This window comes from Arvicanthis niloticus, chromosome 12 (genome assembly GCF_011762505.2).
Source record: "Arvicanthis niloticus isolate mArvNil1 chromosome 12, mArvNil1.pat.X, whole genome shotgun sequence".
NCBI classification, from domain to species: Eukaryota; Metazoa; Chordata; class Mammalia; order Rodentia; family Muridae; genus Arvicanthis; species Arvicanthis niloticus.
The window spans coordinates 41,686,868-42,185,598 of record NC_047669.1 but is presented as its reverse complement, the minus strand read 5'-3'; the positions used below and the strand labels follow the sequence as shown (position 1 = coordinate 42,185,598).

General features: G+C 40.8%; 6 protein-coding genes across 17 annotated transcripts; 4 read left to right on the top strand and 2 right to left on the bottom strand.

The window, feature by feature from the left end:
- The first annotated feature begins 14,323 nt into the window (after positions 1 to 14,323).
- Positions 14,324 to 317,295, top strand: Cmss1 (cms1 ribosomal small subunit homolog). 4 transcript variants are annotated; one of them, XM_076943033.1, is made up of 11 exons: positions 14,383 to 14,522; positions 231,342 to 231,510; positions 287,828 to 287,907; positions 300,694 to 300,768; positions 302,405 to 302,534; positions 306,653 to 306,712; positions 308,001 to 308,103; positions 311,993 to 312,053; positions 312,407 to 312,494; positions 315,514 to 315,602; positions 317,046 to 317,295. In XM_076943033.1, the coding sequence occupies exons 3-11, from the start codon at positions 287,863 to 287,865 to the stop codon at positions 317,127 to 317,129; spliced, it is 735 nt and encodes a 244-aa protein (XP_076799148.1). In that variant the 5' UTR covers positions 14,383 to 14,522; positions 231,342 to 231,510; positions 287,828 to 287,862; the 3' UTR covers positions 317,130 to 317,295. The 4 variants fall into 4 exon arrangements, with proteins under 4 accessions (XP_034370720.1, XP_076799148.1, XP_076799149.1 ...); XM_034514829.2 differs by lacking the exon at positions 231,342 to 231,510 and having other exon boundaries at positions 14,324 to 14,522; XM_076943034.1 differs by lacking the exons at positions 14,383 to 14,522; positions 231,342 to 231,510 and adding an exon at positions 253,587 to 253,734.
- On the bottom strand, positions 23,024 to 109,066 carry Filip1l (filamin A interacting protein 1 like). Of its 3 annotated transcripts, XM_076943030.1 has the most exons (5): positions 108,811 to 109,066; positions 107,940 to 108,113; positions 102,384 to 102,562; positions 40,169 to 42,944; positions 23,024 to 23,230 (listed from the first exon to the last, which is right to left on the bottom strand). In XM_076943030.1, the coding sequence occupies exons 1-5, from the start codon at positions 109,054 to 109,056 to the stop codon at positions 23,039 to 23,041; spliced, it is 3,567 nt and encodes a 1,188-aa protein (XP_076799145.1). In that variant the 5' UTR covers positions 109,057 to 109,066; the 3' UTR covers positions 23,024 to 23,038. The 3 variants fall into 3 exon arrangements, with proteins under 3 accessions (XP_076799145.1, XP_034370718.1, XP_034370719.1); XM_034514827.2 differs by lacking the exon at positions 23,024 to 23,230 and having other exon boundaries at positions 39,799 to 42,944; XM_034514828.2 differs by lacking the exons at positions 23,024 to 23,230; positions 102,384 to 102,562; positions 107,940 to 108,113; positions 108,811 to 109,066 and adding an exon at positions 62,553 to 62,691 and having other exon boundaries at positions 39,799 to 42,944.
- A 154-nt stretch (positions 317,296 to 317,449) lies between the features above and the next one.
- On the top strand, positions 317,450 to 343,186 carry LOC117718079 (cell cycle control protein 50C). 2 transcript variants are annotated; one of them, XM_034515583.2, is made up of 8 exons: positions 317,450 to 323,405; positions 325,023 to 325,239; positions 327,699 to 327,809; positions 330,722 to 330,823; positions 331,698 to 331,785; positions 332,208 to 332,348; positions 338,755 to 338,964; positions 342,235 to 343,186. In XM_034515583.2, exons 2-8 carry the CDS (start codon positions 325,048 to 325,050, stop codon positions 342,417 to 342,419), a joined length of 1,029 nt encoding a protein of 342 aa, XP_034371474.1. In that variant the 5' UTR covers positions 317,450 to 323,405; positions 325,023 to 325,047; the 3' UTR covers positions 342,420 to 343,186. The 2 variants fall into 2 exon arrangements, with proteins under 2 accessions (XP_034371474.1, XP_076799146.1); XM_076943031.1 differs by having other exon boundaries at positions 317,450 to 319,172; positions 319,720 to 325,239; positions 342,235 to 343,185.
- Positions 343,187 to 373,865: 30,679 nt separating this feature from the next.
- Tbc1d23 (TBC1 domain family member 23) lies at positions 373,866 to 428,540 on the top strand. 4 transcript variants are annotated; one of them, XM_034515294.2, is made up of 19 exons: positions 373,905 to 374,083; positions 387,360 to 387,471; positions 391,329 to 391,434; positions 393,108 to 393,312; positions 397,613 to 397,736; positions 400,366 to 400,490; positions 400,579 to 400,625; positions 400,942 to 401,045; positions 405,937 to 406,059; positions 407,551 to 407,643; positions 409,795 to 409,965; positions 412,848 to 412,890; positions 414,486 to 414,592; positions 415,948 to 416,087; positions 417,365 to 417,409; positions 420,830 to 420,918; positions 424,309 to 424,444; positions 425,504 to 425,698; positions 426,924 to 428,540. In XM_034515294.2, exons 1-19 carry the CDS (start codon positions 374,031 to 374,033, stop codon positions 427,003 to 427,005), a joined length of 2,100 nt encoding a protein of 699 aa, XP_034371185.1. In that variant the 5' UTR covers positions 373,905 to 374,030; the 3' UTR covers positions 427,006 to 428,540. The 4 variants fall into 4 exon arrangements, with proteins under 4 accessions (XP_034371186.1, XP_034371185.1, XP_034371187.1 ...); XM_034515296.2 differs by having other exon boundaries at positions 374,015 to 374,083; positions 397,613 to 397,750; XM_034515295.2 differs by lacking the exon at positions 417,365 to 417,409 and having other exon boundaries at positions 373,866 to 374,083.
- A 1,369-nt stretch (positions 428,541 to 429,909) lies between these two features.
- Positions 429,910 to 442,132, top strand: Nit2 (nitrilase family member 2). 3 transcript variants are annotated; one of them, XM_034515811.2, is made up of 10 exons: positions 430,035 to 430,152; positions 431,415 to 431,533; positions 433,318 to 433,438; positions 434,268 to 434,356; positions 436,148 to 436,241; positions 436,690 to 436,764; positions 437,850 to 437,928; positions 439,407 to 439,505; positions 441,528 to 441,583; positions 441,893 to 442,132. In XM_034515811.2, exons 1-10 carry the CDS (start codon positions 430,146 to 430,148, stop codon positions 441,982 to 441,984), a joined length of 831 nt encoding a protein of 276 aa, XP_034371702.1. In that variant the 5' UTR covers positions 430,035 to 430,145; the 3' UTR covers positions 441,985 to 442,132. The 3 variants fall into 3 exon arrangements, with proteins under 3 accessions (XP_076799143.1, XP_076799144.1, XP_034371702.1); XM_076943028.1 differs by lacking the exon at positions 431,415 to 431,533 and having other exon boundaries at positions 429,910 to 430,152; XM_076943029.1 differs by lacking the exons at positions 431,415 to 431,533; positions 436,690 to 436,764 and having other exon boundaries at positions 429,910 to 430,152.
- A 2,527-nt stretch (positions 442,133 to 444,659) lies between these two features.
- Tomm70 (translocase of outer mitochondrial membrane 70) lies at positions 444,660 to 478,070 on the bottom strand. Its single transcript, XM_034515157.2, has 12 exons — positions 477,539 to 478,070; positions 464,735 to 464,908; positions 462,968 to 463,094; positions 461,044 to 461,153; positions 459,680 to 459,828; positions 457,159 to 457,366; positions 455,159 to 455,293; positions 454,034 to 454,141; positions 452,945 to 453,061; positions 451,324 to 451,421; positions 449,561 to 449,683; positions 444,660 to 446,663 (listed from the first exon to the last, which is right to left on the bottom strand). Exons 1-12 carry the CDS (start codon positions 477,869 to 477,871, stop codon positions 446,510 to 446,512), a joined length of 1,836 nt encoding a protein of 611 aa, XP_034371048.1. The 5' UTR covers positions 477,872 to 478,070; the 3' UTR covers positions 444,660 to 446,509.
- Positions 478,071 to 498,731: the final 20,661 nt, after the last annotated feature.

Genomic DNA, 498,731 nt, shown 5'->3' with positions numbered 1-498,731 from the left:
GACACAATTTTGACCTGCTGTGCACGCACACAAAATCAGTTCAGCCCACATCTGACTTTCTATTCTTTGTACCTGTATACATAGGAATTATGTTTGAAGAGAAACAAAGTTTTACTGTTTTTAGCAGAACAGAAATTTACCTTTACCTTTTCATTTATAGAAGTGTGTGTGTGTGTGTGTGTGTGTGTGTGTGTGTGTGTGTGTGTGTGTAGATGCAGTGAAGGTCTAAAGTGGATAAGTGCATTTTCCATGAGCAAAAATAGTGTATAGTACATGCACATAAAAGAGCTAGGCTGGCTGTCCAGTGCATTATTAGAAGGGAGGATATACATAACCCAAAACAAGTAGAATCTCAGGTTGTTAAACTCCTAGATGTGTTGATTTCTGTGTCTACCTCGCAGCTGGGATGCAGGAAGGCCACCAACATGCAGCTCAGGGAAGGCAGAACTCATTCTAAGACAGCGGTCCCAGCCAGTGTTTCTTTAGGCAAGAAACAGTGAGATCTGGGACTGATGTTGTGGTTCTCAATCTCTTAGATACCACTGGGGACCTCGAGGAGTTGGGGAAGGAAGTCCATAGGCTCGAGCTTCCCCTACATGCCAGGCAGGAAGGAGATGGCTGAGCCCTTGGATGGAGGTGAATCTGGTTTGGTTTTGAGTAAGTGCCTAAAGTATGGAGGGGCTGGGAGAGAGGCCTTCTATAGGAGATATAGGTACTGCTCTTTACTACGAAGGCCTCCCCTGCAGTGGTCCTTGATGAAGGAGGGGGCCATTGCTTGTCCAAACTGTTTTATTCATGGTGGATGTGAATGCTTGCATCTTATTCGGTGTGAATCAGGGATTAAACACCTTTTGCAGGAAGGATGCCCAGAAGAGAAGCTCATTGCCTAAGCACTCGGGGGCTATTTAGCTGCCTCATTAGAACAAAGAACTCTAGGTTTTTATGTTACAGTGACCCATTATCATGGTCCAATCAATAGGGTACCATGGTTACAAGTTCCAGGAGAGGTAGAACCTGTTTGGGAGTTAATTACATTCCTATGATTTTCAATTATAAGATAAGCCAGGGTTTGAACCTACTTGAACCTTATCAGTTCTTTTGTCTGGTGGCAGTCCAGCTAATTCAAAAATGGCTAGCTGTGAATAGAAGGTTCAGGAATTCAGTATTTGCAAAGTCCACAAGGCTGGATATCTCAGCTGGACTTCAGTAGATGCTGAAATCAAAAAAAAAAAAAAAAAAAAAAAAAAAAAAAAAAAAAGGTAGACTGTAATGCCAGTGAAGCAATAGATGTGCTAGCAAGGAAAGGGCAAGCAGACAAAGAGCTTCCATCTTATGCCCTTATATAAGCTTCCAGCAGAAGGAATGGCCCAGATTAAAGGTATATCATCCCACCTCAAAAATCTGGATTAAAGGCGTGTGGCTTTTGGCCTCTAAATCTTCCCACCGCAAAAGGTCCTGATTAGGAGTGGTTTCATCCACGTCAAACCAAGCAAAAACAATCTCTCAAAAGTTCAGCTCACTTTCTTCTTTATATGCAAATCAGGATCCTATTTCAGAGCCCAGTGCTGAGATGAGGAGTTAGACAGATTCCCTAGTAGGCATACAGAGAGTAGCAATGGCTAGGCAATAAAGACAGTGAACTTCCATAATGGCCCGCTTCTTCCTCACCCCCGACTTGAGTCAGAGCCTGGCAGCTTAAAACAAAAGCTAGTAGTCTTTTTTCTTCTTCCCACCAGCAGGCCCCTGCTGATGGACTGGCTCCATAAGTTTCAGGCTAGATCAGGACAGGTTACACCATAGTTGTGGGCCAATCAAATCCTATCTTTCTTCAAACTGACCAACCCTAAATTATGGGAGGAAAATTCTTCAGAGATTAAAAGCCAAAACAAAAACTAACCAAACAAACAAACCCGGCCCCTTAAGAACAGACTAGATTTTTCTGCTTCCTGAATCCCTCCCTTCTGCTTTACAAAGGGTCTGTGTCCCTCTCTCTGTCCCTCTCTCCCTTTCTCTGTGTGTGTGTGCATGTACATGTGTGTGCATGCGTGTCTGCTGCATGCCTGTGCTTCCTCACCCCAATAAATGCCTTTAACTGTGGATGTTGTCAGAGATGTTTGCTTTCTCCACTACTACCTGTTATATTTGAGTTTTTCCTGACTTTTGTTTCTTTAACTGGCAGAGAAAACAAACCTGGCCAAGATCCTTAGAATGTACAGGGTCACCCACAGTGGAATTGAATTGTCATCTCAACCTAATTGAAATAATGTCTCACAGGCATAACCAGAGAAATAACCATTTTCTACGTTATTCCAGAACTCCTCAAGTTCACAACTGATATTAACTGTCAAAATTCTGACCCTCAGTTTCCCCTTGAAAGACTTTTTTGTCTGACTTATAAGGTGTACTGAATGTAGATCAGTCTTTTTAAAACTTAACACATGAACACATCACATTAAACAGCAATCTCTCATCTTTTGTCCCCAAAGTCACAAGTGAATTTCATTATGCAGAATAAAACCCAACTTTTAAATATCCATAGCTGCGAACAGTTGTAACAGTTTAAAAGTCCAAAGTCAAAAAAGAAAATAAATACAAACCTAGTTCACAGCTCATCTGAGACTCAAAGCAATCTGTGAACTCCTATAAAATAAAAGTTTAAAAACAACATTAAAAGATAGTTACATACTTTCAGCTTAGCATGGCAAAGAACAAATATTCCCATTCAAAAAAGGAAGAATTGGTATATAACAAAATTAAAATCCACAAAGACAAACAAATTACTGCAGATCCATGTCCAGTGTCTGGGACTCGGGATGAAATGGCTGTGCTCCAAAAGGCTTAGGTGGCTCCTCCTTCCCAGCTCTGCCTCTCTCTTTGGTAGTTCTACTCCATGTCTGAACCTCTTATTAGTGTACATCTTACAGACATCTCAGCTCCTGTATCCCCAAGTCTTCATTGCACTTTGGGCTTACCTTCACAGGTTCACCCAGTGGCCTCTTGGGGCCGATGACCCTGTGAGACTCAGACCCTGTCACACATCACCTGGATTCAGTCTCCCTCCAATATCATGGTGGAGGGTTCCACAACTTCCTAACTCTTGTAGTTTGTATACTTACAAAGTCAATACCACACGTAGCCTGGCTTCCTTGGACCACATCTGTATGCTGTGGTACCATTTCCAATGGGAAGGATTTCCATAGACAGTTGTCTTAGAAGATCAAGGCAAACCCTTCAACTGGGTTTGGATCTTCACAAAATGTAATCTCCTATGGCTGCCCTCAGGACTCTTCCTATTGCTACAGTGTAGTGAGGAGGTTTCTCTTCAGTGGTGCATTCTTTTCAACAATATAGCTGCTTTCTCAGTGCCAATCTGAGTGTTGGCCTGCCTTGCAATTTCCACTAGTCTATTTCCACAGTCTGCATTTCTTTCAGCTTTCTTGTCTTTCAGGGTCTCACCAGAGTAGTCCACTAAGGTGTACCTACATCCAAAGACTTTTCTAACTCAACATTAAAAACTCTTTCACATTTCTCCTGCAAACTGTTTCCAAAGGCTTAAGACCCAAAATGATCAGGTTTATCATAGCAATGACTGTAGAGGTGGTTCTGGTGCTAAGGTCCTGTTCCCCAATTGATTCTTGATCTGTCAGTAAAGAATCCATGGTCCAATTGCTGAGTGAAAGAAATAGGTAGGACTTCCAGATCCTTGGAGGAAGAGACAGATGCAAGGGAGGAAGGGATGTTCACCATGCTTTGGAGAGAGAAGAACCACACAGCCATGTGAGGTCTTTGGAGTATTGGAGGGCGGGCACTCTGGCTGCTCCTATAGGATATAGGCGGGTGGTCAGGGACATTTAGCAGGGACTAGTGTATCTTTTTGTTTGTTTGTTTGTTTGGTTTTTTTGAGACAGGGTTTCTCTGTATAGCCCTGGCTGTCCTGGAACTCACTCTGTAGACCAGGCTGACCTCAAACTCAGAAATCCACCTGCCTCTGCCTCCCAAGTGCTGGGACTAAAGGCGTGCACCACCACTGCCCAGAGACTAGATGTATCTTAACAACTAAAGTTTAAGGCAAGTTGAGAAGAAACAATTGTATGTGTATCTTTTGTCATAGATTCAAAGGAAGCTGGGTGGGGACTGGTAGCATGGCATGATCCTGGAGCTTAGGCAGAGTAGCCAAAACAAATGGCCCCACTTCTTGCTACCATTTTTCTTAGTTACATAACTATTACTGTGAGAAAATATTCTGGCAAAAGCCATCTAAGGAAGGCTAGGCTAATTCTGACTCACAAACTGAAGCACAACTTCAATCATTGTGGGAAAATTAAGGCAGCAGGGGGTCAAGACTGCTGGTGACATTGTTCCAGTTATGAAGTGGGGAAAAGCAAAAGCCTTGGCTCATTCCACTTCTTTTTACTCAGAATCTCATCCTAGAAATGGTACTGCCAGCTGTGGGAAAAAATGTACTCTTCTCAGTCAATCCAATCCCCAGGGCTTTAGGATATAGCTGGGTGTTTGTGATACACACTTTTAATCTTAGCACTTAAGAAGCAGAGATGGGTGGCAGAGATGGGTAGATCTCTGAGTTCAAAGCTAGCCTATACTACACAGTGAGTTTCAGAAAAGTCAGAGATATGTAAAGAGACCCTGTCTCAAAAAAACAAACAAATAAAAAAAAGCAAAACAAAAACTTCATTTAACCGAATCCAGATAAGCCCCCCCCCCCCAAACATGTCCAGAGGTCCATCTCCCAAATGATTCTAGAACTTACCATGTTGGCAGATTAATAGCCAGAGAGGCCTTAATAACAAAGAAATGCTTTCTCCATCTTGGAAAAGAAGCAAAGCATCACTTGGGTTAGTTTCTCTCAAGGCTTTTCTTTTGGCTTGTAGGTGGCCATTATTTCCGTCCGACCATCTTATAAGGGCACTAGTCATCCTGACTTATGGTTTACCCTTGGAATTTGATTTTAATCTAATGTCTTGTTTTAAAAGTTCAACATTCAAAAGCAGTCACACTCCAAAGTATTAGGAGTTAGGGCTCCAACGTGTATTTTGGGTGATATAGTTTAGAGCAGTGGTTTCAACCTAAGGGTCATGACCTTTTTGGTGGTGATCCTTATATCAAAGATCCAGCAACGGTAAGCACCATCACAATCAGTGGGGAATTACAGTGAATTCAAATACACAAAGGCAGTGGAATCAAACCAGTCATATTTACGACATTTGGTGGTAAATATCCTGCATACAAGATATTTACATTGTGATCCGTAAGTGTAGCAAAATAAGTCACAAAGTAGCAATGAAATGATTTTATGGTTGGGAGTCAGCACAGTGTGGGGAACTGTATTAAAGGGGTGCAGTGTTGGGAAGGCTAAGAACCACTGGTCTGGAGCATAATAACAGTATAAGCTGCCTCTACTTCACATGGGCCATTTGGTAGGAAGATGGCAGGTAGAGTCATGAGTTTGAGGTGAGACCTACTGGCTTCTTGTAACAAAAAGTAGAGAAAGGGCTGACTTGAAATTCCTAGCACCTTTTAGAAATGTTAAAAATTTAAAAAAAAAAAAAAGAGAGAGAAAAGAAATGTAAAAAAAAAAAATGCTTTAAAATTTGATCCTTTCATCAAAGATCCAGCAACGGTAAGCACCATCACAATCAGTGGGGAATTACAGTGAATTCAAATACACAAAGGCAGTGGAATAAAACCAGTCATATTTACGACATTTGGAAGTCTTCCCTCAAAGGGACTGTGACTCTTAAAATGCAAATACTCATGCTCATTACAGATCATGAATAATTAAGATCCCCTATCACCTCTTTTAGCAGAATTGAAAGGAATTCTTGTTCTCTTCTATTGTCAAAACTAATTCATATGTCAAAGTAAAATTTATTCTCAAACAAGCTTTATTATTTCAAAAGGCTATTAATGCATTATTATCATTAGAAAAAGTATTGTTAATTCCTAGAGCACATGTAATGAAATTTAAATTAAAATGGTCACATCGCCCCATTTTATCAAGTAATCCAGAAGCTTCTCTGATACTGGAAAAGAAGTATATCTTGTCAACATTTTGTTTTTGAGGCATCTAGAATTTCTACAGAGTCTGCTTTCCTTTGCTATCTTATTTGAAGCAAGAAGAGATTTTTATTAGAATCAAACGTGCTTCCAATTAAAGTTCACAAATCCCATAGGGAGGTATATTTCACATGCATTGTTAAAATGAAGACTAAAATTTGATTCTGTATTAGGCATAACCAGAGTGGTTCTCAGCTGTCAAGTGGGCAGGCAACTAACAGCAGTTTTCAGGTCTGTTCTTCATTCCTGGGACAAGAGAAACAAACGTGAAAACTAATGGAGCTCGTGTGAGTCTTTGCCTTCACGCTGCCAATCACATTGCCCTTCCTGCCCCAAGACAATGACGCCACTGTCCTCTACCCCAATAAGGGACTAGCATAGAATATATTGGAGGGCTCTGAGATCAGAGGGACAGAGAACAAATCTCAAATCTCAGTGCCTCTGTTTCCCAGGCCTTGGGAATAATCACCTTTCTAAGCTTTGGATTTTCTTTGGTTAATTAGTGGGGTGTGCTAGAGACAATGAGCTATCAGCTCACTGAAGAAACCGTTGAAACATCTGAGCATCAGCTACAAAGAAGAAAGTCCTTCAGTGGTCTTTCTGCTATAACTAAGCCAATCAGGGGTGCTCCTGGAGAAACTCAGCTTTAAGATCTGGTATGTCAAAACCAAGGCTTTATTGCTTCTCTGGCTGTTTGCTGAAAGTATATCCACCCCTGGGTTACAATCCATGTCTAGTCAGTTTCTCTCCAGCTTACTGTTCTTACAGGGTTCAAACCACTACAAGGATGAACCCCTTCATCATGATCAGCTTAGAACCTCATCTCCCATTTACCCTGAGAATTAGTGAACATAATAGGGCTTTGTTGAGGCCCATTGAGGGAAAGCTACTTCTTAGTTAAAAGAATGCAACCTGAGTCCTACTTTACTTTTTGTCCTTGGGATAGACATAACATTCCAATCTGTCCCTCAAATTTGAACTTTTCGGCTATTGCCACTCCCTTAAAAAAAGTTAATCCTACTGAACCTGTCAATCAGTTAGCCAGTACATCCTTTCTCAAGAAAGTTGATCCATCTGAAGACATGGTAAGCATATGGATGTAGGCATAAATATTTTGCAACCTACTTTTAATAAGGGTTCAACCTCTCCTCTAGCACACCATCCAGCAGAGATAGTGGAAGAGAAAAATTATTAGGACATGGGGGAAGTGGACCTGTTCAGCAATAGTTCTTTGGGGACAAGCTTGATCTTCTTTGGTAGCAGTTGAGTCCCATAACAAACACCAAATAAGATTCAGCAGCTGCAGACCAATCCTTTAGGCAGGCGGACACCAGGCACCAACCAGCAGCTACAGTCAAGTCCTTTCAGCAAGTAAACACCAGGAAGCTGTAGTTCAACACTGAAGGAACCGCCAGGCTTGACAACTGGCCTGAGACCAGACCACAGAAGTGGCAAGCTGCAGGAACCTCTAGGGCAATTCTTGGGTGATTTCTCTCAATGGCAGTGTTATCACAAGTTGAGCTCAACAACGCTATGTAAGGCAAGCCAATACATGTGTGTCATTATTGAAGAGTAACAAGGGGGAACAAACCAAACCATGGCTCAGTGCTCATCTCCCACTGTCTGTGGGGTCATATTTATACTCCTCATCAAGCCTCCTTTCACGTGTTTGCTATATCCAAACATCCTGTAGCCTGTGTCTGCTTCAGGAAAACAGCCTTCCAAGTGTTTGTTTTTAGCAAGACACCCTTTACCTGTGTGCCCCAGCCAACCATCATTTGACATAACTGGCTTTCCAAAGAACTAGAAATTTCCACTCCATATGGAAGGAACAATGTTTATCTTAATTGGACAACGTACTTAAAGCATCCTAGGAGCTCCTGGGGCAGTTGCTTCAGAGCTTCAGTCATAGTCCTGACCACTTTTTTGAATCTTAACTCAAAAAAAGCCTAACTGCTTCTTTTCTCCCTTTCTGCATCAGTTCTGGATACAATCCGCAATCGTAAGCATGCTTGCTTTGACACTGAGCTTTCTGTTTTGTCTGAAGGCATCCCTCTTTTCTAGAGCCGCTTGCCCAATTCAGAAGGTGGTACCTCTCCCCTTCCAAGACTTACAGATTGCCTGCTCTGTTGTTTTTCTCCCAAACTTTAATGAAATGGTACTTGAGATTCCGAGAGAGAGAGAGAGAGAGAGAGAGAGAGAGAGAGAGAACTAATTCTTGTATCAACCAAACTAAGAAATTGCAAAATGCAGCTTACACTCCCCAGTAACATGTCCACTGTTCTCTGTGTGTTTCTGGCATTCTTGAGGCCTTTCTGTCATAAAAATAAAATCTATCCCATTTTTTCCAGACTCTTCTCCTTCACCACGTTACACAGAAGAAGCTTCTAATCTGCCTGAAATCTACAAGCCTTTGTATGTAAACAGAGAGACTCTATTCACCAAAGATGTTCACAGCAGAGAGCAATATTTATTATTGTTTTATTTATAAGAAATGTATATTTATTCACATATTTTACATTTATGTACATATTTATATCTTTTTTATTGGATATTATATTTACATTTCAGATTTTGTCCCCTAACCCCCCTTACCCCCACCACCCAGGAACCTCCTATCCTATCTCCCTTCCTCATGCTTCTATGAGGATGTGCCCCCACCTACCCCCCCACTCCCACCTCCCTACCCTCGAATTCCACCCCACACTTGGTGTTCATCCTTCATGGGACCAAGAATCTCCTCTCCCACCTATGCCAGACAAGGCCATCCTCCCCTCCATGTACAGATGGAGCCATGGGTCCCTCCCTATGTGCTCCCAGGCTGGTGGTTTAGACCTTGGGGAGCTCTAGTTGGTTGGTATTGTTGCTCTCCTCATGGGGCCACAAACCCTTTCTGCTTCTTCAGTCTTCTAACTTCTCCATTGGGAAACCCTTGATCAGATCAGTGGTTAGCTGTGAGCATTGGCCGCTGAATGAGTCAGCCTTTGGCAGACCTCTAAGGAGACAGCTATATCAGGCTTTTGTCAGCATGCACTTCCTGTCATCCACATCAGTGTCTACCTTTGGTGACTGTACCTGGGATGGAGACCCAGGTGAAATGGTCTCCAGATGGCTCCTCCTTCAGTTTCTGTTCCACACTTTGTTTGAAGCTCATGAAGAAGGAAGACCAAGTGTGGATGCCTCAGTCCACACTTAGAAGGAGTAACAAAAATACTCAAGGGAGCAAATATGGAAACAAAGTGAGAGCAATATTTAAAGTAAAGCCCTGTTTACATCTCCTGTGGTTCTGCTTGGCCAAACAGCTCCCTCTGGCGGCCAGAAAAATAATAGCAGTTCAGTAAACAGGCTTTGGGCAAGGTTGTTTTTTTGGGGGGTGGGGGGGTATTTTTGCCCCTATGCTCCATCTCTTAAATTTTATGAGTCAGGATTTCAGAAGACAGAGGTTGCTTGCCTCTGCTCTGTGTCTGGAGTTGCATGTTGGGGTCAATCTGTACCTAGTAGTTCTAGAATCATCTAGAACTATCTTTACTGTATAGGTCTTGTGGATGCTGACTACCAGCAAAGATCTAAGCCAAACAGTGTGACAAAATACCTCCATGTTCTTTCCATGGGTCCGATCTGCAGGCTTCTGTAGGTTTTGCAGCAGTATGACACCTTGGATCCAAGTGAACATCCCAGGAGAACAAGATTAAAATGCTTAGAATTTCAGGGTTCTAAGGCTCAGAACTCACACACCATTTCCATTGTGTCCTACTGGTTGCGTGATAATGTTCCATCCTTGTTCATCCTGAAGGACAACACTAGCTGATGAAAAGCATTTCAAGTACAGAGAGTTTATGGATGGGCACTTCCAGTTCAGTTAACGACTCTGTTCTGACCAGTTGGGTGGAAAGTGAAGGGAAAGATGGCAGGTGTTCTCCTTTGGCCTCCACATGTGCATATATAGGTGTGCATCTTCACATTCATGTGCATGCACCATAGACACATATACTGCTTACAACACACACACACACACACACACACACCACAGATTTATATCTTATGTATTGAACATGAGATAAAGCTAGAGAAAAGAGCGATGGTACATAATTCCAGGGCTAGTATTGGTAGTAGTTCATTACTACCTCAAAGTGTGAATAGACTGAGGCAGTAAATATACCAGTGCTCAAAAAGTAGATACTGAGCAGGAACCATAGCTTTCAGAAGTGGAATAGGGCCTGCAATAATAGGCAAGCAGGCATATGGGGGCATGTCTTACTTTAGATTTTATTGCTACGAAGAGACTCCATGACCATAGCAATACTTACAGAGGAAACGGAAAACATTTAACTGGGGCTGGCTTACAGGTTCAGAGGTTTAGTCCATTATTGTCATGATACGAAGCCTGGTGGCATGCAGGCAATCATGCTGCTGGAGCAGGAGCTGAGAGTTCTGCATCTGGATCGACAGGCAGCAGGAAGAGAGTGACACTGGGCCTGGCTTGAGCATTTGAAACCTCAAAGCCAATGCCCAGTGACATACTTTCTCCAATAAGGCCACACAATCTCTGACATGAACACTCCTAATAGTACCACTCCCTATGAGCCTATTTGGGCCACTTCCATTCAAACCCTGTGGCATAACACTTAAGATGCTTCTCCCTCTGTTTCATGCCAGTGCTCAGCAGTGAGTAGCATGATTTAGACTCAGTTTAGTCCTACTGTTGTATTAAACTGATAAGAACAAATACTGCACTTGATATTAGCCACGGGGATGAGAAGAGGCATAGTCAGGGATTATCTTTCTCTTGCCTCTCTTACCAATGGGTCCAATTCACAACCCCCAAAATTCAGGCTAGAGCTTAGAGGATAATTGTGTCCTTTAGGGCATTGTCTTAGTTAGGGTTTTACTGCTGTGAACAAACATGATGACCCAGACAAGTCTTATAAGGACAACATTTAATTGGGGCTGGCTTACAGGTTCAGAGGTTCAGTCCATTACCATCAAGGCAGGAACATGGCAGTACCCAGGCAGGCATGGTACAGGAGGAGCTGAGAGTTCTACATCTTCATCTGAAGGCTAGCAGAATACTGGCTTCCAGGCAGCCAGGATGAGGATCTTAAAGCCCATGCCCACAGTGACACACTTCCTCTAACAAGGCCACACCTTCTAATAGTGCCACTCCCTGAACTGAACATATACAAACCATCACATTCCACTCCCTGGCCTCATATAAATATATGAGTCTAAGGGGGCCATACCTAAACATAACATAATGCAAAATACATTTAGTCCAGTTTCAAAAGTCGCCATAGTCCATAGTAGTCTCAACAATGTTAAAAGTTAAAAGTCAACAATGTTAAAAGTCCAAGGTTCAAAGTCTCTTCTCAGATTCATCCAATTCCTTAACTGCAATCCCCAAATCAAGACAGGAAACCAGGTGGGTAAACTTTGCATGTCCATGTCTGATGTCAAAGCAGTCTTCAGATCTCCAGCTCCTTTTTTATCTTTGTTGACTGTAACAAACTTCTTTTTCTTGGGCTGGTTCCACTCCGTTAACAGCTTTCCTCAGCAGATAACCCATGGCTCTAGTGTCTCAAACCCAAATTTCCCAGAATGATTATCACAGACTCTCTCTTCCTAGACCATTATCTTTAGCTTCTAGCGTTAACAGGACCTATCTTTAGAGGATATGCTACCTGTATTTTATGATGTACTGCTGACCTCTCTATGGTATCTTGGTCAGAGCCCACATTAGATTCATCCTCGTGGCATGGATGAAGCCCATCTGAACCGAATCTTCAGTCTCACCTCTTCATGGGTTTGCTTCTCTGCCTGAACACCTACAGAGTTGCTTTCAATTGGTGTGATGAAATACTGTGACAAAATCAACTTGAGGAGGAAAGTCTCTATTTGTCTTATCCTTCCATAGCATTGTTCATCATTAAAGGAAGTCAGGACGGAACTCATACAGGGCAAGAACTGTGAGGCAGGAGCTGATGCAGAAGCCATGGAGGGGTGCTGCTTACAGGCTTGCTTCTCATGATTTGCTCAGCTTGTTTTCTTACAGAACCTAGGACTACCAGCCGAGAAATGGCCCCACCCACAATGGGATAGGCCATCCTCCATCAATCACTAATTAAGAGAATGTCTAAAGACTTGTCGACAGCCCAATCTTACAGAGGAGGCATTTCCTCAATCAAGGTTTCCTCCTATCAGATGACTATAGCTTGAGTCAAGTTGACAATAAAACTAACCAGCACAGTATGCCAACCTCAAACAGTCTTAATCCTTTTTACATTCACAATAGTAGGCACCAATCTCTTCACATCATGGCATCCATAGGAAATCTTGACATTTGTACAATGTCAAGTTCACAAGTGAGGGAAGGTTATTTCAACCCAAGGCTCTGCTGGTTGCAAAGACAGGGAATCATTATCTTACCCATGCTACAGGGAAGCTCTGCTCAAATCTGTTATCTGTTCTGAAGTAACACCAACATAGCTTCCCCAAAACAACCATACTATCATGTCCTCCAGCAACTGCAATAGTACTGTTGAGACTTCATTGTTTGGCACTTTAGATTTAGGAACAGAACAAATTTAACAGAACAGGGAGAATTCTCAGTAGTCAGCTAATTTATAGACCCAAGTCCAGCAAGGTTAAATAGCTTTTCCAGAACAACAGGCCAACTTTTTCTCCAAGGAACTGTTTTTTTTTTTTTTTTTTTTTTTTTTTTCAAATTACACCCATACTGCCTACTGATATACATTGACAAGCTAAAGTTTAAATGACTTGTCTTCTCTGAAAGGTGCCCAGTTCAAACCCCTGAGAAGTGAAAGTTTCATACCTAAACTCTAACAGTACTTATTCACATGCTACACAGAAAAAGGGTTCAGGCAAAACTCCAGTAGTTGTTTCAGCCTTAGTTTCCCTGTGTTGATGAGGTGATCGAGTACCAGATATGGGGGGTGGGGTTAGGGTAGGCTGATTTATAAACCCAGATATCTATTTACTGGTAACAAAACAGCTAAAGGCAAGATACAATTTATATTGATTATTTGATATAGTTTTTATTTTTTCTATAAAGGGTGAGATAGTTAATACATGAAGTATGACTGTATAGATGTATCATATCAAAGCCACTCTTTCTTTCTGGTTAGTTTATTTTGTGCAAAGCATTCTACTATAATATATATATATATATATATATATATATATATATATATATATATTTTTTTTTTTTTTTTTTGAGACAGGGTTTCTCTGTATAGCCTTGGCTGTCCTGGAACTCACTCGGTAGACCAGGCTGGCCTTGAACTCAGAAATCCGCCTATCTCTGCCTCCCAAGTGCTGGGATTAAAGGCGTGGGCCACCACTGCCTGGCATAAAAATAACTTATGAGCACCGGTACAAACAACCCAATGGTTTCAGTTGGCCTGTGACCTCTAGTATCTGTTGTCAGGCAGATGGCTGATGAAGCTGACAGAAACAAATGTATTCTTGACTAAAACAATTATCATCATCACCACCACCACCGCCACCACCATCATCACCATCAACAATAGGATCTCTCTGTAGAGCCTTGGGTGTCCTGGAACTCCCCTGTAGACCAGGCTGGCCTTCAACTCAAGAGATCTACCCGCCTCTGCCTCCCAGAGTGCTTGTGATTAAAGGCGTTCGCCAACACGCCGGGCCCCAAGTTGTATACGTGTTCCAAGGGCCATGGTACTGAATGAGACAGATAATAATCCCAGTCCTCTAAAGAAAATATCAAAACCCGATTAAGTATTTCAAATAGAGAAGTTTCAGGTCTCCAGGGCACTCGTCCCTCTTAAGTCGTAGGAAAAGAGCAGCGTTCACATGGACAAGGAAGTTCTGACATTCTCTGTCAGAAACTCCCAGGTGCGTTTTTAAGGACAAACTGCACAGGCGCCTGAACGCCAGAACGTTGACAACCCAGTGAAAACACATCCACGTGCTCGGGTCTCCTCCCGCGGTGCAAGTTCTTTGAAATTGGGCAAAGAAAAATCGCCTTAGCATCAGTTCTTGCACTTTCGACATCTGCTTTCGTCCATAAACCAAAGCAAAACACTTAAAGATATTAAAGGAAAGACCAAAAACCGCTGATAACCTTCTGTTTGTATGCTTTTGCTCATTAGAGCATTTATTTAGTGTTTCTAGGTCGATCTTGAACTCCTGAGCCTGTGTGGAAACGGCGACACCCCTGGCTTCCGCAGCTGGAGGGGCGTGGTGTCTGTGACGTCATCTCCAGGGGCGCAGGCGACGGCGTTCTTTGGTTTTCCGCGTGTAGCGTTGCTAACGCCAACTCAGAAGCAGAACCCAGCATTGCAGTCGGCCGGTTTGCTTTCACTTGGTTGTCAGCTCGCGTCCCGGTCTCACGGGGATGGCAGACGATCTGGGAGACGAGTGGTGGGAGAACCAGCCAGCAGCCGCCAGCAGCCCAGGTAAGCTCTCGCCCGCCTCCCACGTTCCTTCTCCCCTGGTCCTCGCCTCAGCTCCCTTGCCCGCGTGTGGCAGTCGCGGCGGTCTGCCCGGAGGTGAGGCGCGGAGCCGAGGGAGCACCGGGCGGCGCGGGAACTGGGGAGGGACAACATTCTGTCACACGTGAAACGAGAGTGACCCTGTCGTCGTCTGCCAGTCTGAAAGGGCTGCTTTTTAAGCTCTGAGTTTCTATGCTTTTTACTTTTTTCTTGAGATTAGATAGACCGTTTATGCTCAGTGGTCACCAGTATGAACTAGGTGACCTTTTTCCTTTTTCCCCACGTGTAAAAGAGTAATTATGTCTGTTCAAAAAATTGGAAGATGAAGTTAATATAAAATTTTATAGCACAACACAATTTTTTGGCGTGTAGTATATGTACAAAATATTAATATAGGGTGTTATTTTGTGTACAGAGAAGTAGTTTGAGCCAGCAAGGGGCTTCACTCTTCTACTTTACAGATAAGGAATGTGATCACCATTTACATAGTTCACTTAGTTCGTTTCAGAAACAAAACTGAGTTAAAACAGTTCTAACAGTTTTTATTATGCTGTGCTATGTGTACCCATTCTGGGTGCATTAGGCATTTTATTTTCAAGTAAAGTAACGCTAAGTAACTCCCCCAGAGTGGCCTTGAACATTTCAAGTCCCATAAGACTTAACATGCAATAGCAACTTCTATTGTTACTGTCTCAAGTCACTCTTCAAGAATCCAAGGTCTGCCTGTCCATAGTTTTTGATGATAGGGTCAGTGTCAGAGTTCCAATTATTTTGACCTCAGAACCATCACATGGTAATAAACACCGATGGAGCTGACATGTTTAGGCGATTTCTCAGTGTGAAACTGAAAGTTACAGCATGGATTTTTGTGACTGGGGGGGTGGGGGGGGGGAAGAAGAGTGTCAGACCAGTGGAGAGTGGGAGTCTGGATCCCAGGGTTGAGACTAGACTAGGGATGTAGAATAACTGTAGGGGCGACAGAAGTAGGAAACTAAAAGTAGGGTAAAAATAAACAAAACTAACTTGACCTTGGGAATCTACAGCTCTCAGTGTCCACATGGTTTGAGGGGTGTTTTTCAAATGATTCAGCACCTCATTCTGAGTCTTAGATGTCCCCTCTCACCATACTCCTAACAAGAAAACAGGAATGTTCAGAAATACCAGGAGACAGTGGGTAGCAATGCCGGTTTTCATTAGTTGAGCCCTTACTATGATCTAAATTCTTAAACTCTCAGTTCTCCTGCTTCAGCCTACCTGTCACTGTCATGTATTGTTTTGGCTGCTTTATGAGTCCTAGATTATTATTTTGTGTACAGAGAAGTAGTTATTTTGATTCCTGTTGTATACAGGAGGAAACAGAACCACTGAGATTAAGAGGTTAGCTAAGAGATTAGTTTGGGATTCTCCTGTCGAGCAAGGTAGCTCTCCTTCACAATCAGATGATCTGAAATCAGTCTGTGCTCTTGTATTTCTCATGATAGTTATTATGACCAAAGGCAAGAACCCCATCTCTAAGCAAACCCATTATTGATTTTAAAAGGTACATGATTTGTACACATTATTATCGAACTACCTCTTGACTCTCAGTCTGATTTTGTTTAGAACTAAATAAGCAGCTTTAACTTTATGCTTTATCTTTTTGTCAGTAATTGAGATATAATCCTAACGAGATTTATTCTCAAAGTTCAAACAGCTGGATGGCTTCTAAAGTATTCTGTACTTAGTAAGAATATCATTGTAAACCTGCCTTTTCTCTACACTTACACGTGTCAGTCCCCACAACCCATCAGTCTCACACAAGCTTGGTAGGATACTGCTGTGTTTCTTTATTTCCTTTACTTCTCACATCTCCGGTCCTGCTATGTCACTTTCCAGAGGGTATCCTGAGTTTTTCTTTGCATTTTACTCTGTTGACATATATGCTCTTCTAAATTGTTTTAATCACTGTAGTAACCTCAAAATAGAGGTCTCAGCGTCAATATTTGCCCCTCAGTTACCAGAGAATTCAGCATAAACTTGGTTAAATCTCTACAGCTTTCATAGCACATCTCATTCCATGGATGATTATTTTCCAAACCTGCTAGTCCTCACTGTTTATTGGCTCAGTAACACTGGTCCTCACTCATTCTATTGCTCAACAGGCTCCATTCCTTCTGTCTCAGGCTTTTGTAGTAGCTGTTCCTTGCTGTCCTACTGATTCTAGTAACTGGCTGTTAACATAGTGTGGTAGTTTGTATATGCTCTGCCCAGGGAGTGGCAGGATTAGAAGGTGTGGCCTTATTGGAGTAGTTGTGTCACTGTGGCCATGGGCTTGAGACCCTTACCCTAGCTACCTGGAAGTCAGTATTCTGTTTGCAGCCTTCAGATGAAGATGTAGAACTCTCAGCTCCTCCTCCACCAGGCCTGCCTGGATGCTGCCATGTTCCTGTCTTGATGATACTGGACTGAACCTCTGAACCTATAAGCCAGCCCCAATTAAATGTTGTCCTTTATAAGACTTGCCTTGGTCATAGTGTCTGTTCACAGCAGTAAAACCCTAACTAAGACACATAGAAACTCAGTTTAGATGTCTGTTAAACACAAGAGAGGAAATGAAAGGGTCTCCCACTTTTATTAGGGGTATTTTTTTTTCATGAAACTCATGGATAACCAGCAAAATTATAGCAGGCAATGTACATATGATTTGCAGAATCATCACCTCCATGAGAAGGTACTCCTCGGTAGCTTAGAATAGTGCTTTGGGTGCACTTCTGATTGTTGGCAGGTCACTTAGCACTGGCTGCTGCTTGCGTTGTTAAATCACTGTCTCCTGGCACTGGGATTGTAAGCTCCATGTGAGCAGAGCTTAGGTTTTCTTCATCCTTTGCTTTATTCTTGAGGATCAGAGTAGTGATTTTGTATGTAGGCTTTATTAGTAAACTTTGTTAGTCTTTATTAGTAAATTGTTAATATTTTATAACCTTATCTTGACTGGAGACCTTATGCCTCTACAGATGCTTACTTTCATGGAAGAGTTGTTAAAATCCTAAGTGTTACAATAATGTCTAATTAATCTTTATTAAATTTATTTTATTTTTTTATTTGAAGATGGGATTTTACTTTGTAGCCCAGACTGGTAGCCTGAAACTCGAGGTCTCTTGAGTGTTGGATTGTAAGTGCTCACGATCATGCTCAACTTGATTCAGTGTTATAAGTTGTGTCATAAAGGGGAATAAATAGACTTTTGACTTGCAACTGAGGCTGTACTTTATACAGGTGACAGCTTCTATGGATGGCCTAGAGTGAATGATTGATTCTTTTTGTGATTGCAGAGAAGAGCATTGTAGGTGTTGTTCAAATCATGTTGCTTTATTGATGTTAAATTTCCTCTGGAATGAGTTGGGGGAGCATTGAGGATCGTTAAGTGAATAGCTTGTTTGTCTTGTTGTTTACCTTTTCCACCAAACTTAGACTGTTGTGATATAATTTAATGTACAGGTATTGTACACCATCATGAAACATCGTCTGTGTTGTATGTTCAAGCTTGGAATATTCTCTGTAGATGTTGACAGTACTCATAGAGAACCAATTCAGAGCATGATGCTTTCAAGATTATTTATTGAGGTCACCCATTTTTTGACACAGAATTAGTGAGAGAAAAACATCTGTTTACATTATTGGATATATGTATTGGTGTGCTTAGTAAAGATCCAAATAATATGACAGACTGTTTAAGGGCAAAATTCAGGATGAATAAATAGAAAAGGAAGAAAAGAAAAAGGCTACATTATCAATCATAGCCTATATTTGAAAACTACTAGATGGGCTGTTAAATAACCTAGGAGACTTGATAACATACCCACAATTCTTACAAATATTAAATTAATGAGTCTTGACAACAGTTTAAGAAAGTCAAAGTACAGATGTACATATCATACATACATTTCCTGCTATAATTTTGAAACTCATTCTTCATGAATTTCATGAAGAATGCCCCTAATAAATATGGACGGCCTTTCATTTCCTCTCGTGTTTAACATACATATCATTATTTTGTACTGCAAATCCTGTGACATTTTGTATTGGTTTTGTCTTTGTCTTGAGGAAGGATCTCACTGTCTAGCCCAGGCTGGTCTTGAATTAGAAGGTTTTTTGCTTCAGTTTGCCCATTGCTGGGATTATTGTCATGGGGCACTTTACCCTACCTTTGACCTGTTGATCTAATCGTCCGACATTGAGTGCTTAGATGTTAGACATTTTCTAAACATTTTACAAACATCTTAAAATGTAGTTTTCTTACTTTTATCAGCTTTTATAGAATGATAAATTGAATTCTTGAGTTGCAAGTGTTGTTTTGAGAAATTAGGTGACAGTAGTGTGGTTAAACATTCTGTTTCTGAGTTCCTTGTTAGTCTAGTTCATACTACCCAGTGGTTAGCACACTTCTTCCCTTGTATGTTTTTATTTATTCAGTAGTACTCTACTCTTATACATACCAAAGCTTTACAGATCCAATCGTTAGGTTTTAATTACTCACCTTTGAAAATTTTAGTGTAAAAGTAGATACAGACAATACATACGTAAATAAATGAATGTAACTATGCTCTAATACAATGTTATAAACAATGAAATTTGAGTTTATGTAAATTTCTTACCATAAAATAGTCTTACTTTCATTTCTTTCAACATATATAATTATCACAATTATTCTTAACCTGAATGTCAAATGAGCTGAGCTATTAGGCCAAATTCCGGCCTACTTAGCTTGCAGATGCTGCTCCCACCCAAATGCAGGCTTTAAGCTGTAGGTTTCTTTGGAAGGATTTGAAATATAGCTCAGAGAAAACTGGTTTTTATTAGTTACCCTAGTATTTGGTCCATAGTTCTGTTAGATACTAGACCAATGACATTCTGATTAAAATCAGATATGATTTCAAAAAGTTAAGAGTAGAAATTCAGAGATCACCAAAGCTGAATAAACAAAGAACAATAGGACTCTAGCATGAAACTATCAGTTTTTAGGAGTTTCACAATTTTTATTCCTGGTTACTCTAGAGTTTTAGAACAGTTTCCTTTAGCGATTTAGAAATTCTGACCATTTCACATGTGTATATGGCACTTTGTCTATGTCCACTTTACCCTTGTTATGTTACCGCTCTCATTCCCTTCCACTCCTGTGAAGCACATTCTTCCCAGCAAGCTGTTCTCCCACTTCCATGTAGGATAGCTTCTTTTATTTCTCGTTTTTTTTTACCCTTCAAAATTGCCAGATTTCTTCAGAAGGGTTATGCTGGGGTGGCAGGATTCTGTTTCAGTTGCTTTGTTTGCCAAACACTATGTTGTTGAAATCCTAGTCCTGCTCAGTTCTTAGTCGCATTGTACATTATGCCCTAGATATATCTTGGAGTGAGCCTGTGTTGTAATTGGTAAGGCTGTTGTTAAAATGGAACATTTTGTAAGACCTTTGTCTTAATGAGAAAACTTGAAAGTGAATTACTGCTAGTGATCATAGGGCCATAATTATTTTAGTGTAACAATTAATATGCATATAAATGTATGCAGTAATACAGCAGCTGTTTTTCTTTATTCTAGTTTCCCAATAATGACACAGAGAGACCAAGATTTATTTAATTAAGCTTTACCGAAATACCTGGGTGGTCATTGATCTATTTTAATCTTCTAAACTAATCTGGCTACCTCCTTGCCAAAAGCCCCAAGATACTTGCATTTTAGTACTGGTCTGACTCTGGGCTTCAGATGTATTTTCCCATGATCTATCCTCTTGCCCTTCTCCTGGCTCAATCTGTTTTATCTTCTCTCTCCCCTCTTCCCCTGGCTGGCGGAAGTCCCACCTCATTTGTTCTTCTCTCAGCCATTGGCTGATCAGCTTTTATTAACAAGGTAGAGAATAAATGCTAAGTATTGTTTACACAAACTTGAGACAGGAAATTTTTGACATAAGCATTACAATGCTGTATGCAAATTGAAAGTTCATTAGGGCAGAGAAGGTATCATTTAAGTAACACAGGATAATCTTTACACAGCACACAAAAACAGTGTCACGTTCCTTTTTTTTTTTTTTTTTTTTTAAACTTGCTCATGAATTTATGTCATCTTGACATAAAACTTACTTGGGAAAGTTCCAGCATGGTAGAAAATGTTAAAAAACTTCAATATATAAGGTATTTTGTGTTACTTTTCAAGGAAAAACTTTCCTGGGCACTTTTTCTGAGACTATTGATAGTATATATGTTATTTTTTCCTACTAAAAAAAAATCTAGTTTATATTGTTTTTATGTGTATGGATGTTTTGCTTGTATGTATATTTGTTCACCATGTGTGCAGTACCAATGGAGGCCAGAAGAGGCTGTGAGAATCTCCTGGAACTGGAGTTAGAGATGGTTGTGAGTCGCCGCCAGGGTGCTGGGAATCCTCCAGAAGAGAAACCAGTGCTCTTAACTGTTGAACTACCTCTCCAGTTTACTATTTCATGGGGTTTGTATGTGTTGATGGGAATTGTACCTGTGGCCTTGTGAATGCTAGACAATGTTCTCTCTGTACCAAAGTTGTAGCCTCAGACCTGTTTTTGGTGTAGTGTCTGGGGAGACAATGTAACAGCTCAGACTGGCCTCACATTCATGATCCTTCTGTCTCTGCTTCAGACTGGTAGAATTGTAGGCACATGCCCAGCTTGTTTTATGCTTCCTTCTGATCATTTTGTTTTTCACTCTAGGAATTGCAGTGTTTTATCTTTCCATTAGCATAATGTAATGAATGGTTCCCAGGCATAAAACCACTACCTTCCCTACCTTACTTTACTGCTGTCTCTAAGCCTAGTTTAATATCTCACCTGTGTCTTGATTGAATGGCCTTTCTCTAACTCTTCTCATCTTGAATGTGCTTGAGATGCAGTTTCCCAGGCTGCTGTGTGTGTGTGTCTTGCTTTCGGTGTCAGAGCTTCTTCACCTTCATTCGTAGTCTCTTTTCTATTCACTTCCTGCTTTAACTTTGACGTTTCTGTTTTCCTCCCATAACTTGTTGGTCCTCCCCACAGTCTCCCTCTGTCACTTGCTGTCCACCATCCCTCCTTAGCTTGCATAACAGTGCTGCCCAACTTCCTCCTTGCCTCCCTCTCTCCACCCCTCTCCTTATTAAATGGCCCTGGGGTGTTATATACAGTGTACGCATTGAAACAGATTAGATAGCTGAGTACTGGGAATGCTGGGAATGCCAGTTGGTTCCTTTGCCTCTGCTCAGAGGCTGAAGTGTAGTGCGCAGCCAGGAGAATGTCTTCCAGGCCCAGGCCTCTCATGTTCAGTGATGAGCTGAAGAAATCACTGACACCCCTCAAACCCTGAGGATTTAGGAAGTTGTGAAATGTATTTAGTCAAAAATGCCTCATCTTAAAACTGTCATTGTGCCACTGTGTCCACACTGACTCCTTTCTCTTGATTCAGTGATACAACTTTGAGTGAGATTAAAAAAACAAAACAAAACAAAACAAGTGACTTGGTGTTATTGCCAAGGTTCTGTATATATCCTGTGGTGACTGAATGCAGTATTCTGTTACTGTTGTCCTCCTTGGCTCCTGGTCCAAAGCTTTTGTTGAATCTGCCAAATATTTTTGTGTAACATTGAAGGAAGGGATGTGAATAATGATGCCTGAGATGATAACTTATTGCCCTTTTTTTAAGAACTCAGAACAATGATTTATTTTTTCCTCTAAAGTATCTGTAGTAGTGACCATTGCTTCTGGTATACTCTGACTACTATAGAAAGCCACAGTGCTAATCTAAAGACTTGTTTTGCATACCAAGCAATATGATTCTATGACTTCATCTTTAGGAGAGGAAATCTGCTACAAAAATAGGAGAGGGGCTAAATGCTAGCAGTCAAGTATGCACACCTCAGTGATTGTCGGGTAGGTCACATCAAGGACATAAGCAGTGTTGTGTCTTCCTCCTTATAGCTAAGAATTTCTTTTCTTTCTCATAGTCATACAGAAATGATGGTTTTTAGACCTTAAACTTTGATTTGAATTGAACGCCATTTTGATGGAACTCATTCTACTTTGATGAAGCAAGTTAGAAATTCTTGCTAGTACATTATCTTAGGCAGTGCGATTATGTGGTACAGTTCTGTAGAATGAAGGACTACTTCTTTGCTCACATAAAGCTCTTGAGCTGTAGTAGAGTCCAGTCTTGTCTTGGCGTGACGCTACAGTCTATCCTTGAGTTAGGTTAAGAATGTCATGGGGAGTCTGGTTTGCAGGTGTGCTTTCGTTGTGTATATATGCTCACGTAGAGAGTTGAAAATTGTGCGTGTGCTGTTCCTTTGAGCATGCCCTTTACCAGGTCCATCAACCTGTGAGCCATAGGATAGCTTGCTGCTTTGCTATTTCCTTGATGGATGGCCATTCTTCTCTGGCCTTCTATGGTGGTGATTGGAGCTTACCAGATATTTCTGGAGATGAATCTTCCAGGAGACTGCATAGGTATGACTTACCTTTTCCCTTTTATGTGGAGGAAAGTGTTAGAGGTGACAGTTCTTATGATGTGTAATTTCTCGCAGTCATTTTGATGAGTAGACTTATCCACAGGTCCCAAGGGTGTTTTGGTGGAAAGTCTACTGAAGCCTGTAGATTTGGGTTTAGGGATCCTTGTTGGAATTCTCTGCTTGCATACTCCCTTGATCTTGAATCAGACAACAGCAACAACAACAAAGACAAAAGGGAGTTATTGGTACATTTAGAAGAAGATGGTCATTTTTCAAGACATGTAGTTAGTTTGGGGGGATTGACTTTGAAAGCACTAGGTTCTGGGGATCTATTGGATTTAAGATAGTCAGTTTGAGGGAAGATATTTCAGGAAATTCTTTCTGCAAACTCATTGTGTAAGTGTGCTTTTAGTCATAGTGTATAAACACAGAGTAAGCCTGGTTTTTCCTGCTGATTAGCATGTGATAAACAAGGGTAGTATCTCAACTATTGTCAGAGAGCAGTTTCCAGAGAAAGATTTAATTTGAACTGTGTCTAAGAGCTTCATGAAGAAAGTAGCATTTGAGTGGACCCTTAAAGACCTCAGATAGGAAACTGCTGTTGGTAATAAGATGAGTGCTTTTGCTAATTTCCTTTATGCAGGAAACCATCAACTATAGTTGAGAAACTGAGTGCTTCAAATTAGGCTGCTTACGAAAGGATGTAGAAGAAGTTGAGGTGGGAGATGGGTACATTGCAGAGGCAGCATTTGCTTATTGGTTAACATAAGGAGGACTTTGGAAGGAGTTACATAACCTGAGTGGTCTGTAGGCTGAAGGAGTGGATTAGCAGAAAGTTATACATATTGCTAAGAACTATTTTTTCCACTTTTTTTTTTTTTTTAAAAAGGGAGAAATGATAATGTTTAAGAATACTTGCTGGCAATAGATGGGAAGTTTTCAACACTGTGGACCTCTTACAATCATGCTGATTCTAAGATATATATTCATGTTTGTTTGCTTTTGTTGTTTGGTGGTGGTGGTGTAGTGTGTTTAAGACTAGGTCTCACACACTGTATCCCAGCCGCGTGTGAAGCTCCCCATGTCCCCAGGCAGGTTTACTTTGAGCTTGTAGCAGTCTTCCTGCCTGGGCTGATTACCCCACTCCCTCAGTCACATCATTCTTTTCTTGTTTTGAGTTCATACATGTAAATATTGTTAAATATCTTAAAAGTTCATTGTATTCATTTGTTGTAGATTTCTAGTACTATTTTTGTGAGAGACTATCTTATAATTATTCTTCATCCTTTAACATTTTTATTGTACTGATTGAGTACATTGAAATTCCTTTGTATATTTACGTTTATATTTACCTTAAAATATACTATATATGATTCTCATCTTATTCCATTATCCCAAAAATATAGCCTGATGCTATTGAGCTTTTTACTCCTAAATCACTATTTGATTTAAAAAGTACATTAGGTGTACCTCTCTCTATAAATAATTAAGTAAAATAAAGTAGAAGAGTGTAGACTGGAATGCATAGTACCGAATGTTACTGTGCCTCTGATATGACAAATACTGTGTTAATATACTTCAGTTTATATGTGTGTGTGAGTATGTGTGTACGTGCATACACATGCTCAGATACTAGCTGTAGCCTGTATTTGTTCTTAGGACTTGTGGATCATAACAGAGTTTGAAGCCTACTGAACTAGACGGGTAGAAGGTGTTTGATGGGAAGCGGTTTAGACATTTATTGCTGGAATTGCTAATGAGACTTAATATAGAGTTTTAGAATTTTTTTTTTTTGTAAGGGAGTACAAATATGACCTTCAGATGCCAGTGCAAGTAGTTAGAGTTTAATTTAGTAGTAACATTCACTCATTCAAAGCAAACACATAAATAGATTTTTCAAATATAAGTGCTGCACAGATCTGGCTTCCTTCAGTGAAGGATAAACCATATTGGGAATATACTTTTTTTTTTTTTTTTTTGCTATGTGTAGTCAAGTTTTCCTGTATGTAGGTACAGGGTATTTGGCTTTAATAGTCTTACTACCTTTCTGGTGTTAATCTAAACTTGCCAGGTGAGATGGCGATAGTCCCATTCCAGTCTCACAGGTCCTGTCTTGGCTTCTTGGTCTCATCTAGCACTGACATGCTGTGCCTACATTCTTGCCTCTCAGGGAGGCAGGTGCTTGCTGTTTATTTTAAATAACAGCAACAACAACAACAATCAATGTCCAAATGCAGGAAGGAACACCTTGGCACTGTGTTATCAAGTACCTTAAAATGCATCCCCTTGACTTAGTTTTTGTTTTTGTTTTTGTTTTTTAAAGTTAGAGACCTTTTCTAGGAAATAACTAGAGAGATGGGTAAAGGTAGTTATTTTTGCATTAATTAGAAAAAGTGAACATAGATAACAAATTGTTAATAATGAGGATGTGGTAAATGAATTAGAGCCTGATAATATAGAAGCAGTATGCTGTCATTACATAGTAATGCTTTTGAAATTATAGGGAAATGCTTCTACAGAAATTTTAAGAAGCTGGATTTAAGGCATGCACACTTTAATATTTATGTATGAGGAAAAAAAAACCTGACTTCTCTGAAACACTGGGAATCAGAAGTATTTTGAATGTCTGAATTTTGGAGACTTATCTGCATATATACAATGAGATATACATCTAACCACAAAAGCCATATATGTTTCATATATATCACAAATAGAATGAGTATAATTTTATATATTACTTTCAGTGTAACTGTGTATTGACTACTACATGTCAATGTTACGTCATGTCATAAGATCAGGTTCAGAATGTCCATTTAGGACATTATAATGGCACTAAGAAATTAGACTTATAACATTCAATTTTAGGTTAGGGATGCACAATCAGTGGTTCTCAACCTTCCTAATGCTGCCTCCCCTTAATACAGTGCCTCATGTTATGATGACCCCCCAAACATAATATTGCTACTTCATAAGTGCAATTTCGCTACTCTTATGAGTCATAATCTAAATATCTGATATGCAGATGGTCTTAAATGACCCCTGTGAAAGGGTTGTTCTACACCTAAAGGAATCAAGACCCACAGGTTGAGAACCACTGCTGCTGCAGTTGAACAAGGATCTATGGTACTAGTGTCTGCTCAGGTTAGTGGTATTGTAAGTGTTTTTTGTCATTCTCAACACTTTCTGAAAACATACAATTACAAGATGCTATACTAAACTGTTAAGACATGAAAAAGGAAAAATCTCAGTGATAAGGACATTTCTATGAATGTCCTCCCAAATGTCTAACCACGAACAACAGAAGCTTCAGTTGAAATCCGTTTTAGCCTTGCCAGAAAAGGTTTCTGTGAAGCCCCTTAACTTTGTCAAGAATTACAGAAGTTTTCTGTAATTTAGCACCCAGAGTCCTTGGTGGGTGTTCATTTAAGTTGCTCTGTAGCCGTGTGTAGAAACCACGTCTTCAATCCATCTGTTCTGATACAGGTAAGGGTAGTCTGCGCTCTTAGAGAGGAACTGCTGACGCTGAAGCTACTATAGATATAAATGAGAGGTGGGAGGTGGGGAAATGTAGCCCCATGAGAGTGCAGAGCCTCTTGGTCCAGTGGTCACCTGGCAGGATATTCATTAGATCCTTTATGATTAAAGTGCATGGCATGCCCAGATACTGTGTTAGAGCTGAAGATGAGTGTCTGAGAGTAGGTGAATTTCATGAGCACCACAGGTCTCTGTCTGCAACACCCACATAACATCAAACATGGCGATGGTGGGGCTCAGCAGTACCGATGTGTATTGGTGAAGAAGAATGACTTACAGCTTAAAGACATTCCAAAGTTGGGCTTTATCGGCTGATTTCACTACACAGTCTTTACCTCTAGATGGCAGCAGAGACTAGTTGTTTTATTAGGATAACCCCAAATGTCATTTCTGCAACTGTGTTGGAGCAGAGGATATTTTTTTTTTCTTCGTGGTGTTAAGAAATTTATACTTGGACTTGTTTCTGTAAATGAAATGTGGAGCTGTAAAATGTGTCATCCCTTGGATCATTTTTATAGAATGTTACGTCAAATAGCTCCAAGAAATTTTCTTTCCAAATTTGGAGTGTATATTGCAAGAGAGATTCATGCATGTGGCTCTTTTAAGACCACACAGTGACTGTTCTACTCGAAGGCTCCTGGGTTTCATCAGAAAGCAGATGTCTGGGAGGGAATTAAGCAAGTTGGAAAGTTCATTCACGGAAGAAAAAGATTTTTTAAAAAAGTTATTTAATCTTCAACTCAGCATGAAAGGCGCTATTTGGAATGGATAACAAGTCTGAAGGATGGTGAACGCAGTGAAATAAAGCTGTGTTTAGGAAGCAATAGAAAAGTGTATTTATGAAGTAAATTCACTACATTCTCAGAGAATTAGCTTGTATTGTCCGCTGCTTCTTAAAAAGAAAAGTAGCAATCTGTAGACTGCCAGCTTGCCACAGTCACTTAGATGGTTGTGAGTCGTCGTCGTGACCAAAGAACTGCAGGTGCATGTGATGTTTTCAGTTTGGTTCAGAGTCTCCAGACACTTTCCTTAGGAATCCTGTTTTGTTTTCTTCATAGAGAACAAGCATTGGTCCATAGAAGAGCAGCAGATTGTGGGGGTGCTGGTGGTGGTAGCAGATCCTGGGGAGACAGCTGGAGCTGGGATGGTTCTCTTTCTCTCAAGGAAATTAGTGTTTTAAGTGCTTTGGACTTTTTGGTGATGTATTGGCAACATATTGTGTGAGAAGGCAGTGTTCCTTCAGTAGTGGGCTTGGTTCCAGGAACTGCAGAAGGCCCTTAATCGTGCTGGTAGCTATAGATACTGAGATACTTGTAAAGACTTCAGGTCTGACTATCCTTGGGAGGTGGGAGATGAATTCAGAGCTTCCTTTTTCCCTGGAACCCAGCTTTGGTATGCTTGCTCAAGGTTGTGTGTTTTCAAGGTGACTGTTTTTGTTTTTAAGTTTCATTTAATTTTAGTGTTTGTTAGGAGAGTGTGTAAGTATTTGTGATAGATGTAATGATGAAAAGAAGGAAAGGCTGAACCAGGAAAAAAAGTGCCCTTGAAAAATGACTGCCTTCATTTCTTTTGTCTTATATTGTTTGGCAAATCACCGTACATTTGTGGGTGGGGGAAGGGTAGAAATAGCAGATACTAAATCTGGCAGATGGCCCAAATTTTCATATACTGCTTTTTCTTTAGTTTCTTGATTTTCTTAGAACTTTCCATTATTCAATGTAAAGTTTTAGTTTTATATGGCAAGGGGCCCTTCATAGGGAAACCATATAACTTGGTTATCTCATTTCCACTAACTTTCTTCCTGTGAAAGAACATTTGTTTTTAAACAATGCCCCAGCACTGTGCTTTATACTGAAGTTAAGATTCTGAGGTGAGGGGTAAATTGGTACCTTTGTTCCATAATGTAATGTGGGTTTTGGTCAGACCTAGTCACTCCCAGCCCCTCTTTTTGTGGTAATTACATGTGGGCACAAGGGGTATTCCAAGAATAAGCATTGAAATATAGTTTTCAAATCTTTCCTAACCAAATTGCTCACTCTTTGCGCCAAACACAGCATTATATTTAGAAATATGGTGGTAAAATAAACTATACTAGCCTTAACTAGCTATCTTCATTGTTTATCCTGTTATTCATTCGCTTTTTCCTCTTGTCTCTGCCCTTTTCTTTTATTTATATATTATTTATGTTTTTGTTTGAGATAAAATGTCACTGTATAGTCCTGGTTGGCCTGGAACTAGCTCAGTAGACCAGGCTAGTTTCAAACTCTGAGAGATCCACTGCCTCTCCCTCTGGATGCGGGGATTAAAGGCATATATGTGTGCTCCATTACCAACTTCTCTTTTCCTTTATCTTTTTTCTTTTTAAATGTCTGAGCGTTTTGTGTACATGTATGTATGTGGTTGTATGGTTCACTTGGGGAGAAGAAAGCATCAGATGCTCAGGATCTAGAATTGTGTGGTTGTGAACCCACTTTGTGGGTACTGGCAAGTGAACCTGGGTTCTCTACAAGTGCTCTCAACCGGGGTGTCCCCCCAGCTCCTTTGTTTTCTTTTGAATCCCTTTTGTTTCCCATGTTTCCTTTTGAATTTCCTTATGTGTGCCCCTTATATTAATTTTCACTACTTTTTTTTTTTTTTTTTTCTTGATCTGAGTTTCACATTATTTAAAAGCTTTGGTTTAGGCACTAGAGCCAAGTCATTGAGCCAAATAGTCTTGACTCTGTACTCTAGTTTTGGAACCAACTTCTTTTTGTTCCTGTGCATTTGACCCATGCAGACCTGTCCTGGTTTGTGTTGTTATTGTTTTTGTCAACTTTACATAAGCTGGAGTTACCTGAGAAGAAGAACTTAATTGAGGAAACTGCTTCCATTCAGAATGCCTATGGATAAGTCTGTAGAGCATTTTCTTGGTTAACATTGGTGTGAGTGCTGCCAGAACCTGGGCAGGTGTGTAAGAAAGCAAGCTGAGCAAGCCATGAGAAGGAGCAGAATGGCAAGTAGCATTCCTCTGTGGCCTCTGCTTCAATTTCTGCTTTTGGGGTCCTAGTCTGAGCTCTTGCTGTGACTTCTCTCAGTGATATAGTTGTAAGCTGAAATCATTTCCTCCTCACGTTGCTTTTGGTCTTGGTGTTTTATCACAGCAGTAGAAACCTAAATTACCTTTAATCTTCATCTGGGGATTTACTTGCAAATCTTTGGGGAATAGGTAGGATGCCTCTTATATAGCAAAAGTGCCAGATAAGTATTAGTTGTTAAAATTGTTATTATCTTTGTCTTTTTCCTTACTTCTCTTCAAAAAGTACTTATTTCTTGGTCATAATCCCATCATAACTTTGCTTTGCTTTTTCTCTTTCCCTGATTTATCCTCTTGTTCTCTCAAATCTACCCTTATTTGTTGGAGTTAATGTTTCTAAATGGAAGTTATAGAAACTGGATAATTAGTGCCCATAACTGGGCTTTGTTTCTCAAACATCACCTTTGATGATGTCATCACTTTTGGCTCAGGAAAATGGTCCTTTGTACATCCTCTTTCCTTACAGTGCAGCTTTGTCTTGCTACTGTGAACCTTTCATAGCCTCACGGAAGGCAGGCCCTATTCTTTCCCATCGTTTCATAAAAATATCTGTGCCCTGTGGTTTGTAAAGTCCAGGTGTCTTGTCAGCCACTGTGTTCAGCACTTCCTGTGAGCAATATTGAAATCTTGAGTAGTGTAGGACGTGGTTCTTAAAAAGTGTGTTTGTCTCACAGTCCTCGAAGAGCTGTGCAGATGCAGATCCCCTGTGTGGTTGGGTTCCATGAGACTAGAAACCTGAGGAGTTGTAGGTGATTCTGGACCAAGTGGGTAGTGATTGCTGTGAGAAACATGGAAGTGTCTGAACAAATCAACAGCTGAGTCTCGTCTTTGAGATTGTATTATAGGAGAAGTAACCTATGGCAAGGTAAAAATGAATGCTGTGTTGAAGCTACAGTGGTTTAGACGTGCCTTTGGAAATCGAAAAATAGAGGGAGGTTTACAAAGGAAATGTACTTGAGGAAAGACAAGAAATAGACTCTGAGGAGCAAAGGCAGAACAACTCAGTCCCAGAAACTAAGGTTCAGGCAAAGAAGGCCAAAGTGTATGTAGGAGGAGACTGAGAGCCATTATGCTGAGGTTGAAGGGTGTGGTCAGTGTCAGAGGAGGATAGGCAGGCAGCACAGGGAGCAAGCCTTGCTAGGAAGTTGGGACTGCCATTATCTGGGCACTGATGGAAGTGCTGTTACTTGATGGAAGGCTAAAGAATTGCAGTGGTCTGAGTGGTATTGGGGTGAAAGTTGATTTAGAAAGATGGAGATATATATAGTGTAACTATGTTAAAGTACGGTTTGTGCTGAGGTCTGCACTAAGGGACTAGTGGCAGGGGCTGGAAGTGATGGGGGCAGAAAAAGAAAGAATGGAAAATAGCTAATTAGATTGTGATTGTGGAGGAACAGAGGTTTCTAGGTATTGAAGCTGGGTAATGAGGAAGGAGGAGGACAAGAACCCCTTAAGGTGTGTGTGTGTGTGTGTGTGTGCGTGCGTAGCTGTTAGCATTGAAGTTTTGGGGATATTAGTAGAGAATTTTGGTAGAGAAATGATCATCATTCAAATGTGTAGGCAAAATACATAATTTCTCACCATCCTCTTTGTTCCCTCCTTCCTACTGTAAGTACTTTTACATCCCTTTCCTAGAATTAGAAATGAATTTTTGAGGAGCCCTATTGTGTCTGAATCTTTTCTACACGTCTATACAATGTTATTGATAATTAACTGGTCCTGAAAAGACCTTAAAAAAGCATTCTTCTCATTACTTGAATACTGTGCTGTGACTGAACCATTATCCACACACTGATTGGCCTGCAGGGAAGGAAATCCTGCCCTCTCTGCCAGTGACCTTTCTGGCCACCCTAGCCATTGTGTCTGGACCAAGCAGACAGATTACATAAACTTGGAGTCTGGGGAGATCTGCCATTTCTTGGCACTGAAGTATGCAGTGAGGACAGGATATCCCCCTCAAAGCAGATTTCCTTCCTCATTGGCAGTCTGAGAAAAGCCTGGAATGTGGCCATAGTTGATAGGTTTCACAAAAAGGTAAAATACAAACAAACAAACAAACAGACCCACAAGTAACTGTCCATTGTTTCCCCAGTGCTTTCTTGGAAGCTAAAATCAGCAGTCACAGAAGCATTCACATTTTCCAAAGTTTATGGAGTAAATTTTTATTCTTCTAATTCTCACAGAAGAGCTTTATATAAACTAAATGGTCTGCTTATGAGTATGCTGTGTGAGAAGTCCTCAGCATGGTTGCTACTCTGCATGTGACTTCCTCCAGTACCCCCTAAACAGGGGCTTGTGGATATGTTGACAGTTTTTAGATAACTTCTCCTTGACCTAAAACTTGTTTGTTTGTTTATTCTAGGTGACCGAAGTATCTCATATAATATATTTAGGCAAAACATTATCAAAAGACAAAACAGAAAAGGAAGTAGCTTGGTTTTTTTTTTTCTTCCCTCTTTAAAAAGGGAGAAAACAAACCTACCAATAGAAAGAAATTTTTGAGGAATTGTTTCGAGTTGTTTGGAAGGTGGTTATGTTGAAAGGGGCTGTTAATTGTTACGAGGGGACACGAGAGGCCAAATTAGAAACAGAATTTAACGCTAATAGAATTGAACTATAACATTTTCCCTGAGCTGGGAAAGTAAACAGGTTTTGTTTTGGTTTTTGTTGTTTTTTTATGGGAGCATCAATTTTTTCTTAGTAATATATGACAGTGTTTGAAAAGTAGATTTCATAATTTAGGGAATACAAACTAGGAAAAACTTTTAGGATCCTGTGTGGATTAAGTTGATAAGGCTTGTCTTTATGGATGAGACCTTGAACCTTATTGGTTATTTCCATTTCCAAGAAAAGTCATTATCTGGCCTGGAGACAGCCACCTACTTCTAAATTCCAGTGTTTGGGGTTATAATGATTCCCTCATGGATCACGTTCGCTCTTTTGCTTGCCATATTTGAAGCTTATATAATCCTATTATATAATAATTACAGTAATTCTCTATACCAATGGATGGCCCATCCAAAGCTCATTCTTCATGCTTAGCATTTGTGTACTTTGCTTGCAGAATCATGCTTTAGGGTAGGATGGATACTGAGACAGCCTTGGGTTCTCTGAGGACCAGCTCTTGATGATGATAGAATGAGGGGTCATGTGGGTCTTTCTCTGCCCTATAGGACATGCAGTCCTCCCACACCTGAGTCTTGACTTTTCACACTCACTGGCTATTGGCCTAGCAGTAGCTTTAGGATTCTGGAAAAGTTGGAGGGAAAAGTAAATCACTATTCCTGTAGTGGTCATTGAATGTTTTATAAGAAATGAACTCTGAGCTAGACTTCTCAGGGTAGATTGTTTCAGTCGATGAGAATTGTGAATATTATCACTATAGAGCAATGGTGGGTGACCCCTTCCAGTGTTGAAGTGCATTCTGAGTGTGTTGGTTGAAATGACATATATCTAGGGTAGAACATAGAGATAATATTAGGCAAAGTGTCTGTCACCATCAGACACATTTAGTAGAATGCAGTTTATACTGCTTCCTCTTGCATTGAAGTAGCTTCACATTGTGTTGCCATGGAAAGAAAATGGGACAGTGAGAGGCATATCTTCACCGTGTCAGTTATGTCACATACCAATAAAAAATCAAGAAAGTCTGTTTTAGTTTATCTCTGAAATCTGACAGAATCCCCTCACCCTCCGTGTTAGGGTTGTCACAAAATGAAATATTTTATAAAGGGTTCATTTCCTCTCAGCAGCCCTTCAGCTCCCCCATTACATGGCATGATTAGCCAGAAGCCTTCTGTGGAGACACAGAAACTTCCTGTCGCTGTATTGAAGGTCTGTCACAATCTGACTGGTCTGTTCCCTTCCTGAGAACCATCTCAGCTGCACTAATTGTTACACTTGAACAGTGGATGTCATCTTGCCTACATGCTTGCTCCATGCCTGCCAAGTGGGCATCTCCTAGAAACATCCCTTTGTCTTCTATATCCTGGGCCACCTCACCTTTTCCTCCCTGTTTCTCGCCTATTCCTCAAATCTAATCCTAAACCCCAGCCCTCCAGAAGCTGTGGTGCTTAATGTCTGTTTTTTCCTCTGGAGCTGTTTGTACAGCAGAGCTGACTTACAGAGTTGTTTCCTCTTTCAAATGTAATAGCTTCCAGTGAGGGGCAACTTTGGCCCCTATACTACCTTTAGCTATGATGAGAAATAGTTGTTTCATGTGGCATCTAATGAATAAAGGCCAGAGGGTCCTAAACATCCTATGACAGCAAAGAACAACCCCTGCCATTGTCCTCAACAGGGAACTATTAGACCCCTGCTGTCATTAGTCCTGAGGTTAAGTATTGCTTTATTTGATGGCGTGGGGCTTATATGATAGGTAAAAGAAAGTCACAGACTCTTAGGGAAGGAAACAAATGTGACAAGGTCGCTGTCTACTAGGCCTCATGTGCCAGTGAAAGAAGTCGGTTTAATGAAGGAAAATAAAGTTGCCCAGTAGATTATCTATAGTCAACATTATTCCTAATAGCATTTTAAAAGGTTATAGAAATGTGACAACTCTCACAGGTAACTCATCCATTTCAGAAGCCACACATGATTTTAAAATCTTAATCTCTTTTTTTCACAAAAGTTCAAAGACTTGTCCAAGACCCTTACCACTCATTGACAAAGGCATGAGCTGGAATTTGGTCTTCCATTGAGGTCCTCTAGACTCTCTTCCTAGTCATTCACTTACTCATGCTTTACTGTTAGTCTGGTGCAGTCCCCTTCCATCTCCAGTTTATTTGAAGTATCATATAATTTTCTACTTGTAAATATTGTGTGGCACTCATTCCTTGACCCATTTCCGTAGTAAATTATCAGTGGATGTTCTTATTATACACAGCGCTGACTAGGAGCCACACCATATGTTTATTTGTCATGATCAGTGGGTTAAGATCACTTGTATCCATGTGATGCTTGGAAGAAAAGATACCACATGCTAAGACATTGGGTGTTACTGAGTCTACCACAGTTCGCTTAAAGATTTAATTATCTATACTTTCCTAGTTATGAAACTGGGAACATTCCCACCTAATAATAAACCTCATTTTTCATTACAGCCTCTAGAGGGCAAAATAGTCTTACTTTCTGGGACAGGTATGTCTTAAGAGTAGGGGGAACACTTGCCAGTAGCAATACACAAATTTCTGTAGCTGTGAAATTCCAACTTCAGGCTGCAAACCAAGCAAAGGATTTATTAGAATGTAACTTACGATTGATTCTTCCTTTTAGACATCCCAGTTTGATACCATTTAGGGGGTGGAGGTGAGGTGGGAACACTTTTAACATTAGGAGACTCTCAAGGATGTCTTGGGTTTAACTTAGTTACACACAGATTGTAAGAAGGTTGCTGTGGATGGGGAAGTAACTGATGTGGCAGGATGTTTGCCTTGAGTTTAAGAGGCCCCAGTTCCATCTCCAACACCACTAATGCCACAGGGGGAGAAAGGGAAAAGAGTGGAGAGGAGGGGAGGGGAGGAGAGGGGAAGGGAGGGGAAAAAGGAAAGGATAAAGGAAAGGAAAAAAAAGAAAAGAAAAGGGGGAAAGGAAAGAGGAAAGGAAAGAGGAAAACATGTTTGATTCCTCTCTTTTTGCTACATGTGTTTTGTCCAATTATATTTTCTCTTGACATTTCAAAATAAAAAATGACATTTTTAGAACATAAGAATGTAGAAATAACAGAAATTAATGTAACTAGAGCTAATAAAATTCTTTCATTTAATTTGTTTAAAGACCTACTTTATACTTAGTATGAAAGAAGCTATAAAATGTTTTTAATTTAGAGTTATTTCAATAAAAAAAAATCATAGAATCTTTGGATTATATGGGTTTGAAAATAAAAATACTCTTCTAGAGGGAAACAAAGTAATCATAGGAGGCAGAGGCAGAGAGGGAACTGAGGGGAGAGAGGAGGGGAGGGGAATGGGAGGCAGGGTCAGGTTGGTGAGAGAAGCCAAGAGGGCCAGGAGAGTGAATGGAAATCTGCAGCTGGGGTGGTGGGAGGGGAGAATCTCTAGAAAGTCCCTGAGACCTTGGATAGGGGAGGCTCCCAGAAGTCAATGCTGTCAATCTTAGCAGAGATACCTAACATTGGAGATATAGAACCTGAAGAGGTCACCTCTTGTAGCCATGCAGGACCCCCAGTGGAAGGATAGGGACACAAAGCCACCCACAAAACTTGTCCCATCTAAGAGAAATGCAGGGATGGAGCAGAGATCAAAGGAAAGGTCAACCAATAACTGCCCTAACTTGAAACCTATCCCATGGGCAGGCACTAGTTCCTGACACTTAATGATACTCTGTTATGCTTCCAGACAGGAGCCTAACAAAACTGTCCTCTGAGAGTCTCCACTCAGCATCAGACTAAAACAGAAGCAAATTCCCACAGCCAAACATTAGATAGAGGTCAGGGATACTACTGGAAGAGTTGGTGTAAGGATTGAAGGCTCAGAAACAGATGGGAACCCCACAGGGAGACCAGCAGTCATTTCAACAAACCTAGATCCCTGGGAGATCTCAGAATCTGAGCCAACTAAAGAACACACAGGCTGGAGCAAGGGCTCCCTCTACCCCGCCCCGGCCCCCAGCACACATATAGCAGACAGGCAGCTTATTCTTCATGGCTGCCCAGTCTGGCCTAGGTGGAAGAAGATGTGCCTAATCTATCAGAGACTTGATGTGGAGGCGTACCCAAGGGAGGGGGAGGGTTGTCCCACCCTCTCAGAGGAGAAGAGGATGGGAGATAGTGGAAGGGACTCAGGAAGGGATGGGGGAGAAGCAGTGTTTGGGATGTAAATTAATTAATACAAAAGTACCCTTTTCTGATCTTGAAGACCTCATGTCTAAAGTCTTGGCATTGTAAAATAGAATTGTGGGGACCTTCCAATTAAAATTTATCTAGTCCTGTCATCATTTTGCACAGGCATAGGTTGAGCATCCCTAATTGGAAAACAAAACTTGAAATGCTTCAAAATACAGACCTCTTGAGCACTTAACATGACACTACAAGCAAACAAACCCTTCATGCTATACAAGTTCATTTTATGCATAAAATTGTCTTAAAATACTGTGTAAAATTATCTTTTAGGTTCAGTATATAAAAGGTGTTTGTGAAATATAAATGTTTTGACTTTGGTTCCATTGTCAAGCTATCTAACATGTATGTGTGTTTGCATATCCTTAAGTGGAAAAAAATCAAATCCAAAATCTGGAACACTTCTGGTTCCAGATTAGAAGCCCTTTTGTATATGTAATGATGCATTCCTTATAATGTGGTACTCTTCTAGTAAAGATGGTAATGTTATTTCTACCCATAAAGAACAGTGACATCATCTTGTGCAAGGCCTTGTTATGTAGCCCTAGCCTCCTGTCTCAGTCTGCTGAGTGCTGGGGTCAGAGGTGTGCCATCCTCTGTTCTGTGTATTTAGCTTGCCATTACTTGCCCTTCCCCCCACCACAGAAACTTCTCGCTAAGACATTGCTACGCCTTTTAAATGACAAATAGAACTTGCCAGGGTATTTAAATGGCAGGGTATTTAATTCCTGGTGGAATTCTACAGTTTAAAAAGCTAATGACATTAGTGGGACTGAGTAAATGAAATTTGGCTTTGAAACAGGGACTCTGACCATCGTCAAGAAGTAGGAGCTTTTTATGTAATCTTGGGGCTGAGGAGATGTCTCAGAAATTTTGAGCACCACAAGCACTTATCCATACAGAGGCATGCATACGTACACATAATTTTAAGAAAATGACAATAAAAATAAAATCAATAAACAATCTTTAGATGTTGAGTCAGCCATTCATGGATAGTGCATCTCTGCCTTTACATATTTCTTATGAACAGTTCCCAGCATCACTTCCTTTGTCCGCCTTTGCGGGATATTCCAGTAATTCAGTGAAAAGAAATTCTGTAATCTCACACACAGGCTCCCTAGCTTCCTCTGTCCCTCTACACACACACACACACACACACACACACACACACACGTATATATATCACACATATGTACAGTTAATAAGAAAGTTAAAATTAAAGCCAAGAATCTATATTTTTTATGTAATTTTATCAAAAAAGAATCCTTTGACTTTAGATAGAAGTGACACTTGTAATAAACTGTGTATGATTTAGTAATGAGAAGCTACTAAGGTCATTTTGATGTTTATATGTTAATTATTACACTCTTATAAATGAGAGATAATCACTAGAGACTCTGCAAATTGCAGTCAATGGAGATTAACTACCCAGGAAGCCTATTTATAATTGAAATCTACAACAAATAATACAATGATGTTGCCTTGTTACTGTAGAGAACATAGAGCTTTCTAAAACCTTATTACAAAGAATTTCTATAGATCTCGGAAAAACAAAAATAGAATCTTTACAAGCTAGTTGGGCTGATGGACAGCCAGAGATTCTTACTAGTTACAATATGCCAAGAGTGGACACCCCTCCCCAGAATGCTTAGGACATCGAGGTGGAACCCAGTTGATGATAAGAACCCTCAGCTGGTTCTCTCTGCTTGTTGCCCCCATTGCTATGAAAATATGTTTTCAATCTGCGCTTTTATGTAACAAAATCAGGAAGATTGGTTTTGAATTCTTGCTGGTTTCCATTCATAATTTTGTGATTAGTTGGTTGATACCATTCAAATATCACATGTGCTTTCTCTGGTTTAGTGACTATAAAAGGAGCCCTTTTTCATTGTCAACTTTGAGAGGACTTCAGTGAGCTGTGTAGTTCCTTTCAGAGTTCTATCCTAACTTGACTTAAAAATAACTTTGAAAACAGTTAGACCATCATGTGTTTTGTAATACAGTTGGGTCTCTGCCGATTCCCAACCCCAAGATAAATGTGTTTGAACAGAAGCTTTCTCATTCATCATCAGCTTCAGCTTTCATCCACATTTATTTAATCATGATGCAAGCCCACAGCCTTGGTGTTGCAGTTCATCACCATGGAAGTGTTTCTGTCAACAAATCCTTGTTCTGTATCATAAAATTGATTTTACAGGGGAGAGGAAGATGCCTTTTACTTTTGAAAGGTCTTCACAGTTTGCCTGGATGTCTAGATGAACTGCATTTAAAACAATTGGGAATAAAACTGACTACACTAAATTTTAACAGTTAAGCATAGAACAGGAAAAGGAAAAATGGCGAATTAGCTGTTCTGACGTCATCCTTTTAGAATGTGACTTGGGCACTCGATATGTAATTTAAAATGTTCCTTTAAAAGCTGTGCTCTTTGTTCTGAGGTGCAGAGCGTGCTCAGGGGCTACGAGTAGTTTGGTGTCAGTCTCTAGGAAGCTTTAACTGAGATTTTTTCATGTCCTCTCTGAATGGCATAGCAACCACAGAAGAAATCCCACGATTACCTCTGCTGCCACGCTGCATGGTTATTTTTAAAAAGGTCTTTTAACTTGTGTTCCTAACTATCTGCAGCTTTTATTGCTTCTTGAGAATTCTTTGAGAAATATAAATTGTATGCTTCTGATTGTAGCCTTACTCACAAGCAGGGTAGGGCAGCACCCACATTAAGTAATTTTGGGAACCAAATAACACAGAACAAGAATGACACTTTTGTTTTGAAGCAGAGTGTCCAGAAGTTTATGTCATAGTGGCTGACTCCAGATTTAGATGTAATATATGCTCTATGAGGTTGTCAGTATGCTGAGAAACCTTGATAGCCAAGGTAACTTTAGTTCCAAATGTGCTTGCTAGCTTCTTGTCACATACCAGAGCTTTTAATTTTTACCATCAGTGTATTTGTGTGCTCACTAATAACAGATTACTTAATATTATTTTATCCTGTCATCTGAAAACATTTTCTGACTTCTGATAGTTCTCTTTTGAGCACTAGAAATATTGAGGTACATATCAAGAATGGCATTAAGTTTGCCATCGTTATTTTGGTTCATTTTGAAGTCATGGAGCTGAAACTTTTATTTATCTGAAGCACTTTCTCCTCCTGTAATATGTGACCAGAACTATATATGACAAGTAGTTCCTGCTTATTCTTTAGGAAGAATTATTGGATATTTTAAACAGGAAATAAAATGATATTGTACATGCAGATATATAACACAAAATGATCAAATGAAAATTCAGCAAGCAATGGCAAAAGTAACAAACTATTTACTGTTTTATAATGTTAAGCAATTCACCAAGACAAGTTGCAGTCAAATTAAAGTGAGTTATGGAAAATGAAATACATAAAGATGTATTTATACAAGTGCAGACTAAATATTTTCCATACAGGTATGTAAATAAAAAGATATACAGTAAGTGCACACTTGATATGACTATGCAGGCAACACATAGTTAGTTCCAGATACTCTTGTACAGTCCATGCACAAATCTTCCCAAAGTACAGGTTTAGTCATTCTTTTAGGGGATTTGGAGGGGTGATTAAAAAGGACTGAGTTCCTTGCAAGAATATCAGTATGAACTAGATGAGGGTGAGGGTGGTCAGTTATATATATTACTTACTGTAATTTGTGATTGTCGAGGAAGAGGTGTGGCTGTTGGTGTGATAGTAATACTGCTGGTGACTTTATTGGTTGTTTTGTTTAGTGCCCCATTAGTTAAGCCTTGAGTTCTGCTATCCTGCAGTGCTGCTGAAGGGCTGGCAGGTCTCATGGGGCCAGCCACAGCTTGCATGTAAGGACTTCCTAAGTGAATGTGGATTTTATTATCCTCAGTAGTTATCACACTTGAACTGTTACTGTTTGAACGTTGAAATTGCCATGATGACTGCCGGTCTGGGGAGACTCTGAAAATTGCATGCTTGGCGCTGATTTCTATCGGCTCTGGGGAGCAGCCTTGCTCAGGAGAACTAGGTGAACCAGTCATAGCCAAAACCTGAATAGGTGACATTGTCCGTTCTGGAGTCACAGAACCACAGGACTCCGGGGTCTGTGCTCTGGCAAAGGTTGCCATGGTAACTGGGGGCATACTTTGCTCTAAGTTCATAAGGCTTTCCGTAGAGCTTTTGGATTTAACTGGTGTTATAGAGGCATTTTGGAGAATGGTAATCCTTTGCTTTGGGGTGCCACAGTTTGGTATCACTGCTGTGCTGGTGTAGGAGTGAGGACTCTCTGTGGTTGGACTTGTGATTTCGAGAGTGGCTGTATTTTGAGTGTGGTCTGGAGTAACCTTTATATGAAGTGGCTGCCCAGGTGTGTGACTTAGAACTAGATCTCCAGGTTGCACAAAGTTGCCATTGGACTTAGTTTGTACTTTTCCATTCTGAGGATGGCCCTCCTTGGATTTCATCCAAGGAATCCACAGTTTCCTGTTCATAGGAAGAGAAGTAGATGGGTTGCATCTGAAGGACAGGACAGATTCCTCCTCATTAGGGTCGTCATCCTGGTCCTCATTCTCCTCATATAACTGACCATTGATCACTGCTCTTTCCAGAGGAATGAGGCTCTTGTAATCTGGTGGCTCACTGTCTGCTGCTTCTGTTTGAACTTCTTTAGAAAATACTTGTGGGTCAGAGATTCTTCTTCCATTGAGACTAGGCCGGAGGCTCTTACTAAAATGTCGATACCTTTCTAACTCTTTAGTGAGATTTTCAATCTCTCTTCCCAAATCTCTGTTCCTGTTTTCTTGTTGGTTTAGTTTCTTTTGCAGAACAGAGTGGTCTCCCTGGAGGTGACATATTAGGTCCTCTGTTGCCATGTACTCATGAATTTTCTCTTTTAAGGCATCCACTTCTCTTGACAGGTGGCCTGATTTTGCTTCTTCTTCCTGGAGCCTCCTGAAAAGCCACTGCTCATGGCTGGACTCTGTCTTCTCAGCTAACTTGTACTTGGCAAGTTCCATTTTAGCAAGTTCCAGCTCTTGAGACAGAAACTGAGCCTTGTCTCTCTCGTTAGCATACCTCCGTTCTAAGGTCTCATACTCATCCTCTGTTTTCATGAGGTCATCCTCAATGGCTTTCATGTCCTTTAGCTTCAGTTTCAGCTTTTCCACTTCTTGAGAGAGCTCTTTAATCTTATTGTTTTCTTGGTGTAATGCAGTTGTGGACTTACTGGAGTCTTGGTTTAATTTGTTTTTTACAAAATCTTTTTCAATTGCTTCCAGGGACTGAATCCTGTTTTTCAATATAGTAACTTTTGACAAGAGATCATGTCCTTTCTCCTCTTCTGCTTTCAGTTTATTTCTGAGGTCATCTCTTTCCTTGGTTACACTGTACATCTTCTCTTCTGCATCAGTTTTGGACTTGAGTGCCTTCTTGGTTTCCTCAATTAACTTCTCAGTCACTGTTGTTACTTTATTTTGCTCCGCTTGGAGCTGAGAGGCGGTGGTTTGCAACTTATCTTCCGTTTGCTTTAATTTTTCACTCATTGTCTTGCGTTCATCTACAAGCATTACAGTTAATGTTTTCAGTTTAGTTAAGTCATCCTTTAGTGTGATCTCTGTCTTTTCTAGCCGACTTTCAATGGCTTCTAGCTCTTTGATTCTGGCATTTAAACTCTCCAGCTCTTCAGACAACTGCTTTGTGGTCATCTTTTCTTTTTCTAAATTGCATTTCAGAGAGTAGCATTCTTGTTTGCTCTTGTCTAAAGCATCTTCTAATTTTTCCAGAGCCGTGATCCTTATACTAAGTTTGTCCACCTCTAGTTTGAAGTCTTTACTCTGTACTGTCTCTTTCTCAAGCCTCTTACTGAGTTCTCTGCACTGCTCCTCCATTTTTATGAGCTCTTCATCTTTGCCCTCCATATCCAGCACACGCTTCCTGAGCTCATCCACCTCCTCCATGATACCAGAGTTTCCATATTCTCCCTTGTTTATTTTGTCTTTTATATCTTGCAGCTCTTCCTCAGCTTTTCTTAAAGACCTATTGGTCTCTTCTAACTCATCAATTTGCCGGCTGAGTGCTGCCAGCTTCTGTCGGAGCTGGCGATTTTGACTGTCCTCGTTGGTGAGCTTTGCCATAATTTTGTCTTGGTTTTGGTGAAACTCGGTGGTCTGTGTTTGCAGTTCTTTTTCTAGTCTAGTTGCCTTCTGCTCTTCTTCCTGAGCTCTGGCTTCAGCAAGGGCTAGTTTACCCTGTGTGTCCTTTGCACTTGTGGTCAGATCTTGGATTTTCTGTCTTTGAAGGGCGAGTTGAGCTGTAAGTCGTTGTTGTTCATCCACCACCATCAAAGCAAAAGACTTGAGCTTGGTCAGCTCCTCTTTCAGGGACTTGATCCTCTTCTCCTTTTCTTGCTCCTTCTTTTCCTGGGACTCAGTTTCTTGATCAATTAATTTCTTTAATCTGAAAATACAAGAGCACAGATTACAGTTAGTGCTTTAGGAATTCATCAGCTGTAATTATCCATTTTTGTAGTGTAAAGCAGTTGTATCAGTTCATAGATAGCACCCAGAGAAGTGTTGGAGTTTGAGGGAGGAGACTCCCATTTAAAAAAACAAAAAACTAAACAAAACCCAAACAAACAGAAAAATAGATACCTTGCTTAGGTATCTTTTCAAATTTGTTTAATATTGATTAGTAACAGTTCAAGTTCACTGTTAGCCTTAGAAGATTATAGGCAGTAGTATTTGTTCTTAATTGTTTGTGTAGCATAATCTCTGGGTACGACAACCTGAAAGCTATAAAGGAAGTTATAGACTTGAGATTTCAGTTAGACATGGCTGTGAAACTACACCTGCTCTGACCAGCTAATTAACCTGTACAGTTCTCCATTTCCTCAAATGATCTCAGGGGCTTTTTGTGAAAGTGGGGCAATTTATCTAACATTATCTTAGTCCTGGCATTTGGTAAACATTTGACAACTGTTGCCATAGTGCTTTTTAAATTGTTAATTCTTGCGCTGTATTAAGTGTCTTGCTTGAACCATTAAGTATGTGCTACATTACTAGTTACTGTTTAACACATTGGTTATTAGGTAAGATATGCATTACTAGTTACTGTTTAACACATTGGTTATTAGGTAAGATATATATTACTAGTTACTATTTAACACATTGGCTATTAGGTAAGATATGCATTACTAGTTACTGTTTAACACGTTGGTTATTAGGTAAGATGTATATTACGAGTTACTGTTTAACATGTTGGTTGTTAGATAAGATAGCATTTTATTCTATTTGTTTAGAAGTTATGGACAGCACAGATAGGTCTCTGTGTATTAAAATGCTAGTTTGCACTAGTAAGATAGCATGCTGGGAACCACTTAATGTGTCTTTATCTGTCTACTGATTGCCATGTAAGAGGTGAACTAAGAGGCAACTGAGTTAGGGTTTGGAGTGCTCTAACATGTCAAAGGGCAAGGAGCTTGACAGTAAAGAGCTTCCTGATTAAAAAATCCAGTGCTAGAAATTAAGAAACCCTGTTAGCAAGAACATAGAGAATCCCTCTTAAATGACTCTAACACACTATTTTTCTTCATTTAAAATCACCCATCGTAACAGGAAGATAGTTCCATGAAAGATATATGGTCTTTCCCATGCACTTGGTTACCTCTGTAGTGATGGTACAGCTTTAAACTTGTGAGTCTCTTAATTATACTGGGAATGGGCTAATTATAGAGGATGTAATTGCAGCTCTGTGGTGTGGTGCAGAAGCTAAAATAGAATGGAATTACTGAAAAGTAAAAGGACTGACAACTTGAAAATATAAATATATGCTTTCTAATCAAGCCTGTAGAGTTCATAATGTCAATAAGCCTGTTTAAGCCAGCCAGCCTGCCTGCCTGCCTGCCTGCCTACCTACCTACCTATCTACTACCTACCTATTCATCTATCTATCTATCTATCTATCTATCTATCTATCTATCTTTTTGTTGAGATGGGGTCTCCCTGTGCAGCTTCTAACTTGTAGTTCCTGCTGAGGCTGACCTTGAACATGTGGTCCTTTCTGTATCATTTAGGATTATAGTACTTTACCATGCCTGGTTTAATCAATCTTTCCTATTTTTTAGTTAATTAGCCAATCTTTTGTCTTTTATCCTTGTCCCAGAACACTTGTAAAATTAAGAATCTGAGAGAACTTTTTTTTAAAGGAAACAAATTTAGGGCAGTCTGGAGAATAAAGACTTCTTTATGAGATCCTAATCTATTCTTTCTGTAATTATATTACACAAGAAGGAAAAAAAGCATGTTTCAAATAACCACACAATGTAAGAGTTTTTAAGCTCTTTGGGTGGTAGGCTCTTGTTTTAGGTTGCCCTGTTTTGAGGACCTGACAAAAGGCTGACATGTGAAGCTACTAGGAGGATGCAGGGGTGCGGCTGCTGGTGACCTCATCTGTGGTCTTGGCAAGAGACTTCATGACTCTCCCTGCTTGAGACACCTGCAAGCCTGAGAAACATGGCAGTTTCTTCCTGGTAGTTATAGAGGTTTGCAGTTCACTGGAAGGGTCAGCATAAACGGCTCTGGTGGCAGAACAGCTCCACAAACTCGAGTAGAGTTTCTGCCTGTACCTTAGCTTTCTTTTCACACTTGATGGTGAGAACACAGCATTGCAGCACCTCAGCATCTTCCTTCACTGGAGAACAATCTCACAACAACTCTCAAGGATTTTTCTCAGTTTTTTTGAGACAGGGTTTCTCTGTGTAGCCCTGGCTGTCCTGGAACTCACTCTGTAGACCAGGCTGGCCTCGAACTCAGAAATCCGCCTGCCTCTGCCTCCCAAGTGCTGGGATTAAAGGCTTGCACCACCACCGCCCGGCTTTTCTCAGCTTTTAAAGTAAGAACACCTGCTGTCCCCTTTTTCCAAGAAGGGGATAGGTTTTCTTAGTATGTAAGGAAGGGAAGATATTTTTTAAGTATAGTAAAAGACCCTTAAAGTGAAATAACTGAATCCTGTCAGTATAGTGACCAGTTTATTGTGCTCAGTGGTTTTGGCTGCAAGCATGGCACACCTTTTCAGCATGATGCAAGTGTCAGTCATTCATAATCTCGCTGATATGGCCATCTCCCTAAGCGCTATCACCAGTGCAAACATACAGAATTGATGAAGCTAGTAAATTTGCTCCAATCCGAGGTACTGATACTGTCCTCCCTGCTGATTTAGACCCAGTTTTTACACCTAATTTTTACACAATGCAAATTAAAGCCAGACTGCGAACCACATCCCAGAATTGATCCAGATACATGGTGTCTATTAGTGAAACTCTCTGAATTGGAAACTGGAGATAAAGGAAAGATGTCACTTTTAGTTGTTTGGAAATATACATACATACATACACATACACACACACACACACACACACAGTGATCTTTTAAACCTTGCCCTTTTAACACCTATATTTTTTAAAAGTTCAAGTTTTAAACAGGTACAGAAGATATATTTTAATCTCTGCCATTCATTTTAAAAGTCCCCATTAATAAACGAGGTAGTCAAATCATTCTTTGTAAAGAGAGTCTAATTGTTAAGTGATAGCTGTATTGGAATGTGTCCTGAGGTTTTCCCAGTGTCCCCAGATGAGCTCAGATAAGTACTGCTTTCCATCCAGAGGCTGTTTCTTAAGCTGCTATTGCTCCTGTGCTCCCTTGGGACTCTCTGTAGCTAGTTATAGAGGAGTTTTAAGCTTAGGAAAATTCCTTTGGTAAGCATTTGCTAAGTACGGAGGCTAATTTGAAAGGGTTGTTGGAAAGAGAGAGCTCACTGTTCACAAGCTTATCAGGCAGATGAGATTCAGAGAGTATATGGGAAATGTGAATGTGAGCATTGATTTCCTTTAAGCTCCCCATGGCTGCAGCTCTGTAAAGTTTGTGTTCACTTGGGTGTACATGTACCTTCATCTGAAGACTACTGTCTTGGAGTACTCATGCTCAAACTCAAAAACTGACATTATAGGGTTTCAGGAACATCCTGTCCAATAAAAATGGGTTGTGGAAGCCGATTTTATGGACATATAAATGTGAGGTAAATAAATCCAAACTGGCTTAAAGCAGTGTCTTATTGTAGTTTTTTTTTTTTTTTTTTTTTACAACTTACTGTGGTTTATCACTATTATTATGGCAATGCCAGTTATTTGCTTTTTCAAAAATAACACATCTGTCATCTAGAGTTTTGGTACCAACCATAATGCTGGCTTTTCAATATGAATGATACATTCAGAGAGTCTTTTCATTTTTTTTTTGGTTTTGGTTTTGGTTTTTTTTGTTTGTTTGTTTGTTTGTTTTTTTCAAGACAGGGTTTCTCTGTATAGTTCTGGCTGTCCTGGAACCAACTCTGTAGAGCAGGCTGGCCTCGAACTCAGAAATCCGCCTGCCTCTGCCTCCCAAGTGCTGGGATTAAAGGCGTGCGCCACCACCGCCCGGCGAGTCTTTTCATTTTTAATGTACATATATGTCAACATGCATCAGCCTGTATTTTTTCTTTTCAGTGTGACATGGTTAATATACAGCATATAATGTACACATAAAACAGATGGTGCCCATGTAAATGCTGTATAGACAGTTATACCCATAGAATTTATTTTACAGTTCTCACCATGTTTGTTTTTATATTATTTACGTACATCATAATCAACCCCATTAAAATATTAACTTCTTGAGAATACACCATGCATTGTAAGGAATTCATTTGTGTTTTTCACACTGGTTCCTGAGAAGGAATCAAATGAGTGGTTGTTTTTTGGTTTGTTTTTTGTTTGAAAAAATGACTAGAATAATGAACGAATATGCCATCCTATGGAGAATACGTTAGAATTCTCCTAAGCAATTTTATTTACTTTTTAAAGATGACTTTCTAGTGTTTAACATGGGTTTTAGGTATTTAAATAAGTGGGTTTCTTCCTCAGTGTTCTAAGTACATCATTGTCTCTATTTCATAGTTATGGAGCCTCTTAAAAAAAAAAAAAAAAAAAGAACAAGACTGCTAGAACCATTTCTTTCTTCTTCAAATCCTTGCACTCTGACTCTGTCTGGTTATTGGGTTAGGAGAGTTTAAATGGTCACTAGGCCATCATGTTCATTTGATTATTTCACTTCTGCATAGGTGAAATGGAGGCTACTTTGATACCTTTTCTTGCTGATTTGTCGTGCTGATCCATAGGCAGAATACTGCATACACCACACTGCTTTATTCACTTTTCTATGTGTTCTCCTAGATGTCAGTTTGGTACTTGGGTTGTATTATACCCTACTTTATGTTTTTTTTTTTAATTCTTGTTTTTAATATGTCATTGTAATTATTGCATTGTACTGATAACAAGTTCTAGCAATTTGAAGAGTAATACATGGAATTTGTTGGAAAGCTTCCTCCTTTTAAGATAGTTACTATAATTTATGTTTCCTGTATGGTCCTTGCCTTTTCAATGGAACTTTTCAGTGTTTAGTCTAATTTTTAGGAGCATTCATAAAAATACTTATGACCAGCCTTTTTTATTCTGTGTATGCTGCTTCCTTTTATTTATCTTACGAGTCAAAGGGTTGCTTTTTTCCCCCCTTTTAATTACAGTTACCACATACCCCAGCCATGGCGTAATGCTCAGTTCATCTGACTTGGTCAGCAAGATCTAGTCAGAATTTTTTTTTTTTTTTTGGCATCTGCTAGCCAAGTATGAGTGTACATCTGTGTCTGCTTTATGTCTCTGTTACTGAAGATCCTGTCATCATTCTTGAGATCATTCAGAGATACCATAAATGGGCCCAGATTCAGCAAGCTGGGTTACTATTTTTCTTCACTGTGAAGTAAGAATTAGAGTATAAAGTGAGGGAGAGGAGGTTGTTTGGGTATATATGAACAAAGTGAGTTAGGACTCATAATTTGGACAGTCTTACTTAGTTCCAAATTTGTCAGGGAGACTGAAGTAACATTGGGAAATGTCTTCAGATAAACAGGGTTCTGGGAGGACCTCAGAGCAGGAATTGGTGTGGGTGAAATCCTGCTATCTAAAATTGACAAAAGAACAAAGTAATGGCCTGAAGGTTCCCTTAAAGAAAAATGCTAAAAGGTTAGATCACAGAATTAATAAAAGGCCACATTCACAGAGCTGAAGAGGAAAGGGCAGACAACTACTACAAAGAAAATATTTCATCTTGAAGCCAAAGGAGGTACCTGTGAAATCTGGGCTAGGGCAGATACTCCCCACCCCCATACCAGGTGGCCACTTAGAAACCGTGGGCTAGGCCTGGGAGAGGCAATGGGAGCAGGGGCAGGAGCTTTATCTGTATGAGTGTCAGGAGCCGTTCTAGTTGTAGTTAGAACATTGATGGTAATGAGTGTTTGTTTAATGACACTGATGTGGGCCTGGATGTAGCATTTGCCTAGCATGCCAGAGGTACTGGGCTTAAATTCCAGCACTACAGCAAGAACAGATAGGAAACAAAAGATTTTAAAGTGCCAGCCATCTTTCAATTCAAAATTTTTACACTAAGAAATACTTAACCAGATTTTATTTTTGCTATTTATGTGAACAATTAGGGTAGGTTGCAGTAACAAGAGGGAACTTTAAAAAAAAAAAAAGCATCTACTACTGAACTTGTATGGAGAACCTACTCTGTGGGGAAAGGGAAAGGGCCACCTTTGCCCACTCCCTTCTGAAATATGCCTCTTTGCTATTTGGAAAAGACTCCTCAGATCAAAAGTTTTCTTTTTCTAGGGTTTACATTTTGGTTGATATCATGTTCTCTGTCTTTCCAAGTGAACAGGTTTTTCAATCCTCGCAGACCAAGTTTCAGATAGATTTCTTCTTGTACTTCCTAGGTCTGCTTGGGCCTGCCACAGCCATGACAGGACTGCTCTGTGGACTTCTCTTTAAGGGGAAGCATTCAAAGTTCCTTGGCATGAGATGCTTTGGATTATCATCAAGCATGTGTCTTCCCGATAATGTTGTGACGCCTAGCAGAACTCTAAACGTTGGGGGGGAACGGTGTTCAGGTTCCTAGTCCTGTGACTGCTGTTCTCATTATCCCTTCCTTCCCTTCTCCTGAGCTTCACTTTTTACCTTCTTTTACATAGGGCTTGTTCCTCACTGTCCTTACAGGAGATGGCAGTAAGTAATGCAGGTAGTTGAGTGACAGTAGCCTGTGCTCTGGTCAGCCCTGAAACATGCAGTAGTGATCTGTACCAACTAATGAGAGATGTTTGCAGACATTATAGATGTTCCAGCACATCTGGAGAGGGTAGAGATAGATAATTGTCTGGTTAAGAATTACTGTTTAGAGCGAACCGCCGGTGGCTTGGCCCTTAAGGCTCCCGCCCGCAGAGGGCGCACCCTCTCTTGGTGAGTGGGTTCGAGTCCCGCTGTCCCGTTTCCTGAGTCTTGTGGGAAAAAAAAAAAAAAAAGAATTACTGTTTAGGATGAGTTCAGTTGTGGGAAAACTTGTGTAAAATATTCTTGTAGTATTACCTCTGGTATTCATAACCTTTCTTTATCCATTGCTCAATTAGAGATCAGCCATTAGTTTTCCTTTCTTTTTTTGTTCACAGATCTACTCTTCAGCTCTTCCTCCCTTCCCAGAAGAAAGTGAATGTACAATTTCCAGTGCAGTGCAGCGTACCAAATGGATGTCACTAGCTGACCTCCCCAAAACCTGTCTGACACTTGAGTCAAACTTACTCTTCCATAAATGTGAACGTGCACCTTCTCTGCTGGGCACACCACTCAGACTTGATCTGTTTGGGCATGCAAAAGTGGCAGGGTGGGCCAGCTGACTTAGGACAGACCTGAAAGGCACAGCCTTTTGGTTTTTTTTTTGTTTTTGTTTTCCTGTAAATATTTGGTAGGCTTTGCTTCTTGAGTTAAAAAGGAATTGTTAAGACCACTAAGATTATTTATGTTTTATGATCTGTTCAAAAAAAGAAAGAAAAAACAGGTTTGGAGGATGAAGCTATGCAAAGGTGCCTTCTTGTTCAGAACATAAGAGGTTGAAATATGCTGACCAGTTTCTCAGAAATTGGTAACTTAAGGTTTTTATATTGGAAGTTTTTGACAGGATCTCCCTAGAATAGTTTAAGCTCTCCTTGAATTTGTGGTCTCCTTGTCTCAGCCTCCAGGTGTCTGCATCACTATCAGTGGCTCATATTGTTCCATTATTGAGTTTGTACTTGATTTTACATGCTTTTAATTCCTTGGGCAATATGGATTTCAGTCTTTGTTTACAGATTAGTATTTACAAATAAATATCTCAAAATTTGTACATTAAAAGTTGGTGTCCACTTTATTATTTGTCTTCCACACTGTAACTACTGACACTCATTTCTTACTTACTATACCTTCCAGACTAGAATGTCTAGAAACAGACAAGCAAATAGAAAGTCTCTCGTTCTCTCCTCATACGAATACTACTTAATCCATCCCTTTTCTTATATAGCATTTCTTGGAGATTTGTCCATTAGATCAAGCAGGGGCAGAAAAAGTAAGTAGAAATTAATCTGGTTATGAAATAAGTCTTCACAAGTTTCATGGCAAAATTTGCTAGATTTAAAAGACAAAATAATAGGTAAAGTTAAAGGAATTAGAGACTTTTTCACTTTTAAAAGTTTTTAGTAGGAAGATAAATTCTACTAGTGAAATTATTGATTTAAAACAGCACCTTGCTGTAGATTTCTACCATCGCAGTGTACAGCCTTTTGGGAGTCATGGACACGTCTAGTTCCTAGTGTGATGTGTGGCACCTACACAAGAGGATACAGACAGACTGAAGGACTTTACTGTGCCACCTGATTTTACTGAATTCTTTTAACTGTATAAGCAAGCACTTATTTTTACTGGATGGGGAGGGATTCAACATCTATAATTTAGAGCAGTTAACTTACTGAAGAGCACAGATAACCAAACCAGAATAAGAATATATTGGCAGCAAAACCTGTGTTTCATGCAGTTACGTGTCACATGTGAGAGAACCCACATAGGCCTTACAAGAGTTTGCTGTTTCTCCCATCTGGCTTACTGGTCTCCCCTTTCCTCAGTCTGCTCTAGTCATACCAAGTTTTTGTTTGTTTTTGCTGTTATTCAAACTCAACACCCTGTGTGCCTTTGTTTTGAGTTTCCCCTTAGTATAGGACTCTCAACCTTATATAGTCCTGCCATACCGTCTATTGGTTATTTATGTGATTATTCCTTAGAATATAAACTCATGGTCTTCAAAAATGGCTTAGTCGTTAAGTGCTTTGGCTGTTCTTTCAGAGGGCCCAGGTTCAATTTCCAGCACCTACATGATGGCTTACCTGGAGTTATCTGTAACTCCAACTCCAGGGGCTCTGACATCCTCTTCTGACCTCTGTAGGCACAAGGTATGCCTGTAGTGTGCACAGACATATATGCAGGCAAAACACTCCTAAACTTAAAATAGAACTAAAAAAAGGATATAAACTTTATTGGTAGAGGGTGTGTGTGTGTGTGTGTGTGTGTGTGTGTGTGTGTGTGTGTGTGTTCGTTCGTTCATGCATGTGCATTTTATTTAGTGAACTGGCCAATTGTTGGTATCCATTATATTCAGTGCTTCATTTCCACCTTGAAAGCAATGCATAGTACTTACTTGATATGCAGTGGATACTTTAATAAACAGATACCTGTTCTACTTTTATATCAGATATAATATTAGTTAGGAGATAAGTATAAATAGCAGACACACAGTAGTCCCTTTCCTCTACAGTATGGAAATAATAGAATTGGTTGAGCAATTGTTTTATAGCATGTAGAATCATTGTCTTTACTTTATAAACAAGCACTCAGTCAGGCTCAGAAAAGTTTAGTAATTTGTCAGAAGTCCAGCTTGGAATTAGCAGAACCAGAATGTCAATAGAATTGATGCTCTGACCTCTGTTCTCGTCTCTAAGACATGTTTACACTGATCTCATGCATCCTGCGCACCATCCTGTTGGTGAATCTGTATGCTAGAATATTCTCCTTGTCAAAGACAGGAACAGTCACTCCTACTGCTAGCCATCAGTTGGTTCTCTGTAAGTCCATGGCACTTTCAACCTTGGTTATGAGACATTAACAAATATCCTCTTCATCATTGTAATAATATAGCGAGTATAGTAATTCAATATCAATTTGTAATTATTTTTGGATGGTTTTAAAAATTGTGACTTTGCCAGTAATAATATCTCACAGTCCCTGGAGGAGGTAAGTGTGTCATAAGTACCATTTCCACAGAACAGTTTAAGGAACTTTTAAGTTCTTGGAAAATATTTTTAACAGACAGCTTTTTTTTTCAGGCAGACTTGAAGGGCATAATAACTATATGCCCTTGGAAATATTTGTATCATTTTAGCTTGTTCATAATATTTATATTTATTTCTCTTATTAAAACATATCTAGGTGTTCTTTTGTATCGTAGTAGATTGAGGAAGTAGAAATGGATTTTCTAGAAAAGTATTCTAACATAGATATTAAAATTTAAAAAAATCTCATTGATCATTTTTTTTAACCTTTTCCGGACTTTGTTATTTTTATTCAGATATTGGAAGTATGTATTTGAAAGATCTGCATAATTCCTTTCAACACTCATTTATGGGTTGGTTTTGTTTCTTTTAATCTTCTTAAAATGGTGTTTTGGAGCATATTTCCAAAACCATAACCCCAATAATTTTTAGCCTTTTTATTTCCCTCTCCCCCTCCATCCCTTCCTCCTTTTCCTATTACCCTTTTCCTCAATTCTCTCTCTCTTTGGCTTTCTTACATGGATTTATTGGTATTAAAACATCCAAGCAAGGACCAGTCATGTGCCAGAGTGGATGAGTTCACTGGTTTTCACCTCCTAGTAAGGAACCTGGCTTTCCACACAGATGCAGCGGCTACCATGGTATGCTTGGGAAACCAAACATTTCCAAACTTGTTTGAGGGAAATTCAAACTTCGGAAATTTTAAAACCACAACAATAGAGGCCTATGGTTTTCTGTGACTACTGAAATCATACAGTTTGCCATAGAAACTTGGTAGATAAGAATACTGAAAGTGTAAAATGAGAAACATTTAAATTCTTAGAGAGGACTTGGGGGGTTTGGGTTTGGTTTCATTCTTCATTTTAACTGTAATAAATTAGGGAAATGGAAACATTTATTAGTATTTAGAGGGTAGAGTACTTGAAGAATAGGTTGTTACTCTGTAGCCTGTTTTCTTGTTAAGCAAATAGATTACAGGTTACAGTGGGTGTCCTCTGTTTGCCATTACCAACTTTTCTTAGTTCCTGAGGACTTTGGAAAGCTGTAGTTTGAGGATATATGTTAAACCAAATTGGAGGCAGGCAGGAAACATTTTTTTTTTTTTTTTTTGGTTTTTATTTTTCTAAAATGTATTGGAACACAGGTAACTATTGTCTTGTGTTTTTGTTTTCAACATCCTTTGCACCCATTAAATTAAATTTATTAAAATTATGTTGGCTATCAGAGCTTTAATTTCCCCTTGACCAATAGTCCAGAGCACTTTGGGTTACATTTTTATTTTCTATCATTTCTGACCTAAGAAAACCCACGGGGTAAGCATTGGGTTGCAGCTGATGTCTGAGCTCAGGCTCATGACAGGAATGTGTGCTGGACTTTGGGTACTTCCATCAAGATGTTAGTATCAGCAGTAGTTTTCCACAACTGGATACCTGACTTCTCGTGGCTGACTCTGTTTGTATGTGAGTAAAATGTTAGTCATTTTAGTTATTTTTCTCTCTGTAAGGCATGATCTGTTTATGGCAGAATTAAAGAGAAGCCTCAAAGTGTATTTTACGTTTGCTGTATGAATACTCATCCATAAAACTATACATTAATTTTGAATTTTAAGAGCAGGCTAGCCATTTCATAGTTAAAAAGCTACTGGGTGCAGGGTAAGCAAAACTAGACTTTGTAAACAGTTGAAAAACCAATTTTAACAAGTCCCATTTCAATAGGCAGAGAATGTTCTTAAGACGGACTGCTGGCCATTCTCTCACCTGCCTCCCACCTCACACAGGAAAAAGGCAGTACAGTTTTGTGACTAAGATCTGGAAAGCCTTGGACAATCCTCAGACCTCTGTTACATAAAACAAAAGCCTCCAGCAATCTTTACAGTTTTTCTTCCTTCCTTTCCTGTTTAATGTTGTGCACAAGTTAATATGTCAAGAGATCACATGGCTCATCAAGCCTTAGTGGCTTATAACTATATTGAGAACCTTATTTGGAATTTCATGACATTCGATTATTGCTCCTTTTTGTAGAAAGCATTTGTTGTAGTCAAAGTTACAGCTGTAGTTAAAAGCAAAGAAGTAATCCTTAGTGTTCTGACACTTAAAATGTCACGCTAAATTGAAAATACTTGAAACTGAGAAACTAACACCCAAGGGAGAGGCACGTAGACTGTTAGTTTCCTAAAAGAAAATGTGATTGTCTGAGGTCTGACCATAGGCTTTAGCCTAAGTCTTACATTCATTTCAACAAACTTTTCATTTGAGTCCCTCTGAGACTGAGGCTCGGTGACATTTCAAGATTAAACAGGTTCCAGGATAGTTTTTAAGCCTTTTGTGTTGCTTGCTGTCTTCTATTTGTCAATAGTGCAGTAACTTGGGTCTTACTTCAAGCAAGGAGACACCTTTGCACCTTTAGTAAAGCTGTGGGTTTTTTCCTGGGGTGAGACTGCCTTCCAGCAAGGGGAATTGGGATCAAGGATCACTTCTCTCTCACGGCTGAGATTAGGTTAGAAACATATTTTCTCTAGTAAGTTGGGTCTTTTACTTTATTGCTGGGTGTTAGAGAACTGGGCTGCATCCTGCACAGCATTTCCTGGGTCCTGCGGCTGCCCCTCTCTCTCAGCCTGGTGGAAGATAATAGTAAGTCTAGTCAAGCAGAGAGCCTTGTAGGAAGACAGGCCTAACTTAGTCATAGGCAGCATTTACTGAACAGCTGCTCTAGGTATGGAACTGTGCTAGTTGCTCCCGCAGCACACAGAATCCCTTCACCTTAAAAAAACGGAATCTTTTAAGTTGTCTTCCTGCCCGTGGAGGTCCAGGCTACTGTGAGGGCTAACTCGTGGCTCAGTAATCACTGTGTGTGTCTTGACCTGATTTTAAACTTTTGTTTTTAACTTTTACTTTAGGCTCTTTTCATAGAAGACTTTTATGGAATAAACCCAACCTCTGTACAGTGTCCAGAAGTCCAATGGCATTTATGTTTTTATGAGCAGTTCTTCCAGTTGTTTAACTCTGGCTACCTCCATTCTACAGTCTTGACATCTATTCAGTATTGTCTTGTACTGCTTTTTAATTTGTTTTAGTATATTGTCTGCTCCTAAAGGGTTGACACTTCTATACCCTTTACCAGGTTTGAACTCTATATACCCAAGAAAAAACATTTTCATGGACTATACTAACCTCTTAGAATGAGTTGGCTAAATGTCTCAGAATTTCCTTTTGTTACTGGAACACGAGAAACAGTGCTCTCTGCCACTTCTCCCCTTACTGTGAGGTGAGGAAGACTTGGAGGCAAAGGCAGATGAAGTCCAGGTAGGAGGACTTGGTCAGGAAGCCTGACCTTTGCCTTCGATTCCTTGTATATATATGCTCTACCTAATATGCTCAGTGAGACTGTCAGGAGACTCCTGCAGAGTATAATGTGGAGAAAGGTGACTGGAACCACAAATCCCTTGACAAAGTTGTTGCCTTGATTTGATAGGTCCCCATACTGTCGTATAATATGCACAACTTTTATAATATATAAATGTTTTTTTTATATTTCTATAATGCCTCCTACCTCCCTGAGGATGCTATGCCATTTCATACATGATGGATTGAGTGTTTATGTTAATACTGAATGAAGTGATGCTATTTTTAAATGGTAATCTTCCCTGTAGCCAAAGTAGATTCATTTCCCACAAATTCCAGCATGATTCACCTCTTTTGCTGTTCCCAATTAGCAGACTCACAAGCTAAGGCTAAGCTACTTAGACAGTACCTCTGCATGCCTTTGGGCTCATCAAAAAAAACCCAACAGGACATTTCCCATGTGCTCCTGAGCACAGCAGTTCCTTTCTTCAAGTTTAACAGTTGCAGTCAGTCAGTCCAAATGCGATAAATATTGTACATTCCTTGTATGATCTGCTCAAGAGATTGTTTTTGTTTTGATTTGCATTTTTAAACATTTCAGAGAGGAAAAAAAAATCACCTTTAAACTTTTGTTCCCAGACTAGTGGGCTATGAGACACCATAAATCAGGCAGTTGTGCTTTCGTCAGAGTAGCCTATCTCAAAAGACTTCCCTTTCCCTGAGGCTGCTCCGTAAATGATTTGGAGCTCTTGCAGGGCTAATATCCTTATGTTAGGCAGAGCTGCACTAATCTATTTGTATTAACAGATCAACTTTGAAATAAATTCTCTACTTGATCACAATTCCTATAAGGACTATTGCCCATGATTCAGTTTTTCCCCAAATACTGATATACTTGGGGTAGATGACATTGTTTTCTTTATGAGGTTTGGGAAAAACAAGGGTACAAGAGGCTGTCCCAGTGAATGAATGGCAGAACCTATTATTCTTAAAACTCTTACCAATGAGACAGTACTGTTTGTCTGTACCAGTAGCATCACTAGCAAGCAATCTCAGCAATTAACTATATTCTGTTGTTTCATTTTTTTTTTTTTTTTTTTTTTTTTTTGGTGGGAAGGAGGCAGCTAAGGTAAGAGTTTGTCCAGGCTGGCTGTGAACTGGTTCTTTAACCAAGGATGGCTGAATTCTTGACTTTCCTTCCTCTACCTCCCAAATATTGGGATCAAAAGTATGCACCCAACCACATCAGGTTCTAGTTTTTTGGTTTTATGGTTTTTTTTTAAATTCCTATATTGTTGTAATTTTTATAAACAGCTACTCTCTATTATCTACAGTGTTTTACTTAATTCATTGAGAAGCAGACATGGGACCAAGGACAACCGAAGCCTATGTGTGAGAGGCACTGTTGAGCCTGTTTTTGTCATCAATTCATAGCTAGGCAGTGACATGGTGACATGGTGTGGTGTGTGGTGTGCTTGCTTGCTGTCCCACAGGCCATCTTATTCTTAGCAAGGTTTGCTTGCTGTTTCTGAAATAAGATTTAAGACCTACACTGGATTCATAGTAGGCAGTGAAGTTGTCTAACTGGAATTAGAAAAATAACTCTCATGGAAATTTAGATATGGGAAGTGCACACAGAAACTCTGGAATCAAAGTCCAAAGGAAAACAGTCAGCTCCTTAACAGCTTTTTGTAGGGTTAGTTATTTGACCACATGCCTGCACCTTCCCAGCCCACAAGCCAAGGCACAGAGATCAGAGATTCAGAGGAATCCCTTCTTCATTAAGGAGAAACCACTATACTACGCTGCGTTCTTTCATGCCCTACAGCAATTCACCTGGTGCTCTTTCACCACTTTCAGTCTCATTATTTGGGGGAAGGAGTTAAAGGCGATACAGAGAGATGGGGCCAAGAGCTAGGAAACAGTTGACTTAGGCTGTGTACACAGTGTATCTGGGACAGTTGAAAGCACTTCTTCCTTGACTCCATTGACTCTGGTTTGCTTGCTGGCCTTTTTATGTCTAAGTCAATTCTGTTGTTAATTCAAGTAGTGGCAGAGATACGTTTGGGATTTGTAGTAGGCCCCTCCTTAGCCCATTATTGCAGAGTATACCTTCTTTCCAAGCCAGAAGCTGCTGGGCTGTAGGATCATTTATTCATACCTTTATTCAATATTATTCTTGTCCTAGTGACACACCTAGTAATAATAGCTAGCTACTTCCCTAGATGCTAGGGAGAAAGCTGGTTATAAAAGTGATACTGAAGTACTTTATAATCTCAGATACAGACAATAAACTAGTTAATGTATGATATAATGTTACAGTGTGTGTGTGACGGTAAAGGAAGCAAGGTATCACCAGTCATAAATGGCCCTCAAAGGTGACTTCCCTGCATTTTATAGGGAGAGTATTTTAAAGGTGTTAATTCTCTGGTTTTTGAAAGAGGGCTTCTTGATAGTTAAGGAGGTTGGTAGGGTACAAATTGTTGTTTGATACTAACAAGTCACTTGTCAAGTTAGTTCAATATGATGTCACTACATACTCTGTCCACAGCACCTCTCACCTTCAAACAAAGGGTGGGCTTTACCGTCCAGATGGCCTGGTTAAGTTGTAGCAGCCTCATCTTATTCCTTTTCCTTTGTTCTCATATTATATATTAATGAGGACATAGCCACCCTTCTTGTTAACTAATTTTACGTCCAAATTACCACATACAGTGCTGAGGCTACTTCTGAGGCCTCTGTTTGCTTGTCTTTTGAGCACTAATTAACAGAGAAGCTAATAGTGGGCTGCAGTCCAACGATGGAGGAGTCTTGGCTCTGCCCTTGAATTGCTCAGCATCTCACACTAGATATCAGTGTCTTCTGGAGCAGATGACTACTTCCACACGCAGCTGTGAAGTTCTCTTGGTATCCTTTGCTGTGTTAGCTGGCAGTGCGCACACACACTCTCTTGAGGTATCGTCCAGATGGAACCTACTAAGGCCTGTCTTACATGCATCTCTGTGGAGTTGAATGTTTGCTATTCTGGTGTCTATATTCTGTCATTTGCTGATAATTGGCCTTTGGATTGTTTCAGATGGAAACAAGAACTTAGGTGTGTTTGCACCTGTCTATCCCAGTGATCACTTACCTATCTTGTGCAGACATTCTTTAACTTTGTCATCATAAAGGAATCGTATTGGACTTATTTGGGAGCCAGTTGAGCATAGGAATGTGAGGATGGTTAGGTTAGAGAAAGAACACTGCTATTGTGTTCTTTTCTGTTCTTGAACTCAGGAGTGCAATACCTTAATCTGCTGAAACCTCAAGAGGGAGGTTTCCTCTCATGGCTAAAAATGATTGCTTGGCAAGGCCCCTCACCTTTGTTGGCCCAGCTTTCCCAGTCAGAAGCACAGTTAGGGAAAAAGAATCTCAAGTCTGTTTCTTAATGAAAAGGAAGGATGTGGCAGTGTTTACAGCTGAATTGATGATGATCACTAATCACTTAACCTCATAGAAGGATGGGACAAATGTCACACACAGCTCACTTCAAATAAGCAGCCAGAAGATAACCTACTAGTCTTTGCAGTATACATCAAACTCAAGTGATTGGGTTGGTGGCTCAGAAATGGTGCCATGATGGCAGAAGCAGCCATCGGAATGCTGCTTTGAACATTTGTGAATGTTTTCTTTAAAGATCATTTAAACATAGTTCACAGAAACTAGGCCATCAGTTGAAAGTGAAGCAGCATTCATAGTCCATCACACATTACATAAACTTAAGATATTTTGAAATTAATAATATGCTCAAGAGGATATGGTGTAGGGTTTGTTAGATCATTTTTCAAAGATAATGATTGGATGTATGAACAACAGGTGGCACCTTTCAGGTCCCCAGGGAGGCTTAGGCCAATGTTGCTTTCTGTTTTGATCAGGACTCTGCCTGGCCCACCCTCCTTTTTCCTGTAAATAAGAGAGTTTGGGTTTTTTGTTTTATTTGTTTGTTTTCCTATTTACCTTGTAAAAACCTACAAACAATTAGTGAAAAACTATTCTTCCTCAGTTCTCACGTTTAAAACTTCAAACTCTGTTTATTACCAGAGGTACTTGTTTAGTGGGAACAGACCAGAGAGAATCTTAAAGTGAAATCCATAGTGGGTGTGTGGTGTGTGTGTGTGTTTGTGTGTGTGTGTGTGTGTGTGTGTGTGTGTGTGTGTGTGTGTGTGTGTGTGGTGTGGATGTGTGTGTGTTATGGAAAATTAGTTGAAATTTCAACAAGACTGGAAAATGAGGACAAACCACTTGATTCATGTATCACAGCATTAAGAAAACACAAAGAAAATCCAATGATTAACAGCTAGGTTAGGTTAGTTGATGTAACAGGGAAAATGAATTTATAAGCCTAAGACTACAGTGGCCTTTTTCTGCAGTGTAAAACAGACCAAAAGAAAAAAAAAAAAAAGAAAAAATTTTAAAAAAGGAAAAAGAAACAAAGAAAACAAATTCCCATGGTGTAGATTTACTAAAAACTGAGAAATGCTCACCTAGACAGCCCACTTTGAGATAGTGTATCTATGATAAATGTGGCTTAACTTTCAGTTTTAAAAGAGGTCTTAAAGCATGCTTAAAAAGTATATATCTGAAAAAGATGTAATATTAAAATATGTGATTGAAATGTCATAAAAATGTTTGTATGCTCAAAACCAAAGGCAGACTCTGGGACACAGCTTCCAGGGCTTTGACAGAGATTCCTGCTTTTCAACAGTTGAGCTATAGTTTATGTTACAGATGGTACTTTGATATTGCCGAAACAATAATTGATGGTTTCTGGTTTCTCCTTCTACTACTTTAGAAAATGCAAATACCTTTTGCAGGGATTTTTCAGCTTCCAATCACTGTCCATAAAACCCAAACAAACTCCTTCTCTCTTGTGTTACATATTCTGAAAATCTTCACTGTGACCTGGCTGGCTGGCTGCTGGCTTCATGATGAGAGACTTTCCCTTGGATTGAAATAATGGTTTGGAGGAATCTTACTTCTTAGTACTAACTCGAAGTTTATTTATGCAATCTTCAGAACTGATAACATGTAATTTATTTTTAGAATAGAAAAAACATCAGCCTTTTACTTCTCCAAATAAAAGAAACACAAAACAAAAAAAAAAAAATCCTATAAGGCAGCAAAAATGATAGATGTGTCATATACTTTTAAAACTCAACTACAAGAACTACTAAAAACATTTCTCAATTTTTGATCACATTAAAAAAAAACTGTTTCATTTTAAAATCTCATATTTAACTCCCCCAATGGACAAATACAAATAAAATATTCCTTTGTACCTCAAAATGGTTGTAGTTCAGTTTCTGTAAACCATTTGAACAGTAGCTTTTATGGTCTTTCCCATGCCAACAATATGCAAGCGTTTTCAGCCTTTCAGCCTAAGTCAATAGAAGTGGTAGCCCGTGGATCCTGAGCTTGTAATTGTGCAAATTTGGAAAACAGAGGCTTTTAAAAAGGGGAAGTGATTGTTTCAGTTCCTTAAGTTTTGTTTCACAGTGTTGAGATCATATAAAGGTACAGAAGTTTCTTTCCCACCACCTCTAGTGTGCTAAAATTGACATTTAAATTTTTTTTTGTACTGATCTTTATTTTGAAAGGCACAGTAAATTATATAGCTTCTCAGTGTCTGCCAAATGTTCATTTGTACTGGGAGCCTTTATGAGCTCTAGCCTTTTTCGGTTTAGGTGGAATTCTTTATAGTTAAAAATGCCAGTGATTACGATTATTTTGTAGATGCTCCCTTCAAGATTAGGTTTTAAATGTAATTAGAATATTAATCTGAAGAGGATAGCTTTATCTTTTAAATGCAGATTGTCCTCCACAAGGTAGAACTGAAGTAGAAAGAACTAGAAACGGAACAAACTTCCTGGTACAGATTGACATGCTTTTGAGCCAAAATAGTAAACGATTTTTTTTTTGTATCATCACAAAGTTATTTTAAAGGTTAGTTTCATACTAATTCTAACCATACTTCCGCTGTTTTAAACTACTTTTATATTAATATTTCTTAGGAAAAAACTAGCATTAACAAATACAGTCCCATGTGGCAGAATTTCGCACTCTGCTCTTGGAAGAGCTGAAAGTTTTAAGTCCTGAGGAGATAAGATACTGGACTAGAGCTGTTACAGTGAAAGTCCGCAGTCCTTTAGATTTCTCAGTATCTGTAGCCACTTGGGAAGCCTTGGAATCCATACCCCTCACCTCCCATTTAAACTTAAATCGCATCTTCTCCCAGCAGCCAAGAACTTTGAAGTCCTTGAATTGGGAAAGGGCTTGAGGCTAGCAGTCACTGAGCGCGCTCTGAGAAACCTGCCCGCCGCTCTGAAGCCGAGCGGGTGCTGGGCGCAACCCACACACTTGCCCGTGGCCCGGAGGCGGCGGCTGTGCGGGAGCCGAGCGGCGGCTCTCGCTGGCTTACCTGAGCTGCGGGCGCCGGGCCGGGCGGGGCGGCGAGCCGGGCCGCGGTTGCGCTGCGAGCGGCTGTGCGCGCTCCGGGAGCCTCCGGAACAATGCGAGCGGGACGCGGAGCGCGCCCGGCCTTGGGGCGTTACGTCACCGCTCAGCCTTATAAGGCGCGCGGCATGTGCGGCCGGGCGGCGGGGCCAAGCCAGCCCAGACCCTCACAGCTCCGCAGACATAGGCGTGGATGCTCCATGGGACCCCGGCTCCCCTTGCAGATCCAGCGGGCCTGACCCGCACTCTCTGACCAGGCTGCCCAAGACCTTGGGGGTCAAGTTTGACCCTCCTCCTACTGGGTCTCACAACTTAAGTTGCAGCTTTAAATTCTTAAATACACATCTTGACTCTTGTGTAACTTTTGTAAATACATTTTGTTACGTTTGTATGGGGCTTTCTGGGGGAGGCAGAAGAGGCAAAGAAGTTGGGGTTTTTGGACATATAAACATCAAACCTCTTTTTTCTTTGTAAAAAGAGTAGGGGTCCTCGGAGGATAGTATTTTATTTCTTGATGATGTAACTACCAAACAATTCTTCAAGTGATGATGGGAAGGCCAGATGAAGTCTTTCTGTGTTTTTACTGAAAAGACCTCCGCTCTTCTCATTTCTACGTGCCCGTATTTTAACGAAAGCAGTTAAAACTGATCATACTTTGGCAGGGAAAGTATTTTTAAAGAAATTAAATGTTTTGTCCAGTACTTGCAGGACAATGTATAAAGATAGAACTTCAGAACTGATTTTAATCTGTCTTCTCCTTCCGAACAAATAAGACAAAAAAAAAAAAAAAAAAAAAAAACAAAACAAAAACAACTCAAAGACACAAGAAGAAAAACATTTGCTAAATATGTTAGGATGAGATCTGTTACCCTCTGGTGTGGGACAGATTTCCTTGTATAGAAATCTTTATAAATGAGCACTGACCTTCTAGTTACCTTCAACATCAGTAGGAGAACCTCCAAAGCCGTATCCCAAATCCGTGAATCTGTTAAATAAATTAGAGCTGTAGCAGCCTCATCTGCAGGCTTCAGATGGGTAGCTTTAGTAGCTTGCGTCTATTTAAAACCTCTTTTTAAATTATGCTATAGTAGGATGGTTTCCTATTATGATGTACATGTTTATTGGAGTTATTGTTCCCATATGTCTGTCAAACTGGAATCATGAAAATGGTCTTCTTGTTTCTTTTGGCGGTGGTGAGAGAGCATGGTTACAGAGTATCCAGTTAGCGAAGTGATGTGGGGAGCAGGGTCCCCAAGTAAGCATGTGTCCTCTGCTTTACTGCAACTCACTAGACAAGTGTGTAGAAACACACAGCTCTTCCTGAGACAGCCAATCTGCCTTTGATGCAGCTATTTAAAGACAAGCAAATGAGTATACCCTTCCGAATTTAAAATTCAGAGTGGATTTAATATTTGCTCTGCGGGACTGTCTGGATTACTTTAGATGTTGCTGTTACCTTTACTGCTCTTCTGTATTTGAGAAGCACATCATTCTGATCCTTTTCCATTTTTGCATGCATCTCTGCTTATTGACTGTACCCACCGAGATGGCTGTGCCTTTTTTATTTTACACGAGATAAAGTGACTGATGAAAGCCGCAACACACTTGAACTCACAGCACACAGAATACGTGATACAGGAGTGAGCCGTGCTAGTCTGCTGTGTTTTTTCCCAGTTAGTGAAACATTTCCCAACAGTTGTCGCTGCCACCCATTTCCTTCTCTCCGTCTCGTGCTCGGGTTTTCCACTCACTCTGACTCCCATATCCCTGTAAAATCATCCCTTGCTCTGTAGTTCTCTTCTGAACATGGAGGAACTGAACCATACAAGGCTAGGGCGGTGTGCCGCACACATTTAATCCCAGCACTTGGGGGGCAGAGGCAGGCGGATTTCTGAGTTCGAGGCCAGCCTGGTCTACAGAGTGAGTTCCAGGACAGCCAGGGCTACACAGAGAAACCCTGTCTCGAAAAAGTAGAAAAAAACAAAAAACAAGGCTAGTCTACAGTCCCTGAAGCAAGTCGCAAGAAAAGGAAGGGTCCTTCCTGTTTCTTGTATGCCTTACTTGGTGCCCTGTCGCTCTCTGAGGCACTGTGATTCAGCTTTCCAACTAAGGTCATGATATGTAAGCCTTTTCCAGTAACCGATAATAACTCTTGTTTTTTTTTTTTTGTTTGTTTTTTTTTGTTTGTTTGTTTGTTTTTGTTTTGTTTTGTTTTGTTTTTTTTGAGTTTTTACATCATGCCAGTGGCCATCCTTTGAGCTTTATGTACATGTCATCACTTAATCTTTATTTACAACACATTTGAGATAGGATTATCCATAGTTTTCAGATGAACACCTTCGGACTGAAGTCTCTTGACTTCAAAGTTATGATGCAAGGACTTAAGCAATTTTTTGGCATAATCTTGGACTTCTTCAGAGCCTTCCTCAGTGATGTCTGTCATTGCCAAGGGACTACTGTGATTTACTTGAAACATAACTGTTTTTACAGACTAGGTGATGAACTAGGGAAGCTAAGATTCTGTCTTTGCACATTTCATACTAGTGCTACCCTAACGGTGCTTTAACTTACCCTATGGGCATTATGCACACTGGAGACTTCATGGAATTGCGTGTGTGACCGTTTTCTAGGAGGTGGCAGTAACATGACATGCTCTAATAAAACTTGAGCACCAGAGTGATTTTAGGTCAAACATTGTGAGAAATGGACTCTAGCTGACACAGCAGCTAGCTGTTGTATCTGCAAACTCCAACCAGCTGTTCCCCTTTCTTGCTTAGTTCTGGCTAGTTATCACCTGCTTCTCCATCTCTATCATGGTGAGTTTCCTGTGAATAATCATGGCAACAAATTAAGGTAAGGCCCTTTTCTACAATTACAATCTGCATTGTAATCTAAATAAGCAGTTGGTTTAAGGTGTTATTTAGAAAAGGAACAGAGGAATTGTCCTGAAGAGTTAATTACTTTCTATATGGAAAAAGATGTTTCTAGATAAAAGAGCTGAAGGCCAGGAAGGATTAACTAAATTTTACCATAGAAGATTACCATTTTTTTTTTTTTTTTTTAGACAGTCTTATGTAGTTCAGGCTCAAACTGCTATGTAGCTGCGAATGACTTGACTGACTGGTCTTCTTGACTGTCTGTCTGTCTGTCCGGGATTGCAGACATGTATAGACTTCCACAGTTCTGAGGATCAAACTCACAGCCTTCCGCATGCTGGGCAAGCATTTTACCGCCTGAGCTACATACCAGCCTGAAAATTACTTCTTAAATAGTCACAAATAGGTTCCCATGGTTTAATTTCATGTGGTTCAAGCAAATGAAGGCTATTGTGATGTTCACACCATGTCTGAAGTAAAGCCAGTCATTGTCAGCCATAATGGTAATACCGTCCTACTTAATACAACTAATGTATGCTCTTAAGCATGTGAAACCAGTTCTTCTTTGTGACCTGTAATATTTCTTCTGCCTCTATTTCTCCTTTGTCATCTAAACATGTGATGAACAACTTTTTTTTCAAAAGCCCACAGTTTTCAGTGATGATTCTTTATCCTAAATGGGTAGTAGTATCCTTGGCTACCTATGAGCCGTGTCCCAGCCTGTCATGTGTTAGCCACACCTCTGAATATAACGTGTTTCTTTTGCCCCTGATATAATACCTAGGAAAACATTACCCTTTCTTAGCCATGGCTTTGGTAACATTAAATGGAAACAACCCCAAAGCCTTAAAAGATTTTACTATAATATATTAAAATACTTTTGCTATTTTATCTCTATTTGCTGTTAATCTCTTGCTATACCTAATTTATGAATTGAAATTAATCAGAGATATATGTGCATAAAAAGAACAATATTTATGCAAAGTTTAGTATGACCCCACTATCCTTGGCTCCAGGCATGTGCAGAACATACTGGAACTTAATTCTCCGAAGATAAAGAAAGATGAGTGTTAGGAACAAAGGAAAGAAGTCAATTATTTCCTTCTGTACCTGGTCCAGATTGGTAACCTGAACAGAGAAGGGATAGACTTGGATGGCTCAGGGAGGTACAGCTCCATAGCCCTCTCATTGGTTTTGGCTGAATTTGGATTGGCAGCAAAACTGTCCTCAGTCCTAATGTGTTATCTTCATGAAGCCTTTGTGCAAAGCCCTTTTGCCCTCAAGCACCAAGAAACTACCATGGATGTGGATTCTGATGCTAGTCTGTCTTCTTGATCCTACACAAAAGGGTCAAGGGACTGAGTACTGTACAAGCAACCATAGACTCTTCTTTCTGTTCTTTGGCTGAGACCTGCCTGGTTAGATGATGTAGATAGCCTCAAAACTACTTTTGTTCAGGGTACCAGTTACTGTGCTCCAAGAGCCTGATGGCAAAAGGTAGCAGATTGAACCTGGATATACACACAGACTATAGTGACACACACGCATGCACACACATGTGCACATGCATGTATGCCTTGTCTTATGTACAACCTGTGTTTTAGAGCATCCATAGTCCTGGAAGTTTCCAGAAGCCTGTTCATTATTTCTTTCCCTTCCTCCTTCTCTCCATCTCACCCTCCCTCCTTTCTTCTTTTCCCTCTCCTTTTCTTCCCTTTCCCTTTTCTTTCGTTTCCCTTCCTCCCTCTCTTCCTTTCTTTTTCTTTTTCCTTTTTCTTTTCTTCTTTTCCCTCTGAGATAGGGTTTCTCTGTATAGTACTGGCTGTCTTGGAAATCCCTCTGTAGACCAGGCTAGCCTGCCTCCAGAGTGCTGGGATTAAAGGTGTGTTCCACCACTTCCTGACGCCCTTTGATTGTGGTTATCTGGAACAGCAACCTGTACCCTTGAGACCTTATGGTGCTGAGTGCTGCAGCAGTGAGGCTGTGGGAGGAGAAGGCTTTGTTAGTGAGTGGGGTGGGCTCTTTGCTCGGGGAGAACTAATTAAGGAGTTCATTTTTACTTTCATTTGAGGGTTAATAGGTATCTTCATAATTTGAAAAGACAAAAAGGTAATTCAACACGTAATTCTGCCAGATGAATACTTCCAGTTGTTTAAAAATTCAGTGTTTTCATACTGTGCGTGTGTGTGTGTGTGTGTGTGTGTGTGTGTGTGTGTAAATGTGTGTATGTGTGTGTAAATTTATACATTTTAATTGTATTGGTCACAAAACCAGCTGCATTCTGCTATCCCTTACGATTGCAAGGCTTCATTCTTCACTGTGTGAAGCAAGTGTCTTGTGTGGAGCAGGGATCTGTCCTTTTCCCCCGTATGATGCTATGAGGTAGATGTGGTATTCCTATGAGCAGGCATGCCCAGTTGGTGAGCAGAGTGGCCTGGAGAGAATGAAGAGGTATAAACACGATGCCACCATGCATGGGAAGCAGGAAAAGCCTGCGAGTTAGGGCCAGCCCATTTGCTTATTTATTCTGACAAACATTTCGTTTCCTTGGCAACTAATAATAGTTTTGAGAAATTGTTGGATTCGAAAGTATTACTGTAGGAGTAAAAAGCCCTCGAATCACAGAAATTAGAGACGGAAAGGACCTATTAGTCTTCTTGTCTCTTGCCAATACAGCTGTCCTCAGTGTTTTATCTAGTAGTTCATTCTTCTAAAGGGACCTTGTCAAACACATTGCACTCCATGTCTTAAAGAATGTGCTTTTAAAGAAACTAGTTGACAGAGCTTTTCATGTAGATATAGAACTTGTTATCAAGGAAAAATGTTTGTAGAGAAAGAAAAGCCCTTTTCTTCTACACAGTTTGTACTCAATAATTAAGTTCTAGAAGAGGTTACTTTTTGTAAGAGTCAGAAAACACCAGCATCATTTGGATCTCATTAGTTTTTCTGCCATCTGTTTGACCTTTCTATGCATGAAGGATATATTTTAAAATATATTACATTGCAGGGTGGTGGTGGCAGTGCACACTTTTAATCCCAGCACTTAAGGGTCAGAGCCTGGCAGGGAGCTTTCTGAGCCCTGAAGGATATACATTTCAACTTCATTCTAAATATATTAAATATCTAAATATATTAGATATACTCATTTTATTTTACCTGTTAAAAGTTTTCCTGCATGTGTGTTTACCATGTACATTCTTGGTGCCCATGAAAGGCAGAAGAGGGCATCATTCCCTGCAGCTGGACTTAAAAACGATTGTGAACTACCACAGGGATGCTGGGAATTGAACCCTGGTCCTCTGAAAGATCAAGTGCTGCTAAGTGATGTCTGCAGCCCAAAGTCAGCATATTTGAAAACAAAATTCAGTGATTCTCAGAAGATAAGAGTCTGCCCCCAAATAGGAAACTAATCATGTTTCATTTAACATGGCTACAGTATTAATGTTTGAGAAGTCCAACAGGAAGATGGATGTAGTGCTGTACTTTTGAAATCTCAGCACTAGAGAGGTAGTAGAAGGATGGAGAGTCCAAGGCCAGTTTGAGTTCAGTAGGAGCACCCTATGTGCAAAACAAGTCAGAGCAAACAAAGGATCCAGCAGGTGAGCAGCCATGCTGTCTGCCTAGTGAATGAACAGGTACTTTCCAGGAAGCGATCTATCTCTGTACTTACTGTTTATCTTTATGAACTTCTTATAGCCATCAGTGGCTTCCTCCTTAGTGGGCCATTTACAGTTAGGAAAGGATCACTCAGGAACTCTCTATCCTCTTTCTGACAAGGGCCAGGTTCTGGGTTCTTTATTTCTTAGTCTGTGTCCTGTGTTCTCTAGTGTTTTGAATAAGAATGATCCCCATAGGCTCACATATTTGAATGCTTAGTCACCAGGGAATGGCACTGTTTGAAAAGGATTAGGAGGAGTGGCCTTGTTGCCTAAAGTGTGTTACTGAGAGTGGGCTTTTAAGGTTTTAAAACCCTAAGTCCTCTCATCCTTTACAGATGGCTTCTTCCTTATACTTCATTTTGCCTCTGTCAATGTAGGTACATAAACAATTTTTCTTTAGTTAGTAGTTGCTCAGTTTACCCCATTTTCTGACCCTTTACTTTTAGCTCTACTGCATTATGTTCTAGTAAATCTCATTTTGACTATTTTATTTGTGCGTGTGCCAGTCTATGTGCCTTTGTGCAACTCTGTTTGTACATTTGCCAAATGTATGTGGGTGCCCTAGGAACCTGAAAAGGGTGCCATATCTGGAGCTGGAGTTATAGGTAGTTGTGAACTGCTTGTGGATGCTGGGAACTAACTCAGCTCTCTGGAAGAACAGCCACAGCTGTTTGTTTGTTTAGTGTCTTTTTTTTTTTTTTTTTTTTTTTTTTGAGAGTGAGACAAGAAAGTCTCCTTGTATATCAGTGGGTGGCCTGGAACTTAGACCAAGTTGGTCTTCAACTCACAGATACCTGCCTACCTTGTGTGTCACCAAGACGCCTGGTAGGCTAGCCCTGTGAAGAACAGAGGTGTTTTTTCAGCCTCTACCTTCTCCTTCTTCATATTTATTCTGCTTTGTGTCTTATTTCTTGGCTTCTTCTGATCTTCATATTTATTGATTTTTTCCTCCTTATCTGCTTTGGAAGTTACATCTGCATCCCTGTTCTGTTGGGGATTTTTTACCTTGTAAAAACTCTTCTTCACATCATAAATCCTAGAATCTCAGGACCCCAGTGTTTTAATCCTCTTCCAAACCTTTGTAGCTATGATAACACAATCCCAATTTTGTCATTAGTTCCATAGGGCTGCGTTGTCTGTACAGTTGAGTGGGTGTTGGTACAGACTCTCCAGTGTATTTATAATTGCTTATTTATCATCCTTATATGTCAGTTTTTCATCTGGGATTAATTTCTGTCAATACAAATGCATTCTTCTGAAGTTTTAAAAGTGGAAGTCTGTACTTTATACACTCTCTTTTTATTTAGTTGATCTTCTCTTACCGCTGGTGTTAAGGATTCTCTGTGCGTAGGCTTCTTGGATGACACTGGTTTTCTCTTAGCTCATAGAGACTACCAGCTACTTCTGGCTTACCATGTTATCTATTGAATAGTCATCAATCAATCTAGTAGTCAGTCCTTTAAATTTTTTTTGGTTGCTTTTATGATCTAATGTGTATCTTTACTGTTCTAGTTTTAGTGTAGTGTGCCTAAGCATGCATTTATTTTGTTCGTCCTAGTTTTTATTGAAATTTCACTGAATCTGTGGATTGATGTCTTTAGTTCTAGAAAGTTCTCAGCCAATATTAACTTTTCAAACATGGCTTCTGAACAATGCTTACTCATTTCCACTTAAAAACTTACTTAGATTAGACACATGTTAAGCTTTCTTTTTCGATCTTCACATGCCTTTGCTGCTCTTTCGGCTTTTGCGTCTGCTTGGCTTTTCAGGTTGTACTGTTTAGCTCCTGCACAGGAGATTGATTGGCCGTGTTCCAGGTGGCATGTCTGTAGACTTCAAGTGCTTCAGATTTGTCCTGGTGGCTAATCCCGTTGCATGAGTGACAGTTAATAGACTTAATTTCCAAAGGTTTCTCTTTTTCCACCCCTAGTATAGCAGCTTTTGGAAGGCTCTTGTCTAGGCACGCGCTATCAACACCCGTGCTGTTCTATAACAAATGAAACATGGTACATGTGTTGCCCAATAGTTTGTCTCTGAGGTCTTTGTAGGTCTCCTCCTATTTCCTTGGGTCTCAATCATTTGTACCATTTTTAAGTGTGTGTTTCTGATTTTTATGTGAGCTTCCATTTGGAGAACTTTACATTTGTAGATTCTTTGAACCTTGTGTTGAAAGAATTGTCTACCAGAGAAGAGTTCCTGTTCTTTGCACCAGGGCATATTTTCAGCCCCAAAGCTCTGTAAAAACTTCAACACATGTTATTGTTGTTTTGTTTGTTTTTGTTTTGTCTATTTTCAGATTTTAGTTTCGCACCACCCAAATAAATATGAATCTGGCTGCAAAGTCTCATGTGGGCGATATCATTCATACCTACTTCACCAAGGTTACTACTTCACTGAGGTTACTACTTCCCCTTCCAATTCCAGGTTGCAAGGAAAGCAGGTTTCCTTGCCAGCCTCCGCAGGTGGTTTTGCTTCTAAGTTAACATGATCTTGACAGTTGAGCTCTTTGTGACCCAGCCTCATGTTGAATTAGGAGGTCTGTGGGATTTATCAAACTTGGCCTGTGTTCCTTGTCACACCATGAAGTCAAAATTTAAGTTCCTATAGTCTAAAAACTACTCTTAAAGAAAAAGCCACATTTGTTGTTTTGTTTGCTTTGCTAGGGTTCTCACATCACTCGTTGGTCACTCTTAGTAATTCGCCATCACATTAATATATTTTAAATATTTGTTTTTAAATGTTTTAAGGTGTGTGTGTGTGTGTGTGTGTGTGTGTGTGTGTGTGTGTGTGTGTTTGAGCATACTGAAGATTCAGTCTGAAAAGTATGTAAGAAACATCTAAAAGATTAGTATGCTCAAGCCTTTTATGCGGCTGTAAGTAAGTGGACTTGAGGCTGCAGTCTCCAGGGTTTGTGTCTCAGTGTTTTCATTCATTATTCATATTAGTAATAGACTGTCAGTAGTTTTTTTTTTTTTTTCTTGATGCTAAATCACATAGTACTGTCTCAGTTATAAGCCCATTGAATAGAATAACTTTTGTATTTTAGTCTTTCACATAGAAAGAAGAATTATAAGAGGCCAGGAAGCTTCTTTTGGACTTTGTAATGAACCATCAAGGGTAAGTTAATGGTGGTTAAGACTCATTTTGGGCACTTCAGGGGAAACTTCTCATGTAATTGATGCTTCCTGGAGGAAGACAATTTGAGTTGGGCAGCTTTCACAGAGCCCTAGATTACTAGACAAGTGTCTGATTTTGTGTAATGTGGGACAGAAGGCAGCTATCATCCTTGCAGCCATCTTGAGCCATATACCCTGATAAGAGACTTGATTACAATAGCCTACAACAGCTGAGCACACTCTGATAACATCTTGTTTCAGATACCCAGGATCTTCCCTTGGGTGTGTGAGACTTAAAGGTGTGATTTAGAGCTGAGAATTAAGGATGTGACTTAAGGTGTGATTTAGAGACAAGACCTAAGGGCATGACTTAAAGGCGTGACTTAAAGGCGTGGCTTAGAAGTGAGACATATAAAAGGCTAGAGGCAGACAGAAGAGTTGAGTACAACTTGGAGTTAGTTATTAGGCATTAGGTAGAAGACACTTGGACTAGAGAACTCGGAAGAAGAATTATTATTAGGCACTCGGATTAGACATTAGGCACTTAGCACTTGAAGAAAGAACTTGGAGGCACTAGGGACTAGGAACTAGGAACTCAAGACTTGGGACTTGGACTAGGAAGAGAGACTGAAGAATAAACGGGATTGAATCACACTCTGCCTGGTCTCCATTCCTCGAGTCCATTCTCACTCTCTCTTGCTTAACCCCGACCCATGGACCAGAGCAGCTTGGGGCAGTAGGGGCTCTAACAACTTAGCCCCCAAGGCTTTTGGCAGTGCGGGTTCCAACATTGACAGGGCGGTCCCTGACATTTTGGCCCCCAAACATGGGCTAGAGCGACTCTCAACATTTTTGACACCCAACGTGGGGTAGCTCAGGCCAAAACAGTGTAAAGTATTATTTAATGCAAAATGGCTTCCTATCTCTGGAGAGTTCTAGGTTTTGGCTACTTCAACCTATTTCCCTTTACTGAATACTGTCCTAAAAATAGTTTACCAGATCCTTCAAGTGGTCCAGAATGTATATGTCCAAACAAATGGCAGCAGCAAGGATGCCTCAAGCCTCAGTTAACAAAGTAAGCAAACTCCTAGTAGATCAAACAATGGTGAATGTATCATTGCAGTCCAACACACCCCAACACATGCACACACACACACACACACACACACACACACACACACACACCTTGGAGAGAGAAAGAAGTGGTCCCAGGCTCCAGGTTTGGCAAGATGTACCTGGTTCTCTTGTCCTGTGGCTCAGACCAGGCCCCTTGATGGTCTCACTCTTTCACTGTTGGCAAAATTATCTCTGTAATTCCCAATATCTTATCCAATAAAAAAAAAGTGCCCCACCTTTTTTTGTTATCTTCTTAGGAGTCTGGAAGCTACTACCTTTATCTCATATTATCTAGAACTGCCAGGAGATAGGAGAGTAATATGACTGATGGGTAGGTGAATTATCACTTATCTGCTACCTGACTGGGTGAGTTCTGTGGGCCTAAAGTCATTCTAAATTCTCTTTTGTGTAAGTGCTAAGTGTTATATTGCTCTGTCACTTTCTTTGTAAGGAGTATGGAGACCCTGTTGATGCTGACCACAAAGAACTAAATTAGAGATGATTAAAAAATATGACTGACTGTGAGGGGTATCAGTGCCTTCCTTGGGAGAAGAGCCCAGGATGGTCTATGTCTCTTCTCTGATGTGTCCTGGAGGGAACCTGAGACTATTCAGATACTCACTCCCCTTCGTAGTCAGTGTATGTGTCTAGTATCTCTATTGGTAAGTTTAGCATCAGACATTTTTAACCATAAACTAAAGAATATTCTATAGATTTTTAAGTCTTTTTCTCAGATCTGAGACTAACTAGATCTTACCTCTTTAGAGTATGAAGATTTTATGAAATTTTTCTGTTGTAGCAGATCCCTCAGAATTCAGTTGTCTGATGGAAACAGATAGCTAATTATGTTATTGTTCTTATGCAGAATTCACCACCTTCATAAAAGACTCTCTAGTTGTTTTAATCTCCACAACCACTTCTTGTTTATAATAAGTTATTTTCTGATTGAAGTAGAATTCTGTGGTGAATAAGGATGATTTCTGCTTAGTAGACTTCTCTTTATAAAATATATACATTTCAAAATAAAATTAAATTTTACTTCTTACCAAGACAATTCAAAGGTAGAAATAACCCCACTCCCTTCTTTGCTAAATTTATAGATGCTTCTATTAATTGTACAGATTTCCTCTTGAAGCTGGCTGACCAGGCACTAGGCAAGTGCCTGCTGTAAGGATCAATTTTAGGTGAAGAAAAGCCAGTTATCCCAGAGCCAGCATGTCCCAGGCATTAGCAAATTCAATTCCTTCCATCCCTACTACACACATTTCATCTACTGTTCTGTTAAAACCTACTGTTCACTGGTAGACAGTAACACAGATCCCTAATTTAAGAAATTTATAAGCAGATGTTGGCTGGAAAGGTGGGAATATAAAGAAAATAGATTGGATCCAAACTAATTCAATTAGTCACAGCATGGAAACCATTTGATGTCTTTTCCATGGAGAGGAAGAAGTTCTGTATCTGAAAAGTGCAAAAGAAAGTGGCGGTGTATTCCACAGGGTGTGTTAGTTGTGGATGTGTGTTCCTTCTGTGTCAGGGCATCAAAAGCATTACTGACCCCATTAATCTTGTGACCTCATCAGCCATTTTCTCCTTTCCAGTTATGATTACTACATCCCTTTATTCCTTTTTATTATTATTATCTCATGTTCTTAAAGGTTAGCTCCCCCCTCTATTTCCCCTCCCCCCACTTTCTTTTGCTCATGGAAGAAACATGAACCTAGTCTCACTTTAGATTTTAGGTCAATTTGCTTTCTTTTAGCAGGGAGGCAAGTAAATAAACTTCCAAACTTAAGAAGTTCCCTGGTTTGCAAAAGGGCCATTTGAAAGGTTCACCTGTAAGATATTTCCCCACGACAGCAGCACTGTTAAAGAATGCCATTGATTCTAACTCTAGTAGAAAGACACATTCTAAGCCCATGTTAAAACTGAGACCTTACACTGAGGTAACTGATACTATGGTGATTTTGCAATACAGCAATAGCAAAATTCAAGAGATTTATACGTACTGTGACTATTACAACATGCACTGGAGGATGGTATGCTTGCAGGTGTATAGGCTTTAAACTATATTTTGGGTCAGCTCTTTGTGGACCAGCTGAGAGCCCACATGCTACATAAAATATGATAGTTATTAGCAAACGTGCTCCAGGCTCCCCCTTTGGATTACAGGTGAATACCTCCCCGTCATGTCCATGGCAGCCCTAGGCCAGCTAGGCCTGCAGAAAATTAAGTAGCTCTGGAAATGATCTTGTTCTTCTGATGTCATCTTTTTTAATGGAGTTTGAGTAGGCTTTTTATGTAGAAGGAACATTCACAAATCAGGTGTTCGTAACCCAGAGAATGTGTGTGTAAATATTTTACATGGCCAGGATGATGGAATTTAACTGTGTCTTTACATTTGCTGTCCCAGGCAAAAGCATTCAATCAAGTCACATTCTTTTCAACTACCTTTGGTCCCCAGTGCTGCTGCCATCCTCTAAGGGATGGTACAGGTACAGGTACAATCTTCATGTGTCATCACTCAGCAGGACTATGTTGTTTGTTTGTTTGGTACCCTATCTCTTTACATTGAAGTGGTAGTATTTGTGGACTTTTTGAGGCACTGTATTTGATTTTTCTCATGAAAAGAGCCTAATGTTTTGGTTAACAGTCTTTTCTACCAGGTCAAATTCCTGCTAATGCCTGCTGCTTATCATTGAAAGGTTTTGTTGTGTTGTTTTTGTTTATTATAATAAGATAGCAATGCTAGTGTTTCTTGTCACATACTGATTCAAGTAGGTTAAAATAGGATAATTGATGCCTACTGAAATTAATGTTTCTTTCTTACTACTGTAGATGCAATATGAGACTTCCCATATTTTATCTCCTTAAATCCCTTCATCTTTGGGGCAAACCCCTACTCTTATCTAATCTCTTGCCCATCTTTCCCCCTGCAGTCTGAGCCCATGGAGCCGGTCCCTGACTTAGGCGTCCAGTTAATGTTGGGTACACTCTAGAAGCGATGACTGGAAAAGAAAACTATGTTGAGGCTGGTGAAAGTTGGGCAAAGGAGTCCCTTTCCCTGTGTTTGGTCAAGCTCCTTTAGCTCTAGCTTCTGCTCCATCTGCTCCTTTTGTAGAAGGGGCTTGCTGCTTTCTGGCAGGAAGGAGCCATTTGCTTTTTCAGGGAATGACTGTGGTTCCATATTCTAAAGCATGAGTCACGGATGTTTTTAAGATTACATATCCCTCCTAGCATATGAGGAATAAACTAGAGAAAAGGAAGTTAAGAGAAAACAGAAGTGTGAATAACTGCTAACGGTGCTGTCTCTGGCTCCATTCGGTCTGCCATTTCATCATACATAAGGAGTAGGTCAGAGATTCCTTTCCTGGCAAGTAAGTGGCAACATGTGTTTGAAATAGCAAATGGAAACTGTAGAGCAGAGATGGCAGGCATATGGCAACAGGAAGACCAGGGAAAATTTGTTGCCCTGATGTTAGCCACCTAACCGCTTTGCTTTCTTTTCACAGCGGTTCAGTTTTACTTTTAAAAGCTTGCATGCCCCAGTAGTGTAACATTTCTGTGTATAAAATGTGTACTTTCTTAGTTGAGGTGGAGGTTGTTTACTTCTCTCTTCATGAGTGGCCATCACCTTAAACCTTAGGCATCACACAGAGACCTTGAGTAAAAGATTCCTAACAGATAGAACCCAGTTAGGAATGACTTATTTCTACTCACAAATTCCTGAAGTCAGGACCAAGTTCTGTAGCCAACCCACTGCCAACCTTGTGTGGCCCACAATCTTCGTGTGTGTGTGTGTGTGTGTGTGTGTGTGTGTGTGTGTGTGTGTGTAGGAGAGAGAGAGAGAGAGAGAGAAAGAGAGAGAGAGAGAGAGAGAGAGAGAGAGAGAGAGATCTCCATGTTACTGGGTTACTGGTGGGTAACTCCTTCCAGTATTAATGGATTTGAAGTTCACTGATGATTGATTTCCCACTCTCTCAATCAGCAGCCTGTGAAACAGGAACTGAAATGGAAAAACTTCAGTTACTGGTCAAAAAAAATTTGATCTGGGTCCTGGATCTGGGTAGAGACATGACATTCGAAATCATTTAAAAGGACACAATAGATTGTTTAGTCTGAGGCTTTCTGTAAGGAACAAGGAACAATACCATTGTCTACTATCTTATGTGCTAATTCAAATGGGCCTTTAACCATATGGACTGGAAAACCTCTCTCAGGAAAGCTGTCTGTTCTAGAGACTTTAGAAAAACAGTACAGAGCCTACTAAAATCTGTTTATCAGCACAGGGTCATTGTCCACTTCCACCCTGTGAGTGTTTTGTATTCTTCTCTGATGATCTCATCTGTCCTCCTAACTGCATGCTTGGTGTTGCTTTTGCATTCTTCCTGTGTTTCTCACAGGAACTGAGGATAGGGAAGTCAGAAGATCCTGGTAACTGTACTTTATTAACAAGAACAGTCATTTCAATGACTATAAAAGAGAACTGGTCCACAAATGGCTCTATATTCAGGAAGGCTCTATTTAAATAGTATTTCTAAAAAGACTGTTTATGGTTTTGTTTTATGACTGTTGTAGCAACTAAACCTTTGCTGTATAGAGTTCCAGATTCTACAATGTACCTAAGAACAGATGTTCTATATAATCTCTCTCTTTCTCTCTCTCTCTCTCTCTCTCTCTCTCTCTCTCTCTCTCTCTCTCTCTCTCTCTGTGTGTGTGTGTGTGTGTGTGTGTGTGTCTGTCTCTGTCTCTCTTTCTCTGTCTCTCTCCCCTCTCTCTCTTACACACACACACACACACACACACACACACACAGCACATACAAAAAGAAGCTGAGGCCAATTTCCAGTCATCTGTCAGACATGGCAAATAGAACATCTTTCTAAATTTGATTGTAATTCATAGAGAAAAGTGCTTAGTGCTAGAAACTTCTGAAAGTAGCTTTTATGTTTTTGTTTTTGTTTTTGTTTTTTTAGCAGAAATGACTGTGGAAAAGAACATTAATAAATGTCCTGTCTTTTAAGATTTAATAACATCTAATTTTAGTTTTAATAAAATTTAACTGCTTATTTAAAAACTTGCTAGTTGTAGGGAAAAATTCACTAAGTTATTGTATATTAGGCTCTTATCTAAGATAATATTAGCATGATTGAAAGACTTGCTCATACTAATAATACTGTGTGTATTTAATATGCATATACCTAAACTATGATTTATGTCAGTGCTGTAGAACCCCAAAGCCTACTGCCTTCTTTTCCCTGCCTTGTTATGGTTATTAACATAAATGGTGTGTTTTAAGTTTTCATTATTGTGCTTTAAAAATGGATGGAGCTAGAAATTATCATCCTGAGTGAGTTAACCCAATCACAAAAGAACACACATGGTATATACAAACTGATAAGCAAATATTAGCCCAAAAGCTTGGAATAGCCAAGACTCAACTCACAGACCACATGAAGCTCATGAAGAAGGAAGACCAAGTGTGGATGCCTTGGTCCTACTTAGAAGGAGTAACAAAAATACTCAAGGGAGCAAATATGGAGACAAAGTGTGGGATAGAAACTGAAGGTGGGGCTGTCTGGAGACCATTCCACCTGGGTATCTATCCCATGTGCAGTCACCAAAGGTAGTCACTGATGTGAATGGCAGGAACTGCATGCTGACAAGAGCCTGATATAGCTGTCTTCTTAGAGGTCTACCAGAGTCTGACACATTCAGAGGCAGATGCTCACAGCTAACCACTGATCTAATCAAGGTTTCCTATTAGAGATGTTAGAGAGAAGACTGAAGGAGCTGAAAGAGTTTGTGGCCCCATGAGGAGAGCAACAGTACCACCAACCAGAGCTCCCCAGGGTCTAAACCACCAGCCTGGGAGCACATAGAGTGGGACCCATGATTCCATCTGTACATGTAGGGGAGGATGGCCTTGTCGGGTTCCATGAAAGCTGAACACTGAGTGGGGGGGAATTTGAGGGTGGGGAGGTGGGGGTGGGGGATAGGTGGGGGCACATCCTCATAGAAGCATGAGGAGGGGGATGGGATAGGAGGTTCCTGGGTGGTGGGGGTAAGGGGGATAAGGGGATAAAATCTGAAATGTAAATATAATATCCAATTAAAAAAAACTGAAACAAACAAACAAAAAATAAATGTGTAACCACTAATCTATGAAGGCCTCACTAATTTCTGTAGCTAGCCCACTGCCAACTCTAGGGCCCAGAAGCTAAGAATAGATTTTAAATCTGCAGATTTAAAAAAAAAAAAATCATTTTTCTCCCATTATATGTGACCATTATATAAAATGGTCCAAAAATAAAGAACAGAGCCATACCCCTTTGTTTACATGTCATCTAGCCACTTCCTGCTGTCACAGCAAAGTGGACAGCTGCACTAAAACCCATCTAGCTCACAAAATCTAAACTATTTCCTACCTGACTTCTTACAGAAGACTTTGCTGTGCTGTTCTGCGGTTCAGATAATGAATACATACAGTCACGACAATACCTATGGTACGTGGCCATAAAGAAATATAATTCAAAACAAAACAATGAACAACTTAATGTTTAGATTTATATATATCAGTGAATTTGTTTGTTTACCTGACTTCAAATTTTGAATTTTCTTTTCTATTCTTTTTTTTGAATTTGAGTAGTCTGTATCTTCTAAAGGTTGATATTGTTGCCAAAAAATTTAGAATAATTTTTTTTTGTGTGTGTGTGGTATACTGAGTTACTTAGTGTAGTATACAGAAAATCTTGCATAGTGAAAGCTGAAAACCAAACTTGTTGAGTACATTGAGGAAGCAATCAGATTCTGAACTGGGCTCTTTAGTTCCTCATTTCTTTGTCATACCACTTTCCTCAACCCCCTCAAGATGGGTTATGAGGATTTTAGAGATCTCAGTACAGAGGACCTGCTATCATGTGTAACAGTTGAGCAAATACTCATGTATGTTTAGCACTGATGCTTAAATAGTTGTTTGTTCTTCTAATCACCACGACTAATTAGAAACAGATTTTATTTGGTTTTGTTTTAATGTGACTTGGACGGTCATATAAGAATATCCATAAAGGACTGGAGAGATGGCTCAGTTGGCACAGTAGTTGCCAAATGCAAGCATGATGACCAAAGTTTGATCTCAGGCAACCATGTGAGAGCTGAGCAAGATGGCATGTGATTCCTGGAGCTAACTGAGCTTTGGGTTTGAACCTGTCTCAAAATAGGACAGACAGTGATTGAAGAAGACACTTAACTTCTGGCCTCCACATGCATGCACACACTAAGAGATATCTACAGAAAGTGAAGTTAAAAGACAGTGTTCCATGAACACTGAATCTAAGGCGCTCATAGAAATTTATGTACAGTTTGAGCTATTTTTGCTAGATAATTATTAATACTAATGTAAATCAGATTTCTATTGCAATTTCATGCCAACTAAGAAGGTCTGAACATATATACTAAAAAAAGGTATACACTTCTTGTTTTATGACAGCTCCAGTAAATATGCTTTTGATTATATTTGATAGGGATTTTTATGTGTTCATTTCTTTAGAGGCCGAAACTGAGAAGTCATTTCTTTTCATCTAAAAATATCTTTTAAAAGAAAATAATGTCTGATGTTTGTTAATCTTTATTTACATCACTTTTATTTTAAACAGAACATTTGGTTATAGTTTGAAAAGCTCATTTTTAATTTCCTTTATCACATGATTATACTTTAGGGATGTTTTGGTCATTTTGTAACACATACTTTAACCTTAATAAGGATTATTAATGCACTAGACTTAAAATGAAAATTATGTCTTTTAAAATAATTGGAAATAGTGCCCCTAATTCTTTTTACAAAGTTTCCCACAGATTACACAATTTGAATGATCAAAAGCAATTGCATGTACAGAATTTGTGTTTGTGAAATGTGTGTGATACATACTGTGATTTGGGCCACTTTTTGCCCTAGAATTTTCCTCATTTTTATTGTATTCTTCAACAAATTCTAAGGCAAAGTATGAGGACTTATACATGAAATTTAATGTTTCTGAAACTGGAGGGCAGAGATTTAGAGTCACACTTGATTCTCAGTACTGAGTCTATTACAGTTTCCTTCTACAAAACAAGTTAACTCTTTTGGTTGTGGACAGAGACATCTTGAGTTCTTCGTATCCCAGTTGAATAATCTCTTTGTATTTCTATTTTCCAGTTTATAAACCAAGGATACTGGGGAGTACTTTCCATACAGACTGTTGTATTAATTCCATGATGTTCATATCATATAGCTGTTTGGTATTTATAGGGTAACTATTCAACTAGCTAGCCATTGTGCGTCTCTTCGTCAGTGGTTATTTGTGGTGTTTGAGTTGTGCTGGGGCTATGTAACCCTCTATTGTAAGTCAAGTCATCAGAACTTTAGAATGAAATAAATGGAAAGGTACAGGAATAAAAAAAAAAAAAAACCTAGACGACATGTATAGAATTATGTCACACACATAAGTGCTTAGTAAATATTTGTAGAATGAATAGGTTAAATATTTTGTAAATAAAACCCAATGTCTTAAATTGTAGAAATCAAGACCTTTCACGTGTCTTTAGTTTAACTCATTTTAGAGAGGTGTGAAACCAAAGATGGTAATAATGTGGATCTTAGCAAGTAACATAACTGGTCTTCTTGTATAAAATACTATTCTTAACACTTTATATTGGTATAGCTTGATGTAGCTTAATTCATTGAGTCTTTACAGCAACCCTAAAAGTAAGTACTTTTATTACCCTCATTTAGTCACTTGAGAGACCTCAAGAAACCAAGTCTCTGACAACTCGGAAGTTTGACTTCTAGCCCTGTATTATAAACTGTCATTTCTTAAGAGTCTAGTCAAACCTCTTTTTCCATTTCTTAGCTCATGACAAACTTACATAAAGTACTGTCACTGCCCTGCTTGACCTCTCTGCCCTTCCATGCCAGTCTAAAACACCAATACAAATAGAGAACTAGCATTAGTACTCGGGACTGAGTCTCCAGATTCTGACCTGGTTGCTGGACACTGCACCTCTGGTGATTTTGGTGTACAGAGAAGTTTTAGAACCACTGGTCCAGAGGAAAATAAAATTACTCTTGCTTAGGTCCTCCAACACTATTGAAGACATGAAGTATGCAGATGGGAGAATCTAGACTCCAGTATCTAGGAGCTAAAATTCAAGTCAGTCTGGCTTGTTTGTTGGAAATTGTGAATGTATGCAGGGAATAAGGGATAAAAATGGTGGATGATACTGGCTTTGAAATTTGCCAAAGATTTGACTCTATATATTGTTTAGTAACATGTTGTAAGAAATAAACACTCTGATAAGCTTTAACATTGCTTTAGGGACAGGGCTTCAGATGACTATTAAAATTTTCCTGGAAGGTGGTGTTGGGGGAAAAAAAAGGCTGCTAATTAGAGTAGGATAGTTAGTGTTTTCCTTGGGACTGCATTCTTGCTGCTGCGTGAAAAAGACTAGCCTTATTTTACTAAACTGTTTAGGAAAAACTGTACTTGTTTAAAATGTTTAGGTTCTCTTTCTCAGAAGATTAATACCAAATCCTCAAAAATGTAGTGACAAGCGGTGACTCACTTTAGCTCATGTCAAAACAATGTGCTTTTGTAATTTTCCCGTCCCTGGAGAAGCTATTAAACACTAAACAAAATGCCCTGGAATGAAACTGATTGAGTGTTTTAAATTATGTACTTTTGCTTGGCTATTAGCCAGCTGTTCATAGAGAAATCTCACTGCGCATGAAGGCCTGTGATCTGAGCTGACAATAATAAGAGAGTTTACAGAGAGTAAATAGCAGCAGTATGTATTCTGAAGCCGAAGTCAAATCTTCGCTTCTTTACGTAAACAATTTATGTAACTCTGCCCTTTTGACTTCTTTCTTTGTTAATCGCTGGACAGGATGCACCTATTGAATTTTCACCACATTTTCTTGTTGATGAATAGCACATATTCCAGCAAGGATAAGAACAAGCTTAAGACATAAGATATGTATTTGTTTCTGTATAAGTAGCAGCACGTATTTTGTTACAGTAGAGCTCTGAATAATGTTGCACAAGCATACAAAATATGTGTTGCTTATAATAATAATAAAGTGGCTTTTGCACTAATTTCCTATGCATGGTTGGCCTTTTGCCAACTATAAATAATATTTTAGGAACAAAATACTTAAATGATTACACTACCTTCACTGACCTAAGCAATCAAGGGGTACTTAGGATGTTAGGTTATACTTTATTTGGTTTTTTTTTGTTTGTTTGTTTGTTTTTCAAAACAAGGTTTCTCTGTATAGCCCTGGCTATCCTGTAGACAGGGCTGGCCTCAAACTCAGAAATCTGCCTGTCTCTGCCCCCCAAGTGCTGAGATTAAAAGCATGCATCACCACCTTTCTGCTTAGACTGGACATTTTTAAAAGATACTTATCAGTACTCACTCTCAGTTCCCAAGACATTTTTAGTAGCATGCAGCAGCATGTTGTTTGAGTAGGACTCTGGGGCTTGGTCTCCTAAACATGGGGATTATGAGGTTCCTCAGCAGAGTTCATAGCACACTCATGTAAGAAAAAATAGGAACTCTATAGATGGTTGCTGAATTGAACAGATAGACATTCTCACTTGCTCATTTTTTGAAAGACTCGGTTCAAATGGTAGTGAAAAGAGATAAGCTGTAGGGGACTCTGTGAAACCTAATTAGGCTTGCATTACTCACGAAAGTATCCTGACACAAAAGCATGAGTGTTTGTCAGCTATGCAGAGATGGAAAATAGTGTGGAAGGTAGTCACATGACCTGAAAACTTACTAGATGCAAGGAAGGATGTTGGACTCCATTTCATTGTCTGGAAGAAGTTGGACAACTGAAAGGGTTAACAAGTCAACAAATGTCATGTCTGGAAGAGATTCACACTAAATGCAAGACACTGTGATTAGAGATGTGTTCTGCGCGCCTCCCGTGTCCCCTCCTCCCGCGGAAGAGAGACACGTGAGACAGTATTTGGGTACAGACGAGGCTTTACTTGTAACAGCAGAAGCGGAAAAGCCTCGGAAGGGCCAAAGACAGGAAGAGGCACAGCTTAAATACACCCTAGAGTGACGTGTTCACTTCTGATTGGCTGTTCACTCATCACCCAATATTACGCCTCGGGATTGGCCAGTGACTTTGGCGGGCTTTCTGCCTTTGCACCTGCGCAGTCCATTGTTTACTAGTGGGAGGACAAGAAGCCTACGCCATCTTGGAATGGCAAATGCTGACATGCTCACTGCGGCTCCCAACAGAGATGTGTCACTTTCATGAGTTAGTTATATTCTAGGTATCTGTCAGACCCAAAAGTTTAACAGAGTTTGGACTTTTCACACGAGTCAACAGAAATGAGTAGGGTGGCTTCCTTGGGAAGGTAGTTTAAACAGTGGAGGAACTGGAGGTGGGAAATGAGTATGGTTCAGATCCATTGCTCGCAAACACTGGGACAGGGAAACAAAACCTTGTTCCTGTAAGCCAAGAGCAGCAAGAATCTGGTGCTTACTAGTTGTACAATGTTTCCATTTCCTCATCTGGGAAGGAAGTGCTTTTCCTCAGAGAGCAGACTTGTCTTATAACTGAGGGCATAAATATGTGGTGAGCACACTCAGCCATACTGTCGCCTTCACTCCCCTCACTGCCCATCTCCGACCGATTCCTCATGCATGTTCTCAGGCACTAGTTTCGCAGTCCATAAAACTTTGCTGATAAACATAGGGTTATTTTTTGGGGGGAAAAAAAAGCAGTAAGCTGTCATCTCCCTCCCTTTCTCTCTCTCTCTGTGTACATACAAATATAAGTCTGAACATATATGTGCAATTTTAAAGTATTAGTCATATTGGGTTGATAGGCTAAAAAATAAAGTTTAGAAAAAATTTAATTGATTGATAAATAATGTAAAATTTCCATGCATCTTCATAGGTTCCTATGTGTAACATCTTTTATAGATACCACGAGAAAAGAGACCCTGGGTTGATTGGAGCAGTGTTCTGACACCCCCCTCCAAAAGGGTGCTCTTACCAAAACAACACGACAACACTTAATCACATGGACATACTGCATAGACACTCTTTCCCTGGCCGAAGAGAATGGTGGCGTTAAGGTCTCCTGCTGCTTCATTTACTTGTACTAATTTTTCATAAATGAACAAATCTTCATTTGGTAATAGAAAACTATGGCCTCGAGTCATAGAAAACAAGCCCGAGCTAATTGAGTTAAGCAAGATTCTTGGCCAGGAAAAGTAACTGGAGATATGCATCTTGTTTTCCTAAGCAAAGGCTCATTTCAAAATCTAACTGGCCCTTAATTTGCTTACCTGCTTTAAGCTGCCCAGCTCTCAGAGGCTCGCTTACAGTCCTGGCAGCAGCATGTGGTGACTGTTTTTCTTATTATTGCTCTTAATGATAGGTGTGAGGCTTTTATTCCCACAGTAAACAAAGGTCTGCGGGGGCAGTAGACCATACTGTTTCATCATTAGAATGTGTTCAGTGTGTTATTTTCACCGTCTGTAGTTTGATACCTAATCTTTCAGTGGGAATGGAAAAACCTTGTGTTTCAGTCCAGTATTTGTAACCACTTTAGGTAATTCTACCTGCATGGTAAAAGTTTTCTTTTGTTGGTTTGTCAGTTTTGTCTCTTTGGTTCTTTCTTCTAGTTCTACAAGGCAGTATTTTAGATTCTAGAATTTTTGAATGACTAAATTTGAATTTCAATATGCGCCTATAAAATCGGACATCCATTAATATAAGTAGCAGAACCTTCCGAATATTAACTTTTGTTAGTTGGCCATCTTCTTCCTATTCCAAACCTAGGCCTAGGCTACACATTTCTTTCATATTTAAATTTTTTCTAATCATATTTAATTTTTTGTAATCCTTTGCTGATCTTTAGTCAACCTTTGGTTCATGCTTATCTTAACTCCCATTCATGATGGTCACCCCTCCCCCACCTCCCTCCCTCCTGAATGGTCTCCTCCGTGACTTGGCTCCTTTGTCATGTCTGGCTTCCACACCTCAGTCTGAACACCTCAGTCTCACATGTCACCTTCCCTTCAGTTTCCCTGCTTCCACAAATTACAGACTCCTGTCTTCCTTTCCTGGCAAATCTCTTCAGTTTGTCCTGTCCAGATCTTCCCTAGCCTCTTCAGATGGAAGTCTGGTCTCATTGTTTGCCACCCAGATGTGGTGATTAACTTCATTATCACGTCCGACAAGTAATATTGACATCTTTGTCCCTTTCTGTGCCATGTACATGGTTGACTACCTGCCTAATCCTTAAGGTTTTTTTCTTTTGGCTTCCAAGACACCAGCTTCTCTTAATCCTATCTCATAGAACAACCCTTCCCTCATACCAAAACCCTTGTCTCTTCACTGTCTGCCTCAAGTAATGATCTTGTCTGACTTCATAAACACTGGCCTCTAAATCTCTGTCATCTAGACTCTTCTATTTCTTATTCCCTGAGTGTGCTCCTGCAGCCTGCACAGTGCACGCATGTGTTCCCTGTCCTGCTCCCCACTTCATACCCTCACCCACAGAGTAAGCTTGTCCCGTTATGCTCAAGCTCCCAAGTCTTTATCATTCGCCTTTGCTCCCCCAACTCAGGGCTCTACCACAACACTCCAAAGCTCAGCTCATCTGCCCGACATGTGGTCAGTCGTGTCAGCCATGCTCCAGATTGTAGAGGTCAGGCAATCCTTAGTGCCCCAATATCAGAATGGGGAGCATGGACTTTTTTTTTTTTTTCCCTAAACCTTCCAATTTCTATCTGCTTTCCTTTTTTGGAAGTAACCAACATTTTGACCTCTGTTATCTTAGATTATTTCTGTCTGTTTTGGATAGATCAGTGGACTCATAGTAATGGAATGACGTGTCTATAAATAGGATTTACAGTCTCTAGAGATGTATGCAAGTTCTACTTGCTCTACTTTCTCTTAACATTTAGTAATGTCTCCTTTGAGACAAGGCTTCATTTTGTACTTCAGGCTGGCCTGGAATTCACTAGCTCAGGTTAGCCTGATATTCTTGGCAACTGAACTTCCTGAGAGCTGGGATTATAGGCATGAGCCACACACCTGGATTCCACTGTTCTGATTTAGTCTTTCAGGTAGGGCTGAGTACAGTTTGGGGTTTTGTTTTGTTTCTTGGTGGTATTAAGTTGGGTTCAAGTTTTCTGATTGCAGTGCTAGGGTAGGGCCTAGGGCTTTGATCATGCAGAGGGAGAACTCTTGCACTGCAGAGCTGTTACCAGCCTGTATTTTAATATTATGCAGAGAATTAACAATGCTGAGCTCACTATTTACATTTTTATTTGAATATCCTCTTTCATAAGGCAGCTCCTCAAATCTTTGCCTTTTTATATTGGGTTATTAGTCTTGTTACGGTTGTTATTGCTTTGTGGGTCCTGTTTTACATGTTCTGAGTTTTTTGTTGGTTGTATATTTTCAAATAGATATTTTCTTCCAATCTGTGGTTTGTCTTTTCATCCTATTATTTTTGCGTTTTATCAAATAGAATTTACTAATTTAATGAAGTCTATTTTTTAATCTCTTATAAGTGATAGTTTTGTGTCCTTTTGAGTTGAATCTCTGTGCCCCACATGGTATAAAGAGAGAGCAGTGTCCAGAAATTGGTCTGCATCCATTAGACACTACACTATGGCATCCACCCCCACCTGCACCCCTACAAATCCCACTCCACCAAAATAGGTTCTGACTCAAAAGTTCTTGCTCAGCAGATTTTCTCTGTTGTGTCACATCCACCTTCCATAACATTGCCCCTGCAGAGGTGTGTCCTGATACTAGCTGCTGATACATTATGACCATGACCTTATTTGACCCTGTACTAACAAGACCATCCTGACCATTATATAGTAAGAAAGAGGCTTGTGTGGAGAGATTCTATTGCTATTCCAGGCTGATGATTTGACTTAGATAAGTATTCGACAACTGGCCTCACTCATGTTCTCTTGGCATCTTGAAAGAACATCTGAACCATATTTGAAATGCCATCGTGCTGGTACCTCTGACCACCAGTGTCAGGAATCCGCTTGATCATGTTTTAGGAGATGGTCCAGAAATATATATTTCTTTATATCTCTCCTGGCAAACATGGTCACCTAGGTTAGGGAACCACTGCAGAGAAAGAGTTAAAAGCACTTAGATTAGGAATGCACCTTAAGCCTACTTTCCTTTACAGTGGCTAACAGTGTGACCTTGGACAAGTTGCTTGTGGTCTTGTGAATCACTGAGTATTCTGTGGACAATAATAGCACCTACCTCAGAGAGTTAGGTGAGGACTATATGAGGTAATTCAGTTCAGCGCAGGAGTGTTTGAAGCTAACTGTTACCATTGTTACAACTAGTTATCCACTTCTTCTAAGGGATCTTTTTATTGTTGTTGTATAAAATATACAAAATAGAATCTATTAACTCTACAACAAACAAAAATAAATCTCATTATTTCCATTTTTAATCCCCCTTGAGATGAGATTTTACTGTATGTGAAATCTGCTGCCATAGCCTCATGAGTGCTAGAAGCACAGTCAAGAGCTCTTGATGCATCTGAACCTTTGCTCTTCCTGCCTCCTCTTCCTAAGTGCTCAGACGACAGGCATAAGGTGCTGTGCAGTGCTTCGCATGGGGCCCAGAGCCTCGCATGCTAAGCAAGCACTCCCCCAACTGAGCTGTGTGGTAGCCCTTAATTAATGTTCTGTGTGAGATACCCTGAACCTCCCTCCTCTACACTTTCAAAGAGATAATAATGGGAAACTGTTTCTGTGTGCCAACAGCAGTATTGCAGAGAACTTGGGACTTCTCTAAGTTCTCTAACTGTTGTACAGTTAGGAAGCCAGTGCTCTACAGTGACATTTCCAAAACAAGGTGATGGTTAAAGTGGCAGAGTTTGGGAACAGAGATGGAAAGCCTGGATGAAAAGAATGCTGAGCCACCTATGTGACCCTTCAGCATCGTCTTGTGAAACCACTTCCTTATCTGACTCGGCATCGAGCACAGAATGAAAAGAGAAGGTGTTTAGAGCTAGGTTTGGGTGTGGTGGTGAAACCTACAAAATACACTTAAGTTTTCTGTTTGTCTGTGTGCATGTGAAAGCGCACATGCATAGGATTGTGGGCATCATGAATGTCTGATTTGGAACCTTTTAGCAGGAAGATTGGAGTGAACACAGGGAATCTCAACAGCATCAAAAGTTTTAGGACCACTCAGTTGTATCCTAATTATGTGTTAAGCATTTGCTCCTAAGAGTAACAATATGTTGAAAAATCACTTTGGAGCAGAAATGTGAACTCCCAGCTGGGGCAGCATTTGTTTTAGGTGAAGCAGCCGTTCCCAATGGCAAGAGAGAAGAGGACAGGGTGGGTATATTGCAAGAGTTTCCTTTGTACAAAGAAGCAATAATATGGCTAGCAGTGGGCTGTTAAAAGAAAGTTTTAACATTTGATCCATCTTGTCATTCATCTGACAGGTTAAAAAGCCCCCCACACTGCACGTTTCAGTCAGCTAATCTTACGACCTACAGTTGCTATCAGGTCAGTTAACTTAAATGACTTTGCTGCGTATTTTTACCCCATTTTTAGTGAGTTTGCATTCAGCTGCCCATTGGATTCTCAGGTTGCCAGCAAAGTAGGTGCTGAGAGTCTTGGTCTGCAACCCTTTTCCTGTTCTTTCACTGGAGTGAGCCCCTCAGACTCAGAGTTCATTTATCATTGTCAACAAGAGCTGTCGTCATCCAACAAGAGTGAATGGGAAATTTTACTTCTTTAGGCAAGAAGTCTGTTAAGAGCTGAGATTTTAATTAAGAAAAAAGCTGATTATTTAATAGTTAAAGGCTTCAGTTTCGGATCAGCTTACAGTAATTGCACTTTATAGCATTAAAGAGTCTTAGCTATCCAAAATCCATGGAATTTTTAATAGAGTTTGTTTATATATAATTTCTGTTATTTAACTCAGGTGAACTTAAATCTAGTCTAAAAACCTGTATGGATTTCAAAGCTCACAGAGGATTAAAGTCTACAAAAATTCAAATAACTTCATCCAGTGAGCGTGTTTACCTTAATGTGTCATCACACTTCTCGGTTTTCTGGTTAGGAAACCGGTTTGGAATAGGCTGACTCACACTGTAGACTGATAGAATGCAAATACAGTCAGAGTTGCCTCAGTGAACCAGGGCAGACAGAGTTTTGTGAGCTTTGGGGGTGAGTACCCAAGTTGTTACCCTTAATAGTCCCAGATAAGCTTCAGGCAGAAAGGTAGAGCCAAGGCTGTGTCCATTTTGCAGATAGAGAGTTTGCGTCACTACTTTCCTCAGATTGTCCAACGGACATAGAGTCAAAGCATGGCCAAAGACAGAGGATAATATCAAGGGAGATTAGCCTCGTTGCTCTTTTGGAGGATCGGCGATGGAGATTGAAATGCCTCCGTGGCAGAGCTCGGACATATGTAAAATAGATAGATGCTCTGGTCCCCTTTTGGTTTGCATTAGCATGGATTTCATTGCCTTTTGCTCACATGTTGCTGTAATTAGCTAATTTTGGACCCAGGCAAAAAGGATTAGGTAGCATATTACAACAGCTCCCTTTTTATGATTTAGGATAAAATGAGATTTAATTTTCCATTTGCTTCAGCCAAATGGAAATGTATTTCTCCAATGTCATTTTGCCATAAAGTTGTTATCAGGAAGTTGTACAGTAATGGGATGGCATACTTGGAAGCCGTTTGTAAAGAGCTCTGCTTATAATTTTGTTCTTTGTTAATCTTGTTGTTATTGTTACTATTCTTAGATGTTCTCCAACTCTGGCTTTAGACACTTAAAATGCAATTGTTTGTATATAATGTGGATTCTCTGACAAATTGGGTTGATACTTTTGTGCATGGTATGAGTCAGAATAAAGAGGTTCAGGTTTATGGCATACAACCTTCTGTGTATCCATCCTTGAGAGAGAGAGAGCATTTCACAGACTGTCTTTCTTACTTCCTTTGTATCTGTGGGTATAATTTCTGCCAGCTAAATGCCTTGGTGTGGGAACTGTAAAATAGTAGAGACGTTCAGGCTTTCAGAGAAGGACCAACAGAAGTGGTACTTAGGAGGACTATGGATGCTACATGCAAAACCTGAATTTGATGGAGAGTGGGGATGGGGATATACTGAAATCATATTAGCAAGATCAAAATACTCTTTACGGAAAAATGTTGCAATCTTTAAGTGTGTTTTTTGATGATGTATTGGGGTTTTTCCTCAATAAATAACTCTTCAGAAATCAAAGCCTAAGTCAGTGGGAAAGTCTGATTCATCATATTGACATTCAAGTATAAGCATGTTTTCTCATCACATGTTTAAATGAGGTCATAGTCAAGATGGTTTCCAGATAAATTTATAAAGTATACACTGGGAGACTCTTTATTATTGTTGATAGTAGTATAAATATCTGCAGATGGCCATTTAGCTGCAGATTTCAAACTCCTAAAGTAGAAGAGGTTTACAACTTTGACCCAGTCATCTGCATCTCAGAATCTATCCTAAAGCAACAATGAGGAGTTAGCATGATGTAATTGGCATGTAATGCTATCATACTGTTCTTTATAATAAAGTAAAAGGAATCTAAATGCTCACAAAGAGAGCTCTGTTAAATTGTAATATATTTGCATGCAATAGTTAGGGATTTAGGAATATATTTTTGACATTTTGGTTAGTGAAAAATTATAAGACAGAAAAAGCGTATAATATAACTCAGGTGGGTTTTTTTTGTGTGGCCGTTTTGTTTGGTTTTTTTTTTTTTTTTTCAGCAGCTGCTGTTTTGGTACATACAACTTGAGCATCTCTTCGAGGGTCATCTTTTCCTCTAGTTTCTTAGTAAAGTGCCCACCTGCTCTGCAGGTCTCACACGTGTTCTGAGTTTCCCACCACAACGTTTGTCTTTGTTCTGTTCTCCCATAACCATGCTAATTGACAGGGCTAACATTGATGAGACAACATCAATGGGAAATCATAGATTTTTAAAAAAATAAACAGAAGCAGAAGGAGTTCCTGTTCTGTCTCATGTGGATCGGTTTGTGATGTTACTATGTAAGACTGGAGACAGAATGAGTATAGCCTGTGAAGCTAGAAAGACTATGGCAGGGAATGCCTTGTGCTGATGAAGGGCATGTGACATCTCGAGTGTGGGAAGGAGGCTTGGGCTGGGTGAATTGGAACAGAGTGGGGTGAAGGGGAGAGAGAAGAGGTGGATAGAGGGCCAACCTAAAAGTCTTTTGAGGATGCCAAATGAAGCCTATTATATGGCTATTAACATTCTTAGTGAAATTTTTAAATGTTTTAATGCTTTAAAATATACATTAAAAGAGCTATGAAGAATGTAGATCAAAAGTAAGCCCACTACTCAGAGAATGAGAATGTTTGATATTTCACAGTTGAGTTTAGGAAAGAGGATGCAGTAGTGTGTAGAATCTTATGACTGGGATAGGCCAGGGCAGAGAGCTGGGGTTTTGGATACACTTAGAGCCATCACAGTAGCTGAGATGATTTTGTGCATATAACAGGCGGTGTACTTCTGAATATCACCATATTCAACATTTCTGCTTTTCCATGTAGAATGGTTTCCCCAAAAGAGGTCCCAGTAGTGTCACGTTTTTAAAAAAACAGTCCACTGAACATTGTTTTAGCTCAGTTCATTGTTTTACCATGTTCGATTCTTGGACTGTTTTAAAGCTCTGTGCTGAAGGAAACAAGGTGTGTCTGTGGCTGGAGAATGACCCCTCCTGTCTGCCCCCTCTGTCGCCTCCCCTGTTCTCACCAATCTGTCCTTGTTGCTCTTGCTTAGGTTTGTGTCTGTCCCTTGATAGTTCTCATTTGTTATCATCTCCTCAGAGCCAAGCCCAAGGTCTAATTACATTCTCTCTTGACAGTCTTCAGAATCCCCAATGGCATGGCCCAATATGTAAACAGCATACTCTGAAGAAAGGCAACCGTAAAAAGAAATGGAATTCTGATGTGTCCACTTGATTGGACCATTGGATGCAGATGACCGGTTAAGCTATATTTTGGGGGGTGTGTCTGTGTTAACAGAAGAAGTTATGTTTGGAGAAGTAGATCAAGTAGAACATCTGGCAGTCCCCAGCATTGGAGGGCACCATCAACCTCTGAGAGCCAGAATAGAACAAAAAGTTAGAAGGTTGAATTATCTCACCTAAATTACTGAACTGAGAGTTGATCATCAGCCTTTTCTGACCTGTGTCACTTCTGGTTTATAGTCCTGCAGACCTGGACTAGAATTTGAGTGATATACTCTCAGGTTTTCAAATTACATTGCTGCCTGACCCAGTCCAACAGTTTGCAAATAGACCATGGGACAATATAGTGTTTATAATTATATAAGTCAACATATTGAAATAAATGTCTTTCTGGGTGCGTAATGTATATCTACATGTAATATAGATACATGTCACACTTGTCTGGAAAACACTAGCCAACCCAGTGGCAATATTTCTTTAGTGATTTCTTTGTGACAGTCACTTTTATACACGCTCCCTGTATAAGATATCACTTAGTTATTACCTATAAGATCTAAAATTTTTTCCTCCTAAAGGAAGTTCAAGGACAGTTTTACTGGTGTTTTTAGAGAAAAACAACAGGGCAAGCAAGATGAAAATATTGGCTGCTGTCAGGAAGAGAAGATGGACAGGAGGGAAGAGCTAGCCAGAGCTAGTCATGCCTTTCTACCAGGATCCTAGAAAGTAGTCAGGCTCAACAGTGGAGGTGAAGAAACAACTGTGTAGCAGAGGGAGGTGGGGGAGCTTCAGAGAATACATGCTAACCCAAACTGTTAAGGAAAGCATGCTTTAGTCAGCACACGAGAGGAAAAGCCATAGGAAGAAGGATAAGGTAAAGTTAATACTTTGATGAGTAAACAGCTTTTTATCAGAAAACAGCTGCCTGGACAGAGGCTTCATAATCAGCAGCTGGAGAGACATATCATTCATTTTCTTTAGAGATCAAGTGCCCTGTTCCAGGTCTGATAGCAGATGAGACTATATGAAAGGATGACAGCATCCGCAGCTGTCCTAACCCAAGTGTCTGCTGTTAATGGCGCTCCCTCAGGCTTCAGGGAGCCTGTCTGTGCATTGAAACCTATTTGAACCGCCAGTGGCCTCATCCTGTTGGCCAGATCCGTTCATAGTCACATCCCTGGTTAATATGCTTCCCAGGAACGTTTACTTGCACATTATAGATTCAGGACACAGTTCAGTTCCAGCATACTGCCTTGATGTGTACGTGTGATATCGTAATTGTCATTGTGCTATACTTCAATACTTTCCTTCCTCTTCATATTTTATAGTCTGGATGGAAGGGAAGTTCTACATTCAGTCCTTGGCTTCCTCTTTTATAGGGCTGTTAAGCTGGTAGCTATGAGCCAGTTTGTAGATGTATTTACCAGTACTTGCTGTATGTCCTGCATTCTCTTAGGGCTCTGCTGGCTGTTGATAGTCACTGTTCTGAAATTCCCCTTTGCCTGACCTTCATAATTCTGCAGCTTTGTTTTCAATACCATAAAATTAGCAGGTAGGTTTTTCCTGAATTGTCCACATGTTATTTTATGACATTATAACATTGTAGTTAGGTCTTCAGTTTCTTCTGGCTCTCGTGTAACACCAAGCCCAAGGTTAGGGTCTATGGTGACAATGCATGCCTTCTGGGAGAATGGCATTGAGTATACTGTTAGGAGACCTGGATCCAGCTCTGGCTTCGTATTTATTCAGCAATAAGAATTTTTAACTTCTTAGCTGGAACTCTGCAGGTCTCCTCCCCCGCCCCTTTTTTTTTCAGCTTAAAAATCAGAAGGTTGATCTTGTTATAGTGTAGGTCTGTTTTAGCTTAGATTGTAGGATTCTGAGATCTCTGTAACTTTTGGTGTGTATCTGGATACCATTGCTTTAATTGTAGTGGCCCTGTCAGGAGTAGAAAGGCTCTGCATGGCTTGGGTTTGCATATATTAGGATTAGTTATGAGTACATGAGACTTGAGAAGCAGTGGAAACCTAGATGGCCTTTAAGAATGGAAACACAGATTTGCAATCGGAAGCTAACATTTGGGGCACCGTTTCACCAGTCCCTTAAAGAGGTGAGTAACAGTTCACATTGTAACAAGAACCTAGTTCATCACAGAACCACCCTGCACCCATTATGGTTTGGTTGGCTTTGTTTGGTTGGTTGGTTGGTTTGGTTTGTTTTTGGCTGCCGTTTAACGTTTCTAATTTTTTGAATAGGATAAAGTTGCTAATCATTATACATCCACATTTACATTCAAAATTATTTGTGAAGTGTAGTTTAGCTATCTGGAAAGAAAAACAGTCAAATAGCATCAGCAGTGTATCCAAATCTTTAATTATGTGGCCTGTATAAAAACCGCCAAACTGTACAGTTACATGAATATGGTTTTATGGCATCTGTTAAAAGTTAAGTTGTAATCTATAGTCTTAAATGGGTTTTTGGTATTCATGAGGTCATTAATCTCTGTGCATCCCTGCCTAGCTGCTATGTTAGGTATCAAGTGGGGTGCATGAACAGAAGACTGATCACATAATTCTCTATAGAAATATCCATATGTATGTATGTATGTATGTATATGGTGGGTCTCCATTTTCTTCTGATAGAGAACTGGATACCCACGACAAAGGTCAAGTGGAGATCTGTCATCCACATTACTACTTGCTGGACATAGCCTAGGGAATATGTAATACAAATAACTTCTAGCCAGAAAAGAGAGGAAATGATTGCATTTGCATGCAATGTACTCTACAACAATAGTTTAGTGTGCATGAAATTTAAAACTGCTGCCTTTCCAAATACTACTTTTTAAAAGTGGGTTTTAAAGCACTGTACAAGAGATGTTTTGCTTTGTGAGATATTGGAAAAGCAAAGCTGATATTTAAGACCAAAGATGCTAAAAATCTTTATGGTCACAGTTGCAAGGTATTAAATTCTCATGTAAATTTCTCTAGTTTAGTGAGCTGTTTGGCTTCTTTTGAACAGTTGGCCCTTGTGAGCATCACATAATATTTTATTATATGGTGACACTTTTCTTATATATTAAAATGACTTATAAACAGCATGATGTCAAGGCTACTTTGTGTCTGTTTTTTATGGCAAACATACCCGGGATCTAATGTAGATGAAGCTCTCCCTCAACCCCATTTAGCACAGGATTGTCTTGTAGGTCGTGTAGAGTCACACACTATACAAGCTAAGCACCCAGGTACTCATTTATGTAAAAATTGATATGCTTGTTATACTCATTCATTGGTGTATTTCAATGGCCTTTATCCAAAGCCTCCAGTGAATTTGATGTTTTTGAAGAGAAGGAGTTGAAAGCAGTCTAATTTGTCTATCTAATGAGTGGGTTAACAGTAAGATCAAATAGGACTCAACACTTCAGTCATCTTGCCTGAAGCAAGTCTACTCGGTAGGCTTGTCATATTAGAGAGTGGACCTAAAGGACTTAAGTTGCTTCTTGTCAAAGGAAAAATGGAAGTGGTTTGTTCTTTACTGAACTGAACAGTAAAAGACTGGTGCAAAGTGTGATCAAAGCACCAGCCTTTGACTGCAGACCCCTGTTGACCTCCTCCAGTAGTGCACACATCCCCCAGTCACTAGCTAGTCAAAACTGGGTAGAGAAGGAGTAGAAGTCAGTTCTCGTGATGCCTTCTTCCATGTGGCTCCTAAGAAGATAATGTGAGCTTCTGCTTTGTGAAGTTGGATTGTCAGCCCTAAATGACTTGAAACGTAACTTAGGACTTTAGGAACTTCTTGAGTTGAAACCACCTTTTCATGCAGTCACCATAACATTGTCTGCCTCCTGACTTAGTAGTCCTTTCAGTAGATTTCAGCGTAAATCTAGTAGTAGATGTGGTTTGTTTTAGTCATAGAATGAATGGTTTTTAAAGAAGACCTTTTTTTCTCCTTTGCATTCCCCACTCCATTTACACTAAAGAAGAATTCTGAAAAAAAAAATAATTTTTTTTTTTACAAAATTACACTGACTGAAAATGATTTTTGCTTGGCTCTCCTGTAATGCCGTCCAGAAAGGCCAACAATTCCTGGCATTGCTTCAGTGTAAAACTTTCACATGGACTGCACTTTACTTCAGCCAAGTGTATAGAACCCAGGTCAGTGAAACACACACTTGCTTAGCTGAACCTGTCACTGAGCAAGAAGCTGCCATGAGACATGGTGTGATAAGGTAGTGTGGACACACCAAACCACACATTTCAGCTAGGGAAACACAACCTTAACAAGTTTGGGAACTTGCTTTTCAGAACTGATTCCTGCCCCCAACCACCCTCAGTGGGAAAGCCAATTGCTTACTGATTACGACAGCGACATCACTTAGCAAACATTTTGGCCTGAACTCAATGTGTGACATCAGGCTCCTTTAGGCTTTTTCACATAAAATGAATTCTCCAAAGAAAACACAAAAATTGAGCCTTAATTTGAAATCCATTATTTTATCCTCTAAGGTCTCATTAATTATTTAATTTTTTTCTCTGTAGATACTAACTGATACTTACAATGAATGCTGAACCCTCACAGTGGGTTTTCTTTCCAGACTTTTTAATCAGATAGTGCTCTCCCAAGCAGCTTTGAAGTAGGGTTCATATCTTGTTTTACTTTAGGACAAGAGTCTGCAAATCCTGGAGGGACTTACAACACTTACATCAAGGAGTAAACACTGTTTTTTGTTCCTCTAGGAAAAGGTAGTCTTGCTTTTGTGAATGAGTGACTTTGTCACCACAGTGTAAAGGATTCATTGATGGTGTGTGCCTTGATGTCTCATTTTTCTTCTATGTAAACAAGTTCCCGTGTGTGTGTGTGTGTGTGTGTGTGTGTGTGTGTGTGTGTGTGTAACTCAAACCACCCGGGTTTTTCCCATGCTCTATTTTGTCGGATGGTGTTCACTCAGGAATTTCATGTTCATGGCTTTAAAGTAGGTGGATGTCAGTCATGCCACACGAGGCTTGTAGCCTTTCTCGATGCAGGCTGGAGCAAGTGTTGAGGGGAATGTACCAACAGTGCCAAGAGACAGGAATTGTACGTACAGGCAAAGCAAAGGAAGAAAGAAGTTTCTGTGTGCTGTGAGCTGCGAGTTAGTTTGACATTCACACACCCAAATGGTTCCATCTGGAAGCTTTTCCCTCGCAATGGAAACAGGTGAATGCTCGATCACCTATTACACTGGCTGAGCAAGGAGAACACCACGCTCTAACTTAGTAACTTTTTCTACTTATTTGGAATGCCATGTTCACTTTGATTATCTTTTAAGAGTTTATATCCTATACAACAAAAACTAATCCATTGAATTCTTCCTCTCCAGCTCCTTTGTTACCTGTGGAAATGCCATCTGTAGCAAACTGATCCAAGGTGTACAGTACACTTACCTCTGTTTCTTTCCCTCTAGCCTGTGTGCTATTTCCACTGATCTTTAATTCACATTTCTGGGTTATTCCTCTTTGCTCTCTGGAGTAAAACAGCCATGTACACCTACCTCCCAGTGTTAGTGTTATTCTGGATGGTTGCCCTAGCCTTGCTCCAGAAGATGAGAACAGCCGTGAACATGAGAACCCTACCCCATCAGCCCTTCACATTCTCAGCCTAAATCTCTGTCATCTTGCATCTCATGTGGTCAGCCCCTGGATAGGGTCAGCCTGCACCTCTTTGTTCTCTGCCTATGCTCAGTGAATGTTCACAATATGGGGAGATGAAAGCAAGTGTCTGTTAGCAAGTCAATGCCAAGACAGTATGGGAGCCAAATTAGTTCACTAGTGCCAAACCACAGGGCTTCAAGATCGTATTTAATATAACATTGTCTCATTGAATAATAAATCGTATATTTGTAATGTCTGAGTTGAATCTTCCCTTGGTGCCAGATTTTTTGAGCTTTTAAAATCAGTTCTTGCAGATACCTCCAGAGTTCATAAAGTTCAGATTCTTTAGGATATTGTTCACTTTTCCTCCTGTGTTTCAAATAAACAACCTGGGAAAAATAGAGCACTTATAGGGTACAGGGGTGCTTAAGTGAGTGTTTACCAGGAAATTCTCTGAAAAGAAATGTGACCTTACCATTAGCTAGGACACTGCTGGAACTTTGGTTTCCTAACTAAAATACTAATTGGAAATTTATTGGCTCAATTTGGTAGTTGTAAGCCTGTAATCCCAGAACTCTTGAAGCTGAGCCAAGGAAGGTTGTCTGAAGCTCGAGGCCAGTCTGTGTGACACAGCAAGACCACATCTCAAAACCAACACAAAACAAAGCAGAATTTTTCACACAACGCAGTTGAGATGGCTAGGATTTTTGATCCTTTTTTCTGCACTATTCTGTGGTTGATAGACTTTAGTGTCACTGTTGACACTAGAAAGAAGTGAAGCAAGTGCCTGTAGAAATTGACATTGCACATCCTGTTTCCTTCCTTTGCAGCATCAGTGGAGTGATCAGTCGATTGTCCATACTGTTGACGCTGACGAAGAATAGGTCAAAGTAGAGCAAATACCCTGCTCTGTGTACAATAATAAAAGATTTGCCAACCAAACCCCTTTTCATTAAGCATACTTATCAAATACTGGTTCTCACCTGGAGCCACTACAATCTCATCTGCTCTTCAAAGCACTGTACTGGATTTTGCCCCTTCTTGGTGAAGTGACCATCTAAGTTCCTGTAGCATCTTCCATGTCTCTAAAACCTTGGGCATTTTCTCTCCTTTCCTGGGTGATTTTGGCTGGTCCTCTCTTTTTTTTGTTTCTGTTAAAATTTTTCCTCAGTTGGTTTTATGTGCATTTTCTTCTGGTCCTTCCATCCTTTTGCTTTTTTTTTTCTCAGCTTTCTTTTCTGACTTCCCAGAAAACAGTGAAACATTGACTCTAGGCTTCCATTGTTAACATTTTATATCTCAGTGGCACCTATTCACACAGCATCAACTGTACACATTGCAAATTCACACATGGGCCCATACTTTTGTAGACCTATGTATCTGACTATAGGTATTTATACATGTTCTTCCTACTAGATTTTTGGAAGATACAAAGATATTTCATACTCAACATGTCTAAATCAGGAGTCACCTCCTTTCTCTTCAGCTGAAATTCCACAACCAACAGCTATGCCCCATCTCCATTTTTCACATCTTGGTGTGTAACCAGAATGCCAGCTAAATACTCGCACATCTCTCCACTCTGAGCAGTTATTCAGGGTGGGCTCCCCTCCTGTTTCCTGTCTGCACCTCTCATCTTCCTTATCTGGGTAGTTGCCTCTACAGAAGGCTCCCTGTCTCTAGTCTACACTCCTCCCATCTTTCCTCCATGTTGCTTTCATTGCTCTTTAAGAAAGCATACCTTTGGTGACTCCACATGGGATGGATACCCAGGTGGAATGGTCTCCAGATGACCCCTTTTTCAGTTTCTGTTCCATGCTTTGTCTCCATATTTGCTCCCATGAATATTTTGTTACTCTTTCTAAGAAGAACTGAAGCATCTACACTTGGTCTTCCTTCTTCATGAGCTTCATGTGGTCTGTGAGTTGTATCTTGGATATTGCGAACTTTTGGGCTAATATCCAATTATCAGTGCATGCACACCATGTGTGTTCTTTTGTGATTGGGTTACCTCACTCAGGATGATATTTTCTAGTTCTATCCATTTGCCTAAGAATTTCATGAAGTCGTTTTTAATAGCTGAGTAGTACTCCATTATATAAATGTACCACATTTTCTGTATCCATTCTTCTGCTGGAAAGGACATCTGGGTTCTTTCCAGCTTCTGGCTATTATACATAAGGCTGCTATGAACATAGTGGAGCATGTGTCCTTTTTATATGTTGGAGCATCGTTTGGGTATATGCCCAGGAGTGGTATAGCTGGGTCCTCAGGTAATGCTATGTCCAATTTTCTGAGGAACCGCCAGACTGGGTGTAGTCCCATGTGTAGTCGCCAAAGGTAGACACTGATGTGGATGCCAGGAAGTGCATGCTGACAGGACCCTGATATAGCTGTCTCCTAGAGGTGGATGCTCACAGCTAACCATTGAACTGATCATGGGGTTCCCAATGGAGGAGTGAGAGAGAAGACTGAAGGAGCTGAAAAGGTTTGGGGCCCCATGGGGAGAGCAACAATACCAACCAACCAGAGATCCCAGGGTCTAAACCACCAGCCTGGGAGCACATAGGGAGGGACCCATGGCTCCAGCTGTATATGTAGGAGAGGATGGCATTGTTGGGCTTAGGTGGGAGAGGAAGTCCTTGGTCTAGTGAAGGCTGGATGCCCCAGTGTGGGGGAATTCATGGGTGGGGAGGTGGGAGTGGGTAGGTGCCTGGGGTTACATCCTTATAAAAGCAGGAGGAGGGGGATGGGATAAGGGGTTCCTAGGTGGGAGGGAAATGGGGAAAGGGGATCAATCTGAAATGTAAATAAACTATCCAATAAAAAAAAGAAAAGTTTAATCATGTTAAATAAAATGTGCTTTTGGTGTCTGTGTGGGAAAAGAAAGCATACCTGATGACCTCACTTTCTCACATTTTTTTTTATTGGCTCCATCTTATAGTGTATTGTGCGAGCACTTATGGCTGGGTACCCATCTTTGCTTTTCTTCTCCTGAGCTTGCACCCTCTTCTCTAGCAGTGTAGAAGCCTGGACTTCTCTCAGGACGCACACTGTTTCTTGCGACAGCACTTGCCTAGCATACACACTCATCTCCTCTCACACCGAAAGTTGTTTTGCTTAGGGACACTTTCTCAGTGACACTCCCTGAGAGAATTGGGAATTCAGTATTTATATTTTCATAATTATTGTGCTGTATTGATAATACCATTGGATATAATGCTTCCCTCACCTGGTCCCTCAGATCTTTGAGACCAGAATATGTTTCATATTAACCCTTCCAGCCCACCATAACATTTGTAATACTTTGCAGAAGGGGCCATCGTTCTATCCTCTGCAGCTCTTACCTCTCACATTCCTGTTCCAATAAGTTTATGAATTCATCATTTTTCTCCATATATTCTTTATGTTTTCTTTTTTCTTCCTCCATCTCCATTATGGTTTGCCGGTGGGATTTTTCTACCATTAAGAGTTGTTCCAAGATCCGCCTGTGAGATTCTTTATGTGTTTCTACGACTTTATCCAACTACGGGAGAAAATGTATTTATTGCCCGTTAATTACAAATTATTCACAATACTTTGTTCTTTCAGCCTTTTACATATTACTGTGTTTTTACTAATTAACTTGATAGGTTTCTTTACTCCTTGTGTAGTTTTGAAAGCATGATTTTACAGATTAAATACAAGGTGTAGCAACTGATAAAAATACTGATTTTTGCTTTGTTTTATCATGTAAGATTGAAAATACTTGTGAATTTAATGCCAAGTACCACTTTACGGTAGTTAATGCACAGCTTATGGCATGCAATTGAAGAGTCCAAAACACAAAGTAACCAAAGATTTAAGAAAAAAATAAGCAAAACTAAGAAATAATTTAGAACCTGACGAATTCTCTCTGACATCTAGATTCTTACCTTGGCTGTTCTGTTTTCTTATGTGGGCTTATGATGACAAATATCAGATGTTCTTAAAATATTTGATTATGTCATTGTTGATAATTTTAATAATCTCGGCCAGTCATTTTGTGACTGATAAGTTGTATTGACTGCCTATAGAGGCCTTACTGATATAGTAGTTTCTGAGAAGGTAGTGTTGGGTTTTTTATAAAACAATGTTTTAAACCACTTATAAACATCTGAAAATTCCATATTAATGACATGGAGAAATCAAGAGAGCTTTGAACTGAAAGTACTTACCCCTTCCCTAGGAGGGTATGATAAGCCTATGACACAACTGGGAACAGCCTAAGATTTAAGTAAGCGGCTTTCAGAGTTTAAGAGTAAAATAATGATTAGCCTCATTTACAAATCAGTTGTTGTAGGAAAAACATTCCATTAAATTTGACTCTTGAATTAGATCAATAACTAATCATAAATATTTAATGAAGTAAAAGTGAGTATCTAAAGTTCACTAACTGCAAAAGAATAAAACAAAACTAAGTCTGTTCTTAGGTAGACGGTTGTAATTGTCTGGATGTGTTTTAACCTTTGTCAGCCATCATACAGCATAGATTTATATGAAAGCCTCCTTAAGTTGCACAGTACCATGTACAGCGAATATACACTATGAAACCTTTGCTTTATAAGAAAAATTATCATATAATGTATCATCATCTAGTTTGTAAACTAAAATAAAAATTGTTTTCATTGTAAAGAGAGGCTATAGATGCATAAACTTCTTGTTCTCTAGTGTGTTTGTTCCATCTCGGGCAGTGATGCTGGTTCATTCATCACAGACTTGGGAGGAAGGCTGGAAAGAGTCAGTGCCATGCATGTGTTACATGGCCTCTTGGCACCTGGTCTCTCTCCCAGTTCTTCCCATGCCATGGTGTTTTCTTTCACCAGAAGGAATACTCAGTCTCTATCCCAGTGGTTCTCACCCTGTGGGTTCCACCCCTTTGTGGGTCAAACAACCCTTTCATAGGGGTTGCATATATCCTGCATATTAAATGTTTACATTATGACAAAACCAGCAAAAGTATAGTTATGAAGTAGCAACAAAATAATTTTATGGTTGGGTGTCATAGCATGAGGATTAAAGTGTCCCAGCATGGGAAGATTGAGAACCACTGCTGTATGCAGAGTCAGCTGTACCTTCTGAAATTTCTGTCTCATTTTCATTCCAGTCTACATGTCTCCCACCCAGCTTGGGTTCAGGGAGCTCTTAGAATGCACAGCAATAAAAGATTGCTTTATCGTAATATTAAGACCTAGAAGCCTTTGTCCCACCCCCCAGACTTTCTTTATTCCCCCTATTTGCTCCTTCAGAGCTGTTTGCCTCTTCCTATCAAAGCCCAATTCCCTGTGACGTCCTTCCCTCACATCCCATGACTCTAGAAGAATGGCGAGAATCTCCTACATGCTATTCAGTACCAGACAGCTTGCATGTGTGACAGCGGGAATCAGAAAGCTTTGCATAATGACCTTGTAGAGAAGATGCTCCCTGAAGAGGCTTGTTGATTCTGGAGATTCTTTAGTTTGTATCTGAAGGTTTATTCTATGACTTAATGTATTGCTATGCCTCTTAGACAGTATGCCAGTGCTTCTCGCTTCAGGCTTTTCGCACTGCTGACAGGTCACATGATAGACCTGACTCTTCCTAAGCGCATGGAGTCACTTTTCTAGTTTATATTTTAGAGTCTTCAATTATAAAGTAAATGAATGGGCTTAATGATTTCTAAGATCAAATTTAGTTTCTTAATTTTTACAAGGCGACAAGTATTCAAGTGCATCTCCTGTCATTTGAATGCCAAGTCCTTCTGCTTTCACTAGGAAGAAAAAACAAACTCTGGCATTACCAGGGACCATGGTAAGGCACTATGTCATTAAGTGTCGTGCCGAAGGATTATCAGAGACTGCCCCTTTCTTGGTTCTGTTCTTCCTCATGGATTGAGGCTGGGAATGAAAACAGCCATACTTGTTAGCCATTTTCAAGGGCACCCTGGTAGAAAATTTAAGAAATGGCTTTCTAATGTTTTATGTGCATCATAACTTCTAGTTAGTTAGTAAGCCTGACTCTGAACCTGTATCATCAAAATCTAGCTGATTGGGTTGGAGTTCTTTCCATGGTCAGAAAAATAAAACACAGAGAGTTTTACTATTTTTGTTTGTTTTAGCTACTGACTTTTAAAAATGAAATAATAATGGTCTTTGTTTTAATATATACCAAGTAACAGACCGCCCTAGTATGGGTTTGGTGGATGGATGTGTGGTTCTCTTTATTTTTTTTTTCATTTGGCTCTTGGTACATTGTCTTTTCTTTAATTGTCTTTCTTGTATTTATTCTAAATATACTAGTTATGGATAAAGCTAATTAAGACAACAGGGAAATTGTTTGGCCAATTTAGTAAATTGAAGGTAACCAAATCTACTACTCATAAAACAGCACACTTCTTCCTTGTCTGGACTAACACCTGATTTTCCTTGATACCCTTGGGATTCATTGTCTCTGCACCACAAACCCTGGGACTGGGCCTGACTCTTAGGCCTCTGTTCTGACTCCTGAAAGCTCTCCTTTGTTTCATTCTTTCCCCCTGCAGCCATTGTCAAATAAAGTCCAAAGGTCACAGATTGTATTTCAAACTGATTTTGTCATTCAATGCCCAGTACTGGAAGTTTGTCGGTTATAGAAAAAAAAAATCAAAATGTACCAAATGAAAAACCAGTATATGGAAATTTCATCCTTAGTTTTTACTTTCATGTTTGTCTTTCTTTGGTCTAGCTCACCCATGCATTTGAAAATGGTTTTATATTTTATCCAGAATTTTATTTTATTCTTTAATGATGCAGTTTCATAATATAGTCTTTGTTATTGCTGGGGACGGAGATTGATTATGTTCTTCTGACTTAACCTTTGGATCTTGCCTTTCTTGGTCGATTTTACATTCTTCCTGCCTGTTACAGCCCCTCAGAGTACTCTGTTGTGCTGCCCTGTGAGGTCATATGTCATCTGACCTCCTCTAGATAGGAAGCATCCTGGAGGCAGCAACCATGACAATCTTTATATATTAGCTTTTCGGTAAATACTGATTAAGCGAATGAGTAAAGTAGTATGTTCAGTTAAATTCTGCAAAATACTTTAAGAATTGTCTTTACACACTGGTACTTTTATTGAAGTATCTTTGAGAGTCTAAATGTTACATTTTCTGTGATGACTTTAAAAGAACTAGCAATACTTGAGGCATCAACTGCAATATTGACTTCTAATACAAAACTCCAAGTTAAAAAGAAACACGAAGTTTCAAAGTTTCTGGTCTTTGTACCCTCTTACTCGCACTGTACCATGAATCTGTTTTATTGTTTCTTCAGGCTCACGCGCCCCTCTTGTCATTTGGGATCAGCGTTCATCCCACATCCTCCAAAAGGAGAAGTTGTTCTTCTCTGTTACTATGCTTTAAGAGTTAGATAAGCCCCTTCTACATTATCTGACACATGGTTTTGTTCATGCAGATTCCTACTGTGTGACTAAGATACAGACTATATATAAGATCTGTAGTCATAATGGTCCACTCTCCTCCCTCTCTTCCTTAACTCCCCTTTATTTTCTGGATATCTCATCTCTTACCTATTAAATAGAGGAGAACAGACAGCTGAGCTATGTAATTAGTTAAGTGGGCTTCAGGAAACTGATAGCCAAGGACAAAGAAATCTATAAGGGTGAAGTAGAAACCATGAAATAGAAACATTGGCAGAACGTATAGGGGCACCCTGTGAGAGCTGTGTGTGGCTGTTGGTAGGTAGAGTGATATCTGTAGGAGTGGCCATTAAAGAATGCTGGATTGGTAAAGCCAGAAGAGAACAGGAGTAACATTCAGAGACACTTTACAGGGACAGGGCTGCCGTTTGATGAGTCCTGTTCAGCGTATTTTCACCGGCCATGGATTTACTCTGTACCTCATGTAGTTGGCATGTTTGTCAGGCCTAGCAGAGGCATGTTGGGAGCCAGGATAGTTCCAGCATTGTTGACTTGCATGCAGCCTCAGTTCTTCTTGTTTAAGATTTGGATTAAGGCATAAATCAACAGACTTTGGGTGGTCTCATCCTTACCACTTAGAAAAGCACATTCACATGACCAAACTACTTCAGAATTTGGCAAGACAGTAGTCTTCTCTCATGAGATTCCCAAGACAAGAGCATTAGAGGTCAGTCCTGAGCTAGATTGCCAGAGCAAAGGGGCGGGAGGGGGTAATTTGTCTAAAACTTGCCTTCATTCTCCCAGCTTTAACTCATATTCTTAGCTGTTTCCTTTTATAAAAATGAAAATTTCCATTTAGGTCTCTGAGGAAAATAGAAGAATAAGAAAGGAAGGATGTCAAGAGTTTTAGAAACTTTAACCAAGAAAACGGAGCAAGAAACATCTCATCTGTAGGCAGCAAGGGCCATGTTTGTGCTCCTCACCCTTGCTGCCACAGGATCCAGTGGGTAGGAGAACGGTCTTCCCTGTCAGTGTCTGAAGAAGAGGTATCCCATCATCTAAAACTCTGTTTCTTGGATAGTTAGATAGTTTCTTTTTAATGATCAAATTTTGTATGACATAATACCTCACTTTTTTAACCTTGATAATGAACTGGATCTGCTTTTTATTATAGTCTGGTTAGTCGTCAAGCCCGCAAAAGAAGTACAGATGCTTTCAAATTTTGCCCATATGTGAGCTCTTCCATTTTATGTTTCAGTGTGATTGTAAGAAATAGGAAACATGACAAGGTGGAAGCACCTTAGCTGTCATTTATCTTTCTCCCCCATATCTGTTTGGGTAGGTTTTTAGAGCATCTGGACACTTCCTGATTGTGAAGAACTCCTTTCAAGGAGATGCATACATATCATGACCACTCGCTAGGCCCAGGCTCTTGGCTGACAGTGTGCTTGCTTCTCTGCCTTCTGAGTGTCCATGCCTGATGTGCTTACCTCATTCATTGGTTTCTCATAGATGTCCTCCTGCCAAGGGGCAGATTTTGCTTGAAAAGCATCTCTCTGGAGAGCCTCCAACACCTTTTTTGGAGTGACAAATCCATACTGAGCTTCCAGCAAAGCCAGGTCTATTTTTTCAGCCCTTAGAATGCCTATGACTTCATCTCGAGCCTAGAAGAACAAACAGTATTTCAGAAAGATTGCTTATCTACTCCCAGGCTCAGCACACAGTCTCTTGTGACAGCCAATGGTATTTTGCATGCTCTTTCAAATATAAGTGAGCCATATTTGGTACCTTGTGGAAAAGGTGACCAAACCATGTCTCTTCAGCCTTCTAACACTTCACTTAAACATGTTAACAGTTAACAGTATTTTACAAAATAATCACTTTACTACATTCGGGGGCTGTTTCATTGGTTTCCAATAGGGGATGTGATACCCCTTAGTGAACCATCATTTGGGCTTTCAAAAGCTAGGAAGTGAGCAGCTGTTTTTAGGTTTTTATATAAATAAAATGATAGACGATGCTGAGGAGCTAGTTTACTTCGGATACAGAATGCTCATTGTTATTTAAACCAATGTAGAGGTGATCTGGCATGATTACTGAGATGAGCCTGTGAGCAGAGGATGTGTCCTTTCACAGCATGCATGCCGATCTTATGTCATGGTGACAACCCCCTTTTAAATGTGATTAATTACAGTTATTTTTTTGAGTTGGTAGAAGAAAATCTGTTTGTGTAGTCAAGCTTTGCTTTTGGAGATACATGAATATGAATCACAGCTATCAATTTCTCTAGCAGCAAGCAAACCAAATGCATAAGCGGGCTTCCCCTTAGATCGTGGTAGGGATCGCCCCAGCCCTGCTGACCTGCAGTTCTCCCTCCAGAATGCTGAGGAGAAATAGTAAGTCATCTCTTGAGAGGTCTTCTGTTTGGTGGACTTTGCCAGCATGTGACTTCTCTGACACAGGACATGGAAGGGCCCCTTCTGACTCACTAGAGGGGTCTTTTTTTTGTGCTCTGTGCTTCATGTCCTGGATACTGTCCTGGAATTTGCTATGTCTTGGGATTTGCTTTGGGGCTGAGCCCTCAGGGTTTCTGCTTCTGGAACGCATTCTTCAAGGACTGGAAGAAGAGAAGACAATTTGTAACTCTTACTAGACACAAGTTTTATAAGTACCTATTACGCCTTAACAATGCTACGTTCTTGTAATATTTACCACAGCCCCAAACTTGATCTTTCTAATATGTACAAGAGAGAAGGTTATTACCAGATTCATAAATCATGGTCTTATTTACACTCCTCCTTTTAAAGTCAACATTTTAAAAGCTTGTTCTGCTGTGATTAAAGCCACTTATGTTCATGGGTAAACAGACTGTGTTTGAACTTCATCCACCACACATTCCACCACAAGAACCCAGGTCATCCCTCCAACTGTGGCTGAGTGCATACTTACATCAAGACATACTTAACATAACTGTGAAAGGATGAGTGTGCTAATGATTTTTTTCTTTAGCTTCATATTACTTCCTTTTGAAGTTGATGCTACTTATTACAAGTATGTTTTGTCTTGTTAACTTTTGAGCTTTTGGCACATTGAGAAAGGAAGGTCAGATCGTCTGTTAGAGAATACTTTAGGTTACTTTGTTATTAAGTCAAAGTTTACTATTAAAAACATCCAGGCCCACTCCTTGACTATATTCCTAACAGCCCACCAAAGCTCAAAGTATCCACGAGGTAAGTCACAGCTCACACTTTATATTCTCGTTTGTTCAGTAATGACATCTGGGCAGAATAGCTGACTGGAAATGGACCATATGAACTCCATAGCTGAGGATGAGGTAGCCAGATTATAGACAATAAGAAAAGCTATTTTACCTTGGAGGTTTCTGACTAGATTGAAGCTTATAGTGGACTCCAGTAACTAACATCAGGCAGATAACTTTCTGGTGTTCATTTTGTTGAGGAAGTATCTTCACTATATAAAAAACTCATTATGTAGACCAGGCTGTCCTCAAACTTGTGGCAATCCTGTCTCTACCTCCTGGATACTGAATGAGATTGCAGTCATATACTACCATATCTAGTTGAATCCCCCCCCGCCCCCCATCTCAAATCATTAAATCGCTAGTGCTTGCTTTCAGTATCCAATAATATTCTTTAAAATCTGAGATTGGGGGTGGGGAGGTATTGCAAGAAACATACAAGTTAACTGCTGCCATGGTTCTACCGTGCATACTTGTATAGCTTTAGGGAGTTACTATGTGTAAGGGAAAACAGTTTTACATGTAGTGTGTTGTATAAGCAGCTAAAGCCTGTGTGTCTCCTCCTGTGTTTATCATCTTTCCTGCCACTCCAGAAGTGGTCATCATTTTAACTTGAGGTGGAACATTCCTTTATATGTTTTATACTTAAAAAAATAAGTATGTGTTACTGGACAATATATAGTATTGCTTTTCATGTTTTAAAAGCCAACGCATATAGCATGTTGATATGTTTCTGAAACTTGTTTTTGTAATCCTATATTTCAAAAATTCACCTTTATATCTTTTTCTATAGTTTATATATTTTGCTTGCTATATAGAATTTCATTTTGTGAATAGTATACCATTTACTCACCCATTTTCTCTTCATAGATTTTTAAAATAATTTACCCTTCCCCATGAAACAGACACTATTAGCAATATGTCACTCAGGACATTATTGCTAATATTTTTCTAATACATATGCATTTTTATCTTAGAAATATTTTTAGAACAAAAATATAAGAGTAGAGTTTTGAGCTGTGAAGTATATGTGTTGTAAAGTATCACTAGAGAAGCTTGTTCCTCTAAATAAAGCATTGTGAAACAGCGTGCATGCTACATCCAGACCCATGAGAACACTGTGAAGTACAGAAGTGTATCTTCATTGTGTAGTGAGGACACGGAAGTACAGAGAACTTTCAGAATATAGGAAGTGAAAACACACATAGTCACTGAGTCCACATTTAAAAAAAAAATGATGTCAAAATGCCAACATGCTATACCACTGAAGACAAATACAGAACAACTGTACAAAACCAAGAAAAAGAAAGACATAGTGCTTGCTGCCTGGCTACAGGGAATTCCTAACGTAAGTGCAGTATCAATGAACAGTGATCTGTGACAGAAGTTGTCACTGGCTCTCCTGAGTATCCAGGGATGGTTCATTTATTTGAGAAAAGCAAGGTACAGAAGTAGGTGTGTGTGTTTGTGTGTGTATGTGTGTAATAACTTACATATACTTTATTATTTTGTTACTTGGATTGGTTCAAAATACCTGGACACTGACAAACCCTTGTCTCAGCTTCTGAAGAGACTGGAACTAAATCATATTAGGTAGACATTATGATGAGTGGGAGATATGGCTATGGAAAATTTTACTATACATAAACTAATTTAATTGTTAGTGGTGTTCATGCACTCGTATGTTAATGTGATATGTGCCTTATGAAAATGTATTTAAAAATAAAAAGGGAAAAGGAAATGTAAATTGCATTTCTATTTTACTTTGCTATTGTATTTTATTGAATACCTCAAGGATACCATTCATCTGCACTGTAGAAACAATAGGCAGTTATTACATAGATTAGATACAGTCAAATAAAGTAACTATTATTCTCTTAATTACATTTGCACACGAATGACGAGGTCATCTTGTACCTTTTGCATAATGTTTTTATTTTATCTTATAATGTATATATAGGTGGAGGGAGTTGCTGAGGATGATGCCAACTCTTTGTTCTACTACAGAGCTGTACCAAGCCCTGATACAGTTAATCGCTCTTGTCTGCTGGGATGTACCTTCCCTGATGCTCCAGGGAAGACTCGAGTGCTCCTTGTCCTTTGTGAGCCTTCTGTCTCAGGTGTATATCATTGTTCTAAAGTATTCTAAAATTACAAGAGTAAGGGCCACCATGACTCAGAATTCTGCACCCCGCTCTGTAGCTTCATTTATCTAGCATTGATCTAAGATGCAGTGTTTCACATGCATCTAGCTGTAGGCTATTTGGAATGCTGGGCCTTTAACCACATTGCTATACGGAGTTTCTATACATAACATTAGTTCTCATCCTTCAGTAGGCTAGACCCACATTCACCATTGTAGTGTCAGAGCAGCACGGCAACAGTGTGACAACTGAAACTCAAACCCCTGCTTTATGGAGTGATGTACAGCACAAGGCCAGTCCCAGATACAAGAGTGGGAAACAGATTCCTCTTGTGGATGGAGGAAGATGCAGACACAACAAAATCAGATGCACTTGAAAAAGTCCACCTTACCTACACAATTTTAAAAAATTCAATTTAAAAATGACAAAGATATTTACATCTTTAACTGTATTTTTCTTAAAGGCTTTCTATGCTCTATTCTTAAGATTCTTTGATTACATACTCCTGTAGGGAACAATTGCCTATGAATAAGAATCACCTTGTATTCTGTTATTAGTCAATAACTATTCCTCTTCCCTTATCAGTTTTCCTAAAGTATGTCCTTCCATCATAGCACCATAATGGAAGCTGCTTTTAGCAGAGAGCTTGCTCAGCGTTGCTCATGAAAACTGCTCTTTTTCTTAGGCTGCCCAAGCTGCAGCAGAAGCCTCTGAGTATCCTCTGTGCTTGATGCTCTTCCCTCACCCTTAAGTGGCAAAGTTAAATCTGAGAAAGGAAAGCCAGTGACAATCTGCAAATAGAAAAACAACTCCAAAATTTTAATAGCATGGTTTTTGTTCTTTAAACATGGTTATAGTTTGTTGTTTTTCTTCTGAGACTACCAGGTCTGTTTGGGAACTAAGGTGCATAGCCCTGTGATTGCTGATTAATAATGGGGCAGCACTCACATTGATTGAGAGCAGACCCAGCGTGTATAGGGGCCTGTATAGGGGCCTGGTCTGTTGAGTGAATATGTCTCTACATGTTTACAGTGGTGGAGTTTCCTTCCCGCTCTGCCAACAACCACAGCATGATCAGTAATGAGAAGTAATTATGGAGAGGAACAAAACAAAGGCATGAATTTCTTGATACTCGTGCATTGTACTATCAGTGACTTCATTGTTTCTCTTGGCAATTTTTAAATACATCTGTGCATGGCCCAGAGATACAGACTGAGGTAAAGAAAAATGTATTTGCAATGGTGGTTTAGGATTTTTTTAGTGTCACTTCCCAAAGCTTGCAGGGGGTTGGTGGATAATTACTTTTTTTTAAAATACTAGATGCCAAATAATGGTGCCTGCTGCTTTCAGAAAGCGGCAGTGGTACACTATCTAAACTCCTTTATGTGATTGTGACCTTTAAGAACATAGACTGAAGATCAGGAAACCTGACTTCTGCTTCCAGTTCTTCCCTTAATTAGGCAGGCCTGACTTCCTGCTTACAACATGAGAAATTTGGGTTATGTTGACCCTGTAAGATCATTCAAGATGGAACAAGGACCAGGCTTCTTCCTCTTGACCTCTACTTTGTTTCTTGCTCAGTAATAGATCCCTTGACAGCAGGGCTGGGGCCTGAGACTAGATGAACTCCGAAGTCTTGGGGCTTCCCACACTGAAGTTTTGTGATTCTCTGTTGTCTTGTATCTATGGATACAAATACTATGTTGTTGGCAGTGAGAAGTAGATTGGACTTCCTATGTAGTGACCTCGGTCTGTTTTTCTTTGATTTAAGCTAGTTGACATTATGGCGTGTTTTGGTAAGAATGTGTCAACGCAAGAGAAGGACTACAGAAAATTTACAGGTTTTTTTCTTAATTTAGTTATAGGAAATAGATATATGTAAATAGAAATTTATTCTATTTACCAAATCAAGTCCAATAAAAGTCCTTACCCATAAAAGTTTTTGAAGTTACTTTATTAATCTTGTATATTAAAATAGTTATTCTACATAACTGAGTAGTTATTCAAAAATACATTTAGTATTAATGTATGATTAATTTCACATGTGAATTATGGAACAAATATGATGATAATATTTTATTTGTATAAAATAACTTGGGAAGTTCAAAAAACCAGTTCAGGTCTTTTTCATTTAATATAATATTGATGTAACCAAAAGTACTTTGACTTAGAAACAATAACAGTAGCAGTGATAATTAACATTTGTTTAGTGCTAACCATGCACCCTGTGCCCTATTCAACATGGTTTCCATTAATTAACTAACTTAATCATTACAATACTTTTTTTTCCTCTCTTGATTTTGTAGCAAAGAAAACTAAAGTTTGAAATTATTAAATAGGTTGTCGAAGATTATACTTCTAAAAAATATAGTAGCAAAATTGAGTTCTAATTTGGTCATCTATGTACAATGCCCTTAAAATCACCACGCTGCAGCTTCTTAGAAGCTATAAAAGTATAAAAGAAAATAGTATAGGAAGATCCTGGTTCAACATTGTTAAGTGTCCATGGTACGATCCGATGTGTTCATTCCTGAGGATCCCGAATCACACACAACTCCTAGCAACATAAATCCACAACCTTCGGCTTTGGAGCCACTGGTGTGTTTAGTAAGATTTGTTTCCTTCTGTACATTATACATAAACGGAAACATATTTGATTGTACAGTTATTATAAATATTAGTTTTTCTTCCTGACCACTTTACTAACATTTTTAGAATGGCAGGACACGTGCTTCAGTGCAGAATTTGTAGAGTTTGGATTAAACCTCTGGGATTAAACCTTTGCTCCAAGGGGATGATTCTGCAGCCTGGGACCTGAGTCCTCCCTGTGAAATGAAGATAATGGTACCTTCTAGTGGATTTATGGTGCACCCCGTAAGCACACAAGACTCCTATTGTTGATGCCGGTGCCCTTGTATTTAGAGGAGTTGAACCTGGGCAGGATTTACTGGATGACTGAGTCATGAGCCTCCTCCTCAGCAGAGCTGGTTGGGTGAGAGCTGCTTCCTGCTAAAGATGACTCATCTGCAAACCACTGGACAGAAGTGCAGAAAGAGATACTGAGAATATAATGAAGTGGCCTGTAGCCATTCTGTACGACAGGCACCAACTAAGTCTGCCATGTGCATTATCTTATATAAGCGTAAAAGACTTGTAGCAAAAAGTAAAATCAAACAAAATTAGGAAAAGGCTTGATAACGATGAAGTGAAGTTGTCAACTCATGTCATCAAAGCCTACAAGAAGCTGAGCGTGTGTTTAAATACACACATGGTAATATGCTAGGTAGGGATGTGGCATTGAACCCTAAAGGCAAACTAGCAGTCTCCTTTTAATTTTACTGAATTTACAAAACATTTGGTACCACTTCCCCTGATCATGGTTAACTCTTCTCCCTAGACACTTAAAATGAGCTGAATGTCCATTATACTTTTTATTTGATCAGCATTGGCTTTGTTCTGGTTCATGTCCTATTTTATTAATATTATGTTCCTTAAACTACATTTAAACATGTGGGAAATTTTACGTGTGAATTGTTTATTTTGATGACTAGGCAACAGCCTATGATGCAGAACAATTCTGTGCTACCTCACTGCTGGGGATGACCCAAAGTCTTAAGTCTGAATATGTTTAATAGCTTATATTTTGATGATATTTATTATTAACATGTCTAATAGCTTTTCAGTTTCCACCTTTCTCTGCATTGAACCATTAAACTAAAACTTAGGCCCCTCCAGGCAAAGGGACAGAGCTGTAGCCAGAGTGCAGGGCTCTCAGCAGAGCTGCTTAGGTTCCTAATATCATCTGCCTGATGGTAAATGTGATTCCGGTATGAAAATGCTTTCTATAAATAGACGTTAAGAGCGCTAAGTCACAGAACAGCCAGGCTGTGCTTGCATGGCCAGATTAGGTGGGGAAATCCTGTTGGAATTTGATTTGGTCAAAAAAATTTTTTGTAAAGTTTCTTTTTATTGCCCTAGTCACCATCATTGAAGACCCTGAACTCAGCCAGCTGTGCTAAACCTATCTGACGGCTGCCAAGACTAATCGAAAATCAGATAAACCTAATGTAGCATTGAGCTCTCTTTATCTTTCTCTCCCATTTTCAATTAAAAGAAAATTACCCACATATCCTCCTATTGATTTTTTTTTCCCCCTGTGTGGCATGGACTCGGCTCAGAGAAGGGAATGGAAAGCCAAGTCCATGGTTCTCGGCCATCCCCGGGGATACAGAGTTCCGAGACAGACATGGCAGACTCAGATGTGAGCAGTGTCAGCAGCACCAGGACCGGACCTTGCTCGGGGCTTCCATCACCACCTGCTTGGTGGCATGGACAGGAAAGGGGCCCTTTTGTTAGCAGATGCAGCCAGCTCCCAGGATGGTCTGGTTCTTTCTCAGAACTAAAGCAGAAAGCGCCTTCCCTCGTCACAACGTCATTCTTTCATAAGAAGGATTATTCTCTATTATTATACATTCACAGTTTTTCAACTGATTCCTTGAACCATCCAGTTTTGGGCCCTGTTATCGAGCACACAAATACGTTATGTTTATGCCTCTTTAGATCCAACCTAAAAGAAATATCTTTCATGTGTACATTGTTTGAACCACCAAATGACATCTATTCATCCTGTTTTGCCAGTAACGAATTTTAGATTTTAGAAAGCTTAAATAACTTCATCAAACACTGGGCCAGTGATAAAAATCTTAGCACTCTCCCTGCTCCCCCTCCATCCATCCATCCATCCATCCATCCATCCATCTACCTCTGTGTCTCTCTGTGTCTGTCTCTGTCATTCTTCCCCACCCCCACCCCCAGTCTCCCTTGCTTATGCTAGACCCACTGGCATTCACCATCTCCATTTAACTTGAGGTACTCTTTGGCTCTTGTGTGCTAACTGTTGCATTCCCAGAAGCAGCTCGGCCGTAGGTACAGAATAAATAGCCTACTGATGAGGTCTAGTGGGGCAAGCTTACATCATGCCTTTTCTTAGCTCTGTGTTATGCAAAAAGGACAAAAAGAAATATAAAAATCTCTTGAGTATAAATAGTTGATTTATCCAGTTTTCCATTACAAATCAGTGGCTCTTTTAAGAGTCTTTTCTCATTTAAGGTTGAAACAGGGCTAAGAATCATTTCCAGATCCTGGTGGAATAAAGGAGAAAAAAGAAAATTGTTTTCATGTACTTCAAGTTAGCTTTAAATGCCATACTCCCAGGCCTAAATCAGGGCTCTCTTGAAAATCATAAGATTCTTTTATGTTTTCAAACTACATCACTTATATATTTCTTCCTGTTCAAATTTTTCTTACAAGTGAGGTGGTATCATGCCAGTCATTTAACCTTTCTCTTCTCTTTGAATTTTTTGTCCAGTCAGGTCAACATGTCCAGTCTCCTTCCTTCTGTAACTGAGGCCCAGTGGAGTTATGTGCCTGAGGTCACTCACAACGCCAGTACCAGTACACAGGTCTCCTGCCCAGTACACAGCTCTGGTGCTGCGTCTGTTAAAACATTCCTGCATCTATTAGAATGTTTCTTGTTCATAATCCAATCTGCATTTCTAGCTCTAAAAAGGTACAAATCCTCAAAAATAAAAGCTGTCTTTTAGAGTACACAGAGTCTCCCACAAGGATTGTTGGCTTTCTCAGCCAATTTCCTCAGCCTTTACAAAGCAGGTCAGGTCACCCCAGTGCCTTTGCAGTCAGATCAGTCCAATGGAGCAGACATTTAGGACTAAACTCTAGACCTGTACAAAACAAGACAACAGAGGCTAGTGATTTAGGACAGTGACCTCATATGATGGTTGGTGAAGAGTTTCAGAATCCACCATAGGAGTAACCCAGTACTCACTAGCTCCAGGGACCATGCTAGGACACTTGAGATGCATAGTTGTCTTGGAAAGAAACCCTATGAGTTCATGTCATGATCAATCTATGTTTTAATATGGGTTCTAAGAACCTAAGTCTTATGAGGTTCAGTCAGCCTGCCCCAAGCCACAGAGATGATTAAGTGGCAAAGCAGGAACTCTTACTGACTTCAGATCTCATCCAGGCTCTATGAACCTTGTATGTTGCATGAGTTCTTTCTCATTAGAATTAATGGCCTATGTCAAGTTAGAACAGATACCTTCTCCACCAGACTGTTAACAGCTCTGTCAGCAAAATTAAAGTGGCCCATCCGGTTCCATGAACCACTTGCAGCTGGAAGCTGCGAGAGATTATGGTTTACATTCAAGCTATTCTAGGCATTGAGAAGAAACAGGGTACAAAATCAGGCACTCTGTAGAAATCAACAAGTGCAGAGGCATATCAAGGAAAGCCCATTAGCCAGCATGGTAAGGTATCATGGCTCCAGCCAGACCCAAGAGTTTGGGTCATGACTTGGGTCTTCTAACCGATGTTTTCTTTATGCCTTCACTGAGCAAGTGCCAGAGAGGGGAGCTGGCCTTTGGTTGTATCAGCTCCATGAGACAAGAGCTTTCTATGTGTTGCCACTTTTTAGCCTGTGGAGTGGAACTGGATCTCACACACCCTGAAGTCTATGGACTGCAGCAGGTCCTCTGAGGCTGAAACACATCGAGTTTGAGGATTCTGCCTGTCCACTGTGTGTGGTTCCATGTAGCCCTTTGTTAGAAAGCATTCAGGGCTGCCAAGAGTGTGTGTTGACCAGGGAGGTGGCTGCTGCTAGGAGCTGTAAGTAAATAAATGGATGTCAGACGCTTACAATTAGGGGGGAAACAAAGAACTGTTCGCCTCCCCGAGCATGTCGCCTTGGATGTTTTGGGTAATGATCATGAGGCCTTTACACACAGACTAAACTAAGCTCTTTGTATTCTTTGCAAGGTGGAGAGCTTGCCAAGCCAATTTCAGCATGTGAAACACAGACAATTATTCTCTTGGCATTTAGAGGCCGCCCCCTGTTTTTACTGGGGGAGGGATGGGTGGCTGGTTGATAGAAGAAGGCTTTATAAGGAAAGGCAAGCCAGCTTTACCTCGTATTCCCTTTAAAAGAAGCCCCTTCGACTCCTGTCTTGGTCCTTGCCTGTCTACTCAACCCCTCATCACAGAATCAACAGGAGACCTCAGGTCCAGAAGTGTCACACTGATGTTGTCAGTGTGACACTTACTGTGGCTGTGTTCACGTCTTCTGGCTAGTAGCTCTCCATTCAATTATGCTATTATTTTGTGGATATATGGTTACATATGGTTAGTGAGTATATTTCTGGTGGTAACCAATGACAAGGCAGAATCCTTGATTATGGTCTGGGCCCCTTGTGTACCATAAGTGTTATGATAAAGGGTAGCCTCTGTTCCCAGATCTGCCTTGACCCTTCAGAGTTTTCACAAGGCCCCCCATCCTTACTCCAAAAGTATGTGAGAAAACAAAGTTTGCTGAGGCTAAGCCTGTGAAAACTCTAGGCTTCCCCCGACCCAAATGGGAACTGGCTTCTCGCTTAAAAACGTAACTGTACTTTTGATTTCTGTCCTTTTATTCTGACCAAAAGGTCAGTTGTTGTATAGCATGGCGAATACTGAACAGTGTCACCTTGAGCAAGCCACTACATTCTCAGTGCCTTTATCAGTTGGTAGAAAAGCAAACAACCCTGTGGTGACCTTGGGCTCCTTCCCTCTCAGAGTGCTAACAGAGCTGTATTTCAAAGTACTTAATGTTTGCCCAAGAGGTACAAAGAAGTACGCAGTACCCATTTTATAACTTCCTAACCAAAAAGGAATAATAGCTAAAAGACTGAACAATGCAACTTTCGGTGGTGCTTTTAGCCTTCCAAGTCTGAAGTTTAATTTTTGGTTTGTAATTGCTTCTAAGTTTTGAGAACCAGATTGAGAATTATTTCATATGCAGGAATGACTTTTTCTTTTGATGTTGCTAATCTTTCTCATAAAACCAGATACAGTGACTAACAAGGACATTTTTTTGTGTGTGTCCTGGGTAGTATCTGAACTTTATTTTTTTTCATTTTTTTATTTTATATTTCATTTACATTTCAGATGCCATCCCCTTTCCCCATTTCCCCTCCCTAGAAAACCCCTATCTCATGCCCCCTTTTTCTTTTTGCTTTTATACAATTTTTTTAAGTGTTAGTCAAAGGCTTTATAAGTTTGGTAATGGTCAGTCAGATGTGTAACCCAATACCCAACCTAGATATATAAACTGTCTTTGACTGGTGGAGACACGTGGACATCTGCCTCCATGCCCCCCGTCTCTTTCTCTGTCTTTCTCTTTCTCATCACCTTGCTTCTCCTCTCCTTCATCTTCTCCTCTCCTTACTCCATCTCTTCCTCTTGGTACTCCTTCCCCCTTAGCTCCTCCTACATATCACCCTTCCTGTTAAAATAACATGTTTCTCTCAAAATACAATTAGAGCATAATTATTCCTATTTGTACCAGTGAGGTACAAGATAGTCCTAATGCCCAGTCCATCATTTTGTTGACTAACCAGAACCTCTGACATCTCTCCTAACTAAAACACTTAGTTTTGAACCTGGCCTTTTTCTTGGCTTAGAATAAATGTCAGCTGAAAACCTTCGACTCGGATCTTTTCTCTCAAATAGCCAGGATTGGCTGTGAGACTATAGGGCTTCAACCCCGTCAGAAATCTAGAATGACTGAGTTAACTGAAGTTATGGGAAGCACAAAGCACAGCTTCTAAAACTTGGCCAATTTATAGAGACCACGGAACACCTGGACAGCGCCTATACTACAGAACGTTCGAGCATCAAATCTTCAGCCTTCTGGCCCAGGATCATCTGACAGACCTTAGTGATGCAGAGTTATTAAGGGCTGATTACTCTGTCTAGGCAGATACAATCAGTCGACTATTCTGCAAGTGTGTCCTTTTCTGGACAGTAATTGGAACAAGAAGATCTCTAAACAAAGGAGCGTGTGTGTGTGTGTGTGTGTGTGTGTGTGTGTGTGTGTGTGTGCGCGCGCGTGCGTGCGCGTGCATGCATGTGTGCGTGTGCACGCATGTGTGCGTGTGTTAAGGCAGGAGTTCAAGACGGTTTTAAAACTTAGAAGTATCCTCACGCATATCCTCATGCTCCATCGTAGACCTGAGTACAGTACATTTATACCTTTGCTTCTATAAAAGCCTTTGCTAACCTGCTGAGGAAGTTGAAGATAAGGTCATTTTAAGGTATTAGTACTTTGAAGCAGTTAGAAAACAAAAGTTGGTAAAGTTTACCCAGCTGAAGGAGCCGACTGCAGATAAGCAAGCCCTGACCAGAAATGACTACTCGCATTTACACCTTCATCTTCTGCCCTTGAGGCAGCGTCCCCATGTCCAGTGACATTCGTCAGAAATATAGAAGGAAGAAAATTGTACCAGGAATTCTGTTATAAATTAAGAACTTTACAGACTCTTATTTACTCTTATTTAAATTCCAGAGATGCCCAGCTATCTGATTTACAGGTAGGAAAGCCAGAACTGAAAAGTTAACTTGTTTCAGTTCACAAACTCCATAGGTTCCTAGACCATAAGTCATATGTATTCCTACCCTGGGTTTTCCCCCGGCCCCAAGCTCAGTATATGACCTTTCATTTTCAGGTGCTTCCCTTGATGACTTTCTTGGCCTCTTAGCTACACAGTGCTATTTATGCAATGGTATTGTTGAAGTCTAAGAATGTGCTGTTCCCAGCAGGAGGGTATACATAGCTGGCCATGCACAACAGAAAAGGAATGGGGGCAAGCCTACATGACTCTCTTTATACATGTTTAGTACAGTCATGAGAAGCTCTACTGAACAGTTTCTGTTATCATGGTTTCACTGTGGGTTTACTAATTGATTATATTGATAAAGACTTAAGAGAATGTTCAGAACTTTAGGTAAAGAGTAAAAACAAAGAAAAAACGGATCATAAAGATAATTGTGGCCCAGGCAGGAGGATTGTCACCCAGGGATTATTGGATTTAACTTTCCTTTTAGAATAACTCTAACCTTGTTCATGGGGATCCAAAGTGCTGCTTGATTTGACCTGCAGCTTCACCTCATTTCCTCCCTCTTCACACTTTTCTCCTCAACTGTGTAGCCTTCTGTTGGTAAGCTAACACTCATCATTCTCCCTTCCAACCCTGGGTGTCCTCTGGGACTGTGCTGTCTGCGTAGGCTCCTCCTCTGCCATCCTGCCTTTTCACTACAACCCTTAACTCCAGCAACTCCTCTTAAGAATCACTCGCTGACTTCAGAACACTTTTATATGCTCTATGGGGTAGCATCCTTATACATCCTCCCACTAAACTGTTGTCTTCATTACTGAGTGACATAGTCTCTTTGCTTAAGTACCACTGGCTTACTTTATCAAGTGAATGGAGAGCTATCATCAAATGACCAAATTTCCTTTTAGTCTAGTCTCTCTGATTTAAGGAAGATGGGAAACAGCAATGAACCAAGTACATGTGTAACAAACACCATTGTTTTATGACCATCTTGCCCCCAACACTTTAAGTTTGGTCATATGACATCCCTCTCTTAATGCATTCGTTGATAAATTGGACCAATAGCTCTCCTTAGATCAGAGTTCAACATGTGATTCCTGTTTATGACCACATATTAAATATCTTAGATTTTACAGCCCACACAGCTTAACATCTCTCTTTTCCCCCTCCCCATTCGTCCATCCATCCATCCATCCTTCTCTAGCAAGCAGCCATGTGTACACAAATGAATGGAAGTGGCTGTGTACCAGTATAACTTTACATTTAAAAGGGGATCTAGTTGGGGGGAATGCACAGTTGGTAAAATTGGGTCACACAGACATGATGACCTAAGTTTGAATTGTTAGCACCCATATAAAAGTCAGAAATGGCAGCACACGTCCTTAACCCAAGAACTAGCAAAGTAGAGAGGAATGAATGAAGCACATTGATCAGCCAGTATGGCTGAATTGGTGAGCTACAGCTTCAGGAAGAGACTCTGCCTCAGAAAAGAATGTAGTGGAGTGACTGAGGAGTACACACAATGCCGACCTAGGGCATGTGTACACACAAACACATACACCTATGTGTACACACATACATGACCATGTACACATACCTCTCTGTCTCCCTGTCTGTCTGTCTATCTGTCTGTCTGTCAGTGTTTCCCTCTCTGTCTCTCTCATACACACATACATACCATGTTTTTTATAACTCTGCCTTAGATGATATTATGAAATAATAATAATCAAGAAACCTATAAATAAGTCAATCTGAAAGAATGGTTCCTGTGTCTTTTAGTTGATAATCGTTCACGAAATCATTGTTTATTTTAGTTGGATAGGAGTTAACTATGTGTATGACTTAAGGCCAACCTGGCAGCAGATAGTAAGAATATGTACATTTGGCATTGACATTACCAAGGGCTATAAAATCTCTTGGGCCACAGTCTCCTGTAGATAGGATTTTGTTGTTGACTTAATGAGAGAAATAAGGCCAATTCTTACTTGAGATCCCATAGTTTGTGATCACAAAATGTGACTCCTGAATCAATTGAGATCATTTTCAGGAAGGTTATCTGACTCCTAACTAGATGCCTGAAGTATTTCTATGATGAGAAAATTCCAGTTTTGTGCTGTGGAATTACAACATTTTCCTCAGCTGTTCTTCAGCAGCCCCCTTTTCTTCTCAAGTTTAAAAGACAAATGGATTTTTTGGCTGATTCTGCCTCCAGTCCAGAAATGTCCAACTCTTAAAAACAGTGTAAAGAATTTAGTATTGTAGGGGTCTCCCCATGCCTAGCTCAGCTGTGGAGGGATGGAAGCTGTGTGGAACAGACTTCACAGTCGGCCATTGAGATTATGCTGGGAGGAAACACTCTCCTGCTTCCTTCAGAGAGATGGTTTGGTTTTCACTTGCTGCAGTCGATTTCCACTATCTATGCTTTCCTAGCTTTGAGTGAATTAGAGAAAAAAGAAAAGAAACACAGGCTTACTATGAAATTGCTTGTGAATATTCCTAAAAGAAAAATGCCTGTGTTAGGTTTTACTTGAACTGGTTGAGGATAGTTCTTATCCTTATATTTTTGATCTGTTTTCTGGTCCATAGTAGAAAAGAGAATGCTGTACAAGTGTGTCCCTAAAAATGGGCAACAGAGCCCGGTGGTGGTGGCGCACGCCTTTAATCCCAGCACTTGGGAGACAGAGTCAGGTGGATTTCTGAGTTTGAGGCCAGCCTGGTCTACAGAGTGAGTTCCAGGACAGCCAGGGCTACACAGAGAAACCCTGTCTCAAAAAAACAAATCAAAACAAAACAAAAAATGGGCAACAGAGTATAGCTTTGAAAGAAACCTGGAATAATATAGTTGACTTGTTTTTCTGTCACAGGCTGAGTAGCCTGCAGAAATGGGTTTTCCGAGAACTAGTGCTTTTCCTTTTGAAACGCCAAAGGTATTTTTCTTTGTTTTAATAACCACTTTGATGAAACTTTTTAAGGCAGTCCACCCTACCTTAAAGCAGGTAGGCAAAGTGCTGGGTAATCTGTCCTTCATCATCCAGGCTGTTACATCAGTGGTTCTGAGTCCCCTTCCAATTTCGGACTGTGTTATTTTTGCTGTGGAGGTTTGTCTTTCCTGATAGAGAAACCTTAAGGCAGAGGTGAGTTCTCTCTACAGCAATGAAGTGGTATGCTCACACAGGGCGGAACAAAGCCCACTAGCACAGCTCAGTGAAACTGATTTTCAGAGTTGTCAAGGACTAGGATACAAACAATGAGGCCTATAGAGGGTTGGTCTGATGCTGCTGCATAGTCAAAATTCTGCTACTGTATCCCAAGACCTGCGTGCCCCAAGTCAAGTGAATTCTCATGTACACCAGCTTTTGTTTTACAAACCTTGCTCCCCCAAGTTATCCCTGATTGATTAATAAAGATGCCTACAACCAGGGCTAGTCAGAAGAGATGGGGCAGAGCAGAGATTTCTGGGGTTGGACTCTGAGGTAGGGACCAGAAGAATGAGAGAGGGAAAGGAAGAGAGCCCTCACATGGTAGATGGATCGTAAGCTTACGGCCTGATGGAGCAGGAGCAGCCCAGGTAGAACATGGCAAGTGATGTCTCGGGGATCGCAGCAGGGAAGTAGACAAATAGCATAGAGGGCTATATCTGCCCAGCTCTGGTGCTTTTAAGCATATTATAAGTATAGAGGTTTTTATGTCTTTTATTTGGGAACTAGATGATCTGAAGTGGGGTTCGTACCTGACCAGATAGTTAAAGGCAACAAGGGGGTGTATCAACACCCAGAATAATAATTACAACAGAGGCCTTTGTACTATTTGTGTCTTGTGAATAGATACAATATCTACAAAAGCTCCAAATAATAGAAGCAAAGCAAGACAATGGGTTTTTGATGGATGAGTATACTGAAGAAAATATTTGTTTTGTGTTTAGGTCATTTGCAGAAAAATGAATGAAAGTAGAGACTATCATGTTAAGTGAAATAAGCCAGATGCAGAAATATTCTGTGTGTGTGTGTGTGTGTGTGTGTGTGTGTGTGTGTGTGTGTGTATACACGCACATGTACTTGCTCCTGCAGTACAAATAGAAGTACACAGAAAGGTGGGTGAATATGATAAAATTACATGTCACACATATATGCATGAAAGTGTCCTAATAAAGCCCATTATTTTATATAATAATATATACCAACCTGCAAGATAAATGAGCTTTTGAAGAACATGGTCCCCTAGTACAGTAAGTTCAATCTGTTGTTCCACATCTCCTTGCTTTGTTTCTCACACCCTCCCTTCCATTTTCTTCTTGCTTACTCTGCCCCAGGGAAGCCAGCCACTCATCGGTTAGCCCTCAGTCCTCAGCTGCAGCTTCTCTTCCCCTTACACACTGCTTTCCTCCCCATCACAGTCATGCATTGGTTTTCTGGTATTTGCCTGACTCTAAAGTCTACTCGAATGTGTGTCTTCACTGCTTCCCTGTCACAGGGTCCTGATTGGTTATGTTCCTCCCATGTTCTGCTTCCCTGCATAGTCCCAGCTTCGTCCTCAATGGTGGCTTCACCATTTCTAAATCTAGGAATTTCTTTGTAGTCGCCATATTTATCTGTAGACTGACGCAGACTACGCCTACCTGGCTCTGCAGCCTGGTGACTTTTCTAACCCTGTCCCCCTTTAACATATTTCCTTCTGTAGGAATGAAAACACCAGCTTTTCTATTTCTAAGTTCTTTTTCATTTAGTTCACAACAAAACTGTAAAGCAGAGGAATCACTTGAAAACATTCATTAGGCTTTCTGAGTCAGTAGAGAACCTTTGATACGAGCAAAGGGCCGACCAGCAGAAAGGTAAAGGAAAGCAGTAAAAGGAGTGAATGAAGCACATACATTGTGTGCAAGGCGGCTCTGCAGGGAGGCGTGTGTGTCCACACACCCTGAACACCAACAGAAGGTATCTAGTTAAAGATTGGCCAACAAAATCAAGATTCGGGGTGAGTGTTGTAGTTCTTCACAAAAGCATGATTTTCCTTTGAAAAGATAACTATAACTTATGTAGTTATATGTGTATACACACGCAATGGTAGAATGGAAGATAGAGAACTAAGACTTAAACCCTGAAGAATCCACTCAGTGGCTGCTGTGCTACTGAAGCCTAGCACAGCTCCATCCATGACACTCAGTCCTCAGTTAGCCAGTAAGAACTATACCATGTTATATGTGCCACCAAAGGGTAGCAAGGTTCCAGAGGGAAATGGCCTACAATTAGTATGGTTAATAGTATTTCAATACTTCAAAGTTGGGTTTGAGTGCTGCTGTTCATGCAGGGACAAAGAGTTGAGGCTACTGGGGATTGTGTGAGACACATAGGCATGAGCCAGTTGGCCTGCTGAAAGAGTTACAGAGTAGATCCTGGAGCTAGCTACTTAGTGCTAAAGGCTGTGGAAAGGTGTGTGACATGGAGGGAAAGGTAGAAGAAGAGACATGACAGACAAAAGAATGACTTGGAGACAAAGCTATGCATAGACTTAGGAAGTAGAAGCTAGTGTGTTTGTAAGCCAGTTATGTGTATAACTGAAAGTTTAACGTCTTGTTATTGATTTTGTGAGTAAGACCAGCCAGTTGGGGCTGGAGAGAGAGCTCATCAGCAGAAAGTACAAGTACTGCATGAGGGCCCAGGATTGGTTCCAGCACCCACATAAGAGTCAGTTGTAGGGCTCTGGAGAGATGTGTCAGTGAGTAACAACACTTGCTGCTCTTTCAGAGGAGTAGGGTTAAGTTCCTAGCACCTAAGTTAGGTAGCTCACAACTGTCTGTAACTCCAATTCCAGGGGCTGGCACTCTTGTCTTGTTTTGGCCTCAGGCACTCATATACACACATACACAGAATAAATCAGCTTATTGTCATGTCATGATAAATATTTGTTCTGTATTTTTTAAGGAATAATCTACTGAAATAGGTTATAAATGTAACAGAAGTTTATAGAATATATTTGCAACTGTTAGGGAATATCATTGTAAAAATGCTCCAATAGTTCTTATGTTGCCTTTACAATTTTAAACACACTATGAAGAGGAATTGAGTCATTTAATTTTTATTGAGGTCCGATTCATTTCATTGACTTCATCATATATTTAGTAATCTATAAATCAAAATCCAATGACCACCTAGAGATAGGAGAAATAAGAGAGGCAACAAAGACATGTTCTAACACACAAAGTGAGAGCGGCCTCATAGCACATTATCACATCAAGCACCCGGGGTGTAGGCGATTGTATAAAGAACAATTAAAGGAAATTACTCATGTAATTCTTTAAAAAAAAAAAAAAAAAAAAAAAAAAAAAAAAAAAAAAAAAACCTACCCAGCATTAAGTCTGGGACTGTAGTCTTCTGGCTCTAACCCCAAACACATTCAATATGTTGAGAGTAAGACTAGGACCACTTCCAGGGGGATAGAGAAGATAGCAGTGTGTGCCTGCCTCTGTCATATGGACAGAAAGACATGAATATGCCTGGTTATTTCTTTTGTTGTCTCCTCCCTGTCCCTGCCCTCACCCCTGGCTTTCTCCTTTCTTCATAATTGTCTACATTGTGTACAGTATGATAGAAAATATATTGTATAATACAGAAATCACAAGGCTTCACAAAGACCCAGGTTAAGTTCATTTTCAGCATGGAAAAAAAAAAAAGATGTAGTAACTCAGTAAAACAGGGAAGATTTATTATTTTTTTCCTTCCAATCAACAAGCAAAATCAACAAAGATTTCTTTCTGTCCATCTAGTCAACTTTACTCACCCAGTTTTAATTATTCCTGTCAACAACTAGTGTGAGGTAGATGTCTATGGATTCCCATTTTACAGAAGGGGAAACCAAGGTTCCTAAAAATCAAGTAGCAGGACTTGAATGTGATCTAAATCTTACAGCTCCCTTTTCCACAGCTGCTCCTCTGTTAGAAAGGCTTGAGAAGTCCTCATTCCAATGCTTGAGGAAGCAATATTCCTGAACAGGTCGATGAAGGCCCCTGGGGCCACCCCAGGTTGTATTGTGAAGTGGAAGCATCTCTTCTCTCCTCCCCAGACCTTGCACATCTTTACTCCACCAACCCCCGCACCCTCTCTATCTGCTCCACTTCCCACCCACTGGTCCAGTGCAGAAGGAGTCTGCAGAGTCTGGGAGGAGGGAAGGTTACTTTCTCCATAGGACTATTGTTTATGGTTCTTTTGGATGATGTACGAGTTTCTGTTATTCCTCTCATGTTTACTTTCTATCTGAATCTGTGTCAATTTATGTGCCCTTGGCTCTAAACCACTGTTTATATATTTTCATGTTGTTGATATTTTTAATTGGTGTTTTTAAAGTAAATGTACTCTGTGTTTGGCAGGCCAACAAAGTGGAATAAAGAAAGAGTCGGTCTTTAAAAGTAACCATATAAGGTGAAAAGTCCTGTTTTGTGTGGGTGCATGTGTACAGACTGCAGGTTTTATCGGGCATGATGGTCATTAATATTTATTATAACAGTTTACAGTGCAGCCCCTTGAGTCCCTCTGGATTGTGCATAGCCTCAATGATGTAACTGTGGAAAATGTAATAAATCTAACGTTGAAACCTACTTCTAGTGGGAAGTTTCTTTATAGTTGTAAAGTTACCTTGCCTCCTCCAGGATGAGAGGTGGTGTGGACAAAGCCCCCGCTGACCTTGATATTTGGGGGGCCGTGCTGTTCAGTGCACTGAAAAGTTGCATTGTTTGTGATACTTTTTTTTTTTTTTTTTTTTGCTGTGTTATATTTAAAATTCTCTGTGTGTTCCTTGCTAATATTCAGTGAGGTGACAGGCCTTTGTATTAAACTACACCCTTGATAGTCTCCTTACTGTATCCAGAATTAGTTCCCTACTTAAATAAGCAATTGTATGAAAAAAAAAAAAAAAAAAAAAAAAAAAAAAACCCTTAGACTTAATGTGCTGTAGAAAGTAAACGATGCAGAGAGCCTAGGTATCGCATGGTTTATTTTTGTCAGCTGCTCTGTAAACCTCTTCAGTGACTACTTATAGCAAATATCAGCCCAAAAATACCTCGTGCTCTATATTTTAGAAAGTTGTTTTATATATTATTTTGAAAGACACTCCCAGAACCTACACATTTGTCTGTAGTGGCTCCTTTTGAAGCTATATAGAATAAAATATTCTTTCCCTTCCATGTTATGTTTAAAGTTAAAGACATTATCTTGCCTTACTTCTTTACTGGGGACAGTCTGTTTTCTTATGACAGTTTATTTATATTCCTGGTTTGTGTGCATCAGATGCAGCTAGACACAAAGTACTGAGGACAAAGTGAGCCATGTCCTTGCCCTAGGGATCTTTGAGTCTCACAGCGTTAACATGCTGAGATGGAGCCATACCTAGGTAGCTCACTGCAATTAGCACTGGGAGTTGGAAGTAGTACGGAATCATCCTGGAGAACACACCAAAAGGCACATTCTGGAAGGTGTTGTGAATGGCCCTAGGAATCTAGATAAACGGCGGGAAGTGGACGCCATGTGAGAAGGCCAAAGATGAAAGAGTGCATGGTGAGTTTAGCTGAGTGAGGAGGCGCACTTGGGTAATGACACTAAATGGGATTTGGGAGGAGAGACACAGAAGGCTGAGCTGATGGGTGTGGAGATGAGGTCAGACAGGAGAGAGAGTGGAGACTAATGGGATGTCCTGATCAGACGGATATTCATTGTTCTCTTAATTACACAATTACTTGGGCAATATAAAAGGCTCTATATGAGGTCATTTAGGTTTGGAAATATTTTGAATATTATGTTTTGTTATTAGAGCCTAAATGTATTCAGTCACTGGAGTTAGGTAGATATGGGTCATTCTGTAGCTTAGAAATTTCAGCGAGGGGAGAGAAAAAAAACCCACTATTTAACATTCTTATGGCCATCAAAAGGTTTTGGGCGTTTTCTGCACCCAACATGATGAGGAAGAGGAGGAGGAAAAATACCTGTAACATGAAAGATATGGCCATATTTTATGAAGATATTTAAGGCTCAAGCTAATTCTATAAATTAACTAATATTCTAAAATATAGAGATTTAAATAATGTAGCAGAGATTAAAAAGGTAAGTGCAGAGATAAAATTTGAATACAAGTCCTGAAAATAAGTAAAGAAAGGTTGGAGCTCAAACAAAGAGAATATAGCATTCCTGTATAACTAATGGCCTCTAGAGACATGGCTTTTGCTTGCTGTTTATGTTCCCAATTACACAAAAGTGGAGCCCTGCCCTGCATAGACACAGCAAGTATCCATGCAGACAGCAGTGTAGCTACAGGAGGCCATCACTTCCTCTCAGTGTTCAGGAACTGACCTGGGCTTTCCTAGCGCTTGTGGCTGCCTGCTGTCTCATTTGCATTTTCTGCTCTCTGCCACATCAAAGAGGGTTTATCATGTGAGCATCTGTTCAGAAGTGTAACCAAGATCAGAGACTGTGGAGTGAGTGAGGCATTTAAATTCCATTTCACAGGAAACCAGAAGCACTCTTTCCTGCCTTTATCCGTGTCTTCTGACTGCGCATCAGTTAATGAAGAAAACATTCAGTAAGCTTCACCAGTGGTCCTATGCAGCATTCAGCGAGCAGCTGATTCATTAATTCACTTGAGTGTCATAATCTTCCGGCTTGTATTTAAATATGTAAACATGGTATACATTCCATTTTGTGATTAGCTATAAACAAGTTGCAGACTAGTTCTATGATACACTTTGATACTGCGTATTTATATTGTAGAAGGTATTATAAGCAATCATTCTCAATCCTCCCAAACCTACTGAATTATTTTTATTTATTAATATTTATTTTTTTGCTGAGAGTGGTAATCTCAGCACTCAGGAGGCAGAGGCAGGTGGATCTCTGAGCATTCAAAGCCACCCTGATTTATATAGCAAGTTTAAGGCCAGCCAGAGCTTTGAAGTGAGATTCTATCTCAAAATAATAATTAATAAATGATAATAATAGTAATAATTTGCTTTAATTGTCTTTTTTTGTTTGTTTGTTTGTTTTTTTTGTTTTTTTTTTTTTTTTCGATGCAGGGTTTCTCTGTATAGCCCTGGCTGTCCTGGAACTTACTCTGTAGACCAGGCTGGCTTTGAACTCAGAAATCCGCCTGCCTCTGCCTTCCAAGTGCTAGGATTAAAGGCGTGCACCACCACCACCGGGCCTGCTTTAATTATCTTATACCTTGCTGGCCTCCAGGACATTTTGGAATATAGACAGTGTCTGTATGTATTCCACTTCCTTCCACACTTCGAGCCCAGTGACACTCTTTGGTACCCAGAGATATGCAAACTCAAGATAGATACCAATCCACTTCTGTTCCAGTATAGCATAGGGGTTCACGGATTGACAGTGAGAAAGTTGAGCCACAGCCCCAAGTCTTCCTAGTTCCTCCCTGCATAGTAACATGCTGACACAGCTCGGTGAGTCAAGTTCTTATGCTCGTCTACCATATGCGTCAGGTGTTTCCCAACCTGTGCTTCCCTGTGAGCATGGCTTACAAAGCGGCGGTACTTGTTTAGAACATTAGGATAAGAAGAGACTTCGGAAGGGTTGCTCCTTTAAAACAGGAGGCTCCTAGGGACACGGATGGGCACAGACCCAGCCAGGCTGCCCAGAATCATATCTTCACACGTGTATCTACTGGAACACACTTTGCTACATTATTCCAGTATCAATTTGGCTTATGCAATGCACAGACACAGAAACTTCCCGGGCCCCCAGAGGTGTATAAAAACTGCTGGTCTGCAATACTTCTTCAATGGACTTAGTGAAGTTTCAAGTAGTCTGTAAATTACAGTAAAGTGCAAATGTTTTTAAGTAAATATATTTTAAATAACCACCAGGAAAGTCTGTACTGCTCCAGAAGAATGTTTTACATGCAGTGTCCTGACATACCACGGAGGCCCCACTGAAAGCTGAAGAGGATAAGTTTGAATTATACGACAACAAACCCAGGAGGCAGGGTTTTTTCTTCTGCGAGTAAGCAGTTCACGACCTTCTTTCTCATGTTCGTTTGTTTATGAAGGTGTTTACAGTTTTGTTTTGGTTTACTAATCAATATGTCTATCAGTAATGTCCTCTGCATGTGTGTCCTCACGGAGGTGACATGGCACATGCTGCATGGTTCTTTGGAGGCAGCATACTTTCTCAAGTCATAACTAATTTTCCAGATATTTAGAAGTGATGGAAACATTCAAGCTCTGATTTCTTCTGGACACATTTCTGCATTTGTTTGTGTTTTAACAGAGGAGTTGATGTTTACAGAGATATATTGCATAGTATCTCTTTAAACAAGTATAGAAAATGTTCACAATGCGTAGACGAAAACATTTGTCCTGACTTTGGAGTTGGTTGCAGGATTAAGTCGACTTCTCAGGCTGGGATTGAGAGCTTGCAATGCTGGGAGTTGCAGGGGTCAACTCGAGGCAGAGTAAAGCAATCTCCTCCGCCGCCAGTGGCCTTTGCTGACCGCACTCCCCCCGCCACCCCCCAACTATTCTTCAACTCATTAAACTTATGAAGACGTTAAAGCATGAAGATGTCACTTAGCTGTACTAGCATCTTGAATCTAACCGTAATAGCTAGTAATTGCAGCCCCAGTTGCGGAATCTAACACTGGGAGTTTGTGATCTATAAATCCAGAATGGTGTGCTCATACTTCCTCACTGTCAGACATCTTCTGACTGGAGGGTCAGGTCAGGTTCTTGAAACAGAAATGGACACAGCCAACTTGGATGTAGTTGCTTCTGACCTTAGTCCAGAGTAAGCGGGACAAGGACAATGTACTACAAAGTACTTTTTTTTTTAAACCAGGGATCAAGATTATCACCTGCTCCTGGTGTGCCTATGGCATGAATCCTGGGAGATATTGGAGCTGACCCTTACTATTTCATGACTGTTTGGAAGGACTTTGTGGGCTAATCTTTAAACACAGTTATCATCAACTTTCATCAATTACAAGTTAAATCACTTTAACTTGTAATCAAATAAATCATTTTAAAAAACAAAGATAGCAAGTACTCAACTCCTCGTTTTTAATTATTTTCCCGTACTTTGTGTTTACCCACGCTCTTGAGGTTATTTACATCTCCACTCCTCTCAACTGCACATTTATTGATATCATATTTATAGCTCCTAATCAACCATTTTAGAAATAGACATGCTTCCAGTCAAGGTGAATTTTTTTTTTCCAGAAAGCCAACTGTTATTCATTCCCCGGCACATCACTGGATTTGATGATTGTATACCAGTCCATGCGAAGAAAGGGTGTGGTTGTGACTTTCATATGTATATGGATATTTAATTCAGCAGGCAGATTTCTGTTTTTCCTAAATGGGTGTTGTTACATAGGGCCTTACCAAAATAGTTTGGAAATTTTGGAGATGTTGGTCTCTGTAGTTACATGGGTCACCTGTGTAAGACCTGCCTATAGAGAATGAGTTCCATAGATCATGCTGTGCATGGAGGACACCATGATCTACCCTAAGTGAATTAACTCAAGCTGATAGGACTCTAAACTGCCTTGCCTGCGATCCCAAAAGGAAGAAGGTCGAGTGTTCCAGGCTGACCCTTGATACTTCCCAGATGCTATACAAGTTGGAGGGCCACCAAGTGATCGTTTTATTCTTTACAGTTCCCCATTGGGAAGAAAATCACAGGAGTATGGAAAGAGGCTTGTGCAAGAATAGTCTAGAAAGAATGAATAAAGTTCTTAGAGACTTTTCATCCTCTGAGAGCGACTTTGAAAAGCTTGGATTAGGTTTGGCAAGGGATGTAAGCACTGAACTCTTGGAATATGTTCTTGGCTCTTACACTCATCTCTGACTTAGAGCAAATCAGCTGACTTCTCTGCCTGTAAAATAATACTCCCTCTGACATTAATACTTACCTCATGAGGTTATCTACAGGATAGTGCTGTGTTTACGTCATTCTGTTCACACAGAGCTCAGTGCACTTTTCATGCATTGAGAGTGAAGTTTCTTCTCAGGAGTGAATATGAGAATTGACTCTTGAGAATTGAACTTAAGCCATGAAAGCCTGACTCCAGTGTAAGCAGGAAGAAATGTAATACATTGTGATCTAGTGGGTCAAATGAGTCTCCACTATAAGCCCTGTCTTTGCCCTGTTTTTGAATTAAGGAACTATGGTGAGTCTTTACACCTGGATGGGAGATCTCACCTCTGAAATCAGATCTCCTGTGATACATCCAGAACTTGGAGAACAGTCAAGACATTTTTCTTGAATACTCACCTCTGTACCCTGGTAATAGCTGAAAGACATCTGGGAAATCTTAATTCTGAACAGTAGAACCACAATGAGTCTCATGCCTAGAAGACATAATGTCATGGGGATGGTTTCTCTGTTCATTACACTTCACTATACCCAATATTGAGTGCCTTTTATGTACATGGTTTTGAGATATGTGGAAAAATAAAAGATGTGGCTTGTCCAGCAAAGGAAACTTGGTATGAGCAAGGAGATGAAGCAGGATTTACAAGTAGATAGGTGTGGCCATTCTAGGGTGAGCCCAGAAATATTGCAGAATTACAGGTGTTCTATGGGGAAAATAGATTATCTATATGGCCAACCTCGGTATTACCTATCTACCAAGGAGTATGTCGTCCAGTGGAGAGATATCATCTCTACCCTGGGGATCTAGACAGGAAGATATCCAAACTGATGGTTTCAACACATTCCAGTGAATTCAGCGATGAAAGTGTGGAGCCTTGCTCAGAAATACAGAGAAGGTTTTTTATGGGATGAAACTTCTTCTAAAGTCTAAAAAATTGAAGAAATGTGGAAAAGGGATTTCAGGCCAAGAGAGTAGTGTATCACAAGCCGCAGTGCTTGGATTACTATGACAAACTATAGAAAGTTGGCTTTATTGTAGTCTGAACTGTAACTGGGGGAAGTAGTGGAAAACAGAATTCAAAGTACCTGTCTTGCTATCATTCTTGCTGAGTCCTATGAAGTCATCTGGAATTTGGGAGGTAAAATTAACCAAATGGATGATATGTTTGTTTTAAGTTTGTGTAAGGTCTTATAGATATGAGGTAGGAAATAGGAGAAAAACTGGACTATAGATTTGGATTTTTCCATATTATTAGTATTTAAAATCAGTAGCTATGAAACTGGATGAGAAGGGTGTATAGAATAAGCAGTACAGCAAAAGTGAACCCTCCGAGAGTATAAATGAGAAGAGTGAATGAAAGAACTTAAGAGAGAGTGTGGGAATCCAGCAGAGAAGTAAGGAGTTTGCTGTTCTCATCTAGAAAGATACCTTGCAGTGAGCGCAGCAGAGGTGAGGCTGAGACTTCTTGCAGAATTAGTAGGAAGAGTGAGTGGTAAGATCTCTCTTTTAATGGTTGCCATGGGACAACCCAGGCTCAAAAATCAAATAAGTAATGGATAATTTGATGAGTTATTAAATAGGTTTCTGGGCTTAGAAAAGATAAAAAGGCCACAAGAAGCTGGAGATTTAGGAACTATAATTAGAACACATTCCTGGGAGAGAAGAAAGAAGATTGAGGTCATATGTAGAAGGTCTGGCCTTTCACTTTGAGGACACCGTTTTCCCAAACTGGAAATGCATACAATGTAAGTGTGGTGGTTTGAAAGAAAATAGGGAGTTTTGGTCTTGGAGTGGCTTTGTTGGAGTGGGTATGTGGCTCCGGGTGGGCTTTCAGGTCTCAGAAACTCAAGCTTGTTCTCTTCCTTCTGCCTGTGGGTCAAGATGTGGGACTGCACTTCTCTAGCCCCATGACTGCCTACCTGCACTCCACCATGTTTCCTGCCATGGTGATAATGAACCAAACACCTGAAATCCAGCTCCAATCACATGTTGTCCTTCATGAGAGTTTGGTCATGGTGTCTCTTCAAAGCAATAAAACCCTAACTAAGACAGTAAGTCCAAAGTATTCAGAAAATAGAGACAAAAAATGTTAAGATGATCTTTGTGTCTCAGTCGACTGAAAAATCCTGTCACTGGTGGAGAATGGTGAGACTGCAGTTGAAGTCTTGTGCTTGGTGCCAGTTTGAAATACTGATGAGAGAAGTACAGGCAGTGGAAGCGGTAGCAGAGTGGGCAGAGTGGCTAGTGCTAGGCAGAGGACCCCAGGCTGTAGCTGGTTTGTTTGTTTGTTTGTTTGTTGGTACCAAAATATGGAATATGCATTTTAAAATTTATCTTGAATTTTTTGAATAATTATGGGAAAGGATTAGCACTCAGTGTAGTTTTAAGATTTTGGTGACAGAATGGTTTGGGCACAAACCCTGCTGTCATAGTAGATAAAGCAGCAAGGCCAGGAAAGGGATCAAGGAACTGTTGGAGTTTTTCCTGCCATTAAAGAGCATAAGTAGCAAGAGCAAAAGGCATGAGAAAACTGGAAGGATCTGATAATGGTCCAGTCCAAGGATGAAGTGGGATGTGGGTAATCAAGAAGGTAGAAAAAATGAGGATTTGTAGACTGTCATGTGGGTCACCTAAATAATACTGTCTGTCAGGTAGTAAGAGGACAAAGAACATGTTTCCCAGGTCTTTGAATAAATGTAGAGAAACCAGGTCAGTAAGGGGGCATCCATGAGAAAAGATGCTCCAGCAACCCAGAATTCAAAGTAAAGCTGTTGCACCAGGGATGTTAGGGAATAATGGCTTAGACGTCAGTGTCTCTGAGAAGGAATGATTTCCAGTTCTAGAGCATGCCACCTGCTGTTGTGTTACATGTTTGTTTCAAAGGTTGGACTAAATCATATGAGGCTTTGCTGTGTGTCCTATAAAAATGGCAATTGCACATGGCTCACTATCACACGACCTGTTCACTCACTCTTACAACTGCCCTTAGACATGGTCTTTCACTTTACAGCTGAGGATGTAAAAGCACAAGGTCAGCTATGGAGCCCAGTTTCAGGCCTATGCATTATGAGTTTTGAAGCCACAGTTGCTGATTGGATGAGGAATTCTCCACCGCCCCTCACTGCCTTTCAGACCTTGTGGTATGAGGTGACTGAATTGTGATTAACTGAGCTAAATACCACAAAGGGCGTAAACATGATTTCCAAATCAATCTTTTTGCAAACAAATTTTAAAAAGTATTTATTATTATTCATGTGAGTGTGATGGGGGCTCACATAAGCCAGCATACATGTGAAGATCAAGGGACACTTTGTAGAGTTATATTTCACCTTCCATTTTTATGTAGGTTCCAGGGATCAAGCTCAGGTCATCATCACCCTGTACACCAAGGACATTCATCCACCAAGCCATCTCACGGTCCCCTAGTCAGCCCTGGAACCTCATTTCATGTCCTCTGTGCTTCCATATTCCTGTCTAGTTTTGTTCTTCACTCTCAAATCGGTTTTTTGTTTGTTTGTTTGTTTGTTTGTTTGTTTGTTTGTTTGGGGTTTTTTGGCATGTCCCCAGTTCCCTTGCAGAAGTTTACTGGGAGGCAGGTTTGGCAGATGATGCTTGACGATCTGAATCGTTGGATTTAATGAGCAACAAACGTTGTTCTGATTTGGAATGTGAGTCAGAATCAGGGCAGAAGTGGGCTAACAGAGTGCAGAGCTCAGTTAATCTTAAAAGAATTTTATCATTTTATACATTTAAGCATTATCCTCTAAATTATATGTCAGCTATTGAAAAAAAATTAACAAAATATTGTGGGACAATAAATGCTAGTGAGGAGACAACTAAAAGGGAAACACAGTAGTTTCCTTGAATGAACTAATGAATAAACCAACAAACAAGCGGATGAATGATTATATTGGGGCCTCAGAATTTAGGTCACTCAAAAGCTACCTATATTCTTTTTGTGGGCCTTGTACAAGTTCCTGACCTTGGCATATATAGTCATGATGGCAAAAGTGGATTAGTAATATAATTCTATACTCATAAGGAGTATATTCAGCAAATGGATAAATTAAATACTGATAATCTGCCTAAGAAGTAAACGAATTAGTGGGGATGCTGTTGAGAAGAGCATGGCTGTGACAAGAAGAGAATAGTAATACACATAAAATGTATCATCTGTTACGCAATGTACAGGAAAAGGTGCAGTTGGAACAAGTCTTTTCAAGGCCTTAATGCATCTGATAATGAAATGGGAATATGACTCATTGCTTCTGGTCCTGATCCTATGGCTACCCTAATTTTGTTCATTTGCAAAGTTGACTTAGATCTCAGGGTTTTGCATGTGGAAACTAATGCCAAGGTAGGATTACTAGGCTGCAAATTCCCTGGGAAGCCCGAGGGCATCACAAGCCAGGAGGAGCCCATGACCTGCAGCAGCATCAGAAACTTCCCAGTCTGAGCAAGCACTGGTAATCCATTTTATTCCTTTCCATTAGCTATTAAAATAATAACGGATTGGCAATGTAGCTCCAGCTTCTACCTATAGCTCTGTCTGCTGTTGAGCACAGCTGTAGCCAGTCATTCTTTCCAGTGTAAATAATGATTCGTGTTTCCGTGGACTGTCGCGAGATCTTTCTGTATGTGTAAAATGAGCCCATGTCACCACCCTATTGGGGAAGATTGAAGGTTTCTAAGAAGCCAAGGAGCTGCATGAGGAGCCAGACTTCACCCTCCTGAAGATAAGTTTTCTGCTCCTGAGGACGTTCCTGTTGACTGGGTGTTAATGATGTGAACATCCATGGGTGTAGGCAAGAAAATTCTCTTGTATCTTTGTGATGCAGACGTTGTACTTTGTGACTTTTCTTTCATGTTTCATGTACATAATGGCTTTCTTTGTTGTGTGATGCTGTTACAGGACACTGAGCACTTCAGCAAAAAGCCTCTTTTGATCTTCATGCCTTTGACAATAAAAGCTAAAGCCAGAAACTGGCTGAAGAATTTGAGAAGTCACTCAAAGCCTCCTTTTATCTATTCATGAGGTCAGGTGCACAACTACAGAAGTAGTGAGTGACAGTTGTTCAGAAAGATGGCGAACAGAATGAGACCACTTGGATAGTAAGGGGTTTGTTCTCCGTCTTCCCAGGATCCCTTAAGGAATCAGTGAATGTCTTAAAACTCTTAATTCTAGTATGGAAATACACTTTTAAATGTGTTCAGGCTAACAGACAAATACTGGGAATGGAGAGGGGTTTTGTTTTTAAAACCTAAATTTTCCTAAATCCAATGTGGAACATTGTTTATTAAGTCACAATTCCATATTTATATAAAGTATACAATTAAAATATATTGGAAACTTCTGAGGGTTTTTTTTTTTCTTGCTTATTTTGAAAGTGCAAGTTACACTGCTGGGTTTTGTTGTTAAATACCTAAATAAATACCTATAATTTAAAACTTGTCAACCTTCCTGCTCCAGAGTTTTCAGAGTATCCTGAAACCTGTATCCAGGCTTTGAGGCAAAGACAGAGGGAATCCCTCAGAAATGGTAGCCATACTCCATCCTGAGTGAAGAGCCAGATTTCACTTATCTTCCTGTTAAAGGCATATTGTTTCCCAATTTGGGTAGCAGTAATGAAGACATCGATTAGAGTAGAAATACATGCCTCATGTTCTGTTTCCATGGATGCAGTGTTGGGGTGGCAATAGGAAGACTGATCTAAATTGGTTTGTCTAGACTGGTGATGTATGACTGACAAGCCTTTAAAAGTCAAGCACAGTTTCCACCCAGTTCTACTTTAGTGTACAGTTCTTCATAGACAGTTGAGTGGATTGTTGGGATAAGAAGGAAATCTGAGACTATGTACCTGCTCTATCCAAGAATAAGATTTCTCTGAGAATCGTTTTCATAGACAGACTGGATAAATGAACTTCATTTTAATGACCTTCAATTTGAAAGTTGAACTTGCTCCTAATTGCTTGTGAGTGTTGGACACTATGAGTATTTCCATTGGATAACATAGAAGGGACAGTTTATCACAGAAGATCTGGTCACTTTGTTCTTGGCTGAGTCGGTGCCAGTACACACAGATTGTGCTGTCACACCTTGGTTGATTCATTACGGTTTAACCCTGCAGTTTTTAGGGCTCATGCAAGGATGTTCCTTTGAAACTTTAGTGAAGCCTGCTTTCACCTCGTTGACTTGAAAGCTCTCATTACCAAGTCAAACTGGTTGGAAAGAAAGTTAAAATTTGGATATAATTCAAATTCGTTCAGTTTTATTTCAACTGAAGATGTACTTGAGGTGTTGTGAGGTGAGCTAATACGTATGGGTGAAGCAAACTTAAAAGAGATGGAGAGTGAGCATTTCAGCACCCTCTCTCCCACCCATTGGCATGAATTCTGGTGCTGGCTACACCCGAATTGATTCATCTCCATCACTTCTTAACTCTCTAAACAAGGGTGCATTGTTTGGTGTTTTGCAATTTTAGAACCAGGAAATAATATCCTACTAACAGGCTTGCTCAGACAAGTCCATGAGATAAGAAAAGCAATAAATAATTATAATCAATAATACTGGTGTTACTGATGTTCCAGCCATTGTGCTGAAACCTTCGCTGATCTAGGAGAAGCAAAATGAAGAGCCTTATTCCCAGCACTCTAGGTTCTGCTCTTCTCTGCCCCCGTGAAGGGCATTTCTGTCTCCAACAAACCCATGATCGACTCTTGGTTTGGGGAAATAGTCTAGATGTTGGAAATGCAGCAGCGATCAAGAGAGAAAGTCCCACGTGCCATTTCTTGCACAGGAATTGACAAATAAAAGCCAATTTGTGTGATACTTCATGTGATAATAAATGCTATGAGGGAAAATGGAAGTAACAAGATAAAATGACTACAGTATTGAGATACATGGAAAAAGAAAGATTTCTATTTTATAGAGAATGGCTAACAAGAAGCCAATTTAGTAGAACCTGAAATGAATGCATATATATTTATTACTATGTCTGTTCTAAACACACACACACACTTACACACGTGCATGCACGCACACATTATATACTTGTTCCCAGATCATAACAAAATATATTCTCACTCATAAAAGTCAAACATGCAGTGAGCTTCAGAGCTTCAGGAAGTTGAAATGAACTAATGGCATATATTTGTTATCCTTGGGGGTAGCAAACAGATAGTAATACAGTACCTGACTTAATACGTCTAAAGTACTACAGCTCTCTAAGTGTGTGCTGATGCAAGTCTGCTTAAAGAGAGCAACAGGAAACTGCGGTCTAGGTAATCATGTTTATGCTTGTCTATAAATACACATAAAGAAACTGTACATATTACAACTGGATGACATTTGATATTCAACGAACTTTATTTTTTAAATAACTTTAAGATCTTTTTGTTTGTATAGACTTTGGGTCTGTCCAATTTTGGCATGTGATGTTTCTATTATTTGTAAGGTTTTCATTTTAAATTATTAAACCATGTCCAAAACAAACAGACCCCGTCAAACTTAAACACAATAAGCCTGTGAGACAACTATGCGAGACTGCAAACAGGACTTATGCTTTACCCAATTTCCAACAATCACCATTCAAGTCAGTGGTTTTTCTGTAAGAACATTGAAGATTGCACATTATTATCTTCTGGCTTACATAATTTATATCAAAATGTTTGCTATGTTTTATTCTGTTTCTGGATAATGCCACTCGTCCCTTTTCTTGGCTACTTTGAATTCCTCACTTTTATTTCAGTAGTTTGAATATGATGTGTATTTGTCGTTACCAATTCTACTCGCAGTATACTAGCTCTACATCTTAGGGAATGTTTGAAATTATTATTTCTTCTATCCAGTTTGCACTCCTGTTCAACAGTTCTTTTCCTGTTTCCTAGTCTTCTCTCCCTGTGGCTCATGAGCCCATAGGGGAAGAGTTTAGTAAGTTGGCTTGAACTGCCCTTGTAATGTCCTCTCTCATGAGTCCGGTTCTCTTACTTTGTCCTCTCAATGTCTCTGACCGAGTCCTTAAATACACAGCAGAGTCTGCCTTAACTGCTAGTAGTCCCTTCTCGGTCAAGTACACAGTTGCTGGAGCTCACAGTCAAAGTGTTAGGTCTGCCTTGCTGGGTAGGAAAGTCCCTAAGTTATAATGTTTTTACAGTGTTTTTACTTTGATGTTTATAGATTAGGGTGGTGTTCTTAAATAACTTTTTAAAGAAAAGAAGTTTATTTTGGCTAAATATTCTGGAAGCCAAAGAGCATGGTGTCAGTATTGGCTTCTGGCGATGGCGTTAGGCTGTATCTTATCTTAGTGTAGAGGTATGAAACAGAAGTAGTTATAAGAAGAATCCCATATGCAAGAGAACCAAAAGAATATGCTGGGTTCAGTAGATAACAGCCCAATCTCACTGTAACCCAGGCTGAAAGAAACTACATTAATCCTTTCAAGTGAGTGGATCACTCATGATCCAAGTGCCTCTTAAAGGCCCCAGCCTCAGTACTGCTACATTGAAAATCACATCTTACTATGAGCTTGGGTGTAGAAAATTATATCCAATTGCGATAGCATAGTTGGGTTTTATTTTTTATTATACATGTGTAGCAAAAAGGTGGGACAGCCACTGTGTATATTATACTACTGTATACCCACTCTGTATCTTCATACATGTTCATTCAGACTGCTGCAAGTTTGTCATAGACAAAACATCACAATATAGTTTTTATAAAGGAGGACACTTTCTAGAAATCTATATTATATATGAAACATCAGGACATTTCTCATTTACTATACTAGTTTTATAATCTTCAGGCTCCTTAGGATTAGCCGACATGTTGTTTGTTCATTGCTGCAATAAAATACCACGCCCAAGGCAGATTATAGGAGGACATTATGTTGGTTCCGTTCCATAGAAATAAAGACTCCATCATGGACAGGAACAAGCCCAGTGGCAGGAGCAGGAAGCAGAGAGCTCACATCTCAGCCACAGGAAGAAGCCTAGAGACGGAAACTGGCGTTTTCTACATTAAGAAGCTTTCCATTCCTAACAGGACGGGTTTTTTCCCTACGAACTATGGTCTTCGTTTCTTTTTTCTTCTTTTAAAAAAATTCCATGAGAATTTTTTTTTTTTTTTGCTGTAGTTACTTCTTTCAAATAATGATAGGGAAACCTATTTATATTGTGTAGCTTTGTTAATAAATGAAAAAATTTCTATGACAGTGTACTTTGTAACCCTAAACAGTATAGTGTGTGAAGCAAGTCAGAAATAATAACACGAAATACTTACATCTGAGCTGGTTTTAAGTCCCAGCAGTTGAGGGGTTCTCCTTCTAGTGGGTTTTTTCTAATCATAGACTTCTCATTACACGTCTGGCTTTGAGAACATTATTAATTAAAGTGATCACTATGAGTTAATCAGTGACAGACACCAGTAATAATATCACCACAATAACCTGATCAAGGAAGTCAGAGTCTGGACCTATACATTCAAATGTCTAAGTTCTACATCCTTGAGTTAAGTGTTGTCCTTTGCCGCTCTTTCTTTTCTCCTAGACAGAACAGCTTAGATAGTGACACAAAGTGATGGAACATCCTGCAGACATGGTTTATGATTCCTTACAAGAGGTAGAAGGCTGGGGGAATGGGCACGCAGCATGCCGTGGAAAGAAAGCCCACGGTACAGTGGAGGTGATGCTCATCACGGGGCAGGAAGGAACCATAAGGGAAGTGAGACACAAAATAACATCAACGGCTTTAATCTCGAGGCGTGTAGCAGCTGCGTTGGGGGAAAACTGGGAGAGCAGAGAGACCCGAGGCATCGGAAAATGGTAGTGCAGTGGTTCAGCAAGGAAGATAAGGGCCTGTGAGAGGTCACAGTGCAGTCTCAGGGTTAGATAGATCGAGCATGATGGAGGCTAAGAAGACAGTGAATTCGTTTAAATTGTTTTTGAGGTTCTGTTTCTTGAAAGAACAAAATTCTTTGATTAATCCTTGAAATTATTTTAAACAAGAAAATGGTTATCAACACTAGGCTGTAAACTGAACAGCACAAATATTTCTTAATCTAGGTTCCTGAACCTGGGGGGTTATTACAAAAAGAAAAAAATGGATTTCGTTGGCCATAACATGACACCACAGAAGTCAGCACTCTTGACAGCTGGATCCTTCATAGACTAGATAACTTAGTGTTTTGGCGTAAAGTTAGCCATTCTCTTAAGACATGGGTGGAGAGAGGAGAAGTCCATTACCATTACTTGAGAGTCAACTCAAAGAATATAAGATACATAGAGACATCAGAATCCCCAAAGAAAAAAACTGTAATGAAAATAGAAACAGGCCAAAATTCCATGTATAAATTATTATTCCAGCTGGTCCTCCTTAAGATTAATAAAGCTATGTTGACGTTCCTTATAATTCCACCTAAAGTCTTTACATAAAACAAGAAATAGACATTTCAGAAGAAAACATTTTATGACTTACCTCTGGAAAATATTATAAATTCTTAATAATAGCAAGGAATTTAGAATTTATAGACCAAAGAACAGTATATAAAAATAAAATATTGTCTTCAGTAATTCCCTCATGGAAAGAGAATTAAAAATCTTAAATCCAATCATTTCTAAGAAACTCCTCAGGCTTTTAGAAGATGAGAGCTCAGAGGTAAGAGTGCTTGGTGTACATGCATGAGGACCTTGCGCTTGAGGCCCTGCACCCATGAAAAGCCAGGTGTGGCAGTGCTAGCCCAAAACCTCAGCATTGAGGGTGAAGACGGGGCTGTCCCGGAGCTCCCTGGCCATCTAGGCTGGGCAAACCAATGAGCTCTATCCTTACTGAAGAGACCCAGTTTCAAGGCAGTAAGGTAAGAAACTACGACAGAAAGTGCCTCACATTCTCCTCTGGCCTTCACAAGCCCACACACCATTCACTCACCACACCACATGCATATTAACTAATTAAATACACGATAAAGACGACTTAAAATTTCATTCTAGTCTCTGATTATGGGCATTTTTAAGGAAACATAAAAAAAGGCAAAGTCTGAGTTAAAAGATATTTAGCAAATGCATCAAAAGAAAAAGAATTTGATGATGCAATATATTTCCTCTTCCCTAATGGGGTAAGTTCTCTGTTGGAACTAAATTTTGAAAAAATGAGCTAGTACTGAAGCCTAGTGATTCATACTGTCTCCCCTTGTACCTCCCACCCCTTATTTTTCCTTAGAGCTCAGGGTCATGAGATCTGAAACCTGTTTAATGAGAAGTACACTTGAAATTGTCATGTTTGTTAAAGAAAAGTATTAAACCTGTCAGTGCAGGTATGTTAAGCGTCACCTCAGTATGCCAATACAAAAAGCATCAGTTGAAATACTTTAGCCTTTTCCACTTGCAGCCAACGTTCATGGAACAATGATGTAATTCACAGTACCACTCTGATGTTATGAGGATCTGATGAGGAGCGAGATGCGGGCTCTCTTTGCCCAGCAAGGAAAACATAGTTTACTTGGGCTGCAAGTTCACAAGCAGCTCGCTATAAGGGGGAATTGTCTCACGCCCTGTCAAGTGAGATGCCAGGTACTGTGACACATGAGGTGAAAATTTCATTCCTGAGGAAACCAGTAGCGTTAGTTTGAAGGAGGGGATATTTAGTTGAGCCTTAAAGCTTGAGTAGAAATTACTAGAGCAACGGGGATTACTTAGAAATTGGAAAATAAAGGGTCTGTCCTTAGACAAAGAGAAGCCTGATTGAGCTGCACTGTTCAGAACAGTAAGGGGAAGAAGTGAGTTCTTTTTAGAGGTTGCTGGGTTTATTGGGCATTCAGCAAGTCTAAGTAAATTTGACAGTCTGGTAGCTAGTGGCAGGTTGTCTAGGTCTGTTAATCTTAACTATCTGACTTTGGAAAAGTCACCTAATCTCTTTGCTTGTATCCTTGCATCCAGTATTTTAAAATTAAAATTTTTTCAGTTTTTAGAAACATAATAGCATATAGTACTTTATGTTAGATAAACTCAACAAGATCTGAAACAGTGCCCTATAACCAGTGCATTAGCATTTGTATGGGAGACTGTTTAGGACTGTATGAGAAGTGAAGTAAAAAAAATACCATATACCTCTATGTGCTTTCGTCTTAGATTTTGTATAAATGAGATTATAACACACTCTTGAAACATTACCAGTTCCCACTGCATTTTACATTTCTGAGCTGTGGGTTAGGGATGTGCTTTAGGTTCTACCACTCACGTGATGTGGTCAAGAGACTTAACTAAGGGCAGAGTAGTATGTAGTAGGCTGCATTTCGTACTGACTGGCTCGCTTTGAGCCCTTCTCCTCTTTCTGTGTCATTACTGGCTCCAACTGTGACTTGTTAAGGAAGAGCCTGTGGAATGGGGTAACAGTTTCAAGGTCTCAAGCTATTCAGGAGCTGCCCAGATGGGTCTTCTTCCCTTACACCAAGCTAGGTTCTATACCACCTCAGTGTTATGCTTCCAAGACATTTGGGAGCCATTCAAACAAGGGAGGCATAATGCAGATGTGAAAATCGATAGGATCGTGACAATGAAAAGCTACTGGGCTCACCAGTAAGAGATGGGAGTAACCCTCCCATCTTCCTGCACTTCCATATCCCCAACACTTTTCCAACACTGCCCCACCTGTTACTGAAGCTCGCAGACACACGGTGCTGGAGGGTAATACTCATGGTACTTTGGCCACAAACTCTGGTTCTTTCATGCCTCCTGCATAGGTTTAACTGTGTTACTTGCACCTTGCCTTAGTCTGCTGGCAAAGTACTGCATAATCTTGGTCCTCGGAGCTAAGCTCACAGGTCATATCAACCCTCTAGGGAGCTTAGGACCCACCCTCAGGTGTCTGACACTCTTAGCTGCCACAGTCTGTAGCATGCTGCTGAAGTACCTTGTCTCCCTAGCAATTCCACATCACATGCCTAGCTTCTCTTATGCAACCCAAAGAGAAGAAATGTCAGTGTTGATTCACATAAGCAGATGTGTGAATAGAGCAGAGATACTTGAGAAGACATTTAGAAAACAAGCAACTTTATACCTTTGCAATGGGTGTTAAGCAGATGTGCGGTTTCTTTAAATCTCATGTGATTTTAAGATCTAAAGTAATGTAGCGAAGTGATACATGTTTGGTATGTGTACTTTTGTGTATTTTTAATAATGTGTGTGTTCACATGTTTCCATCTCCGTATATCGTAGCTTTTCTTGAGCCTGTCATACTTAAATATTGCTCATCCGGCATTTTAATAAGTAGCTGTGTAATTAAGAATGAAGTGCACATTTCATTCAGCTAATGTTCAAAGCTACTTGAGTCACTGAGATGGTTAATCATGGAAGTACCCTGACTACCATCCATTCTCAAACCCTGTTAATACCATACGCAATATTTCAGAGAATGTTCCTTTCTCATTTTTCAAAACCATGCCTATAAAATTTGATGACAATTAAACAGCCCTACGCCATGAAATAGTAATTTATGCAGCAATAAAAAATAAATAAATCCATGCATCGTAGGCTTGCCACTGAAGACAGCTGTTTTAAGCATGCTTTGTAGTCTGTTACATCAAAGTAATACAGTACTTTGTAAGAATTTGCAAGACTGCTGTCCTCCAAGTGTCCACACACTGTTTTCATCCCTACTATGTGAACATGGGGGAGTCAATTTTCTACCTATCAGTAGTAGTAAATACATCGACAAACAAATCAAAAACTGACTCTTTTAAGTTTCTCAAACCTTTTTACAGCCTCCCTTGCCTCTCCCACAATTTGAGAATTCTAGGGACAGTGCTCCCTAACTTCTCTAGTAAGGAAACCAAGAGAGATCTCTAGGGCTGTTGCTAGAAGGTGAAGCCCCAAGTCATCAGGATCCCCACTCGGCACGGTTCCCATAAGTGCTCCCTAGGACTCCACTCTCCCTGCCAATAAAGTGAGATCAGGGGACAAATGCTAAGAAACAGGACAATTTCAGAAAACACTTCCCAAAGCAAGAATGCAGATTTGGTTAGAAAACAGGCGGGGGCATGGCCAGGAGAAAATACATGATATACATCAGTTATCTGAAATACTTTCTGTCTTGTTGATGCTCTTACCTTTTATGGTATTGATCACCATGGAAAAGGAGTGTGTGTGTGTGTGTGTGTGTGTGTGTCTGTGTCTGTATCTGTGTCTGTGTGTGTGTGTCTGTGTGTGTGTGTCTGTGTGTCTGTGTGTCTGTGTCTGTGTGTGTATCAAGTGTTCAAGTACAAAAATTAACCCATATTTCTGTAAATTGGCTTATGTGAAGCTTAGCTTTGTTCCTTCATTTATTCATTTGTTTGTTTTAGTAAAGTTGGAATTTGTTTGGGAGACAAAGTTGTATTCTTTACTAGTAGCAATTAATGTATTTACTCTGTAGAATGTCATAGCAAATTAAAGGTTATATTTTGTCTTTTTCGCATGTGTTTTGGAGCCAGGAATGAAATACATGATATATTTTAGAATTAATATTAGCTACTAATAGAGAATGACGGGCTCGAAGCCGGAGGCCCCGGCAGTCCCATTAGCTCGTGAGCCCTCAATCTCATTCTTAGGATCCCTAAAGACCTTCACCATTCTGTCACTTGCACCAAGTTTCTGGTAAGCTCTTGTGGTTAGTTCTCTGGTCAGTTCTCCTCTGCCTCTGGTTACTGAAAACCATTCTGCATACTGTCCAGGGCCTTCTGTGCTTAGAGTATCTTTGCCAACAATTCCCTTCTTCACATACTTCTTAGGAAGAATAAGCGTGTTTGTGAAAACATGCATTGTGCCTGGCTACCAAGGGAAAGGGAATCTCAGGAAGGAGGCAAAAAAGGAAGGGAGGGAGGGAAGGAGGGAGGGGGGGAGGGGAAAGATCTGCTGCACACTCCTAATTCTTTTTGATTAAGATGTTATATAATAAAATCTAGGTCCACATGCAGCTAATATTGAGTACTTTGCTTATTGCAAAACGCCAGTCGCAGACTACAGAGTATAGATGAGGGATCAGAACAATCCTGTAATTCAATGAACATACTCAATAGTGCATTACCGTTTTCTTAAGAAGGGTATTTTAGCAAACAAATGATCATAGTGACCAAGAATTTTAACTACTATAGATTCAGGGGCAAATAAACTGATGGTTTATTGGTGGGAATGGGGTAATTCTTGTTTAATATAAGTCTTTAAAGGATTGCACACAAGGGCATAAGGAACAGGGATCATGTAACTAGAAAATGTATATTAAACATTTTTTAAAGATACAGATTATCAAAAATAAAGACCACAGGTTAATTGAAAGAGAAATTTGAGTAACAAATTATCCTAAGTGCTAATAGTTTTTAAGGCATTTGGAACCTAGTAAGAGAATATGTCTGAAGATGCTAAGTTATCTAAACCACATTCATAAATTTAAGTCAGAGCTGGGCATGGAGGCATGGGTCTTTAGTCCCAGCACTTGGGTGGCAGAGGCAGGTGATCTCTTTGAGTTCATGGCCAGCCTGGTCTACAGAATGAGCTCCAGGACATCAGGGCAATGGAGAGAGACCCCGTCTCAAAAACCAAACCAAAAAAAAAATCAAAGTCTGAAGGTTCTCCTCAGTCTTCTGGGTTTTCTTATAATTATCACAAAGTGAATTGTGTCTGAAACATGGAATTTGAAGCCAGTGTGACTACCTATCACACACTTGCCTAGCACAACACTTGGGTACTAATAGGATCTCATACAATGCAATCTATACATGGATCTAAAGCAATAACTGGACATGTGTATTTATAGGTAAATAAATTGTGAGACATTAAATTTTTATTTCACATTTTTTTTGTACCCCAGTGTTGACATTATAAAGTCTAAAGATAGCCTTCAGCAGCAGCAGAGGGGTCAGTAGATTCTGCATCGGAGTGCAATTGAAAGTGATGTATCTCAGGATCGGGATTTTGCTTTTGTTTTTCTGTTTGGCGGAGTGTGTGTGTCTTGGGAGAGGGACACTTTTATTGTTGTTGTTTTTGTCTTTGTTTTGTTTTTGATTTTCCCAAACAAGGCTTCTCTATGTAGCCCTGGCTGTCTTGGAACTCACTCTGTAGACCAGGCTGGCCTGTAACTCAGAGGCAACCTACTTCTGCCTCTTTGAGTGCTTAGATTAAAGGTGTGTGCCACCACCACCTTGCTAATATTTTCCTTGTCTTTTAATAAAAGTTGCTGCATTGACTATATGGCTGTCTATTCCATAGGTATTTAAGGATATCACTGTAAAATTTTTAAAAATTGATTTTTATTACGCCTATTGAGCTTTACACATTTTTTAAAAAGCATATTCTTACTATAGGGTGTTTTTAACAAAAGAATATGAGAAGGTTGTTGGGGTGTTGTTGTTGTTTTGTTTTGTTTTCTAAAAGTTTAGAGGGAAAGAAAAGTAATAAAACAGAGCATCTTTTTAATTGAGAAGAATTACAGTGTGCTTATGCTAGTTGAGTGAGACACAAAGAAATGATAACTGAGTTCAGAGGCAGGTCCCTGAACTCAAGTAGTGGTGGAATGATTATTCTTCTTGTCCTCATGCTGATGACAGGACTCGCTCCTCATGAGACAGTTAGCAATGTCTGGAGATATTTTGGGCTGTCCCGCTTCTAGTTGGGAGACTTCAAGGTATCCACTCAATAGAAGTCAAAGATCCAAATAAACACCATACTCTGCAAAGAACATTCCTCTACAATAAATAATCACAGCTTAAACCACCCATAGCATTCTAGTCAAGAAACCTTCATATACTTAGAATATCAAGAAATACTGGAAGAAGAGCCAGGGATAGTGACACATACCTATAGTCCGAGCACTCGGGAAGTTGAGGACGTAGATCCTGAGTTTAAGTCCAGTCTGAACTATATAGCAAGACTGTCTGAAAAATACAAAATTGAAAAATATATGAACTGTATACAAACAAATATGCAAGTGCAAGAAGTGATCTGACCTCAATCTGATTAAAATAGAAATAGCCACATGTCCTCCAAGACTAAAATTCTGTTGCCAAACTAAGCCAAAATTAAAAATTGCTTTAACACAGTCCTAAGGTCTGAGTTATTTTCTCCATGAATGAATGTAATAAAAGTATTTTGAAATTCCATCTGAAATTGCATGCACATGTCTAGCAAGCAAGGCTCACAAAATGCTTTTGTGAACTTAAAAATAACACTCTACTGGTAAACATTTCATTAACTTGATATGGAAAAAAAAATTCCATAGTAAACAGACTTTAAAATAGACAGATGTACCAGTCTGCCTGCCTACTGGCTTGCACAAGATGGCGAGGGTCATGTTCTTGGGGGCATTATTCCTGTTTCTGAGGAACAGTTCTATTTTGCTAATCAAGTCAAAATTTCAAAGGAAATGTGATCCATGAGATTGCAAGGACGAGCTGTGATTTCATTGCTTGTTAGGACACGCTTGGCAGAGTCTTGTTTCAGCTATCATCCCATGTCAACAACTGTTTTGTCTTATTTTAAAAAATGACCAAAAACTAAAAGAATTATGATAATCCAAACCAGCCTTTTAAAAGAAAAAAGAAAAAGAAAACGAAGTCTGGAATTTTTCTTTGAGTTTTTCTTTTAAGACTTGCCCGGTGGAAAAGACCTGAGATGTGTTTTTAGCTTTGCTTCTGACCGCCTACCATGCAGGTGGATTTGCTTTTTGATTGACAGTTCAAAGAGACAGACAGAAGGAAAGGAGCTTGTTCTGCCTTCTCCCTCCCAAGCACAGAGGCGGGGCTCTGGAAGGGCTGTTTGAGTTGCCTTGATGCCAGCCGGCCTTGCCGGTCCCAGGATCACTTTTTCCATCTTGTCAGTTTTCTCCTCGCTCTGCCTTCATTCTTTTGGCCACTTCTACCTCAGTTTCTATTAAAATTTGTTCTGGAATTCCAAACAACTGGGACTCCCTGCATTTCCTGACTCTGCATGTAATTACTAGAAATGCTCTGTAATGTGCCTTTAAGGTGGGTACTGGTTTTTTTCAAGGACTTAATAGGAAAAATCAGTGATTTTTTTTTCCCAACGGATTTTTAGTTTAACGGTTAAAAGTAGAACAGTTTGTAGAACACTTTCATATATGGTACCTCTCTTTTTCTGGACCTAGAACAACTGAATGAAGTGAGTATTATTCTTCTCTTTGAGAGAGTGGGATGGGGCGAGTACCCTTAGCCACCACAACCATGCTGGCCTCAAACTATTAGAGAGCCACTTGTCTCCAAAGGGCTGGGATTAAAGGTACATACTACCATGACCAGACCAAAGGCTTTGTGTGTGTGTGTGTGTGAGAGAGAGGGGGGGGGGGAGAGGGAGGGGGAGGGGAGGGGGAGAGGGAGAGGGAGAGGGAGGAATGGGGAGGAGAGGGAGAAGGAGAGTCAGTCAGTCACAGGACAACTTTTAAGTGTCGTTCTTCAGGAACTCTCCACTATTAGTAGAAACAGGGGCCCTGACTAGCCTAGAACTCTAGTTGCCTAGACTGAGTAGCCAGTAAACCCCAAGGATCCACTTGCCTCCCTGTCCAGTGCTAGGGTTATCAATATGTGCCTCATAAGCAGCTTTTTATGTGAATTCTGGATATCAAACTCAGGACCTCATGCTTTTTAGGAAAGCATTTTGCCAACTGAGCTGTCCTTTACATTAATAAAGGCTATAGAATATTCAGTGACTGTCCCATGAAATTTTAGCAATGATGACATTAGATATTCTAAGAAATAATCTTATTTAAAAATATAGAAAGTAATTTCATTTGTTATCTTGTAATATGTTCTCAAAAGTATATTGTTGAGAAAATTATTCCATGTCACTATTAAAGGGACAAAGCATGGTTCTGAACTGTTACTTGAAAACACCAACGGTTCTAGTCTTGGCCACACACTGAAATCCTTGATAATGACTTTATACATGTCCAACCTGATCACCACTAGTTCTCTGGGAAGCTGAGATGAGGGCAGCAGGATAACATCTCTACTTCTGGTGGGGAGAATGGCTCAGTTTTCTTTACTGTCACCTCCTCGGAAGTGAGTAACAGAAACTCATTAATAGTTTAAAACTTAATGTATGGAGCTATGGAACTAGACATTGGTCATGAGTAAAATAAGACATAGCGTGTGGTAATGGTCCTGATTTCCCTTCAATACCAAACACTTGGCCATAAAACCCATCTGTTGCCTTCCTAATAATGTCAAACTTTGTTTAACATCATTATATAAGGCAAAATATTATGTGTTGTCGAAAGTATCCATTTCTAAAATACAAGCTTACTGTTTCAACGTCTGTGGTCACGAAGTTGAATACAGTTTTTCAGAAGAGTTATTCTAGGTGTTTGCTATACAATAGAGTTAAAGCCAGTTAGTCTCAGATGAAAGTTCGGAGTATTAGAAGAGCATTTAACATAAGGTAGATATCTGCAATATAAAAAAAAAATCACTTTTCTCCCTAAAACAATACCAGTTTATACAAGAAAAAGTATCATGGATATCCTATTTCAGATCTGAAATGATATTTTCTTACTACAAGATGGTCTACCAACAGTTCTGCATAGGTGTTTTAATGTCTGTGTGCTAATACCTTCTTTGAATGGAAGTTTATTTTATTTATTTATGTATACGTATACATACCTACATACATACATATATACATACATATACATATATAATATACATACACACATATATATGCCTGAGGAACATGCATTTTTGGAAATAGACATTTACCAGCACTGCTGGCAAGAGAAGGAGAAACATGCCACTGCTTACAGTCCTGGAACTCAGTTGTTGTGTAGCTTTCTGGGATTCTAGTCACCTAGCCTTTTAATCTTTCAGCTACCTTTTGAGTGCACAGTTCACTGATATTCCTGTGATCTACTTAAAGGAAGATGAAACATTAAACTCTCAGTGTTCCATACAGCCACATAGTACCCTGTCTCTCAAGAAATAAGAGCCCCTTCTATCCATGGTAAGTTCAGTCTATTTGTAACCTACACCCAATCACTCATCGTCCCTAGAGCAGTCCCCTTCCTGGCCCTCTTACTTTTTGTTCCCAGTCATCCCTTTCAGTCCTAATGTGCCTTCCCTTCAACCTCAAGATATGCTGAGACTCTTCTGTTTAACAACAAATAGGAGGGGTGAGCAGTTCCCTCTTTCCAACCATTTCCTCCTGTTGCCTCCCCTGTGTCTTCCTGTCCTTGCTTTCCAGAGGCTTGCTCCCTGTCCACCACCCCATTCACTTTGTGTCCATGTTTGGTCCCAGTCCTCTGTGAGCACAGAGGAAATCCTATAACCACATCCACAGAAGATCCTCATCTTCCCGAGCTTTCCAGCAGCAGCTACAGCGGAAGCTGTTTTATTGGTCTTGAAATAATTTCTTCTGTGGGCTTCTCTGATCCCTTTTGCTCCTCATTTGCTGTATTTATTGAGTGTGGTTCTCCCACCCCCATCCCCATCTTTCCATTACTGCCTCATCTTTAGCCTTAAAGGCACACGAGGAAGTCTCTAGCCCCTTTATTCCCAGGACTCTTTGCTTTTCATTTGTCCCTTGATAATTTTGTTCATCCTTGGCCTCAGCTACAGTGGGTTGGAGCCAACTCCTAAGAAGCAGCATTGCACAGCTCTTTTCTGCCTGACATACCTACTGTCATAGATAGCTAAAAAGTCATCCAAGGTAAGATCTTTGGCTCCCACTTCAGCAACAGCCACAGGTCAGGGCTTTATTCATACAGTCACGTTAGCATCAGAACTCCAGCCTTGGCAGGGTATGCTCACCAGTTTCTGAAAGTGTCTCACACTTTCTGAGCTCCAGACATTATTTCCAGCTGATTTCTAGCCAGCTCATCTTGCACACCCAAATGTCGAATGGAATTCATTATCTTTTCCTAAAGCAATCCGGTCCTGTCCTAGCCCATCCAATGCTAACGGTCCCATTGCTCTCCTCTCACCATCTAGGCACTGTGCCTGCTTAACTGACAGGTGTGTATCTTCACCTCATTTCATAAACAGTCACCACGTTAGTTCAGTAAGATGCATGGTGGGGCACCGCAGAGTAAACTCTCTCACACTGAGCGTAGAACAGGGTGTTCGAGCAAAGAAGGGATGAGTACCAGGAGAGCGGATGAATCTGGAAATGAGACAGGCATTCAGAACACATGTCATGGAGACCAGCCACCCACATGGTGCCAGTTAATTCAACATCCAGAAGTACTTGGGATTCATCTTTGCCAGAAAATGCAGTTCCTAAGCCTCGGTGCCCTCCAAATACATGTCTACCTCACATTCACTCTCCACAGTGCTTCTAAGGAAGTGATTCTCACAGACTCTGTCACAGCATCCTTTCCCTAATGCTGAGAGTTCCTGTAGCTCTCTAGTGCCTTTGAAGGAAAGTTCAAGGGAACACCCAGAGAAAACCTCCTGCCAGGAGAATTTCTGGCCTATCCTTTAAGACTCGGCATTGATATCAGTACTCTCTGAAGCCGTCTTTGGCATTCATAGGCACTTTTGCTGTGGACTCATGGTGTGATTCAGGATGTAATTATTGTACATCTATGTCATCAATTCTGCTTGCACGGAAGAGTACCTCTGAAAAGGTAATCCTTCTTAAAGCATTTCTGTTTGAGAAAACATACTTAAGAAAACAGAGAAATTCCAGTACTCAAGAGGGTGAGCAGGAAGATCCCAACTTTCATGCTAGCCTGAGCCAAGTCCCTGTCTTATGGTATAAATAAATAAATAAATAGTAAAAAAATAAAGGGGGGCTAAATACAGCTTTTCTACCTCGCCTATGTGATACCCTAGTGTCAGTCCTCAATGCCTAAAAGGAAAGAGAAAGTGACAAAGTGAAGGAGAGAGGGAGGGACAGAGGGATAGGGATGGAGGGGGTGGTGGGAAGGAAGAAAGGAAGGAAAAGAATAATTTCCACACTGGAAGAGAGTTCTAAGTACAAAGTAGGAGACAGGAAGGAAGGGGGCCCTGTCTCATGTACAGCATATATTACTTTGTCTTGTGATATTTAGCACACGTTCCCATCGCAGTGGGAGACACATATATTACCTGAACCCCAGTGAGAGGTACAGAGTAGGTGTGCAATAGTATCTGTAGGATGGGTGGAAGAAAACCATAACAACTGTCCAAAACTGTATGAAAGTTTCTTCTCTTGTTTTATTTAGATTTGCGTGAGTGCGGAAATAAAGCCATGGGAGCATATATCTTTAGTTTGTATGAACCACGTTCCTGCCCTGGGAATTGCTTCTTGTGGTTCACAAAATGAATCTGCTGGCCTTTAAGGAAGAGCTCAGGGCCTAGCCTATTCAATCAGCCCTTTGCTAAGCACATAAAAGAAGCCTGCCACTTGATGGTTCATTTGCTTTACTGTTTGCCAGAGGCTCGAGCAAAAGGTCCTAATTAAAAGATCTGTTGTTTCTGTGGTCTCTTGCTCAATGGTAAGGAGAGAATCCCCAGGGCTTCATCCCATCCCCACACAGTGAATCCAGTTAATCTTTTAGATTAAAACAAAACATGCACACCACCCTCAAAATTTATAGTTGAGTTTCACACATAGTCTAGTTCCCTCTACTCTCTGAGGCTGTCTATACATGTGGATATAAAGATGCCAGTCAGTCAACTCTAGTGGTTCTCAGTCCTGGAGAGGCATGGGGGTGGGGAGATTCTGGCCTGCAAGGAGTCCAAGTACGCCTGTTGTTTGAAAGTGTTCCCAGTCATTCTAATGTATGGTCAGGAGTGAAGACACTGTCCTAGAGTCACGCCAGTATTCATTGCACTCCGCCCTGAATTGCTTCACATCCCCTCTTCATCCTCACGCCTGTGCCCTTCGACTTAGCCGGTGTTTTCCAGTGCTCTTGCTTTGAGAAGGAAGACGGTTGGCCAGAGCCACAACAGAGCGCTTCCCACACTCTGAAACAACGTGTGTCTTTGTTTCCTTGTTTACTGTCTATTCCTCTTACTAGGAACCTAATGCTCTGTTATTGGCGCAACTGTATAGTCGGTGTCATCTGTAGATCTAGGAATATGTGACTGCCAGGCTGAGGCAGGGGAGAAGGAGCTGGAAACAGCAGTTAGAAAATCTGAAGGAAAAGTCATACAGACAACAGCAAAGTCACAGAATGCCTTCAGTGAGCAGTTCAAGCTAAACAGTACTCACTGATCACCACATGGAAGATTACCTACTCTTGCCACTTCTGTACGAAAGAAAAAAATAAATCCACAAAACAATATATGCTTATAAAAAAAAACTCTGTTAAAAGTGAGAGTTCTTTGGTTCTTGTCATTTGAAGTATTTTATATAGTCTACAGAATTAATATATAGGTTGATTTTAAAAGAACTGAGCTATTTCAAGTTTAGTATTAAGTAACTGTGTTGTCTATAAACATGGTGTCAACGCATGTAGTTTGTCTTGTAGCAAGACATGGGTTGGGGTAGGGCAGGGATTTGGTGGGAGCCATATTTTCCTGGACAACCTGTCTTCTGAGTGTTGTTTCAGAGCACTTACTTTTCATTAAATCATCCTATATTTCATATTCTTTCTCTCTTTTACCCAAAATGAGGTCTGATTGTGTCTTTTATTAATAATGTTACTTATTACAGATGTCAGTTCTCTAAATGGGAGCTTATAATTAATTATGTTAAAGAGTAATAGATAAATTTGGTGATTGCTCTGATACCCTCTCACCAGAGTTCAGCCTGAGGCACATTCAGTGGCTAAGAAGCTAAATTCCACCTGGTTTTTCTAAACAAGTCTTAATGGAACATAGCTGTATCTGTTCATCTGTATATTATTTGTAGCTGTTCAACATGCCACCATGACAGGGATGAGACATTGCAACAGAAACCGTACAGCAGCAAAATCTAAAATCCTTACTCTGTGGGACTTTGAGACAAAAATTGGCCAACTTTTAATTTAACTCGCCAAAAGAATCTTATTATCAACCATCAGAAAAAACCCAGTGAGCTCTGGGTGTGGGAATGGTAGTACTGAGACTTTGTCTGCAATGCTATACACGTCTCACTGCTTTCAGTAGAAAGAGACTCAGCAAGAACACTGTTCTGGATGGGCCAGGGAGAGTATGAAGACATGCTCCATCTGAAAGAGACCCAGCAAGAACACTGTTCTGGATGGGCCAGGGGGAGTATGAAGACATGTTCCATCTGAAAGAGACCCAGCAAGAACGTGGTACTGGATGGGCCAGGGGGAGAGAATGGAAGCGTGTTCCACCTAGTTGGGTCGTGCCTTCTCATCCAACAAGTCACATCTTCTGCCTTTCTACTCAGTCCCCTCCCAGGAGAAACAGTGCTTGCTGAAAATGTGGCCAAGATTTTCAGAATACCTATCAGTTGGAGCCTTTAAATTTAAACCAGTCAGCCCTGTCTCTGCTGCCAAAGATTCATAAATCATTCATCTGAACAATTAAAGGCTGGGCACCTGTTGAATGCTGGCCCAGGTGCAGTAGGTTAACCCCCTCCTTCCAGCTGCTTACCATAAAAGGTAGGGGACCTCACACCAAGTCAGCTATGAAGGAAACATGCGGCATTTGGTTTTCATCTCCACTGGGCTTGTATTTCCCCCAAGTCCCACGTTATTTAGGGAACACCCCTCTCTGGAGATCCCACTGTAGCTCTTGCAGTGATAGGTATCTGACTGTTTTCACTGACCATTCTCAGAAAGGTGTCATGTCACTGCAGGTGGAAAACATTACCACAGACTTGCTGGAGCTGACCCCCTTCCTTCTCTTTGCTGTGTAGACCTGGTTTCTAAGAAGTTTTTCCTTCTGTAGAGCTTGGTCTGTGTGATCACATTTTGTCAGACAGTGGGTGTGTCATATAAAGGCCAACTCTGAGTTTGGTTTAGAGTTGGGCTTTGAATATCTTTTGATTTGGACATTGCTACACATTTTTCTAAATTCACACTGGGTTAAAAGTAGCCTAAACGTTGAGTGACCTATATAATTGAGAGGAAACAAGTTGCTTCTGTGTCTGGCTTGTTTCTCTGCCCACTGTATGGCTGTGATTGGCCCAAATTCTTAATAACAAAATTGCAAAGCCGAGAGGGACCTTGAAAAGTATATAATTTTACTGATGTAGAAATGAGGCCTGCAGACTTGGAAAACTTGTCCACAAGGATGAAGTCTATTCCTTTAGATCTTCAGACCAAATGGCTTAATCCGTAGGTAGGCATCCCACTCGGTAAGACTGCCCCACTAAAGCATTATTTAAATAAAAGGAAATGCCAGGAACTTGAGTTTGCGTTCAGATGCTTTCTTTAATGCATGTGTGTATGTTCTGAGAGTGCTGCTTTCTGCAAATCAGACATTCTTGCTGGATTGCATCAGAGTCCAGGCAACATGATAGATGCATAAAGGGCAGAGGAGGGATGATGTAATGGCTCGGGTGGCCTTTACCTGAGAATTATCTCTGGCTGTGTATTGCTAAGTGTCTGTGTGACTCATGCACTGAGGTGCTGCCATCCCTGTTATTCAGCACGATAGCCTCACACTTACCTCACCCTATGTCTCTCTGCTTTTCTTGCCAGATCTGATTAGAAGTACTTTTGTCTTAAGCTCATGTTTATGAAGCCTAAGTGCACTTTGCACCAAAGGCCAGTGACTCAGTCAAAGCAGCTTGATGTTTACATCAACTTAGATCAGGAAATACTTGCATAGCACCTACTGTGTGTCAGTCTTCTCTTACATTGTCAATATTCACTTACATAATTTTTGGGGGGTTTTGGGGGATTGTTTTTTTTTTTATTTTTTTGTTTGTTTGTTTTTCTTTTTTTTTCCTTTTTTTCTTTTTTGTCTTTCCACATCGGTTTGACAAACTCATTCCAAAATAAACCTGAAACAAATGCCCACTGTGAGCCATAATTATAGCAGATGCTTTCAAATGCCTTTTGTTCTTTTAGCCACAAACCAACAGTGTTGGAAAGTTACTACCTGTACCATTTTAGGGATGAGAATAACTTGGATAATGTGTGTCTGAATTGGGGTTGAACCCCTACTTTCTTGGCATCGAGCACAGTACTTTTCCCACTGCATCACAAATGTTTCTAATCTGTGTACTCTGGGAGCTTTGCAAGAAGTATGTATAGTTCTCTTGAGTTGTATTCATACTTGATTTATGATCTTCGTATTTGACATACTATCCCTGTCTTTATCGTTGGTGTGCTACAAGTCAAGAGAACAGGAATAAATTTATTTATCAAACAATAATTATTGAGCTCTACAGTGTACTTTTATCATAAAGCACTAATTTGCTTGAATTCAATTATATCTGCTTAGCAAATGAATGTAAAAAGACAGAATGTGTTCAAGCAAGTCTCATTAGCTTATGCTCAATACTGTGAAACTAACCTAAAAGAAAAAAATGTATTTATTGATTTTCCTGAGTCAGTGTGTATTCCCATTTGCCTCTTGGGATAAACATCTTCCCTTGCCCAATGTAATGCCGTTTTGTACAGCATGTATTATAAACACAGGCCAACTATTCCATTTTTTATGCAACCAAAGACATGTTATCTATGCCAAAGCTTTAGGGGAAATCCATCTGGGTCTAGCCTACTAAGAAACATTATATTGTCTTCTTGCAGGAGGCTGTCCTAATACAAGTTGAAGGGTTTTTTCCATTTGGTAGTCTCTAAAAATCCTAGCCTCCAAATAAAAGTCACCCTTTTTTTTTTTTCTTTTCTTTTTTTCTTTTCTTTTTTCCTTTTTTATGTGAGTGCACTGTCGCTCTTTTCAGACACACCAGAAGAGGGCATCGGATCCCATTACAGATGGTTGTGAGCCACCATGTGGTTGCTGGGAATTGAACTCCTGACCTCTGGAAGAGCAGTCACTGCTCTTAACCTCTGAGCCATCTCTTCCTCCCCGAAAGTCACCCCTTTTAAGAGTTCAATTGCTCATATTCAAACAGGAAATTTTAATCAGGGTGTCCTAAAATCTTCTTAGGCCCAAGAGCTACGCTGGTTGCTGAATGTATTGTCTGCTTTCTCGTTAGGCTTGATATTGAACAGACTAAATATCAGTGTCCCCGTAACAAAACTGTTAGGCCAACTGTGGTCGCATATACCATAGTATAGGTAGCATATGCCCAGCATTTAGGGGGCAAGAAGTTTAGGAGTTCAAGGCCAGCCTTGGCAACATGTTAATGTGAGGTCAGCTTGAGCTACATAAGACCCTGTCTCCAATAATATCAATACAAACTGTGTTACCACTGAAAGCAATGGAGAGAAGCCAAGAAGGGAGACAAGGGGAACTGCAGTGAACAACCAACCCATCAGAGAAATGGAGAGAGAACTAAGAAAGCTACTCTGGGGCCAGTGAGAAGGCTGAGTGAGGAAAAGCTTTTGCCGCTGAGCCTGATGAAGTCAATCCCAGGCTCCACATGGAAGGGTAGAACAAATGTCTGCAACTTGTCGTCTGGCCTCCACGTGTGCTGTGGTGTGTGCAAACAAGCGCGCGCACACACACACACACACATACAAAGAATGAAAAATTTAAACAAATTTCTGTGAGTGTCCATACTAAAAACTAAAATATAACATTCTAAAATGATGCTATTTACAATACATATCTAGAAATTCTTAAATTTTCACTTAAATCCAAAACACATGCAAATGTTAACAGTCATAAGCACTTGAGTATGGGGGAAAAGAGGTTGTTGTACATTCGGAAAGGTTTTGTGTTTCTTCAGGTTTTTCTCCTGTCCTGAAAGGAAGAACAGTAAGAATGGAGAACACAGGTTAGCGTGATGTCAGGCTGGACCTTTGTTCCACTTGCCTGAAGTCTGCGCCCAGTTCCTACCACAGTGCCTTTGCCCCAGCCCAGCCATGTTCCATTCTTGTCCGCCTGCAGGGCCCATATCACAGCTCATACACCCAGAACCAGAGTGGAGAGTGGTAAGAAAGAGACAAAAGACGACACCAAGAAGTAGAAATTCTTATAAGAAAAAAGGAAGCAAATTCTAAGATACCCTACAGCAGTGGGCCAGGATGCCTTAGGCTGTAGCTCCCCAGCTAACAGTTGAGGCCAGACAGCTGTGCAGGCTGGAGAGCACAGTGGCTTCTAGAGGTGGAGGCGGTCAGAGAGGGTGGCCGCAGTTTACTGCTTCTTCGAAGACAACCACAGAAACACGTTGTTCCCACTAGCTAGCTCTCCCTCTCCTCATTCTTGGATCCTTTTTTATGTTTGTCTTTGGGTTGTCTCCTTTCCATAAGTCATTTCCCTCAGTAATTTCCAAAATTCTTTATGACCGAAAGAGTTACATGCTCCTTTTGAGTATCTTTGCCAACACCCATTTTTCCTCATGTCCAGGACCCCATAATTACCATAACTGCTACCCACAGATGGCTAAGTCTTGAGTCTTTCTTATCTTTCAGCCTTTTCTATGAGGTGATCATCTGTAATTTTCTGCTCCAAAGGCTCCTCTAAAAGATATATACAACGAAAGTATCTCTTCTCTGTAGCCACGAAGGTCATCATTCAAATCCCAGAGTTTTTGTTTTGCCTCTTTTATTGTGTATTATTAAAACTCAGCTCTGGAATGATGAGAATCCAGCTTGTTTATTTTATGTCTGTTCTTCCCGTAAGAAAACTTCAACTTGGGTTACATTTGGTCCTTAGACACTTAGAATTTTCTCCATAAGTTTAAGAAATTAAAGCTAAGAGCAAATGTTCCTGATGATGTTTTGAATCAGATAAGCAAAATAATAGTTGCAGCATGTCAGCCAAAATAAACAAGCTTCTTGATGGGTAGGATCCTGCATTGTGTGGCACTCCTTGATTACTTCACCACCCAGGGCCCTTTTAATTGAACTCTGTGTATGGTACATGATAGAGGCCATAAAGTAAATGTATTTGTCTTGTTTATGCAGACTTCACCCACCATATGTTCATCTTCATAGTTCTTGGAGCATTTGCCTGCTTGTTTGGTGCTGTGCATGGCAGTTTGTACATCAGGCCAACACCTGCTTGTGCTGTGCCTTCCTCTGTCCTTGGACTTTATTATCCATTGGGGGTGTTTGAAGTTGGAAGAACAGTCACCTGCTTGTTCTCAGCTGGGAAGGTGGCTCTTGCTTTCTGAGTTCCTCCGTATGACAGTGGGCATCAGTGATTTGAATCTGTCCTGTTTCCCTTTTACTCATTGTGAGGAAAATACATTATGGCTTGAACGTTCCATTTTACTAGGAAACTACGTAGAGCAAGCCTTATTGACATAAAAACAAAACTGATTTGCAATAGATCATTTTTGTGTTAATTATGGAGTTTTAGTAACCTGTACTTGAACACTGCCCTGCTCCGGTTCCACACACACCATAAGGTGAGGGAAGGAAGAAAGAAACCAGATCATTTAAGAACACAAAAATCTAGCTAGGCAGTGGTGGCACACGCCTTTAATCCCGGCACTTGGGAGGCAGAAGCAGGCGGATTTCTGTGTTCGAGGCCAGCCTGGTCTACAGAGTGAGTTCCAGGACAGCCAAGGCTATACAGAGAAACCCTGTCTCAAAAAAACAAAGAAAAACAAAAACAAAAGAAAACAAAAATCTGTCAAGGGCTGGAGAGATGGCTCAGCAATTAAGAGTGTTTCCTTTCCTGCTCTTACAGAGGACCTTTGCCTGCATGCACACACCATGGATCACAACTATCTGGAAATCTGATTTGAAGGGATCCAATTTCTCCTCTGACCTCTGAAGGCTCCTACATGCACAAAATACACACACATATACACACACAAAACATATAAAATTAAATTAATTTTACTCTATTATGTAATAAAGAAGAGCATCAGAGACAAAAACCCATTCTCAGTTGGGTGCTGGCACTGAGCAGCCTAGAACTGACCCCTGAATTACACAGATTTTGGTGGAGTCACAATTCAAGGCCATCCTCAAAGTGATTTTGTTTCTTATTTACTTTTTAATCCAACATGTTCATTAATTTTTTGAGAATTTTGTATATTTGTATTATATTCACACCCCCACTCCACTGACTCCTTCCAGATCCATGCCCCTCCTTACCTACCCAGCCTCTCCTTTTCCCTGACTCCCTCTTCCCCAACCCTCTCCATTAATTCCAGTTTGTGTTAGCCAGCTACCCTTGAGTGTAAGGCATACCAGGCAGCATGGTTAAATACCACAGGTCACAGCATTAAACAGAACTGACTATGCCTTTTCCCACAGCTGTCAAATGCTCCTCAGCTAAGGGTGGGGCTATATGTCCACCTTCCCCAGCCCTGTGATTTTGTCTGGTTTGAGACTGCATAGGAATTGTATATGTGGTCACAAGGTTTTTCATTTGTTTGCTTGCTTGCTTGCTTGCTTGCTTGCTTGCTTGCCTTTTAGTTCGTATGTTCATCTATATGCCCTGTTATATTCAGAAAATACTATTACCTTAAAGTCATCCACCACTTGTGGCTCTTACAGTCTCCCCATCCCTTCTTCTGAGATCCCTGAACCTTCAAGGGAGGGGTGACTATAAATGCCCCATTTAGGGCTGAGCATGCCGAAGTCTCTTATTTGCTGCATGTTAACCAGTTTGGGTCTCTGTGTTAATTTCCATTTACAAAAGAAGGAGCTTGTCTAATGAAGGTTGAGAGATGCACTGATCTATGGGTATAACATTAAGCCATTTGGTATTATTTGAGTTTGCGTCCATTTTGCAGAATAACAGTATTAAGCTCTCCTCTACAGCCTATCTTGCCACAGGTCCATGGCCTCCATAACAGTGGAGCCATCCTTAAGTGCCACTATTATGCCAAGCCTATCTTGCCAAGCAGATCAGTTTTGTATATTGAAGAATTTGTGGCTAGGTGAGATCAACGATACTTTTTTGCCCTGGTAATATGCCTAGAACTTTCCAGAAATGTGAAAGCTAGTCAGTAGAGGTGAATCATCCAGGTCACTACCTACTTGATTTCTTCATGATTATGACTCAAATGGGTGTTTCCAGTAATTGAGTCTTCTTGAAGGTATCCAAGAGGAGAGTAGCAATAGCCTGTAGCATTTGGGGATTTATATGACCCCAGCAATGATCAACTCAAAAAGATGCAATGACAACAACTCTTTTTTTTTTTTTTTTGTCCAGTTTGTGTGGTCTGTCTACCTACCTACCACTGTACTGTTAAAGAAAAATTTACTCTTACCCTGCACCCCCTCTCCCCGAAGCCATTAGCTGTCCATAGTTCCTCATAAATCCACTCACCACCCCATGCTAGCATGTTGACTGGTTTGATGAGGTGCAGACAACCGAAGTTGCTGAGAATTCATAAGTGCAGGCATCGCGTCATGTCCAGGAGATACTGTTTACTTCCAGTCTTCCCCAGCCCTGGCTCTCAGCTGTCTTTTTATCCTTCTCTCTCACATGGACCCTGAGCCTTGTAGATGAGGGGAAGGCATAAATATAAATGGTCCGTTTGTAGCTACGTATTCCACTATCACTCCCTCTCTTGTGCTTTAACTGACCAGCATGCACTGCACAAACACATTTCTCTCATGAGATCTGAGAGCTGTGCTAATGCAAGAGTGCAGAGATAGGAATTTGAAGAGCAGCGTCAGACTGTGTTCGTTTTCAAGGGTGATATTAGCCTATGAGCTCCCATGTGAGTCCCTTACCGTATTTTCAGTACCGTATATATATTTTCTCCTGTGGAGCAGAGCCCAAACCTGTCAGCATGCTACCTCATTTCACTCTTGCACCCGTGGCCATATCTTGGCACACTGGTCACTATTGTACTTCACAGCATCCACAGCTGAGTAAGACTGTTGGTGGCCCCTTCACTAGTACCCTAGCTTATGTAGCTGTCAGTACTATGAGAGTAGCGGTCCAAGTTCTTTAAATCAGACAGGTACTTCATACATAGAAGCTAGAGTGTTGTTTAGGGAGACTGTGCCTTGTTGCTTCGACTGCTGTTATTGAGATATAGGACTGAGAGGTGACATTGGGAATAGAGAGGATTAGCTAGGGGTTATTGCATAGCCATAACCTATTAGTAGAAATCTGTATAATTAGTATCAAGATGAAGATATAAATTCTTAAACGGCACCAATTTACTTTGATTACAAATTTTAAGGTTTTCATTGGCATGAGCTTCTTAATGATATAAGAGTGAGATAAATATTGTTACTCTCATAGGCATTGTACCAGTATAACACATTTAGGAATACAAAGCTTAGACCCAGTCCTTCTTTAACTCTTTTTAACTGATTTGAGATGGTCAGCCTGTGAGTTAAGGGACTATAGCAAATTCATGACTTGGAGTTTATTATAAGGGTATTCTTTATGTTTTATGTAGAAATAGCTGAGTGGAGTTAACAGGCAACAGTCCAGATTACCTTACATGGATAGTTGGTTTTCAAAACATCAGAAATCCACAGAATTGACATGACAAACATTTCTGTATTAATGTTCATTTTGATTAGAGACCTGTCTGCTCCTGACAGCTTCCTATATTGAATTCTAAGAAGAAATTGAGCATCTTTGGAGTTACTCCAGTTGTAGTGAGACGGCCACTAGGCAAGAATTGCTTCTTTCCTTCTACAGACAAATCATTGTCCAGAAAAGGACACAGTTGCAGAATAGTCAACTGATTATATCTGCCTAGACAGAGTAATCAGCCCTTAATAATTCTGCATCACTAAGGTCTGTCAGATGATCCTGGGCCAGAAGGTGGAAGAACAGATGCTCCAACGTTTTGTAGTAGAGGGAGTGTCCAGGTGTTCAGAGGTCTCTATAAATTGGCTAAGTTTTAGAAGCTATGCTTTGTGCTTCCCACATTGGAAACCATAGAGAGAGAGCTGCCCACTGAGGAAGGAAGAAGACGGAAGGAAGAAGTTCTGGCAGTGCCTATATCACATAGCATAGCATCTGGTTATTAGTTTTCTAACTAGTTTCTAATTGTCCTGGGATATGGGAAACTGAGACGTCCCTGGAAATTAGGTTAGATTAAGTTCATTTCCCTAGCACAACCTTGCCTGGGACCTATACACAGGGTGTGGCTCACTACTAAATCGGCACAATATTTTCCATCTCCCTGATGTTTGTACTAGCATAATTACGATAAATTGCTGCTGTTTTTGGAGATAATCTCTGCTCTCACATCTGGGTTTCAGGATTTGAGTAAGGCTACTGAAGCAGAGGGGAGGAAGGAGCCTTTCCCTAATATTAAGGTCATTCCTGATGAAGGTGATTACTCCACCTTTCCCGTTAGATCCCCTGCCAGCAACAGCATAGGCTTGAGCCAGTGCCAAATGTGTTAATACTGTATGGCCTCACTTGATAAAGCCTGTGCCTGGCAAAGAGGGTGGGGGGGAAACAAGCCAAAGTTTCCCAAACTAAAATTTTCCAAGGTTCCTCGATGTGATTTAGGCAGAGCACCCTCCTTCTAAGTATTACCATGTGTTTGCTGGAGTCACCAGGAGCCTGGGATTCTCGTTCCCCAGTGCTTCTAGAGATTAGAAATTACAGGAAGTACTGGTCACATTAAGATGGAAATCTACTGGAGCTGCGCAGAGTTGTGGTGTTTGACAGAAAGGACAATGGCAGAGACGGGGAACAACTGAGGTTAATACTGTGATTTTTCTAAGTAACACTGAGTTATTATGGTCTGTTAGTCAGCAGCCTTCAGTGTTGTGCTGTGTTGTTCCACTAATGCTTTGCATGTGTTCACCAGACTCGATTGCCCTACCGCTAGAAACCCTGGACTAGGAGCTTGTCTGTCTCTGGCCCTTGGACCTCATGTGGAGAACTTAGCCTGGTGGGGCCAATAAATAGTTGCTGGGCATCCGAGTAGTTAAAGCCAAGCCATTGCATATCCCTTGTCAAGAAGGAGATGCTGTGATAACAACCACATGCTCATTCGATTCCCAAACCTGGAGCACCTGCAGGTGTAGGAAGGAGATGGTTTTCTCTGTTTGCACAGATTTTCCAATTTTATATGTAACATAACATTAGCCTTAACAGCTACCAAACCTTTACTGTAATTACTAACAAATGACACAATTCATGAATAATCTTAGTAGAGTGAAAAGGAACTAAGTCTCTGGTTTTCAAAGACTCGACTGTCTCGGAAGGAGAACTCAGATCCATTTTAGGTGACTGAATTTCGTAAGGCCAGTTTCAGTGTGATCACTCAAAAGTTTTGGCTCCTGCTCAAAGCCAAATTAATGGATATTTACCAAACTTATATTTACCAAGAATATGAGATCTGTCTTGAGTTCAAATTATTCTTCTGTTGTTCTGAAACAAATTGTCAGCAAATATAAATTATTCCTAAGGGATCAGACCTTAGTAGTACTAACCTTAATGACAGCAGTGAAGCAGAAACTAGATTGTCTGTCCTGGTTAGCAGCCTGCACAGGGGACGACCTTAATGGACCATGAAGACTGGAGGGCTGGGGTGTCGTGGGTCACAGCCCAGAGAACATAGGCAAGCACAGCACAGGGGAACCTTTCATCACCTCCAAGACATTGAACATTTTCTATCCGTAGAGCAGGCGCTTAATTTCCCCAGGTTGTTAATCTGGCACCTTTCATGAACATCACTGTTCACTCTGGGAAATAAAAAAGCAAATAGCCAAAACATCTAAGTGTTAAGGGGAAAGAAAACCAACAGAGGAAATTACCGTAGCGCTTGGTGTACTGGCACCTTTCCCTTGAGTCTGAGAAGGCAAAGGTAGTTTGAAACTTGCAGCTTAGGCAGTCTCTTTAACAGTAACCAGGGGTCTTGGAAACAAAGGTGCTATAAATACACACAGAGTTCAGCCCTGGCCTTTAACTACACACACACACACACACACACACACACACACACTGTCTGAACTAGACTCAGTTCATTTGAGAGCCAAGTAATATGAAAGTAAAATGCTTGCCCCACCATGCATTGATTTTGCCCTGTTTGCCTTTTGTGATCTAAAGGACCTGGTGTTTCCCCCCACCTGGTATAGTGCGTGCCTTTCCATTGCCCATTGTTAGAATGCCATCATGTCTCAGTATGCTGAGGGTTAGACGTAATACCAAGTCCTTACTTGTGTTTTCTGTCTCTTACTTTTAGGTAAGTCATCTGATTGAAGTGATACTTCATTTGATGGGATTTGCCACTTGGTAACGTATTACTCCATGTCATGCGATGGCCACTGTCACTTTTGTGATTTCTCAGTCTGTTTTTCCACACAGCATTACAGAGTAATATACTCCGCTGTGGAAGGCAACAGCGACAATCATAAGAAAGTGAGGAGGCCAAGGGGAGCAAGGAGAGGCATGCATGTGTTTGCCTCTGAAAACACAGCTTTGAAAGAAACCTGTCTGTAGCTATTGTCCTCAGCTTTGTCTCTTGGATCCGCAGGAAGCAGAAGAGTTTTTACTTAACAATGATTGGATTTCCTTCTGAGACTGGAACTGAATTGACAGTAGTGATTTCTGCTTGTGTCTGATAAGAATCTGGCATTCCTCAGATTCTTCAAAATGCTGCTGTATATGTTACATGAGACATCCTGTGTCTTGTGGAATAGGAATTGAATCACAGTCTGTCTTAAAATATCTCTTCACTTAAAGCACAGTCTTTCAGAGACAGAAGAGAAGACGGGTTTCAGAAGTACAAACCCAGGCTCTGAGGCTTGGAGATTCTGTGGGGCTGTGTTCTGTATGTGATAGAGACGAAGCCTCTTAGAGTGAGCCGTGGGGTAGGATGCATAAGAAGAGCAGTTGCCTCTGCCAGCTCATTCTGGATCTTTCCAGGATTAAGAAAGCTGTCTGTGTTTGGTACAGTTTCTGAAAAGTAGGTAGGTCCTGAATCCCAGCAGCAGTTCTGGACTTGTGCTCTGCTTCCAGAACTAGATAGCTACTGCTTTCCTGAGTTATACACAACCAAGACCTAGCGTCCTGCCTCCAGGCATCACCCTCCCAAAGTATCTCTTGGCATGATTGGCAGCACATATTTTCTTTTAGATGCTAATTTGGTAAAATGCTAGGATTCAGACTACTCGGAGGGCAATCAGTACCTCAGTCCTTCCAGTCTTCCCCATTACTGGGTTCTGAATTTTGTAGTCTGCAGCATCTGGCAGTGTGTAGTTATAAATCATTCGAGACTGTTGAGTACTGTCACATGTTGTCGCTGACGCCAACTGAGTAAATAATACAGCCTTCAAGAATTAGATGCACCAGTGATAGATTGATGTTTGCCTTAAAACACTCAGTGCGTGCGGCGGTTCCCAGCCTTCCTAACGCTGTAGCCGTTTAATACTGTTCCTTGTGTTGTGCTGACCCAACCATTACATTATAAATTTTTTTTTTTTGGTATTTTGTAACTGTAATTTTGTTACTGTTACAAATTGTAATATAAATATCTGATATGCAGATGGTCTTAGGTGTCCCCTGTGAAAGGTTCATTTGATCACCCCCAAGAGGTTGTGACTGGCAGATTGAGAATCACCTTGAAGCAAGGTGGTCTCTTCTTGCACAGGAGGCAGTCTTTACTCAACCACAGACTCTTTGAGGTCTCCAAAGTCCCAGGAGCACACAGGACAAGTATGATTGTAGTGGTTAGCACCTGTATGTAATTCAAGAAGGCTGAAGCAAGGAGATTGTGAATTTGAGGCCATTATGGGCTACACAGAGAGTTACAAGTCAACCTGGGTTGGAAGGACATGCAGTCTCAAAAGAAACAAAAAGTTCTATGTTTGAATGAATGAATGAATGAATGTGAAGTGAATAATAGATGGATGATGGATTAGATAACCCAAGTACAAATGCACGTGACACAGAGAGGAAGCCTCAGCATTTAGCCCCTGTTGTGATTGACAGCCATGATATGAAATGATGCTTTTCTCATATGCTGTTTGTGTCCACGTTGGCTAGCACGGACCTAAAGATGAACTATATAAAAATCTCTGTGATGAGTAGTATATGGGAAGCAAGGGATGGAGACTGTCTTAACTCAAACTATTCATAAGCAATCCACAGTCCACACAACTGAATGTTGGTTGATTATATACTTGAATAGAAATCTTAGTATCCTCATCTGCCAACCATAAAGCCTTCTAGATATGTCCTATAGAAATTATTTCAATGTTTTTCCCCATTTTCCTTTCTGAGAATGTAATTTCTCATCAATAATCATTACAAACCCAAACCAAATAAGACATTTTTTTGTTTTCTAAGAAATGACCATCCAAAGACCCTCCACCTTTCTAACTTAATGATAAACAGAGTCGGGAGCCCTTTAAGGAATGTGGGTTTCTTAGAAAAAGAGTAAGAATCTTCCTTAATATTGGGAAGCCTGGGAGAAGGGTGATGATGCTTCAACAGAAAGTCCATTGTGCCGCCTAAAAGGATTACCATAGGCTAGCTCAGCTGCTGTTTGGACAGACTCTCCTTAGAAAAGGCAGACGTGTGCTTGGCTCAAGAGTCAGTAAGTTGATATCAAGTTTTCCACAGTACATCTCCAATGATCGATTGATTCCTGGCTCTACTAAGCCCTTTTTGATAACAGAATTTCAAGACCAGTAATTTACAATACCTGGAGTACATGACAGTGCTTGAAGTTAAATGTAATAGAAGACAGAATGTCCATATCCTTCGTTTTCTGGGTTTTTTTTTAAGTGTGTATGATTGTAGGCATCTGTCACACTGCCTAGTACAAAAAGGTACTTGATGGGTACATGAAGAAATAGAGCCATTAAGCAGACAATAATCTAAGTCGTATATGTATATGATGATTGTAAAGGATTCAAAAATACTTTTTTATAAAACCCAATTCCTGCTAACCACTTTTCCTGTATCTTCCTATCTGTCATTCTTTCTCTCTCATATTCTCTCTCTCTCTCTCTCTCTCTCTCTCTCTCTCTCTCTCTCTCTCTCTCTCTCTCTCTCTCTCTCTCTCTGCTTTTCAATCCATGATGTCTCTATTATTTTGTAATAGATGGCATGGTATACCTGATTCCAGACTTAAAATTCCTTGTACCCATTTATCCTTCCCTGCTAATAGTTACATCTACTCAGGACAGCCAGCTGCACTTTGGAAATAAATTGCTGACAAGAGAAAAACAGAAATAAACTATGAGAGGCTGGTCAGGATTCCTTCGTTTAAGGTTTTGATAGGAAACATAGACCTTACTATCCTTGGATGGTGCTCATACCCTGACAGGCTTTATAAAATACTTCACTTTCTGTTTCTTTATGACAGCCTTCATAATACATTAAAAAATTAATTTCAAAATATGCAGAATAGGTATTTACATTCATCTTTTTTTTCCTGAGACAGTAGTCTTACCTTGTAGCCCAGACTGACCTCAAATTTACTGTTTTCCACCAGCCTGGCCTCAGACTGTCAGTGGCCCTCCCACCCCACGTCCGAGCTGATCCACTTGGGAACACAGTAAGGACTATGAAGATGCCTTTAGAGTTGATAGTCCATTCATTCTGTTGTTTGTAAATTCTTTTTTTCATTTTCTCTTCCTAGATTCTCTATATAATTAAGAATTCCTAAGCCCACCATTTTCTTTACCTTCTGTTTTTGCCCTTACTAAAATGATTTGATCTTATAAAATAGTCTCTCATTAAAAGTCGACACTTGCAAATATTTGTTCTATTACATGGCTCTGGAAATGGATTGAATGACAGAGAGAAGTCCAAGTTAGTCAGTCCATTATGTAGAACAGAAAGAACTGTTTGAAATGTTTAGCTCAGCAGAAATGCTACATGAAAACTTTAGCTCCTCCCAGCAATCATGCTAATGGCATCTAGACCACAGTTACGCACCACATTTCTCCAGACTTCCTCTGTCTTCCTTAACCCTTCTCATCATATTTGCCATATCAGACAAAATGGGAATTACCATAATACTTAAAGCATGGTCTTAGAATTCTATATGCTCGTTTTTATTGATCTAATTTAAAAATTTCAAAGGCACATTTATGTGGCCGTTTTTTATTAGTTCATTACAAAGACCGTTTTATTAGGGGATAACGGGTTTGGGGTTTTCTTAAAGCCAATGTGCTCACTATTTCAAACTTGCCTAGACCTCTAATCATAGTGCAGAATTCCCCGGCTTATTGCTATTTCGCTCAACGCTGAAGGATGCCTTTTTCCTGACATCATTGCCTCTCGGAGCATCGAACAGAACTCTTGAACATACTTGAGTTAAAAGTTCCTGGTAACACACTGCTCCTTATGCATTAAAATATATAAAATGAAGACTAAAAGTTTGGGGGTAAAGAAGAACATATATTTCCATAATTTCATATCTGTCTGTCCCCCTTGCTCGTTATTATTTTCCGAGCTGATACCTTAGCACTTTTACTCTTAAGACCAGGCTAAGGATGCATAGTATTAAGAATTCTAGAGAAAAGGAGTCCTGTCCCGAATTTCAGAATTGCCTTATGGGGACCAAAGCTTCTATAATGTTCTGTTTTACGTAGGAGTGTCTGAAAGAACAAAGACAGGATGGGAAATCTAAGGCAAGATCTGAATTATGACCTCAGTCTGGAAGACTGTTGTTGCTGCATGAAGCAGGGCCTTGGACATATCAGTGAATTTTATATTGAACATTTTGGTTGCTTGTATTTTTAAGGTCTTAGAGTAGATGTAAAGATCTAAATTGAATATCTGGGAGTTTTGGAGATTCACTGTGTGATTATTAAAGAAATTAGAAATTAGAAAAAAATCAATGATTTGTATGTTAAAGAAGAAATTCAGTACTGTGTGGAACTTTGTCCTTTTATGTGCTTATTTTTAAATTTATTTTATTATTTTGTTTTGGTCTTTGTTTTTTGAGACAACATCTCTATGTAGTCCTGGCTTGTCCTTGTAGACCAGGCTGACCTGGAAGTCACAGAGATCCAAGTACATTTGCTTCTCAAACACTAGGGTTAAAAGTGTGTACCACCATGCCAAGCCTATCTGTCTGTCCGTCCGTTCATCCATCCATCCATCCATCCATCCATCCTATCTATCTATCTATCTTACCTGTCATCAGACTCCTCTGGTATCCTTACCCTCCTGCCTAGTTGCTGTACAAGTTTGGGGGAGATTTTCCTGTCTCCACCTCACTGTAGGAATGTTGGGGTTTCAGACACAGCCTGCCATATCCAGATTTTACATGGGTTCTGAGGCTCCAGACTCAGGCTTTTAGGGGCCCCCCACCCTAAGGCAACTTTCTGCCTCTTCAACTTTGTCTATTTTAATGCAGATGGAAAAAAGAGGAATAGCCCCAGTGGTTGTTGGTTCTTTTGTTTTGGTTTGGGCTGGAAAGCTGAGGGGAGGGACCAAAGGAATGAGAAGAGAGGAATGGACTAACATCGATATATTCATCTTATTTTTCCATGAGACATTTACAGCAGCTTAAAACCAAAACTTAACTCAAGAACTTTTAAACAAAAATAAAGGGCAGGCCATGGGAAAATGATGTGAGAATAGCTGATGTGCTTAGGAATCTTACAGGCCTATTAATCCTACAAAATCCTACAGTTTTAGTAGCAGCAGCATCAGATTATAGCATAGTGCTGTGTGAAGGCGAATAAGCAGTCTCCATTGCTATCCCTCCTAAGGTAGCCTCAGCAGGCCCAGTGCCAAGTCCACCATCAGCCTTGGAGCTCCACCTGGCTATGCATCCACCCAGTTCCTCTGACTTTACCTGCAGACATGATGTGACATGGCACCGCCATAGTATTTGTTGTACTGCTTTGCAAAGGCCTGCCATCTCTTTCACGCCTCACTACAGACAGCACTGGACAGGATTTTGGAAGAATAGCACATGCATCTCACTCTGAGTCTCCCAGGCACCTTCATCTTTCAGTCTCGGTGTGTGAGTCTTGGCTTCTCAAGTTCCCAGAGGATCAGAAACTCTTGGAACAACCCGGGTCCCAAGAAAAGGAAAGTCAGTTCTTCCTAACTCAGGGGGGTAGGTCCAAGTGTGAGGATCTTTTCCTTCAGTGGGCAATCATTTGCTAACCCCATTGCTCCCTTGGTTTTCTGCAGCCAGTTGTCATTTGCACTTATTCAAAAATGTCAGTGAATGCAAGAGGCAAAAAGACTTGTGGTGGTCGACCAGAGGCTGAGAGTATTGTAGGGCTTTGGACTGAAGTCCTACCTCTGAGCTTAGGCTTTTTTATTACTCCATATTTGGCTGAAGATCTGACAGTAGGAACACCGTAGCCATTGCAAAGATCACATAGTGCTGCTTTGCAGCTTTCTCACGGGCACGTTGGCATTTTGTTGTCGCTGCCCCTTTCCTTGAGTTTTAGATGTTTTAACTACCTAAGAGAAGATGATGGTGTGAAGAAAGGAATGGGTAAAGAAAAGGTCCCTGAGGATGGCCAGGTCCAGTGAAAATGGAGTATGTGCTACTTTCTGTCCCAGGCCAGGTGGTTGGGTGTGGATGCCATGTGTGTCCCCAGTGCAGTGGTAATTCTCCCAGTTTAGCCACAACAGAATATTGTTCTTTGTTTTCCTATAGTGCTTGTCAAAATGCTATGACAACTGGCTGGCTTTATGCAAACAGAGCCTGGCTCTCTAGAGACAGTGTGTCTGAAAGTCGAACATGGATGGCAGCCATTGGCACGCAGAGGAGTCAGAAACCACAGATTGTTTTCTCGTTGGATGAACAGCTCAAAGCAACGTAAAGTTAATTGAAGAATTCCTTGAAAGTGAAGTCAGACTAGAGAAACGCTCTGAGTCTATAATTTAGTAAATGTGAAAGATCTGTAAGTGGTAAGAAGACTAAGAGTTTGGGAGTAAAAAAGAACATTTTTGTAAACAGATCTGGCTTTCGTTATTGCCTAGGCTGTTTTAATTATTTGCTCTAATAATGTAGATCTGCAGAAGAATCTCTAATTAGGTAAGGCTTGATTTATTGAGTTGGCCTCATATAAACCATGATGTCATAGTGTGCTGCAGAAAATTACAGGCCTGGTCTCGCCGTTGAAAACTATTATTTTTACATATAACTATTCCCGCTCTGTGCATCTTATCCTCAGGAAAGCAAAGCTTTCTTTGCTCTTCACAGTGGGGTGAATTTACCTGAAGTTACTTATTGAGTAACTTTATCAGAAAAAAACCGAGAGCCAGGCAAAAACGTCTGCCCTATTAAAGCAGTTTCAAGTTGGTGGGAATTAAATGATTCTCTGCAGAAGTGAACTCATGCTCCCTTTAGCTGACGCAGGCAAGGATATGCCAGCCTATCAAAGTAGTATGTGCCCTCTGCCCCTTCTCTGCAGCCCTAAGCCCACCCTTCTCTCTCCATCCCCTTCCTGGAGAGCAGCTTCCATGTCCTGGTGACTATTTTGTCTGGCTTCACATACGAACTGGGGCTTGTCTAAGTCCACCGTGTCTCTTCTCAGTGTGGTAGACTCTTTGTGGTAGGGCCAAGGCCTTTTCTTCAATTATAGGTCTGCTGGTTTCAATTTCCTAATGTTTTTTGTCCATTTATTGTATCTTAATGATTGTATTTTCTATGGTTTCTTATTTCAGTTTTGTTGAATTCTTCCTCTTGGGGAACAAGATTATAGCAAGAATGACCCTGGAGTTTTTTTTTTATAAGCACTTTTCCTGCCTTTTGCAATGTGTAATCTACATCTACTCAATAGCTTTTTAAGTCTTTTCTTTTTCAATCAGGCTCCCAGATAGTTTTTAATGGGTTGATTATATATAAGTTATATATAATAAATTTTATTATGATACATACTTTCATGTATACGTGGATTATTCTGATTGTGGTCACACAGACACACACACACCTGTTCCTCTTTGCACACTCTGAGGGACATTTTTTATAGAGATCAACTTCTACTTTATACCGTCATACTCCACCAAAGTATACAATATGCCAGTAACTACACTAACAAGTCCAGGAGGCACAAGCAGATTTAGAGACAGTACTACCCAGGGAGGGTGGGAAGCGCTCCGGCACCCTGGAGAGCTGACCCTCTGTGGACTCACTGTGCTCACTGTGCACTGGGTCCCAGGTTAGACAGTGAGTGAATGGAGGCCCAGTTGGGAATTCTCTGACTCTATATTCTGCACACTGACTTCATTACCCAGACGGTAGTTAGGGGTGGTTACATGGCTTGTTCAGGGTCAGAAGCTGGTCCATGATCAGGCTGGATATACTGACTCCCACAATAGGGTTTTGCCAGAGCACCGAGATACCCTGGCTGATGGCTGCAAGTGGCAATGCCAGTTTGAGTCATCACCAGGCATCGCTCTTGATAATTATCTAACCCACACTACAATATAATAGCAATAGCTCTTGCAATGCAGTTTTGCTTTGTAACGTTTATTATTTATTGTCAGATATGGTATAAAGTTAATAACTAGAAAGTTCCAGAAATAAACATTTCATACATTTTAAATATTTTTTCTCACATTATACCATCTTATTTTTTTCTGTGACTATTGTCAATTCCTTTCTCTGACTAATTTACAAATTAAAATTTCACATATTTATTATGTTAAGTTTCCTACTCTGTTTCCATCATAAAATACTGCCCAAAACCAAGTAATAGACTTACAGGTTACAACCCATCATTAAGAAAAGCTTGGGGGGCAGGAACTCAAGCAGTGCAGGAACACTGCTTCCTGGCTTACTCCATGGCTTTCTCAGCTTGTTTTCTTAAACAACCCAGGCCCGTATGCCTTGAGGTGGTACTGTCCACTGTGGGCAGGGCCCTCTCACATCAGTAATTAATTCTAAAAAATTAGATACCCCACAGGACGGTCCTATTGAGGGATCCTCTTCTGAGGTGACTCTGACTTGTGTTAAGTTGATTTAAAAAAAAAAAAAAACTAACTAGCACAGATATGCGTGTTCAAGAAGGGGGTGTAATACGTACAATCTGTGGTAGGGGCAGGGGAGATATCTTGGAACATATGCCCCATAAGATAACAGGGAGCTACCATACCAAATAACATACTTCTCCTTAAATCATTTCTGACGTTTTGTCCTAGACAGTTAACCAGGGACATGAGATTTGTCACTCAAGTCTTCAATGACCACACTTAGATAAAGAGAACAGTCATGTGGAGGAATTGCCCGAGCTACTCAGAGGGCCTATTTTTCTTGCCTGCCTACAGACCCACATTGCCTGAGGCTACTTTTGTTGACTTAAATCCAGTTTCTAACAGTCATAGGCCTCTGAAGCAGAGGGATGATGACATTTATATTTATTTAATAACTTTGAGGAAATCACCAAATGCTAACTTTCCTGATACTACAGTGGGCAGGTTAATTTTTTTTTAAATCATGCCCCTTGCCCTCTCTTCTTCCCAGTTCTTCCCTCCTGTTCCCTCCCTCTTATCTTTGTTTAGTCAGATCTGTGGCCACGTTGATGTTAATTGTTTTCCACAGTGAATATTCACAGGAGAATTTGGGGCAGGACCTAAACTCCAACTGTGTGCAGGTATCAAACAGGTGAAAACTGCTGTTTACCTAGAAGGCCAGGTATAAGACAAGGAACAAGGCCCTGTGTCCTGTCCAAAGGGTCAGTGGCTTCTTAGCTGCTGCTTATTTTTGTCATGTGAAGAAATGCACCTGTGTGGTTGACAAGATTTTACACTCCTTTGAGAGAAATTCGAAGTCAGTATTATTTCATTACACCCAATTTCACAGGTGGACAGCCTCTTCCATCTACTTGCTTTAAGCCAGAAACCTTGAAGTTGTCTTTGACTCCTTGTTTCCTTTCAAAACCCACATCTAATCCACCAGGAAATCCTGTTGGTTCTGCCCTCAGACTCTGTTGAGAATGTGATCACTTCCTGTGGGTCTTTACTGGGATGCTGGAGTCAAACTACCACTTCCTTTGTCCAGGACTGCTGCAGTAACTGTCTCCATGCATTCAGGGTTACTTCCCCAGGGTCAGGATCTCTTGGAGCTGAGTCAGATCGTGTTGCCCTATGCTCACAACTCTCCAGGGTCTCCCAGTCTCAAGTAGCCTGAAAGCCGAAGGTCTCCTGGTGAACTGGGAGACACTCTGGCCTCACTCAACTCTGCAGCCAAGTGGCCTCCTGTCTTTTTCTCCACTACACCAGTTGATTCCCTCCTCATGACCTCTGACATTGAACTTCCTTCTTCCCCAGGTGTCATCATGACCCTCGACCCCTTCACCCTTCACTCAGAAGTCATCTTTTCAGTGATGACGAGGCTTCAGTGGACACTCTAGGCCTCTGTTAGACACATCTGTTCAGATGACTATCCCCTCCCCTCTTCTTTGCCTCTCTCCTTAGCACATTATCATGATCCACTATAGTACACATGTGCTTCTTTATTTTTTGTCTTCAACACTAGCGCGTGGATTACACTACAGTAAGGCCTTCCCTGCACAGCTGTGCAGCAGGTTGATGCACGCTGTGTCTGCACAGGTGACTTCTTGATGAAAGGACAGGTTTGCTCTCCTTGTTCTCATTTTTATTTCCTATGCTGTCCTGCACTTCCGCCTTCTACCAGGATGTTACAGCAGGAAGGCCCTTGGTAGATGCTAGCCCCTTTATATGAGACTTCTTCACTTCCAGAAGCTTGAGAAGTGTAAGTTTCTATTCTAAATTGCCCAATTTGTGGAATTTGTCATACCCGCTGAAGACTAAGACAGGAAGCAATGACCTGAAGCGCCTGTTGATATTCCAGGAAAGAAACCTGGACTCTGGGTTCCCTAAGAACTTTCCCACCTCTAATGTTGAGTTTGGATCATGTTCGCAACAGTAATAATTTTCCCCTCTACTTAAACATTTTTTAATCCTTACTCACACATATTTTATCTGCTGACTTTTCTTAAAACTTGCTTTCCCATTAATTGTACCAAAGCTTCTTAGTAATACACTATGACCCCAATATCAAAACCCCACTCCTAAGCTCTGTCACCACTTACACCATGACTAGCCTGAGTGCCCAAAGCCAGCCTTCTACATTAGACCAATATCCAATAATTGTTGGTTTTCCTCTGTCATAAAATACAAATAATTTCATTATTCTCAATGAAAGATATGTGATAATGAAGCCAATCAGCCATTCTTCCCAACAGCAAGCTCATGTGTGGTAAAGCCTTACCTTTCATGACCCGGGAAGGTAGAAACGTCTTTAAAATCAACTGTTTGCTGTGCAGCTATATAGCTAGCTAATCTTGGCCTAGGATGAAAATGTATAGATTGATACTACATTTATAAAGAGTATAAAATATACAGTTCGACCAGAAATGCATTTGCCTATATGAATATAAATAAGTTTTTCTTTTCTGAACACAAAATGATGCTGCCCATCCTGTTTCTGCCTTGTACTGGTTATCTTATGTCCGACAACACAGAGTAGAGTCACCTGGGAAGAAGGAACATCAGTAGAGGAATTGCTTCCATCAGATTGGCCGGTAGGCCAGTCCATAGGCATTTTGTCACTTAGTGATCGATGTGGGCTAGATCAGCTTTCTGTGGATGGGGCCACAGCTCCCTGTGGGCGTGGCCACGGCTGCACAGGTGGTCTTAGGTTGTATACACCCATAGAGAGCAAACAAATGAGCAGCACCCCTCCATGGTCTCTGTGTCAGTTCCTGCCTCCAGCTTCTTGCCTTGAGCTCCTTCCCTGGCTTACCTTAATGATGGACTGTGACCTGTAAGCCACATGAACCTTTCCCTCATCCACGTTGTTGTTGACCAATGGACTGAATCTCAGCAACAGAAAAAGATCCTGAGCACCTCTCACTGTCTGCCCTTCAGGGTCTGAGATCATGGTTTTCATGCTGTAATTTGGATGGTATTTTCCTGGACATCAGCATTGTTAAACTATGTGCTGAAATAACATCTTCATGATGGGGAATTTCCAAAAACTAAGTAATTCAGTGCCATTGCTGTAAGTGCCCCATTCTCCAGTGGAGGCTGCAATGAATTATTCATTTTAATCATTACATGGTCACATTACAGCGCTATCTCCATAGCTTTAGACTAGTGGGTTTTAGTTTTTAAATCAGCATACTGGGCAGGTTTACAAAATCCTTCTCCCCCTCCTTCCTTAGATCTTGGGTTGACTTGAGACTGACAGTACAAGAGGAGATAATGCTAAGATTTCACATATTTATTATAATGATCTAGTGAGGGAGTATAGGATTCTTTTTTCCGAAGGTGAAGAAGTTGAAGCCCCAGCAAAGGAAAAGCCAGGTTGTAGGCCTAGAAAGGCCAGCGTCAACACAAAAAGCTCAGTGTCTAAAGAAGACTCAGACCCTCACCTTATCGTCCCCATGCCATTCTCTTGTTGTCTTATTAGGCTGCCAGCGTCCAGCTAATCTTTCCTTCCTAAGCCTGGGGAACTGGAACGGTGAAGTCAAGAGGACAGGAAGACAATGTAACACAGGCATTTGCTTCTCTTCCATGGAAAGGCCTTTTAGGGAAGCACCAACAAACCTTTTCTGTGTACAGTCAGTATATCTTACAGTCTGTCCTCGCCCTACATCAGTGAGTCACTCCCCAAACTCCACCACCATAGCAGCCACTGACACAATATAAATGAACCTGCACGGCTATGCCTTCATAAAACTTTATTTGTTGCCACAAAAAGTTACTCTTGTTTTTCACGAGTCTTCCAAATGTTCAGCTTATTTCAAAATGTAAAAGTCATTCTTACAATTGACTCTACAGGTTTGGGACTGGTTTGCCCTACTGGCCATTGCTTGCTAACCCTGCTCCAGGGAGCTAAATAGTGAAGTGTGTGGGGAACTGTAGATATTGATTCATGGAGGTGGGGAAAGGGCGATACCCATGATAACTGAAGCCCAGGTGACTTGAATGTGGTAGGGAAAGTACTGCTGGGTATACAGATGCCAGGAGAAGACGGTGCCTCGTTCCCCAATTCTATTTGAAGTAATCCTGGTTAGTGCTCTGTCAAATTCCAAGGCTGGTTACTTTGATTAACTTCCTTAAGATTTATGAAAAGCAGGTTTTTAGCTGGCCTTAAAGAAGAAAAGCAGAAGGGAGAAGAGGACATATGACTTACAGCTTGCCATAAGGTATGCAGAGCCAGCAGAGGGTTTTATTAGGAATGGCAGCTGATGGTATGCATTATCGGTGAATCATCAGGAAGGCTGGTGGAGCCAAGGAGGAGCCTGCTAGCCATATCCCCCTTTTTAGTAAAATCAACTTGAAACTATTATAAAGCTTCTATAGAAAATGTTTCCTGCCATACCGATAGAACTCCCCCCACCCCCAAAATTTCTATTTTGTGATATAAAGGCTATCATGATAGACTTTAAGTTATAAATAACCTGTAAATTCAAAAGCATAAAGAAGATTACTAAAAGCAGTATTGATTATTTACAGGCAGATGAATACAGTTTTTCTTGTTTTGTGTGTTACCTATGATTATGCAGACGGTGAAGAGCAGCTGCTTGTAGCAGGAACTTTAGCAGGTGTGGCACCAATGACAGCTTACTTTTTTAGTATTTACCATTTGCTACTACATAACATTTACTGTCTTACTTTCCTACCCCCTGCAATGGTCTTGGTAGGTAGGTCTGACTCTCCTATAGAAAATAAAACTGAGGGGTGGGGAGAGACGGATCAGCAGTTAAGAGAACTGACTGTTCTTCCAGAGGTCCTGAGTTCAATTCCCAGCAACGACATGGTGGCTCACAGCCATCTATAATGGCATTTAATGTCCTCTACTTGCACGTAGTATACATGCAGAGAAAGCATCATGTATACAAAAGAAATAAAATCTTAATAGGAGAAACGAAAATAAACCTGAGGTTCCATCACATAGCCACAGGAGACCAGGTCCACACTGCAGCATTGCTATCCATGAGAAAGCATGTCTTCCTGCTCCCGACTCCTTCTTCCCAAAAAAAAGGCTAATTGGAAAAGCTAGCCTCGGTTATGTTACTGGACAGCATTGTTTTATAGATTAATTTTATTCAGTATAATGGTTATATAGTAGTAGAATGGTTTCAGCTGTTAAAACTTTGGAGAAAATCAAACCAATTGTGCCTTTAACATTTGTGGTTTTTATGTCCATTCGGTGCCCCCAGTTTCCTAGCAGCCTGTAGCCTTGAACTATTCACTGTCTGAACTTGCCCTCAAAGAATTCACCCTCCTGCTTTTCCCCCTATCAAGTGGCAGCCAATGAAAAACCCACAAGCTTGGCAGCTGCTGCCCTGGAAAGCTTCCACTGAAACCCTCAATCCCAGATCCCCTTTGAAAATCGCAGTTCTTAGAGCGTGCTGTTATCTTCTTGAAGCTGGTGACTAATGCTTGCAACATTGTAAAACCCCACAGCAAAAGCTGTCTGCAAGTCTTGGATTCTTAGCTTCGACTCTGGAACTTGCCTGTGTCAGGATGCTTACTGCCCAGTAACTTCTCTACACCACACTCTTCCCCAGTAACCCAGAAAGCAGGTGTGAAGATGGGTGCTTTTTAGACTGCAGAGATCTAGAGAGCTTGGTACATTTCTTAAACTGTCTGTGAGAGGCCAGAGTCAAAGTCGAACACAGAACTGCTGTATGACTGAGGCAAACCCAGCCCCATTCCTGCCTCCCTAAGGCTTTTCTTTCATGAATTACTTTTTAGGATTTAGTGGTCAGGCATCCCATGTGCTGCTCTCAAAAAGATAATTTTATTTTCTTCCAAGTGAGATGTGGAAGTATGGTGGGAAATGACTGTTTTGTGTATGACTGAATAGTACCAAAGTCCAGGGTTTTGGTGGTTTTGTTTGTTTGTTTGTTTTTTGCCAGCCATTGTATATATAAAGCATATTAGTTCATCCAAGTTTCTTTGAAAACACACCTAGACTCACAGTATGAACATGGAGAAGCATTGTTGCCATTACTTACCCACGTATATTAATGACCCGTTATTGCATTTAAGCAAAAGTAAAATTTGATCACCATCCACTGAAATTGGTAGACACAGGCCCCCATGGGGAGATAATTTCCTGATCAGCACAGAACACTGGTTTTTCTAGATAATCCCAAAAATATAGCCAGTAACTCAGAGGAAGTGGGGGGGGGGGGGGCGGTATCAAAGCTGCAGCCAGGAGACAAGGCTGTGCTAACGCACCACCTTCTGTCTGGAGAGAATGTGTTCTCAGGGCAGATGTAGGGGATTACCAGCTCCTTCTTTCTTTGCAACGTACAGGCTGCTTCATGGTCGTGTTCTTACTGTGCTCAGACGTCATGGAAAGAATCCACTACATCTTCTCGCTGACTTAAACAAGTAGAGCACCTTTCGAGTTGACTTTGGGTTAGAAGCCATCACGTAGATGAATAACCCCAAAGATTCTGAATAACAGACGGTCATGCATGGCCTCAGCGCCTGTCTCAACTGACCTTTTGCTCACTTATGAATATTTCCTTATCAGTAAAGCTGAGCAGACGCATTTTTTTTAATTTGACAGAAAATGTCTACTATTTACATAAGACAGCAAGCTCAGATTTGTGGTACAGAAACACTCATAATTCAAATGAGGCTTTTTAAAGATGACACTGATAAAGAATGTCAGTGTCGGCCTTCATGACTGGGCAGTGGGGGGCGGGGTGCAGCTCTTACAAGGCTTTCTGCAGCAGAAGGCTGCTTGCATTTGAGCAGTGCACACACACAAGTGTATTTACTTAATATGGTTTCTCCCAGAGCAGGGGGTTCAGGACTGCAGTTTTATGCTTTTCTGTTTGAATGTTTTGACTCCTGGTCATTAAATATGAGGCAATGACTTGGTGTGTCAAGAAAAACCATCTTCGTGTAGTCAGTAAGAGCCCCCCCACCCCCCGAGGGTCCAGAGGTTGACATTGTACTCTATTTGTATAGGCTGACTGATATCTCAGATCCATATTCATGCCAGATTCATGTTTTCTAAGGTGATTAAACCAGTCTATTGAATAATTAAATCTCTGGACATTTTCAAGTCCCTTAGACCAAAAGCACTAAGACAATGAACCCCAGAAGGGTATTCTTTGCTTCCTTTCAATCTTCCAAACTGACAGGTGAGTGCCTTCTTGCAGGCTACCTATGGAGCCTCATCCCTAAGGCCCTGGCCTTTGCTCGGGTGTTGAAGCAGGGAGCAGGATATTTTTGAGCACCAGAAAAGGCTGTGTATAGAAATATGCATGTTTGTAAAGAGCATGCCTGAAGCATTCATCCAGCATATGGGCCAAATGGAATGACTAAAATGGTCATCAATCACCAGGAGAAGATGGTCATGACAAATGATGCAGTAGCTATTTCAAGAGCAGTGGAAACACGCAGCATCCTGTTGCAAAAATGATTAAAATGGCCTCTTATAAGAAAGAGTCAGAAGTTTGACAGGGCACAAACATTGTACTGGTGGTGTGTGCTGGAGCACTGCAGCTATCATCTAAAGACCTAAGAATGACCTATTAGTTTTAGATACTATGGGCGGTTCTAAACTATCATACTGAAAACCCATGAGATCCTCCATGAGTCCTCTGCTCTTCTGCAAAAACCCTTTGAGGAACTGATGAACTTGTACCTCTGCTTCTGTGTTACCCTGATGTGAATAAAGCTTCCTGTTAGAGTATGTGTATCTGGTTTTCCTGATTTTAGCAGTTTCTGTATTGTCACATGATGAAACGTGACTAATACATCCAGCTATGGCTGTCACCTTGTCATGGCCACCTTCATAATGTCTGAACTTCTTTACTCCAGACTGGATTCTTTGGAAGCAGGTCTCAGACTCAGAATTTCTATGGATTGTCTATTGTGAAATTTGAAGTTTGTTAGGCTTTGAGAATGAATAAGAAGACAGTTGTGGGATATGATCCCGTTCTTGGGATCTTGTCAGAGCTGTCTGCAGTAATTAATCACATTTAGCAGTCAGTGCAATAGCATGTCTGTTGTAACAAAGAACCCAAACCTAAAACCTCTGTAATTATGGCTGCATACACCACAAACCTAAGTTAAAATAAATTATTTTGTAGGATAGTCCTTGAATCTGATTTTGTGACAGCATATTAAAACATGAAAATTTTTTAGCTCTGTCTGTTAAGAGGGACTTGCTACCTTATAAAAATGAGCCTGTACAGCATCCGAAGCCTATGTAGCTTCTAAGTCTCACTTCCTATACGAGGGCCTAGGGGTTGTTGCAGAAATAGCTGACTCCATGGATAATGAGGAAAAACACATGAACTTGGGACACTTTTCATGCCAGGATGTTAGGAAGTTTCCTAAGAAATAGCTTTGGAATAAAGAACTTACCAGTGACCTCTTGACTAAGTGACTGCTGGCACTGGCATGGGGACAAACTGAGTCATGCGCATATTGATGTTATGAACTGAGAAACAGGTCTCACTAAAGTGCACAAGTTAGTACTAAGGAGACAATTGTAAACCAAAGGTATATCAGAAGTATATCATAAAATAGGAAGCAGGCCTGCTTACTACAGTATCCCACTCTGATGGGAACTAATTGCATTCTTGGAGGATTGACCCACTCTAGACAGAAAACTTTAGTGCCTCTTAAGAAACTTACCGAATCCGAGTGGTTCCATCTCATCTCAGCACCCTCTCTATGGGCTTCTGGGAAGAATACATCAGTAAGTGACCCTCTCTCTGTGTTCTTAGGAAACAAACTGTGACTTACTTAGGGACAAAGGCACATGATCTCTGCAACTTACTCAGATGGTTTCTTTAAAAACGCAATGTGTATATGTTGAAAGAAAATAAAATGTAAGAGTTTGGCAAGTGTGGGGAAAGAGTCAAGTAATTTAGTACCCTCCCTCCAACTTTGAAGCTGGGAGTTATTTTTTTAATTATTGAAAATAGACTAAAAGAGCAAACACACATTTAAGTTACCTTCACTGTAAAGCCAAGTCAGGAGAAATCTGAAAAGCATCCATTGACAAAAATTAGAGAGCAATTTCTATTCCCTCAGCAGAGAGACATCCATTAACAGTCTTCATATTCAAATTACAAAATGTATAAATGTGTCAGAAACAAAGTTCCCAACTGTCTATACATTGCCAAAGCACACCTGTGTTGTATGTCTAATCTGAATCCATCTGTCTAAAAGTGTGTGTGCGTGTGTGTGTGTGTGTGTGTGTGTGTGTGTGTTTCAGAGCTTTGTGCTGATGCTGAAGACAACACCCTGTGTCATCTGAGCAGCTTCTCAGTCACAAGAAGTTGATCTTAAACCAGCTCCCTCTGCACATTGAGCCTCAAATCATTGGGTTTTCTTTCATCTCTTTTCTTCATAATAAAAATATAATTAATGTGGGAATATGAACAGTAGTGGACTGGGGAGTCCCTGATACCAAGACAATCCAAAAGAATGTTGTTTTACTAATGACAAAGAAGAAAACACATGCAATTCTCCAAAATCTGGCTAGACAAATCCCTGTTTTTCACATTTCCCTCACTGTTTGGCTTTTCACAGAGAATTGGAGTAGGAAGTAGAAATAGGGAAAAGTAGGGCTGGAGAAATGGCTCAGTGGCTAAGAGCACTGACTGATCTTCCAGAGGTCCTGAGTTCAATTCCCAGCAACCACATGGTGGTTCACAACCATCTGTAATAGGATCTAATGCTTTCTACTGGTGTGTTTGAAGAAGTGTACTCATATACATAAAATAAATACATATTTTTTAAAAAAGAAATAGGGAAAAGTAATCTGGCAGTTTGTAACTGCTTACTGCTTGGTTTAATAGACATTACATGTAATATCAGGGCTGGTTAAATAAACAAGGTATATCCCAATGTAATCAGACTAGAAAGCTCTTTGTGTATAGTCATAAAAAGATTATCCAGGTATATTGTTAAGTCCTGAATGCACAGTGTAGAATATGGTATCTACAGTGCATTCTGCAGTTTTGGCATCATAGAGGGGAAAGAAATAAATGCATATTTGTATTGTGCTGGCTATTCTTATGTCTACTTAACATAAACTGGAGTCATTGGAGAGGAGAGAGCTTCAACTGAGAAAGTGTCTCCATAGATAGAGTTATAGTCAGGCCTGTAAAGCATTTTCTAAATTATTGATTGGTAGGGAGGGACCATCCCTTGGTTGGTGGCCTGGGTTCTATTAGAAAGCAGACTGAGCAAGCCATGGGAGCAAACCTGTAAACAGCACTCCTCTGCATCAGCTCCTGCCTCCAGGTTCCTATCCTGTTTGAGTTCCTGTCCTGACTTCCTTCAGTGCTGAACAGAGATGTGGAAATGTAAGCTGAATGTATCAGATAGGCTCTGAAACCATACACATGAAAATGCTCTCCCACAGAAATTAGAATTTGGTGTGAAGACATTTTCCCTTTTTTTTTTTTTTTTTTTTTTTTTTTTTTTGCCTTTTTAAGACAGGGTGTCACACTATAGCTTAGGCTGGACTGGAACTCATAGCAGTCCTTGTGCCTCTCAAGTTCAGGAGACAAATTTATTACTTTTATCACAAATAGATATTGTAAATACCCATAACTTTAATGCATATAACACACAAGGTATTATACGTCTCACTGTTCTGTTTGTATTGTGGGGACTTTCTGAGCTACACAGGCTGGCTTGTGTAGCTCAGAAAGCCTTGCAGTCCTTTGCTTCAGCTTTCTAAGAAGCTGTGAATACAGTTCTGTGCAAGGCTTGGTGTTTAATTCTATGGAAATTACTGTCCTAAAATTACAGTTCATCAAACACAGAGCTTCTCTTTGCTTTCACTATAGTGCTGAAAAACATCATACATTCTATCTAATTCAGTTAATACTGTTTACTTATTAGCTTGACCTCAAAAAATTGAGCAGCTTCTTTCTCCAAGTGCTTTTGATGGTGTGAGAGAGGGGGCTGGTAGCAAGCACAAGACTTCTCTGCTACCACCAGAATGTTAGAGAGCTAGAAGGTATATAGTTGATTTTGGTGGGTCCTATTGAAACAGCAATTTAGATTAAGATTTCATGGGAAATAGAAAAATTAAACATATTCCAAATTAAATAACATGAGATTCAATATTGCTAAAATTTAGAATGGCAGAAGTATCTCAAGAAAGCCTTAGGTATCTGGTAGACTCTAGAAGAGTAGCTTCCTAAGGTTGGTATTCTTCAAATCATTCTTGAGCCAAGATCTCAGACCCTTTTTTTTTTTTTTTTTTTTGAGTAGAATATTAAACAAGACATGATAAATTTCTTCCCAATAGCTTTCTTTGTAGTCAGCAACTTTATCTGTCCACATCCTTTTTATGGCTGGACAACTAGAACCTCTTTGGACTGTCTGGATGTTCCTTTTCTTCCTGCCCCTCACCAAAGTTGATGAAAAGTGCAAACCCAAGACAGTCTCTGGCCCGGGAAACCACCTGCAATAAAACTAAGTCAAGACAAATCTCTGTAGCCCATTTGCATATTTCATGGTTCTCCTGTTTAACTTCCTCTTTCAAAAGACTCATTAATTAGTCTGCTGAGCACTCAGCTTGTACACAATAAATGAAAGCTCTGTCTCCTGAGAATCGCTTGTATCATTTCCGTAAACAGCATCTCATTTTAATGTGGTCGAGTGCACAGATGTGACCGTAGCTTCCTTGGGGATAGTGTTGGTACCATTAAGAAACATCTGCATGGTTTGTGCGCAGCCTGAGTAACTAATGAGTGACTCCTTGGAACTTCTCTGTGCCTGCTCTCATCCTTTCCTTTTCTTTAAGGTGAATTCACATCCAGGTGAATAATGCACTAAATACTACCTTGAATATTCATCTTGACAGCCCCTGGGCACTATCTGGGTTAACCGTGCACACATAAGCCATTGTTGTTTGGATGAATCACCCTAATTAGGTGTCTAATTGGGCTGAATAGTATGTCCCCTACCTGAGGTTGTGACATTTGTAAGAAGATGGTGCTGGCAGCCATGTGGGAATATGCCCATCAAGACCTAGTTGTGGGATCGTAGGATTGGTTGTAGGATTGTTGGGCTATAGAGAGATCGACTTGGGATCAGTGCCTAGAGTGTCATCCCTTCAAGTCTGGGCTCTACACTGGAAGAAATGCCTTTTTGACCTAGGAAAGGAAGACATAATAGTTTTAAAAAGAAAAATACAGTGTTCATAACCACTTCATTCATTCTGCTGTGGCTTTTGTAGAAAACGTGTCTCCACTGACAATCTGAAGCATCCCAGTTAGAGAGCAGACTCTGTATGACCTGTTCTGTTTTCCTTAGTGGGATATGATCACACAGGGCTGGTTGCCAACGTTTTATTTCAGCTCAGATGTGGCTACATGCAAGAAGTCACTTCCTGACACCTTTCCCCTCTGACTACCCCACCCAAAAATCACCATTTTGAAACAAATTCTGGGATCTACAAAATGTTCTGCCTATGTTCCAAGTTAATTTGGAGAGTGGCTTTTTATGGCTGGTTTACAATCCTTAGAAAAGCCTGCTGTGATGGAAACACTGTGACATCCTAAGCTGTAACAAACGATCTGTTCTTGAAGATAGATGTAACTTCGTGTCTGGGAACCTAAATATTTACTTTCCAGATGATTTAACATATCTTTGTTCCTTTCACACTGAGCTTTTCTTCCTTGCACCTCTTCATCTCTAGGCTCCTTTTTTTTGTAGCCCTGTTATATCAGTGTTTTGTGATGTTACAAAAAAGCAAAAAGTGTGAGGTCAAATTTTCCATTACATGCCTCAACAGGAATGCCAGGGAGTTTAGCCAAACTAAGGTTACAAAAAAATAAAAATTACAGGAAAGATGATTCATTAGTCAACAATTGCCTTCCCAAGAAAATAGAATTAGTTATATGTAGTTGGTTTGGGGAAGGCTTGCGAGTTCACACAGACGGGTGGGGGAAGGGAGCAGGGACAGTATCTTATGACTCCATAACATGGTTTGAAACTCTGTGATATTTTAAAGTATAACATCAGAGAAAAGAAAGCTCAGTTTGTGCATTGATTCCTCTCAGTATCTTTTTTTTATCCTTCTGTTCACCACATGTTGTCCCTGACTGCAAATTTGGGTTTTTTGCTAGAGAGGCCCAGCCTATAATAGCTCAGCCTATGTAAGCGGGAGCTGCAGCATCCCCTTCCTATCTTTCCTCTGTTGTCTGAGCCAAGACTCTTCTTCCAGTTCACATAGGTTTTCTTCCAGTTCATAGCAGGTCTCCTTTCTCTTCCCCTTTGAATGCTTTGATTATAAGGTGAAAATCTCTGACCTTTAAAGTATTATAAGATTGATAGAAACCCTAGAACTTTGCCTTTAAATATAGTTATTATTACATATTCAAGGTCCAAAATTATGACAGTGGGGTTGGAAGGTTGGGTGGGATTAGCATCAAAATTAGGAAAGCCCAGACTCCTAACGGTCATCTTATGAAGAAACTTTTATAATTATAGTATAGTACTCAATGCTATAAATGCCTACTCACAGTGAGTCTTCTTTAAAAAAAAAAATCTAGTGAGAAAATCAGCCAGTAACAATAGCCAGTAATAGATATTGTATCCCTGTTGTCAGTCAGTAAGCACCATGATTATAATATTGAAATATTAGCCTATATCTCCAGATACTGCCAGATCCATGTTCACCTCTGGCTTACCAATTGAAAATGTTAAGGCACCCTCTTTTATTTTAAATCTTTGAAATTGATGATTTGTGTGTGGTTTAGACACTGTTAGCCAGATTACATAATCATGAATTACTAACACTGCTGGGTGATACTAAATTCACTGAAGAATTTTATTTCCTTTTATGGATAAAATATCAAAAACAGTTTTTTTTTCTTTTGCCAAATAGTTGATAACCCAGTCACTATATTACCATTTCATCCATACAAAGGGATTGAAACATGAGAAATAAACCCTTTAAAGTGGCTTACACTTGAATGTTTCCTGAGGACAGTTCAAGGAAAGAAATGGACTAAAGATGAGAAACGGAGCCAGAGTCCCCAGGCCTTGAGAACTGGGACAAGCGTAACAAGTCTACACTCACCATAGAAAAATGTGAAGCCTGTACTTCAGTAGCAAGACCTGACAGAACAGAACAAGGAGGACAAGGAGCAGCAGAACCTGTGCTGTCCATGCCCGTGTGCTTGTCGCCACAGCCTGGCCTGAAGATCAGTGACAGACCACCCCCAGTGGATGATGGCCAGTTATAATGATGGAAGAGAGGTCCTGGGTCTCAAATCAAAAATAAGTACTCCCTGGTCCTCACAGCCTAGAGAAACATTGTTTCAAGCATTTTCAACAGTCTATTCTTTCCTCTGTCCTCCCTCACCCCACCCACCCAGTGTGCTGGTGTACACACACACACACACACACACACACACAGAGGAGGTGGGGACTAGTGCACTGTTTTCTTCCATTTTGAAAGATTTGTTTTTTCTTTTCAAAATCCCTCTGCTTGTGTTCCTTACAGTTAGATTACATAAAGATTTTTATTACAAGAGTTTTATGGCAAACATCCCAGCTCTAGGAATTCCATTGGACCAGGTACCACCAAGTAGTCCCAAGATGCCAGTCAATGAGATGGAAATATTAAAGGCAAGGAGGACAGTCCACCAATCAGGCTGTAGTAAGAAGGCAAAGGACTAGCTTCCTCTGCCATGCCTCCGACAAGTACTGACATTAACTCCCAGGTTACACATAAAAGGAGTGAAGTAGAGGATCAGAAGCATGCGTAGACAAATGGCCCTGAGGCAGACTGAGGTCCTATTGATCATTAGTTCAGGATAATCAGAGAGCCTTGACCAGAAGCTGTAAGAAATACTCAGCTGGTGAATGAGGTAGCCTCTGTTAATGTCGAAACCATTGATGTACCTATCAGATCTGTGGCTCCCTGGATTCCAAAACGGTCAGAAGAGAGTGACAAACCAGTGGCCACAGATGCCAACTGCAGGGAAGTGCTTTTAGACATCTGCAGGCCCAAGTGAGAGGTGATACATTTTAGCAAAGGCATCCTCCATGCCCTTGCTGCAGATTGTCTACTTAGTTCCTGACTCTCGGTTCAGGTTTATTGCTGCTCAGCAGACTCTGAGGCAGTGGCCCTCAACTTTCCTAATGCTGTGACCCTTAAACACAGTTCCTCATGTTGCAGTGAGCCCCCAAAATATAAAGTTATTTTGTTGCTACTTCATGACTGTACAAATCTAATCTAAATATCCATGTTTTCCCATGGCCTTAGGAGACCTCTATGAAGGGATCAAGACCCATAGGCTGAGAACTACTGCTCTAAAGTATCCTTTCTCTCATCCATACTCCCTGCATTTCTCCACTGGACTACCATGCAGGCCAATAGATGCCAGCCATGTCACGTTGGGCCATAGGAGATGGGTTCCCTGCCCCCACCTACCATCCCAACCTATCTCTGCTCCTTTTATCCGTCTTAGTCTCCAAGCACGTGGGTGAGGAAGAACTTGGAGACTTCAGAAATTCACATCCCTGAAACTTATAGAACTCACGTGCTTTAAACATTATTAGAAAGGAACGTGTTTCAGGGGCAGGGGGAAAACCTGGCTGGGCGTGGTGAGTCTAGCTTTCAGACTTGTACTCCAGAAGCCCAGGAATCCCCTTGAGTTCAACATAGCAAGATCCTGGAGAGCCAGGACTATGTAGACAGAGCAGACGGAAGGAAGCTAAGGCTTTTGTTCAAATCCTATGACGTTGAACAGATTTCGTTAATGATACAACTGCTGATTGAGCACTTCACGTATGCCAAACATAATGGATGCAACATAAACTTGGTCTTTGTCCTCATTAAGTTGGCATTTGGTTGGACAAGGTTTATAAATACAGCCTTTAATAGAGGTTACATGAGCATTTCAAATATATAGGTGTCAGAAAGAAGAAATGGGAGAAACCTGAGTCGAGAGGCAGAGAAGGCTATTTTGTGAGTAATAGTTAAGTCAAGGCTCTCACAGTGGACAGGTGCCAGCCAAGCATAGCGGGTAAGAGCTCCCTAGATTGTAGGAAAGCCTATTCGAAGGCACTGGTGCAGGAGAGGACCTGGGTCAACAAAGGAGCTCAGAGGCTGGAGCCCCTGAATGAGAGGAAAGTGGAAAGATCTATTTAGCAAGACAGTGTAGACATGAACAAGGATTTTGGTCTTCTCTAATAGCAATGATTAGCCTTTTAAGTTAAATTACATACACAGAAATATGCATGAGACCGGTCCAGGTTCTCAGTGTACAGGATAGGATCTTAACTTATGAACTAAAGCCATCCCTGCCTTCTGAGAAGCAGGATGTATGTCTAGGTTGCAACCTAAGTTGGGAGCAGCTTAGAGATATTTAAACATGAGTATGGATGTGCTTAGGAAGAGATCCTGCCTCTAGGAGAACTCAGAAAACCTCCAGGCCTCTGTTGCCACAATGGTGAATTTGAAATAGTATCTGTCTGTGCAAAAAAAGGATTGTGAGCAGTCCTTAGAGAAGACAACCTTCAATCCTGCTAGTAAAAAGTGTTTGGTATATAGTATTTATCAAAACACTTAGCAACGACTTAGCGCCTCATTCTGTGGACTAAGATGACACTGACTGACAGCAGAGGCATTCTGGTAAGGGGTGTGTTAAACATGGATCTGTAAGAAGTCAGGCAAAGGCATTCGTTTTGCCTATAGCCATCTACATACATCTTTTCCTCATTTCTATTTTCCACGCAGCTCTCCTCTTGGAGACAACCTCCTATTACTCTCCTGAAAAATCAAGGGTTTTCATTTTTTGTAGTTGAAGTGATTGGGGATCCCCTTAAGCCTTGTGAGGCTGTGTGACCAAGTTTGTGGGTTTCTCATTGCCCAGGTGGTGGCTGATTGATTTGTTAAGAAGTATCTGGGTGTTCTTTTGTAACATTAGTTGTAGGAAGGCAAAGCCTTTACAATTCCAGACAGCAGCTCTGTTGTGAATATGGGGAGACCACAGAGCTGTAACACATTGCACATGTCGGCAGGACCGTCTGGGCTTCTTGGCATTACTAATGGTGGTAATGATCCCACTTGGTGCAGGCAGACCCTCCCTGCAGCTGGTGTCCTCTCTGCATAGGGATGAAGTCATGTGGGGTGGGGGAGGAGGTGGAGCTGGAGAGGATGAGAGAAGGGGAAGTTGTCCCTGTCTGAATTCCTGGTGGAAAATGGAAACATATTTACCACATGCTTGTGTTGTTCATTTTTTAAGGAAAAGGAATTAAAAGACAAGGGGTCGCGCGCGCGCGCGCACACACACACACACACACACACACACACACACACACACACACACTCTAAGGCTGAACAGCTGTCTATTCACAGTCACTGCCCAGGAATCCTCCAGGACACTGATAACCCTATAAGTCCAATCTCCAGGTATTTGAAACTGCTCAGAGCAGGAAGTGCCAGCTATTTAGATTCTGGGAGGTATTGTAAATTGTCATGATTCTATGCGCAACACTTCTTGCTCTGCTTCAGGTACTCTGAAAACTGGAAGGATCAGAATTTTTTTCTCCTACACAGTGAAGTCAGAGGTACCTGACTGTGCCCCACTTATCAACATTATCAATGAAAACAGAAACACCCTCTCTGTGGTTCACTGGTAGTCCAGCTGCTGCCCCATTTTCCCATTTCTGGAGCTTGCGTACTTAGTATTTGTTGACCCGCAATGCCCTGTAAGTTTTCAGCTTGGCACTATTATAGTAATTGGTTGTCTGAGACTGTACAGGGAGAGGGGTCAAGGGGGAAAATGGGAAACACTCTGGCCTGTGTGGAGCTAGGTCATTACAGACAGCCACTAGGTCAGTCCTGACCAACTGGAATATGACACTGAAGCTCTGTGGAAACCTGAATGCCTCACATGGAAAGCAGGTGTAGTTCACCTTTGTAAGTGCAATGCTTCATCCAGGTCCACCCACAAGTGAGGGGTGAATATGTGGTGTAGAAGTATCTTTTATTCTCCTGACGCAATTGTTGTCTCCGAGGCTTACTGCCTCACTCTGCTAACTTGGGCCTAGTCCTGGAAGCTTCTAGCCTCCATACAATCCTATCTAGGCCTAGAATGTTTTCAGCTTCTGAGACTTACTGCTGAATAAGCTCACTATTTTTTATTCTTTCTGAGCTCTGGGCTCTGACTGGTTCAACTCAGCTCTTCTGGCTTAAACTCTTCCAGCCGACTGCTTCAGTCTGTCTTCTCGTCAGACCTCTGACTGACTTCTCTACTTGGCCTCAAACTAATTCTGGGAGTCTGTTCTAATCTGTCTCCTCATTCTCTGGCTCATTCTGTCTTTACCTGTGTATAGCTTGTTCTCTCTCTGCAGCCTGTCTCTGTAAAATTGTCCCAGTAAAACTGCCTTCTCTCATTTTTTGCACTGTAGAAGCCCTCAAGTAGCTTCCTTGTTTTCTCTCGTGAGAGTTGGGCATGTCCTATTCTGTCAAATCTTTCACTGACTCATCACTTTGTCTACCACTCAATTAGACATCACTTTGAAACATGAGTGCTTCCTTCTACAAACTAACTTTATCTTCATTGTTAGGGATTAAAGGAGTATACTAATGGTGTGTCTGTATTCCAGCAAGAGGGATTAAAGGTGTGTGCTAAGGGCTGAGCCACAGTACAGCTAGAAACTGGGTGTTGTTGTTTTGTTTTGTTTTGTTTTGTTTTTCCAGTAATAACACAATCTCAGGGTTCACAGTGTTATCAAATATCCTGCAGCAGTGTGGGGAGCCAGTTTACCTGCTTTTCACATTGTAATCGTGCAGCAAATGACCAGGAGTTAAAAAACCACACCCCTTAATGCTCAAGAAAGAGGCTGTTAGATATTCATCAACAGTACTGACTCCTGGCTTGACGTTTTTCAGTATATACTGTAAATAATGCTGTTCCAGAGTGGCAAAGGTCCAAGATCTTAACCCTAAATTTTCTAGGCCCCGAAGTTTTACAATCTAACTTTTGTTTTGTTTTTGTTGTTTTGTTTCATTGTCAGTAAAATGCAAATAATAATGGGATATTTTCTCTGCCTACCTCCTAAGATTATTTTCAGGATTAAATATTTCTAAGGAAGTGAAACTCATAGAAACCATATTTGATAAGGTGTCATTGGGACATAAATGTCTCTAAATGGTTTCAAAAGAAAATGAAGTGTTTTGAATTTTTTTAAAGAAAGTAACTAGACAGTACTTACTAGTGCTGTTGTTGTTAATCCATCTTTATCCTTTATCCACCTTTAATCCCAGCTCTTGGGAGGAAGAGATAGGGATATCTCTGTGAACTCAAGGCTATCCTGGTCTACATAGTGAGACCCTGTCTCAAAACAAAAGCTAATGGAAACTCTCCTCTCCCTTTGAGTAAATCTTTGATAACATAAATTTGAATTTTGTATGTTTAAAAAAAAAATCTAAGTTCTCAGGCATTCCTTTAAAACCACCCTTATCATTAATAACCCTTGAAAAGAGCAAGTTTGATAGAACTGCCAGTTCAAAGATCGAGTGGCCAAAAGAAAGCCCTGGAGTTACACGTGAGACTTCTCCCTGTAGCCTGTGCCTCTGTGAACTGTGATTCGGCTGCAGGTGCCCATCAGGAGATCTCTCCCACCACAGGACAGTACCCTCCAGTGACAGAAACAGAGAGTGCCCTGCTGCTGCACTGATCAAATCTCCCACCGTTCCAAACTTAGTAGTCCTTGTTTTCTAACTAACAGACCATTTGGTAGCTTTACCTGGGGATCTTCCCTGTTCTTTCTGGAAGGCATTTGAAAAGGTGGACAGCATGTATTTTGGTTGGCAAAATGACAGAGCAAACATATTGTTTCCATCTTGTACATCTTGTACACAGTAATTCCCCACTAAGAAACACTGGGCCATAGCTTAAGAAAGTGAAGATCGCAGTTAATAATAAAAGAATGTCTGTAGCAGAAATGGAGTTGGATCTATGAATCAACTAGCCATATCCAGATAACTTTTGTTTCCATCATCTTTTGTTTCATAGCCTGTCTCACAAACATAAGCTCTAGGCTGCACTGCACACCTTCCATTGTCTGTTTACCCTGAAACTGAGCTATGGCGTTTGTTGCCTTGAATTCTCACCTCTTTAGTGCCAGAGGCCCCACTCGTTTCTTCCCTTACCCTCAGAGCCACGTGCTCGGTGAGCAGTCCTGTAGCAGCTGCCTTCGGCATTTGTTCAAGGTGGGTGGGGGACGAAAGAGAAAGAAGAGCAGAGCCAGCTCTTCCCTGCAGCTGTAGCTAACCAAAGCAAGCTGCGGACACAGCTCACCCCGATTCAGTCAGCGGCCACCCTGAAGCCGTTTGTGTGGGTGCAAAGTTTCTGTGACACATTCTTCGTGGGGTGGGAGGGAAGAAAGTGTACATGGCGGCAGAGATGCCAGATGGCTCTTAAACCACTTTGGGAGGCTGTCACTTAGAGAGAGAAAACAAAACACAAATCAGGAATCTTTTCTTCTGGCCACCTCAGCTGCAGGAAGGAGCAGGTGCTTTGATTTCCTAGCCCCTGTCCACGGACAAAACTACATTCCAGTGATGTTTGGCCATGGTTCTTCTCCAACTTAAATTTACCTTAAGCTTCCTAAATTGTATTTTATTCTTTGAAGAAAATCTGTTGTGCAGAATTTTGTAAGGCTTGACATGACGTCCCAGAGTGGGCTAATTGGTTAAACATGGGCTTAGACAATTGTTGAAAAGCACTTTGGTTTGTATCATGGAATGAAAGTTACCACATACACAATAGTCTATTTTCAAACCAAAATGGATTTCATCTTAAAGGGATTAACGGAGCATCACAAAAAGGACGTTAATTTTTGTAGGGGTTTATGTGTGTGTTTATGTTTGAGTGGAAGTGTGCATGCACATGTGTGTGCAGTGGGTGGAGGCAGGAGTTCAACATCTGGTGTCTTCCTCAGTTGTTCTCCACCTCATTTTATGAGACAGGATCTGTCCCTGACCCTGGAGTTCATTGACTGAGCTAAACTGGCTGCCAGTGAGCTCCAGGAAGCCATTTATCTCCTCTCAGCCCCCTCTGCAAACACACACACACACACACACACACACACACACACACACACCTATGCCTCATGAGCCAGGATTATAGCTATATACCACAGCACATGGAATTTTTGTTGAGTCCTGGGGACCAATGCTCAGGTCTTCATGCTTGCATGGCAAGCACTTTACTGACAGAGTCATCTCTTTAGCACAAACATTAATTATTTATCACCAAACCAAAGTTGATATCTAAATTCAGCCGGAGAGACACCTGGGAACATTTGCTTCTGGCTTTCCTGGTTGTCCTGCTTCATCTTCCCCTTTCCCTTGGAGCTGGACGCTGTGCCTTTAGGAGTGCGGGGCTTCTCCACAGGCAGAACAACAGCAGACTTCAGTCATGCTGGCATGAAGGCTCTCCTTTTCTTTTTTTTTCTTTTTTTTTTTTTTTTTTTGGTTTTTCGAGACAGGGTTTCTCTGTGTAGCCCTGGCTGTCCTGGAACTCACTCTGTAGACCAGGCTGGCCTCGAACTCAGAAATCCACCTGCCTCTGCCTCCCAAGTGCTGGGCTTAAAGGCGTGTGCCACCACCTCCTGGCCAGGCTCTCCTTTTCACCTGTGTCATGCCTCTTCCAAGACTAAAATCACCTGACTTTACCAAAGCTCAGAATCGATAGAAAGGAAAGCATTAATTTGGAGACAGTATGGTTTGTTTGGGTTTGGTTTGTTTTATCACCCAGTGTTATAAGGAAGATTAATAAAGTACCAAAATGTCATATTTTTGGAGTGATGTTTCCTTTTATTAATGCATTTCCCTCATCCCTAAAATGTATGTAGTACAGTATGGCAAAATTATTACTTGAGGTTATCCAGGTGTTTGATTATCCCGAGGTAATAGTAGAGAACGGAAATGTGTACTGCCTAGCCCTTTACACTGGGTACTGCCTGGATTTGTGTGTCAACTTGACACAAGCTGGAGTTATCACAGAAAAAAGGAGCCCCAGTTGAGAAAAAGTCTCCAGTTGTAAGGCGTTTCTCAATTAGTGATCAAGGGCGGGAGGGCCCATTGTGGGTAGTGCCATCCCTGGACTGATAGTCCTGGGTTCTGTAAGAAGGCATGCTGAGCAAGCCGGGGAAAGCAAGCCAGTAAGCAGCACCTCTCCATTGCCTCTGCATCAGCTCCTGCCTCCAGGTTCCTGCCCTGTGTGAGATCTAGTCCTGACTTCCTTTGATAATGAACACTGATGTGAAAGGATAAGCTGAATAAACCCTTTTCTCTCCAACTTGTTTTTTGGTCATGGTGTTTCACTGCAGCAATAGAAACTCTGACTAAGACACACTGTTGGGCATAATGGCAACTTAGTTGTAAGCTTTCTGGTATCCTAAGTCAAAAAGAAAATAATTTATGATTCACCAGACTCAACTTGCAGAATACACTTATTAAGAGCATCTGTTCATTCATCTACCAACTTTTTAAAGATTCATGTGACATGTTCAGTTTGAAAATATTAACATCTTACAGTTGATGTTAAATATGGTTCAATGCTAAAATAGGACAATAACCTAGTTATGATAAGACCTAAATGAAATCATAGTCATTTTAATAGTTTTTTTGTTATGTATTAAGTGCGTGTGCACACATACATGCATATGTGCATGTGTTTGCAGGCATACAAATGTGTATGTGTGGAGACCCAAGGTTGACATCAGGTGCCTTCCTTGATCCCTTTCTACGGTATATATTGAGGCAACCTCTGTCGCCTGAACCCAGAGCTTACCAGTTCTCTAGTCTAGGAAACTGTCTCTCCAGGCATCCCCATCGCCACTGTCCTCACACAGTTAGTGCAGGTCAGCCGCCAGACCCACCCAGCATTTACATGGCTATCCCAACTCTGGTGCTCCACCAAACACTGCAAGCACTATACGCACTAAGCTACCTCCCCAGTCCCGGAGTTTACTTTTTAAGAAGTCCCCAGGTCATACAATTTTGGAGCACAGAGCTAGCTCTTCATGTTGAGTTTTTATTCTTAGAAAATGGTCAAAAGAAAGCTTTGAATTCCTTCTGCCGAATTTGCTGTCTTTGCATGTTTTTGGTAACATGTGAAAAAAGAGTTCTCTTCTCACTTGCCATAGAGAAAGTACATATAAGTAATATTGATTCATGTTCTTGTTTCTGTGCTTGCTTGGACTAGGCCCTCATAGTATAGCCTAGGCTGTCATGACAATTACTATGTAGCCCAGGTTGGCCCCAAACTAACAACAGTCCTTTTGCCTTAGCCTCGACCTCTAAAGTGTTGGGATAGCAATCATGTAATACGTTTATTTTTAATCACATGACTAGTATATTTACTGTGAAGATAGGCTAGGGAAGTTAGCAAAACTTTTCCTAAACTTAAACACATGACAGCTTCCCTAGCATCTTAATTTTTTCTACATTTTGTTGTAGTTTTTTAAAAATTTATTTTTGTACCTCAGTATACAGCTAGTCTATACTAAACTAATCTAGCAGTTTGGAGGGGAAATTGTTTGTATTACATTCTGAAATAATTACAGTTCAGAAACAAATAATAAAAGCTAACAGCCCATAGTGCCAAAAGGCTTATAACATAATTAGCCATTTTTAAAGTATAACTTAATGTAATGTGCCTTATATTTGTATATTGTTTTGTTAAATTGTATACTCATGGTATAAATATTTTACGTATTGTTAATAAATACAAAATGTATTAAACAAAAACAACATACAAAATCCCATCTCTCCTTAAATAATAGGTAATATTGCCACTAAATGTGTTTCATGTCTCACAAGTTATTTAGACTCCAGTGGACATTACTCATGACCTGACCACAGAGCCATGAGATGCTCCTGTAACAGGTAGCTAAATTCAGGATCTTCTTGGCATGTATGTAAGTAAGATACAAGTGTGTTATGGTGCTCATTATTGGAGTTTTCCATGAGCAGACCTGCACAGTACTAGTAAAACACTGACATGGAGACAGCAAGATGGTTCTTCAGGTAAAAGTGATGGACAGTAGGAGAGAACTAACAGTGAAAGTGGCCATCTGACTTCCACACGAGTACCGTGGCATGCTTACACGCACCAAATAAGTGGGATCTTACTCTTTTCAAAGCCATGTTTAGAGCAGCACCACTGCTAGTGTGTAGCATGTTTATGGGGATTCATGTCCAAGAACCACACTTGGAGGGGTAACTTTTGTTTCAGGGTCTCTGGAGTGATGAGGTTGAGTGCACCCCATCAACTTCGAATCCTGGGCACTATCTGTTGTTAGAGGCTGGATTAACTGAAGGTCTAAGTGAATCAAGTAAGGACGTGTCTGTCATCTCAGGCTCAAAGCAGAAACGTGGGCTGTTAGAGCCAGAATCTTGAAGATAGAAAGCGTACATCAAGTTACTAACAATGAAAATCCTTGATTAAATTAATGTCATATTTCTCTGACCAATTTTTTTTAACATTATATTACATCTTTACAGAGTTAAAATGGCAGGCACCTAGACCCACAAATTCATACCTGGTTGTTCTTTAGATATGTGAAGATCTCAAATCTACCATGCTTTCATTTGGTTCTACTCACATTGAAAGCACATAAGTTAGGCACTAGCCAGGGGTAGGGCAGCTGAGACTTGGAAAACAGGCAATGTATAATTTCCCTTAACTAAAACTTAGTTCAATTCTGAGATAAATGCTAGAGGTGGCAAGCCTGCATACGATCCAGAATGCTAGAGACTGTGTGTGTGCATGCATGTGTGTGTGTGTGTGTGTGTGTGTGTTGGGAAGGTAGGGGCATTAAACATACATGCAGAACCCTGTTCTTGAAGGCCCAAGAAGGGTGTTGGGTGTCCTTCTCTGTAACTCTTCATTCAATTCAGTTGAATGTAGGCCTCATAAGTTTTGGCTGGGCTGGCAGTCAGCCAGCCACAGCAGTTTGCCTGTGTCTGTCTTCATGCAGCATAAGGGTTTCAGGTGTGCCCGAGACCAAACACAGCTTGCCCCATGGGTTTTGAGATCCAAACTCAGGTCAAAGTTTCCCAAAATACAAGCTTTGGTGGACATAATCAGACCATAGTATTCCTCAGTCGCAGTCTCTCCTGAGACAGTGTATTCACCCTTTTATTGACACCGTGGTTCCTGGGCCTTTATGTCTTATACTCTACCTATTGCACCAATTTAGTGTGATTGTTAAGTCATCGTATAATCCATGCTGGTCGCCTTCTAGTCCAACAGTAGCTTGAAAAGACAACTTGCTAGAGCTTTGCCAGTAAATTATCATCAGTGGCTTAGAGCAGAGTACAGTTTTTCTCTCATAGTTGTCAAGGCCAGAAGTTTGGAGTCATAGTGTCAGCACAGGGTGGTACCTCTACCAAAGGCCCAAGGATGAATGCTTCTCATAGCTTCTGGTGGTTGCCAGCAGTCGTTAGTGTTCCTTGGTTGTGGCAATGTAGCGCTACAATCTGTCTGTGTGAAAAGTTCTGTCATCTTATAAGGACACAAATCATTGGACTGGGGCTTGCTCTAATCCAGTATGGTGGGTTTTTTTAAAACTAAATCACATCTACTACCACTATTTGATTTCCAAATAAAGTCACATTCACAAATCTCTAGTGCATAAGTAGAAAACAGAGCAGATAGCCTGATACTTGAGCATTTTATTGATCTAGTCTCAAGCAAAGTATCCTTGAGCTCTCAGCCATCTGTGCTGTTTGTTTTCACTGTTGATATCTTTCTTACCTGAAACACTTTCCAATGCCACCGAAACCCTAACTAATCAATTACATGGTCACTGCCATAGCACTTCCTAAGCAAGCATGTTTCGTTTTATAAGCTTGCCCCTCAGGGCCAGGTTTTTATTCCTCAGCATTCATAATCAACTTCCTGTTAGAATCAAAGTAAATTACATCCGAGTGTTTTCAGGCATTGACTGTGGCCCACACTTCTCAAATCCTACACTTTGTTCTATACATCTGGACGTACAGACTTACATCAGAGTGTGCCAAATCCTCCCATTCTAAAGAGCTACATTATCTCAGACTCTCTACCACTTGAACCTCCCTAGGATGCTAAAGGCTGGCCAGGAATCAGACACCTGTGTGCTCTCAAGACCATGCCTACTGATATTTTGAAGTCTTCTTTAACTAAAATTTTGATCGTTAGAAGAGAGGCTCAAAGCAGCTGCCACACGATAGCCCAAGTGCCACGTTCGTCCCAGATGCAATCTCTTTGACTTGCATGATGGCCTTTTTACAAGAAAATTAATTATTTGCTAATAATAGCAAAATTCACAAAGCAATCAGAATACCTAGCTTTTTGTGAAACCAGAGGATCTACAATATGGGAGCCAGATTTCTGCATTGGCGGGAGCTACAGAATAGCCACTTAATAAAACATAGCCGTAGGCTGTTCCATAGGCCAGCCAGAACCACTTCCTTCTTATATGTTACTTGTAGAGGCCCCTGTTTACATGTCCCACCTGTGCCAGGTTTTAGGAATTCAACTGAATGTTCTTATTGATGTAGCCTGGGGTCAAGCCACATTAGACATACTCAAGCAATTCAAGGGAAGACCACTGGCTTCTTCTCTGCTTTACATTGCCTTTTGGTTATTTCCACCAAGACCTTCAAGCTCGACAAGTCATTGAACAATTTCAGTGAAAACTTACAATCACAATGAGTGGATTCCAGACCCTTCCTCAGTTTACATCTCCAGTGTTACCCACAGAACTGAATTGTTCAAACATGAGAGGTGATTCAATATCACGTGGCTCTGTTAAGCTTGGTTTCATTGTTGTAGCACAAGGCATTTCAGAAATGTCTTTCCCTAGCCAGTCTTGCCTCTAGTGTCCTTTCTTGATTCTGTGCTTTATCCTTTACTCCTTGACTTAACAGGATTTTTTTTTACCCTCAGGCTAGAACTATCTCTATAGAAATTCCATTCCTGAGATTCTTACCAACATCCTTGTGGTTTAGCCGTTCAGAACATCTCTGATCAGACCCTGATCATCTCTGAGCAGAGTCTCCTTTCTTGTCCTGTTCTGTTATTTCCGGTAGAGGTTTCAGTAGAGGTCTCTTAACTCAAGCAAAGACCTCAACATCCCAAACAAGGCCTCACTAGCATTTCCCAGAATTCTTAGCATCCACAAACACTCCCTTGGCTCTCCATTATCCTCTACAACATTGGCATACTCCAGCCAGCCAACCCACGGTCATATTCACTGTATCAACATACATGACCACATGCTCTGCTCAGAACATCATAGGACATATTTTAAAACACCCACAAGTGATTTCCTTAACTTGATCTTTAGGTGCAAGCTCCTCTAGTGTAGTCAAGGCAGTTTCAGATACTTATTACCTCATCACGGAAAGGGGTCAATAAAAGCTCACACCTTTCAGGCCGTGGAACTTGCTTATAAATTACAGAGTAGCTGTAGTTTCTCCAAATTTCGTAATGTTACATGTTCTCTGGTAACGCTAACGTGTGTTCTGTGTTCTGCATCTTGTTAAAATTCTCATGATATGTCCTTGTAAGACTGCTGGCCTGCAAACTGGGAACAGTGTTGTTAGTTATCTGTTACCTGTTAGCTCAGCTGGCTGAGATCCAAGGCTTTGGGATCGGGGACCCACATGAGACAGTTGGCTTCATGCACAGCAGCCCTGCCTGCATCCCCTGTCACTTAAGTGAGTGCACTGGATCAGCATAGGTGTGAGCATAGGTGTGAGCGGGGCTCAGCACAGCCTATCCTGGCTATTCTAGTCACTCAGGCCTATTCTTTTCATGAGGTCTCTGACCTCAGCTTTGTTTAAAATCACCAATAGCTAGCATAGTGCTGAGTCAACTATTCTGTGCTCCTCAAATATTCTGATGACCTTTCACCCACCTGACCATCTTCTAAGTCTATTAACAGTGTGAAAACTCCGATAAAAATACAGCATTCTTGAGACTGGCTCTAAAGTACTGTGCTGTGTGAGAGAGTGTATTTTCACTCATGTCCACATAGTATGTAATTTATACTTCCCTTTTGCAAAGTTGGCTAAGGACATTGTTTGACTTCCCTTAGGGTCTAGTTAACAAAGCAGGATTGCTTTCCAGGTCTGTCAGACCCGAGAGTCTAAGCTGTTACCCAGTGTACCCAACTGCCTGTCCCCCAGCACAAAGCAGGATACTGAGCAGAGCTGGGATTTCAGAAACTGATAAGACCTGTTTGGGGAGTGAAACTGCCTGGTTCCAGGCTCTTATATGGGTATTGTTTTCATGAGGTTACTTCTGCAAGTAGGTGGAGACAGTTTGAGGCAGCTGTTTCTTCTTGGATGTCCCTGCAGCTTTCCATTAGCAACCTCCCCTCTGTCCTAGCAGCTGGGGCTATGCAAACCCGAAATCCTAACTACTCTGCCATTGGTTCCTCTGGCTTGCAGTTCAAATACAGATTTCCAAAACAAACAAATTAAGAAGTCTCTATCACTCTTTGTCCTCTGACTTCCTGAGCAGGAGTCATCATCTCAATTGTTTTCAGTTCAGTTGTTCTCAAACTCAGAAGCACTGGCTGTAAAATTTCAGCAAAAGGCAGAAACTGAAAAATGTCTTTCCTTAGAACACAGTTAAAAAAAAAAAAGTTTCTCTTGAGTCTCAGTGTCATCCTGAGCTAAGAGGATCAAACCCAGGACCCTTTGCAAGCTTGGGGAGCAAGGTACCACAGAAGTACTCCAGTCCTTCCTTTGTTTGGAGAATGCGCTTGACTATGTGACTCAGCCTGGCCTTGAACTTAATGATCTCCCTGCCTCGGCCTCCTGAGTACTGAAATTGCAGGCAAGCACCAACATTCCTGGGATTCTCTGAAGCTGAAGTGTGCTCCTTAAGTGTATTTAGCATTGAGGGACTCCTGTTCTCCTGACTTAGTTCATACTTGAGTGCCATAGTCAGCTGTGACTGAAGCAAAACATCTGTACAAACTCATGGATGGTCCTTAGCAACATCCCCGTGATGCTCTTTTGAGATTCCATAGATGGGTAGGAAGTGAAGGCTGCTGTAGGGTAATTGTTCTGCTGCCTAGTCAGCACTGCAGAGTAAGGCTTGAAGCGCCGCTTCAGTGCTGTACCAGTGAGATCCACCTGGGAGTGGATGACCTCATTAGCCAGTCCAGATTTGTTCTGTTACCTAGCTTATCATTTTAAAACACATGACCTTTTTAAATCCTCTTAGATGAATTTAAAACGTACGATCCTCTGAAGCTATAACAGAACAGGGTCTGCCCTTTCACATCTATTTGGAGACAGTGAAAAGCACGTTTGTCATTTGTTCCCGGGGCTTCTTTTTATCCTCATTTCTCTGATCTGTCATGTCTTAACATATGCTTCTTTGCTTTTGGACTTTCAGGAAGAAAGTTTCACACTTGTTACACACCTGCTTTCACACCTGATACATCAACAGCACTGTGCTAGACTCTAGGGAGATGAAGACAAAGGCTTTGTCCTCCGTAGATGTAAGATGTAGTTCAGAAGTCACAGATTTAAACAGCTGTAGGAGCAGGAGTTCTGGGAGTGAGCAGGCAGGAAGCAGGCCCAAGAGAGACTGGGACCTTGTCAAAGTGGCAGCTCAGTCACATCTGAAGAGCCTCAGGTGATTTGGAACAACCCGGAACACTGGTCCAACAGCACCAAGGCTTCTGGTTTGTCAAGACAAATCAGAAACCCAGATTTTGTGTCTGTTCCACCTCCAGTTTCTGGGAGAAGGTGGGGAAGGCATGCTAAGAACTAACTCCCATTCTTCAAATGCATCCTGTGGGCTGAATTCAACCAATGAGCCTCTGTTTGCAAAATTCTCTTCTGGTTAGTGAGGTAAATTACACATGTATGAAGTCATTAGTTTAAAATGCAGCCCACATAACTAAGAGCCTCAGTGTGTGGCTCAGTGTAGGGGGGAGGAGTTCAGAGGAAAGAGAAGGAAGGCTAAGGAGGGGAACACACACTCCAGGCAGTGTGACCTAGCCTGCCCAGCAAGGTGACGGTGTGTCCTCAAGATGAGATTGCAAGGGCCTCACAGGACACACTGAGCTGTTCAGTGTTTCCAGTTGTGATCTAGTTGAAATGTGTCTTTCTTACACACTCACTCACTACTTGACTCTTAAGCCAGCTCACCTACTTGTGCCACCTGTTTACAAGTCACCAATACTATTCCCTCTTATTTTTCTCTTTTTTCTCCAATATAATTTTTTCTTTATAGAAAATGCAAAATTGTCTCCACTCTCAGTAGAACAGTAATCATGGCTGACCATGAAGCATGAGAGGATTACTACTGTATACATGGATGTTTGTGCTGTAAATGACACTGTATCCTTAGCATCTTGTAAATCGACAGCATGCCATCTGACTAGCTTGTTGCTCAGACTCCAGACATGAGGATCGATCGTGATTTCCCACTTTAAATTCCTTTCTTCTTTAAAAGAAAGTCTAACCAGATTAAAGACTTTTAAGCTTCTGCCTCACCCTGAACGATTAACAACCAATATTCCGACCAGAGTATCCTCTTCCCCAGAGTCTGAGCATCTTTAAGGGTTACTTTAATTTGGAAACTCTGTTCATGATCATTGTTTTACTTATTTGATACAATTTGCAAGATTAGAAAAGAAGTCATCCACGTAAAACTTCACCATAACTCTGGGCATGGGGCAAAGCACAAAACAAATTGTGAAAACATGACATTTCTTCTTTCTGTAAAATGGAGCAGTTCAAGGAGACCGACTGGTGTGTTCTGTTATTAGAGAATACGAGTCAATCTAACCAAATGTGAAAATCATGCTACATGAGTTTCCTCATAATTTAGAAGTTCTGTCTGTCTGAGTCCTTACTGCCAGTACTGAGTGCTCACACTTGAGGGTGGAAGAAAAAAATGCTTCTAAATTCTCTCAAACCCAGCTGACTTAAGCTTCTAGAAGGGCTGGTGGAGGCATTGTTCAGATTTGTTTTTCTTTCAGCATGTCTGTTCTCTGAGGTCCAGAAACAATGGAGACTTTGAGAGTGAGTCTGAGGTCGGCTCCAAACCTTCAAGGCCTCTTCCCTTTTAAGGCTACTGAGCTGTCTTCTGGGAACGCATTTGGGATTTCATGGATTGGGGAGGAGGAGGATGTATCAAAGTAAACATTTCATGAATTTCTGCTTTGCAGTTTAACTTACTAAACAGACAGAAACCTCTGAGTATTTCCTGTGTATCTTAAAGGACCAATTTGTCACCGACTCCAGGCTTCCACTAGCCTTTTCCAGCTTCCCCTCCCAACAACCTCACACAAATACAGTTCAAGATTCTCCTTTTTCTTTTTAACTGTAAAAACACTTCTCAGGTAGGCCCAATGTGTCTTGCCAGGACCATGCTGGATTCAGTGCGCTGGGGCCTGTTGACATACTTTATGGCATAGTTGGTTTTCATTCTTTAAGTTTTAATTAATATAACCCAGTATTAGGTTCACAGAACTTGCTGAAGGTCCTCATAATTCTCCATAGGCCACAAGGGTCTGGAATGAAGGAAGGAAGACACTCACAAAAAAAAAAAAAAAAAAAAAAAAACAGAGACTTGGGAAACATTCACAGTTCAAATGGTGCCCATGATTTCCATTTGGTCACAGGCGTTGACAACAGGCTTGCAAACTGTTCTCATATATAAGAATACTTCTATTAAGTTCCATGTTGTGACCTATGACCTATGACTCATGTGACCAAACAGCTACTTTTTCAAGAAATTCTGTTGAATTTTCACATAGTAAATAATTTAAAAATCAAAGGTTTGAATCAAAAACAAGGAACCCAAACAAACAAAAAAATGTAATTTTGATATTGCTTGTGCAAAATATATTTACAAATATATGTTAGGTACACACCCAAGCCATGTGCATAGCAAAGTCTGGTGCTATAATTATGTTTTATAAAGCCTTACATACAATGTCTAATGACATTGAGAATGATGAGACTAAAGTAATATAGACAGCAATGTGATGGAGATACACATTGAGCAGTTAGTGTGATATTTTACTGGCAACTTGTTGTGGGTGCTGCCTCTTTGTTGCTCAGAATGTGTGCTGATGCTCTGTGTATCAGCATCAAAAGTGCAGATTTTTTAGGCCCATTCATAACCTACTGAACCCAAATCTCTGGAATGGAAGCTAGCCATCAATCAGTGTTCTATTAAGGTGCTGATTTTTTGCCCCTACAACTTGAAAACCACTACTCAGAAATCCTCTAAATGATTCTAAGGCATACTTTAACCTCCACCAAGGACAGTGTGAAGAGTATACCTGGCTTTTACACTCGAAGAAATTCTTGTCTCTATTCATTGCCTTAAACTCTATCGAGTGCTTCTGATAGTTAGGAGCAGGCAGAGCTCTCATGATTTTCTGTGGTATGTGTATAATACCCAGAATGTCCTTCCACAACTCTTTTGGAGATTTTATTTCTCCTTCTCCCCCTTTGAATAAGAGTCAGTCACTCACTTATAAAATCACTTACAGAAAATTCAGTATGCTTCAGGTAGCAATTATACATTTCTTTCCCTCCAGGGCTCTCAGTTGCAAAGAATTTCTAGAGCGCTGAAGTGTTTTGTTTATGTGGCCAGTCATTTGCCATGTGGTGAGATTAAAAACAGACTAAATAAATGTTTTGGTGATGTCGTGGGTAATGGTGATTAAAGCAAGAATAATGTGAAGCTGCTTGTTAACCATCCGGGGTCCAGATGGAATTCTGAAATCCTGGGGTACACCGTGAAGGCTTCTTTATGACTATATTCATAGACCATCATATTATTTACTCCAAGGATATTCTGCTTCAAGAGACTGTTTTCCTTCTTCAGAGAAACACATGAACAATATGTGTCCCAAACAGACTTGCTCAGGTGCACTTTTGTACAGAAGAGCAAGCATGGAGTCTGATTAACCCTCGAGGGACCAATGTTCACAATTTGACCCAAAATAGGGGTCCTTCTTCAACCTGTGCCATTGCCCCCATTTCCTGTCCCTTCTCAGCACTTGTACAAGTTACCAAGTTACCACCGGCTTGTCACTTTTCTGTTGCTGTATAAAGCATGATGACCAAAGGCAGCTTAAGGAAGGGAGAGTATATCTGTGCTTGCACTTCCAGAGAGATAAGAGTCCAGTTGTGGTAAGGAGGAGGCGTGACAGCAAGCAACAGGTACACCACAGCAACCAGAGAAGGAAGCTTCGAGCTCACATCAGCATTGATGACAAACATGAAGCACAGACAGCATATAGGAATGGTGATAGCCTTTTAGTCTCAAGGCCAGTGTCCAGTGATATACTTTCCCCACAAGGCCACATCTCCTAAACCTTCCAGAAAAACATCCAACAGCTGGAGACCAGGTAGTCAAATGCCTAAAACTATGGGGAGTATTTATCATTCAAACCACCACATCCTCCATTGACTCTGGAATCTTTGTCTGTTAAAGCTCACAAACTCAGATAATGCCAGCAACTACCCACGCAGTTCTGGCTTGCAGTACATTCACTGTGAGCTTCTGATAGGGTATTTTGGACTTACAGCTTTTTTCTCTCAAAGAAGAAACCTTATGTATTATGTTAAAGGTTAAGTCAACATTGCTCTGAACACAGATTAACTTCTCTTCTTCACTTTCTAGGGAAGGAACAGTACTTTGTGGCAGTTTACCATGTTGGGTCTGAGTGAATTTTCCTGAAGAGGGTTAGTTATGAGAATAAAATTAATTTCTTCTAAAAGGAATATGTTTGGGTCTCTTACAGACGGTTATGTTTTAAAGGACATAATTCAGATGAACCAGCTATGGAAAAGGACATGCAATTAAGTATTCAGCATGAGAGGAACACATATCATGTGCATGGCTGCAGGGCACTTGTTACCCGGTTAGAGACCTTATTAAAGGACATACTCACGACAAGTCTGTGGGAGGCTAGAACAACAGGAAAGATAAACCCGACTGTGCCCTTTTGTGCAAGCACTCCAGCACAGAGAACACTCTCAGAATTTTATGAATTAATAATATAAAAACATTGCATTTTTGTGAATCCATAGGTTATTAGTCCAAGAAAAGTTCAGCTTGTTCTCACCCTCATCCAGCAGGTGGCGCTGTAAAACAGACGGATCCCATAGATCAGGGACCAGTTTGATCCACAGATCCGGCCCTAATGTTCCCAAGTATCTACATGACTGTCACCAGTTATCAGTTGACACACTTGAAAATCTCCACAACAGTCCAGTGCCTCCACACTTTGGTTCAGTTTAGTTTCTCGTCTTCTGTAAGGCTGCCGCTTCCGTGAAGGCCTGCCGTATTAGGCACTCACCCAGCCATTAGCAGAGTGCTCTTAGCACTATTGGAGTCAGTGATGGCCATTAAGGCAGTGCAGCTGCCTTCTGCACCTGGCGTTTAGAATGGAGCCTTTCTTCCATCTGGGGAGAGAGCCACGGTTCTCATGAGCCAGGTGTAGGGCTTTCTAGCCTCCCTGCCTGAGAAAGCATCCATTAACTCCTTGAATGAATTATCTTACTTGTGCAACACTCTTACCTAAGCCAGCCATTTGCTGCCGACTCTACCCTGACAAGCAGATGATCAGAAGAAGGGAAGGAAATTGCCCATTGTGTCCCAGATCTTTCTTTTTAGAAAGACAGTCTAGTGTTCTGAGTGTGTGTGTGTGTGTGTGTGTGTGTGTGTGTGTGTGTGTGTGTGTTGACATGCAGACAGTTGAAACAGTGGCCCAGTCAACAGGCTGGCGGCTGCTTGCACTGCCTCCCCAGGTACCAGACAAGCTTGTGTCCTAAGAACTTTCACTGCTGCTTCACAACCCTTAATAGTTTCCTGGCACTGCCTCTCGGGGAATGTCGTCATGGTCTAGGGGAACCAATAAAAACACATCAAGCCTGTTTTGACAGATCTCATTTCTGCCAGAAATTTCACAATTGGGGGGGGGGGGAGTGGCAGAGTGGAAAGCTAGTCCATTTGTGAGGGTGTAATCAGAAATTCACTCTCAAAGAGCAGAAGCAACCACGCTGGACCTGAGAGGGAAGACACAAGGCTGTCCAGCTCATTTTGACAGACTCGTATGGCAGTTTGTTTTCTGCTCGACCCTGGAAGTGTGAGCATGCTCTCTCCTGCTCTCACTCACTCTCTCCCCTCCCGCTTCTCAATTAAGGCATCCTTCTTAACTCTCTTGATCCTCAAATAGAAAACCCATGCATTACAATTAGCCTCAGTTGGTTATGGATACACACTTGACCATAAGGTCTGTAGAAGAGATTGAGGTGATTATTACCAAATGGCTAGTCCTGGATCCTCCGGGCTCACCATTGTTATGGCTGAGCACGACCCTGAATCTCATTAATGTGAGAGACTGACTTTTGCCTGCAGAGGGATAATTGGGACTTGATTGGGGGAGGCAGGGGCTCCGGTTTTTTTTTTTTTTTTTCTTTTGCAAATTTTGGGGAATCTTTATCACCATAAGACTAAAAAAAAAAAGTGTGAAGAATTTAGAATAAAGCTAGTAGAAACATCTGTAGTAGTTATTGTCTTCTTGAGTGTGCTCTTTTTCATGCTAGAGCTGGGTTGGTGTTGGTGAACTCTGCTCCTCCATGGGACCAGAGTTCAAGTCAACTTATGCTGGAGACGCAGAAAAACATATATTTCGTTCTGATTTTTATCTTACTCCATCTGTAAAGAATTTGCTTTTTTCCAACTAGCTGGCCATGATGTAGGTCGAGAAGAGAGTGAGGGACAAGGACCCTGATGTCCTGTTCTTTGTAAGAGAACTGCCTAGGCAAGTCACTTCCTTGCTGTCAGCCTCTGCCTCCTGCTGTAGTTGGGCTGCTCCTAAAGAGAAAGAGGAACTGTGGGTACTGGTTCCTCCCTGCAAGCCTACCAGGGTTCCCAAGCATTCACTAAAACATACCAGAAAGAAAGACTAGAGGAAGTTCAGAAAAGCCAAAGCATGAGGTTTCTATACTAATGTCTAGTCGGAGGCCAGGCCAGCTTTAATATTCTGGAGTCCGGGATGGAAGCCAGACTTCTGACAGATCTTTTTAGTCCATGTTTAAACCTTCATTTTACTAAATTCCAAAAGTACCCTTCCCTAACCCAAACTATTTCTCATAAGTGATCCTTGTCCAGTGTCACCTCCTTAGTTCCACTGTCACGTTGTTCTTCCTGGATGGTATCTTTCCCTCACCTGCCCCTGGTTCTTAGCTTCCTCCTTGGTCGAAACCTCTCTGAAGCTTACACCCTGGAGAACTGATTAGACTTCTAAAGGATTCAGAGACAAGGGGCACCCAGCTGCATTGTTTCCCAGCTGTGAACCATGACCCTTTACTTGGTGTCACCAGCAAAGCTTTTCTAGATGTGATAATTAAATATTTGTAACTTGACATCTTGAACCATAGACCAAAACTGAATATAAACACCTCTTTGTTGCAGAGGTTCATAGGATCATCTGTCCCTATAACAAGCAAGTGAATTCAATGTCGTCTCCCATCCTTAGAAGTTGCTCCAGATGGGCAAGTTGGATGTGTGACCCTCTTGAATGTCGTATGGCTCATACTGTAGGATTAGGCATTAATTCTCAGCTGAAGTACAACAAATTGTGAGCCTGGATCTTTCACCCCAGTTTCCCAAGCATTATGGCCTCGGTCTAACACACACAGGCTTTTCTCAATGACCACCTGTCCCGGTTGTATCCTTGATACAGGTGTGTGCTTGACCTTGGGAGCCAGTTGCCTTTGGTCCTAACTCACTGACTTCTAATCAATAATTAATTAATTACTTCAAAAAGAACTGTTCCATAGATCGAGAGAAAACTGTTGGCCTTGGAGTTGGCAGGCCTGTCATCCCAACTATTCAGTAGAGTAGCAGGAAGACTTCAAGGCCTATGGGCCAACGTTGAGAGACGCTTTAAGAGTCTCAAAATCAAAACTAGGTCAGCAGGTAAAGGCACTTGCCACCAAGCCAGCTACCTGAGCCTACATACTAAATGGAGAAAACAGGTCATCTCTGACCTCCACACACCTTCTGTGGCATGCAAGGGACACACACACACACATACACACAAATAAAAATCTAACTTAACAAAATTTTAAATAGAAAACAGAAGAAACTTAGGATATAGGTCAAGACTGTAGAACACCCTACGATCTGTGACTACTTTGGTACAGTGACTGCAGAAGTTGAACGGTGTACCATCCAATATTTGACGGAAGCCACTGTCACTTCTATCTGGACCCTCCTCTCTTTTGGGGTCAAGAAGATTTGGATAGAAGATAGAGAGGGAACTTGTAAGCTTAGTTTAAGACCAAGAAATCTGGACGTCTTTTTCCTTCAGATTTTCAACTGAAAGCTGAATAAGCCCTGGCCGGTGGAATTCTCTGAGTACCTTCGTTTGGTGTGTTTTGTCAGCCTTTCTCAAAAGCCAGAAAGTTTCAGTGCTACTAAGTACCCAGCTCGTGTTCTCGCTACTGTGACAGCCAGGGTTCACATTCCAGCACAGAACAGGATACATGGCGGTCTGCAAGACTTCCCTTTCGGTCCTCTGTGGATCTTGGCACAAGAGGACTTCATTAAGAGCCTTCCTACTCTTTTAAGCTTGTGTCCTTTTCCTATTAAAACCCTAGAGTCCAGCATTCATTAACTGGCTTTCTCCACCTCACTTACACACCAGCGTTCTCACACTCAGAGGACTGTAATGGTTTTCCTGTTTCCGTTCTGGGTGACATTTTGCACACTGCTGCTCCTTCCACCTTTTTGGTCTTGCATGCATTAAAGCAGATCCTCTTCCACAGTTAACTGCAGTGAAGGTTTGGACAGGCCTCCCCCTGCCCCCCAACTGGAAACTATGAGGCAGATCCTGTTTATGTGTGTGTGACCTCCGAAGCAGCTGATATGCTGTGGTCATTAAAGAATCGGAGCTCGTTTCCCAGCGGTGGAGTGCAGAGCTCTAAATCTGAAAGCCCCTGCGGCCCTGCAGGCAGACCAGCGTCCTGTGCAGCTTTCACAGGGCTGCTCCAGGCAGGCAAAGGTGCTGCTTCAGAGCCTCTGCACTGCACTCTGGGGATGACAAAATCTCAGAGCTGTGACTTTATTAAAAATTGGGGCCTTCTTCTTTCTGCATTAAATATCCTTTAAAATCTGTTTTCCAGAGGAATTTTTCCATTCTAAAATGTAACCTAAATGCATATGTGTGTCATCCTTTCAGTATTTGCTCTGAATCTCTTATCACAGTCCGGAAATCCTTTTTACAGAGTTGTTCTATAGTCAATATGTTCGCCAAATTGTTTAAAAAATAAAGCCAAAATCTTTTCCCCTTAAAACAAGGACAGACTGTACTTATGTATTTTTGAAGTTTAGTTTCTAATTTTTTTAATCTTGTTTTCTATGCCAATTTTATTTTTCTTTTCAAAAATGAGTTTTTCTAAAGCTTTGTTTATAACCTCTATAGCTTTCATGATTTATTTCATTGGGATTTTTTTTATTGGTTTCTCTTTGTTTAGTTTTGCCTTGGGGACAAGCCCAGATTCCCCTAACAGGGATATTAGTTGATAGAAACCATTGTAACCAGCAATGGACAGCCTGAAGCACTCCCTAGCCAGCTTTTGCTAAAAGAGGCAACATTAATGTAACATGGTTACTTAACAAATAAACCGTGTGTGTGTGTGTGTGTGTGTGTGTGTGTGTGTGTATGTGTGTGGGGGGGGGGAGAAAGAGGGAGGTAGATAGAGGGAGAGTGGTGGGGAGGAAGAGAGAGAGAGGCCCATCCACACATATATTTATGTATGGAGATGAGCGGTCTATGTTGAATATCTTCTGTCTTTTGAGACAGGGTCTCTCACTGGACCTGACACTCACTAAGTAGACTGGCTGTCCAGGGAGCTTCGAGGATGCACCCTGTCCACCCCCACCCCAGACTGAGGTCCTCTTGCTTGTAAGCTTGCACTTTTCTGCCTGAGCAGTCCCCACAGACCCATCATTTGCTTTTTACTCCTGGGGATTGTATTTAGGTCTTCCTCTTAGAGCTTCTCTTTCTTCGGAAGCTTTCTAGTTAATGCTGACAGTTAAATGCTGAAGAAGGTAGACATTAGAGCTTGTTATAAATCAAAGAACCTAACTGGTGACAGAATTTTCTAAAGTTGTCCAACAATTGTAGGGAATAGGAATATAAAAGACTCGACATCTTTAAGAACTCTGGCCATCAGTTCTTGTGTTGTTGAAACAGTAAGTCTGGGAGAGAAGGCTTAAAGAGATAGGTTTGAATACTGAATGGCACCGGTTCTTCGGTGCTCTGCGAGTCATTACATTTAGTTCCAACTTAAGACTGGCTCAGAGGGTATCAGCACTTACAGGTAGATGCAATTGGGCTCAGGCCTGATAACCAGAATTCAGTCTCCTGATCCCACCAGCTGGCCAGTGAGAATCCACTCCCAAGAGCTGTCCCTCTGACCTCCATACACATGCCATACATGCACAAACACACACACATACACACACACACACACACACACACACACATACACACAGAGGGGGGAGGGGGAGAGGGGTAGCTTAATATTTGAAGAGGGGTCCATGTACTGTTGTCCTTGAGAGATATCCCAGAGATTTGCATTTCCCTGTCTCTCATCCATCGCCACCAAGATGGCAAACTCAGACTTAAGACCTAAGGGAAGCATAGCCTTTCCTCTTTTAAGATGAATGCTTGCAAGGCACATGGGAAAAGCCCGACTTGCTCATTAGCCTGAGGTTACTTGTTGGGCCAGTTACTTTTAGAGTGGTCCCCCCTCACCCCCTCAATCTATGTATTTGGCAGGGAGAGTGGAATGGGCTGAATGGCCTCTCAGTGTATGAGGATATTATGTCATCCTGTCCAGGGGCTACTTACTCATTCTTGCTCCTGCTCCTGGCTTGTCTGACTTATTCCTTTGACTTCCTCGTGTACTTTTTTCTCTGTTTTCTTTCATCTTACCTCTTTATTCACACATGAACCAAGTGAAGCTGTGTCTAGAATATGAATTAAGTTATTAGGAAAAAAATCACATAATATGATAATAACTCATCTATAAAGATATAATTTACAGATTTAGAGAGTTTCAAACCAAAGGAAACAGAAACCAGGACCTGTTAGTGCCTGGCTTTGGACTAATTGGCTCTTCATTTCTATAAAGGGGAGTATTTGAACTGTAAGCTTTTTAGGCTGACGCTCTTGGGCATGAGGATTTCGGGGGAGCTGAACTGGAGCCCAGAATTCTTCATTTCTAGTCAGTTCTCCAGGCAATTCCAAGATGGGGACCTTCGACCTCACTGTGAAGGCAGAGTGCTTTGTCATCTCTTAGACCCCTCCTTGTTGAACTCTTGGGCCTAGTCTTCTTTCGGCCACGTGGCTGTGCAGAAGCCATGCTTCCTGGAAGTGCACCGTTTCATCCGCCCTGTGCATAACTGGGGAGGATGTCTGTGAGTCATCTTGCCTCTAAAACTATAACCAGTGATTTCGATCAGAGTTAAAAATACGTAGTTTTACACTGCTGAGCAGAATTCTGTTTGCTGTAACGCTCACCATATGCTTCTCTACCTCCGTGCATGTGCTTTCCCTGTTCCTAGTTCACAGGTGCTTTGCATCTTTCTGAAAGAAAGCGTAATGCCAAAGCAGAACTCCAGATGGCCCTTTCCTTCTTGATATATAAGCACCAACATCAGCTCCTACCCAGAGCCTCTGGTGGGCAGTCCAGTGTCAGTTCTTTGCTGTATCTCTCTTCCATTGCAAGTCTCATCTGATTTGTGGGGTTGCGACAGTCACCCACTTGCTTTTGATGTGCCTTTGAGGTTTCTCCCACCCACCCACCGACTGTCAGTCTTCTCAGTTATTTTTTTTCCTGGATACTTGTACTTCATATTTTTGCCAGACTGAACTCCGTGTACTTGATTGTCCGTTTTTATCATCTCCATGGTTCCACTAATACTGTTTGGCCTCACATCTGTCTCACCTCCTAACACCACATTTAGTGTCAGCTGAGGTACTTGTTAATATAATGTTTACTGGCACTTCCATGCCAGTAATAAAGCTATTTATTAAGGCCTTTCATACGTGTTGGCCTCAAGTAAGCTCAGCAGTGTTTCACGCCTCTATCACAGATCCTTGCCCAACCCTATATCCAACACCATTAAGGATACAACACCAGCAAAGGTTACTCTGCAAATTATAATTTACATAGGAAATACCTCTTCTCAGTAGATAGCTTAATGTTCCACTTGAGAAATAAAAACTCACTTAGTTGGGCCTGGTCAGGGTACGCTTACATAAGTTTGTTTGCAGATTCCCATTGGGTCTCTCAAGGTCACACACAGCTGTGTTTTGAATTTTGTATCCTTTGAAAGAATAGGTGCTTGGAAGCTAGGACTTGGCAGCAAGACCTTAGGAAAATAAGAAATTCACATGTGCTCTCACATTTTGAGCACACAGCACACACCCTGATTAACTTCCCAAACACTAACACATGGTATTTTTAGGAAAAAGGCTGATTTTTTAAAATGCCCTCCCCATCTTGTAATCTGTGAAACAGAAATGCTTTTGCCTCACTTGAATCTTATAGGACAACCACCAGATTCAAATAGAAGCTGTCAACAAGAAGATGTTTTAATGGTGCCTGCCTGGATGCATCCTTCAGGGAACTTATAGCATAGAGTTAGTTAGATTAGGAAAATATGTTTTCAGATATGGAGAGTTTATGCAAGAAGAAAAATAATATTAAAGATAGACGAATTGCAAGGTAAAACAGCAAGATGAATTCGTGAAAAATTACAACACAGCTTGGGAACACCTAGTTTCTTTTATCTTGACTCTAAAATAGAATGCCAATAGTTTGATGGCCTACTTAAAGGGTATTGCTTGTACCAACTGTATTAAGTTATTTTATCTGTAATATAGAATTGAGGGTTTTTTTTTTTAAGATGCTGTGTTTTATATGGTGGTTTAATAACTATTTTATCTCAGCATTTTAAGATACACACATAACATTGGGAGATAAAAATATTTAGTCTCACTCCCCAACTAAACAAAAGAAGAAAGTAAATTATTTTTCAGTCTCCAAATATATTGTAAAACAGTAGGTCTAATTGAAATGTAATTTTTACTATAATCTTGATATAATATTTAGTATCAACCTGTGTGTAAAAACCTGTTGAGTAATCCAGAACAAATATAGAAATTTGTCTAAATTTTTCTCTGGCTTGGGTCTAAGACATAGAATAGTGACTAATAATACACAGGGGATGTTTTAATTCTGTGTTGCTATGTAACAAACCATTCTAAAGCATAATGACATAAAACAACCACAGTTTATTATTTACTGAATGGGACCAGCTAAATGGCTCTTGACCACATAGTGTGCTAAGCTATGGCATTGTGTTGATATTTCAGTTGAAGCTAAAACATACAGAATAACCCCCCTCTCGTCATCCAAGGTCTCTCTTCCCAAATCCCTCAGCCATCCACAGTCTAGGACAGATTTCTTTACATCTGGCTTCCAAGAGGCCAGAATCGGAAGTACCCAAACTATTTCAAGGCTTAAACTCAAAAGCTGGAGAAAAATTTCCCCCCTTTCTCAGTTGGTCAAAGCTATCACAAATCCAGCCTACCTTTAAGATGAAAAAAGTCTTCTTCCTTCACAGGATGACTTACAGAGATTACTAGGTAGTCATATGAATATTGCCTTTGAAAAATTCTGTGTCCTTTGTTAAATTTACATTGTACCTCATGAAAAAACAAGGGCTATTAGATGTTTTCATCTTTGATTGTTACTAGAACCATCTCACTTTTAGAACTGAAAACCCACATAAGTGTATGAAATTAGATCCTTCTGTGTTTTTTTCTGTGAAATTCTATGATTTTTTATGAGATTATATGAATTCCCAAAACATTAGACATATTTTTGAACAAAAATAAGACCATGGAGAGTCCCAATTTTTCATGTAGGGGTTACTGCCAATTTATAATTCCTACACATTGTTAGTCTCATAACGTTATGCTCAGTGAGACAAGGTGCTTATTGCTAAGTCTGGCCTGGGTTCAGTCCCTGGAACTCACAAGGTAGAGAAGAGAACTGAGTCCACAGAGTTGCCCTTTGACCTCTACATGCATGTGCATTCGCACAGCCACATCGTCTGCGAGGATGAGGTGGAGAGTTCTTTCTTTTTATTAAAGAACAACAAACTTGCAGAGTGTAGCGGCTCATACCCGTGGGAAGAAAGAAAAGAAGGATCGGAAGGAGGAATAAAGACAAAAAAGTAGTCAGCAAAAAGGGAGGGGGACACCAGGCATGGTGGCGCATGCCTTTAGTCCAGGCACTTGGGAGGCAGAGGAGTTCAAGGACAGCCGCAGCCTGGGACATACTGAGTTCTTGATCAGCTGGGACTACCGAGAGAGACCTGTAACAACGTGGGGAAGGAAGAAGATTACCCACGGTCTGTTGTTGCACCAGATTCCTGAGACTTGAAAGAGCAGGAGTTGATTTGGGGTCGTGACAGGATCGTCTGAGGCTGCGCAGTAGGTCTGAGGCTGCGCAGTAGGTCTGAGGGGGAATTCCCGCTGCTTCAGCTCACAGAGTAGAGCAGGAGTGAGAAAATGCAGAAAAAGAGAACAGTGCAAGATGCGTGCAACAGTTACTGATCCCCTCCCATGAAAAAAGACTTAATCCACTTATAAAGGCTCTTTCCCCTGTAATCCAAACACCCTCCCCTCATCCTCACCCTGACACTGAGGAAGCAGGGCTCCAGTGCATGAACTAAAAACCATGGCGGATGCACAAAACCATCTGTGTCAAAGGTTCCCTCAGAGAAGAGTGGCTTGGAGAACTTGGAGCAAGAAATTCAGACTTTACAATGTGAGAAATTAAGTTCACCGCAAAAGCGACTAACTGTCCCAACCTTTGGCTTTATGGGCTTCTTTAAAGTTCATCCCTGCTGAAGTATGCTAGCCATTGTTCTTAAAGCTCTCGTGTACTCGTGTACTCGCTTAGGGCAGCTGGGAAGAGAGTGTTACTCTGACTTTCCCTGGTCCTTTTATAAAGGGTTTCTCAAACTTTACTGACCGTGGAAATCACCCAAGGGATGTCTGTGTCTGTGCCTTAGACTCCTTCATGGACATTTTCAGTTTCATAGTAGGAGATTTTTATGGTTTGGATCTGAAATGGACCCTGAAGACCTATGTGCCGGAGACGAGGTTGCCAGCTGCTTAGCTTTTGGAAAGGGTTTGGATAGTGAATGCTAACCTCAGTGGATTAGTCTACAGATGGACTCATAATGCGGTGACATGACTGGGAGTGCTGGAAATGAGTAGGCAGGGCCTCTTGTGAGGAGGAGGGTCCTAGTGCAGCACCCTTGGAAGAGTGGATGTTGATCCTGGTGCCCTCTCTTTCTCTCTACATCCTGTCAGTCCCCCGATAAGCAGCTCCACCACATTACTCCATCTTAATGCTGTGCCTCACACAGGCCACAGAGATGAAGCCAAATGACCATGGATTGAAACCTCTTGAAGTGTGTACCAGAAGAAAGCTTTCTGCCTGTGTGTGTGTGTGTGTGTGTGTGTGTGTGTGTGTGTGTGTGTCTGTGTGTGTGTCTGTGTGTGTGTCTGTGTGTCTGTCTGTGTGTGTGTCTGTGTGTATGTATGTTTCCTCAAGTATTTTGTCATAGCTACAAAAGTGACCAACACGTGAACCCTCACATCAGAGTTTAATACCCTGGATAATGGAATCAGGTGATTTGTGGTCTCCATTGTGATGAATCCAGCTTAGACCTCCTAACAGACCAGGAAGACTGGTAGTAATGAGAATTGTCCTGTCCTCTCAGTAGTGTAGGGAAGTTGAGGTAGCAGGAAATAGTCTGTAAGTTAAATAAATAATTCAAACCTGTGTGATTTCTTGAGGAAATGTGTGGTGGCTTTTGGCTGTTTTGTGGCTGGGGACAGAACCTGGACCTCATATCTTAGGCAAGCATGCTACCATGGCGTCCCCATGCTTCAGGGCCTTACGTGCACTGGAGCTGGAAGGCTTGTGCTAACCTGGAATGTTTGACCAGTCATTTATCACTCAGAGAAGACTTTTACTGACCTTTGTTGCTTGGCCCTATTTGAGGATAGATGTGTGTACCTGGCACACGGTTACTAGAACAGTTCCTTTGAAACCAGCTCTTACCACCCTGCTAAATGATTGAATAAATATAGTTGGTTTTCAGTTGTGCTTCTAAAAGACAGAGAAGTCACATATTTGCCAGCCTTCATTAGTTTATTCAAGAAATGTTTATTGAGGATCTTGAAGGAGGAAGGCCTCGCCCTAGGACAGTGTCTCCATTAGTCTTGCTGTTGCCAGACACACACACACACACACACACACCCTCCCCCCATATCTCTTGCTCTTTAGCTTTTTAAAAGATTCCTCCATAGTCCACAATCCTTTCTGCAGATAGAAGGTCAACTGAGCTACCTGAGAACACCCTGACTGTAGTGATTTCAAGAGGTGAAGTCTGCCATGTCTTCCCACCCCTTCCTTGGTGTCAGAACTACTGTTGCTGTCAGTAGTCGAGATGAGAGATAGCAGCTCACTTTCATCTAGAAAGTTCTATGTCATGGCTGCTGCTCTTCTGAAGAGCTCCAGTGTTCACTTGAAAGCCTTGAAGTCTCACCACGTTCTTTGAAAATCCATCCTAGTATCTTGGGAATAGTCTTGGGAAGGTTTCAATAATGTTTCTTTCTTAACGCTAGACTCTCAGAGGAATCTGGCCATCCTGTCCACAAACATCTCTTCCAGTAGCATGCTGGTTATGACTGCCTGCATTTGAATCTGAGACCTTGAGGTATAGCCTCCTTAAAGCCTGTATGCTGTGGGCTTTGATTTTATTAGTGTGACAATCACAAAAAGTTTTCCAGGAAGTGAGTTTTTTATATATGTTAGTATGAGTGAATAATAGGATGTTCATAGGGATAGTTAAGCTGGCTTGCTATATTACATTGTGTCTATTATTTTTATACTTAAAATTTTTTCTTAGTTGTTTTAGGACAGGGTTTCTCTACATGTGCATGCACCGTTGACATATTGTGCTAGCTGAGACTTAGTTACAGGACTCTCCTGTGTCGTAGCATATTTAGCAAGATACCAGCATCTAGCTGTTAAATATCATTTTGCAGGCATTCTGAAGTATCTCCAGACACTACTCAATGCCACCCTAATACAGAGTCACCTCTTACTTAAAAATACTTGCTTGGGAGTATGAACAATAGCATATTTAAACATTAGACTGCCTGAAGAGCTATGGAGTTTCCTAGGACAGTTCTTACCCATCTTCCCATTGGTGCTGCTTAAGGTTCTGAGAGTGCTGACAGACACTCTTAGGACCATACTGTCTTCGCACTGGAATTGCAAAGTCTAAGCACCTCTTGACTCTCCATTCTGGTATTTAAAACAGACCAAAAATACTGTTAAACTGAGGAGTCATATAAAGTGTGCTGTATAGGATTCACGCTATCCTATACATGTAAGGACCTGCTCCTTAACATATGGACCTAAGATATGCATATAAAAAGTAAATACCAAATAGTCATAATAAAAGGCAAGAATTTACAAATAGAGTATGGCAAAACCAAACTCCTTTATGTGATGGGGAATAGTCAAGTGCTTTTTTATTATGGATGTGAAAATCCATTCTTATTCTACTTTGCCGCTTAAGGCTGGTGGGTTAATTGATATCTTTTCCATCCATCAGTGAGAAGCTATCCATTTCCAGGACTCTCATAGAGATGGCCCATAGCATCTTAGTGAGCCAGCTTTTCAGGCCATAAACGGCACTTGGCATTCCTATTTCTGGTCAGAAGAGTGCTGTTCTGAGAAAGACATGCACAAGGTAGCCAGATTTGGCTCAGACTCAAGGTCCAATCAGTTTTCTTTCAAGAACCTTTATAGACACCACACAAACCCTCTCGTTTTTATACCCTGGCTTAAATTTATTGTTACAAGTTTCTGTTTCTGTGAGGTCCATAAATGTCACAAAATCTGCTTGTCAGCATGGTAGTCAGTCTTACTCTTGTTGATTTAAGGAACCGCCTAGGTTGAAGAGATATAATTCACCCTTCAGGCTGTGTTTTGTGAGAATGACCTAGTGTACATTCCACAGTCTGTAGAATTAGCTTGACTGTGGTTTCCGAAAGAATAAATTGAGAACTCCCGTTTTTGTGGTTTTATTTAATGTTTAGAGAAGTTCAGGTTTAATCTGGTAATTTGGAATGTATACATTTGACTGACTGGGTATATTTATGAAATTATAATTCTTTAGCAGCAATTTCAAACTCTGAAAAATTATGTGTGGGTTTTATTGTTCATGGTCAGGCATGTTGGCAGTCAGTACCTGACAGTGTCAAAGAAAGAATTTTTATACAACCCCTCAGGATATTTAACATAAGACTCCCCAGAACAGTTGACATAAGAATTAACCAAGTAGTTTTTCTTTATCTCAGACATGCTTAAATGATTGAATCAGTAGCTACCTTTTTCTCCCTTAAACCTTGACCAACTAGTTTAAATAAGCAGCTCTTACTTTATATTTTCTTAAAGTATATTGCCGGGAAAAGAGCTTCAGCACCTCCTGGGAGCCTGTTAAAAATAATTCCAGGGCTCAGTCCCAGGTCTACTGACTCAGTATTGCTATGGCATGAGTTATAGCTCATTGGTAGAATACTTGACATGCATGTGCAAGGTCCTGGGTTCAATTCCAACTATGGATGAAGTGTGTGTGCATTGGAGGTGGGGGGTGGAGGAACAAAGACAAATATAATCTCGGTAGATACGTCTAGCAGTCTGTGCTTGAATAAACTCACCAAATGAATCCCATGCACACTAACATTTGAGAAACATTTGTTTATATGATCAAAATCACTGGGACATAATTTTCTGTTGACCTTAACTCTATTGAAAGGACCTCGTTTGTCTAAGAAGTAGAGATTGTTTGGTCAGAAGCATACTCTATCTCTTTTGAAATAAGAAATCTCAGGGTTGGGGAGATGCATCAGTAGCTAAAGTGCCTGCCCTTCAAGCATGAGGACCTGAGTTTATGCCCCAGCACCCACAGAGAAACCAGCCTCAGTGACACATTCCTGTAATGGCAGCACTGGAGACGGGGAGCATTGCACCTCACAAGATAGCCATCTTGACCACGCTGATGACCTCTGGCTTCACTGAGAGACTCTATCAAAAAAGTCAGTTGTAGAGACATCAAGGAAGACACCCAATGTGGACCTCTAGCTTCTACATGCATGTGCATACAAGTATGTACATACATGACCACATACCACACTTGCTATGGCTAAGTTCTCTTGTGCTACTTCTTCCTTTCAAACAGTAATGCAGTACTTGTACCAAAACTCAAGTCTGCTTGTCTCAGGACAACTAAAAGAGCTCACTCCTTAAAGAAAGGGCTGGCCCATTAGATCTATCTCATCTGCTACACAGATAGGCTTCTCAGGTCTGCACTGTAGCCTGGCTAAGTAGAGACACCATGCTTTGGTTTTGTGTGCATCTATTAGTTTCAATCCCAGCTTTCTGAACGACTGATTTCAGAACTTACTTATAGGGTGTAGTGTTGATTTTTTTTTTCATACTACCTTTTAGAGAATATTCGCGTTAATAATCTGAAGTTGGCCATCATAGTTTATCTATGCCTACACATGAATTCTGATCAAGACTGCTTGTCAATTCACAGAGAAGGGATAAAAACCTTTCAAGGACTTGTTGGAAAGGAGCAATCTCTAAAACATGGAAGGCTATGAGAACAACCAATGGTAGCCATGTCTCTTCAGTGGAGTTTTATAAACAGGAAGTGTATGGGTGTGTGAGTGTGTGGGTGTGTGACATGAGGGGTGGAGGGGGGTTTTGGTCATGAAACCACAACTTGGTGGTCTACAGAGTGAGTTCCAGGACTGCCAGGGTTACATAGAGAAACTCCCCTCCCCCCCATCACAACATAGAAGAATTACCATTTATATATAACACAAGCACATATGGATGTTACAAGTGTACCTCACTTTTTTTCCCCAAAATGTGAGATGAAAATAATTATAAATTGTGGTTTTCAGCTAACTCATAATATTATCTGAAAATATCTCCCAGAAATCTGTCTCAGCCTAGCATAAAGTTTAAATCTAAAGTGTCCCCAAAGGCCCATATGTTGAAGGCCTGATCCCAATCCTATGGTAGTAATAGGAACTGGTAGAATATTTAAGATATAGGGAATGGTGGATGGACATTAAGTCATTGGAGCCATGTCTTTAAAGGGATTAGGAGCCCTGCACCCAACACATGCACTGCCTACTTCCTAGACATCATGAGACAGTCAGTTGAGACATTCTCCCTTATCATGGGCCTTGAGGCAGGGGGCTGATTGACTGTAGCCCAAAACCCCTGAAACAATGAGCAAAATAACCTTCCCTCCATGTGCATTGTGAATGACAAGCAATTCACCGCAGATATTTTAGTGGTGGAAATGGACGAGCATGGCGGAAGGTATAATATGATCCCTCTTTAGAGGACCACCTTTTAAACATATACTTCCTTTTCGTTATATAAACATGTTGTGTGTCTTTGAGCAGGGTTTGTGCACTTAAGTGCAGTGCCCATGGAGACCAGAAGATGGAGTCAGATCCACTAGAGCTAGATTAACAGGCAGTGTGAGGCACCCAATGGAGGTGCTGGAAACCAAACATGGGTCCTCTGACAGAGTGGTATACACTCTTAACTGCTAAGGCCCCTCTCTCCCTAGCCCCTGCAAACCCACTTGAGTATGTCCAAGAATTGTTTCATAGTACCTCTGCATTCCCCTTCAGCCTCTTTATCTTTGGTATGTCTTTCAAGCTTGTAGAATTGTGGCACTTTAAAATATATAAAGATCTTGAACTAAGCCATAGCCTCTCAAGCAGCAGTTCATAGCCCCGGCTTCTCCATAGCCTCACAGAAAGGAACCACACATCAAGTGAAAAAGAGTCCTCTGTAATGGAGTCGTCTTGGAAGTGTTTAAGTGAATTCACCACGCACCCAGAGCTGATTGCCTACAGCTTGCCTGGAAAAAGCATTACCATTGCAGAACAGTTCATTGTGCTACACAACCTGATTACAAAGTAATGAGAACATGCTATACCACAATGGCTGATATTCTGGGCATCCTACCTCCTCCTGAAGAAATTCATTTCTTACTGCCTTCTCATTCAGAGGAAAATGGTTCATTATTCTAGTAGTCTTGTAATTCATGTTACCCATTTGGGAAATATCCTTTTTATATGTACTTGTAATTTTCCCAGACTAGATGTCAACCTTCAATTTCTTTCCTCTCTTGTCACAGGAACAAAATTGTTCTCATTCCTTCTTCTCTTGTCACCAGGGCTGCACAGTGGTCCCCTTTCATGTGTCCTCTGAACCCAGCCCAAAGATTATGGCAAGCATCCTCAAATGTAGGCTTTGCAACTCTCATGAGGAAACTGAGGGCCTTTCTGCCAATGTTTCTGAAATATCCTCACCCACCTTGGTATTCTGCCATGTTTGTCTGCCTCCTGGGAATCAGAACTATGCGTGTTGATGACCTCTTCCTAGTGGCCAAAAAGAAGTTACATATGCATCCTATTCGCCACCATTTCTCTGGAGACTTCCACAAGAGGAAAGAAGGTGGTTATGTTGTCATGAAGAGTAATGCATTCCCAAGTTGGATTTTAATGGATAACTTAGCTCCAGGTTAGATTCTTTGGCAAAAAAAAAAAAAAAAAAAAATCACCATTTTTAATATAGCAGGTCGCCAGTCTGGTCACTGGAAGAGTTAATCAAATAGCTGCTATAGTTCAAAAGTACATCTGCATTTGAATAAAATATGATTCGTGTTAGAGAGCTAAACTTGACATGTTTTCCCCCAGGTAATAAAATGGCTCTTAATGAAATAAACGTGTGCCTTTCTCCAGCAAACATGCATGAAGGACACCACATAGTTAGGTTTTTCCAGGCAATGGTAAGGAACTTTTGACCTACCCCGGGTTGCTTCTTTTTTATCTTTCTTGGATAGTTATCAACTGTTAATCAACCTGATTAGGAGAAGAACCGGAGCCTTAGCTGTGCCACAGCTGAAAGGGGCAGAAATGTCTTGAAGTCACCTCCACTTGTCAACAGTCTTGACTGTATTGTCTGAAGTAGTACTACTGCGACATACTGGGACATGCTCAGGTTCCCTCTTTGTATACCTGTTCTCATTTGGCCTACAGCAAGAAACAGGTCCCCGTCGCACCTGTACTTTAAACAGTGCATAGCCCCTAGTTGAGATAGGTAATCATTACTTCTTATGGTGAAGGGATATTGACCATGATATTCTGACGCCCAGAATCTCATGTCTACTCCCATGGATCACTGCAGCCATTTAGTGAGGAGCCTCTTAGCATGGTTAATAAATATCTCCGGACAGCTGGAATCCACACCTGACCCATTTCCTTGCTTTATGAAACTTTAGATGCAGTAGAACTTTGGCATAACTACTGCAGTAACCAAAATAGAGAATACTTTCATGTCCCCACAGAAGTCCTTCGTATTGCCTGTTTTATTCAACTTTTCTATCTTGGCAAATCTTGGCAACCACTAAGCTAGTTCCCCTTCCTTTTGTGTCACCTTCCCTGGTTATCATCTGGAGAGACTCCTAATATCATATTTCACTCTGCTTCAACTCTCTTATCAGAGTGTACTGAAGATGCATCCAAATAGCTATGTTCACCAGTAGTTTGTTCCTTAAAGGGACTATAGTATTCCATCATACATGTACTGTATTTTGCTTCTCCACTCACCAGTTGATTAACATCAGGTTGCTACCTATTAAGGGCATTAGGAATAAAGGCATCGTGGATGTTCAAGTACAGGTTTTAAGAGAACATAACTTTCTGAGTGTTCCTCTATGAGTGGAATTACTGCACTTTGTTGTAAATGGATGTTTAACATTGTGTGAGGAACCCTGTTGTCTTATCTGCACTGCACTGCGTTCCTGTCAGCAGTGTGAGAGCATTGTCCATGTATTTGGCTGGGGAGGAGGGTGTCTTGTTCGGTGCTGTTGGTTGGCTGAATTGTGACTTCCTGTTTAACCTTTTTAGTACTGGTAGCTCATGGATTTAATAGGAATTGTTTTGTTTTTGTGATTCCAGTTTCTTTTTTAAGAGATTGTATGGAATGTACTTTGGCGTCATTCTAAGAAACTGCTGCTTACCCTCCAAGGTCACCATGATTTTCTCCGGTGTTTTCAACTAGAAGAAGCTTTTGGTTTGTTTTGTTTTGAACTTTGGTATCCGTGTGGGCTTTGAAAGTGAAATGTGGTCGCTTGTTAGTGGAAGAGGCAAAGGAGAGGTCCTCAGTGTGTGCTCCCTGGTCATCACGTAACTAAGTTAAAAGCTTGAGCTGACATGCAAGCGTAGTTTCATGACTAAAATTAATGTAAGTTATAAGTTGCCCGTGTAACCTTTAGACATCAATGAGTAAGGACAACTTGATCCTTCCAAAGTTAAAAATCATGCAAGTAGTATCTTATCTCCAAGAATGCATGTGATAAGCATAGTTAATACACGAGCAGACACCTGTTTGAAAGATTATTTTACATGTGTGGATGTTTTTCCTCCACAGACATCTGTGCACCATGAAGTTGTCATGTAGGGATCCAGGATCTAGATGAGGACATCAGTTTTCCTGGGACCAGAGTTGTAGATGGTTTTGAACTGCCATTCAGGTGCTCAGGATAGAGCCTGGGTCCCTTAGAAGAGCAGCCTGTGCTCTTGACCACCAAGCCATCTTTCAGACCTCACATTTCTGCTTATAAAATGCATTTCTGAAATATAAACCATTCCCTTACAGGTATCCATGGTTTTGTAGAAGACAGATATTGTGTGTAGTATTCTCAGAACTCAAGACATAACCAACGTGTGGGTTGCAACCTATTCTGGGGCCACATATCAGATATTCTGCATATCATCAGATATTTACAGTACAATTTATAAAAGCAAAGTTACAGTTATAAAGTAGCAATATAATTTGCTTTCTTTGTCTTAACAAATGGCTTATAGATTTGCCTACTAGCTTTCCAACTTTATTTGCCCGACAGAACTGATTTTATTAAGTAGGGTTCAGCTGTGTTTTCCCAATGCTACAACTTGTATATAATCAAACCAAACAACCCAAGGAAATTCAGTTGCTTTTCCCATACAAAGTATTAAATATGATATTGAACAATACTTTCCCATTCGTTCTCACTTAATAATACTTGGTAATATTTTGAATTTTCCAGCTTTATACAAGTGGTGATTGACTTAATAATAAACCTTAAAAGAATCCATGGAGATGAAGACAACAAGCTCTCTCTTTATTCACCTCAAACGAAATCAAACAAAAAGAATAGGGAAGAGAAACATTTCTAAAAATAATCCCTCTTGCTGCTTAGGCTTCACAATGTGGAAGTAAGTGTCCCTCACTATTGTTCTTTATTTGGTATTTGATGTCTGGATATCACTATTGTTATGTAGCATTTGAGAGGAAGGTGCCTATATAGGGACACTGTGTGTGTGTGTGTGTGTGTGTGTGTGTGTGTGTGTGTGTGTGTGTGTGTGTGTGTGTGTGAATTCCCTTATGTACATGGGTAGTGTATGAATTCATCATTCCAAAATGATCTGGAAGAGAAGACATCCTGTGACTATCAGAACAATTAGACACATTGTTTCATCAGGGCCTTGCACAATGTGAGCAGCCATGCTGAGCACAACCTCAGGCCCAAGGACAAGCCTTGTAAGTACCATGTTATAACAGAAACAACTGGATTATTCTAGTCTTCCTTCTGGCACTGACTGCTAGTTAGCTGACCACAAAGAACAAGTCATCTTGTCCTTCACATGGTTTCCTGGGTTGTGGGATGTAGGAACTCAATTAAGTGGTCTCTAAAGTGTCACCCAGCTCTGAACAAACACTGAGAGTGGAAGAAGTTACACTTTGCCTGCTCCAGCCATCTTTCCCTTAGTCTAGCTGCATGCAGCCACAGTCACCCCTACAGGTTCTCAGTGTTCGCTGCTCACTCTCTGTGGCTGCCTGTCTTAGCGCCATCTTTCTGTGCTGTACTTGCTCCATGGCAGTTGTGCCGGGACTGTGAAATACTGCATGGGCGACACTTCTGGTAAGGCCCCGCCCCTTCATCCACTTGGGCCCACAGGCAGCTGTTCGCTATTGGCTCTCCCCTCCCCCAAGAGCCACATTTAATTGTCCAGCTCCTCTAAGTCTTTAAGATAGTCCAGGGAACATTAGCTCACTGAGAATAATTGAAAACACCTTGTAGAACAGGGCAGCTGGGGATGCGAGCATGGGATTCAGTCAGGCTGGTCAGAATAAGGGAAGAAGTTATTCATCTGCCTTGTAACATTTTCCAATAAATTTACACAAGCAGCTCTGGAGGCACAGTAGGAAGCGTGATAGATCCATGGACACGTGTGACTTGCCTAGGCCCTCCTGATGGTTGGTGATTTCCCCACTCCCAGCTCCCACACTCTCACACACACAGACACACACACACACCTGAGCTCTTTCTTTGCTGAACCAGCCTGTGGCTTTACAAGGCCCCACAGAGCATCCTGTTATGTCTCCTGTCAGGTATTTCCCTTTGACCTTAGGTCAGTCCTAGCATGAGATGTGTCAAAGGGAAAAACATTCTGTATGAAGAAGCCTACTCAAACACTAAGGGAACCTACTCAGTGGAACTGCAGGAGTTTATACTCTGCTGCTCCCTAGGGGGTCCTTACAGGTATGCCAGTGGGGACAGGCAGACGACGCAAGTGTCATGCTGTCTCTAAATGCACCAGAGCTCCCTTGCTTCCTTCCATCCCACATAAGCTATGCTGTATTTTAGGAAAACTTGAACTTGGCATATGACTGTGTGTGTTGATATTTCTGCCCCCACTCATGTGTTAGTCACATGTGTCATTACTGTGACACAATATCTGACAAGAGCAACTTATGGACTGGCTTATTTGGATTCAGAGTTGAAGGTGCAGCCAATCTTAGTAGGAAAGTCACAGGACCAGGAAATAAAGGCAGCACCATCAGTCAGAAAACTGAGAGCAATGAATGCTTTTCATTCAAGGGAGCAAAGCAGTGCTGGATGCAGTGTAGCAAAGAAAGAGCATCCAGGTTTAGAGGTGTTATTTATCTCCCAAGCAGTAAACACTGGACGTTACTCTGTCACTAAGATCATAGCCATGGTCTAACAGAAGTGTCTGACATACACTGAAAACATACCAACCCCTCAGCTTTCCAGAAGCTTGTGTTTGAACTGAAGGCAACATCTGACATTCCTGTTTCTGCGATCCTCTGGAAAGGAATTAAAACAATCCTGGAACTCTAACTGTTTCCTGTAGTACCTGAGGCATGAGTAACTGGTTGTTCTAGACACTTTTCTTCAGAGAGGATTCCTCATGTGGTTGATGTGGGGTTCCGCTGTTCTCGTTCCATGTCAGACTTGGCTGAGTGCGACATGGAGATGAAGAGCACTGGTTGTGAGACCACTTCCCCAGGTTAGAGCCTTACTCCTGGCTCTTTCTAACTCTGTGTGCTACACTACGCTGATTGATTTTCTGAAGCTTATTTTGTTTTCCACATCTGGAAAGTGAGTATGAAGGTATTAACATCTTCCTCATGGTCATAATGATTAGTGATCTTCAAATGAATGCACTCCCAGTAGCTAGTGGAAAAACCGACTATTTTCTTGAACATTTTAAAGTTGGATTTAAAGATTTTCATCATTGGTCTTAATATGTATTTTTATTAATAGTCAGTAGAGTATTCTATAACATGGCTAAGTAAAAAATTGGTTGTGGCTGAAATAGCTCCTATTCTGGCAGAAGATGTTCCTAATTAAACACGGGCTGGAAAGTGGAAGGATGAAGTTCAAGAAGGAAGAGACAGCTTGCTTTAAAATCACTTCATATAATAGCCCTTGATTGCTTAAAAAGCTTAAGATTCATCTCCACATATCCTGAAGCCAATAGCATTTCTACTGATAACATGTTTGAATTCCAGGAAATTTGCATACCCCGAGACAGTAACGTACAAGACATATTAAGATGTAGATTAGAATTGGCCTTCTAGTAAGATGGGAAAGCAATATGAAGGTTAATAGATTCTTGGACAGTAAAAAAATAAGATCCAGATAGAAATTAAGGCCTGAAGAATGATTTTGCAGACATCTTTTCTGTGCACTTCTTGCAAACATTGGTGTGCTGGTGTACATCCCCTAGTTTGAAGGTCACAGGAAGGAAATTATGGTCAAGATATGTTAATTCTTTAGGACAATGCCTAAGATACAGTAAACACTGAGAAAAAAAAGTTACTAGAAGTTACTATGGTAGCTCTGCAATTCAAACATAATTATACACACATTTTGAGTTCCTATCTTGTCCTTACTACCTGTCTACATTTGCAATCCTTCAGTATCAGTGAAGGATTAGGAAAGTGCGTTAGCTCTATAGAAAACCCAATGGTTTCATCATGGGACAGAAGAACTCCAGATATGACTGCCGAGACTGTCCTTTCTTTTTTCACACCCATGTTTATTGATGTTCTACTTGAAGCAGCAAGGAACTAGGACAACAGAGATGCCCACCCACAGACAAATTAGCATATACAAAACAGAATATCTCTCAGCTATAAAGAAAAATGAAATGTGGGAAAGCGGGTGGCTGTGGAAAACATAGTGTTAAATGAAATGACCCGGGCTCAGAAAGAAAACAATGACATGTTCTCCTTCATCTATGAACTTTAGCTTATAATGTATACATGAAAATAAGTATTCGTGTGGAGTATAGTGAAGCATTAGAAGGGAAGGAGACCAAGAAAGGATACTGAGTGGTAAGGAACAACAAATGTAGATGAAAGGAGTCGGAAAAGAGGGTGGGGACAGAGCTTTTGTTTTCCAATTTCAGTTGTGTTATAGTCCCCCCCCCCAAAAAAATGAACAAGTTCAGCTTTCTGTTATTGAAATAGCTAAACCATTAAATAAACAAAGCAACTTAAAAAAATCATAATTTCCTAGAAGTCTTCAACATATATAGTATTGGAGTCTTACCATGAAATCAAACCATTGGCTAGTCTCTTTTAGAAATGGCTTCCTTAAACCAGGAAAACATCGTAAAGATCACAGATGATAAGAAAGACTGTACATTGCCTGCAATTAGATAGGTTGTGAATCAAATTCTGCCTAAGGCTATGCTGGGTCAGCTGGAAGAGGATGCAGAATCAGCCATTAAAAAGCACTGTTTTCCTTCACAAGTTAAAAATAATTCACTATGTATTAAAAGATTCAAAGTGTCATTCTGCGAATGTTACCAATCCAAGATTGAATTATTTACAGAGTGTATGATTTTGTTTCTAAATTTTTCAGGTATTTATTTGGGACAGGGAACATGCATGCTACTGTACACATGTGGATGTCATGCTACTGCATACATGTGGATGTCAGAGGACAAAGCGTGGGAGTCACTTCTCCCCTAAAGTAATAGAAAAATCCCAGTGAGCCTCAAAGTCAGATGGGAAAAAGACCTCTTAAGGTGGTCCAACTGAGCCACCTTCAGGAATCCATTCAACTTTTCGCATATTACACACACACACACACACAAATACAATAATGCTTCTACCCACCTACAGTTATATTAAAATAAAATAGTGAGTAGGGAAGAAAATTTAAGCTCAGAACACTTGCCATGTTTTTCATTCCAAAACTCCCTTTATAAATGTCCACATTGTCACATTGCTAGACGCTGTCCTAGCAAAAAGGATAAAAAGCCAAATAAGATTGTTTCAATCTATGGAGACACAGTTTACCAAGATGAGATAGACGTGTGAGCCACTTCCTTAAATACAATAGAATGTATGTATTAAGAGCACAAAGGTAGAAGCCTCCCAGTGTGCCCAGCTGGAGGACTGGGTTGTTGAAGTTGAGAAATCTGAAGCCTTGGTGCTATGAAGAGCATCCATGTTCAGATTGATGTTTGTCCCAACAGAAAGGGAATTAGGAAGGGAAACACCGAGACCCAGTTGCCAGTCCTTCTTACATAAGGAATAGAGGTAACTGGGTATCAGAATTGATGACTAATCCAGCAGGGCATGGGTACATGGCTCAGCCCTTGAGAGAGGAGACATGGTGACATGACCCTGGAAAGGAAAGCTTTGGAGGCAAGGGAAGCCTTGGAAGAATTCTATCAGCTCAGGATTGAATTCGGGCTCCATGACCCTGGGGATAGCCTCTTTAAGAGGTTGAAAGGTTGTATGTCCTTGGGGAGAGTTGAACAGGAAATGGAATAGGGGATGTGCTATGCCTAAGATGGGTTAACAATCGAGGGGGACCGATAATAGCAGTGTGGCTCATTTTAGATATTTAATCAACAGACTGCATGGAATAATTAGTGTCGTGTGGACTTTACAGGTTGTAAGGCCACAGAGAGACCATTACTTCAGGAGGTCCATTTTAAATCACTGACCCCAGATCAGCCCGGAGGCAGAGCTGTGCTTTTGCGGTGTACTGTGTGCTTTCAGAGAGATTGGAGAGCGCTCAGAAGGAAAGGTAGAGAAGCCAGGAAGAATGGGGGCAAATGCAGGTAGATAGCATTGAAAGACAGTAGATGGGACTGTTGGCCTAAGTGTGGTTTAGAATACCCAGGTTGTAAAAACACCAAGATTGTTTATCTGTGGCGGAGTCCAAGGCCTGTCAAGGTTAGTTAATTGTTCCATTGTAGGCTCTAATGTAGCCTCTGCAGAGAGGGCATTCTGATGCCAGCCGGAGAGAATTCTCCCAGTTAGCAAAGAGATCAGCTTTCCCTGGCTCTTCATTCCTGGCAGCATGGTCAGCTAAGGCTCACCTTACATCCATGCCAGTTAGTCCAGTACATGGAGAGCAGAGAAAGAAGTGTGGACAGTGCTGGCACCAAACCTGAGTGTGGGGTGAGAGTGCACTAGAGGCAGTGACTAGAAGACATGGCGAGCTGCATGAAAAGCACACACAGCCTTTCCTGCTCACAGGTTGCAGTCTGAGATGGTTGTCCTGCAGACTGGAAAGAACCTGTTTCCTACTTCCTGGCCAGCCAACCACAGTGCCCTGCTTCCCTTCAGAGGCATCGTCAGCACTCAAGCTGGAGAGCATCTCCCACTGTCTGGTAGCAAGTAGCCAGCTAAGGGCACAAGCAGGACCAGAGCTTTCTGGAAGGAAGCTTTGCTATTTGAGAAGAGATGATCTGCTGTTTCAGCAAGGTGAAGGTGGCCTAGGTCACGAGAAGCAGACTAAAAGCAGTAAAGGGTGGACGGCTGAAAGAGAAGTTCATTTTCACAGCCTCCGTTTTATTGAGTATGCCTGCTGGCACCCATGACTGTAGAGCAAATAAGTATATCCTTCAAAATAATATGTGTGCTGTCTTGACCCATTCTATCACAGGAAGCCTATAGTGCTGGGTGGATAAACATGCTCTCAGAAACAACCTAGTAAGCAGAGAAAAGTGAAAGTAGGTCGCCTTTATTTGCAGCTGAGTGTAGTGTCATATGCCTGTAATACCAACAGTCAGGAAACTGGACCAGAACAGTAGTGAGTTCAAAGCCAGCCGGAGCTACATTTTGAGATCTTCTCGAGAAGGAGGAAGGGAGGGAGCAAATCCTTCATTTGCATAAAGTGCTCATGGAAGAAATCTGTGTGCGTGTGTGCGTGTGTGCGTGTGTGCGTGTGTGTGTGTGTGTGTGTGTGTGTGTGTGTGTGTGTGTGTGTGTGTGAGAGAGAGAGAGGGAGGAGAGAGAATGAAGAGAGGCAGGGAGAACTAGTACTGCTTATTGCACTTATGTGTTATGTAAACATTCTCCCACTTAGGTCTGCCTCCAGACACTTTATACTATATTTTGAAACAAAGTTTCACTGTTACTTTAACAGAACTCAGACTTTCAATCCTCTACCTCCAGAAGTGTCTGGGGTTGCAGGGCTGTGCTCCTGTGGTTGCAGGACTGCTCCCAGGCCTAGCGTCTGCCTTCAAATCAACCCAGAATTTTGCCATACCTTTCCCATGACCTGGTTAAAATTTTTAATTATTTTATCATTTTAATGAGAAATAATTTTACATCATGGTTTGCATTCCATCACTACTTAATACTTGTGTGAACATCCTCACCCGTGGACAGATTCTCCTCGATTCTTCTGCTTTCTTCCTACTGCTAAAGATAGAAATTTGCAAATCCAGTTTTCTCCTTTGGGGAATATCACAGATTATTACTTTTTAAGTATATTTATATTTTATTACACTATGTGGGACAGGGGGATAATGAATGGATACACACCACAGTGACTATGTGTCTGTCAGAAGACAACTCTTGGGAGTTGATTCTCTCCTTCTACCATGTGTGTCCCAGAGATCAAACTCAAGTCATCAGGTTTGGTGGCAGGAGCCATTACCCCAGCCATTTCCCTGGCCTCTAGAGTATATTATGTTTAAAGTGCTTTGTAATATTTCAAGTGCGTATATAATGGAGGTGAGGATTCTTCTGTTTGGGAGATATTGCTAAGTCTTCTTATGAAAATAAGTCTTTCTATCTCCTGCCAAGCTCTGCCAGGATGGAGCCAGTTGGCAAGAGCAGTGTAGAGGACAAAGCAATGTCATACCCTCTGTTCCAGCCTACAGACACTAGTGGAGGAAGAAAGAGTGTGAGGTGGAGGCTCTCAATGCTGGGTGCTGTTTAAAAAAAGAAAGAAAGCAGACCAGCTGATGTGGGCGCAGACTCCATGGAGCACCTTCCTCAAAGTTTATATATTCATGTGTACCCTGTAGTCCAGGCCAGATGTCTTTAAAAGGAAGCTGTTGATTTGAAGTTTCACCAAATAAACAGAGAATCAAGCCCTTCTTTAGGGCTGCTTTGACCATGGGGAGGGCAGCCACTCAGGACTAAGGAGGAGTCAGAATTGGCCAGAATTTGGATCCCTAAGTTTGGGGCAGAGCAGTGATCTAGGCATAGCCACTCCATTCTAATGACTGTGCCACTCCTCCAGAAACTGCCATGCACATAAACTGGTGGCAGCTGCTCGACTTCTGAGCGAAAGGCCGAATGTATGGCTACAGATCTGGATAAACCTCTTGAGAGGTTTATTCTTTGCATGTGTGCTTGCATGTGCAAGTGCATGTATTTGTGAGATAATCAGATCCCCTCCCCCCCATTGGAAGTTGGATGTAACGATTTTATAGATAACTCCAATTATTCCTAGCTTTGAGTCAGAACAAACCAGCCCCGGGGAAGTTCAAACAAGAAAACTTGGATGTAGCATAACTAGCCTCCTGCAGTACGAATACTTGCTGCATTAAGATGATCCCACAGGAAAGTCTATACCTGTAGGTAGCGTTGTCAGGGAACCAGCTAACCTTCATGAGATAGAGCCTTATTACTAAAGAGAATCGAAAGCCCGCCTCTACCAAGCTGACCAACAACTCATTTCCCAAGCCGCCCGAAGTGAAGAGGTTCTCTAAGTTAGCTGAAGTATCTGTTTACATCCCTAATTTCCCTATGGGACCAGAGCCCATGTCACCAAATTGAGGTGTCTAGCCATTTTGAAGAGGCAGCTTCTCATTTCTCTGCAGCAAAAGCAGCTCTTTCTCCCTCCGGGGTTCCTGCCACAGTCATGGTACAGCTGGGGACTACAAAGCATCTCCCTCAGGCAGAGCACTGAGATGCCTGGCTGAAGGCTCCATTGCTGGTTGGCTGTCACTGACCTCTGCCTGAAGCAAGAAAAGGCCAGGACTACGTAGCTGTGGTCACATACAGCCTGTTAACTGCATCGATAGTCTTTATTTCTTCACTTAAGAACTCTGAGCAGCTTTTCTTAACAAGAAATTCGAACCACATTTTGTTTGAGATAGTCCAGAGAGCTGTAGCAATGTGGTTCCCATCTTATAAACTTTTAAATGAAACTATTCACAGCTCGCATCTTTGTTTAAAGAACAAGGACTTAGAGCACAGACCTGTGTTCTCAAGACCCAAAAGACAGTGACCAAGGCACAGAGGAATCCTGGGCAGAGCCACCAGCCAAAGCTTGCTTTGCATCCCCAGGAATTCAAAGTTCGTGTGAAGGCCTCTTCCAGTTGTGAGGAGTGCTGGTGAATTTGGCACTGTTGGGGTCATAATTTACACCAGTGTTTCTACTTCTGTTGTTTCTTCTCTCTGTAATTGGAAAACCTCACCAAGGCTCATTGCAGTCTTTCTGCTAACATGTCGGCCTTCGATAGGCTTCCTACCCAACTCAGTTTATGCTTGCCCAGCTCTCTGCTTGCAACTTGCTTTCCTTACAGTCGTTAGCGGTGGCTCTGTGCTCTTATTTATGTCTTAGAAAACATTTCCTAAGCATTCCTATAAAAGCATGCTGATATTTATGCCTCCGTCAGCTTTTCCATATGGTTTGCAAGGGTTATTTGGTAGATAATATGATTCTTCGAGGGAGTGAAGTTGAAATTATCTGTAAAATGATACATCCAGTTCCGGAACCCATGAAACATGAGTTAAGGAATTTAGACTAATACCTTTTGACACATATTTTTGAAAAGTCGGTCGTCTTCCCTGAAATCTATTCTCTTTTGGATTAAATATATTTTGTATCTAGCAATTTTATAGTTTCCAAGAAAGATTATGACTAAAACGTTGACTAATTCTAGGGAAAAGGGACTTTTAGGCTTAATAATCATGTAACGGGGAGGTGAAGGGCTCTGAGATTAACCAGATTTAACCTAAAGCATAGCATTGCTCGTGTATCCTTTAAGCAGCCCTGACAAGGTATTTCCTGGAGATTAATGACAGTCTGAGTTAATGGGCTGAAGGAGGGCCATTAATCCCTTGCACAAAGGTAGTTCTGAAAGTAGAAATGAGAAACAACCGCTGGGTCAAGGGCACTGGATCCCAGGAGATGTCTCAGAAGATCAGTTACTTTCCGGAAAGCCATCCTAACTACTGTTCTCAGCTGCTTCTCCACAGGGCAGAGCTCTGCCTCCGGCTGTCGCCAGCCTAGCACGCAAGGAGTGTTTTGTAACTGGTTTGTAATCTTTCCTTTCATCAGACAGACCTTTGTGTTTTTAATAAATAGATGTGTCTTCCCACAGAGAACTCAGCAATACTATCATCTTTAGAGGTCATTCTTCACTCGCACCTTTTACTATCACAAACATGATAGATGGGTGGAGCTGTGTTTAGGAATCGGGAAACCAAGGCAAACAACTATACAAAAACAGTTCTGTGTGCTACACATAAGATGCACAGGAGGATCTGAAATGTGAACAGTTAGGTGGGTTTGATTACATCAATAAATCAGACAAGCAAATTATATGTTTGCAGGTATATATATATATATATATATATATATATATATATATATATATTTCCACAGATTCCAGACCAGCCCAGGCTTGACTAGTTTTGAGTGTATGCTAATCTAGCCAGGTTTGGTAATCTCAGGATTAGGCAAGGTATAATATTAATATTACCTCCCTCCAAAAAAAAAGTCTCTTAGATGCCAGAAAGGCATAGAAACAGGTGGGTGGGTGGGTGGGTGGGTAGGTAGGTAGGTAGGTAGGTAGGTAGGTAGATTATAGATATAGATAAAGATATAAAATCAGATGTTTCACCAAGAAACTCCTTGGGGTCTATAGAACAGTTGATATCTGCAGAACGTCTGTCTTCATTCATGCACCTCTCTGTTAGTGTATGTTTCTGGTAAGGGTTTCAGGATCCAGAAGCTTGCCCCCTTTCCCTGGGTGAGATGCTGCTCACCTTTCCACTTGTGTGTCAGCTTCCCTGGGAATTCTAGAAAACACCTTAAACCCCATTCAGTGCATAAAGTTGTTCTCACCTAAGACTTTGATGGTTGCAGTATACTTTCATATATTTGAAACAATTATGTTATTTTTCTGCTTAGGAAATATTTATAAATTTGCTGATTAATAAGATGATGGACTGTTGATAAGGTAAACTAAACTAAGAAAAATGTTTTCTGGTCAATTAAGTAAAATGTACAAATACAAAAGTTCCACTAAAATAATGACCAGAGAGAGAGAGGCAGACTGGTTGTTAAACATGCGTACTGCTCTTGCAGAGGATACAGGTTTAATACCCAGCACCCGGAAGCCAGCTTACAACCACCTCCAGTTCCAGAGGTTCTGATGTAACACACACACACACACACACACACACACACACACACACATCCCAAATGGTGACTTGTATCTTGCCACTAACAGGTATCTGATCTAATGATGAAGCTGTCATCCTCTGGATGTGGAGACAGACCAGAATTTGTAGCTACCTTTTCAAACTGGTAGTGCTCCTGTTATAGCAATACATGTGCAGATGAAGATCATTATATTATTCCATACTATTAAATAATTCTTACTTTATATGCACTTAGCTATGGCAGACCTAGTTGGACTTTTCAATTGAAGTTGCCTAGCATAAAGGAACTATGCAGATGTAGTTGGAGACATAACTAAATTATGTGCCAAGATAACTAGATTATTTAGGTAATAATTACAGCCTTGTGATTTTATCTGGGAATGTAACTAAGTGCCCGGGGGGGTTGAGTTGACATTCCCCTTCCTTCAGTAGGCACATTGCTTTCTTTGGACACTTCGTTGGTAGTAAAATGTCCTGGTCACTTTGCTTACTCTGGGAGCAGCAATCCCACTATGATTTGAACTGGTCTTTTCCGTCTACTGTTATTAAATACTGGCAGGTATTTAACGCATCTGCACACCTGTTCTGAACCCTGACCCAGTTATTAAGTGATGAGATAGTAAAGCCTGCGACCTTGTGTGTATAAATGCTCTCCTTCTGAATAGGAAAAGAACTGAATAAAACCTGTGGGAGTGCCTTGTTTCAAAAGGAGTAATTTACCAATCCAGCACTAACATCCTTCCGAGGTAGCATTACATAAATAATGACTGCCGGGCAGGAAGAGTCATTTCCTATTCTGGAATAAATTGAACACATTTGAGATTTTTACTGTCTATTCAGAACCCTCTGGGCTGTGAGGCTGTAAATTATCACCTATTTCAGTATGGAACTTCCATTATACAATTTAAATTTTATGACAGAAGTGAGCAAGAGAATGATAATTTATTTTTTTAATGTAACTTGCATAAAACCAGAGATTCTCAAGGAAAGAAAGGGGTATTTCTACTCTTTAACATTCATCAAGGAAGTTTCAGGTTTGTTTTTAAGAGTTGGATTCCTGGGGATTTTCTTAGTGCCCCAAACATGAAATTTTGCTTTCTAAACTCATACCTGTTGTCAGGTGCGTAGAGTCTGGAGCCGTGGTCATAATTTAGGCTCCAAAGAAAGCACCTTTCATGTGCTTCACTGACCACCCAGGGCTTCTTCAGATGGTTCAGAAAATCTAAATTTTTGTTTGTGTGTTTTATAGCATATACCATTAATCAGCTTCTCAGAAGAGCCTAGTATATCGTATATTCACACTGGACTACTTAGACCCAAGCAATAGATAGAATCATGATAGTTTTCTGTGTTAGCAATGATGGTGATGCTAGCACCTGATTATTAAGTACTTTTATGCCATATATGCTCCCTGTCTTATGTCTCCCCTTTATTGCTCTCAGCAAAGGCAGGTTTAGTTATTATCTCCATTTTGTAGTTCAGAAAACTGAAGCCTTTGAGGTTAAGTAGTTGTTGAAGCTGGAACAGAACTGAAGTGGGAAGCCAGAGCTGCCATCTGGGAGAGTCCATGCTCCCAGGCATCATACACCACGATGATGAACTCACCCATTTACTGGTTTCATTCTGATTTTGATTTTGTGTGGCATTCATATATTTTCAACTCAAACAGTCCTTTCTCTGTTCTAATGGTTGGGCATGGCTCCATATCTGGATGCTAATATGTTACAATTCCAAGATCAACAGCAGGCTGTAGAATCAAGAATAGTGTTTGGCACATCATTTGTTTGTAACATAAGTAAGCAAAGGAACAAGCATACCCTTCCAGGCTTGGCTAGGGCCTTCTTTTGTGATATCCCTACACCGAGTACAGTGTGTGGTATTAGTGGCTACAACATTGGTGGTTTTGATCTTCATAGATGAGTCAGGCATGTAGTAATGTCTGGCTAGGAAAATCAGATCAAATTTATTTGTGACTGTTTTTGAGAAGCCAGCAGCCTTTGGCCAATTTCTTAACAGGAGAGCAGTGACTTGAAGAAAAAGAAAAATTGCATAGATCTTTGCCCCAGGATTTTTTCATTGGACGGTGTTTTATAAGTCAGTATTACACCCAAAGTATTTCAAGTTGAATTTCCAGGGATTCTGAAGGCTGATAAATTTTACTATCTCTTAAAAACACTGGCAAATTTCTTTGCCAACAGTTTCCTCTGCCTCAGTTTTTCATCTGAGAACAAGGTGGGTAAACGTCATCAGACATTTCTCAGATATTCTTTTTCCTTTGTTTTAGCATCCTGATTTAGGGGGTGTGGGGATAGAGGGAGGAGACAGAGGGAGGGAGGGAGATATCTGACTTTTTCCTTTTTCTTACTTTTTTTATTGATTCTTTTTGGATTTCACATCGTGCACCCCAGTTCCACTCATCTCCCCTCACCTACACATCCACCCTCTGCCCTTGCAACCACTACCACAAGAAATACATAAACATTTAAAAATGAAAAAATAAAAAAAACAAAAACAAAACCATCTCAGCATGGAAGCTGTGGTGTGGCATAGTGTGTCCCAGGTCTTTATTTGCAAATATTCATTGCAATGAGTGATTGGTTTGATTCAAAGCTTCTGGCTTCTGCTACATGATCAATACTAGATCCTTACCAGGACTCCTCTAATATATCATAATATTGCCCAGTGTCATGGTCCTGCAGCTTTGGATTTGCAGGATCACCCCTTTCATGTGCTTTAGCATTTCATAGATAGGGAAACGGTGGGATGGGCCGACTCATAACCTTGAACCTGGGCATGGGTGCTAACTGGGTTGGTCAGCTCGCAAGCTCTCGAGCACTTCCCCAGCTAGCTCACCCAGTGCCAACTCTCCCACTCTCATACCCTGAGAGCTCTGCCGTCCTATCCAGGTGAGATGCTGGGCCCATTCTCCCTAGTACTGCAGCCGATGAGGAACAGGACCAGCTCTCCTACTCCATGACCCTGGGGCTAGCTCTCCTGCCTGCTGCAGGTGGCCAGCAGGATGTGGGGGTGTCTCTCTCACCCACAGCACCTCACAGCAGATAAGCGGTGTGGCCAGCTCTCCTATGCTCATGCCCTCAGGGCCAGCTTACCTGTACCGTGCCACCAGGACCAGCTTCACTATGCTTCCCAGGTAGGGTGCAGGGTCTGCTCTGCTCTCCTGAGAGCTACAGCCAAGGATGGATGTTGCCATCCCTGCACAGCCCTCAGACATCAACATGTTCCCAGGCAGCAGCCCAAACTAGGGAAGCCCAAATGGTCTTTGGTGGTAATATGAGCCATAGACATCTACACCTGCTGCTGAAGCCATGGACCCAGACATGTCCCTTACTGGCAACACAGACTGGACTTCACCATGATCTCAGGTGGCAGTGCAGGCTCCTCACATCAGGTTACTCCTCTGTGTCATCTGCTCTCCAGTTCCACCTCTCTTATTGCACAAACCATTCTGTTTCTCTCCCATCTCTCCACCACGTTTGCACATCGTAGTGGCTCCCAGTGTAGGGGGACATGTGTCAGATGCGTGCGCCTATGAGTGCCTTCCACCTGCCCTTGCAGCATGTGGCATATGGACTGGATCCTGGCTTCTCTCAATTAAGATTTTTTTTTATTTTATATGTACAGTGTTTTACCTATATGAACAACTGTGCACCACATGCACACAGTGCCTGCGGAGGTCAGAACAGGGTGCTGGATCCATGGAACTAGCATTACAGGTGGTTATAAGCTGCCATGTATGTTCTGGGAACTGAACTCTGGATCTTCTGTGAGAGCAAGCTACCAAATCATCCCTCCAGCCCCCTAGCTTTTCTCCAAATGAAAACAAACCTGTTCAAGAACTCCATTGTATCAACACCAAAGCAAGAATACGATGTTTGAAGCTTAAGGCAAAGAGCTCTCAGTATTCAGTCACACAGATCTTTAAGATATACTTTGCCAACAGTAAAGTTTACCTTTCAGATAACATTCAATTCTGTAAATCCTGACAACACAGGAGATCACAGATGCCACCATTACAGTCAAGGCCTACAGAAGTTCCATCACCCCAAAAACAGCCCCTCTCACCCCTTTACAGAAACTGTTCCACTCGGTCCTGAAGCTAGCAGTCACTGATCTGTCTCTGTCCCTGTAGCTTTTCATTTACTACAGAGCCATGTAACTGCACTTACTCGGAGTGTGGCTTCCTGAGTCTGGATTGTTTTCCTTAGCCTAGCGCAGCTGGGGTTTGTCCATGCTGCTGTATTGTTATTGCTATAGAGTAATTCACCCTGAAGCTGTACTGTAGTTTGATTATTCATTCACAAGTAGAAGGGTGAATTGTTTCAAGTTTGAGGCACTGACAATGCAACTGCTAGAAACATGACTACTCAGTCATGAGTATGCAAGTTGGCTGTTAGGTTAGAACGCATCAAATTCTAGAATCACTGGGGAAGGAAATGGCTACCCTATTCTGCGGCAACAAACACACCTGTAACCACCAGGGTGCTACATGCCTGTTATCCCAACACTCAGGTGGCTGAGGCAGGAGGATCATGTGTTTTGGGCCAGCCTGGAAGTCCCTGCCCCTAAAACATCTCTTCAAAAATGTTTGACTCCCCCACCACACTCACAAATGCAATCAAAAATGGAGTCCTTAATAACCCCCCTCCAGAACCACTTTTGGAGGTGTTGGTGGCCCTGCGCATTCTTGCTGGAAAACTAGTTACCACAGTAGCACAGTTTCCATGCCCACTTTCCCATTCACTCCTACAACCCCACGTGGCCTGTACCAACAGCATTTGTCCTCCCTCACCTTCGGAGTTCACATGATCTTATATGTCTACCTCTCACCATTGGGGGCGGGGGCAGGGAGGCAAGGGCATGCCTTTTAGCAATAGTGCTATTTGCCAATCTAAAATCATAATTATGAAGAAAGGCTCCCTACAAAGTATGGCTTTTCTTTGGACTCACGCCTAAATGTGGCTCATCTTACAGAGGCCAGCTCTACCATACACAGATTGGTTGGGCCAGGTACACAGAATATCCATTGATCCCTTTAGTTTTTTTCCCAACATGACTTAATATAGTATGACAATGTGTTATTGGGGCCACTAATGTCACTTAGTGCAGTCATCAACACTGGAGCCATCAATGTCATCTAATGTAGCTCTGATGTCAGTTAGGCTAAGAGCTCTCACTCCCAGCACTTAGGTGCTGGGATAACAGGCATGTACCACCATGCTAGCTAGAAGAAATCGTTTGTTGAGGCAGAACAGAGGAGCCATTTCCTTCCTCAGTGATTTGATGCTTTCTAACCTAACAGCCAACTAGCATATGACTGAGTGGTAATATTTCTAGCAGTTTCATTTGTAATTGCCTCAAACTTGAATTACACACACACACACACAATTAATATGATTTAGCAGGCTGTGCATCAACCTATGCTGGTCTGGAAACTTGCTCATCTGCTGCAACATAGACCAGAAATTGATGTAAGCATTTTGGAACTTTTACAGCAGTTTGACATTACTACAGAATCTTAGCCTGTGATCCTCATTTTCGAAAAAAAAAATTATTATAGTCAATGATAAATCGACGGACAAGGATGAAATTTTTGTTTTATGCCACTGGAAGGTGAAAAGCACAAGTATAATATGCTTTTCAAGTGCTAACTTACAAACAAGTCTCAAAATGTAGACTCAGTTCTAGGGTAGAGCCTGTTATTCTGTGTGTCAAGTGATACCCACAGTGATCCTCTGCCAGCAGACGTGAGGAGTGGAAAATGAGAGGACTTTACACTGTATGTAAACATTGTCTTTGTTTAGTTGGTTTAAGCATACATCCGAATTTAGTAAGTGTTCCACGAACGACATCAAGACAGCATCTCTGTAAGGTGGAGCCTTGCTTTGGGTTATTGTTGGTAAGAAGCTGGGCCCGCTAGCCTGCTGCACATGACGCAGTATTGTCAGTCCCCTCTGATTAACAGGGACAGGGAAGTTCAGTACATAGATGGTTGACCAAATCCCAACCTACCTGTCCCCCTGAACTAGGAGACTGCTTGTATATAATATTCTAGGTTACGGACCAGTGTGCCTCATGTCTTATAAATGAATGAGTCCTTTACATCAAACTTCTGCAGCTTGATCCTGTCAGAGAAAATCCCACTTCCCAGGAAACTCTTCAATCCTGGGTATGTGCACGCTGTTGATTACCTATTTCCTTTTTTTTTTTTTTTTTTTTTTTTTTTTTTTTTTTTTTTTTTTTTTTTTTTTTGCCCAAGTATCGGATGTCACCGTATCTTTTTGTTGAATCTCCTAAGTTGCATGAATCTATCTTTTGAACTGATGGAATAGACAGCTCTGATTTGGGTGCATGCACATGTAGGACACTTGCAGTAGATGGGGCAGGGGGTGGGGGACCCGTATTTTAGAAGAATTTGCAGATGCTAGGCTTAAGATAACTTGGAAAATTTTTGCTTTACTTTGCTTTGCCTTGCTTCCTTTCTTTCCACTCTGTACCTTTAAGTAGAGGTGCGATTCACAGAGGATAAACTCTTCCCATCTCTGACAGTTCAAATGGGAAGTCACAGTTCCATATTGTCACACAGCCCCATTTGCCTTATGGTGTCCTCAACAGTCATGAGAAATAGAACATAAAGGATAGTCTTAATGGGCAGTAGCGCAAATACTTAAACACTATACTAGCTCAAGCCAAAGGCTATAAATCTATTATGTAATAGAACTAAAATTTGTCCAAACAAAAAAATATAGTAGAAATGACTGATACTTTAAAAACAAGTCCTAAATAATATTAATTAGATTTAAAGAATAACTTTTTGTCTTTTGTTTGTTTGATGTGAAATAGTCTTCAAGACTTCACAAGTCCAGTCTTTATTTCATGCCTTGCCCCAACGTGAACTTATGTTTTAATTGTTAACAAAAAAAGAATAATAAGAATCGTTTTTAATTTTGAACTATTAACTGCACCTGCCTAGGATCTAAAACTAAAGTGGAAAACATAAGGCTTAACCCCACATGCTCCCTGATCAAGTGCAGAGTTTCTTAAAATAGTCTCATGTGGAGATATGAGAAGCAGCTGGTGTCACTGGTGTCCCCAGGAGCAACCTGGCAGGGTCACACTGCTGTACAGACACAGTCCTGTCTCAGGACCAGGTGCAGAAGCTCCAAGGACATGCACAGAAGCAGCTTCACTTCATTATATTCCCTTCATTATATTATACAATTATTAATTTATTATATTAATTAACTATATTATTTATATTTATTATTACATTTATAGCACTTTGCTGTGAACTCCTAATTCCAGTTTTGTGGCCATGACACCCCCAGATCCATCTTGATGATCTGGCATCTCCAGTCTCACCCACAAACTGGTTAGAAATTCATCAAAAAAGAATTAATAAAAGTACAAAAGGAGAAGGAAGAAAGGAAACGCCGAATGAAGTCTGGTGACTTGGTCACAGTTAACAGTAGCTAGTGCTGGCTCTGTGTGCTGCCACACACACAGTTCGCTGTATTAGTTAGCAGCTGTGGTAGTGTCTGAAGGTATTTCCTTCACGGGGCAGCAGAGACATTTAAACGGACTAAATGAGGAAGCCAGGTGAGCAGGACAGTTCATCTCTGCTAGCCTCAGGAGCAGTGGGCCAGGCTCCTCCCATTCCCATGCCCTCCCACCATGATGGGCTGATCCCTTAAACTGCAAACCAAAATAAATACTTCCCTTAAGTTTCTTCCATCAGGTATTTTGTGACAAGGAAAGTAACCAATACAGCTTTCTCCCAAATGTCATCAGAAAGGCCGACATCCACTCGCACACTGCTCTGCTCAGCAGGCTGCCCTGTTCTGCAGCCTGGTTCTCTTAGCACTATCCTTGTGTACAGGGGTTGGTCTGTTTGTTTGTGGTTTTGTTTTCTTGTTCTGGTTTTCTTTTTTTTTCCTGATAAGGATCCCATCTGTCCTCCCCCAGAAGCAGGATCAAGAAGAGGTGAGTTGGTGTTTTACATTGCTAAACTGATGGTATTAATCACCAGTTTAAATCCCATTTGCTTTTACATGGAGATGAATAGCTAACATGACCTTGTCACAAATGGTGTCAGGCTTTTTTTTTTTCAATCCTGAAAGATGTGATAATGATGTTTATTGTTATCAGAATATTTTTGTTTCGTTATAATAGTACAAGAGGTTAAGCTCAGAATTAACCATCCTAGTTACCTAGAGTCTACAATGAAAATGCAGTAGCCTTCTTTAGTAAGGAGGCTGATTTTTTTTTTTCAAGAGCCAGGGGGAAAACTCTGGTCTAAGGAAAATGGAGACAGCCAGGATGGATTGATAGGTGTTGAACCCTCCCTGCTGGTATAGTTTCCAGTTTGCCAATGCCATCTCCAGCCAGTAGGTAGCCAGGGTGTGTGCATTCATGTTGAAAAATTAGAATTTTCTAACCTTTCACTTAAAAATTATTCTGAGGGCCTACATCAGACTGAAAACTAATTGGACTAACCCCCTTAAGTACCTAAATCCTAGTTAGTGATCTGCTGATCCAGAGATGACACTGTGGAATACCAACCTTCCCTGACACGTAGGATCAAGTGGTTCATATATGATTTCCATGAACAAAACAGACGTTCCATAGGTGTGACATTGTAACATAACATTTCCATAGCCACGGCGGGCAGCAGCAGTGAGGCTCTTGCTGTATGGACACAGTGATCGACTGTCACATGGGCACACTGTGAATATCTGTCCAGAGGATAATCCTGATTTCTAAGAAACAGGTTTTGCTCTAAAGTGTTCCTTAAGGACTTCCTTGTCCAGCCCAGTTCTGAAAAAAGCAGATTGTCAGTAAGTGAACCTTTCGTCTAGCATCTTTGACTTGGTCCAGACTTCAACATCTCCTCATGATCCTCAAGTGTGTGTGCAAAATGTATATTCCAGCTTGCTTATTTGATGCTGAGATGGTCTCTGGGATTGTTTCCATATCTTATAGATACTAAATGACCCCTTTCAGAATAGCACTGGGTCTGTTCTAATGAGAAATAGGGTGACAATACTTAAACCTGGTAAACAATATGCAGAGTACACCACGAGTAGTTAAATTACCAGTAATTTCCTTCTACAGAGATGCTCAGAGCATTTGCCTCATTGACTGTTGCACCCTTAATAACCCATGTGGGGCCTAGGACCAAGGCATTCCAATTGTTATGAATGAGTTAACAACTGAGAGAACAAGTCAAGTGCTTTACCATAAAAGTGTTACCCCCCCCCCATAAGGAGGAAATAGCATTGTTCTTTGCTCAGTGTGAATAGTTACTAAATACTTGTAATCACTAATTCTAGGCCACAGAAAATAAACAGCTTTAAATACTTTAATGCATTGGGTTAGGCAAAGCATATTTGCTTGATAATGAAATTTTATTTTGGGTTAAGATAAAGAATAATATGAACTCCATTCTGAAGGAAAGAATGAAAGGCTCACTTATTTGGGGATTTCCTATCCTCTGACCTGCCCAACTCTTGGCAAGTCATACTCTCAGCCTCTCCAAATACATCATCCTCTTGAAGCCACGATAAAATTATCTAGTTACAGTGCTTCTGCCTGAGGCTAGTTCTCGACTGAAATTCTAGTTGAGTGAAGTTTAAAAAGAGACAATTATACATGAGCCTTAGTAGATGCTGAAGCCTGCGGGTAAATCAGAGTCCTTTCTTCATAACCAGCGCTTGCTTCTCTTGGCCCTGGTATTTTTTGAGTGGTTTTCCATTGGCTGTAATCAGAATCCAAACCCCACATCACTTTGGGAAATTACACAGGAAAGTCTCCTCAGAGGACATATGTGTTAATTACGCTGGATATTTGTTTTTAGAAAGTGAAAATAGCAAGTTAAAATTATTGATGCTTCTGGAAAATGTCAATAACCCCCACCCCTGAAAACAAAAAAAAAGAAAAAAGAAAACCTCTCTCATCTTGCTGATGCTGAGTTTTAAAGTTAAGCACAAGTAAAATTTCCCAAGCGTCATCTAATGACTACAGAGGTACCTAGTTACTTGGGATATTTGATTTTAAGGGGTTGACAGATAGGCCTGTGCCATCACAGTAAGGCACTTTATCTGCAGCAATAGCATTATACAGCACATCTCATTTACCACGGAACCTGAGACTGCAGTTTGGCAATATTTGCATTGTACCTGTACTAATGTTTCCTGACACTATTATTTTAAAGATGTGGTATCAGTCACTATGAAGGGAAAGAGTGCATAAAATTCCTGAGCATCCTAAGTGAGCATCCACCTCAGTTAAATGCACTCTTATTCTGTATACAAAATTTCCCAGCCATCCAACGTATTACATGATGCTCCCATTGAGCACATGAAAGCAGAGCTACCACGGTATTCTGTACAGCAGACTGGAGTCATTTCTCCTGGACATTCACCCAGTGCTCTATGTGGTGAGCTACAGTACAAGTCCAGAACAAGTATCGCTGGAGACCTTTTAAACCTTAAATTCCAAAACCTGCTCTGTTCTCAGGCCCCCAATCCAATCCTAACATCACAGAAATAAATGTGAACCAAGTAGAAAGAACATATTTTAGTCATCATCTGAAGATGCTAATCTCTGCTACTGTGTCTCATGAAGAGGGAACTCCTTCTCTGACCCGGCAACTTCTTCATTTTCATCGCAGGGTGATTCTGAAACTGTATGCCGATCATTTGTATTTATAAAACCCAACCACCAGCAAGAAAAGCCATGCACCCAAACCTCTCTTAGTACTTTTTACCATCTCTCTCACTCTTAAGAGGATAATAATTTAACATTTCCTTTAAATTTTCTTTCACTGCCCACAATGTAACAAAACTCGCCAGCAGAATGGGCCGCATATTTTAGCCTGAAAGTGATCCTTTGTAAAGTTTGAATCATACCTGAGACTTCCTCCCTCCTCTTGCATAATACCCCAAGGATCTTGCTTCTGGGGAGCATTTGACCATTCTCAGCTATTAGATAACACAAAAACATCTCAAGGCCCTTCTCAAGCAGGACAAGGACACTTAGCTTACCGTGCAGGTGCCTGTGCTTGGTCACGCCTGGCAGTTCTCTCTTCTGATCCCTGTCAAAATCCAGCAGTGGAGCCTGAGCACCCAACAGCGTTTTCTTTTCTTTTTGGGCGCCCTCTCGCTATATGTTTTGTGGGTCTCAAAGTCACGGAGCGTGTGTAACCAGGGACCAGGGATGGTTCTGCAAAAGGGCCGCAGCAGGGAGCCCAGCACTGAGTGGGCCCAAACACTAAATATAACCTTCTTTCCTTGCCGGGCAATGTCCTTCATACTCTGAAGACAGGCGACCTTGCCGAAACGTTCAGCCCACAGCTTCACCAGTCTCCACTGAAGAGGGGCTAGCTGAACTGGGCGACAAGATTAAGTGACCCTAAGGCCAAAAGCCTGCCCACAGCAGAGGAGTAGAGACAGGTATCGGCTCTCGGAGTGTGTCTGCCTGTGTGTTCAAGGGTGTTTGTGTACTTGCATGCCTGTGCCCAGCAGCTGCTCTCCAGATTAAAAGACACCACTCATTGGCAGACATCTCTGAAATCTCCTCCTGGGTCATTTCAAACTCATGCGCATATCCTGGATGAAGAGAGAACTGCTGGGCACAGCCTAGGACACCTTCTCTGCTGCGTTGCTGCCTCAAGTCCACTGCGAGCCATAAACAGCCACACCAGCACATTAGGAGCAGATGCCCAGATAGATATTAGGTTGCCCCTGATTTTGTACCCTGCAGCTGTGAACTGATGGAGGCTTTGCTTGAGATTTAAGTCACAAAGCTGTGACCCTTATTTGACAGCCATAACCCAAGGCACTGTGTTCAGACATCCACTATTATTAACGCGGTGTTGCTCTTTAATCTGAATGCCTGTCCACTCCATTTAGTGTTACAGAAGACAGGGGTGGGGGCGGGGGCGGGCAGACTGCTAAGAAAACCCAACAGCAACACGCAAATGTATAATGCACTCTTACTGTTATTATATGTTATTTAGGTGTTCGTGAAATTTCATATTTCAGAGTACTGAAATTAAAAGGCTCAATGTAATTTTCCCTAGTTGGTATCACTTGTTCGGGTGGGGTCTGGATGGGATGGAGGAGCTTGTTCATTTACACAAATACACACTGCAGCACTAATTAGATAACATATCTGCCTCACACTCCTGCCAGCTGCCTAAAGTCCAGCTTGTGTGTGATCTTATTTAATCCCCATGGCATCCTTCTAAATGAACCTCATTCCTAAGCTCAACTGAGAAAGTCAAAGGCGACAGTCATCAAGTAACTGCCCAGACCTTACAGATAGATGACAGAGACTACATTGGGAATTCAAAATGGGATTCGAGTCCCTCTAAAGAAACCATGTTCTCTCTCTCTCTCTCTCTCTCTCTCTCTCTCTCTCTCTCTCTCTCTCTCTGTGTGTGTGTGTGTGTGTGTGTGTGTGTGTGTGTGGACAACTTGTGAGAATCCATTTCTCCTACCATGTAGGTTTGAGGGATCAGATTCAGCACCTTTGTCCTCTGAGCCATCTCACCAGCCCCATGCTCTCTATTTTTAATTAATAGCACTGAAATGAGTTCAGACTCACAGAAAGTTTATGTAACATAATCTATACTAATTCTCTACTTGTAACACTTGATATTGGCATCTTCCCTCCCCTACCTGTACATTGATTGTATGTGTGCATTGTTTCCTGAATTGATTTATATGCTTCAGTATTGTTATCCTGAAAGTCAAGTAAGTATATACAGATGTACAATCCTAACAGTTTGTCAATTGGACCTAGCCTGTTTCACTGAAAATAAGGTCTCCATGGTTTATCTGTATTGTAGCCTGCCTGTACTGGAGTCTCCTGTATAATCACTGCATAACAATCAAAATCAGTAAATTAACATAGACTAAGGTCTAATCCATTAATCCCATTTGAGTCTTCACAAAAACCTTAATGGTATTCTTTAGAATATCTTTTGGTCTGTTATGGGTTACATTTAATTCTCATGTCTAGGGCAAATTGAATTATGCTATGATTGTGAAATATACAATGAATTTCAACAATTAGCAAAATATAAAATGTCTCAATAATTTTTATATTAATTGTATGTAGAAATTATAAAATTTTGATATATTAAATAGAGTATGTTTTGTCTAAAAGGCAAATATAATCTAAGTGTTCTCTAGGTGGCGAGGTAAGTACAATGTCATAGATACATGCAGTGCAGAATCACTGTAGCTTAAGAAAGGAGACTCCAGTACAGGCAGGCCACAATACAGATGAACCATGGAGACCTTATTTTCAGTGAAACAGGCTAGGTCCAATTGACAAACTGTTAGGATTGTATATCTGTGAGTTACCTAGAATTGTCAGATTGACAGAAACAGAAACTTAAATGGGGTGACCCCATTGGGAGACTTGGGAGAGGAGCAAGAAATGAAAACAGAATGTCATTCCAAATGATAACAAAGTCATGGAAATTCACTTTGGCAATGGTTGCAGATGGGTTCCTGTAGAAAGAGCTGAAGAAGGGTGTCTTTTTATTAAAAAGTGTAATAGTGCCATAGACTCAGGAGATGTCAGCTTGTGAAACAGCCACCATTCATTGGTTTATTTGCTTTGCATTTCCACCTGTGCAGAATCAGCTGAGCCTTTGTCCAAACACCAATAGTTGCCACTTCTTGTATACGTTCTAAAATGAGATAATCCTAAATCCTCATCTCAGGTTTAAGCATGGAATTGGTATTGTGTCCATTAATTCCATTTCAAAACTTGAGACCAAGGACAGATGCTCCAGCCCTTCCTGTAGCCTCCACATCACAGTAGCTGCTGAAAATGGACACTTGCACAGGATGGGTTTGCAAGAATGCACTAGGCTAATTCCTGGGCATCTGAAGGGATGGGACATTTTCACATGCACATAGCAGAACAGGTTCTCTAAAGGCATGCTTCCACCTGCTCAGTGACCAGTTGGGCAGGTAAACAAGAATCAAAGAAAAAGTGTTTATTGTCTCCATTAACTCTCTGCTCTTATCTTCTTTTCTATGGTAGTTTTACACTGAAAATGATGATATCTTAGTTCTAAGTTAGCATTGATAGTTTTCAAGTCTGTGAACTGATGATTTAAAATGACCCATGAAAACGGCCCTTTGCTTCTCTTACTAGACTTAAACAAGTGATCTTTATGGCAAAGGTCCAGAGCTAGTTATAGTACCTCGAGCTTTAAACTATTTTAAACTATTTTGTTATCTATCTTCTTTCTTTCTGTGAATTGTGAAAGTTGGGGGTTTTGTTCTGGAGACAGTTGCCACACACCCTAACACCTAATTTCTCTTCATTCATGTCTTGCATCTCCTCTTTCCCTTTGTCTGCTCTGCACTGCAGGGTAGGTCTGTGCCCGCCATTGTTCTCCCAAAGCCTGATATATACTCCCTCAGTCCTAGCTTAGTGCAATTGCCAGCGTACTTGTCTTTACCCAACTAGAAGGGGGCGGGGATCCTGGAGTGCAGATTCCTCCTTCCTGCTCCCCCGCACAGCAGTCCATGCAAAGGAAAGACTGATGGAACATCATAGACTGCTTCAACAGGTAAATAGATGATGTAACAACTCCAGAGCTACAGAGCTTTGAGTCACCCTCAGGGCTGGGCATGTGCCACACAGTGTAGCACTTGCCCCCTGTGTGCAAGGACCTGGTTTCTGTCCCTAGCACTCATAAAAGGTGGTAGTTGAACAGAATCTCAGTGACCTAAAAATAAGAAATAAGAAAACTATGCAGTGTTAAACTTTTTTTCTAGCAGTTTATCACCAGCAAAGTTACAGACTTAAACTTCATTTATGACCCTTTTTCCTTACTGTTTCGTAAGGGTGGGATCAGATAGATTTGTAAAATAAAGGTGCAGATAAGGCACAGAGTGGAAAATAACAAGAGAATAGTCTGTTAGGATAAGATAGCCTCTGTCCTTTGGCATGTAACTGAGACAGCTTTTCAGAATGATGAGTATTTTAGGCTTCATGTCTTTCTGAAGTGGAAAATAATAACAGGTTAAGTTCTTGTTTTTTGATGAGCAAAATGTGTCCTTGACCTCTGAAAATTGTTGTTGCAAATACTCTGCACACTCGGGTTTCCAAGGGCAATGTCTCCATGTCCTTCTGAATGCCAAGACACCAGGTGGCAGCTGCTTCAGCTCTGAGGCATTCCCCAAGTGAACTATTTTGGTGTCATTATGCAATGCTCTTCTCTTGGCAGGGCCACCATCACTCCGTAGCCTTGCACAGTTCTGTCACTACATAGTTCCCTCCCATCTGTGCCCGCACACCCTTCCAGTGGGTTTTGGTCCCTTGAAAATTAGGGGAGGCTGGGTGGTGGTGGTGCACACCTTTAATCCCAGCACTTGAGAGGCAGAGGCAGGCAGATTTCTGAGTTCGAGGCCAGCCTGGTCTACAGAGTGAGTTCCAGGACAGCCAGGGCTATACAGAGAAACCCTGTCTCAAAAAAAAAAAAGAAGGAGGAGGAGGAGGAAGAGGAAGAGGAGGAAGAGGAAGAAGAGGAGGAGGAGGAAGAGGAGGATGAGGAAGAGGAGGAGGAGGAGGAAAAGGAGAAGGAGAAAATTAGGGGAAAGGACAGGAAGAAACAATTGCAGCAGCTCTTCTAAGTGAACCAGCATGTGAATACAAAAGTATGTGAGTTCAGGCTTCCTCTCCCCTCATCCCTTTTAAAATGACATCTTTTGCTGGTCTTATTTTCCTCTTACACAGATGATAAGGAGAAGCTGGGCCAGCTGAAACTCTTTCCAGTTTTCAGAGCAAACCTTGCCTTAACTCCTGTTGACTTTAATGACCAGAAACAGGTCTGCATATCAATACGCATGTGTTTAATGCACTTAGCAGAGAGTGGTTCCCCATAGCACAGCGTCGGAATTACACTGGGTGTTGATACTCCAAGGACAAAATAAAATGTTGTCCTGTCCACCATGAACTTGGTCCAGTGAGAGAGGCAATCATGCAAATTCCAGGTTTTAGTGGGGCTGTACCTTTCAGTGTGGGGGCTGAATAATGCTGGTTGAACCTTTTAGAGGTGCAGGTAAAGGAGGCTTCATGGAATGGGGTGTAAATATTTGAACTGAACACCCTGGAAAGAGAGCCAGGTTTCAACCAGGGAAGCAGAGGACACAGTAGAAAACAGATACCCTCGCAGGAACCATGGATGGCTTCAGCAATAGCAAGCTGCTTCTTTGCCTCAAGTACAGGGCCACAGTGACCAGCTTTGAACCAGGAAAGTAGAGTCTTTGCCTGGGCTCGGATGATTAAAGAGTCTTTCATATGCATGAAATGTCCTGTGCTGTGTACACAATGCAGAGCATCCAGAGGTGTTGTCACAGGAAGGTAGTCAGGGAGCTGGAAAGCGGGAAGCCCCAAGAACTTTTTCTAGGACTCTGAGTGTTTTCCCTGAAAAAGAACTGGAACTTCATCTCATTCTGGTCTTTTGTTTTACTCATGAAAACTATATAACCCTCTTCAGTACCACTGGATGTCCTGTATGGTGGAAGGCCTTAAGCAGACACTTCTGTAAGAACCTCTTCACAGCAATCTGAATTGACTGAAGAATGCTGACACCTTAGAGGCTAAACCCCATGGAGACAAGGAGTGGGTGAGGCTGGCACAAGCAGGGAGACCAGTGACAGTCATTACAAATAGGGTATTTAAACACCACAGGAGACTCTGGGCTGGGGATGACAATAGTTTGACTCTAGGTAGTCAGCACTGTGGCCTAATGGAGAGCTTAATGAATCACATACACTACAGCAAACAAGGGGAAGCTAGTGGTAAGGGCTGAGCACATCAGTAGGTGACTAAAGGAAAGCTGCTCCTCATCAGCACAAGTCCTCGTGGCCCACTCCAGAGGCCCTCCAGTGAGCACACAGATGATTCTAGACCTGGTGGCTGGGATCCTGCTAGCCTGCCAAGCCTGGTTTCACTGGGCCCAAAAACAGATGGAATACAGTCTTGGGATCTTTTGTTCTAGCCATGGACAGGATTGAGAGGCAGACCTGGCACCAGGGTATCACAGAGCTTGCAGGCAATTACACGAGGTGGCAGCCCAGGCAGAGTCAAATGACAGCAACAAGGGTGTTCCCTTAGAGTGGCCGCACAAGACTCAACAGTCCATTGTACTCTCTATTCTTGCTGGACTTTAAGGTTCTTTATAATTTCCCCCAAGTTCAGGAACACCAAGCCACACACATAATGGCAGCTTTGCTTTCAACCACAAATGTCTTTAAATAAGGAAGAACTACCCAGTCCCCATTCAAACCATATTGTGTGCCAAACCTGGTCATTTAAATCAGTCCTTTTGAAATACTCTAATTGTAGCCATACGTTGGGTCTCCATTCTCTCAGCCTCAAGTCAATCAGGGTGGTCCTAGTTAAAATGAAGCCATGAACAAACTCTCACAGAAATGCAAGATTTACAGCAGTATAATAATATTTGTGGTAGTCAAAACACAATAAAAAAATGCTCTTTTGTCTTCTAAATTTATTATTTGCAATTATATTCATTCATCTGTTCAGTGGTTACTTATTGTGCTTAGACACTGTCCTCAATAGTAAAAATATGTTTTAAGGAGACATTATCCATCCTCGCCATTTTGGTATTTGGAGTCTTTAAGAGGAATGAAATAAGTAACTGTTCTGCATAGTATAGCTCAGTGGGTAGCATGCTTGCTAACATGTAAGAAGCCTTGGGTAAACCCTGGATAAGATATACACTGGGTGTGGTAGTATATTCTAATCACAGGGGAACTGGCAAAATGGAAGCAGCTCAGTGAACCACCCTGCTGGCAAGCCCAGGGACTGCAAATGCTGTCAGTGATGATTCAAAGGCAGAGAGCCACTGAGTCTCCTCCCATTGGCTGGAGTCCTGTCTCACAGTCTTTAAGAGTTGGATAGTTTTAAAAAAGAATTAGCAGGAAGGAGAGCGGGGAGGGAAGGTTGAAACAATTGAATAGAGGTTGTATAAGGCAGGAGGGAGAAACAAGGTCTTACAAGGTAGGAGTATTCATCAGGGATCTCTACAGGAACAGAAATTGTAAAGAGGGAATGGGGGAGAGAGAATTTTTAGAGTGGCTTTCAGGCTGTGATTCAGCTAAAACAACACTGGTTGTCTATCAACGGAAAATCCAAAAGCCAGTAGTTGTTCAGTCCACAAGCCTGGGTGTATCAGCTGGTCTTCTGAAGAAGTAGATTCTCATGCCAATGAAGGAATGAACTTGTTACCAAGGCCAAGAGCAAGTAGGCAAAGGGCTAAATCTTCTTCTCCCGTGTCCTTTACACAGGCTGCCACCAGAAAGGGTGGCCCAGATTAAAGGTGGGTCTTCCCACCTCAAAAGATCTGGATTAAAGGTGAGTTTTTCCACTTCAAATGATTTAAGAAAAATCCCTCACAGCTGTACCCGACTGCTTGGGTTTTAGTTAATTCCAGATGGTGTCAAGTTTACAGCCAAGAATAGCTATCACAAGCAGCCCCTGACAACATGGCACACAATCATAGCTCCTTATGTCATGCTTAATTTCCAAATGAAAACAATAACCAGGTAAAAAGCTATGCCTAACATGATAGCTGTCCCCTGTATAACCACATACATATTATATATTTAACCAGGTCATAGTTATGTATAACATAACTATCTCTTGTACAACTACAAATGCATTATAAATTTTAGAATAGATGGCTATGGTTTTTGAGTAACTTTTTTGGGGGATTGTCTTAAAACCTATATTCTATTCACTGATGTTACATAACCTGATAAATCGAGGAAAGAAAAGATACACAAGTATCTTTACAAACGTATTTTTAACAAAACACAACAGAAATACTTGTGCCAAACTATAATCTTCATTTAGCCCTAGCTGGTATATATAACTCTACCACCCATTCTGTATTCCTTCACCCTCAGCAAGCACCTCAGCAGGCCTTGGTTCTTCTCCTGTGAGAGTGATCCATGTCATTCCTGAAGGGTTTATGCCCTTTGTCATCCTGCCTAGATTAGATTGTCTAATTTCACACCGACTTTAATCTCAGGACATGGTAGCACTCCAGACATGAAAGACTTTCTGACTTCTATGGTGGAGAAACAATCCAATTTCCCCTCCTAATCTGGATCAGTCACCCTTCCAACACTGTTATTCCTTAGCCTGTTGGCTCATGTGCATCAGAAGCCCAAAGTGGCCAGGGGGAAGTCCGAGCTTCTAGTTCAATGGAATGTTTGTTGTGGCTCCTGGCAAGAGTGCGCTGCCTTTGGAACCAAAATTTGTAGGCCAGCAGAACTTCAGGTTGCAGGAACAGGAAGCAAACATTTTCCTACTGGGGTTACTAGGGGTGATAGTGAAACTATTTCCTTTTCCGCCCTTTGATTCCTGGACCCATGGGTCCTGGCTATGGGAATAATCATGGGGACTCAAATCATTTTTCTACCTTTAGGAGTACCCTGCCCCAGCCCTTCATGCTACTGCCACCAAATTGTTACTGTAACTGTATCTTCAAAGGGCCATACCATCTTTCGATCAAGCCAGCTGCATCAGGATGGTAGAGAACATGGTAAAACGAGTAGACTCCATGACCGTGGGCCTACTGTTGTACTTCTCTGTGAAGTGAGTTCCTTGATCAGAAGCAATACTGTGTTAAATACCATGATGGTAGATAAGGCATTCTGGTGTTTTGGTGGTTTTGGCAGAAGCATTACATGCAGAAAAAACAAATCCGTGACCAAAATAAATTCTCCAATAAGAAAAGTGGTATCCTTTCCATGGGGGAAGTGATTCAGTGCCAGTCATCCTGCCATTGGGTCACTGGCTGATCACCCCAGGGAATAGTACCTTATCAGTGGCTCAGTATTGATCTCTGGTATTGGCAAATCTGGCATTTAGCAGTAGCTGTAACCAGGTCAGCCTTGAGTGGAAGACCATGCCATTAAGCTCATGCATAACCCGAATCTGTGCCACCATGGCCACATTGTTCATGGGCCCATTGGGCACTGTCAAGGATGGCTGGGGAAAGAGGCTACAGAATAGGTCTACTGTCTACTTGATTACTGAACTCCTCCTTAGCTGAAGTCACCTTTTGATGACTACATAAGACACAGTTATCTTCACATCCTTCACCTATTTGTAGAGATCTCTCTACATATTTCTTCTGTTGGCATCTTTCTCATCAATTTTCCAATCATGCTCTTTCCAAGCCCCTGACCATCCAGCCAATCCATTGGCCATAGTCCATGAATCATTGAACAGTCACAAAGCTGGCCATTTTTCCTTCCAGGAAAAAGTTACAACAACCTGTACTGTTCAGCATGCCACCACTATTACAATTTTTTTTTTTTTTTGCTGGTGTCTTCCAGGGTTGTTCCAAAAAGTGGTTACAATGCTGCAGCTGTCTACTTCTGCAGAACAGTCAGTAATCCAGGCCCTAGTCTCCTCCTCAGTCAACAGATCGTAGGATGCACCCCATGAGACTATAGATGCATGCTTGGCAGCCGACAGCATAGAAAGGAGAGTACAAACCATAGGCATTTAGGCAACTTCTTCATCTAAAGAGAGAATAGTTGCCTACAGAAGATGGTTGAGGCTTGCTACAAAATCCCAAAGGCCTCTTCTGTGACTCACCTATAGAGGCCTGCCAAAGATTCCAAACAGCATTACTATCTGCCACTGATACCTCAAGTATTATTGGGTCTGGTGGATCATATAGTCCAAGTGATAAAGCAGCCTGAACCTGTTGAAGATTCTTCTCCTGTTTCAGGCCCCACTAAAAGTTAGCCTCTTTCCAAGTCAGTTGCTATATGGGATCAGGTAACACATCCAAGTAAGGAATGGAATGTTTCCAGAATTCAAACAGAAGCACAAACATTATGCTTCTTTTTTAGTGGTAGGCAGGGCCAGGTTCACCTTAGAAGGAATATCTCTATATGCTCTATATGCACTGGACTTCTTAAGTTTATATAATAGTTCACACCATGGCTTTTAGTACTCTCTGAGATTCTAGGTGAGGGGTCAGTATGTGTAGGTGTTACCAAATTGAAAATGCTATTCCAGATACTTTTTTAAATCTTCTGTATACTTCTGTTGTTCTAGAACCTCTTCTGGTACCAAAATCAAACACACACACACACACACACACACACACACACACACACACACACACACACACAAAGGGGATTTATTTGAATGTCTTACTAGCCTAACAATGGCTTTCTACCAACAGACTGTCCAAGAATCCAGTAATTGTTGAGTCCACAGGCTGGATGTCTCAGCTGGTCTTCAGTATATGCCAGAAACCCTAAGAAGTAGGCTCTATGGTGCCAATGAATGCAGAGACAACTCTGGGATTTTGGTTTCCTTAAGAAACACAGAAATATTACAAAAATATGTTTTAATTTTAATCCCAGGTGTGGGGATATGGCACTGTTTCACACCAGCTGACTATAATTTGCCTCATGCTCTAGCAGTGGCTTGGTTTTGCCAGCTGCAGATAGTTTCCATGATTGTGTGACATTTGGAATTCTGGGAAATTTTCAAAGAGGATGGAGATAGTGTGTGTGTGTGTGTGTGTGTGTGTGTGTGTGTGTGTGTGTATAAAATATATGCCCTAATGGAGGCTCGGTTGTGGTTTGTTAGTACTCATGCGTGCTCAAAGAAGAAACAAAAATAAAGAAATTAGATCCATAGGATCCTCTCCTCTTCCTCCCTCACCTCTATCCTTCTTTCTCTTCTATCTAGTAATAGGGGGTGAAATCGGGAATAAAGAGTGGGGAAAAGAACCCACAAAGTAACCAAAACCAGCTACAAGTGAAGGAGTGCATTCCAGGGAGAGCAAGAGCAAGCAGACAGCCAAAGTTTTCTTTTTTCATGTCCTTTATACAAGCTGACACTGAAAGGCCCCCGAAGGGAGACCCTCACTCAAGCCCGAATTAGCACACACCCAAAGACACACCAGAGACCGTCTTGATGCAACAGCAAGAGGCAGTTTAATGGCAAGGGCCCTTGGGTCAAGACATTTCTCATGCAGGAGATAGAGGAATTGACTCCCGAGCCCAGGAAGCTTGGGATATTTATAGGTAAAGGCTGGGGTGAGCGGGAAAATTTGGCGTGGTTACATATGATTGGATAATTTGAACATCAGCAATTTGCATAAGCGATTATTTGAGCTGGCAGAATATCTAGTTATTTTCGACCAGGAAACTTTGGACTTCCCAGGAAGGGAGGGAGAGGGAAAAACACCAAATGGCCCATTACTCACTTGGGCTTGTCTGGACTTGTCCTTGCATGCCTTTCCATGTTCGGTCACCCTGCCCCTGGAAGGGCTTGATATTCCTATTATGGCTCTGAAATAACCTGCCAAGTTAGTTTTTGAGGGGCATGGGGATTATTTCCCATCACCTGAGGGGCGCCTGCAATGCAGGCGCAGCTTGAGAGGATTATCAGTCTTTTCAAAGTCCATCCATCTTGACTATCTTCAGGAGGGGCCTTCTTGACATGTGACTCGTGAACCCAGGTGGGGATCCCTTCTACCTTGACGGCAGTTGGGGTCGTCAACAGTACCAGATAAGGTCCATTCCACCGAAGCTCAAGATTTCCTGCACGGTGTCTCCTCACCAGGACTGCACCTCCGACCTCGAACTGGTGTGACACTTGTAGGTCGCCAGCAGTGTAGGAGTCTTTAAGCTGTTCCCAAGCCTCTTTGCTGACAATCTCGAGAACTTTTAGCCAGGCTAAAAGGTGAGATGGGGGAATAGAGGGATCATCAGGACAGGCATTATTTTGTAAAGTCTCATAGATGGGCGGGGCACCCCAAACATCAACTTGAAGAGTGTGAGGCCTAAGAATCCTGGGGTATTATGCACCCTAAACAGGGCAAGGGGGTGAAGGGCTGTCCAATCTTCTCCACCGGTCTCTAAGGTCAATTTAGTCAAGGTCTCTTTTAATGTTCTATTCATTCTTTCTACCTGACCTGAGCTCTGGGGCCTATAAGCACAATGAAATTTCCAATTTATCCCCAGCTGCCTGGCCAAGCCCTGACTTACCTGGGCTACTAAGGCAGGCCCATTGTCTGACCCAATTACCCATGGAATCCTGAACCGAGGATTTCTTCAATGATTTCTTGAAGGATCTTCTTGTACCACATTAGCCATCTCTTTTCTGGTAGGAAATGCCTCTACCCATCCTGAAAAGGTGTCTATGAAAACTAAAAGATATTTATTTCCATATCAGGCAGGTTTTATTTCAGTGAATTCTACTTCCCAAAAAGTTCCAGGCCAGGTACCACGGAAGCGTTTTCCCACTTGGAGTTTACTGGACCCTGCATTTGTCAGAGCACAGGCTCTGCAGTTTTTTTACTATTTTTTCTGCTATCAGTTTCGACCTTGGGATAGAGTATGGAGATTTAGCTGATAATTCAGTCATCTCTTTCGGCCCTAAATGAGTAAGGGCATGTATATGGGTCAAATGGGCGACTCCTTCTTCTTTGTCGAGGGGCGTTACCGGCTGTTTCCCCCCCAAGTTCAGAACCCTCACGGTCAGAATCATAGGTCCTTGAGCTGCCGTCTTGGCGGCTTGGTCAGCCATCTGGTTTCCTCTTTCTATGGGTCCCTCCCCTTTTTGGTGTCCTGGGCAAAGCATGATTGCCACCTAGCGAGGCAAATGGATAGCTTCTAATAAGCTAAGAATTTCTTCTTTGTTTTTAATTTCCTTACCGGAAGATGTCAGCAGTCCCCATTGTTTATAAATCGCTCCATGAACATGAGCCATTGCAAAAGCATACCGACTATCTGTGTAAATGTTAATAGTCTTTCCCTCAGCCAGTCTCAGAGCCTGAATTAAGGCTATAAGCTCTGCTTTTTGGGCCGATGTCCCCTCAGGCAGGCTACTGGCCCATAAGACATCCACTACTGCTGCTCCCGCTCTGCGTTTACCTTCTACCATGAAGCTGCTTCCATCTGTATACCAGGCTACTGCCCCAGACCACAGCTGATCAGTCAAGTCCATCCTAGCTCCTGTTTCTTCAACCAGTATTTCTTCACATTGATATACTGGGGCCTCACCAGTCTCAGGCAGCAGGGTGGCAGGATTAAGGATAGCGGGAGGGGCAAAAGTTACCCATTCAGTCAGCAACAAGCTTTGATAGTGGGTCATTCGGGCGTTGGTCATCCAACAATCTGGCAGCTGTCTGATAATGCTTTCCAGGGCATGGGGGGCCACCACAGTCACATTCTGGCCCAAAGTTAGCTTATCAGCATCTTTCACCAACACAGCTGTTGCTGCTATCACTTGTAGACAAGAGGGCCATCCACTGGCCACAGGATCTAATTTCTTAGACAGATAAGCTACTGGCCGTTTCCAGGGTCGTTATGTTTGAGTAAGGACCCCTCTGGCAATTCCCTTACGTTCATCAACATATAAGGTAAAAGGCTTATTTAAGTCAGGCAACGCTAAAGCAGGGGCTTGTAACAATGTCTTTTTGAGAGTCTCAAAGGCTGATTGATGTTCTCCAGTCCAAATAAATTCCCCCTTCTCTTTGGTCAGGGGGTAGAGTGGGGCTGCTAGAGTGGCAAACCCCAGGATCCAGAGTCTACAGAACCCCACAGTCCCCAGGAACTCTCTTACCTGGCGAGGGGTGGTTGGGGTTGGGATCTGCAGCACTGTCTGTTTCCTAGCTTCAGTGTTTCCATCTTTCAGAGTGTTCCCCAGGTAGGTTACCTCCATCTGGTATAACTGTGCTTTTTTAGCCGAAACTCGGTACCCCAACTCACCTAGCTTGGCCAGAATCTTCTGAGTTTCCAGTTCACACTCTTTATAGGTCTCTGCAGCTAACAGGATGTCATCTACATACTGCAAGAGAGTCACTTGTGGGTTTCTGGCTCAAAACGAAGCAAGGTCACAGTGTAAGACCTCATCAAACAGAGTGGGAGAATTTTTGAATCCTTGTGGCAGTCTTGTCCACATGAGTTGTCCGGTCCTTCCATTTTCAGGATCTCACCATTCAAATGCAAATAAGGGCTTGCTATTGAGATATATCTTCAAGCAAAAGAAAGCATCTTTCAGGTCCAAAACAGTGTACCACACCCGCTCAGGTGGCAACATACTAAGCAGATTATATGGATTAGGCACAGTGGGGTGAATATCTTGTGTTCTTTTATTCACTTCTCTTAAATCCTGCACTGGGCATAGTCATTCGTGCCCGGTTTCTTCACGGGGAGTAGAGGAGTATTCCATGGGGACTTACAGGGGACTAAGATCCCTTGTTGGAGTAATCTATTAATATGGGGGCGTATGTCCTCTCTTGCTTCTTTACTCACGGGGTATTGTCAAACCCCTATGGGAGTAGCACCTGATTTAAGTTCAATCACCACTGGAGGGACTTGCTTAGCCAGTTCCATTCCTCCAGTCTCTGCCCAGGCTTGAGGAAACCGATCTATCCAAGTTTGAATGTCTGCGGGTGGTTTCTTTTTACTCTGGTATAGTCTATATTCTTCTCCCAACTGTAGAGATAGCAACAGAGTAGGGTGGCTCTCAACTCTCCAGGACAACTGTGGCCCAGCAGAGGCAAAAGTAATCTGGGCTTTGAGTGTTGTTAATAAATCTCTGCCCAACAGGGGTGTGGGGCATTCCAGTATCACCAAAAAGAAGTGAGTCACTTGTTTTCTCCCAAGGTCTACAGTTCGGGAGGTAGTCCATGGATATTGTTTTTGCCCTGTGGCTCCAATAACTAATGTCTTTTTATCTTTCAATCTTCCCAAAGGTTGTTGTAATACTGAATGCTCAGCCCCCGTATCTACCAGGAAGTCCATTGGGGTCCCCTCCACTTTCAAAGTTACCCTAGGCTCAGGGAGGGGGGCCGAGCCCCATCTCTCCTAATCTTCATCATCATTTTCCAAAGACAGTACTTTTGCCCCTTTCTTTTTAGGGCATTCTCGAGCCCAATGACCCTTCTCCTTGTAGTATGCGCACTGGTCTTTCTCTAATGGAGGCAGGTCTATTTTTCTGGGTCTCCTTGGCCCCTGCCTCTGCTTGTCGCCCAGGTCCCCTAACTGTCTAACCTTGGCTCTTCTCTCCTCACCTACTACTTTGGCCAGTATATGTGTCAAATTCCTCTCTTGTCTCCTATCTCTCCTGTCTTCATCTTCTCTCCTTTCTTTCTTTTCTCTCTCCTGTTTCTCATCCTCCATCTCTCTCTTATGATAAACCTTCTCTGCCTCCTTCACCACATCCCTAATGGTATAGTCCTGCAGTCCTTTGATGCACTGGAGTTTCTTTCTAATGTCAAGGGCAGACTGCCCGATGAAGGCCATAATTACAGATGATCATTGCTCTTCTGACATAGGGTCAAAAGGAGTGTATCTCCTATAGGCCTCCATAAGTCTCCCTAAAAACACTGAAGGGGGTTCATTCGTTCCCTGCATGACCGCTCTTACCTTAGCCAAATTGGTGGGCTTTCTTATGGCCCCTCTGAGACCTGCCATGAGAGCCCAACGGTAAGTGGACAGCCATTCCCTACCTTCAGCCGTGTGGTAATCCCATTGGGGATGGGACAACAGAAATCTCAGGCTTATTTCAGCCTCATCCTGGACTGGGTGCCCATCATTATCTCGTATGTTTTTCCGAGCCTCAGAGAGTATTCTCTCTCTCTCTTCAGTGGTGAATAGGACCTGTAAGAGCTGTTGGCAGTCATCCCATGTGGGTTGATGGGAAAACATCAGGGACTCTATTAGGCCTGTGAGTCCTGCACGATTCTCTGAAAAAGGAGGATGGTTAGTTTTCCAATTATAGAGATCAGAGGAGGAAAAAGGCCAATACTGCAAGAGCTGCAAGTCGTTCTCGCCAGTTGGAGCCGGCCCAATGGCTCTGAGAGGCAGGGCCACCGTAGAATCGGGCCCTTCGGGGACAGAGACAGCTCCTCTTCTGCTCCTTGTCCCCACTGAATGTCCGCTACCTGTTGTCCCTGTGGCAGGGGGCTGGGGGTGCTGAAGGCTGAGGCTCGGGCTGAGGTTGAGGGGGTATGGGTTGAGGTGGATAGGGTAGGAGTACAGGGGCCAGCCATTCCGTGGGAGGAGGAGGCCAGTCGGTGGGTTCATCAACTTCAGGGTATATCTTGGGGGGGGGGGGGTTTTGGCGGAGCGCTGGTCTCTCCATCCTTCCACGGTTTCAATTTCTTCCCGGCCTTGTCTTCCCGAACAGTCAGGACTTGGGAACTAGGCCAATGAGGGACCCATGGTTTTACCCCCGGAGGTGGGTAACGAGCCAAGTCTTCCCACACAGTAATATAGGGCTGCTGGTCTGGATGTGATCCTGGTCCTTCCTGAAACACAACTGCCTTAACAGCTCTGATAATTATCAAGTCAAACGTTCCCTCAGGGGGCCATTCTATGTTAAAGGTAGGCCACTCTGAGGCACAGAATGCCTGACAATGCTTCTTTTTTATAGTTACTGACAAATTATGTCCTCTAGCCCTAACATCAGCCCAATGGTCTAAAGTCAAAGATAGTGGAGTCATTACAGTCTGTCCCATTTCAAAGCCTAGTAGACACACAACCAAAGCACAAGCACACAAAACTAGCACAGTTAAACACACTTGCCCACATCTGGTCTTATAGAACAGGCCAAATGTGATCTCCAACGGGGAAGGATTCTACTTCTTCTTCTCCACCCCCCCCAGTAGGAGCACTCCGTCTCCAAGCCTCCCTGACTCCCCTCCACCCTTGGAGCATCCTCCAGGGCTGCAGCCTGCGGCCTTAGCACGTCTGCTTCCGCAGCCACTGAGTCCTTAGGGCCTACAGCAGCAGCTGCTCAGAAACTGAAACCAAGACACAGAGACAATGGCACACACTCAGACACACACCATTCATACAGACCTACCTCCAAGGGGTCATCAGGAGTCCTGGGTGGTCGCGCAAAACCTGGACGAGCCCCTACATGAAAGGCCCCTGAAGGGAGACCCTCACTCAAGCCCGAATTAGCACACACCCAAAGACACACCAGAGACCGTCTTGATGCAACAGCAAGAGGCAGTTTAATAGCAAGGGCCCTCGGGTCGAGACATTTCTCACGCAGGAGATAGAGGAATTGACTCCTGAGCCCAGGAAGCTTGGGATATTTATAGGTAGAGGCTGGGGTAAGCAGGAAACTTTGGACTTCCCAGGAAGGGAGGGAGAGGGAAAAACACCAAACACTTGGAAAAACACTTGAGCTTGTCTGGACTTGTCCTTGCATGCCTTTCCATGTTCGGTCACCCTGCCCCTGGAAGGGCTTGATATTCCTATTATGGCTATAGTTGACATGTTGGTGGTGGTCTTGCTGCTGACCATGAATTTTTGTTATTTGTTCTAAGTCATTTTCAAATTTTCTCACAACACCAGAAGGTGTGGCCCAAATTAAAGGTGTATTTTCCTACCTCAAAAGATCCAGATGAAAAGTGGCTCTTCCCACTTCAAATGATATAATTAAAGAAGAAACCTCAGTAGTGTACCTAGCTGCTTAAGTTTTAGTTAATTCCAGATGGAATTAATTCAAGTTGACAGTCCAAGAGTTGCTATCACAATAGGGGAGATAAGATTTTATTTTCTTGTCATAAAAGCTGCACAATGGCCTGACTGTGATGGCACACACCTTTAAACCCCACACTTGGGAGGCAGAGGCAAGTAGTCTCTGAGTTTGAGGCCAGCGTGGTCTACACCCAGGACAGCTATGGCTACACAGAGAAACCCTATCTTGAAAAACCAAGACACACACATGGGGGGAGGGGGAGAGAAAGAATAAGAGAGAGAGAGAGATTGACTGCAAAGACTAATGATGAATGTTTCTCACATAGATATTACTTTAATTACAAGAGCACAATGCTGTGGAATTTTCATTAGAACAATCCTGAGATCATATTTGCATTTGAAATAGATGTTAGGGCTGGGACTGTTCCCTGGTAGAGTACTCACCTAGTGTGCCCTGAGGCTCTGTGTTCCCCAACCATATATGCACACACACACTTAGCATACACACAATGACTGTAGAGGGGATTACAGGAGATGGTGACATTAGAATTAACAGCCTATCTGTCATCATTTGTGAGTATTGTTTGAGACTGAGTCCCATGGATTTCAGACTGGCCTCAGGTTCATTAAGGAGCCATGGCCTGAACTCTCAGCTCTCCTGCCTCTTCCTCCCCCTGCCTGGTGCTGAGAGTCCAGGCATGCCTGAGATGCATCTCCATTAGTAAGAGTGCTTACTTCACAGGCACACCACTTTTATTTTAAACACCCAAACCAGTTCTCCCTTTGCTTCCTATTAATAGAAGGAAAAGAACTACCACTAGCTTTAGCCACTCAAGTGGAGACCTAGTGTCAGCCTTTCTTATAGAAAATCCTAGACAGATGTCAGTTTTAGTTGTAGGTTGATTAACCCTGCCAACTCCCTGCTGTTCTTCAGCACTGTCCCTGGCTCTTAGAAGGCATTCAGGAAATGTGAACTTGATGGTGCTTGGATTCCCCAAGTTCTGGGGAGAGAGGAGAATTGGGGAGGCCAATGGGATCCTCCTTTACTTCCTCCTTGGAGATGCAATGTGTCAGTAGGCTATAGTGGCTCTTAAGGGTACTGTATTTCCAGTCTGGTGGACACATTTCCACCGCTTTCTGCCAGAGTAAAGAGTGATGTGTACACTCAGAAACTTTAAGAGCATCTGGTTAGAGTTTAATGTGGCTGAAACATTGCAATTTTTTTTCATGTTTCAATTACTCAAATATGACTAAAAGTGTGCTTTGGAGATCTTCCAAAATAAAAGCTGCAAGGTGAGAGAAATCTCAGCCCCAACAATAACTTGAAAATTAGAACTTGGAACAGCAACTGGTTTTTCAACTGTCTTAACTCTGTCACCAACACTACCATGATTTGATTGCATATGACAAGTCTCGTTTCTGGCCATTAATTAAGCTGTACAATTCAGCTTCGGACATCATTAGTCCCCTTTTCTTTCAAGGTGAATAAACTGAAGAACAGAAATGCAAATTGGAAGAGAATGCAAGACCTGGGAAGCTGAGGCTTTTGCAGTGACCCCAAGGTCACAACTGCTGTCCTTGGTTGACCTCAGCAGCCTCATGTGATGTAAAACCTGCAACAGACCAATCGTTGAAAGGGTCTCTTCCCATAAAACCCAGCACTCAGTGCTGTTGTGTAAATGCCAGTAGCAATAGTAGGGGATGGGTATACAGCTCCAGCCGGCAAAGGGGCCTCCTAGTACCCATTCCAGAAGGAAGAGGATGACACCTCTGAGGTAGTGGACAAATCATGGAGCAGTCAGCAGCTGGTGGCTTCTCCTGGTATGCTTTTTAGTCCTGATATCTATGGTTTATAATGGTTAGATGTGTGTGCATTTCAAACTGTCAGAAACTAGTTTCACGATATCCGAACTTCTTCCCTCTGCCCACAGCTGACCCTGCTCGTAGCACTGGCATTGTTTCCACTGCTCCCTCTGAAATCACTATTGCTTCTTAGTGTTGTTCTGAACCTCGAACCGGTGACCCTGTGTTGCCCATTCCCTGGCTTCTTCCTCTTTCCTGAATGGTTGCTTTGGTTGTCATCGCACCTCAGTGCTTCCCATGATAGCACACATCCAAAAAATCTCCTCAGTGATCCTTTGCAATTTCCTAAAGAGCTGTAGTCTGAGGTGCCTTGTTTTGCTGGGACAAGGAGAAAGCGACACATATGATCTCTCACTTAGGCAAGACATAATCATTTCAGTTAGCAGCCTATTAGGCATGTCTGTTTGTAAAAGGAAAGCATTGCCATTTATCTGGCTGTCTCCTTCCTTCCTTCTTTCTGCCCCCAGCCCACCCTTAGAAGTCACGGCTGAGTGTCTCTCAATGAAATAAGTGTTGTAATGGCTCGAGTAATTAGCAGCAGAATTACAGTTGGACTGTAACCTGACTCTAATCACGGCTTCAGAATTAATTTCAGATGACATAGCTACTTAGACGTGTGCCGCCTTCAGAGTTTCCACTCGTCTCTCCTTTTTAGCCAGATTGCCTTTTCTATTTCTGGGTTCGCCCTGTCAGTGAGTCAGGTGGCCCCAGACTCTTCCTGTGGCTGAAAGGTGGCATCCTGCCTTGGATATATGTTCAACATAGTAAATTATGAAAAGGAAAAACTCTGTGTCTGCTTTTTGGCATGAAGGTAAGGGAAACTAGAGGGGTGAGTGAGAAGGTGTAAAGTAGCCAACGTAAATAAACTCTAGCCCCAGGGCTTGATGTACAACTCAGAAACCGGTGTGAGGGCATGCTTCCCCATGTTAAAGCAGTCACTGTGCGGAGCATGTGATGTCAGAGTTATCTTAACCTTTCCACCAAGTTCTAACTACCAAGTTAAAATAACTTACAAAGTAAGGTAAAAACGTTTCTGGGAAGATTTATCTGTGCCTATGCTGCAGTCAGTGGAAAGAGACACTGTCCACATCTCCTGAAGTCTTGGAACTGCTTCTGTAACTTCTGTAACTGAGGTCATTGTGGGGCGTTGGGGTCAGGGGATCTCACCTGCTTTCATTCCCGTCAACAGTGGTTGCCAGCTGACTTCAAGGAGATGGTGTAGTATTTCATGTTCTTTAAAATGTGGCAACATGAGTTCTCTTGTATACTAAAACAGAGATCTACAAACCACACTCACCTTTGCACACCCAGCTGAAAGCTGCTCACCAGTCAGAGGAAGGCATTGTGCCTATGAGCTGGAGAGCTTGTGATTCTTAGGTGAGAAACGACTTCTAAGGATTCCATTGTTCCGGTGCCATTGCTGTGAACTGTGGCTCTGTCTGGGAGGAAATTTAAAAAGAAAGTTGGGCAGAGAGTGAGAGGAGTGAACTTTGAAAGCAAATAGTCATCAGAGCTGTGGGTATCAGCAGCAGCCGTGGCCTCTCGTTGTGAAATGCTTCGGCTTTTTTACAAATTATTGTTGCATCAAGAACATGAGTATACTCTATGCTTTTGCTTGACGAGGTCCAGGCCTGTTGCTTCTTCTAGCAGCAGTCTTTCCATTGCTGTTGTCTTTCACTCTATGAAGATGCCCGTTGACATCAGATCTTCCATTCATGAGCAGCTCCTACACCATATGTTTTAACTTTTAAATTATCATACAATGAATTATCTTTCCTTTTGCTTGCAGAGCTGAATTTTAATGAACAGCATGCATACAGGCCCTCCAACTTAGATAACTCTCAGTCCTTCCTTTAATCAACACAGCTGCACGCTCCTGACAGCCTTGTCTGTTGTCCACCACTGTAGTCTCACGCCACGTTTTAACCTTTTCCTCTTATGTTGTCAGTGTCTCAGAGTAAGAACAGTGTCTTGGTTTTCTGGCTTCCTTGAGGCACAACAGAGCACCAGGTATGTAACAGGTGCCTGTTCAATATTGGAGGGGTGGATGAGTTCGTATCCATATGGACACAATGAATACTTTCATCATAAGTCATAGGAAGGATAGAAGGAAAATACAGAGTTGAAGGGAACCAACATTAACTCCGTTCTTTTAAACAAAGAGTTAGATCATTTTCCCCAAATAATAATACTTGGATGCTTTTAAGAAATGCTAAGCAGTGCTGGCTGCCAACTGCCACTTGAGAATATGGTGCATAATACAAAATGTGTGATCCTTTTAATTCAACAAATGCTTGGGTATACTAAAAATACCAATGCTAGTAAAGTAAGCATGAAAATTCAAATGAAATTTTAAACATGCTTCTTTGTCTGTTACCTGTTTCTAAGTATATCCAAGCAGTGTAAAATTGTCCCCTGGACTCTTAATATATTTTCCAGATATACTTCAGTAAAAATTCCTTCCATGATATACAGAGAAACTCAGTATTCATGCTGCTACTGGTGACTAGGGTTTTAGTTTCTGTTCTTTTGTCTAGATCAGTGTCATCTTCATGTAAACTTTGTTTAGCTAAAGTCATTATTACTGTAAACGTTAAGTGGTTCTTACAGCAAGTGTCTTCCCTGGAGTACATACAGCTCTCTTTAATTTCAACCTTGTGGCTCCTTTTCCTCCTCCTGTGTTTATTGGTGTTTCCTTTCTCATTAATCACAGTGCAGAAGTGACTCTGCATGCCCTTGTCCTCTTCATTGCACACACCAGGACTTTATCGTACAAACCACGCCCTTTGCCAGCTCCATGTCACATTCCCCCTCAGCAGATAAATTTCCTCTGTATGTTTAGGATATACCCTTGAGCCCTGTTGTCTATTTCCCCCTTTAAAACAGAAACGGGGAAACAGCTGTTTCTCGGTTCCTATAAAGCATGTCCTGTTTTATAGATCACAGTGGACAGCTCTATTTTTTTGAAGCCTTTAGTATTGCTTGGTCTTGAAATTGTAGCGTTCCTGGACATGAATCACATCTAGGAAATAATGATTAATTCTACAAGCTGTTTCCATGTACTCTGAAGGCCATAAGGTCTCCCTCGGTCTGTTTTGATGGCTACTGGAGAGCCCACATGGACATAACGGCTTCTTCCATATTACCACAAAATTACCACTGGCTGATATTATGTGATCACTCCATGCAGGGTTTCAGCAAATGTCGATGGAAAATCTGACAGGTTTTATACTGTTACATGTATAACATGCAGGGACAAAAGGATGCCCTTCCTGGCCCACATTTCAGCAGGAAAGACAGCTGTAGTGTGTTGAGTACTGTAATTCATAGCTTCTTAAATTGTGGCTTGTGACCCATTATACTGAATTCAAAAGAATTGTCAGTAGCACGAGGCTTCCCAATGTGCAGTGACCAAAAACTAACTCAGAGTAGAACATGTAATGAATTTGAGGTACCCCCACCCCCACCCTCAGTGAATCTGAGGTGTCTGGTGGCATACATCCATGCCGCAGCTTGCAACTTAACTGCAGCCTTTTAATCTGAATATTTTGACTACTCAGGCCTTCGTGCCATGTAACAAATGCTGCCTGAAACACTTCTGCTCACTTTTGACACTATTGTGTGATCCTCCTATAATGCAAAGTTTTCTGTCCTAAAAGAAGTACAGTGGATGGACAGAAACAAAGGCTTGAGGGTTTTCTGTCATCTTCCTCAGTATATAAGTATCAGGTTAATGTATCTTTGTACCAAGTTATTCTGTAATGTTTGATTTTTTTTTTTAAGCTTCTTGCTCGAGTTGCTAACTTCAGTTTCCTCAAATTCTAAAGTGAATTTTGACTTGGGATTATGACAGAATTTCAGCACTTTCTAAAATGGTCCTAAACATACTTGTGCAATTTTATACTATGTAGTGATGTGAAGCAGAGTTCTCAGCCACTGATAATTGTAAACTTAACATATTAACTCTGCAAAATGTTGAAAAAGTATGTTCTGCAATATCAAATATTCAGACAACTTTTAATTCTTTTAAACAATATTTGTGTATTTTACCAAAATGAGTATTTTGCCTGTCTTGCATATATATACACATACATACATACATACATACATACATACACATATAGATGGATGGAATGATGGATGGATGGATATTTACCATGTGCATGCCTAGTGCCTGCAGAGATCAGAAAAAGGCATTGGATCCCCTGGAACTGGAGTTACAGATGGCCATGAGCTACCAAGGGGGTACTGAGAATTGAACCCAAATCTTCTGTAAAAGCAACAAGTGCTCTTAACCTTGGAGCCATCTCTCTAGTCCCAAAATTTAGTTCTTAATGTACAAAAACCAAGCACATCTGTCTAATTAGCGTGCAAATTTGTTTTAAGCTGTAAGAATTATATACCAACGAATTGGTTTAAACATTTTTTATGACTCACCATCAGTAAATGCTTGATTTATAGCTTACTCATAGAATGTGAGATACTCAGAAGACTGAGGCAAGGGCTTTAAGGCCTTCCTGGGCCATGGAATGCATTCAAAGGCAGCCTAGACATTTAGTGAGACCATGTCTCAAAATTAAGAGTAAAAACAGGTCTAGGGATGTAGTTCATGGGTAGAACATGCCTAGTGTGTTCAAGTTAGAAAAGAAACTTGAGAAAAAGACCTGATACCACTTTAAGTTTATGACTTTGTTTTGGGTCCACTCACAGCTGTCCTTGACTTCCAACAGCCCAGGCCTCAGGTTAGACACCTCTGCATTTATTCATCAGAAGGAATTTTCCAAGTATAATTTCAATGAAAGTACACAATTTTTTGATCTTAATATAGTTTAAATTTTTATCCATCAAAATAATTTCAAAACAAAAATGAAACCAATTTAAAATTTAACTCTAACATTAAAAGACTTAACCAAATGGATACTGAAAACATTGAAATCTCCTTGGCAAATGAACAATGGTTAAAAAATTCTACTCATGCAAAGATGCACATGACTGGTAAAACAAGTAAAGTCTGAGCCTCACACACAATCAGATTCAATTGCTGTTTTACTTTTACCTGTTATAGTATAAAGACTATAGACACCCATTGTTTGGTTTGCTGCATTGGGCTAATACAAGTGATTTTTTGCAGTGCTAACCCCTTATAAGTTGACCCAAATATTTTATGAAATAGAAATTAATGTCTTGTTTAGGGCTAGAGAGATGGCTTAGCAGTTAAGAGCACTGACTGCTCTTCCAGAGGTCCTGAGTTTAATTTCCAGTAACCACATAGTGGCTCACAACTATCTGTAATGATATCCAATGTCGTCTTCTGGTGTGTCTGAAAATAGCTGCAGTGTACTCATGTACGATAGATAGATAGATAGATAGATAGATAGATAGATAGATAGATAGATAGACTTTGTTTAAAAATTCATGTCTTGTACTGTGTAGTTTCCCTTCTAAAAGATTTTTATGAGCATATATATAATATATAATATATAATATATAATATATAATATATAATATATAATATATAATATATAATATAAGGAATTAAATGTAGTGGCACACTACTATGAGCAGAAAAAGACATGTTTGAGTCTTTCAACAATTTGCTTCGTCGTCCTGATTTCCCTCAATAGTTGGCCTTTGGAAAATGCAAGTTCTTTATTCTGATCATAACTACTAATATTTAATTCTTAGGTCATGTCTCTCTGTGTGTCTCTCTGTCTCTCTGTCTGTCTCTCTCTCTTTCTCTCTCTCTCTCTCTCTCTCTCTCTCTCTCTCTCTCTCTCTCTCTCAGTGTTCATGCATTTGTCTGTGTGCTGCAGAATGGTTACAGGAGGCCACAGCAGAGTACAGGGAATGTCCTGAAGGCAGGAGGAATGCTATAGAGTTACATAACAAGCCTTTTCCAGTCTGCTATTGTTGGGTCAAGCCATGTGCTTAGAGGTGTGTTGAACTTGAGAGTCTAAGTCAGCTGCCCAGGCAAGGTGCAAAAACATGAAGGCTGTAGAGACAAGTCCAGAACCAGTACCAGAGTCTCAAATCAGGAGGCAATTTGGGTTGACCATTTCCACAGTGGGGCTTCAAGATGAGCCTGAAGCCCAGGAGTCACTCTGGAGGTCTCCAACTGTCTGTCCCCTGCCCCTGTTTTTCACTCAACACATTGTTAAACGTCACTTGTAAAACAGTATCTCAGGGCAGCATGCAGCTTTTTACAAAGACACAAGGCAGCATAATATGAAGTAACATAGACCTGAGCACAGACTGATCTCATCACACAGTCCCAGAACGTGGGAGGCTGAAGCAAGGAGGGTCGTAAATTGGCGGCCATCCTGACAACATAAGCGGATCCTTTCTACAAAAGAAAACAAAAAACCACTTAGTGGCATAGGAAAATGTTTATATATAATATTAAAGGTTATAAAGTATTTATATATAGTAAATAATTCTAGGTATATAAAATTGAGTGTGTATATATAAATACACACTCAGAACAAGACAAGGTGTGAAAACAAATATATCAAATTATTATTTTGTTTTATAATAAAACCATCCTTTTATAGTGGTAGCAAATTTTTGTTCCTTTTAAGTTTTCTGTATTTTCTGTAATATCTGTAGATAAGATATTATGTTCTTATATTAGAAGGAGTAAACAATGTTTTTCAAATTTTTGCTGTGATTTTTTTTTATTTACAAGGACTTTATAATAAATTTTAATTTTTAAATGAAGACTTCTCCCCTTCTTTTAACCTGATTGACAAACAGTTTGATTTTAGCCCATCCTATCTATTTCATAAGGCTGTTCCAAGCTGCTTTATTCCACATCATCATGAGACCAAGGTACTGAGGTTCTGGAACATTCTAAATATAACCCTCTCATAATGGACTTGACAGTGGCTGACCTGACATCTGTATGGGCTTGACAGCTGGCCTGACATCCTTAAGCCAGTTTAGCAGAAACTTTGAGGACAAAGCAATAAAGTACCTTGTCCTGAGCCCTAAGAAAGGGTAGTGGGGGAAGTATGAGTATTTATGGAATTTCAAGACATACAGCAAGGGTGTGCAGTAAGTAATTCATCAGGCGGCTGGAGTCTCTGAGGGCCACGGGGCAATCCTAACAGAAACGTCCCTGTCACAGTAGTCTGTCTCTTCCCTGAGATAACATGTTGTAACAAGTGGCTTACAGGGATGACTACAGACTCAGGTGTCTTTCTTAGGAAATTTCTGTCTAGAAGAAAATGACATAACTCACATTCCCACATAAAGAGCCATAGTCACCTGTATGTTTTAAAACATTCCCCTCCCTTCAGTGCTTCAACGTTCTATCACACTCTGGAAATTTTGACATGTCCAGGGTGTACACCATTCCAGGAGAACTTGCCCTAAACCAAAAGAGAATCATAATTCACAGCAGTATGACTTCATCTGTCTACAGATGAGAAAACTGCAGCATAAAGTAAGTGATTTGCCCAAAATCATAAAAATTGGAAATGAAACCTTAGGCTTCCTAAGTTCTCCATCACTCGTCTATACTGACACGTCTTAAAACAGCACAGAGCACTGTCCTGGGGACCATTAGAAGGTGTACTGCCGAGGCCAGGGAGATGGCTCAGTCAGTAAAGTGCATCCTCTACAAAGCCTGAGAGCCTGATGTCGAGCCCAGACACCGGAGTAAAAGGCTGGATGTGGTGACATAATGGGAATGGTGGCCTCTGTCTGTAATGTCGGAGCTGGGGGAGGGAAGAGGCTGAGACTGAGTCCACTGGCTACCTAGCATAGCCTACTTAGTGACCTCAGGTTCAACAGGAGACCCTGTCTCAAAAGAGCGGACATATAAACAACACTGAAGATTAATCTCTGACATGCATGTGCTCATGCGTGTACACACACCATCACCATCTCTTCACTTGTAGAGTAGTAATCCATATTAACATGGAAATGAGCCCCTGTAGGACACAGATGCTAAACTAGACAGATGATGACAAATGCAGCACTAGCTGCCGTGTTTCATACACATAGAACACAGCATTCGGGAGAAGGTGCTGGCAGAGATTGTTGGTTTGGGGCTTTAGGGAAGAGAGGGGCTACCTGTTATGTGTAGTACCTTCTCCCTCAGATGTGTAGTTGTTAAAAAAAAAAAAAAAAAAACAAACAAACAAAAAAAAAAAAAAATTTACGTGGTTATGCTAAACTGTGTTCAAATCCCATAGACACTCATACCACTGAAGTTACTTTTCAACTTAATGGGGCAATTTTGCATAACGGGTAGGACTTTGAATTTATACTGGCTTGGTGTAAATTCTGGCACTGTGTCATCAGCCTTGCCTCAGTACAACTAGATACACAGATATTCCAGGATTTAAACCAGACTAGAAAGAAGCATGAACATGCGGGACTGAAATTGAATCCGTGTCACTTAAGTCAACTCATCCTTTTTCCTTTAAGCTAAAGAGAAGGTATGTTGGGGTGGGGATGCTTTATTGCAGGACAGAAAGAAAACAGATCATGGTTCTCCCTGCAAAACCATCCCCTGATTCCTGTATGGCCTACTCCTAGTGTTTGTCACAAAGGTCACAGAAGTCCTGAGGCCCTTGGGCTTTGGCACTAAAGGCCCTTCTCCCTGCTGCTAAGGCTAATGGAAGCACAGGAGTTCACAGGTGAGGCGAGTATTCTTTGATGGTTCACAAGGAGCTTTTACTGTGTGCATCTTGCATAAAGAAATACACTGAAGGAGCTGGAAAGATGGCTCAGTAGCGTACAGCACTTGCTGTTCTTGCAGAAGACCCAACCACGTTCATTTCCCAGCACCCACTTCAAGTGTTGGCTTACAAACACCCAACAATACATAGAGTTTCAGGGGAGCCAACTCATTCTTCTGGCCTCTATAAGCATCTGTACACATGTGTTACACACATACAGATAAGCAAACACATAGATTAAAAAATAAGTATCTATTTATTTATTTATTTGATTTGAGGCAGGTTCCCTCTATGTTCTAGAACTCAGCTATTCTAGAACTCTATGAAAACTAAACTGGCCCCAAACTCACAGAGATCCATCTGCCTCTGCCTCCCAAGTGCTAGGATCAAAGGCATGCCAAAGTTCACTTTTAATATTATTTTTTTTAAGAAATTTTTAAAGAAATACATAGTATTCTGTTAAACCGGAGCAGTTAGCCTTTTTAGACAATACCCAAGGTTTAACTCGGCTGCCTTAAAAGTGGTAGGAGAAGCAGGTCGGACATTCCTTCAGCCAGCTTTTCTCTGAGGTGCTCTTGCTGGTATTAATATCTATGCCTGTCAGTCCCAGGACCCAGACAGCAATTTCATTTCATGGTTTGCTACCCTGCTCCAAGTCTCTGGCTTTAAAGATTCCTGTGGGAACACATGGCATGTTTTGTAAACAAAACTCTAAATCTGTTGCTAGGGACATCCCAGACTAAAAATAGAACCATTGCTGGACTGTAGATGAAACTGTGGCTGTTGCCATTCGAAATGACAAAATAAATGGGAGAAAGGAACTGCCCCACTCCCCCATTCAGTTCAGAGCCCCCAAAATACCTTGTGTTACAGGGTACCAGCTCATAGGCCTTTGTCCAAAAGCATTTCCTCTATCAGATCTTTTAAAGAAGTGACCGTGAGGAGCTTAAAAGATAGAGGCACTAGATCTTGCCCAGTTCTTTGCTGTATATAAGAGAATATCCAGATAAAAGAGGCAATGTAAGGTCCTGTGGGGATGGGCAGAGTGGCATAGGCTATCCCAGCATAAAGCCTGATAAATCACCGCAAGCCTTCAGAAGACTTTAGAGGCTCCTATATACTGATACATACATGCATTCTAGACCTGCATGGCCAGTCATGGCAAGACTGGAAACCAGCCTGTTGTCTTGAATAGACCGCCCTGTCATAGCAACCAGATACCCCATGCTGGCATGATAGACCTGGGCTTGATGCTCTTCCTCCACCTCCTTCCCTGGGTCTCCATTTCCCTAAAGTCTTTCTCCCTGGTTTGGTTTTTTTTTTTTTCCGTTCAAAGTTGCCATGTAGCTGCTGGCTAAGACAGTCTTAATTCTGCTTTCAGAAGGTCTTGTACAACTTGAGGGGAGTGATAAGATCTGGCAGAAAATAAGAGATTGTACTGTTAAAAGACTGTTTCTGGAATAATCTGAGTGAGATGCATTTACGGATAACTGGTTCTTGTTTGTTGAGGGGGCCCAAGTAGCTGTAAAGCCTCCTGTCATAGACACAGTGTATCTGTATGAACTGCTCCTGTATGAACTGCTCCTGTCATAGACACAGTGTATCTGTATGAACTGCTCCTGTATGAACTGCTCCTGTCATAGACACAGTGTATCTGTATGAACTGCTCCTGTATGAACTGCTCCTGTCATAGACACAGTGTATCTGTATGAACTGCTCCTGTCATAGACACAGTGTATCTGTATGAACTGCTCCTGTATGAACTGCTCTATGGATATACAGAGGCAATGAAAACATGGCACCTCCCTTATTACAGACCTCTCTCAGTGAAGCTGAGTGCCTCTTCTTCCTTAACATGGTTTCTGACCCCCTTGTCCTCCCCTTCCCTTCACTGTGTCCTGCATGGCTGAAGTGCCCTGAGGCCTTCACAGAGTTCATTCTCCAGACTCATTCTTCAGATGTGGGAATGTGTGCTTGCTCAGTGATGCTGGTGGGAGTCTCTTAATGAGCTGGGAACATGGTTCTTGAAGAGAGTTCTGAGCCCTGGTTATCCTGGCCAAGTAAAACAATCTGGCTCCAAGGGATGAGTAATTCTAGCGAAACTCTTTAGACCGTTTAAGGCTGTATACGCAGCATGACTTTTCAGTTTATATGATGTAGCTTTCCCAGAGAACAGCCAAACACTTTGAGAAATACAGAAGAATCGTTACACTCCCCACGTGAAAAGAGTCAAAGCATAATTCTAAGGGAGCAATTCAACAGGAAGCCATAAAGGGTTCCTGAACTGCCATGTGCCAGTATTCCTAGGTTGTGTGTAATCTACAAATTGTTAGAATTCATATTTAAAACAGGCAAGTTCAAAATGCAATGAGATGTCCGTATGCATGAGAGTGATTGATAGATAAGTGTTCATAAACAGAAAAGTTCACACACACATATACGCGCACACGTGCTCATTCACCAGCACCCAGGAGACTAAAGCAGCTAAAGAGAGGTTCAGCAGCTAAGAACAATTGTTACACTTGCAGAGGACTTGGGTTCTGTTTCTAGCACCCATATGGCAGGTCAAAACCATCTATAACTCCAGTTCCAGGGGACCTCTTTTGACCTCCAGTGGTACCAGGCATGCACATGGCACACAGTCATACATGCAGGCAAAAAATTTGTGCATAAATAAATAAATAAGCAAGCAAGGGAGACACTAAGGTAGGGAGATTTTAAGTTTGAGGCCAGCCTGGATACTTAGTGACTCAGAGGCGAGCCTGGGATACATAGTGATTTTGAGGCTAACCTGGGATGTATAGCAAGACCCTGACTCAAACAAACAAACATTTTAAAATAAGCTTATCTCTGATCATACATAGGTGCCCCTATCAAGCAATTAGAAACCATGTTTCACACACACACACACACACAACTCAAAACTTTTAAATTTATATGAAGTAAGTCAATATTTGGCAAACTAAGGTCTACAACCAAATCCAGCAAAACTGAGTTACTGTAATGTTTATTGGGACACAACTACTTGGATTTGTTCTGCTTTGCCTAAAACTTCTTATACACAATTGCAGATTTGAGCAACACCAACAGTAGCCATGACTGCCATGCTGGGAGTTTTTCTATCAACTGGACAAAATCTAGGGTCATCTGGCAAGAGGGGACATAAGATGACCTCCATCAGACTTGTCTTTGGGGAAATCTGTAGGACACATTCTTAGTTCATGGTTGCCGTGGGAAGGCCCATCTCACTGTGGGCCATGCCATCCTGGGCAGATGGTCTTGACTTGTGTAAGAAAACAAAATGGGCAAGCCATGGGAGCAAGCCAGTAAGCAAACCCTGCATGGCCTCTCCCTTAGTTCCTGCTTCTAGGTTCCTGCCCTGAATTCCCTTCATGATGAACTACAACTAAATAAACCCTTTCCTCTCCAAGTTGCTTTTGATATTGTTACCATGGTGATAAGAAACCCTAACTAGCACAGCTGCTTTGCAGCCCAGCGCCTACTCTCTGAATGTTCCTTCACCTACAGTTTGCAGGTCCCTGTACAAGACAATACAGAAAATAAGTCGTAATAAATATATATGGACCATATTAGAGAGTGGCTTACAAGATGTGGTCCAACTAGTCCAACAATGGCTGTCTACCAACACACAGCCCCAAGAGTCTAGCGCTCAGTCCGAAAGCCTAGACATCTCAGCTGGTCTTCAGTATATGCCAGGATCCCAGAGTAGGCTCTTCTGCCAGTGAGAACAAGCAGGCAAAGTGCAAAAACTTCCTCCTTCCATGTTATTTATGTGGGCTGCCACCAGAAAGGTATGGCCCAGATTTAAAGTGGATCCTTCTACCTCCAAAGATCCGGATTAAAAATGGGTCTTCCCATTTCAAATGGTTTAATTAAAAAAAAAAATCCCTCACAGCTGTACCAACCGGATGCATGGGGTTTAGTTCATTCCAGAGGTGGTCAAGTTGACAACCAAGAACAGCCATCACAGTTGGAAAGGGTGATTTAACTGGCTTTCTTTCACAAACTTTTAAAGGGCACCGTCAGCATCCCTCTTATGGTCTGAATATTAGGAGATTGGACTTTCTATACTTATATAGAGATAAAGGCAAACACTGAGAGAAAGCCAAGCAATCTTCTGTTTGTAATTGATGCTGCTGCCATGGGATGAAAAAAGGACATTGTCCTTGCCTCCTCTTTTGGAAAAATTCAACCAATCCCATCTGGCTGTGCGGTTTTTAACTAGTCCCCAGGGAGCTGGAGAAATGCAGCCCTGTCCTGGTGTCTCTGCCTCATAGGCTGAATGACCCACTAGGACCGAGTGGGATAGGCCTGGCGTCACCTCACATCCCAGCATCCCTGAAGAACTGGCTAGCTTGGACGGCTGAACTTTTCTTTCACTGTTCCCCTAATGGAAATCACAGAGCTACCATCCTTACTTCAGAAGAGCACTTTCCTCTTTGGAACCGAAAAATGTCAGACTAAGGAAACAGCTAATGTGTTCAAGCCATGGCGACAAGATGACCTCATTTTGTGTTAAAGGTTTCAAAAGATGAAATAATTTTTGGAACAAAAAGTAACTCAGATTCAGAGTATTTGATTAACAAGATATTTTTTAATATTTCCCATGGGCATACAGACTTTTAAGTATATTACCTATTTTTCAACTAGATTAGCCAAGCATAGACTATTTTCTGCAGCCAGCAAATTCTAAGGAATGGAGAAATACAGAGTTCATAACTCTCCCCCCTCTCTGTTTATTTGTAGATCATTTTTTAATCTCAAAGTTTCTGTTAAAGCTAACAATAGTATATGAAAATATTTGTATTAGAAATTTAGCATTTTCATAAGGACTATGGGCCAGAGAAATGGCTCAGCTATTAAGGACATTTGCTGCTCTTACAGATGATGTGGGTTCAGTTCCCAGCACCCACATGATGGCTCATGGCATCCATAATTCCACTTACAGGACATCTGCCCTTTCTCTGACCTCCTTCCACATCAGATATACACAGATAGACAGACAGAAAGACAGAAATACAAACCTAATATACATAAAATAAATATTTTAAAATATAAATAAGATTATTTTAACACTTTGGGCACTCATGCATATTTGCAGACAGTGCATGGTTCAGGTAGAGAGAAAGCCTAGAGTGTATCTAATACCATCACAAGCCATGAGGCAGAATAAAATGATGTGCTCATCTACATGTTGAAGACTAGAAGCCATGTGGAAAGATATGCAGAGACAAGAAAGGAAAGGGCTGTAGAGTCAGCCAAGGCTTCACTGAAGGATCTCAGTTAAAGGCAGGATGGAAGAGAAGAAAATGAGATCCCAGTGAAACAAGTGATGTGAGAATTTGTGCAGGAAAGATGAGCTTTAGCTCCTGGATTTTTTTTTTTAATATGAACAATCATGTGGTCTGCAAACATGTGTCACTTGTGTCCTTTCCCATTGGGTATGCTTTTTATTTCCTTTGTCAAACAAACCTGAGGAATGCAAGCATCCTCTGAGTTTGAAAGGGAGAAGAACCTGGAGGGAGAAAGGGAATGGGGGTGAGAGAGAGACTGATTCTCTGGTAAAGCTGTGCTGGTTAGTTTTTTTGTCAATTTGACAAAAGCTAGAGTTGTCTGGGAAAAGGGAAGTTCAATTTCAAAACTGCCTTCCTCAGATTGCCTCTAGGACAGCCTATGGTGCATGTTCTGGATTAATGGCTGCTGTGGGACATTGCCCACTGTGGGCATTGCCACCCTGGGCAGATGGTCCTCAGAGAAGGACCTTCAGTTGTATATTAGTAGTTGTAAACTAGGAGTTGTAAGCTGGGGGTAAAGCTCCCTGAGGTGGTTTTAGTCAGCATTTTATTGTAATTGAAACCTAAGACAACCCTGTACTTTCATACTCATGGGACCAGTCTAGCTTTCCTTATTACCAATATTTGTATGGTCTGTCTTCTAGCCCTTTGAAATTGCCAATACTGTTATATTTAAGTTTCTAACCAACAACATATAGTTAGGTTGTGTTTTTAAATCCTTTCTATTAATCTTTGTCTTTGAATTAGTATGTTTACACCATTCAATTTTTTAAAAACGTGTTTCCCTTTCTTCCTTTCTGTGTGTTGCTGTGTCTGTACTAGGATTAAGTGTGTGCACGCCATACCCCTACTCCACCCCTAACTGGACCATTTCCTAATCACCATAGTGGATATTTCAGGCCCAAACTGTAACATATAATTAAATATTTCCTAATGTTAGGTGATGTTTAGTTTTTCAGATTCTAAACAAGACTGGCATCTGAGTGCTTCAATCTGTCTCCAAAATAGATGATTTCCATTAAAGTCAACTTCTAGAGAAGGAATTATGAAGGCAAGAGACTAAACCTCCAAGCCAGTCCTACCAAGGTTGCGTTGACTGGGAGAGGTGCTCTAACTTTTGAACTTTGTATCTCCTTTCAGAGCTGTCAGGTGTTGAGGAAGGAGGAGACACGGAAATGACACAGCAGGACACAGTTCCCGTTCCTGAGAAAACCAAACAGGTAATAGTCTCTGTGAGCATCGCAGCTCTGGGCTCTGAAGTCAGCCTACAGCCACTCCACACGGATTCTTGACCCTAACATCAGCTGTTGCTGGGATGGAGGAAATATTTACTTTCTTTGCCCATGAAAAGACTATGTTTTCTTAACTATAAACCAGTGACACTTGTTTTTTCAGTTGTTTCTTTTTTATATTTTAGTAGAAAAAATAAAATGTATTTAAGGCGCCATAGAGAAGCCTCAGTGGTTAAGAACACTTGTTCTTGCAGAGGGCCTGGTTCAGTTCCCAGAGCTCACGTGGTAGTTCATACCATCTATAATGCTAGTTCCAGGGGATACAACTCCCTCTGAACTCCACGGGCAGCAGACATGCAGGCAAGCACTCATACAGATAAAGTAAATATAAGAAACACCCACCCTCCCACTCCCACCTCCCCACCCTTGAATTCCCCCATACTGGGGCATCCAGCCTTCACAAGACCAATGACCTCCTCTCCCACCTATGCCCAACAAGGCATCCTCCCCTACATATACAGCTGGAGCCATGGGTTTCTCCTTATGTGCTCCCAGGCTAGTGGTTTAGACCCTGGGAGCTTTGGTTGGTTGGTATTGTTGCTCTCCCCATGGGGCCACAAACCCTTTCAGCTCCTTCAGTCTTCTAACTCCTCCATTGGGAACCCCATGATCAGTTTAATGGTTAGCTGTGAGCATCTGCTTCTGTATATGTCAGGGTCTAATAGACCTCTAAGGAGACAGCTATATCAGGCTCCTGTCAGCATGCACTTCCTTGCATCCACATCAGCATATACCTTTGGCGAATGCACAAGGGATGGATACCCAGGTGGAGCAGTGCCCTGACCCGCAGGGCAGTGAACTAGGATCTGGGGGACCTGGAAGAGAGAATTGGAGAACAGGGGAACGCAAAGGACCACGACATGTCGATAGTCTGATCAAACCGTAATTTTTATTTTTCACACGGGTTATATACACATAGAGGCAGGATGTGGGGAAGGGGATGACACAGGAGCGCAGGTGTTCAGGGTGAGTACAAATATCTTCCAGAATAGGGTGAAGGTTCATGGAACAGGACACTATAGCTCTATGATTCACCTGTTTCTTATCTAAGCTGGTACTTCCCACCAAAGCTACCCATCCGCAAGGTCTAGGACAATCCACAAGACCTATGACTACTTGTTCCTATCCAGGCTGATAAATTTCCACCAAAGCTGCCTGTTTACAATATCTTATAGCTATTGTTTTAGTGTTTTTCCCCAGAGACCAAGACTTTGTGTTAGCAGGCATGTATGTCAGGCCTATGGCTGATTTTAGGCCTATGGCTGATTTTAGGCCTTCAGTGTATCAGCAGGGCTGCCCCTGACAGAACAGTCTCCAGGTGACCCCTCCTTCAGTTTCTGTCCCACACTTTGTCTCCATATTTGCTCCCATGAGTATTTTGTTACTCCTTCTAAGAAGGACCGAAGCACCCACACTTTGGTCTTTCTTCTTCATGAGATTCATGTGGTCTGTGAGTTGTATCTTGGGTGTTTTGAGCTTTTGGGCTAATATCCAATTATCAGTGAGTGTATACTATGTGTGTTCTTTTGTGATTGGGTTACCTCACTCAGGATGATATTTTCTAGTTCCATCCATTTGCCTAAGAATTTCATGAATTCATTGTTTTTAATAGCTGAGTAATACTTCATTGTATAAATGTACCACATTTTCTGTATCCATTCCTCTGTTGAAGGGCATCTGGGTTCTTTCCAGCTTCTGGCTATTATAAATAAGGCTGCTATAAACATAGTGGAGCATATGTCCTTGTTATATGTTGGAGCATCTTTTGGTATGTGCCCAGGAGTATTATAGCTGGGTCCTCGGGTAATGCTATGTCCAATTTTCTGAGGAACCGCCAGACTGATTTCCAGAGTGGTTGTACCAGCTTGCAATCCCACCAACAACGGAAGAATGTTCCTTTTTCTCCATATCCTTGCCAGCATCTGCTATCACCTGAGTTTTTTATCTTAGCCATTCTGACTGGTGTGAGCCTACCTTGAAGGATTTTGCTGAGCAAGAATCCTTAACCCTGAAGTCTTTTGTATGACCTAAGCTTGGAGCTGATAACTTACTATATTTGCCATCTTTTGTTAGTCTACTTCAAGGAGGAGAATTACAGAGGGGCCTGAAGACACTCCAGGACGATCAGGAATAGGCTTAACTCCTACATTTCTTTTCAACCTATGAAACTAAAGGAAGGGCATGGCCAACAACAGTGGTGAAATGGGCATAGGTTATTTTTGTTCACAAAGAGGAGGCAGGGAAATAGGCACAAGGAGTCATTGTTCAGAGGAGCAATTTGACAGTGTTTCTCTCTTTTTTATTTTTTTATTACATTTATTTTTTGGTGGTGGTGGTGGTGGTGGTGGTGGTGTGTGTGTGTGTGTGTGTGTGTGTGTGTGTGTGTGTGTGTGTTGTCTGTGTGTGTCTGTGTGAATGCCTAAGTGTGGAGGTCAGAAGATAACTTGAAATCAGTTCTTTCCTTCATCCATGTCTGCTCTGAGGCTTGAGCTCTGGTGGTCGGGCTGAATTCCTCAATTAAGTAACAAAGTGCCTTTGTTCTGCGTGTAGTTATTTTTTCATGTAAAGTAATTTGTGTTTACAACTGAGCAATGTGTTTAGTCTGCTTCCTGACCAGAGTCTAAGGATCCCAGGAGCTCTCTTCATTTGATCCTCTGACCCTGATAACCCACACTACTAATGCTAGAAGCTGTGTGACCCACTGGTGGCTGATCCACAGGTAGAAGCAAAAGTTTTTTCCTCGTAAACCCATAAAAGGCTATGTTAGACCCTTGATGAAACATCAGAGAACATACAGTTTGGGAGAAAGACAAATCTGTGAAGTATATCCCTAACTTTATTAAAGAGTTATTATGTAACTGAATAATATATTAACATAAGGTCTCCTTTACCTCTGGTTTTGTTCTATATGTTTTAAGTGGCTAAATCTAGAATAAGTTATATATTTTTTCTTCAAAAATCATAGTTTAGCCGGGCAGTGGTGGCACACGCCTTTAATCCCAGCACTTGGGAGGCAGAGGCAGGCAGATTTCTGAGTTCGAGGCCAGCCTGGTCTACAGAGTGAGTTCCAGGATAGCCAGGGCTACACAGAAAAACCTTGTCTTGAAAAACCAAAAAAAAAAAAAAAAAAATCATAATTTTTATCATATTCACCCTCAGTTTCCCCCAACCCCTCTTATAGCCACCTTCTACTTCCTCCTCCCACCCCCATCTTCATTTTTATTAAAATTTAAAAAAAAAAAAGCCTACGGAGTCCAATTTGTATTGCCCATATACTCATGGATGTGGAGCAGTCCACAACATGGTCAGTGGCCCTGGGAACACATCTTAAGGAAAACTCGCTCTCCCACCCCAGAAGCCATCAGCTGTCAATAGCTCCTCAGTTAGGTATGGGGACTCATGAACCCACCCTCCCTGCTAGAGTGCTGACCGGCTTAATCTAGTGCAGATCTTGTGCAGACAACCACAGTTTGTGTGAACTGATGAGCACAGCGGTCCCATGTGTCTGGAAGACACTGTTTTACTGGTTCCCCCATGATCTCTGGCTCTTAATAGTCTTCCTGTCTCCTCTTCCACAGTGATAGTGCCCAAGCCTTTGGGATAGTGACCACATTCCATTTGTGGCTGGGCACTCGGTAAACCTCATTCTGTGTACTTTGACTGATATGTACTGCCTGCCCGTCACCAGCTGCCTCTGTCATCCCATGGACAGTGGCAACACAGGGTTTGCGTTGCAGCGTCCCTTACAGAGAACCTAAAATACACCACAATGCCTGTGCCGTCCACCTCACATCACACAGACATTGTACCATCACCTCACATTCAAGATGTCAGAGAAAGACCACACTTACATAACTACTTCATTTTGTTATTATTTTAATCTAACTGTGCCTACTTTTAAACTGTAATTATACACAATTAAAACAAAACAAACAAACAAGCATGCCCTGAGTTTGGTACTCCCCTTTAACCCTTTAGTTTTGGAGGATAGCTTTTCTGGATGTGGTAATGGAGACTGACAAGTGGTTTTCTTCGGGGCCCTCTTTGTTTTCCTTCCGTGCCATCCTTGATTTTATATGTCTACTTAGAGATCTTTGGTTATTCCGATGAGTTGCTTTTCATGAGTTTGAACGTTTTTATCTCATTGTTCCTTTGATGCTGTTCGTGTTTGGTGTGCTTGCTATGCTAATGAGACTATGGTGATGATGGTGAAGAAGTTTCTTTTCTAGTCATAACTGGGCGAGTTCTCAGAAGCCTCCTGTATCTAGATATCCATCTCCTTTCCAAGATGCAGGGATTCTTCCCTTACTCATCTGTTTTCTATCTGTCATGACCTCCCTCTTCTTCTATGCTGATGGCATCCAGGAGACTTTCTGTTTCTGTATTCTTGTATCAATGCTTGCATTTTTCAACTTTTCCTTTAACCCCTGACATTCTGGCTTCCACTTGATCTCATCTACTTACGAGACTCTCCTGAGTTATTTGACATATTAAGCTTTTCTCTCCCAAATTTCTGATGTTTTTTAAAATCTCTTTATTGAATTGCTCTTTAAAATCCTGCATTATCATTCTTACTTCACTAAGATATTTGTGTGCTCTTTGAATTCATAAGTGATCCTTAAAATCATCATTTGAATTCTTTGTCTTAGACTTTCTTCCTCTTTGCTGTTGGCAGGCCTTAAATCCACTCAGAAAGCTGTTTGCTAGGCCTACAGAAGTCATGCCATCTGATCTGGCATGTAGCAAGCAACAGTGGCAATAGTCTTATATAGGGTTCAGAGTCTCAGAGGCATCCTGGCCCACAACTAATATGAAGGTAGTCTATCTACCCTTGGCACTGGGACTTTAAATTGACAACCTTTTGACTTCTGAGAATGACCCTTTCCACCCATGCAAGGTGCCTCCTGTACTTAAACTCATTAGCCATTGTTTTAATAATATAGTCCTTCCTTCAACCAACTAAGCCTCAGTAGGGTTGTCAGGTAAGTGGCAATACCATTGTGTCTGGTTGTACCTGCGTAGTCATCAAGGAATGGCACTTCTTGAGGACTAGGAGGCTGGAGAAAGTGTGTCACTGGGGATGGGCCTTGAGGTTTCAAAAGTCCAAATCAAGCCTAGTCTCTCTCTCTCTCTCTCTCTCTCTCTCTCTCTCTCTCTCTCTCTCTCTCTCTCTCTCTCTCTCTCTCTCTCTGCCTCCCTACAAACCCCACCCCACCATCCACTATGGATCAGGATGTGGTCTCCAGCTATTGCTCCAGCACATGCCTGTTTGATGCCATGCTCCCCGCCGTGATGATAATGGACTAAACCTATGAAACTATAAGCAAGTCCCCAATGAAATGCCTTGGTCATGGTGTCTCCTCATAGCAATAAAACAGTGACCAAGACACTGTTGGCTCTGCTGTGATCAGACTTTATATGAGCCCAATGAGCAGCCTCTAGTAGCACCTGATGGCAGATGGCTCATACTTCGCTAAGGGCGTCTGCTTCCTATTTCCAGGGGGAAGCAATGAGCTGTTGGCTTCCATGTGGACAACTGCTCAGGATTCCGATTCCTGTTGTACTCTGGTTTGTATCTCCTTTTACATATGTTTTTCCCCTGGTGGCCAATTTAGAACATACCAGTTCTCCTTCCCATACCCATGAATTGAAGTCTCTAAGTACAGTCCAACTGTTAGGATAGATTATCCCAGGCCAGTTCTTAGGAATCACTACTACCTATTGCTCTAAATCCAGGACACTGGCTACTTTTGCTTTCTCATTCCTCCAGCCATGTAGTCTCTGTGACCTTTATATTACTATAGCCACCCATTTCTGTTCTGTGCTCTTACTCATACAATCTACATAACCTGCATCTGCAAAGATGTGATCTCCTTTCCTATACTGTACGTAGCTTAGCCCTTGGAGCTCAGTGGCTTGAACGGACACTGGTCCCAAGACATCCCACATGGCATTGGTGATAAAGCTTGTAGACACTACACCACATTGCTGTAAATATGCATGCCATCCCGTCGTTATAGGACTTGATTCTGTGCTATCTCAGAAAAAGCCTTTACCAAAGGCCTTCAATCTCACCCTTTCTTGGGTAAGCTCTTTTTGTTGTTACTGAAGTGGGGCCAGTGGATTCTACCTGTTGTAGTGTTTTCTATGCAGCCAGCAGTTGCTTTTCTAGCATTACATATTGAACTTTGCCCTGATATTAGAACTCTATTGGAACCATTTGTTCTGGTTGTTTTGCCACAGCACCCATATGTAGATTTCCGAGCTTCTGGTAACCTCTCACATAAAAGGACATTGGCAATAGGACATTCAGATGTTCGCCTGTCCTTTAAGGATCTTAACCTGCTCAGAAGCCTCTTGAGATGTTTTATCACAATCCCATATGGCACCTCTGTTATCAAGTTCTCAGAGGATAAAAATTTGGGCAAAAAGAGGTATGAAGGGTTCCACAAGCCCCAAGAACTGCAGTTCTTTTGCATTTACAGGCACAGGCTGCTGTATCACTTTTTCTAGTGATTTTGTCAGGCATCATACCCATCTTATCAGATGATAGTAATCCCCAGACTTTCACGGTTGTGCTTGGCCTTTGCACCTGGTGTGGCTGCATCTGCTATTCTTTTAGAGGCACCTGTATCTTCTCAATGCTATTCTAAACCTGTGAAGTACTCAAAGATTAGAATTATGTCATTGTCTTAGTTACTTTTCTGTTGCTGTGATAAAACACTATGACCAAGGCAATTTAAAGAATGAATTTATTGTGGCTCAAGGTTTCAGAGGGTCAGGTGGATGTGTGGGTCTCACCACTCTTGTAGATCATCTGCTGATTTGGGCCACGAGGGCAGTGGGAGCAAAGATGACAAATGGGGGTTCAGAAGCCCTGTGAGTACATATGGTAAATGACAGAGCCAGAACCAGCTATCAGGAGGCAGATTAACTTTACTTAGGGTGATTCAGGGTGTATAGAGTTTTTCGGGACTAAGGGTAGCAGCACCAGGATGAGCAGTGGTCATTGGTTGAGGACTTACATGAAATCCCTCATTAGCATGCGGGAGCATTTCAGGTATCTCAGTTGTTGGCTGAACAGGTACTTATCAGGAGTAAGGAAATTGATCCTGTAATTGAAGCTACATGACATTCCTCAGGTAGAGTCATATGTTTAGGGGTTTTGAGGTTAAAGAAGGAGAAGCCCTGCTAATAAAGGGAGTCCCCCATTGTGCACCACATGACAGCTTCTATAAGCACAAAGTAGAGAAAGCTTTTAAACCTCAAAGCTTGACTCTAGTGGCACTTTCTCCAGCAAGACCACACCTCCTAGACCTCAGTGGGGGCCGACTGTCCAAAGCCTGTGGGGGGGGGGGGTGAGGGATGCATTTCATTCAAACCACTACAGTCATCTATATAGTGAAACATTTTTTATAAAAAGTAGGCAAGATAACAAAATAAGGTCCAGGGCCACTATCTCATGACATGGAACTGTGACTGTAAGCTCAAGAGAGACACTTGCAAGTCTAGTGTTGACCACTGAGAGTAAATAGAGATTGGCTTGGAATCCAGTAGCTCAGGGGAACTAAAAATATGTCAGCAAAGTCTAAGACAGCATAGAAAGGCCCTATCACTTCTCTGTTGTTCAGTCAGGAGAGCAGAGCTGAGCAAAGTGTCATGGAAGGGGACACTACCTTATTTAGCTCTCTGTAATCCATAGTCACTTTCCAGGAGCCATCTGTCTTCTTCACAGGCTTTGGGCTGGGTGAATACTCTCTCTGTCTTCTAATTCCTCTGTTGCTGTAATTTTGTCATAGCTCACAAGCAGTCTATACTGTTTGATATATGCCATGTACACACACTTTAAGTAGATAACTTTATAGAAAAAGAAGCAATACCAAAAAGAAAGAGATGATAAAAGAAAAAGAAAGGTAAATGTTTCTAGTCCCCTGTGGTGACCAGTCATATGGAAAGCCAGCTCAGTCTGTACCTCTGCTGTCATTGACCACCTTGTTCATGTACCACCTGACCAGGGACACTCCACGCTATTTGACTTCCTCCTTCCCTGTGGTGGTCACTGGTGGTTTGTGGATAGAGCTGGCTGTAATTACTGTGGATAGTCATGCACCTCAGGACAAAATGGGAGGAGCTGCAAGCTGTTGGCTGTCTGGTAGTACTGTGGGCTTTTAAACGTCTGGTTAAAGGCAAAGGAAGTCCTGCAAGGTTACAGTGACCTGTGCTACAGAGGATGTTCACCCTCCCTCTCAGAGCTCTTGAGGGCCCTAAAGGGGGCGTGACTTCTCTGCTCTGTGACTCAGATTTCCACATGGACTCTCTTACCTCTGCCTTATAGCTGGATCAGCTCTCCTGACTAAATCAGTGGAGAAAACGCTAAGACCCCGACAGTCAGCAGTGATAGGACAATCCAGGGAGCTTCCCTCAAACCTCAGGCTCAGATCTGTTCCTTTGTACTTTGCAGTTAATTTTCTTTGTGTAAATTTGTAGCGTATTTTTTATGATTAAACTAAATGTCATAGTGGTACTTCATAGTGTGCAATTCCTCTGTATTCATATTAACTGTACCATATTTCTGATGAGCTTTCCATAGATGTAAATGTTCTCAGAGGTGTCCTTTAGTCCTGGAAAGACATTCTTGGTTTATATTTCTTTTGCACATTCTTTCCATACGATTTGATATTAGTTCTTTTCCAGTAATGTTTGTTTGCTCTCAGACTGATGACTCTATGTAAATGTCTAGTTAAAAATCTTAGCTCTGTATTGAAGAACAGTCCTCAAAGAAACAAACAAAAATAACTTCATTAGAAGACCTAGCATATGAAGTAAGGTTTTTTTGGATTACTTTAACTATTGGGAGGATGATAGTCACAAACTGGATTGTTAAAACCCCAAGTGCCACCTTCTCGCAGCATTTTTCTTGGCCCATTTATTTTCTTCCAAGCAAGAATTCAGTGGTCTATCTAGAGCCAGGTATGGTGATCTACACCTCTAGCCCCAGCTCTTGGGAGGGTGGGAAAGGAAACTCTTGAGTCTGAACTACACACTGGGACCCTGTCTCAAGTAAAGGAAAGAAAGAGAACAATGCACAAGCTAGGCAATGGGAAATGGTGGTGAGTCTGTGCTTTCCCTTGCTAGACTTCTCCCTCTGTCCAGAGAGGAGCCCATTGTGTTGACAGGGAGGACCAGGGAGAGGAAGCAGTACTCGGGTGTTTGCTAGGTTTCCAGGGTGGGAGATTAGAACTGAGAGGGAATCGGGGAGCAACGAGGAACGTGGCAACTGTAGACATCCTTGGCCCTTCTCTTCGCCACTTCCAGCACTGGCCTTCAGTCCATCAGGTGAACCAGGCTCTTGGTAGTTTGTTTCCATCTTCACCTGGCCTGAACCACCTTTCATTTTCTCCATCTTCCAAAATATGCTTGCAAGCTTTTGACCAAAGGTGTCTTTACTGGTGTCCTTGTCTTTGTAGATGTACCTATGAGCATTCCTCATCTTTGCAGTTATTTTTTCATGAGAAGCATTCTTCAATCAAGTAATATTTGATACTTAAGAAACCAAGAAAGTGGCATAAAAGTCATCTTTAGCCAGGTGTGGTGGTGCACGCCTTTAATCCTGGGACTTGAGTAGAGGCAGGAGGATCCCTGTGAGATATAGGCCAGCCTGGTCTACATAGCCCCAAGATAGCAAGAGCCTGCCTTTAAAAGAGAAGTCCCCGTTTATGTTTTCGTGTATACTGGATGAACATGATTCTTCAGACTACATATTGAAGATTACTATAACTATAGTTGGGACGTCATTTATGGGCTACTTAGATGTCATCCGCCTGGAATGACTTCCAGGGCTGGCGAATGACCTGGTCTAGGTTCACCATGTTGTCTGCCATCTATGAAGGTAGACAGCCAGTGTTACAGGACAGCTGCCCACATTTAGGAGTTTCCAGTACTATGGATTTGGATTTCTCCCCAAACCGTATCACTCCATAAATGTGGCTTTCTCATACAGTGCACCTTATCACATCCAACCAAAAGTACCAAAAAACATAAGGACTTTGCATTTCCTTTAGAATGATCTTAGAGTCTGAGACCAAAGACCAGATGCAGAGACTTAAAGAAATTCCTCAAGCAATTCAAGATCTTACTGAGTATCTGGCTGGCCTGGATCTCACTGTGTAGATTAGACTCGCCTTGAGCCAGGGAGATCCACCACCAGTGCCTTCTGCCTCTTCCTCTGCCTCTGTTAATTAAATGCATGTTCCGATATGCCTGGCAGGAATGCGATTTGCCTGTTTGCTTTGTTTTTGCGTCTACTTGAGAGTCAGAGTTACACTTATTTCCAACTCCAAAATTGAAGAGCCCATACCCTTAAATAACTAAGCTCACTTTTAGATTTAACTTAATTCATGTTTGAATTAATCAGCCTCTAAACCTACTAATGCATCATCAGTACATTAAACCTTCTTGTAGGCCAGCAGTTCTCAACAGTGAGCCTCAAGCGGCTCCTTTAAGTGACCCTTTCACCGGGGTTGCCTAAGAACATCAGAAGACGCATATTTACATTAGGATTCATGACCACAGTGGAGAAGAGGTGCATAGCTAAGTAAGAAAACATAATAGGTGCCTGAGCCTGCTTCCTGAGAACTTTGATAATGGCTGCCAAATGCCAGACTTGTGTGTTTGGAGCAGGGGTGGGAGGGTAGGGTGTTTGGTATTGTTTTTGTTTTGAGATAAGATCTGTGTGTGTGTGTGTGTGTGTGTGTGTGTGTGTGTGTGTGTGTGTCTGTCTGTGTGTCTGTCTGTGTGTGTGTGTGTGTCTGTCTATCTGTCTCTTTCTCCCTGGGTGATCTGGAATTACTGTGTACTGTTAGATCTCAAACCCAGGAAAAATATCACTCAGTACCTGTGGCTCCTCCTAGCACTTCTAACCCCTCCCCTACATCCTCTTTCTCTCTCCTCCAGCCTCTGCCCTATATAACTTATCCATTTAGGTACACTGGTCTCTGGCCCATGTGGCTCTCTTGGTCAGCAGCTACTCTTCTGTCCTCCCTCCCCCTCTCTCTTCTCATTACCCAGTTAATCTGCTGCCCATGTTCGGCCTGGACTCTTCCCTCACCCTGCTCTCTCCCTTATCTCTGCAGGACAGATCTTCTCCATACTTCAGTAGTCATGGCCTACTCCTCTTCTTTCACTTTTTCATTCAGGAACCTCATGGCAGTCTTCCTGCCTCGGCCTCACGAGGGCGGGGATTGTAGACCTGGGTCCATTATATGCTTTAAGGGCTTGACTAATTACATCCAGACCTTTGCTTAGAAGGATGTGCTGAATGCTCCCTTGTTCTGTAATTAGATGCTTATGGCCATCTGGCATCTTCTGTGACATATTAGTGGCCTTGGCCCAGTTTCTTATTGGCATGTACGAACATTAAATTGACATTAATCTACATCCACAAGACAGCTTAACTTTCTAAGTAAGTGAGACAGCATCTTTATTTTCTTAAGCTTCGAGGCAATTAGTCTTTACAGGTTTTTTTGTTTAAACTGTAAAGAAGCTAAAGATTAATGACCACCATGTTATTTTAATCTCAACCCTTTTAAATCTACTCTACTTCCTGAAACAGTGTCTAAACACTGCTGCCACTGGTCTAGTGCCTTAAGTTACAGTCATTATATCCCTCTTTGACTTGAGGCTACAGGCATTCCTAATCTGTAGGTTCTCTTGTTGTTGTTGTTGTTGTTGTTGTTGTTGTTGTTGTTGTTGTTGTTGTTGTTTGAGACAGGGTCTCACTTTGTAGCTCTGGAACTGGAACTCACTATGTAGACCAAACTGGTCTCAAACTCACAGAGGTCCTCTGCTTCTGCTTCTTGTGCTGAGATCAAAGGTGTGCGCCATCATGAACGGCTTCAGTCTGCTCTTTGTAAGAAAAGATTCCTCTGTGATCATTTTGAGCAGAGCAGTAGAGGCACAGTTGCTCTAGCTGGTGTCTGACTGTTTAAACAGATACTCTCTACTTGGAATGAATCTAACTTTCAACTTCCATTTTACATCTTACTTGGCAACCTGTTTGAAATGTTGCATAAACATCCAGCACAGGAAACATTTTATTTTGCTGCTTATGATTAATACATGTGGAACCTGTACATTCCATTTTATAAATCAAGGCTTCAGTCAAAATTTCCTGCTTTTCTACCTTAAAAACAAAACTCATGTAGTAAATGACTACAGAGGTACAGCTGGTTTTGTAAAAGTAAGTGCATCCTACTTCGGATTCCCTGAGCTGTTGAGAAGAGGGAAGGAGCGGGCACTACAAACAGTGCCACTCAGAAGCACAGGCTTCTGCATGGGCAGCAGCTCATGGAAACCTTCAGTCACTCTGCTCAGTGACTGCTGTGCCACATGACCGTTTAAACACATCTATTTCTGCCCTTGGCTTCCAGCTCTAAGAATCTGCACACATCAAGCACACATGTACACTCGCTCACACATTTTAAGGTCTGTTCAAAGATTTTTCCAGCCTTACATCATCAGCACTTTCTGACTTTCTCAAACTCTGTCGCCTCAGCTGCCGCCTAACAGCTCCAGTGGGTTGGGCAGCATCTCTGTGGAATGTTACCAAGGTACTGTGAGGAAGATGTACACGCAGAAGGTGCTCTGGGAGTCCTGCCACTCACTGACACTTCATTCTGCAAAGATGAAAGCTCTCTCATTTGTATTTCTTCACAGCCCACAGAGTGTTTCTTGACACAAGCAAAGGAACCAAAAGCAGAGGATTCCCGGAAGACCAGGAAGTGGAAGAAGGTACCAGTAACAGTGTGTCACAGTGCTGTGGCCACATGTGGCTTCCATATACTTTTCTGTATCATACTTACATGACGTTATTACAATTCCCCAACTTAGGATTCAGAAATTGTAAGGTTTGGTGATTCAAAATCCCTTTAACTTTCCCAAGGTCACTAGGAATACGTTTTCTTTGGGGAACTAAAATTAAACTTTCCTGATTCCCATTCCACTCCTGTGAAGCACGGCACAGCTTTCTCACCTGCTGGCTGGGTTCTCACTGAGACATCTAGAAGGAGCCCAGAGCACCTCCTGTGCTCACCCTCTGCATTTATCCAAGAAAGTCAATCTCCAGCCTCCTTTTCTCATTCATTTGGGGTTTTAAACCTGCTCCAAGTAATAACGAAAAGAAAACAAGCACATGAAGGCACCATAAGGTATTTCTGATTTGAATCCAGGCCGTAAGTTAAGGCCAATGGTCCCCCTTCCTCTTACATGATGTCTGCGCACAGCGAAGCCTCTTGCTCCTGTACAGACTTTCTAGATAGCTTTTCCCTTCTACTGCAGTTGTGAGAACAGCAGTGTGGTTCACCCCCACCAAGCAGGGTATGCTGCTGAGGTCACAGGAGGCAATGCTTGGGATGAGAGGAATGGTGGTCTCAGCCAGTCGGCTATTTAACAGCAGTCGTTCAGAAAGGACTTTTGTCTCGAAAATGGCCAAGTAGGAAGGCGGGACATGCCAGATTGGCCGAGGTTTGGCAGGCCCTTAGAGAAGTCCTTAACCTCACTTTGACAGTTCACTCCCTCTGGGCCTTAGGTTCTGGAGGTCAGAGGTCAGGAATCTAGCTAGTTTAGCTTGGCTAAGGTCATGCTAACTTATGGCCCTAACTAAGGTGTCTCTGGTAGGTTGACAGCTTTGATGGAACCTTGAGTGGTTCCGACAGTGTTGTAGAAATAAGGACATTGGGCAGAAGATTGGGGAGGAATGGCTCTTTCTGGGTCTTTGGAGAAACACTACAAGGAAATAAAGGAAGTTTATGATAAAAAATGGACAATCTTGCTTTTCTGTATTGCATGCATGTAATAAAAGTTCTATACAAAGAAGTCCGCATCAAAAGAGATGTGACATCTGTTCTATTGTGTCTCCTTGAGGCCTTATTGTCTCCTAGACCAGGAGAGTCGGTAGGTCGGGTCCACTTGCCAGCGAGTACCTGCTCTCAGCTTAATCTGCAGAAGCCCAGCCTAAGACTTGACATCTAAGCCAAGTCTCACAAGAAGTTCTCCAAATACTACTCTTTTTAAGAGTATAAATCATACAGGAGTTTAAAAAAAAAAAAGAAGAAGAAGTTTCTATAGAACAAGACTTCTAAGATTTTTAACAGAAAATATTTTGTGCTGAGTAGAAATTTTTCACTTCTAAAAGATGCAGACCAGACATTACAAGGAGCCTGCTAGATCATGTCTTCATTTTTCAAGCACTCACTATGTCTAAGAATTATGCAGTGAGGCTTCCCAAGGGGACTTTTTTAAAAACTTGAATTTATACTCATCTATCGCCAAAAGCTATGTGCCGTTTAAATGTCAGAGACATGAACCTATACCACATGCCGTTCTAAAGTCTAGTGTTCTGCTTTTTTTATTTCTTTTCTTGTTTTAGAAGAAAATTTCTGATATTCTTGCAAAATCAGAGCCCAAACCAGGGACCCCAGAAGACCTTCAGAAGCTGATCAAGGACCATTACAGCAGCAGCCGTTCTGTGATTGAATTAGAAGAACTGCAGCTACCAGGTACAGCCAGGCTTCCGTCTGCCTAAGGAACAAACCAGATTCCATTTTTCTTAACTGTTTTGTAGTTAGGCACTCCACCATTGGAAATTTATACCTTTTCCACACTCTTACTCCTCGTTCCTCCATCTAGAAGTTTTTAACTGTTAGTGATTTGTTTCGGATATTAAAAATGTATCTACAGAATTGAATACCAAGATTTATCTTTTGCTGCAGACATTAATTATTCAGTGAGTGCACAGTCTTATCAAACCACTTCAAAGGATAAATGTCTCCAACGAATGTCGGGAGCTGCACTAGCCCCACGTTGGGGTGGCCAAAAAATGTTGCGGCCAGAACAAAATGTTGAGGCCCAGACTGCCCCGAGTTTGGCAGCCACTGTATCCCAGTCCAAGCTGCCGCTCCGGTCCACGGGTCGGGGTTCAGCAAGAGTGAGTGAGTGAGGGCGGACTTGAAGAATGGAGACCAAACAGAGTGTGTTTCAATCCCGTTTATTCTTCAGTCTCTCTTCCTCTATGTGTCTCCTAAAAGTGTCTGATTCTCTGCCGTCTGCCTCTGCCTTTTATCTGTCTCACTTCTAAACCATGCTTTTTGGTCACACCTTTAATCATGCCCTTAGGTCTTGGCTCTAAATCTGATCTCTAGGTCACTCTTAAGTCACACACCTTTAATCTCACACACCTTTAATCTCACTCACCTTTAATCTCAAGGTATCTAAACCAAGATTATCGGAGTGTGCTCAGCTGTTGTAGGCTATTGTAATACAAGTCTCATGTCAGGGTATATGGCTCAAGATGGCTGCAAAGCTGATAGCCGCTTTCTGCTAAAAGTCGGCCCCCAACAGACGAAGATGAGATAGTAAACTCACAAAAGGACATTTCACACCTTTAAAAAGTATTGGTGTGGAACTTTGTTGACTCTTCCTATAAATAAGAAGTTGAACTTTGTTAAGTCTGTTTGGTTGGGTCCTGAATCCCAGAACTCAGGAGGCCAAGACTCAAGGATCACAACAAGTTCGAGTCTAGCCTGGGGTATAGAGAAAACACTATTTCCAAAAAAAAAAAAAGGGAAAAAAACTTTGATAATTAAATATTTTAGTTTTCTTGTTGTTGGGTTCCAATTGTAAAATAGTATTCGGGTTGTGTCCCAGACTCTTTCAAGCCAACTAGCTAAATGTGGTGATAGAATTTCTGCATTTTCACAGAAGCGGCCAGAGTTTGAGGTCTGTTACCTTACTTTGAACCAGAAGATACTGCACACATAACGTCACTACTTTGAGCTTTTAGGTTATGATGCATCCATAAGGCTCCTTTGTCGACAAGATAGGAGAAATAGATGTTATCCTGGAAGCAAACCATCAGGAGCTTTGGCACCTCTGTCACAGATAAGCTGTTTCCAGACTCCGGGACACAGCTAGTGCAGCGTTGGGAAAGGTCAACAGTAGCTGACCTTCCATTCCAGCTTTATGCTTCCTAGAAGCCTGAGAAGCTGGAGAACAGCCTGTTCCCTGCATAGTTACAATTCTTCTGGGCTGTTTTTTAAGTGCTCTTGGGGGTTAGCAGAAGGAGTGCCCCCCTGTTCTTTTCCAAGACAGTTGCCCTCTGGGGAACTGAAGGCATGCACTCAGATATAAACAGGACCAGGGTTCTAAAGTTTACTGAGTCCAGAGGGCTGCTCCTCCGGTGGGAGAGCTGTGTCCTGGCTGCTCTAAGCAGGAGCCAGTGTGTCACAAAGGCTCTGGTCAACCTGAGCCTGATGTCTAGTGTTTACTCTGACTCAGTCTCCTACTCTGTGATCTCAGAGAACATCATAAACCCTGAATCCTCTGCAGAATTGTTAAGAGCTGAAGGTAAAAAGAAACCCTTGGGACTCAGCTGAGTCCCATAATAAACCGAGTTATGTCATTGTTTTAAAGCTCCATAACACAACTGGATAAGATCGTGGACTCATGGATGTTTTGGGGAGGTATGAGGAGGGGTATGTTAGAAACAGCCAGAAAGAACAAGCTTTGTTTTCAGCTAAAAGATGGCTACTCTGAGGCATAGTCAGTTAAGCCATATAAGGTTTCAGAGAAACCTGGTCACCACACAAAGAACAAGAACAGCCTCCAGGAGTAGAAGCCATGTTAGGTGAGGAGATAGAAATGCCAGTTGTTGTTCAGAATCAGTTAAAGAAGGGATATAGTTGTTAAGGCATTGTTCCAAATCAGTTCCTCAAGTGTCTGACTTGATCTTAATTGAGGTTTGTATGTGAAGGGCAGGAACATGTTCTCTTAATTACTATTAATTGTGCTGTACACTGCTAACATCTTACATGTGGGAACTTAATTAGGGATTTCCATACCAAAGACACTGGGAGCTAATTAACCTCTGCTGTCTTCTGAGAGTTGGTTTGGTTTAGATCAGTGACCTTGAGTAGGCTAGCTGCAGCCAACTCACCCAGCAACACAAGCCACCTTCAGGGGATTCAACCCAGCAGAGTCTGGTCCTGCTCTACTTTGTGTAAAGCTCTCCAGATGAGTCTGATCTTGTCTCAGCTGGGAGAGTTAGAAGTTTAAAGGCCTTCAAGGGCTCCATGCCTCTACAGAGGCAACAACTCTCTCTGCAAGTTATTGCATAATGTGAGTTCTGTGTATTGGGTCACAATACAAATGTCAGGTAAGTTGGTAATGGTTCACTCCCTAACACTCATATTTACATAGAAACTTTTTTTCATAGAAAGAGTTAAGTTTGTAACCATGTTACACATATACATACATGTATATGCATGCATACATACATACATACATATATACACACATATATATACTCTCATGTGTGTGTGTGTGTATATGTATGTGCTCAGAGTGAATAATTCTACTCAGAGTTAATATTGTTATATATTCCATGACTGTCACAGATCAACAAAGGTCCTTTTTATTTTAATGTGTTAGGTTGTATTTTACAGCTAGGCTGAATCGTGTTATATTTTGATACATTATTCTCATTCTTTCAAAACCTATACTATATTTTCGTTCCTCGTAAGTATTTAAATAGTCACTATATGTTTTTATAAACGTATTCTTCCATGGGTCTTATATTGTATGCACATTGTTATTCTTATCTAAATTACATTTGCAGATTTCATCATTTTGTTTCTTCACATCACGCTGTCTTCAGATGTGCCAGATGTGGCCTGGTGCACATCTCCGACATCTGAGACTACACAGTGCTTTCATCTGTCACAAAGCACTCACCCAGCTTCCCACATGTGGACACCTGTACTGCTTCCCACAACCCAAGATCATAAATATTGCCAAAATTAATCTTTTTGTGTTTCCACTTAAAGCACACACCAAAAAATTCTTGCCATCGTTTATCCAGAAGATAAATCAGGGGACCACAGAGTATATAATCTTAATATTATTACTTTCCAAAATAGGTTTCCCAGTTGACAGTTCTTCCTGCAGTTGGCAAATGTTACCATTACCCCCCCCCCTCCCCATAACTCTTACTGTTGTACATCTTTCTAATACTACTGGTCATTCTTCTGATGGCTCCCTCGCTGCTGTATCAGTTTGTTCTCTTAGATCAGTAATGGTTCTGGGGTCCTCTCAAATTTCAAGCCACTTCACCTTTGCTTTGCACATGGCCTCTTTTATAGATTTCAAATGTAAAGATGCTTTATCTATCTGTAAATGATATGCAGAGCTTTTACTTCACTGCTCTGCAGTTAAATGTGCCTGTCCCAGGAATCAGCCTCAGTGATTCAGTAAAGTGCCCAGCCCCATACATACACAAATAACAAAAATGTGTTCAACAGGTTATATGCATATATTTGTGCACATTTGTATGTAATAATAAAAATAACAAAAAGGCTATCAATTTGAGAGTGGGGGCATGGGAGGGGTTGGAGGGAGGAAATATGGGGAAGCTAGAAGGAAAAGGGGGGAGGGGATAGAAATAAAATATTCTAAATGAGAAAGCAAAGCTTGTTATTGCTACTGCTGCTATTTTAAATAACACTTTAAATGCTGAGCCTTTAGGTCACTCACGCTTTATAGTCCATGTAAGAATGTACCATCCACTGCTTTGACCGTGTGCTTCCAAAGCTCTTAACAAAACCTGTTTCTCATGTTCTAGACTCCTGCTTCCTCAAGGCCAATGACTTGACTCACAGTCTCTCTTCATACCTAAAAGAAAGTAAGTAAAGTCTGATTTTTAAAAAATTATTCAGCAAGTGATTATTCTAAAACAGAAAAGAGTTGAAATCAGATGCAGGAAGATTAACACTTGTTCAAGGCTAGCCTGAGCTACATAGGGAAACTCAAAAACCCAAAATAAGTAAATAATGTTGGTCTCTCTAAATTAAAACAAAAACAGATTGTACCACATTTAAAACTAAAAGTTTCTAGCGTAAGTAGAGATGGATTTAGTGCTATTGTCTTTTTCCCCCCTCGGTCATGCTCTGTAGCCCAGGATATCTTCAAAGTCATAATTCTGCTGCTTCAGCTTCTCATGTGCTGAGAATATAGGCCACACTACCATGCATATGATTTGATGTACAGTTTTAATGTTTAAATGTATTCCTGTTTCGCTCTGGGTTGAAATTTATAATTATATTAGATGTAGTAGTCTAGGAGTCTAGAAGGTGGTGTCCTGATCTAGCACCTCCTCTGAACAATCCTCCAACTTTACCTTGTTATTTGAGTGATCAGGAAACTGAACCTTGTGGTCTTTAACAGCTATGAGAACTTCAGGTTCTTTTTACATGTTCAGAATCCACACCTAGCTATTACAGTCAATCTGATTTGATATTTTAGTTTGTATTGTGTACCAGTAGAAAAAACTAGACTTTTCATATCAAAATGTCATTTACTCCCAGCAATGTAGTGACTTATGTAGAGAGATCGACTGTCTTCTTTCAGCCTTTCAGTGTTATGATACCGGGTTTAGGCTCATTAAAAATGTCTCAGATTTTAACTTTAGAAATAAAAGCCTGAATTATAATAGGAATAATATAAAATTTAAAATATTAAAAATTCTAAGCCTATTTAACAAACATAATACTAAATAATGAATTTGAGGTATTATTTATTCTCTGCCCCATTTTAGGTCATGCTGGATATCTCTTTTAAAATTTAGCATAGGCTAAGTGTGGTGGTTTGTGCCTCTAATCCCAGGCAGGTGGATTTCTATGAGTTCCAAGCCAGCTAGAACTATTCTCTGTCTTTAAACAAGCACGTAAAAAAGCTAAACTAAACTAAACAAAAATCTGACATAATTGAATCAGAATTTTCCTGTTGGTCAACATTGTCTCCAATCATTAAACATAAATTTTATCTGCTTTGTAAAGTAGCAGAGAATGTAGCAACAGTCAATGCTTGTTGTTTATATTGTTAGGCACTAACAAATAAACAATTGGAGACTATCCACCATTGCCAGTGGTATTTTGCTGTGTTCAGAATGGCTTTTGTGATCTGTCTTTCAGTCTGTCCTAAGTGGGTGAAACTTCGGAAAACCCACACAGAGAAGAAGTCAGTCCTGATGCTGATTCTCTGCAGCTCCGCCGTCCGAGCCCTGGAGCTCATCAGGTCAGAGGTCTCTCCGGCTGTGTCTCCTGAGCATGTCAGCGGAACTGATACCTGCTAGCCTGTATACTCTGTGTGCAATGAGTAAAACAGAGCCATGTCTTGCGGGACTGACATTCTGTTGGAGAAGCAGACAATAAGCCAGTCAAATGCATGACCGTAGCCTACACAGTAGTGCATTTGTAAAGAAAAGTAAGGCATAGAATGAGATAGCTGTGGATGGGATTCTTTTAGAAGGGGTTGGTATTAGAGCAGAGACTTAAATAAAGTAAAGGGCAGAGCCTCACAGCTTTCCTGACCTGAAATCAGAGGTGGACTTTCAGGTGTGCAGCAGTGAGCCCTGGAGTAGGATGCCATGGGAGGATTGGGGGCAGAGGAGCGCTTCTGAGTCATTTTCCAGGCCCACTTACACTGCCGTGTGGCGAACCACACTGTGCAGGGCAAGGGTACAAGCAATGAGCGGGCACTAAGCAACAAAACAGGAAGCAAATGGAACAATCCAAGTCAACAAAAAAAGGGAATGACCTTACCAAACCTATAGAAAGGAAGCTTCATGGGATGAAAAAGCTCTTAAGCAGATTCAAGTGAGTACCAGACTCTCAAGAGAGGAGACTCGGTATTGTGACTATGCCTGTTTTACTTGGCATCATCTACAAATTTCACAGGTTCCAAGTAAAACTCCAAGGATATTTGTCCTATTTAACTAGATAAACTATTTTTGAACTTTTATAAAAGCATACAATTAAAATGGCCGACAAAGGGTTACAAAAGACCACTTAGAAGAGGCCCATGCCTTCCAGACTGTCAGTCCATTACAGAGTCTCAGCAGTGCAGAGTGTCTGGGACTGTCACATGTAGGACAGGCACATGGGGTCCGTGGACCAAAACTGAAATGGAGGAAACAGGTCCAGGTGTGAATGACAATGTAGCGTATAGAAAAGGTGACAAATGAGATATCAGCAGAGGAAGACAGGCTGCTCAACAACTGTGTTGAACAAGTGATTAGCCATCTGGAAAAATAGAGTTAGATTCATATCTCACCCCTTCTACCAAGATAAATTGCAGAGAGACCAAAAATTTAAAGAAAAAAATTATATATGAAAAGTAGGTTGGTGCTTTATTAAGGGCTCTCACAGGTGTCTTCACTTGCTGAATCCTTGAAGAATAAACAAACAACAACAACAACAAAGCCTTCCACTGGACCTGTGTAACATTCAGCTTCCAGAGAACAGAGGACAGACATAGTAGATGGCACCTAACAAAAACAAGCCCTGTCTGGGAGCCAGGCTTTAACAGGAGACAAAACAAAGGAAGTTTGTGTCTTGAAACAGGAACTTTGTCAAGTACCCTAAGGTGCAAGTGTAGGGACTCCACGGTGATTTGACATCTGTTTTTCTAGATGAACTAATCGAATTATGGTTTTAGAAAAGTTCTTAAACTTTACAAGTCCTTCAACTCGGCTTTCTTCACCTCAGCACACACATTAAACCATACTCCACATTCTCCAGTAATGCAGAATGTTCAAGTATGTCTGCTCTAAACATAATTGATCTTCAGCAACCCAGTGTCCCTGGGTAGCCATCTATACTTGTTGGCCCTGCAGTCAGACCATTTCACGTGATGTTTGTGAGCACTCCAGAGAGCCACAACAGAACCCATTGCAATTGACAGGCTAATGGCAAAGAAGCTGGCCTGCCTGTGACCTCTTCAAAACAAGTTGTCACATTGATTTGAGCTTTTACTGTATATAAATTCCTTTCCAAGGGGCATAAAAGCACTGTGTGGTCACATTTCATTTATGAACTGTCCCAAGCTCTATTATGATCCATTTCAAGGTTAAATGAATTACAAAGTGTCATTTGAACAAGCACAAAAAAAACCTATTTGCAAAGATCGGTGTTTAATAATTCTACAATAAGAACTTCTGTTCCCTTGATTGCCATGATTCCTGTTATTTCCCTTGTTAACCTTGCAATGGAAAATGCTTATGTGTAATTAAGAATTTACTTGCAATACAAACTGGATTGTATGTCTCACTGTCTTGCATATCAATGTGTTCCCCCTGGTCAACAATGTTTCTCAAAACATAATGACATATTAAGGACAGTGATATCCTTATCTTCAGTACCTAAATCTTAACTAGAAACTTATTTGTTCATTATACTCACTTTAACTCAAAACAGAATTTTAGGTGATACACAGAAATACACCAAATGAAAAACAGGTGGTTAAAATAAAGATGAAAACAAAGAAACATCAGAAAATCAGCTGAAGCCAGTGGACACTGGTGTTCATTGAGCCCTTCCATAAAGCCTTTTAGGTTGTAGAGATGGGCCCAACTTCTGTGGACAGAATGTGTGGGGAAACTGCAGTTCCCAGATCCAGGGCATCCTGTGAGTTCAAATTTAAATATAAAAACTGGTCCCAGGTGACATAGTGGTATCGTCATTAATGTCATCTATCAAACAACATAATGAGCAGATACTGTAATCTGGCTGTTCGTAGAGCAACTGTTGGTCGAATCTGAGGCCCTACTGTCACAACAGTCCTCATAAAACCTGTCCTCTGAGGTACTGCTCAGACCAGCCTTGGCCCTCAGAACTGATCATCTGAATTGATATGGCTAGACCCAAACTGTTGAATACCTAGAACTAAGTGAACTCCCTTACCGACATAGCAAATGAGTCAACCACCATAGGCTGAGTCTACCCTATAGCATTCGGCCCCAAAATGTTGAAATGAAACTGAGCATACTGCTGCCTTTCTGTATCCCAGCACTTGGGAGTGGCCCCAGTGGGGGGATTGCAAGTGCGAAGACAGCCTGCATAACAGGTTTGTGAACAGTCTCGGGTATAGAGCAAGACCCTATAAAGACTTGAAGGGGTGTGTGTGTGTGTGTGTGTGTGTGTGTGTGTGTGTGTGTGTGTGTTGGTAGATAGGTAGACTGGTTGATATTCAGTTCATTGGACATATATAAATATAAATGTTGGGCATCTCCAAAAACACTGAATCTGGACTCATAACCTCTCATCTTAGTAACTGGCTTAACAACTGACCCTGCAGGGTCTCTTGCTTCCCCCAGTCCTCACAGATGCCACCTAAAGAATCGCCTCACTCCTGCACGAGTCACTCCTGCTCTCATGGATCAGGATCTACAGGCCTGCATCATTTTCCTTCCTTCCTCCTTTTCTTCAATCCTTCTCTCCCTCAGGCTGGAATGGTTTCCGGTATGAAATTTCACAAACAAGTTCAGTCTACCAAGTACAAGTGTGGGGGCCATTGTGCTAGGACTTGAGCCCTCCTCCTTGGTGGGCTTATCTTGTGCTTCTCTGTCCCCAGGTCACAGCAGAGGTTACTGCTCTAAGATTTCCTCTTGTAACCAGTTTTTTTTTTTTTAGACATATTATGCAGAAATACATGGGAGATTCTTTGCCGCATACCTGAAACAGAAATTCTGCTTAGAGAACAGCAGACACACATGGTTTAATCATCAAAGAACCAAAGTAGGCTGAACTTGAGTCTGGCTCAGAAGCACACCCAGATGTGAACCTGAACAAATGGCTTCACTCCATTTCTGATTTTTTTTCTGAGATAGCATCTTGCTCTGTAGCCTAGGCTGGTATTTACATAACCACAGTCCTCCTGCCTCAGCCTCTTGAGTGATTACACACACACACACATCATCATCATCATCATCATCATCATCATGCCTGGAAGCCCACTCCAGTTTCACTGCAGAGACAGAATTGCCTAACTATCTTCTTGTGTGCAGATATAAACATGACTGTCCACATTTAGAACACTGTTTTGAGTGATAAGCTATAATCTGTAAATACTGCGTTCTTAAGTTGTCAGAATCTATCAAATGCATTAATTCATTCCTTTTCATTAGGTCTCTGACAGCATTCAAAGGAGATGCCAAAGTAATGAAATTATTTGCAAAACACATAAAGGTAAGCAAGAGCCTGTAGCTCTGATAAGAGATAAGTGGTCCCCAGTGGCACCAGGACCTCATCATTTCCTTCCAACCTCTTCCAGTCTCCTTGGAAACCATTGCTCTTTATCAATTCTTGATGTAACAGAGCTAATAACTATTCGGGTTTCCTCTGCATTTCATGCTCCCACATGGCTCCCTTAACCTACACAGTCATGCTCTCTGCCTTGCTCAGCTCCTGAACAGAATCTGAGCTTTCATTCCCAATCCCTTGGGGATTGACCAGTTTTCCATTAAAACAAACAAACAAACAAACAAACAAAAAAACACTTAATGCTTCTGCCTTTTTCCCCTGTTTTCCATCTTGAAAAGGTCCAGCAGCAGGTAAAGTTTCTGGAGAATCGTGTGATACACCTGGGTGTGGGGACTCCGGGGAGAATCAAAGAACTTGTCAAACAAGGTATGAGATGTGGATGATGAGAACTCTATTAAGAGTCAGCCCTTTGCCTCATTGTGTGAGTCTGGGCAAACACATTTGTGGTACAAAAAGTAAAACAGGCCCCTGTGTAAATTGCCCAGTGGGAAACTCAACTCAGCCTTTGATCTCAGAAGCCAAACTGCTTGTGCAGTGCTGTGGGGATGAGGAGGGCTGTGGCTCACTGAAGTGCATTTGCCCAACTAAACAAGGTCAGATTCTAGTGACTGGAGTGCCGAGTGCTTCCACACAAGCTTTACCCCCATCCCGCTATGCTGGTTATTTCCTTCATGGGTAAATGAGGCTTGGTTCTCAGAGACTCCTATTCTGGTCATAATCGGATAATAAATAGACTGAAATGAAAACATCATAACTATAGATAAAACAAGGATATTCTAGAATATTCTCCAGCATATGTTTCCCTTTTAACGCTTTGCACAGAAAGTATTCCAGAAACATGCTGACCTGCAGGTAATCCTAGTACCTGTTCATACCAGACCTTCAGGTTTTGGGGGGAGCTGGGGCTGTTTTGAGGTACTGGAGATTGAATCTAGGACCTCACTCATGCTAGGCAAACAGTCCCCCACTGAGTCCGGTCACCTGAGCTCCTTTCACCGTGTGATTTGAGACAAAGTCTCATTCGGCTGCCTGTGCTACCTTTATCAGGGTCTCCATCCCTTGCCACTAGAGCTGCCAAAGTTGCACGTGAGCCTGGAGACTGGTTCACATTTACTGATTTCATTCTTCAAATACATCAAAGTATTTAGTATAGTAATGTGACCTTGTCTTCTGTCAGATCTACTCCTGAATTATTTTGTATTTGTCAAAGTAACACCTTCAGCAATATTGTCTCACCTGAAACTATTGTATCAGGAAGCATCAGGTAAAACCCCTGCCAACTCTTCTCCAGATGACAATAATCTACAGCTAGTTAAGCCCACTGGCTGCAGGGTTCTGTGCAAATGGCAAAGAATTAAGACACTGGAGGTCTCTGATGGAGATGGGAGGCAAACATTTTTTGAATTCCTACTTGTAATCGGCGTTATACTGGACATCCTTTGTGTGTGCTATCTAACTAGTACCCACAGCATCCTTACTGGCCTCAGAAGAGATGAGTGATTCCTCTCACAGTCTCAGCCAGGTCTTAGTTCCAGAGCCTTTTCCCTGAGGGACCAATGACTGTTTCTGTCACCAGATCCCCACCTAATAACAAGACCCTTTTTAGATTTAAAATAGGAGCAGGGAAGGAGGGAGACTGACAAAAAGAAGCTGTCCAAGCTGTTGACTAGATTTCTACAGAGTTGGAACACTTTAGTATGAAAGCCTGTTTTATAAAGAAAAATGTTAAGTAGCTGTTGATTATTTGTGTTATCAATGGAAGCTTTCACTTCTGAATCTGATTGGATAGATAGTTTATAATATATTAGCCATAGTGTTAGGATACATGTGAGGTATAACTTATTTTGTTACTGTTATGACTTAACACAATGAAAAGAGATATCTATGACACTAGGAACTATAAAACTATCTTCAGAATTGTGGTGTTTTAATTTAGCAATTATGGAGACTTTGTGACTGTGAGTCTGTGAGAAAAGCAAGAAAATACAGAGGGGGTGGACAAGGTGGCTAAGACGGTAAAGGAGCTTGCCACCAAGCCTGACACTCTGAGTTTGATTCCTGGAACTCAGGATAGAAGGACTGTCTCCTCCAAGTTGCCTTCTGATCCCCATGCTCACCTTAGAATGCAGGCCCACACACGTACACACATGCATACACTAAATAAATGCAATTTTAAAAAAAGATGTGGATAAAAATACGTTACTTTAGAGATAATTTCTTGTTAATTATAACTACTAAACTGCCTTTCAGTCTTATTTCTACCTGACTATAAATTTTTATGAAGCAGGGATCATATAACATCCTACATGTTTTCAGTGTACTTGTTTTGTGTGTGTGTGTGTGTGTGCGTGTGTGTGTGTCTGAGAGAGAGAGAGAGGCCTTATATTATAAATATATGTGACTCACTTAAATATTTATATATTCCGAGGACTTTCCTTATCAGGAAACTGATTTACTTCTCACTTGTAATATCTATATGTATTACATTGTCTGCAATTCTTTTGGGATTGATATTTGATTTTACCCGTTTTGTTTTGTTTTTTTAAAGTATGCATAAAACAGTGATCATTACAAGTAGCTTTAAGCTTCTGGTAGCTCTTTTAACTGAGACAGCACAGAAGGAAAGCTCTTTTGCCAATGCATGTTTTAAAGCTCCGAGTAAAGGTGGTTTCATTTAAAAGGCGCCTTCCCCGTTGACTTTTTCCAACACTGGGTCTCTTTTAAGGGAGGGCTGTTATCTTTTCCCAGTTTCCTATCGGAATTCCAGTGAGAGTGTTTTAAATAAAAGTATTGTAATTATAAAAGGCATGAAGAGTCTTTGGGGCAGAGAGGGGAGGGCTGAACAGGGAAAGGCTGTGGGGACCAGCTGAATGCAGAGACGATTCAGACACTTCAGACATTGTTCCCTCCTATGGCACACAAAGCCTGGGTCTTCTCTGGTCTTACTGTGCAATAATTCTAGGTAAAGCCCATAGCAGAGTGGGTGCAGTCCTTATAGGGTTTACAAGCCCTACCAAAGGGTCTCCCCAACCTCATCCTTCTCTCCATCCCCACTGCCTCAGAGTCCTGCTGACTCTGCTGTTCTCAACTCCTCTGTAGGCCACAGGAAGCGGGTTCTCAAATCAGGAAGGAGGAGACCCAAGCCTCCACCCTTTATGAGTGGAGGGAGCACCTGAGGGTTGACAGGCTTCACCAGAGTGCCTTCTCTGTCCTCAGAAGCAGGGAAAGAGCTGCTGCATGTGTTTCCCATTAGGCAAGCATCAATGTGCAGAAGTTCATTGCTGGGGGAGAGGACATCAAGTGAAGCAACCAGGAGGATGAAGACCATTTTAATAAGCTTACGTTGTGAGGACTTTACTACCAAGACTCTCACTGTGTCTTTCAGATGGCCTTAATTTGAACCCCTTAAAGTTTCTGGTTTTTGACTGGAACTGGAGAGATCAGAAGCTGAGGAGAATGATGGACATTCCCGAGGTACTGTGTAATCAGCACTTGTCTTTAATCTTTTTTCTTTTCCGATTTGAACTTTGAGTTCAAACACAGTAATAAAGCCTTTGACATGGGAAGCCAGCACATTCTCGCTTTGGAAATAATTTCTGTCTTTAACGCTGAGGTAACTACTATAGAGCCATCTCATCCGCTTACACGTAACTATATCCTTTCCATGTGTAGTATAGGATCAGCTTGGTTGCTCACTAAATGGCCATGGCTCCTGCCCCACTAGGACATCTGCACTTCAAAGAAACCAGCGGATCTGGAGGATTTGTCCCTGTACCCAACCCAGACGGTCATCTTTGCCATTCCGTCTTACGTAGACAATTTTGGCCAAAGAGGAGGAAGAGGGGATGATTATCATTGGCTTCTCCACATCCTCACAAAACCTACTATATAACTTACAAAGATGTTTTGTTTTGTGTGGAGGGTTTTTGTGTCTCGATAGATTCAAACCGAATGACTGAATGCCTTTGTGAGCACAGCACAGCTCCCTGTATATTTATAAAAAAAAAACAGTTCACTGCCCTCATGATGTAGAAGTTTTATTTTGCCACCCACTGTGTTGTCATGGAACACTTTTTCAATCTTATCTGATATGTGTGGTGGGAGGGGTTACATAATAATAAACAAGGCCGTCAATCGCCTACCAAGAATACTATCAAAGAGGCCTGGGATTACACCTCTAAAGCATGCTGTGAGTTAATTTACCACATAAAACTGCTTCCCCACACTGAACAAAGTTCATTGTAATGGATTGGCGAGTAATATTAGGCATCAATTCAAGTTAAAAAAAGAACATTGGCTTAGTTTCCTATACATGCACCCACATGTGTGCAGGAGTGAGCATAAGTACACACACACACAGAGACACACACACACACACACGGACACACACACACAGACACACACACAGACACACACGGATGTCTCTGTATCCATCAATAGTCTTTTTAAAAAAATACTTAGCTGTCAGACACAAGGCCAGATAATTTCTATTATAATGTTAAATCTGAATAATTCACTATAACAGTGTCAGATTTCGTAGTCATAGACATTTTTTGTTACATTTGTGGCATTAACAGTTATCTCAATCCTTTATTGGGTCTTTGCATGGAATCTGGGCTACCAAAAGTACACTTTGGAGTCCTTGACACATGTTACAGCATTTTCTTCTGGATGGGTGCAAATATAAGGGCACTTTAATGAATCTGATGTTTTGCACAGTACCTCTCTCTCTCTTTACTTGCGTGACCTTCAGCTGTCAATCAAACATGGATTCTGTCTTTTGCCTAGGACTTTTGTGCTCTCTGATTCTGACCATAACAGCTGCCTAAATACATGGGACCCCAGGGCTTGGCTTTGCTCACCAGGACTAGTTTTGATTGTAACCTTTCTGTTGTTTTGTTCTTTTCTCTCATTTAGATAAGAAAGGAGGTATTTGAACTTCTAGATATGGGAGTGTTCAGCCTATGCAAGTCAGACTCCTTGAAGCTGGGCCTTTTCTAAGCCTGGGTCTTGATGAAGAGTCCAGTCCAACATACTGCAAGCACTCAGTCACCCAATGGATCACTGAGGATGTTTCATGGGGATTCTTTGACAACTGTGAGCCTGTCCTTTGGCTCATACCCTCAGATAATAAAAGCTCTGCCTGTGTATGTTGTCTTGTTGAGAAGACAGGGTTTTTTTTTTTTCTCCACTGCTTTGACTATGCAGGAGACAGGAAACAGCAGCTGAGTCACTGAGCCACTTTTTTTTCTGAGCTTCAGTCTTGTAGGCTGAAAGGTAGGACTGCTATCTCACACAACTGTCTCAGAGAGACCATGAGATGAGGCACATGGCCTCACATAACTGAATCACAGGGTCTAGGGCTGTAGCTCAGAAGCAGACTCCCACAGTGGACACCAAAATCGCCACTACCACGAGGAGAGGGCTCAGGGTCCTAAGTGCCTTTACAGGCCTGGGATGGTCCCCCTTCCCTCATTTCAGAATGGTTAGGTTGGGCAAAGAAAAGTGAGCTTCTGGGCTCACAGCCAGCCCTTGTCAAGCAGGTCAGCTGGAAGGGATCCCACAGTGAGGAACTGGAAGCCTGTTGGATCTTTGTCCTAGCTGAAAACGAAGCTGGAAGTCCAGCATCCTGTTAAGGTCTCTGCACATCTCTCTGCCTGTCTGCTGATGCCTCCCACATTCCCTCACTGTGAAACATTGTCTCAGGCACACAGTGTGGCCAGCAAAACTAGAAAGAGCAAATATACCTGATGCAGGCAGATATAAATACAGCAGCCAAAATCATTTACATGTTTTGGGTCTTTAATTTGAAATAATTTCCAATGAGCACAGTTTTTACAAAAACACTGTAGATAATGCCCATGTCCCCTTCTCCAGGTTCTCCCAGTGTTACTTACCATCTGAGATACCTAACACACAGGTATACCAAAACTGGCAGGCCAGCATCAGCACAGTAGATGTCACTCTGATTTCCAGTTGGAGGGCTGGGCCACACTTGCCATTCCTCCTGATGATGACAGTGCTCGCTCTTTGCTTCTCCGGTGACTTCACGTGATGAGCACTCACCAACCCTTTTGTAAACGAGCCTAAATCCAGATGTGTCCACATCATAACTTGAGGTTTTGTGAGTATGGGTCAGACCCACGGTTGGCAGTACGTCCCTCTCCCTGTGTCCTATCAGGAGATATATATAACGTTACTGTGTCTTAGGTCCCGAGCTAGCAACCTTGAACACCAGGTAAAGGCGCCACATTCCTCCGTGGCACAAGTATGTGCCATTTTCCCCTTTGTAGTCCATATTTATCTTGGAAGAGATACTTTAAAGATGTAGATATCTTTTTCTTCAAGCCACAGTAATTTTTAGCAGCCATAGATTATTGCTGTAGCTGCCATTACCATGGTACTTTCCTATTTTCATTCTTTGAGCTTTATTGGAATCCTTGTGAAAAAGAGCTTTCCTTTTTCTTAGTTCTTTGCTCAGTATTGTTTTTATACCAGTGAGGATACATGAACATATATTTTATTCTATAGGTTCCAGTATATGTGCCACCATGCCTGGCCACTGTTAAGGAAGGTCTAGGTACCTTTTACCTGTCTAGCCTGCCATTTTGTGCTGTTTCTGCTGTTATTAGGATGTTCTGTGCTTTGGTGTTCTTGGAAAACAATCATAATAGTAGTCAGTAGAACTGCTTTGTATAGTTAGCCACATAAGTTTGGACCCAAAGCAACCACCCAACAGCACTTCCTGCACCTGAGTATGAACCTTTATGGTTTCTAGCCTTTATAAACTGCCCCTGGGATGGAATTCGACATAGAAAAGACACCTGCACTAATATAAGAAGCTATTTGGAGTAAACCTTCCATTTTGAGTAGAGGTCAAGTAAAGTTTAAGTTCCCAAGACCTCCCTGGGAACTGACATCCTGCCTGACAGAAAGAGGCCCATGTATGTGGGTATTTGACATCCTGGTTGGCAAGTTAAGCTGTGAATGTTAGGCAAACCAAGACCCCCAGGACAATCGAATAACCCAGCCAGTGGGAACAGGGTAAGTAACAACAAAGACATGTTTCTTTCTTTTTTTTTAATGTGAAAATCTTTATTGGATATTTTATTTACATTTCAGATGCTATCCCATTTCCCCTCCCTAGAAAACTCCTATCCCATCCCCACTTTTGCTTTTATATTATTTTTTTAATGTTAATCAAAGGCTTTATAAGTTTGGCAATGCTCAATTTCAATCAGAAGTGTAACCCAATACCCAACCTAGATATATCAACTATCTTTGACTGGTGGGGACATGCAAACATCCACCTCCATGTCCCCGTCTCCCCCCCCCCCGTCACCTAGTTCCTCCTCTCCTTCTCCTCTCCTTACTCCTCCCACCTTAGCTCATCCTACATATCACCCTTTCTGTTAAAATAAAACTTTTCTCTTAGAATACAATTAGAGCATGACTATACCAATTTGTGTCAGTAAGATACAAGATAGACCTAATACCCAGTCCATCATTTTGTTGACTAAACAGAACCTCTGTCGTCCCTCCTAACTAAAAGACTTAATTCTGAACCTGGCTTTTTTTTTCTTGGCTTTAGAATGAATGTCAACTGAAAACCATCCTCTCAAACCTTTTCTCTCAAAGTACATGGCTGGGATTGGCTATGAGACTATAAGTCTTCAACCCATCAGAAATCCAGAATGACTGAGTTAACTGAAATTATGGGAAGCTCAAAGCATAGCTTCTAAAACATAGCCAATTTATAGAGACCACTGAGCACCTGGACAGTCCCTATACTACAAAACCTTGGTGTGTTCAATCTTCAGCCTTCTGGCCCAGGATCATTTGACAGACCTAGTGATACAGAATTATTAAGGGCTGATTACTCTGTCTCGGCAGATATAATCAGTCAACTATTCCGAAAGTGTGTCCTTTTCTGGACAGTAATTTGTCTTTAGATGAAAAGAGGCACTTCTTGCCTAGTGGCTGCAAAGACATGTTTCTAAGGAAATACTCTATCCCTAAATCCTGTTTGGGGGGATAACTTGTCACAGATGTTTATGAATTTTAGACTTAAAAGCCCTATAGGATCTTAACTCAATGTCACAGCTAGCTCTTGAGTCTGGTCTGTGTCCCTGATCAATCAGTCTTTGGGTATGGTGTTCAGTAAATCATACTTGTTTGAGATTGATGTCTGAATAGTTTGTGTAGTGATCACCAGCCCCTAACAACTACTGATCAAATTCCGTTTTGTTACCTATATTAGTTGATGATCTTCTTTGTAAACACTGTGTGTACAACTTGTGTATATAGCCTACATCATCACTGAAACAGTCCTTAAGGGAAACTGTTACTCACATTTTAATCTATTCATATTGTTGTTTTGAGGTGAGCTCTCACTATGGAGATCTACCAGCCTCTGCTCCCCAAGTGTTGGAATTGAAGCATGCACCACTATGCCCAGACATGCTATCTTCAGCAGAACGTCTGTGCTGATCGTTGACCTTCCTGCATAGAATAGGAACTTGAAGAGTTATTAGACCATCAATTAAGATTGCAGCCCCTTCTTTCCATGCCCCACCCTGGCCTGTATGTAATTCTACCCCAACCTAGTGTGGTTTTCGGAGTTACTAACATATAGCAGGTAGACCAGTTCCTGAAGAGTGCACTCCACATATGCAACTATGACAGAGTTGACTTAAACAATGTGGCTGTTTGGTGTTGGTCCCCACTTTGGCCCTGGTTTGGGCCTTGTGGACAAACACCAGGCTGGCTCGAGTTTTGAGACCTGTCTCAGTCACTTCTGTACTGGGGTAACTCAGCAAAACCTGTTTGGCCCTGCCCAGCTGTTGCTAACATAGAGTTTTGCCATTAGCCCTGTCAATCACCCCATACCCTCCATCACCCTTCCCGCCTCCTACGTCATCTCACCCCATCAAAAATTCCCCTCCCTACACTCCGAGTTTATATAAGCAAGAGGATGATGCAATAAAATTGAGTTCTGGCTTTGACAAGACTCCTGGCTCAGTGTGTTTCTTTTGGGTCATCTACACTCACCATCCTGCTCAGCCTCGGAGAGACTTGGTGCTGGGACCGCTCTTCTTTTGCCTGGACCTGACAGCAAGGAGCCAAGAGTTTGGGGGCTAATAATCTCATTCTCCTGCAAGTAAGACCAATAGGTCATTGATTCAATAAGCTACAGTGTGTTGGAATCATTACTTTGGTTGGCCATTGGTTCCCTGTCTCCAGTGAGCAGATATGTGTTCACATCTCCTCATAAATAGTACACACCAGAAGATTACACCATGGTTACAGAAAAGGAAAACAAGGGTTTAAGAAAATCCTTCAAGCTGGGTGTGGTAGCATACAGCTTTAATCCCACCACTGGGAAGGCAGTCAGGTGGAGTTCCAGTGACAACTTGGCCAGGGTAGCCAGGACCTGGTCTACAAATTGAGTTCCAGGATAGCCATCATTTCATAGAGAAACCATCTCGAAAAAAATTTCTTTTTTTTTTTTTTTTTTTTTTTTTTTTTTGGTTTTTCGAGACAGGGTTTCTCTGTCTCGTGCAGCCCTGGCTGTCCTGGAACTCACTCTGTAGACCAGGCTGGCCTCAAACTCAGAAATCCACCTGCCTCTGCCTCCCAAGTGCTGGGATTAAAGGCGTGCGCTACCACTGCCCGGCTTTGAAAAAAAATTGTAATGATACCATCACTACTAACATAGGTATTAGAACAGAATGATGGTTCTTGAGCAGAGACTTTTTCCCCTTAGGGCACATTTGCAATGCTTAAATTATGTTTAGCTGCACACTTTGGGTAGCAGGCTACTGTTGGTATCCTGTGGGAGGTGGGACTGACACTTAGCTGGTAGGTAGAAGTCAGGGATGGAGCTAAACATTCTGTGCCACACAACAGATAACATTGTCAATAGTGTTGTTGTTAAGGAACCTTCTTTATTAAGAAACAATGCATATTTGAAAGTGTATTTTCAAGCAATAGTTGTGTTGCATAGAATTGGATTTGAGGTTCACTCCATGAGATAGAACCGGTACTGGAAACTCCTGGAGTGACTAAGACCCGAAGACTAAGTAGATCATGGCCCTAGGAGGAAATCTACTACAATTGTTCTTCTAAAGGAGCATAGCAATAAAGTCACTCTCAGTAACATACTGCTAGACCCATAGATCACTCCTCACGCCGCCCTCATCAGAGAAGATTGTTTTTGCAGTAGATGCAGAGACCCACAATTGGTCAATATTCAAGAGAGACTTTGGAGCACTCAGTCGTGAGATATCAACCCCTCCCCTGGAAGCTCGGGGATCTGTTTATATGGAAGAGGAGGCAGAAAGATTATAAGAGGCAGAGGTGGTGGATGTCTCCAAGGAAGCAGCATCTTCTAGACATGACAAGAGCAAAACACAAATGAACTCAGCCTGATCTGAACAACTTCACACCAGACAATCCCAGCACTGAGAAGGAGCATGAACACAAAATCTCACCCCCTGACCAAGAAGCTAATCGAAATTGATACCTCCTGGAAAAGGAAAATCAGTTTTCTCCCTTGGAGTATCCTGGGGTATATCAACCATACCTCAGGGAAGAGCCCATGTCCAGGAACACTTAGTGGGCCAACACCAAACAGACTCTGGAGTTTGGAGCGGATTTGTTTTGTTTTGTTATTGTTTTGTAGAGTTTTTTGTTTTATTTTGCTATTTTTTGTCTCTATTAGATTTTTGTTTAAATTTTTGTGTTTCATTATTTTGGTTTTTTTTAGATAATATGAGGCTGGATGGTTAGGGTGGTGGGGAGGAGTTGAGGGAGGAAAGAATATATTCAAACTGTATGATGTGAAAAAATAAAAGAAAATAAAAGATCAAAAGTTTTGAAAAAAAGTAGATATAAAATGTGTATCTGGTTACCTCTCTTAAGAATACTACCCCAGTAATGTTTGCACTTACTGCCTACAGTGACTTATTTTAATATGTCGCTTGGCACCACATAGTGCCAGAGAGTTGGTGAGGCACTATTCTGTGTGGTTGTCTATGATAAGAGTAACATGTAAATTAATGGATTTAATTAAAGCATAGTGCCCTTCATGATCTGAGTGAGAGTCATCCCTTCCTCTAAAGACCTGAACGGAAAGGCTGCCCCCTCCCTTTCTCCCAATAACAGAATTCTAACTGAAAAACTGGCTCTTCCTAAGCTTTTACCAGTCTCTTGGTCTTCAGAACTCAACTGGGACACTGGCTGGACTCGGCAGATTGGGACTTAGCCTCTATACTTGTGTGAGACCATTCCTTATAATACCTATTTATGTATCCAGTGATTTGCTTTCTTGGAGAGCCAGGGTTAACACACTGCCTGTGAAACTTTGTAGTTTGCAAGCTTGTTTTATAAAGAAGGCTAAGAAAGGCTGTTCTTAATGGTTCGTTATGGAGCATTGACTTTTACTGAGCTTTAACAGTTCCAGCATTGGAGCAGGAACTTAAGTCACAAACGTGCCTGGTGCCTTGAGAGACAGTTTTACACACACAATCTAATCTCGGGTCTGTTGCTGCCCTTTAAACCCAAGCCCTTAGCCAGGCTTATTGAACAAAACGGCTCGTAGATGCTGATCACAATGTTCCCTGGCATCTCACAGTGGGCGGCAGCAGCATGGCTGTCTGCACTTGCAGGTCAGATTCAGATAGTACACCGGAACTCTCCCATGAGTAATTTGCTTTTGTTTTGCTTGTTTTGCAAGTGTAAAGGTTGACTCTGAATTGGAAACCTACTACTGTATGTACTTGTATTCTCTTGATATTCTTTTAAATCAGGTACATTTGTCATTACCTTCTTACACACACACATACACACACACACACACACACACACACACACACACGCCATGACTTCTCTGCCTACTTTATAAAATTCTTAGTCTGTATCCTCTGGCATTCTTTAAATGAATAATTATAGACTGTTTACAGCCAAGGCAGAAAACCCTCAAACCAGAGCTAATGCTGCATGGCAAGACTGAATGTCTGATAATACTTCACTAACCTCTGACGAGTAGATTTCAGAGAGACTTTTTTATTTTTATTTTATGTGTATGAATATTTTGCCTGAATAAATATCTGTACACCATGTGCATATGGTGCCCAAGGAGGCCAGAAGTGGGCATTTGATCCCCTGGTACTGGAATTACAGACAGCTGTGAACCACCCTATGGGTGCTGGGAATCCAACCTGGGTCCTCAGAAAAAGCCGCCAGTGATCTTAAACACTAAGCCATCTCTCCAGCTGCAAATCGGGGTGTTGCAATCTACAAGTTCTGCCTGGGTCTCATGTATGAAAACAAAACAAAACAAAACAAAAGTAAGAAAACTGTTGAAGTTAATTAAGGACATGCACATATATTCTCCAAATCTCTGTTTGCTTTCTGTATCATCACAAATGGCAAAGCTAGCTGTGATTTCTGAGCATTTCCCCAATTTAGTTCGTATTCCCGTTAGACTATAGCCATATTTGGGGCAAAATGGATAGCCCTGACTTTGATTGTAATAATCACAAAATATTTACACAAGTTTCTAAAGATAAATTTGGGAAGGTTTTGCCTTGTACTCAACAACTTTCTGAAACAAGCCCTGAGAACAGCTTCTGAGCACGAGCAGGTGTTGGCTTTTATAGACTTTGAGGAGAACATTTATAGGCATGGCATTTTAGCACAGCAGACTTTCTGAGCCTAAATAAAATACACCCAGCAGTGCCTGGAGAGAACTGTGCTTCCTGTATGAAGCAGGTCTGCTTAGAGAAAAAGATCAGAAAGCAAAAGCGAATTCACAACTTCATGTAATTCTTCATGTATCCTTAGCATTGTGTGATCTTACTGTAAGTATGAATGTTCTAAATGTCCCAAAAGTATGTGAGTTACCCACAGGACCAAAATGGAGATGATACCCCAGCATGACCTGTCCAGACTGCCAGAAAACACAGCACTGAAGCAGCAAACGTTGCCCACCCAGCAGCTAAATCTATCTGCCTCGGTGGTCCTCTCTATCTTTTTCACCACAGGAGGATTCTGCCTCTTTATGGGCATCATCCTTCTGTTTTCTGCAAAGAGCACCAAGGAAATTGAGGTTTGTCCTGTGTTGTATGTTTAATTTCCAACGGTTTTCACTTTAGGACTATAAATGGGAGAAGTCACTTTAAAAACATAGCCCCTCAACAGGAAACTAGGTGTGACTGGATCCACCCGACTTTGGGCTGGCAGGGATGCAGATGAGAGGAGCCCGTGGTGGTGACTTCACTCATTCCTACTGTCATGTTGGTCGTCTCTGGCCACATTTATGTATGAGAGCCTGGCAAAGTCAGGTGACCTTAAAGAAGTGAGGATGCAGCAAACAGGTGAAGGAAGAGGCAAGTTCAAAAGACTGCCAGACCTCAGTAATCCTCTACAGATTACAGGATTATAGGACACAGAGCACAGAGCCAGCCAAAAATAAGGATCTTGGGTTCTTAAAAGCATGTGCATTCTTAAATATTATTCTTGTGAAATTAGCATGTGATGGCTGTAGTACTTTACTGGGTACAGTGATTTTTTTTTAGTACATGCTTACACACACACACACATATGAACAAATCAAGGGAATTATGATTTTGCTCTCCTTGCCACTTTTTTGTGACTACATTCTAGCTCCTCTCTCCTACACATTCACGAAATTACTGTGAGACACACGCTCTGATGTACAGCACAAGGACTGTTCTTTCTGTGTTCAGTTCCCATCATCCAGCTACATTCTTCCTTCCACTGCCCTTCCTGGCCTTTGACTAATGAACTATTCTGCTGTGAATGAACCATTTAATACTTGTTATATAAGTGAGACCATGCAATATCTAATATATATTAATATATAATATTAACATATTAATATATAATATATATTATCTATCTAATAGATATATAATAGAGTCCTAATAGTCTCTGTATCCATTCATCTTGATGCAAATGACAAGATTTTGTCTTTATGACCAAATAATGTTCCACTGTAGATACATTATATCACTTTATTCTTCTGTCAGTGGACAATGAGATTGATTTCATAATATTATGAATAGGAGAGCAAAAATATGGGTATCTCTTTAATGTGCTAATTTCATTTTCTTCAGCTGTATACTCAGTAGGAGTATGCATTTCTCACATATGTTCTTAAAGGTAGAACACAACAGAGATACCGTCTAATCAAAACTTGTACGATCATGGAACATTTCTTCTAATTCTGTTTCCACAACTCAAAATGGAATCTATGAGAAGTGCACTTCCCGTGTGACGTCACTTGTAGACAAACTGCTACGTGAAATATACTGGTAATCAAAATGTAGACACTGGAGGTCAGATACAATACTCCAGTCAAAAGAGGATTTTGGCCACACTGGCGCCTCAGTTCCCTTGGCTCAGTTCAGTGTGCTGTCTGTGCTGGCTCTTGACTGGCATAGTGTCCTGTTCCTTAATGCTCTTTATAAATTAAAGTGTAGTCTACAGCCAGAAAAGGCATACATACTATCAAAGTAAGCATTCAAGCCATGTCATGTATATAAAGAATGGTGACTTATAGCCCTGTAGCACATTAGTGAATTTACATGTCACTTCCAGCTTCAACTCCTTCAGGGACTTTGCAAGATTCAATATGTCTTCCCTTTCCTGTTAGTTTTCCCTTCAAAAGAATCCTTCATCCTATTGGCACCTTACCAAAGAGAAAGCCACGCCCTTGCTCCTCTGAGCTTCCATGCTCCCAGAATCTTCTCATTACTCTTCATCCCAGGCAGGGAAGAAGAATCTGCCCACAGGATTGGGGAGTATGCATCCCCAAGGGGGCCCTTTTCTCTGAGCCTCCTCTCCCACTCTCTTCCGGCTGCATCCTCCCAGAACTGACTTCTGGCTGCTTTGCCAGAGCACACAGGAGTCGCCCACTTAGGACACGTGACTCTTTTTAAAAGAATTCATTGCACAGTTTTTTCAGAGAAGTTAACTTTCAAAAAGCAGAACACAGCACCTTCTTGAGCTGGAAACTTTTCCACATACATCAATAATATAGTCTGGAAATAGTTGCTATCCCATGTGGTCACTTTTAGTAACTTCTTTCAGAGGACATGTAAAATAATTAATGTGAATATTTTCCATACAATAAAATGGAAAAATAGAAAATGAGTTCCCTGTGAAGGTGATTAGACTCGGGCTGTGGGCACAGTTTTCACAACCCTTGACTAAAACCTTCCTAGTAGCCACTCCTAAGACTGAGGACAGCCATATCACCCCAACAGATCACATAAGTGTGCCACAGACACATGGTTCCAGGGCAGTGAAAAATGCCTTCAGACAACCAAATGAGAGACTATGACAAGGCTTCCTTCCAAGTACCCCAGGATTCAAAGCAGACTGCCTCTATCCATGTCACAGGCTCCATCTCAAAAAAAAAAAAAGAAAAAAAAGAAAAAAAAGAAAAAAAATGGGGGAGGCTTGGGCATTGAATTTTAAGATGTGGATTCATACAGCCTTTAAGTGAACTATTGTTTTTTTTTTTCTTTTTCTGCCTGACAGATAAATTACACAAACACATGTGCAAATTGCGCTCAGCTACGGGAAGATAGTTCTAATTTTGACAAAGCATGCAACTGTTCTCTTCCCTTTTATCTTCCGGAGAAAATGGAGGTGAGTTCAATCAGCGTCATGCTCATGGCATGTACTTCCGAATACATCCTTTCCAAAACCTGAAAAAAATACAAGAAATAGAGAGGTAGAAAGGGTGAGTCTAGAACCCATGATGCTACACCCTCAGCATGCCTGTGTTGTCCTTGCTTTTTTTTTTTTCTGTTTGTAAACTTGAAAATTCTTAACTTTCCAGCATAACTTGTGCGATCAGCCACTTGGGTTCTATCATAAATATCTGCGTGGGCAGGGCTGAAGAACTTGTTCCATGTAACACCTCGTGTTAAGTGAAAATGTTACTGGACTGAGGAGCTTTGTGACTTGGGCAAGGTCACACGTTAAGTTAGTGTCACTCACCAGGCAGTTGAAGCCACCAGTCCCAAGTCATCAGTCCCAAAGTCATTCAGTCCCAAAGAGGATCTCAGCCTGGCCCTCTGGCAGTGGGAGGAATGCCAAGAAAGGTAAAGGGAAGAATCCCTGCTGTTGGGCTAAACTCCCGAGTTACTCCCAGTCCTAGGAGATTCAGTGAAGAACCTTCCTGGAACACCTCACAAGGAGAGCTGTCCACTCGCACCTTTAGGAAAGAGGGGGCCAGGAGAGAAGTATGTCAGTTTCAGGAGATGATGATGACTTGGGTTTGGGACCAGCTGAGTTGTAAGCAACCCTAAGCAACCCTAAAGTGGGTTGCTCAGTGGAGACACGGAGAGAAAACCAGCCTGTACCTGGGTTCCTTCAGTAACATTCTGAAGGAAAGGAGGGGACCAGGTATGTGGCAGAGCGGGTCAGAGCAGAGGGGGGAGGGGGTCTGATGAAGAAGTGAAGAGGTTCAGAATGCAGAGCCCAGGATACGCCTTTGGGAAACAGAATAAAATATATTTCACATTTAAGTCTTGACGCCTAGGTAAGATCATGGAGCCATTAAAACATCCCTTCTCAGCAATTACTGCTGGGATCGTAGGGAAGGTGACCCTAGCTCTTCGCTCTGAAGCCATTCTGCACAAAGGCCAGGGCTCCAGGGGTTCTTATGAGGCAGGGAATGATCACAAGAAGGTTACTAAGGTAGGCGCTCCCAAGGAGAGTCCTGTGAGATACCGCACATGTTATAAGCCTTCCTGTCAGCCCGCTGAACAGTCTTCCGAAATACTGAGCCCACGACCTTCATCGCTCTAGTTCTTACCCAGCTCCTCCTAGTCCTTGCAAGCCATCCTAACTTCTGAATTCCTCTTTCCTTCTTGAAGACTCAGGATAGTTAAATTTTTGAAGGAAGAAAAAAAAAATTCCAAAGATAAAATCTAGTATCAATTCACATCTGTCTGTATCTTTGGAAAAAGCACAGAACTTGCAGCTAAGCTATTGACGTACTTTACCAGAGCCTGGGCGCTGGGAGCTTCCATGAGCCTTGCATGCGTACTCATTGCGCATGCTCAGTGACTCCAGTTTCAAGTTACGTCACCTAGATTTACTTTGAAACTGCAAGGCTTTGGACACTTATGGAAAGGCTATACACAAAATGTTTGCTGTTATATGTTTATCCTCCCCAAAGGAAGGCATTAAAGCAGCTTCTGAAATGAAAGATAGAGCTCACCACCAAACCACTGCCTGCAGCTTTGGCGCGGTACAAAGAAAAGCACAGGTCCATCTACTCAGCAGTATACACAACCCACAGTCAACCCATCCAGGCAGCACCTCCTTCTGGTCACTCCATGACAACGATCCCGCAAATTCAGGACCACGCCCCATACAATCCTTCTAATGAGGCGGTTCAACTGAAACCAAGTCACTATTGAAACACTCAACACACCAGACCCCATCCATCCCTAAATAAGCACAATAATGCTATCTACCCAATTGCTCCTAGAGTACCATTTAGTACAATGAGACTAGATTCCTCACAGGTTTTAACACATCATTACAGACAAGAGGTCCCTGTCCTACAGTGGCGGCTACTGTGGCTACTCCCGCATCCCACTATGTCATAGTATAAATATACTGCAGGACAACACAGTCTCCAGCAACATCTAACTACACAGCCCGTTCCTCACAAACAAGGTCATTAGCCTTTGACTGCTGTCCCACTAAGAGCACTAGCAAATATTGGGTGAGCAGCAGCTCGCTCTTAGTCAAGCCATACCTACACCCCACTCTTACTGGGAAAATCACCGGCTATGTTGTTGGACTTTCATTCCTCAAATCACGTCAGCCACTCAAGTCTCCAGCTTCCTAATGCTGCGACCCTTTAATACAGTTTCTCATGTTGGGTGACCCCCAATTATAAAACTATTTCCCTTGCTACTTCATAGCTGTGGTTTTGCAATCTGAAGAAGGTCTTAGGCGACTCCTGTGAAAGGTTTGACCCTTGAAGGGGTCGGTGAGCCACAGGTTGAGAACCACTTCTGTACCTAGAGTTACCACACCGAAGAAGCTGCTGGGAAAGCTTATACCTGTGCTGCTGACGTTCCGACTGTTTTAGATTGACCAGGGACCCCAAAAAGAAACTTGGGCTTCATCAGGGAAAAACATCTAGGCATTGAAATCTTGTGAATAGTATATTAAAACTTTAGAATATGCTGTGCAAAGCATTTTTCCTGGTGCTATCAAAAAGAGATGATATTTGTAAACCTGAAGTTAACGTATTGAAAACACACAAAGCCTAAGCTGGGCGTGGTGGTGCCTGCCTTTAATCCCAGCAAGCCAGAGGCTACACAGAGAGAGCCTGTCTCACTTTTTGTTTTGTTTTGGTTTGTTGTGGGGTTTTGTTTTTGTTGTTGTTTTTAGTTTCTAGTTTCTACTTTCTAAAAAGAAGCTTTCAGTTGCCATTTGTGTTTTGTGTGCTGTTGTTTGTTTGGGGGAGGGGGTGGTGATGATGTTGATTAATATCCCAGTAAATTCATAGTAAATTTCCTTCTTCTATGCAGGGTGATGTTTATATGTACTACAAATTGTATGGTTTCTATCAGAATCTCTATCGGTATATTTTATCAAGAAGCAATAGCCAGCTGGCGGGTAAGGATATTTGGGTAAGGCGCGGTTCCAATTGGTGTAATGTTCTCTTCCTTTGTTTTAACCCAGGTAGTTATTTCCTTCTAAAAGACAAGCGTGGGGCGGGCTGCGGGCTTCGGCATCTAGGTTTTTAAAGATAGAAATGTTTGCTTCATTCTTACTTAAGGTGAAGGGGCTGAGCATTTTAGGTAAATATATCAGGAGAGAGAGCACTGACCCTCCTTTAAACAGGTGTGTGGTTGCTAGGCAACTGAGTAATTATCCTTTCATGAATTTGGAGAGACCCTGGTCTCTATTTGGCTCACTTGCTAACCATGTTTGTCTGTCCTTTCTATAACTGAAGCCTTTGATTCATCCTACTTAAAGGAGAATTTCCTGAATAAAAGCCTTTGGTTTGTCTGGATATCTTTGTGGACCTAGAATTGTAAGTTTTTCTGGTCAGCAGTTCACATATGTTAGGGAGACTCTTCTGAGTGTCTATGGAAGTGATAACCCAAACACGGTTAGCAAAGCACTTCCTGTGATGTAATCTAGCTTTGGAACCTGACCCAAGGCATCCTCCGAGTATGGTACACTTTAACAGGAAGGTTTTCAAAGCTGTTTCCACATAGACCTAACGTGATATTCAGCACAGCAAGGTAAAAATCCTTCCTGCAAATAGTTTTTGACACGCTCTGTATTGTTAACAAGAAAACAACATATCTAGAGACCCACAAGCACACATATCTCCAAAGAATGAACATTTTGTGGTCTAAGTAAGCCAGAAAGCCTGAGGAACAGAGAGCAGTCCATCCACTAATGAGGGCTGGCACACCTTGCCAGTGGCCTCTCTTTCAATAGTCTAAGAGTTTGCCAAAAGTCCTTCTAACTGATATGTCACCTTGCATACAGGATACGACGAACTGTTCTCCATTCCAAGTGTCCTACAATGATACTCCCATCATTCCTTGTGGTGCAATTGCCAACAGCATATTCAATGGTAGGTGACATTTCTCTGCCTCGTTCATAACTACGTGGCCTCCTGCACATGTGGTATGTTACCCAGGCAGCTGAGTAGCTGGTTTTATTTGCTTGCTTAGTGCCAATATTTTATCCAGGATGAGCCAGAACATTGATGTCTGGCATTTCATTTGTAAATAACTTCCCCCTTGCCAGCAGTCTGAAGGAATAATCAAGGAACATGAGTTAAATGGAGCCAGAGAATATTTTTCAATAATTGGCCCAGTGTTGGTAAAGGAAAAAATGATCTCATGAATCAGCATCCATGGCATGTAGGTGTGTTGAGTGTCTGAAAAAAAAAAACCCACTCTAATTTGTTTCTCATCTGGGTCTGGGTTTGCATTTTGAAAGGTGGCAAAATGGCTACCTAACATATCCACCATAATTTTAAATTTATTTCAGATACCATAACTCTTTCATACAATGTGAATTCGTCTACACAGATAGAAGTCCCGATGCTAAAGAGTGGGCTTACATGGTGGACAGATAAGTATGTCAAATTTCAGAATCCAAGATCCAGTAACTTTACTCGTACATTTGCAGGTACGATCTAGAGAGATATCTCACCCCCATCTCTCTCTCTCTCTCTCTCTCTCTCTCTCTCTCTCTCTCTCTCTCTCTCTCTCTCTCTCTCTCTGTGTGTGTGTGTTTATGATACAGGGTATCTCTGCATAGCTGTCCCAAACTCACTGTATAGACCATGCTACCCTAGAACTCACAGGGTTCTGCCTACCTCTGCCTCCAGAGTGCTGAGTTTTATGGTGTATGCCATCATGCCCAGTTCCCATATCTTTTGTAATTGGTGCAGAGGTGGGGTATGGCCTGAGGGGGCTGCTGTTGCTGCTGCTTCTTCTGCTTCTTCTGCTTCTTCTTCTTCTTCTGCTTCTTCTTCTGCTTCTGCTTCTTCTTCTTCTTCTTCTTCTTCTTCTTCTTCTTCTTCTTCTTCTTCTTCTTCTTCTTCTTCTTCTTCTTCTTCCTCTTCTTCTTCTTCTTCTTCTTCTCCTCCTCCTCCTTCCTCCTTCCTCCTCCTCCTCCTCCTCTTCCTCCTCCTCCTCCTCCTCCTCTTCCTCTTCCTCTTCCTCCTCCTCTTCTTCTTCTTCTTCTTTCCATTTCTTTGACTCCTATTGTTCTAACTTTCCTCATCTTGGGCACCACTATTGTCTATTGTGTGAAATGATTGGTTCTGTGTTTTGTTCCAATTAACCGTTAAAAAAAAGTAAAAGTTTTAGGAAGTTTGAGTTTAAGCTGTAATTTATTATACAACTGGTTACATTTTTTTGTCTGATGCTTTGTTTGTTTGTTTGTTTTTTCAAGACAAGGTTTCTCTGTGTAGCTTTGACTGTCCTGGAACTCACTGTGTAGACCAAGCTGGCCTCAAACTCAGAGATCCATCTGCCTGTGACTTCAGAGTCCTGGGATTAAAGACAAGCACCACCATGCCTGTTTTCAACTGGATACACTTTGTAAAAAAAAAAAAAAACTTTTATTATTTGAAATTTTCATTTATTGATTAATAAATTGATATAGTATTGATGAGCCTATAAAATAACTCTACTCAAATCTACTTTAAAATGTTTAAATCTAATTTTAACAATGCTCATTTTCCAAAAATTTAAATATAGAAATGCATATTAAATGTCTTTTAAAATATTTCTTTTGTTATTATCAAAATATTGAAGATAATACATAAAATAATTTTTGAATATCCATTTGCATGCTAAATTGATTTCTTGGCCATAAGTGCTATCGCCTTATAATAATATTTTAATAATATTTTAATTATTTCAAAAAACTGTCTGCAACTTTAAAAGGTAAATTCTGTAGCTGATCAATTTGAAATTGTCAGCACCTTTAAATTAGTCTTCTCTTTCTTCTCTGAGTAAATACTGTCTCCATGCTCGTAGCCAGTTCTGTTAAATGGAGGGGAATGTCAGTTGTCCATCACTGGAGTGATGTACGTTAGCATCTTAACCCAAATAGTTTCATGGTCATGATTTACTTCACAGGTTTTTTTTCTCCCTATTTTTGAATTTCTCATTAAGTTTAGATGCTAGCATATAAATCTTGGACTTTCTCAATATCATTTTATTCTGCACAGAATTTTAAAATCAAAAGTACCAATAGTCTTTATAGAAACCAAAATAATCCAAGGCATGATTATCAAATTTAAAAACTGAGTCTCATTTTGAACTATCACTATGTAGCGTGTTCAATTAGTCCTTTGCTGCCACCCGAGTAAACTTTAATGTCTCCTTGTCTGTAAGTTTATATTATTGACAAAGTCTTTACACGGTATTTTTCTGACATCCCCTATCTTGCATACTTTAAGAAAAGATTTTCAATTATTTTGTGCAAAATGAAATCTGAAGTTAACGGGCTCATTAGAAAAGGAGAGTCTGGGATCACTGAGTGACACAGAAGTTGTTGGTGTGCAGTAGCATTCCTTAAGGTTCCAGGCCTTCTGGAAACTCTGTTTACTGAGTGATGTTGATGCTGAAGTAGGTAATGTCTTGTGCATCAATGTGGTGTGTGTATGCACGATACCTGCTGAAGGACATTCCCTCTCTGTTGCTTTCCTGTTTACAGAGGGAGGTAGCTTCACTCTGGGGTTCTGCTCCACTAAACTTGCACGTCTTCTATTACTACAAAAGCAAACCATTTAAATTTTTCACTGAAGTTCTTTTTTTAATTTTATTTTATTTACATTTAAGATGCCATCCACTTTCCCCATTTCCCCTCCCTAGAAAACCCCTGTCCCATGCCCCCCCTTTCCTTTTTGCTTTTATACAATTTTTTTAAAATGTTTATCAAAGGATTTATAAGTTTGGTAATGCTCAATCAGAAGCGTAACCCAATACCCAACCTAGATATAAAAACTATCTTTGACTGGTGGAGACCTGTGAACATCTGCCTCCATGTCCCCTCTCTCTTTCTCTCTCTCATCACCTAGCTTCTCCTCTCCTTCATCTTCTCTCCTTACTCCATCTCTTCCTCTCAATACTCCTTCCCACTTAGCTCCTCCTACATATCGCTCTTCCTGTTAAAGTAAAACTTTTCTCTCAAAATACAGTTAGAGCATACTTATTCCTAATTGTACCAGTGAGGTACAAGATAGTCCTAATACCCAGTCCATCATTTTGTTGACTAACCAGAACCTCTGTCATCTCTTCTAACTAAAACACTTACTTTTGATCTTGGCTTTTTTTTTTTTTTTTTTTTTTTTTTTTTTTTTTTTTTTTGGCTTTAGAATGGATGTCAGCCGAAAACTATCTACTCAGATCTTTTCTCTCAAAGTAAATAGCCAGGATTGGCTATGAGACTATGGGTCTTCAACCCCGTCAGAAAACCAGAATGACTGAGTTAACTGAAGTTATAGGAAGCACTAAACGTAGCTTCTAAAACTTTCCCTGAAGTTCTTAACTTGAGTTTACAGTAACATCTGTAATAAATGCCAGATTTTTATCTTCATGATTGACTTTCTAAGAACTTTGCTTTGATTCCATGAGAAATTAAACCCAGGGGTTTATTATTGCCTGAGTTTTCCTGTCTGAAGACATTCACATAAAACTGGCTTCATTTAACAGTTCGCAGTTCGTTCTGTGCTAATGAAGGCAACACTTTAAAGACTATTTCTTTGGCAATGAAAAACATTTTAAGTAAAAACTCTGGGACTAGAGAGAGCCCAGTGGGTAATGTGCCTGTTCACAAGCCTGAGGACCAGGGTTCATATCCCAGCTACCCACATAAAAGCTGGGTATGGCAGTACCTACTTGTGACCGTAGTGCTGGGAACAGGGAACAGGCAGAAACAGGTAGGTCCCAGGAGCACCTAGGCAGATAGTTTAGCCAATTGGTGTACTCTAGGTTCAGGAAAGACCCCGCCTCAAAAGATAAGGTGGAAGGCAACCAGTGTTGGTTATGAGCATACACATGCTCATATGGATACACATGCTTGTGCACATATGCACAGGTATAACACACACACACACACACACACACACACACACACAGTGGGATGGTGTACAACCACCCCAGGTCTGAGGAATCTGGAATAGGAGGACCACAAACTTCAGACCAATCTGAGACATATAGTGAGACTTTGTCTCAAAAGCTATGCAAACAACAATAAATAAATAAATAAATAAATAAATAAATAAAAATAAAAGTGAATCCATTTATTTCTTATTTTCTGAGAGCAGGATCTCATAGTCTCACTCTGGCTGGCCTTGGACCCACAGAGTTCCCCCTACCCCTGACTGCTGAGTACTAGGCCTGAAGGTGTATGTCACCGCACACCCAGCTCCACTTGATCCCAATGAAGGCGTGCCCCCAGGAGGATATATAAACGGACCTTTCTGTAGGAGTTAAAACCATTGTCTGGACACAGCCCTCACTCACAGACTTTTCATGAGGTCAGATGTTCTTCTCATTGACATCTTCTGTTTTCACACGGTCGTTAACATCACCGATGAGGCCATGTGGGATGACGTCGACCAGATCATGTCATTCTCATCAACTGAAGAAAATGCACTTATTTTACACTGATCGTGCCTCCCGGCTGTTAACTCTTTACAGCTAAAAGGGTTTATTAGCAAGTAAAAGTCCGATACCAAATAACACCTAGTGATCTGTTTAGAGAGTATAGTAAAGCAGCCGCTCAGAGCGCACACACATCAGCAGGACCGCTCAGCATCTATTTCCTACATAGGTAACATGAACACAGAACCGGACCTATAATTGCCTGGACTCCAAGCCCTCAACACCAACCCCTCTGAGTTACAACCTGGCAACTTCTCACATCAAACAGGCCAAGTCAGAAACTTCTCAGTGCTGGCTGGAGTGTTGGGCAGCTGGTGGCCGTCACAGGAATCCCTTGCATTGAGTTTTGACTAAAAGGTCTCTGCTCATCTCTCTGACACAATCACAAGTTCAGGAAGTCACCCCATTCACCACACACGGACATCTCATCAACTTCCAGGCAAATTCATGACCGGAGGCTGAAAGAATAAAGTCACATGCGTGTAGACTGCTTGGGATAAACTCTAAATCGCATGGGCTCGTGCACACCAGCCACCAGCTGGGGCTGTCCTGTGCTGACTAGCATGTCTAGCCTCTGCATCTAACTTCAATCACTAGTCTTTCAGTGGATGGGACATTTTGTTGTTTTGTCTCACAATATCTTCAGGTCTGTAATACAGAGTCTTTGGCTTTCTCTTACCTCTTGCTGTCCTCTGTTCCTGACACAAAAAGTTATCACATTATTCTCTGCGTAGCTGTCTATAAGTTTCTTCAAGGATCTTATGCAGTTTTTTTTATTATCCTTGAACTTTGATACATAGTAAACATTCAAAAATGTTATTGGATGGATGGATGGATGGATGGTAAAGAATAGATGGATGAAAGAGAACAAATCACCCAAATTTACTTAGAAAATAAGAAAGCTGATGTCGCAGACCAGACCATGCTTGTGACACCATCCAGACACATGGGAAGTGATGGGATTAGGTTATAGAGAGGCCTTGAAACCAACATTTCTTTATTTGTTTTAAAGATTGATTTATTTTATGTACACTGTCACTGTCTTCAGACACTCTGGAAGAGGGCATTAAAATCTGCATTTCTAACAAAGCTGCATCTGGCACCAGTTATCCCTGGCAGGCACTGTCTTGGGTCATGGGGTACAAGACAAACTAGAACATAGCTGGGGACTGTACACATATGGAGCCCCGAACACATTTTTTTTTTAAACTAGAGTCAATGACTGCTGTCTTGGGAAGGGCCAAAATAGGTGGGTTCCAAGATGTTTGCAGAGGAGGATTCTCTAGCTCGGGACTATTTCCAGAGGAAGTAGGTGTGGCTGAAGACATACTCCAGCAGATGAGTGTACTCCACCACGCTTAATGTGGCTTTTACAAACACCTCTTATAAAAACAAAAAAAAACTCATAAAGTGAGCTTATAAAATTGCAAGCTCATGTCTGGGGGTTTCTGTAAGAAGCAAATAGTCCCAGTTGAGAAAGAAGTTTTGAGTTTTTGTTTGTTGTTGTTGTCTCTACCTCCCAAGAACTGGGATTAAAAGCATGTGATGCCACAGCAATCCAAGAGGCTTCTTATTTTTTGACTCTCCTGCAGGTAGAGGAACTAGCCTTACAGTAGCAAAACAGTTCCTCTCGAAGTTCACCATTGTTGGTTAGCTGTCTGAGATTCGGCATGGATTCTGTCAACTTTGGCAGATTCATCAAGCATTAACTGAATACCTGTTGTGTCCCAGGCACTGAGGTAGTAAGTGCGAGTGGATGCTTGAGGGTGCGTCTTTTCTCAAGAGTGCTCTGTAGAGCGGGGACAACCATGCTCTCTGTAGGAAATAGACCTGTAAGAGTTGGGGCGAAGTCAACAGATGTCTAGATGTGTCTCCGGGTTTCCGGTACTAGGCCTGTGATTCCAGTGCTGGCCACTTCTTCCCTCCCTCCCTCCATCCCTCCCTCCCTCCCTCCCTCCCTCCCTTCTTTCATTCTTTCTTTTGTTCTTCCTTCCTTTCTGTCCACATTTATTTATCTTATCAAGGGGTGAGTGTGGGTGTGTATACGGAGCAGGGAATGAGTGTGCTGCATGCATCTGGGAGAAGTCAGAAGCTGGTTCTCTTCTACCACTATGTGGGTTTCAGGGATTGATTTCAGGTCTGCAGTCGTGACAGCACTCACGCTGACCACTGAGCTATCCTACAGACCTGATAGGTCTCCCATTAGCTCTACAAAATTATCTTATACTCTTTCTTAGAATGCTTAAAACCAATATAATTAATGATCACATGTTAAGCCTGTATGCACACTCATTTTTTAAAGTCAAATTTCTATTTCGCTTGCATTGGGAATGCAGTTCTTTCTCATCAGGAAAACTGAAGGGCGAGCTGACTCTTCTCTTGTTATATTTCTCATTCCCCGCCTGCCACAGGAAGTACAAAGCCTCTGCACTGGGCCAAACCTATCTACGAACTGGATCTAGATGACCCAGGAAACAATGGCTTCATCAATGAGGACTTCATTGTATGGATGCGGACGGCTGCCTTTCCCACTTTCAAAAAACTGTACCGCCGACTCAACCGAGTGGACTCCTTCGCTCACGGCTTACCTGCTGGTAACTACAGTTTGAGCATCTCCTACAGTATCCTCCTGTGCCACGTCTCTTCCTCTGAGTGAAGGCAAAACCTGGCTACTGGTTGTAGAATTCTTTTATTCTGTGTCCTCCAGGCAAATATGTGGAACACCGAGAAACAGAGTTTATCTTGTAGGAATGCACACGGGAGGAAAGAACTGCCCCTTCCATTCAGGGGGCCTGAGGGGGCTCTTGACCTTGGAACTGAGAGGTCAGGGGAAAATGTGCAAATTTTGATTACATTATTGTATTTTTGAGCCCTCCCAAGAAAGAGACACAAAGAAGTGATGTCTGAGTGGAATTACACACTGGTTTTAAAAGGAGTTATCAATTACGGAAAAATATGTGAGGGTTGGTGTGACCAAATTTGTTTGCACAGATTCCTGATGGCAACACTAGTTACTCCTTCCTTCTTTTGTTCATTTCTTCCTTCTGTCCTTCCTTCCCTTTCTTTCTTTTTTTCTTTCTTTCTTATTTTTGTGACACAGTCTCACTATGTAGCCCTGGCTATCCTAGAAATCCCTCTGTACACCAGGCTGTCCATAAGCTCACAAAGACCCACTTTCCTCTTTCTTCCAAGTGCTGAGATGAAAGATATTCATCCCAACACCTGACTGAAAGTATGTCTTCACCTGCCTGAGGGCGTCTGTCACCTCCCTCTACGGTTTCAGGAGAGAATGGAAGGTCAGCATGCCCTCCTTGCTCTTAATGACTTTCAAGTACCTTCAGCCAAAACAGTGTGCAGAAGTGGCACATTGGGGGCTTCTGCTTCTTCCACTATCAAATATCATCACATAACTATGTCCAAATTATAGACTTAATATGTCCTTTTTTTTTTTTAGAACCAATAGCCAGTAGCACTATCAGGTATGGATAAATAGAGGAGTATTTGCCCCCAAGAAAGAACAACAAATGGTAGGGCCTAGACATCTGAAGCATTGGGGTGAGGCACTGCCATAGAGAGTGGGGGGGAGACAGGGGAGTCATGAAAGGAAAGGGGAGGGGTTAATAAGACTGCATTTGGAGGCTAGACTGGAATGGCAGAAACTGACAGAGATTATAGAACTTTTCGACGGAAGTGTGGTAAAGCAAAGGTCGCCCGTTTCCCTAACTTACCACCCCAGGAAGAGTGAGACTTCTGTCCTTGCCCAAACCTACCTATGAACTAGACCCAGATGAGCCACCAGACAATGGCTTGCTCAATGAAGACTTCACTGTGTGGATATGGACAGCTTCACTCAGTCCACGCAGGAATGCTGTGAGCTGTGGGCTGCACATGTGTGTTCTTCCTCTCTTAGGTCCAGAGCCCACCAGTGGGAGTTGATGTCTTAGTAACAGACATATGGGCCAAGTTAGGAGACATATGTCTGAATAACAGATTGTGAGTTTTTTCCTCCAAATTTAAAAATACAAATGTGACTCTTGATTCAAAAAAAAAAAAAAAAACAAAGAAGATTTAACTATAAAATGTAAGTAAGTCTTATCTTTAGGAAGCTCTAAACTTACACATAATTTATGTTAACCCTGGTCTTTGGAGATTATTTCCCTGAAGCAGGTAGATTTCTTAGGCAGGCTCTCACCCAGCTCTGAAACTGCCACCCAATTCAGCACCCACGCCTCTTATAGCATGCCAAGGATTGTTCTAGAGGACACCCAGCAGGTCAGAGCTGCTCCACACTGAACTGCCCACTTCTGCAGTCTCTCTAGCTCCCAGGGAGGTTGAATGAGAAATTCCTTTTTCCCCCCAGGACTGAGAAAATGCTCTTCCCCTGGAGTCCTAGGATAGAAAATGCAATGTGGAATTTCTTCTCTCTCCTAGATTTCTTCTTTCTCCTAGAGCAGCTGTGTAGAACTCTCTAGTGGAAGAGTAGAGGGTGCTCCTCTGGGAGGACCCTGCTGATTGACATCCCTGTCTTATCAACCTTTGTTTTCTATTGCAGTAGTTGCTTTAAAACTGGCATAGAATGTTGCCTGGTGAGTGTCCCTCATGCTGAATCTCCTGATCCCACAGACCATGTGTCTATCCTAACAGTAAAGTATAGGAGAGACTGCAGAGCAAACAGCAGCACAGACAGAACAATGCTGGGAGTGAGGAAAGGAAGCTATGTCCTAAAAGGGAGACAGTGTTTCTTCTGACATGCTCTCCTCCATGGCTTTCCTAACAGCCACACTTGAACACTGATCCTTAGATTGTCCATGAGTGACTTCAATGCTGAGTGTCAGCTGTCTGCTTGCACTCCCCCTGTGTGATGGCCTGGCTGAAGAAGTAAGCCTGGACTGCAGCACTCCCTCTTACCGAAGGGGAGAAGGATGCTCTGTAGGTGAGGATAGGATTTGCTCCTTCAAATAAACTAGGAGAGAACAAGGCAGCATCCAAGGACCAAGGACCAAGTGATAATGAGGAATTCTGGTGAGAGAAAAAGAGAGACAGAGAGGCAGAGAGAGAGAGAGAGAGAGAGAGAGAGAGAGAGAGAGAGAGAGAGAGAGAGAGAGAAGGAGACTTGTTTCTAACAAGTTTCCTTGTGCCTTTAAACAGTTCATTGCCAAGAGATTGGAAGCTTTGCTGGGAAATGCCTCTGTCCTCTGTGTTGCTATGGGAAGGCTTCGTTTGTTTATTAGTTTCATTTACAAAAGGCACCAGATGTTTAAAACCCCCAGGCCGCAAGCATCTCAAAGATGATATCATTAAAATGCTTCCCAGCAAACCCACTTCAAACACTTTCTCACAGGCAACGGGGACACTGACTTTCCAAAGCCCTGACAAGCACACCACTTTCAGATTTAGAGTTCTCACCAAAAATGTTTCTCCGTTCATCCTGATGCTGTGTTTATTGTTCTCACTCCTCTGAAAGAATTGGCTCTGCTGAAGGAATTCGAGCCTTAGCCAGTTGAGGACGGTGGCCTTTTCTGAGTCTTCTGGGTCATGAATAAAACCTCAGGTTTGCTGTGAATGCTGGGAATCTCTATCTGTTATGCTACCTTGGACTCATCAAAGGGAATTAGATTATCTGTTCACTAGCTAGCTAGCTCTCAGCAAATCATTCAGATCTATTTGTATCGGCATCTTCTTTCTACCCTATAGCTATGTTGAGGAGAGCCTCATTTTATTCTAGCAAGATAGAGTTTTATTTAACTGTGTAGAAACACATGAAACAGAATAATCACCTGGCTTATTCTGTCTATAAAAAGATCAATTTTATATAACTTAATCTAGTGTATTTGCATACATCCCCGTACAGATGATAAATACTGAGCCGGGTCCTTAACAGATCTTCTTAGATTTTCCAGTGACTGCATTCCAAGGAAAAAAGTCCGTTGTTCTTTCCACGCTGACATGGATCGGGGGAGGAGGCCTTTTCTTGGGGCTTACTTATACAGTGACGGGGGCATTGACGCTATTGGCCTCTTTTGCCATCCTGACGATTCACTTGACACTGAAAAGGAGTAAACTGCTTTTCCTGTAGAGGTGGAGTCCAGATTTAAAGAGAAGAAGAGCAGAAGGTAGCAGCAGACGATGGAATAATAGAACCAAAGATTTCTGGCAAAGCTTGAAATGTTTCTGAGCCATCTCAAGGAGGGGCGCTGGACTGAAGGAATCCAGTATAGTCCTAACTCCACAGAAAATACCAAGGTTCCCAGAGTGGGGTGAAGAGGAGGAGCAAAAAAAAAATATGTACAGTAAAATGTTCTTGAAATAAAGATTATATATTTATTAACGCTAGACCAAGTGTTAAGAGTTTGAAGTCCTGCCGGGTGGTGGTGGCGCACGCCTTTAATCCCAGCACTTGGGAGGCAGAAGCAGGTGGATTTCTGAGTTCGAGGCCAACCTGGTCTACAGAGTGAGTTCCAGGACAGCCAGGGCTACACAGAGAAACTCTTGTCTCGAAAAAAACAAAACAACCCCCCCCCCCCAAAAAAAACAAAAAACAAACAAACAAACAAAAAACAAAAACAAAAAAAGAATTTGAAATCCTTGTACCTCAGAGGGGGTGAGTTCTCTAGGGGTCTGTCCTTAAGACGAGAGCAAGCAAGTCAAAACTAAGTCCTTCCAGCTACAGCCAGGCTCAGTCTCCTGGCTAGATGAAGTTATGCACTTCCAAAGACCAGCTGTTGAACTGAGCAACAGAACTGAGTCATAACCAGGTTTTTCTGTTTAGATCAAGCAATGCTTAGCCATGTCCTGAGTATTCAAAATAAAATACACCAAAACAAAAAAAAAAAAAAACAAAAAAAAAAAACAAAAAAAAAAAAAAGCAAAAAAAAGCAAGCTTCTTCAATGTTACCCAAGACAAAAGCATTAGGAATGAGGCCTCTGCCATCAGGCATGCTCCCAGGAAGGGTCTGTCTCAGTCATCACAGCCCGACCGCCATAGTGTCCCCATGTGGCTAAAGTGAAGGGACTGATTTACAAACTGGCCAAGAAGGCCTGACTCCCTCCCAGATAGAATGATCCCGAGGAACTCTCATGTGTGGCACAGGTCTGTTTTGTGACTGGTGATAAAATCTTGAGAATCCTTAAGTCCAAAGGCCTTGCCACTGATCCTCTGAGGACCTCTGCCATTTGATTAAGAAAGCAGTTGCTGTCCAAAAGCATCTTGAGAATAACAGAGATGATACGAATGCTAAGCGGTGCCTGACTCTGATAGCAGAATTCACCGGTTGGTTGCTACAGCACTAAAACAGGTGCTCCCACACAACTGCGAATGAGGTGTCCACAGCCTCTTTAGTGACATAAATTCTCTAGTGTACACAACAAAATCACTTTGAGTTAAAAAAAAAAAAAGGCATTAGGAGTGTCTGATTCTTAAAACTGTGTTGAGCCTGTTGAAGACACTGCAGTCCTGGGACTGATATTAAAATGATGCCATCTGGAATACAAATGATGGCTGGCTGCAAAGTCACTGTCAGGCTGGCCTTGAACTCATAATCCTCCTGCTTCAGTATCCCTTGTGCCAAGATGATAAGCACGTGCCACCACACTAGTTACACTAGTTATTCACTATGACAGAACACCTGAAAAGAAGCAATTTAGAAAACAGTCTTGGTGGTGTGCCATCTTTAATCCCAGCACTCAGGAGGCAGAGTCAAGTGCATCACTGTGAGTCTGAGGCCGGCTTGGTCTACATAGTTCTAGGGCAGCCAGACTTAAAAAGAACGAAAGAAAAAAAAAGATGTAGAAGAAGCATCGGCTTTTAAGGGGGAGGGGCTGTAGTTTGGTTTATAGTTCCATCATGGCAAGGAAGGCAAGACTGTAGCAGCAGGAGGCAGCTGGTGGCATCACATCAGTTAGGAATCAGAAATCAGAAGGATGAATACTGGTACTCGGCTGGCTTTAGTCTGGGACTCCAGCCCATGGAATGGTGTTTCCCACATTTATTTTGGGTCTTCCACCTCAATTTAAAGCAGATAATCCCTCACAGCTATTCGCAGAAGTTTGTCTCTTAAGCAAGTCTTAAGTCCCATGACGTTAATTGTTGGTATTAAGCATCACACCAGGCTTAACATGGATTTTTACTACTTGAATTCTACCCATAAATATAAAAGATGTGAAAGAATAAACGTGTTATTTTAAGCACAGAACGAGCTGCACCTTGTTGTAGCGGACGTAGAGAATCAACACAGCAGCATTTGGCAAGGCTGCAGTCAGTAGTCATTTCCAGTGCTTGCGTGACCTGTCCAGAGACAGCTAAAGGAAGCACATGACTTAAGTCACACCCACTAACTTCTGATCTTGTGTTCCTGGTCCTTTGACTCACAACCCTCCTTTATAGTGCTAATTAGGAAAAGCAAATACAGCTTTTGTATCTCAAACTAATAAGGATACAAGGTATAAAGACGCTGTATCAGTCAGGGATCAGAGATACAACAGGAAGAAAATTGCCTCTGTGTGTGTGTGTGTGTGTGTGTGTGTGTGTGTGTGTGTGTGTGTGTGTTAGGTTGGTAAATAAACAGTTACTTTTTAAATTTGTCTTGTGTGGTGGTTGGGAACTCTACGGTCTAATGAATGAGTCCTGCTCAAGAAAGAGGTTGCAGTTAAAGTCCAAAAAGTATTCTTCTGGGACTAGTTATTCTGTAGATAGACTCTAAGGGGCCCTGCTGACCACCCGTCTTGTTCAGGGCTTCACCCACTATGTAGGACAATCTGCTTTATGAAGAATTCACGAGTCTTGTGTCAATTTGATGCACAATCTAGAGTCATCTGAAAGGAGGGTACCTCAATCGAGGAAATGTCTTAATAAGATCCATCTGTAAGACATTTTCTTAATTAGTGATTGATGGAGGAAGGCCTAACCCATAGTAGGAAGTTCCATCCCTGGGCTGGTGGTCCTGGGTCTATTAAAAAAAAAAAAAAAAAAAAAAAAAAACAGGCTGAGCAAGTTGTGGAGAGCAAGTAGAGCAGTCAGCAGCATTCCTCTATGGCCTCCGTATCAGTTCCTGTCTCCAGATTCTTGCCCTGTTTAAGTTCCTGTCCTGAAATTCTCCGATGATGAATAGCTAACCTTAAGACACTATAGAAAAACACAGTTTTATCCATGAGAAACTACTTTTAGAAAAACAAATTGAAATTTATGTCTTTTTCTTGCTTCTCCAAAGCCAATACTCCAAAACAGTTTGTCCTCACAGGCCTCTCACCCTGGGATAGTCTGGAAGTCCTTGCTTACCTCAATCCCCCTAATAGTGGGAAACTCGAATTATCTTATTATTATTCCATTTTCTCCCATTCTGTGTTCCCAACCCCCATTCCTACCATATGACTCTCCTCTTTCTGCACGTTTCTAAATTCTTCATGTATGTGTCTCACTATGTTGCCCAGGTTTGGTCTATGCTCAAAAGATCCTCCTGCCTCAGCTTCCTCAGTGTTAGAACCACAGGCGTCTGTCACGGTGTCTAACTGTGAAGCGTTTAGTGAAAGCTTGGGAAAACTGTGCTGCTCTAACCCTGTCTCCAATCCTAGCAACAGCGCTGAGACCAGGAGAAGCTCACGAGAGACCAAGAAAGAAGGAACAAACTGAAAAATGAGAGAGTGTTTGCCCGAGTGTGTGTGTGTGTGTGTGTGTGTGTGTGTGTGTGTGTGTGTGTGTGTGTTGTGGGGGGCGGGGTGCTGTATAAGAGCACAGGAAGATGACCTTGGGACTGTTTGGAAACTAAGATCTTTAAGGTGGTTCTATTTTGGTGTGGCTTTCACGTTCAGGGACAGCGATGTTGGAAATAGAACCGAATAAGATGGAGTTACGAGTGAATGACAATGTAGAATTGGGCTGAAGATGGGGCTGAGCTGTTGCTGGTGCTTGGGTGACCTGTCCTGGTAGGTCTAAGGTCTGATTGAAATTAAACCACTGACTTCAGATCCCCGGTCCTTGTCCTTCTAGACCTTATTCCTCCATCATGGTGCTAACTGGGGAAGGCAGAACTACAACTGTTAAATCTCACCTTCATTGGTCCAAATGTAATGATGCTGTATCAGCATGCAGGGGGCTTATGATGCTGTATCAGCATGCAGGGGGCTTATGATGCTGTATCAGCATGCAGGGGGCTTATGATGCTGTATCAGCATGCAGGGGGCTTTGGGTTCATTCGCAGCACCGCATAACCCGCATATGTGATGGCATATGTGTGCCTGCAACCCTCAAGAGGTAAAGGCACGGGGTCCCCAGTCCAAGATCAATTGTCAGCCACACTGAATTTAATGCCAGCCTGGGATATATGGTACCCTGTGGTGATTCTTAGGATGATGACGTAGAGTTGACCTTTATTCAAACTTTACTTATTAGAGCCTTGCCAAGCTTACAATGCTGAGTGTACCAGAAAGAGGCAGCAGCTGGGAAGCCTGCTGGGAAGGGTTTATCTTACATTAATCCTTTCCATTCAACTCAACCCATGCCCCTCCCCCCTCACTTTCAAACTGAGAGCCTCTGTTCCTTTATTATTGTCACACACACACACACACACACACACTTGTATGTACAAATATATAAATACAACCTGCTGTGCCCATTTGTGTGTGTGTGTGTATGTGTGTGTGTGTGTACGTGGTGTCAGGGCTGAGCACTTAGTGTTGGATAAACAATTAGGTGGCTCATCCCCAGGAGAGGCTAATCCGCCCTCGCTCCGAAGTCATTAGATTTTTCTCCACTCCTTGTCAGTATTAAATCAACCTCTGTAGCCCTCAACAGATGTTCACATTCACCCCGTGGTTGACCACGATCTCCTTCTGTTCTAGATTTTTCTCAGTTCCCTTGCGCTATGGACTAAAGGAATATTCCCCCAGAACAGCACCAGTCTCTCAACTCCTTCCACACATTCCCCTACCACTTACACTAGAAAACCCACTGACTTGGACGAGTCGTCATCTTCCCAGACAGCATTCCAGCCATCCCCGTGAGAACAGCCTAAGGAAGGTCGGGGTTCTCATCTGCTGTGTGACTCGGTGCTGGCTTTATTAATGAAATATTCATAAAAGGAAACAGCTTCAAACCACTGCTGCTGGTTTTGCTTTGCAATGTGTCCAGCAATCCCACAGCACCGTGACCTGTGGTTATCAGCATTCTTTGGTCTCTGAATATCCATAACTGGTTGTGCCACGGAGCAGATCCTTGCAGGCTTCTCCACAGGAAAGCCCATTTCCAGTCCCCAGAGCCAAGGGAGCTACTCAAAGGTTCAACCCAGAGTCTCTTTCACCAGAACTGGCTCAGAATCCCATTGCTAACTCGGCCTTTGTTTGCCAAATAGAGAGTTGTCCTTAGAAGACCAACTATGATTGAGTATACCTGTAATCCTAGTATTAGGGAGGTTGAAGCAGGAGGATGGACAATATGAGGCCAGCTTAGACTATGCAGCAAAACCCTGTCTCAAAAATAAATGTTTTTTTTTTTTTTTTTTTTAACTTTCTCTAAAGTCTTTATTAAGCAGATTTCCTAAAACCTATGGTTTTGGTTTTTGTTTTTTCTTCCTAGTTAACAGGTCAATGCTTCACTGAGTCTATTATAGGGTGAGGCCTCAAAGAATCCTCATTCTCCTTTCCCCCCTTAAAAAAATGATTATGTGGTAAGATGATTGGGAAAGAAGAAAGTGAAATAAAAAGGTTTGGATTACAGTGACTCACACAGAGTGGGAGCCGTTCATTCAGAAGCAGGGAACTGGACTGTGCAGAGCCAAGTGGTTCAATATCGCCATTCTGCCCCGAGGTCCCCACCGGATGATTCAGAACTACTCTGATGAACGTAGGAAGTCTTCAAAATCTAGAGTGTGAGATATTGCCTAGCAATGGCTCTCCCGTCTGTGAGTCTGGAGCCTATGTCCCATTTCCAGCACTAGGCTCTGATTGTCTTACTCATTCTCACCACAGTTGGAAGGGAAAAACTGACGCCATTGCTCAAACGGTAAAAAGGATCCTGAGCGGGCACGGCCAGCAGCAGCAGGGGCAGGCAAGGGAGGGCAGGCCTCGCATTTCTCAAGCTTTTCACTGCAGGCTGACTCTGGAAAATCGCCCTTGATCTGTTTGTTTTATTTATAAACATTTTTGGTTCTTGTTCGTAGTTGGCATCTGTGTGTTAGGCAGTGAAAAATGTATTTTCCATTCTAAGGCCAGCAATTCTCCTGAGAAGTCATGGAGCCTCCAAATGGCTTTTGGAAATGGCTTTTGGAAATGGGTGCTATCCAAAGATAAAAAGAGATTAAAATGGATGAGCAGGGCTTTTGTATGTGGAGGGTGAGCAACCGGACTTTATGTTTCTTCTAAAGGGGATGATGATGATGACAACAATGATGATGATGATGATGATGGGACACTGAAGGGAAGGGGACAAAGGGAGAAGTGAAACAAAGAAAGCCAAGAAGGACCTGGACTCCATATAGTTGGAAGTGCCTTACCCCAACTGCAGTGGTTAGCCCTCACGGCAGCTGTGGGTGGAGGGACTGTTTGAGGGACTGTTTCCTCACCCTATCACCTTCTGCCAGAGCTCACCTCAAAGTACAATAGACTTGGAAATGCTTGGAACATACGTTACCAAATGGTGCAGTTCTCTGTGAAGTGTGTTGGACTGATTCAGGAAGCATTTTTCTCTAAATCAGAAGATTAAAGGGAAAGAAGAGCGGGAGGAAGAGCGAGAGCAAGAGACACATGGAAGTACTCTCTTGTAGAGACTGGGAAGTTGGCTCAGTGGGGGAAGAGTCTGTATCTCTAGCACCTCTGTAAAAAGCCAGGCATGGCTGGGTGTGTCTGTAACCCCAGGGTTCTGCTGAGAGAGAAACAAACAGAAAGATCCTGGGTGCTCACTGAGCATAAGAAAAATGAGCTTCGGGTTCAGTGAGAGACCCTGTCTCTGTGGAGAGCAACAGAGGGAAACAATGCCATGTGTGCACATACTACAATGAATGCACGGGTGCACACACACACACACACACACACACACAAACCATCCTTAAAAGCCTCCTGCTTCCTACATATGAATGTAACTGTATGACGATGTTATGTCTGGAGCTGCTCCAACCATCTTATAAGAAAGAAGTAAGCAATGTGCATCACTGATGTTTTCAGATTGAGGCTAGAGGCACGGGCAGTGAGAAGAGCTGGGCTCCTCACAACGTTGTGGAGACCACTGACTCAAACCTAGAACCACCTGCCTCTAGAGAGCAAAAATAATCCCCTCATGTCAGGTATACTTTTAGCTGGCTGCTCTGTTATCTTGAAGTCAAAAACATTCTAACAGATGCAGTCTAACTACTTCATTTTACTCCACTAAATGTATTTCATTAAGTAGGTCAGAAAAACCAATCCACCGGTTATTGCAGGAAAAAAAAACATAGTTACTTGTAATCTATGTAAAATAATCTTTTTTTTTTTTTGCAGTAGATGACCAACATTACAACTCAGGAAGTGATTGTGCACCCCACATGGTGACATCACTAGCTGTCATCACGTCTTACAGCTGGGAGCTAAGTCTGAGGGTAGTCCTCAAGCACTAACCTTATAATCTGGCCAACACCCTTTCCTAACAGAAGACAAAGACGAATGGGACTTCAGAGGCTGGAGCCCTGAAACCAATGGAACACATCATACTTATGGTTGCCTACCATAGTGATGATACTGGTTTACACTTTGGGATGATTCTCAAGATGGTTCCTAGCAAAGCCATCAGTCACCTGTGAGTGTCTAGTTACAGAGATGTTACACACTGTATGAACGTCTCAAAACAGGAAAACTAGAGTTGAAGGTAGAAGGTGGTGATGGAATTGCTCTGATCTTGATTGTAGTAGAGGCTTCCTTGAGCTACGCATGTGTTTATTATGCATCAAAAAAGTCAGTTTTACTACAAGATGTTTTTTTAGTAATAAAAGTGACATTATTCCATTAAACATGGCTCCAAGTCAGCTGTCAGCATCCATTAGTCCAAATTGATTTTCTTTCCTCTCCAATTCCTATGAAGGAAGCTGCCTTCAGCTGTTACTAGACCTAGGAAAGCAGTGGGTAGATGATCTTACTGCTGCTTCCGATTACAGTGTGGTGTCTCACAAAGAAATATAAGAAAAAACAGTTTCATAAAACAATTATCGTTTCTCATCTGCTAAGGCCTCTCTCAGCATCTTTACAGCACATGAATCAAAGCCATGATAGATGGTCATTTCTATTCATATAGAAAGATTTTTTTAAACAAATTTCACTTACTTTCATGAGAAAAAGGCCTCAAAAAGATTAGGCATGGAAGGACACTATCTTCATGTTATAAAGGCCATACATGGAAAATGTACAGATAACGTGTCTTGGTTACTTTTCTTTTGCTGTGATCAAACATCATGACCAACTTATAGAAGTGTAAACTTATTCCATTAAATATGGCAGCTTATAGAAAGAATGGTTTACTTGGGGCTTATGGTTCATCACCATCATGGCAGGGACCAAGGCACCAGGCAGGCAGGCAGGCAGGCAGGCAGGCAGGCAGGCAGGCAGGCAGGCAGGCATGGAGATGGAATGGCAGTTCAGAGCTCACATCTCTATCCGCAAACAGGGAGCAGAGAGCACACTGGAAATGGCACAAGACTTTTGAATCTTCAGAGCCTACCTTCAGTGATGCACTTGCCCCAGCAAGGCCAACACCTCCTAATCTTTCCCAAACAGTTTCACCAACAGGCTCCGGTATGCAAAAAAGCATAAAGATTTCACATGCCCATGCACACACACCAAAACTGAGAAATTCAGCAAAGTTGCAAGACGCAACATACACAAAAAACAACTGTGTTTTCTAAACTTTAGCAGTAACTATTCCAAAAAGGAAATTACAAAGATTTCAATTCACAGCATTACAAATAGGAGGCTAAAGCAAGGAAATAAAAATCATTTTTATACTAGAAACTCAAAAACGCTGGATAAAGAGAGCAATAAGTGGAAACATCTTAATCTTTAATCTTTATTGAAATCTTAATCTTTATTATTTATTTATTATTATTTATAAATAAATAAATTTATAAATAATAAATTTATAATAAATAAATAAATTTATAAATAATAAATTTATAAATAATATAAATTTATTTATATTATTTATAAATTTATTATTTATTATTTATTGAAATCTTAATCTTTATTGAAAGGTCCATAATATCCAAGGTGATCTGCTGATCCTATCAGCATAGTGGCATTTTGTGCAGAAATAGGAAAATCTAGCCTAAATTTGTATGGAATATCAAAGAGCATTAAATAGCCAATATAATCTGGAAACTGAGAAGGAAAAAAAAAAAAGCCACACAAAACACAGAGGTCTCACATTCCTGATTTCAAATAACTACAAAATCAAGGTAAAGACAGACACAGATCAACTCGATCATAGAACACATAAACTCTCACATATATGATCAGAAGACTTGCAACAAAAGCTTAAACTTTTTTTGTAAAGGAAAAGAGTCATTTCAATAAAAGGTGTTGGGAAAACTATATATCTGCATTAAAAAACAAAACAACAAAACAAAAACCTCTTCCTGCCATTTAATGTTGAACAAACTACTTCTTACTAAATCATTAAAAAAAAAAAAAAGCAGTCTGTGTGTGATGGTTATGACCAACTTGACATACTTAGGAGACAAGCCTTCATTCATACCTATGAGGGACTGAAGTTTATGTTTACCACTAGAAATGCCTGTGAAGGCTTTCGTAGGTTAATTGAGATAGAAAAACTTGGCCACAGGGAGAGGCAGTATTCCTCAAACTGTATAAAATGCAGAAAGTTAACTGAGGACACCATTCTGTCTCCTGACTATGGGTGCAATGTGATCAGCTTCTACAATTGGCTTTCCCATCATAACAAACTGTGTACTTGAACTGTAAGGCAAAATAAAGTTTCTATACCTTAAGTAGCTTTTGACAGAGTATTTTATCACAGTGTGATAGTTTGTATATGATTGGCCCAGGGATTGGAGGTGTGGCCTTGTTGGAGTAGGTGTATCATTGTGAGTACGGGCTCTAAGACCCTACTCCTAGCTACCTGGAAGCCAGTATATCCTGCTAGCAGCCTTCAGATGAAGATGTAGAACTCTTAGCTCCTCCTGTACCATGTCTGCCTGGATGCTGCCATGTTCCCACCTTGATGACAATGGACTAAACCTCTGAACCTGTTAGCCAGTCTCAATTAAATGTTGTCCTTGCAAGAGTTGCCTTGGTCATGGTATCTGTTCACAACAGTAAAACCCTAAGACACACAGCAACAGGAAAAGTAACCAAGACAACTTGTCTCACAAGACTGGTGAAAAAGCAAGTATTTAATATCAGAATAAATGACATCTAAGATGGACCCAATATGTACTATCAGTTTTCACCTGAGTGATTATCTATGGCCTTAAAAACAGTTTTGCTTATAAATTGCAAACCATCTATACACATACCTTTAAAAAATTTATTAGAAAGCAAGATCTCAAAAACATCTTTGTGTGCATACTTACAGGAGTAGCCAAAAAGTTAGAAGCAGCCAGGTGTCTGTGCACAGAGGAAGGGATAACAGGAAGAAACTTACAGACAATGGAATGCCTGTCAGCCTTTAAAGGATGGAAATTCTAAAACAGGGTTGGGCAATGAGGACACTGTCACAACGGATATAAATCAGTTACAGAAACAAGACACTCACTGGGTGATCTCCCTAATGTGAGAAAGCTAAAATAGTCAGATTCACTAAGACAGAATCCTGATTATCAGGGGCTGGGTAGAGAGAAGGAAGGGTAGCTACTATTAATGGGTGGAGGGGATCACACACACACACACACACACACACACACACGACTACACATTTGTGGAGGTTAGAAGATAATTTGTGGGAGAAGACTTTCAGGAGGTGATTCAGTCCTTAGGTTCAAAGGATGGATGGGGCTTGGGTCATTAGGTCTGGTGGCAATCTCCTTTATCTCCTGAGCCACACTGCCAGCATTCTGAATGGAATTTCACATGCATTAAGACAAGTGCAGGCACAAGTATACATGAACACACACCTCAGGTTGACATGCTTTACTTGCAATTTGAAAACACAGATACCAAAAGCCATTTCTGAGTGGATGACCGTGCACATTCTAAGTACTATTGCAGGCCAATTATCAAGAAAAGAGATCCAGTGGCAGGCCTGGGGAGGTGGCTCAGTGGGTAAAGTGCTTGCTGTGAGTGAGGACCCAAGTTTGGATTCCTGGCACCTTCATAAAAGGTGGGTATAACAGCCCACACCTGTACCCCCAGTGCAGAGACAGGCAGAATCCCAAGGCCTATATGACCAGTTTAGCCAAAATGATGAGTTCCAAGTTCAGTGACAGAGAGATACTGTCCCAAAACAGTAAGAGAAAGAGAGTGATAGAGGAAGACAGTTCAACAGGCACAATCATGAGCAATGTATCCATATCCACACAGAAATGCATGTGTACATCACACAGAGAGAGATACACACACCACAACTTTCACTCAACACTTTACCCCAAACCACACATACATACACACCACACAACCCACACTCAACACCCTACATCCCACACTCCACCAAACACACACACACACACACACCATACTACCCACCTTCAATACCCCTCTACACACACAGAGAGAGGCAGAGGGATGATGACGATGAATGTAGCTTTTAGCTGTATATCCTAACAAGTTAGAGCAGCATACATTTTTTTAAGACTTCTCTCTTGCTAGTTTCATTGGGAATAAGCAGTCTTCATATCAATGGTGAGTTTCATTAATTAGAGTCTATTGAGTTCACTGAAACAGCCCTGGTCTTTAAGTGCTTAGAACATCTTTTAGCCACAGATGTGTCTCTATTTTACTAGATAGAGCTCTCAGTAGATAATTTCTCAGCACAAGGATTGCATTCTCCTGAGAACATGCTCAAGTGTCCACATGACTCTTAAGAAGACACTGACCTCTTTGAAACCAGAACTGAAAGGCCCAGTGAACTGGGGGTGATTCGTGGTTGCACAGATTCTTTTCAACTCTGGGTCTCAGAAAGGCTAAGTGAAGAGAGTCGTTGGAAGATTCAAAATAGAATCTGTCACATTCCGATCCTGTGAGATAATGCATGGTCTTGCAGAGGCATTAAAAAGGAAGACAGATAATCTAGGGCTCTGTTTAATGTGATTTATTAGCTTCTAAAGACTCAAAGACTATGAAAATAATTCACATCTAAGAATTTATTGATGTATGTATCTACCCTGTTGGACTCTGTTAAACTGAAAAGAACGGTTAAATCCTAGGATACAGGAGTGCCAGAGGGAGGAAGGCTTTCCTTCCAACCAGAATGAAGCAGAGTTTTTATTTAAAGACTGTTGTCTTTCAACTCCTTTTGTTTAAGAGGTAAAGTAGCATAGCATTGTCAGGAGCTTTCAGATGGCCCATAGCTTCCTACAGACGTCTTTGGTACACACCAGTGAAAATTTCCCATAAGAATCAAAGTCATTTCTTGACCTCTAGAATTCTCAATGTGTTTTCTTCAAGGCAGCTGCCTTCTTCCGAGCATCTTATAAATTAGCTGTATATTTTCTGGGATCAACCACATCCTCTGAAAGCTGACTGCAGCTCATCCAAGAAACCTGACCCTCATCCCTCCCTCTCCACAGACAGCTGTGTGGAAGTTTCAGGAACAATAACTCACACAGAGACTCCTCTGTGGCCCCAAATTTGGACATGTTTTTGCTCAGATATTCACTGGCTTCAGCAATTTGGCAAATATAAGAAAGGGCTCCTAATTCCACGGTGTCAAATATCCTTCCCAAACTAAAACTGAAAAGTTAACTGACTGAAGGAAAGAACTTTGTGATATACCTAATGTCCTGAGGCCACTCTCATAATGGTGCCTCCTCTTCTCGTCACCCATCTCCCTTGTGTGACCCTCTAATAAAGTCATTTTAAAGGATCTAATAAGAAGTGTGTCAGAAGCCCAAATTAAAGACTCTAGGGAAAACATAAAACTCTTGCCCTGCCTCCCTGTGCAAATGAAACTTAAGAGCAAATAGAATGTAAGGGACAGCATGTATATTGAGGACAGCCACAAAACAATGGCACTTTTGGTATAAAATGGGGATGCTTAAACAGACTGTAGGCCAGCAACTGGAGAGATGGCTCAGCAGTTAAGCTGTTCTTTCAGAGGATCCTCATGGCAGCTCATAACTGTCTATAACTCCAGTCCTGGGGGATCTAATGCCCTCTTCTGGTCTCTGTGGCCACCAGGCACACACATGGTGCACAGACATACATGCAGGCAAAATATCCATACACATAAAAAAAAAAGAACTAAAACTTTAAATAATAAATTATAGGCCAAAGCAGATGAGAATAGTAATTCACTTCAATAAAAGTATTGACATTATGGTTATGTTTTGCTTTTTTACTCAAGACACTAGTGTATTTATGGCTGAAATCACAATGTCTAGAATTTGCTTTTAAGAAGTCTAGCAGAAAGCCCATGAGATGGCTCAGTGAATCAAGGCTATTGCTGCCAAGACTGAGTGCAATACCCGGGTCCCACATGATAAGGAAAGATTGTTATCCTCTGACCCTCACCTATGTGCCCATGCACACACACAAAAAAATAAATAAATAACATAATTTTTTTAATTTTATCATATAAATAAATAATGGTAAGATTACAGATGATATACAATGGGTACAGTGTTAATACCAAAAATAGGATAAATTTGTTCCTGGTGTTTGGATGACTTTAGACAACTAGATTCACATACAAGTGATTCCATTTGTTGGCTGTTAAATTCTCTAGCCTTGGCTTCTACAGTTAAAGTCCTCCAGGTTCTACAAATGGGAAGGAATTTGTTTGCTGTCTCCAGGTCTAAGGAACATAGTTAGCTTTTCTGGGAAACATCAAGGGAAATTAGGAAACTTAAATTCAATCCACTTTTACTTACTTGTAAATGTAACTTTTATTTGCCAGATGTAATTGCCAATCTCCAAGGCTTCCTACTGAATAAGCTCACCCTTTCTAGCTCTTTCTGAATTCTGGCTGGCTGGTTCAATTCAGTTGTTATTGCTAAAATGCCTCTCCAAGCTGACTGATTCAAGCTGGCTTCTCTAGGCTTCTCACTGAATTGCTCTGCTTGGCCTCAACTAAGTTCTAATCTTCTGGCTCCTTCTCATTCTCTGGCTTGGTTTGTCTTCACCTTTGTTTAGTTTGTTCTCTCACAAGCATCAGGTGTGTCTGTGTATAGCCAGCTCCCATTGTCATGGCTATGAGATATGTCATCTCTAGGCAACAGCACTGCTCCTCTTGTGCATGCACCATAAGTCACTATCTGATTAAAAGACACATTTCCTGACCCACCTCTTTTCTCCTCTTCTCTCTCACCCCCTCAGAGGCTGCCTCTACCAATAAAACCTCTCGCCAGAGTGATCTGTCCAGGATTGCTTTACATATTCTATTCTATCTCTCTCTGCAACCTGTCTCTGTAAAACTGTCCCAGCAAAACTACCTCCCCCAGCCCCCTGCACTGCTTTCTTAAGTCACCTCTCTTTGCTATTCTGTTCTCATGAGAGTTGGGCATATTCTATCTCTGACTCATTCAGTCAGAGCTTTCTCTGATTCATCACTTTGTCTGCCTTCAGTTATATGTCACCTTCAAATATGGCTGTTTCCTTCTACAAACTAACTTCACTTTCATTGTTTGGGATTAAAGGTGTGTAGTAAGGGCATCTCTGTACTCCAGTCAGAGGTATTAAAGGTATGCCATTCCAGCCAGACCATACAAACCTAGGTCTTTGGATGTGACCCAGAGCAGCCATGTTGCTGGATTAAAATTCCTCTACACTTACTCTTACAAAGGCAGAGCCTAATAACAGCCAACCTGAGAGTAGTGACTGTCTAAAGACAAGCTGTAAGTAGGAAAGCTGCACGGACAGTTTTTCCAGAGAACCCCAAATTCCTCTACAAGACAGTGGAAGAATGAAACTGAAACCCCTCAAAGTTTAAGATACATGGATAATGAAGCTATTTTTAATTTTTTATTACATTAATTTATATATTTATAGAGGGGTGGCATGTATGTTGTTGTATGTGTGTGGAGGCCAGAGGACAATTCTGTGGAAGTGGGGTTCTTTCTGTACAATGCGGGGGCCCTAGGATTGAACTCAGATAATAATGATTGCTTGTAGGACACACAAAGGTCTTTGTGCTCACAGACATGCACTTAGAGAACCTGGTATGCTAAATACACAGGATTCTTTCTCCAAAGGAAGAAATGTGTAAACTGTTATCCGAAGCCCAGAAGGCTGGGAGCAGACGTGTTTAATAGGCTGATGACTCTTGCTTTATCTGTGTGTCTAGAGTCTTTCCTAGCATCAGACCCTTGCAATAACCTTGTTTTTCTCAGTCAGTCTATAAAACCTATCTTTATGGGCTTTACAAGGAGTTTTGATATAGTCACTTCCAGTCCTTATTTAGCTTACTTTGTTCCTCAAAGAGATTTATGTATGCTCTGTTGTGCATGCAGGATTGTGTTCATTATCGCCAGTATAAGTTTTCACCAAATTGTGTTGTGTTTAAAACTAAAATAAACTACTCAGAGTCAGAGTCCTGAAGGTCGAACCAATACCGACTACTTAGTCATACTGTACTGAACTATATACCATCTTACCTTTTTCAGATCGTCTCTCTGCAAGCTATGGATGACTGCACATACTGTGCAGACAAGTATCTTTATTCACTGAGCTACTCACTGGCCTGAAATTATTTAATGTACTAAATCTCAACAGAGAAAGCATTATGTATTGTTAAGAACATGCCACAAGCGGATGTTCTTAAACTTTAGTCTGGAAAGGTTAATTGGATCAACTATTTTGAAAAGTTGTTTGACAATAGCAAATCAAAGCCAAACAAACATTAGAAGCTACAACTGAGCAATTCCATTTATTTGTATATACCTACATATATTTGTTCTCTAGTTCATAACATTAAGGGAAAACTAGCCACATGTATGCTAACAGAGAAAACTGATAAGCCACTTAAGATGTATTTCCTAACATTGGTTACTAGACAATAAGGAAAATAAATAATCCATATTGCCCACAGTAGTAAGAATGTATCACAGGAACAATGTTTTGGGAGAGAACTAAGACATGAGCAAAGTACAACTTGTGAGCTACCAGTCATTCCTCTCTGAAGATGTAGAAGTCAGGACTCAGTTGTAATGGAACAAAATACTTTGTAATAAATCAAGAGATGTAGCCAGTCATGGTGATGCATGCCTGTAACCCCACCACTTGGGAGGTAGAGGCAGGAGGATCAGAAATCCAAGGCCTATCTGCAAAGAAACACAACCAAAACAAGGGGTTTGAGAGGTGGTTTTGCAGGCATTATAGGCATGAGCACTGGCGTTTAGATCCGTAGCACCCATGTGAAATGCCAGGAGGCTGGGTGGCTGTGGTGAGCTGCCCATCATCCCAGAACAGAAGGCAGAGACAGGGAGCCTGAAGAGCAAGCTGGGTAGCCGGATTAACTCAAAGAGAGTGCTCTGGGTTCAGGAAGGGACACTGGCCCAACATATAAAATAGAGAACAATTGAGGAAGACACTTAACATCAGCCTTGGGTCTGGACACATATGCACATGAATATGCAAATATACATAGTCCAGTGTGCAAATATGCACATACACACATATACAAACAAGGGCATGCATTTGCAGTAGTACCTCCAATATGCAAATAAGCACACATATACACATGAATGCATGCATGTGCAGTGGTACCTCCAATATGCAAATCCACACAACACACAACACACAACACACAACACACAACACACAACACACACACACACATTCAAAAAAACCCCAATGACTTATGTAACCAGGATAGGTAGGTACAGTGGAAGAGATAAGAGCTGTGACTGGATCTAGAGTTCAGAGGATATTTCTTCTCTAGATCGTCCTTTCTTGATCTTACTGCAGCCAGCCTTTCTCCTTGTGGCTAACAAGGACATCATGATCATTTTGTAGTTCTAACCTTAAAAGCAAAAGGTTTCCCCCGGCAAAATTCTAAAAGCAATGTCCCAGTAAAGGATGTGTATTGCTCCTTTTCTACACCAGCTACTTTGGCCAGTGAAGAAAGTGCCAGTGCAACCTGTGAGTTGCATTAAGTTTCGGGGCTGAGATATCATCAGAACTCTTCAACCCCGGGGTGGGATGTGAAGTGTGCTAGGGTTACTATAGAGGGCTCGAAGCGCGCATGTCTGCTGGCAGGTGAAAGGCTAGAGCCACCTAAAGCCCATTTATGAGCATCAGTGGCAGTTTGGCTGATATTTGGGACGCTCTGATATGGTTGAGCAGGACTGAATTCCTGAGATGGACTAGAGTTGGGAAAAACTTCCCTGGGAACTTCAGATGCCTGGACAAATATTTAGGAGCGAGGCTTTGAACAAGGACCATGTCAAACTGACCCTGCATAGTGGCAGGCAACTCAATGCATGAAAGAGAAAGCGGATTTCTCTAAACGAATGGGTCTAAAGTTTACTGCTGGCACAGTGGATCTCTCTCAAAAGTTACTGATGGTAATTAAAATGGTATAAAAGTGGGCTGGGAAAAATTAAAAACTAGTAGGACATAAGACTAAAAAAAGTTACTGATGAGTGGCTTGCTACTGGGAAAGCTTAGTTATTGCCAAAATAATATTGTATACTCTTATGTCACACACAAAATTACAAATGTAAACTAGATGGGCTATCTAAGTACTTGGGTGGCTAAGACAAGATTTTAAATATGAGGCCAGCTTAAGCTACATAGCGAGACCAGGACCGAACACCAAACATTAAAAAACAACATGAGTGGGTCAGCTTGAGAAACAGTTTCTATTCAATGTTTGAAAACTATTCAGAGACTGCCCTACCTGGGGATCCATCCCATCTGCAGCCACCAAACCCAGACACTACTGCTGATGCCAAGAAGCACTGGCTTATAGGAGCCTGGTATAGCTGTCTCCTGAGAGGCCCTGCCAGAGCCTGACCAATACAGATGCAGATGCTTGCACCCAACCATTGAACTGAGCATGGGGACCCCAATGGAGGAGTTAGGGGAAGAACTGAAGAAGCTGAAGGGGTTTGCAACCCCATAGGAAGAGCAACAAAATCAACCAATCACACCACCAAGAGCTCCCAGGGACTAAACCATCAACCAAAGAGTACCCATGGCTCCAGCTGCATATTAGCAGAGGATGGCCTTGTTGGGCATCAGTGGGAGAAGAGATCCTTGGTCTTGTGAAGGCTTGATGCTTCAGTGTAGGGGAATGCTAAGGCGGTGAGGCAGGAGTGAATGGGTGTGGGGGGCACCCTCATAGAATCAGGGGGAGAGAGGATGGGATAGGGGGTTTGAGGAGGGGAAACTGGGAAGGGGGATAACATTTGAAATGTAAATAAATAAAATAACCAATAAAAAATAAAAATTAAAAACTTCAGATGGCAAGAGGAGAGGACTGAGTGTAATTAATAAAAGAATCTGGTAAAAATCCCACCGGCTATCACAGACCCCAAAGTTCCCAATAAAAGGTCCTCTTGAAACTGCATTATTTCCCAAATTGTCCCTGACAGATTCCTGGGTCTTTTAAAGAAATGAAGGATCCCAGTAGCAAACTAGCTCCAACTGCTCTCCACTGAAGTTCCGTGAGTGCCACCTAGTGTCACTTGTTAGAACTGAAGGGGATCAGAGGACAGTGAGGTGGGAGCAGAAGTGACTTAAATAAGGCCACAGGTGAGTCTGGTTTGTGACCATCCTAGACCTAGGGATCAGATGACCTCATTTGGAGGCTTCTCGCCTGGCGATAGGTTCAATACTTTAGAAATCAGGATTCCTAACAGCTGAACAGTTCGAAAAACAAAGCCCAAATCTCCCAGAGCCTCAAGAAACCCCATCCCTTAACATACTGAAATAATATTTGCATGCTATTAAAGTCTTTAAGTCATGTGAATGACAGAGCAGGGACTGTCTGGGTCCCCATAGGCACCGTGTCTGCTCCTATTTATGACAACTGTCCCCAAACCAGCTGCACATGTAATCAGATTAGTCCCACAACCAGCTGCTCTGATTCACAGTCACCAGCCTTAACTCAGAGGCAGCCTCCACCATAGAGTTTCCTGCCTTCAGCCTCTATTAGAAGATGTGGGTCCAACACCATCTGGTGACGGGTTGCAAGGAAGCATCCAGTGGAACCAGTTAAGTGGTCTTCAGTTTTCCAGATAGAGTTGCAGCTTCAAGATTACTTTCTGCCAGTGTTCTCCATATGGTCTACACATTAGAAATTGCCTGAGGAAGTTTTAAACCACACTTGGGTAGCAGGCTTCTTCCTGTTGTTTTGACTCCCTCCGTTATTCAGATGTACAGAGGACTGGAACGGAAGCTAACAATCTACAGATGATTTCAAGATTCTCTTACAGCCCATATGAAAACCATTCACAAAGAACGACAGATAGACTTAAAAGTCAAAGGAATAAGGCCAGGTGTGGTGGCTCATGCTTATAATCCAACCCTCAGAAGGCAGAGGCAGGTGGATCTCTGTGAATTCAAGACCTGCTTGGTCTACATAATGAGTTCCAGGACAGCCTGGGCTATAAAGCAAGTCCCTGTTTCAAAAAACAAACAAAAAAAAGTGAAAGAAGCAGATAGGAAAGAAAAGAAGGGATGTTGTAAGACATAATTCATGTGCAGTAGCACTCATGCGAACTGCTCTCACGTTCTCTTTCCCAGTTTTAGTTTCTTGACTCCTCTATTCAAATCATATATGATGGATAGAGAGACACAAAATAGTAGGCAGGCCTTCTAGTTCCAAGAGGAGTCCATGACACTTCTCTGAGGAAGTTGAGGTCTGGAGAATCGTGGTTTAACTAAACATTCTGTGTGCTCATATTGAGGCCTGGGGAGTAGGGGGAGTCTCTGAAGGGAGAGGACAGGAAGGTCAAGTATAAAGGTCACATGTTGGGAGATGGAACTTACTCAGGGGACAGAAAGGAGCCAGTGTGAGAGGAATGAAAACAGGTTAGAACGCTTTGGAGGTGCCCAGACAAAGAGGGCTCCTCCCATTTGCTTGTATAGACTCAGATTCCACATGCCAGTGTCTCTCATAGTTAAGTTTGCCTGCCTTGCTCCAGCAAGGTATCTCATCTTTAATACCAGGGACTTACTGATAGCTGGTTTTCCAAACATTCCAGTTTGTTTTCTTAAAGGAGCTTTCTAATATTTTATCCTCTTTACAAATCCAATACATGTCTATTGGGGAAATGTTTTTAATCAATTTATAAATGTGTAAAATGAATGTTCTTCTAAATCAATCTCATCAAAGTTAACAATGTTTAATATATTCGGTGGTTGTTGTTTTGAGACAGGGTCTCATTGCATAATTCAGAAATCTGCCTGCCTCCACCTCGGCCTCCCAAGTGCTATGATTAAAAGCATGCACCACCATGCCCAGCAAACAGATATATTCTTTCAGACCTTTTTATGTGCATGTGCAATATGAGGTGAACAGGGAGCTGTACTAGATATGCTATTTTATTTTTCATACATTTCAAACACCTTTCCACATCATCTTGCACAGCGCTAACTTATTTTGTTTTAGCAATACCCTGGCATTTCACTGAATGGATGAAACATTCAACGATACACAATTAGACAACCAGCTTTGTTGTTTTGTTTTTGCCCATTGCAAGCAAAGCACAATCATCTCTGTATATACTCTTGCCTGTTGTGCAACTATTCCAGTTATCCCATAAGGTAGACTATTAGACTAGAACAGAACAGAGCAGAACAGGACAGGACAGGACAGGACAGGACAGGACAGGACAGGACAGGACAGGACAGGACAGGACAGGATAGAACAGGATGGGATGGGACAAGACAAGACCGGATAGCATTGCATTGCATTGCATTGCATTGCATTGCATTGCATTGCATTGCATTGCATTGCATTGCATTGCATTGCATTGCATTGCATAGCAAGATACTCTTGAAGCCAGGAGCACCTGAAGTTTTGAAAATATTTCCAAATGTCTGCTCCCTAAAGGTTGACCAACTTGTGCCATTTTCTGTTCCTTGACTGGCTAAATGAGTAGATTTCAGGATTTGCATCTTTGGCTGTTATCCCCGTTCCGACTTGCATAGCCTGCTTGCAATTGTCTCATATAGTCTTTTTCTATCACACCTCCATTCTGAAGCAAATCTCCTGAGGACCATTATCTGTGTCACCCTTGCTATCCCTCTCCTGGGTCTCATAATTGACTGGGAATTCTATCTTTCATAATTTTTCTCTGTTTACAGCTTTTTTTCACTTTCTTTACTCTTCTTTCTGCTTTGTAACCGTCACCCTAGTTTAGGATCTTAATTAAAATAAAACAGTGTATGTGTTTGTGTGCCATTGTGTGTGTTTGTGCCTTTGAGTGTGTGTGTGTGTGTGATGTGTGGCTGCAGAGGCTGGAAGAAGGCATCATATCCCCTGGAACTGGAGTTACAGACAATTTTGAGCCACTACTGGGTACTGGAAATTGAACCCGGGTCCTGTGGATGACCTTAATTTCTGAGCCGTCTTTCCAGCTTCACAGATTAGAATCTTATTATTTTCTACATAACATCTTTGGTTCTGTTGACTTCCACATTCATATATGTAAGAATCTCCTTTAGGTCATGTGGTTCTGTCTTATTTAAGAACCTCAGCCATTCATCATTCTATCCTAAATCTCGACTGAGCTGTATCTTCCCATCACTTCTATAGAGAAGCCCTTCTCTCCAGGCAAGAGAGACTTCTATCCCCTGCACTAGAATACCTGGCCATGAAATGCACATGATTATGTCATTCAGTATCTGAAGTTCTTACTTTTCTCCTATCTTTGGCTAGCTGAACAATGTTTACAAGTAGGCATGTAAGAAATATTAGGAGAAAATGTTATGGTTACAGGCTAACGAGAGCCTCACAGGCCACTCAAAAGACTGTAGCAGGGAAAAGTTTAATCGTTATGTTATATACAAACAGAGCCTTTATCTTGGCTGATAGACAGTCACTCAGTGTTGTACAAACACATTTGAAAATAATATTATCATGACAAGAGAAATTATTTTGCTTGAGGTTAACAAATATGGCACTAGATTTTGCCTTTGCCAGTAAGAATTTCATCATGTAGAACAGGAAGTAAGCTGGCTTTCTGAGAAATTGTTCTTACTTCTTATGATTAAAGAACTCTGAACTCACGCCCTCTCTTTCTCATTACTTTATGTCTTCAGTCGCCTTTATCACTTAATACAAACACAATACAAACACTCTTTCTAAAGAGATTCTCTTAAATCACTAGGAAAGAAAATAACTTGGCTATTTTATTTACTTGAAGTTGGACTGCATATTCATTCGTTGCTGTTATAAGTTTGTTGACAAGATTTCATAAGTTAGTAGTGCTTTGAACAACATTTAACATATAGCAATTGCTCTGTGAGTGTTTACAGAATGTATCTTACATCCCTTTATTCATACAGCAAATTATAATTATGTGTCAGGCACTATGCTAGGCTTTAGCAATGTAAAAAGCAGTCCCAAAGATAGCACATGTAAAGATATCACATGCAAAGATATCAAATGTAAAGATATCATATGTAAAGATATCACATGTATAAGATTGACAAATAAAATATCGATGTGTGTTAGTGAATAGGGGTAGCAAATTGATTTGCCTAGGCAAAGGGCAACAGAGGAGATGCTGCTCAGTGTCTTACAGTTAGGAGAAGCTAATGAGTGAGGCAGGTAGGTAGACTGCAACATGGCAGAAGGTTGAGGCTATGGCAAACGGAAAGTCATGATGTGCCAGGGTGTAGCTGGGGCATTTGATGCGCAGTGGCTTGTGTGATGGTTTAAAGGGAAGCTGGAAAAGTACTTGAGGCAGATTGCAAGAGCACTGGTATCAGTGGCAAGGAATTTGAAACCCTTTCCTAGAGAATGTCACATCACTGAAGGATTTAAAGTCGGCTGCCATTCCAGAAAATGTGCAGCACAAGGCACAAATCCATATGGTTCCATTGGACAAAGCAAGGAACAGATGTGTAACCTGGAGTCTGCTCTAAGGTGATGGGGGAATGTCAGAGGAAGAACACTGACTGACACATGCACGGAGATGGCCAGGAGATGACAAACAACAAAATAAAAAATGCTGTGGAAATTGATCCTGAGGGCTGCCTGTTTCAAATCCCAGAGAAGAGGTCTTGTTCACTGCACAGAATGTGGAAGAGGGTAGAGGCAAATTAAGGAATTCATGTAAACTATGATGAGGAAGGGAAAAAACCCAACATTGGTGAATAGGAAGAACCCAACATAATAAATATTTAGGGGGCAGACAGCCTTGGTTATTTATGTGAAGGAGAAAGAAGGAAAGAAGGCAGAATAGTGCCTAAGCCTCTGGTGCATGAGCCGACATACAATGCAAATTCCTTAACACTGTAGACCGGGCAGAAAGAGCCTCAGGTAAGTAGGAAATGCACTTTGTGTTAGAAATGTTAGTCCAGAGCCTTTGTGAGTCATCCGAGCACACATATCAAGTAGATAGCTAGATATATAGATAAAGAACACAAAAGAAAAGCAGAATTGGAAATACAAATTCAGGGGTTATCAATTTTTAGGAGAGAAATGGCAATTAAAAATGAGTTATTGATTATCAGAAAATTTTTAGAGATTTATTTCTTTTATGTGTGTCTTAGGTAGGGTTTCCATTGCTGTGGAGAGACACCATGACCAAGGCAACTCTTATAAAGGACACCATTTAGTTGGGGCTGGCGTACAGTTACAGAGCTTCAGTCCGTCATTGTGATCATCATAAGAAGCATGTTGGTGCCCATGCAGATGTGGTGCTGGAGGAGCAGAGAGTTCTACATCCTGATCCAAAGGCAGCCAGATGGACAGTGTTTCTTGCACACTGGGTGGAACTTGAGCATAGGACTCCAAAGCCTACCCCCACTGTGACACTTCCTCCAACAAGGTCACACCTATTCAAACAAGGACATACCTTCTAATAGTGCTACTCCCTGTGGGCCAAGCATTCAAGCGCATGAGTCTATGGGGGGCAAACTTATTCAAAGCATTAAAATGTATGTACGTATTTTGCCCATGTGTTTGCCTAGTTTCTAAGGAGATCAGAAGTGGGTAATGGATCCACTGGAACTGAGTTCTGGATGCTTGGATGCGACCATGTCAGTGCTGAAAACCAAACCCAGGTCCTTTGCAAGAGTAAGTGCTGTGTCAGGTCCAGAAGAAACCTGAGACAAGGTCACTCAGCACCTGTGGCTCCTCCCAGCACACCCCACCCTTCACTGTACCCTAAACCTCTCCAGCCCAGGGGCCGGCTTTGCTTCTCTTCCCACAGTTCTCATTCCTGTATAAACCTGCCATCTTACCCGCATGCTTTCTTGGTCCTCAGCTCCTCTTCTGGTCCTTTTAATCTCTCTCTCTCTCTCTCTCTCTCTCTCTCTCTCTCTCTCTCTCTCTCTCTCTCTCTCCCTCCCTCCCTCCCTCCCTCCCTCTTTCTTTCTTTCTTTCTTTCTTTCTTTCTTTCTTTCTTTCTTTCGTTCTTTCTTTCCTTCTTTCTTCCTTTTCTCATCCCCCACATCCCTGGCTCCCTCTCTCATGGCCATGTCCAATCTGGACCCTTCCAGATGTCTCTGGCTGACCTCTCCTTCATATCTACACAACCCTTCTCCTCAACCACACCTTGGAGCTGTCATGTCCTTGTTTTCATTCGATCTAAACCTCTGAGCCATCGCTCCAGCCCAGAGGAAAAATTCTTCATAGAAACCAGAGGTGCTCAACCATTTGACATTGCATTGCAACATGAAGTTGTCATATACAGACGTGTTGGCCCACGTTTGTAGCTATCTTGGACCAATACACATTTTGTCCCTGTTGTCAATTTTATGTTTATTATGTCTTAGGGTTTTTCTTTAAATTCTTTACTATTTTCAAGAAAACTTGGAATGTAGACATGATGATGATAAGCTGTCCAGTTTGCATGAGCATTAAAGAAATTAGCTTATAAATAAGCATATTTGTGGAAACTAGGGAATGCACATATTTGTGGAAACTAGAGAATGCACATATTTGTGGAAACTAGGGTATGCACATTTTTTAAAGCATATATCATATAACTTTCTCCAACTACCTTTGTTTACTCATTGATAACTTTCCTATTTTGAGGGCATACACCTAAAAGAAAGGGTGTCTGGGGTTAATGAAGACATTTTAAATACATGTGCATAAAAATAATACTGCCATATTCTAAAGGACATTATTCACACATTGTGTGTCTTTAGAGGTATTAATTCACACACACACACACACACACACACACACAAAATCAGAATTTAGCTCTTAGAAACAAGCCTAGTTTCACTTGATATACAGTTTACTACCCCTGTTTCCAAGCAGGAGTGGCTCAAACCCATGAACAGGAACATTTTGCTTGGAACATTTTGGAACACACTTGGGATAAAGAAAGAGTAAAACAGATTCACACATTAGACAACTCAAACTCTAGAAAGGATCTGTCTCTTTCCAAATGCATATTTTGCTCTCATCTACATAGTCTATTAAAGAGTCAACTTTAGTTGGAAAAGCCAACTACTAGAAACGTAATGGAGAAATACTGTGGTTTCCAGCTAGCTGTTTTAACCACTGTTTGCTTGATACTGTTAAACTGATTAAAAACAGACGTTGACATTGCTGCCAGCTCGTTACTTCTTGTCTGCGAATGGGAATTAACTTGGTTTTGGTCATTGTTAAAATTAAATGGTAAGCACCAATAGTTAAAAGTGTCTTGGAATGTGACTCCTTGATGGCACTTCAAGGTTACAAATACTTGAAATTCTCTTGATAACTGTGAAAATATCTGTCCTTATTAGATGAAAAGAAAAATTCCCGGACATGTTTAAATTCTTGAAACTCTCACGCGATGTCTTCCCAAACGAAAATAAAAATTTTGGTATGTGGCCAGAACGTTGAGTGACATGTATACTTTCAGCTTTGTGTTACTGGAGTCTAGGAACTTGGAAATGGTTGTCATTTTCAGAGTTAAAGAATTCAAGATGCTATCTTACAAAAGAAAACAAACAACAAAGAACCCAGAATGCCCTGTGTGCCTGGATGAAAGGGCTTGCTAGTAATCCTTCACAAGTCTGGGGAGGCAGAACATAACGAGAAGGCTGAGATAATGTGAGCCCAGACCTCAGCGACAAATCTGACAGGACAATGTCGATGTGCAGAATTTAGCTAGTAGCCAGCTCACATATGGGGATTCTTGTCTTCAGCATCTAAGCCCCATGTAGTTTCCCTCCACACAAGACACCTGATAAATAGGATATTGTGGAGAATAACTAGGATATAACAGAACTCTGACATCTAAGGCGAAATCATAAAAAAAAAATTGTGGTTTGATCTTGGTTTCTGTTCAATTCTTTTCCTTTTTTATTAAATTTATTTATTCACTTTACAACCCAATATCCTCTCCTCCCAGTACCCCCTCATGCAAGCCCTTTCTCCATCCTCATTAGAAGGGGAAGCTCCCTCTGGTTGTCAATCACCCCAACTCCCTTCTCAATTCTTTTCTTATTTTTTAATTACATGGTGTGTGTGTGTGTGTGTGTGTGTGTGTGTGTGTGTGTGTGTGCGCGCGCGTGTGTAGGTGAGAGAACAACTTGAGGGAGTTTGTTCCCTCTTTCTAAGTTCAAACTCAGGTTTTTAGGATTGGTCCTAAACCCCTTTAGCCTCAGAGCTATGTGGCCAGGGTTATTCTTGGGGGACAGCAGTCCGCATGTTAAGATGACATTCAAGCAGGCCATGAAGCTCATATAGGGTGGGCCTAAGACTTGTCAGCTGTGCGAGTGACCCACCATGGAAGGGAGTTACCACTTAGCCCCAGTGACGCCTTTCTTTGACTTCATGACTGCCACCTTGTGGGATCTTGATCATGACTTCAAAAGACAATGTAATCCTAGCACTCAGGAGGTAGAGGCAGATAGATCTTCGTGAGTTTCAGGACAGTCTGGTTTATGTAGCCAGTTATAGGACAGCCAGGGCTATACAGTAAGACCACATCTTAAAACAAAACAAAAATCCAAGCCTTAACATGCAGTTAAACTGTATCTAAATTTCTGATGCACAGAAGTTGAGAAATAATAAATGCTTCTTCTTTCAAGTAATTGAGTTCTGAGGTAATTTGTTATGCAGAGGTAGACTATTACATCTCATTATTTCATCATTACCTGAGAATGTTCATGAGTCACAAAAGCACTCTATGAATATGGGATAAGTGATCAAGAGTTGTAATTCATATATGCGCGCACGCACACACACACACACACACACACACACACACACACACACACACACACTATAATACTATAGTGGAAAGCAAAGAACACACGTGAGGTAGAATGCACTTATATTCCCAGCCACTCAAGAAGCTAAAGCAGGTGAGTCAGTTGAGCCTAGGAATTAGAGGCAGACAAGATTTAATTCCAATGTAACTAAGTAAATAAATGAATGCATAAAATCAATAAATGAAACTACCGTATAATTCAGTTACTATGGTCACACAGATCAGTTCATGATAGTAGACCTTGATACCAACCAGTCATTTCTGTGTAGTTTAATGGTTTCATCTATCCTAAAAAATACCCCCCAAATTCCTCAGTTCACTTAACAAATATTTATTGAGAATTTGCTGTTTGTTATAGAATATACACTTATAAATTAAGTGTATATGATACAACATAAATCACATAGTGATATGACCCCAAACACCAAATAGTAAAGAAAAACATTTTTATGTTTTCTACAACTCATGTAAAATGCTTTTTTTTGAAAATAAAAATTTGATTTTCTCCAAGAATAATGTGAAAAGTATTATTTATACCTTTTCTTTAGGATGTGAGGACCACAATTAGATAAATAAATGAGGGTTGGGAACACAACATCCCACTGGATAATGTTGTGAGTGGATGGCATTAGGCACAGGTCACCACGGTCACCTTCACATAAGCATAGCAGGGTTTATGGAAACCACAGAAAAGACTCTGTATTCCTCTGCTCCAGAGAAAGATATGCAAACGAAATGTTATAGTTGACAGAGAAAAACACTGTAAGAGATGTGCTGGTACAGGATTTCATTATGACGTCTCCATCTCTTAAAAGCTTTATTTTTTTTGGTTTGGTGTGAAACAGAGGTTTATCACTAGAACTTATTCCACTTTTCTTGTGATTTCCTGCTCATGTTTTAAACGTGGAACGATCCAGGTAACTAGAAGAACACTCACAAAAACATGCAGCCAGCTAGAAAATGCTCTGCGGGCAGTAAAGGTATGGTCATCTCAGGGAATGAGGTGTGTTAGGAGCCATGGGAGACTAGAGACAGAGCCGGAGCCAGAGCAAAAGCAAGGGCTTATGACGAGAGGACTCACAACCAGAGCTGTCCACACTAGCTCAGCAGCCTCCTTACCAATGATCCAGTGGGGGATTTGGTTTTTCAGAAGACCAAGCAAGGTAAAGGAAGATGATGCCGAGAAAGAACAAAAGTAAGATTGGAAAGGGCAGAAGACCTACCTGCAGCTGAAATACGTGCTCTCCCAGCAGCTTGGGTATTAGCAACCCACAATGAGGCAAACACCAGGGGAGAATGAATTGGAGGAACCTACTCAAGAATGGCAACCAAAAGCACACTAATGTTGTGAGGAGCTGACTTCAAAAACAGAGGAGACAGGATTCACTATGAGCGTCATGGTCTCAAAATGAAGATTATAGGCAACTTGCAATGGGTAGATGAGCAATGAGGAAATGCCATCGTCGACTGTGTTGCTAGCAAAAGAAAGCTTGCTCCGTTGGACATTAAGATGTTCTTTATTTTATCGAGCAGCAGCTATCCTTACTGTGAAGACTGGTATAAAATGAAAACAGAAAGACTCAGCTAGGCCTAAAGGCCTACGCCTTTAATACCTGCACTTGGGAGACCGGCCTGGTCTACAAAGTGAGTTCCAGGTCAGTCAGGGCTACACAGAGAAAACCTGTCTCAAAAAACAATGAAATAAAACAAACAAACAAACAAACAAACAAAAACAAAAACAAAAAGAAAAGAAAAAAAAAAAAAAGACTCTTTATTCCAAGCATTAATTTCAAGATACCAGGAGCAGACCATCTAAACAAGCACAGCACTTGTCTGGGCCTGGGTCTCAGATTTGCACAGGTAGAATACCCACATAACTGGTTCTGAACAGGTGAAGGAGACATCTAAGATTTAAACTACCTGCACAGAGTGAAGAACTATTTGAAAATATTAAGTAATATATATATATATATATATATATATATATATAATATTGTATATATTATGTATACTATATATAATATATATAGTATATATATATACATATTATCTATCTATCTATCTATCTATCTATCTATCTATCTATCTATCTATCTATCATCTATCTATAGAGGCAGGGTCAGTGTGTAGCCCTGGCTGTCCTGGAACTTATTCTGTAGATCAGGCTGGCCTGGAACACAGAGCTCTGCCTCTGCCTCCCAAGTGCTGGTATTAAAGGTATGCACCACCACCATCTGGGATAAGTAAAATATGTTAATAGAATATTTTACCAAACAGACTATAACACAGTCACTAATTTGATTACAATAAAAATGAACTTTACCTGAAGGCTAGAATCACCTTGACTGGTGAACGATTGTTTGTATGTCCCTGAGTAGTTTTTGAGCCATTTTTCTGAAAACCTTCCAGAACAACTGAAGGGATCCATCAGAGGATATGTATCAGAACGATGATTTGACCTAGATTTACACCTTTTATTTTTTATAATGGTCATCTATAGCCACATGCTATGTAAAAATGAATTTTCACCATGAAGAACTGAACTTTCCACACCCACTCCAGGCTTGGAATTGACTGCAATCATGTTCAGCTTCTTGTCTCTTTTTGGAAGGAGAGTCATTCTGTTTTGGTTTATAACGGAGACAGGCGCGCGTTATACTGTACCACACTGTTTAAATAGTTTTTAAAATTATGAAGCATTTTAGGTACCAAAGTATATTTTATTAGAAATGATAGATAACCCTGAAGGTGCCTCTCAGCTCCAAATAATAAAATATTAAATATTAGAACCAATACAGTGGCAAACACCCGTCATACTACCTATTTGAGAGGCTCCGGTAGGACAAATACTTGAGCTTAGGAGCTCATAGACACCAGCCCGGAGTCAAGACAAACCTGGATAACACAGAAAAACCCCGTCTCTAAAATGGATCTCCATGAGTCTTGCCTGGTCTTCAAAGCAAATTCTAAGTTATGGCTAGTGAGAACTCTATCTCAAAAAACAAAACAAAACATAAAACAAAAGCAACCAACCAATGAAACAGAAACTGACTTTACTTAAAGTGATTTCTGGTCATTTCTGCCTCATCTAAAAGTCAGTTGTTTTCAATTTTTCTACACATCACCCCTGCATTTTTCAGTGTGTGTGCATCTATTGCTAATGAATTGATATCAAACATAAACAATGCCATTCGTTTGTAATGTTTTGTTTATCTAACAATGACATTTTCAGATTAATTCATATATTTCATGTCGTTTAACTGCATCGTTGTTCCTGGGCTTAAAAGTGTTTCTTCAGGTCCATCTTGAATCTGTAGTAGTAGTTAAATGTAGCCCAGAGGCTAGTGTTTTGGTAACTCTGGTGCTGTGGATGAAACCTGGGTGCGGAACAAGGAGGGCCATTTAGAAGGGACAAATGGGCCAGAGGAAAGGAAGGGAAGGATCTTGGCAGCTTTCTTAAACTGATTTTTTAAACTTGAATTTCAGTTTCAGAACTAGAGTTGATTCTCCTGGCTGTTAGAAGACATTTTTAAGGTAGAAGGCAAGAGTATAATTTTTTTTTTAATTGAATAGCTTGACATAGCCCTTCGTGTATTTTTATTTTTCTTGTAGCTCTGGTGATTGAACCATTGAGGTCGCTGGGTAAGCGCTGTATGGTTGCAAAAGTCCCCGGCCTTTTTTTTTTGAATGGTTCTTAAGTGATCTGTCCTTTCCTTACTTTCCATTCAGCCTACCTTCTCTGTGTGAATTCATACTTGCCCTCCTCCTTCCACTAGCTGGGACTTTTAATTCTGGCTCACACCGGACAGCCAGAGACCCAGACATTAAGAAGATGCCAAACCAACGTGCTTCACTTTCACTGCTTCCTCTGAGCGGCAACTACTCTCCGCGCCCCGCCCAGTTCCTGAGAACCCCGCCCACTCCCCAGGGCCGGCCCACCTAAGGGCCCGCCCATAAACCTTTGCCCCTCCCACTCCGTTCGCGGCCCCTTGGCATCCTGGGATTTGTGGTTTTCCATAAGCTTCTCCCTCTCTCAAGCTCCGGGCTCCGCCTTTCGCCCTGGGGACGCGGTGACGTTGCATCCTTCCAGTTGCTCACCTCCTCCCTCTTTCGCTCTGGTGAGTCTCAAGTCTCAGACTTCATAACTCCTTTTACGACACTGAGTCTCTGAGACAGTCTCGGCGCCAGGTCCACTTTTCGGCAAAGTGACGTGGACGTCAACAGCAATGGCGGAAGGAGAAGAGCTTCTGCCACTGTCAACGTCGGGCGGGGACAGCTGGTGAGTGCGAGCCCAGGTTAAATTCCCACTGGCCCCTTCTCTTCCTGCTCTCCATCCTGCTTGTCCCCGAGGTGCTGGCTGGCGGGGCGTGGAGCCAGAGGCACCTGTCCTTCTGAGTCCCTGCCCCGCCCCCTCTGCTTCAGGGTCCCCTCTGCCGCGGGCTTCTGTGGCTGGGGCTGAATCCCGGGGACTCCGGGGTCGTCCTGCATCTGCGCCTAAGTCAGGTCCTTCAGCTTGGTCCAGCGGAGACAGTGGCTTCCACACTGAGTTCGCCGAGTTCCCTAGCCAGGGAGTTGGAATGGGAGCACTAAGGAGGAAGTTCTTGGATGGAGATCTCAGACCATATGAAATAAGATCTTTTGAAATAACCACGGCGACCTTTGACAGTGCAGAGGTTGTGAGATACACCCAGCAGGATTCCTCCTACGTAGCTCAGGTTTAAAAAAAAATATTATTATTAGTTTCCAACATTTGTTACTTTTCCTTCTCACCACTTTCCTCACAACTTAATTTCATGGCTTTGGATGGCGTATTAAAACTTCGTTACTGTTTCTCTCAAGCATTTGCATGTCTCTCTGGGGCTGTGGGAAGATTTGGTTTTTAAAGGAACTCATGTAGCCCAAGGCCGGCCTCGAACTTTCTGTGTGGCTCGGGATGACTGTGAACTTCTGATTCTCTTGCTTTCTCCTTCTGCGTGCTGGGGTTATAGGCGAGCGCCAACCTGCCTGGTTTGTCTCGTGCTGGAGATTGAACCCAGGGCTTCATGCTTGCTGGGACAAGCACTCTGCCAATTGTGATACAACCCCAACCCTCCCAATACCTTTTTGGTAGACATTTTTTTCCCACCGAGTGTCATTAATTTTTGGCGAACCTTCTACTTTTGAAGTAGTGTGTATGTGTACGTGTGCATGTGTGTATGTATGTATGTATGTATCTTACAGTTGATCTAAGTGTATTGACTAGGTGTAATACTCTGGATTTTGTTGTTGTTCACAGTGTTTGTATATCACTGTCTCAGTTTACCTACACACATTGCAAGCCTTTGGTAAACTTGTACTTTACTAATTGAGGACAATGAAAATAGCAGAAAGGGACATATAATATAGTAATTGAGTAATTGAACTTGTGGGGACTGTGACAGGTACACATGTAACAAGATAAAGTTAATTTTGTTCTTTGAGATTGTAAATAAAAGTGTTCTGGGAGTTCAGAAGAGGCAGAAACCACTTCCGCATGGAGGCACTGGCGTGTGAGTTAGACTCTGAAGAATTAGTAAGATTTACCTTAACATTGTTCAAAATAATCACTATAATGTGAGCTACAGAAGTAATTAAAATTTTTTCCCTTTGCCTCATTGGAAACTAAAAAAAAACAATAAAAAAACAGGTAGAACTTTTATTGTGTTTAAATATATATATATACAACACCATTATGTTATTTGAACATGTACTTATGATTTAAAGATAATTCTTTGTTTATTTAGTTATTTTGAGGCAGGGTCTCACAGTGCACTCCTAGCTGGCCTGGATCTTGCTATATAGCCTTGGCTGGCCTCTGTCTCCTAAGCTCTAGGATTAGAGGTGTACACTACCACAACCAGATTTAGCTTTTAATTTTTACCCATATGAAAAAGTTTATGTACACTTAACATTTATCATGAATTTCAGTTGTTCTAGCCATATTTCAAGTATTAAATACCATACATGGCTAGGGGCTAAATACAGGATAGTTCTGTGCCTTTAAGAGAATAGAGAAACGGTAGAAATGGAAGCAAAGGCAAGGAAACTAAGGATTTATTTGGAGAATACTAGCTAGGATTGTTCGACTTAAGAGAAAGATAGGTCTGGAAAATGAGTTCAACGTCTTGATGAATGGGGTGGTTATAGGGGATGCATCTTAGGGGCTTGCTCTTCTCTGAGCTATATTGTCAGCTTCATAAAAAGATTTCAACCCACTAATGGAAACCTTTTAATAATCAATAAGAACTTTCTAGAAAGTGACCTAGCTGGTTATAGCATGAAGTCTGGAGCTTGGGAAGACTGAATTGTATTATCAACTGCCTTTAGTCAGTTGCTTGAGAACTGTAGGGGAACTAGTTTTTCTGAGTTAAAACACTGTAAGGAAGTTCTTAGGTTGGGATCCTCGTGTGTGTGTGTGTGTGTGTGTGTGTGTGTGTGTGTGTGTGTGTGTGTGTGTGAGAGCGTGAGCAAGGTCACGCTAGTGGATGGTTGCTAGCAGCAGCATTTGTTCTCTAAAGGTACCCTTAAGGTCTATGTCTTTTGTTGATCTGTTTGTTTTTCATGATAGAGTTTCTCTGTGTTTCCCTGGTTGTCCTGGAAATCTCTCTGTAGACTAGGGGGTCCTTGAACTCACAGAGATCCTCTTGCCAGTGCTTTCCAAGTGCCATGATCAAAGGAGTGCTCCACCTCTCTGAGGCCAGGTCTAAGGGTTATTGTTGCTATGATGAAACACAATAAACTTGGGGAGGAAAAGGTCTATTTGGCTTACACTTTCACATCGTTGTCATCGCTGGAGGAAGTCCAGACAGGAACTTACACAGGGCAGAAACCTAGAGTCAGAAACTGATGCAGAGGGCATGGAGAGGTGCTGCCTGCTGCCTTGCTCCTCATGGGTTGCTCAGCCTGCTTTCTTATAACTCAGGACCACCAGCCCAAGGATAACTTTTTCTACAATGGGCTGGGATCTCCTAACATCACTAATTAAGAAAATGCCTTATAGGCTTGCCTACAGCTGGATCTTATGAAGGTTTAAGATCTCACCTCTCAGATGGCTTCAGCCTGTATCAAGTTGACAGAAAACTACCCAGCACAGTCTGCATGTTTGGTGTGGGTTCCCTCTTTTACTTGTTTTATTTCCATGAGTGGAGGAGCACTGAGCTGTTTGTTGGGATTTCCCTTCATCCTCTTCTACCCTGCCTTCTCTCGGTCTCACTCTCCCCCTGACCAGTTTCCATAGAGTAAGGAAGACTTGGGGATTGGGAACCATAGGTTAGCAAACCCACTTTTCTTTGAGTGCTTGGTAAATGGGATCGTTACAGAGTGGTGTCATGTTTTAATTTTGACTTTGTCCCTTGTAAAGTTTTCCATGGTGTATTTTGCATGTTACCACCCAACTCATCTTAATGGCTAAGGATCATTCAGTTTACGAATGGAAGTGTGTAAGGCTGGGTATGGTGACTTCATCCTAATCCCAGTGTTATTCACTCAGGAGACCAAATTGGAATTACAGCAGAATTGGTGTAAGCTCAAAGTTAACCAGAGCTACCTTGTGAATTTTAGGGCAGACTGGGCTGCAGAGTGAGACCCTGTCTCAGAAACAGAGAGCGAAATAGCTAAAGTGAGAGGAAGAAAGGGGTCAAGGGGAGGGAAGGTGGAGAAGGGAGGAGAGAAGGAAGGGGAAAGGAGGAGGGAGAAGAGAGCCAAGAGAAAAACCTGGGCTCCTGTCCTCTAGGACTTTATGATCTAGATCAGAAGCCTCATTTAAGAACATCAACTAAAGTGGGCTCGGTTGGGCACATCCTGAATGCCAGCACTCAGGAGGCAGAGGCAGGGTTTGACACCACACTGATCTACACAGTGAGCTCCAGGCCGGCCATGGATAGTGGGGCCCTGTCTCAGCAAACTAAACAACAAAAAGAACTTCGACATAGTGTAACACAATGACACATTTAGTTTTTGGGTTTTTTTTTGTAGCTGATTAGTGTTATTTTAAATAGGCCAACACTGCCATACCTGTTTGAAACTGCTTTTCACTACTTTTTCTGTCTTTTTTTCTTTGTGGATAGTGAGTAGTATTTTTCAGTTTCCTTCCTAATAAGTGGAATTAGGTAGTTGAACTTGTTAAAAATTGTATAAATATTTTTTAAAGAGCTCAGAAAGGGGCTTACAATATGTTTTAGAGGTTGGAGAGATGGTTTAGTGTGGTTAAGAGCACCTGCCACTCTTGAAGAGGCTGGGTTCAGTTGGTAGCATCCAAAAATAACACTCTGTAACTCCGGCTCCAGGAGATCCAACACCCTCTTCTGACCTCTGCTGGTTCTAGGCTCCCCCTGGTTCACATGTATGCAGGCAAACACTCATCCACATAAAAGTAAAAATAAATAAATAAATAAATCCTTGAATACCTAGATTCTTTGACATTACTTCTACCTATTTACTGGTTTTTAGTTATGTTTTAAGTCATCAGCTCTTCCTAAAATTTAAATATGTGTTGCAATTACCTTGAAGCTTGTTAAAAATACAAACTGATTCAGTAGGTGTTAGGTGGGATCTGAGATTCTTTATTTCTCAGTAGTTCCTCTGTGATATCGGTTCTGTTTCTTTAGCTAACAAGGTATGAATAATATGTATCTCAGAAAGCCAGAAGAATTTATCTTTTTTATTATGTTACATTGTATAGCGTAATATGCTATAATTTATATAATCACAAAGCTCTTTATTTATTTATTTAAACATTTTGTGGTGTATATATGTGTGTTCATGTGCTTAATGTGTAGCGGGGGACATGTGGAGGTCTGTCAAGAGTCTTTCCACCATGTGTGTTCCAGTTATTGAACGCAGGAAGTGAGGCTTGGCAGAAAACCCATTAAGTGCTGAGCTGTCTCACTTACTGCTTTATAGATAGTGAACTTCTCAGGGGGGAATGACTGATAGGCAGCTCAGTAAATATTTGTTGGATGAATGTATATGTGAAGGAATGCCAACGTTTGTGTAACCATATACAGTACCTAACAGTAGTGTTCCCATGAGCTAATTGCTGGCTGGTATAATACTTATTCCCTTTGGAAAGGCGATTGGAAACTGTCTCGGCTCCTACCTCGTTAGAACTTTAGCCATGTGAGCTCAAAAATTGTGGTTAAAAAAACTAGTCTAGAATTTAAATTGATAAAGTTAAGGGTTTTTTGTTGTTGTTTTTGATGACAAAGGTTTGTTTGTTTTTTTTATGTTTTTGGTTTGTTCTTGTTTTTGTTGTTTTGTTTTGTTTTGTTTTTGTAGTCCTAGCTGTCCTGGAACTTCAAAAAGTTAAATTCTTAAAATTCAAAAGTTGGTAATGCTTTCTTAATAATCTTTAGAGATCCAAAGCCATAGTCAACCTTTGTGTTTTAATTATATAAATGTTGGCATTCTGAACTTACTTAAACTTATAAATTTTACTCAATATGCACTTTAATTTATAATTCTAATGTTTTGCTCAAGTCTTCTTAACTTCTTTTAGTGGTAAAGGGTCAGTTCTATAAGAAACATCTTTCTATACTGTAATATACAGCTAGTTATGAAGAGGGCAACTTTGAATAGCGTTGATAAACTATACTTGGCAAAGCATTTCTGCTACATAATGCTGAAATGTGGCTTCTGTTTGGTGTCAACCAAAGACAATAGCTGCCCTTATGTATCAGAAAGCAAAATGGTTTAGCAAAGCATTCATGGCTCAGCAAACATCCACTCAGTACGGTTTATATTCAGGCTGCTGGGTAAGGTTTAGGGGGAAAATGGAAGCAGTATTAAAGCCAGAGCTGGGCACTGTAGTGCTTTGTTTTAGTTGCTTTAATTCATCACTTTGTCAGGAAGTATAATACAGAATAGTGCCACAGTTTGAGGGCCAAGTGTTCAAATGTGAGCCTGTGTGAGAGCATTTCAGAGTCAAGCCATACCAGATGATATTTAAGCATTTTCGAAAGGAAGTATAAGAAATATTAAGCATGTATGTAAAACTTTTCCATTACACACCCAGGTGCACACACACATGTGCATTTCACAGCAGCTCTTTGAGACAGGAATTATTCAGAGTTGCTGTTATTGTCTTCTTGGAGGTGAGAGGATGGAATTAGAGTGGTCGTTCCGTTCCGCAAATCCTGTTCATAAAAGAGCTGCACTCAATCAGCATCTCTTTTCTGTAAGCCCCGCCCGCATTCCTTCTAATACTGATTGCATTTATGTTAGATATGTCACATTTCCCTTAAGACGCCTAAAGGAAGTCCTCAAAAAAAAATGTGGATCAAATGTTGAATCAGCTATGTATTTTGGAAAGCACAGTATTCAAAGATGTGTGTTGTTGAGCATACATGTGCATTTGTGTTGAACATATATCGACTATTTGTGGACACTGTGTAGATATGAGGATATGTATGAGATGTGTACATCACTAACCTCTTATATCCATGAGAAGAGATAATTTATGATTAATATGATAGGATAAGGAGAAATTATATAAATATATATACATACTATTTATATCTTTATAGACCTTTTATTTTCATAATACTGTGTTCTCATATGCCTACACCAAATCATTGTTGTTGTTTTTTTAACTCTAATGTATGGTTATCTACATCATCTAAATAGAAAGTAAATTATTAATGTTATATGTTAATATATATGTGATTAAATAAACACATGTAATGTATTTATATTATATTGCATGCTAATATGATAATTAATCTATCAGATATTGAAAGATTAGTGTATTTTTATTTGTGGTAATGTGTAGGCCATGTAAGCAAGTACACGGTTTTGATAGTCTTAACTCAGCAGTTGTTTTTCTGTTGCTTTAATTCAGTGATAGGGAAGTAAGTAACTTACTGTGTATTATTTCCCCTGTAAAGAGTTTCTGATCTTTATGTCTGTCTGTCTGTCTGTCTGTCTGTCTCTCTGTCTCTCTCTCTCTCTGTGTCTCTGTCTCTCTGTCTCTCTGTCTTTCTCTCTGTCTCTGTCTCTGTCTCTGTCTCTCTCTCTCTCTGTGTGTGTGTGTGTGTGTGTGTGTGTGTGTACAGCTTTGTGGAGTTGGTTCTCTCCTTCCACTTTCATGTGGGTTCTGAGGTTGAGCTCAGGTCAGCGGGTGTATACAGCTGGCGTCTTTACCTGTTGAGTCATCTCCCTGACCCCTTTTCTTTGTTTTGAAGGATAAAATTTATAAAAATGCACCCTCTCATGAATATGCAGTTGAATACAGGAATCCTCTTTTGTTTGAGACAAGGTCTAGGTTGGTTTAGAACCTGTAAGTAGGTTATACATGACTTCAGCTGTATATGTAGGGAAGGATGGCCTTGTCCGGCATGGGTGGGAGAGGAGATCCCTGGTCCCATGAAGGCTGAACACTGAGTGGGGAGGAATTCGAGGGTGGGGAGGGGGGAGTGGGGGTAGGTGGGGGCACACCCTTGTGGAGGCAGGAGGGGGGACGGGATGGGGGTTCCTGGGTGGTGGTGGGAATGGGATGAGGGGATAAAATCTGAAATGTATTTTAAAGAAATAAATTAAAAAACAAAACAAACAAAGAACCAGTAAGTAGGCCAGGCTGACCTTGAGCATGGCAGTCCTCCTGCCCCAGTTCTAGGATAATGTGGGCACCATCATATCCAATGAACCAGACCTTCTTGAGGTTTGTTTTGTGAAGTCCATATGATTTAACAGCCACAATGAGGATGAGAGTGTCTTTATCAAGTCAGTGCTTGGAATCCAGTTTTGAAATGTAAATCTGCCATATACTTCTCTTGTCAAAGTATGTTTTTTTTTTTTTTTTAAGTCAGTAAAGTATCTTTGTGAATAATTGCCCAGACGTAGCATAATGATTTCACTTTTTATTTTTCATGCAGACTATTGTTTTCTAAGACAGTGTTTTCAGGAAAAATAATACTTAAAAAAACCATTGTATTTTGGGTAAAGCAGAAATTTGTAATAAAGCTGTGTGTGGTGGTTCACGCCTTTAATCCCAGTACTTAGGAGGTAGAGGCAGGCAGAGCTCTATGAGTTCACAGCAGCTTTGTCTACGAAGAGAGTTCCTGGATATCCAGAGTTGTTGGACACAAGAAACCCTGTCTCCAAAACCAAAAACCAAAACCAAAACCAAACAAAACAACCCCCCCAAAAAAACCAAAAACCAAAAACCAACCAACCAAACAAACAAACAAAACCCAACAACAAACAAAGAAGAAAGAAGACAGAAAGAGACATTTACAACAGACGTGTGTAACGTCTCTGCAGACGTTTGCCGTTTTCATTCCAGTCCTAGTTTAGGCAAACCGTGTGCCCTGTTTTTACATTTCCACGTACATGGCTTTGGTTGAAGACACCTCCACAGAAAAGTGAGCTAGTGAGGCGGCTGAGCAGGTAAAGGGTAAAGACGTTTGCTGCCAAGCTTGACTGCCTGAGTTCGATCCCCAGGACCTATGTGATAGATCAGAAAACTGAAAGTTGCCCTGTTGCCTCCACACACGTGCTGTGGCATGTGCACGTTCACACACACAGGTGCACCAGGAAGTAAAAGAACAGGTAAACAGGAGGATGCTGGGGACTTTTATCTTGAGAAAGCATGCGGCAGAGGAGCTAGAGCAGTCCGAAGTTATGGAGAGACTCCTCTGTAGTTCAGTATGGAAAAATCTTACAGCTGAAATGAACATGTTTCAACATTACACATGCAACTGTTAGACTCTTCCACCCTGACTAAGTAGTAATCCCTTGAATTTTTTTCTTAGAAGAAGAAGAGCTACCATGAGTACCATTTGGTAAAACATGATCTTCATGGCTTGTGGATAAAAATAAATTTTTTAAAAAAAGACTTAATGGCATTTATTCTATTTATAGTTAATTTCTAATTTTACAGAACTAAACTATTGTGACCTCCATATCCTTCTCCTGTTGCATAGTGATGAAATCTTGTAGCTGTCACATTTGTAAGGGATGTCTGACCAAAAGAACTATATTTAGCATCTTCTTTACTTGATATAGGATTCCAGGAGAAATGAGACACGAGTGTGATTAGGGTACATTGTATGAAATTGCCAAATAATTAATAAAAATATTTTATTGGGGACTAAAGAGAAAAGAAAAAAAGACGTCTCGTGAGCTGGGCACCAGGAAAGACTTAGCAGCACAGGGTACAAGTCAAGCCATGGGATAGTTTGAAACAAGTGCTGGCTGCTTGCCATGCTGTTTGCTGGTGCTTACAGGTGATTAGTTAGCTATTTCAGAAGAAGGAACAATTGGTCAGGCTTAAAGCTATCTGTGATGAAGACATGATACATATACTGAGCTGTCACGGCTTAATCTGTGCACAGGGGGCCTTACCTTTAAACAAATGTGAATGAACTGCAAACCAGTAGGAGAGCCACTCCCATCCATTTAATAGATTTACTTCTTAGTCTTCCACAGCTCTTTAAGGATAAAGAGTACATTTGACCAGCTGAATTCTTGGTGTTTATTTTTAAGTTTAATAAGTAATCATAATATCCAACTCGAAATAACTATCAGATGATAAACGAAATATGATATACTCATGCAGTGGAAGACTACCTGGCCGTAAAAGCGTGTGCTGATACATAGACTATAATCAGAGCAGGGCTGGAAACATAACCTTAACAGAAGAAGCCAGGAATTAAAGGTCATGAGTCATGATTGCACTTATGTGAACTATCCCAAATAGGTAAATGTGGAGAGGCAGGGAGTAAATGAATTGTTTTTACAGGCTGGGAACAAGGTGAGGAAGGGCTGGTGGGAGGAAGTGATGAGTGAATTCTAATGGATGTGATACTTTTTTTTACTTTTTATTTATTCTTTGCTCATAGATTGCAACCAGTGGTGGTTTGAATAGGTTTGCTTCCCCCGCATAGACTCACATGTTTGATTGCTTGGACCATAGGGAGTGGCAATATTAGTAGGTGTGGCCTTGGTGGAGGAAGTGTGTCCCTGTGCAAGCAGGCCTTGAGGTCTTATATATGTTCAAGCTGTGCCCAGTGGAGTACAGTCTCCTGCTGCTGCCTTTGGATCAAGATGTAGAACCCTCAGCTTCTCCACCACCATGACTGTGGGTTTGCTGCCATGGTCCCCGCCTCGATGATAGTGGACTGAACTACAATGAAACCTATCTAATGTGCAACCCACAGTTTCTTTTCCCTCCTCTCCCACCATTCCCTCCCCACCTCCTACCCCTCTCCCCTAGAACTGCTCCTTCAGCCTTCTAGGGATATCAACCAAACATGGCATATCAATAAGATATATAATACAGTAAGACTAGTCACCTCCCTTCATATTAAGGATGGACAGGGGGACCCAGCAGGAGGAAAGAGATCCTCAAAGCAGACAAAATGCATACTAAGTTTGGAAGTGGCTGGAGTTTGTGCTTTTGTCTCTTGTACAATTGTGTCTGAGTTCCACATGTTCCAGCTCTGTCTGATGGAAGAGGCTTGGCCCCAGCTAATAGCTGGAGAATAAGCCTGTGTCTACCTGGCTTTGATTCCAGAGCGGCTGGGCTTAGAGTGCTCTCAGGATTTTGCCACAAAGTATCTGATGAGGGGAAATTTTATTGCATTTTATTTTGAAGGTAGTTATTACTTTCTTTCTGATTTTAGTGGTTTGCTGTTTTTGTCTTTTGTTTGTTTGTTTTTGAGACAGGGTTTCATTCTGTAGTTCCCAGACTGACCTTGAACTCCCACAATCCTCCTGCCTTTTAGCCTCATGAACCTGAGATCACCCATTGCTGGATTTTTACTTCTATGTTGTAAGCATGTTATTATTGGTAGCTCATTGAAGCATGCTGCTGTGTTCTAACATATGTTATAGTTTCAGAGTTACAGAGCCAAGAGGGAGGTGGTTTTCAGTTTCCAGTCACAAAGCCTTGTATTTGCCATGTCTTGAACTTGCTGAGCAAAGAGGGTCATTATTTTTATGAATAAAGCCTGTACTTTTCAATTTGGGGACCTTGTCTGCCTGTCTAGGACGTTTGTGCAACCTTTAGCTTGTAAGGTCAGTTCAGAGTTTCTTAGAGCCAAAGAAGACTAAAAAGAAACTACAGCCTGCTCACTCCCCAGTTAGACTTGTAGATATTGCATGCTCAAAGGCTGAGATGGGAGCCTGTTTGAGGGCTGAGTGCTTTGTAGAGTTCTCATCTCTGTTCATCCTTCTGTACAATCTTTAACTGCGGCGTTTGCAGCAGTTACAAGTGGTTGTGTATAAAGTCTGAAACTGAGCCTTTGCCTCCCTCAGAAGACACTGTTATTTTTAATTATTTAGGTGGGAAGTGTCTTTTACTACTTGAAGTTAGTATTTACTGGTCTCTACAGTACTAGCTTACAGTTGAAGTGCCGCCACCGACAGTGGTCCCCTGGGCACAGCATCACAGAGTCCAGGTGGCAGCCCCATCAGCAGGTGTGCTTGTACACTGCTATGATGCAACACGTACTGGAAGTGCTTGCGATGCTGAACGGAAAAGTAAGGTATTTGGCAGAGCTACTTCAAAAGGAACATAAGGTTTTGCACTAAAAAAAAAATTAGAACAATTATGGTTCATTTATGATATAAAATTCCATCTCAATTAAATGATATTTTCCTCATTTCATTCACACAGTTGACAAACATATGGCATTTATTCACCAGACATATATTGTATTTTCTTAATTATATAGTTACAAACCATATTTTAAATTCTGATCGTCTGTCTTATGGAGCTTAGTTAGCATGGACTAGACAGACTCTTATCTTTATGAGGCAGGCCTGCACTATCAACTCTAAACCTGAAATTCCTCATTCCGTTTGCTTTTCTTTCACCTTTTTTAGTGATTATTTACAAAAGACCAAAATATGTCTTGTGTGTTTACCGGTGTGCTCACGTGAATTTGGACTTTTTTGAGGGACACTTGGCCAGTGCTTTATTGTGGACTGTACCCAAGTGATTACATTTTCATGTAATTCCTTTCTGTTAAGAGAACAATCTAGGTGGGGCGGTGGTGGCGCACGCCTTTAATCCCAGCACTTGGGAGGCAGAGGCAGGCAGATTTCTGAGATCAAGACTAGCCTGGTCTACTGAGTGAGTTCCAGGACAGCCAGGGCGACACAAGAGAAACCATGTCTCAAAAACAAACAAACAAACAAACAAACAAAAAAGAGAACAGTCTAATGAAGTGTGCGCACATAAAGGGCAGTCTTAGGGTCATATAAGTATAGGGAGGCTTAAATTAGTCAGAATAATTGATTTTTCTTTAAAGCTGCAGAAGAGAGACAAGATACTGATTTCCTGATTCTAGCAACTCCACCTTTCCCCTTAAGTTGCTTTAAGCATGTTAGAAATTATCTGTCTGTATTAACTTTTTGTTTTTTACATCTTTACAGATTTTAATGTATCCTAAAATAATAACGTGTTGGAACCTCAACCTTTGAAATCCGTAGGGAATTGATTTAACTGGCATTTTTGTATTTCGAGCTACAGAATAGTTCATACCTCATGAAAGTTCTTAACTGACCATCTTAATCATGCACAGTGGGAAGAAAATTAACATTCTGCTTTTCTCCTCAGACATGGTAGATTGAGCGTAATTGCCCTCGAGATGGTTAATGGTGTTTCCTTATAATTTTACTTTAGTGTAACAATGGAGTCTTCTTTGTTCCACTGACATTTATCAAACACTGTATATCAGGCTGTGCTCTGGGCACAACATTGATATAATTATGTACTAAATAGTCTCCAACTGCCGGGCTTGGAATTCTTGCCTGAATTTTAGTGTTTCTCATTTAGCTGCTGTTTACCATAATATTATGGGCATAAATTTGGGATCCAGATTGCTAAAATTTGGCTCCTGGGTTTGCTATTAATTATAGCCATGTGATGGTAACACATTAAAAACAAGTATAAGGATTTTTAATGCCATCGGATGGTTATTTCGTGTGTCTCATAAGTGTCCATGACCCATCTTTGCCTCATCTTGCATCATAGCTGTAGCCAGTGCTGTATTCACTGTAGTGAGGATTAAGAAGCTCACGTGCAGATTGGGGTGGTAGTGCTCTGTGATGCTCTGTGATCCCAGCTCAGGGAAGATGGAGGGAGAAGGAACAAGCGTTTAAGTTTGAGGCCAGCCTCAGGTGTCTGACAAACAATAAATGAACATCTGTAAAATCTTTAGAACAATACCTGGCACATGGTGAGTGCTGCCCCAAGCTGTCCTTATTGCCATGAACACATTATTGTGATTCGTTTCCATGAATTCACAGTGCTATCGACTTGCCTGTGTAATCTCCTATTGAATATTTCTGATCGATAATTTCTGATAAATAATTTACGCCAAGGAGAAATGAATCCCTGAAGCAGAACATATGGAGGCTGCATGTGCCTTGCACCATTGTGTTCTGACTGTGGAGAATCTTGTCTTCTGAGATGTCGCCTTTAACTGGCCATGCTTACGCTCAAGGGGAAAGACACAAGTTGAGTAATTTTAATGAATTTTAATTTTTCTTTTTTCTTTCTTTCTTTCTTTCTTTCTTTTTTTTTTTTTTAGGGAAAAAGATCTTGAAGAAGCCCTTCAAACAGGAGGTTGTGATCTTGAAACTTTGAGAAATATAATTCAAGGGAGACCACTGCCTGCTGAACTGAGGGCCAAGGTTTGGAAGGTAACTAGAAGCTGATTTAGCCATTTGAAAGAATTGCTAATAATTGTTTTTCAGCTCTCTGAAAAGACTGTTTATAAATATGTTGCATCAAGAAAATTGATCTGAGTAACTTTAACTAAAAGTACGTTTCTGAGCCAGGAGTAGTTGCACATACCTTTAATGCCTGTCTGCACTAGGAGCCGCCAACAGGCAGATCTCTGGGTGTTCGAGGCCATGCTAGTCTATATGGTGAATTCCAGGCCTGCCAGGAAGACATAATTAGACTATCTCAGAGTAAATGTTCCTGGAGGTTTTCTATACTAACAATAATGCTTACAGTGGTACTATCTTATAGCCACTAGAAATGGCTGTGACGCTTATGAATATTGTTTAGTGAATGGTAGCAAGTGAGCACATAAAAGCAGTTGGCAAAATAGAATGCCATGGACTCACTTGGAGTGGTCTTAGATATGCTAAAGGAAATGTGTCTGGGGGTGTGGCCTACAGGTTTTCTTTATTTTGCTTCCCAACTATTCTCTCCTGTTTGTGGGGGTTTTGTTTGTTGGTCTGTTTTTATTTTATTTTATTTTAATTTAATTTTTGGGGGGGGACAGGATCTTGCTAAGCCTAGCCTTTTGATCCTCATTCCTCAGTCTGTTCCGTAGTGTTGAGATGACAGGTGGGCAGCAGCACACTTCACGTACGTGTTTGATTATTTTCACAAATGCTCAGCCACTGTGCTGTCCACTGAGCCTGCTTGAGAGCAGGCTCGTCATCCAGCCAGAGCCCTACCCGTCTCTACTGGATGACTTCTTAGGAACAGTTGAGTAATGGCGGAGTAAATGCCATCAGTTATGTGTCCACCGGTGAGCCCACCAAGGCTCCAGTGAGCAGTTCACATAGATGGTCCCGAGTATACCAGATGGATCGTCCAACCAACCAAAAGTTATGAATCGGGGGAAGGGACAGGTAGGGAAGATGAAGGGTTGGTAGGGCTGGGAGATTGAAAAAAAAAAAAAAGACAGAAAAATTTGAATGAAAAAGTTACATATTTGTAGCTAGGTGGTGGTAGTGCACACCTGAGTTTGAGGCCAGCTTTTGAACTGAGCAAGTTCCAGGACAGCCAGGGCTACACAGAGAGACCCTGTCTTGGAAAAAAAAGAGTTACATATTTGTGAAAATTATAAGCACAAAAAGGTGAAATAAAAATCATGTTATTACCAACAGGTAAAGCATGTAACAATGTGTAGATGTATGTTCTGGCCTTTCTTTTTTTGCCCCTGTGCATATATATAACAGAAATGGAATTATTACTGCACATAGCATTCTAACTATTATTCTGCACATAGCTTTACTTCAGGAATTTGAACACAAATTGAACAGAATAGTGTGTGGCACATGTAAAATTATTCTCAGTGTTTACATTTCAGAAATGGGTATTTGACATTCCTACTACTTTGGATAAGTGTTTTCACAATTTCACAGTGCAGTCAACTTGCTTGGGCCATCTTCTCTTTAATAGTTCTTCTAATCTGATAATGTCCCTGAAGGCAGAATATCTCCTGAAGCAGAGTTTACAGATGCTACATGTGCCTTTCATCAAAAAGTGTGGAGAGGTATATAATGAACTATCATGTATCTGTAACCCAGCTTTATTTAACTTTACTAGTATCTGACCAGTCTTGTTTGACTGACCAGTCTTTGACTCGTATGTCCATCTTACAGGAGTTTCTTGACTCCTTTATGCTGAATTATTTTAAAGCAAATCCTTAGTAGCACACTAAAATACTTGAATAAGAAATTCCCGACATAACTCTCAGACAGTTTGACAGCAGAACAGTAGTTCTCACTTCTTATGAGTGTGTGTTGACCGTGCTCTACAACGCCTTCATGTGATAGCGTCACACGGACATATCACACATTTGATCACGTTCACCTCCTCTATCCTCTCTCATCACCTCCTGTTCCTCTTTACAGTTGAGCTGCTTCTACTCTCATGTCTTTTTTCCTTTTGGTGGGGATGACGCAGTGGAGTTACTTGCAGGAACATGAAGTCTTAACCAATGATTCTTCCCACTAACCAATAGCTAAAAACAGTAATTCCATAGTATTGAAATAATTTCTTCAGTTGTCTTATAAATATATTTTGATAGGTGACTTAAATTCAAACACTGGAAGGACCACTTGTTGCACTTGGTTGAGCTGTCATTTGAGTCTGTTAATTGCACACCTTTAATCCTCACACTCAGGAGCTGGAGGCAGGTGAATCTCTGAGCTCAAAGCCAGCCTGGTCTACATAGTGAGTTCCAAGAAGACAGCCAAGGCCATACAGAGAAACCTTGTCTCCCAAACCAAACCAAACCATAGTAATACTCTTGGTTGGGTGTCACTGCCACCACATCCACTGGGCACAGTGGAAGTCATGAAGCCGGCACAGTGGCTTGCCACAGTTCTGACAAAGTGGGGCTGAATGCTGCGATGTCTCTGCATGTTGCATTCTTAGAGACTTTCTGCATTATGATCTATTTTCCATTTTCTTTTCCGAAAAAAATTATGTCTGAGTCTTTTTAGGAACCCCCTAAATTTAGTATCCCTTCTGCTTGTAGGGAAATAACTTTATCTGGCTCTATTTCCAAGTCTTCCTTATGCCCTGGAGATCATGATGAGCACAGGGAAGCACAAAGATGCTAGGAATTTCTAAATGAGGCCATGACTCCAGGAATCTTCTTGGGGTATCCGCCCCTAAGCACACTCAGACATATAATTGGAACAGGATAAACTCAGAAATAGCTGACACACTTAACTGGCCAGGATAACTGACAGATAAAAGGCCTCTTCTTACAACATGCTTAGAGCTGTCTACAAATGTTGTTTAAAGATCAGGATCATGCAGGGCACACTCCTGGAGGAATAGAACTCAGGAAACAAGATCATCCACTGAAATAACCTTCTCCTCCTTAATAGCTTGGACGATCAAAGGATATAAATATAAGGAGTTAGGTATTAGTATTGCTATACATAAAAACCAGTTCAAATATCTTTCTATTTGTCTGGAGTGCTTTACAACTTCAAATACTGCCATTCTGAAAGCAGGCTGTCATATAATGAATGTGTTTGCTTTGGCGGAGACATTCTTTAGATTCTTTGAATTGGAGTTATAGGGTAATAATAAAATTAAAATCTGTTGTATTTGTATTTTCTAATTGTAGCTGCACTTGTAATTCAAGCCATGTAATGAAAAATCAAACATGTGTCCTGAGACAAAATGATATAATCTGTCCTTCTTGGATAATCATTAGTCTCTCTTTGTTCTGTGAAACTGTAAATAAAGGAGCAACCTGATTGCTAGTCAGAGTTGCAAGATTCCCCTGACTACCGCTTCTGACTCAACAGAGTAAGTTCTGTGATATCCAGGACTACACAGAGAGACACTGTCACAAACAAACAAACAAACAAACAAATGAATAAGTAAGTGAATAAATCAAATACTTTTTACACATACTTGAAAAAATTTACAAAATAACATTTTCTCAGTTCATTAAATATTCTTTACATTTCAAAATAGTATATGGTATAGGTATATTTTTATCTGACAATATCATATTCTTATTTTTTACGTCAGAAAAGTTGGCTTTAAATAAAGCCATGTTTGTAAATACACACATGTTTTGTAATTTATTCTACCCAGTGACCCAACAGGAAGTAGGAAAGTCTAACATAGGAGCGTTTTGTTACGTGGTGGGTGGTGGCACTTGATGGTGTGCAGATACGTAAGCTTGTAGTCTTACTATTATTCCTGAAGTCCTGCTTTCCTTAACACAGCGTTTAATATTTATAATATTTTTAATATTTATAATATTTTAATATTTTTCTACCAGATTGCTCTGAACGTTGCAGGAAAAGGTGATAGTTTGGCATCATGGGATGGTATTTTAGACTTGCCTGAGCAGAACACTATTCATAAAGATTGCCTTGAGTTTATCGGTAAGTTTGATAACGGTGAAAAATGTTATCTAGTTAAAATTTGGGATATCTTAAATTTGTAATTGTCTTGTAGTTTTGTCCTTTAATAAACAAAATCTTGAGATATATAATTTAAGAAAGAGCCAGTTTTTACTGTTCATTTTATATTATTGATTTTCCTTATTCACTTATAGCTTCATTATGCTCTTTACTGTGTTTCTCATAGAACTGTGGGTCCACATGATTGTTTGCAGCCTTCAATTAGAAGAGATTGTATTCTGAAAGTTTATCTAGAAACAACAAATCATGATCTACTGTTTTCAGTTGTTACAAATCATAGATAAATAGTTTTCCAATCACTCTGCAAAATCTGTGTTAATTCATGGTACAGATTAAGTTAATTCAGTTTATACCTATCTTTTCTAATTCATTTATAGTATCTCAGACTCGTTTTTTTTTTCTGTTATATCTTAGTTAACTAACACATTGGTTAAATAGGCTTCAGGGTGCTAACTATTCAGAAATTATAGTTTCTAGAATGTAGCTCAGTGGTGGAGTGCTTGCCTGGAATGAATGAATACACACACACACACACACATACACACACACACACACACACACACACACACACACACACACAAACACAGATACATATATGCAACAGCCTGGGTTCTATCACCAGCTCTATTGACTGTCAGACAGACAAGACATACTGACAGACTTTATTGCTAGTGTGGACAAAAGAAAGGGAATTTGAAGACTTTACATGATATGTATCCTATATTTCTGAGATCACCTTGATCTAAATAATAATGGTATAGTCGTATTCATATTTAATTTGTATTTTATCTGTTTATTCTGTATGAGAGCTACCAGTATGAAAAGTCAGAGGTAGTTTTGCATGTCGATATTTGGTTGGATTTATGATAAAATAAAAACTAAGATTTAAAATGAAGAAAGGGAAGGAATAAAATACTGGCTTTAATGGTAGAAAATGAATTCCCCTTCTGCTTGCCAAAGCAGCCCATGTGGAGCAATTGGCAGTCTTGTTAGGAAGCATCCTTTGGCTGTCCAGCAACTTGAGCTATGCCTGTCAGTCCCTACTGCCTTGCTTCAAACTGTCACTCCTATGTTTAGCATGCATATGGTTAATACTACTGAGTACTACTTGTTTGTGACTGTCTTCTGCCTTCCCTTTTCTCTTAGGGCTAGGTAAGAAAACACATACATGAAACTGATAGTTGTTCTGTAACTTCTGTCTTGCTTTAAGTTAAAAAGAAGATTGGGGAGAATATATTCAACATACAGTATTTCACTGTAGGATGATGTTGTTATATAACACAGTACCGTGTCCAGTGAATATACAAGGTGACAGCTTTAAAGATTAAAACTAGAAAGGACTCTGACTGTGTTTTTCCTGAAGTTTTGTACTTGTAAGCCAGTGTCTATTAAATACAAGAGGCTAGTGATGAAGCTTCAGTGATGAAGCATTTATCCAGCACACGTAAAGCCAAGGTTCGATCTCACTACCACAAAAAATAAAAATGAAACAGACAATCACGAGACAAAGTGTTCAGACTGTGTTCCTGCTTTTTTGTAGTTTAATACACTTACATGATGAGCGTGTGACGTAGCGTGCCCAGTCGCTAAGCCCTGTAGTTCCCTGATAACTTTAGTTTGATGCTTTATTCTAGAGCAGCTCTCAGTGCCAGAGGAGAAGGCAGCAGAATTACTCCTGGATATTGAATCTGTAATTACTTTTTACTGTAAATCACGCAGCGTTAAATACAGCACCTCCCTGAGCTGGACTCATCTACTGAAACCACTGGTCTGTCTCCAGCTGCCTCGCAGCGACCTCTACAACTGCTTCTATGCCATCATGAATAAGTACATTCCCAGGTAAAACATGATTTGGTTGCACTTATAAAATTCTATCTCACTTTGAAATAAAGTTTGTTAGGTTTCTATTGATGGTAAGGTAAAGCAGTCAAGTAATTTTTGAGGTTGCCTGAGGTATATTTGCTTCTTGACTTTGTTCTTTTGACAAATACTTAAATTTTTTATTTATTATATGTATGGGTGTTTTACCTGTAAGCATGTATACCACATGAGTGCCTGGTGCCTGAGGAGGCCAGAAACCGGTGTCAGATTCCTTGATGTAAATTACGCTGGAAAAATGCACTCACAGTGAGTTTTCTCCAATCTCCTGTTGAGGTTTTTTATTGGATAATGATTTAAGCATCTATTCATATGTTTATTGGTAAGTCCTTTATTGTCTGTGGCCATAAAACAGATCTATAGACAAAAAAAAAATCTAGAGTAGAAAAAAAAAATGTTGATTTGGCCAGAAGTCCCAGGAGTTTAGTCTCAGTACACTAGACCTATGCATATATGTTTTTGAAGGCTTCCTAGAGATCATCATTAGACCAGAGCAGTAAACGTCTATGCTTCCTTGAACCGTACTCCTCAGTAGAAAGCAAACAGGCCCAAAGATACTAAAGAAGAGGGCCACAGTCACGGCAAAGCTGAAATCGAGATTCCCAGTTAGGAATAATTCTGTCATGTAATACCTGTCGTCTGATTACTTTTTATGGCCATCTCTCATTGTATCAGGTGGTGATGGCACACACCTTTAATCTCAGTACTCAGAAGGCAGAGGCAGGAATTCTATAGAGTGAATTCCAGGACAGCCAAGGCTACACAGAGAAACCCTGTCCCAAGAAAACAACCAACCAACAACCACCACCACCAACAGTACCACCAGACAGAGAGAGAGAGACAAAGAGAGACAGAGAGAGAGACAGAAAGCAGAGACAGAAATAGAGAGACACAGAGACAGAGAGCAGAGATAGAAACAGAGAAGAGAGGAGAGGAGAGGGAGGGAGGGAGGGAGGGAGGGGGAGAGGGAGAGAGGGAGAGGGGGAGAGAGAGAGAGAGAGAGAGAGAGAGAGAGAGAGAGAGAGAGAGAGAGAGAGAGAGAGAATATGAGAATGAATACCAGACCTAGCCTTGTGAGAGTGACAGGAGTAGTTATGTTGAGCTGTGTCACACTCTGCCTTGTCACATTCTTTCACTTCCTTTTTCTGTGAGTTCTGCATTTGACATGACATTCTAGCCATTGCTGGTAAGAAGAACATCGAACACTGAGCCCATAGAATGCTTATAGAAGAATCCCACTTTAATATATCATCTTACTGCTGACTGGGATAGAAGGTGGGTAGAACTGTATCCAGCACAAGTCTTTGTAGTTAGAGTAACATTGCAGAATATAGCCCTTAAATGAATGCTGTTTCAGTGGCTCACTCCCAGGGATGTTCACTGGTCCAGAAGATGAGACCATTTACCTCCTGTTCCTTGTATTCTTCCTGCCTCTGTGTTCTATCTTAGCATTCAGTTGCTCTGCAGTTACCCAGTTGGGAAAGTATTCAGACTTAGAATTACTCTCACCAGGATAAATCAGTTCTGTCTCTGGCCTTCTGTGTACTGCCATTTGTAATGTCAAAGTAGGAAGATTTGAAAGCTGGTCCAGGGGCTGGAGAGATGGGTCAGCAGTTAAGAGCACTGGCAGCTCATGCAGAGAACCCAGGTTCTACTCCCAGAACTACCATGGCAGCTCACAGCTGTCTGTAACCCTAGTTCCAGGGGGTCTGACACCCTCTTCTGACCCACATGGTACAGTACACAGACATACATTCAGGCAACACACCCAAACATATAAAGTAAAAAAAAAAACAAAAAAACAAACAAACAAACAAAAAAAAAAACGAGCAAGCAAGCTGTGCATGGTGACTCGTCTGTAATTGCAGCACTGGTGGTGGCCGTGTGGGGTGGGAGGTGCTAGCAGGAGGATTGCTGTGAATTCAAGCAGAGCCTGGGCTCAATGGTGAGTCCTACTCTAGCCAGGACTACAGAGTGGGACACTGTCCCCCAAAATAAAAATAACAAGATAGCGATGGCCGAAAGTCACAACAAACCATGGCAATGATATAAAATATTATATTTACATGAATAATTTTCGTTTATTCCCTTTGAATAGCAATTTTACTTATTTTTATTTTTGTAGGGCTGAGAATTGAACCTATGTCCTCACACATACCTAGTATATGTTCTGTCACTGAACTGGACTCCCAACTCTAGTATTTAAAATATTCATAATTATGCTTTTAAAGTATTTTATCACATTTATTTATTGTGTATGTATACATGCACATGTGCTGTTACAGTGTGTGTGTGTGTGTGTGTGTGTGTGTGTGTGTATGTGTATGTATAGGTCCGAGGACAGCATGTGGGAGTTGGTTCTCTCTTCACATCATATGGATTCCAAGGATTGAATTTCGATCATGAGGCTTAGTGGCCAGCAGCATTACCCACTGAGCTATGGTACTGGCCTTAGCGATGCTTCCGTGGTAAGGCTGTGATGATCACTTAGTGGCTGTTGTAAGCACAACTTTTTACTTTGCTTCATTTTCTTTACAGTTTGCTTTTAAAGACAGTGTCCCTGCAAAAACAGCTTGTTGAATTATGCACAAAGCTTTGCATGTGGAAAGACGGTCGTATTGCATAATGAGCTAAGGCCCAGTTTCTGTGTTCAAGTCATAGTTCTCTAATTTGTTATTGCTAGTTTTGTGGCCTTTAGTGACAGGCTTGACCTCAACTGAACCTCAGTTGTCATGAGTATGGGGATCAATAAGGTTGTTTGTGAAGATAAAATGAAGTGAGTCTGTGAAATGCTTATTATAGTGTTTGATACTGTCTCTTCAGTAAGTAATTGGCTTTTATTATGATGGCCTGGGCTTTAAATATTTCACTGATACATCAGAGAACAGTCCTGCCTCATGCCTTTGTATGAATAGGATGCATCTCAGTACAATAGCTGAAGTAGTTTATGGAGACTGACTCTTAGGTGGAACCTCCAGGCCTAAGTGAAGAGTGAGTTAGTCACCACTGTCCATGGCAACACCTGACTCTAACAAACCACCAGGCAAAGTAACCATGTGTCACTGTTGCTTCTTGTTGTTGTTGCTTCTTGTTGTTTTTAAGATGTAGTGAATAAAAAGTAATGCTGTCCCTTGAGTCACTACGATCAAGATACTGAAAAATCAGATATCCTGTGATACATTATTTTGCCATGAAGTAACTGTTCAGTTTTGAGGCTTAAGAACACAAATGCACTAAGTAAAATGTGACAACCAGAGTATCGCCAAATCTTCAGTGCACAAATGATTTCAGTGATGCTGCCCAGGTCAGACTTAAAGATGCGGCTTCTGCATTTCTGTCAGAGACAGCATGTAGTCAGGAAGAAGCACCCTGTCTCTTGAATACTGAGCTAGCATATTGACCAGTCTGGACCTGCTCCAGATGGAGCAGATGTGTGGGTACATTTTGAGGTCAGGGTTTGGGTGACTCCCATGTCCACCCTAGGCAGATGAGCCTTCTTAAAGCTGAATAGATGAGAAGCTTCCCTTGTTAATAACAGAAGCCTCAGGGAAGTCAAGATCAGAGCACGTTTCTGTCCTTTTATAGTCACTCTTTTGAAGTATCTGCATAGGGATGGGATATTTCTTTGGGAAAAGGCCTTGTAATAATAAAAATGGCAGAGTATATGCTTAATGAATTTAACTTTGAAACATTATATAAATTAAACTCTTTCACCTTATTTGCATAACAACCATTTGAAGATAGACATTTTTCTGGAATTTATTCTGGGTACCTGGTATCAAGGCCACTTTCATGATGTTTCAGGTATCTCAGGTTTATTATTCTGAAACGTCATCTGTGGTCTTCAGAATTACACATTTGCTGAAAGACATTCCTCTCTGAATATATAAACTGTAGTCCAAGGAGTTTCTCCTTACTTGGCAAGGAGGAAGGAGGCTGGACTCATTCAGGGTCATGTAGATCTTTGGGGACCTTAACTGTATCACAGTCACCTAAATGCTATTTTTAGTTACCCTGAAGTCCTCTTACTTGAGTGTTCCTTAGTTTGCCTGGAAAACTTTCCTCAAGTGGCTGTTTTGGCTGTAAGCCAGGTCTTTTGGACGGTGTTAGAAGAGAGCGCTGTCTGGTTCTCAGGTGGGATTGCTGTGGATGCTGACGTGTCCTGCTGGTGCAGAGAGGATATGGGTCTTTCAGGAGGGCGGAATATCAGTGTCTTCCTGTCTGATCTAGTAATGAGAAACTTTGCTTCTCTCTCTCGTAGGGATTGTTCCCTGAAGGGGAGGCCATTTCATCTCTTCCGGCTGCTCATCCAGTACCATGAGCCTGAGCTCTGTTCTTTTCTTGATACAAAGAAAATCACTCCAGACTCCTATGCACTCAACTGGGTAATAAAGTGAAAGTAGGAACATTTAATGAAAAATAGTTTATATAAAACTGTAGTTGGTTAGAGGCTAGGCTGGGCTAGTAAAACCTGACCACAATGTTAGTCTTTTGTTATTTTATACATATGTGGAAATAGCAATAATATATTTTATATATATTAGTGAATATTATGTATTTATATACTTAAGTATGATGTATCAAAACTAATAGCTATATTTTTGTAAATATACAATATTTGTAAACATGTATGAGCTCTTCTTACGAGTTTCTGTGTTGATAGACTGTTGGTAGTATCTCTAAGAATTGGCAAATAATTACGAGGAAAGCTACAGTTACCACATGGTTAATATAAAAGATATGAAGCAGAACTGAGTGTCCGTCTAGACTTAATATTTTCAGTGGAAGTCTCAGTCTGGCGCTCATGGTTTTCTGAAATCTCTGAGTCTCCAAACTCTGTATGCTCTTACATGTTTTTGAGATTCATTCTTCATATGGATTATACTGATTAGGAGCTGACTTTAAAATTTTTAATGATTAGTTTTTAGTTCATTTAAAAGTAATGCTAAATTTATTATGTCCTATTACATAATTAGCTTACCTTACAATGAAAAATGGCTGCAGTTCCCAAAAGTGAGTAGGGAGAAGAGTGCGGTTATTTTATATTTTTGTGTTCCGTGCTGTTACTGAAATCAAATGCACATGGGTTTATCTAAGTGCTTCCACATTTATTCAGTTTGTAATGTTATCTTCTAGTCTTCTGAGAATTCTGCTCACTAATGAGGGAATGAATGTGAAATAGGCAAGTAAACGTTTTAAGAATTATTTTGAAAATAGTGATATGTTACACATTTCCCAGTATGGAATCTTGGAGCTCTCTGGATTCCTCAGATCCCACTCAGGAATGCTCTACTGTGCTGACGAAAGACCTTTTTATAGAATTGGCCTAGTGATGGAAGGCCATTAAGGAGTGAAACATATTCTCTGTCATGTTTTACCTACCATTTCTTAAGGGAGTTTCCCATTTCTGTCTCTTGGTAACTGTGTGAGCCAAGACACTTGGCTCAGAGCTCTAGTTTCTTTATCTGTAAAGTGGGAATAATAATATAATAATGTCTCAGAGGACAGTGGGATGCACTTCGAAATTGTAAATGGTAATTGGAGCATCCTACCTGGTTTCACTCCCAGACGCACTGAGTCTCACCAGCCTCTCCTTTACTTCTTCTGGCTGCTGTTGTCGTTTTGAGTTAAAAATGATACTATAAATTCTATAAAATTGTAGTATCCCTGTTTATATGTTGCCATTAAATCTAATTATTTTTTATTAAAATAAGGAATTATTCCTTAAGGGTTTTAATGATTAATGTTGGTCTCTGCCTAGGAAATGACATCTCCATTGCCAAAACTCTAAATTAGTGCTCGGCTGTTTTAGAAGTCTAATGTGCTAAAACAACTGATTTCCCTGTAGCTGGTCTGCCAGATAGTTTGTTCTTGCTGCTAGTGTTATGTTGATGAAGTTCAAGGTTTTCGTTTTGTTGTTTTGTATGTTTTTATCATGAGACAAGGCAATTATAGTTGCTTCCAGAGCCCATGGCTGAGGAAGGCAGTGGCCATTTTAGTTGAGCTGAGGTTAAGGATGGCTTCACATTGTCACTCAGTTTATAGTCACACCTTCTAGTCTCCATTTGTCATAGTCATCTGTCAGACAAGATTTGCAGCATGTTGTGTTTTAAAGCCTTCTGGTTAGATGCTCAGGCATGGGCCGTGGAGTCTTGGTCCAGCCCTAGTCCAGCACACAGCTCAGCCCTGTGATCGGAGTATGTCATCCAGGTCTAGTTCTTGTCTAGGGAGACGCCCACTCGTGAGGCCTCTTGTAACTAAAGATAATTCACGAAAAATACCTAACAGCCAGTTAGTGCCTGATACAAAATTTATACTACACATTTATGCTCGCCTTAGCCATGAGACATTTTAAATATAATCCTTTAGATGTGGTTATTTCTGATCCTAAGGAAAACTTAGTAGCCAGTAAAATTAGATCTTCACATGCTTTAAAACACAATTAGGTAGTAAAGAAAATTATAAATTCGTAACTTCTATTTTTGAAACACAAAACCCAGAAAGCCCCTAAAATCTAAAAAATTGAAAAATCTGAATTTTGTCTGACGTTTCAGTGATTGATTTCTGAGTAAGCTTTGGGAGCAGACATTGGTACTGAGTTGAGGTCTGACTAGCACCCTTAAACTGCTCTCCCATCCTCATAATTAATGCTTGCTGTAATTAGTGACAGTGTGCTAACTGACCTTATGAAGCTCTAAATACCACTTGTAATTCATGGCAGAGACATTATCTTGATCTCTTGAGATGTACTGAGTTAGTCATCTCTCAGCACTGGGGACAGTGAGTGCTCTCTCTTGTGCTGTTTGTTTCTGTTTTTCACAGAAGTAGAAAGAGAACCTCTACTGAAGTTAAGTGACATGGCCTAAGTCACACAGCTAGTTAGTGACCCTAGTATTCTGCCTTTGGATTTCATATGCTCAAGTGTAGATGGTTTTATGTGCTGTCACTAACTCGTTTGCTTCACTAACTTGAATGGCAGCTCCAGTGGTTTATCTCTCTCTCCCCTGACTGTAGCTTGGGAGCCTCTTTGCACATTACTGTTCGACTGAAGTCACCCAGGCGATATGGGACGGATATTTACAGCAAGCGGATCCATTTTTTATTTATTTCTTAATGTTAATTATCCTTGTTAATACAAAGTAAGTACCATGTTGGTTAGAATCTTTTTTCAACTTTTGATATGGATCTTTAATATTTAACTCAAATTTACTTGATTCCTTTTTACAGAGAATTTATTTTAGCACAAGAGTCTGACAGCAAAGAAGAAGTTATCCGTAAGTAGTATGAAATAATGTTTGAGGTCATTTGATCTCAGCTGGCTCATTCAGGTTGTTGCAAGTTTGGCGTAGAAGAGCTCTGAGGTTCCATTCAGGTCTCATGTCCTTCAGCGGGCTAGTGTAATCAAGGCCTTGGGTGCAGTTCCCAGCACTGTGTAAGGAATGAAAGCAGCCCGTTGAAGAATCACTGATGAGGTTTTGTGTATGGGCTGCTTGTGTTGGAGATGTTTGGCTTTAAACTTAAATAGCACTAGTTACGATATTTTTCACAAGTAATTTGTTCATTGTTGTCATATCTGTGATCACATTGCAGACTTTTTGGAAAGTACTCCATCCAGCTTGAATCTGGAAGATATAGAAGACCTTTTCTCTTTGGCTCAGTATTACTGTAGTAAAACGCCAGCTTCTTTTAGGAAGGTAAAAGACAATAAATGGCCGATTGGTCTATGTTGGATATTTTGTGCCCTTTTCTTATTTACATTTATTGTGTTTACTTTGGTTAAAATATTTCAATTATGGTTCTCTTCCACTCCTTCAAAAAGTGTGATCGTTTGCTTTTGTGAACTTTTACTGTAAATTTTCTCAGTAGTAGAGAAATAGACTAAAAATTGCATCAACTGTTGACATGACTACTGCTCCATAGTAATGGTTAAAGGGAAAGCTTTGATTTTAGATATGAGAGAAAGAACAGCTAGAGACTTCTGGAGAGTCTGGAGCAGAAAGAGAAAGTGGTAGATGAACATGGCCAACAGACTGGACCTGCCATGAGAGAAACAGAATGGTGGAGATAGAGGACACAGAGAAAGGAGTGTGGGAGAGCAACGGGAGCGGGAGGATGCACACACACACACACACACACACACACACACACACACACACGGAGAAAGGAAGACAGATGGAGAGAGTGTGGAAGGGAGAGAACACAGGAATATGGAGAGAGAGGGGAGACCAAATAGAAGGAGGGCAGAGAGAATGAGTATAGCGGAGATAGCAGGGTTATAAGGAAAGCATTTGCAGGGAGGGAAATGCCTGGGCTGGAGGGAGTTTAGGGATGGACATGGGAAGAGTTAGGATGCTAGCAGGAACTTTGAAGTGTCTAACAGGTACTTGTGATACTGAGGGAGCCTGGAGGCCAGGACATGCTGTAGTATGTTAATAGGGACCACAGATAGCCATTTGCCCCATCTGGTAGGATGACTCCTTTTGGTAGAGGAGATTGGCCTCACAAGTTCCTGAGTAATGCTGCCTTTTGTTGAACTGCCAGAATTTGGGGAAGTGGAATTCCCCTTAGACCTGACAAAAACAATAGCAGGAAGCATCTTGCCTTTGTTCTGATTCTTAGTCTCTAGTCATGTGGAGATTGTTTCCTCAGTTTGTGTGTTTGTAACTTCAGAACTTCTCTGACAGAGATCCAGTGGTGGGAATGTAGTTGGGTTTCTGTTATGTGGCGTTTAGCCTGGGTGACAGATCTGCATGATATGTCTTATTAATGGTGACAGGGTCACTTTACCGCTTGGAGGCGTACATACGTATATAACTAAATATGTAAGTACAGCCTGGGCAATCCATATGCTACTCCATGTGTGTGTTCTCAGGGCTGACCACTTGGCATTAGATAACAAATAGTTGTCCTCTTCCTTGGGGAAGGTTCCTTCTCCCACACTTGGCATTCCTTAGTTGCTGGAGTTTTGTTGTTGTTGTTGTTGTTATTGTTGTTGTTTCTTTGTTTGCTTTTGTTTTTTAAGATGAGGCCTCAGGAGCTTTCCCCTTCCATGTTAGTGTGTCATTCCATGTCCTTGTTCGGGCCATGTTTAGGCAGTCATGTTGTTGAGAGTTCATGGGTGTAACTTTGGACATTTCCAGGAAGCACACTCTCACAGTAAACTTTGTGTCCCTCTGGCTCTCACAGTCTTTTTGCCTCCTCTTAGACAATCTCAGCTCAGTTGTGTCACTTGTGTTTGCTGGGCCTGGGCTCTATGACTCTGTCCTGATCAGTGGTGGTCACTACATGACGTTTCTTCAGAGAGTAGTGAGAGCCACGCGTACCTGCAGATGTTATGATTTATTTTCCTTTACAGCTCAACAGTATTCTATGGTGTATAAGTACCATATTTTCATTCTCTGTCAGCCGGAGGACATTTAGTTTGTTTGCATTTTTTTTTTTTTCAGCTTTGTGAATGGAGCAGCAATGCCATCTTGAGCAAGCATCTGTAGAGAGTAGGTTGTCAGGTCCTCTGGGCATAAGCCAAGGAGTGCCATAGCTGAGTCATATCACAGATTTATTTTTAGTTTTTGAGAATTCTCCTCACTGATTTTCAGAGTGGCCGCAGTAGTTTGCAGTCCCACCAACAGTGAGGGAGGTTCCTCTTCCTCACGTCCTCTCCAGCATTTATTGTCAGTTTTGATCTCTGCCATTATGACTGGGGTAAGATGAGGTCTCAAAGTTATTATGATCTGCATTTCCTACTTGTTAGAGATGATTAAAAGTTTTTGAGATATTTCTTAGCCATTTTTATTTATTCTTTTGGAAACTCTGTTTAGAGTCCAAGCCTATTTTTGAATGGGTTATTTATTGTTTTTGAAACTTGTTTTTTTTTTTTTTTTAGTTCTTTATATATTCTGATTATTAATCCTCTGTCAGATGTATAGCTGGCAAGTTCCCTTCCATTCCGTGGGGTTCCCCACTCCTCGCTTTTAAACCTGGTTGTTTCTTTAGCTGTGGAGAGCTTTTTAGTTTACTGTGTCCCACTTGTCAATTTGGCCTTAATTCTTGGGCAAATGGGTCCTATTTAGAAAGTCCTTTCCGACACCTGTATCATGTATGGAACCGCCTTTGTTTCCTTCTTACAGTTTTGGTGTTTCAGGCTTCATGTTTAGGTCCTTGATACATTTGAAGCTAGTTTTTGTGCACGGTAGTAGATAAGGGCAGAATTAAATTAAATTTGTCCACATGTGGGCATCCAGTTCTCCTAGCATCATTTGTTAAACATACTTTCTTTTCTCCAGCATAGACGTTTAGCTTCTTTGTCAGTGCTAAATGGCTGGAGCTACATGCACTCATGTTTGGGTTTATTCCGTTGGTCTGCATGGTTTTTTTTTTTTTTTTGTGCCATTACCATATTGTTTTTATTACTATGGCTTTTTAATGTATTTTGAGATCTAGGATGGTGGTCCCTTGAGCATTGTTCTTTTTGCTCAGGATCATTTTGGTTATCCAGGGTTTTTGGTGGTTCCTTATGAATTTTATAATAGGTTTTTTTATTTATTCTATGAAGAATGAAATGGGGGACTTTGATTGGGATTGTGTTCAGTCTGTAAGCTGCTTTTGGCAGAATGGTCACTATCATCATATTTCTACCGGTGCAGGGGCATGAGGAGTCTCCCACTTTCTACTGGCTTTGTCTGTTTTTTCATAGGTTTTAAGGTTTCATTGTAGAGCTTTTTGTTTCCTTGGTTAGGTTTATCCTAAGATATTTTATTCTCTTGATGCTGTTGTCCGTGGAAGTGTGCCCATGATCTCCTTCTCTGTATGCTTGTTCGCAGGGGTCTCTGTGAACACACAGTACCCATAGAGTGATGATCTGTGGGAGGCAAGATGGCAGCTCAGTTAAATACTACTCAGTAGCTGCTATAGACTCAAACTTTAGGAGTCTGACCCTGAGTAATTTATTTTATACATAGTTAAACACAACACAATTTTTCCTGGTGATAGGTAACTGAATGCTGTATGCACAGTCAACCCGAAGACATGACTGCATTGAAACTCTTTGTAAATTACATGTGATACCCTCAGCAAAGATGGCCTCTATAGATTGACTGTATGTGACACCTTCCATAATGATAGGTCCCATAGATTGAAAATCCCACTGTAAGGGTCTGGGGAAGAATCCAGTATGGACTTGGCCACACAGATAGCCCAAAAGTCACCAGATTGTTAACCATGTCCACTCCAAGCCTTCTGGAAAGAAACCAGATCTCCCTATGAAGAGACAACCTGTGTTTTAAACATCCATGGTTCCTCTAGTGCTTATCTGTGAACATGAGAACCTCTGATCTTCCTGCATCTGGTGTTGATATTTAGAAAACTATTGATTTGTGCAGGCTGATTCTGTACCCTTCCATGTTGTTGAATTGATCACTTTTAGAAGTTTTCTGGTAGACTTCTGGGGCTCTCTTTCATATGTTATCTGGAAATAGGGCCGGTTTGACTTCTTTCTCCACTGGTATTCCTTTCATTTTCTTCTCTTACCTTATTACAGCAGCTAGTGCTTTGAGCATCAAAGTTTGGTTAATTGGCCAAGGATCTGTCCATCTTATTTATCTTCTTAAAGAACCAGTTCTTAGATTCGATGATTCTTTGTATTGTTTTCTGTTTCTATTTTATTCATTTCTGCTCTGATTCTTTTTGCAAAGGATTTGGTTTGTATTTGGTCTGTTCTTGTTTTTCTAAATTTTTATTTGTTTGTTTGTTTGTTTTTTGAGACATTGTTTCTCTGTTAGCCCTGGCTGCCTTAGAATTTGCTTTACAGACCAGGCTGGCCTTAAGCTCAGAGATCCACCTGCCTCTGCCTTCCAAGGGCTGGGATTAAAGGTCTGTGCTACCACTGCCTGACTCCAGAATTTTTAATAGCATCAGTAAGTCATCTGTTTGTGCTCTTTTGGTTTTTTTAATAATGAAGTCAGAACTGTAGGTTCCCCTGTAGGACTGCTTTCCCGATGTCCCGGAGGCTTTGCTGAGTTGTGTTTTCATTTTCATTTAGTTCCAGGAAAGTTTTCATTTCTTTTTTTGATTTCTTCTTTGACCCATTCATCATTGTACTCTTCCCCAGTGCTAGAGTTTAAACCCAAAATCGTTTAGATCCTCTTTTGGGAGAGATATTACTATGTAGCCTTCGTAGCCTGACACTTACTATGTACCCAGGCTTGTCATTGTCATGCAATGTCCCTGCCTCACTTTCTCAATTAACAGTGTGCACCCGTATACTAGGCAGACCCAGTGTCTTGAGTATACTGGGTAAGCTTATTCTGTTACTGACATTTTTAGCTCCAACAGTTAATATTTAATGTGGGTATCAATATAGAACTGCATAGAATTATTTTTCTTAGTCTTTTATTTTTTGTGAATTCTGACTGCAACACACACACATATCCTATAAAATTTGAGATTATATGATACTAAGTTTTAAAAGAAGTCTATTAAACTCAAGGTGGTAACAATTATTTCACATTTTATTATGTATAGTAGAATATTTTCAGGAAGAGCACTTTGATTTTTCTTTGTAATGTTTACAGTTTTCTCTCTGTGTAGGATAATCACCATCTCTTTGGTAGTACTCTGTTGGGAATCAAGGACGACGAGGCAGATCTGAGCCAGGCTCTGTGTCTGGCTGTTTCAGTATCAGAGATCCTTCAAGCAAATCAGCTGCAAGGGGTAAGTAAAACAATCCCATCTGTCGGGAACTGGGCCCTTTGAACGTAAGGAACTGGAGCAGAGTGATAGCTCAGGGTTGGAGCATGTGCTTTGCATGCCTGAGGCCCTGGGTTCAATTCCTGCCACCAGAAACAAGTAAAGAACATTCCCTCACTGTCATCGATTCCTGCAAAATCTGTTTGCCATTACATCGCCTTTGTGGATAAGTGTGTTATATCTCCTGTCCATATGGCCATTTTCAACATCCATCTTTGGGCTACTTTGATTGCCAACAATTATTTTTGTCTTTCTAGACACCAATTTGACAGATTGCCCTTTCTTCACAATGTCAGTAAAGCAACTGAACATGGCACTGTATGAGAACTTAAAGGGGTGTATTAGCCTCTGACAGTTAATCTGGGCAGATATACAGCTTGCTGAATCACATGGTTTCATGCCATAAAGAAAGTCATAGAAAATTATGAAAATATGTTGTAGCCAGGCAGTGGTGGCGCATGCCTTTGATCCCAGCACTCGGAAGGCAGAGGCAGGCAGATCTCTGGGAGTTTGAGGCCAGCCTGGTCTACAAAGCAAGTTTCAGGACAGCCAGGGCTCTACAGAGAAACCCTGTTTTTTTTTTTTTTTTGTTTGTTTGTTTTGTTTTGTTTTTTTTTTTTGTTTTTTTTTTTTTTTTTAATTCATAATTTTCTATTATGGTCTTCATCAAAGTATGAGTCAGTTTAATTGGTGAGCATTCTCACTATGTGCTGAAATATAATGCTGTATGTTTCTATGGTGCTTAGACGAGGCTTAGATATGTGACAACTGCCTTCATAGAGCATCTCAGTTAAACCTCTTACTGCATGGTTATGTTTTGTCCAGGCTTTTCAACAAGCACACACATATGTCCCTTTTTATAAGTAACATTAAAAAAAATTAAAGTCCAAGTTAAAAAAGCACATACAAAGCCAGGTGTTGGTGGCACATGTCTTTAATCCCAGCGCTTGGCAGAGGCAGATAGATCTCTGAGTTCAAAGCCAGCCTGGTCTAAAGATCGAGTTCCAGGACAGGCAAAGATACACAGAGAAATCCTGTCTCAGACAAACAAAGAAAACAAAACAAAAGGCATATGTGAACCTGGCTCCTCCATATACAAGGAAAACAGTTAGTTCTTTGGACTGCCTGTCAGTTTGTGGACCTGAAGACAGCAGTTTGTCTAGCATTGTGTTTAAGGAAATAAAGTGTTGATTTCCAATATATATAGAATTTTTGTTCAGATTGCCAGACTCTTGCTACATATTGGCTTTCAAGCTTAATACATAAGAAAAATTGTATTTAGATCCTAAATGTTACATTTTTTGTGTGTGTATATAAGTTGGGTCCTCCTAACTCCCTGTGAGGTCCATTTAAAAACAACCTGTTCCCCCTCTTTTCGTTTCTTTTTACTATCCTGTCATGTGATGTGAGCGTTATATCTAATTCTAGGAATGTCAAATGTTGTTTTTCTTTTAGGAAGGAGTCCGGTTCTTTGTGGTGGACTGCCGTCCCGCAGAGCAGTACAATGCTGGTCATTTGTCCACTGCGTTCCACTTAGACTCAGACTTGGTTAGTATAAGTGCACAGCGAATGTTTTGGGAGAGACCGTGGATTTCCCTTTGGCTTATGGCTAGATTTACAGGACCCAGTGGGGATGCTTTCTTTTTGCTTCTGGCAGTCGCCTGTGGGAGGGGCTTGAGTTCCCTTTTCTTCTAGCATCAGTTGTCATAAAGAGTCAGTGACATCTGTTAACTGTGGCTCACTGTTCCTTCCATTATTATGTAAGTAAATTCTACACTCACTATGAGCTGTCTCAAAGGTAGATCACTTAGCATTGTGCCTTGCACCTAGTAAGTACTGTAGAAATAAGAGCTCTTAGCATAATTGGATAAGAATCCTAGAAGTTTTTGTTATAAGACATTTTTAAAGCTTATGAGTATTTTTATACCTACTATGCAGGCAGTGTTGTATCTGACATGTAAGTAAGTGCTCAGCTGATAAAGTCACCCTATCCTAGGGTGATTTTCACTGTAGAAGTGGGTAAAATAAATACGTTCCTGCGAGATGCTTAGAGCTGCTGTAGCCCTGAGACTGGCACCATGTGAGCCACTCGAGGTTAAAGCTCTGGAGGAGGTGGGGAGCAGATGTGGGATAGGGAGGTACCCTCTACCCCAACCCCATTCACCCCCCTACCCTCCAGCTGAATACACAGCTTTCCTTTCCCCTCCTCAGCTTGTCTAGAAATGTTGGTCCTGGAGCCAGACGGATGTGTTGAAGGGCTGGGTGGTATGGAAAGGAAAGTAATAGAAAATGTAGGTAGTACTTAGAGTTTTGACATTGGATGATCCGAAAGGACATGCTAGCCTGTCTATGTTCTCTGAGTGAAAGCTGTGCCTGTCTCCTTTCATTGCATGTTCTTAAACTTATGATCCATGGGTACCTTCATTTTCACCAATTAACATTTCCGAGAATATGCTGAATCAGCACTGTCATTAGCTGGTTCCGTCTTCACCTTTAATACATGGTCTCCCTTTGCCACTTTACCTTTGCTTAATGGTTTCTTGGGACCTTTCCGTTTCCTTTACTGTTTCATAGTGGGCCATGCTGCAGCTATGACCGTAGTTTGTTGTTCGGTTGATGTGTATTTTGATTACTTTCAGTTTTTGTTATGAAGCTGCTGATGGAAACTTTACATGTATTTTATGTAGTTTTCCAAATAGCTCTATAAAGTGGACTCTTTAAAGTAGAATACTTGGGTTGGCGGATATGGGCATACAGATGTTACTGCTCTTTAAAAATCCTTATACCTCAATACCGGATATGTGTGTGCTCTGTATCACTGGGCATTACCAGTCATGGGGTTTTTGTTTGTTTTCTAGAATAGACTGAAAATAGAGATAATCAAGCAAGGTGCGAACATCTTTTTTCTCTCTTCTTAAAGTTGATTTCCCTTGGTGCTGGAGAGATGGCTAAGAGGTTAAGCACACATGCTGGTCTTGAAGAAGACTGGAGTTTATTTCTCAGCCCCCACATGACAGCTCATAACTGCCTATAACTCTGGTTCCAAGGGATCTGATCCCTCTTCTGGCCTCCGTAAATACCTGCACATATTGGTGCATACATATACATACAGTCACTCAGACATAACAATCTTCAAAATTAATAAATTGCTCTTTTCTCTGATCTGCCCATTTTTTCTTCTGGATTTTTGCTGTGATTTGTATGGGATTTTATTTAGTAAGAATAACTTCGAATTTTTGTAGTTATTGGTATACTCACTCCATTGAAAATAAGAAGTGAGTTTTGATTTTTGTTTTACCAATACCTAAAGTAAATGGTAAGTAAATGGTCTCTACTGTTTCTGACGTCTTCTCAGAAATACATGGATTGCCTTGAAAGAGGAAACTGAAAAGCAGAACTGTTTGCATCTGTACTTGTTACTTACTCTGTTCAGAGCTAAACTCTGTCATCATGACTCAGGACTATTGTAGCTGGCCATTGTTCTGTGTGAAACAGTTCTTCCCCTCTGAGAAGTATTTTTCTCAGCCTTTGTTCTAATATATTCATAAACTTTTGTCTCTGGAATTTTACTTACTTAAGCCTTTTCATTTTCCATTTCTTTAATGCTTGGTTTTTAATGTCGGTAATTTACTTGGAAGTATTTTTCTTGTTTTACAAATATATGCTTGCCAAGTTTCTAATTTTTAAAAATTAATCTAGATGCTCCAGAATCCATCCGAGTTTGCACAGTCAGTAAAGTCCTTGCTAGAAGCACAGAAGCAGTCCATTGAGTCTGGATCCATAGCTGGCGGGGAGCACCTCTGTTTTATGGGCAGTGGCAGAGAGGAGGAAGACATGTATATGAACATGGTCCTCGCACACTTCCTGCAGGTATGCTCACCTTGAAGAAGATCGACAGCTAATGTTCTTTTATATCTATGTATCCATTTATTTTGTAAGATTCTTGATTTTATATCTTAAGATCTTTTTCTCAATATTTTTCTTACATGCTCATATGATACTATTTTAATTTTAAGTTATAAACCATATAGAACCTATTTTTGTGTAGGAAGTGAGGTAGGAAAATTACTGTGCCATCTATCCCTTTATTGATGAGTTTTTATAATATACTGGATTCCTCTGTGCTCAGGATGTATTCACAAAGTACTTTTTTGTATTAATCTTTGTCGCTTCATGTTCTACAACTTTTAGTAACTATATGATTTATTTTGATTCCTTTACTTGTTTTGATTATATGTACGTATACAGATATATGTACATGTGTATACATATATATATCTCCATTATCCATGACATATACATATGCACACATATATGCATATACATATCTGTTACCCATGACATACTTTGCCATGTTCTCCCTTGAGCTGGTTCTCTGTAGCACAGCTAACTGCGGTTGGTGATTTTATGCTGTCTGCCCCCTGCCTCAGTGTCTTAGCCACAGATGGCTCTTTATGAACAGCTGATTGTTCAGTACTTTTGGGGTGTTCCCACACTGAAGTCTGTGTGTCACGTCCGCAACTGTGGAATCAGGAAGACAGTGGCCTTGCTCCTCGCAGCCACTCCGTCTTGGACCTTTTCTAGTTCTGTTGTATTTTCCAAGGAATTTGGCTTGAGAACATTCTTTTAATACTTAAGTCTTTGAAAGAAAAAGGCAGAGAAGCAGAAGGTATTTGGTGGAGGTATTTAAGCATTCTTAAAAGAGAGAGCTACAAGTTTACAAGTTTATTCAGAGAGCAAAGACTCACTTTAGCCATGAACCTAACTGGCCATTTTAAAATGTTCCAGTATTATAAACTATGCTGTAAGGGATATCATATAGCAGGAATTTGGGCTATTATGAACTTTGTTGTTTATTGTTATTTAAATTCTTCATGGAGTTTTAGAATTCCTTCCTCCTCAATTTTCATCACAAAAATTTCAAAGAAATTGCCACTTAGAAGAATTGGGGTCTGAGGAGATGGCTTACAAAGTTCTGATAAACAAAGAGTCTTGAGAACCTGAGAGGTCAGCTCCCAACACTCACATAAAAAGTTAGATGTGGTGGTATGTACCTGTAATCTCGGAGTGACGGGAGGGAAAGACAGAGACAGGAAGGTCCCTGAAGCACTCAGCTAGATCCAGGTTCAATAAAAGACCTTGTCTCAAAAAGCATGGCAAGCAATTGAAGACTTATTCTTGACTTCTGGCTTCTCCCTGCACATGTACGTAAGCTCTTGCAAGTGTGCATTGAGGGCACTCACATGTGCTTGTATGTGTGCATCTGGGGCATGTGCATGCACATGCACACACGTACATGTATACCCACACTCAACATACATGCATACATGTGAATACATACGGACATAAATAAAGAGAAATAAAAATAGAAAGTAGGGGGCCAGAGAGATGTCTCTGTGGTCAAGAACAAGGGATACTCCAGCAGAGGAGCTGAGTCTGGTCCCCAGCAACCATTTCAGACATCTTCCTGTAACCCAGTTCCAGGGCGTGTGATGTCTCTGCACTCATCTGCACATATCCGTACCAATACATATACAGTTATTTTTTTAAGTCTTTATTTTTTTTTTTTTAAGGTAGGATCTTTCTACATAGATCTGGCTGCCCTGGAACTTACTGTCTAGACCAGGCTGGCCTCAAACTGGCAGATATCCACCTGCCTCTGCCTCTTAAGTACTGGCACTAAAGATGTATGCCTCTACACCCAGCTAATTAAAAAAAAAAAAAGTGGAGAAAGACTGTTGTAAAATCTTTATAACATGATCATACTGTCATACCTTAGTATAAGAAAAAGAATCTAACTAGTATTCAAGTTTCCTTGTTTTTCCTAGGCTCTAAAATATGACGCTGTTTATGTTTTTAATTTATGGGTTCCCAGGTTTTAGTTTTATATTGCATATATTTGTTGAAACACCAGTTAGTTGTCTGTGCAGCTTCCCACGTTCTGTATTTTGCTCTTTATGTTCACCTCATGTCATTTCTTTTTCCTGATGTCATTTCATTCATCCCTGGCTTGCCATTATTTGGATCCATTTTGTATTTTGTTTTTTAATTAAAATATGACATTTTAATTAATGTATTTGTGTGTGTGTACAAGCATGCACGTACTTGCAGGACATCCCACATTGAAACAGGACAGCTTGTGAAAGTTGGTTCTCTCCTCTCACCATGTGGGTCCTGGGAACCAAAGTCAAGTCATCAGGCTTGGTGGCAAGCACCTTTACTTGCTGAACCATGCTTCTGGCCCTAGTTTTTTGTTATTGTTTTTTTCTTTTATGTAGACCAGGCTAGACTCAGATTTGAGATCCCAAAGACTTAGCCTTGAAAGCTGACTTTTAAGTTTTTAGTAGTTTACAAAATGGTAATTCTTGTCATTTTCTTTTTTTAATAGCCAGCTATGATATTTTTATATTATTTTTAGTAAAGGACAAAAAATATTTGAAACTTTAAAACCCTACTTTGATTAAATTCTAAAATGTAATTCCATTGACTTGGTATGACTCTCGTACTGTGGAGACTGTAACACAAATAAAAACACAGTCTTAATAGCCATGAAGCTGCCTCCTTCTTTGGCTCAAGCCCATACAGCATGGAAGGTCAATACATGTACATGTGCTAAAGTCCACAGTGTCAGGGAAACGGGATGCTAGAAATGTAATATAGAACTGTGTGTTGTATTTGCAGTGCTTTAGGACTGTCTGGGGCTTTAACTAAACTGCATTTTGCAATAACCTAAATTTTCTCTTTTATTACAGAAAAACAAAGAGTATGTTAGCATTGCCAGCGGAGGATTTATGGGTAAGCCTTTAATGCATTAATTTAATTGAGTCTACTTTTCAGACAAAAAATAGAGTGATTACCAATGAGCTGATTTAGTTTTATGAGACTGGTTAATGTTTACCTTCTGTCTCCAGTCATTTAGTATTGTCAGAACAGAGAAGGCAAGTAGAACATATAGATAACAAAGAACAAGGACAACTGAGATGAGTGAATACAGATTATTTAGATAAGTAATTGTGCTTATTTTATTTAGCTTCTATTTCAAAATGTTGTTTTTATTTTGTAAGGTATTTGAGATTGAAAGCAGGGGCTCATATATGCAAAGGAAGCATCTTACCACGGAGCTCATCCTCCAACTCCTAATCCTCCTGCCTCAGCCTTTTAACAGGATCAGGAGTTTGAGGGCCAATTGACTGTACTACATGGTGAGTTCTAGGGCAGCCTAAACCTATCTCAAAAACCAAAACCAAGCAAGAGCACCAATAAAACCTCAAACAAACAAACTCAACCACCATCAAAAAGGTGTGTATGTGTGTGTGACTGAGTGTGTGTGTGTGTGTGTGTGTGTGTGTGTGTGTGTGTGTGTTGGGGCTCTAGCTCAGTTTTTGGAGGGTTTGCGTAGTATGTACAAGGCCCTTGGGTTTACTCTTCCCCCAACCCCCATAATCCCAGCACTCTGGAGGATAGCAGAGTCATTCTCCACTAACTAGCAAATTTGAGATCAGTTTGGGAAAAATGAGACTCTGTCTCAAAACAAACACACAAACAAAAACAAAAAAACCCAAACCAAAAAATTTGAAAACTACATTGTTGCGATTTAAGGTTGGACACCTTTCAGTGCAGCACTTCAAAATCAGAGGCAGGTGGAGCTCTGTGAGTTTGAGGCCAGCGAGGGCTACACAGTTAAATCCTGTCTGGAAAAAAAAAAAAAGAGAGAGATATTGTTAAACAAGTGTTGACCCCTTGCCTGCTGTTATTAGAAATTCTGGTAACAATACAAAAGCTGGTTACTAGTCATATAATTCTTAAGAGTGTTCAGAAAAAAAAAAAGCATTATATTACAATGTATACTCAGGTTACAAAGAAAATAAGGCCTTGCTGTGTCTAGCCTCAGCCGCCCTGACCCAGGTATTCCATGAGACTCCGGCTCATGCTGTTTCTCTGTGGGATCCCCGAGAGCTGAGATCTTAGTGTGCATTACCGTGGCCACAGTCTAGAGTTCTAGAAAGCTTTTGAAAACTATAACTTTTTTCCCTCTCCATTAATCTTTCTCTCATTAATGCTCAAGTCTATGTTGTCATGGGAAAAAAAATTTGTGTCTCCTAGCTTTTCTGTGAATTCTTTGTGTGTTGAAATCACGACACATTATCTGTTAGTACTTGCAAGCCTGTTCTCTAATCATCTCTCTGGGGACTCTGAAGGGGCTTTAGACAGGTGGAAAAGGTTTGCTGTGGCCTGGCATTCTCAGTGGGGTGCAGGACAACACACATGGCCGTTATGTCCTTGATCCACTTACATTTAGCTGTGATGTGTTGTTACACTTCTCTGGTGTTTGGTCTTTGCAGAGAGTCTCCTGTTCCAGCTTTTGTTTTGTTTGTCTTGTTTACTTTCAGCCCTACAGCAGCACCTGGCAGACATAAATGTGGAAGGACCAGAGAGTGGATACGGCCACTGGATTGCCAGTACCTCTGGGTCAAGGAGCAGCATCAGCTCTGTCGATGTAAGTACATGTGTGGAGCATGCTGGCAGTTTCCAGAAAAGATGCTTAACTCCCATAACCCCAGCATAAAAGAAAAGATGTCAGAAATATTTAGTACACAATGAGGAATCATTGTTGCAAGGTTAAGGACATGATGGTGCAGATAAAGTCAAAAGTTGGCCAGCCTGGTATATTCGATATTTAATGATTGTGATGTGAATAACTGAAGTTTTGCTGTAGGGAGGAATTACATCTGCGCTAAAAGTCTTGACAGTTAAATTAGATGTCATTACATCAATTTGTTAACAAATAGTAAACATGGACCAATGTTTATTCTGTACAGCAGAGACAGAAAACTGCTATACAGGGTGACAGTTACTCATTTGGACTTAGGTAGAGACTATTGTTAGGTCTGCAGTTCATCTGTAGAGCTTTTATGATTTCCAGCAAGACCTTTCAGCTGTGGTTTCTCCACCTGTGCAATAAAATGATAACGTTTCCCCTCAGGAGGCCTGAGGACTAGGCGAGCAAGAATATGCATAGTAGTCCATTGTAGATGTGTGTGGGTTCATCTACAGCCACATGACCAAAACATCATTGTTACAGTATTTGTAGATAAGGCTTCTCCGAGAATTTGCTTTTACCTCGATCCTCTAGGTATACAAGAAAAGGAACTAATATTCCATTGTGTGTGTTGTCATTTATTCAGCTAATACATTGCTTTCCATCTTTTCCTGTTACAAACACTGTTTCATGAGTGCACGCAAGGTGCTAGGCCAGAGGCTGACATTTGTCTTTCTCAGTCAGTGTCTACCTTACTGTTTTTAAGACGGGGCCTATTAATGGGGCTGACCAGTTCAGATAGATTGGGTAGTCAATGACAGGTATCCTCCTGTGGGCCCTGCCCCTCCCTATCCCCACATACTGGGGTTACAATTCATACTGCTGTGCTTTGATTTCACATGGGTTCCAGGGACCCAGACTCAGAATGTCCTGTTTGCAGGGTGAGCGCTTTACCCCAGCTCCTTATCCTCTAACCCACTCTTTACAAGCGGAGATACAGATATGTCTGTATAGAATAAAGGCCATGTGAGGGTAAGGTGGAAAGGTGAACATCTGCCCATACATGAAAATATGAAAATGTACACCTTTTCCCAATACATAGAATTGAACCTACCCTGAACTAATTTAATTACAATTGTTTCTTTAAAGTCTCTTTGTTCAGATACAGTGGCATTCTGAGATACACTGAATTTTAATACTTCAACATTGGAATTTGGTGGGGATACAATTCTGTCTATAGTGTGTGTAACTTTTAGCAGTCCTGTATGCATTGATTATGTAGAGAGTGGTTCATCTATGACCTTGTTTTTCAGGGTGAATCTTGTAATGGCTCAAATGATAGAGGGATGAAGTCCCTTGTAAATAAAATGACTGTGGCTCTCAAGACAAAATCTGTTAATGTCAGGGAGAAGGTCATCAGCTTCATTGAGAACACGTCAACTCCTGTGGACCGGTGAGCTTCTTATACAGTGGGGACTTAGGATGAGTAACTAAATGGAAGGATGTTCTGTAACGAGTTTCAGCTGGAGTGCTGTAGAAGGGGCCCCACATGTGTCAGATCCAGCCACGTCATCACGGCTGCACCTGTTTGCTCTGCAGATCCTTTCCTGTTCTCAGAGGAAGGTGTATCTGAGTTTGTCCCTCATCCCATTACAGAAAGGCCATGTCCTGTGTTCATGGTTCAGAGAGCAGCTGCCTCCCAGCTGCCAGCAAACAGTTACTTCACAGCAGGAACCTCTGCTTCAGGAATAGAAGCCTAGATAACCTGGTCAAGCCCAGTCCAGCAGAATCCCACTGTACCAAGTTCACATCATAGAGGAATTTGCTTAAAAATATAAGCAAGAGCCATTTTTCCATGAATTAAAAAAAGGGACATGGTGAACAACTGGCAAGCAAATTTAAGAATATTTGTTTTGCTGTTTGTTCTGAGTGTTTGATACAATAGAGTATTAGTCTAGTTTGGGTGTGCATTCTTCAACCTGGGATAGCTATGGCTGTGACCAAACCCCAAATTGTGAACTTACTCAAAACATGAGATACTTTGTGATGTGTGTAACTTAATTGCACAGTTCTCAAGTGTGAACTTTGTAGATGACATCATATCACAGTGACAAAAGCTGAAAGATTCTTTCTGATTCGAATATGGAATTTGTTTCTGAGCAAGCCTGACCGTGAACATGTTTGTTAGTGTTTGGTTTCCCCTCCTCTCTCCCTTCCAATGTCATGGGAAAGCTGAGACATTTGATTCTAAGAACTGAGTGTCCCTTCTAGTATAGTGCATATGCATACAAAAGTATGTCCTATTTAGTACGTACACAGATGATGAATAGGTTATTGTCACTAACCCCCAAACTGTATCTCATCTAAAATAGCCTGATAATAAATATTAAAGCATACATCTGCTCTCAAAAGGGAAACTCATATAGTGCTTCTGAGTCCCCAACCTTTTGCCATTACATTTTGTGGTGTGAACATTAAAGTTTTTTGTTTTAAAGTTCACTTGTTTACTTCTAAGATTGACTAATGATAACTATAAGATGAAAAGACTTGTCTGGTGAAAGAGCACATAAAACTGGCTTTTCTTCATTCTCTTTTGTGCTTGAGATGATTGAAATAATTTCTTTATAATGTATTTACTGGTTGAAAAAACTGATTTTATTGTATAGTTTCTAAGGCTGCTGCATTTTTTTATAATCATTTTATTCTGTCCTCTGCCTTGATTTGCTATAGAATGTCTTTCAATCTTCCCTGGCCAGACAGATCATGTACAGAGCGGTAAGCCAATGAGTAGAGCAGCTCTCCTGAGCCGTCTGTTCCCTCTAGCATGCCTCGCGCTGTCTGTGAGCCTCGTGCAGACTTGGCTAGACTTTCATGCTGCTGCTTGCCCTTTTCTCAGTGTGCTCATGGGAGTGTACCGTGCTGACATTGTGCTTCCTGTTTGGTCTTGTGCCTGAGTTTTCTTCCTTGCATGTTCCTATTGCCTTGTTCCTCAGATGGAAATCAAATGTGCTCAAACCCAAGGACTTTAAAAATTCTGCAGTTTTTATTTTGAAACAGTGAGGGGTGAAATGTCCACTGAGTCGTGAGTCAGTGGGGCCTGCTAGTTCTAATAATTGACTAGTCTCCTGCCCTTATGGAAAATGTAAGCACATAAGTCCAGAAGCAGTTCCTGGTCAGAACCCGATGCTGGAGTTAAACCAAGGGTCTTGAACATGCTGATACTTGTTCTTTATCCGTGAGCCACATCCCCAGCATCAAAATTTTAACATGAACTTTATGTGAATTTATACATTTTCAGATTTCTTTGTATTAAGATGTATGCATTGACATTGATGAGTTAACACATATAAATCTGTTAGAAAGAGCTATAGTTGTTCTAGGTTCTGTGTTTGGATTCTCCATGAAGGACATCATGGGAGACATGGTTTCTACTGTCCAGTCCATTTCCTTCTCTGTCCCAGTATGATGGTGGCTGATGCATGATACAAAGATTTGATTTAAGGGATAAAATGCTAAGTCTTCAAATTAGGTTAAACAAACAAGCCCTGCCAATTTAGTAACCTCATGCAGCGTTATAGTTTATATTCTTGCAGATATTTTCTTCACCTTACATTGGGATGTTAAATAATTGAATATTTACAAAAGAAAGTGTAGTCGGTAAGGCTGCCGAGCCTGACTGCGTGAATTTGGTCCTTGGGCCCACACAGTGGAGAGAGAGAAGCAGCTGCCACCGCTGTCCTCGGATCTCCATGTACACTCCAGGGCTCATGTGCAAGTCTGTGTACACACAGCAAATGATAAAACTTTTAAAGAGTCTGCTCATACTTTGAATAGAAACTCAGCCGTATTGGGTTAGTTATGGGTTTACTTTTTCCGTCATTTCAGTATTTCCAGTGATAGGAAACAGCATTTTTAAAGTGCCAGTTGAGTAACTTGAATTCATGTTCTTACTGTTCCTACACAAGGCAATTATAAGACAACTACTTAATTTTACCTTAGTCTGTTTTAAAGAAACTTGTTCTTTTTAAGAATTATAATCTGTGTGTGAATCATCCTTCTATAAGAATGTTGAGTTCACCTCTGGGTAGTTTAATTATTTTTCTCTCACGTTCTTAACTTTTGCTTTACTGTTCTGTGGTTCACATATAGGTGCATTTGTTTTGAAAGTGTGATTGAATTAGCAGTCTGAAAAACGTCAAGTTTATTTCTGAGCATGGCAAGTTAAAACTTGTCCAAACTATTTCTGTAGATGTTTCTGAGAATGTCAATATACTGCCGTTAAAAAATAGTCCAAACTAACAAGTGTAAATAAAAAAAGCACCATTGAATTTTATTAAGAGAATTTGAAGAAAAGTCACAGAGTCATACAAACTTTTCACTGTAGGGTTGAGGGAGAAACTTAGTAAGATGCTTGAAAGCCTAAGGAGCCCAATTCAATCCCAGAAACTTACATAAAAAAACCAAAACAACAACAACAACAAAATAAACAGCTGGGCAGGGCCTGGAGAGATGGCTCAGAGGTTAAGAGCACTGGCTGCTCTTCTAGAGGTCCTGAGTTCAGTTCCCAGCAACCACATGGTGGCTCACAACCATCTGTAATGGCATCTGGTGCTCTTTTCTGGCCTGCAGGCATACATGCAGCCGGAATGCTGTATACATAATGAATAAGTAAATCTTTAAAAAAAAAAAAAAAAAAAAAAAAGAATGATTATAGTCCCGGCCCTAGAAAAGCAAAGACAGGTAGATCCCTGGGACTCTCTGCATGGTCAATCTAGCTACTTAGTAAGCCCCAGTCTAGTGAGAGACCTTTATCCGATAAAGCAAGGAATTACTACTTAAGAAGAACAGCAAGATTGTCCCCTGGCCATATAGGTGCATATGGTATGCACACGTACACACTCACAACACACACACACACACACACACAGAGAGACAGAGACAGAGACAGAGACAGAGAGACAGACACATAGAGAACATACCCCAATGTTTGAAGGCCTTTCATTAAGCCTTGTCTCTTGAGGTTTCTACCTCCTTCCAAACAGCACTACACCAGGAATAATAAGCTTTATCACAGCCTTCTTTGGGGACATTTCAGATCTAAACTCAGACACTTCCTAATGATCATAGGTTAATAGCTTACAGGATAATTTTGCATTACAAATGTTTTAATCCACAAAATTTTAAGTACAGGTTAACCTAACTTGACTTGTAATTCTAAGAGGGTCTGTCATACTAAACTCAATTAGTGTTTGCCTGCTTGCTTGCTTTAAGGAGGCTTGATTTAAAGGTAAATATTTAAGTCCACTGAAATGAAAATTTAAAAAAAAATTATGTATTTTTTAAAATGTGCTCCATCAGCATGCATACTTGCATGCCAGAAGAGGGCATCAGATACCTTTGTAGATGGTTGTGAGTCACCATATGTGGTTGCTGGAATTGAACTGGAAGAGCAGCCAGTGTTCTTAACCCCTGAGCCATCTATCCAACCCACAATGATTTTTCTTTCAAGAGTAAGATTCTTGAAAAATGGAATAATCTGAATGGTTTTTCGATAGGTGACGAAAGAACAATTTTAGCCTTCTTTGTAGTGGGTAGTTATCCTACAAAGGAAACCGTTTTCCCCCAGAACTATGCAATGTTTTACTGAAACATTTTAATTTATGCAAAAGAAGTAGAATCTGGGAATGGATTAAAACAGAAGCAGCAGTAATAAAAACGGAGGAAAAACATTGAGAAACTTGCAGCCACCAAAGGAGCCGTGAGCCTCCCTGTTCTTGCGCTGTCTGTTCTGTGTAGTAAGCTCGTATTGCATGCTGTTGTTCTAAGGGCTCCATAAGGGGAGAGGGATAGCTGCCTTAATTTTCACAGTAATCCTGACGGGCGGAGTCTCTTGTTAGTACCATATTTCAAATGAGGAAACAGCAGAGGGGTGAATTCCCCAGGCCCAGCAGCATCTAACCAGTGGCTTAAACGCGAGCGTTGGAACTGTTGAACTTGGCGGGACATAAGGACACATGCATCTTTGCTTACATCGTTTATCTTCTTGCAGTTTTCTTAATGTAGTTGTCCCAAAGCTGTGGTGCTCTGGGAAGGGCAAAGAGCATTTACATTGTGTTCGAACATTCGGATGATGCTTAGTGAAAATCTCTGATTACTTCTTAGTGGCGTCTCCTTCCTAAAATTGTTTTGCCACAGGCACGTGAGCAGCAGTGACCGAGTGGGCAAGCCTTACCGTGGAGTGAAGCCTGTGTTCAGCATTGGTGATGAAGAGGAGTACGACACAGGTTGAGTAACAGTGCACTTACCTACAGTCTGCCTTGTTCAGCCCTGAGGGCTAGTCGTCCTGGGACTCGAAAACAATGCCCCACAGGACAAAGTTCACAGCAGGAATTGCCTGGCAGTGGTTCTTACACTTCCTAATGCTTTGACAGCGCCTCATGTTGTGCTGATTCCCAACCATAAAATTTTTTCTTGCTACTTCATAACTGTAATTTTGCTAGTTATGAGTTGTAATGTAAATGTCTGTGTTTTCCAGTGGTCTTAGGGAACCCTGGGAAAGGGTCATTTGACCCTCAGAGGGCCTTTTAGTAATGCTTTGGTTTTAGAATTCTTGAATTGTGCCCACTAGAAATCTACGCAGAAATTTTGCATAGGCCTCAATTAACAGTCATCAGCTGAGGAACAAGGAGTTTGTGGAAGTTGTTTTTAAGCCCATGTGTTCATATTTAAATCCCTTCTGCAGAAAGGTGCCAAGGTCCTAGAAGGCCACCAGATGGCACTATAGTACCTAGGAGATTTAGTTTACCTAGGATTGTCTTTATGTTAAAAAAAAAATCAAAATCAATGTATATTTTTTACTTATAATTCTACAGCCTAAATAATGTAAGTCATCATAGTTTATATGTATATTGAGTTAGAAAAAGTTATGTTAGTAAAAAAAGTTATGTTAGTGAAAATAGTTTTAAAAAATTAGTAAAAAATGTTAGTAAAACTGAGAAAGACTGTAAATGTCATTGTCCTTTCCCCTCAGCAATACCCCATATATCTGATTATTCTCTTTTTAAAAAAATGATGTATTTATTTTTATTTTATGTGCACTGGTGTTCTGTCTCAATGTATGTCTGTGCGAAGGCATCAGATCCCCGAACAGGAGTTACAGACAGTTATGAGCTGCCACATGGGTGCTGGGAACTGAACCCAGGTCCTCTGGGTTCAATACTCTTGAACCAATACTCCAATACAGTACAGCCAATACTCTTTAACTACTGAGCCATCTCTCCAGCCCAGTTTATTCCCTTTCTGTTGTAGATAATCGCCTATTTGCCTAGTTTTAGGATTCAACTCTGGTAGTCTTCTGATTTTTTTTGTCACTTATGAGTGACTCCATTTTTATACGTATATCAAGATGAACTTTGAAAGTATCTCCAGAGAGTTTGCTCTTAGCAGTAAGATTGCTCAAGAGAAGCATATTTGATGTTTCAATAATATTACAAATTTGACTGCTAGAAAATTTGCAGTGAAGTAAATATAATATTTCTAGCTGTTGTTTTTCCTTTTTCATCTCTGTTGCCATCTTCCTGTTGCTATGTATTTCTTTGTCTTTCTGATTATTTTAACTTCCTTCATGAGCAAAAGGGAGAGGATGAGTGGACTTCGGATGAGTCCACCATGGTCTATTTAACACTTCCTGGAAAACATACCTACTTATAATATGGAAACTGGGCCATAGCAAAAGGAGGACACTAGAATTGTATGTGTCAGTATTCGTAAATGCTCCAATGCTGGGAGTCGGGTGGCAGTTGCAGAAGACTTAGTGTTCTTAGGATGCTGCCCTCAGGTGCAGAATGCTCCTGCATTCGGGAGATGCACACATTGATGACAGGAAGGACCTTTGTAGGACTGTTCACACAGGAAGTCCCTTTTAGTAAAGGGAGGAGCTCTGAGGAGGGAGAGACAACAGGAGGGCTGCAGGGGTGACACCTGACGTTTTCTTTAGCATTGGCTATATTGTGAACAAGTTATTGAAAGCCAAGGGCTGGGGAGATAGCCCATCAGTAAAGTGCTAGAACCTGAGTTCAGTCCTCTCTACCACTTCTGAAAGTTAACTTAGGCACCTTTAATCCCAGCACTTTGGAGGCAGAGGCAGGGATCTCTGAGTTCAAGGCCAGTCTGGTCTATAGAGTGAATTCCAGGACACCCAGGGCTACACAGAGAAACCTTGTCTCACCAAAGGAGAAAAACAGCTAACTATGATGGCTGTCAAACTTAGGTTTTCAATTGCCGGGATAAAACCGAAACAACTTGGGGAAGAAAGGGTTTGTTTTATCCTACACTTCTCGGGTCATTCCATCTCTGAGGGCAGAAACTCAAAGCCAGAACCCGGAGGCAGGAACTGAAGCAGAAGTGATGGAGGAGTGCTACTTACTGCCTTTGCTCAGCCTGCTTTCTTACAGCACTGAGACCTACCAGCCTAGGGGTGGCACCACATACAGTCATCTGGCCCGCCCACATCAATCAATAGTAAAACTCACCACAGGCTTGCTCAGGCCAATCTAATGGGGCATTTTCTCAACTGAGGTTTCCCTTTCAAATTACTCTGTTGTCATAAAACTAGTTAGCAGAGTGGCCCATGCTGGCAGTGCCAGCAATCAGGATCCCTGGGTCTTTTCCACAGCCAGCCAGCCAGCCTAGTCTGCTTAGCGAGCTCCAGGACAGTGACAAGCACTGTCTCAAAAGGAAAGGTGGTTGGGAGGGAGGGGGCAGGGAGGCAGATGACTCAGCAGGTCAGGGTGCTTGCTACCAAACATGGTAACCTGAGTTCAGGACACACATAATGGACGGACAGACCTGATTGTTACAAGAGAATGTCTGCCTCTATGCCTCACACCCACACATGTGCACACGCATGCGCACACATGTACAAAATAAATAGGACTGGAGAAATGACTCCGCGGTTAAGAGCACTTGTCACCTTTCCAGAGGACCTGAGTTTGTTTCCCAGCAACTGCTTGTAATTCCGACTCTAGAGGATCCAGTGTTCTCTTCTGTCCTACACATAGTATAGCCTGACACACACATGCACACACATAAATAAAAATTGTAACAATAAAAACAGATATATAAAAATCCAAAACCATAAATGGCATCTGAGGAGTGATTGCAGAGGTTACCCTCTGGCCTCCACAGGCACATGCGCACACGTGTGCACTCTCAGGAACATACAAAAACAAAGGGAGAACATTTGTAATTATTAACCTGAGGCGTTGCAATTCCTTTTCTTAGTTTAGGAAAACAAAATTAGAATGTTCATATTCATTGAAAAACATTTTCCTCATGTAATGCAGACTGAACTTAGTGTTATTTTCTATTTACAAGTCCGAATTGGCAAAGGAGAACACTACCTCCCCTGTTTCTCAAGAAAGATGCTTATCACTGACATGCCAGACCATAGTTTCAGCTTCTTTTATCAAAACTCTGCAGAATGTACTCCTGGGAGTTTGACGGGACTTGTAAGGGTTGCTTTCTGATGTCTCTGTAGCAGAGCCAGTAGGATTTGAAGTACTTCTTTTGTTTCTGCCTGTCATGTCCTGTGTTCAAAACACAACCAACGGTTTGTGGTTGCTAAGAAGTGTGTCCACAGTGCTGATGGCCTTAACACTTTTCTTTCCTCCCAGATGAAATTGACAGCTCTTCCATGTCAGATGATGATAGAAAAGAAGTAGTGAACATCCAGACCTGGATCAACAAGCCGGATATCAAGCACCACTTCCCCTGTAAAGAAGTAAAAGAAAGTGGACATATGTTTCCTAGGTACTTTTGAAAATGTTTTTACAAGTAAACGTGAATTGGGCAAAATTAATATAAAAGTAAAGTGCAAGGGATTTTATTTTTATTCAAGTGCAAAAGGACCTAATTTCTCAGTGTCAACTCGTGTCAAGTGTCGGTTTTTAAAGGTCTTAGGTACTTTGTATTTTGGAAACTCTGAGACAGGACACTGAATAGTACATTGAACACTCTGGTGCCCCTCTCCTGGACATGTTGGCTGTTGGCAGCTCTTCCCAGACCTGTGAGCCCCCTCAGGAGCAGCTCACCCTAAGTGCTGCAGCATGCACATCCCAAGAATACGAGCATGTTTGACATAACTCCAGTGCCACCACATCGCCCAAATGTTATTGAGTTAATACTGCCCAGCATTAGATCATCCCAGCATTTCTAGTGTTCCCAGGTTAGCCTTGACAGTTTCCCTTCTCTTCCGGGTCCATCCTGCACTGCCTGCTACTGCCTGTTCTCACCCAGCGGATGGTGGAACTTTCCCTTTTCTCGAAATGCCTATTCTCTTCATGAGTCTAGGCCAGTATCTGGCGTGTTTAATTTGCCTTATGCTTGCTATGTTAAAAGTGAGTTAAGATATGAGAGTTTTGAGGTTTTCTGTTTTAATTGCTTTTAATCCGTGCCCATTTTGCCTTCAGGATTTAGTTGCAGAATATTATAAAAATATGTAAGGAAACCCAACAATTGCCTAGTGGACATTGATATTAGACTATAGTGTGTAGACAGAGAATAGTTTTGGATACATATAATCCTGTTAAAATTCTGAGAATGGCAGGACAGTCCATTAAAATTAAAAATTATTTATATATTATACTCAACTTCTCACTACAAAGCATGCATTTACTCTTAAATAATTGTGTTATCTGTTAATAAAACAGTTTTACACAAAATTAAATGAAAAATATATAGCTTGTTTATCAAACATATTCCTAGATAACTCAAAAATAATCCTTTAAAGTTGAACTTTTTTATAGTTGGAGCTGCTGAACTGACATGTCTGTTGGAATCCCATTCATTTAAACTTCTTTTTCTTTCAAGTCATCTGTTGGTTACCGCAACACATATGTACTGCTTAAGGGAGATTCTTTCGAGGAAAGGACTGGCTTACATCCAGTCTCGACAAGCACTAAATTCTGTAGTTAAAATTACGTCCAAAAAAAAACATCCCGAGCTAATTACCTTCAAGTATGGAAACAGCAGTGCTTCCGGGATAGAAATCTTGGCTATCGAAAGGTAAGATTTATTATTATTATTATTATCTGAATTAATGCAACCCATTAAGTGAAGGCTTCTTGATTTTGGTGAGTGGCAGAGGGCACTGAGGTGCTCTGCTCCTGTAACAGTGTCATCTATAATCTTCTTCCTAGTATCTGTTCATATGTGGCTTCTACAGGGGTGCGCGATTTCAGTTACACTGTAGCAACTGTCACACCAGAGTCATTAAGGATAATCTAGGGACAGCTAGATTAAGGATAAGAGAGATGGCTCAGCAGTTAAAGGCACTTGTGGACAAGCTTGACAACTCGAGTTCAGTCCCTGAGCCCTACTTAACACTCCATGGCATAAATACCCCACCCCCACCCCACTACATGAGTGTAACATAAAAACAAAACAAGAAGAAATACTGTAACAGAGACTCTGCTTTGTCATGAGGGCAAGACCACAGTTCCCAGCACCCAGAACCCATGTCCAGTGGCTCACAGGTGTTATACCCCCACCTGTAAGACACAGGTTAGGATGGCACACACCCTTAATCCCAGCACTTGGGAGGCAGAGGCAGGTGGATCTGAGTTCAAGGCCATCATGGTCCACAGAGTGGGTTCCAGCACAGCCAGGGCTACACAGAAAAACTAAAATAAAACCCAAACAAAAAAGACATGCAGTACCCTCATCTGGTCTCTGTGCTCATAGATGCACACTCATGTGTACAATACATATACAAAAATAAAACAGTTTTTAGAAAAAGAATTATACAAATGCTACATTAAATGCTGATTTGTGGGGACATAAATTTGTCTTAGACTGTTAAATTGGCATTTTATTTTGCATCATCAAAACATCTCAACCTGGGGATGGTTTGAATCTGTTTTAGATAACTTAATGTTTTGCTTAAGGTCAAATTAGCAAGTCTGGAGTTGCCATTGACTTTGGAATTGGATGGCATCAAATCATAATCACAGCAGCTTAACTCACATCTGTACTAGACAGGGAGTGTGGTGATCTGCCTGCATTGTCTTCCGACATTACGCATACATAGTAGTTCAGAGAATCTTAGCTGTGCAATATATGAAAAGTCCCATGGCTTTGACTTGGGAATTTTCAAGTAACATTGTAATCATCTGCTGAGGTAAGTTTATGGAGCACATAGCAGGGCATCTCTGCTACCTTTCTGTGACATCTCAGCACAGATCTGAACGGAAAGTGCTTTATTAATATATATGTGTTCTTTCCCCCATAGGTATTTGATTCCAAATGCAGGAGATGCCACCAGAGCCATAAAACAGCAGATCATGAAAGTGTTGGATGCTTTGGAAAGTTAATGTAAAAGGAAGTTATTTAAGTGAAATTAAGGCAACGAAGAGAAACATGAAAATATATTTCCTGACTCAATACTAACCAGTGACCTTTGATTTGCTCATGGGGTGCCTGAGTAGAGGGTCTAAATGCAAATTATTGTAATCAATCTCGGGATGGGTACACTTTTTAAAAAATTTCTTTTGCATCTTTGGTTTTATATAATGATTGATTATAAAGGTCAGTTATTAAATGACTTTGAAGTAACTGGCCTTGTGCCCTATGGATCAAGGGCACAGAATGCAGTTCTGTTTTGAAGAGCTGTTTTAAAGGACATGCATCATTTCCAGGTCTTAAAACAACTGTACACATACATATTTGCAATGTCTTCACTGAAATTTAGGGGTAGAATTAGTTGAAGAGATTTAATTGCTACATTGAGTTTACTACAATGAGCATTATCTGAAATAAATGGTTAGACTAATAATTAGCTCACTGTTTCTGGTCTTTAAAAGATTGAAGTCTATTTGATGGAATGGATGGAAATCATAGCAACTCAGAATACAGCCTGTAGTGAGACACTGAAGCATCAGCTTCACCCCGTCTTCTTTCTCTCCAGTAGGTAATTATTCAGAGACTAATTGCCTCAGAGATAGTAAGCCTCATCCCAGAGGTTGCTAAGGAACAGTTAGCAGCATTAGCAGTAAGTAGGCATGTTAAGGTTAAAATTAGCATTTGGGGGACAGAATTGTATCTGTAAAAATGTCATTGGTCTTTATAACAAATGGTCATTTGGTCTAGGCTGTCTCAGAATGTTTTGAACACACTGATTATCCTCCTTGAAATGATCACCTGTGATCACACTAATGTCCAGTTTGAAACAAAGATAATCAGAGAGCTATAGAAATTTTTGGTTTTTTTATCACTTTCTAAAAATTTTCTTTTGGTTTTGTCTTCTCAGTAAAATTTCAGTAGTTGAAACTTTTTTCATTCTTATAGTCTGAAAAAAACGGAAGTGGTCTGCTTTGTTTTGCAGTTTGCTCAGATTAATTTCTGTGGCCCATATTAGTTACTGTGCTGAGAGATCCAGAACATCTTTGGACCATGGGATGATTTTTATAAAATCTGTTTGAAAAATAGTAACTATAACCTGCCATGTCATAAAATGTAATAGATTTTCTCCAAGGGGTTGGTTGATAGAAATATCTAGGTGACCCCACTAGTAGCCAGTGTTTTAATTTGCTTAAGGGAAATCAAGTGGATAAAAGATAACATAATTAAAAGAATTCTATTCTGATATCTAAATAAAAACAATGTGTTTGAGTGTTGAAGACATTTGCATGACATCGCACCCTGTGCGATACTTGATATTTATAACTCTTACCCCAGACTGTTGTATTCATTTCTTCCATTTTCTTGACTCCCTCTTTGAAATGTCCTGAAGTCTCATTTTTCAACCATCTCAGCTATGGGACTTTTTTTCATAATATTAATGAAAAAATGTTTGTGTTACTGTTTATAAATTACAATTGTAAATAAACGGATACAAGTTTGCTCAAAACTTGTGCTCTCGAGGCTGTCTGTTCTCTTTCTTTTTTCTGTATTTTATCTGCAGATTAAACGTTTGTCTTATATATGTACCTCAGGTAGGCTAAAACTAATGACACACTAGTTGGGTGCTGGGGTGCTCATAGTCTCAGCTATTGAAGGAGGCTGAGGCAGGGGAATCACTTGAGCTCAGGAAGTGAGGCTTTCCCTCTTTTTTACTAGAGCAGGTCAATAGATCTGTGGCCACAGACCTGGCTTTTTCTTCAGTAGTTGCCATGGCTACCAGGCCACTGTAGTTTCGAGTGCAAGATGGAGATGGGGGTCACTGTGTTACACTTGGAAGACAAGGCTCATACTGAAGCACACCCCCAGCACCCCCTCCAGCCCATACATTCTTTCTTCATCCCGATTCCCCAGTGTTCCCAGATTCTTGGAAGAAACGATTCTGTGATCCCTTCAAGACATGATGTGGGTGCTCAGAACTAAACCCAGGTTCTCTGCAAGAGCAGTAAGTGCTCTTAACCACCAACCCATCTCTCCAGCCCTGCTTTGTCCTTTTAAACTGTTTTTCCACCCTCTCTAAGATGCCACCCCCCCAAAGTTTGTAAAAAGCTCAACCCTCACTGAAGAAAACTTTGGCTAAATTTTCTTTTGTGGATCTGAACTTGAGGCGTTGTTTCCTCTTGCCCAGATCTATAATCCTCTTGTTTCCATGCTCTGTAAATGTGACAAGGTATGGACTTTCTCTTGCAACCACTGCAAAGGTTAGAAGACAATGAAGCTAGCTGGGTATGTTGGTCTATGACTCAATCCCTGCATTCCGGAGCGGGAGCAGGAGGATTAAAAGTCAAGGTGGACCTTAACTACATAGTAAGTTAAAGCGCAGCCTGGGCTTACTGGAGACCCTGTCTGAAAACCAGAAGAGCTCCAAACGAAACAATGAAATAATAAACAAATAAATAATATTTACATAAGTAAATGACAATGAATAAAAATTAAATAATAACTACAAAGGTCAAATTTTAGAATACTACTTAGCATCGACTCTCTTTCTCCAGCCCAGTTAGGAGCAAACTTCTGAAGTCTTGCTAGCCTAAACCAGGTGCACTTCCTCAAGCCAGTCAGCATGGGGCATTCATTACCCTGGCCACTGCTGTGATCCAACCTGAAATTGAAGGCCTTTGTGCCACAAGTAGGGCCTTTCTACCCCAGATTGTCCCGCTCCTTAACCATTTATGGTACACCACCATAACATAGGCTGCTCTTTTTTGACCTTGCTTTTGAAGGCCCTAAAGAATTTGTAATGGTCACTTCTTGGTGTATCCAACCGCAAAAGTTGAGCCATTTTTAATACGGGGCCCAGGCAAGTATGTAGCTCAGTGGTAGACTGGTACTGAATGTGCACAAAGTCGGAGGCTTATTCACCAACGCAAAACAATCACAAACAATCACAAACAAACAGCACAGAACAATCTTCAAAACTCATCGAGGCTCCGCCCCTCGGCCAGTCCTTGACCACACCCCTTCCGCGCGCAGGGCTCAGCCCCGCCTTCCACGCTCGGCGGAAGAGATTGACTGGCAGCTTTCCCTGTGGCCTGTGGTCCTCCGAGGAAGAGCCATGTCTAGTAAGTGGCTCCTGGCCTGGTTGTCCAGCTCCCAGCGGGAGCGGAGTCCTTGGTGCGGCGGTGCAGATGAGCCGGCCGGGTCCCTGCGTCCCCCGGTCAGCCATGCCGGCGGCTCTTGTCGCCGGTGTCCGGGGCTCGGGGAAGCCCAGGGGCTGCAGGCCGTGCGAGCACAAGCCTCCGATCAGGGCATCGTGCGCCGTCGGAGCTGGGCCGCTTGCGGGTTGGGTAGTGGTATCAAACTCGTGGCCCCGACTCCCTCGCCTCATAGAGCGGTGGGTAATCGCACCTCGATCCGCAGTTCCAGGCTGATTGTTGTGCCACTTCGTCCAGTGACTTGGTGCGGCTTTCCCACAGCAGGCTTCCTCGTGTGTAAGCGTTTATAGGTGCAATGGCCTGGCCTATCATGTAAATGTTGTTCCCATAATAGGCCCTTCACTCGCGGTGGTTTCGTGCCCTCCGCCCCCACTTGTTCATCTTCAAAGTCAATATCTTTCCTGAGAAGGTGAAGCAACAAGTCTTGCACACGGAGGACCCCAGTGGAGGGGTTTCCCTGCGACAACCTGCAGAGGGCGCATCACACCAGCCCCAAACCCGGGTCGGGACCTTATCCCTATTGGGTGGCTTTTGGGAGAGACGCTAGAAGCAAAACCATAGTAAGTTTTATCCTTTCCTGCCTCAGGAACAGAGACAGTCTAACTTCTTAGGGTTAGGGGAGATATTAGTGAGTTTTTGTGATACTCTGGTGACAGCTCAAGATCTGTTAACCTGAAAATAATGCCAGGTTTTGCTTTCTTTCGTTTTTATCCAGATTCTGGCACTGTTCAATAAGAGGCATTAGGGACTAAGTGTAGTTTCTTATCATATTTAGGATAAACCAAGGAATGAGCGGAGCGATCACAGTTTTTATACTTTTTGTTGTTGTTGTTTTTCAAGACAGGGTTTCTCTGTATAACCCTGGCTGTCATGGAACTTGCTCTGTAGACAAGGTTGGCCTCGAACTCAGAAATCTGCCTGCCTCAGCCTCCAAGTGCTGGGATTAAAGGCATGTACCACCACTGCCCCGCAGTTTTTATACTTTTTTTTTTTTTAACCTTCTTCAGAAGCCAGGTTTTGTCAGTGTTGGCGATAATACCCCTTTAGGTTACCAGTAGTTGGGACAATCAAAACCATGTTCGAACACTGCCCAATATCCTGTTTAAGAATGCTGGTTCTGGGTGAACTTAGTGGGCAGATCGGACCACTTTTCTCTTCTTTGTCCCCAGCTTTCCGCCTGGCCCTCATCCAGCTTCACGTTTCTTCTGTTAAATCAGATAACATTACCCGGGCTTGTAGCCTAGTCCGGGAGGCAGCAAAGCAGGGTGCCAACATCATTTCTCTGCCGGTAAGTATCGGGGCAGCCTGCTCTTTCTAGGAGCTGTGGACCCACCCAGCTTGTGTCCGACCTCCAGCAATGTCTTTTGAAACTTTAATATTGTTTAGTATTTGTCTCATCTTCCACAAAGACTAGCATCGACCTTTCTCATAAGATGTCTAACACGGTTACAAGTCTTGATGAACAAGATCACCTACCCTGTTCAGATGAGGAGTAGGAAATCCACCGGTGGACTTCCTTAAAGATAACACACTCAGGGCCTGTACGGTTTGCTTGGTTCCTTATATAGTTCAGGCTTTTGATTGTTGTCATGTTTTAGGTCAGACCATGTTACTTTAGCACTGTTCAGCAGTTTTTGAAAAATGGTTTGGAGGTTTGAGTTGAAGGTTGTATCATATTTGGTGGTAAGTAGGGCCTCAAAGTTTCTGAATGAGCAGGGGTTAGTAACAAAGAAAATCTTATGGTTGTGTGTGTGTGTGTGTGTGTGTGTGTGTACATGTGTATACCCTGAGGGGCCAGAGGTCAGTTCCACAGGAGCAGTTTACTTTGTTGTTGTTTTGAAACAAGGTTTCTCTGTGTAGCCCTGGCTGTCCTGTGACTCGCTCTGTAGACCTGGGTAGACTCCAATTCAGAGATCCATCTGCTTCTGCCTCCAAGTGCTGGGACTAAAGTCATGTGCTACCACTGTCTAACCACTTGGTGTTTTTTAAGACAAGGTCTCTCACTGGGACATGGGACTCGCCAGCTATAACGTTAGACGAGCTTAGCCGGCAAGCCTCAGGAATCCCCTCCCCACTCCTCCCCTAGTGTTGGAATACTAAGTGCAGCTCCTCACGCCTGGCTTATCTTACATGTGTGCTGGGGAATCCAACATGTCCTCATACTTTGGTGGCAAGCACTTTACTGGTTGAGACATCTCCCCAGCACAACCCAGTCTTCCTTTTTGGATCACTGTGTAGCCATGGCTAGCCTGGAACTTACTGTATAGAACGAACCTGGTGCTCTCTGCATATCACTTACAGGACTCATGTGTCCTTGGTACCTAACCATGGTCTCTAGTTAGTTTATGTTGCTGAAATGAGATAAAAGTCTAGTGCTTGGGCCGGGCAGTGGTGGTGCATGCCTTTAATCCCAGCACTTGGGAGGCAGAGGCAGGCGGATTTCTGAGTTCGAGGCCAGCCTGGTCTACAGAGTGAGTTCCAGGACAGCCAAGGCTATACAGAGAAACCCTGTCTCAAAAAAACCAAAAAAAAAAAAGAAAAAAAAAAAAAGTCTAGTGCTTGGGTTATGTGTGTGCTTACTTAGATCGCTGGTCATTTTTAGTGTAGTGCTTGCTAAACACTGTCTTTAAATGCAAAATGAGTAAATTTGAAATCCAGTAAATGTTTACCTGTTGTTTCTGACATGCCAAAGGACTTCTGAGGGCAGATGTGTGTTGTATGTGTGTGTTAGTATCATTGTTGGTGTGTAATTTTGAGCTCCAGAATTCATCTTGGGATTCAAAATCAGAGCTAAACACGATTTGTGATGGGCCTGGATGTCTACGAACTGCTAATTCCACAGGCTCCAGGTCTAGCCTTCTGCCAGGTCACCACGAATCATTAGTTCCTTCTATCCTCACCTGGGCTAGTTGCCTGCCTGCCTTTGATGCCCATTCTTTAGCTCTGTCTGGGTCTTTTCCTACTGGTGTTTGATCTGCTCCAAGCAGGCTGGGAAGTGCTATGTTTCTACTTTCTGCAGATATTTAAACAGTTTACCTGGTTTCCCCCCTTTTTCTTCTCACATGACTCTAGGAGTGCTTCAATTCTCCATATGGAACGAACTACTTTCCTGAATACGCAGAGAAGATTCCTGGAGAGACCACACAGAAGCTTTCTGAAGTAGCCAAGGAGAGCAGCATATACCTCATTGGAGGTAAGTTTGTCCCTGTGGTGTAACATCTAAACATTAAAAACACTAAACATTTAAACACTTTAGCCCTTGAAAAGAATGAGGTTGCCGGGGTGGTGGCATACGCCTATAATGCCAGCCTTGGAAAGCTGAGGCAGGAGGATTGTAAAGTTAACTTGGGATACACTTTAAGATATACTAAGTGTACAAAATGCAGATTAGTCCTCCCTTAAAGATGATTGTGTACTTTTACATGGCGTTTTAGACATAAAGACCTAGTAAACACTGTAGAAACACACCAAACTGATACTGATGACATTCTCTGTTAAAAAGCTAGATAAAATGTGGCAAGAGAAATTTGACCTGTGTTCTATGTGCTGATTTAAAACAAAAAGCCCAATAAGCCTCCAGAGTTGTGATGATCACGATAGTTAGGGATTGGCAATGTCTAGGCGCTGGCAATGCACGGAGCATGTATTGGACGGTTTGTGTCTCCACATTCTCATCACAGGGCCCATGGGATTCAGTTTTGTTGTAAGACTTGATGGATTTGAGCAATGAGGAAGTCCTGATTTTGTTCTGATGTTACATATTAACTGTTGCTCAACATTGTGACTGAATTTCAGGGGCACTTTGGTTATTTTTTAAACCTTTCTCTGGACTAGTTATATTTCATCAATAATTTGGAGCTTAATCACTGAAAGATTTATTTAAGGGGGAAATGAATGCCTAGAATAAACTTTATTATTGGGCCCAAATGACTGCTTACCAGGCTTTACCTACTCTCACAACATTACTGGCCCGTTCCTTTTTGTCACTGGTTTGTGTGACTGTATATTTCTCTCAATGGAAGGCTCCATCCCTGAAGAGGATGCTGGGAAACTGTATAATACCTGCCCTGTGTTTGGGCCTGACGGGAATTTGCTGGTAAAGCACAAAAAGGTAAGTAGTGCACATCTCATCATCTTCCATTTTCTGTTTCTGGCAAGGATATCGATGTAACTGATCTCTAAGCCACTGGTTTTGTATGGTTCAACCTTGTTGAACTTGTGCTATGTAGAATCTCAGACATACCATTAAATATTAGGTGCTCTTGGTGGGCAGTGCAAGCATATGCCTGTGTTTTGTTTTGTTTTTCTTGAGACAGGCTTCTTTGTGTAGCCCTGGCTGTCCTGGTACTTGCTCTGTAGACCAGGCTGGCCTCCACTCATGCCTTTATTTCCAGCACTCTGGAGGCAGAGGTGAATAGATGGAGTTCTGAGTTTTAGGCCATCCTGGTCTGTAGAGTGAGTTCCAACCAGGACTAAAAAGAGAGAAACCCTGTCTCAAAAATTACAAAAGAAAGTGTCCTCGTCTCATTTCCAGTCTCAGAAGGAACACATTCACTATTTTACCCCTAAATATGCTTTAGAATTGCCTAGTATGACTATTAGATGAATAGTGTTCCCTTCATAGAAAGTGTTTCTGTTTTGTTTTGAAAACCATGGTTGGTTGTAGAAGTTTACCAGATACAGGCTGGAGATAAAGCTCAGAGGTAGAGTGCTTTCATAGCATAGGCAGGGCCCGGGTGTAGTCACTGTCATTGCCTTGACCTCTTCCCCTCACACACATTACTATTGCTCAGTTTATGTCCTTGAGATCCAACGTGTGGCTTTTCCCTGTACTAATGTGATAAATTACACTGGTTAATCTTCTGATATATCAAGCCACATTTGTTGTGCTTGCTTGAAACAAAAAAATCTTACTTTAGCTAGGCATTTAGTGGCGCACGCCTTTAATCCTAACACTTGGGAGGCAGAGGCAGGTAGATCTCTGAGTTCAGGACCAGCCTGGTTTATTGAGTGGTTTCCAGGACAGCCAGGGCTACAAAGAGAAACACTGTCTTGAAAGAGAAAAAGAAAGGAAGAGGAAGAAGTAAAGGAAGGGGAAGGGGAGGAAATAAATAAACCTTATTTGGAATTGTTTTGCAAAATTTTACCTGGATTTTGTGTTTGTCCTGACACAGGGTCTTTGTGTTCTAGGCTGACTTTGAACTCCAGCAGTCCAGGCTGGCCCGAAGCTTGTAGCAAGCCTCCTTTCAGAGTATCCTTCATGCTAGAATCACAGGCATGGCCACCATGCCAACTTACTTGTTTATAAATGCTTTATTGTTTTTTTTTTTTTTCCTTTCTTTATTGATGGTAGGTTTTTAAAATTTTTGATAAGAGATCTATGTAGCCCTGGCTATCTTTGTAGACCATTCTGACCTCAGACTCACAGAGATATACCTATCTCTGCTTCCCAAAGGCCTCTTCTTCATCTGCCACTTTTGTCGGTTTGATTCTGATTCTGAGAAGTCTTTCTTAGCATTTAGAGTGAATAAAGGCAACACATGGTGTCTACCATGAGCCTGCACATTTTTCACACCTGGAGACAACAGGGTTATGAAACCCACATCATTTCCCCATTTTCCTGTCGTAGAAAGGATTGGCAAAATTGTTAACCTGTTCCTTCAGAGACTGAAAATGAGATAAGGACACCTATTACTTAAGGCTATGCCTGAGATCCCACACAGAGCAATAAGATACGTGGTTGGATGTAGCCAGTTGTAGGTGCAGTATGGCCAAAACTGGGGATGATGTTTGTGCTGTCAATCTTTGAGCATTTGCATATCTGACCACGGAGAGCTATCTGTCACTTCTGCTGTGAGGCCTGTGGGAAATGAGGTAACCAAATCAATTATTTGTGATGCAGATCCATCTGTTTGACATTGATGTTCCTGGGAAAATTACATTTCAAGAATCTAAAACATTGAGTCCCGGTGATAGTTTCTCCACATTTGATACTCGTACGTACCAGAGAAGTTTGCCTCTTACAGTTTCCCTTTTATGGCTATCTCCAGCTTTTTCACATGTCCGTATTAAAAGTTCAGAATTGAGGAGAGTAAGCAGTCAGAGAGCTAGAAAGCGGGGAGAGAATGGAAACCTAGGATTTTGACATCGATATTCCATTGGGTTGCAGCCTCTTGACCATGGCGTCCAGGGTGTTCCTGTGGGCTACCATTGACACACTATACTTGATAATGCACGTTGTTCAAAATGACCTTCTCAAAGCTATCCTGAGGCTGTGAATTTGTCTTTGAATGATGCCCCAATAGGATTGAACTTACAAATTGTCTGTTTAGAAGTCCTGGGTTAATTCTTTCTAGTCAGTGTTTGTGATCAGAGAAGCTTTACTCTCCCAATCCATGCCAGAGGTTAGTTCACTTACTTGTGCGTTGTTCTGTTTGGAAACAGCTTACTGCAGAGTGGGCCTGGGCATCTGCTACGATATGCGCTTTGCAGAGCTTGCACAAATCTATGCACAAAGAGGTGAGTTAGGGCCACAGATGGGTTAAGAAGCAGCTTGGAGGTTTGATTCTGGGGTGGTGTCTGTGGCATGAAGATAGCCAATAGCCCCTAACACAAAGTTACTCAACACACACATACACACACACACACACACACACACACACACACACACTCACTCACTCTCTCACACACACACAATTTGCACAAAATGTCAGAGGTACAGTGTTAATGTCTCCATGACCAGTACTTCCACAGCATCTTGCTAATCAGACTTCTGCTGAGCAAGGGATAATATGGTTACCAGGGGTGGGGTATGTGTGATCTTTCACACTATGTAGCAAAAGCTTTGTTCTGGAATATTCCCTTTACCCTTTGAGTCCCTAATGTGGAGTTACATGAGGCCAGGTAGAAATGCAGCAATGGTCTGTACTCTCATGGGTTTCAACACTCACATATACAGTCAGTAAGACTTTGGTTTGGACAGCTTACTGCCTGTAAAGCAGAATGAGACAAGTCAGAAGACCCAACTTCTGGTTCTAACTTTACTCCTTAGCACAGTACTCTGAACAATCATTTTACCTCTCTAAGGTTAGAGTCTGGTTCCCTCAGAGAACTTGTATGACAGAGGACTGAGAAAACTTACAAACTCCTCATGCCATTCGGCGAATACCAGTGTCCTTACTAAGCGATCGAAATCACTGGCACTTAAATAAGTGGTATGGATGATTGACAGCTGTTTAGCAGATGAGGTGCATGGATTCTGGGTTTAAGAGTGTCTGAAACTGTACTGCCTCAAGTTGGTTGTAAAGTTACATTGTATATCTCTTCACTATGTGGTGCTGAGTGCCTGAGACCAAGGGACATTTTGGTAACAGCACTCTACTTTTTAAAAGTGAAGGCACAAGTCTGACATCAACCATCCATTTCTCTTTTCTTGTGGCTGTGTTTTATATGTATATCTCTAAAAAATTTAAATTCAGAGCCTGTTTGTCTCACCAGGCTGACCTTTTGGGTGTGGAAAAGTCTGAGTTTGGCTCTACTGGATAAGGAGTAAAGGGAGGGAGTAATTGAGTGCTCACCATTGCACTTTGTCTCTCCCCCTGAAGGCTGCCAGCTCTTGGTGTATCCTGGAGCTTTCAATCTGACCACTGGACCAGCCCACTGGGAGCTGCTTCAGAGAGCCCGGTAAGAACGGAGTCAAGCATCTCAGTGTTGATAGATCTATCAGCCTTAAATGGAACCCTACCCTACCCTGCCCCAGCCCCAGCCCCAGCCCCAGCCTGCCCTAGCACCCAGATGCACTTAGAAAGGATGACTCTGCCCAGAGAGGTCTGTTAGGTGTAGTCTCTGATGCCATAGCAGGCCCCTCAAGATATGCTGGGGTTAAAGGCATGTGCTCCCATCACCATGCTGCCTACCTTATAAAATCAGCTTGTTTTAAATTGTACATATACCTACCAAACCCTCTTATTTATTTACTTATTCATTTATTTATGGTGCTTGGACTCTTCTACCAAACAGTGACTTTTAGTTCTATCCATTCTGCGGTGGCTGACTGACACTCTTATGTACATGGGTACAGTCTTTATAACAGATGTGCAGGATGGTTCTGTTTCTTGGCTCCTGTGATAGTCCAGCAGGGCTGGGTTCAGATGTCGTCTTTTCATGTGCTGTTTCATTTCTTGTGCACTCGGACCTTTTAGTAGGATTTCTGAACCACATATCCTATTTTTAACTGTTAGAGGCAACTCCACCGCTTTCCACAACAGCTATACTAATTCAGTCTCACTAACAGTGCGCCAGGGTTTCCTGTACACCCTCACAGGGACTTGAGCTTCTTGATAACATCCATTTGAACTACAGTGAGATAGTTTTGTGGTTGGTCATCATGGTTTTGAGTTGCCTGATGATTAGTGATATTGGGCCTTCTAAAAATATTTATGTAGGTCAGTTGTGTTTGTCAGCTGTCTATCATTGTGACAAAATGTCCTAAATAAAGAACATAGAAGGACGGAAAGTTATTTTGGCTCTACTTTCAAGTTTCATTTCATACCTTCCTGGAGAGTCTACTGCAGTCTTTTCACCTCAGATGGAAAAGAAAGAGGGGCCAGGGTTCACAGATTCTGCAAGGGTACCCTTCTTCTGTGTCTTACTTCCTATAAAGGTTGAGCAACTTCCACTCCTAGTAGTGCTGTGGGCTGAGGACCAGCCTTCACGTACCATGTGTTTGACTTCTTTTTAATGTCTGTTTAGCTGTGTTGCTCTTAGAGTCTCACTGAGTAGCCAAGGCTGACCTTGAACTTCCTCTTGTGTCAGCCTCCTGGTTGGTGGGATTAGGCACGGACTTAGACTTACTGCTATTTTTAAATTGGGCTGTTTTGTGACACTGAGATTTTAGAATTAGAGTTTTCTGCCATTCAGGAGGTTTTCTTTCCATTCTTGGTACCTTCATTTGCTGTACAGAAGCCTGTTTGATTATAATCCCATGTGCCTCTTTTGTTTCTTTTTGTCTTATTGCCCCCACTCCCAAACTCTTACTCATTCCAATGCACAGAAAGAAGCCTTTTCCTGTGTACTTCTAGTGTCTTTTTAAATTTTAAACAAGTGAATACACTTGGATAGAAACATGTTGCATGTATTTGCTTTCTGTCTGTTATCAACAGGGCTGTTGATAATCAGGTATATGTGGCTACAGCCTCTCCTGCCCGGGATGACAAAGCCTCGTATGTGGTTTGGGGACACAGCACTGTTGTGGATCCTTGGTGAGTATGTCTTAGGCTGAGCTCAGCTGGAAGTTGAAGAAGGTACAGGATCATCTCCCTGCAACTCCTGCTGCCTTTTATCCACATATATTCACACATGCTAACAAGCATGAGTGAAGCTTTTACTTGCAACCCACATGAGAAGGAAGCCATCCTGCATGCCATATTGAGCCCTTGGCTTTTGTCATCTTTGCTAGTCTAGGGAGTCTTGGCAGTCATACGAAATAAACAAGGCAGTAGCATGAGTGGGCAATTGGTTTTAGGAAAAGAGATCCCAGAATTCTTAGTTTGCATTTGGCTAAAATTTAGGCTGAGTGACTGACTGGTCCAGGGGCAGGAATGAGAAGCAAGGCAAGGATGTTATTCCCTGTGTAATGATCAGAGGATGGGGGAATGGGTTACAGCAGTGGTTCTCAACCTGTGCATCACAACCCCTCCACACACATCAGATAGCCTGCATATTGTAAATTTAAATTATGATTCATAATAGTAGCAAAATTACAGTTGTGAGGTAGTAACCAGAATTTTATGGTTGGGGGAGGGGTCACTACATGAAGGTCACACTATTAGTAAAGTTGAGAACCATTGGGTTAGAAGAATCTGGCTGTCCCCCTGTTTAAAAAGTAAAGCATTTCACCAGAGTGAATACATCTGTCCAATCAGATACATGTTTCTCCGTGGACAAATCACATTTTTGGCAACTGTGTCATTTGACAGCATACATTCACACATAGGATCCCAATTAGATGTGTGTCCTTACTAGAACTTTGGACTTCAAAAGTTGGCTTTGGTCTAGGCTACTTCTGTATGTGTACACACAAAGTAGTTCTACAATTTCAGAATAAACAGAACTCACCAACCACCCCCCCCCCAAAAAAATCTTTTAAATAATCCCTAAGGGGTCCCAGAGAGGAGTAGGGGGTCCCCTGAGAGAGAGAGAGAGAGAGAGAGAGAGAGAGAGAGAGAGAGAGAGAGAGAGAGAGAGTGTGTGTGTGTGTGTGTGATTCTCAGTAATTCCACATACCAGGGTTTATAGGCACTGGAGAACTGGGTTAGGCTGGTTTCTGTCACATTCCTGTCTAGATATTGGCAACAGGCTCTACAGCCAGTACTCCGGATGGCTACCTAGAGTGGCTGTTTGTCACAAAGTAATTGTGTGTGTTATGTGCTCCTTTTTTTCCTGAAGGGTTTTGGAACCTTCCAGCCTATGACTTTAGAGTGGTTGGTAATGACATTAGAGAAAGAACTTTGAATTTGGCAGGACACATGGGTGGGAATTAGGATTCAATCAAATGAAATTAATCATATTGGTATCTCATCCTTGTTAAGAGCCTGTGGCTATCTGATAAGTAAAGTTATTGTGCCAGATGGTTTGTTTTGACATATTTGGAAATTAATCATTTCTCCAGATATATTATTGAGGCCTTGCACTAGGCCAAAAAGTTGGGTACTACAAAGTTTTCCAGAACAGCTTTCACCTGGACTTTTGAAAGGCTGTTACTCCTGCCAGCATATTCTTAGCACATTGTTCAGACTCTGTGTACAAAGTCTTTTCTTCCAAAAGCACAAGGAATCAGGGATCTCAGCCACATAGATAGAGGTTCTTGTAGATCTGGGCTCTATATAGGCCCAGCCTCACTACCCTCAGGTATGGTTGGAGTTGGGAGCACATGAGGAACAGATGGAGACCTTCCTTGGAAAGGGCTTTTCCAAGTAGTACTGGGACTTCCTGTTGACTATTGGTAGCTCTGTTCCTAGGTATTTATAATCATGAATGATGAGGTATGGTTTTCTAGCAGTGTGCAGTTTATTAAACATATTCTACACTTTCCTCACCAAGCCTCACAGGACTCCTATTTACACATGTGCCACAAGTTCTCAACATAAACAGAACCAGAATTTATACTATTTCTTATTTTAGACCTTTGAATCTTTCTTTTGGCCTGTTATACGTGGAATAAAGAAAACTTTATTGTCACCAGAGATTGGTGAATCCCTATTTATTCTCTGGATTTCCTTCAGGGGGCAGGTCCTAACCAAAGCTGGCACGGAAGAAACAATCCTGTACTCAGACATAGGTAAGATTTGTCCCGCTGTGGTTATGGTTTCTGGTGTCCCCACTGCTCTGAGGCCACATTCTGTGGCTGGTCACTTGGAAGGATTCCTTTGTGTCCTGCTCTTCTATCCTGGTGACATTCTGGTTTTGAGGATGAGCTCTGGGGCTTTGCCTCACTGGGTTTTTAGTTTGAACTGACCCAGGACCAACTCCAGGTCACCAGCATCCAGACAAGGCAAATGTTCTTGGGTCACTTGCTGAAACTTTGGTTTGGGAGTGAAATTTCATTGGTTGGTAAGCAGTTGCAAATTATGTGTTTCTGGTTTTGCAGACCTGAAGAAGCTGGCTGAAATTCGGCAGCAAATCCCCATTTTAAAACAGAAACGAGCAGACCTCTATACAGTAGAGACAAAGAAGCCCTGATGTCTGCTTCAGAATGTCACGAGCTGGATGCTCTGTAAGACGACCAACTCTACTGAGTCCTTCTTGGGACAGGGCCCTTTCATGTTGATTCCATCAATGGTCTGTGTCACAAGGTCCCCTATTTTAATTAAAAGTTTCTTTAAATGTGCTTGGTAACAGTGTTCTAGCTCTTAACTACTTAGTCTGATGGTTCTTAGGCATTTCAGTCTCAAGATCCTTTCACACAATTAAAAACTGAAGCCTCTAAGCATTTTTGTTTCCACGTGTACCTAGTGGTGGGCTGCTCTCAGCTGTCTGAGAAAATGTACATTTACAAGAACACTAAATTTCATGGTGACAATTCTCATCAACATGACACTTTCAAAAACTTTTATTAAAAATTGTTTTTACAATATTTTAATGTTTTTCTTCTTCCCTAATTCCTTTCTACTCATCCAAATTTATGTTCTTTCTCCTTCTAAGACAAACAAAAACTCCATAAAACGAAAATCAAAATTAACAAGCAAAAGACCAACAAAGACAAAAGGAAACAAAGAATCCACAAAAAAGTAAACAATGGACTTTAACGTGCCACTTGTAAACAGTAGTCGATGTGCAGTTGGGTCCCATGACTTATACAATACTGCTTTAGCACACCACTGGTTCAATACTTTAAATCAAAACTTTAAAGTATCTAGGCTATTATTGTGGTCACTTACAGAAGAGTAAGACAATCATGTGACTCTAAAATAAAAATGAAGTATACAATTTGGCATGATTTGGCACATACACAGACATGAAATACCAATTAAGAAAGTGAATATATGTACTGCCACCAGAAGTTTCCTTATAAGCATTTTGGAATATTTTTGTCTGTGTGTATGGGTATGTGCAGGTGTTGAAGTCAGAAGAAATACCCTAGGGCTGGAGTTAGAGTTATTCATAAGCTGCCCAATATGGGTGATAGGAACTGAACTCAGGTTCTCTCCCAGAGCAGCAAGCATTCTTTAACCACTGGGCCATCTCTTCGGCCTCTCCCTATAATCTTGTAAACTCTCTAGCTATTCAATCATTGATAAGCTTTATCACCACAGAGAACTTTGAGTTTTCTAGATTTATGTAAAAAGTGAATTATAACCTGGTACTTTCATTGGGTGTTTATCTTACCTGTGCATCAGTGATGTATTACTTGTTGATGGATGTTTGAGTTCCTTCTGCCTTTTGAATGAGGGAATTAGAAGCAAGCTTTTCATGTCTGGAGCAGTAGAATTGTGGGCTCATTATCTACTTCACTATCAGATTGCTTCCAAAGTGGCTGTACCATTTTACAGTGCTGCCAACAACTGTGAGTTCTAGTTGTCCCCTGTTCCTTATCCTCATCAACTTAGTGTGATTAACTTTCACAATTTTACTTTTTGGAGATGGTGCCCTGCCATGTAGCCCACGCTGACCTTGAACTTGGGGCTCTCCTACACTAACCTCCAAGTGATTGGATTATAGGCACAATGCCATAACCAGCTTCTACTCAGTAAATTTAGTAGTTCTTCAGCTGGTAAAATGGCTCAGTGGGTAAAAGCAGGCCTTTTTTTTTTGCTTTGCAGGCCTGCTAACCCGAGTTCAATCTTTAGAACCTATGATGGAAGGAACCAAGTTGCCCTCCACGTGTACACTCCACACAATTAAAAACTGATTCACCACTGATACATCTTTTCATGCGTTTTTTTTTTTTTTTTGGTGAAATATCAGTTGATACCCTTTGCCTATATTTTTATGGCTTTACCCTCAAATGATAATTGCTTATATATTTTGATGCAGTTTTTGACATAGTCTCCCACTCTAAGGGGAAAATCACATTTATCCGTCCTCACACTGGGATTAAGCCTGGATCTCACATGCTAAGCATTTTCCTTACCACAGCTGCAACCTCACTTGTTCTCTTAGTAGTGTATCATTTTCTATCTTGCTGTGTGACTTTCCCATCTGTTACCTAAGTACTGAGATTACAAACTTGTTCCACCATGCCAACTAAGTTTCCTTCTTCTTTTTTAAAGTATTATTCGAAGAGCAAACTATTTATTTTCAAAGGCCAACTTGTTTATGTTTAGTTATTTTGCGTGCATGCATGTGTGTGTGTGTGTGTGTGTGTGTGTGTGTGTGTGTGTGTGTGTGTGGTGCTGTGTGTGTGTGGTGCCTGAGGAGACACAAGGTGTCAGATCACCTGGAACTGAAGTTACAGGCAGTTTGTAAGCTGCCACATGAAGTCTTGAGAAAGAAACCTCTGGAGCTCTCCTTTACTTCCCTTTGAAGTTGCCCTTTTCTGTGTCCTCTGACATTTATGGCTTTAGCTTACTTATGTTCTCAAGTTCTCTCCATGGTTGAGGCTATGGTTAAACTCCCTCGTGGAAACAGCATGGAGAACTTAGCCTCATTATAACACCTTGACAGATGGCTTCCTAGGCTGGGGTACAAGTCGAAGACACAGATAAAGAAGGAACCCTCGAAACTGCTCTTTGTAGAGCTTTGTTTCATTCTCAGGGGGATGAATATTCTGCAGGAAACTTCATGACCACACCAATAAAAACTTGTATATGTCCATCTTCAAAGAGTTTAAATCAACATGAAACCAACTGAAGAGGGTTTCAGTTAATAAATGAACAAATTTCCTATCTTTCTGTTTCAAAAATGGATAGAAAAGCTTGAATGTAGTATTTATTTTGTGAATTTACATGTGAAGCCATTTACAAAAGTAAAGATACAGACAGATGCAGCTTTCAGTGCAGTTTCAAATATGTTCACAACAAGCAAAAACATTTTTAAGTATCTGGAATGACAGTATTGAATGGCACATGCTTCAGTGTTTTCTACCCAACCCCAAGAAAGAAGGGAGCAGAGTAGAAGATGTCCCTATTAATGTAAATACAGCCATGCAAATAAAAAACTTTTAAGCGAAGAGGTCACATTCAGAGATGTAGGACATTTCTGTATTTAGGGCTGTCATCACTGGAGAATTATTTCACAACAAAATGAAGAGGTCTCCAACTTTCCCTTATCCCAGTCACCTTCAATTATGTTAACTGCTCCTACTGAAATCAGCCACAGCCTGACCAGCATCGCTCAAACTGACTTTATAAGGAGTCACTTGTAGTATTTCCTAAAAAGACAGCATTTGTAGACAAAATCATTTTGGTTTCAGTGGGATAAAGCACCCTTTTAAATAAGAGTGTAAAATGCTCCTTTACTCTTAACAATGTAAACTATAATTAGACTTTATGTCCATAAGTCTTAATAGGCTTGCTTTTTTTTTTTTTTTTTTTTTTTTTAAAACAATTCACTTAAATAAACCTCAACCTGTCCTGGATCTTGGAAACAGACTCAGTAAGAACACATCCCTCCCCAACCAGAAAAATCCAGCATATAAATAAGTAAAACGATAGTCTGTGAAAGTGATGAATAGAAACAGCTTAGAGATTCAGATGAGGTACAGATAAAAATGAACAGAACAAAAGTAAAGTCAGCTGTCAGTATCCTTGGAGATGTGGACGTGGACCATCAGACCTTAGAGGTCAAGGTCACCTCAATACAAAAAGTATCCTATGTATCGGACATCTCTGAAAATACTGGCTCAAATCCCTTAACAGCCGCAGCTATACCACTAAAGCTTTCATTTCAAAAAAGTATGCCCTGGCTCCAGGACTGACATCCTTTTTGAACCTTTACCAAATTTCTGTCACTAGAAAATGTAAGCTAATTAAATATTCCTATATATCATCACATGTACTCCATCTGTGTGTGGGCTGTTCACATACACCCACTCTTGTTAAAACACATACCATGAAATAGTACTTACTATGGAATAGGCACGGGCAAGTATATACATGTCTGTTCATCTTACCTTCCTTGTTCCGTCCCTCATTAAGTCTTCCTGTACAAGTATCAATCAGAGTATTTTGTGTCTGCATAATTTACTAAAGTTCTACAGAATCAGAGGCACTGTGCATGCTGACAATAGCTTAAAGTCTTTCAATTTTACTGAAATCCACATTGAAGCTTTTCATCCTTCAAAAAAATTAAAAAGGATTAATTGAATAAAAAAGAAGTCTATTTTACAGCACTTACCATGTTAAAGACTAACATACTATAAAACACTCACATATTATACAAAGTGATAAAAACAAAATCATTCAGAACATAATCCCCACCCCAATGTTAACAAAAAAAAAAAAAAAAAAAAAAACAAAAAAAAAACCAAATCAACAAATCAGTTTTTATTTGCATGGCCAATTACTGTTTGTGTTCTACAACTTGTTTTAACATCCCTTTGATAGGTTCCAAGCTTTTGTTGCACAGGGAATAAAAGCTGCAAGACTGCAAACTTCCTCCAACAGCCACGCCCACTACACCTAAACACGAAACAGATGTAATGAATGACAACATCACAAAGGAACTACTAAGTTCCACGCTCAACAATTCATGACAGTGTCTTCAGGGTTCAGTTGAAGAGGGGGGTAAACTTCTTTTAAAAGAGTCAGTCTGTTTCCCCTGGTGTTTATAATGTCGGCGGTTTTAATCCGTATTTCTTTGCTACTTCAGTCTGGGCATGGGCAGCATCACAAAGTGAATACAGATGAGCCATCTCCATTTCTGACTTGGCCAGGTTGATAGCTTTGTTGAACATGTCAATGGCTTTCTCCATGTTTCCTCTAAAAAAGCAAAAAAAATTCAAAGATTCTTCAACAAGTAGTTCTCAGTAACCAATAAAGTTTAGCTGTGTTGCATTAAGCCTTAACTATAATTCTAATAAAGGTTTCTTTCATAATAAACAAGAATGCCTATCACAGCATACTGAAAGCACCAATCAATCCACCTTACCCCCAATATCCATCTTCATGTCTCCTCCCAGTCCCTCCCCCCTGCAGCTCTTCCCCCTACTCCCTGAGAAGAGGAAGTCCCTGTGAGCATCACCCCACCCTGGCATGTCAAGTCTGCAGGGATAGGCACATCCTCTCTCACTTTGGCCACCTCGGCAGCCTACTCTGTTTACTCTATCTTGAATCCTTTGTTAAATACGGGAAGACTAGGGCAACTAAGTTGGTTACATAAAAATCATTAATTTTCGTGGTTCCTAAGCCTGTATGTTTCCGGTGAAACATGAGGCTTCTAGCAACACAAAACACTAGTAGCCCTCAAATGCTTGCCCCTTAAAGGACTGATTCTACACTCTTTCTACCTCATCACTCACACCAAATGCCAAAACGCGAGAACTTCCACGCAGTCAAAGGTCAATCCCAGTTCCCTGACCGTGTCAAACCTGATCACAAAGAGCTTCAGATTATTGCCTCTGCTTAACTCTGATCAAATCCTTTTTAGGGTCCACTTCAAATATAATACTGTGTATTTTCCTACCTTCTCTTCCCAGAAGAATTAAATACTTTAATTCCTAATATTCCTTACAGTTCTATTAGCCCCATATACATAAGCAGATGAATGTTCGTACCATCTTACTAGCTCATTCGTGGGTATCTTTCAGTTCCAACAGCTAAGTACAAAGGTTGGTAATTACTATCTGTTTTTGAATAAATGGATGAACATGCTATGGCTAATAAAATCTACTTCTTACTTTTAAGTGTGGCTAAGTTTTATAGTTACTAAGAAACAACTGTTTAAGGTAAGTAGTGTTATGTATGTATGTATGTATGTGCATAATACTTAATTACACGTGTGTAATCCTCCAAGATCAAAGTCAATACTAGGTAACTCGGTACCTCTAAAGGTACTTTCTATAGTTATTGCTAATATATTTAACTATTTTTAGTTTATATGGATCTGTTTCAATAATAGATGATCTGCAAAAATATTAGTAAAACCAGCAATGCCAATCGTTTATTGCAGGATTTAGATGAAGTCCTTATATAGCTTACGAGAACCCTGAACTTCTCGGATCCTCCTACATCAGCCTCCAGAGCTTGTCTAGAATCTGTCCCATGCCCAGCTGTAGTGCTGGAGAGTGACCTCAGGGCCTCAGGCATGCTAGCTAAAGCACTCTATCAATGAAGCCCAATCCCCAGATGTACAATTGACTTTTTTTTTGTTTTTAAATTTCACATTCATTGGTGTTTAGCCTTCTTGTACGTCTATATGAATATGTCGGATCCCCTAGAACTGGAGTTATAGACAGCTGTGATCAGCCATGTGGGTGCTGGGAATTGAGCACAGGTCCTCTGGAAAAGAAGCCAGTATTCTTTAATTGCTGAGCCATCTCTCCAGCCCCTAAAATGGACTTTTATAGTACAATCTAACATACAAAGAAAATTCCCTCAGTTCTCATCCTCTTAAGGTAATCTCTATGAATACCTTAAATTAAATGTCAAGTGCTTTTATATGCACCAATGTAAGAAAAATCCAGAGCTTTACTCAAGTATAGTTATGAACCACTGTTCTTAGTAAAAGAATTCTTTTTTTTTTTAATTTTTAAAGATTTATTTATGTATATAAGTACACTGTAGATGTCTTCAGACACACCAGAAGAGGGCAACAGATCTCATTACAGATGGTTGTGAGCCACCACGTGGTTGCTGGGAATTGAACTCAAGCCCTTTGGAAGAGCAGTCAGTACTCTTAACCACTGAGTGCTGAGCCATCTCTCCAGCTCATAAAAGAATTCTTTATTTGCAATAACAAATTAACATAAGAAATGGTATCTGTATATACCTGCCATCAGAAGAACCACATTTTTGGTCAGTCTTTTGGAGGAGAGAGAGCCACAGGAAGAACAGACTATTAGGTACTTAAGAGGACTTATGCTGATTCCTGACAAGCGATAGTGGCAAGATTAGTGCCTTGATATCAGGGAAGTATGGACTCAAGTCTCGTCCTCAGTAACATATTACACTGTGACCCTGTTAGCCTAACTGGCCTGGGCATTAGTTTCTGTACGCTTTAATTATATATTGGGATCATTATAAAGACGAGTTTAGGTCAACAGAACTGAGATTTGGAAGGTACTGAAGACCAGTACTTGGGTCTATAATACATTCTGGAGGAAATGCCAATATTAAGGGGGCATAGTCCAATACATACATAGCTGTCCACACTAAATGTAGACCTTAAGTGCAACTCTGGGTAAATAGTCACATAAAACAAATTACAGGAAATCAGAATTGTAGACAGTCCAACCAAACCAGAGGTTTCATGAAAACTCAGCTCAGAAGATGCGTTACAACCTGTCCAGTTTCTTGGCTGGTTCTTCTTTGTAGCGGGATCCAGATCCCAATACAGCAGAGCTATCTGTTCTTGTTACCTGGCACTGACTAAATCATACTTCAAGTGTTTCTGGTCTTCCCACAGGAAGAATAAATATGAAAAAGGAAATCTTAAACATCAGATAAAAACCTAGTCTCACTTTTTAAGGCACAAGCCTGATATCTTTTCATTTGGAAAAATAATGAAATTAGGCAAATCGAATTCCCTTATTTTTAAGAAAGTCTGCATCATAAGTACAGCAAGCTTAAAAAATGTAATGGATACTGATTGGTAATCAAATATATGTAATGAGAACAACAGGCAATAATTCCATCTAAGAGGCAGCTTGAGAAATTACCTCTGCACTTCAATAGTCCCCATGGTCTCATATGCGAAGTCGCATTTGTTGTCAATTTCAATAGCCTTGCTGATAAGCTCCAAACCTTTATCCAAATCTTGCTTCCACTGAAGTTGAAGTAAACTGTGGTGGGAGTGGGGGTGGAGACAGTTAGATGGACCCAATACTGATAGACACATAAACATACGATTTGGTTTCTGCCCTCAATAAACAAATAACAATTAATAAGGAAAGCAAAGACTGCAGCAGAACACACACACTGTAGGCTTCTGGTCCCTATTTGTGATGTTGAGTGCATGGCCACAGATTTGTAAGTCATGACCCAGTATTCTTTTTCCCTGTGTTTCTAAGAAACAGAGACAACTGATTTTGTATGCAGATACCAACCCTGTTTCATTCCCTTCCAACTCCTGTCTTAGGACCAGTATGACTCCTGGAAGCAGGTCCCAGAGAATAGTTTTGCAGGTTAAAGTCTCAGTTTTGGTCTCTTTTCTACTCTGTTACTGGCACTGGCTTATTTCTAGTTGTATACTTAGCCTGTTGTCTCAGTTATGTTTGGTTCTATTTCATGGAAATAAAAAGTATATTAAACCCATAGTGAAAAAACTGTTCCAAAAATTAAGGCTACTTTTCTTTTTACTCTGATAACATAAATTACTTTATCTTTACAAAAATAAAACTGTTGCATTACTTTCAACTTATCGATTATAAATTCTGAATAGTTTCATACAATCATTTCAAAAAATTAAATGTAAAAAAATTTGTTTTCCACCCTTTACCTTTTTTCCCCCTTTATCTATATGTATGGTTCTGTAAATGTATGGCGCATACATTCAAGTGCGCGTATAGGCCAAAAGAGGGTCTCAGATCCTCTGGAACGGGAGTCACAGGTGGTTTGAGGTGCCCGACAACATGGATGCTTGGAACTCAACTTGGGTCCTTTAGACAATAAAGACTGCTCTTAGTTGCTGAGCAACCTAGTCTTTAATGTCATGTCACCATTTTTTCCTTAGACTTCACCCACAGATGTATATCATAACAAATGCAAAAATTATTTTAAGTTTCTTAATTTTTTGAGAAAGTTTCTCACTAGCTCTCAAACAAGATCCTTCTGCCTCAGCTTCTTGATATTTACCTTACAAATAGCCACTATGGTACACACTTCAATTCCAGAACTTGCACGGCAGAGAAAGTTGATCTTTATGTGTTCAACGTCAGCAGGCAATACATACTGAGACTGAGTCCAAATACACAAACTAGCATTCTTAAGAGTTCTACACAATGTATTATAATTAAAATTACTAGTCTTACATAATTAGCCGTAACAGAAATCTATGAACTTACAAACTCACTGGTCAACTTGAGAAGTAAAATAATATGTATTCGTCTAAATGACACCATTAGGCTGTGTATCACGTAACTCTGCCACCAATGATTACACATTTTGTTTAATAACTAAATTTTCCCTTGTCGGCTGGGGTAGGTAGGCTGAAACAGACAGCAGACTCTGTTCAAACAAGGTAGAATGTAAAGACTGTTGCCCAAATTATCCTCATCTCTACTGTGCCAAGCATGTATCCAAGTTACACATGTATCACAGTTTATATGCACAAAGATTAAAAAAACCCTACACACTATAATAGATTGATCAATTAATTGATGGGTCTACTATTATCATTTCTATAAGGCTTAAAGAAATACTACATTTCAATGAAAGAGATTTAGTATTTTATTGAAACAAATAGAACCAGAAAAATACATACCCTTTATGAACATAAGTTGTAGCATTATCTGGTTCCAAATCAATACATTTATCATACATTTCATCAGCTTTACCAAACTGTTGTTGATCTGTTAATGCCTACATGAAGAAAAACTTTAGTTTTACATATATATACATATTAATGCAATTTGCTAACCTGAAAATTAAAAGTGTATGCCTTATCAAGTATTAAAATTCATTTATTCACTATGGCTTGGAATTAATGTAAGCCAGTTTTATATCTTAACAGAATCAAAGGGTTTGGGAAACAGTAGAATATAGAAGAGCTTACTTTAATGACAGCTATATTAATCACATTTTCACAAGCCTATATTTGTATTTATATTTTATCACACTAATATTGAGGGAATTAGTCTAAGAATCAATCATTACAAATATGGTAACTGTTATTAGTCACCCCATAACTACTACTAACATGGCTGAAGACTTACTTTCATGGATGCTATGTCACGGTTAACTTGGGAAGTGCTCGCATCTAAGCTTTGACAGTTAAACAATTTATAATATATAACTTTTGTAGAAGCTATGAAAAACAAGTTGTAAATTTAAATATGTGTATGTATTTATTAAATATATGTATATATTAAATTTTCACTCAAGTTATGCCAGTTCAAATTTTTGAACAAACTTCCTAGAAATCAAACCCATTCAAAGGGAAAGAGAAACATGCAAACAGGCTGCAGAGCTCTTGCTGTTACTTTCACTAAACGGCAGCGATCTCTGGGTTTTCTGTGAGGTACAGAAATGTATATCCTAACTAACTCCCGAGTTTCACAGCAAAGGTGAGGATGATGACTGTCTAATTACACTGTAAATGCTCACTTGTCTTTGTTTACCTTCATCTAGGTTTACACAGCAGATGTGTTTATAGTTGATTTACATGTGTAGAGAGCACTATTTCATTTTTATAAAGAAATAGAAAGAACTAAGACTGAAGAGACAACGACTTCTAGGTTGGCTCATGTCCCATATTGCCAGCTGTTGCGCAGTGATGTGTAGGACACACTGGAAGAACAGTCCCACAGAAACCAACTTCTCACAGGCCTCCATCAGTAAAGCCTCCAAGTCTTTATGAAACATCATTAAAGAGCATGAAGGAAAATAAAACTAGCAATCTCACAAAGGGGTTAGAGGAGGAGTCTAACAAAGATCGCAACAATATAATATTTTCTATTTCTGTGATAATTCTGGAAAGCCCTTAGTGTTTCTTTCATAATAAAAAATAATAATAAAAGTAAAAAATTAGAATCTGGGCATGGCGGCAAAGGCTTGCAGCCTCAGCACTTGAGAGGCCAAGTCATTCCTGATCATGCAAGGCCAGTCTGGATTTAATATAGGTTTAAATCTTGCTTTTTGTAGTTTCAACTCTAAAACAAGAAATCTTCAAGAATTTTTAAGGAAGCTTGGTGGTGCATGCCTTTAATCCCAGCACTCCTGAGGCAGAGGTGATGATCTCTGAGTTCAAAGCCAGCCTGGTCTATATATACCAGTCAAACCTACATAGTAAAATAAACAAACAAAGAAATAGCAAGCGAGTGAGCGAGTAAGTGCCTGGAGAGATCAGGCTGCATATGCAATTCTTAAAGCTTTTTTATACCTACCTGGGCATAAAGTGCATAGCCTTCAGCACACCTTGGAAATTTCTTTATGACCTCTTCAAAACCTTTCATAGCTGCCTGGACTTGTGAAGAATTGTTTGCTGTATATGCCTGGCGATACTATTTAAAAATCAAAACACTCCAGTTAAAGAGCTAAAAAAAAAAAAAAACCTGGAATTTTAACGTATTATATTAGACAGAGAACATTACATAAGCATTTCCAGAAGAGCAGGTGAGTCACCTACTACCTTCCTTTCTTCTTTCTTTATATAAAGGATTAGGAGGTGTGGCCTTTTTGGAACTAGTATGTCCCTGGGAGTGGGCTTTGATGCTAGGTCCACTTTTTCCTACTTACGGATCAGAGGTAAGTTCTTAACTACTGCTCCAGTACCATGCCTGCCTGCCTTTGCCATCCTCTCTGACATGATGATAATGGACTAATCCTGTAGAACTCTAGTCCCCAAGTAAATGGTTCCTTTCATAAGCTGCTCTGGTTATGGTGTCTCTTCACAGCAATAGAAAACTAAGACATGTTAACTAAGCACATAAATGGTATAATTTTGATTTACTTTTCTGTAGTGCCAGAATTCAAAACAAGGACTTTACACATGTAAGGCCTTCACATACTCTATCACCAAGATATATACCACCTACAGACTTTCTAATGTAGTAATTTCATTTTCATCTTAAACCTATAATACTTATGACACAACTCTCTTTAGAGGGAAATTTATTTTAAAACTGGCCATAAGGAAAGCAAAAGCAGTTAAGTCTTGCCATAACTATAAATCATCTCCTCAAATGACTTTTGATTCCTTTATACTAATATATGGTCGAGAGGTATTTCTGCTATAAACCCGGGAGCTGGGGATGCAATGCACAGCTTTAGCCGCACAGGCAGGAGGGGATGGGGCAAGAGGGCCATGAGGCCAAGGCCAGTTACGCAGTGTCTAACATGCTTCCAGCTACTTTCTTCCCTGATCAACTTTTAAGAAAAAAACCAAATGATTCTGTAGACAATACGATACTCAGCTTGCTGGATACTATGAAATACAAATGCATTATGAAATCATAAGTTAAAAAGGCACCTACCAATGCAAAACACTTCTGAGCCTGTGCCAAAGCAAACTTTGGTCTTAATCTGATACATGCATCAAAATCCGCCACTGCTTCTTCAACTAGATCCAGCAGAATTTTCAGCTAGGAAAAGAATAAATAATTAAAGGCAATAAAGTAACAGGCTTAGCAGTTAGGTTTGTACCATGCTCTCTTCTGTTGAAACAGTTAATGCGTAGCATTCATTAATTATTCAACATAAAATTACTTTGCAGGAAAAAAGCTACAATTCTCAAACTTTAAAACTGGTGTCTGATTTAAAATAAAAGTTAATTCTATTTTTTTCACTGCAATTTGGATAAAAATAAGAAATATAAAGAAATCAAGTATGTCATTTCTGTACTTAATTTCAAAGCCAGTTAGAAGTTTATATAATTATCACCCAATTAATTTCAAGATATTCAAAATAAAGATGGAAATAACAAGAATTTTTAAAATGCTATTTCAACACTTTATAAACACCTTTCAGAAATACTGGACAAAATTCTCCCCTACAAAGAACTTTAAACCAGGTCCATCTATAATCCCAGTAGTCAGGCTGTTGAGGGTGGAGGAGAGCTCAGATGAGCTTGCACAACAAGTGAGACTTAGTCTAAAATAAACATACATATTTTTAGTTGTTGTAGACATTTTCCTACTTTGTATTCCACTGTAATAAAAGAAGGCATGCTAAGCAAATCAGACAAGACTAAGCACATTCCAGGTGTTTGGTTCCCTATATATGTAGTGGGTATCTCACAACTCCTTATAGCTCCAGTTCAGGGGGACTTGATACTTCTGGCCTTCCTAGGAACCTACACTTATGTGTCTATACCCCTACAAACACATATATGTGATTACAAAGAATTATTAAAATGTTTATTAATTGGGATTAGTGTTTACTCACTGAAAGCCTACAAGCTACAAATGAACACCCCAAAGGCTAGCTGATTTGCATATGCGTTTTTTGCCTTCCCTTTTTTCTATAATATCGATATTATAAATCTTCAAGATGTGAGTAAATAAAGGCCAATTCAAGAGTTTACATGTTGTGAGAAAACTTCAAGAGACCCTGAAGAGTAGCTACCAAGCACAGCTCTACATAAGATCAGAGCTACCCACCTGTCCTCGGTGGTGATAAACGTCTGAGTTCATAGGATCAATCTCAGCAGCCATGTTGAAGTCCTGAGTAGACAGCATAGGTTGCTGCTGCTGCATGCACATGGTGCCTCTTTTGATAAGGGCATTTGCTCGAAGCTATACACCCAAAATGAGAGAAAGTACCTGGTTAATTTTGAAATCCAATTTAGATTAAGAGAGAAAAATTCTGTAATGCCTACTACAAAGTTTATCCTTTTAAAGACTATATATAAATCTTTTAGTATAGTAACTAAATATTGTTAAAGGTTGGTTATCACAGATTTTGGGGCACTTTTATTGTACCCAAAGAATACAACACACATAAGCACAACACCTCTAATCCAAATGCCCAGAAACTTACCCCTAGTCCACACATTTGTATATTCTGAATGTTTCATATACAGTGTGGCTTTTCTGGTTTTCATATAGTATTTTCAATGTGGTATGTATTAATATTCCTTTTTATAATTCAATATTTCAGTGTATATATTGAACATATGGGTTATTTCTGTTTTGGTTTTTTTTTTTTTTTTTGAGTGTCATGATTAATACTGCTGTCAACATTCAGGTATGCATGTGTATGTCTTAAATTCTCTGGAAGCAGCATCGATAGGTTACAGGGCAACTATATGTGTCAACATTTTGAAGAATAGCCAAACTAGTTCCCAAAGAATTTTTATCATTTTACATTCCTACCAGCAACACAATGTTCAATTTTCTTATATCCGTACCAGTATTTGTTATAATCCATGTTTATGAGTTACAGTCTTGTTGCCTGTGCTTTCAATTTTTAAAAACATAATTATAGCCATGGTAACAGGAAAGAAGGGGTACTTCAATTACGTTTTGGTTGAAACTGTCCTAACAGGTAATGGTACTGGAACACTTTCCATGCTAGCATCCCTCATCTGTAGACTATTCTTTGGTGAGTTACCCTAATCTTTTGTACATATCACATTAGGTTTCCTTTTTACTGTTAGGTTGTAAATTTTTATTCCTGATTACAAAGAACCTTTCATGAATTTTCTTCCACTCGATGGAAGAAGGTGTTTTCAGTTTTCTGATACTGTCCTTTCAAGCACAGGTTTACTGAAAGCAATCCTCCAACCTCAGCCACCCAAATACAAGCCACCATGCCTGGCTCAAAAGCTGTTATTCTTCTTTTCACATTCATTTATTTACTATGTGTGTGCCCACAAACATTCCCAGGAGCATCTGCCATAAGAGAACATGTCCTTGAATCCATCCTTTCTTCTGCCATTTGGGCTCCAGGGACTGAACTCAGTTGTCAACCTTGGCAGCAAGTTCTTTATCTTGATGGTACTTTTTGATTTTTGAAGTTATATTTTAGTTGTCATATCTCAGAAACCCCTTCCTAATACAAGGTAATAGTTATTCTTATGTTTTTCCTAAGAGTTTTATTTTTTTGTTCTTGCATTTAGGTTTCTGGTTTGTTTTGAAGTAATTTTTATACACAGCATATAGTAGATATTATTATTCTTTGCTGTTGAAGCTAAAAGTCATAATCATGAACACAGGCTTCTTCAAAGCAACAATGCATACACTTTATAGCAGAACAGAATATAAGAAATTCAGTAACTAGGAAATCAGCATGAAAAGAGATTAAGGAAAGAGATTAAGTTGTAGGGCAACTTCAGTATGAAAAGTTAATTTCAAAAGGATTTTAAGAATATGTAAAGAGTGTTATCAACCATACCACTGTCGCTATTATTCAAAACCAATCTTTTACAGTATGCCATGGCCACAAGAATCTGATAGTATACTAAATGCTGTAGAAAAAAGTTGTTTATTTTCCTCCCTGAAGATAAGTATTACTGTTTCAGATTCACTACAACAATATTATTAGATGTAGATTTCTCAAAATAAAAAAATAGCCTTTCATGGAAGTGCTAGTGAAATGCTAAGGTTTCAGGCAAAGCAACTCCAAAAGTAATCATGGTCACTTTCATTTCAAAATGTACCTTCACATTAGCTTCCTTCAAACTGATGACTTTATCTAAGTCAGGCTTGGCTGCGTTGGCACTGCCAATAAGCAAGTAGAAGGTGGCTCGTAGTAGTAATGCTTCTGCCATGTATTTGCCTTGAGCATCTATTTCCTTTGAGCATTCACTTATGATTTTGTCATAGTTTTCTTCTTCCATATATTGTTTAGCTTTTAGATATCCAGAACTGAAGATGAAGGCAAACATAGAAAAATAATTACTAAGGAAAGAGCAAATGCTAAAACCTGCTACATATGGCATTCAATCATCATTTCCTTCTCTATTAACCATTCAGTATGGGACTGGAACTGGGGTTAGAGATTAAACTGCTAGGAGTTCTTAACCAACAGGATTTTCTTGATACCTTCAAGAAACAGTTTTCAAGTAGAGACAGAATCATTGGCAGACGAGGACCTTGTCTTTCTGTCTGAGGCATCAGTATTACTTAACAGCTGTTTAAGTGATAAGACAATACGTTAAGGGGAGTGGCCAGATGTGTTTTGTATAGATCATTGTTTTGTGAAGGATGGACTAAGTAAGGAACAAAGACTAGAAGTTAAAACACCAAAGTGCCTCAAATAAATTTATTATTCCACCTTAAAAGGTAGACCAAGAATTAACTTATGTCAGGGGATTCTTGTTTACCCAACAAGCTTTCTTGCAGAGCCTCTAGAACGGCCTCTCCTCTTAAAATGCAGCGAGTACAGTTTTCTTCTGCTTTTTGTTGTTTATTTTTGTTTCAAACAGGGTTTCTCTGTGTTGTCCTGGCTGTCCTGGAACTGGTCTATAGACCAACCTAGCCTCAAAACTCAGAGATCTGCCTACCTTTGCCTTCCAAGTGCTGAGATTAAAGGCATGGGCCACCACCACAGCCCAGCTATAACCTTCTTCTAAGATGACGACTGCTACAGGAGATACTTAAGAGGTTTTTGACAGAAAAAAAAAAAAGTATTCTATAGGATTTCTAAGACATTTAATATATGACAGTTGTACATTAACATGATTTGAAAATGATATACTTTAGAGATCTCTTTTATCTTGCATAGGGTTAGAGACATGTAATACAACCCTATCTATAAAGTCACAGCTCAGAATTACCCACAGGATTACAAGGGTAAAAAAATTGTTTCTCTACTGTGTTCTATGTTGCTCAGCAGTTAGGTAAAGTAAATGTTTATTTGACTTACCATGCTGTCAATTTACAATGTATCTATAAGGGTGTAACCCTCATGAGTTACAGAGAATCTATATTAAAGAGCACTGTAAATTAAAGTACAATTTCTTATTTCAGTTGTTAGAGTCTGGAGAGAGAAAACTGGTATGTAATTTACAAGAAAAATTATATCAAATCACTTTACTTCTCTACCTTCACACTAACCATTTATTCTCTATTTTGTTGCTCAGGTTACGAGGGTAAGAAAACAGGAACAATTATATTAAGATCAGAACCTAAAAAAGTTCCCACTTACTGAAAACATGGTAAGTCATTACATAGGCCTCTAAATCTTAAAGTAATCCTGTAAACTAAGAATTAGCAGTACTGGTGTCATCAAAACATGGTCACACTGAGGCCTGGAGTAGATAGAAATACAAACTGCGATTTCAGTCATGAGCTCTTGTGAGTTTATGACTCATATCCTGTCATCTGTGACCACAGCTCATAGAATGTGATTGACTTTGCTCTAGTCTTTATGGGATAAGGACTGTTTACTGTTTCTGTATCACTGTTACTAAAGCTATGTGACATCTGAAACATGTATTTCCCAACTACAACTTTCTGAAACATTGTATACCAATTAAAATATACATATCTTGGTATAATTATACAGATTTCCTTAAAACTCAGTTGTGTTTTAATATAGGAAATGCTATTTCCCTTCCTTCCATACATATTAATAAACACCCAATTAGCAACACTACTACCTTATATCCAGGAGGAGTTATCCTGAGAAACACAAGCACTGATAAATGTGAATATGTAGGCTTAGATGGCATATCTATTATATCCTAAGGTCTCCAGCCATAAAGGCACACGTCCTTTGACTTCAGCTTTCTATAGCATAAAACACAAGACCATCACTGTCCTGGACAAGTAGAAAAAAACGTGAAGAAATTTATAGCATTTTAAAGCATTCACCAGCTTATAAATTAAGAACTATCCTGCACTTAAACATTTGTTCTTTAGCTACATATAATTTAAGGTAGCCTCTTCAAATTTGTCTTCTAACCACACCAATTAACTTAAGACGTATTTTCTTGATAATCTCATCAAGACTAAAAAAGCAGGAAGTCTCTGACAGAAAAATCTGAAATACCAGAGATCTAACAGATATCTGCTAGAAAAAAGGGTATACATAGTAATAATATACAATTTAAGGTTATATTTAACTGTATCTGTACGTAGATTTTCTTTTAAAAGTTACTGAGAACCTACTTGGGGTCCAGGTACATTTCATGGTGTGAAGTCCACCTGGCAGACACTGTGCCCGGCAATACTTACTTTTCTTTAACTTCTAAAGCTTCTCCTTCCTTGTCTTTATCTTCGTCAGACTTCTCTCCTTTAAGCATTGGTTGAGAAATTATATCATCGGTGAAAGAACTGAAGTAAGATTTAATAAACTGTGGAGATGGCATCAGAGGTTCACGGTTCTGAAATTCAATCATGTTTAAGCTTTTTTTAAAAGGAGAAAATACTAATCAAAGCAGCAAGTATACTGCAGAATAAAAATGACTTTTAACAAGTGGATTTTTGTTTTCAAATTAATAAACAATATTAAGCTCTAAGCCATAGGGTAAGAATGGGAATCCAACATGTTTCGCAGGTGATTTTAAAGAATTCCATTATGACTGTGGAAAAGCAAGAAAGTTCTGAGCCCTAATACAGTTAGTTTGTCCTATTGCCCTTGCATTCACACTACGTGTTAACACATGAAACCCGCTAAGTGTTGTTTTGAGACAGGGTCTCTATGCAGACTAGCTTGTCTTTAACTCATAACCCCCTTGTTTTGCCTCCCAAGTAATAGAACTGTAGGCATGTGCCAACTAAGCCCAGCTGTGTAGATTAGTTTCAAAGGTTACAGTGTCAGTAAAGGAGCAGAGAGCACCTGCCCTGGTGCTCCTCTCGGGTGACTTTAGCTAAGCGCTCACCCTCCCAGCACTCTGCTGACTCAACCTAGTACTTACTATTAGGTCTTTATACTTACCGTCTAGTCACTAAAAACAAACCCCATCCCGTAGGGGAATGGACCATGCCTTATTCTTTCCCCCCTTTAAAAGATTAGGGTCTCATCTTATAGCTCAGGCTGGCCTCAAATTTGTGATGCTCCTCTTACCCTAGCCTCCCAAGTGCTTACACTGTAAGAGTCACCAGCCTAGATCTGGGACCATGGACTTGTAGCCATTGCTCCAGCACAGAGTTTAGTTTAACTGTTGAATTAAACTATGTCACTAATGTCCATTGATATAGTTTACCTTTAAAAACTAAGGATTTAACAAGAGTTGACAAGTATTTTTCTACAAAAGTTCAGGTGATGGACAGTTTAAACACTGTATACTACATAGACTTTGAATACTTTAACAACCATTCAACTTTGTTGTAGCAGCACAAACACAGCCCCAAGCAATATGGAAGCAGCTAATATATAGAAAGCAGACTGGATTTGGTCTTTGGGCTGTTGTGACATTCCCTAATATATAAAATGAACTATACTCTTTGGGTAGTTTTAGACTTACTTAAAATCTATATGCTATAACAACCAAAGAGTATGGGAAAAAGAAACACAATCCAGTTTTAATTTCAGTTATTATACACATTATGTCTAGGTTCAAGCAGCATTCAACTATTACCAACTCATATGAATTTACCTTGTATTTTTCTTTGGCATTCTCTTTTCCAAGAAGTTTAAGAACTTTGTCAGCTAACAGCATGCTCTGCTCATTTTGAAACCCTTCTAATATACACACAGCAGTGACATCTGGAAATGACAGAAAATAGAATTATGGTATTTTGAAAATGACCAACAGTATCAAATAGGTACAACTGAATTACAAAAAAGTGAAACTCAAAGCAAGGTGGAACTGTTTAATTTTCAAGGAACTGTCACTACTGTACTTAGCTGGGGTTTGTTTTCCTCACCCTAAAACTAAGCTCTGTGCTAGAGCAATGGATACAAGTCCATGGTCCCAGATCTAGGCTGGTGACTCTTACAATATAATGAAATGAATGTGCTTATCCTGTTTAATTTCTGATGTCTCTCAATGGTCTAACATTCTGTAGATAGCAAAAAAAACAAGGAATCCAGAATATTTTCTTCTGGCTAGTAACACAAGGCAAGTGAACACAGTAGAATCACATCTTGCTATGCTGCTGAGGCTGTTATCAACTCCTCCACCCAATAAATCCTCTTGTCTTGCCTCCTAAATAGCCTTTTAAAGGCCTTCAAGTTACTGTCTCCAAAGCTACTTTGCTACAGAGCTCAAAAACATCCTCAAAAGACCACTTTCCCCTGGTTATGTTACATACAACTCACAATAAAGTGGTTTGAAATTTGGAATATCAGAAGTTCCCTTATCACTTATTCTGTCACTCCAAGTATCCCAGCAATAGTTGTGGCCTCTCTTCCTAAGCTCTGCTCTTCACAATCCCACACCCTCACTCCTCTAAGCCAGCCAATCAGCATCATATTTCCCGGCTAAGTCTGCCTAAGCTCCTTTCTTTGATCTGAAACTCCAATCAACCTCTTCTCTGACAATCATTTCTGCTAGTAACTTCAAAACTTTGCATTCCCATTTTAAAAACATTCTTTCAACCATCATAGGACATTACAAAACTTTTAAATTTTCTAACATGATCTAAAATATCCTCTTCCTTTAAAAAGACTCATTACTTTAATAAAACAACAACAAAAAAAAGCACTTTAGCCTTAGCTCAAAAGTATGCTAAGTGAGATCCTGAGTTTTATTCCTCGGTATCACCCCAAAATGTTACCAAGAGAGTAATTATGGCTAAATTCTATTACTGGTGTTTTTAAAGGCCATGCAAACAGGTACTCAAAGTACTTTTAGACTGTACAAATTATACTGTGGTTTAACGTCACATCACTTAGAAAAATGAACTTTAAGAGCCCGTGACCTGCACTTTAACAGCAGTTTTGGAAATAGACATGGTCAATTAGACGCAGAAGTACATTTATAGTATTTTCAGAGAATGACATTTTCACTTGAATTTTATAGCAATTACACAATCTGCAGTTGTGTATAAAATGTTTGAAAATATGAAGGGGAAAAAGTGTTTTCCTTAATAACTCATCTCCAAGTCATTCACATTTATACAAGAAAGCAGCTGAAAATATGTCAACACTAACCTGCCAAAACTTTTTTTCTTAGTCTTACTACTCACGAATAATTCCTTAGTTCAGGCTGGGCATGGAGGCACATGTGCCTTCAATCTTAGCACTTGGGAGACAGAGGCAGGTAGATCTCTGTGAATTTGGTATCTGCAGGTCTACACAGTGAGTTCCAGGACAGCCAGGGCCATGAAGAGAGTCCATGCCCACCAAAAAACCAACCAACTAACCAACAAATAAATATTACACAGTGGCAAACATAGATAGAACTTACATACCAGTAATTTCTATTTAAATTAGAGATCAAAGTCTCAACTGTGGTATAGTTTAACACTGAAGGATAATTAGCTGAGCTCTACACTCACAAGGTAGTTTCATATAAACTTTCTAGTGACTACAAAGCCTTCAGTAATTTTCCTAGGAAAATACAGAAATGCCCTCACCTTCTAAACACTCCTTCTTATTGTCTAGCTTCTCATGGGCTTTTGCACGTCTAAAGAGAGCTTTCACATATTTGGGATTAAGTTCAACAGCCTTTGTACAATCTTGTGCCACTTCTTTCCACTTTTGCTGTAATTGAAAGCATGAAAAGAAAAAGAAAAAAGAAAAGTTACACTGAAAACAGAACCGTTCAACAGAATTGAGTTTCAAAACCTGACAGGCCAAGTGTTAAAGAGTTTCTCAATAAAAGTATTTCCAGTTCAAAGAGTAACTACAATATACCAAACAAACAAACAAACAAACCAACCCCCCCACCCACCCAAATCGTGCGTGCACGCTCTCCGTCTCTCCCTCTCATGTATGAAATAAGGATCCCACACTGGACTAAACACTAGGCAATGAAGGTCTTGGCTGTTCCTCACCTCCCACCTGGCCGCAGCTGTGTGCTGCTTGCCGGCCGGTCTCCCTCCTTCAGCACTACTGCTCTGGATCCACACCACGGTCGTTACTCTTTCAGCTCTTCCTTCCTTCTCTGCAAGCACCCACCTCAGTTCTGATGCATCCCAAGACAAGGATGCATGTTCAGATTGTTACTTCTAACAGTTACTGTCCCACTTACCAGCAATCTGTCATTAGTCCACCTTGCCAGCTGCCTGCTATCTACTTAAATTACTGGCTGCCCACTCTCAATTGATTTGGCTGAATCTTTCTTTCTACTTGATTGCTACATGCTGCAATGTTCAAGCACTCATCTCTTTTCTTCTTAGGTGACTGTCTGGCTTTACATAACATCTCTAGCCTGGCTACCCTGCTGAATTACAGATGTGTGTTAAACTATCTACTTTTAGCTGTCTCTTTCTTCCTCTACCCTGATGGAATTAAAATTCTTGTTGTACTCTTCATACCCAATGCAATAGCAAATTTTGCTGGTCTTCAATGCTCCTTTATGTGCTGTGTAGACTACTGCAACAATGTGCTTACCTGTGTTCCCTGTCACCCCTCTGATTCCAATACATTCTTGACAGAACAGTAGGAAAATATTCATGATATCTCTCTGCTGCTAAAAGCCCTGAAACACTTCTATTGTACTCAGAACAAAGTGTAGATCCATTTGTTTCACTTACTCATCTTCTTCAGCCAAAGTCTTGCTATGTTACCCACTGGCCATGCTCCTCCACTCGCTCTGTGCTGAGACTATCACACTTAGCTCAAATGTAGACTCACTGGCCACAGACTTTTCCTTACTTGGTCCCTGCTTACTTCACTTTCATTTCTCTGTACTCAGGAAACTTTAACTTTTTAAAACACTAGATGCTGGTCTCAGAGCAATTTTATATCTTAATTAAAATATACAGTTGTATTATATAGTCTTTAATAAGAATGAAAGATCTGGATACACTGATATAAAAACTGTACAAGACGTTTTAGTGACAAAAGCCGTGGACAATCAGTGTGTGTAAGAGGAACCCATCGTTTTCTTCCTTTTCCGTATTATAGACAAAGAAACAAAAATTAAATAAATAGTTTTAAACTTTTGTGTGTGAGGCGGGTAGGATCACTATGCAACTTTAACTTAAACTATCTGGTTTTATTAAAATTTATAGAATTTTGGTCTATGGTTTGGCTAGCAAAACGAAAATGAAAAATTCTTAATAATTTCAAATCAACTTCAAAAAGTACATTACATCTGAGTAGAATTAACTGAGACTTTCAGCAGATAAATAGAGGAAAAGCAATGGAGTACAATGGAAACAACCTAGGGTACATACCAATTGTTCAAAGGCAGCAGCTCTGTTCTGATAAAATGTAGAAAGGTCTACATTCTTCTCAGTAGGGCACAAACTAATAGCCTCGGTATAGCACTGAATAGCTTGCTCGTATTTTCCTGCTTTGAAATATTTGTTGCCTTTGTTTTTGGCTGCTTGGGCTCTATCCAGAGAGCTCTGAAATGAGATAAAATGATTATTAAGAACTGACATTTAAAAATAAAATCAGAGCACAGTGATTAAACAAGTTGATGAAGGAATATGGGAAGACAGGATGACTGTTTACAATTCAAAACCACCCAGACTTCTTCCAAAAACACTAACACATTAACCTATCATTTGTGCCAATATTACAAGAGGTAATTTTAATGTTTGCCAACCAAATGGGTATAAAGACATGTTTCTCAGCCCAGGTAATTTAAGCCCCTTATTTTGGAAAAATCTAGTTCCAGTGTATGAAAACCAGTCACCATAGCTGGGTGTGGTAGCACAAACCTGTAATACCTGCACTAGAAAGTCTAAGGCAAGAGTTCCACGTCAATCTGGGCTGAAAGCAAATAGCAACAACTAAATTAAAAAAAGAGGTCAAGAGATCCCCAACTTCTTATTTTAGGCAGTAGCAAGAAGGATCTTTACACCCAAGCCGAAGGGTAGACAAAGGCAGGCTCAGCCAGCAGGACAACACCTGGCCTCTATCAAAATGATACTATCACACATTCGAGGAAACTCTGGTAGGCAACACGTAGTTATGGCCAAGATGATGGATAGGGTCATGCCAAGCTGGACCCCCTTATATACCACAGAGAATTTTGATAATGGCTGGAAACACACATGCTATTTACTTCCCTTTTGGAGGTACTAGGAAGCAAACCCAGGGCGTCTTTCATGCTATCGAGCTCCAGCTGACTCTGTTGCTCTTCTTTATCATCGTTACAGATAGAGAGAAAATGTCGGTATTTCTAGTATAGTGTACAAAGAAAGAGATGTATGTAACTCTAGCTATAATTCATAGGAGTATAACCTAAACAATTTAGGCTAGACGATGCTAATAAGAACTGTATTTTAAAAAGACAAATGAGCCAGGCACAGTGGTGCCCCATTTTAATGCCCACACTCAGGAGAAAGAGGCAGGTGGATCTCTCTGAGTTGGAGGCAAGTCTGATATACAGATCGAGCTGTAAGACAGCCAGGGTTATAGAGAGAAACCCTGTCTTAAAAAAACAAACAAAGGCCATCCTGAGACTGCCCCACCTGGGGATTCATCCCATATGCAGACACTACTGCAGATGCCAAAATGTGCTTGCTGACAGGAGCCTGGTATAGTTGTCCCGAGAGGCTCTGTCAGATCCTGACCAATACAGATGCAGATGCTCGAAGCCAACCATCGGACTGAGCACAGGGACCCCAGTGGAGGAGTTAGGGAAAGGGCTGAAGGGGCCTTATCTGGCATCAATGGGAGGGGAGGCCCTTGGTCCTGTGAAGGCTTGATGTCCCAGTGTAGAGGAATGCTAGGGCAGTGAGGTGGGAGTGGGTGTGGGAAGCACCCTTATAGAAGCAGGGTAAGGAGGGATAGAATAAGGGAGTTGTAGAGGGGAAACTCGGAATAACTTCTGAAATGCAAAGAAATAAAATATCCAATTTAAAAAAAAGAAAAATGTTTTAAAAACAAACAAGCAACAACAAAACCAACAAGAAAGAAAGAAAGAGCGGGAGAGAAGGAAGGAGAAAGAAGAAGGGGAAGGAAGCCAAGTGAGAACCCCATGTATGGCTTTAGGAAGACAACCATCAGGGTAATAATTAGACAGCTTGCACTTAGGATGTCCTCTTTAATCCACTTTCTCTACTGGACAAAAGCACAAGTCAGACTGCAATAGGGTTGTGTCATCCTGAAGGGAGGATGGTCCCCTTTCCAAGAGACCACACAAAGAGGAACTGCTAACACTGAAAGAAAGCCAATACATACAAATGAGGGCCCCAACTCACACAGAAAACTAGTATCTGATAAAGAAACTAAACAGCAAAAGAAAGTGGGGTGGGGAGAAGCTTTTTCTTTTTTACATACAAAGCACAAGTTCTACCACTGAATTATAAAATGCCTACAATCTACAATTAGACATCTTGAAAGGAAAAAAAGAACCACAGTTAATTCAAGAGGGGCTTTATTATACCAAACACAACTGAGGAACAAATGGAGTATAAGGTTTGACCAAGAAACTTCCAGAAGGTAATGAAAACAGGATAGGAGGTGAGAAATTTGAAGAAAATAAGGAAATAAGTTCCAGTATCTATCCAGCAAGTTTCTAGAAGACATAGTTAAAGAGGGATAGGAAAAATATTAGGAAAAAACAAAACAAAACCAAAACCCCAAAACCAAAATATGGGCTTTTAAATCTGTTATGCTGAAATTTACAGCAAACATCCCAAAGATGTTTAAGTAGAAAAGAAAATCATATTACCCACAATAGAAAAAGAACAATTCAGGTACAAACTGTCAACATTAGCTCCTGATAAATAATTAACAATCACAAAGCTCTGAAGCACAACTTTCAAAATAAAATCCTATAATCTGAGAAACTAGTATTTGAAGTTAAATACAACACAGACCTACAACTACAGCTTTAGTGCTAAAATGTACCTGGAGCAGATGAGTGGCCAATATAAAAAAGCAGACAGAATGGCACAAGAGCAGCAATCACTACACTTATCCGTAACAATAAATGTGAAGACATTGAGTCTTTGATTAAAAGATCTTCAAACCATTTAAAGGTAAAGCTAAATGCTGTCTAAACAGATGACTTAAAGCAAAATGACACAGAAACATCTTAGAAAGGAAAAAATAAACATTATAAAAGGCACATATAACACAAAAAAGGCACTAAGGACTGCTCTTAAGAGCTGCAGATTGTACCAGTACACACAACATAGTTCTACTGGTAAAGTACAATCTGACCAAAAGTTATTATTGATCTTTATGCTTAGTAAAGCTTTTGACAGCAAATAAAAATAAAAAACATTATTTTATTTAGCACAATAAATTTCCATTGTTTCTGAGTCACTGAAAACCTGCTTAATACCCTGAAATATTAGGGACTATTTAAGTAGAAAATAATGTAGCATAACTATCAATACATTTCAGTTATTCAGTATTTTAACTAAAGATTTTCAGATTAAATAAAAAGAACATTCATTGGCCAAAGTACAGAACCTTGGTTCATTGGCACAGACAGGTAATAAACTCTTCCTAAATAAAATCACAAGAATACAGGGAGAAGACACTGGAGCTGGGACTGACAGCTGAAAAGGACGGAGAGGAATCTGGACAAAGGGACACAGATTTCCTTTCACTTAGCAAAGTCTAAGTGTGCTAAGCCCAACAAACTGAATCTCAACTAGCTACTTTTTATTTAATTTTATGTGTATGGCTGTGTCATATGCATATATGTTTATACACCACACGAGGCAAAAAGGGTATCACATCTTCTGGAATTGGAATAACATGTGGTTATTAGTCACTACATGGGTGCTACAAATTGAACTCCGGTCCTTTTACAAGAACAATTGCTCTTACCACCTCCCCCCCCCCCCCCAGCTATATCTCCAACCCCCTCGATTAAGTATCATAACAATTTCCTTTTAAAAAATGCTGATTTCTTAAGTCTATTTAATTTCCTTATTGTACTACTGAAAATAAATGGTGTTCTCAAGACAGTTTGAAAAGAATACAATTATACAGAGAAACAGTGAATTGGCAAACTCTCTCCCATTGTGGCCAGCCACCTAACCACAGCTAGCAGTAGCAGGAGGTCACTAACACTACCTCATCTCCTCATTACTCCAGCTCCCATATTTTCTGACCCATAACTTTTCTTCAATAAAAATGCAGAGAAAAGAATGGCACCACAACAAGAACAGTAATTGAATTTATCACAAAAAGCTGGATATCAACAAACACTAGCCTTCTGTTATACCCAAAACTAGGCTTTTCAGGCAAAAATTAATGTACTGAGGGAAGAGGAGACCTTAATGGGCATTATAATCACTGCTTTAATACAAGGGGTTTAAATCCTACCACAAAAAAAAAAAATCTTTTCTACTGCTTTTCAAAGACATTTCCCTCACTGTCTACCATCTCGTGTTATATTAATTATCTTTAGAATTAAAGGCAGAAGTTAGAAAAAAATACCACCTCAAAAACAACTCTGAAAGCACATTTTCACAAATGAAAAATGAAGACAAGATGACCTCAAATATATTGGGCACATCATGAGAAGCCAGTTCAATCTTTTCATGTGTCTATCAGTCTATTCAGAAGCTACCAAAGTTCTTAAAAAACCACAAACTCATTTAACATTACTGGAAGCAACTTGACTTTGGTAGTTTTTTTGGAGTGCTATAAATTTTATAATTAAATTTTATGAAAAGTTATTAGTCCTGAGACTTTTATCACAATTAGTTTTATTATACTCTGGCCTCATACATGCAAGTCCAGCAGGTTTAAAGAACATTAACTTTGGTGGCTCAGTCCACAGAGGGCAGGCTGGATAAGCACGATGAACTAAGTTTGATCACACATAAAAAGCTGGACAGCTAGCACTTGTGTAATCCCACAACTGGAGAGTCAGGGACAGGTGAACTGAGGCTTCCTGGCTGGCCAGCCAGCTTAGTCTAACCAGAGGCCCAGGTCCTAGTAAGAGAAACTGTCTCAAGACACAAGATAGACTGGCTTCTGAGAAAGGAAACCCGAAGCTGACCTCTAACTTTCCCATCCATGTGCGCGCAGACGTGCGCGCGCACACGCACGCACACACACACACACACACACACACACACACACACACACACACACACACTAATCTCACCATATGCTAACCCTGGTAGTCCCACTAAAAAAGCTTGTGTAACACCACTTGCTACTGGAGAATGGTGGCCAGCTTGGCCACCTTGAAAACAAAACTGAAAGCCCCTTAGTCTCTCTGAGGAATAGTTTTGAAGAGACTTAAGTTTATGCAATCTTTCTTCAAAGAAGGCAGTGCAAGGACATAAATTTAATCTGTGAATAAAGGAAAGAACATAAGTAATTTAAAAATATTCCTTTCCTCTCATTATATCATGCTATCAGTTGCTTAAAATTAAAAATTTAGCATTTTCTATCCCAGATTTGAGTAAGTTTTTTCTCCTCATAATGGATAATCAGCAGCAGTTATGCCAATGTGATTCTGATAAATTAATTCAATAAATGTCTGGATCCAAAGAGAGGGTATCATGGAAATGATGCATGAAGAAAATTATCAATTACTGTCAAAACTGCTAATGAAATGTTTTTAAGAGCTACATCCTAAAGACAAAACAGGTGCACCCAGTCCTATTTTATGCAAAAAGCCTTAACAGAATCAGGGCTATGCCCAAGGTAGAACTCAAATTCTATGAATCTGAGCTTAACAACTCATTATGTTTATATTGTATGGATGGCATAGCTTGTACTTATGAAGGATGCTTTAGAACAATTAAGAATCTTCATCAACAGAACAACATTTGCCACACCCATCTACTTGTTTGCACACAAGCCAAAACAAACATAAAGCCCAAATGTTTACTCTGGAGATGAACAAAGGAAACATTAAGGTATGATGCTCACTACAGATCTATTCTATACAAATACAAATGGAACCACCAGCACTACCATATAATTACTCAGAGGAGGGTATCTGGATAACTCCTTCAGCAGCTTCTTTACCTTACTTTTTGAGACAGTGTCTCTCACTGAACCTAATCCTCCATTTTGCCTACATTGGCTTGCCAGTAAGCCACTAGAAAGCATCTGCCTCTGTTTCCTCAGTGCTAGGGTCTACAACTGCATTTTACATGGCACTAGGGATCAGAACTCATATTGATCTGTAAGCATATTACTCTCTGAGCCAAATATTCCCCTAAAGTCATCACTACACATTTGGCTTTCCATGTTCATGAATTCAAACTATGGAATGAAAATATCAAGGGGGAGAAACAACAACAAAAACTTAACTGCTTTTGGCATATACTGTAATTAGGCTAAAACGGATCTGAATTGGACCTAGAACCTGTACTACACATATACACTCTTGTTCATTATTCCAAAATAGTTAAGAAACTAACATCTACCATGTATTAGGTATCACAGAAATGTCAAGGTAACTTCAGCATATGAGCATGCATATAAAGTATGTATACTTTATTCAAAAATATAATTTACACACACACACACACACACACACACACAAATAAGGTGCTCAAGCATCACAGATTTGGACACATGGCACCAATTCTTTGTAGGCACAGAGATTCGGATACAGCTATACAAAAACCAACAGAGTAGTTTTTCCTGAAGGAACATGCTACATGACAGCATAGAAAACAAGTAAATGACCACTTTCCAAATGAACGACTAACCAAATATTGAAATCCCAATCTATATTAGAAATACACTAGACCAGTAGTAAACCACACAGCTGGCAAGAAAAGTATCAGTTCAAGGAATAGCAATATACAAATAAATCCAAACCTAAGAGGTAAAACAGAATCAAAAGCAAGTATCTCAGGCTATACATTTAGTAAACAATGAAAAGCACTAAACACGTCTTTTCTCTTTTCAACAAACATTACTATGCATTAAAACTTGTCAAGAGGTAAAAATTGCCCATCATGTCTTGAAGAAGCAATCCTCTAACAAACAAGTTACAGTTTAAAATAAGCATTTTAGTAAGCTTCAGCTTCAGTAAATTGTTAGTGGAAGTTGCTTATAATCTTCTCTGAAATCAAATGGCTAATGAATATCAAGAAAGTATTTCAGGAAGAAAAAATATCAACCCCCCAAAATTAATAGACCTGGAAATGTGCAAAAAGCCAGAAAAGGACTGGTATCAAAATAAGTCTTTTGACATGGCTATGTTACACAGCGTGTTTAAAACAAACAAACAAACAAACAAAAACAATAGAAAGAAAATACCCCAAGTAAAAATTCATGTAGTGAACCTAAGCGAGTAAACATCACAGCTTAGCGTCACAGTAAACTATAGAGCGCTGGTGGTTTATCCACACAATTCTGTAGCTGTGGTTCTCTCCTGCCGCCCATAATTGCAAAAGATTATCCTATAGGACATATCTGACCTGGGACAAGATGAAAATTCAAAAGTTTCTACTGAGTGTTTGCTGCTTTCATACCATCATAAAGTTGACTAATGTTAAGTTGAACCATTCTAAATAAGGATTCTCCAGTCAGTAATTTATATATTTATGCCTATAAACTTATACTTGAAATTAATTTCAAATACCTGCTGTATGCCAGGCACTTCATTAAGTTCTGGAAAGAGAAAATAAAATAGAGCCAATTCCAGTATTCAGAGATTCAAGACTATAATAGTAATAAAGGTAGGAATAAGAAACTCTAGCACTCTATGATAAATGCTATATATAACCCGGGAAATTATAGAATCACATAGACCAGGATTTCAGAAAAGGTGAGATGATGTCACCGTTGTGTCTTTTATAAGGAGAATGTGTGAGAGGCAATGTTCATAGAACAAAGACCAGACTAGAATCAATGGCAAATAGCAGCTGAGTGTGGTAACTACCACACTCAGTGTGTCATTCCACCATTCAGGCATGAAGATAGACTAGAAAGGTTACAGAGAATTAACACCATTGAGAAGCATTATTCAAAATAAACAGAACTTTATCTACACTGGAGAGCTTTATCATTTTAAGCATGGGACTCATGGGATTTAATCTAATAGGAACAACGAAGTAGAGGACTATGGTTGTCCTTCAATATCCACAGAGGATTAGTTCTAGAACCTCATCCCACTCCAACAATCTGGATCCTCCTTCCCCTATGCACTATTTGCGTAGTACTTGGTACACCTGCTAGCATAACTGTTTTGTTTCAGTAAGTTATGCTCTTCTGCCCAATTAGTTTCAAACTTGTGGGCTCAAGTAATATCCCTAAGCAGCTGTGACTTTGTATGTACTGCTTCCTATGTACCACTGGACGCTCCTTCCACTACTCAAGTGCTAGGATTACAAACACATGCCACACCTGGTTTTACGCAGTACTGGACATCAAACCAAGGGCTTTGTGTAAGTTAAGCAAACCAGGCACTCTGCCAACTAAGCTACTATGTCCAACCATTTCCTGTGTTCTTTTAACCATCTCTAAATTACTCATTAGCTAGTACATTGTAAGTGCTATGTAAATCATTACTGTGTTATCTAGGGAATGGTAAAAGTGTATATGTTCAATAGCTGTGCAATCCTCTGCCCCCTCAATATCTCTGATCCTCCATTTGTTGAATCCACAGTGACAGAGCTGACTGTAATTAAAGAAAATAAATATAGATTAAAAAAAGGACAATATTCAGTTGAGAAATGGTAGTAGTAGGAACGGATTAGTCAGCTATTTAAGATATGGTGTAGAATATTATACTTTTATTTACTGATTAGATACAGAGAACATAAAAGTGGTAAAAAGATAGTGGTGACACCTAAGACTCTGCTGGGGACATTTTATGAGAATTTTTTCACATTATATAAGAAGAGATGTGATTAGGAAAAGAAGGATACTAAAATACTTGTGAGACAAATGAAGATCCCTTTTAAGTTAGACCTTGTGAGAAGTCTGGCTAACATCCACGGAACTGGTAGAGTATATAAGAATTCTTACAACAGAACCATGAAGGTCATTAAAAGGAAAAAAGCAGAAGAGACTGGGAAGAATATTATCAATCAGTGATATTAAAAAGTAAATAAAATCAGGGAAATGTGTCTTAGTAAGAGAAAAAGTTATTAAAAGGGCACAAATATTAATAAAGATAAGAAAAGTATTAATTATATTCAGAGGGTCACCAGTAATACTTGATACTTTTTTTTTTTTTAATGATTAGAGGTAGGTCTGATGCATGTTTATAATCCCAGTTCTTGGGAAGCAGAATCAAACAGCTGAGTCTGAGGCCAGGAGAGAGAGAGAGAGAGAGAGAGAGAGAGAGAGAGAGAGAGAGAGAACACAACTCAGTGGTTAAGAGCATATACTGACTGCTCCTGTAGCGAGCCTGAGTTCTGCTCCAGCACCCATGTTGGGCCGCTCACAAACCCCTCTCAAGAAGCTCCAGGAGAACCTGATGCCTCTGGTCTCTGGGGGCATTTTCACTCAGGTGCACATAACCTTACTTGTACACGTACAATCACTTAAATAAAAACAAAAGACTAAAAAATTTAGGGAAAGAGAACGATTTCGAGGAAGATGACCACAGTAAACAACCCGAGCCCTTACACTAACATGTTTAAATACTATTTTGGCATAGATCTGTGGTTCCCAAACACTTCATGTGGAATAACATCTGTATAATGGCTAAAAACCTTGAACATTAAACAGCTACTTTCTCCTTATCATCGAATTTAAAGCATAATGGAATAAAAAGTTACTATGAAATTAATAAAGTTATAAAATCGATACCGTTCTTAAATCAGTGCCTATTTATTAGAGCAACTAGGATACTAGGCTTAGTGTGTATTGGTTGGTCCTCTGAGGTACCTCAAATCTACAGTGAGAAGTATCAATGGATACAATAAATTTCACAATGTTGAAAATCTGTAATTCAAGTTTGAAAAATCTATTGGAGTAAGACAGAACACTGGTAAATTTTATAACTACTTAAATGGAACAGGTTTAATATTTTACTCTTAGAAACTATCAACTGTCAGATGTTTTCTTTAATGATATCTTGAAATTCTCATTACTCAAAATCAACATGAACAACTTTGCATTTTTCTTCCAAGCTTTTACTGCCTCATACAAGTGGTAACTGGATGTGGCCCATGTCACACAGGGGAACATTATCATTAGGTCATTTTATATTTGGGCAAACATCAAGCCCAAAGACAAAACTAAACAGGTTTTCCATTCAGTCTGCTAACACTGAACCCTGAAAAGATATTTGGTGGTTATTGCTCAGTTGGAGATGAACACAGCATCTAGAAACCCTGTTCTTCCTTCTGCTGGGACAAATGCTAATGCAGAGCAATTCCTGCAGCCACAGGTCACACATAGCAGGGTGAGCAGTCAGCTACATTCAGACACTCACAGTAACTCTTTACCAACAGCTAAGAATATACATTTCCATTAGAAAATATGAAGACTTTTAATGTTGCCTTGCTGAACAATAATTTAGTAATTCCAAGCAAGATTTCAGGAACACATTCCTAAATTCTACATGGTGAGGTAAGAAAATGGCATATGCAATGCTCAGTTTTATTTTGGGAAAAAATATAATAATCATTTTAAAGCAGTTCAAGTACTCAGAGAACAGAAGTCAGGCCAATCAAAATCATTCTTTATAGAAACAATACGCCATAAATATAAAAATCATTAGTACTGCTGAAATACTGAAAAGAGAATTTACTAATTCTTTCAAGACCACAGTGTAAGCATGCTTGGGATAGGGGAGATGTGGCTGAAACTATAATGCAATGCTTAACGTTTCATATGTAAAACTACTCTTATTTTTAATTATCTCTGTGCTGTGTATGTGTAAATGCACACACAAGCTTATGTGCAACCAAGTGAGGGTGTTTCTGAACACTGGAGGTACTGGATCCTCCTGGAGCTGAATTAGAAGTGTGAGCTATCAGACAAGGGTCTTGGGAACAAACTCATGTTCTCTGCAAGAGCAGTATGCACTCTTTGACTGTTAAGCCACCTCTCCAGGTCAGCTCCCCTTATTCTAAATTTATTTATGATTACTACAGAACTAAGAACTTGTATGTAATGTTCATTTATCTATTATTCCAGATTAAAACGAAACAGAAACTTCAGATATAAAATTTTCACATGTACAAAATATATGGAAACGATACAAGACAATAACTGAGTCAAAGAAGGCTCTTGACAACTACCTTCACAGGCACTCACAACCAGATCATTTTTTAAACAGGCACTTACAAGTTGCTTTGCTAAAAATGCCCTGAATATCTCACCTTGGCTCATAGATGACTGAAAATAGGACAAGAGCTTACTGCATTCTGTCACTTTCAGCTCAAATAAACACAGAGGTTAAGTCACTGTCCTTAACCTTTTATCTCAAGTCACCCTTGGACTCCAGAGCACCCCTCAGACTAGGGTAACTATCCTGGATGTTGAGTCACACCCTGGGACACATGTAATTGTCTTGTAGGAACCAGACTAATCCCCTTAGGACCTCTTCACTCAGCCTTCCCACCATCCCTCTTGCAGGATCAGAACTGCCACACCACTTCTTAACCAGAGCAGCTTCATTCCCCATACCTCTTGTCCCCATTCTTCCTTTATTTAAGCCTTAAAGTTCTGGTGAGTAACCTAAAAACTTGGAAGTTACTGGAACCAACTAATCATCCCTCTTTCCAGTGTGGCAACACTAAACAAATCTTTGCTTCTTGCCAGAATTTATCTCTGTAAAGGGCTTCTTGGCGTTTGGTAGCTCACCACAGTTCGCTGGGGCTTCCAATGCCAGGTTTTTATCCTAAAAACTTGGGTTTAACATTTAGTGCTAGATGAAATAGAAGGGACCTAATACTTTAATCCTCTTAGCCTACTAGGATGACAATGACATAAACTGAGCTTACCAAAATAACAATGCTGGACAGGACAATCTGGAATTCAGTTCTCAAAGATCATGGTTCCCTCCAACATTGTAAGCTCTGATTAGAAAGTGGCTGGTTAATTTCCCCATAGGAGAACAAACAGCTTTCTTGCTGGCTAGCATAGTGTCTCACACACACGGTAAGTACTATCCCTACAGTCGATACCAGGACTTCTGAAGCTACTTAGTAAAAGAACAATGTGTCTTCAGGCTGGATGGGATGAAAATGCCTGTCATTCATTTAACTGCACAGTTTTTCTCATGGACGTAAGTGCACATAGGATGCATGTGTATAAAGAATTTACCTGTGCATAAACCTGGGAGTTATTTACCTGTAGGTTTCTCTGAACTCGATTTACTCTGGTAATACCACCACAACTCCAGACCCAGATAAAGTCCTTTATCTCACTCAATCTCAGACCACACTAATTATCCCCACAGCTGCCAAACTTGTCAAAAAGATTTAAGAGTCTGACCACCAGATCGGATAAAGCAGTTCGTTACTCCAATGCTTGTTCTAAAACCGGAGATGCTTTAAGAGACACTATCAGGCTTGGACACACATATATATCCAGGTGAAATTGAACATTTTAAGATGGGCGGGGGGGGGGGGGGCGCAGTTCCTTAGAAACTGGCTTATTTCCTATATACAAAGCTACCTAGTGATTTTTTTCAACTTTGTAACTATAGTTGCTAACCGTCCGTCCTCCCCCCGCCCCCCATATAACCAAGAGAGAAGTAACTCCGAAAGAATGGCTTGTTAGTTATTAAACGGTTCTTGTAAAGTTTTGGTCTTGGGAACCATAATAACAACTCACGGTCACAACTCCAATCGTTCCGTAATATTTGCTTTTCTTCGCTTAATGGAATAATTATATTTGTGCATGTTTCCCATACCTACACCACTAGGGATAAATGCTGTGTCACTGAGAAGAAAAGCAAAGTGTTCTGTTGGATCCCAAAGGAAATTGTCAAAGAACGTCTCTATGCTAGCCAGTCTGGAGCTGCTATTCCATTCCCTATAAAGGCAACCAGAAACGACTCTTAAGTGTCTGCGGCCACTCGGGTTTCTGACCGGTGGGAGGACCCCTCACCCGCACAACGGGTCAAGGAAAAGCTGCATCCGCTCGTTTTCAACTCTACGGCCGGGGCGGCTTCTCACCATTTCCAGGGAGTCACCAGAACCGTCGGGGTGGCTACTGCCCAGGGCCGGACTGGCCCTGCCCTCTGGGGTCTTTCGTTCACTGTTGCGCTTCAGGCCGCTGGCGTCGCCCCGGCCTCCCGCTTCCCGGCGCCTCCGCCTTCGGCTCCACAGGTACATGGCCCCAGCACCCAGTAACAGGGGCGCCCCGATGGCCAGCGCCACGTGCCATCGCGGCAGGGTCCCCGCGCCCGAGCTGGGGCCCGCAGTCCCACCGCCACCGCCCACTCCATTTCCAGAACTGGGCGCAGCAGCCGCCGCCATCGCCGCCTCTACGGGCTTAGAGGCGGCCATGACGACTGTCCTCCGCCGCCGCCGCGCCGGTCGCGGGCGCCACGGTCACCGGGCAGCGTGGGGAGGAAGCCGGGAGCGTGGAGGAAAGCAAGGCGCGAGCGAGCACGCTAAGCAGCAAGAGCGGACGACAGAAAAGGGCCAGAGGTCACCGGAAGCCCGGGGCATGCCGGGCTAGACCTGCGGCTGTGCCCGCCCCTATCGAATGTACAGGAGAGAACCACTTCCGGGGTCAGAAGGCTGGGTGTGGGCCTGGCTTTATGGGTGGCTTTTCCCTTTCCTCTAGCAGGCGGTTTCTTAGAATCACTTGGGAGGTTTGGGACCTTGCGTGACAGCAGACCTCGTCTCCAGGATGGAAGGACCGATGGCACTGTCGCCAGTGCAGCGAGGAGGGGGGTTGTGTACCGAGAGTGCAGAGGGGACAGCTCCCAGTAGCTTTGTGAGTGGGCGGGATTGCAGAAGCACCGTGAAGGTGATTGGCCAGCAGGAATGGCGGGCCTCCCAGTTGATTGGTAGTTTTGGAGAGAGGGTGTGGCTACGTTGGTGCCTGTTAAAGACTTAAACTGTATGAGGAAAAAGGTGAGAATGTTGTGCCTTATAACCCAGCTTTGTATCTCTGCAACATCCAGATTGTAGTTTGGACGAGTTTATAGTTACTGGGGCAATGGCAGAGGGCAAAGACTAGATGGAAACTGGGAAAGGTAAGTTGACTCATCAGAGTGACTTGAGGATGCCTGTGTGCTCCAGCTCCAATCGTTATAAAGGCAACGATGTCTGCTAGAAAGCTTTCCGAGTTAGAGCTTTTCTCGAGGACCCTGGATCACTGCAGTCATCTTTAGATGTGTATCTTAAAATGGAGTCCACCTGACATCTAGCCATACAACCTTCTCCGGAGCACATGTGCTTGTCACAACACTTTAGTTTTGCTCATTTATTTGAAGTAACTTTCTAAAACCTTCACGAACTCTGGGTCAGGTCTCAAAGCATGAAATTTACTTTGCAAGGTGTTTGGGATTCACATTATTTTCAAGAAGAAAAGACAAAGAATGAATAATTGAATGTTCCAGGCTATGGCTCTTTTCGGGTTTGAACATACTTTTGTCAAAAAAAAAAAAAAAAAAAAAAAAAATCAGAGATGTTCATTTGGGTTTTAAGTACCACAGGATGCTCACTATTGCAGCACTACATGAAGATGCAAAGGCCAAGTTGTGCCAGCGGGGACTGAATAAAAGTAGAATGTTCCGGTTTGAAACTTCAGGGCCTTTTCTCTTGCATCATGTTGGTTCTCATCAGTGAAATGTTTGCACTGGCAGCAAACTAAAACTGGTAGTGTAATTGAATTGATCAAATAGAGAATGCTCTAGCCACCGTTCTCATCCCAGAACTTCAAAAGAGGAATCTCTTGCCCTCTGAATAAACTTGGATTTTTTCAGAATAACAACAAAAGGATTCTCCCCCTATAACTGCACATTTTTCTATGGTATCTTAGAGGATTATAGGCTCCCAGTTTGAATAAAGTTGGAAACTAAGACACATTTGAAAGATTTTTCCCCTTTGTTGATTTTGTGTATGTATGTGTATGGGTGCACCCATTCCATGGATCATGAGAAGAGTCTGGGGAGTCACTTCTTTGGCCATATGGGTCTTGGGATCTTTTATAGCATCAGCAAAATGACTATACTATCAGATAACAGTTTCTGTTTCTTCCCCAATTATTACCACCTCCCCATAGTTATTGGTTCTTGCTACTCAAGTTCATTTTGATTCGTTGAAGAGTAGGAATCAAGGTATTGTAATCTTAGTACTCCTTGACCTGTTACTAAGTTAGACATACGATGGGTACTTGTTGGTTTATCCACCCAGCACAATGCCCAAAACAGTTAATGCAGGATAAAGAGTGGATAAAATATTTAATGAACAAGTTCCTGGCGGCTCCAGCTTTTCCACAATCTCTGCCAGTCCAGCTCCAGGATTGCTGACTGCTACTAATACTGGTATCAGCTAGGAATCAGCATATTTGCTGTGATTGTACCTCACACAGCTCTCTTCCTTCACAACCACAGTCACCACCATCACCGCTAGTCCCAAACTCTATTGTGCTGTGATCCCTGCCCCTCACCTTCACTCTGGCTGTTTCCAGGGGGATATTATTTATTGCATTGTTTCATATTCTACTTGTGTAGAATTCCCCATTTTTTCCCCATTTTTTTCTGAGCCATCCTGATGGTTAATTGCCTCTTGATCCTGATGGTTTCTGCTTTATTAAACTTCCATCAAATCTTCAGCTGAGTAGGTGGTGCTACTTTTCTTGTCAGGGGAATGTCATGTCACCATCAACTGGCTGCTCATTCTGCTGTCAGAAGCAGCCTCTGCATTCATCTGCAAGGAGCCATGTATAGTAACCCTACTTCCCCCTCTTTCTCTGTGACTGATAACTCATGTATAATTTATGCACTCATTTGCCACCCTTCTGCCCACTCAGAGCTTTATAAGATCTTTTCATCCCTATTGACTTAGTGTGTTGCCACTCATAAGATTTTGTGTCTTTTGGATATGTACAAATGCTGATTGTACTTCATTTTTATTTTGGAAAAAAAATAATTCCATTTTTTGTTTTGTTTGCATATGCATGTATATATGTGTGTGGAATTCAAGCGCTAAGGCACACATAGGGAAGTCAGAAGACAACTTCCATGAGTTGGTTCTCCCTCTACCATGTAGGTCCAGGCTTCAGATTCAGGTTGGCAGGCATGGTGGCAGGTATGTGTGTGGAAGACAGACGTCAAGTTTGGGCATAATTCTTACAAAGTTCTCCACCTTGTTTTTTGATATGGCTTCTTTCACTGAACCTGGAGCACTTCTGTTCAGCTAGATTGGCTATCTAGTAAACCACAGGGATCCTGTTGACTCTGCTTCCGTAGCACTGGCATTACAAGCATGCATCCCTAACTTTGTATTAATACATGGAAGCCAAGAGTCCAAACTCAGGTTCTCTTGGGTATCAAGCACTCCAATGACTGAGCCATCTCCTCAGCCTACTTAATGGTTTTAATTCACCTTTATTTAATAGCTAATGTTGAAAATCTTTTTATGAACTTACTTTTCATGTATTTATCTTTCTCAGTAAGGTGACTGTCTTTCATGATTTTGGCTTATTTTGAAATAAAATTATTTATTCTTTTAAAGTTGACATGTGAAATATATAGATTCTAGATAACATTCCTATCCAAACTATTCATTCCTTTGCTGAATGAATAGTTTGTGGATATTTTTACCTGCCTTTATTTATTTTGTGTTTCTATCTAAATAAATTTCAATTTTTTACTTACAAGTTTTAAAATTAGAACAGTAGGTTACATTGGGACATTTTAAGTCAAATTTCTATGTATATTTATTATTCTTCCCTGTCTTTTCCTGCCTGTGTTCATCTCCCTTATAATATTCCACAGCCCCTTTTTCTTTTTTTAATGTTACATGCCTTGTTGCCCACCCCTCACCTTTCCTCAACAACTGTATTCCTGTTCTAGTAGAATCCTTACTAGTTTCTTAACCTGTGCCCCCACCAACCTCCCACTAGTATGTGGAGACATTATAAGACATTATAAGTATGTGGAGACATATATAAGTATGTGGAGACATTACAAACCACTTATAAGAGAAAATTATAATACAGTTTCTAGATATATCCATTCCTGAAAATTTCATGGCTTCAGTTTTCGTTACAGTGAATAAAATCATATTGTGTGTATGTAACATATTTTTATTATCCATGCATCTGTCATGGATATCTAGGCTGCTACCGTTTCTGGCCAGTAAGCAATCAACAAAGCAAGCAGACTGACTATAGAATGGGAGATACTTCAAACAAGGGATTAATACCGACAATATAACCATTTCTTACTATTCTAAGTAATGTAACAATAAAGATGAATGTCTTTGTGGCAGACTATAGAGTCCTTTAGATCTATGCCCAAACAGGGTATAGCTAGGTCACGTGGTTCTATACCTTTTCCAGAAATATTCATATTATTTCCATAATAGCTATATTTGTTTACACTTATGCCAGCAGTGAATAAGAGTTCCTCTTTCCCCATATTCCTACCAGCACTGTGTCTTTTCTTAATGGTAGCTATTCTGACACAGGTGAAATAGACTCTCATAGCTTTTAATTGCATTTCCCTGATGGCTAATGATATCGACCATGTTTTTGCTTGTCTGTTTGCTTGCTTTGTTTTGTTTTGTTTTAGCGGATGTTTAATTTTTTTTTAGTTATATTGTAGGTATTGATCCCTTGTTGGAAGTATCTCCCATTCTGTAGGCAGTCAGCTTGTCTACTTGCTTTGTTGATTGCTGGGCAGAAAGTATTTAATTTCATGAAGTTCTGCTTGTTAATTCTTAGGACACTTCTTGTACTACTGAAGTTCTGTTCTTAAAACTCTTGCCCAGCTGGGCAGTGTTGGTGCACACCTTTAATCCCAAAACTTGGGAGGCAGAGGCAGGCAGATTTCTGATTCCGAGGCCAGCCTGGTCTACAGAGTGAGTTCCAAGACAGCCAGGGCTATACAGAGAATACAGAGAAACCCTGTCTTGAAAAACAAAAACAAAACAAAACAAAAAAAGAAAGAAAAAAAAAACCTTTTGCCTATCCCTAAACCTATACCTTGAAGTGAATTCTCTGTGTCTACAGCAGTTTCTGCATTTCAGCCTTTATCTTCAATTCATTTTGAATTTATTTTTGTGTAAGGTTAGAATATTCAGCTAATTCCATTCTTCTACAGATGGATACCCAGTCTCCCTTATTCTAGTGCTTTTAAACTTAAATAATTCAGAATTCAAAGATTAAAATAATTTCCTTTGCTTCCTTATTCAAGGTCTACAAGATTGTCTTAGGTTTGGTGATTTGTTGAAAGGACTCAAAGGGCCCAGTGTGTGTCAAACTCATAACTAATATTTATTACAGGGAAAAGATATAAAGATTATGAAATCGAACAGGTATATAGGCAGTCATGAGGAAATCTGGCTCATGTTTCCAAGAGCCCTCTTCAAGTCTAGTCACAAGAAACATGCTTATTTTCTTAAGCAATGAATTGTGACATGTTAAGTAAGATGCTTATTGGGTAGGATTATTAGAGACGTAGCACCTCGAAGTTTTATTGGATACGAGTCTTAAAGGTAATCTTAGCATGACAAATACCCAATTTCTAGGCTCCCAGAAGAAAATCATCTTTTTCAGCATGTTATGATTTAAATGGCCCCCATAGACTACATGTTAAAAGCTGGGCTGCCATCTTGTGGTACTTGGGAGGTAGCAGAACTTTCAGGATCTCATTGAGACTATGCCATTGAAGCATTCACTGTAATACTGCCTCCTCTTTCATCTATCTATCTATCTATCTATCTATCTATCTATCTATCTATCTATCATCTGTCTGTCTTTTCATCCATCCTTCCATCCATTCATCCACCCATCCATCCAGCTATCTGCTTTCTGGCACCCATGATAGGTGAGCATATTTACTCCAAAATATGCTTTCTGCAGTGATGTTCTGCCTCATCACAGATATTAATATAGCAGATGAAACCAGCAGTGTACCAAAAGTCCTAAAGCTATGAGTGCTACGTAACTATTAAGTTGGCTATCTTAGGTATTTTGTCACAACATGCAAAGCTGATGAACACACTTTGTAAACCACATTGGGTAATATAAAGAGTTTAAAAGCTAGTCTGATAATTTAAAAAATTACATCACTGCTGGAACTCTTTATTATCTGAATTCTCAGAGGCCAGCAAATAACCATTCTCTTGTGAGCAGTCTTTTCTAAAGATAGGCAGTTTTAGTCATTAGTATATTTAAATACAGTGCAATCCCTTGGACAAGAGGTTTATATCTTTATTATGCATAGGACCCCAGATTACAGCATGAAGTCAGTCTATAGTATTGACTTCATTTGAAATCCAATAGTTGCTTATTTAGGCTGTTGACTAAATTCCATTAACTGTAACAATCAATCTTAGAAGCTAGATTCTTGGGTGAAGGAGTGGAAGCAGGCTACCCAGCCTTGCTGCTGCATCCTCTGCACTATTAAGTGTGATTCTAGGCTCTGTTGTTAGTTTACATTACAATGCATCATCCATGTATTTAAGAGCTGTTGTGAAAAGCATATGTCTTCTTTCCCTGCAGCAACTCAAGTTCTGGCATATTAAAAAAAATCCGCGATCACAAAATCAGTTCAGAATAGCTTTTCTAATGTCATAGAAGTTCCCTGAACTGTATACAGTTTGGTGCAGGCTAAGTATTTGAATAGCTTCTTTAAACCAGCTGTATGCTATTTTTATTACTGAGTTAATTAGGATGAAATGATTAAAACAAAATCAGTATGCTTCATTTGAAGTTTATCACTTTACCCTTTTACAGTGATTACTTTTTCTTATCTTATACTTAGAAAGGTGGAGTGCAAGAAAAAATGAAGTGATTTATATAGAAAACCATTCTTAAGATAAGTACAGTGACTCACATTTATAATTGTAGCACTCAAGAGGCTGAGGCAGAAGAAAGGCTATGAGTTTGAGACTGGCCCAGGGAAGACAGTTTCAGGCTAGCCCGAGTTGCAGAGGAAGACTCCTCTAAGGAAAGGAAAATTGTGCACATCGTTATACAGTTTAGTCATTAAAGCATCATATTCTGATTAGACCCAAATCCCTAACTGTCAACAAGTTCAGACTGTTCTCTGAACTCTACACTTTTTGTCCTGCCATTTGTTCAGAAATTCAGAAATCAGTCTGGAATTATGAATCTGTCTGGATTGAGCTGTATTCAGTCACCAGACTAATGAGAAAAATGAGTAAAATTGGCTCTCTGTCCATAGTTATTCAGAAAATCTAGAAAATTGAACAGAATAGAAGCTCTGAGACACCTTAAAGAAGGAACATTGTGTAGTCATTTTCCCCAAATTGAAACATTCACTTCAGGAGGAAGATTCATTAAGACTCAGAAAATAAATGAAACCCACAAGACATAGGAAGTTTGTGAAAATTATAACATATTCAAGAGTCCCTCCCCAAGGTTATATTATTGATAGTAGTTGTTGGGTATAAGAGACTTCTCTGCCCTCTTGAAACTGCCTGCCTCTGAGTCATGTAGAGAGTTACAAGAATTGAGCTGAAATGAATTGTCACTCATACTTGGGTGAGATTTGCATCATTGCATTTGTCTCTCAGTTGTCTGTGCTCCTGTAAGTAACTCCAGTAAATGCTAAGTTTCCTAAGCTAGGTGTGGATGAGAGCCTTTCTTTGATCTGTCTTTGGTGCCTTATGTTGGGTAAGTAAGTGTTCAAGTCTCTCAGGAATGTTACATAACAGGAGTCAACTATCTCATCTGGTAGGGGTGGAGGAAGAGACCCTACTCCCCATGGAATGTTCTTTCTCATCTTGCACCTTCTAAGAGGGAACACAACTTGAGATAGAGTTCTTATGAATGTTAGTTATATTGTATTAGTAACTTCTTGACTGTTGTGATAAGACACTGTGACCAAGGCAACTTACAGTTCTAGAGGTTTAGAATTTATGATGGTGGAACAAGGGCATGGAGGTAGATGACTGGAGCAGCAACTCAGGGCTCATATCTTGATCCTTAAGCAGGAGTCAGGGAGCATGGTTGGAAAGGTTCAATTCTTTTCCCCCAGTAACACACCAACAAGACTATATTTTCTAATTCTTCCCAAACAATTCCACCAACTGGGGAGCCCAGTATTCATGGAGGGAGCAGTTTCATTCCAACTACCACACATATGATCATTAATGTCATGTGCCAATTTGATGTTGTGTATGAGTTACTCAATTTAAATATTGTTTTGGGCCGTCTCTAAAGGTGTTTATGAAAATTTTTGAATAGTTTGACTTAGTAATGAAACTCGCTCTCCCAATCTAGATGGTATCATCCTCTGGAGGTGTGAATCTATCTAAGGTCTAAAGTTGAGGAAGGAGCAATTTTCCCCTATCTATTTGCCTCATTGCTTGGCCTGGAACATCTCATCTAATGTTCTCCTGACTTGAAAGTGGCATTTACAACATTTATCCATTTATTCTCATGCCTTTGAAAGCAGACTAAAGTACTCTACCAACTGTTTTCTGCCTGCAGATGGTAGTAGATCAAGAGACTTCTCAAATTCCATAATTGTAGGAGACAATTCTCCAGTTCATATTTCCTGTCTCTCTCTGTCTCTGTCTCTGTCTCTGTCTCTGTCTCTGTCTCTGTCTCTGTCTCTCTCTGTCTCTCTCTGTCTCTCTCTCTCTCTCTCTCTCTCTCTCTCTGTGTGTGTGTGTGTCTGTGTGTCTATGTTGCAACTCTCCTACCTGACAGTTCCTTGTCCAATTGAGTGCTTGATTTTCCAATGGGTGAAAGGACCACCCAGTGGCATTCAGTATTTTGGTTCTATTACTTTAGAGAATTCTCATAAAAGGGTTTATCTATAGTAGTTTTATAGAGAGGGCTGGTTTTGCTCCCCCCCCCCCCAGGAGATCTTTCCTGCTTTCTCTACTGAGGTAGACACCCAACAATGAAGACATAGTTGTGAGTTCTCTTGGGACTTTGTGAAGCAGCCCTTCGCTAACATTATGAAGTAGAAAGCACACATGTTCTCTAAAACAAGAAGTACAAGTGTCATAAACAATTTGTTGCTTTAGTTTTCTCCTGACATAAACTGTGGTGCCATGCCATAGGAACATTAATATACTTTTCAAGCCTATCTTCTTACTTGTTTCCAAAAGGGACTTTTCTATGGTAAATAACCAAAACTCACCTGTTTGAAAGATCTCTTGGAGGCTGGAAGGGTGATATAAAGAACCTTGCTTCAAACTTGGGTGTGATGCTTAGTATTAAACTTCCTTGGCCATATGATGACCTATTTGAAACCCAGTCCTCCAATTCAAGATACAACAGCAGACACCCAATCACAAGATGCCTATAATGGAAATAGTATTTACCCACCCTGAAAAATAAAGACAGGGACATTTTTATTCATAGAACATCTGTTTTTACTTGTTTGTTTGTTTTGTTTATTTGTAAAGAAGAACTCAAATGAATGCTCTAAATAATCATAGACTGAGCTTTTAAAAAGTGGGGTGCTCATGCAGTGCAACAATATACAGAATGAATAACTACTACTACAGAACTATGAACACTTCTCACAGACTTAATGTGGATAGCACACTAATCATCACATCATCATCATCATCATCATCAGCAGCAGCAGCAGCAGCAGCAGCAGCAAAAGCAATAGCAGCAGCAACATCCACAATGTCATTGCAAGAAATTTCAAATGCCAGCAAATTTGATATTTTGGGGCAGAGGTCAGAAGTGGTAACCTAAGGGCTTATATGTTAGTTGGGAGATAGAGGAAGCAAAATTGGGTGCTGCAAATGAATCCTCACCTACAGTAGTTGATAATGTAGGGACATGTATGCACAAAATTCATCAAGCTGTATGCTTAATATTTATGTATTTTGAATGCATATATTATCTTTGTGTATGTGTAGGAAATATTTCAACTCAAAGTTGCCTTTGTCCCAGGATCTGGATTTTCTGTCACTATCAATTTATTAGAAGAGTATTCTCCTCAATGAAACATCCTTGAACTTGCAGTCATCCACCCTTTATTTGTGGTCATTTTTATAACTGGTCTAGCTGATGGGAATAATATGAAGGTCATACTTCACCATTATTCACAGCTAGAGATGCCACCACATGCTATTGGCAGCAAGGTGCAGGAAAATCTAAGCAGTAGGCTGTACTTCTACCTTTAGGCTGCAAGCCAAAAGTTTCACAATTTAAATAGACAAAGGTGAGAGGAGTGTGGGTTGAACAGTTTATAAATAGAAATTGCTGAAGGCTGACTGATGATAAAATGGTGGTTTGGTAGATCTTTCTCCTTAAGGATGATAAAAAAAAAGATTTTATCAGCTAGGCATGGTGGTACAGGGCTACAGTCCTAGAATTCAGGAGGCTGAGGGAGGGGGAATCACAAGATCAAGACCAGCCTGGACTAGCTAAAGAGATCCTGACTCAAACAAACAAACAAGGGTGCTATTGTCAAAAAAAATTATTTTAAAAAAATACTAGTTTACTCTGACAGCTGGAAGAGATTCTGAGTTTTCTCCAACAGCCTTGCTGGGTGATTATTTTTCTCTGTCTGACTTAGGCACAGACTTTTAATATTTTAATTCATTGTTGTAAAGAGCATAAAGGTGATGACGATCATGATGTGTCTTTTGCCAGCTGAACAAGAAGCTTCTGTGGTTGTAGCCAGAAGGACAGGGATGACAGAAGACTTTAGAACCACAACATGATCTAAGAAACCAAAGATGCCAGTTATAGGAAATTCTCCCTGCCCAACCCTCTGAATTAGCACAGAACTGAAGAAAGCTGGAATGGGGTCAGGAGACTCAGCTTAGAGAATGTTTAAGGAAACTGAGGAAACTGTTGGTTTAGAATCAGTACTTCCAACTCGTTTTTTTCCTCTTCTGAGTCTTTTTAGAGTGTCCTGTAAAGATCTTGACTTTTGTCTACGAGGTAATGACTTCTTCAATTTTTTAGTAATCAAAGCTATCTTTATTGTTCACACAGCTCTGGATAAGACATATCCTTATACTGAGTGACAAGCTTCAGGCCAACAAAAAGAAAGCTGTCCAAGCTTTTATGTGAAAACCTTTCCAAGGCAGCTGTGCTAAGCTATGCTAACTACAGACCAAGGTTGTTTTGTTCTGGAACAGTATGGGCTCAGAGCAAGGATGCTGCTGCCTGCCCCCAGCAGAAACCTTATCTTGTTATGCCATCAGGAGAGTTACTGCAACTGGTCCAGGGCAATGTGACATTGAAATACCACCTGAATAGTAACCCTCAAAATAAAAACACTCCCTTAGAGTGTGCTATGCATTTTATCTCTACTGTCTTGCCTGCAGTGTATCTAATAAATGACCCTTTTTGTGTCTCGGTGAATGTTTTTATTGCCTGCTCACTGTTACCACTATCCACATGGCGTTTTGGTAGTCTGGAAGAGGGGGCATCTCTTGGCTACTTCCTACTCTGGTGCCTGTTGTTCATGTAAAAGCTATAGATTTTATCTTAAAGGGAATACAAGATAGTTTGTTTATTATGGATCCATTTTGGGTGAACATGGCCCAGAAATACAAATTTTGGTTACTCCAAATCCCATGTTCTAACAAGGAGGCAGTTTCATGAAGTTCTAATTTTTACAGAACAAAGGAAGCCATAAGACAAAAGGATCTCACAGACATTCCACAAACACACTAAACAAGATACTTTCTTTTCCTTGACCATGGAACTTCCTCTAAAACTAATCACATATTAGGAAACAAAGCAACTCTCAGCAGATACAAGAAAATTGAAATAACATCCTGTATAATGTGATTATCATGGACTAAAGCTGGATATCTACAATAGTAGAAATGGCAGAAAGTATACAAACATATGAAAGCTGAAAACTCATCACTGAAAAGTTAGCCAAAACAGAAATCAAGAAGGAAATTAAAACTTTTTAGAATTATATGAAAATGGAAACAAAACATACCCAAACCTATGGGACACAATGAAGGTAGTTCTAAGAGTTCTAAGTTCATAGTCCTAACTTCTTGTATTACACACAAACAAAACAACAACAAAAAAGCCTAGGGAGAGTTCATATTAGAAACTTAACAATACAATTGAAAACTAGAAAAACAAAAAATAATAACCTAAAGAGTAGATAAGAATAAATAATCAAACTCAGAGCTGAAATCAATAAAGTAGAAACAAATAAACAACAATGGAAAATACAAAGAGTCATTGAGTATCTTTGCTCATTGGTTCTTTGAGAAAATTGACAAGAGTTTTCTTAGCCAATTTAGCCAAAAGTTGGAGAGTATAAATCAATATATTTATATTGATGAAAAGAGGGATATTTCAATAGACACCAAGGAAATTCAGAGAATTATAAGGACATACTTAAAAAAAAATCTGTACTTCACCAAACTGAAAAACCTAAAAATTGAATAAATTCCTTAATCTACTAAAGTTAAATCAAGGTGAATTAAATAATCTGAACAAACCCATAACTCCTAGTGAAATAAAAACAGTAATTAAAAAATCCCCCAACCAAGAAAAAAATCCAGGGTCAGATGGATTCAATACAGAATCCTACCAGACTTTCAAGCTATTCTACAAAATAAAAACTGAAGGAACATTTTCTAATTCTTTTTATGAAGCTATCTACTATTCTGATGCCAAAACACACTGAGACCCAAGAAAATGAAAATTATTGATTAATATCTTTTATGAAAAGAGATGCAAAGCTTCTCAATAGAATACAATTTTAATACAAGGACACATTAAAAATATCCACCATGATCATGATGGAGTTGGCTTCATCTCAGAGATACAGGAATGATTCAACATACATTAATCAATAACTGTAATCTACCACATAAACAGCCTGAAAGACAAAACCTTATGTGATCATCATGAAAATCTAGCATGTCTTTATTATAAAAGTTCTAGAGAGACTAGGGATACAAGGGGAATACCTCAACATAATAAAGACAATTTATAGCAAGCCCACAGCCAACTTTGACCAAAATGGAGAGAAACTCAAAAGCATTTCCACTAAAATCAGGAACAAGAAAAGGGCATTTATTTTCTTCCTACCTGTAGTGTTTGATGTCTTAGCTAGAACAATGTGCTGGCTGTTTTTGTGTGTCAACTTGACACAAGCTAGAGTAATCACAGAGAAGGGAGCCTCAGGTGAGGAGGTGCCTCCATGGGATTCAGCTGTAGGGCATTTTCTCAAATGGTAATCAATGGGGGAAGGCCCACCTATTGTGGGTGGTGCCATCACTGTTTTGATGGTCCTTGGTTCTATAGGGGAACAGGCTGAACAAGCACCACTTCATGGCTCTACATCATCTCCTGCCTCCAGGTTCCAGCCCTGCTTGAGTTCCTGTCCTGACTTCCTCCAATAATAGACTGAGGTCTGGATGTGTAAGCCAAATAAACCCTTTCGTCTCCTACTTGCTTTTTGGCCATGGCATTTTTGTCACAGCAATAAAACCCTAAGACAAGCAATACAACAATTAAAGAAGATTAAAGGAATACAAACAGGAAAGAAATAAGTCAAGAATCCTTATTTGCAGATGTTATGCTTTATAGATAAAAGACCCTAAAAACTCCACTAGGAAAGTTCTACAGTTGATAAACACCTTCACAAAGTAGCAAAATACTCCATTAACACAAAAGTCAGTAGTCTCCTCTGTATACTGAGAATAAAATCAAGAAAAAAGTACCTTTCTCAATGGCCTCAAAAATATCTTGGGGGTAATTCTAAACAAGCAAGTGAAATACTTATATAATAAAAACTTTTAAGACATTGAAGAAATTGAAGACACTAGAAGATGGAATAATCTCCCATGCTCACATATTAGTAGGGTTGATATTGCAAAAATGACCATTCTACCAAAAGCAATCTGCAGATTACAGTATCGTTTTTATCAAAAGTCCAACATAATTTTTTACAGAAATTGAAAAGTACAATCTTACACTTCATATGGAAATGCAAAAAAAAAAAAAAAGACAATTAAAACACTCCCAAATAATAAAAGAAGTGCTGGAGGTATCACCATTCCAGATGTTAACTATTATTATAGAGCTATAATAATAAAAACAATATTTTGGCATTAAAAATAGTCATGGTGATAAATGGAATCAAACTAAAGACCTAGACAATGCTACACACTTATAAACACCTGATTTTAAAAAAAATTTTTTTTTCACAAAAGAGCCAAAAATGTGGAGAAAGACAGTGTATCCAATCAATAGTGTGGGTCAAACTGGAGAGTTGCCTGCAGAAGAGTGAAAATAGATCCCTTTCTAACTCAACTACACATGGGCCAAGGACCTCAGCATAGGGCCAGGTACCTTGTATCTAACAGAAGAGAATGTAGACAGTAGGTGTGAACTCATTAGCACAGAAGAGGATTTTCTGATAAGGACACCAAAAGCACAGACATTAATGCTAACAATTAGTACATGGAACTTCGTGAGGTTAGAATCCTTCTTACAGCAAAGTGGCAGTCTACAGAAGTGGAGAAAAACCTTACCTGTTATATGCAGGATAGAGGGTTAACCTCTAGAATATAGAAAGAACTAAGCAAACAAACAAAACAAAAAAACTGGACATAAATGGGGGAAGTAACCCAATTAAAGATAGGGGATGAAACTAAACAGTTCTCAAAAGATGAAACACAACTAGATGAGAAATAAAGAAATGTTTAATATTCTTAGCAATCAGGAAAATTAAATTTTTGTCGGTCCTGTAGGTTTTAAATTTCATGATGCCCTATTTATTAATTGCTGTCCTCAATGCCTGTGCTCTCAGTGTCCTGATGTTTGTGTTTATTATTGCTCTGTAAATAATATCCGGGCATTGGAAACAGCCTAGATATCAATGAACTTATGAATGGATAATGAAAAAGATGTTCACTAACTCATTTAAATATTATTTAGCTATTAAGAAAAGTTATGTTTTGAAAGAGTTGGGTAAATTAATGAACCTCGTGACAATCAACTTGAGTGAGGTAATCCAGACCCCAAAAGACAAATATTGCATGTTTTTTCTTATATGTGGATGTTACCTTTTAAGCTTTTGATACGTGTGTTTCAGTCAGAATAACCACAGTGGTTAGGTAGCAAATAAGCGACAAGGAGAGGCATGAGGAGGAGATCTCTCAAGAAAGCACCAATACAATATAATATTATAATGAGATAAAGGAGAAGTCAGGAGTATTGAATGATGTAGGACATGAGAGAGAAGGGTCACGAGGGAATTCGGGGAAGGACAACTAACTGAGGCCTTCTTGAAAGCCATGAGTACCACTGTAGAAGCTTCCTAAAATAGATACATACATGAAACAAATTTAAGTAGTCATCTAATGGGGAGAGAATGCCCCAACTACACATCTTATGCCACCAAGTGAAACCTCCAGTGCCCAGCAATGGATTATAATTTGTTGAGTAATTGACTGTCTTAGTTAGGGTTCCATTGCTGGGAGGAAACACCATGGCCAATAAAGGATTCTTATAAAGGAAAATATTTAATTGGGGCTAGCTCACAGTTTCAGAGGTTTGGTCCATTATCATCATGGTGAGAATCATGGTGGCATGCAGGCAGATGTGGTGCTAGAGGAGCCAAGAGTTCAACATGTTGATTCAAAGGCAGCAAAAGGGGATTGTGTTCCATAGTGTCTTCATGACTCTCTGAGTGTGAGAGAAGAGGCTGCTGGCACTTCTGCCTTGGTTTTACTAAGAACTCTAAAAAAAATGGCTTTTAAAAACAAAATAGGGGAGTTACACCTCCAGAAGGAGTCTCCCAGAAATATTCTCCATCATGCCTTGTTCATTCTCAATTCTCTAAATCTGGATGCTCATGGCAAACCTGCTGCTGACTGCCTTTGGCATGCTGAGACCAATAAAAACTATGCCACAGTTATGTGGAAGGACCCTCTTACCTTTAAATGAAATGGCCCGGACCCAGTTCTCATATAGGACCGAGGATTCATATGCCTATTTGATACCAAAGAAGGCACAGCTAAATGGCTGCCAAAAAGATTAATGGAATAGATACCCCCATAAAGCCAGGCCCAATTACAAATAAGATGAATAACAATTGTCATCCAGGGAAGAGAAATCTCTCTGAGAATTCCCTTCTTTTTCCTTTCCAGATAAAAATAAATCACCCTGGTGTTTTCGGTTGGAAGTTCTAATCCTGATGCTGGCCTCTGGACTTACACTACTCAGACCTTTGCTGGGCCATTGACAAGGACATCAAACAGCTAGAGACTGACATCACTATCTGGAGAAATCCCTCGTTTTGCTATCTGAAGTGATCTCCAAAAATTGCAAAGGACTTTATTGGACTTGATTTACTCTCTTACAATAGAAAAAACTGTGTACAGCTCTAGACTGTGTACAGCCTTTAAGAATGTTGCTTTTACATAGACAAAACAGGAATGAAAGGTCAGAGAAAGCCTTGAAAAAAGACAGAGATAGAGAGAAAGAGAGAGAGAGAAGAGCTAGTACAGGAATTGATTTTCAACCTCTCCATGGTTGTCAACCCAACTTCCTACAATTTTGGGACCATTAATTGGGTTACTTCTGCTTATTTCTTTTGGTCCCTGGTCCTTAAATAGGCTTACTAAATTTGTGAAACAGATAGATGATTTGATAGCAAAACCTATTCAGATACATTATCATAAGTTAGCTATGGAGGACCATGAGACTCAAGACGAGGTTGTTACTGTACCCAGGGTGTTCACAACCTAAAAGAGGGGACTCCCGCCCCTAGACCAAGCATAGAGGGGCCACCCAGAATCCCCTCTGACTGGTGATCTAAATTCTTGCTTAGGCTGCGAGGCTAAGCACTGCAAGAGAATATACAAATTAAAAATATCTTTCTGGGTTCCCTGAAGGACAAGCCTGACTGCATAGGGGTTGATGTCAAAAATATCCCCTCTCTAGGAAAAAGACATCAGGATGGGTATGGCTCTCAAGCTTCACTGAACAACGACAGGAGGATGGGAGCCATTACAAGGTCCCCTTTAATTACTGGAGGTCAGGCCTCTATTCCTGCCTTTGCAAAATTGGAATTGCCACGGTCCTTTTATACTTGGAGAAGGTGGGAGATGTCAGGGGCAGCTTTACTTACACACTTAGGCCTAAAATCAGCCATAGGCCTAAGTCAGCCTGCTAACACAGTCTTGGGTCTCTGTGGAAAAACACTGAAACAGATAACTATAAGATATTGTAAACAAGCAGCTTTGGTGGAAATTTACCAGCCCAGATAGGAACAAGTAGTCATAGGTCTTGTAGATATTCATAGACCTTGGGTAGCCTTGGTGGGTAGTACCAACTTAGATAAGGACAAGTGAATTAGAGGCAGAGTCATAGTGAACTATCTCCTGAACCTTCACCCAGCTGACACTCTGTTCTGGAAGATATCTGTATTCCCCCTGAACACCTATGCTCCTGCATCATCCCCTTCCCCACATCCTGCCTTTTTGTGAATATAACCCCTGTGTGAAAAAGTAAAAATTATGGTTTGATCAACCTATAGACAAGCTGTGGTTCTTTGTGTTCACCTGTTTTTCCTCCATTCTCTCTTAGGTGATCTCCCCAGACCCTGTTTAATGCCCTGCAGGACAAGACGATACTGGGTAAAGTTTGAGCAAAGGAGACCTCAAAGCCCACCCCACAGTGACACACCTCCTGGAACAATGCCATACCTTTTAATAGTGCCACATCCTATGGGTCACACATTCAACATATGAGTCTATAGGAGACATACCTTTTCAAACTATATTCCACTCCCTGGACCCGTAGGCTAGAAGCCATAACATAATGCAAAATGCTAATTTAGATCAACTTCAAAAGTCCCCATAGTCAATCACAGTCTCAGCAATGTCTAAAAGTTCACTACCTTCTACAGGGAAGTAGGCTCAGATATTTTGGTCATCCTGATAAGCCCTTAGAAACAGTGATCACAGGAGTGTTCACGTAATTGGGTTTAATGCCTTGCTTGTTCTTAGACTACTTGTGTTTATTGTCTTGCTTGTTCCTTGACTGTTTGGATCTATTGTATTGCTAGACCCTCAACCTAGAATGACCTTAATACATGCATGTAATTAAAATGGTATAAAAGCAAAAAGGAGAAGGGGGAATGGGTAGGAGGTACTAGGGAGGGGAAATAGAGAAAAGGATGACATCTGAAATGTAAATAAATAAAATACCCAATAAAATAATATGCTCATTATATTTAAACATCAGTGCAATCAAAATGTGATATCATCATACAAGGATATTAAAATTGACATTGAAAAATTCCAACAATGCCTAACCTGGATGGGGAGTATCTAGACACATGTCACACAACATGCAGTAAAATGTAAAACCTTGAAACTTTATAAAACTGGCTTACAACACATTATAAGTGTGAAGACACATCTTCTATGCACTTCAATTATTGTTTCTTAGTTTATATCCACGATAAATGGGAACAATTTTCTACATAAAGAATTGTGAAAAGTGTTCTGGCAGCTTTATTCATTCATTATTAAAGCTTTAGTAAGAAAAAAAAGAAGTTCACAATTCATCGTCTCTTCTGAGATTGATACAGTCTCTTAACTGTGATGCTCTATAAAATCAAAATAAAAAGCAGATCAGATACTTCTAGCCTAACATGGCACAGGATATGTGTTACTGTTCCAAAACGTAAGGAAGGGAGCACAGTAAGAAAATACTGGACCAAAACAAGACCAAAACCAGCTAGGCAAACTTCAAATTCTGCATCTCCATGTCTGATACCAAAGTGCTCTTCAGATCTCCAACTCCTTTCAGCTTTGTTGATTGGAACAATCTCTTGGACTGGTTTCATTCCCAGTTAGTAGCTTTCCTTGACAGGTATCTCGTGGCTCTGACGTCTCCAGCATCTTGAGGTCTCCAAGGCAACTCAGGCTTCACCTTCACAGCTTCACAGATTGGCATTTCACAACGTCACACAATGGCCTCCCTGAGTCTCCATGTTACTGCACATACAGATGTAGAGCTGGTTCCCAGCTAGATGCTTCACATTTACTAACTAGTATTCATTGTACTGAAAGGTACTCTGTATGCTACAGGAAGAGAAAAACAATTATTAATATCTTCCTGCCACAACCCTGCAACCTATAACAGAGACCTGCTTGCAAGATTTACTAGTGAAATTGTCGCACAAACGATATGGGAATGACTAAATCCTTTTTTTATTAAAACTAATGTCCACCTCATGAGGTGGAACCTTTATCTGACACTGTTAAAGTTTCTAAAAACCTAAAACTAGACAGGTCATCAGCCTTGGCAGAAGACCAACTACTATTATTCTGCTTAAGGTTTGTTTATTTTATAGCAATAAAATGAGTCCTAATGACATATTGCTATATCCATATAGGATATATATATATATATATATATATATATATATATATATATATATATATATATGTTTATCACTCACCTATCATCAGAGAAGATTCTTCTTGTAGTATATGGTTGTTAGTAAGAGACCCACATCTATACAATGTGCAGAGACTAGGAGACTTTGGAACACTCAGTTACAAGTGGGATGTCTTCTCTAAACTCCTCTCCTCAAGGCTCATAGATCTATGCAGAAGAGGATTTAGGAAGACTATAAAAGCCAGAGATTGCATGATTTCCAGGAGATAATATTAGACACAATAGCAGTGACATAAATATGAACTCACAGAGACTGTGACTGCATGCACAACACCTGTACATGTTCAAACTGGGCAAAAATCCAGCACAGAGAAAGGGAAGTAGACAAAAAAAAAAAAAAAAAAAAAAAAAAAAAAAAAAAAAAAAAAAAAAAAAAAAAAAAACCTGCACACTAGTCAAGAAGCTATTTGCAATTAACATCTTCTGGGAAAGGGAAAATCAGTTTCAGTGTCATTAAACATATCCTTCATACTCCAGGGCAAGCCTTATACCCAGAAGTAGTTGGCCGACACAAAGAGGACTTCATTGGTTTTGTTTGTTTGTTGTACTTTTTCTTTTCTTGGAGAGAGAAGAGAGAAAGGTGTGTGTGTGGGGGGGGGGAGGGAGAGGGGAGAGAAATTTGGAGGGGTTGTGGAATGAGAACAAATATGATCAAACTAAAATTTCTACACCAGAAACTCAGCGTATTCCTGTAAACTACTTGGAGATGACCATTTTCTTTCCTGGTGGGATCCAGTTGAAAGCCACCCTCAGACATGTCTAGATCCTAATAGACAAGATTCTTTTTCTCTTTCTCAGTTCTCAATAGGATTTTACAAGCTTCCTCTGCTAACTCAAGATCCTACAGGATCAAGTGGATTTCAGGGGCTTAATGCTGGGCCTATTTATTTGGAGAGAGTTTTTAAACTGTCCCTGAATTTTACTTATTTCAAGCAATGGGCCCTGCTTTTATTCATGTTCCTCAATATTGATGGGCTCCTCTCCTAAGAGTGGGATTTATATTGTTTATGATTGTCCATCTCATGGAAATCTTTTACCTATTCCCAATGGTCACTCTGTGGTGTCATTTAACTATTAGTGTCTTTTGTTCTTCTGTCTCTCTTGTTCTCAGGCCCCAGAGACATTCCTATTTACAAATACCAACTATCTTCCTAAATATTGAAATTTGGTTATCAGAAGACTATTGACTTTGAATATGTTTAAGCCTTAATTAAACTTCCAATGCCTGCCCTGTTTATTAACAATCTCTCTCCATATATTTTTTCCAGGGGATTCCTATCTTGCTGGACTTCACACCATTTCATTTCCAAGGCACTAATGCTGACTATAAAAACAAATTATGCTTCTTTAATGTACATACCAACCAGTAATGTAAACTGAAGTGTTTCTGGTAGTTTTTCTTGACAGTGCAGCCATGATGGCATGCACAGTACAAAGTGCACTTGGGTGTTCAGAACCAAGACTTCAGGGAAGCTGTGTGATACAAGACACATGAAATGAATACAGATTCATTTCATCCTTTATTTTAGATTAATTTTTGAACATTGCATACTCAAAAACAACTTCTTCCTCTTCTTCCTCCCCCTTTTTCTTTTAGATTAATTTAATTTATTTTATGTATGTGAGTACACAGTTGCTGTATTCAGGCACACCAGAAGAGGACATCAGATTCCATTATAGATGGTGGTGAGCCACCATGTGGTTGCTGGGAATTGAACTCAGGGCCCCTCGAAGAGTAGTCAGTGCTGTTAACCACTGAGCCATCTCTCCAGC

What these genes read in the sequence shown, in the direction of transcription:
- Filip1l (XM_076943030.1), bottom strand. Translation starts at nt 109,056, where the DNA reads ATGCGTTCCAGAAGCAGAAACCCTGAGGGCTCAGCCCCAAAGCAAATC. An exon ending in TTCTGGAGGGAGAACTGCAG is followed by an intron (nt 108,114 to 108,810) that starts GTCAGCAGGGCT and finishes TTGTTCTTCTAG; the next exon opens with GCTCGAGATGAAGTCATAGG. An exon ending in ATGAGAAACCAATGAATGAG is followed by an intron (nt 102,563 to 107,939) that starts GTAAGCACATCA and finishes TTTCTCCCGTAG; the next exon opens with TTGGATAAAGTCGTAGAAAC.
- Tomm70 (XM_034515157.2), bottom strand. Translation starts at nt 477,871, where the DNA reads ATGGCCGCCTCTAAGCCCGTAGAGGCGGCGATGGCGGCGGCTGCTGCG. An exon ending in ATGCCAAAGAAAAATACAAG is followed by an intron (nt 459,829 to 461,043) that starts GTAAATTCATAT and finishes ATTGAATTTCAG; the next exon opens with AACCGTGAACCTCTGATGCC. An exon ending in GCTTTAGAAGTTAAAGAAAA is followed by an intron (nt 457,367 to 459,679) that starts GTAAGTATTGCC and finishes CTTCATCTTCAG; the next exon opens with TTCTGGATATCTAAAAGCTA.
- Tbc1d23 (XM_034515294.2), top strand. Translation starts at nt 374,031, where the DNA reads ATGGCGGAAGGAGAAGAGCTTCTGCCACTGTCAACGTCGGGCGGGGAC. An exon ending in ATTATCCTTGTTAATACAAA is followed by an intron (nt 400,491 to 400,578) that starts GTAAGTACCATG and finishes TCCTTTTTACAG; the next exon opens with AGAATTTATTTTAGCACAAG. An exon ending in GAAATCTTGGCTATCGAAAG is followed by an intron (nt 425,699 to 426,923) that starts GTAAGATTTATT and finishes TTTCCCCCATAG; the next exon opens with GTATTTGATTCCAAATGCAG.
- LOC117718079 (XM_034515583.2), top strand. Translation starts at nt 325,048, where the DNA reads ATGGAGATGATACCCCAGCATGACCTGTCCAGACTGCCAGAAAACACA. An exon ending in ATCTTCCGGAGAAAATGGAG is followed by an intron (nt 327,810 to 330,721) that starts GTGAGTTCAATC and finishes TCTTCTATGCAG; the next exon opens with GGTGATGTTTATATGTACTA. An exon ending in TGCCAACAGCATATTCAATG is followed by an intron (nt 331,786 to 332,207) that starts GTAGGTGACATT and finishes AATTTATTTCAG; the next exon opens with ATACCATAACTCTTTCATAC.
- Cmss1 (XM_034514829.2), top strand. Translation starts at nt 14,462, where the DNA reads ATGGCAGACGATCTGGGAGACGAGTGGTGGGAGAACCAGCCAGCAGCC. An exon ending in CTCTTCATACCTAAAAGAAA is followed by an intron (nt 306,713 to 308,000) that starts GTAAGTAAAGTC and finishes TCTGTCTTTCAG; the next exon opens with TCTGTCCTAAGTGGGTGAAA. An exon ending in TATTTGCAAAACACATAAAG is followed by an intron (nt 312,054 to 312,406) that starts GTAAGCAAGAGC and finishes CATCTTGAAAAG; the next exon opens with GTCCAGCAGCAGGTAAAGTT.
- Nit2 (XM_076943028.1), top strand. Translation starts at nt 429,925, where the DNA reads ATGTGCACAAAGTCGGAGGCTTATTCACCAACGCAAAACAATCACAAA. An exon ending in CCGAGGAAGAGCCATGTCTA is followed by an intron (nt 430,153 to 433,317) that starts GTAAGTGGCTCC and finishes ACATGACTCTAG; the next exon opens with GAGTGCTTCAATTCTCCATA. An exon ending in AGCACTGTTGTGGATCCTTG is followed by an intron (nt 439,506 to 441,527) that starts GTGAGTATGTCT and finishes GATTTCCTTCAG; the next exon opens with GGGGCAGGTCCTAACCAAAG.